Source organism: Lepidochelys olivacea (genome assembly GCF_965140295.1).
Source record: "Lepidochelys olivacea isolate rLepOli2 genome assembly, chromosome: 14".
NCBI classification, from domain to species: Eukaryota; Metazoa; Chordata; order Testudines; family Cheloniidae; genus Lepidochelys; species Lepidochelys olivacea.
Genome location: NC_140424.1, coordinates 27,760,214 through 28,250,716, shown reverse-complemented (window position 1 = coordinate 28,250,716; position 490,503 = coordinate 27,760,214). Strand labels below are relative to the sequence as shown.

General features: G+C 49.2%; 3 protein-coding genes, 3 long non-coding RNA genes and 3 pseudogenes across 9 annotated transcripts; 4 read left to right on the top strand and 5 right to left on the bottom strand.

Annotated features, from left to right (window-relative positions):
• Positions 1–4,831: 4,831 nt before the first annotated feature.
• LOC311531266 (C-type lectin domain family 2 member D-like) lies at positions 4,832–437,210 on the bottom strand (the record flags this gene model as incomplete). The annotated part of the gene is given in 8 exon segments (XM_084648536.1): positions 4,832–4,870; positions 5,676–5,790; positions 7,429–7,532; positions 8,283–8,470; positions 436,450–436,548; positions 437,118–437,166; positions 437,170–437,192; positions 437,195–437,210. Coding segments are annotated over 8 exon segments (633 nt in total).
• LOC311530197 (E3 ubiquitin-protein ligase TRIM15-like) lies at positions 95,797–110,104 on the bottom strand (annotated as a pseudogene). The gene is made up of 7 exons: positions 110,069–110,104; positions 108,188–108,283; positions 107,105–107,335; positions 106,773–106,795; positions 104,540–104,655; positions 100,872–100,931; positions 95,797–96,678 (listed from the first exon to the last, which is right to left on the bottom strand). The product of its transcript is annotated as an E3 ubiquitin-protein ligase TRIM15-like (transcript).
• On the top strand, positions 110,204–120,490 carry LOC311531288. Its single transcript, XR_014714182.1, has 4 exons — positions 110,204–110,319; positions 118,234–118,290; positions 119,657–119,782; positions 120,380–120,490. It is a non-coding gene; the product is annotated as an uncharacterized lncRNA (long non-coding RNA).
• On the bottom strand, positions 133,893–146,357 carry LOC311531279. Its single transcript, XR_014714173.1, has 3 exons — positions 146,247–146,357; positions 135,357–135,439; positions 133,893–134,720 (listed from the first exon to the last, which is right to left on the bottom strand). It is a non-coding gene; the product is annotated as an uncharacterized lncRNA (long non-coding RNA).
• On the bottom strand, positions 217,644–229,457 carry LOC311530196 (E3 ubiquitin-protein ligase TRIM15-like; the record flags this gene model as incomplete). Its single annotated transcript, XM_084646673.1, has 9 exons — positions 217,644–217,762; positions 219,080–219,208; positions 221,348–221,445; positions 221,952–222,011; positions 225,605–225,720; positions 227,838–227,860; positions 228,170–228,400; positions 229,255–229,350; positions 229,452–229,457. 7 exons carry the CDS (start codon positions 229,455–229,457, stop codon positions 221,441–221,443), a joined length of 537 nt encoding a protein of 178 aa, XP_084502799.1. The 3' UTR covers positions 217,644–217,762; positions 219,080–219,208; positions 221,348–221,440.
• LOC311531287 lies at positions 229,578–242,375 on the top strand. Its single transcript, XR_014714181.1, has 4 exons — positions 229,578–229,895; positions 231,267–231,386; positions 240,761–240,817; positions 242,272–242,375. It is a non-coding gene; the product is annotated as an uncharacterized lncRNA (long non-coding RNA).
• LOC311531264 (C-type lectin domain family 2 member D-like) lies at positions 284,740–473,328 on the top strand (annotated as a pseudogene). The gene is made up of 5 exons: positions 284,740–284,832; positions 285,401–285,499; positions 468,988–469,175; positions 469,926–470,029; positions 471,669–473,328. The product of its transcript is annotated as a C-type lectin domain family 2 member D-like (transcript).
• Positions 350,555–355,681, bottom strand: LOC311530195 (E3 ubiquitin-protein ligase TRIM39 pseudogene; annotated as a pseudogene). Its single transcript has 3 exons — positions 355,571–355,681; positions 355,301–355,457; positions 350,555–352,888 (listed from the first exon to the last, which is right to left on the bottom strand). The product of its transcript is annotated as an E3 ubiquitin-protein ligase TRIM39 pseudogene (transcript).
• On the top strand, positions 386,783–429,759 carry LOC311531238 (butyrophilin subfamily 1 member A1-like). The gene is given in 9 exon segments (XM_084648471.1): positions 386,783–387,004; positions 409,912–410,028; positions 413,640–413,987; positions 415,881–416,165; positions 417,751–417,855; positions 425,839–425,859; positions 426,791–426,823; positions 428,108–428,116; positions 428,119–429,759. Coding segments are annotated over 8 exon segments (1,413 nt in total). The 5' UTR covers positions 386,783–387,004; positions 409,912–409,922; the 3' UTR covers positions 428,625–429,759.
• Positions 473,329–490,503: the final 17,175 nt, after the last annotated feature.

Sequence of the window (490,503 nt, the reverse complement as noted above, 5' to 3'; positions counted from 1 at the left end):
AGACCTCTGCACAAGTTACAAATATAGTTATACTTTCTTAAGAGTGTTAGGGATTGAATGGGTCTTTTATGGCTTGATTATTAGTAGAGGGATGGTTTCTGCTGGAGTCTTCCATAGGGAGCTCAATTTTTACATGTTGGGCATTTTTTTTAAATAATGTGATTTTGTTGATACCTACATTTTGTGCATGTTTATGAAAGTGTTAACCTTTTTTTATGGGTTTGCGTTTCCTGGAAACTAAAGGGATCCCAATTTTTTTATATGTGTAAGTTTTTTAAATTTTTATGAGCATTGACACACAACCTGTATTTTGTGGTTAAGACACATGTTGGAGACAGATGTGCCTTTACAGTATTTTTATAATTTACTATTAATTTTTTGTGTGGAGGGGGTAATTTTGTGCAATATTACCACTTGGTACCTTTTTTCATAATTTTATGGCATTGCCATAAACATTTAAACATTGCCCCCCATGCAGGGAAGAAATAATCACCCCATATTACATTCTGTGTCAAGACAAGGCCAACATGTTTGAACTTTGTCATCAATCTGGTATGTTTTTATTCCATCTTCATATTACTGAGAAGCTCCTTCTAGCAACAAACCCAGACCAAAGATACAGCATGGTGAGAATTTCAGGGTTAATTCATTAAAAAATAAGTAAGTAGGCAGGTAGGTAGGTTCTGGTTGGGGGTTTTGGGTAATCAGATCAGGGGCCTGTTACCTGATCAAGTTTCAAGTTTCAAGAAGGAAACCTTGAAGCCCTGAGGAAGCCTTGTAGGACATTACACAATGGCATAGAAAGCAATGGAGAGAGCTAGTAAGCTACCAGGGTGGGCATTGGAAATGTGCTCATCATAGGACTCTCACTCCCTGCCTGGAGTTTCTCTGTATGAAACATTGTCAAGAATCAAATGCTCGATTTGGGGGAAATTCAGGTGAACATTAACTAGATACAGAGCTAGGATAGTCTTTGTTTCCCTCAAACAGGGTTTGGCTTCTGCCCCTGCCTTAGGGCTGCCTGACTATTCTAAGCCTTTTACCCTTTTCTGCCACGTACAATCTAGGTGTGCACTTGGAGTTCTCACTCAGATGCACGGAGAAAAGAAACGCCCAGTGGCTTATTTCTCTGCCACTTTTGACCCTGTTGCCCAAGGCTTACCCCCCTGCCAGCATCCTAGTGGACTATCCTAGTGGCAGGGCTGGACTCTGGAACGGGGGAGGGGCAGGGCTGGGAGCGTCCCGGGCAGGGGCTCCTATCGTGTGCCAGGAACTAGCTGCAAGTTCGGGCTGGGCTGGGGAGGAACAGGACCTCGTCCCCTGCATGGGCTGCTCCCAGGGCCAGATCAGAGCCACCTCCAGGAACCTCCCCCAGCAGCAGAAAGCTCTGTGGCCGCCGGCCGGGAGCCCAGCTCTGAAGGTAGCACCACTGCCAGGAGCAGTGCCGAAGTCAGGGTCGCAATACCGTGACACCCCTCCCCCAATAGCCTTGAGACCCCCCATGACTCTCTTCTGGGATGGGATCCACACAGTTACAACAGGGTGACATTTCAGATTGAAATAGCTAAAACTGTGAAATTTAAAAGACTTTTAAAAATCTCATGATCGTAAAATTTACCAAACTGGATGGGTGAATTTGGTAGGGCCCTACCCAGGAGTCTTCACAGGGGGGTAATTCACATTACAGATACACAAATGTGGATCCTCAGTTGCGCTGTTTATATCATGGCCGCTTCTTTCTGGTAGATCCATTTGAGCTCCGCGGCACACGTCTCAGACAGAACCTGGCTGCCTTTTATCCACCCGTAGCTGTTCCCATCTGCAGAGCCTGAGAAGCTGCAGAGTGAGAGAGAGTCCGTGTCACTGTGGGTCCCTGTAACAAGGAAAGGCCCAGGGGTGAGTCTTTCCTCCCCCTCCCTGTACTGGGAAGCTGGGCTCTGGTGTTGTCTTTCATCTCTAGCTTTCCTGCGGAGCGTCAGTCGAGAAGACGTCCCAGGCTGTGAGATGAGTTAGGGCAGTGGCTCTCAACCTTTCCAGACCACTGCACCCCTTTCAGGAGTCTGATTTCTCTTGCGTACCCCAAGTTTTACGTGGCTTAAAAATGACTTGCTTTGAAAATCCGACATGAAAATACAAATGTTGCCACAGCCACTATTGCTGAAAAATGGCTGACTCTCATTTTTACCATTCAATTATAAAATAAATCCATTGGAAATAAGTATTGTACTTACATGTCAGTGTATTGCATATAGAACAGTGTAAACAAGTCAGTGTCTGTCTGAAATTTTAGTTTGCACTGACTTCGCTAGTGCTTTTTATGTAGCCCGTTGTAAAACTAGGCCAATATCTAGATGAGTTGACCTACTCCTCGGAAGAGCTTTGTGTACCCCAGGGATACGTGTACCCCTGCTTGAGACCCACAGAGTTGGGGGTCTGGAGCAAGGACCATACGAGGCTGAATCCCATGGGGTGGGTGACCTGGTACTTGTTCATTGGAAGCGCCACCTTGATCTCCTGCATCTCAGCTTTCCTTTAAAAACGAAGTCTGATGGGTGAGAGAAAACCTGCACCGTGCGACCTGGGTAACGGGACAGCTTCAGGGAGCTGAGGACTTGTCCCAATGAACGGTAGGGCTGGATTCACAAGGGGACTTAAGAGGCTAATGGCCACTCCTGGCAGCGCAAGCCCGACCTTCCAGCCCCCTGCAGGCCTCGCTCTCTGTGTACAGGTTAGCGACAGACACCCCCAAAGCCTCTGAGCGTCCCTCTGGAGTGCTCAGCCCGTTCCACGGAGCACATGCAGAACTGTGACTCTAACCCCAGAGGCACGGTCCACAGCAGCTTGTAAGATTCAATTCAGGCCAACCACTCTATTGAGAACACAGCACTTAGATATACAGAAAACAGGAATGAGTTTATTATCAAAGAACAGAGATGCAAGCGAGAGTGAATAAATACTGGAAAGTAATGGTTACATAGAAAACAAAATCCTCACACTTTCTAGAGCCGGGGTTCTCACAAATTTTTGGCAGCCTCAGCATGCGGCTCTGACAATACTTAACTAACTGTAGGAAAAACAAACCAATAAATTACATGTGCATATTTACGTAGGGATTTTTTGCAGACTCAATAATAAATATAAGGTACAGTTGTGTCTTATCTTTACTGGACCTAAACACAGAACAAACCAGTGCTTTGCGCAGTCTTGTCTTTTTTGTTGTTCTTTTGCTTTTTTGGTCAAAGGTGGACTGCTGTACAACAATTCTGAACTAAATTTAAAAATGCTTTACATAATAGAAAGGATAATGACTAATAACGAAAGAATGTATCTGCCAATATGTCCAAAGTTTCTTTCACACAAAAATAACCATAGTCAACATAGCCCAGTAATAATAATGATAACAGTAACAACAAAATCTGAGCCGTTGCTGTTGTCTTTTCAGCTTGGTTTTTGCATCATTTAACAGCTTGCGCCTCTGAAGCTCACCGTAGTAATTTGGTTCAACTTCCCTTGCACAAGTGCTGAAGGGACGTTGCACGACATACATTTCAATTTGATGAATTTCTCTCTCACACTGCAACTTGTTCAGAAATGGAATCAGATGGCTTCGGAAACACAGGAAACTGCCTTTCCCCCTGGTGCTGAAGTGTTTCTTTTTCTTTCTATGTTTTGCTTTTCTTAGCAGAAGGTCCCAGAGGAGCCACCTGCTGTCACATTCAAGGTCATTTTCTGGCACTAGATTACCTGAAATACTTTCTGATACCCAGTCACATTTATAACTCTTTCACCTCTCCCACCCCAGCCCCATGAACAATCGCAACCTACCCAAACACCACGCAGTGAGATGGCCCATAGCCACTTACAGAGCTACAATAACATGAGATGTAAACACAGTGGTTAGAGGTCTATAAAATCATGAGTAGTGCAGAGAAAGTGACTAAGGAAAAGCTATTTACTTTTTCCCATAACACAAGAATTAGGGGCCACCAAATGAAATTAATGAGCACCAGGTTTAAAACAAATAAAAGGAAGTTCTTCTTCACACAGCGCACAGTCAACCTGTGGAACTCCTTGCCTGAGGAGGTTGTGAAGGCTAGGACTATAACAGGGTTTAAAAGAGAACTGGATAAATTCATGGAAGTTAAGTCCATGAATGGCTATTAGCTAGGATGGGTAAGGAATGGTGTCCCTAGCCTCTGTTTGTCAGAGGGTGGAGATGGATGGCGGGAGACAGATCACTTGATCATTGCCTGTTAGGTTCACTCCCTCTGGGGCACCTGGCGTTGGCCGCTGTTGGCAGACAGGATACTGGGCTGGATGGACCTTTGCTCTGACCCAGTATGGCCGTTCTTATGTTCTTAGCCAAAGAATACACTTTGTGACTTGAAAGAAAACCACACCTATGTAGCTCAGCTCTGCCGGCATGGTACTATTTAAAAGGGAGCACGCATGAGGATTTATGGCATTTAGAAGACACCTTTAATACTTAACATCTGAGCGATTGTTGGGGCACTTTGGAGGCTCTTGTGGCTGCAAAATAATCAGCTGGTGGCTGCATTTGAGAAATGCTGTTCTGGAGTCTAAATGAACAAGGCCTTCCCTTAGCCACATGCTGGGGAAATGAGGTAAGACTCCTTCTCATGAGATCACTCCCTCTCAGCTGCAGAGAAAAGCTTGACAACGTAACCCTGAGTTTAAAAGGTTCAAAAGCAGATGGCACATACGGAGTTTAAACGAGACACACTTATTGCTTGAGGGCCCCACTGCCTGATTTTGAGATCTTGGCTTGTTCAGGTAGGTGTGAGTTGTATAAGTGTCACTTCTAGGAGTCTCATTTTGAGCCCCTTTCGAGTGCGGTCTCTTTTCCCATCTGTCAAGGTTTCTTCCCCACTTTGAACTCTAAGGTACAAATGTGGGGACCTGCATGAAAACCTCCTAAGCTTACTTTACCAGCTTAGGTTAAAACTTCCCCAAGGTACAAACTATTTGACCCTTGGACTTCCACTGCCACCACCAAACGTTTAACCGGCTTTCTGGGAAAGTGTTGTTTGGAAACGTCTTTCCCCCCAAAATCCTCCCCAAAACCTTGCACCCCACTTCCTGGGGAACGTTTGGTAAAAATCCTCACCAATTTGCATAGGTGACCACAGACCCAAGCCCTTGGATCTTAGAACAATGACAAAAGCATTCAGTTCTTGAAAAGAAACATTTTAATAGAAGAAACAGTAAAAAGAAAAGGATCACCTCTGTAAGATCAGGACGGTAAATACCTTACAGGGTAATTAGATTCAAAACATAGAGAATCCCTCTAGGCAAAACCTTAGGTTACAAAAAGACACACGGACAGGAATATTCATTCTATTCAGCTCAACATATTTTATCAGCCATTTAAAGAAATCATAAGCTAACGCATATCTAGCTAGATTACTTACTAAGTTCTAAGACTCCATTCCTGTTCTGTCCCTGGCAAAAGCCTCACCCAGACAGACACAGACCCCTTTGATGTTCTCCCTCTTTCCAGCTTTTGAAAGTATCTTGTCTCCTCATTGGTCATTTTGGTCAGGTGCCAGCGAGGTTATCCTAGCTTCTTAACCCTTTACAGGTGAAAGGATTTTTCCTCTGGCCAGGAGGGATTTTAAAGGTGTGTACCCTTCCCTTTATATTTATGACACCATCACATACACCTCAGGTTTGCTACAGATCCACCGTCTTCCCATGTAGCACCGTGAGCTGCTGACCCCTTTCTCGTCGTTCAGATACGCGCAGTCACCTCCTCCTCTTAAGTGAAACCTGCCACACAGAAGCCAGGGAGCTGCAGTCAGGCAGAGGCTGGGCATTTCACACCAGTCCCAGCCAGGGGAGCCGTTCTCCACAGTGCAGGCCTGAGTGCGGAGCAGCTACTCTCCCAGCCCCTCAGGAGCAGAGCTCAGGACAGCAGGGGCTTTGCAGAACCGCTGCCTGTTCCTGACTCTCTATGCTGAGCAGCCCACAGGGGTGCTGAAGAATGGACAGTCCCCAGCAGGACAGAGAGAATTTGTTAGACTGATTGTCAAAAGGGACCGGCCCTCTAACAAGAGGGGCAGACCATCACCAGAACCAGACGACTGAGCAGGAAAAGCGGGGGACAGGAAGGATCTCGCCTCCTTGAAACACATGGAGCAGAACCAAGATGACACTGAAAGAAGAAATTGCATTCAGGGGTTTCCTTCTCCGTTGATCTATAACTCTTGAGCTTTCCATTGGGCATGGGGGAAAAAGAGAGTGTTGAAGAAGTTCCTTTGTGAAAGCATGTGTTCCTTGTTTGTAACCCTCACGTAAGTCTCCCAGAGTTCATCTGGTGTGGAGGGTGGAGCTCTAGGGACAACATGCCTCTCGGGAGATTTGGGAGGGTTCAGCACTGGTTTTGGATCCTACAGCAGCTGATCTGCAGGGTCCCACATCCTAAGGAGCATACCAGACAGGGAGTCTGTACCCCAGGAGAATGCCACAGAGGCTCGAACTCAGGACAGTGTCTGGTAGCTCTTCAGACCCAGTGAGGCTGGAAGCAGGTGGGATCCAAAGGTTGGGTCCAATACAGCAGAATGGGGACTGTCCATTGGGGAGCCCTGACCCAGCGCCAAAAGAGCCTGATTTTTCAAAGTACTGAAGTAACCCAGACCAGAGAAGTGGGGGGGGGTCTCCATCCCCCTCTAATGGCTGGCCTGCAAAAGAGCTTTATCAACCGGGGGGGAGTTTCAGTTAAAGAAGTGGATTCTTTCGCTCCTATGGCAGAGGCTCATGCTTCTACTGCTGAAGTCCCAGGGTTCAAGCAGCGCTGGTTTTGTGATCACACTTGGAGCCCACTGAAACCCATCGCGGGGTGTTGGGCAGCCATCACTACTGTACCCCGTTCCCGTGGGAGCCCCAGGCGTCCAGCACCTGTGAACCGCAGGCTCCTTTAACATCGGTGCCTTGTTGCGGATTCAGAGGCCTCACCAGCCAAGTCACTCAAACCTGCCGGCTGCAATCCCCAGCGGGACCTGCACCTGCCATGCAGTGCTCGGCATGCTGCCCTCTCTAGCAGCCACTGTTAACCTGAGCTCCCTGCTGCCTCCTTTCCCCAGGGGGGGTCAGACACCCCAGGGACCTTGCTGAAGAGGGCTGGGGGAGAACAGCGAGTGTCCCAGCTGAAATCCCAGCGCGCTGCGAGGGCATCTCTGGCTATGGCGGGCTCTGTCTCCGGCCCAGCACCGTGCTGCGGGGAGGAGCCGAGAGTTCAGGGACACGCCGGCTCCCATCGGTCTCCAATACACGCAGGACGCGAACGGACCAGGGTCGTGTCTGGTGGTTTCACTAGCACTGAATGGTGGATCTACCTGAGCTCAAACCGCTCAGACACCAGAATCCCCAAGCCCAGAGAATTAGTCCAGAGGGGTGAGAGAGACTCACAGGTGGTTGAATTTGGTGCCATTGGCCCATTTCCAGGGCTGACCCTGCTCCCTCCAGAGGCCGATCCAGTGGTCATAGACACCCTTATGGCGCAGCAGGAACGCCTTAACGAAAGCTGAGGGACAGCAGGTATCATCCCCACCTCCCCTGCTCCCCCCCACCGCCCCTCCAGGGCTCTGTGCTGCAGAGAATCCCAGTCACATATTGAAGGGTGCTCAGTTTATTTTCAGGGGGGATTTTCCCCTCCCTCTTGCAAAGCACAAGATCCCCCGGGCAGTCTTAACCCTCCCACCGCACACAGCAGCCCCACCCCAGTGCTCCCAGTCACCCACACCCCAAGTCCCCCTGAGCTGGGGGCAGCTGTTGGGTCTGAGCTCTCTGCAGAGACGTCTCTTCTCACAGAGCAGCCACCGCTCACCCCAGCAAGGCAGGAGGAGGGAGGGAGGCAAGCTGAAGTGGGAGGGGTCAATGTGAAAGGATCCCCTCCTCCCCCGCCTCCTCAGCTGGCTGCTCCTTTCCCATCCCCACAACAGGAGCACTGGCTGGGTTCTCAGTCCCACTCCAGCAGCCAGCAGGCCAGGAGATGCTTGAGCCAGCCCTGCCCTAGACAGAAGCTGTCTCCCTATTTGGGGAGGGGAGCAGCGGAGAATGGGCAATCCCTGTGATCACACACAGACAGTAGGGCCCTGGGCCCAGCCAGGGCTGGCGTTCAGCGGCTGGAAGTTCATTCACTCCGGCCTCCCAGCACGGGAGGGCTCACAGCTGCTCCTCACCCCACGGGGCAGAGCCCAGGTCCTGCTGCAGCAGCCATCCCTGTGCCCAGATTAGTGTCTGGCAACTCGAGAGTCTCTCACCGTTTCCTGCTCACTGTCGATCCCAGCCAGGGAGGCACCCGGGGCAGAGCAGCGGCTTCGGCTGTCGGTCCAGCTCCCTTCCGTCTCTGAGAAATAGTAGCATTTCCCTCGGTATCCCATCCAGCCGTCCGGGCACGAGGGGCTCGCAGGGGGGCACAGATCAGCTGATGAAAGCTGAGAGGTCAGCGCTGAGAATGAGACAGTCACATGGAGGGTAAGAATTGCAACGAGAATTGGGCATTTGACTGGTACAAAAATTGGTCAACTGACCAGTCAAATCTGTCAAAGAGTGGTCAGATATTTTAAAATACCAATTTATCAGAATTGGTTACCTCCCGCCAGGAAGAAAAAAGAGCAAGACGTCATTGTCTCCAGTAGGTTTAGCTTTCGATAGATATGGATCTACCTAATTTTTTAAAAAATGTACTTCACTGAGTTATTTTAGCTCAGAAAAAAAAGGCAAAACAATGAAACCAAGTTCTTGAAAACACCAGTGAGGCTCCAAGACGCAATCCGAAAGGCAGGCTGCCTCCTACCCCCAGGGCTCTCGCTGGAGCATTTGACTGCGGCCAAACAGGCAGTCAATTGACCGGCTTGCCAAGCCCATTGGGACCCCCAGCTGGGGCTGGTCCACTGCAATCAGATGCAGGGGGACGGAGACGTTTGTCACTGTAAATTTGCCTGGCAAGAAGGATTCCAGGGACACTCCCAGCCTGGGAGGGACTGACACAGCTCAGAGCATTTCACCCCAGGCACAAGATCAACAGCTGGACGTTCAACCTAGCAACAAACAGCAGGTGAACAACTGAGAAGAATGTGGGAACTTTCACTCAGGGACATGAAAGCCACAAGGGGGCGCCAGAAACCACAGCCACGGGAAGTGACCTGTTGCACTGTGGGCCAGGAATGATGGAACTTAATTCACCTCCTACCTGCAGACTTTTCTCTCCCCAAACACAGCAGCAAGAAAGGCACTTTCTGGAAGCCCTCATGGCAGTGTAACCCTTTCAGAGCCATGAAAGAGCAGCAGTGGGGTCACCCATAAGTGACACCAAAGAGGATTTGAAAGGCCTGTCTAGTTGAGAGGAGTTGAACTCAAACCCCTCCAGATGTTTTCGAGCACGTCACTTTTGTTTGCACTACAGTAACTCGGTAGCTGGTTTTCAAGCCTTCCCATGTGGCTGGCGCTCAGCGAGGAACAGACACTCTAAGTTGGGAAGAGTTAGGAAACGTGGCAGCGGTGATCAGAAAGCGAGCATGTGTTCACCTCACTCACAAGACATGTCTGACCCTGTAGATTTCACTGTCCAGTGCACGGTAGCCCACACCCCTGCCCTACTGAACTGAGCAGAGAAGTCAGTGACTAACAGTTGATGGCACAGGCTGTCTCCACCATCCATCTCCAGCTCAGATGCCACATGTTCTGCAGAGCTCCCTGCACCTGCAGGTGTGTAACCAACCCTAAGCTCACAGATTCCCACCTTACACAGTGAGAGCCAATGCTGCCCATTTCAACAGCCTGCCATTACAGCAGGGAGCTGGGATTCAGGGCCCATCTATATCAGAGCAATCTGCACCAGTATAATCACAGTGTTGCAGTGACATCCGGGCAAGCACCTCCTGGAGATGCGCTGGAGCAGTGCGGCTCGCTCTGGTAACTTCCTGCAGCGAACTGCACCAAGGCAAGCTGCTTTGTGCACCAGTGCAGTGCGTCTGCTTTAGCGGTTTGCACCAATTCAACTGCACGGATGTCATGACATCGGCACAGAGGATTCCTAATGCAGACAGACCTGGATTCAATCCCCTCTGCCAGCTGCTAAACCCTCCTGGGGCCCAGTGATCAGATCCCAGGACAATAGAGAAATCCCACCCCCGACAGTCCCCAGCACGCCCTGCCCCTGACAACGGGGGGATACAACAGGGTTCATGTTCACCGCAAACAGACGCCCTCTGCATGAGCACATGCTGTCTGGGCAGCCCCGGGGAGTGAATGGTGCTAAGGGACCCTTCATGGCCAAGCTCAGCGATTGGGGGGTTTCCACACTGCGCTGGTGGAGGGGTCTTGACTTAATTCTATGGCTCATTTCAATAACACGGCAGCACCTGCCGCCCAGCCACAGGCGTGACCTGAAGATCCAGGAAGGCCAAGCTGGTAACCTCAGAGCAACACAGGGAAGGCAAAGGGCTCAGGGTTGCGCTGCATCCTGTCCCACTGGACACCCTGGTCAGGGACTGCTTCATGGCGCGTGGCAAAGGTGACTTGGGTCCAAAGTGCTCAGAGATGGGCTGGGGGGGCTAATGTCAGTCAGATCGTCCTGACACAGAGAGTGCCCAGGTGCAGGGGTCTGGGAGAAAGATCCCCCAGGAATCCTCTGCCCCAGGGGCAGAAGCCGGACAGTCCGGGAGGAGAGAGTGAGTGTGGCAGGTCACGGGGGAATGGGATGCGCGGAGATCATAGATGGAGGGGAAGGGAGCGGGGCGGAAGCTGGGAACTCACCTGCCAGAGCAATGATGGCAGCAATCAACGCAGACCATACAACTATCACTGCAACCACAACTCTACAGGTTGGACTTTTCTTGCAGTTTCAAGGAGGGTCTGAAACAGAAAGACCCGTCAGGCAGGGCTGGGAGGACACATCTCACTGACAGCACCGGGGCTGGAGCTGCCCTGCAACATGCACCGTTCTTGTCTAGTTTTTGTAAAGCTCTCCAACACCACTTTCTACAAACCATTACCCTCTGATCCCACTGAGGGTTTCCAAAAGTTAGTGCCTGTCTCACCCACCGCAACCTGCAAGGTCTCGTGCCAGCAAAGGGAAGCTGCTCCCAGATCTGGAGCTGCATTCGCATGTCCTGAGGGCTGTCCTGCACCATGGTCACCACGGGCAGGTAGGTCATCAACCTCCATCTCTGTCCCAGCTGCAGGATGGCCTCTGGTTCCTGCTCCCTCAGGCACCTGGAGATACTGAAAAAGGGGTGGGGTTGGCAGAGCAGGAGAACACCCCATGAGGTTAAGAAATGGCAGTGAGAGCCTTTTCCCTCCCTGGGAGATTATGGTGTCCCTCTGTGGGGACTCCCTTCCTGGCAGATGCTAGTGAGCTATTGAAAGAGCTCAGCCTGTTTAGATTATAAAAAAGATTGGGTGGTGACATCATTGAAGTGTTGAAGTGACTTCATGGAGAGAAAATATTGGGTATTAAAGGGCTCATTAATCTATCAGAGAAAAGCATAACAAGACCCAGTGGATGGAAACTCAAAAGAGACCAATTCGTATTAGAAAGAGGGCACACATATTCAACAGTGAGGACGAATCACCAAAGGAAGAAACTAGAAAGGGAAGTGGTGGGAATTCCCCACCTCTTGATGTCTTCTAATGAAGACTAGATGCCTTTCTGGAACGTGTGTAGTCAAAAATTAGCTCCTATGCTCTACAGAAAGCATGTGATATGCAGGGGGTCAGATGACACGCTCTAATGGTCTCTTCTGTCCATAAAGTCTGCTAATTGATGAAAAATGAGCGTAGCATGGGGAGAAGCCTCTGATGTTTTACTGTGTTCGGCTTGAGCCCACAATGAACGCTCATTGAGAGGGGTGATCCAGGGGAAGCAGCTCAAACATCCAATGTGGCTGGACAGGGGCAGGACATCAGCACTGCAGGGGCGGGGTGGGTGTGGCAGTGACATCACAAGGGCCTTTGGCAGGACCTCAGCCTATTGGACAAAGGTGGTAGGGAGGCGATGACCTCACAGAGAGATCTTGACATCAGCCAGGCAGGACAGGGGTGCAGGACAGGGGCCACCTCGGAGATCCCTGTGGCTTTGCTTCAGCACGTCTCCTTCTCGAGGTCTCTCCTAGAGGACTGAGAGAGCATTCACTTTCACATTCGTGAGCGCAAGGAGGACCCTCTTCGGAGTTTTCTCCTTTTCTTTTAGTGGTTTTGCTCGAAAACAGACGTCCCTGTATAGAAGGTAAGAGCCTCGGAGAGGTTTGGAACCTGTTCAGTCTGATCCATCAGGTGTCGGCTGATTTTTAGGAATGGAAAACACTAGATTGCGGGGGCAGCATTTTATTTCCGACCTAAGACTTTGTCCCTTAGAATTACTGGGGACATTGGGGTTTCTCCTTTTTGTTTTCCCTTTTCCTGTCTCTCCCTCCTTTCTCGTCTTCTCTTGCATCTTTGTCCTTTTCCCCTGCTTTCCTTTCACCACCAGGACCTGTCTGTGCGTGTGGAGTTGGGGACGGAGGGGGGGAGGAGGGGTTGCACTCCAACTCTCATTGCGGGAGGCCCTCCCAAAGACATGTGGCTGGAATAATGCTCTAAGAGTGACTCCCTCCGGTGGTGACCCGGGACATCTGGTGAGAACTCTAAGCTTTCTGCTTCTCAGAGTCTCAATGCTGATTGGGGGAGTTTGGGGCTATTGTGAGGGAGGAGGCTCAGGTCCTTGTGACCCTCTTTTAAGACCAAGGAAATAGGGCGTAACCAAACATGTATTTGATTGCTCTTGCCGCTTTTCTCCATTCATTGTCTTGGAGTAATTCACGATTCTCTCTCTAATGGGCTAGTTCTTCTAAAATACTTACTAAAGAATTAGGTTTTAATAAAGCCAAATGCAACCCCATACCTCCAGTAACAAAGGAGTCAGGCGGCACCCTACAGAATTGGGGACAATCCGCTGGAAAGCAGTGACCCTGAAAAGGATTTTGGGGTCATAGTGGACAAGCTGTTCAACATGAGCTGTCAATGTGAAACTGTGTTAAAAAAGGTTAAAGCCATTCTTGGCTGGATAGAGTAGTGAGGATGGAAAGGGAAGTGAAAGAGCATTGGTGAGACTGATGTTGGAATGTTGAATCCAGTTCTTGTGTCCACATTTTGAATATTATGTTAAAACAATTGGAGAGGGTGCAGAAAAGATTCATAACTGAGTGATGGGGATGATGCCCTATTATGAGACATTGAAAAAGCTCAATCTGCTTAGTATATACAAGAGAAGAATGAGAAGTGAGTTGCTTGACTTCATGGAGAGAAAATGTTGAGTATAAAAGGGCTCTTTTATGTCTCAGAGAAAGGCATGACAAAACCCCATGGATGGAAGCAGAAATCAGAAAAAGGATAATGACAATAAGACCCAGATTTGTAAGAGGGTGGTGTTAGGGGGCTTATTCCTTCACCCACTTACTTCCCTGGTCCTTCTCACATGAACAGAGAGCAACAATACCCGAAGTCCAAAGGTGCAAACAATTCGATGTTTATTGGGGTGAACTTCCAGCAAGCATGATTCCAGTTTCCTTCCTTAGTATCCTCCTTCCCAGCTCTGACACCACAGAGCCTTACACCTATGTCCCTGTTCCGATTCCTGCCCTTAGCCAAGCATGATTCCAACTTCCTTACTCCCATTCCCTGTTCCCATTTCCCCCTTTAGCAAAACATGATTCCAATTTTCTTACCCCCATTCCCTGTTCCCATCTCCCCCTTTAGCAAAACATGATTCCAATTTTCTTACCCCCATTCCCTGTTCCCATCTCACACACCCACATGCCCACCCCCACCCACACCCACACCCCCCATTGACTACAGATTATATAGTAAAACTTGAGTTCTGCTTAGCTATACCTTAACCAATCATTTTCCTGAAATTTAACTAACCAATCCTAACATATTGTAACATGATTATGTAACCAATTATATCCCACCACCTCAATTAGTTTACACCTAGCAAAATTAATTATACAGCAGACAGGAACAATCACAGAACCAGACAGAGATTATACAGACAAACAACAGCAAAGTGGGAACTATAATGACAAAACAATACAGAAGTGAGGATTTCACATCCCAGCTATTGATAAGTGAGTTCTTGCCAGACAGGATGCTATCAAACTAAGTTTCCTTTCACATTTTCTAGGCACTTCCCTTTCTCTGGAGGTGATAGGAATACAGTCCTGTCCTGATAGTGCCTAACAGCCCAATAGCACCTTATTTCAATGTGACTAGTTTGGAATGTGAGGATGTGACCCTTCGCTTCCCAGCTTATGGCTGCCTCTGCTGCTTAGCCAAAGGCCTTAGCCGAAGAACAGGGCCTCAGACTGTCACAGTAAGAGAAGGCCCTTACACCAGCAGACAGTGATTTTGATTCTTTCTTTTATACCTCTATCACTAGCCAAGTGATAAGAATACACCTAAATTCTTAGAGTATAGGCCTTTACAGACAGGCCTGAATATCTATATCCTAACAGGTGGTTTGTCATTGGCACAAAGTACCAAGAGAAATGATGGCTTCTCCATCTCTTGATCTCTTCGAATAAAGACTAGATGCCTTTCTGGAAAATGTTTGAGTAAAAGAAAAGCCCAGCTCTTCTGACATACAGGAGGCCTTAGGATACGCAGGGGATCAGATTAAATGCTCGAATGGTTCCTTCTGGCCATAAAGTCAACTAACTTGTGAAAACCTAATTGCGGCCTGGGGAAGAACTTTTGTGTTCTACTATGTAGTCGGTGTCACCCCACAAGGAAGTGACATTGAGTGGGGTGATCCAGGGGAAGCGGCTGAAACATCCAATGTAGCTGGACAGGGGCAGGACATCAGCACTGCAGGGGAGTGGTGGGTGTGGCAGTGACATCACAAGAGCCTTTGGCAGGACCTCAGCCTATTGGACAAAGGTGGTGGGGAGGCGATGACCTCACAGAGAGAACTTGACATCAGCCAGGCAGGACAGGGGTGCAGGACAGGGGCAAGCTCGGAGATCCCTGTGGCTTTGCTTCAGCACGTCTCCTTCTCGAGGTCTCTCCTGGAGGACTGAGAGAGCATTCACTTGCACGTACGTGAGCGCAAGGAGGACCCTCTTTGGAGTTTTCTCCTTTTCTTTTAGTGGATTTGCTCGAAAACAGACGTCCCTGTATAGAAGGTAAGAGCCTCGGAGAGGTTTGGAACCTGTTCAGTCTGATCCATCAGGTGCTGGCTGATTTTTAGGAAAGGAAAACATTAGATTGTGGGGGCAGTATTTTATTTCCGACCTAGGATTTTGTCCCTTAGAATTACTGGGGACATTGGGGTTTCTCCTTTTTGTTTTCCCTTTTCCTCTGTCCCTCCTACCTTTCTCTTCTTGCTTCCTTTGTCCTTTTCCTCTGCTCTCCTCCCACCACCAGGAGCTCTGTGTGTGGAGCGGGGTCTGGGGGGGTTGTGGGAGGCCCTCACAGAGAGGTGAGACTGGACTAGTGCTCCGAGAGTGATCCCCTCGGTGGTGACCGGGGCCATTCTTTGGGCTATTTAATGAGAACCCTTAGCCTCCCACCCCTCAAAGTCTCAACCTTGATTGGCTGAGGAGGGGGCTATTGACAGGGAGGAAACTCTGGTCTTTGTTGTTCTCTTTTATGACCAAGCAAATAAGTCGCAATCAGTTATACGTTTGACCAATGTGGATGCTGCTCTCCATTCATTGTCTCGGAGCAGTTCATGATCCTCTCGAACATTCCAGTTCTTCTGAAATAATTGCTGAATAATTACTATGAACAATTGTTGGTCTGTAGCTCATTTGAGAGTAATTCTGCTACTGACTGGCTGCATCAGCTAAGACAAGTCCCTGCTCCTTTCTCAGCCTTCGTTTCTCCTTCTGTCAAGAATGAATAACAATCCTCTCCCACCTACCTCACCATGGGTGGATGCTGGGGATCCACTGAACAGTGTCACTCGGAGCAGTGCAGACTAGGGGGTGTCCTATCACACTGAGCCATATCAGATTATAACCTAATATTCAATTTGATTTGTATTTTATTGTTTTGAATTTGTGAAAAGCAGCAACTACTTAGCTCAGAGTGAAGCATCTCATCCAATTTTCTAGAGCATAGTGTCTCCCCTTTGTGTATGACGAGACAGTTGAATGCACTGTGACGGACAGGAGATGCTCTTGTTTTGCAAACAGATATTTTTGCAAAGAATTTTCATCCTACTTGTTATGATTTCAAGAAACAAAGTGGTTTCGTTTGAATGGATTTTCTGACAGAAAAAGGTTTCCATGAAAATGTTCACCCCTTATTTCCTGGGCCTTATCCGCCTCTGGGGGGTTGTTGTCTGTTAGTTAGAACAGGAATCAGGACAGTTGTCTTCTCTTTCTGGCTCCGTCACCGCTTCGCTGTGTGACACCTTGGGTAGGTCCAATGGGAACAGGGTCAATTCTCTAACTCCAGGCAGCAGGAAGCCTGGGTGAGATAAGGGATGTTAAGGCCATCTGCGAAGGAGAAAGGGATGTTTCCAGGTGTTGAATGTCAAGAACTCTAAACTTTGCTAAAATGGATAGTCTCGAGAAACAAGAACTAGTTGGGGCCAAACTTTAACCATTGTCTTTTATAAAGCCCATTCAGGAATGTGAGTCCCAGAGAGCCATAGAGAGGGGGAGCAACTTGCCCAAAGTCCCACAGATCAAGAGGCAGCAATGGAAGCAGGAGTGACACTCTCTCTCAAAGGCAGGGGGACCAGACATTAGGGCCTGGTTGCAATTGCCAGCTGTGGGAGGGAGTGTGCGGCAGTGGTCAGTGAAGGGGTCCATCCATGGCTCTGACACTCGGTGTGACCCTGTGGTCGCAGCTGAGGCCCGTTTGCCGTCAGTAGGGTTGGGGTCCCATGGCTACAGCCCAGTGGGTTTGGGAGGCTCCAGGAAGGTGAGTAAAATGCTGGGATGTCAGGATCCTGGAGGCGCTGTCACCTACGCCCTAGGGCCGTGTTCTGCACCCCCTGCTGCTGGCTGAGTTTCTCCGTCCCTTGGCAATAAGACAGACTCTTGTTTTCACAGCCAGTCGATCGCCCTCGTGTCATCACCCTGCCTGCTGGCTGGGCAGGGTAACTCCTGAGGTCACCACCCTCTCCAGCCTGCCTTGGGCTTGGAGAGTGAGGAGGAGGGTGAGGGACGTCTGCTGACCCTGAACATCCGCCATCCATTGTACCATCACTGAGAGCACGTGAGTGGCATTCGGGTTCCTCGGTGTGTTCCCCTCTCTGTCTGGGGGAGAGACTATCTCCAAAGGGGGATTTCATTTGCAAACAGCCCCCAAGAGCCCCTCACTCTTAGGCCAGGCAGGGGCTTCTCCAGAGCCGTCTCCAGTGTGTTTGGAAAGGTTCCAGCAATGGGGCTTCCCAGCCCTTCCCCTCCCAGCCCTTCCCTCCCAACCCTTCCCCAGGCTGAGAGTCTCTGAGGTGAGCCAGACCCTGTGAGCTGCTGAGCCTGGAAATCAATGGGGAATGAGGAGGGCTCTGTGCTTCCTGTGCCGAGGGCCTTTGTGACTTTGATGTGAGGAATGATTTCCCAGGAGAAGTCCGGACTCCTGGCTTCTGTTCCTTCTCTAGCCTGGGTGGGAGAGTGGCCTGGGACGACAGGAGGGGACTGCTTCTCCAGAGTAACCGATGGTCTTTGGGACTGACCTCATTGCTGGAAAAGGATGAGACTTCCTGGCTATTGCAGCAGCAGGGATTACGAGGGGGAACGTTGGGAGCGGATCATGCAATGAACTCCTGCCCGTGTGTGTAGATGGCACTCCCTGCACTCCTGTGCGGGCAGAGGGGGCGGCTGTGGCTGGAGCAGGGAGGAGGAGGGACGGAAAAGGCCCAGGAGTGAAAGGCTGCCTTGAGCCCAGTCTCACCCCTGCTCCCCGCTCGGTTCCAGGATGGCCAGGCTCCTGCGGATGTTGCGGAGGAAGGCTCTGCAGGTGGCCCCAGAGCCTGAGGGAAGCAGCTGCCGTCTTCCCAAGGGGCAGAGCAACCCCTGCATCCCTGCTGGCGGGGAAGCAGGTCCCATCCAGGCCAGACGGCGGAAGTGCCCGGCCTTCTGGAAAAGGACCCCGGCTCCCGGCGCAGGCGCCGAGCTGGGAGAGGCCCCGACTAGGCCCCAATGGAGCTGGCCCAGGCTGCGGTTTCGCAGACAGGACCCATCCCAGGAGGGGCGCCGGGCAGGGTGGCTCTGGGGCTTGTTGTGTGGGCAGCAGCGGCCCCAGGAGCCCAGACCTCGTTCCCATCAGGAGGCATCGCCCTGCCCGGTCTCTGAGGACCTTCCAGCCCCTGCAGGCCAGGAGGGGGAAGGTCCCTGTCCCAGCACGGGCAGCTCAGCATGGGACAGTGGCAGCACCTGGGCATCTGGCAGCAGCCAGGCCGATGGAGGCCACTGCTTTGTTCCAGGTGAGGAGCCGGGCTGGGCTCCGGGAGGGCTGAGGACGGGATGTGAACACCCTGGGCCCAGATGCTCTCCCAGGGATACGGGGGGGGGGGGGTCCCAGCCCAGGTGTCTGGCCTGAGCCCCGCGAACCCCACGGACAGCAGCAGCCATCACACAGCTGCCCCTTCCGCACGGGGACCTGGGGGTGGGGGCATGAAGAGCTGCTGCCACTTTGGTCCTTGCTGCTCCAGGGCCGGGGGAATCGGCACCTCCCCTGGAGTCCTGGCCAGTGGAGGGGGGCTCTGCTCTGGGCTTCTGCAGCTGTTGGGGGCTGAAGGCATCCCTGAGAGGGAAGTTTGGGGCCCCATCTGCCCTGGGTGCCTGAGGTGGGAAGGGGGGTCTTGAATCCTGCTCTGCCCACCACGCCCCTGTCCTTCCCTCCCTGGTGCAGGGACCCCCCTGGATTCGGAGCAGGAGGAAGGGGTGGACGTGGCCAAAGATGAAGCTGCTCTCAAGGTCATCCGAGAGCAGCTCCAGTGCAGAGATAAGGTACAAATGTTCCCCACTGGGCTGGAACCAAGATTGCCCTGTCCCTTCCCAGGATCCCCACCCCCTGCCGAGGGTCTTGTGCCTCCTGATCCACCACCCCCAATGGGACCCTTTTACATCCATAATGTGGGACCCCCAAGATGGGGGTGTCCCACAACAGCCAAAGTCATCTCCCCCCACAGGCACTGTCCCAGTTCCTGATCCTGCTTGTGTAGGAGTGGTGGGGGATTTGGACAATAGGTGGGTCCCCACAATCCCCCATTGAGGCCTGAGCCCTGGAGCTGGTGTGGGTGGGGCAGGAAGGTCCCTCATTAACAGGTTCTCTCTCGCTATACCCCACTCCCGGTGGGTACAGGATGAGGGGCAGCAGCTCCTGTTCCTTCAGGCCATCTACCCCGCATGTCTGGCTGCACGGGAGAGAGGGGAGGACACGCTGGAGCCGCGCTGCTGCAAGGCGGCTGTGGTGAAGAGGATCGTGGTGAGTGAGACACGCCATACGGCAGCTGGAGGGAGGGGGAGAATTTTGGGGCTGGGGGGCAGCTGAGAGTGGGGGACAAGGAATCTCATGGTCCCAGCTCAGTCGTCGGGATGGGGCTGAATGGAGGCAGTTTTGACAGGGAGGAGGAGAGAAGGGGATTGGGAGTGAGCTGGGCAGGAATCCGAGAAGGGGGACAAGTCGGATGGGCAGGAAGGAATTGGAGGAGCGGGAGGTGGTGGGGGATCCTGCTGGCCATGTGGGGCACTGGCTGTGTCATCTCCTCACTGGGAGGCGTCAGTCGGGCCTGAATCTCACACGCTCCTTTGTCTCTTTCACGTCTCACAGGAGCTCATCGAGGAGCTTCCCGATGACTCGTCACCCAGCGCCGTCCTCGCCCACTCCCTGGCTGCAGTGGGCTACCTCTGGTACTGAGACAGCCCCACCCCCCCACCCTGCCGGCTCCCCTCACCCCAGTGCTGCTCAGGCCCAAGGCTGGGAGTCACTGTCACTGTCCCTCCCAAGTCACCTCCCAAGAGTGGCGCCTCTGGCAGAGATGGTGGGGTGGGGAGGGTCACTCTCTCCTGGCAGGGCTCTTCTTTTCACTCCCATAACATGACAGGGGCCTTGGGGAGGGGCTCATTCCCGGGCTCCGGTACAGGAGGGGCAGCAGGCTCCAGGGAACAGCAGCTATTCCTGTCCTGCCACTGTCTGTCTGGGACACCTTGGCCTTGTCATTCCCTAGCAAAGTGCCTCAGTTTCCATTCTCGCCAGACTGTGCCTCTATCCCTGTGGCTTGGTGTCTGTCTTGGCGGCAGTCCCACCCAGTACTGCACAGTCTAATACCAGCTCCTCTCTCTTGCCAGCACCATGAAACCTGCCCTGGAGCCAGCCCTAGAGACCCACCTCTTGCGAGCTGCCCTTCACTCCGTCTTCACCCTAGGCACGGAGAAGGACACCACCGGCATCCAGGTACTTTCTCCTCCATCCTCCTCCTCTTCCAGAGTAGTCCTTGGTCCCTACTCCCTTGATTCGCTGGAGCTCCAGATTTAGGGGTGGGGTAGTGGAGATGGAACAAGCTGCAGGCTTGGATCCTTCCCTCCAGCAGGGAAGAGATTACCCCTCCCTGGGGGATTTTTCTTTCTTTCTTTCTTTCTTTCTTTCTTTCTTTCTTTCTTTCTTTCTTTCTTTCTTTCTTTCTTTCTTTCTTTCTTTCTTTCTTTCTTTCTTTCTTAAGCCGTGTTTGGCCCAGAAGCCCAGGTTCCATCCATAGCAACTTGGCTGTTTCCTACTCTTCTGCCTACAAGGCCCTCTGCAGAGACCTGCTAAGCTCATGGATTAAAGGTCCAGGGGTCATCAATTCTTGCAAATTGCCTGCAGTGGGATGTGAAGGAGAGAGGCCAGGAGATGTGTTTGGGAGTCTCCCCAGTGCTTCCCAGAGACCCCTCTTCCCATCCTGTGGCAGGTGTAGGCCCAGGTTCCCTAAGTCTGACCCATGCTTTGCAGACTCTGCACAAAGTCATCCCAGAGGTCCTGGATGCCATGCTGGGGAACCTGCTGGCAGAGTCCCCAGACACAGACAGGCTCCACTTCATCTTGGAGGTGAGCCCCATTTCACCGTAACTCTTTGGGGGACTGGTAAGGAGAGACTGGAAGATCCATTTTCTACTCTGTCCTCCTAGCTGGTCCCCAGTGGGCCGTCCTTGGTTGGTGGGTCAGTGCAATGTAGTGTCAGGTCCTTCCTTCTTGAGGAACAGAGGAAGGAGCTGGGACTCCAAGCCAGAGCTCTGCCTGGTTCTGCTGAGCACTAAGCACAGGGCTCCTGGCTGTCTTGGGGAGAGAGAGTCTGAAAATCCACCCTTCCCCCTCCCCTCCAACACACAGAGCCCATGAGATTAGGGAGCTACTTCTCAGAGAAGAGGCACATGCTCCTTCCTAGAGAAACAGGAGGGCCCCAGGGAATCAGCCCTTCCCTCTGATCTGCTCTGAAATTCCTGGGGGGATTGTGCTCTCAGTCACTCCCTACTTCCCCCCAAGGATTTGCATAGCAGGGAAGGGCCGAGGGTTCAGTCTTCTTTCTGGTGAACTGTTCAGGAATCAGGAATTCTGGGAGGATGGGACCAGCCCCTAGATTGTCCCAATCTAGAGAGATGCGGAGAAGTTGTGACCTGAAGGGTACAAGCTGCATCCTGGGGGAAAGAATCCCCTTCTAAAGCTCTGCCATCAAGGACTCAGCTATTTCCCCCTGCGCAGAATGTCTCAGGCCCCTGGGGCTGGAGGCGTGGCGGGCTCATTTGTAAAGCAGGAGCAGCTGGCCACTGAGTCTGATCTGCCTCCTTTCCCCACAGCATGTCAACCTCTGGGTCGTGTCCAGGGTGTCGCAGGAGCGAGCCAGGGCCATCAGGAGCAGCACAGCCCTGCTGAGATACACAGTCACTCTCCCTGAGTTTGACGTAAGTGAGCTCCGAGCCCAGCTTGCTGGCTCCAGGCGGAGGCGGGCTGGCTCCAGTGGGCTGCAGGATCTGCTGCTGCTCCCGGGGCTGTGGCTTAGGAGGGTTCTTCATGGGGAGGCAGAGTCAGAGCAGGACTGAGCTAGCTTGAGTCAAGTTCTTCTTGTCCTGGTTCAGTGTTGACCCTGGGCCTTTAAGGGGACCATGCTCCAGCCCCTGCTTGGCATCCCGGGCTCCCTTGGCAGCAGAGCAAATGAAGGTTCGATCTCAAGCTCCTCTCCCCCAGCATCTCCTGTAGAGGGGCTAAGGGGAAGGAGCCCTCTGGCCCAGGGCAGACAGGGAGCTGAGAGGAAAATGCTGATGGAGTCCCCTCTGCTCTCCCTTCCATTAGATCTCAGCCGAGTTCCCTCAGATGGGTCGCCATGTGGCCCAGCTGGCTCTATTTGTCAGCGATCCAGACAAGGACATCAGCCGGCAGGCCAGGGAGGGGACTTACCGGCTCTACCAACTGCTGCTCCAACAGAAGGGTAAGGAACCCAGCTGGGACACGGAACCCAATAGGGGACTGAGAGTGACCATATGTTGATAATGGGACCCTAGACCATTTCTCTCAGACTGACCCCAGCCGGAGGACAAGTCTATCTCTGCCTCTGTTCTTCTCCACTCCACTGTGGAGCCACCAATGGGATTGGAAGGACACAGAAACTGCAACCAGAATGAGGAGAAAAGTCGCTCTCTCTCTCTCTCTCTCTTCCAGGTCTGACCATACATGACGTGGAGGATCTCTGGTGCTATGACTGGCACCAGGACAGAAGGCTCTTAGGCTACAAGAATACAGCCAGAGTGGGGGAGGTAAGGGCACTGTGCCAGGGCATGACACAGCTCAGGGAGTGTAGCTGGCTGGGTTCCCTGCAGTGGAGGCCTCCTGAAGACAGGAAAAGAGCCTGCTCCTTATTTCCAGCTCACAGTTCCTCATCCAGCAACCAGTGGGACACGCTGGTGCCAAAGGTCCCACACTGGGACTGGGCCAGGAGTCTCCTTGTTCTTGTCAGGCTGCAGGTTGGATTCCCCTTGAAGAAACCAAGGAGCTGCAGAGGCCATTCCCAGCGAGGAGAGAAATCACTAAGCTGCGGGGAAGAGACCTTTGGTCTGTCAGCTCCAACCCCCTCCTCCCCTCAACAACACACGCACACTCCTCTAGCCGCTGAGGTGCAGGAGATCTCTCTGCTGGAAGCAAGACAGAGTCCCCTGTCGTCTCTGTGCCCTGCACAGCAGAGTGGGCCTGCTCACACACATTAGAGATCCATTTCCAGCCCATCCTGGCCCCTGCCATAAATTGCCTTCCCGAAAGAGCCACTGGAGGCTTTGGTCCCTCAGCATCTGCGACCTTTTAATAAAGGGGCTTCCCTGAGCCCTGGGACCCTGAAATTTGGATATTAGGAAAAACTTTTTCACTAAGAGGGTGGTGAAACACTGGAATGCGTTACCTAGGGAGGTGGTAGAATCTCCTTCCTTAGAGGTTTTTAAGGTCAGGCTTGACAAAGCCCTGGCTGGGATGATTTAACTGGGAATTGGTCCTGCTTTGAGCAGGGGGTTGGACTAGATGACCTTCTGGGGTCCCTTCCAACCCTGATATTCTATGATTCTATGATTCTATGATTCTATTCTATGATTCTATGAAAGCCTCCTGGGGAATGAACTGCCTTGGCCACAGCAGCTCTCTTCCCCGCCCTTTGGGGCACTAGACGCCATTGTACCGCCAGGACTTGGAGGCTGGCTCTGGGCAATCTACTCGAGCCTCATGTCCTCTTGGTTTTAGGTCTTTGAAAAATTCTTCTCCGTCGGGCAGAGAAGATCCTTCGTACAGACAGCATTGCTGGCCATCCACGACCCCCTGCTGCGTGTCAGCCAGGCTGGGCTGGTGCTGGTCTACTCCTTCCTGGGGGAAGCCCAGCAACTGATGGGGGACACGGTAAGCAGCTGCAATCGACTCAGAAGCTTGGGGTGGGACCCAGGGCCTCATTCCTCATTGAGTTATGAGGAGAGGCTTAGGGAGCTGGGATTGTTTAGCCTGCAGAAGAGAAGAATGAGGGGGGATTTGATAGCTGCTTTCAACTACCTGAAAGGGGGTTCCAAAGAGGATGGCTCTAGACTGTTCTCAATGGTAGCAGATGACAGAACGAGGAGTAATGGTCTCAAGTTGCAGTGGGGGAGGTTTAGATTGGATATTAGGAAAAACTTTTTCACTAAGAGGGTGGTGAAACACTGGAATGCGTTACCTAGGGAGGTGGTAGAATCTCCTTCCTTAGAGGTTTTTAAGGTCAGGCTTGACAAAGCCCTGGCTGGGATGATTTAACTGGGAATTGGTCCTGCTTTGAGCAGGGGGTTGGACTAGATGACCTTCTGGGGTCCCTTCCAACCCTGATATTCTATGATTCTATGATTCTATGATTCCCATCCTCTCGCCATTTGCTGGCCTGGTAGCAAGGAGCCTAGTGGGGACTTCTGGCCTTCATGGACTTCTGTTCTTAGGATGTGGTGCTCTGCTATCACTCCTGGGAAGGACAGGAGAGTCCCCTAAGTGCCCTCTGGGAACCTTTCCTGCCCCACAGAGCTGCACCCATTTCCCCATGGCCTAGTGTCCATGTCACCCCAGCCACCATCGAGAGTTGCTCCCATCCCTGGCATCCTGGGAGGCCAAGGACTGACTGGTGATGGTGACTGACTGAGGCACATGGGCGTGGGAAGCTGGTCTTGCTGCTGGTAGGGCTGGACCCGCTCTCGAGAGATTGGGAGGATTCAGTCGTCAGCGGCTGCTGACCTGCTCCATTCACCAGGGCTGCCATCCTGTGGTTTCAGGTTTTGTCACTGGGGTGTCTTGGGGAAAGGTCTCAAGCTCTCCCCATTCCACTTCACTGCTGCCAGAATCCCTCCCACCCCCCGCCACCCTTCTAGAGCCCCCTCCCTGCCCTACCTGGGTGGGGATGGAGGTAGGGGTGGAAGAGAGGGTCCTCCGAACTTGAGCGGTGTCCCCAGGTGGGTTGGAGGTGGAACAGCTGTCAGGGGCACTGATGGGGAAGTGGCAGGAGCTCACCCTACAAGGAGGGGGGTTGGCACTGAAGGTCACTAGAGAGGACAGCAAGCCTCCATCCTGGGGGTCAGGAGGGTGAATCTACCACTCAGACATGAGCAGCTGCTGCGTGGAAATGATGGTGCTGGTTCCAGGTGCCCTTCATCCTCCCTGATTCCTGGGGAGTGTCTCAGTCTCTGACATGTTCTCGTTCCCCTGCAGCATGAGGATGTCACAGCCAAGGTCATGGGCCAGCTTCACATGATTCGGCACTTGCGCCAGATGCCCGAGGCGCTGCAAGGGCTGTGGCTCATCTGATGCTCTTCAAGGTTCCCCTCCCTGTTCAGCAAGTCCCGCTCCCTGCTGCAGGTACTGCTGTGTCTCACTATAAATGGGGGACTAGTGGAAGCAGAAATGGAGGCCCCTGGCACTCATAGGAACTCTCTCCCCTCTCTGTGGAGCTGTGTCCTTCCCGCGGCCCCCCAGATACCTTCATCTGGGGCAGGAGCTCTTTCCCTCACACCCATATCCCTCCCCTCTTTCCTTGATCTCACCCCCATTCCATTTCCCGTGCTCCCAGGCAGAGATCTTCCTGCCCCATATGGCGCAGAAGGACCTTTGCGTCAGGGCTACAGACTGTCTGCCCAACTGAAGCTCAGGAAGCTCCACCTTTGAGGAGGTGAGGATGGGACAGAGGCTCAGGGCTAGCTTCATCTCCTGCCCTTTATTCTTCCTTTGGCCCTTCTCTGGGCTCTCAGAGTCTGACATGAAGAGGAGCCTCCTCCCCGCATGTCTTCTAGGCCCTGGGGTGTGTGACAGCCTCCCAGATTGGTGCAGTCAGAAGCTGAAGCACCTCAGGGAGCAGTGGGGACAGGTCCCTTGTCCTAGGAAGCCAAGCAGTAGTAGTTCTCAAAGAGGCCTAGAGGGAAGAGCCCACTCCCTCTTGGAGGTAAGAGTCATTGACTTCTTTGGGCAAAGTGGGTTTCTTGGGGGAGAAATGGGATCCCTGCTGCATAGCCTGGCTGGGAGCTTCCCCCATCCCTGGGACAGAGACATCTTCATCAGTGTGCCACCCTTGTTTTTTTCCAAGCAGGAGGCTCCCCAGAGAACTCCTCCTCAAACCTCTTCTCCTGGGAGCGTTTCTGGGAGGAGGCTCCTGTCCCTCAGTCTCCAACTCCATCATGAAGTCTCTTTCACCTAACATCTCCGCTCTCCAGCTCCACTTGCCGCAGCAGGACAAACGGACCTTCAGCTCGTAGGGAACAGACTCTGACCTCCTTCTGATCAGCAATGGGGTTTCACCATCCCCTCAGCAAACCTGTCAGCCGGGCTGGACCGGATTTGAAGGAGGAGGGTATCTAACAGGGTGGCTTGGCCTATGGCTGCCTAGCCTGGGGCTAGGCCAAATTGATGATCAAGTGAGCCCCACCTGAGAGGAAACAAGGGAAAACAGCAGCAAAAGTCCAGAAGCAGAGCGAGCTGTTCAGGAGATAGCCTTGGGCCAAACCCTGGAGTCCAGGGTAGGACTGGCTTCTCTCACCGTCCCTAAGGAAGGGGACATAGAAGACCATAGAAACCCAAGAAGGTCAGGCCGAACCGAAATCAGGCTGAGGAAGAACTCCCCACGAGGGTGGAAGGCCTTGTTTCTGTTCAAGACATTTTGGGACTTTGTTTGCAAGGAGCACGACCCAGGAAGGAGTGGAGTAAAGGACAGTCACCTGGTTGGAGGGCTGAGTTCCCAGCCAACAAACTGCAAGAGTGAGTATGAGCAGGGTTGCTAGCCCAGCGAGAGAGCAATGACACGAGGCCTGGCCAGCATCTAGCGGTGAGTGAACTCTGGTACACACCCAAAGTGGCCGTGTCTAGAGCCCTGGGTAGGCTCTTCTGTGGGAATTTCCCATTGGTCAGTGGGGCCAGAATCTCTCCTGCTCCTTTGGTCTCTTTGGGCTTCCCACAAGATGTCTGGTAAACTGCCCTTGGACTCTGGGCCCAGCACCGCTCAGAAATTATTCGCTACCTTCAGAGAGACAGGGCACAGCTCAGCCTGTTGGGTAGGCTGGAGAATCACACTTCACTCGAACACACAACACTGAGGTGGTTTGGGAAGTATAGTAACAAAGAAGAGATTTAAGTGATACTAAGCAAGAGAAAGAGACAAATTTCAAAGAGAGAAACAAAACACAACACACTTTGTAGTGACTAAAACTGAATCTTAACAAGTCACAATCTTTGCCTTAGCAGTTTCCAGACTAACATCTCAGCTTTCCCAACAGACCTTCTTTGATGTCCCTGTAGGGTAGAAAACGTCTCTGTCGAATCCGCTGATTTGATTGCTTCGTCTTCTGGTTTCAGACCCTCTGTTCTCCTTCTGGGCTGCCTGGACCCTGATTGTAACATTTCTCTGGCCCAGCCTCTTACACAGATGTGTGCTGCAGCCAGCCCAGCGCAGGGAGCAGTGGGGACAGATGATCTCCTTCTGTCGGACCAAGCAACAGGGTCCCATTGAGGCTTAGATGGAAGATCCCAGGCATCTCCTGGAGGTAAGAACCGTCCACTCTTCTGGGCACTTGGGGCTGTTGCAAGAAAGAGGGGGCTCCTGTTCCATAGCCTATTTGTCCTCATGACTGTGTTTTTTTCTTCTCAGAGGATGCGCCCGGGACCCTGGAGACTGTTTCGTGCAGGAGGTTTGAGCAGGGAGAGATCACTCTCTGTCCTGACCCATGGGTCATTAACCCGGGTCTGCAGGGTTCCTGGGAGCAGCCACCCTCCAGCACGCCACCTGGAAGCCTACGAAAAACTGCTTACCTAGGACTGACGAAGTCCAGACCCAGTTTGAGGCTCCTATTGGCAGAGTCCCAGAGCAGCTAATCGGCCCCCGGGACCTCCTTAAACCAGCAGCAGGAAGAAGAAGCTGTCTGAACAGCCGAGATCCTCCCCGGCTCTGGACCGTGTGTTGGCTGTTCCTGCTCCCACTCCCCAGGCTTGATTTCCTGGCATCTGGACTCAGGGTGACTCATCTGACTTGAGATTCTGAACACAATTTGGTCTTTTGCTTCTGCTGTTCCAGTGTCCTGACCCAGCTGACTCTCGACTCCTGTCTTGTGAGTGTGGACTCTGCCTCTGACCACTAGGTCTGGCTGCCCATGACCCGGCCATGACAATGACTTTTCTACAATTCCTCCAAAGCCCTTTTCTGCTCTCCAGCTCTGCTCTCCCAGCAAGACACACCGATGCCTTGGCTCCCAGAGTCCTGCTTACCTGCTCGTCAAGGGCTCAGGGGGAGTGCTTGTCTTGCCCCCTCCCCCACCACAGCTGCTTGTCCTCGGGGACTCTCCCTAGCGCAGAGGAGAATCCGTCCTGGCAGCAATTCAGGAAGTCACAGAAGGGACGGTCTGCTCAGCTCCCTCTGCAATGCCACTGCCCGAGAGCATTATGAGTGGGTGCCCAGTGACTGTGCCGGCAGCTCCTTGAGAGACTCCTGGGGGCAGGGTAGTCGTGTTTCACGATGACCGCGGGAAGCCATGCAAAGAGTGCAGCACTGAGAAGACTCTCCTGCTGTCCCAAAGGGTTTCTGTTCTCCTGCACGGTCAGACCATGGGGCCAGGCTGCAGAATGGGGAAGAGCTGTTTGGTGACGAGTCCAAGGATTCACCATACAGGTGGCAGCAGCTGCAGATCCTGGAGTCCCTGTGGTCGGGTTACCATGCGTCCGGAGTTTCCCGGACATGTCCGGCTTTTTGGGTTTTAAATTGCCCTCAGGGAGGAATTGGTAAAACTCTCCAAAGGGCCGGGATTTCCCTCCCAATGCAGCACTCTGGGGGCGGAGGGGGAGCTGCGCACTCTGTGTGGGAGCACGGCACTGTGTCTGGCTCCGCACCCCAGACACACTGCTCTGAGCAGCAGGGTACGGGGGCCGGGGGGGCTGGAGAAGGGGCATGGGGTCCCAAGGGACAGTCAGTGGACAGGGAGCAGGAGGGGTTGGATGGATGAGGGGTTCTGGAGGGAGCCTGTCGGGGGTGGGCATATGAAGAGGGGTCGGGGGAGTCAAGGGACAGGGAGCGGGGGGGTTGGACAGGGCGGAGGTATGCGGGGGAGTCAGGGTCAGGGAGCAGGGGGATTGGATGGGTTGGGGGTTCTGCGGGGGCAGTCAGGGGACAGGGAGTGGTTGGATGGGTGTGGGAGAGCCAGGGGTCTGTCAGGGGGTGGGAGTGCGGATAGGGGGAAGGGCACTCAGGGGACAGGTAGGGGCTGGAGTTCTAGGGGGGCAGTTAGGGTGGAGGGGTCTAAGGAGGGGGCAGTTGGAGACAGGGAGAAGGAAGGCTTAGATAGAGGGCAGGGTCCTGGGAGGGGGCGATCAGGGGACAAGGAGCAGGGGTGGTTGGATGGGTTGGCGGTTGTGTGGGGGGCAGTCAGGGGGCAGGAAGTGGGAGGGAGTAGATAGGTGGCAGGGCTACCACTCCCCCCCCACCCTCAGAGTGTCCTCTTTTTTGAAAGTTCAAATATGGTAACCCTACCCTATGGGCCCAGCCTCCACTCCTGAGAGTTCAGGCGAACCTCCCCCTGTTCTCAGGGAGTCTTTGGCTTTGGCGGCTGGGCCTGCCTGCCGAGACAGAGGACTCAGTGTTTCCATTAGGCTGCTCAGTTGCCAATGCAGCCACCCAAAGACGTGAAGAATGGAAGCGAAAGAGCAAAGCTGGACCCTCCGCTGATCTCCTGCAATCAAGTGAGCCCAGCCTGGGAGAGATAGAGAAAGCTCCAAGGTGGCTGGTGGCTGCAGGGAGCCAGGGGAGGAGAAATAAATAGTTCATGATGAATCCTACGGGCTTTGTCTTGTGTGGTGAAGGGTTTCAAATGGGTCTAGTTACTATCACATTCAACTTTACAATCACTGTGTCTGATTGAAGGGCAGGTCTAGGAAGGGCAGAGGTCACTCAAGGAGCTTCAAGTCTCAGATTCTGTCCCTACTGCCTGCTTTGACCAGCTGATCTCAACCCAACAGCTCCCTCAGGTGGTCGCAGTGGTGAGCTCTTTCCCTCTTTTTCTGGATTCACCGCCCGCATGGGGACAGGATACATGTGGCCAAGGCAATGGAGAGGCATGGGGGTCACTTGCAGAGGCATGCAGAGAACTTGCAGAGTTGCCTGTTCATGCAGTTCCTATGGGGGAAGCACGGTAGGGTACCGTGCACTCCCGGGTACGATTTCCAATTTTGGTGGTGGCAGGGAGGATAATTTCACCATGATTCCAGGGGCTACTTAGGCACGTGAAAACTCTACTGTTTTGACAGATAACTTAGCAATGAGCTGACAGGAACTCTTGCCAGACTGCTTTCCGGGGAAGACAGCTAAAAGAATGGATCCAGGAAATGGTTCTGTAGCTCTAAACTGTTTGGACACTTTCAGGGAACATTCCCGATGCAAGACTGAGATCCCCAAAGTTATCCTGGGTAACCCTGAGAGACTTATGGAAAACTAGCAGATACCACATCTCTGCTGTCACTTTGCACTGACAAACTCGGACTGTCCGAACCTGTTCATGTATTTTACCTGCTTTAACCTCTCAAGAACTTTCACATATAAAAGAAAGAAAATTAAATAAACGACATAGTTACACCGATATAGGGCTGTAGCGTAAACCCGACCTCAGAGTTGTCCCATTGAAATGGAATTATTCACAGCAGTAATTAAAGTTAAACATGAACGTAAGTGTTTCCAGGCCCAAGATTAAGGCCACAGGTTATGAGAGGTGCAGATGCAAGAAGAGAAGAGCTGTGCAAAAACTGAAATGCCACTTGGAACCTGGCCCAAACAATGCATCATGAAAAATAAACTCATCTTGTTATACAGTAACAGAGCTGGTTCAAAAGGGTTTTACACTGACAATGCAACCTTTGAACTAAAAATGCCACTTTGGATTACATTGATCATTTGAAAAAAGTTACCTCTTTAAAAAAAACATTTTGGATTTCTCTGCCCACTTGAGAGAGAATGTGGAGTTTTTCCCACCAAAATGAAACAAAAATTTGATCATTAAAAACATTTCCAAATAAGTTTGAAGAATATGGGGGGGAGAGTGGTTTCTTCTTCAACTTTCATGAACCTCTCCACCCTCGCTATGTCTGTCTGTATGTCCATGAATGATAAATGTCTGTCTGTACATGAATGATAAATATGTCCGCTACTGAAACTTTTACAAACAACGGCTCTCATCAGGAGCACTGAGGTCACATTACGCAGAGAAACACCCAGGCCTGCAGGGTTCACATTCTCCAAGACATAAACCGCCCCAGGACGGGAATGTCACACACAACACAGTGTGACTGGCCCGGGTTGGTTAGGTGCATGTTTTGCTGTTGCTGGCAAATTGTGCTGTTTTAAGGTGGGGGGGGGGAGTTATATTTGAAATGAGTTCTTCATCCTCTCCCACTCTCATCTAGGGGTCCCGGAACAGGGGAGACCAGGGCCCACCACTTTTTACTGGCCATAAGTGTGAGTGACTGGATGATGGGGGAGAGAAGGGAGTGAGCGGGGGCAGTGTTTTGGGGGCAAGGGGCGGCATGAAGTGGGAGCTCAGGGAAAAAGGCGGTGTGAGGGGGGGCCTCAGGGAAAGGAGCGGTTTGAGGGGGCAGGACCTCGAGGAGAAAGGGTGGCACAGGGGCTGGGCCACAGTTTGGGTGCCAGCAGCCCCCCCACACACACTTTTAGGAAGCTTTTGCCCATCCTGCCCTCATCCCAAATTAATTTGTTGCAGTAAGAAAACTTTGAGCAACAAGGAGACTTAGAGACCCACAATATAACTGCCAAAATCCTCACCTGCCCCTCGAGCTGGGCAAACAGAATTTTTTGGTAGCTGGCAATTCCAAAAAAGAGTTGGAAAAAAACCGGTTTCAGGTTGAACAAAACTAACATTTTTCCAAATTTTTGATGAACCAAAAAGCTTTAAAAAAAAAAAAAAAAGACCCAGGGACATTTCAAGGGTTGTAACTTTTTGAATCTTTAAAATAAAATTGAAGGACATTTTTAAACAAAAAAATGTTTCAAACTGAAAAATCTAAATGGTTTGTTTGGAAAGCGTCTAAACGAAATGCTTCGACTTTTTTAGAACTGTGGGGAGGGTCTGGACGTGAACAATTCAGCAGACCGGATACGAATTCGCAAACAGGTCTCCTTCCCCATTATCCAGGGCTGAGTTTCGATTCCTGTTTCTGGTTCCCTGGGCCTGGTCCCCGTCCCTGTCACACACTGCGGGGAGCTCAGATTCCTGGGAATCCTGCCGACTTCCAGGCTGCGGGGAGGGATGAGTCAGCAGCTTCCTGAAGACGAGTCGCGAGTAGGCAAACACTTTCCCTCTACCTTTCCAAAACCCACATCGGTACAGTAAGACTAGCACCCCCACCGCTGCCACCACTCCACGCACCAGGAGACGATTCCAGGACACTGGCTCTGAAACAAAAGAGAGAGAAAGGCCCCATGACTAAGGGACTTCGTTAAATCATCCCACTGCTGCCATGAGGATCCCAGAAGATGAAGACATTCCTGGGATACAGGAAGAGCTGAGTTGGGTCGTGTGCACATGGGCACCACTCAGAACAGCGGGAATGAGATCTCCAGGCTCATTATCCCCATCGGCCAACCTGACGGAGGGAGAAAGGTGAGCCCGGCAAAGCAGCCCCGTTACAGAGTCTGGGAACCGTGATTTTTAAGATGCTCCAGGATGGGGTCCCTCAGCTCTTAAGGTTAGAGGGAACGGTTAGGATCATCTCCTCCAGCGTCTTCTGAAGCCTGGGGAAAGGCTAGCCGTGGTGGGAAGGGTGGGGTTTGAAGATGTATCCATGAAAATGTGGGGTGGGGTCGCTAGCACATTGCTGACAGGTGAGGGGCACGATTGGTTTCTTTGCCTTGAGGAGGGGGCTCAGCTTTTAAAAGTTTTGGGAAGAATAATTTAGTCTGAGCCCTGGCATAACCCAGGCCAGAGAACGTCGCCTACTGATTCCTGCACCCACTCCAGTGATTTATGACACTGACTTGGCATTGAGAAGGATTTTATCATAGGCTTAAATCCAGTTGCAGAAGGGAAAGGGCATTAGAAGCTGAAAGACCCCAGAAATGGCTCTGGTTTTCTACTCAAAATAACCACCCGGGGCTGATTTTCCCCAGCCCAGCGCCTTGCAGTCATGCACCCACCACCTAGTGAATTTGGTGTGCAGGCAGGCTCCCAAATCCAGACAGTGGCACTTCACATCCACTTTGCCCTGGCATCAGGGACTGCCCTGAGCGCCCATCCTGCAAACACTTACGCACCTGAGCCCTTCCACTGCGATCCAAGGCTACTCCTATGGATGGAGTTAAACACGTGGCTAAAGCATTTGCAGAGGTTCCAGAGAGCTGAGGCTCCATGTAAAAGGAACATTACTTCAGTTATTCCAATCTTGGGTTTATGAGATGCTCCTGCTCGCCCCCTCCCTTCACAGCTGAGTCTCCCACCCAGTGGAATTCTCCAAGGAACTTCCCACTCTGAGACCCTAGACACTGTGTCCAGAGCTAGCTGTCCCTCTGGCCCAATCCCATGCTTCAGGACATAGTCTGAATGCCACGGAGGTCAATAATGAATTCCCCACCTGCATTTACAGCATGGTAAAACTAGCCATGTATGTTACAGCGGTTCTTGCTTTTCCTGGAAGCATCAGATATTGTCTCCTGGGCTGGACCAGACAGGACAGCAGCCTGAAATGCCCTACGGCATTGGCTTGAACTCAGACTGACCCTGTGGAAAACAGGCTACAGCTCCCTTTAAGAAAAAAAAAAAATAAAAAATTAATTCATAAGGAAGACTAGAGGTAAAATTCCCAAGTCCACTTAAGTCACTTTGGTGCTTTTGAAAATTGTGCCCTCTAAACTCAGCCCCGATCCCTGTAGCGGCCACTCCTGTAAGCTGTCAAGTTCTGGCCCATTCCTGTAAGTTTGCGTTTGTGGCGTTTTTAATACAAGCCGCATTACATGCCACAAAGAACCCTGGGTGGTAAATTTTGAAATACAACAAGAACAACAGGAAGAGGAAAAATATGCTCCAGACATGCAAGTTGATCAAGTTCGTGTTGTCATAGGAAACTTAACTTGTGTGTCCGAACCGCACAACATTACTGCTGCACTCATATTGGTTTTGCATCTCATTATTTTTAAATAGCAAAGAGAAAAAAATAATGGGCTTAATAACGGTGCCATCTGGGCTTTGAGTTTTTCCAACTCTTCACAGCAGAAGAAAGATTGGCGTTCTCCATTGCCTTATGCCTGGGTCTGAATTCTCAGCAGTGCCAAGTTTTCACTTGGCTCAGCAGAGAGGGATGAGAAAAGGGGGCTTGAAGTCACCCTTTTGTTCCCCCAAGATTTGGCTGGCTGGTGCCTGAAATAGCACCTGACATAAAACGTAGAGCACCGTTGAGGCTGCTCTAAGTTACACTGGCTGTCGTGGCAGCAGTTCTGAGCCAGCATTATGCACCACACTCTCTTTGCTACCACACCAAGTCCCCAGACTAAAGATTGGGAGGAGGCAGGTGACATAGGGAGACACACCAGCTTTGTGCAACCGAAGAATTTCTAAGATGCCCCTTATGGGCAGTTGGCATGAGGCCCAGGATCAAACTCCTTGTGCCGTGATGGGTGGGTGAGGGAAGAGTTCTGGCCCCAATCCAGCCATACCCTGATCCTGGTGTGTGTCATTTACATTAGTGTCTGCAGTTCTTTTGGTATTTCATGCTCACTTTGCATCAGTGTAAAGGTGACACAAACAAAGTGCAAGGCAACAGAGAGTCCAGCCCCCGCCCTCCCCCCACACTGATCGCTTTAACTAGAAGTTTCAATTGCAACCAAAATTGTGGAGAGATTTAAAAAAAAAACAACCCAGAATCACAGGAGCTCTGGTAATCAAGTGATCCATCCCCCGTCACCCATTCCCAGCTTCTTGAAAATATAGACTAGGGAAACCATCCCTGCCCATGCTAGCTAATAGCAGTTGAGGGACCTGTCCTCCATGAAATTATCTAGTTCTTTTTTGAACCCTGTTATAGTCTTGGCCTTCACAACATCCTCTGGCAAGGAGTTCCACAGGTTGACTCTCCATTGTGTGTAGAAATACTTCCTTTTGTTTCTTTTAAACCCGCTGCCTATTAATTTCATTGGGTGACCCCTGGTTCTTGTGTTATGAGAAAGAGTAAACAACACTTCCTGATTTACTTTCTCCACATCAGTCATGATTTTTTACACCTCTATCTTATCCCCCATTAGTCATCTCTTTTCCAAGGTGAAAAGTCCCAGTCTTATTAATCTCTCCTCACACAGAAGCTGCTCCACGTCCCTCATCATTTTTCTCACCCTTTTCTGTACTAATGGAGGCAGCGAGGCCTAGAGCGCTGGACTCGGAGTCCCGTTGCTGTGGGAAGTGTCTGTACTAAAGGGCTGCAGCAGCTATCTAGACAAATTGGAGGATTGGGCCAAAAGAAATCTGATGAGGTTCAATAAGGATAAGTGCAGGGTCCTGCACTTAGGACGGAAGAACCCAATGCACAGCTACAGACTAGGGACCGAATGGCTAGGCAGCAGTTCTGCGGAAAAGGACCTAGGGGTGACAGTGGACGAGAAGCTGGATATGAGTCAGCAGTGTGCCCTTGTTGCCAAGAAGGCCAATGGCATTTTGGGATGTATCAGTAGGGGCATAGCCAGCAGATCGAGGGACGTGATCGTTCCCCTCTATTCGACATTGGTGAGGCCTCATCTGGAGTACTGTGTCCAGTTTTGGGCCCCACACTTCAAGAAGGATATGGATAAATTGGAGAGAGTCCAGTGAAGGGCAACAAAAATGATTAGGGGACTGGAACACATGAGTTATGAGGAGAGGCTGAGGGAGCTGGGATTGTTTAGCCTGCAGAAGAGAAGAATGAGGGGGGATTTGATAGCTGCTTTCAACTACCTGAAAGGGGGTTCCAAAGAGGATGGCTCTAGACTGTTCTCAATGGTAGCAGATGACAGAACGAGGAGTAATGGTCTCAAGTTGCAGTGGGGGAGGTTTAGATTGGATATTAGGAAAAACTTTTTCACTAAGAGGGTGGTGAAACACTGGAATGCGTTACCTAGGGAGGTGGTAGAATCTCCTTCCTTAGAGGTTTTTAAGGTCAGGCTTGACAAAGCCCTGGCTGGGATGATTTAACTGGAAATTGGTCCTGCTTTGAGCAGGGGGTTGGACTAGATGACCTTCGGGGTCCCTTCCAACCCTGATATTCTATGATTCTATGATTCTATCGTGTTTTAAGTGCAGACAGAGCCTGAGCCGTAAAGCAGGTTCCTTCCCACCTCCTCCCTTTGCAGAAAACACCCCTCGGCTTCAACATCGACAGAATCCTCATGCAAAGCGATTTCTTCTCCAGGCCGTCTACAAGCCTCTCTCCTTGCAACTTGAAGAAAACTGAATGGTTGACAAACAGGGCCTCAGAGACCTGATCTGCTACATGCCCCGCCTACCCGTGACAGGCACCCATAACTAGCTTTCAAGCTCCTTCCCCTCTCTCCCTGCACGGGCACAGTGTGATCTGCTTGGCGTCTGAGTCTCACACCGGCTGAGCAGCAGGCAAACCTAGAATCAAAGTGGTTCATAACGTGGTCATTTGATCTCCCCCAAAGGGCTGGGGGTCGCCCTGCACTCTGCTGGAGAACTCTCAGCCATCTAAAAAAAGAACAGGAGGACTTGTGGCACCTCAGAGACTAATAAATTTATCTGAGCATAAGCTTTCCTGAGCTACAGCTCACTTCATCGGATGCATTTAAAACCCTGCTGCAGTGATCTGAGCAGCCTTGGCTGTATGGAAAGCAGATCAACTTTAGCTGGTTGGGGGTTTTGTTAGGGGGAGGAGGGGATCTCAGAAATCCCTTGTCCAAATGGCCCTGTGCCCCCCCCCCCCCCCCGAGGCACACAAACTGTCAAGGCTCCAAGTCAGCGGGTGGATTTCAGAGCAGGCAGGAGATCGGTGCTTTAGGCAGAGAGCTGGCGCTTTGCTAGAATAAAATCTCTTCAGCTGCTCTCCAGTAAGATCCCGTCCTTCAGCGCCTCGTCCTCAGTGCTTGCTTGGGACCCCAAGTGAGGGTCAGCCCCAGACCCCCCCCACACGGCGGGCTGAGACACGCGGCGCTGCTGGGATGGCAGTTCAGAGGGGGCGTTAGGACACTTTGGCCCATCAGTTAAAAGACAAAGAAACGAAGTCTGCCCTGGGGACCAACGGAGACGTCTTCTCTCACTGCAGAGAAAAATCACTTTCCCTTCCACCCCAAAACGATCCGCGCTCGTGATTTGCTGCCCAGCAGCAGAGCTCTTGTCTCGGGAGGCAACTTCAGCTCCTGCAGGTTACCCGCCTATTTTGCCCCCCTTAACCCTCCTTTCATCTGGTCCGTGCACAGCCCCCTCCCCAATAGACCCCGCGCGACTCCCTCCCCCATCTGGTCAGCAGACAGCCCCCACCCCAATAGACCCCGCCCCATCCCCTCCCCAATACCCCCACCTGATCAGCGCACAGCGCCCTCCCCAATAGACCCCACCTGCCCCCGCTCCCATCTGGTCAGTGCACAGCCCACTCCCCAATAACCCCACCCGAACCTCCTCCCCCATCTGGTCAGCACACAGCCCCCTCCCCAATAGACCCCGCGTTCCCCAGTGTGATCGATGCACCCACCCAACTCTTCTCCCCCGCCAACCCGGCACCTCCCTGCTCGCCCTCTCCCCGATCCGTGCACAACACCAGCCCCTCCTCACCTGCTGGAGGAGACCCCCAGCCCCCAATCGCTCCGTGGGCAGCCGGCGCCTGGAGCCCGGCTCGCAGCTCGCCCAGGCTCATGTCCCCTGGAGCCAGAGCCCCCCCCCCCGCCCGGGGAGCGGGCTCAGAGTGACCCCGGTGGGCAGGCAGAGGGAGCAGCGAGGGGACGGGCTGCCCCGCTGGGAGCCGCCAGGCTCGGGGAGAGGGTCCCGCGGCTGCAGCCCCGCTCAGCTGGGCAGGTCAGCAACACGGAAGGGAAACGCACCCAGCTGTCTGCCACCAGGGAGCTTCTTTTCCATGGGTCCAGATGATGAAGATGTCAACAATATAGCGTAAGTAGAGTAGGGGCTTTAGGGGACGAGAGCTGAGGAAGCGTTGTTCTAAGTCAGCCATAAAAATGTTGGCATACTGTGGGGCCATGCGGGTACCCATAGCAGTGCTGCTGATTTGAAGGTATACATTGTCCCAAATGTGAAAGAGTTATGGGTGAGGACAAAGTCACAAAGTTCAGCCAGCATGTTTGCCGTGATATTATCGGGGATACTGTTCTTGACGGCTTGTAGTCCATCTTTGTGTGGAATGTTGGTGTTGAGAGCTTCTACATCCATAGTGGCCAGGATGGTGTTTTCAGGAAGATCACCGATGGATTGTAGTTTCCTCAGGAAGTCAGTGGTGTCTGGAAGATAGCTGGGAGTGCTGGTAGCATAGGGCCTGAGGAGGGAGTCTACATAGCCAGACAATCTCGCTGTCAGGGTGCCAATGCTTGAGATGATGGGGCGCCCAGGATTTCCAGGTTTAAGGATCTTGGGTAGCAGATAGAATACCCCAGGTCGGGGTTCCAGGGGTGTGTCTGTGCTGATTTGTTCTTGTGCTTTTTCAGGGAGCTTCTTGAGCAAATGCTGTAGTTTCTTTTGGTAACCCTCAGTGGGATCAGAGGGTAATGGCTTGTAGACAGTGGTGTTGGAGAGCTGCCAAGCAGCCTCTTGTTCATATTCTGACCTATTCATGATGACAACAGCACCTCCTTTGTCAGCCTTTTTGATTATGATGTCTGAGCTGTTTCTGAGGCTGTGGATGGCGTTGTGTTCTGCACGGCTGAGGTTATGGGGCAAGGGATGCTGCTTTTCCACTATTTCAGCCCATGCACGTCTGTAGAAGTCCAGTCTGTTGTTTCAACCTTCAGGAGGAGTTCACCTAGAATCCTTCTTTTTGTAGTGTTGGTAGCAAGGTCTCTGTGGGTTAGTATGTTGTTCAGAGGTGTTTTGGAAATATTCCTTGAGTGGGAGACGTTGAAAATAGGATTCTAGGTCACCACAGAATTGTATCATGTTCGTGGGGGTGGAGGGGCAGAAGGAGAGGCCCCGAGATAGGACAGATTCTTCTGCTGGGCTAAGAGTATAGTTGGATACATTAACAATATTGCTGGGTGGGTTAAGGGAACCACTGTTGTGGCCCCTTGTGGCATGTAGTAGTTTAGAGAGTTTAGTGTCCTTTTTCTTTTGTAGAGAAGCAAAGTGTGTGTTGTAAATGGCTTGTCTAGTTTTTGTAAAGTCCAGCCATGAGGAAGTTTGTGTGGAAGGTTGGTTTTTTATGAGAGTATCCAGCTTTGAGAGCTCATTCTTAATCTTTCCCTGTTTGCTGTAGAGGATGTTGATCAGGTGGTTCCGCAGTTTCTTTGAGAGCGTGTGGCACAGGCTGTCAGCATAGTCTGTGTGGTATGTAGGTTGTAATGGAGTTTTTACCTTCAGTCCTTTTGGTATGATGTCCATCTGTTTGCATTTGGAAAGGAAGATGATGTCTGTCTGTATCTGTATGAGTTTTTTCATGAAGTTGATAGATTTCCACTCCATACGGCTAAATTCAGTACCTTGCACCATGACAGGTTTCAGAGTAGCAGCCCTGTTAGTCTGTATTTGCAAAAAGAAAAGGAGTACTTGTGCACCTTGTTTAATGCAATAGAGAAGGGGGAGCCGGGTTAAATGGAGGCGGGGCTGAGGGCAGGGGGCATGTGCATCGGCCGCTGTCGTGAGGAAATCGGGCACTGGCGTTTCAGCTGTGGCTGAGGTCGTGCTGTGGCTGTGAACTCACATGGCAGGATGCGGCTGCAAGTCGGCCTGGCTGGTGCGCGGGACCTCACCTCCTTCCCCACGGCTGCGCCGCTGGGCGCTATTCCTGTGGGTGAGACGCTCCCGGTCCCAGGGGTCCCTGAAAGAGCCACCCAGGGCTTGGGAGGGAGGGTGGGTGCTGCTGGCTGCTCCGCGGTGGCTCGCTCTCTGCGTGGCGGGGTTTGCGGGCTGGTTACAGTCACAGCCGGGCTGGGGCGAGGGGGCACAGTGGGCCCGAATGGGGCGGTGGCCGGGAGGGGAAGGGCTCGGGGCTGGGGACTGAATGGGGGTCGGGGCTCCAAATAGGGAGAGTGGGGCTGGAATGGGGGCGGAGCTCGGGCGGGTGTCTAGGAACCGCATGGGGGTGGGGCTCCAAATGGGGGGCTCGGGCGGTGGCTGGGGACCGCATGGGGAGGGCAGCGCTGTGGCAGGGTCAGTTCTTGGCCGAAGGGAGGTGGATTCTGGGCCAAAAGGGGGCGATTCGGAGGGCGGGCCCCGGGCCGAAGGACGGGGGGGGGTTCGAGAGCCCCCCCGGGAAGGGAAAGGAAGGGTCGGGCAGAGGAGCGCAGGACACTGGTTCAAGTCCCGCCCTGCCAGGAGGGGGCTGGGCCAGGGAAAGGGCTGTTTCGAGCCCCAGCCCCCTCCCCTTATGATATCCCTACTCACACTTACTTCTAGGAGGATTGTGTGTGTGAGGAGGGTCTTCTCCCCCACCCCCCAGCTGGGTGCCTGTCACTGGTGGGCGGGGCCTGTAGGAGATCAGGTCTCTGCGGCCCTGGGGGCGGAGGGGCCGATAGGAGTTAAGGGGTTTTAATCATCATGGCACCACCTCTGGCATACTGCATACTGGGCAGGCAACGAGAAACCACAAATGGCCTCCCCCACCCCTGACCTGTCCTGCTTGGTCTGTCTCGGGTTCACATCGGCTGGAGAGTCTGGAGCAGGGACGGGGAGCCAGGGCCAGGACCTCTGCCTCGGCTTTGCTGCTGCCAAATCGGACCCACTCAGACCGAGAGGAGCTGACCCCAGCCCAGCACCTGCAGCAGCGTCTGTGGCCTGAGTGTCTCTGAGAGGGACAATGGGGCCAGCAGCTGGGTTGCTGAGAGCGAAGAGCCGCTGTAGGAGTTGTGTGTTAATGGCAATGGACACCTGGAGCCTGGAGGGAACCCAGGTAATGGGGCATCTCTGCCTGGGGGCAGGCTGGAGAGAGACACTGAGACTGCCTGGAGTGCTGAAAGGGGGCGTGGCCCTCCCACTTTTTGTCACTGGCCCTGCCCCTCCCCCTCCTCTTCTCCCTGAGGTCCCCCCACCCCACCTCTGGCTGGCAGCTGCAGTGCAGACAGTTGCAGGGAGCCGTGGATGACCCTCCACTTGCCTGGGGTGGGGGGCCGAGAGCAGCCCTGGTCCGTATCCCTCCCCTCAGGCTCCCTGCCCAGAGCAGGGGGAGGGTCTGTAGTTCCCCACAGCTGCTGCTCTTACCATGGCCCTGCTGCTGCTCTGCGGCCCTGCTACCCAACCAGAGCCGGATCTTGGTAACAGCCCCAGGGTAGCTCTAGGGAGCCATGGACCCTCCATCTGCCCTTGGTGGGGGGGTCTGCCTGACCCTCTGGGCTCCCCTCCCAGAGTGTCTGACTGAAGGAGCAATCAACAGAACGGTGCATGTTCCAGGGCAGCTCCAGCCCCGGTGCTGTCAGTGAGACGTGTCCTCCCAGCCCTGCCTGATGGGTCTGTCTGTTTCAGACCCTCCTTGTAACTGCAAGAAAAGTCCAACCCCTAGAGTTGTGGTTGCACTGACAGTTGTATCGTCTGCTTTGATCGCTGCCATCATTGCTCTGGCAGGTGAGTTCCCAGCTTCCGCCCCGCTCCCTTCCCCTCCATCTACGAACTCTGTGCATCCCATTCCCCCGTGACCTACCACGGTCCCTCTCTCCTCCCGGCCTGTCCGGCTTCTGCCCCTTGGACAGAGGATTCCTGGGGGATGTTCCTCCCCGACCCTCCTCCTGCTCCCTCCCAGACCCCTGCACCTGGGCACTCTCTGTGTCAGGACGATCTGACTGACATTAGCCCCCCCAGCCCATCTCTGAGCACTTTGGACCCAAGTCGCCTTTGCCATGCGCCATGAAACAGTCCCTGACCGGGGTGTCCAATGGGACAGGGTGCAGCGCATCCCTGAGCCCTTTGCCTTCCCTGTGTTGCTCTGAGGTTACCAGCTTGGCCTTCCTGGATCTTCAGGTCACGCCTGTGGCCGGGCGGCAGGTGCTGCCGTGTTATTGAAATGAGCCGTAGAATTAAGTCTAGACCCCTCCACCAGCGCAGTGTGGAAACCCCCCAATCGCTGAGCTTGGCCATGAAGGGTCCCTTAGCACCATTCACACCCCCGGGCTGCACAGACAGCGTGTGCTTGTGCAGAGGGCGTCTGTTTGCGGTGAACATGAACCCTGCTGTATCCCCCCGTCGTCTGGCGCAGGGCGTGCTGGAGACTGTCGGGGATGGGATTTCTCTACTGCCCTGGGATCTGATCACTGGGCCCCAGGAGGGTTTAGCAGCTGGCAGAGGGGATTGAATCCAGGTCTGTCTGCATTAGGAATCCTCTGTGCCGATGTCATGACATCCGTGCAGTTGAATTGGTGCAAACCGCTAAAGCAGACGCACTGCACTGGTGCACAAAGGAGCTTGCCTTGGTGCAGTTCGCTGCAGGAAGTTACCAGAGCGAGCCGCACTGCTCCAGCGCATCTCCAGGAGGTGCTTGCCCGGATGTCACTGCAACACTGTGATTATACTGGTGCAGATTGCTCTGATATAGATGGGCCCTGAATCCCAGCTCCCTGCTGTAATGGCAGGCTGTTGAAATGGGCAGCATTGGCTCTCACTGTGTAAGGTGGGAATCTGTGAGCTTAGGGTTGGTTACACACCTGCAGGTGCAGGGAGCTCTGCAGAACATGTGGCATCTGAGCTGGAGATGGATGGTGGAGACAGCCTGTGCCATCAACTGTTAGTCACTGACTTCTCTGCTCAGTTCAGTAGGGCAGGGGTGTGGGCTACCGTGCACTGGACAGTGAAATCTACAGGGTCAGACATGCCTTGTGAGTGAGGTGAACACATGCTCGCTTTCTGATCACCGCTGCCACGTTTCCTAACTCTTCCCAACTTAGAGTGTCTGTTCCTCGCTGAGCGCCAGCCACATGGGAAGGCTTGAAAACCAGCTACCGAGTTACTGTGGTGCAAACAAAAGTGACGTGCTCGAAAACATCTGGAGGGGTTTGAGTCCAACTCCTCTCAACTAGACAGGCCTTTCAAATCCTCTTTGGTGTCACTTATGGGTGACCCCACTGCTGCTCTTTCATGGCTCTGAAAGGGTTACACTGCCATGAGGGCTTCCAGAAAGTGCCTTTCTTGCTGCTGTGTTTGGGGAGAGAAAAGTCTGCAGGTAGGAGGTGAATTAAGTTCCATCATTCCTGTCCCACAGTGCAACAGGTCACTTCCCGTGGCTGTGGTTTCTGGCGCCCCCTTGTGGCTTTCATGTCCCTGAGTGAAAGTTCCCACATTCTTCTCAGTTGTTCACCTGCTGTTTGTTGCTAGGTTGAACGTCCAGCTGTTGATCTTGTGCCTGGGGTGAAATGCTCTGAGCTGTGTCAGTGCCTCGCAGGCTGGGAGTGTCCCTGGAATCCTTCTTGCCAGGCAAATTTACAGTGACAAACGTCTCCGTCCCCCTGCATCTGATTGCAGTGGACCAGCCCCAGCTGGGGGTCCCAATGGGCTTGGCAAGCCGGTCAATTGACTGCCTGTTTGGCCGCAGTGAAATGCTCCAGCGAGAGCCCTGGGGGTAGGAGGCAGCCTGCCTTTCGGATTGCGTCTTGGAGCCTCACTGGTGTTTTCCAGAACTTGGTTTCATTGTTTTGCCTTTTTTTTCTGAGCTAAAATAACTCAGTGAAGTACATTTTTTAAAAAATTAGGTAGATCCATATCTATCGAAAGCTAAACCTACTGGAGACAATGACGTCTTGCTCTTTTTTCTTCCTGGCGGGAGGTAACCAATTCTGATAAATTGGTATTTTAAAATATCTGACCACTCTTTGACAGATTTGACTGGTCAGTTGACCAATTTTTGTACCAGTCAAATGCCCAATTCTCGTTGCAATTCTTACCCTCCATGTGACTGTCTCATTCTCAGCGCTGACCTCTCAGCTTTCATCAGCTGATCTGTGCCCCCCTGCGAGCCCCTCGTGCCCGGACGGCTGGATGGGATACCGAGGGAAATGCTACTATTTCTCAGAGACGGAAGGGAGCTGGACCGACAGCCGAAGCCGCTGCTCTGCCCCGGGTGCCTCCCTGGCTGGGATCGACAGTGAGCAGGAAACGGTGAGAGACTCTCGAGTTGCCAGACACTAATCTGGGCACAGGGATGGCTGCTGCAGCAGGACCTGGGCTCTGCCCCGTGGGGTGAGGAGCAGCTGTGAGCCCTCCCGTGCTGGGAGGCCGGAGTGAATGAACTTCCAGCCGCTGAACGCCAGCCCTGGCTGGGCCCAGGGCCCTACTGTCTGTGTGTGATCACAGGGATTGCCCATTCTCCGCTGCCCCCCTCCCCAAATAGGGAGACAGCTTCTGTCTAGGGCAGGGCTGGCTCAAGCATCTCCTGGCCTGCTGGCTGCTGGAGTGGGACTGAGAACCCAGTCAGTGCTCCTGTTGTGGGGATGGGAAAGGAGCAGCCAGCTGAGGAGGCGGGGGAGGAGGGGATCCTTTCACATTGACCCCTCCCACTTCAGCTTGCCTCCCTCCCTCCTCCTGCCTTGCTGGGGTGAGCGGTGGCTGCTCTGTGAGAAGAGACGTCTCTGCAGAGAGCTCAGACCCAACAGCTGCCCCCAGCTCAGGGGGACTTGGGGTGTGGGTGACTGGGAGCACTGGGGTGGGGCTGCTGTGTGCGGTGGGAGGGTTAAGACTGCCCGGGGGATCTTGTGCTTTGCAAGAGGGAGGGGAAAATCCCCCCTGAAAATAAACTGAGCACCCTTCAATATGTGACTGGGATTCTCTGCAGCACAGAGCCCTGGAGGGGCGGTGGCGGGGAGCAGGGGAGGTGGGGATGATACCTGCTGTCCCTCAGCTTTCGTTAAGGCGTTCCTGCTGCGCCATAAGGGTGTCTATGACCACTGGATCGGCCTCTGGAGGGAGCAGGGTCAGCCCTGGAAATGGGCCAATGGCACCAAATTCAACCACCTGTGAGTCTCTCTCACCCCTCTGGACTAATTCCCTGGGCTTGGGGATTCTGGTGTCTGAGCGGTTTGAGCTCAGGTAGATCCACCATTCAGTGCTAGTGAAACCACCAGACACGACCCTGGTCCGTTCGCGTCCTGCGTGTATCGGAGACCGATGGGAGCCGGCGTGTCCCTGAACTCTCGGCTCCTCCCCGCAGCACGGTGCTGGGCCGGAGACAGAGCCCGCCATAGCCAGAGATGCCCTCGCAGCGCGCTGGGATTTCAGCTGGGACACTCGCTGTTCTCCCCCAGCCCTCTTCAGCAAGGTCCCTGGGGTGTCTGACCCCCCCTGGGGAAAGGAGGCAGCAGGGAGCTCAGGTTAACAGTGGCTGCTAGAGAGGGCAGCATGCCGAGCACTGCATGGCAGGTGCAGGTCCCGCTGGGGATTGCAGCCGGCAGGTTTGAGTGACTTGGCTGGTGAGGCCTCTGAATCCGCAACAAGGCACCGATGTTAAAGGAGCCTGCGGTTCACAGGTGCTGGACGCCTGGGGCTCCCACGGGAACGGGGTACAGTAGTGATGGCTGCCCAACACCCCGCGATGGGTTTCAGTGGGCTCCAAGTGTGATCACAAAACCAGCGCTGCTTGAACCCTGGGACTTCAGCAGTAGAAGCATGAGCCTCTGCCATAGGAGCGAAAGAATCCACTTCTTTAACTGAAACTCCCCCCCGGTTGATAAAGCTCTTTTGCAGGCCAGCCATTAGAGGGGGATGGAGACCCCCCCCCACTTCTCTGGTCTGGGTTACTTCAGTACTTTGAAAAATCAGGCTCTTTTGGCGCTGGGTCAGGGCTCCCCAATGGACAGTCCCCATTCTGCTGTATTGGACCCAACCTTTGGATCCCACCTGCTTCCAGCCTCACTGGGTCTGAAGAGCTACCAGACACTGTCCTGAGTTCGAGCCTCTGTGGCATTCTCCTGGGGTACAGACTCCCTGTCTGGTATGCTCCTTAGGATGTGGGACCCTGCAGATCAGCTGCTGTAGGATCCAAAACCAGTGCTGAACCCTCCCAAATCTCCCGAGAGGCATGTTGTCCCTAGAGCTCCACCCTCCACACCAGATGAACTCTGGGAGACTTACGTGAGGGTTACAAACAAGGAACACATGCTTTCACAAAGGAACTTCTTCAACACTCTCTTTTTCCCCCATGCCCAATGGAAAGCTCAAGAGTTATAGATCAACGGAGAAGGAAACCCCTGAATGCAATTTCTTCTTTCAGTGTCATCTTGGTTCTGCTCCATGTGTTTCAAGGAGGCGAGATCCTTCCTGTCCCCCGCTTTTCCTGCTCAGTCGTCTGGTTCTGGTGATGGTCTGCCCCTCTTGTTAGAGGGCCGGTCCCTTTTGACAATCAGTCTAACAAATTCTCTCTGTCCTGCTGGGGACTGTCCATTCTTCAGCACCCCTGTGGGCTGCTCAGCATAGAGAGTCAGGAACAGGCAGCGGTTCTGCAAAGCCCCTGCTGTCCTGAGCTCTGCTCCTGAGGGGCTGGGAGAGTAGCTGCTCCGCACTCAGGCCTGCACTGTGGAGAACGGCTCCCCTGGCTGGGACTGGTGTGAAATGCCCAGCCTCTGCCTGACTGCAGCTCCCTGGCTTCTGTGTGGCAGGTTTCACTTAAGAGGAGGAGGTGACTGCGCGTATCTGAACGACGAGAAAGGGGTCAGCAGCTCACGGTGCTACATGGGAAGACGGTGGATCTGTAGCAAACCTGAGGTGTATGTGATGGTGTCATAAATATAAAGGGAAGGGTACACACCTTTAAAATCCCTCCTGGCCAGAGGAAAAATCCTTTCACCTGTAAAGGGTTAAGAAGCTAGGATAACCTCGCTGGCACCTGACCAAAATGACCAATGAGGAGACAAGATACTTTCAAAAGCTGGAAAGAGGGAGAACATCAAAGGGGTCTGTGTCTGTCTGGGTGAGGCTTTTGCCAGGGACAGAACAGGAATGGAGTCTTAGAACTTAGTAAGTAATCTAGCTAGATATGCGTTAGCTTATGATTTCTTTAAATGGCTGATAAAATATGTTGAGCTGAATAGAATGAATATTCCTGTCCGTGTGTCTTTTTGTAACCTAAGGTTTTGCCTAGAGGGATTCTCTATGTTTTGAATCTAATTACCCTGTAAGGTATTTACCGTCCTGATCTTACAGAGGTGATCCTTTTCTTTTTACTGTTTCTTCTATTAAAATGTTTCTTTTCAAGAACTGAATGCTTTTGTCATTGTTCTAAGATCCAAGGGCTTGGGTCTGTGGTCACCTATGCAAATTGGTGAGGATTTTTACCAAACGTTCCCCAGGAAGTGGGGTGCAAGGTTTTGGGGAGGATTTTGGGGGGAAAGACGTTTCCAAACAACACTTTCCCAGAAAGCCGGTTAAACGTTTGGTGGTGGCAGTGGAAGTCCAAGGGTCAAATAGTTTGTACCTTGGGGAAGTTTTAACCTAAGCTGGTAAAGTAAGCTTAGGAGGTTTTCATGCAGGTCCCCACATTTGTACCTTAGAGTTCAAAGTGGGGAAGAAACCTTGACAGATGGGAAAAGAGACCGCACTCGAAAGGGGCTCAAAATGAGACTCCTAGAAGTGACACTTATACAACTCACACCTACCTGAACAAGCCAAGATCTCAAAATCAGGCAGTGGGGCCCTCAAGCAATAAGTGTGTCTCGTTTAAACTCCGTATGTGCCATCTGCTTTTGAACCTTTTAAACTCAGGGTTACGTTGTCAAGCTTTTCTCTGCAGCTGAGAGGGAGTGATCTCATGAGAAGGAGTCTTACCTCATTTCCCCAGCATGTGGCTAAGGGAAGGCCTTGTTCATTTAGACTCCAGAACAGCATTTCTCAAATGCAGCCACCAGCTGATTATTTTGCAGCCACAAGAGCCTCCAAAGTGCCCCAACAATCGCTCAGATGTTAAGTATTAAAGGTGTCTTCTAAATGCCATAAATCCTCATGCGTGCTCCCTTTTAAATAGTACCATGCCGGCAGAGCTGAGCTACATAGGTGTGGTTTTCTTTCAAGTCACAAAGTGTATTCTTTGGCTAAGAACATAAGAACGGCCATACTGGGTCAGAGCAAAGGTCCATCCAGCCCAGTATCCTGTCTGCCAACAGCGGCCAACGCCAGGTGTCCCAGAGGGAGTGAACCTAACAGGCAATGATCAAGTGATCTGTCTCCCGCCATCCATCTCCACCCTCTGACAAACAGAGGCTAGGGACACCATTCCTTACCCATCCTAGCTAATAGCCATTCATGGACTTAACTTCCATGAATTTATCCAGTTCTCTTTTAAACCCTGTTATAGTCCTAGCCTTCACAACCTCCTCAGGCAAGGAGTTCCACAGGTTGACTGTGCGCTGTGTGAGGAAGAACTTCCTTTTATTTGTTTTAAACCTGGTGCCCATTAATTTCATTTGGTGGCCCCTAATTCTTGTGTTATGGGAACAAGTAAATAGCTTTTCCTTAGTCACTTTCTCTGCACTACTCATGATTTTATAGACCTCTAACCACTGTGTTTACATCTCATGTTATTGTAGCTCTGTAAGTGGCTATGGGCCATCTCACTGCGTGGTGTTTGGGTAGGTTGCGATTGTTCATGGGGGTGGGGAGGGAGGTGAAAAAGTTAAAATGTGACTGGGTATCAGAAAGTATTTCAGGTAATCTAGTGCCAGAAAATGACCTTGAATGTGACAGCAGGTGGCTCCTCTGGGACCTTCTGCTAAGAAAAGCAAAACATAGAAAGAAAAAGAAACACTTCAGCACCAGGGGGAAAGGCAGTTTCCTGTGTTTCCGAAGCCATCTGATTCCATTTCTGAACAAGTTGCAGTGTGAGAGAGAAATTCATCAAATTGAAATGTATGTCGTGCAACGTCCCTTCAGCACTTGTGCAAGGGAAGTTGAACCAAATTACTACGGTGAGCTTCAGAGGCGCAAGCTATTAAATGATGCAAAAACCAAGCTGAAAAGACAACAGCAACGGCTCAGATTTTGTTGTTACTGTTATCATTATTATTACTGGGCTATGTTGACTATGGTTTTTTTTTGTGTGAAAGAAACTTTGGACATATTGGCAGATACATTCTTTCGTTATTAGTCATTATCCTTTCTATTATGTAAAGCATTTTTAAATTTAGTTCAGAATTGTTGTACAGCCGTCCACCTTTGACCAAAAAAGCAAAAGAACAACAAAAAAGACAAGACTGTGCAAAGCACTGGTTTGTTCTGTGTTTAGGTCCAGTAAAGATAAGACACAACTGTACCTTATATTTATTATTGAGTCTGCAAAAAATCCCTATGTAAATATGCACATGTAATTTATTTGTTTGTTTTTCCTACAGTTAGTTAAGTATTGTCAGAGCCTCATTCTGAGGCTGCCAAAAATTTGTGAGAACCCCGGCTCTAGAAAGTGTTAGAAAACAAAATCCTATGTTACCATTACTTTCCAGTATTTGCAAAAAGAAAAGGAGGACTTGTGGCACCTTAGAGACTAACCAATTTATTTGAGCATAAGCTTTCGTGAGCTCCAGCTCACTTCATCGGATGCATTCAGTGGAAAATACAATGGGGAGATTTATATACACACAGAACATGAAACAATGGGTGTTACCAGTATTTATTCACTCTCGCTTGCATCTCTGTTCTTTGATAATAAACTCATTCCTGTTTTCTGTGAATCTAATTGCTGTGTTCTCAATAGAGTGGTTGGCCTGAATTGAATCTTACAAGCTGCTGTGGACCGCGCCTGTGGGATTAGAGTCACAGTTCTGCATGTGCTCCGGGGAACGGGCTGAGCACTCCCGAGGGACGCTCAGAGGTTTTGGGAGTGTCGATCGCTAACCTGTACACAGAGAGCGAGGCCTGCAGGGGGCTGGAAGGTCAGGCTTGCGCTGCCAGGGGTGGTGGTTTGAGAGAGCTGACCCATGGCAGGCCTGGACAAGGCTCCCCCAAAAGTGCCTCGTATGCCTGCTATGGATCACTCAAACGGGCAGACGTCCCCGGCTCATTCCACCCCTGCACCCCCCAGGTACAACCCACACAAGGCATTCGACCAGGGTGAGGAGAACACCTGCAATGCCCTGTCACCTGACGTGCTGAATTTGCCTCTGAGCCCATTTTCCCTTCCAGCTTGGGACTCCAGAACCCTGTCTTGTTGAGCCAGACATGCTTGCCAGCTGCAAACACAGACCCAGGTCTGGGCCACACCCCCAACGCTGCAGACTTTAACCCAAAACTGCTCAACAGGTCACCTGTCTCCAGCAACTAGCTCCCAATGGGATCCAAACCCCAAATAAATCCGTTTTACTCTGTATAAAGTTTATACAGGGTAAACTCAAATTGTCCACCCTCTATAACACTGATAGGGAGAGATGCCCAGCTGTTTGCTCCCCCAGGTATTAATCACTTACTCTGGGTTAATTAATAAACAAAAGTGATTTCATTAAATATAAAAAGTAGGATTTAAATGGTTTCAAGTAATAACAGACAGAACAAATAAGTTACCAGGAAAAATAAAACAAAACACGTAAGTCTAAGCCTAATACATTAAGAAACGGAATACTGATAAATCTCACCCTGAGAGATGTTCCAATAAGCTTCTTTCCCAGACTGGACTCCCTCCAGTCTGGGCCCAATCCTTTCCCCTGGTACAGCCTTGTTCCAGCTCAGGTGGTAACTCGGGGATTTCTTGTGACTGGCAGCCCCCTTTGTTCTGTTCCACTCCCTTTGATATCTTTGGCACAAGGCGGGAATCCTCTCACGGTCTCTCTGGGTTTCCACTCCTCCTTCTAAATGGAAAAGCACCAGGTTAAAGACGGATTCAAGTATCATGTGACATGTTCACATGTCCTGTGAGCCCCCCTCCATTCTTTCAGGACTGGCCCACACGTATGCGGTGAAGGCTTGCAGGTGAACAGAGCCATCTACAGTCAGTTGTCCTAGCTAATGGGAGCCATCAAGATTCTAAGCCACCATTAATGGCCCACACTTTGCATAACTACAGTAGGACCTCAGAGTGATATCTCATATTCCTAATTTCAGATACAAGAATGACACATTCATCCAAATAGGATGAACACACTCAGTAGATTTGTAAGGTCTCATTACAAAACTTATAGAGACCTTTTGCATAAAGCATATTCCAGTTACATCGTATTCACACTTAAACATTTTTATAAAGCTTATGAAGTGCAATGTCACAGGGTCAATACCCTCAGAGGATACCTGCAGATAGAGGCTTCCCTGGCTGGTGGAAAGGCCTCAACTGCCCTGCTTCCCATGGCCAGAAGGCATTGTAGTACAGCTATTCTCAGCTTACCCGGGCCTATGTGGAGCAGAATGTACATTAGAGCAGCCCCAAGGCTGCTCTGACTTAGACCTGGTCAGCACAAAGCCTGACGATCATTTGTCTACTCTGCGATCAGCACTGGCTGCCAGTGAGTTGGCCACCCAGGAAGCGTAGCCCTTGGCCCTTCCCCTTGTGCCTGAGGTCCCGCCACTCCCCTTCTGCCCCCCTCCCTCCCCTTCTACCTACCTCTCCCCCGCAGGAGCCCAAAGCACCCTCACCACAGCCCACAGCCCCAGCACTGGATGGCAGAGGTCGGGGGGCGAGACCCCAGCCCCGGGGCACTGCAACCTCAGTGCCCACAGCCCCATGACACCTGCTGCCCATGCTGATCACGCTGTCTGGATTGAAGAGATTTGATGCACGTTACCCTACTGTTCCCGTATCGTGTCCGAATCCCAGAGCTGTTGGCACCACTGGAAACGGAACATTTATTCATTCCTAAATCTGCTCAAAGTGTGTAAGTGCAAAGAAGAAAGGAATAATAAAATATATATAAGAGAACCCCTGAGATGCCTAGCTCTGTAAACAGTGAGAGGTGAGGAAGCCCCTCTCGTGTGGGTGCATTGTATGGTGCCATATGCACACCCAGCACTTCTCAAATCCGAGATGTTCTAATCCACATCCATCTCCTCGCCCTCCCATTCTCCCATCTCCTCCACCTCCATCTCCTCCATGTCGCTGCTGTCAGGGTCGTGTTGGGGCTCCGTCGGAGCCCTGGCTTTTGGGCTATCTGCTGCTCCATAGAAATCCCTGGCAGCATCTCCCATTGGCAGCTGCAATGTGATATTCACAGCAAAGTACGAAGCATGGTTGAAATCTACAAGCACAGAGCCCTGCGGCTGGGTTAGAGGCCAAGTGCACAGAGGTTTGTGCTGCTCATGCAGGTGGAGGGATGAAGGCAAAAACATCAAACTAGGAACCGAATTGGACAACCATTTCACTGTAGACAAAGATCTCATGCCCCTCATCCCGACCAGCAGCTCCCTGCTAGCCCAGTTTTGTCAATATTCCTTTGCCACCCCAGAGCCCCCTGCGGTTCTGGCCTTAGGTCACCCCAGACAGCTCTCTTGATTCTCTTCACTCCTTCTGTGGCAGATACAGGATACACAGCGGGGCGGTGTGCGGGTTTCCTTGGCACTCACTTCGAGTGAGCTCCATAACTCAAGGCTTCACCGTTCATTAGTAACACGCCAATTGCAACCCCACACCAGCCAAACCCATTCGCAGCTCCAGCAGGGCTTCCTTTCTGTTCCTTACCCACCTTACACACACTCCGCCGAACCCAGAATACACTGGCGAGGAACATCTCTTCCTGACCCCTGCATGTGACCAGCTGAAGCAAGAGACTTGGGACCATAAGACATATACCAGACAAGACCCTCAGGGTTGCCCAGTCCACCCCCATCCCACAAGCAACCCTCTCATACAGTCACACTCAAATGTGTCCAATGCTCTCTTACAACTAATAAAGTTTGCCCCTATTGGGAGGCTGTTCCAGAACCTCCCTCCTCAAATGGTTAGAAACTTTCTAATCTCCCAGCCTGAACTTGTTCTTGGCCAGTTGATTTGCCTTTGTTCTTGGGCCTACATTGTCCTTTAGCTAGAACAGCTCTCCACCCTCCCTGGTGTTTACCCCGATGTATTTATGGAGAGCCATCAGATCCCCTCTCAGCCTTTGTTTTGCTAGACTAAACCAGCCCAGCTCTCCCAGCCTTCTCTCGTGAGACAGGCCCTCCATTCCCTGATCATCCTGAGAACTCTTCTCTGTACCTGTTTCACTCTGAATTCATCTTTCTCGAATGATCAGAATCATACACAGGATTCTAGAGGAGGGCTCTCCAGGGCCATGTACTTTCGTACTTCTTTGTCTCGACTGGAAGTGCCTCAGCTGATGTATCCTAGCATCACATTTGCCTTTTTCATGGCCACATCACATGGGTGGCTCAGTCACCGTATAATCGACCAACACATCAAGGTCTCGCCCCTCCTCTGTCGCCTCCAACTGATGAGCCCCAGCATCAAGAAGAAATTCTTCTTATTAGACCCTAAGGGCAGGATTTTGCACCTGGTACCTTTAAATGTCATCCTTCTTCTGGTACTCCAGTCTTCAAGGTCATCCAGATCTTCCTGTATAATATTCTACCCCCTCTGGACAGACCATGTTTCCCAGCTTTTTAATCATCAGTAAGTTTTGTTATCACTCTCCTACTTTTTGGGTTAACACCATTAATAAAGAGATTAATGAAGATGGATCCCAAAACAGATCCTTGAAGAACTCCATTAGGAACCTCCCTCCGATCCCACAGTTGAGTTTCCAGACTTCTCCCCTTTAATTGGTTCCTTACCCGCCTTACAATTCTTGTACTGATCCCCGTCTTCTCTAATTTAGCTAAGAATTTCCCACGTGATACCGTATCAAATGCTTTACTGAAGTCCAAGTATATTAGATCTGCTGCATTTCCCTTCTCTAAACAACCAGTTCTCAGCTCAAAGAAAGAGCTCAGGTTAGTCTGGCCCCATCTACCTTTGGTTACATCCCCTTTTCCATTTACCTCTGTTGGAGACCCCAGGGCATGGCCACTAGTTAAGTTGAGGAGATGGAAGGCCATAAGGGTCGAAGAGGTCTCCCTGCTAAAGGCCTAAGGGCTTCTTCTCAACCCCCCTTAATAGAATTCAGGCCTGGCTGGTTTGAGTAAGCTCTTTTGCTCTTAAAACAATGTTGCAGATGCAGACAATGCCCCATAGTGTAAGGTTTGCTGACGCCAAGTTAAAGATAATAGGAGAGAGAGCTACAAGGCCAGACAGGATGTGCTGGTTCTTTAAGTTGCTAGGAATGCTTGTTAGAGGTTGCAGGAAATAAACATTGTCCTAACCCATATAAGAAAGGCAGAGTATTTGTGCAAAGTTTTGATTGGCTGATGTGTAGTGCAGTAGCATTGAGGAATATAAATGTGTGTAATGACCTGCTCTGATGTGCAGGATTTGAGATTCTATTCTCCCTGTACCTTGTTTGCAGCTGCAAATAAACTTTTCTGCTTCCCCACCCCGTTGTGATTATTGAGTGACGCACACCGGGTAACGAACCCCCCCCCGCTGTTGTTCTCCTCTGGCACTGGGTGCCGGCAACAGCTTTTGGAGTCCCAACGTGGGGTGACGAGGATGCAATTTAGCCTTGCCCAGATCCCTTCTGGAAGTCGAGGATTGCAGCGACAACCGACGCCCAGCACACACCGGTGAGTTCATTGGGGGCCTCAGAGGAGAAGGAGTTTGATCAACCCCGGAGGGAACGACGGTGCAAGACACTCACATAGTGGAGAAGCAGCTGTGGGAGACGGTGAGGAACCTGTTCCTTGGATATAGGGGAGGAGCAGCTGCGGGCGATGTTGGGGAACCGGTCCCTTGGATAAGGTAGGAACCTTTTGAAATCCGGATTATATGCTCTGTTGGAACCTGGGGACGCCCACAGTTACCCTGTAGGTATCGGACAGGAACAGAGCACGAGAGGTACGGTACGATGCACGCCCCTAGAGTGTATTTTAGTAAATTGGAAGATATTTGGATCAGATCCAATGACTAAGGGTAAATTAAAGCGATTTTGTACAGTTGACTGGCCTCAGTACCAATTAGAGGACCAAGAACAGTGGCCTCCCGGAGGATCACTAAATCATAATACAATCCTCCAGTTACTCCTGTTCTGTCAGCGAACGGGGAAGTAGAATAAGCATTCGTATGCTTACTTGTTTATAACCTTATAGTCTCATACTGATATTTTACAATGCTGTAATTTAACCCCGATTGGCCCTGTAGCAATTAATGTCAGTCCCCAGATCCCCACCCCAAATGTAATGGCAGATCCGGTGTCTCCTTCGGCCCCTACACCCACACAGAGCGAGGCTCAAAGTAAGATTCTTAGTGAAGCTCATAGTGGGGTTCAGGCTCCATCTGCTGGATTATACCCGTTACTTACCAAGACTAAAATCGCCCCTAATGCAATAGAAAGGACAAGCTCTTACCATGCAGGTCTATACTCATGCATCTTTTAATCCTATGGACCTGGCCGCTTTCAAAGCACAGGCTGGAGAATTTTCTATCAACCCAAGCAAGTTGGTATCGGTCTTTGAGGGATGTCTTAGCAGCTACAAGCCAGGCTGGGATGATTGTAATGTCCTTCAGCAAACATTATTGACTGAGGTTAAACAAGAACAGGTCATAGCTAAAGCAAGGAAAAAAGCGAAAAGGCGATATGACCAAGACCGTAACAATGTCCCGATCCCAGATAATCAAGTTCCTATAAAAAATCCTAGGTGGGACCCAAATGACAATCAGGCTATGACCCACCACACCTTCTATAAGGAGCTGCTACTGTATAGACTCCGTCATGCAGCTGTCAGACAGAATAATTAAACTAAACCATAGAAGGTAGTGCAGGATCCAAAGGAAAGCCCTGGAGCTTTTTTGCAGCACATTCGAAACACGATCCAACAGTATACCAATGCAGATCCTAATAATCCACAAACTGAGGCAATTATTAAAAAACTATTTACAAGCAGGGCAGCCCCCGACATTAAGAGAAAGCTACAGAAAAAGGAGGATTTGATAAGTATGACCATGGCACAGATTTTAGAAGCAGCAAATCAAGTGCATAGTTTAAAAGAAGTAAAAAAAAAAAAAGCAAGTAAAATTAATGGTAGCGGCAGTGCAGGCAGGCACGAAGAAAAGTAAACAAAAAAAAGGGGGCCGTGGCCACGGACGTCCAGGCCCGCGAAAAAGACGACTGGGGCGCAATCAGTGTGCCCTGTGTCGGCAAGAGGGACACTAAAAAAATAAGTGCCCAACAAAAAGAAAAGGGGAAGTACCTCTATGATGGCGATAAAAAAACAAAAATAAGGGTGTCAGGGGAAACAGATCATCCTACCCCCGGAACCCCGAGTAAAAATGCGGGTGGGAAATGAAGAAATAGATTTTTTAGTCTCCTGAATTTTGTGGGACTCCAAGGATATCGGGTAGCACGAAGTAAGGCTCAGATTGCTCTCCCGCAGGTACAGTACCTCGGGTTCTACATACAGCAGGGGGAACGCCAGCTTTCAAATAAAAAAATAAAAGCCATATGCCAAGTTCCTATCCCGAGTAATCGCAAGCGGCTCAGAGCATTTCTGGGGATGGCAGGCTTCTGTAGAATATAAATCCCAGAGTTTGAACTATAGGCTAGACCCCTGTACGACTGTGTAAAAGGAGCAGACCATGACCCCTTTCATTGGACCCCAGAGGCTGACAGGGCATTTAAAATCCTAAAAAAAAAGCTAATGGAAGCCCCGGCTCTAGGTCTGCCAGATCTCTCCAAGCCATTTCAGTTGTATGTACATGAACGAAAGGAGGTGGCCCTGGAAGTACTCACACAGCTGCTAGGAGCATGAAAACGTCCGGTGGCATATTTTTCGAAATAACTGGACCAAGTAGCCAAGGGCTGGCCAGCGTGCCTGTGGGCAGTGGCAGCCACCGCCCTGACCCTGGCACAAGCAGAGAAACTGACACTAGGGGGAACAATACAGGTTTTTACACCACACATGGTACGCGCTTTACTGGATGTTAAGGGCGGCCTCTGGCTCACACAAGCGCGTATGGCAAGATACCAAGCAAAGCTCTTAGAGAACCCTGAGGTCACGCTGCAGCCTTGTCCATCCCTTAACCCTGCCACCCTCTTACCAAAAACTGAGAAACAGAAACATGACTGTTTAAAAATCATAGATGCCCAATATTCTAGCCACCCGGACTTGAAGGATGTGCCCCTCCCAAATGCAGATTATGAGTGGTACACTGATAGTAGCAGCATGGTAATAAATGAGCAAAAAACGGCGGGTTATGCTATTGTAACCCTCAGTGACACCGTGGAAGCTGAAAGTTTGCCCGCTGGGACCTCTGCCCAGTTGGCTGAGCTAGTGGCCCTGACCCGTGCACTCGAACTGTCCAAAAAAAAACAGGTCAATATTTTCACTGATTCCAAATATGCTTTTGGGGTGCTGCATGCTCCTGCTGGCCTGTGGAAGCAGAGGGGAATGCTGACAGCCCAAGGCTCCCCAGTCAAGTACGGGCCCCAAATCCTCCGGCTTCTAGAGGCAGTGCAACTCCCTTTGGAAGTGGCAGTGGGACACTATAAGGCCCATCAGAGGGAGGATCAAGATGTGACCAGGGGTAATGCCAGGGCAGATAAAGAGGCAAAGCATGCTGCCACCCTGCTGTTCCCTCAGACTAAAAACACCTATATGCATGCCCTTATCCCATCAGTGGGGAAGCTCCCGACCCCTCAGTATTCTGGGGAGGAGAAACAGCTAGCTGACAAACTTGGTCTCCAGGAAAAGGAGGGATGGCTTCATTCCCCAGAAGGGAAAGTCCTCTTACCAAAGGGCCTAATTCTGCCAGTATTACAAAAATTACATCAAACCACTCATGCTGGCAGGGAGGCACTTATCCAAGTAATAAAAAAGTACTTCATAACCTCCAGACTCGGAGCCCTAGCTGCCCAAGTACAAACAAAATGCCTAGTCTGTCAAAAGAATAACCCCCAATCAGGACACCCAGTACCACCAGCGGCCCTGGAACCCACTCCAGGCCCCGGACGGGTGTGGCAAATAGACTTTGCTAAGTTTCCCCGGACCCAAAAGTTCAAGTATCTCCTTGTCATAGTAAATGGATTCAGCAGATGGTCAGAAACCTTTCCATGTCTCAATTGCACTGCCAGGACAGTGGCTCTCAAGTTTGTTAAAAAGATTATTCCTCCCTTTGGACTTCCCCAGTGAATAAAATCTGACAATAAAACACACTTCACGTCAAAAATCGTCCAAAGCATCTCAGACACCGTACAGATTCCCTGAAAACTCCATACACCCTGGAGACCTCAAGCCAGTGGGGTAGTGAAGTGGATCAATCAGACCCTTAAGCAACATCTCTCGAAAGTATGCCAGGAGGCCTCCCTACTGTGGCCTGATGCCCTGCCCCTAGTTCTGCTCCGCAGCCGTGCTCTCCCAAAGGGTAAATTAAAGCTCAGTCCCTTTAAAATTATGTTTAAAAAAACACGGCCTATAAATAGTACACCGCTTATGTCAAAAAAAAAAGTAAAAATTAAAAAACAAGTTTCTCTCTCAGTATATGTGTTCCCTGTCTGCTGTTCTTTGTCTCTTCACAGGTATGCTAAGGATTCCCAGCCTCTACCCTTGGACTCACCCATCCACTCCCTGCAGCCTGGTGATTCAGTGCTTGTACGTACCTGGAAAGACGAGCCCCTCCAGAAAAAGTGGAAGGGTCCTGTTGGTCTCCCACACGGCAGCAAATGCCGAGGGACACAAGAATTAGATTCATTATACCCAGCTGAAAGACGTGTCAACCCCCCCCCCCCCTCCCGCCCCCCGGCTGAAAGGTAGACCGTGCATTCAGCCCCCTCCAGTGAAGATCTTAGACTAAAATTACTATTTAAACAGCAGCCCACCAAAAAAGCAAAAAAATAAATAAAAAAGTATATTTTATTCCCCCTCTTAGCCATGTGCCTAACCGGTACTGCTGTTTCAAGCATTGTACCCGTAGATACCTGGCTGGCACTGGCCCAGAGTGCAGTGAACGCAACGTCGTTCTCAGAGAACCTTATTCTCAGAGACTAAGGCAGCAGCTCTGGCCTTTTCTTTCGTTAGTATCCCTGGGCTTGTGGTGCATAATTACCACGCAGTAGAGCACCTTGCCTGCACAGTGGCAAAGGCCATTAATTTAACCTCAGCCGTCCTGGCCCAACTCTCACATGAGTTGGGGGAAGTACGTCAGGGCATGCTACAGAACAGGCTGGCTGTAGACTATTTACTTCTACGCCATGGTCACCTATGCCAGGAGTTTGCAAGCATGTGTTGCTTTAATATAACAGATGCAGAGCCGTCCGTAAAAGCTGATTTCCAACGCCTAAAGCAGCTAGCAAAGAGCATTCATCAGCAAACCAGAGAAAATTAGCTAAGCTCTCTATTTTCTAGTTGAAGCCTTTCCCCGTAGCTAAATAAGTTATTTAGCCTATTATTTAAGTTTTTTTTCCTGTATGAATCATGTTATATTTACTATGTTATATATAGTCCTGGTAAAAATGCTTATTTTGCATAGTTTTAAAAATCTTAATTTTATGCATAGCCCGCTAGTAAGTAAATAAAAATAAAAAAACTCAAGCAATAAAAATAAATAGTCTCAAAAAAAAAATGTTAAAAACCCCAGGACATGGCCACTAGTTAAAGTAAAAAAATAAAAGGCCATAAAGGTCAAAAAAGTCTCCCTGCTAAAGCCCTAAGAGCTTCTTCTCAATCCCCCTTAATAAAATTCAGGCCTGGCTGGTTTGAGTAAGCTCTTTTGCTTTTAAAACAATGTAGCAGCCGCATATAATGCCTCATAGTGTAAAGTTTGCTAACGCCAAGTTAAAAATAATAAAAAAAACAGCTACAAGGCCAAACAAGATGTGCTGGTCGTTTAAGTTGCTAAAAATGCTTGTTAAAAGTTGCAAAAAATAAACATTGTTGTAAACCATATAAAAAAAGCAAAATATTTGTGCAAAGTTTTAATTACCTAATGTGTAGTGCAGTCGCATTAAGGAATATAAAAGTGTGTGTAATGACCTGCTCTAATGTGCAAAATTTAAAATTCTATTCCCCCTGTACCTTGTTTGCAGCTGCAAATAAACTTTTCTGCTTCTCCACCCCGTTGTGATTATTAAGTGACGCATACCGGGTAACAAACCCCCCCTGCTGTTGTTCGCCTCTGGCACTGGGTGCCGGCAACACCTCCATGAATTTAATTCTCCTCCCCTCACAGTGTCTTCTACAGCGCCTTGCCTACTGCTGAGCTCACTGACAGAAAAGCAAGAGGGAGCGAAAAGCTGGGATGTGGCCACTAGATGGGGACAAAGAGCTGCATCCGCTGGCCAAGAGCAGCTGGGGGAAGCCTGGGAGCAACAGGTATCAGAATAAGCAGGTCAATCTCAGACCGTGGCCTAGTTTCCAGACATCTCTGGGCCGATTCTTGGAGGACACAGCTCCTGGCAAAGCCACCCCCCAGAGTCAGGCCCTCAATGGTTCTCCCAGCGCAGTGGGCCCTGGGTGCAGCAATGGTGCAGAGATCGGTGTGAAATAGGAAACCCTGCAAGATGCTGGCTCTCCCTGCGGTCCCTGACCCCTCCAGGGGCTCCAGTGCAGCTCCCCCATACGCAGGCAGAGCTCAGAGCAGAGTCCGCAGCAGCCCCACCCCAGCGAGAGCTCCCAGTGAAGGCAGAGGCCTGGCAGAGAGAGGAGAGGGGCACAGGCAGGTCAGCGGAGAGCTGGAAGGTGGCTTCCACCCCAGGAGGATTAACAGAGAAAGAAGAGCGGAGCTGGGAGAGCACAAAACAGAGACACCCCCCAGCAAATCCCCCCCACCCCCAGACACCGAGATCCCGGCCTGGGAGATCCCTAGCAGAGGGGTTCATTCCCCGATACTTACTCATGACAGTTGCAGCAAGGGGTCGTTGTGGGGTGGGAGGAGGTGCCACCCCACTCTGGCTGGCTGGCTTTGGAGAGATACAAGGGTGAAGAGCGTGGTGAGGAGTTGGTGCCCTGGGAAAGAGGTGGAACAAGAGTAGGGGCTAAGGGCCGAACAGGGGTGGAGCATCTACGGGGAAAAATAAGTCAGTGCCCGTGGAGGGGAAGGCCGGGGGCTCTGTTCCACGAGGGCTGAGCATGTCAGAGCAAAACTCCTGAACAGCGTCATTGTGGCCTCCCCCTGAGTGTCCCTGATTCCTCAGGGTATACTGCATTTCCCCGGCTCCTTCCCTTGCTAGGTGTAATTTCAGAAAATCACTCTCCTGTCCCTAACTCCCACAGCCGCTGTGTATGAGCCACTGCCAGGCCTCTCTAGATGGGCTAACATCTGGATCCTGCCCAAGCTGGTTCTATCCCACGTGGCCAATTGCAAGTGACCAAAAAAAAAAAAAATCAAAAGTCAGAGCCCCCCTGAAAAACGATTGTTTTTAAAGTCTCGTTGGTTTTAAGCCAACAAGTTTGGGTTCTGTTCTCCAGCTCCTGGTGTTGGAGCCTTTTTTGGGGGGGGTCACCTTTTCAAGCTTTTCTCCCCATCCAGGAGAGCAAGATCATGAAAAACTTCTGCCAAGAATGGCCAACCCCGCCAAAACCTTCTACCAGCACCGGAAAACAGTTAGTCCCAAATTGGGGAAGAAACAAAACAAAAAACCCCACATCATCCAAACCATTTTTGGTTTTTGAATTTTCCAACAAAAAATTGATTTTTTCCTGTTAAAATGACACTTTCCACAAAAAATTGTCTTTAATCGAACACCCAATTTTCCCTAGCACAAAATGTTGATGGAAACATTTCAGTGTATTAGTTAAAGTTGCTGTGAAATCCCCACCTCCCCATACCTCCCTACCAGCACCAGCCCCAGCACCTATGGGGCGTGCAGCTGTGCAGCCTGCCTGGCTGTAGGGCCCCTTCCCTGCCTCCCAAACAGCACCTGGAGCCAGGGAGCCATCGGGGATCCCCACAGGGACTGGCTGCACTTGCTGCTGCTCAGCTCAGCCCCACAGGGTCAGCATCAGCCTCTCCCCATCCCTTTCCTGGGCAGAGAAGCGGCAGTACCTGGAGCTCCGCTGCCCTGAAGATGCCCCACGGGCTGCGGTGCCTTGGCGCAGGGAGAAGCTGCTGGATGCGGCTGGGCTGGGGGTGAGCGCTGGGCTCGGGAACCTCTGGGACAGCCGGGCGGTCGGTTTGCGGGGCTGGTCCTGCTCCTGTGAACACAGCGCGCTTCTCTCCAAGGGGAGCTTGAACAGGGCCTCCAGCCCCAGCAGGAGGAAGCGTCTGCAACAGCCCCGGGGACCCAGCACAGAGACACCCCCGACCCCAGTGAGCTCCCCTGGGGCAGCAGCAGCCTGGCCTGAGGGGAGAGAGGGAGAGAGACACAGCAGGGGAGAGTAATGGGATAGTTCTGGTTTTGCACCGTGCAGCGAGGGAGAGCTCAGCTGAGCACCCAGGGCAGGCAGGGTGTTAGGGCAAGGGGCTGACAAAGGAGGAACTAGAGAATGCCTGAATCCTGTACAATCCTCTAGTAAAGCTCAAATCTTGACCGCCTCAGGAAGCAAAGCATGGCTCGGAAAACTCTCCTCCCATTGCAAAGCCATTCCGGAGTTGTTAAATGAATCTCTAACCGGCTCTGTTGATCGTCTGGTGGAACTGCCCATGCCCCGTTTACACCACCAGCTTACTGCGCTTTCGTAGAGTCAGGTGACGGGGGGCTGGCCTTAGCTTTTGGTGAAGTTGCCGCCGATCTCGCCCGTTCCTTTTGTGCCTCTGCCATGCCGTGGGTCGGGGTGTTTCTGGGGCTCTTCCTTCCAGCCCGCCCCTCTGGGTTTTTGGATGGCACTTCAGGGAAGAGATTCCATCTCCCGTCTGGACCGTTCAGTGGGGCTGGAGTCCTAAGCAGAAAAGGGGAGGGGGAGGTGTGTTGTCTGGGGGTTAGAGAAGGTAGAGCTGGGGCGGGCGGGGGGGGGCATGGCGGGGGGGCAGCTGCAGGGCCCATGTGTTCCCAACACCTCCGCATGCCCCTTTCTTCAGGCCCTGTCCCGCCCAGGGGCGCTGGAACCATTTGTACAGTGAGGGGGCAGAGAGCCACTGAGCCAAACTGTAAACCCTGGATAAGATGGAAACCGCTTCAAGCCGGGTGGGGGGGGGCGGCCCCGCCAGGTCCAGCACTGGTGGTCCTGCCCATGTCGATTTTACAGAAAATATTTGGGGCTTTTTTGTCCAGTTTTTTTATTTTTATTTATTGATTTGCAAATCCCCAGCTGCTGGCTGAGCAGGCGAGACTGAGAGGCGCAGAGAATAGGGACGGAGGGAAGAGCGCGTGGAAAGAACACACAGAGGAGGGGGGAGGGATTATTTTGTAAACTTTCTTTGAATGCAGTTTAGCAGCTGGAGACAGAGAGGATTGGCCAGCGCCTTGCATCCAGCCAGCCCCACTTGATCACAAGCAGAGAATCCCCTGGCAAGCCCCAGGTTAGGGAACTGGGGCTGCGGGGTGGGGCAGGGTTGAAGCGTGTGTCTTCTCGAGCAGGGGGAGTCGACCTTGGGTTTTAAGGTCTTGGGGCTGGGGGGAGCATGTCCTCACTGCAGAGTTAACTGGAGTTATGGACCCTGGGGGTTATAATCTGCTTGCAGAGATGTGCTGTGTAAATGCATGAGATGAAATCAGATCTGGTGCCGGCGTGAGAGGTGTGCATGGCGTGATGGGGGGGGGAGGTGTGAGTATGAGAAGCAGCCCTTGTTAATTGCACGCTGCCCACTCATGGCAGGGAAACCCCAGCACTCACCTCTAGATCTTTCTGTGATCTACCTACAGGAAGGAGCAGGTGGATGTGACACCCCTTCATTCCCTGTCTCAGGATCTTCCCAGGCCTTCCTCACCTCTGACTCCGCTCTCCTGGTTGATTGTTAGGGCTGAGCTCTGGCTCTTTGTCCGGACAAGCCCCAGCAGAAAATGCACAAGCCCCATGCCTGTAGAACGAATTGTAAGAAGCTTGGGGTCACATTCTTTTAGATCAAAACCCCCTTTGTTCTGCCACAGCAAATATCTCAAACTTTTTGGTAGCAAGTTGTTCGTTTAAAATCTTTTTGTTTAAGAAGAGTCCTACCTCTCTTCGAGCCAGCATTGTTGATGTTCCTGGAGATGTTTTGCTCAGTCATGGAATGTCAGGGGTTTAAAAAACGCATGGTTTGCTACGAAAAAGCTCTAAAAGTCTTGAGCAGGTTTTGCAAAATAATGCCCAGAGTTCGGCTCCTAAATCCAGGTATAAATGGGCAGCGCCCTGCAAATCTGCAGAGATCCGCTTCGTAGCCGTGGATCGTGTGCAGAAACAAATGTTGTACTCGCACAGGGCTCTATAAACGTGGCCTGATGCACAAGAGTGTGAGACCCTCTCGCTCTCACTGCAGCTGCTGAAGGCCTGGCACTTCAGTGTCCTTACAGGACCAAGAATGGATGGAAGGACATGAGAATAATTGCATTGCACGCTTCCCGTTGTGCTGCCCTGCAGCAGAATTGCATGAAGTGCAATGGGTGGGGAGTGAAGGGTTGTCAAGGGGAGAGGTACCTTCAGGAACAAGACCACCTGAAGGGGGAACCGGCACCTATAAATGAGCTCCTCCTGGTTAGCAGAGCTCTGTCGTTCGTTTTCCGCTGTAGTGCTAAGATTCTTTCCTAGTGTTACATGGGGAAGATCTCAGCTGAGCATTTCCTGGTTTTCTAACAGCTGAGTTTGGGGCAGTGACACCCCGGAAGGGCCTGGGGAGCAGAACTGCCTGTTGGTCAGCAAAAACAGGGTGGATTTGATTTTAAATCAAATTGATTTAAATCACTAGTCAGGACGACTCGATTTAATCATGGATTTCTACATAAAAGTGTATTCTTGTTGGTTGTTATAACCTTAATACATGTTCTTCACAACTCAGAGATAGATGTAGGTTTCATTTTTAGAAGGTACACACTATACATTTTTAAAGGGTGATTTATTCTGAAAACTTTTCAGATGAGTTTTACAGCTATCTCAGAAAATGAATGATTGTTTGGTTATTTCATTTACCCAAGGTTATTGAAGCAGATAGTTCCCCTCCCAATGACTTCATAAATATCTCCAATTCAACAGGTTAATTGTTAATATTTGGAGGATTTTCTTGCCAGGCTGTATATCACCTCTCCATATTTATTTATTTATTTATTTGAAAACATTTTTGCTGTTAACAAGCATGTTACCTCTGGAGACACAAATCCACAGTTTGAGAACTGCAAAACTAAGCATCTCTGATGGTATCTTCTAGACTGAGCACTGAATCCCATTGGGTAGATAGAAAGATTAACCTACACAATCTATACAGAAGCCTGTGGAACCCCATAAGATTGGGTCCTTCATCCACGAAGTATCGGAACTCATTTACAAAACTTTTCTTAAACATTACATGAATATATTGTCTCATACTATAGAATTAGAATTTATCATCCCTATTCCATGATGAGAGATCTTTGAGCGAGAATGTATCTTAATTAAAACTAACTTTAGATAGCTTTTTGAGGGGCAAAAACCATTTTATCAAAAAAATCCAATTTTTTTGATTTTTTTTTTAAATCATTGATTTTTATCCACCCTGTTTGCAAGTGAATAGCAAAGGTGGCCCCAGCAGGGAGCCAGAGTGTCCAAATTCTTAGTTGGTGGGAGAGCCTGTCTGTGAGCATCTGTCAAGCATCTCACTTCAACAGTGACTGGTTGAACGATTTATTGTAAGGGACGCCCTTTCTCAGACCCTTTCCCTTTATTGTCTCCCAACCCCTCACGTCAGTCCCTGACCCAGGATTGCCAAGCCAAACTCAAATACAACTTGTTTGAAATCTCACAGCTCGCCAAGATTACCTAATTGTCCAGGTGGCTGAGCCCGTTTTCCACAGGGTCAGTCTGAGTTCAAGCCAATGCCGCAGGGCATTTCAGGCTGCTGTCCTGTCTGGTCCAGCCCAGGGGACAATATCTGATGCTTCCAGGAAAAGCAAGAACCCGCTGTAACATACATGGCTAGTTTTACCATGCTGTAAATGCAGGTGGGGAATTAATTACTGACCTCGGTGGCGTTCAGACTATGTCCTGGAGCATGGGATTGGGCCAGAGGGACAGCTAGCGCTGGACACAGTGTGTAGGGTCTCGGAGTGGGAAGTTCCTTGGAGAATTCCACTGGGTGGGAGACTCAGCAGTGAAGGGAGGGGGCGGGCAGGAGCAACTCATAAACCCAAGATTGGAATAACTGAAGTATAGTTCCTTGTACATGGAGCCTCAGCTCTCTGGAACCTCTGCAAATGCTTTAACCACATGTTTAACTCCATCTGTAGGAGTAGCCTTGGATCGCAGTGGGAGGGCTCAGGTGCGTAAGTGTTTGCAGGGTGGGCGCTCAGGGCAGTCCCTGACACCAGGGCAAAGCGGATGTGATGTGCCACTGTCTGGATTTGGGAGCCTGCCTGCACACCGAACTCAGTAGGCGCTGGGTGCATGACTGCAAGGTGCTGGGCTGGGGAAAATCAGCCCCGGGTGGTTATTTTGAGTAGAAAACCAGAGCCACTTCTGGGGTCTTTCACCTTCTAATGCCCTTTCTCTTCTGCAGCTAGATGTAAGCCTACGATAAAATCCTTCTCAATGCCAAGTCAGTGCCATAAATCACTGGACTGGGTGCAGGAATCAGTCGGCGACGTTCTCTGGCCTGGGTTATGCCAGGGCTCAGACTAAATTATTCTTCCCAAAACTTTTAAAAGCTGAGACCCCTCCTCAAGGCAAAGAAACCAATCGTGCCCCTTACCCATCAGCAATGTGTTAGTGACCCCAGCCCCCATTTTCCTCTATACATCTTCAAACGCCACCCTTCCCACCATGGCTAGCCCTTCCCCACGCTTCAGGAGACGCTGGAGGAGATGATCCTAACCGTCCCCTCTAACCTTAAGAACCTGAGGGACCCCATCTTGGAGCATCTTAAAAATCCCAGTTCCCAGAGTCTGGAACAGGGGCTGCTTTGCCGGGCTCACCTTTCTCCCTCCGTCAGGTTGGCCGATGGGGATAATGAGCCTGGAGATCTCATTCCCGCTGCTCTGAGTGCTGCCCATATGCACTCGACCCAACTCAGCTCTTACTGTACCCCAGGAACGTCTTCATCTTCTGGGATTCTCATGGCAGCAGTGGGATGATTTAACGGAGTCCCTTAGTCATGGGGCCTTTCTCTCTCTTTTGTTTCAGAGCCAGTGTCCTGGAATCGTCTCATGGTGCATGGAGTGGTGGCAGTGGTGGGGGTGCTAGTCTTACTGTACCTATGTGGGTTTTGGAAAGGTAGAGGGAAAGTGTTTGCCTATTCCCAACTCGTCTTCAGGAAGCTGCTGACTCATCCCTCCCAGTAGCCTGGAAGTCCGCAGGATTCCCAGGAATCTGAGCTCCCCGCAGTGTGTGACAGGGACGGGGACCAGGCCCAGGGAACCAGAAACAGGAATCGAGACCCAGCCCTGGAGAATGGGGAAGGAGACCTGTTTGCGAATTCGTATCCGGTCTGCTGAATTGTTCACGTCCAGACCCTCCCCCCAGTTCTTAAAAAGTCAAAGCATTTCATTTAGACACTTTCCAAACAAACCATTTTGATTTTTCAGTTTGAAACTATTTTTTATTTAAAAATGTCCTTCACTTTTATTTTAAAAATTCAAAAAGTTATAACCCTTGAAATGTTCCTGGGTCTTTTTTTTTTTTTAAAGCTTTTTGGTTCATCAAAAATTTGGAAAAATGTTAGTTTTGTTCAACCTGAAACTGGTTTTTTTCCATCCCTTTTTTGGAATTGCCAGTGACCAAAAAATTCTGTTTGCCCAGCTCGAGGGGCGGGTGAGGATTTTGGCGGTTATATTGTGGGTCTCTAAGTCCCCTTGTTGCTCAAAGTTTTCTTACTGCAACAAATTAATTTGGAATGAGGGCAGGATGGGCAAAAGCTTCCTAAAAGTGTGTGTGGGGGGGCTGCTGGCACAAAAACTGTGGCCCACCCCCTGTGCCACCCCTTCTCCTCAAGGTCCTGCCCCCTCAAACTGCCCTTTTCCCTGAGGCCCCCCTCCCACTGCCTTTCTCCCTGAGCTCCCACTTCATGCCTCCTCTTGCCCCCAAAACACTGCCCTCCCCACTCCCTTCTCTCCCCCATCATCCAGTCGCTCGCACTTATGGCCAGTAAAAAGTGGTGGGCCCTGGTCTCCCCTGTTCCGGCACCCCTGGATGAGAGTGGGAGAGGATGAAGAACTCCTTTCAAATATAACTCCCCCCACCATCAGAAAAGCACAATTTGCCAGCAACAGCAAAACATGCACCTAACCAACACGGGCCAGTCATGCTGTGTTGTGTGGGACATTCCCGTCCTGGGGCGGTTTATGTCTTGGAGAATGTGAACCCTGCCGGCCTGGATGTTTCTCTGCGTAATGTGACCTCAGTGCTCCTGATGAGAGCCATTGTTTGTAAATGTTTCAGTAGCAGACATATTTATCATTCATGTATAGACAGACATTTATTCACAATTAGAACTGGTCAAAAATAGGGAGGGTGGAGAGGGTCATGAAAATTGAAGAAGAAACCACTCCCCCCCGATATTCTTCCAACTTATTTGGAAATGTTTTTAATGATCAAATTTTTGTTTCGTTTTGGTGGGAAAAACTCCATGTTCTCTCTCAAGTGGGCAGAGAAATCCCAAATGTTTTTTTTTAAAGAGGTAACTTTTTTCAAATGATCAATGTAATCCAAAGTGGCATTTTTAGTTCAAAGGTTGCATTGTCAGTGTAAAACCCTTTTGAACCAGCTCTGTTACTGTATAACAAGATGAGTTTATTTTTCATGATGCATTGTTTGGGCCAGGTTCCAAGTGGCATTTCAGTTTTTGCACAGCTCTTCTCTTCTTGCATCTGCACCTCTCATAAGCTATGGCCTTAATCTTGGGCCTGGAAACACTTACGTGCATATTTAACTTTAATTACTGCTGTGAATAATTCCATTTCAATGGGACAACTCTGAGATCGGCTTTACACTACGGCCCTTTATCGGTGTACCTATGTCATTTATTTAATTTTCTTTCTTTTATACGTGAAAGTTCTTGAGAGGTTAAAGCAGGTAAAATACATGAACAGGTTCGGACAGTCTGAGTTTGTCCGTGCAAAGTGACAGCAGAGATGTGGGATCTGCTAGTTTTCCATAAGTCTATCAGGGTTACCCAGGATAACTTTGGGGATCTCTGTCTTGCATCGGGAATGTTCCCTGAAAGTGTCCAAACAGCTCAGAGCTACAGAACCATTCCCTGGATCCATTCTTCTAGCTGTCTTCCCCAGAAAGCAGTCTGGCAAGTGTTCCTGTCAGCTCATTGCTAAGTTATCTGTCAAAACACTAGAGTTTTCAGGTGCCTAAGTAGCCCCTGGAATCATGGTGAAATTATCCTCCCCGCCACCACCAAAATTGGAAATGGTGCCCCGGAGTGCACGGTACCCTACCGTGCTTCCCCCATAGGAACTGCATGAACAGGCAACTCTGCAAGTTCTCTGCCTGCCTCTGCAAGTGACCCCCATGCCTCTCCATTTCCTTGGCCACATGTATCCTGTCCCCATGCCCGCGGTGAATCCAGAAAAAGAGGGAAAAGCTCACCACTGCGACCACCTGAGGGCGGTGTTGGGTTGAGATCAGCTGGTCAAAGCAGGCAATAGGGACAGAATCTGAGACTTGAAGCTCCTCGAGCAACCTCTGACCTTTCTAGACCTGCCCTTCAATCAGACACAGCGATTGTAAAGTTGAATGTGATAGTAACTAGACCCATTTTAAACCCTTCACCACACAAGACAAAGCCCGTAGGATTCATCATGAACTATTTATTTCTCCTCCCCTGGCTTTGTGCAGCCACCAGCTACCTTGAAGCTTTCTCTCGTCTCTCCCAGGCTGTGCTCACTTGATTGCAGGAGCTCAGTGGAGGGTCCAGCTTTGCTCTTTCGCTTCTATTCTTTACCTCTTTGGGTGGCTGCATTTGCAACTGAGCAGCCTAATGGAAACACTGAGTCCTCTGTCTCGGCAGGCAGGCCCAGCCGCGAAAGCCAAAGACTCCCTGAGAACAGGGGGAGGTTCGCCTGACCTCTCAGGAGTGGAGGCTTGGCCCATAGGTTAGGGTTACCATATTTGAACTTTCAAAAAAGAGGACACTCCGAGGGCGGGGGAGGAGTGGTAGCCCTGCCACCTATCTACTCCCTCCGACTTCCTGCCCCCTGACTGCCCCCCACAGAACCGCCGTCCCATCCAACCCCCCCTGCTCCTTGTCCCCTGATCACCCCCTCCCAGGACCCTGCCCTTTATTTAAGTCTTCCTTCTCCCTTTCTCCAACTGCCCCCTCCTTAGACCCCTCCACCCTAACTGCCCCCCTTGAACTCCATGCCCTACCTGTCCCCTGACTGCCCCACCCCCTATCCGCACCCCCGCCCCCTGACAGACCCCTGGCTCTCCCACACCCATCCAACCACTCCCTGTCCCCTGACTGCCCCCGCAGAATCCCCAACCCATCTAATCCCCCCTGCTTCCTGCCCCTGACTCCCCCCCGAACCTCCGCCCCGTCCAACCCCTCCCGCTCCCTGTCCCTTGACTCCCCCGACCCTTCTTCATATGCCCACCCCCTGACAGGCTCCCCCCAGAACCTCTCATCCATCCAACCCCTCCTGCTCCCTGTCTCCTGACTGTCCTTTGGGACTCCATGCCCCTTCTCCAGCCCCCCCGTACCCTGCTGCTCAGAGCAGTGTGTCTGGGGTGCGGAGCCAGACACAGTGCTGTGCTCCCCCACAGAGCGCGCAGCTCCTCCTCCGCCCCCAGAATGCTGCATTGGGAGGGAAATCCCAGCCCTTTGGAGAGTTTTACAAATTCCTCCCTGCGGGCAATTTAAAACCCAAAAAGCCGGACATGTCCGGGAAACTCCGGACGCATGGTAACCCGACCACAGGGACTCCAGGATCTGCAGCTGCTACCACCTGTATGGTGAATCCTCCAACTCATCACCAACCAGCTCTTCCCCATTCTGCAACCTGGCCCCATGGTCTGACCGTGCAGGAGAACAGAAACCGTTTGGGACAGCAGGAGAGTCTCCTCAATGCCGCACTCTTCGCATGGCTTCCCGCGGTCATCGTGAAACACGACTACCCTGCCCCCCAGGAGTGTCTCAAGGAGCTGCCGGCGCAGTCACTGGGCACCCACTCGTAATGCTCTTGGGCAGTGGCATTGCAGAGGGAGCTGAGCAGACCATCCCTCTGTGACTTTCTGAATTGCTGCCAGGACGGATTCTCCTCTGCGCTAGGGAGAGTCCCCGAGGACAAGCAGCTGTGGTGGGGGAGGGGGCAAGACAAACACTCCCCATGAGCCCTTGACTAGCAGGCAAGAAGGACTCTGGGAGCCAAGGCATCGGTGTGTCTTGCTGGGAGAACAGAGCTGGAGAGCAGAAAAGGGCATTGGAGGAATTGTAGAAAAGTCAGTGTCATTGCTGGGTCATGGGCAGCCAGACCTAGTGGTCAGAGGCAGAGTCCACACTCACGAGACAGGAGTCGAGAGTCAGCTGGGTCAGGACACTGGAAGGGCAGAAGCAAAAGACTAAATTGTGTTCAGCACCTCAAGTCAGATGAGTCACCCCGAGTCAGGATGCCAGGAAATCAAGCCTGGGGGGTGGGAGCAGGAAAAGCCAACACACGATCCAGAGCCGGGGAGGAGCTCAGCTGTTCAGACAGCTTCTTGTTCCTGCTGCTGGTTTAAGGAGGTCCCGGGGGCCAATTAGCTGCTCTGGGACTCTGCCAATAGGAGCCTCAAACTGGGTCTGGACTTCGTCAGTCCTAGGTAAGCAGTTTTTCGTAGGCTTCCAGGTGGCGTGCTGGAGGGTGGCTGCTCCCAGGAACCCTGCAGACCCGGGTTAATGACCCAGGGGTCAGGACAGTGAGTGATCTCTCCCCGCTCAAACCTCCTGCACAAAACAGTCTCCAGGGTCCCGGGCGCATCCTCTGAGAAGAAAGAAACACAGTCATGAGGACAAATAGGCTATGGAACAGGAGCCCCCTCTTTCTTGCAACAGCCCCAAGTGCCCAGAAGAGTGGACGGGTCTTACCTCCAGGAGATGCCTGGGATCTTCCATCTAAGCCTCAATGGGACCCCTGTTGCTTGGTCTGACAGGAGGAGATCATCTGTCCCCACTGCTCCCTGCACTGGGCTGGCTGCAGCACACATCTGTGTAAGAGGCTGGGCCAGAGAGATGTTACAATCAGGGTCCAGGCAGCCCAGAAGGAGAACAGAGGGTCTGAAACCAGAAGACGAAGCAATCAAATCAGCGGATTCGACAGAGAAGTTTTCTACCCTACAGAGACATCAAAGAAGATCTGTTAGGAAAGCTGAGATGTTAGTCTGGAAACTGCTAAGGCAAAGATTGTGACTTGTTAAGATTCAGTTTTAGTCACTACAAAGTGTGTTGTGTTTTGTTTCTCTCTTTGAAATTTGTCTCTTTCTCTTGCTTAGTATCACTTAAATCTCTTCTTTGTTACTATGCTTCCCAAACCACCTCAGTGTTGTGTGTTCGAGTGAAGTGTGATTCTCCAGCCTACCCAACAGGCTGAGCTGTGCCCTGTCTCTCTGAAGGTAGCGAATAATTTCTGAGCGGTGCTGGGCCCAGAGTCCAAGGGCAGTTCACCAGACATCTCGTGGGAAGCCCAGAGACCAAAGGAGCAGGAGAGATTCCGGCCCCACTGACCCATGGGGACTTCCCACAGAAGAGCCTACACAGGGCTCTAGACACGGCCACTTTGGGTGTGTACCAGAGTTCACTCACCGCTAGATGCTGGCCAGGCCTCGTGTCACCGCTTTCTCTCTGGGCTAGCAACCCCGCTCATACTCACTCTTGCAGTTTGTTGGCTGGGAACTCAGCCCTCCAACCAGGTGACTGTCCTTTACTCCACTCCTTCCTGGGTTGTGCTGCTTGCAAACAAAGTCCCAAAATGTCTTGAACAGAAACAAGGTCTTCCACCCTCATGGGGAGTTCTACCTCAGCCTGATTTCGGTTCAGGTTGCCCTTCTTGGGTTTCTCTGGTCTTCTATGTCCCTTTCCTTAGGGACAGTGAGAGAAGCCAGTCCTACCCTGGACTCCAGAGTTTGGCCCAAGGCCGTCTACTGAACAGCTCACTCTGCTTCTGGACTTTTGATGCTGTTTTCCCTTGTTTCCTCTCAGGTGGGGCTCACTTGATCATCAATTTGGCCTAGCCCCAGGCTAGGCAGCCATTGGCCAGGCCAACCTGTTAGATACCTCCTCCTTCAAATCTGGTCCAGCCCGGCTGACAGGTTTGCTGAGGGGATGGGGAAACCCCATTGCTGATCAGAAGGAGGTCAGAGTCTGTTCTCTAGGAGCTGAAGGTCCGTTTGTCCTACTGCGGGAAGTGGAGCTGGAGGGCAGAGATGTTAGGTGAAAGAGACTGCATGATGGAGTTGGAGACTGAGGGACGGGAGCCTCCTCCCAGAAACCCTGCCAGGAGAAGAGGTTTGAGGAGGAGTTCTCTGGGGAGCCTCTTGCTTGGAAAAAAACAAGGTTGGCACATTGATGGAGATGTCTCTGTCCCAGGGATGGGGGAAGCTCCCAGCCAGGCTATGCAGCAGGGATCCCATTTCTCCCCCAAGAAACCCAGATGCCCAAAGAAGTCAATGGCTCTTACCTCCAAGAGGGAGCGGGGTCTTCCTTCTCAGCCTCTTTGAGAACTATCACTGCTTGGCTTCCTTGGACAAGGGACCTGTCCCCACTGCTCCTAAGGTGGTTCAGCTTCTGACTGCACCCATCTGGGAGGCTGTCGCACACCCCAGGGCCTAGAAGACACGGGGGGAGGAGGCTCCTCTTTATCTCAGACTCGGAGAGCCCAGAGAAGGGCTAAAGGAAGAATAAAGGGCAGGAGATGAAGCTAGCCCTGAGCCTCTGTCCCATCCTCACCTCTTCAAATGTGGAGCTTCCTGAGCTTCAGTTGGGCACGCAGTCTGTAGCCCTGACCCAAAGGTCCTTCTGCGCCATATGGGGCAGGAAGATCTCTGCCTGGGAGCACGGGGAATGGGATGGGGGTGAGATCAAGGAAAGAGGGGAGGGATATGGGTGTGAGGGAAAGAGCTCCTGCCCCAGATGAAGGAATTTGGGGGGCCAAGGGAAGGACACAGCTCCACAGAGAGGGGAGAGAGTTTCTGCGAATGCCAGGGCCTCCATTTCCGCTTCCACTAGCCTGGCATTTACAGTGAGACAGAGCAGTACCTGCAGCAGGGAGTGGGACTTGCTGAACAGGGAGGGGAACCTTGAAGAGCGTCAGATGAGCCACAGTCCTTGCAGCGCCTCGGGCATCTGGTGCAAGTGCCGGATGATGTGAAGCTGGCACATGACCTTGGCTGTGACATCCTCGTGCTGCAGGGGAACGAGAACATGTCAGAGACTGAGACACTCCCCAGAAATCAGGGAGGATGAAGAGCACCTGGAACCAGCACCATCATTTCCACCCAGCAGCTGCTCATGTCTGAGTGGTAGATTCACCCTCCTGACCCCCAGGATGGAGGCTTGCTGTCCTCTCTAGTGACCTCCAGTGCCAACCCCCCTCCTTGTCGGGTGAGCTCCTGCCACCTCCCCATCAGTGCCCATGACAGCTGTTCCACCTCCAACCCACCTGGGGACACCGCTCAAGTTCGGAGAACCCTCTCTTCCACCCCTACCTCCATCCCCACCCAGGTAGGGCAGGGAGGGGGCTCTAGAAGGGTGGTGGGGGGCGGGAGGGATTCTGGCAGCAGTGAAGTGGGATGGGGAGAGCTTGAGACCTTTCCCCAAGACACCCCAGTGACAAAAGCTGAAACCACAGGATGGCAGCCTTGTTGAATGGGGCAGGTCAGCAGCCCCTGCCAACTGAATCCTCCCAATCTCTCGAGAGCGGGTCCAGCCTTACCAGCAGCAAGACCAGCTTCCCACGCCCATGTGCCTCAGTCAGTCACCATCACCAGTCAGTCCTTGGCCTCCCAGGCTGCCAGGGATGGGAGCAACTCTCGATGGTGGCTGGGGTGACATGGACACTAGACCATGGGGAAATGGGTGCAGCTCTGTGGGGCAGGAAAGGTTCCCAGAGGGCACTTAGGGGACTCTCCTGTCCTTCCCAGGAGTGATAGCAGAGCACCACATCCTAAGAACAGAAGTCCATGAAGTCCAGAAGTCCACATTAGGCTCCTTGCTACCAGGCCAGCGCATGGCGAGAGGATGGGAAGGAGGCCCTGGGCCCCACGCCAAGCTTCTGAGTCGATTGCAGCTGCTTACCGTGTCCCCCATCAGTTGCTGGGCTTCCCCCAGGAGGGAGTAGACGAGCACCAGCCCAGCCTGGCTGACACGCAGCAGGGGGTCATAGATGGCCAGCAAAGCTGTCTGCACGAAGGATCTTCTCTGCCCGACGGAGAAGAATTTTCCAAAGACCTAAAACCAAGAGGACATGAGGCTCGAACAGATTGCCCAGAGCCAGCCTCCATGTCCTGGAGGTACAATGGCATCTCATTCCCCAAAGAGTGGGGAAGAGAGCTGCTGTGGCCAAGGCAGTTCATTCCCCAGGAGACTTTCAGGGTCCCAGGGCTCAGGGAAGCCCCTTTATTAAAAGGTCGCAGATGCTGAGGGACCAAAGCCTCCAGTGGCTCTTTCGGGAAGGCAATTTATGGCAGGGGCCAGGATGGGCTGGAAATGGATCTCTAATGTGTGTGAGCAGGCCCAATCTGCTGTGCAGGGCACAGAGATGACAGGGGACCCTGTCTTGCTTCCAGCAGAGAGATCTCCTTCACCTCAGCGGCTAGAAGAGTGTGCGTGTGGAGGGGGTTGGAGCTGACAGACCAAGGGTCTCTTCCCCGAGCTAAGCGATTTCTCTAGTTGCTGGCTATGGCCTCTGCAACTCCTTGGTTTCTTCAAGGGGAATCCAACCTGCAGCCTGACAAGAACAAGGAGACTCATGGCCCAGTCCCAGTGTGGGACCTTTGGCACCAGCGTGTCCCACTGGTTGCTGGATGAGGAACTCTGAACTGGAAATAAGGAGCGGGCTCTTTTCCTGTCTCCAGGAGGCATCCACTGCAGGGAACCCAGCCAGCTACACTCCCTGAGCTGTGTCATGCCCTGGCACAGTGCCCTTACCTCCCCCACTCTGGCTGTATTCTTGTAGCCCAACAGCCTGCTGTCCTGGTGCCAGTCGTAGCACCAGAGATCTTCCACCTCATGTATGGTGAGGCCTGGAAGAAAGAGAGAGAGAGAGACTTTTCTCCTCATTCTGGTTGCAGTTTCTGTGTCCTTCCAATCCCATTGGTGGCTGCACAGTGGAGTGGAGAAGAACAGAGGAAGAGAGAGACTTGTTCTCCAGCTGGGGTCAGTCTGAGAGAAATGGTCTGGGGTCCCATTATCAACCTGTGGTCACTCTCAGTCCTCTATTGAGTTCCGTGTCCCAGCTGGGTTCCTTACCCCTCTGTTGGAGCAGCAATTGGTAGAGCCGGTAAGTCCCCTCCCTGGCCTGCCGGCTGATGTTCTTGTCTGGATCGCTGACAAATAGAGCCAGCTGGGCCACATGGTGCCCCATCCGAGGGAACTCAGCTGAGATCTAATGGAAGGGAGAGCAGAGGGGACTCCATCAGCATTTTCCTCTCAGCTCCCTGTCTGCCCTGGGCCAGAGGGCTCCTTCCCCTTAGCCCCTCTGCAGGAGATGCCGGGGGAGAGGAGCTTGAGATCGAGCCTTCATTTGCTCTGCTGCCAAGGGAGCCCGGGATGCCAAGCAGGGGCTGGAGCATGGTCCCCTTAAAGGCCCAGGGACAACACTGAACCAGGACAAGAAGAACTTGACTCAAGCCTAGCTCAATCCTGCTCTGACTCTGCCTCCCCATGAAGAACCCTCCGAAGCCACAGCCCCGGCAGCAGCAGCAGATCCTGCAGCCCGCTGGAGCCAGCCCACCTCCGCCTGGAGCCAGCAAGCTGGGCTCGGAGCTCACTTACGTCAAACTCAGGGAGGGTGACTGTGTATCTCAGCAGGGCTGTGCTGCTCCTGATAGCCCTGGCTCGCTCCTGGGACACCCTGGACACGACCCAGAGGTTGACATGCTGTGGGGAAAGGAGGCAGGTCAGACTCAGTGGCCAGCTGCTCCTGCTTTACAAATGAGCCCGCCACGCCTCCAGCCCCAGGGGCCTGAGACATTCTGCGCAGGGGGGAATATCTGAGTCCTTGATGGCAGAGCTTTAGAAGGGGATTCTTTCCCCCAGGATGCAGCTTGTACCCTTCAGGTCACAACTTCTCCGCATCTCTCTAGATTGGGACAATGTTCGGGGTCGGGGCTGGTCCCATCCTCCCAGAATTCCTGATTCCTGAACAGTTCACCAGAAAGAAGACTGAACCCTCGGCCCTTCCCTGCTACGCAAATCCTTGGGGGGATGTAGGGAGTGACTGAGAGCACAATCCCCCCAGGAATTTCAGAGCAGATCAGGGGGAAGGGCTGATTCCCTGGGGCCCTCCTGTTTCTCTAGGAAGGAGCATGTGCCTCTTCTCTGAGAACTAGCTCCCCAATCTCATGGGCTCTGTGTGTTGGAGGGGAGGGGGAAGGGTGGATTTTCCGACTCTCACTCCCCAAGACAGCCAGGAGCCCTGTGCTTAGTGCTCAGCAGAACCAGGCAGAGCTCTGGCTTGGATCCCAGCTCCTTCCTCTGTTCCTCAAGAAGGAAGGACCTGACACTACATTGTACTGACTTCCCCAAGCAAGGACGGCCAACTGGGGACCCAGCTAGGAGGACAGAGTAGAAAATGGATCTTCCAGTCTCTCCTTTCCAGTCCCCCAAAGAGTTACGGTGAAATGGGGCTCACCTCCAAGATGAAGTGGAGCCTGTCTGTGTCTGGGGACTCTGCCAGCAGGTTCCCCAGCATGGCATCCAGGACCTCTGCGATGACTTTGTGCAGAGTCTGCAAAGCATGGGTCAGACTTAGGGAACCTGGGCCTACACCTGCCACAGGATGGGAAGAGGGGTCTCTGGGAAGCACTGGGGAGACTCCCAAACACATCTCCCAGCCTCTCTCCTTCACATCCCACTGCAGGCAATTTGCAAGAATTGATGACCCCTGGACCTTTAATCCATGAGCTTAGCAGATCTCTGCAGAGGGCCTTGTAGGCAGAAGAGTGGGAAACAGCCAAGTTGATATGGATGGAAGCTGGGCTTCTGGGCAAAAACACGGCTTATGAAAGAAAGAAAGAAAGAAAGAAAGAAAGAAAGAAAGAAAGAAAGAAAGAAAGAAAGAAAGAAAGAAAGAAAGAAAGAAAGAAAGAAAGCAATCCCCCAGGGAGGCGTAATCTCTTCCCTGCTGGAGGGAAGGATCCAAGCCTGCAGCTTGTTCCATCTCCACTACCCCACCCCTAAATCTGGAGCTCCAGCGAATCAAGGGAGTAGGGACCAAGGACTACTCTGGAAGAGGAGGAGGATGGAGGAGAAAGTACCTGGATGCCGGTGGTGTCCTTCTCCGTGCCTAGGGTGAAGACGGAGTGAAGGGCAGCTCGCAAGAGGTGGGTCTCTAGGGCTGGCTCCAGGGCAGGTTTCATGGTGCTGGCAAGAGAGAGGAGCTGGTATTAGACTGTGCAGTACTGGGTGGGACTGTCGCCAAGACAGACACCAAGCCACAGGGATAGAGGCACAGTCTGGCGAGAATGGAAACTGAGGCACTTTGCTAGGGAATGACAAGGCCAAGGTGTCCCAGACAGACAGTGGCAGGACAGGAATAGCTGCTGTTCCCTGGAGCCTGCTGCCCCTCCTGTACCGGAGCCCGGGAATGAGCCCCTCCCCAAGGCCCCTGTCATGTTATGGGAGTGAAAAGAAGAGCCCTGCCAGGAGAGAGTGACCCTCCCCACCCCACCATCTCTGCCAGAGGCGCCACTCTTGGGAGGTGACTTGGGAGGGACAGTGACGGTGACTCCCAGCCTTGGGCCTGAGCAGCACTGGGGTGAGGGGAGCCGGCAGGGTGGGGGGGTGGGGCTGTCTCAGTACCAGAGGTAGCCCACTGCAGCCAGGGAGTGGGCGAGGACGGCGCTGGGTGACGAGTCATCGGGAAGCTCCTCGATGAGCTCCTGTGAGACGTGAAAGAGACAAAGGAGCGTGTGAGATTCACGCCCGACTGACGCCTCCCAGTGAGGAGATGACACCGCCAGTGCCCCACATGGCCAGCAGGATCCCCCACCACCTCCCGCTCCTCCAATTCCTTCCTGCCCATCCGACTTGTCCCCCTTCTCGGATTCCTGCCCAGCTCACTCCCAATCCCCTTCTCTCCTCCTCCCTGTCAAAACTGCCCCCATTCAGCCCCATCCCGACGACTGAGCTGGGACCATGAGATTCCTTGTCCCCCACTCTCAGCTGCCCCCCAGGCCCACAATTCTCCCCCTCCCTCCAGCTGCCGTATGGCGTGTCTCACTCACCACGATCCTCTTCACCACAGCCGCCTTGCAGCAGCGCGGCTCCAGCGTGTCCTCCCCTCTCTCCCGTGCAGCCAGACATGCGGGGTAGATGGCCTGAAGGAACAGGAGCTGCTGCCCCTCATCCTGTACCCACCGGGAGTGGGGTATAGCGAGAGAGAACCTGTTAATGAGGGACCTTCCTGCCCCACCCACACCAGCTCCAGGGCTCAGGCCTCAATGAGGGATTGTGGGGACCCACCGATTGTCCAAATCCCCCACCACTCCTACACAAGCAGGATCAGGAACTGGGACAGTGCCTGTGCGGGGAGATGACTTTGGCTGTTGTGGGACACCCCCATCTTGGGGGTCCCACATCATGGATGTAAAAGGGTCCCATTGGGGGTGGTGGATCAGGAGGCACAAGATCCTCGGCAGGGGTGGGGATGCTGGGAAGGGACAGGGCAATCTTGGTTCCAGCCCAGTGGGGAACATCTGTACCTTATCTCTGCACTGGAGCTGCTCTCGGATGACCTTGAGAGCAGCTTCATCTTTGGCCACGTCCACCCCTTCCTCCTGCTCCGAATCCAGGGGGGTCCCTGCACCAGGGAGGGAAGTCACGGGCGTGGTGGGCAGAGCAGGATTCAAGACCCCCCTTCCCACCTCAGGCACCCAGGGCAGATGGGGCCCCAAACCTCCCTCTCAGGGATGCCTTCAGCCCCCAACAGCTGCAGAAGCCCAGAGAAGAACCCCCCCTCCACTGGCCAGGACTCCAGGGGAGGTGCCGATTCCCCCGGCCCTGGAGCAGCAAGGACCAAAGTGGCAGCAGCTCTTCACACCCCCACCCCCAGGTCCCCGTGCGGAAGGGGCAGCTGTGTGATGGCTGCTGCTGTCCGTGGGGTTCGCGGGGCTCAGGCCAGACACCTGGGATGGGGACCTCCCCCCTCCCCGTATCCCTGGGAGAGCATCTGGGCCCAGGGTGTTCACATCCCGTCCTCAGCCCTCCCGGAGCCCCGCCTGGCTCCTCACCTGGAACAAAGCAGTGGCCTCCATCGGCCTGGCTGCTGCCAGATGCCCAGGTGCTGCCGCTGTCCCAGGCTGAGCTGCCGGTGCTGGGACAGGGACCTTCCCCCTCCTGGCCTGCAGGGGCTGGAAGGTCCTCAGAGACCGGGCAGGGCGATGCCTCCTGATGGGAACGAGGTCTGGGCTCCTGGGGCCGCTGCTGCCCACACAACAAGCCCCAGAGCCACCCTGCCTGGCGCCCCTCCTGGGCTGGGTCCTGTCTGCGAAACCGCAGCCTGGGCCAGCTCCATTGGGGCCTGGTCGGAGCCTCTCCCAGCTCGGGGCCTGCGCCGGGAGCCGGGGTCCTTTTCCAGAAGGCCGGGCACTTCCGCCGTCTGGCCTGGACGGGAGCTGCTTCCCCGCCAGCAGGGACGCAGGGGTTGCTCTGCCCCTTGGGAAGATGGCAGCTGCTTCCCTCAGGCTCTGGGGCCACCTGCAGAGCCTTCCTCCGCAACATCCGCAGGAGCCTGGCCATCCTGGAACCGAGCGGGGAGCAGGGCTGAGTCTGGGCTCAAGGCAGCCTTTCACTCCTGGGCCTTTTCCGTCCCTCCTCCTCCCTCCTCCAACCACAGCCGCCCCCTCTGCCCGCACAGGAGTGCAGGGAATGCCATCTACACACACGGGCAGGAGTTCATTGCATGATCCGCTCCCAATGTTTCCCCTCGTAATCCCTGCTGCTGCAATAGCCAGGAAGTCTCATCCTTTTCCAGCAATGAGGTCAGTCCCAAAGACCATCGGTTACTCTGGAGAAGCAGTCCCCTCCTGTCGTCCCAGGCCACTCTCCCGCCCAGGCTAGAGAAGGAACAGAACCCAGGAGTCCGGACTTCTCCTGGGAAATCATTCCTCACATCAAAGTCACAAAGGCCCTCGGCACAGGAAGCACAGAGCCCTCCTCGTTCCCCATTGATTTCCAGGCTCAGCAGCTCACAGGGTCTGGCTCACCTCAGAGACTCTCAGCCTGGGGAAGGGTTGGGAGGGAAGGGCTGGGAGGGGAAGGGCTGGGAAGCCCCATTGCTGGAACCTTTCCAAACACACTGGAGACGGCTCTGGAGAAGCCCCTGCCTGGCCTAAGAGTGAGGGGCTCTTGGGGGCTGTTTGCAAATGAAATCCCCCTTTGGAGATAGTCTCTCCCCCAGACAGAGAGGGGAACACACCGAGGAACCCGAATGCCACTCACGTGCTCTCAGTGATGGTACAATGAATGGCGGATGTTCAGGGTCAGCAGACGTCCCTCACCCTCCTCCTCACTCTCCAAGCCCAAGGCAGGCTGGAGAGGGTGGTGACCTCAGGAGTTACCCTGCCCAGCCAGCAGGCAGGGTGATGACACGAGGGCGATCGACTGGCTGTGAAAACAAGAGTCTGTCTGATTGCCAAGGGACGGAGAAACTCAGCCAGCAGCAGGGGGTGCAGAACACGGCCCTAGGGCGGAGGTGACAGCGCCTCCGGGATCCTGACATCCCAGCACTTTACTTACCTTCCTGGAGCCTCCCAAACCCACTGGGCTGTAGCCATGGGACCCCAACCCTACTGACGGCAAACGGGCCTCAGCTGCGACCACAGGGTCACACCGAGTGTCAGAGCCATGGATGGACCCCTTCACTGACCACTGCCGCACACTCCCTCCCACAGCTGGCAATTGCAACCAGGCCCTAATGTCTGGTCCCCCTGCCTTTGAGAGAGAGTGTCACTCCTGCTTCCATTGCTGCGGGACTGTGGGACTTTGGGCAAGTTGCTCCCCCTCTCTATGGCTCTCTGGGACTCACATTCCTGAATGGGCTTTATAAAAGTCAATGGTTAAAGTTTGGCCCCAACTAGTTCTTGTTTTTCGAGACTATCCATTTTAGCAAAGTTTAGAGTTCTTGACATTCAACACCTGGAAACATCCCTTTCTCCTTCGCAGATGGCCTTAACATCCCTTATCTCACCCAGGCTTCCTGCTGCCTGGAGTTAGAGAATTGACCCTGTTCCCATTGGACCTACCCAAGGGGTCACACAGCGAAGCGGTGACGGAGCCAGAAAGAGAAGACAACTGTCCTGATTCCTGTTCTAACTAACAGACAACAACCCCCCAGAGGCAGGGATAAGGCCCAGGAAATAAGGTGTGAACATTTTCATGGAAACCTTTTTCTGTCAGAAAATCCATTCAAACGAAACCACTTTGTTTCTTGAAATCATAACAAGTAGGATGAAAATTCTTTGCAAAAATATCTGTTTGCAAAACAAGAGCATCTCCTGTCCGTCACAGTGCATTCAACTGTCTCGTCATACACAAAGGGGAGACACTATGCTCTAGAAAATTGGATGAGATGCTTCAGTCAGAGCTAAGTAGTTGCTGCTTTTCACAATTTCAAAACAATAAAATACAAATCAAATTGAATATTAGGTTATAATCTGATATGGCTCAGTGTGATAGGACACCCCCTAGTCTGCACTGCTCCGAGTGACACTGTTCAGTGGATCCCCAGCATCCACCCATGGCGAGGTAGGTGGGAGAGGATTGTTATTCCTTCTTGACAGAAGGAGAAACGAAGGCTGAGAAAGGAGCAGGGACTTGTCTTAGCTGATGCAGCCAGTCAGTAGCAGAATTGCTCTCAAATGAGCTACAGACCAACAATTGTTCATAGTAATTATTCAGCAATTATTTCAGAAGAACTGGAATGTTCGAGAGGATCATGAACTGCTCCGAGACAATGAATGGAGAGCAGCATCCACATTGGTCAAACGTATAACTGATTGTGACTTATTTGCTTGGTCATAAAAGAGAACAACAAAGACCAGAGTTTCCTCCCTGTCAATAGCCCCCTCCTCAGCCAATCAAGGTTGAGACTTTGAGGGGTGGGAGGCTAAGGGATCTCATCAAATAGCCCAAAGAATGGCCCCGGTCACCACCGAGGGGATCACTCTCGGAGCACTAGTCCAGTCTCACCTCTCTGTGAGGGCCTCCCACAACCCCCCCGGACCCCGCTCCACACACAGAGCTCCTGGTGGTGGGAGGAGAGCAGAGGAAAAGGACAAAGGAAGCAAGAAGAGAAAGGTAGGAGGGACAGAGGAAAAGGGAAAACAAAAGGAGAAACCCCAATGTCCACAGTAATTCTAAGGGACAAAATCCTAGGTCGGAAATAAAATACTGCCCCCCCCAATCTAATGTTTTCCTTTCCTAAAAATCAGCCAGCACCTGATGGATCAGACTGAACAGGTTCCAAACCTCTCCGAGGCTCTTACCTTCTATACAGGGATGTCTGTTTTCGAGCAAATCCACTAAAAGAAAAGGAGAAAACTCCAAAGAGGGTCCTCCTTGCGCTCACGTACGTGCAAGTGAATGCTCTCTCAGTCCTCCAGGAGAGACCTCGAGAAGGAGACGTGCTGAAGCAAAGCCACAGGGATCTCCGAGCTTGCCCCTGTCCTGCACCCCTGTCCTGCCTGGCTGATGTCAAGTTCTCTCTGTGAGGTCATCGCCTCCCCACCACCTTTGTCCAATAGGCTGAGGTCCTGCCAAAGGCCCTTGTGATGTCACTGCCACACCCACCACTCCCTTGTAGTGCTGATGTCCTGCCCCTGTCCAGCCACATTGGATGTTTCAGCCGCTTCCCCTGGATCACCCCACTCAATGTCACTTCCTTGTGGGGTGACACCGACTACATAGTAGAACACAGAAGTTCTTCCCCAGGCCGCAATTAGGTTTTCACAAGTTAGTTGACTTTATGGCCAGAAGGAACCATTCGAGCATTTAATCTGATCCCCTGCGTATCCTAAGGCCTCCTGTATGTCAGAAGAGCTGGGCTTTTCTTTTACTCAAACATTTTCCAGAAAGGCATCTAGTCTTTATTCGAAGAGATCAAGAGATGGAGAAGCCATCATTTCTCTTGGTACTTTGTGCCAATGACAAACCACCCTCTTACAAATCTGGGTCTTATTGTCATTATCCTTTTTCTGATTTCTGCTTCCATCCATGGGGTTTTGGCATGCCTTTCTCTGAGACATAAAAGAGCCCTTTTATACTCAACATTTTCTCTCCATGAAGTCAAGCAACTCACTTCTCATTCTTCTCTTGTATATACTAAGCAGATTGAGCTTTTTCAATGTCTCATAATAGGGCATCATCCCCATCACTCAGTTATGAATCTTTTCTGCACCCTCTCCAATTGTTTTAACATAATATTCAAAATGTGGACACAAGAACTGGATTCAACATTCCAACATCAGTCTCACCAATGCTCTTTCACTTCCCTTTCCATCCTCACTACTCTATCCAGCCAAGAATGGCTTTAACCTTTTTTAACACAGTTTCACATTGACAGCTCATGTTGAACAGCTTGTCCACTATGACCCCAAAATCCTTTTCAGGGTCACTGCTTTCCAGCGGATTGTCCCCAATTCTGTAGGGTGCCGCCTGACTCCTTTGTTACTGGAGGTATGGGGTTGCATTTGGCTTTATTAAAACCTAATTCTTTAGTAAGTATTTTAGAAGAACTAGCCCATTAGAGAGAGAATCGTGAATTACTCCAAGACAATGAATGGAGAAAAGCGGCAAGAGCAATCAAATACATGTTTGGTTACGCCCTATTTCCTTGGTCTTAAAAGAGGGTCACAAGGACCTGAGCCTCCTCCCTCACAATAGCCCCAAACTCCCCCAATCAGCATTGAGACTCTGAGAAGCAGAAAGCTGAGAGTTCTCACCAGATGTCCCGGGTCACCACCGGAGGGAGTCACTCTTAGAGCACTATTCCAGCCACATGTCTTTGGGAGGGCCTCCCGCAATGAGAGTTGGAGTGCAACCCCCCCTCCCCCCCCTCCGTCCCCAACTCCACACGCACAGACAGGTCCTGGTGGTGAAAGGAAAGCATGGGAAAAGGACAAAGATGCAAGAGAAGACGAGAAAGGAGGGAGAGACAGGAAAAGGGAAAACAAAAAGGAGAAACCCCAATGTCCCCAGTAATTCTAAGGGACAAAGTCTTAGGTCGGAAATAAAATGCTGCCCCCGCAATCTAGTGTTTTCCATTCCTAAAAATCAGCCGACACCTGATGGATCAGACTGAACAGGTTCCAAACCTCTCCGAGGCTCTTACCTTCTATACAGGGACGTCTGTTTTCGAGCAAAACCACTAAAAGAAAAGGAGAAAACTCCGAAGAGGGTCCTCCTTGCGCTCACGAATGTGAAAGTGAATGCTCTCTCAGTCCTCTAGGAGAGACCTCGAGAAGGAGACGTGCTGAGGCAAAGCCACAGGGATCTCCGAGGTGGCCCCTGTCCTGCACCCCTGTCCTGCCTGGCTGATGTCAAGATCTCTCTGTGAGGTCATCGCCTCCCTACCACCTTTGTCCAATAGGCTGAGGTCCTGCCAAAGGCCCTTGTGATGTCACTGCCACACCCACCCCTCCCCTGCAGTGCTGATGTCCTGCCCCTGTCCAGCCACATTGGATGTTTGAGCTGCTTCCCCTGGATCACCCCTCTCAATGAGCGTTCATTGTGGGCTCAAGCCGAACACAGTAAAACATCAGAGGCTTCTCCCCATGCTACGCTCATTTTTCATCAATTAGCAGACTTTATGGACAGAAGAGACCATTAGAGCGTGTCATCTGACCCCCTGCATATCACATGCTTTCTGTAGAGCATAGGAGCTAATTTTTGACGACACACGTTCCAGAAAGGCATCTAGTCTTCATTAGAAGACATCAAGAGGTGGGGAATTCCCACCACTTCCCTTTCTAGTTTCTTCCTTTGGTGATTCGTCCTCACTGTTGAATATGTGTGCCCTCTTTCTAATACGAATTGGTCTCTTTTGAGTTTCCAGCCACTGGGTCTTGTTATGCTTTTCTCTGATAGATTAATGAGCCCTTTAATACCCAATATTTTCTCTCCATGAAGTCACTTCAACACTTCAATGATGTCACCACCCAATCTTTTTTATAATCTAAACAGGCTGAGCTCTTTCAATAGCTCACTAGCATCTGCCAGGAAGGGAGTCCCCACAGAGGGACACCATAATCTCCCAGGGAGGGAAAAGGCTCTCACTGCCATTTCTTAACCTCATGGGGTGTTCTCCTGCTCTGCCAACCCCACCCCTTTTTCAGTATCTCCAGGTTCCTGAGGGAGCAGGAACCAGAGGCCATCCTGCAGCTGGGACAGAGATGGAGGTTGATGACCTACCTGCCCGTGGTGACCATGGTGCAGGACAGCCCTCAGGACATGCGAATGCAGCTCCAGATCTGCATTGTGTTGGAGAGCTTTACAAAAACTAGACAAGAACGGTGCATGTTCCAGGGCAGCTCCAGCCCCGGTGCTGTCAGTGAGACGTGTCCTCCCAGCCCTGCCTGACGGGTCTTTCTGTTTCAGACCCTCCTTGGAACTGCCAGAAAAGTCCAACCTGTAGAGTTGTGGTTGCAGTGATAGTTGTATGGTCTGCGTTGATTGCTGCCATCATTGCTCTGGCAGGTGAGTTCCCAGCTTCCGCCCGGCTCCCTTCCCCTCCATCTACGATCTCCGCGCATCACATTCCCCCGTGACCTACCACACTCACTCTCTCCTCCCGGACTGTCCGGCTTCTGCCCCTGGGGCAGAGGATTCCTGGGGGATCTTCCTCCCAGACCCCTGCACCTGGGCACTCTCTGTGTCAGGACGATCTGACTGACATTAGCCCCCCCAGCCCATCTCTGAGCACTTTGGACCCAAGTCACCTTTGCCACACGCCATGAAGCAGTCCCTGACCAGGGTGTCCAGTGGGACAGGATGCAGCGCAACCCTGAGCCCTTTGCCTTCCCTGTGTTGCTCTGAGGTTACCAGCTTGGCCTTCCTGGATCTTCAGGTCACGCCTGTGGCCGGGCGGCAGGTGCTGCCGTATTACTGAAATGAGCCGTAGAACTCAGTCTAGACCCCTCCACCAGCGCAGTGTGGAAAACCACCAATCGCTGAGCTTGGCCAGGAAGGGTCCCTTAGCACCATTCACTCCCCCGGGCTGCCCAGACAGCGTGTGCTTGTGCAGAGGGCGTCTGTTTGCGGTGAACATGAACCCTGTTGTATCCCCCCGTTGTCTGGGGCAGGGCGTGCTGGGGAATGTCGGGGGTGGGATTTCTCTATTGTCCTGGGATCCGATCACTGGGCCCCACGAGGGTTTAGCAGCTGGCAGAGGGGATTGAATCCAGGTCTGTCTGCATTAGGAATCCTCTGTGCCGATGTCATGACATCCGTGCATTTGAATTGGGGCAAACCGCTAAAGCAGACGCACTGCACTGGTGCACAAAGGAGCTTGCCTTGGTGCAGTTCGCTGCAGAAAGTTACGAGAGCGAGCCGCACTGCTCCAGCGCATCTCCAGGAGGTGTTTTCCCTGATGTCACTGCGTCACTGTGATTATACTGGTGCAGATTGCTCTGATACAGATGGGCCCTGAATCCCAGCTCCCTGCTGTAATGGCAGGCTGCTGCAATGGGCAGCATTGGCTCTCACTGTGTAAGGTGGGAATCTGTGAGCTTAGGGTTGGTTACACACCTGCAGGTGCAGGGAGCTCTGCAGAACATGTGGCATCTGAGCTGGAGATGGATGGTGGAGACAGCCTGTGCCATCAACTGTTCGTCACTGACTTCTCTGCTCAGTTCAGTAGGGCAGGGGTGTGGGCTACCATGCACTGGACAGTTAAATCTACAGGGTCAGACATGCCTTGTGAGTGAGGTGAACACATGCTCGCTTTCTGATCACCGCTGCCACGTTTCCTAACTCTTCCCAACTTAGAGTGTCTGTTCCTCGCTGAGCGCCAGCCACATGGGAAGGCTTGAAAACCAGCTACCGAGTTACTGTGGTGCAAAAAAAAGTGACGTGCTCGAAAACATCTGGAGGGGTTTGAGTCCAACTCCTCTCAACTAGACAGGCCTTTCAAATCCTCTTTGGTGTCACTTATGGGTGACCCCACTGCTGCTCTTTCATGGCTCTGAAAGGGTTACACTGCCATGAGGGCTTCCAGAAAGTGCCTTTCTTGCTGCTGTGTTTGGGGAGAGAAAAGTCTGCAGGTAGGAGGTGAATTAAGTTCCATCATTCCTGGCCCACAGTGCAACAGGTCACTTCCCGTGGCTGTAGTTTCTGGCGCCCCCTTGTGGCTTTCATGTCCCTGAGTGAAAGTTCCCATGTTCTTCTCAGTAGTTCACCTGCTGTTTGTTGCTAGGTTGAACGTCCAGCTGTTGATCTTGTGCCTGGGGTGAAATGCTCTGAGCTGTGTCAGTCCCTCGCAGGCTGGGAGTGTCCCTGGAATCCTTCTTGCCAGGCAAATTTACAGTGACAAACGTCTCCGTCCCCCTGCATCTGATTGCAGTGGACCAGCCCCAGCTGGGGGTCCCAATGGGCTTGGCAAGCCGGTCAATTGACTGCCTGTTTGGCCGCAGTCAAATGCTCCAGCGAGAGCCCTGGGGGTAGGAGGCAGCCTGCCTTTCGGATTGCGTCTTGGAGCCTCACTGGTGTTTTCCAGAACTTGGTTTCATTGTTTTGCCTTTTTTTTCTGAGCTAAAATAACTCAGTGAAGTACATTTTTTTTAAAGAAAAATTAGGTAGATCCGTATCTATCGAAAGCTAAACCTACTGGAGACAATGACGTCTTGCTCTTTTTTCTTCCTGGCGGGAGGTAACCAGTTCTGATAAATTGGTATTTTAAAATATCTGACCACTCTTTGACAGATTTGACTGGTCAGTTGACCAATTTTTGTACCAGTCAAATGCCCAATTCTCGATGCAACTCTTACCCTCCATGTGACTGTCTCATTCTCAGCGCTGACCTCTCAGCTTTCATCAGCTGATCTGTGCCCCCCTGCTAGCCCCTCGTGCCCGGACGGCTGGATGGGATACTGAGGTAAATGCTACTATTTCTCAGAGAGGGAAGGGAGCTGGACCGACAGCCGAAGCCGCTGCTCTGCCCTGGGTGCCTCCCTGGCTGGGATCGACAGTGAGCAGGAAACGGTGAGAGACTCTCGAGTTGCCAGACACTAATCTGGGCACAGGGGTGGCTGCTGCAGCAGGACCTGGGCTCTGCCCCATGGGGTGAGGAGCAGCTGTGAGCCCTCCCGTGCTGGGAGGCCGGAGTGAATGAACTTCCAGCCGCTGAACGCCAGCCCTGGCTGGGCCCAGGGCCCTACTGTCTGTGTGTGATCACAGGGATTGCCCATTCTCCACTGCCCCCCTCCCCAAATAGGGAGACAGCTTCTGTCTAGGGCAGGGCTGGCTCAAGCATCTCCTGGCCTGCTGGCTGCTGGAGTGGGACTGAGAACCCAGCCAGTGCTCCTGTTGTGGGGATGGGAAAGGAGCAGCCAGCTGAGGAGGGGGGGGAGGAGGGGATCCTTTCACATTGACCCCTCCCACTTCAGCTTGACTCGCTCCCTCCTCCTGCCTTGCTGGGGTGAGCGGTGGCTGCTCTGTGAGAAGAGACGTCTCTGCAGAAAGCTCAGACCCAACAGCTGCCCCCAGCTCAGGGGGACTTGGGGTGTAGGTTACTGGGAGCACCGGGGTGGGGCTGCTGTGTGCGGTGGGAGGGTTAAGACTGCCCGGGTGATCTTGTGCTTTGCAAGAGGGAGGGGAAAATCTCCGCCCCCCGAAAATAAACTGAGCACCCTTCAATATTTGACTGGGATTCTCTGCAGCACAGAGCCCTGGAGGGGGAGGTGGGGAAGCACCGGAGCTGGGGCTGATACCTGCTGTCCCTCAGCTTTCTTTAAGGCGTTCCTGCTGCACCATAAGGGTGTCTATGACCATTGGATCGGCCTCTGGAGGGAGCAGGGTCAGCCCTGGAAATGGGCCAATGGCACCAAATTCAACCACCTGTGAGTCTCTCTCACCCCCCTGGACTAATTCCCTGGGCTTGGGGATTCTGGTGTCTGAGCGGTTTGAGCTCAGGTAGATCCACCATTCAGTGCTAGTGAAACCACCAGACACGACCCTGGTCCGTTCGCGTCCTGCGTGTATCGGAGACCGATGGGAGCCGGCGTGTCCCTGAACTCTCGGCTCCTCCCCGCAGCACAGTGCTGGGCCGGAGACAGAGCCCGCCATAGCCAGAGATGCCCTCGCAGCGCACTGGGATTTCAGCTGGGACACTCGCTGTTCTCCCCCAGCCCTCTTCAGCAACGTCCCTGGGGTGTCTGACCCGCCCTGGGGAAAGGAGGCAGCAGGGAGCTCAGGTTAACAGTGGCTGCTAGAGAGGGCAACATGCCGAGCGCTGCATTGCAGGTGCAGGTCCCGCTGGGGATTGCAGCCGGCAGGTTTGAGTGACTTGGCTGGTGAGGCCTCTGAATCCACAACAAGGCACCAATGTTAAGGGAGCCTGCGGTTCACAGGTGCTGGACGCCTGGGGCTCCCACTGGAATGGGGTACAGTAGTGATGGCTGCCCAGCCACCACCCTGCGATGGGTTTCAGTGGGCTCCAAGTGTGATCACAAAACCAGCGCTGCTTGAGCCCGGAGCAGGGTTTGAACCCCGGAATTCAGCACTAGAAGCATAAGCCTCTGTCATAGGAGCGAAAGAATCCACTTCTTTAACTGAACCCCCTCCCCCCACCTCCGATTGATAAAGCTCTTATGCAGGCCAGCCATTAGAGGAGGATGGAGACCCCCCACTTCCCTGGTCTGGGTTACTTCAGTACTTTGAAAAGTCAGGCTCTTATGGCGCTGGGTCAGGGCTCCCCAATGGACAGTCCCCATTCTGCTGTATTGGACCCAACCTTTGGATCCTACCTGCTTCCAGCCTGACTGGGTCTGAATAGCCACCAGACACTGTCCCGAGTTTGGGCCTCTGTGGCCCTCTCCTGGGGTACAGACTCCGTGTCCTGAGCTCTGCTCCTGAGGGGCTGGGAGAGTAGCTGCTCCACACTCAGGCCTGCACTGTGGAGAACGGCTCCCCTGGCTGGGACTGATGTGAAATGCCTGGCCTCTGCCTGACTGCAGCACCCTGGCTTCTGTGTTGCAGGTTTCAGATAAGAGGAGGAGGTGACTGCTTATCTGAACGACGAGAAAGGGGTCAGCAGCTCACGGTGCTACATGGGAAGACGGTGGATCTGTAGGAAACTTGAGGTGTATGTGATGGGAAAAGAGACTGCATTGGAAGGGGGCTCGAAATGGGACTCCTAGACGTGACACTGATCCAACTCACACCTACTTGAACGAGCCAAGTCCCCGTTCGTCAGCCTGGCCAGGATCTCAAAATCAGGCAGCGGGGCCCGCAAGCAATAAGTGTGTCTCATTTAAACTGTGGATTCTTCCAATGTGCCTTCTGCTTTTGAACCTTTAAACTCAGGGTCACATTAGGAGCCACAAGGACTCCAAGATCTCTTTCTTGAGTGGTAACAGCTAATTTAGATCCCATTGTTTTGAATATTTTTTGTATTTTTGTATTTTTTCCCCAAAACCACCTCTATTGACCCCTCAGTCTGGGACAGGTCCTCAGATTTGTCACATAAAAAGAATGGCTGATGTGTGGGAATCTCCCACACCTTTGCAGTGTTGACCTGAATTTTATGGGCTAATGTGTTTACCGCTCAGCACTGATCTGATCAGAAGATAATTTAGGTTCTTGTCCCAGTTCAGGCTATAGGGATAGAGAACACAGAGAGTTCAATATTGTGAGAGGACCCTCCGGGTGTGTGGCAAGGACACTTATACTGAGGACAAAACCAACTTGTTAAGATCTTTATTAAAATAAAAGAAAGAAGCATAAATGCTACAAAACACAGAGTCACAAAGAAGTAATACAATTCTATGACCCCTGGTGGTAACATTTCTATTCTAAAAGACTACTAAAGCTAGCATATTCACACCCATCCCTGAAGACCTGGTAGTAGGAGACAGAGGATCAGTCTTGTCTCTGGCATGTCTGAGGAACTAATGGTCCAGGCTTCCAAAATTGGTAGGGCTTAGGTTCAAGTGTTGAGTGGCTAGGATATATTGTGAAACTGAGGTGATAGCTTGATAGAAGATAGGAAAATGTGACCCCTTTGTATGGTTGTTTGCCATCTTATAGGGTCCCGGTACTGCCCGCTGTCAGAATCTAGGCCCAACCTACCATGCCCAAATCTTATTTCCTCAACCCCATAAATCTTCAGGTACGCTTACTCTATAGGTTAACATGTTATGCCATATACTCATATGTATTAGTATTGATGATCTCATTCTCGAAACCGTTATCCCTGACCTAACTCATGACTTCCATGTTCTGCAGTGTGCCTTGCAGTTACCGGTCTGCTCCAGACTTAAGGTTAGCAGATTCAAGTTTTTTGTTCAGTTCCCCAAAGCTAAGGGGGGCAACTGGTATGCCATTTATCTATGCCAAAGTTTACAAACACTTATACTAACTTACTCTAGCTAATCGTACAGGATACAGGCCTGAAGGTTATTTGCATTACAGCCAACTATTATGAATAACCATGAATAACCCTTATGAATAGCATAAACTGGAATTCCACATAAACAAAACCCCAGAAAATACTATGATTAATTAATAATAGGATATGATAACAAAATAATATGAATCAAACCAAAAGAAAACATATTACGCAACATGGCAAGCTAGCAAACTGACCTTATGGGCTACAGCAATGAAAACCCATGCAAAGAAAATATTTTGCTTCTCTGCAATGGCCTTGTCTTCTGAAAGTGCTCCTTTGGCACCTCGGTTACCTTGTGGCCTCACTGATTGTTTGGAAGTCTTCCTACTTCTGATGTACTTAAAAAACATTCTGCCAGGGAGGAGTGGGGAGCCCAGTCTCTCAGTCCTTCTCCCCTCCCGCCCCCACCCCACTGCCTCTCTTAAGTTGATGGAAGCACTCCTGGTAAGGATGCGCATGACTGACAGAAGGAGAGTAGTGTGGATGTGAATAGTTTGACTTATGTTTGTAGTGCAGACATGCCCTCAGTCTCTGAGGACCTTGAACTGCTTTCACCAAATGCCCACGCATGCCACCACCCCACAAGACTGGTAATCATAGATGCTGCATTCAGAGCAATAATTTTTACTTCAGCAGGATTTTGTTGTTGTTGTTTGTTAGTTTGTTTGTTTTGCAGGGGGGTGCTTATTGGCCTACATTTAGAGAATTAATGATATGGATGGTGGGATGAATTGCACGCTCAGCAAGTTTGTGGATGACACTAAGATTGGGGGAGAGGTAGATATGCTGGAGAGTAGGGATAAGGTCCAGAATGACCTAGACAAATTGGAGGATTGGGCCAAAAGAAATCCGATGAGGTTCAACATGGACAAGTGCAGAGTCCTGCACTTAGGACAAAGAATCCCATGCACCGCTACAGACTGGGGACCGACTGGCTAAGCGGCAGTTCTGCAGAAAAGGACCTGGGAATTACAGTGAACGAGAAGCTGGATATGAGTCAACAGTGTGCCCTTGTTGCCAAGAAGGCTAACGGTATATTGGGCTGCATTCGTAGGAGCATTGCCAGCAGATCAAGGGAAGTGATTACTCCCCTCTATTTGGCATTAGTGAGGCCACTTCTGGAGTATTGCGTCCAGTTTTGGGCCCCCCACTACAGAAAGGATGTGAAGAAATTGGAAGGCAACAAAAATTATTAGGGGGCTGGGGCCCATGACTTATGAGGAGAGGCTGGGGGACCTGGGGTTATTTAGTCTGCAGAAAAGAAGAGTGAGGAGGAGGATTTGATAGCAGCCTTCAACTACCTGAAGGGGGGTTCCAAAGAGGATGGAGCTAGGCTGTTCTGAGTGGTGGCAGATGACAGAACAAGGAGCAACGTCTCAAGTTGCAGTGGGGGAGGTCTAGGTTGGATATTAGGAAAAACTATTCACTAGGAGGGTGGTGAAGCACTGGAATGGGATACCTAGGGATGTGGTGGAATCTCCATCCTTAGAGGTTTTTAAGGCCTGGCTTGACAAAGCTTTGTCTGGGATGATTTAGTTGGGTTTGGTCCTGCTTTAAGCAGGGGTTGGATTAGATGACCTCCTGAGGTCTCTTCCAACCCTAATCTTCTATGATTCTATGAATGTTTGTTAGGTATATCTGGCTCTCGTTTTCCATCTCTAAACTCCCTCACAAAACTCCCTGATTTACTAGCTCCTCTGGTACTTAGGAGCTGCCTTTTAAAATTTCTGAGTTAGTCCTGCCCCTTCATGAAGGCCTTCAAAAATCACAGCTGGGAAATTAAAGGGAAACAAGCCAACAGAACTTTTTGTAGGCTTCATTTACATTAAGTAAATGTCAGGCTTTAAAGCAGCTGAGAGGATCTTCAGTAACCAGAACATATGGGAAAATGTCCAAAAAATTGAAGCATAGTTCTTTTGAGGAACTAAAATGGCACAAATGTCCATGAATTAATGTATGAAATTAAAGAGTTACAGCTTCACTTTCAGTAACATTTTATAAGTCATCTCTCCCTCTCTCACACTCTCTCTTTCCTTCTCTCTTTCCTTTCATTCTATCCATTTTTGCTCATAATCTTTTTTAGCTTTTGTTACCCACCCTGGTTTATTTCTGACTTCTCCATTCTCCTCTAGTCACTGTTAACTGATTATTTTTCTCTCATAGTCTCCATTCTGTCCCCCAATTTTACCCCTTCCCCATTTGCTCCCCCTGGGTGTTTCCCCTCTCAAGAATGTTTTCCTTTCGCTCTATCCATTTCTGTTTTTCAGCCTTTTTCTAGGACTCTCCCTTTATTCTTGCTTCCTCTGCTCCTTCTGGTTAAACCCACTCTGTCCCTGCTTCTTCCAGTGTTCATTCCCTCTGAAGCACCTGGCATTGGCCACTGCCGTAAGACAGGATACTGGGCTAGATGGACCTTTGGTCTGACCCAGTCTGGCCATTCTTATGTTCTTAATTCTTAGAAAATCATGAGATTGACACACCGCTTGCCCCCCCAAAAAAGAGATTTTTAAAGAAGATTCTATAATGGTTTCTGGTCTGTCTCTTGGTTTTTAATTTTCCCCTATGTCTGTGTGACAAATAGAGACATCCCATATCTACAGAGGAATGTGACTTTGGCCCCTGTTGCAGGAGCTGTCACTGGGGGGCCCCAATGAGATCTGATTAAAGAGTTTTGTACAAAATGCTCCCTGCTGGTGTAGAGGTTCCAGCTTCTCTCTAAACTCCAAATCCCAATTAATTAATTCTCTATCCCTGCTGCCACCACATCTGCCTGTCCCCCAGCCCAGCAATTACTTCTCCCACCAAAACCCTACATCCCTCCCTGCCCCACAGTGACCCTCTGCTTCTCCTTCAGCTTCAATGGGTCTCCCTTTCTCTCTCTCCCCCCCCCGCCTCCCAAAATTCCTGGTGCTGCAGAGATGGAGGGGGAGGAGATGGAATAAGGAACCAGAGGGTTGGGTACATGGGAGTCCTCCAGGGTCATAGAGACTAGCATGACTGGGGCTAGGGAAGCCCATTTTTTAATTCGCCCCATGTATTAGTGACACTGTCTGACTGAAGCTCCCCAGAGTCCTCCTGGACCATAGAAGATAGCGACAAACAGTCTAAATAGCTCCCTGGGCAATGAGATTGGCTTCTCCATCTTGATTACTTGCTTCTTTCTGTGGTTTCACAGTCCAGACATGAGACCCCAAGGACCCTCCAGTGTCATAAAGACTGGAGTTTCCAAGGCTAGAGAGGCTGATTTCAGGGTCCTCAGTGCAATATTCCACCCCCTGTGTCTCAGGGACACAGTCTGAGCTCGGATCCTGCCCCCACCCAGAGCCAGGGGTAGATTCTCTCCGCAGGGACAGAGGCTGGTGGGAAAGTGAAGATTGGGGCCTTGTTATCAGCATCGAAAAATGTCACTTGGCCCCATTCACAGTCCAGACAAACCTGGATCCTCCTGGGGACCTGGCTCAGGGGTAGTATGGTTGCAGGGGAGGTGAGAGCCTGGAACAGACCCAACTACTGCACAGCCCAGATCCCCACTTCAGGGTTAAAGCTGACTTCTCCCTTCCTCCTCACAGACTCTTTTGCCACTCCCACAGCCCAGAATCCTCTGTCCCCCACCTCCACATCCCAGCAGTATATCCCTGAAGTGAATCCCTCAGAGCCCAGCACACAGGCCCAGGAGTCAAATCTCTCTGGATTGTTCGGCAGATGTTGCCTGGTGTCTCCCCATTTCACACTTTTCTGATCCTCAGACAGGATGAGTCGGGGATGAGCCGTGTCTGGATCCAGAATCACATTCACTACGGGAGAGAGAGAATCAGAGTTCAGCCCTGGGGGAATCTGGGACCATTTCTCACACTCCCTAACATCCCTGCTTGGCAGTTCCTCAACCTGTGTAATGGGATCCACTTCTGTACTTTCTCATTTGAATATAGAGCCTGCAGCTCCCTGCTCCCCAGCTGGGGCTGGTTCATTCCCAGCAACAGAGACTTGGCAAGGAAGGTAGCAAAAGCTTGTAATTAGGAGAGTCCTGAGGAGGCAGGTACCAACTTTGAACCCCAGAGGGAGTCTCCTCCCATAAATGCATCCTCCACTGCCAGGCCTGGGAGCAGAGATGAAGACGCAGCACAGGGGAAGAGCCAATAGTTCAAGGCCAGTGAGCAGGAAGCAGGAGGTGGCAATGGGTGGGGCAGCCCCTTGCCAGCCCAGAGAGAAGGGAGGTCTGCAGGTGGCAGCACTAGAGAGACACCATCTCCCCAACCCACAAAGCAGCTGCAATGGCAGAGTCCAGCCCTGCCCAAAGGAGAAGAGCCATGGGGAACAGTCTGTCCCCCAGGTGAAATGGGGAAGGGTGTGGCAACCAGGAGGCTCTCTCTCCTGACCACCTTGAAGGTAATATTGGAAAGGCTTGTCAATGTCAATACAAATTCTCAGATCACAATTAAGGTGGCTTTAGGGCTGGGCAGTGCAAGTGTCTCTGGTTATTGCTGTGTGGGAGAGTTGCTTTCATGGACATTTTCTGTTAATGGAAGGAAAAACTCCCCCAAAGCTCACCCTGGATGTGTGATCCCAGAGATCCTCCCTTCCCTGCTCTAGCTCAGGAGGGAAAGAGTCTGGAGGGGGAAAGGGTCACAGAGATTAGAGCACAGCGTCTCTGATTTACAACACCAGCCTGGGGAGCTGCTTCTCTCTCCTGAATGCCTGAGAATAAGCAGAGATGCCCTGGCAGTTCGTCCCCCTGGCTGCTGAGACTTTCTGTGGTGGCTGCTTTTTCCCTCCTTCCCAGCTGCATCTCCCTACTCTTCCACACCTTAGTGTGCAGGTGGTTGAATCCCCCTTGGTGCATCAGAGGATAGCCCTGGATGGTACAACCAGACTCAGAACTAGAGTGACTGGATGGAGCCCACAGTGCTCAGCCAGTGCACGGGGCTGCCCACCCTACATGTCCCCTCCTTTGTGTTCCAGAAGGTGAGAACAACCTAGCCTCTTGCTTCTCTTGCTTTCCTCAACCAGGTCCTGTGAGAAGGTGTTTCCCACTCATCCCTCACAGCTGGCCCTCTGTAACTCATCATCACCTCTTGCACCACAAGCCTCCCCAGCCACCTTTGACACACCACCTGTATTGGCTGAAGGACATCCAGCTGGTCCACCTCTGTACCAGTTCCCGAGAACATCTGTACATGCTTGTGCTCCACACCATCCACTTCCTTGCCTTTGTGTTCCATCCTGACTCCAAATGGTGGGACCTACAGGAGAGAAAATGAGGAACTGTGGTGGGCCAGCCTGTACTCCACTTTTGTTCCACAGCCCACTGGGGATATTAGGTGGTGTGTCAGCTTGCAGCCCCTTTTCCAGCTCTTTTTGAACCTCTTACTAAAGTTCTGGCTGCAATATTCCCTGCACCTCCTGATGTATACACACCCCATTTGTGACTTCAGAAAGTGGCAAGACCTCCTTATTAATCTCCTCCTGGTGATGGCCAAGATGGCCACACATCACTGCAGGAGGACAAATCTGGAGGGAGGAAGAAGTGCTCTGAGACTGTGGCATGTATATCCATTCCCTTTTAAAATCATGTCTCCAGGCACAGTTCCCCTGGGCAGTGTTCACTGACTCCTTAGATACCTTTGAGGAGCAACAGATGCTCTCTGGGGTTCTCTGCTTCGTGTCCCCTTCTGGCTCCCTCATTTTTAAACTTCTGACCTCTCTCCTTGTCCTGGTTTCTCTTTCATTGTCCCAAATACTCCATTGTTCCCTGGGCTTCATGGTTTCTCCCCCTTAGTTGAGGGGACGGGCCTTTAGCTTTGGGAAGGCGTAGATCCACCATGTCCCAGTACATGCAAATAGCATCTCCCTGCTTTTCCTGCTGGAGCTTCTCCTCTGAGGGTTAGAGAGGAAGGTGAGAACCTGAAGTTGCAGGGAGGGGAGTTAGAGGAGGAAGGTAATAGATATAAACCTGGGGGAAGCTCTATACTGAACCTGTCCTTCTCTCCCTGGCCTGGGAGAAGAGAAGGGGATGGGTATTGGGGATGATCCACTCAGGCCAGAGAGTGGCCCCTTCTCCAGCCCAGAGAGCAGGGAGGATGTGGCAACATCACAGAGGGACCATATCTCTAACAGAGGAGAAAGAGAGCAACTCAAATGGGAGATCTCAGCCCAGGCCAGCTGAAGAGAAAGATGGGATGCTGGTGAAGTGCAATCGGAGCGAGCCTCTCACATAGGGGAAAGGAAAAAAAATGTGGCAACCCTTTGAATTTAATATTTAAAGGGCTTACGGACATGTATGGAAATGCCAGGGTCAGCATTAATGACATATCTGTGTTGGTGAGGGAGAGTGTATCTACACAGCAGTTTAAGCCAGGGTCTGAGCCTGGGCTCAAGCCAAACCCTCATTGCATCCACACTGCAAATATGCTAATCTAGGGCTCTGATCCAGAGTCCCAGGACCCTGCAGGTCTGGAGGGTCAGAGCCCATGTTAAACTGGAACCCGGGTCCAAGCCCTATTGGTTTCCTATGTGCATGCATCCGTGGCTTGACTTGGGTGTGGAAGTCTTCTGTGTGTATCCTATAGTTCCTGGAGGCGGAGGAGCAGTGCTACAGGCAGCCAGCACAGCATGCCAGACACAGCATGCCAACCTGGCCGAGAGGTTCCCCTTCCTGCTCCTCCCACAGTGGTGGTGGAAGTTTCTCCTCCATGGTGGTGCACGGAGCTTGCCTGGAGCAGGGAGCAAAGTTAGGAGGTGGGTCATCCTTCCCTCAGCCATACTGAGCCGAGAGCTCTGCCACTTCTTCTCCCTGCAGGGCAGCTGCTATGGTCCCTGCTCTGCTCACTGGCCCTTACTCCAGGCCCTCCCTTGGGCTGCAGGTGCAGGGTCACCTGGGCAGCATGCACTGTTAGGGTGGTCAGTGGGAGCCAGCACCAAAATTTCTCCACAGCATCCCAGAGGTCTGGGGGTGTGGTGATGGCAGGGATAAGGGATTCCCCAGGGTTGCTGGAGCACACTGCATCCCAAGCCTTGGGGATGGATTTTGCCACTTTGCAGCAAGCAGCAGCCAGACTGGAATGTGTGTGTGTCTTCCCTCTGACACCTTCATTTTATGTCAAACTTCAAAACAAACTGAAAAAAATCAAGCAAGCAAGCAAAAACTTGATCATTGATCATCGTATTTGAAAAATTAAGAATTACAAAGTTTCACTGTAATAGTTTGACACCCTGGAGACTGATGTCCTCATTATCCTTAGGACAGGCACAGGGGCATGTTTTTGCCAATGTGACCGAGCCTAGAGCTGGAGAACCCAGTTATCCGACTAGACAGTAATTCAGTATAATGCCCTCTCAAATGGAGACAGCCACCAAATGAGCTAATTACGCGGCGTATGTACTCACGTGCTCCTTACGGGCACCCGCGTCCCATCAATAGCACCACCACAGTTAGGAAACAGGATTGGCAGTCGAGTTTCCCCCCAGTGCAGAAAATTCTTAACCTAGAGTTAAAATGCAGTGTTGATGCTCAAGCCCAGGATTCCCTGACAAGAGGTCAGCTGACTCATATCCCTTACGCTTACATTGCTATGTAGGCCTAGCCTCAGAGTGTTTCTTGGTCAGGGAGAGTGTTTCTGTTCGTCAGTGGGTGCAGGGACTCAACACTAAGGATGGTATCAGGATTGTTTGTGTGATTTCGGCTTGGGATTTCTTAGTATTTCATGTTTCAGAGTAGCAGCCGTGTTAGTCTGTATTTGCAAAAAGAAAAGGAGGACTTGTGGCACCTTAGAGACTAACCAATTTATTTGAGCATAAGCTTTCGTGAGCCACAGGTGCCACAAGTCCTCCTTTTCTTTTAGTATTTCATGTTTTTGTTTTTATTTTTATTTTTAGGGGTGTGTGTCATGGTCAGTGTTGGTTTGGTTTGTACATTTATCTAGAAGTTCATGAAAATGTTTTCATGGGATTTTCCTCTTTATTTAATGATAATCTCCACCTGAAGTCTCACCTGGTCTGTGTGATCCTAAGGATTTCCCTCTTCTTGTCTCCAGTTCAGATGGCAGAATGTCTGGAGGGGGAAAGGATAAGACAGATGATATTTCATGCTGTCATATTTGTGACATCCTCACTCTTAATTGACATAATTGTATTTTAATTATGAGAGAAAAACAGTTGAAGAGAGACAGAGACACACCCAGATTTTTAACAAAGGCTAATATGAATCATCCTATTTTCTTTCATTCAAGCGTCTCAAATCAACAGAACCAATATCCATGAAGCCTCAGAACCACTCAAAGAGACACTATGTGGAAGACAGATTTTCTGTTCCCTCATCCTCCAAACCCAGCTGATTTCTCATTCTCCTTTTACATTTTGTCATGAGCCAGGCCAGATCCTGCAAAGATTTTAGCATTAATGTAACTTTACAAACATTGGCCTCTTTCACATCAGTGGGATGCTGAGACTTTTCAGGATGAGGAGCCTGAATTGTGAGCTCTTTGGGTCTCAGTATATGTACAGAGCTCAGTATATGTACAGAGCTCAGCACAATGGGGCTTTCATTCTGCATAGACTGAAATACAAATAATCTTAAAATTATTTCATAAATGTGGAAACTGAGTCAGGGAGAGAATTGGCTCAATGGGCCTCATTCACCCCTGCACTGGTAAAAGGATGGGGGAAGCAGTTTGTGGTTCTCCTATTCAGTAGCTGCTGGGGTCAGTGCAGACATTGGCACAGGCTGCGGAAGTCCGGAGGTCCAGCCTGAGTTGCACCTCTGGTCCAGTGGCCCCTAGATGACTTCTCCCGGAGGCAGTGTCAAAGGCACAGCTTTACCCTGGCCACACCCCATTATTCCTGCTCCACCCCTTCCTCCTCTGCCCAGCCCTCAACAACTCCACTCTATTCCCTGCTTTCCCGGGAACACTCCTTGAGCCTGCAGCTGCTGTGGAGGAGCTGGAGGCACAAGAGGCTCCTGTGCTGCGAGGATTCCCCTGGGTTTACACCTTCCCTACAGCCCCTTTGGCCCACACAAGCTGCCACACGGGGCCAGAGCACAATGGTGAGCTGGGTCCACATTTCAAAAGTGGCCTTAAATTGAGGGTTTACGTTTTGGGTGCCGACCTTTAGGCCTTGTCTACACTGTTTTGTCGGCAAAAGGCAGCTTTCATTGACAAAACAGTGGAGGTGTACACACTACAATGCACCTCTTGGTGACAAAACTCTCCTGCTTTACTGACAAAATATAACCACCTCAATGGGAGGCATAGAGATTTTTGCAGCAAAGTTAGATCAACAAAGTGTCAGTGTAGACACTGTGTTTGTTACGTTGCTGTAACTGGCCTCCGGAAGGTATCTCACGATGCCCACCGTAACCGCTCTGCTCACTGTTTGGAAATCTGCTGCCATTCATCCAGCTATGTAGACATGTGTCCCTCCCCTTTCAAAGCCCCAGGAAGTCCCCCATACACAATTTGTCTCTCTTTCTCACATACACACTCCCCACACACACAGTCTCTCACACGCTCCGCCAACACATTCTCTCTCTCTCTCATGCACAACCCCCGCACATGCTGTCACACATGCTTCCCCCACACAAACACACACTTCTGTGGGCTTCTTGTATTACTGTTAGGGTTACCATATTTGAATATTCAAAAATGAGGACACTACATTGGGGGGGGGGGGAAGGGGGTATTTGCCTGCCCCACCTGCCCCCGCCCCAACTCCACTTCTTCCCCGCCCCCATTCCAACCCCTTCCCCAAAGTCCCCAACTCTGCCCCCTTTCTGCCCCATTGGACCCCGCCCGCTCCTGGCTCCCTCGCCGCTCGCCTCTTCACTGCCCACCGCTGGCTCGCCGCTCGCCTCTTCACCCTCCCCGCCTGCCACTTGCCTCCTCACCCACCCACCAGCCAGCCACTGGCTCCCTCGCCGCTCGCCTCTTCACCACCATGCCCCACTCGCCTACTCACCCCTCCTGCCGCAGGTCGCTCTGGCTCCTAGGATCAGGGGCAGCCAAGGGGTCTCCACGGGCTGCGCCCGCCACAAGCGTGAGCTCCGTGGCTCCCATTGGCCAGCACCAAAGAAAAGCACCAATGGGAGCTGCCGTAGCCATGGAGTGGGGCTTACAGGTGCCGGCAGCACGCAGAGAGCCCTCCCCCCCCACCCCTGACTCGACCCGACCCTAAGAGCCAGAGGCACCTTCCGGGGGGCGAGGTGGGGAGTCCCAGCGGTGCTTACCTGGGGCGGCTCCCAGGAAGCATCCGGAAGGTCCCTCTGGCTCCTAGGTTCGGGTCAGGTCGGGTCAGGGCGGGGGCGGAGGGCTCGCTGCCCGCTGCCAGCACCTGCAGGCCCTGCCCCCGCAGCTCTGATTGGGCAGGAGGCAGCACGCGGAGACCACCTCTGCCTCTGTGCCAAGGGGCCGCCCACACTGCAGGCTCCTGCCAGCGGGCAGGTGCCGGGAGCTGCCCCAGGAAGCGCCACCAGCCCCGGGACTTTGGTGTGTGTGGTGAGGTGAGCGGTCCCCAATATCGGGACAAAGGGCGTCCCGACCGATGTGGCAAAATCCCAGATGTTTTTAGATATTTAAAAATTCCTCCCAGATGGTGATTTAAGAACCAAAAAGCTGGACATGTCCGGGAAAATACGGACGTATGGTAACCCTAATTACTGTTCAGCAGTGTCAGTTTGGTCATATTATCAAGCGTTACTCTAAAAAGGGATCTAAGATGTGTAACTTTTCAGGCACACACAGAAATCATTACAAGGTTCATAGCACAGTGCAAAGAAACAATGCCAGGTTCAGCACACTACAGCAACACACGTTACTGTGGCTCAGTGTTAAAATGCTCCTTCAAGGCATCCTCCAGCCAAATAGCCCCCCATTGGGTTCCCCCTATAGCCTTGTGTTCAATACAAGCACAATACACAGCACAGCACAATACTGAACAGCAGCGTAGTATCCATGCTTTCTGACAGTGATGGCTGGGGTGCAGGTTGCCAGGGCAGTTGAAAAATAGCTGGCCATACAGTAGGATGCCCATGGAACAATGAGATTGAGAAACCTTCATCATGTGACTCTCTACCTGCCTGCATGAGGCATTGCAAACCCTTCACAAAGCACCTTCTGACCAGTGGCACAGTGGGATAGCTACCCAGAGCTGTCTGTGTCAATGCAAAGCTACTATTGTGGATGTGCTTTGCCGACACAAGGAGCACAGTGTGGACATGCAACAGTGGTTTAATTATAGTAGTGGCTGTTTGTTGGCGTAACTGGAATCGACAAAACTCTGTAGTGTAGATAGACAAGGCCTTAGGCACCTGGGGCCCGGAGTTCCTTGGTAATGGGCACCTGCAGATCCTATGGACTCCAGCTGCATGTGGGGCTGCTAAAAAGCTCTGGAGCACATGCCCCGTAGTTCTGTAGTTGGAAGAGAGAAACTGAGGTACCCCAAATTTTGTACATTTTTACCTTAATGATTGTACCAAAGTTCACAGAGTGAAACAATGTGAAAGATCCTGGCACCTGGGCCCTTACTTCATCTGCTCAGTTTGTCTGCTTTCTACTTGTTATTAAATAGGTACATAATCTAATTGAACCAGTTGCCCAGAGCCCATCTCCACCCATAGTCCCAGAGACACACCCTGGTTTCCTTTCCTAGATCCCTTCTCAGTACCTTTGAACTTCCACAGAATCTCCATTAGAGCAATATTTCGCTGGGAGAAATCACTGAGTCTCTTTTCCAGCTCAGGAGAAATCTCCACTGGCTGGAGGAACTTCCCCTTCTCGCACCTGGAGAGGAAGAATTTCATGATATTATGTTTCTTTTAGTGACTCATTATAATTCCTTGCTAGTGGAAGTTGCTGCTCTTATGGGCCTGGAGTTAGAATTCCTCCACTTCTCCCAGTCTCAGAGCAGGCACAGCACTGGCCATGGCAGTGCAACCTTTCCCTAAAGGCCCCATTAATATTCTTCATCTCTGGCCTGGACAGAGCAGATCTGTACATCAAAGGGGAATCATGTTTTCATGACCAATTCACTCCTTCGCCTCCATGCACTAATACTAGTATGTTCCCATATTTCATGCGCACAGTGTTATCAGATTGTTCTTTCAGGAACTAGATTGAAACCTCAGGGGCCCCCGCCCCCACCAGTTCCTTCCACACAGGTCTCCAAACAGTCCTGAGGTGGTAAAGACTCTTGATTCCGCTGTCCAGGGCATGATTGTAACCAGTGCCTTGAGCTGAAAGGCCCATATTGATCCTCGGGGTTCTGAGGCAGCCAATTCCCCAGGGATGTAACATCTCTAGGAAATACTGTAGGCCAATCTTTCCCACTGAATAGATAATTCAAGAGTCCTGTGTTAAAGGGTGAGGATTAAATGCATAAATGGGAATTACATTCTGAACGTGACCTTGCCCCATATATTTTGCTGCAGTGCCCTGGGGAACTATAGTAAAGAACAGCATTATCAGATACATAGATGAACATGATTTGTTGGGGAAGAGTCAACATGGTTTTTGTAAAGGGAAATCATGCACCACCAATCTACTAAAATTCTTTGAGGGGGTCAACAAACATGTGGATAAGGGGGATCCAGTGGATATAGTGTACTTAGATTTTCAGAAAGCCTTTGATAAGATCCCTCACCACAGGCTCTTAAGCAAAGTAAGCTGTCATGGGATAAGACGGAAGGTCCTCTCATGGATTAGTAACTGATTAAAAGATAGGAAACAAAGGGTAGGAACAAATTATCAGTTTTTAGAATGGAGAGAGATAAATAGTGGTGTTCCCCAGGGGTCTGTACTGGGATCAGTCCTATTCAACATATACATAAATGATCTGGGGTAAACAGTGAGGTGGCAAAATTTGCAGATAATGCAAAACTACTCAAGATAGTTAAGTACAAAGCAGACTGTGAAGAGTTACAAAGGGATCTCACAAAACTGGGTGACTGGGTAAAAAATTTGGCAGATGAAATTCAATACTGATAAATGCAGAGTAATACATATTGGAAAACATAATCCCATCTATAGTTATAAAATGAGGGGGTCTAAATTAGCTGCTATCACTCAAAAAAGAGATCCTGAAGTCATTGTGGATAGTTCTCTGAAAATATCCCCTCGATGTGCAGTGATAGTCAAAAAAGCTAACTATGTTGGGAATCATTAAGAAAGAGATAGATAATACAACAGAAAATATCACATTGCGTCTATATAAATCCATGCAAAATCTTGAAAATTGCATGCAGACCTGGTCACCCCATCTCAAAAAAGGTTCAGAAAAGCACTACAAAAATGATACTGGTTATGGAACAGCTTCCATATGAGGAGAGATTAATAAGACTGGGACATTTCATCTTAGAAAACAGACGGCTAAGAGGGGCGCTATGATAGAGGTCTTTAAAATCATGACTGGTGTGGAGAGAGTAAATAAGAAAGTGTTATTTACTCCTTCTCATAATGCAAGAACTAGGGGGTCACCAAATGAAATTAATAGACAGCAGTTTTAAAACAAACAAAAGGAAGTATTTCTTCACACAACGCACAGTCAACCTGTGGAACTCTTTGCCAGAGGATGTTGTGAAGGCCAAGACACAAACAGGGTTAAAAAAAGAACTAGATAAGTTCATGGAGCATACGTCCATCAGTGGCTATAAACCAGCTTGGTGTTCCTAGCCTGTGTTTGGCAGATGCTGGGAATGGTGACAGGGGATGGATCACTTGACGATAACCTGTTCTGTTCATTCCCTCTGGGGCACCTGGCATTGGCTGCTGTTGGAAGACAGGATACTGGTCTGACCTAGTATGGCCATTCTTATATTTTTATGAAATGTAGAGTCAATACACTCTCCAAGCCCTTTCACAGCATCGTGAAGAATGAGGGGAAGTGAAATAGAGCCACATACCTGCTCAAGGTGCTTCTGACATCCTAGAGAGGAAAGAGACAGAAAAACAATTTTAGTCCCAAATGCCGCCCACTGGGGATCCCAGAGAAGGGATTTTGCAGATATGGGTAAAAGAGGCCCTGCCTTGGCCCTAGGGCCATGGATTTGCTGAGTTAATGTCATCTCTAATATAAATGAGTCTGTAATTCTTCAAAGAGAAACAATAATTCACATTTCAGGAATGCACACACTGAATTACACTGTGACCTCTGACTGCTGGTCTCCAGTGCCCATGATTCAGGAGCTGTCCTGTCCCTGTGTTTGGATCAGGGATGTTTATAACTCAGTCTCACCCGCAGGAATTCACTTGCTGGCTTCTGACACTTCCCCTCCAGATCACTGATCAAGTTGCTGAGACGGGAAATCTCCTCAGACATTTTAATGACATTGTCATTCTGTATCTTCACAATCGCCTTTTCCAGATTTTCCAGCTGGGCCAGCAGGAGGTGCTCTTCTTCTTCTAGAAACTGCCGCAGTTGCTGAAATTCAGATACAACCTTCTGCCTCTTGTTTTGTGTCTGTATCTATTTTTTTTAAAAGAAAGGAAAGGTAAGGGTTAGAGAGAGAGTCTAGGGTCCGTTCATGGAGTGCTGATTCTGCAGGAGGGAGAATTTCTTTGAAAATTCTGTGATGTCTAACACATGATTATACCCTGTCGTTACTAGGGAGAGGATTTTCTACCACTTTCCCATTTGTCCCTAACATTTTTTCATGGTATGTTTCTATGTCTGACATAGTCAGCACACTGTGTTAAGCCAGACCCAGAGCAGCAGCCAGCAGGACTGAGCACTACATTAACAGAGATGCGAGGGGAGAGAAATAATTAACAATGCAAGAAATGTCTGCAGACTCAGGCAGATAGCACTGCACGAGACATAGTCTGCTCACCTTGGGAGGAGTTTTGTGAAAGACACAAGGGCTAGAAATTAACTCATTAATTGGAATGGAAGCTTAGATTCTACAGAATATGATGTGGTCCTGCTCCTGAGAGAGGATTTCTCAGGGCCGGTGTGTGTATGTGTGCGAAGACATAGGACTCTAACACAGACATCCATGCCCATGAAGAAACAAAGCCCACATTCCCCAAGTCCATGGAGGAAGCTGCCTACAAACAGATGTCCTACCAGGTGCACCCGAAAAGAGAAGCCAAGGGGCCTGGCCCATCCACTTTTCACCACAGACCCAGCCATCTACCGCTCCTCTTCTCCCCAAGGTCCAGCCTCCCGGCCAGGCTGGAAGCTGGAGCCCGGCCAGGGTAAAAGAGGCCCAGGGAGCCCAGGCTGCTGGGAGAAGCCATGGGTGGGGGGTCCCGAGACCAGCTTCCTAACAGATGGCCCACTGCAAGTCCCTACAAGTTAATAACAATGGGCACCTACCAGATACTCCAGGCTTTTCCCCTCTCCAGTCACTTTAAATCTCAGAAGCTTTTCTCTCTCTTCCTTCAGAATCTCCAAATGGGCCTGAATCTTTTCCTGAAGAAACAGAAATGATTTTGGGAGGTTTCATTTTGGGAGTGCTTGGGGTGGGGTGGGGGGTTTCCATATCAAACCGAAGACTCTGTAGGTAACCCTACAGACATCAGGAACACCAAGGAAATGAAACCTCATTAACAGAGACAGCTTTACATTGCTTTACATTGTGAGTGAGATGAACACACTCAGTGTCGTGTGTAGAACTCTTCTGTCAAAGGTACTTACCTGGGATGGGGCAGTGTCCTATTGCCAGTGAATGATTTTAGAAGTGTGTAGCCAGGAATGGGGTAGGTATTCTCTTTAAATCTATATTTCCTTCTATGAAGGAGAAGAGAAAGTGCCGACTGTCACAGCAGGGATCAAAGAAAACCTTTGGGTTCAGCTAGCCCTGCCCCATTATACCTGCAGCCAATGCCAGGCCTGGAGGGAGGAGAAAAGAAGGGAGCCAGCTCAGCCAGGGGATGACTGGTGAGGGGGCAGGAGCTCCCTGTTTGCCTGCCTGAAGGGACGGAGTAGCGACTTGCCAGCCAACGCAGCCACTGGAGGCAAGTAAGCCAAGGGGAGCCTGCAGATAAGCCCCAACTGTGGGGCAACTGGACTAGTGGGGCTGTGCCCCAAACTAAAGAGACTTTAGAAGGAAGCAGCCTGAGGAAACTGGTTTTGAAGGCCCCCCCTGCCCCCCCGACAGGGAGAGAGAGACTCATCTCCCCTGTTTAGGGGTTGAACCACACAGGGCCCTGGGCTGGGACCTGATGGAGGGGGTGTGCGACCCAGATCCCCCTAAATCCCCTTTGAGCAACAAACTAGCCACTAGTTCATCTGGCCATTGAAAGCTCTATCACACCTTGCTTTTAAAGATTGGGGCTGTGGTGGGAAACTGCACATGAGTAACCTTATCTGCCTTTTAGCTAGTATTTGTTTCTTTATATACATTACACATGATTAAAATTTCACTCACTAATTTCACCCAGATGGGAGAGCAGAGTAGGGTTAGTGATTAAAATTTAGGGTCATTGGATCAAGATATTCCTGAGATACAGCTTGTTCCAAAACACAAAACAGAATGACAACAAAATGAAATAAAAACACAGTATTTCATGAAATTCATAGATTCTATCCACCCTGGACACAAATCTCAGACTGAAATGTAAACCTGTGGGTAACATTCACCTCCACCAAAGTTTCTTTATAATTATAATTATTTATTGTTTCGTCTGAAGAAATGTCAGTGGTGATATGGGGGTAAGTGGCAGAGGAAGTTGGGGGGGGCTTGGCACGGGTGGGCTGTCAACCCCAAATTCTCCGTAGGTCTTTCTGTTATTTTCTTGTCACAGTATTGTATCAGCTGTAAAATGTAGATGAGAACTACAAATGTCTAAGTGATCATTAACTCTTACAACAAGTATCTTTCCATTTAAAATACTAGGAAATTAAATAGCAAAACAAACAAACAAGCAAAACCCCCAGGCAAACAAAGAACCCCACAACTTTGTTAAAGGAGAGTTCGGGTTGCTCATTGACATCAAAAGTTCAAGTTCATCAAAACTAAAATTTCTGAAAACCAGGAAATAAAGAGTTAATGTAAATGGCAACACAGCCTCAGCTCTGCCCTCTTTGCAGGATGACCCAGAACCCCCATCCTGCACGCTGGCACTCTGCCTTTGCAGATGGTGCAGAGCACTCAGGGAATAGGGCACATGACAACTGTAACACAGACTCAAACACTTTCTTCTTGCTAAAGTACAGCTTGATTTTGGTGAGCTTTACTGGCCAGGAGCTACCTACGTCTGTTCTATGCTCAAACACTGAGTCTGTTCCCATGTGTGTCGAATTTTATAATCCTTCCTGCCCTTTTACAACCCTTTCTCACAAGATTGCATTCAACACTGTACTTTCACTTCTCATTCAACACACAGACAGCTCTCCTCTCCCACCACCCTGCTGACAAGCCCCATGGCAAGAAGATCCCCTGGGTCCTGCTGCTGACTGAACCTCCCTAACTCAGTGCTGGAATGATGCATACTGGATCCCTCAAGGTACATGTGCAGCTCTGTCCTTTGATAACAGACATGGGGGCTTCAAACCCAGATCTCACATCACAGTCACAGCTCTGAGACGCTCCTCAAACTAATCCCCAGCTCTCCGCATATCACAATCACAGCTTGTCATAAATATAAAGGGAAGGGTAACCACCTTTCTGTTTCCAATACTGTAAAATCCCTCCTGGCCAGAGGCAACATCCTGTTACCTGTAAAGGGTTAAGAAGCTCAGCTAACCTGGCTGGCACCTGACCCAAAGGACCAATAAGGGGACAAGATACTTTCAAATCTTGGGGGAAGGCTTTTGTTTGCGCTTTTAGTTTATGTGTTGTTCTCTCTTGGGACTGAGAGAGGCCAGACAGAAATCCATCTTCTCCAACCCATCCTAATCCAAGTCTCCAATATTGCAACCAGTATAGATAAGCCATGCAAGGCGGATTAGTTTATCTTTTGTTTTATGTGAATTTTCCCTGCGTTAAGAGGGAGGTTTATTCCTGTTTTCCGTAACTTTAAGGTTTTGCCCAGAGGGGGATCCTCTGTGTTTTGAATCTGAATACCCTGTAAAGTACTTTCCATCCTGATTTTACAGAGATGATTTTGACCTTTCTTTTTAAAAAAAAAAAAAAAAATCCTTCTTTTAAGAACCTGACTGATGTTTCCATTGTTCCAAGACCCAGGGGTTTGGGTCTTTGATCATTTTGTAACCAATTGGTTAGGATGTTATTCTCAAGCCTCCCCAGGAAAGGGTGTGTGTAGGGCTTGGGGGGATATCTGGGGGGGAAGACATCTGCAAGTGGGCTCTTTCTCTGTTCTTTGTTTAACATGCTTGGTGGTGGCAGCATAGTGTTCAAGGACAAGGCAAAGATTGTACCTTGGGGAAGTTTTTAACCTAAGCTGGTAAGAATAAGCTTAGGGAGTCTTTCATGCAGGTCCCCACAACTGTACCCTAGAATTCAGAGTGGGGAAGGAACCTTGACAACACCCGCATGGGTGTTGCATTGCATAGGCTGGGGAAGGCTGTGCCTACCCAAATAGCCTTGTGTGGCCCTGCCCATGCTCCTCCTCAAAGCCCTGCTTGCCCTTCCTTCTTGGCCCCAGCCCAGGCAGGCTACTCCTCTTCAGGGAAGCAGCATGCTGGGGAGGGGGCTAGGGCGGCCAGGACTTGGCGTAGCTGTGGCTGCCCAGTGCTGGGGGGCCTCAGGCACTGAGGCCATGCCACCTGCTGCTTGGGGGAGGGAGGGGAACGGAGGTGCTGAGGTGGCCTGTCCTGTGCGTGGGGTGGCCGGGGGTGGTGGTGGTGGTGGTTGCATGCCACCCACCCTGTGCTGGGGACCTGGGGGGGGCACGCACTACCTGCCCACCCTGTGCTGCGGGGTGGGGGAGCACATGCTGCCCGCCCTCCCTGTGCTCTGGGTTGGGGGGGCTGGCAGACATGGAAAGGGGGGCTTCGGCAGGGGAAGGGGGTGGGTTCTAGGGGAAGGGGAGTGGGGCTGGCCGGAAGGGGGGTGAAGAGGGGCAGGGGGCTCTGAGAGCCAGAGGGCACTGAGGGGTTAACAGCGATGTGTGAGGGGGCAGGAGGGTGGTGAACAGGGAAGCACAGGCAGGATGGGGCCATGGAGATGTGGGGCTGCTGAAGAGATGCTGAGGGACTACTCAGAAATCAGGGGGCGGGGGAGAATTCTGGGGCTCAGGGGAACAGAGCTGGAATAGAGGGAAACTCTCAGTGGCGGGATAAAGAGAAGGAAAGGGTGGGATGTGTGGAGAGGGGCTGTGGGGAGGCTCGAGGGAGAATATGAGAGCAAGCTGAGACTGGCTGGAGAAGGGAGAGCCAGAGGGTAGGAGAAGGGAGGGGGATGGTGAGAGATAAAATAGCAGCTCCCTCAGCCCATGGGGTAGGAGAGGGGCAGGGGGGAATCTTTTCCCCTAGAAATGGTCAAACAAGCAGGGGGGGAAGTGATAAGTGGCTCATCTGCAAACGAATAAAGAATTAGCCCCAGCCTTTTGGGGCTTTCCTTGGTCCAGATGTTGCTTCCCTTTTGGAGATTTCACAAGCTTCATAAGAAGTTCCAATTCATCTTTCAAATTCAAATATGTCTGACATTGATGCTAAGACATAATTATTTCTGACTTCTGACTCAAGCCTATCTGCACCCACATTTTGGTGAAACGAAATTTTGCCCAACTCCATGCTTGCCACCCCTTCTCGTCTTTCCCCCTGCCCGCCCACAGATCTGTTACTGTTCAGGTTCAGTTTGGATGAGCTATTGCCAGCAGGAGAGTGAGTTTGTGTGTGTGTGTGTGTGTCCCTGGGAAAAAAAATGGGGGGGGGGGTGTGAGACAGCCTGGATTTGTGCTAGACATGGCCCACCTTGATTACCATGCACATTGTAGGGAGAGTGGTCACTTTGGATGAGCTATTACCAGCAGGAGAGTGAGTTTGTGTGTGTGGTTTTTGGGAGGGGGGTGAGAGAACCTGGATTTGTGCAGGAAATGGCCCAACTTGATTATCATGCACATTGTGTAGAGAGTTGTCACTTTGGATGGGCTATTACCAGCAGGAGAGTGAATTTGAGTGTGGGGGGGTGGAGGGTGAGAAAACCTGGATTTGTGCTGGAAATGGCCCAACTTGATGATCACTTTAGATAAGCTATTACCAGCAGGACAGTGGGGTGGGAGGAGGTGTTGTTTCATATTCTCTGTGTGTATATAAAGTCTGCTGCAGTTTCCACGGTATGCATCCGATGAAGTGAGCTGTAGCTCACGAAAGCTCATGCTCAAATAAATTGGTTAGTCTCTAAGGTGCCACAAGTCCTCCTTTTCTTTTTGCGAATACAGACTAACACGGCTGTTACTCTGAAACAGTTGATTGCTCCCATTGTGGGAAAATCACCAGCCCATTGTGTATTTTGTTTTCATCTCTCAAAATGAAAATAAGATGACCGTAATTTTTTTTAAATGATGAGCTTAAAAAATGCGAAATCTTAATTTTAACTGGACACACACACACACTTTTTCTTTCAGTTCAGTGCAGGTTCAATCAGTAAAACAAAATTATGGTTCAGGTTCAGCTCCAGTTCCAGTACGAAATCCCGGTTTGAACTAGTTCTCCGGTTCCAGTGTGAGACCAGATGGGCAAATGAGATCAGCATCGGAGCCAAAGGGAGTTGGCGGCAGCTTCCCTGGGCCCAGGGCAGGGAATCGCAGCCAGCTCCGCTGGGAGCAGCCTGGGGCCAAACCCTCCCCCTGCAGCCAGGATGGCACCAGGGGGCACCTCTCCCTGGGGGGATGGGCAGGTCTCTCTTACCTTCCCTCCAAGCGGTGCCCTCCCCGGGAGCAGGGGCTGGAGCCCGGGATGGGGGGTCCTGGCCAGGCTGGGGTCTCTGCACCGGGAGAGGCTCCTGGGAGCAGCGGGAATGTTACTGCTGGAAATTCCCCTCTCCCGGCTGCAGCCAGGGCCCCGGGGTCCCCAGCAGCAGCCGCCGGGGCTCGGGGATCTTGCAAGGAGCGTGGCCCCCCCACAGCACCCCAGAGTCACTGCAGCGAGAGCGATTCACTTCCTGCTGCTGGACTGGGTGACCCCAGCGATCACTGCAGCCCCCAGGGACAGTCAGACCAATGCTGATCTCATTTGCTGGGAGCCAAAGGGCTCCCTTTGGCTTCTTTGTTATGTAACTGCTTGTTTGGGGGCTTTGGGTGGGGTGGGGAGGCTTCTATTAGGAAGCCTATAATGGCTTCTTTGTACTTGCCCATTCATTTCTCTCAGTAGCCGGTTGCTTTTCTTTAAGAAGCCTGTTGCTTGTTTTGCCATTGAAGTGTGTGGCTTGTTTGGGGCTTGGTGAGTGGGACTGGGCGGTGCCTCCGAAATGGGATTGGCTTGCTTTGGGCTTGCTGGGAAAGGGCAGTGCAGATTTTTTATCTTGTGAGACTTGGCAGCCTTTTCCAGACTGCGCTGTGGGGACAGCTGGGTCAACGACACCTGGGGAGTGGGAGCTGGAAGGGGGCTGAAAAGGGGCAGGGGGAGTGTGGGCCAGAGGGGATTGAGGCATGAAATGGGATGTGTGAGGGGGCAGGAGGGAGGGAACAGGGATGTGGGGCATGGGTTGGGACTGGGGGGCTGTGGGTGCGCTGGAGGGAGGATGAGGCAATTCCTGGGAATCAAGATGCAGGGGGAGAATCATGGGGTGAGTGGGAACAGGGCTGGGAGAGAAAGAAAATGTGAATGAGGGACAGTGAGAAGGGAAGAGGGGGAGAAAGTGGGGGGTGACACTAGGGGGCTGGAGAGAGAGTGACAGAAGAGACTGGCTGGGGGAGGGGGAGAGAGGCTTGTGATAAAGTAGAGGGATGGTGAGAGACACAATGGCAGCTCTCCCAGTCCATGGTACAGGCCAGGGCAGTAAGAGGGGGAGGGGTCTTCCCCACCCAGCAGCCACGGGAGATTTTGTTTTTACTGGAAACGGTCAAAGTGTTGGGGGTGAGGGGTGGCAAAGGACTAACCCCTAAGGGCTCCAAAGCTACAAGGTGAATATCCCCACAGAACTCACCCCCCAACAGACACACTATTGCATTATTTTCTTAGGCCAAAATCATGATTTCTTGGCTCTGGCTTCTGACTGGGACTGTTTGCGGTGACAGGATGGACCAGGGTCCCTCTTGGATTTCTGTGCAGGATTCAGGGCTCAGAGTCACCCCCAGAATAGCAGGGGGTGGGTCCAGATGGGCAAATGGGATCAGTATCTGCCTGGCTGTCCCTGCAGCTGCCCAGGGAGCCCAGTGGGGCACAGTCATTAGCTGCTGCCACCAGCAGGATCTCAGTATTACTTAGGGAGAAGAGGCTGGTGTCTGCCTCTCTCTGGCCTGAAGAAGATCTCTGTGTAGCTCATACACGTATCTCTTTCACCAGCAGAAGTTGGTCCAATAAAAGCTCTTACCTCACCCACCTTGTCTCTCTCTGCTCATGGTATTAGAGCTCTGGAGTTGGTTTCCCTGGGGCAGATGCAGCTCCCTGCACTGTGATCTGGGAACCTGAGCAGCTGCTGCTCCCCCAGTGCGGTCTGTGCTGGGGAAAGACCTTCATTATAGCTTCCTCCGTGCCCAGCCCAGCTGGGGACTTTCTCTGGTGGCTAGAATGAGACCCCTGAGGCAGCCCTGGGCTCTGCTGACTCCAACTCCTGAGCTGAGACTCCAGATGATGGGACAGACCTGGGGGAAAGTGCTGGGGACTAGCAGGAAAGTGACTGCACAAAAGCCCCCTTTAAGGGACCCGCTGGTGAGTTTGTACAAGAGGGGAGAAAGCAGTGCTTAATGTGTGCCAGGGCTTGCCAGAGCTGAGCCCCAGCACCTCTGGGCTTGCCATGTCAGTTATGAAAGTAAAAAAATTGCTTGAGCCCCAGCACCTCTTTCATTACAGATAAAGCACTGGCAGAAAAGGGAAGGAGACTGAAAGGGGCAGCAGGAACAATAAGTGGAAAAAGAGATTCCCAGGTCCCAACCCTACCTAGATCCATTTGCTGCCCCACCCTGGGAAGATTGACTGTCCTGGGAACAAAGTGAGGACCAGAGAGCAGAAGCCAGTTCGTGTCTCTGCTGAGTCACTGCGGGAGGGATGCGCTGCCCTCGAGGACAGTGTCAGGGGAATTCCCCAAAGTGGCTCTTTTGATCCTACTCTTTTCTAGCATTTGCTTCAGAGACTCTTTTCCTGGGAGGGTTTAAAATTCCCACTCTAGCAGTTCAAGTGCAGAAGGTGGAGGCCGACAAGGATTATAAAAATTAATACTGGCCGCTCCAGGCTTGTATTACGCTCCCAAGTTCACTGCTTTTCTCTGACCTTGGATGGGTCGATGCTGCCACCACCCAAGTGCAAAAAACCCCTTTGAGAACCCAGGAAGGCGCACTTGGGAATTCCTTCCTGTAGGGTACCCTCAACCCCTTTCACCCCCGCCCCCTGGGGAAGAGCTGAGAAAGAAAACAAAGGAAATTAGCTGTTGCCACCAGCTAATTAAACAACACATGCACAAACCTTTTAGGACACAAAAATCCAATCCTGTTCTTAAAAAAAGGTAAATTTTATTAAAAACAAAAAGAAAGAAAGAAAATACATTTGGAACTTAGGCTTTTTGCTAGATTTAAAAAAAAAACCAATCAATTACAAGGATTAAGCACCAAGATAGCTCTCTTGAGGTCCAGCTTAAAGGTTACAAGCAAAACAAAAGCACCTGGGGTTAGCACAGAGGAGTCCACAAGCCATAAAGAAATAAAAGAGAGAAACCTAATTGCATCTTCCTAGACATTTCCTGATCTACTTACATATCTGGGGTTTCAGATGAGTAGTTTCTAGGTATGAGCTGATAATTTTTTCATACCTGGCCCAAAGCTTTTACAGCATAGTTCCAGCCCTGTTTCTGCTTCTCCGGAGAAGAACAACAGACAGACAAAGGGGAAGTTTTTTCCAATTTTAAAAAGTTCTGGCCTTCCCATTGGCTCTTTTGGTCAGGTGCCCACTCCCTTCCTTTTCCCTGTGCAGGGAGACTTTGTTAACCCTTTACAGGAAAAGCAAGTAGAGAACAACTACTAAGAAAAATGTTATCTGGCTGGCTGGGTGTCCATAAAAGGGAGCTTCCCCCCACCCCTTTCATTTATCACCCCCTACCACCACCACCACCAAATCACAGATGGTGCTGGCCAGCCTGGTTTAGGTCGGGTCCACACAGTCTGGGATTTTTTCCTGGAGGTTTAGGAAACAGAATTAATAAGATACATGCACCTCTAATTTTACTACTAATCGCATAAAGACCTAAACTGTATTTTTCACATTTCAAGGACTACACTGACTTAGAATACAGGGACATTTTTACCTGGCTGATTCTGGGAAACCTTCCCAGGAGAGTGCATCAGCCTCTTTGTTAGAGGTGCCTGAAATGTGTTGTATTTTCAAATCAAAGTCTTGGAGATCTAAACTCCACTGGATAAGTTTTTTGTTCCTCTCTTTGACTGTGTGAAGCCACTTCAGTGCAGCATGGTCAGTCTGTGGGTGGAACCGCCATCCCCAAATGTCTGGGCGTAGCTTCTCCAGAGCGTACCCGATGGCGTAACATTCTTTGTCTGAGACTGACCAGTGGCTTTCCCGCTCAGAAAGTGTTTTGCTGAGAAACACGACAGGATGGAATTGTTGATCTGGTCCTTCCTGCATTAAAACTGCTCCTACACCACACTTGGACGCATCTGTGGTTATGACGAATGGTTGGTTGAAGTCCGGGGCCCTTAGTACAGGGTCAGACGTAAGGGCCGCCTTAAGCTGGTTAAAGGCTTTCTGACACTTCTCAGTCCACTGAACTGCATTTGGCTGTTTTTTCCTGGTTAGGTATGTCAGTGGGGTGGCAATTTGGCTGTAGTGTGGTACAAATCATCGGTAATATCTGGCCAAGCCCAAGAAGCATTGGACCTGCTTCTTTGACTTAGGGACAGGCGAATTTTGGATAGCATTTACTTTAGCCTGTAGGGGGTTGATAGTTCTTTGACCCACCTGGTGTCCAAGGTACGTTACCCTGTTTAGGCCTATTTGACATTTTTTGGCCTTAACGGTTAATCCTGCCTCCCTTATGCGCTGGAAGACAGCTTGGAGATGTACCAGGTGTTCTGCCCATGAATCTGAGAAGATAGCTACATCATCAAGGCAGGCGACTGCAAATTCCCCAAATCCAGCCAGAAGGTTATCTACCAGTGTCTGGAAGGTGGTGGATGCATTTCGCAGTCCGAAAGGGAGCACATTAAATTCATACAGCCCTATATGTGTGATGAAGACTGACCTTGGCTGGGTCTAATCAGGGAGTGAAATGGACGAAAGCCCCTTCTGAAACATCCCCAATTTCCTTTCTCTCTCTGACAGGCTGAATATTAACAATTGTTTCCCTCCAGATTGTCCAGTCTTCCAGAGGATGGGGCAGGGAAATGGCTGTGGTGGAGCCAGCTCAGGTAGGGGATTTTCAGGAAGCTGCTGGTAGGTTTGTGCTGTGGTCAGGGTGGGGTGAGGGGGAGGAAATACACAGGGTGAGGCAGGGAGAGGACAGGGTGCCAAAAACCCATTGGGACTTGCTCAGGCTAAGGCCTGATTTATGAATAGGCCCATGGGAAGGGTGGGGTGAACATTCCCCCATTTCTGGAACAGGAAACAACCCCCCTGGACAGGGCTGGGAAAAGAGACCAGAGTGCTGGAGCCTGAACCCCCTAGCCAGAGACTGCGGTGAAATAGAAAGGGAAGGTGCTGGGATTTGGGTCTCTGTTCCCTGCTTGGAACTTTGCTTCCCACCTCAGCCTGTGCCTAGTAGGTGTCTGCCTAGTACAGGGGTGGGCAAACTTTTTGGCCTGAGGGCCATATCAGGTTTCGGAAATTGTATGGAGGGCCAATTAGGGGACGCTGTGCCTCACCAAACAGGCAGGCATGGCCCGGCCCCCACCCCCTATCCGCCCCCTCCCTGCTTCTTGCCCCCTGACACCCCCCCCCCGGGACCCCTGCCCCATCCAATCCCCCCTGTTCCCTGACTGCCCCCCTGGAACTCCTGCACCATTCAACCACCCCTTCTCCCTGTCCCCTGACCGCCCCCAGAACCCCTGCCCCTGACTGCCCCCAGCTGCCCCATCCAACCCCCCCCCCTTCCTGACTACCCCAGGACCCCTGCCCCCATTCAACCCTCCTGTTCCCTGCCCTTTGACCGCCCCGACCCCTATCCACACCCCCGCCCCCTGACCACCACCCTGAACTCCCCTGCCCTCTACCCAACCCCCCTGCTCCCTGCCCCCTTACTGCACTGCCTGGAGCACCGGTGCCTGGCAGAGCTACAACTGCGCCTCCCAGCTGGAGCCAGCCACACCACCATGCAGCTCAGAGCACCGGGTCAGGCCGGGCTCTGCAGCAGCCCCGCCGCCCAGAGCATTGCGCTGGCTGCGCAGTGACTGAGGCTGTGGGGGAGGGGAACAGCAAGGGAGGGGCCGGAAGCTCAGGGGCCGGGCAGGAGGGTCCCGCAGGCCAGATGTGGCCCGCATGCCGTAGTTTGCCCACCTCTAGCCTGGTAGGTGTGTGGTAAATGAGAAGACCCTGCCCTCCTCTGTTTGCTGGGAGCTCTCGGTCTCTTGCTACTCCCTGAAGCCTTCTGAGCAAGGTGGGGTGAGATTCTGCTACTCTGTGCCCTCCCCCCCAGCTTCTTTCTTTCTTTCTTTCTTTCTTTCTTTCTTTCTTTCTTTCTTTCTTTCTTTCTTTCTTTCTTTCTTTCTTTCTTTCTTATGAATAGTGGGATTTTGGCTGGGGCAGCAGGTACTGAGTGGGGAGCACCTGTTGTTTCAGATTCCGGTGACCTTCGAGGAGGTGGCTGTGTACTTCACCGAGGGCAGGGGGCTCTGCTGGACCCCAGACAGAGAGCCCTCTACTGGGACATTATGCAGGAGAATTATGAGACTGTGACCTTGCTGGGTAAGGATTTCCTGTCCCCTCAGCTATTAGAAATCGTGGGTCTGCATTTCCAAATCTGGTCAGGTGCTTCCCTGATGAGCTGGACTGGAGGTGAATGGGTCCTGTATGCCATAGCTGCAGTGTGAGAGAGATTTGCATCTCCAATGGGACAGGGGTGTCAAAAGCTAATGGACATGCTAAATCATCCCCACGCCTCCAGCTTTCAAGGGGGTAGAAGCCATGTATTGTCTTGTCAGTACTGTTTCTCACTTACACACAGAATTCCTGTTCACCTCACTTCTTGGGACTAGCTCCAGCCATGGGAGGGCTCTGGGCTCTCCCGGTTTATAAATAGGGAGGGTTTTAACTCCAGAGCTGTGTGTGTGTCAGCAAGGCCATCAGTGTGCACAGGTCCTGAAAACTCCTAGTGAGGGCATGACAATTCCCCTCACCTCTCCAGACATCTGTCTCTCCCCAGGGGGCTCAGCAACCGTGTTCCCGTCCTCTTGGATTCCATGTTCCCCCAGCACAGTATGGGGATAGGTTCAATTCATGGAATGTCCTTTGTGACAAATACTCTACCAATCCTCCATGCACCCTGATCTTTTCTCATTTCAGTCCCTGAGCAGGATTTCCCATTCCCAAACCTGACCCAATCACCCGGCTGGAATGAGGGGAAGAGCCATGGGTACCTGATCTCCTGGCCTTCCAGGAAAGGGTGATTCTGAGAGGTACCCACATAGGTAAGGATGTAGGCATATTCCAATATTTGTGATTCTATTCATAAGAAATTGTAAACCTGCAATATTGATTTTCATAAGAAATTGTAAACCTGCAATATTGATTTATAATATTTATTAAATCTGTATTTATAATTCTTCTATTTGACATAATTGTAAATCTGCAATATTGATTTACAATCCTGTATTAAAGCTTGCAAACCGTACCTTGCAAACTGCTCAATTGGCTTTGCTTTCTCTAAATTGATACTTTCTCTCACTTGTTATGGCGCTTGTAAAACTAAACTGCTCAATTGCGCTCTGAATTGATACTTTCTCACTTGTTATTAAGATTGACGCTTGTAAGACTAAACTGCTCAATTTGACCCTGAATTGATACTTTCTCACTTGTTATTAAGATTGACGCTTGTAAGACTAAACGGCTTAATTGACTCTGCTTTCTCTTTCCATTGATTGTAATGGAGATTGACATGCTTCTTAACTAACTTCACTTTATGTTCAATTGGCTCTACTTTGCAAACAGACACTTTGTAATGGAGATTGACATGCTTGTTTGTAACACCCATGAAGAACCGCGAATTGGAGCTGGCGCTCATAGAAATGTCACATAGAGACTCCCACCTTCTATAGTTTGGATCAGGAATGTTAAAAAACGGGGAGTCTCAAATAAATAACACCTTTGTATAACAAAAGAAAGGCAATACCGAAGGAATGTCAAGAGACAGGGAGTCTCAAATAAAATAACAACACTCGGTGAAATAAGAAATGTGTTTTTTATTAAAGTAAGGAATGTATGTGAATGAATGGTGGGTTTTGAATAAACAGGGAAGTGCCAGCCTAGGAATTTAACATCGATTGGCCGAAGAAGACGCCAGGTGGAGACAACCAGAGAACCCCACCGGAGGGCAAACTGGGATCCACCCGACCAATTCAAAGGATGAAGAAAGCTGATGAGCACCTGACAGCCGTCCTGGAGCAGTCATGACTAACGATATGACAAAGCAAATTCCACGGACTGGCATAGGAAGAAAGTCCTATAAAAATGGACACTAAGGGCTGAGAACTTGGAGTCTCCAGTTCTGCCACTACCCTTCAGGAGCATCGGATGCGCATCTGACACGGACTCCGCTCCACTCTCGTGTACAGGTTACCTGGCCAGTACCCTGTCACGAGCAACCTCTAGGCTGGTAACTATAAACCCCTGTGCAGAACTGGTATGAATGAATATATATATATATATATATATATATATATATAAGTAAGGAATAATATATATATATATATATATATATATATATATATATATATATATATAATTAAGTAAGGAATAAGTAACGATAGGACAGTGTGAGTTTTATATTTCTTTATTATATTTACAATAAATGTGGCATTTTGCCTTTTCCCTTTAATAAGATCCTGCTGGTTTTCATTTTATTGGTACAACAAGGAGTCAGTGAAATGGACAGAGAAACCACCTGGCAAATGAGGGAAAATGTTGAGAATCCCAAAAACGTGGTGTGAGCAAATGCCTCAGTCCTGCCTCATCTCACCCAATGCAGGGCTGTAGTCAATATATATCATTCATGGCTTTCCAATCGTCCTGTAAGCTGCAGGAGTTTCCTTCCCTGTGAGTGTTCGGATGGGATGTGGAGGCACAATACAGTTGTTCAGTCTTTGAAACTTTATTGTGTTGGGTTTTCCCTTTGTGCTATTCCTTTTCCTCCCCAGCACAGACATTTACTCCTGCCTGAATTGTCTCTCTGTCTCCCAGCAGGTGATGAGAGAGTGAGTGAGAACGAGGAGCAGAATCAACATCAGGAAGTTCCTGGGAAAGTGGAACCACAGGGGACCTTTGTGAGAAGAGCTGAAGGGAATTTCTCACAGTGCTTGGAAGAAGGAAAAACCTGTGGAAATTGGCATGCGTCAGAGAGGCTGCTCGGAAACCACCCCAGGAAGAAGGTGGCTGAATCTCTCAAATATGCGGGAGGATTCAAGGATCCTGAGGAAACCACAGTCCAGCAGACAAATCACAATAAAGAGAAACCCAATCAATGCCTCGAATGGGGGAAACGATTCATTCTGAGATCACACCTTAATACACATCAGACAATCCATAAAGGAGATAAACCCCATAATGCAGGTGTGACACAGCACCCCATATTCATCATAATGATATCATAATGATATGATTATGACATAATTATGATACATCTTGTACAAAGTGTGTCATGTGAGGGATCTATGGAAAAGTTATGATTTGCTGAGTACGATTATTCTATTTGTATGCATGTACCATTTTGTATCTGAAGTTATGAATATTAATTATGTATCTGTATTTCAACTGTGCTTACTCTGGGTAACACACACAACTAGCCTCTCAGGTATAACAGTGAAGAAGCTAGAAAGTGCTAATAGCCCATCAGCAAAGACAATGGACCATGGAAAAGGTTTGTCTTCATTGGGGAATGTTTCAGCCAGTCTATGAGTAATGGTTCCTGTGACCCAGCAAGGCATGCAAGGCCATGTGACCAGACCACATGACACTAAATTCCATTTTGGTACCTGTGTTTTTCCGTGAACTGGGCTGGGAACTTAGCTTGAAACAAAAGGTTTCTGCCATATGGAGAGACTATATAAGGTGGGGAGTGACATCATGATTTGTCTTCGCTCCCCCACAATTCAACACCTGAAAGAAGCTCTGGAAGACAAAGGATTGGGAACAGGGGAAGGGAAGCCAAGCTGCAAGGCACATGTTCCTTGTGCCTTAAGAATGTGCAAGCCTGCTTGTATCATCAGACAAGGGGAGATATTGCTAATTCAAATCCTATCTTTCGAGTAATTTAGGCTTAGTTTCCAATTTTGTTTATTTGCTAGGTAATCTGTTTTGATCTGTTTGCTATCACGTATAATCACTTAAAATCTATCTTTCTGTAGTTAATAAACTTGTTTTATAAGAACATAAGAATAGCCATACTAGGTCAGACCAAAGGTCCATCTAGCCAAGTATCCTGTATTCTGACAGTGACCAATGCCAGGTGCCCCAGAGGGAATGAATGGAACAGGTAATCATCAAGCCCTGTCGCCCATTCCCAGCTTCTGGCAAATAGGCTAGGGACACCATCCCTGCCCATGCTGGCTAATAGCCATTGATGGACCTATCCTCCATTAATTTATCTAGTGCTTTTCTGAACCCTGTTATAGTCTTGGCCTTCACAACAGCCTCTGGCAAAGAGTTCCACAGATTGACTGTGCGTTGTATGACGAAATACTTTTTTTTGTTTGTTTTAAACCTGCTGCTTATTAATTTCTTTTGGTGACCCCTAGTTCTTGTGTTATGAGAATAAGTAAACACTTAGAATCATAGAATCATAGAATATCAGGGTTGGAAGGGACCTCAGGAGGTCATCTAGTGTAAATCAATAGAAGATGTTTGGATGTGCCCCTCTCCTATGTCTATAGAGGAGCAGGATCAATGGCCTATGCAAGGGGTGGACAACTGGGTGTACTGTGTATAAGGTGTTTTGCTGGGAATGTACATATTACTGGGGGCACAATTACACCAGCTCATAACCAAACTACACACATCTACATTCTGCTATATGGACTTTGGTGCACGAATGGATCTGTGAATCTTATTGCTGTAAATAAGCCAGTGCCTACTGCCTGATTCCATACCAAGTGGTCAAGCTGGTTTGGACAATATCCCATTTCTCTGTGAACATTCAATGGACTTATGATATGGACAAAAGCAAGCAAAACCTGCAGGGGCAGCTTGTTGCAACTGCCAGCAACTGGACACATAAGATCGTGACCCCGTTGAAGGAGGAGAGGCAGTGTTTTGGGGGTGTCTCGGATGTTGGACCATACTGCAGTGGTCAGGACTCAGTGTTGCTGTGGATTTTGAATTGTTAACTGTACTTGTGTTACGTTGCATAGGGAGATAACGTATAAGTAATGTAATAAGCCCCCCAAACCCTGCAGTGTACTAGACAACCCGGACCCAACCTTCTCAGGCCCACTCTAATGGGAAGTCTGGAACACTAATTGGAATAGGTGTGGTATGCCCGTATGAGAGAAGGTGCAGGGCACTATACTACACAAGGGGCAGTGGGACAAATGGAATATCGACACTGTTAAGGAAAAGTTAGCACATGTGACTCCATTTTGGTTTGGGGCCCACCATTGTTTAAATGCCAGCACATCATACACCAGGAGGAGTAATCCTTAGATATTGAATCCCTGTGAAAATCCTCCTCCTTGTCTCCAGCCTGCCTTGACTCCCAGTATCTGGTTTTTGTCAGTCTCTAACTCCCTGTCTCTTGGCCTTGATGTGAGGCCTCCCATCCTGATAATAAAAGTTACTGATGCATGGCTTTAGGACCATGCTGTGTAATTAACATACTGGTATAGCACGAGGAATGCACCAAGCAGGGATAGGTGGTAGATAAGACAAGGGTTTGTTTATTGGCTAAGGTTTCCGATGCACGAGGGCAACATGCTTTGCTAAAAAGTATATAACCTTTGTATAATCTGCATTCAGGGTCCCCTCCTGGCTAGCAGGGGGGCACCACGCTCGAGCGTAATAAACTTAGTGTCTTTTGGGAACTCTGCAGTTGTGGACTTTGTTTCTGTGCCTCAGCCTAGATTCGAACTGTGCATGACCTATCAGGTATAATTCGCAGCACTGGTGTGCGTGTCCTATCAGGTATAATTCGCAGCATTTGTGTGCGTGTCCTATCAGGTGTAATTCGTAGCACTTATGTGCGTGTCCTACCAGGTGTAATTCGTAGCACTTGTGTGCGTGTCCTACCAGGTGTAATTCGTAGCACTTGTGTGTGTGTCCTACCAGGTGTAATTCGTAACAACACCTTCCATCTTGATGCCATGCCCTATCAGGAAATGTGTCGCCATATGTCCTATGCTTTTCCAGGGATACCTGGGCAGGAGGATCCCAAAAGAAAAAGAAAAAAAAGGGGTGGAGTGTTAGGATATAGATATTCAGGCCTGTCTGCAAAGGCCTGTACTTTAAGAATTTAGGTGTATTCTTATCGCTTGGCTAGTTCTAGAGGTATAAAAGAAAGAAATCACTGTCTGCCGGTGTAAGGGCCTTCTCTTACTGTGACAGTTTGTGGCCCTGTGCTTAGGCTCAGGCCTTTGGCTAAGCAGCAGAGGCAGCCATAAGCTGAGAAGCGAACAGTCACATCCTCACATTCCAAACTAGTCACATTGAAATAAGGTGCTATTGGGCTGTTAGGCACTATCAGGACAGGATTGTATTCCTATCACCTCCAGAGAAAGGGAAGTGCCTAGAAAATGTAAAAGGAAACTTAGTTTGATAGCATCCTGTCTGGCAAGAACTCACTTATCAATAGCTGGGATGTGAAACCCTCACTTCTGTATTGTCTTGTCATTATAGTTTCAACTTTGCTATTGTTTGTCTGTATAATCTCTGTCTGGTTCTGTGATTGTTCCTGTCTTCTGTATAATTAATTTTGCTGGGTGTAAACTAATTAAGGTGGTGGGATATAATTGGTTATATAATCATGTTACAATATGTTAGGATTGGTTAGTTAAATTTCAGGAAAATGATTGGTTAAGGTATAGCTAAGCAGAACTCAAGTTTTACTATATAATCTGTAGTCAATGAGGAAGTGAGTGGGTGGGGGTGGACGTGGGCATGGGCATGTGGCTAAGGGGGATGGGAATAGGGAATGGGGGTAAGAAAATTGGAATCATGTTTTGCTAAAGGGGGAAATGGGAACAGGGAATGGGAGTAAGGAAGTTGGAATCATGTTTGGCTAAGGGTAGGAATGGGAACAGGGACACAGGTGTAAGGCTCTGTGGTGTCAGAGTTGGGAAGGAGGATACTAAGGAAGGAAACTGGAATCATGCTTGCTGGAAGTTCACCCCAATAAACTTTGAATTGTTTGCACCTTTGGACTTCGGGTATTGTTGCTCTCTGTTCATGCGAGAAGGACCAGAGAAGTAAGTGGGTGAAGGAGTAAGCCCCCTAACACCCCTGCTCAAAAGCAGGACCCATCCCCAATTAAATCATCCCAGCCAGGGCTTTGTCAAGCCTGACCTTAAAAACTTCTAAGGAAGGAGATTCCACCACCTCCCTAGCCAACGCATTCCAGTGTTTCACCACCCTCTTAGTGAAAAAGTTTTTCCTAATATCCAACCTAAACCTTCCCCACTGCAATTTGAGACCATTACTCCTTGTCCTGTCCTCTTCCACCACTAAGAATAGTCTAGAACCCTCCTCTCTGGAACCACCTCTCAAGTAGTTGAAAGCAGCTATCAAATCCCCCCTCATTCTTCTCTTCCGCAGATTACACAATCCCAGTTCCCTCAGCCTCTCCTCATAACTCATGTGTTCCAGACCCCTAATAATTTTTGTTGCCCTTCGCTGGACTCTTTCCAATTTATCCACATCCTTCTTGTAGTGTGGGGCTCAAAACTGGACACAGTACTCCAGATGAGCCCTCACCAATGTCGAATAGAGGGGGACAATCACGTCCCTCGATCTGCTCGCTATGCCCCTACTTATACATCCCAAAATGCCATTGGCCTTCTTGGCAACAAGGGCACACTGCTGACTCATATCCAGCTTCTCGTCCACTGTCACCCCTAGGTCCTTTTCCGCAGAACTGCTGCCTAGCCATTCGGTCCCTAGTCTGTAGCGGTGCATTGGGTTCTTCCGTCCTAAGTGCAGGACCCTGCACTTATCCTTATTGAACCTCATCAGATTTCTTTTGGCCCAATCCTCCAATTTGTCTAGGTCCCTCTGTATCCTATCCCTGCCCTCCAGCGTATCTACCACTCCTCCTAGTTTAGTATCATCCGCAAATTTGCTGAGAGTGCAATCCACACCATCCTCCTGATCATTTATGAAGATATTGAACAAAACCGGCCCCCGGACCGACCCCTGGGGCACTCCACTTGACACCGGCTGCCAACTAGACATGGAGCCATTGATCACTACCCGTTGAGCCCGACAATCTAGCCAACTTTCTACCCACCTTATAGTGCATTCATCCAGCCCGTACTTCTTTAACTTGCTGACAAGAATACCGTGGGAGACTGTGTCAAAAGCTTTGCTAAAGTCAAGCAACAATACATCCACTGCTTTCCCTTCATCCACAGAACCAGTAATCTCATCATAGAAGGCAATTAGATTAGTCAGGCATGACCTTCCCTTGGTGAATCCATGGAATAAAGTCCTTATTTACTTTCTCCACACCAGTCCTGATTTTATAGACCTCTATCGTATCCCCCTTAATTGTCTCTTTCCCAAGCTGAAAAGTCCCAGTCTTATTAATTTCTCCTCATATGGAAGCTGTTCCATACCCCTAGTCATGTTTATTGCCATTTTCTGAAGCTTTTCCAATTCCAATATATCTTTTTTGAGATGGGGCGACCACATCTGCGCACAGTATTCAAGATGTGGGCATACCATGGATTTATATAGAGGCAATATGATATTTTGTGTCTTTTTATCTATCCCTTTCTTAATGATTCCCTACATTCTGTTTGATTTTTTGACTGCCACTGCACATTGAGTGGATGTTTTCAGAGAACTATCCACAATGACTCCAAGAATTCTTTCTTGAGTGGTAACAGCTAATTTAGACCCCTAAAAAGTATGGCTCTGGTTTGGGAATCCCCCTCACATTCTCAGCCATGAAGACTGATGCAAAGAATTCATTTAGTTTCTCCGCAATGGCCTCATCATCCTTGAGTGCTCCTTTAGCATCTTGATTGTCCAATGGCCCCACTGGTTGTTTAGCAGGGTTCCTGCTTCGGATGTCCTTAAAATTTTTTTTGCTCTTAGTTTTTGACTCTTTGGCTGGCTGTTCTTCAAATTCTTTTTTGGCCTTTCTAATTATGTTTTTATGCTTCGTTTGTCAGAGTTTATGCTCTTTTCTATTCTCCTCATTAGGATTTAACTTCCACTTTTTAAAGGATGCCTTTTTGCCTTTCACTGCTTCTTTTACTTTGTTGTTTAGCCACAAGTGACACTTTTCTGGTTCTCTTACTATGTTTTTTAATTTGGGGTATACATTTAAGTTGAGCCTCCATTATGGTGTCTTTAAAATGTTTCCATGCAGGTTGCAGGGATTTCACTTTTGGCGCTGTACCTTTTAATTTCTGTTTCACTAACCTCCTCATTTTTGTGTCGTTCCCCTTTCTGAAATTAAATGCTATGGTGTTGGGCTGCTGTGGTGTTTTCCCCACCACAGGGATGTTAAACCTTTACTAGTGTGTCTTTAAGTGAGGTGTTTGGGAAAATCTCTGCTTGGTAAACAAAGACTGTTGCACATCTTCCCCACATCGAGGGGGGAGAGAATTAATTAATGAGCTTGCATTGTACACATCCTGTGCAGTGCAAGATGGTATAATTCTGGGCTCATACTCCAATAGGGGAGCAAGGCTGGGGAGCTGGGAAAATGGAGGTTATCTCCTGTTTGTCCTTGAGTGGCTTAGGTAAAGCACTGAGGTAACTCAGTTAGGTGTGTGGCGTCACCTGCTGTCATGTTGGGTGATAACAGGGCCTGGAGCGGCTGGCTGTGTATCACCAGTAGAGCAGTGTGAGAAAGGACAACTCAGCTGAATTGTTAGGAGGCACAGCAGTTCCAACCACTCCCAGACTACACCCCGGGGAGTGACAACCTCTCACAGCGGGCAATGACCCTAACTCAGGCTGAGCAGAGGGAACCTTTTCCCAGTGCCTTCCCCAGCAACCCTCCCACCCTTAGCCCAGTGCTGCCATGCTCTCCCTGCCAAAGTTACTGACTGGGTGTGGGAGACCTTTCCTTCTCCTGCTGCACCTCCCCCTGGCATTTTTCTGGCTCACTCAGCCTCTCTCCCTGGCAGCCAGGCCCAAATGTGGAGCAGAGGGGGCAGGACAGAGATGCTTCTCACGTTTGAGGGTGGCTACTCTGGTTTGCTGCCTTTGTGTACAGAGCCTGGCTTGGGAAGTGGTGGCTCACCTCCTGTCTCACTGCTTGGACCTGGCTGCCAGGAAGAGGGGGCTGGTTGCAGGACCACAGCCTAGCCTAGTGGTATTGTTTTCACAAGAGCCTCCAGGGTTGTAATGTTACCAGGGGGCTTGTTCCAGCTCAGCAAATAGCAGGAGTCAAGAAGGGAAGGGAAACACCCAGTTGCTGCTACAGGTGGGGCTTGTTTCTGAGCTCGGGAAAGTGAACCTTACCCTGTTACACTGTCCAGAGGGAGCCATGGCTGCAGAGAGCTTTGTGGAAAGTCTCCAGGATGAAGCTACTTGTCCCATCTGTCTGGAGTATTTCACAGAACCTGTCACTCTGGAGTGTGGGCATAATTTCTGCCGAGCCTGCATCAGCCAGTGCTGGGGAGAATCAGACACAGGCATCACCTGCCCTAAGTGCAGACAAGCTGTGCAACAGAGAAACCTCAGGCCAAACAGGCAGCTGGCAAATGTCCTAGAAATAGCCAAATGGCTGAGTTTCCAGGCAGCGAAGGGATCAGGAGTGTGTGTGGAACGCCAGAAGGCTCTGACACTGTTCTGTGAAGAGGATCATAGAATATCAGGGTTGGAAGGGACCCCAGAAGGTCATCTAGTCCAACCCCCTGCTCGAAGCAGGACCAATTCCCAGTTAAATCATCCCAGCCAGGGCTTTGTCAAGCCTGACCTTAAAAACCTCTAAGGAAGGAGATTCTACCACCTCCCTAGGTTACGCATTCCAGTGTTTCACCACCCTCTTAGTGAAAAAGTTTTTCCTAATATCCAATCTAAACCTCCCCCACTGCAACTGGAGACCATTACTCCTCGTTCTGTCATCTGCTACCATTGAGAACAGTCTAGAGCCATCCTCTTTGGAACCCCCTTTCAGGTAGTTGAAAGCAGCTATCAAATCCCCCCTCATTCTTCTCTTCTGCAGGCTAAACAATCCCAGCTCCCTCAGCCTCTCCTCATAAGTCATGTGTTCTAGACCCCTAATCAAACCCCCATCTGGGTGGTTTGCCATCTGTCCCGGACTCACCGAGCTCATACTGTGGTTCCCATAAAGGAGGATAACCAGGAGTACAAGGTAGGGAATTGCTGTCAAGTTCAATGAGTAACAGCTTTGGATTTTTATGACAGGTGGAAGTTGCCTGTCAGAGGTGTGACTGCATTGTTCAACTCTGTAAGGCCTTCATTGTATGGGAGATGCTATCAACAATAAATGAGACAGCTGGGTGGCAGGAAGGGCAAACAATTAAGACTTGAAAAATTTCTAATGCGGGAAAGTTTTACCTGAGAAGCAGAATCCTTTTCAAACCCAGCTCCCACTGGTGAACTAAGGGAACTCTCTATGGAACAGGTTTCAGAGTAACAGCCGTGTTAGTCTGTATTCGCAAAAAGAAAAGGAGGACTTGTGGCACCTTAGAGACTAACCAATTTATTAGAGCATAAGCTTTCATGAGCTACAGCTCACTTCCTCAGATGCATATCGTGGAAACTGCAGCAGGCTTTATATATACACAGAGAATATGAAACAATACCTATTCCCACCCCACTGTCCTGCTGGTAATAGCTTATCTAAAGTGATTTCCAGCACAAATCCAGGTTTTCTCACCCTCCACCCCCCCACACAAATTCACTCTCCTGCTGGTGATAGCCCATCCAAAGTGACAACTCTTTACACAATGTGCATGACAATCAAGCTGGGCTATTTCCTGCATAAATCCAGGTTCTCACATCCGCCCCACCCCCATACACACACAAACTCACTCTCCTGCTGGTAATAGCTCATCCAAACTGACCACTCTTCAAGTTAAAATCCAAGTTAAACCAGAACATCGGGTGGGGGCGGGGGGTAGGGAAAAACAAGAATCTGTTAAATGATTCGTGAGGTTTAAATCACCTGCAGGCCTGTCTATGTGAGACTGTTGCCTTCAGACTGGAGAATATCAAGTTAAAAAGCTGATGTTGTCATTGCTGATTTGTATCTTACCATTTATCATCATTGTTGTTATTTGCATCCCAGTAGCCACTACAGACCCCAGATGAGATTTGACCTTGATTTTGCTGGAACCTGCACAAAACAGTGTGAGGGACAATCCCGGCTCTGAGCAGGGATATTCTAATGTATAGGCTAATCTGAGAAGAAAAATGCAGAGTGGGATGGGAAATGGAGGGTCAGAGTGGGGAAATTAATTGCCTAAGGTCACCCAGCAGGAGAGCGACTGGGTGGGCAATAGGACCAAAGTCTTTCAAGGCCCACACCAGTGCCTGAACCATGAGACCATGCTGTTGTGGCCCTAGCAGCGATGAAATCTGTTAGAAGGGGAAGACTCTTTGAGAAAAGTCTGAATCATAGAATATTAGGGTTGGAAGGGACCTCAGGAGCTCATCTAGTCCAACCCCCTGCTCAAAGCAGGACCAATCCCCAATTTTTGCCCCATATCCCTAAATGGCCCCCTCAAGGATTGAAGTCACAACCCTGGGTTTAGCAGGCCAAAGCTCAAACCACTGAGCTATCCCTCCCTCCAAGCCAGTAAGGAGATGAAGTTTCTCCTTGGGAGTCTGAATTTCCATGAGGGGTTAAACTGAGATGCACTCTCACCCCTAAAAATAAAAATCAAACCACCCAAATCATTTCTGTTGATTCAGGATAAAATCCAGCTCTATTTGAAGATTCTGAAGGAAGAGAGAGAAAATTTCCAGGGATTTAAATTGAATAGAGAGAAGAAAAGCCAGGAGTATCTGGTAGGTTCCTGTTATTAACCTGCATTGACATGGGATGTGAGGTTGGTTTGTAGGCAGATTCCCTTGTGGCCTTAGGAAATGTTGGCTTTTATCTACTACTCCGTTACCACGGATGCTCTGTGTGTATGTGTGCACTCACCTCCATACAGATGGCCTGAACAATCCTCTTCTCCATCTTCAGATTCTAAGCTTTCATTTCTGGTAATGAATTCTTGTCCACCTTTTGTGGCTTTGACGAAAATCTTGCCAAAATGATCTGAATGTATCCAATGCACAGTTCTGTACCTGTCTGCACCTTTTGTTCAATTGATTCATTTTTTCTTTCCATACATCTGTGTCAACGTAGTTCTGTGTAGAGCTGAGTAAACAACAGGACTTTTCATTGACTGGAAATTGGGGAAAAAATGGTCAAACCAAAAATAATTTTAAAAAATTTAGCAAATCAGTGTTCCATTTTTTCTTGGGCAGAGTGTTTTGCTTCAATTTTGACCATGAAGAAGGACTTTTTGAAGCAAAAACTAATTTCAAATGGAATAATCAAAACATTTTCTTGATTTTTAAATGATTTCTTTATTTATCTGCTTATTTATTTCTTCATTTATCCATCCAAAAAAGGTGGGTGACATTGAGAAGAATTCATTAAATATTTCAGAGTCAATGAATCTGCCTTTTCCCTCCAAAAAAGTTTAGTGCAAAAAATGTCACTCAGATCTAGTGCTAAATCTTGCCTCCGGCGGCCTTGGATCTGCATTTTTAAAGGCCCCTGGTAACACGATATCCTAACCATGTCAGACATGAGAATATCCCTTTAAGAGATATAGGGGCCAAATGGGAAGGTGTGAGAAAATCCTCTTTCTACTAATCACAGGTCACAGGCAAGTGTTAGATGTCTTAGAATGTGCAAAGAAATTCTCCCTCCTGTACACTCAGCACTCCATGAAAGGACCCCAGGCTCCATTCACATCCCAAACAAGCCCTTTCCCTATTTTCTTACAGAAACAGACAGAAACAGAGAGGCAGAAGATTTTATCTGAATTTCAGAAACTGCGGCAGTTCCTGGAGGAAAAAGAGCGACTCCTGCTGGCTGAGCTGGAAAAACAGGACAAGGAGATTGTGAAGATACAGAATGAAAATGTTACTAAACTCTCTGAGGAGATTTCCCATCTCAGTGAGCTGATCAGTGAGATGGAGGGGAAGTATCTGAAGCCAGTAAGCAAATTCCTGCAGGTGAGACAGAGTAAGAAATACCCCAGATCCCACCACAGGGACAGGACCATTCCCAAATTGTGGGCACTGGAGTCCAGCTGTCAGTGAATTCCTGAAATGTGCATTACAATTTTTCTATGACGAATTAGAGATATATAGATATGAGAGATGGAAAAGCCCCATTAGCTGAGATAATCCATGGTTCTGGGGCCAGACCAGAGCTTCTTTTTTCAAGATTTGCAAAATCCCTTCCCTGCAATCCTCAGTGTGTTTCAAGTGGGTCTCAGATTATTTTTCTCTCTTTTTCCCCTCTAGGATGTCAGAAGTACCTTGAGCAGGTACATGGCTCTTTCTCACTCCCACACACACTTCACATGCTGGGAAAGGACTTGGAAGCCATGTTAACCCCGCTTCTCTCCAGGGCTACAAGGCAAAATGTGTGGGGCAGGTTCACATTTTGGATACAAATCTCTTTAATGAATTTAATCCTGATGTTCTCACTGTCTTTCTGTCTGGAATAGCTCACAACTGTGAATGCCAAATTCAGGTCAGATGCCAGAAAACAGGGCAGACACCCTAAACTGGTGGTATATTCTATAATTAGATTTCACCAAACCAGTAACGAACATGCACTCCTGGATCTCTGTATCAGTCTTACCATGGAGTCAAAGACAGTCCCCTTAGGATCTCCAGCCCTTCTTGGCACCCAGACAAACTGGGCTTTGTGATATTGGTCACTATACCAAATATCACATCACATTAGGTTACTCCCAACCACAAACGGTCAGTTACTTACCCTGGTCAAATTTGTACTCTGGATCTCACCAAAGACAAAGCTGAAGTAAATTCACTAGTAAACTAAAGATTTATTAGCTAAGAAAAAGAACTGAGACTTATTGAGAGGTTTAAGCAGGTAAAATACATTAACAGGTGAGTCAAAGTTTATAATTCCAAGATGATAGCAGAGATGTAGTAGTCTGCTAGTTTTCCAAAAGTCTCTCAGGGATACCCAAAATCACTTTGGGGACCTCCTTCCACTCACTCAGTATTCTACCCTCTTCGAATCTAAAACAGTTCAGAGATACAGGATCATTCCCTGGAATCAGTATTTACGGCTTCTTTCCACAAAAAGCAATCATCCAAGTGTTTTCATCACAGCATGCATTTTTCCTTTGTTGACTAAATGCAGACTGAGCCTGAAGATTTCCATTGTCGAATGCAATGACCCATGCTTTGAAGTCAGCATGCTTCTTCATTTCCTGTTCCAAGGCTCCAATCCTGTCTGATGGGCAATTAAATCACAGAGATATTACATTATGTATGTCCCTGTACTTAATTGACCTAGATCAAACGTGTGTGTTAGCATCAAGATGAGAATTTACTTGATGTGTAAAGTTCATGAGAACTAATGGATTGTTACATGCTATTACCTAACAATATGCATTATGTATGAGATAGCAGAGAACAGGTTACAGATGAGAAGGCAATATCATTCACATTTCCTTTGAACTAGATTAATACTCAAATGAATTAGTACACTTAACATTTCTTTGATATTCACACAGAAGTGAATTGGCCTATGGCTTTGACCTGAGCTGGCCTGGTGGTGTCACACTGACCTTTTTTAGAGAAGACTCTGGAATTATCCATTCAGGGGGAAAGATTAACCTAAAGTATTTCTTAGAGATGTCACACAAACAACAGCCCCCCAAACAGTTAAAAACACAGAACATAGGGAATACTTATAGGATGGGGGACTCTAATGTGGGAAGCAGTTACTCTGAAAAAGATTTGCGGATCATGGTGGATAATCAGCTGAACATGAGCGCCCAGTGTAATGCTGTGGCTAATTGGGCTAATCTTATCCTTAGCTGTCTAAACAAAGGAACATCAAGCAAGAGTAAGTAGGTTATATTACCTTTGTATTTAGCATTGGTGCAACCACTACTGGAATACTGTGTCCAGTTCTGGTGTACTCAATTCACGAAGGGTGTTGATAAACTGGAAAGGGTTCAGAGAAGAGCCATGAGAATGATTAAAAGATTGGAAAACATACCTTATAGTGAGAGACTTGAGCAGCTCAATCTATTTAACTCAAAGAGAAAGTGAAGGGGTCACACCTTATCATGCAAGAGAATGTGATCTACCTACCTGATCACAAAAAAGAATCTGCTTAAGGAGCTGATAAGCCTACCTATAGTATATAGGAAAAGCATCTGCAATATCTTGGGAGACTAATCTGAGAGACATACAGTCACATTCCAGGGTGCAGTCCAGACCAGAGAAGGGTTGTGTCACTGCCTGCCCTGCAGCCTTGGGTCCCTCACAATGCTTTGCTGTTGTAGCTCCCCCACTGGGCTGCTCTCAACTAGCCTACCAGCATGCAGGACACACCCTGAGTGTTTCTTTGTTGCTTCAGCCCTGGTCTAGTATCTCTGACCCCAACAGCCTCTCAGTAACATGCCAGCCACACTCCGGCTTCCACCAGCCTTGGTTACTACTTGCAGGGTGACCCTACCATATTCCCAGTCCTGAATTTTCCCCAAAACATGTGCTCTGCAATGTCCAACCCTCTCCTGAACAGTTCAGATATTAAGGTTCATTGCTCTTGTGCAAAGTAATTATTCAACAATTTGCTACTTTAACTGGAGTTGGCAAACAGTTCAGTTTAAACACAGCACTGGATTGGTCTAGATTAAAAAACAAACAAACAAACAAAACAAAAGATGATAGGATTTAAATTAGCTCACAGTATTTAAAGTAACTCACAGATAAGAGAGAAAATTAGAAGTGGTTTTAAGCAAATAGAAGTAAAAACATGCATCTAGAAGTCTAAAACAATCTAGCAAGTTTTGGTTCAAGGTTTTGTTCAAGAGGGACTTTCTCAGTCACAGTCTTCCAGGCAAGATTATGACTGTCCCTTTCCTTGGTCAGGATCTCTCCCAGAGGCCCAAAGATGTGTTGTTTTAGGTGAAAGAGAGACTGTGTGGGGTTTTCTGCCCCCCTCTTTTATGTGCAGTGTTGTTGTAGCCCAGGATATTAGAGAGACAAGGTGGATGCATGGACTTCTATTGGTGAGAGAGACAAGCTTTCAACCTTACATAGAGCTGTTCTTCAGCTTAAAAGCTTGACTCTCTCATGAACAGAAGTTGGTCCAATAAAAGATACTACCTCATCCACCTTGTCTCTCTCTCTCTTTTATAGTCCACGTGAACCTTTGAAATGAATAGGTACCTCGATGAAGAAAAGAAATTTGACAGTAAAGGGCTCTTTAGTTTAGCAGACAAAGGAATATGAAGATACAATGACTGGAAGTTGAAGCTGGGTAAATTCAAAAAACATAAGGCTCGTATTTTTAACAGTGAGGATAATTTACCAATGGAACACCTTACAAAGGTTTGTTGTGGATTCTTCATCACCAGAAATTTTAAAATCAAAATTGGATTATTTTTTTTTTGAAATATATGCCCTAGTTCAACCGCAGCTATTGGGCATGGGACAGGAATTAATTCAGGTGAGTCCCAGAGCTGCTTGTACAGGAGGTCAGATTAGACAATCACAGTGTTTCCTTTGGGCTTAAAAAAATCTATGAATTTATGAATTAATTTTAATTAAGTTGAAAAATTAAGTCCACATTATTCCATTGTTGAGATCATTTTATACAAAGACTGCAACACAGGGTCAATTTCTTAAAGGGCCCAGTTTGTAATTAAGTTTGATTTATAGGCTAATTAACAAATTTGTGAATTCTCAGAAAATTAATTCTTCCCTCGAAGACTAAGTGCTGTAAATGTGGGGAGGGTAATGTATGGTTTCTCAGACATAACAAAGAGGTGGAATTCTCTGATTGAAGTGCCAAACAGAACTCTGCCTGAACAATGATGTGACTACTAGTGTCTGTATAGTGGAGATAGCATTCCTGAAGAAAGATTATTACCCTGGTCCCTGTACATTGGGTAAAGGGTCCAGAGTAGAGTAAATGGGGTTCTAAGAACCTCTGATCCAGCTGTGGGAGGACTGCCCTGGTGCAGCCTCAGGTTGTCCTGAGAACGCCTTTGCAGACCCTGGTGTAGGGGGCAAGCCAGGGGCATGGCTATTGGTACTCCTAATAGCGCAGCACAAAATCTCACCCCAGTCAACATATAGCAGTAGAAATACTGCTTTTCTTGCAGAATGGACTATTTTCAATAGCCATTCTTTAGTCTTCTGGGTATTTTTGACGTCAGGTGATGTCTCTACTTATTGGCATTTGTTAACATCAAGCCATTTCTGTTTCTCCTGCTACGACAATTTGTCTTGCTATTCTCAGGGGTTGCTGGGTTGTGGCTATTATACCAGATTCAGCTGTGTCCCCGTCTTTACCAAGAAAGACTCAAAACCTCGTCTTCACACCCAGACTCCACACAGCGCTTAAAAAAAAAGAAAAAAAAAGAAAAAAAAAGAGGGAGACTGGTGTCAAAGTTTGACTCAGACTCACAATTTATCAGACCACTCTGTTTTATTAGCAAAGCTGCTCTGCTAATACATTTAGAAGTGAGCCCCCCGAGTGGGGCTTGTGTCTTTAAATTTATACAGTTTTTTGGAGAACAAGTTACAGAGAAGTTACAGACAAAAGAAGAAAAAGATTTTAGTCACCACCCTTCGAGATCCTTGAGACCAGTCACGTATCTTCAATTACCTGCCACCCTTAACAATCTCCTTTAACAGCTTCCAGTTAACTTAACTAATTGCCCTTCACACCTTCCATTCTGATGCCTGCTTCTTAGACGTGCTGGCTCTATCTTAATTGCTTCTCCATTCAATAACTAACTGTCCCTACGTGTGCTCCCTCAGATACTTTGTAACATGTTTTGGCATGCCCTCTCATATACAATGTATCCAGCATGTCCCCTTATACAATGTTATACTTCCACACTGGTTTAAAAAAACAGCACCCCAAGAAGCTCTTATTTTCAGTCTTTCACTTCTGACAAAGTGCAGTTTCTATAGCTGCTTCAGTACAATTACAGAAATCATTCCCACTCTTGAACCCTAATTTGCTGCCAGAAAATCAAGGTTGTTCTATGTACTCTGTATACTTCAGTTTAATGAACCCCACCCCACAAGATTACTGAGTGGTAGTGAGGAATGGGTTGTGGTGGATTTGCAAGAAAAGTCAGAGGCCTTAATGGGGTGTACCACCACAGTTTACCATTGTGGAAATATCCAAAAGAATTGAATAGCAAATGATAAGCTTTCTATAGTTTCTTGAACCATTCTGGAGAACATAATGGAGAATGATGTCCCTGTTACAAAATTGTACTGTTTGGTTTTGAAAACACATAGGAAGGATGTGAATTCTATAGTTTTTTAGAGCAGTGGTTTTCAACTTGTGATCTGTGGACCCCCGGGGGTCCACAGACTATGTCTAAGATTTCCAAAGGGGTTTGCACCTCCATGTGAATAGTTTTAGGGGTTCCGCAAATGAAAAAAGTTGAAAACTACCATTTTGGAGTAATTCTTACAGAATGCTTACATTTCTATAGACCCCTATTGGTTTAATATCTGTTAACTTTATGGGACTAACATAGGGTGGTTACCTCCAGGGACAACCCCTCATGGCCTCACGGTGGCCCTGCAAGAGGCCTCTTTTTCAATTTCCTTCTTCCAGACTCCCCCACTCACTCCAAGCATAAATAGCCCTTTGTGGGGCTAGTACCAAAGTCCCACAACCATAATCCCGAATTCCCCAGCACAGTCCAAACAGTACATTCAATCTCCAGCAGCCCATCAACAGCTCTGGCATCTCTGATCATGTTCTGGATCTCCAGTATAGCTCCATCCCTGACAGGTGTTTGTCCAACCTGTTCTTAAAAAACTTCCCATGATGGGGAGTCTACAAACTCCTTTGGAAGCCTATTCCAGAGCTTAAATGTCCTTATATTTAGAAAGTTTTTCATGCTATCTAACCTAAATCGCCCTTGCTGCAGATTAAGCCCATTACTTCTTGTCCTACCTTCAGTGGACATGGAGAACAGTTGATCACTGTCCTCTTTGTTTCAGAGTAACAGCCGTGTTAGTCTGTATTCGCAAAAAGAAAAGGAGTACTTGTGGCACCTTAGAGACTAACCAGTTTATTTGAGCATGAGCTTTCGTGAGCTACAGCTCACTTCATTTCCACGGTATGCATCCGATGAAGTGAGCTGTAGCTCACGAAAGCTCATGCTCAAATAAATTGGTTAGTCTCTAAGGTGCCACAAGTACTCCTTTTCTTTTTGTCCTCTTTGTAATGTCCCACCTCAGTCTTCCTTTCTCAAGACGAAATAGGCCCAGTTTTTTTAACATTTCCTCATAGGTTTTCTAAACCTTTTATCATTTTTGTTGCTCTCCTCTGAACTCTCTTCAATTTGTTCACATCCTTCCTAAATTGCAGAGTCCAGAATTGGACACAGTACTCCAGCTGAGGCCTCATCAGTGCTGAGTAGAGCGGGACAATTACCGCCCATATCTTACCTACGACACTCTTGATAATACATTGCAGAATGATATTAGCCTTTTTTGCAACTGCATCCCATTGTTGACTCATTCAACCTGTTATCCACTATAGCTCCCAGTTCCTTTTCAGCAGTACTACCATACAGTTTGTTATTCCCCATTTTGTATTTGTGGATTTAGTTTTTCCCTCCTAAGTAAAATACTTTGCATTTGTCTTTCTTGAATTTCAGATCCATTCTTTAATCTGTTAAGGTCATTTTGAATTCTAGTCCTGTCCTGCACAGTGCTTGTAATCCCTCCCAGGTGACATCCTCCACAGATTTTATAAGTACACTCTCCACTTCATTATCCAAGTCATTAATGAAAATATTGACTAGCATGGGACGTAGGACTGACCCCTCTGGGACTCCACTTGATACATCTCCCATTGTGACAGCCAGAGAGATAACTACTCTTTGAACTACTTTTTCAACCGGATGTATCCCTACCTTATAGTAATTTCATCTAGACCACATTTCCCTAGTTTGCTTATGAAAATGTCATGTGGAATGATGTCAGAGACTTTCCAGGTATCGAAGTTAGGCTGACTGGTCTATAATTCCCTGTGTCTTCTTTGTTGTCATTTTTTTTTAAAATAGATAATACACCTGCCCTTATCCAGTCCTCTGAGATCTCATCTGTCCTCTGAGAGTTCTTGAAGGTAATTGCTCATGGTTTCAAGATTGCTTCAGCTATTTCCCTAAGTACCCTAGGATGAATTTCATCAGGCCCTGCCAGCTTGAATACACTTATCTTAATATTCTTTAACTTGTTCTTTCCCTATTTGGGCTTGCATAACATGTACCCTGCAGAGGAAGATTGGGGCCTGCATAGTATAATCTATTTGCACTGCAATTTAGTGGCAGAGGCCCCAATCCTGCAAACACTCATGCACATAACTTTCTGCTTACGAGTGGGCTCATTGACTTCAATGGCATTTTTCATGTGCATAAAATTAAGCAAATGTGTGCCTGTTTGCAGGATCGGGACCAGAGTTTGTAGTAATTTATACACTGGCTCTAATGTGGCTTAGAATCCCCATTGTGAAGAAGGTTCCTGGAACAGTTGTAAAAGAGCTTCTTGTGGCACAGTTCCTGTGGGAGATCCAGTATTTAGTAGCGATATCTTTGGCAAGGGGGTTAAATCCCACTCTTCCTCCTGCATAAGGCTGGGAAAATTCAAAACTCCTCTTTGTAATTATTCTTGCATCAGGGAGAATGCTTCCCATACTTGTGTCCAAACCTAGGCCTTGAATCTAGAAGGTACTTGCACATATGATTGACTTAAAGCGTGTGAGTAGTCCCCTTGCATTTAGTGGGACTACTCTCATGATTAAAGTTAGGCATGAGTTTAAGAACTCCTATGAATCACAGCCCTAATGAACACTTGAGAACAGGCACAGCTCTCTGCACCAAATGAAAACAAACTACATTGACAAAGGGTGTTTCATGACTAACTTAAAAAAACAAAGCATTTTATTTGGAATTTATTAATTTGTTTTGTCTTTCAATAATTAAAGGGGACTGATTACCATTCAAAAAAAAAAATAACAGATTGGCTATTCACCTTTGAAAGATGGTATTTGTAGTGCTATAATAGCAGACAAGAACTTGGAAAATAATGAAGAAGCATAAAAATGCAAATTACTGCAGCTAATTGGCTGTGTCTTCTTACGCCTTCTGAATTATTAAATTATGATAGAGTAAATCTGCCACATTTAAATATATAGTGACGAACATAGTTGTGTTCTGCGCTGTAGAGCAAGACTTATAATATGCTACTATTTGTTCCCTAATTTGATGGTAAACTGTTCTTTTTCTTTGCATTTGCAAGATACTTGCAATGTTCTAAAAATTTACACGGTATATGGAACTCTGATCATGCAAAATGGCACCATTACATTTCCTATTTCTAGTCCTGATTAAAAAGAAATGATGCAATTATTACAATAATGCTAACAACAGCTTGTGCTGTTGGCCCTAACATTTAATCTGAATGTATTGAGTCTAATCCTGTAGACTCTGATGTATGTGACTATTTTACTCACATGAGTAATTCTGTTGACTTCAGTGGGGTTATTCAGATGCATAAATGATTGCAAGCTTGAGGCTGAGAAGGATAAAATTAAATAAATAGGCTTGGCTTGAATTATTTTTTTCTTTTAACTTCAACAGAATTTGCACAATAACCTTCCTAATAGCAATTCTCTAATTGTGATTTATATCCCATCCAAAATCTTCATATGAGGTACTCATAAAATGCTAAAAATATGACTTTGGGGCTGAAATTTCTCATGCTTAGTTTCAGCCCGGAAATGATTTTTTTTTTTTTTTAAGTTTGAACAGAATAGGTTTTCAGCTATTTTTGAGTTTTGTGATTGTGAAATAAGTTTTGTTATACTGATTGTGTGTTACATATATAACAGAAGTGCATGATGCTTTATGAAACAAATTAGGATGAAACCCCTATCCTGAGAAGCTTATAAGTCCCAAGCCTGCAAACATTTGTTTGCACATTGACCTGCGTGGAACTACTTAAAGTTATGTTCTTGTCTAAGTGTTTGCAGGATCGGGGCTTGTGTTATGGCGACAGTAGGAGATGGCAAACACAAATGATGACTGGCATGTGAGGTAGGGGGAACAAAGGTGAAAAAATAAGTTCATGTGGTAACTTGTTTTAATTTTTCTCGACATTTTGTACTCAGAATACTCACAAATCTAACACTGATTGACATGGCCCTCATCACTAGTATCTGAGCGCCTCAAAATTAATATATTTTATAGTCACAACAATGCAATGAGGTAGAGTGGTATTATCTCCATTTTACCAATGGAGAATTAAGGCCCAGGGTAGGTTAAGTGTCTTCCCCAAGATCACACAGAAAGTCAGTGGTTGAGCTGGGAAGTGAACCAATGTCTCCTGAGGTCACTGCACTACCTTGCTATCCAAGCAGCCTTGTTTGCACCATGGATGTGCATGGGATTCTCATGATATTTTCTAAGTTTAAAAAAACCCTGATTTTTTAAAAAAACATCAGCAACTCTAGCTGTCAGAGTCAAAGCCTAAGGGGCCACTAACTCATTCAGTCTGAATTGATCATAAACCTCCAACACCACTCAGAAACTGCACACTAAACCCAATAACTGGAATTAGAAAATATTAAAGTTCACAGGAGACAAAACTATTGTCTGCCACAGGCAGAGAACAGAGGGAGCATGGTGCACCAGTGCCCCAGGTCCCTGTAAATGTTAGGGAAATGATTAAATGAGATATTCCCAGATAATCCTGGCAAGCAACCCATGCCCCATATTGCAAAAAGAGAGGCAAAAATCAGCTAGTGTAACTGCCAATTTGATATGGGGGAAAATTCCTTCTCAGTCCACAAAAGGCAATCAGTTAGACCTTGTGCCTGTGAACAAGAACCAACCAGACAGCCAAGCATGTGAGAAATAATTATCCACCCCACCTCAGAGCCCTGGCCCACCCTGTGCAGTGTCCCATCTCCAGCTGTGGACATCCCTCATGCTTCAGAGAAAGGAAACAACCATCCCCTCCCTCCCTCCTTCAGTATACATTTGGGGGAAAATCCCTTCCTGACCCTCGCAGGTGACCTACTGAAGACCTGAAGCATGAGATTTAAGGAACATAAAACATGATCCAGAAGAGACCTTCAGGGCTGTTGAGCCCCGGTCACCCCCACCACAAGTAACCCAGTCATAAAGTCCCACTCAGACAAAAAATTGGAACTTATGGTAAACTCAAGAGTTTAGTGTGGAAGATGAGGATTGGCAGAAATATATTGAAAGACCGGGCTATTATTTTCTTGCAAATGAGATTATAGGATAGGACAAAAAGAAAGCAGATTTCCTCAATTTTGTGGCAGTAAAACCTACTCTCTCATAAAGAGTTTGTTAAAGCCTCAGAAACCAGGAGATAAAAGTTTAGGAGACCTGAAAAAGATCTTAACAGAGCACTACACAAAGCCAAACATTACTGTGGAACGTTTCAAGTTTCATAGTAGGATGAGAAGACAAGATGAAAGCATACCTGTGTATGTTGCAGAGCTGAAATGATTAATGGAATATTGTTCCTTCAGAAATGTCCTAGAGGATATGCTCTGGGACAGATTTGTTTGTGGTATAAGTATTCAAAGACAATTGCTGGTGGAGATGAATTTAATCTGTCCCAAAGCAGTAGAACTGGTAACAGCAATGGAAGCAAACAGTGAAAAATTTGCAAGATTTGCACTTACAATGCAGGGGAACTCAAACTGACTCAGTTAAATGGGGAGTCTCTGTAAATTGAAGGCTTTAAATCAAGATTTGAGGACTTTGGTTATTCAGCCAGAGGTTGTATGTCACTGAGGTTCTGTGGCCTATGATATCCAGGAGGTAAGGCTAGATGGTCAGGATGGTCCCTTCTGGCCTTAAAGTCTATGAGTATAAAAAAGGCAAAGCAAGCTGAAAGGGACTCAGGCTCCAAAGGGTGTTTCTGCTGTGGAGAAGCTCATTTTTAATCTGTTTGTAAATTTAAAAAGGCCTAGTAACTCAAGATTGCACATTTAGTCAGAAAATACAAAGGTGACTATCAAACAGTATCTCAAACTCAGGAGGGTAGACTCCAAATGTCCAGAGGAAAAGAACAAAAACAGAGGACTCTTTTCCTCAAGGGGGAGGAGGTACATACTATGTATTGTCTGAAAGGAAAGAAAGTCAGTCCTTATGAAGTAATGGTAGAGGTAAACAGTCAGTCAGTATCCCTTGGGGAGGGAGAGCTCAGTGGTTTGAGCAGTGGCCTGCTAAACCCAGGGTTCTGAGTTCAATCCTTGAGAGGGCCATTTAGGGATCTGGGCCAAAAATTGGGGATTGGTCCTGCTTTGAGCAGGGGGTTGGATTAGATGACCTCCTGTGGTCCCTTCCAACCCTGAGATTCTATGATTCTATGAGTACAAATGGAAATAAACAAAGGGACTTCAGCTAGTGTGATCAATGAATATACATATCAGCAGTGTAAAGCAGGACTGAGACCTCTAGTTAATGCAGGAGTGATCCTGCATACCTAAACCAGGAACCTGTCCTGGTGGTAGGTCCTGTGCTTGTCCCTGTAAAATATAAGAGCCAAAAGAAAAAGGTTACCAGCCCTAATAAACTAGGGAGAAAGTCAGAATCAGTTAGGCAAAGATTGCTTGCAAGAACTGAATCTGAACTGGGAGGAAATTTTCAAATGAGACCCTAACAAAACACCAGCATTCTAGGAAGTCTTGAATGTTCACCCGGCTATTTTAAAAGAAGGGTCAGAGGCTCTGGATAGAGTAAGAGTCAGGATTTATGTCCAGGATGGGGTCAAACCAAAATTACTTAAAGCAAAACCAGTTTCTTATGCCCTCAGAGAAAAGACAGACTGAGTTAGACAGGCTGGGGGAAAGGGAATCATGTCACCATCATTTCTGAATGTGCCACACCTATCACACCCAGGGTTAAACCAGAGAAGACCATCCACAACTGTGTGGATTATAAAGCCATGGTGAATCAGGTCTCCAGGTTAGACAATTACTCCATTCCAAGGACAGAGGAATTACTGGCAGTGTTAGGTGGGGGTTGAAAAATTTAGTAAGTTAGAAATGTTGCAGGCTTACCAGAAGATGAGGCTGAAGGAGGACTGTAAAAAAAAAAAAAAGAAAAGAAAGAAAAAGAAAAGAAAAAAAGTACCACTATAAAACACTCAAGGGATTATATCAGTACCATCAATTACCATATGAAATATTAGCAGTACCTGGAATTTTCCAGAGGGCTGTAAAAATTTGTTGAACCCACATGTTGTAGTGAGGATCGATGACATCCTCATCATAGTTGGAAGTGATGCTGAGCATCTGTCAACACCGGAGAAGGTGTTTCACAGATTGTAGGCAACAGGACTTCACTTAAAACAAAGTAAGTGCTTTTTTGTAAGACCGGAAGTGATGCACCTGGGTAATAGGATGGATTAGAAGGGATTCATGGAGCTCCAGTCGGTATGGAAGAGCACATTCATTGCTCTCCACAGCCTGCCATCCACTAATATGCATTTCCATCTGGCATCTAGGGCCCCCGACTGACCACCCCCAGTAAAGGAACAAGTACATGAAAATATCTGGAATGTAAGTAAATAAATATTTGACTGCTGTGAGCTTTGCAAGTGGCCAAAAGACAAGGAGAACGGGAGACCCGACTCTATCTCCCTCTCCCCTTCGAGCAAGATGGCTGATGTGGGCACGGCAGACACATCAGATATCAAAGCCATAGCACAGCTGACTTACTTCAATTGACTCCTCTCTGGAAGCGCTGACAGGATGCATGAATGAAACAGAAGGGTGAATATCAACGGTGGAAATTCAGGTACAAGGGCTCTCTGCCCAGGTGCAGAGAAGCCTGACAGACTAATCTTCTCTTAAATCAAAAGTGGCAGACATTGAGCAGAGGTCTTGCTGCAATGATTTGGGCATTATAGGAGTACCTGAAAGAGAGAGAAAGAATTTGTTTCCCATCTCCTTGCAGAAGTGCTCAGTCTGCCGGAGGATTTTAAATTTGATGTAGAGAGAGCACATAGGTCCCTCGCTCCTAAGCCCACCTCAAATGCCAAATCTCACACATAGATTGTCAATTTTCTCAGATTTACTGTAGAATAAAAATACTACAGCTAGTTTGTGGGGAAAAAAACTGTTTGGGGGAGACCATAAGAATGATTTTTCAAGATTGTGCAAAAGATGTGGTTGAACAGAGATCAGCCTTCAGAAGAGCAAGGGTACTTGCCAAGCACTGAGGGCTCAAATATTTTCTGAAATTTACAGCTCAGTTCCCTGTCAAGTTGAGGAAGTGAATCTGTTCCAAGAGCCCCAAGAAGCAGAATGTTTTTAAATAGCTTGCAGTGAACTGAGTAGTTGTTCTGTTTTACAACAAGTTTACTTCTTATTTGTTATGTCTGCCCTACTCGGATACATAAGCTTGTCTAGTGACTGGGACGCACTTACTCGGGTCATCTTTTGCTGCAAGCTTTTACTCTCAACTTTTGGGACATGTAGATCAATTCTCAAATGGCTGAATGTGAAACACCCTAGCAGGGGAGTTGAAGGAATACCTCATCCCAAACTGATACCATCAGAATGATGTATGAGCAAGATTAAGTGCCTTTGTTTCTGTATTTGTGTTGGGGGAACTGATGAAACATTTGACAACATCATTATCAAGGCAGAACACCTTCTATGTGTTTTCGATTATATAAAGGTCTGTATATTAGCTAGGTACGGACATACACTAAAGGAATCACCAGAGTGTGGTGCAGCTCCTGTTGCTCTGTAGAAATTTGAAAGCTCTGGTTCCACTTTTTAAAATTGGTGCCAGTGGCAGATCCTGCTGTGTCACCCATCTCACTGGGGGTTCTCAAATCCTGGCAGCTTTACATTCCACGTACTGGAATTGCAAGAGACAGCTCTCCTCCCTACAAGATGTACGATATCTGGCAGCTCATATGCCTAACAGATGGGGACTATTCATACTTTTCCCCTCTCTGTGAGTTCATTTCAATTTACTTTTGATCTCTAGGGACGTGGTAAATTCTGTAACTGACTCCTCCATTGATGCAATTGCTGTCTCTGATGATGATCCTCTACTTCTTTGAAGAGCAACAGTTTTGGGCCAGAAAGAACCATGTAGATGAAGTTTGAATTCCTCACTTTTAGTACATCCCCATTTCAAAATTTTTATTGAAAAATAAATTAGCCTGTTCATGAAGACAAATGACCCCCAAACATCTTCTAACAGGCTCAAGCAGGGTGGCAGTACTTAAAATTAAAACACTTACTAACAGATCACTTTAGATTGGCTGCACCAAGACTGCCAGAGGCTCCAGAACTATGGAGAAATGCTTCATAAACTCCCCAGGTCCACGTCTGCCATGCTTTTCAGAACCCAAAACCATGACTATGATCCAGAGACAGAGACTTGGGCCCAAAGGACCTGGTCTATACTAAAGGTTTCAATAGTGATCAGCCAACATGGATTCCAGGTACTGTCCTAGAGCAAACTGCCCCCTTGTCTTTTAAAGTCGGTTTAAGTGATGTTTGAGTCGTAAGATGGCATTGAATGATATCCGTTTACAGGGTGACATGTGGGTGCCAGAGCCTTTGCTCTTGGGTGATGAGTCTGGAGGAGCTGAAGCCAAGAGGATGCAGTTTTGCCAGGAATGCCGGAGAGCTCAAGAGGAGGGTATTTGCAAAACTGCTGGAGCAGGAGAGTGGAGGCAGTGGGCCTCTGCCCCTAGAGAAGGCCATGGCTGCCATGGAGAGGCACTACCTTGTGTAAAAGAGAACATTCCCAAGGTTTTTAGAAGACTAACTCAGGGCTGCAGATTGAAAGGTGAGCAATGTAGCTAAGTGGTCATCAAGGACTTAACTAGGTTACTCAGAGTATTATGGGTTGGAGCCACGCTCTATCCCCTCCCTTACCTCCTATTGAGTTAGTGGGTGTTTTACCCCACTCTTTTTGTGTATAGTTGAATAAAGCAGCATGTTCCCAACCTGCAGTATTGGAAGTAAAGTGTGATTCTTGTGCTCAGAATGGTTCTTTTTAGGGCTGTCAAGCAATTAAAAACATTGCAATTAATCACTCAATTAAAATTTTTCTATCATGATTAACCGTGGCATTAAACAATAATAGAATACCACCTATTTAATTTTTGGAGGCTTTTTACATTTTCAAATATATTGATTTCAATTATAACACAGAATACAAAGTGTACAGTGCTCACTTTATATTATTTTTTATTAAACATATATTTGCACTGTAAAAAAAGACCCAACTGTAACACATGATACTGTAGACCCAATTGTGTAATAGACCCAATACTGTTTACAGTATTATGTAAAGTTTACCCAAGTTTACATTTAAATTGTAATATAAAGTGAGCACTGTACACTTTATTTTCTGTATTGTAATTGAAATCAACATATTTGAAAATGTAGAAAAACATCCAAAAATATTTAATACATTTCAATTGGTATTATATTGTTTGACAGTGTGATTAAATCTGCGATTAATCACAAATAATTTTTTAAATCACCATTAATTTGTGTGTTAATTGTGTGATTTATTTGAACGCATTAAACTAAGTTTTTCTCTCCTCTCAGATGTGAGCATTGCCATTTCTGTGCCCATTTCCATCAGCTATCCTGCCTTCATGTTCATGTTCTATATTATCATCCTTATTGCAAACTGAGTCAAAGTAGTCATTTAGTTTTCGGACAATGCCTAGATTTTCTCTTTCCCATCCACCTGGGCAGCCCAACCTCATAATTCCATTTTGAAACTGTGGCCAATGGGAGCTGCGGGGGTGGTGCTTGCAGGCAGAAGCAGCGTGTGGAGCTACATACCCTTCCCCAGGGGACACAGGAGCATGCTGGCTGGTTCTGGGAGTGGTGTGGGGCCAGGGAAGGCAGGAAACCTGCCTTAGCCCCCCTGTGCCACCACCTGGGAGCTGTCTGAGGTAAGTGCTGCCTGGTGGGAGCCCACACCCTAATCCTGAGCCCCCTCCCAGAACCTTCACCCCGCACCCCCTCCTGCACCCAAACTCTCTCCCAGAACTTGCATCTCTACCCCAGGCTCAGCCAGGAGCCCCCTCCCAAACTCTGAGCCGCTTGGCCGCAGCCCAATGAAAGTGAGTGAGGATGGGGGCGGGGGAAAACAAAGGGGAGTGAGCGGGGCAGGGGTGGGGTAAATCCTGGGTTGCACTTAAATTCAAAAAGTGATCTTGTGAGTAAAAAGGTTGGAGACCATTGATTTATATAATTAGAAATCCTCTTACTAGGTGTTTTGTCTTCAGTGGGAGTTACAGGTATTCAGTACTTCTCATGTAGCCACATCATGCCACTGAATGTTACACAGAACTTTCCATTGATTTTACTGAGGTATTCTACTTCAAATATCCATGGCATATTATGGTCCAGGATCAGGTTCCAAGTTTGGAAATGGCATACTGAGCACGTGGCATAAATCGTTTCGGCTACTTTTAAAATATTAATTATGCATTTAATCATTGTTAGATTAACGCCAACAAAAGAAATGGAAAATACACCCTGAATATGAATCATGTGAATGAGAAAAAACAAAAAGGGAAGCAGAGCATACACCTGGGATCATTCTGCCAATAGGAGTCCATAGCTGATAATTAAAGCAAACCACAGAAATTTTAATTAAAGAATGCCTTGCTATACTGGTAGAAGTGAGTCAGACTCAATCGGTAAAGAGAAAAAGAGCAGAAAAGAGGGTCCATTTTTGAGGTAAATAACAAGGTTTTTTTTTTCTTCATTAAAAGGCCCATGGGAAATGCATCCATTTGTAATATGAAATTCCAACAAAATCCAGTAGCCTTACATAAGCAGGGCCTGAATGTGCTCTCCCCTGACATCTAGTGATGAACTGGGGAAAGACTTCAGGAGCAGATACTCCTACTCTGCCTAGGTGTTCACCAGACAGACCTGCTTTGCCAGAGTGATGAGTTTTGGGTTAAAATTCACTTCAGTATTGAGTGCAGGGGTAATAAAATTGTGATGCTTTGGGGTTTCACCCAGACCAGTAAGAGTTTGTGTCACCACCTGCCCAGTAGCCCTGACTATTTCTGTGCTGTGCAGCTTCGGCTCAGCGCCCAAGTAGCCTGCTCACAGCACAATGACCTCACCCAGCAGCTTCCAGCAACCAGCAACACACCAACTGCCCCTCCAGTCCCGAGTCACCCCAAAACCATCTCCCTGGTAGTATCCAGTCCCTCTCACTGGACCCTCCCAGAAGTTATCCAGTTAGCTGCCTCCAAAGGGAAAGAATACACACCAGCCTGCTAGATTAGCTGAGGATTTTACCCTTTAGTTTAACATACAACACTGAGATAGTTTTGTAAAAGGTAAAACAAGTTTATTACCAATAGAACCTGGATTTAAGAGATACCAAGTAGAAAGAATAGGGATAGAAGTGGTTACAAACAAGTAAAAATAAGGCTTCTACGGCTAAAATCTAACTTACACTTTAGATTTTGATTCAAAGTAGTTTGCTCACCACAGTCATTCTTCCAGCATGACTGGCCAGTCTTTAGCCAGGATCCAACATGGAGCCTAAAACACTTCATTTCTTGGTCTTCTCAGGGGAACGATGACAAATGGCTTTCCCCCTCTACTTATATCTTCCAAAGTCCATTGACCCTATTCAAGAAGCAGGAAAGCATCCTTGGGGAGGTGGGTGCAGGGGTGCAGTCTCCATCCCCCACCAACATTGTTAAGTGGTTGTCTTCCCCCACTTACTGCCTGATGGCTTTGTCTAACCTTGCTCATAAATGTGCTTTTCATGGTCTTTGGTCAGACCTTACGGAATTTACATTGGAGCCACACTCAAGCCTGTGAAGCATTCCTTTGCCTAGGACAGGCTGTGCTTAGGTACTGCATGCCAAACACATTTGAGGAACATATTTCCAGCACACATCTACAATTCTTTATACACTTCCGGTACATACATCATGCGCTAATATTAATGGCCAGTATATTACCAGTTTGCATGTGACACCTTCAATGGCACGTTATAGATACAGATGACAACAGAGAGTTGGGGCAATGTGCTAGGCCTGATGAGCATTATAGGGTATCCTCTGCAAGTGAGCATTGAGGGGCTCCCTAGGACACAGAAATGTTATCCTGATTGTATAAGTAAAGGTACTTAACATGCTCGGGTTGAACCTAAATTTAACCTCACTCACTAAGCAGGGGGTAAGGGTGCTGTGTTCTGAGGTTCCACTATTTAGCCCAGTTCTTAATGATTGGAGTGCTTAATGATTGCACCAGGTAGCAGAACAGTGGGGTTGGGGACAGGTGTTCCTACCTGGGGGTGTAGGCTCTTTAAATAGAGTCCTAGACACCATTTTAACCTTCCCCTCTATGTTTAAAGACAAAGCTGATCATACTCATTTAAGAGTCTTTGTTTCTGCTCAGTGATGACTAGAGCTGAAGTCACTGGTGACCGGGTCTGGAGGCTAAGTCTTTGACTTGGTATGAGGACAGTGTTGGAGTGAAAGACAATGCAGAGGTTTCAGTTGCAGAGAGGTTCTCCCCTCCGTGGTGAAGTCACTAAGAACAGGGCTAGGTGATGGAACCCCAGAAAACGTTATCACAGAGGCAGCAAGCAGTGCCAGCAGTGGCAAAGGTGGCAGCAGGGACAGTGGGCAGTGGCAACTACAGAGGGATTGCTAGACCTTCCCTTTGAGATGTGGGAGGTGAACCCACATGAACACACCCCTGAATGCTGGGACTTCACTGACTACGGACAACCAACTCTGAGCAGAGCGCAGTGGAGGGGAAAGGAATAGTATGATAAAGGGTCATTTGTCCCTCAGACTTTTGTACTACAAGGGGGGGAAACTGAGGCAAAGGAAACTGAGGGAAGGGGGGGAAACTGAGGCAAAGGGGGAAACTGAGGCAACACACGGTGAGGTGTTGACTTGTGGTTTGCATACTTTTGCATCATTCTTGTGCTGTTTTTCCAAATTAATGCTGAGTTCCCCCTTCCTTTTAATACAAGTTTTCTTGTGTTGTACACAGATTCAGTGCTTATAAGTGGAGAACTTTCACTTCTTAGAGGTGCCTAGGGTGGTGGTAAGTTTTCCCAGATTGAGTGAGGCTCGAGCCAGTTCTGTTTTGTAATGTTAACAGGAACTTCTGAATATTGAACCTGGCCTTTGTTGTTCCTGATACCACCTGGCAGAAGAGTTGCCTCTAGAAGACCCAATTTTATAAGCATGCAGAATGCAGCTAGCTAAACTCTAACCTGAGCCAAGGTTCCAGTCGCCATCTAGGCTGATTTCCTAGATGCTGGAGACTAGCTGTATACTTACTCGACTCCTTCGTTTTGCTTCAGCCAGCAAGCCCCCTTCACATTTTCCTGCTGCATTCCTAGCATTTGATGGTGCTATATTAGGGTATAAATAGAAGCAATCAGATGCTTCATCACATGACCTAAAATGACAGGTTTCAGAGTAACAGCCGTGTTAGTATATCTTCGCAAAAAGAAAAGGAGTACTTGTGGCACCTTAGAGACTAACCAATTTATTTGAGCATGAGCTTTCGTGAGCTACAGCTCACTTCATCGGATGCATACCGTGGAAACTGCAGAAGACATTATATACACACAGAGACCATGAAACAATACCTCCTCCCACCCCACTGTCCTGCTGGTAATTGCTTATCTAAAGTGATCATCAAGGTGGGCCATTTCCAGCACAAATCCAGGTTCTCTCACCCCCTCACCCCCCTCCAAAAACCACACACACAAACTCACTCTCCTGCTGGTAATAGCTTATCCAAAGTGACCACTCTCCCTACAATGTATTGTTTCATGGTCTCTGTGTGTATATAATGTTTTCTGCAGTTTCCACGGTATGCATCTGATGAAGTGAGCTGTAGCTCATGAAAGCTCATGCTCAAATAAATTGGTTAGTCTCTAAGGTGCCACAAGTCCTCCTTTTCTTTTTGCGATGACCTAAAATGGAGTTCAACAGCTATCAGAAAGTACAGTTGGTGCCACTTAGTTTTGAAACAAAAACAAGCATCTCCCCTACTTTAAAAGTTCTCAGGTCTCTGCTGTTGGAAAGGGAAAATAGTGCTGTACCCTGTATGCTGCAGTTGGCTTCTTCTTTATCTTTGCTCTTGAGGCTTTATATACAGTTGCAGCAATTTTTAAAAATAGAGTCAGAATACCTCTTGATATTAACCTATTAATAGATCTACCCCTTGCGTTCTCATTCTCCAGATATTTTATTTGGGTTGCAGTTCATTGATATTTATTTTCAAGAATTAGTCCTTGAGAGCCTCTTCATATCCCTCGTGCCCATAACCTGCTCCACACAGCACAGTGAGAAAAGGCCGCCCAGCCCAGCTGTGCCCTAGGGGCTAAGCACAGAACAAATGTAGGAGCTTGTGTCATCCATAGCTTCTGAACAACATGTGGGGGTCATCAGCTTACAAAGACACTCTAGACCGGTAGCATAGACAGGCCCCAAATGTATCAAAGTGTCCCGCCTTGAAAAACAGAAGACAAAAAAGCATAACCTTGAGTAGCTTTATTTTATAGTCGTGGAAACTGAGGCACACAGAAGCAAAAAGATTTGCTCATGGTCAAAAAGTCAGGAATAGAAAATGGCCAATCTGCTGATAGTCAGTCCTGGGCCCTAGCCGTGTTTGTCCTGGCCTCCCTGCTTCAGCTCCAGAAACAACCCGAGTGGAGGTTTTCTTCCTCTCCGTGTCCTTTAACTTCACATCACTGGAGAAGAAAGATTGTTTCTGACCAGCTGGCTCTAATGCTTAAAAACCTTCATTTTTTTCTTTCGCTAGGAGGATAACGCTGGAGGTTTTCTCTCATCCACTTTCCTTTGGAATAATTTCAATCCAGTCCAAAGGATTTCCTTTTCCAGTGTGTCTTCAGCACCTTTCCTAGCAAACAGTTCCTGTTCGAGCACAGGTTTCCAGTTTCAGGCTGTCCCAGGGGGAGATGGCCATGAAAGGGGTAGTAGCTCAACTGAACCTATCCCCAGGTGAAGGGAATAAGTACAGGGGTCACATGGGAAGGAGCAGCATGTAACTAGGATCCAGGCCTGTTGGGCGGTATAAGAACAGCCTGTGCTCAGCCAGGAGAGAGACCCGCAATGGGAGCAGGCCTGGGAGGGGCTTGGATAGTCCTTTCAAGTCAGTTTTGGTACACAGCAGGGGATGGAAGAGCCAAGCTGCTAGGGTTGGGAGCTGGGCCTCCTGGCAGTGCCCAGGAACGAAAGCACAGCACCTGCCAGGAAGGGAGTCCCCACAGAGGGACACCGTAATCTCCCAGGGAGGGAAAAGGCTCTCACTGCCATTTCTTAACCTCATGGGGTGTTCTCCTGCTCTGCCAACCCCACCACTATTTCAGCATCTCCAGGTGCCTGAGGAAGCAGGCACCACAGGCCATCCTGCAGCTGGGACAGAGATGGAGGTTGATGACCTACCTGCCCGTGGTGACCATGGTGCAGGACAGCCCTCAGGACATGCGAGTGCAGCTCCAGATCTGCAGAATGCACCTTCCCTTTGCTGGCACGAGACCTTGCAGGTTGCGGGAGGTGAGACAGGCACTAATTTTTGGTAACCCTCAGTGGGATCAGAGGGTAATGGTTTCTAGAAAGTGGTGTTGGAGAGCTTTACAAAAACTAGGCAAGCCATTTACAACACACACTTTGTTTCTCTACAAAAGAAAAAGGACACTAAACTATCTAAACAACTACATACCACAAGGGGCCACAGCAGTGGTTCCCTTAACCCACCCAGCAATATTGTTAATGTATCCAACTATACTCTTAGCCCAGCAGAAGAATCTGTCCTATCTCGGGGCCTCTCCTTCTGCCCCTCCACCCCCACGAATATGATACCGTTCTGTGGTGACCTGGAATCCTATTTTCGACGTCTCCGACTCAAGGAATATTTCTCACACCTCTGAACAACATACTAACCCACAGAGAGCTTCCTACCAAGACGACAAAAAGAAGGATTCTGGGTGGACTCCTCCTGAAGGTCGAAACAACAGACTGGACTTCTACAGAGAGTGCTTCCGCCGACGTGCACGGGCCGAAATTGTGGAAAAGCAACATCACTTGCCCCATAACCTCAGCCGTGCAGAACACAGCGCCATCCACAGCCTCAGAAACAGCTCAGACATCATAATCAAAAAGGCTGACAAAGGAGGTGCTGTCGTCATCATGAATAGGTCAGAATATAAACAAGAGGCTGCTAGGCAGGTCTCCAACACCACTGTCTACAAGCCATTCCCCTCTGATCCCACTGCGGGTTACCAAAAGAAACTACACCATCTGCTCAAGAAACTCCCTGAAAAAGCACAAGAACAAATCCGCACAGACACACCCCTAGAACCCCGACCTGGGATATTCTATCTGCTACCCAAGATCCATAAACCTGGAAATCCTGGATGTCCCATCATCTCAGGCACTGGCACCCTGACAGCAGGATTGTCTGGCTATGTAGACTCTCTCCTCAGGCCCTATGCTACCAGCACTCCCAGCTATCTTCCAGACACCACTGACTTCCTGAGGAAACTACAATCCATCGGTGATCTTCCTGAAAACACCATCCTGGCCACTATGGATGTAGAAGCCCTCTACATCAACATTCCACACAAAGATGGACTACAAGCTGTCAAGAACAGTATCCCCGATAATGGCACGGTAAACCTGGTGGCTGAACTTTGTGACTTTGTCCTCACCCATAACTCTTTCACATTTGGGGACAATGTGTACCTTCAAGTCGGCCGGATTGCTATGGGTACCCGCATGGCCCCACAGTATGCCCGCATTTTTATGGCTGACTTAGAATAACGCTTCCTCAGCTCTCGTCCCCTAATGCCCCTACTCTACTTGGGCTACATTGATGACGCCTTCATCATCTGGACCCATGGAAAAGAAGCCCTTGAGGAATTCCACCATGATTTCAACAATTTGCGTCCCACCATCATCCTCAGCCTGGACCAGTCCACACAAGAGATCCACTTCCTGGAGCCTACGGTGCTAATAAGCGATGGTCACATAAACACCACCCTATACTGGAAACCTATTGACCGCTATACTTACCTACATGCCTCCAGCTTCCAACCAGGACACACCACACAATCCATTGTCTACAGCCAAACTCTACCATACAACCGCATTTGCTCCAACCCCTCAGGCAGAGACAAATATCTACAAGATCTCTATCAAGCATTCTTACAACTACAATACACACCTGCTGAAGTGAAGAAACAGATTGACAGAGCCAGAAGAGTACCCAGAAGTTACCTACTACAGGACAGGCCCAACAAAGAAAATAACAGAACGCCACTAGCCGTCACCTTCAGCCCCCAACTAAAACCTCTCCAATGCATCATCAAGGATCTACAACCTATCCTGAAGGACGCCCCATCACTCTCACAGATCTTTGGAGAGAGGCCAGTCCTTGCGTACAGACAGCCCCACAACCTGAAGCAAATACTCACCAGCAACCACACACCACACAACAGAACCACTAACCCAGGATCCTATCCTTGCAACAAAGCCCGTTGCCAATTGTGTCCACATATCTATTCAGGGGACACCATCATAGGGCCTAATCACATCAGCCACACTATCAGAGGCTCGTTCACCTGCACATCTACCAATGTGATATATGCCATCATGTGCCAGCAATGCCCCTCTGCCATGTACATTGGCCAAACTGGACAGTCTCTACATAAAAGAATAAATGGACACAAATCAGACGTCAAGTATTATAACATTCAAAAACCAGTCGGAGAACACTTCAATCTCTCTGGTCACTCGAACTCAGACCTAAAAGGGGCAATTCTTCAACAACAAAAAACTTCAAAAACAGACTCCAAGGAGAGACTGCTGAATTGGAATTAATTTGCAAACTGGATACAATTAATTTAGGCTTGAATAAAGACTGGGAGTGGATGTGTCATTACACAAAGTAAAACTATTTCCCCTTGTTTATTCCCCCCCCCCCCACCGTTCTTGTCAACTGCTGGAAATGGCCCACCTTGATTATCACTACAAAAGGTTTTCTTCACCCTCCGCCCCCTCCCCCGCCCACCCCTGCTCTCCTGCTGGTAATAGCTCACCTTTCCTGATCACTCTTGTTACAGTCTCTATGGTAACACCAATTCTTTCATGTTCTTTATGTATATAAAATCTCCACACTGTATTTTCCATTGCATGCATCCGATGAAGTGAGCTGTAGCTCATGGAAGCTTACGCTCAAATGTCTTTGTTAGTCTCAAAGGTGCCACAAGTCCTCCTTTTCTTTTTGCGGATACAGACTAACATGGCTGCTACTCTGAAACAGTGTTAGTCTTGCAGATGCAGACTAACACAGCTGCTACTCTGCCATGCCTCCACCCACTTTAACCCAAAACAAACTCAGGTTTTGGGTCAAAGGGGGTAGAGGCATGGAAGAGAGTATATAGTGAACAAAAGATTGATTTTAAAAGTGTCAGAACAATATTGTGAAAACAGGAAATTCCTAGTCTTGACAATCTTTCACGAAAAACCCTTGCATTCCAAAAATAGTCACTTTTCTACAGACAATCCTTCCTTTGGAAAAGATTTTCAACCGTGTCTAGAAATCGCTCCCAGGTCAGTGTCTCTCTGAGCGTGGGCTGCACTCATTTGCCCTCCCCTTCCCCTGGGGATGTGTATGAAGCACTAGTTAGAGGGGTAGAGAGGAGGTATAAATAAAGATGATTAGGTCTTGACGAATACACATGTGGAGGGTGTGGGGGGAGAGAGACATGACTGATTGTATTGTCCTGAAGTAGTGCACAGCTTCCAAAGATTTGGTGAATGCTTCTCTGGGGGACTGATTCTGCAAACCAACTTCCAGGAGCATCAGATGTGCATCTGACAAGGCCCTGCTCCCTCCTCATGTCCAGGCCACTTGGCCAGTGGCTTGGCATGAGTAACTCTGATGCTGGACTGCCATTTTCCTACCCCTGCCTCTATGTGCATTGTGAGCAGCTGCACTGCTGCACATCCAAGTGGCTAAAGAACCATCAACAGGCTTCACTCTTCTTCACTCTCTGGTCACGCAATTACAGACATGAAAGTTGCGATATTACAACAGAAAAACTTCAGAAACAGACTCCAACCAGAGACTGCTGAATTGGAATTCATTTCCAAATTGGATACAATTAACTTAGGCCTGGGAGTGGTTGAGTCATTATGCAAGGTAACCTATTTCCCCTTGTTTATTCCTTCCCCCTCCCCCCCACTGTTCCTCAGACATTCTTGTTAAACCCTGGTTTTGTGCTGGAAATGGCCCACCTTGATTATCATACACATTGTAAGGAGAGTGATCACTTTAGGTAAGCTATTACCAACAGGAGAGTGGGGTGGGGGGAGAGAAAATCTTTTGAAGTGATAAACACCCATCTTTTCATGGTCTGTGTGTATAAAAACATCCTCACTGTATTTTCCACTTTATGCATCTGATTAAGTGAGCTGTAGCTCACAAAAGCTTATGCTCAAATAAATTGGTTAGTCCCTAAGGTGCCACAAGTCCTCCTTTTCTTTTTGCGAATACAGACGAACACGGCTGCTACTCTGAAACCTGACTACACGGAGTGCTGTCGTTTGCACAAAGATAAAATGGAGAAATGTTGTGTGTGTTTAACCTCTTTCAAACAGTGGGCTCTTAAATGTTGCAAATAATTTCTAGCTCAACCAGAAGTTCGGGGCTTGAGGTAGGAGTCTCCCAGGCATTGTCTTCACTGCAAAAGTGTGTTTACACGGAGATAGCTAACTTGATGTAAAATCCGCGTGGAGACATAGAATAGAAACATAGAATATCAGGGTTGGAAGGGACCTCAGGTGGTCATCTAGTCCAACCCCCTGCTCAAAGCAGGACCCATCCCCAATTAAATCATCCCAGCCAGGGCTTTGTCAAGCCTGATCTTAAAAACTTCTAAGGAAGGAGATTCCACCACCTCCCTAGGCAACGTATTCCAGTGTTTCACCACCCTCCTAGTGAAAAAGTTTTTCCTAATATCCAACCTAAACCTCCCCCACTGCAACTTGAGACCATTACTCCTTGTCCTGTCCTCTTCCACCACTGAGAATAGTCTAGAACCATCCTCTCTGGAACCACCTCTCAGGTAGTTGAAAGCAGGTAGTATCAAAGTCCATGGGGCCGGACGAGTTGCATCCGAGAGTGCTGAAGGAATTGGCGGCTGTGATTGCAGAGCCATTGGCCATTATCTTTGAAAACTCGTGGCGAACCGGGGAAGTCCCGGATGACTGGAAAAAGGCTAATGTAATGCCAATCTTTAAAAAAGGGAAGAAGGAGGATCCTGGGAACTACAGGCCAGTCAGCCTCACTTCAGTCCCTGGAAAAATCATGGAGCAGGTCCTCAAAGAATCAATCCTGAAGCACTTGCATGAGAGGAAAGTGATCAAGAACAGCCAGCATGGATTCACCAAGGGAAGGTCATGCCTGACTAATCTAATCACCTTTTATGATGAGATTACTGGTTCTGTTGATGAAGGGAAAGCAGTGGATGTGTTGTTTCTTGACTTTAGCAAAGCTTTTGACACGGTCTCCCACAGTATTCTTGTCAGCAAGTTAAGGAAGTATGGGCTGGATGAATGCACTACAAGGTGGGTAGAAAGCTGGCTAGATTGTCGGGCTCAACGGGTAGTGATCAATGGCTCCATATCTAGTTGGCAGCCAGTATCAAGTGGAGTACCCCAAAGGGTCGGTCCTGGGGCCAGTTTTGTTCAATATCTTCATAAATGATCTGGAGGATGGTGTGGATTGCACTCTCAGCAAATTTGCGGATGATACTAAACTGGGAGGAGTGGTAGATACGCTGGAGGGGAGGGATAGGATACAGAAAGACCTAGACAAATTGGAGGATTGGGCCAAAAGAAATCTGATGAGGTTCAATAAGGATAAGTGCAGGGTCCTGCACTTAGGACGGAAGAACCCAATGCACAGCTACAGACTAGGGACCGAATGGCTAGGCAGCAGTTCTGCGGAAAAGGACCTAGGGGTGACAGTGGACGAGAAGCTGGATATGAGTCAGCAGTGTGCCCTTGTTGCCAAGAAGGCCAATGGCATTTTGGGATGTATAAGTAGGGGCATAGCGAGCAGATCGAGGGACGTGATCGTTCCCCTCTATTCGACATTGGTGAGGCCTCATCTGGACTACTGTGTCCAGTTTTGGGCCCCACACTTCAAGAAGGATGTGGATAAATTGGAGAGAGTCCAGCGAAGGGCAACAAAAATGATTAGGGGACTGGAACACATGAGTTATGAGGAGAGGCTGAGGGAGCTGGGATTGTTTAGCCTGCAGAAGAGAAGAATGAGGGGGGATTTGATAGCTGCTTTCAACTACCTGAAAGGGGGTTCCAAAGAGGATGGCTCTAGACTGTTCTCAATGGTAGCAGATGACAGAACGAGGAGTAATGGTCTCCAGTTGCAGTGGGGGAGGTTTAGATTGGATATTAGGAAAAACTTTTTCACTAAGAGGGTGGTGAAACACTGGAATGCGTTACCTAGGGAGGTGGTAGAATCTCCTTCCTTAGAGGTTTTTAAGGTCAGGCTTGACAAAGCCCTGGCTGGGATGATTTAACTGGGAATTGGTCCTGCTTTGAGCAGGGGGTTGGACTAGATGACCTTCTGGGGTCCCTTCCAACCCTGATATTCTATGATTCTATGATTCTATGAAATCCCCCCTCATTCTTCTCTTCTGCAGGCTAAACAATCCCAGCTCCCTCAGCCTCTCCTCATAACTCATGTGTTCCAGACCCCTAATCATTTTTGTTGCCCTTCGCTGGACTCTCTCCAATTTATCCACATCCTTCTTGTAGTGTGGGGCCCAAAACTGGACACAGTACTCTAGATGAGGACTCACCAATGTCGAATAGAGGGGGACGATCATGTCCCTCGATCTGCTCGCTATGCCCCTACTTATACATCCCAAAATGCCATTGGCCTTCTTGGCAACAAGGGCACACTCCTGACTCATATCCAGCTTCTCGTCCACTGTCACCCCTAGGTCCTTTTCCGAAGAACTGCTACCTAGCCATTTGGTCCCTAGTCTGTAGCTGTGCATTGGGTTCTTCCGTCCTAAGTGCAGGACCCTGCACTTATCCTTATTGAACCTCATCAGATTTCTTTTGGCCCAATCCTCCAATTTGTCTTGGTCCCTCTGTATCCTATCTCTGCCCTCCAGGGTATCTACCACTCCTCCCAGTTTAGTATCATCCGCAAATTTGCTGAGAGTGCAATCCACACCATCCTCCAGATCATTTATGAAGATATTGAACAAAACCGGCCCCAGGACCGACCTCTGGGGCACTCCACTTGACACCGGCTGCCAACTAGACATGGAGCCATTGATCACTACCCGTTGAGCCCGACAATCTAGCCAACTTTCTACCCACCTTATAGTGCATTCATCCAGCCCATATTTCCTTAACTTGCTGACAAGAATACTGTGGGAGACTGTGTCAAAAGCTTTGCTAAAGTCAAGAAACAATACATCCACTGCTTTCCCTTCATCCACAGAACCAGTAATCTTATCATAGAAGGCGATTAGATTAGTCAGGCATGACCTTCCTTTGGTGAATCCATGCTGACTGTTGCTGATCACTTTCCTCTCATGTAAGTGCTTCAGGATTGATTCTTTGAGGACCTGCTCCATGATTTTTCCGGGGACTGAAGAGAGGCTTACTGGCCTGTAGTTCCCAGGATCCTCCTTCTTCCCTTTTTTAAAGATTGGCACTACATTATCCTTTTTCCAGTCATCTGGGACTTCTCCCGTTCGCCACGAGTTTTCAAAGATAATGGCCAATGGCTCTGCAATCACAGCCGCCAGTTCCTTTAGCACTCTCGGATGCAACTCATCCGGCCCCATGGACTTGTGCACGTCCAGTTTTTCTAAATAGTCCCTAACCACCTCTTTCTCCACAGAGGGCTGGCCATCTATTCCCCATGTTGTGATGCCCAGCACAGCAGTCTGGGAGCTCACCTTGTTCGTGAAGACAGAGGCAAAAAAAGCATTGAGTACATTAGCTTTTTCCACATCCTCCATCACTAGATTGCCTCCCTCATTCATTAAGGGGCCCACACTTTCCTTGGCTTTCTTCTTGTTGCCAACATACCTGAAGAAACCCTTCTTGTTACTCTTAACATCTCTCACTAGCTGCAGCTCCAGGTGCGATTTGGCCCTCCTAATTTCATTCCTACATGCCCGAGCAATATTTTTATACTCTTCCCTGGTCATATGTCCAACCTTCCACTTCTTGTGAGCTTCTTTTTCATGCTTAAGATCTGCTAGGATTTCACCGTTAAGCCAAGCTGGTCGCCTGCCATACTTACTATTCTTTCGACACATCGGGATGCTTTGTCCCTGTAACCTCAACAGGGATTCCTTGAAATACAGCCAGCTTTCCTGGACTCCTTTCCCCTTCATGTTAGTCCCCCAGGGGATCCTACCCATCCGTTCCCTGAGGGAGTCAAAGTCTGCTTTCCTGAAGTCCAGGGTCCGTATCCTGCTGTACTGCTCCGCTGTATTGCTCTCTGTATTGCACCGCTGTACTGCTCTCCTAGCAGATATCAGGAAAATTAAAGTCACCCATGAGAACCAGGGCATGCGATCTAGTAGCTTCCGCGAGCTGCCGGAAGAAAGACTCATCCACCTCATCCCCCTGGTCCGGTGGTCTATAGCAGACTCCCACCACTACATCACTCCTGTTGCTCACACTTCTAAACTTAATCCAGAGACACTCAGGTTTTTCTGCAGTATCGTACCGGAGCTCTGAGCAGTCATACTACTCCCTTACATACAATGCTACTCCCCCACCTTTTCTGCCCTGCCTGTCCTTCCTGAACAGTTTATAACCATCCATGACAGTACTCCAGTCATGTGAGTTATCCCACCAAGTCTAAGTTATTCCAATCACGTCATAATTCCTTGACGTCACCAGGACCTCCAGTTCTCCCTGCTTGTTTCCAAGGCTTTGTGCATTCCTATATAAGCACTTGAGATAACCTGCTGATCGCCTCTCATTCTCAGTATGAGGCAGGAGCCCTCCCATCACAGACATTCCTGCCTGTGCTTCCTCCCGGTATCCTGTTTTCCCACTTACCTCAGGGCTTTGGTCTCCTTCCCCCGGTGAACCTAGTTTAAAGCCCTCCTCACTAGGTTAGCCAGCCTGCTCGCAAAGATGCTCTTCCCTCTCTTTCGCAAAAAAAATTAGTTGCATTTTTTCCACTTAGAACAAACTCAGGTTTTGGGTCAAAGGGGGTGGAGACATGAAAGAGAGTATATAGTGAACAAAAGATTGATTTTAAAAGTGTCAGAACAATATTGTGAAAACAGGAAAGTCCTATAGTCTTGACAATCTTTCCTGAAAACCCTTGCATTCCAAAAATAGTCACTTTTCTACAGACAATCCTTCCTTTGGAAAAGATTTTCAACCGTGTCTAGAAATCGCTCCCAGGTCAGTGTCTCTCTGAGCGTGGGCTGCACTCATTTGCCCTCTCCTTCCCCTGGGGATGTGTATGAAGTACTAGTTAGAGGGGCACAGAAGAGGTATAAATAAAGATGATTAAGTCTTGATGAATACACATGTGGAGGGTGTGGGGGGAGAGAGACATGACTGATTGTATTGTCCTGAAGCAGTGCACAGCTTCCAAAGATTTGATGAATGCTTCTCTGGGGGAAGCAGTGAAACTGACTACACAGAGTGCTGTCAGTTGCACAAAGATAAAATGGAGAAATGTTGTGTGTGTTTAACCTCTTTCAATCAGTGGGCTCTTAAATGTTGCAAATAATTTCTAGCTCAACCAGAAGTTCGGGGCTTGAGGTAGGAGTCTCCCAGGCATTGTCTTCACTGCAAAAGTGTATTTACATGGAGATAGCTAACTTGATATAAAATCCGAGTGGAGACAAGGCACAGGTGGCTTTAACCTCTGTGTCACTTGTCCAGGTAAATACCAGGCTCAGCGTATAGCATTCCTGGACAAGCTACATCAAGGTAAAAGACACCTCTCCCTCACCTCTACTAGTACTTTACATTGAGTTTGCCAGCTGAGTGTAAACACATACTTTTTGAGCTGGGAGGTTGATTTTTTGTTTTGTTTTGTTGCTTTTTGGTGGGGGGAGGGGGGGAGGAGGGCACTGAAGCCATAATAGTGACATTCTCTAGCCTGTGTTATTTGTATTACTGTAGCACATAGGAGCCCCAGTCATGGATCAGGACCCGATTGTGCTAGGTGCTGTACAAAATAGTACAAAAGACAGTCCCTGCCCCAAAGAGTTGACAATCTAAGTATAAGACAAGAGACAGATGGAGAAAGACAGACAGGGGAGTGCAAGGAAATAATGAGAGTGTATCGGTCGGTATGATAGGCAGTGGTCTCAGCGCCCCAGGAGACAGGCTGTTGAATTTTTGGTAGATACCAGGGCAAAGAAGAGCATTGATTTGGGAATTGGAGATGGATAATGAGGTAGGTTTGCAAATGTTTAAGGGGTTCTCCTTCGGAGCATGAAGGGCATGTGGCAGAAAGCATGAAGGTGGTTGTCTGAAAATTTAACAAGTGGGTGTTGCTGGCAGCATGGACCGATTGGAGGTGGGAGTCAACACCTTGGTACAGTGAATGAGAGATGTCCGGTTAGGAGAAGACAGTACGTGAAGGGCCTTGAAAGAGAAGACAAGCTGCTTCTGTTTGATGCAATAGAGAAGGGGGAGCCAGTGGAGGGATGCAAAGTGGGTGACATGGTGAAAGCAGTGGGCTCAGAGAATGATCTTTGCAGCTTGCAGCAATATTCTGAATGGATATGAGCTGGGGAAGAGGGAAAAGAGAAGCATGTGGCGGTAATTGAGATGTGATGTGATCAAAGCCTGGATGGGAATTTTAGCTGTGTGGATGGAGAGGAAAGGCTGTATCTTAGAGATGTTATGCAGGAAAACACCACAAGACTTAAGCACAGCCCTGGATGTGAGGACCTAGAGCAAAGGTGAGCTAAGTACGGCCCGCGGGCCACATCCAGCCTGCGGGACTGTCCTGCCCGGCCCCTGAGCTCCCAGCAGGGGAGGCTAGCCCCAGGTCCCTCCCCGCTGTCCCCTCACCCCTGCAGCCTCACCTCACTGTGCCGCTGGTGCTCTGGCCTGCTGCTCCTACCGGGAAGCGTGGCTCTGAGCTCCTGCTGCTCTGAGCAGCGTGGTAAGCGGGTGGGGGGTGGGTTGTATAAGGGGCAGTCAGGGGACAGGGGGCAGTTGGATGGGGTGGAGGTTCTGGGGAGGGCGGTCAGGGGATGGGGAATGGGGGGTTGGATGGGTGTGGGAATCCCGGGGGGGGGCTGTCAGGGAGCAGGGGTGTGGACAGGGGTTGGGGCACTCAGGGACAGGGGTTGGTTAGGGGATGGGGACCCAGAGGGGGCGGTTAGGGATGGGGGTCAGTCAGGGGGCAGGAAGTGGGAGGAGGTGGATAGGGGGTGGGGGCCAGACTACTTGGGGAGTCACAGCCTTCCCTACCCGGCCCTCCATGCCGTTTTGCAACCCCGATGTGGCCTTTGGGCCAAAAAGTTTGCCCACCCCTGACCTAGAGAGAGGTGTGAGTGGAAGACGACAGGTTATGGGCCTGAGTGACAGGCAGGATGCTGGCGTTGTCCACAGCGATGGAGAAAGGAGGTAACAGAGAGGGCTTGGACAGGAGGGGAGAGACAGAGAGCTCTGCTTTAGCCATGTTGGGCTTGAGCTGACAGCTTGGTAGGCACAAGGAGATGTCCCAGAGACAGGCTGAGGTGTGCATTTGGCCAGCAGGAGATGGGGCTGGTGCAGAGAGGCAAATGGGTGAGTTGTCAGCATGGAGAGGGGAGTTGAATTTGTGTTTACAGAGGAGACAACCCAGAGATGAGGGGCAGAGGGAGAAGAGAACAGAAGAGGGAGGCTGGCCATAAACCATGTCACATTTACTGGTTTGTTTGTTTTTTTTTTTCAAGACCTCCCCCCTCCTTGTCACACACTGTTACACCGAAACAAACCAGTAAGGACCCTCCCCGCCCCATGAGTTTATATACTATTTGGTCAGCCCCAGGGGACCAAAGACAGAGCCTATGGAAGGGCCCCGGGGAGCTGGCAGGAGGGGAACCAGCGATCAGAGGGGTCGGGGGTGGGGGGAGCAGGGGAGGGCAGAGGGAGGACAAGGTTTCAGGAGGAGGGCGGGCAGGCCAGGGAGGGCGAGGACTGAGCCCCGATCGGAGCTTTGCCCGGGGCCGGGCGGGACGCCGCTCGGGCACCCGGCCAGCCCGGGAGAGAGGGGGAAGGTTTGTGGGGAGCAGAGCGGCCGGGAGTCGAGGGGTTAAATGGAGGCAGGGCTAGGGCGGGGATCGGCCGCTGTTGCGGTGACCCCCGGGCAGGGACGTTTCCGCTGTTCAGACCCACGTGGGAACGAAGCTGGCGCGGGGGTCACAGGGAAGCCGGTCGCTCTGCGGCTGCGAACTCACCGGGCGGGATCCGCTGCGAGCCCGCCTGGCTGCTGGGACCTCAGCTCGTCCCCGGGCTGCGGCGCCGGGCGCTCTTCCCGCGCGTGAGACTCCGGGTCCCAGGGGTCCCTGCCTGGGCCGCAGGTGGGTGGGTGGGTGGGTGCTGCTGGCTGCTCGGATTGCGGGCCGGTTCCAGCCACCACCGGACTGGGGCGAGGGGGGACCGCGGGCCCGAATGGGGAGGGGGAGGGGCCGGGGCTCGGGCCCGAATGGGGGGCGGGGCTCGGGCTCAGGGACCAAATGGGCAGGGGGAGGGACCGGAGCCCAAATGGGTGGCGGGGCTCGGGCTCGGGGCTGGGGACCGCATGGGGGGCGGGGCTCTGAAGGGGGGGCGGGGCTTGGGCGGTGCCTGTGGACCGCATGGGGAGGGCAACGCAGTGGCGGGGGCCTGTCCTTGGCCGAAGGGCTGGGACTCTGGGCCAAAGGGGGGTGATTCGGGGGGCAGGCCCCAAGCCGAACAGCGGGGAGGGGTTCAGGAGAGTCCCCGCAGAAGGGAAAGGAGGGGCTGGGCAGAGGAGTGCTGGACACTGGTTCAAGTCCCGCCCTCCAAGGAGGGGGCTGGGCCAGGGACAAGGCTGTTTCGAGCCCCAGCCCCTCCCCTTCTGATATCCGACTCACACTTACTTCTAGGAGGATTGTGTGTGTGAGGAGGGTCTTCTCCCCCACCCCCCAGCTGGGTGCCTGTCACGGGTGGGAGGGGCCCGTAGGACATCAGGTCTCTGAGGCCCTGGGGGCGGAGGGGCCGATAGGAGTTAAGGGGTTTTAATCATCATGGCACCGCCTTTGGCAGGGGGTTGGGCTGCTGGGCAGGGAACAAGAAACCACAAATAGCCTCCCCCACCGCTGACCTGTCCTGCTTGGTCTGTCTCGGGTTCAGATCGTCTGGAGAGTCTGGAGCAGGGACGGGGAGCAAGGGCCAGGACCTCTGCCTCGGCTTTGCTGCGCCAAATCGGACCCACTCAGACCGAGAGGAGCCGACCCCAGCCCAGCACCTGCAGCAGCGTCTGTGGCCTGAGTGTCGCTGAGAGGGACAATGGGGCCAGCAGCTGGGTTGCTGAGAGCGAAGAGCCGCTGTAGGAGTTGTGTGTTAATGGCAATGGACACCTGGAGACTGGAGGGAACCCAGGTAATGGGGCATCTCTGCCTGGGGGCAGGCTGGAGAGAGACACTGAGACTGCCTGGGGTGCTGGAAGGGGGCGTGGCCCTCCCACTTTTTGTCACTGGCCCCGCCCCTCCCCCTCCTCTTCCCCCTGAGGTCCCCCCACCCCACCTCTGGCTGGCAGCTGGAGTCCAGGCAGTTGCAGGGAGCCGTGGATGACCCTCCACTTGCCTGGGGTGTGGGGCTGAGAGCAGCCCCAGGTCCGTATCCCTCCCCCCAGGCTCCCTGCCCAGAGCAGGGGGAGGGTCTGTAGTTCCCCACAGCTGCGTCTTACCATGGCCCGGCTGCTGCTCTGAGGCCCTGCTACCCAGCCAGAGCCAGATCTTGGTAACAGCCCCAGGGTAGCTCTAGGGAGCCATGGACCCTCCATCTGCCCTTGGTGGGGGGGTCTGCCTGACCCTCTGGGCTCCCCTCCCAGAGTGTCTGACGGAAGGAGAAATCGACAGAACGGTGCATGTTCCAGGGCAGCTCCAGCCCCGGTGCTGTCAGTGAGACGTGTCCTCCCAGCCCTGCCTGACGGGTCTGTCTGTTTTAGACCCTCCTTGGAACTGCAAGAAAAGTCCAACCCATAGAGTTGTGGTTGCACTGACAGTTGTATCGTCTCCTTTGATCGCTGCCATCATTGCTCTGGCAGGTGAGTTCCCAGCTTCCGCCCCGCTCCCTTCCCCTCCATCTACGATCTCCGTGCATCCCATTCCCCCGTGACCTACCACGCTCACTCTCTCCTCCCGGCCTGTCTGGCTTCTGCCCCTGGGACAGAGGATTCCTGGGGGATCTTCCTCACCGACCCTCCTCCTGCTCCCTCCCAGACCCCTGCACCTGGGCACTCTCTGTGTGGGGACGATCTGACTGACATTAGCCCCTCAGCCCACCTCTGAGCACTTTGGACCCAAGTCGCCTTTGCCATGCACCATGAAACAGTCCCTGTCCAGGGTGTCCAATGGGACAGGGTGCAGCGCTGCCCAGACAGCGTGTGCTCGTGCAGAGGGCATCTGTTTGCGGTGAACATGAACCCTGCTGTATCCCCCCGTCGTCCGGGGCAGGGCATGCTGGAGGCTGTCGGGGATGGGATTTCTCTACTGCCCTGGGATCTGATCACTGGGCCCCAGGAGGGTTTAGCAGCTGGCAGAGGGGATTGAATCCAGGTCTGTCTGCATTAGGAATCCTCTGTGCCGATGTCATGACATCCGTGCAGTTGAATTGGTGCAAACCGCTAAAGCAGACGCACTACACTGGTGCACAAAGGAGCTTGCCTTGGTGCAGTTCGCTGCAGGAAGTTACCAGAGTGATCTGCACTGCTCCAGCGAATCTAATTGCTGTGTTCTCAATAGAGTGGTTGGCCTGAATTGAATCTTACAAGCTGCTGTGGACCGCGCCTGTGGGATTAGAGTCACAGTTCTGCATGTGCTCCGGGGAACGGGCTGAGCACTGCAGAGGGACGCTCAGAGGCTTTGGGAGTGTCTATCACTAACCTGTACACAGAGAGCGAGGCCTGCAGGGGGCTGGAAGGTCAGGCTTGCGCTGCCAGGGGTGGTGGTTTGAGAGAGCTGACCCATGGCAGGCCTGGACAAGGCTCCCCCAAAAGTGCCTCGTATGCCTGCTATGGATCACTCAAACGGGCAGACGTCCTCAGCTCATTCCACCCCTGCACCCTCCAGGTACAACCCGCACAAGGCATTCGACCAGGGTGAGGAGAACACCTGCAATGCCCTGTCACCTGACGTGCTGAATTTGCCTCTGAGCCCATTTTCCCTTCCAGCTTGGGACTCCAGAACCCTGCCTTGTTGAGCCAGACATGCTTGCCAGCTGCAAACACAGACCCAGGTCGGGGCCACACCCCCAACGCTGCAGACTTGAACCCAAAACTGCTCAGCAGGTCACCTGTCTCCAGCACCCAGCTCCCAATGGGATCCAAACCCCAAATAAATCTGTTTTACTCTGTATAAAGTTTATACAGGGTAAACTCAAATTGTCCGCCCTCTATAACACTGATAGGGAGAGATGCCCAGCTGTTTGCTCCCCCAGGTATTAATCACTTACTCTGGGTTAATTAATAAACAAAAGTGATTTCATTAAATATAAAAAGTAGGATTTAAATGGTTTCGAGTAATAACAGACAGAACAAATAAGTTACCAAGAAAAATAAAACAAAACACGCAAGTCTAAGCCTAATACATTAAGAAACGGAATACAGATAAATCTCACCCTGAGAGATGTTCCAATAAGCTTCTTTCCCAGACTGGACTCCCTCCAGTCTGGGCCCAATCCTTTCCCCTGGTACAGCCTTGTTCCAGCTCAGGTGGTAACTCGGGGATTTCTTATGACTGGCAGCCCCCTTTGTTCTGTTCCACCCCCTTTGATATCTTTGGCACAAGGCGGGAATCCTCTCACGGTCTCTCTGGGTTTCCACCCCTCCTTCTAAATGGAAAAGCACCAGGTTAAAGATGGATTCAAGTATCATGTGACATGTTCACATGTCCTGTGAGCCCCCCTCCATTCTTTCAGGACTGGCCCGCACGTATGCGGTGAAGGCTTGCAGGTGAACAGAGCCATCTACAGTCAGTTGTCCTAGCTAATAGGAGCCATCAAGATTCTAAGCCACCATTAATGGCTCACACTTTGCATAACTACAGTAGGACCTCAGAGTGATATCTCATATTCCTAATTTCAGATACAAGAATGACACATTCATCCAAATAGGATGAACACACTCAGTAGATTTGTAAGGTCTCATTACAAAACTTATAGAGACCTTTTGCATAAAGCATATTCCAGTTACATCATATTCACACTTAAACATTTTTATAAAGCTTATGAAGTGCAATGTCACAGGGTCAATACCCTCAGAGGATACCTGCAGATAGAGGCTTCCCTGGCTGGTGGAAAGGCCTCAACTGCCCTGCTTCCCATGGCCAGAAGGCATTGTAGTACAGCTATTCTCAGCTTACCCGGGCCTATGTGGAGCGGAATGTACATTAGAGCAGCCCCAAGGCTGCTCTGACTTAGACCTGGTCAGCACAAAGCCTGACGATCATTTGTCTACTCTCCGATCAGCAGGGGCTGCCAGTGAGTTGACCACCCAGGAAGCCTAGCCCCTGGCCCTTCCCCTGTGCCTGAGGTCCCGCCACTCCCCTTCTGCCCGCCTCCCTCCCCTTCTACCTACCTCTCCCGCGCAGGAGCCCAAAGCACCCTCACCACAGCCCACAGCCCCAGCACTGGACAGCAGAGGTCGGGGGGCGAGACCTCAGCCCCGGGGCACTGCAACCTCAGTGCCCACAGCCCCATGATACCTGCTGCCCATGCTGATCACGCTGTCTGGATTGAAGAGATTTGATGCACGTTACCCTACTGTTCCCGTATCGTGTCCGAATCCCAGAGCTGTTGGCATGAAGACACCACTGGAAACGGAACATTCATTCATCCCTAAATCTGCTCAAAGTTTGTAAGTGCAAAGAAGAAAGGAATAATAAAATATATATAAGAGAACCCCTGAGATGCCTAGCTCTGTAAACAGTGAGAGGTGAGGAAGCCCCTCTCGTGTGGGTGCATCGTATGGTGCCATGTGCACACCCAGCACTTCTCAAATCCCAGATGTTCTAATCCACATTCATCTCCTCGCCCTCCCATTCTACCATCTCCTCCACCTCCATCTCCTCCATGTCGCTGCTGTCAGGGTCGTCCTGGGGCTCCGTCGGAGCCCTGGGTTTTGGGCTATCTGCTGCTCCATAGAAATCCCTGGCAGCATCTCCCATTGGCAGCTGCAATGTGATATTCACAGCAAAGTACGAAGCATGGTTGAAATCTACAAGCACAGAGCCCCGCGGCTGGGTTAGAGGCCAAGTGCACAGAGGTTTGTGCTGCTCATGCAGGTGGAGGGATGAAGGCAAAAACATCAAACTAGGAACCGAATTGGACAACCGTTTCACTGTAGACAAAGATCTCATGCCCCTCAATCCCGACCGGCAGCTCCCTGCTAGCCCAGTTTTGTCAATACTCCTCAGTCCCACCCCAGAGCCCCCTGCGGTTCTGGCCTTAGGTCACCCCAGACAGCTCTCTTGATTCTCTTCACTCCTTCTGTGGCAGACACAGGATACACAGCAGGGCGGTGTGCGGGGTTCCTTGGCACTCACTTCGAGTGAGCTCCATAACTCAAGGCTTCACCGTTCATTAGTAACACGCCAATTGCAACCCCACACCAGCCAAACCCATTCCCAGCGCCAGCAGGGCTTCCTTTCTGTTCCTTACCCGCCTTACAATTCTTGTACTGATCCCCATCTTCTCTAATTTAGCTAAGAATTTCCCACGTGATACCGTTTCAAATGCTTTACTGAAGTCCAAGTATATTAGATCTGCTGCATTTCCCTTCTCTAAACAACCAATTCTCAGCTCAAAGAAAGAGCTCAGGTTAGTCTGGCCCCATCTACCTTTGGTTACATCCCCTTTTCCATTTACCTCTGTTGGAGACCCCAGGGCATGGCCACTAGTTAAGTTGAGGAGATGGAAGGCCATAAGGGTCGAAGAGGTCTCCCTGCTAAAGGCCTAAGGGCTTCTTCTCAACCCCCCTTAATAGAATTCAGGCCTGGCTGGTTTGAGTAAGCTCTTTTGCTCTTAAAACAATGTTGCAGCCGCAGACAATGCCCCATAGTGTAAGGTTTGCTGACGCCAAGTTAACGATAATAGGAAAGAGAGGTACAAGGCCAGACAGGATGTGCTGGTTCTTTAAGTTGCTAGGAATGCTTGTTAGAGGTTGCAGGAAATAAATATTGTTCTAACCCATATAAGAAAGGCAGAGTATTTGTGCAAAGTTTTGATTGGCTGATGTGTAGTGCAGTAGCGTTAAGGAATATAAAAGTGTGTGTAAAGACCTGCAATGATGTGCAGGATTTGAGATTCTATTCTCCCTGTACCTTGTTTGCAGCTGCAAATAAACTTTTCTGCTTCCCCACCCCGTTGTGATTATTGAATGACGTACACCGGGTGACGAACCCCCCCTGCTGTTGTTCGCCTCTGGCACTGGGTGCCGGCAACAGCTTTTGGAGTCCCAACGTGGGGTGACGAGGATGCAATTTAGCCTTGCCCAGATCGCTTCTGGAGGTCGAGGATTGCAGCGACAACCGACGCCCAGCACACACCAGTGAGTTCATTGGGGGCCTCAGAGGAGACGCAGTTTGATCGACCCCGGAGGGCACGACGGTGCAACGCACTCACATAGTGGAGAAGCAGCTGTGGGAGATGGTGAGGAACCGGTTCCTTGGATATAGGGGAGGAGCAGCTGCGGGCGACGTTGGGGAACCGGTCCCTTGGATAAGGTAGGAACCTTTTGAAATCCGGATTATATGCTCTGTTGGAACCTGGGGACGCCCACAGTTACCCTGTAGTTATGGGACAGGAACAGAGCACGGGAGGTACGGTACGATGCACGCCCCTAGAGTGTATTTTAGTAAATTGGAAGATATTTGGAACAGATCCAATGACTAAGGGTAAATTGAAGCGATTTTGTACGGTTGACTGGCCTCAGTACCAATTAGAGGACCAAGAACAGTGGCCTCCCGGAGGATCACTAAATCATAATACAATCCTCCAGTTACTCCTGTTCTGTCAGCGAACGGCGAAGTAGAATAAGCATTCGTATGCTTACTTGTTTATAACCTTATAGTCTCGTACTGATATTTTACAATGCTGTAATTTAACCCCGATTGGCCCTGTAGCAATTAATGTCAGTCCCTGGATCACCACCCCAAATGTAATGGCAGATCCGGTGTCTCCTTCGGTCCCTACACCCACATAGAGTGAGGCTTCTTCGGCCCCTACACCCACACAGAGCAAGGCTCAAAGTAAGATTCCTAGTGAAGCTCATAGTGAGGTTCAGGCTCCATCTGCTGGATTATACCCCTTACTTACCAAGACTAAAATCGCCCCTAATGCAATAGAAAGGACAAGCTCTTACCATGCAGGTCTATACTCATGCACCTTTTAATCCTATGGACCTGGCCGCTTTCAAAGCACAGGATGGAGAATTTTCTATCAACCCAAGCAAGTTGGTATCGGTTTTTGAGGGCTGTCTTAGCAGCTACAAGCCAGGCTGGGATGATTGTAATGTCCTTCAGCAAACATTATTGACTGAGGTTAAACAAGAACAGGTCATAGCTAAAGCAAGGAAAAAAGCGAAAAGGCAATATGACCAAGACCGTAACAATGTCCCGATCCCAGATAATCAAGTTCCTATAAAAAATCCTAGGTGGGACCCAAATGACAATCAGGCTATGACCCACCTCACCTCCTATAAGGAGCTGCTACTGTATAGACTCCGTCACGCAGCTGTCAGACAGAATAATTAAACTAAACCATAGAAGGTAGTGCAGGATCCAAAGGAAAGCCCTGGAGCTTTTTTGCAGCGCATTCGAAACACGATCCAACAATATACCAATGCAGATCCTAATAATCCACAAACTGAGGCAATTATTAAAGGAGTATTTACAAGCAGGGCAGCCCCCGACATTAAGAGAAAGCTACAGAAAAAGGAGGATTTGATAAGTATGACCATGGCACAGATTTTAGAAGCAGCAAATCAAGTGCATAATTTAAAAAAAGTAAAAAAAAAAAAAGCAAGTAAAATTAATGGTAGCAGCAATGCAGGCAGGCACGAAGGAAAGTAAACAAAAAAAAGGGGGCCGTGGACACGGACGTCCAGGCCCGCGAAAAAGACGACTGGGGCGCAATCAGTGTGCCCTGTGTCGGCAAGAGGGACACGAAAAAAATAAGTGCCCAAACAAAAAGAAAAGGGGAAGTACCTCTATGATGGCAATAAAAAACCAAAAATAAGGGTGTCAGGGAAAACAGATCATCCAACCCCCAGAACCCCGAGTAAAAATGCGGGTGGGAAATGAAGAAATAGATTTTTTAGTGGACTCTGGAGCGGCGCGAACTGCTGTAAATCAACCGCTTCAGTTGCCAGTAGCAGACTCCCTCACTGTGACAGGAGCCACAGGCAAAGATACCAAGTGCCTAGTGTATGCCCCAGCAGAACGTGCTTTGGGAAACAAAACCATATCCCATAAGCTGGTATAGCTCCCTGAATGCCCAACACCGTTGCTGGGATGGGACCTGCTGTGTCGCCTAGGTGCCACCCTGCATTTTACTCCAGATGAAATAACCCTTACCTTACCCCCTGAAAATGCATAGATTATGACCCTTGCAGTTGAACCCTCGGCTATGCAAGCCCCAAAATGGGACAGGCGGGAAGTCCAAGTGTATCCCCTTGTGTGGGCATCAGGGATCCCAGGAAAAGCTACTCACCAAACCCCCATTCATGTCCAGCTCATACCCAGGAAAGGCCCGGTGCGGGTAAAGCAATAGCCAATCAAGAAGGAAGCCAAAAAGGGGTTACAGGAAACCACAGATCGATTTCTAACGTACGGTATTCTCCGGGAATGTCAGTCAGCCTGGAACACTCCCATTTTACCCGTACAGAAACCTGATGGCACGTACCGGCTGCTACAAGACCTAAAGGCAGTTAATGAACGGGTTAAGACTCTGCACCCTCTTGTCCCTAACCCCTATACCCTATTGGCTTCTATAGGGGAACAGTATACCCATTTTCCAGTTCTTGATTTAAAAGATGCTTTTTTTGCCATCCCAGTTCACACCTCAGCACAGGAGATTTTCTCCTTCGAATGGGAGGACCGGAACAGAGTTAAAAAGCAACTTTGCTGGACAGTGTTAGCCCAGGGGTTTAAAAATTCCCCCACCCTCTTTGGCCAGGCTCTGGCCAGGGACCTAGAGGAGTGGGATAATAAAGAAGCCCTCCTTTTGCAATACATAGATGATCTGTTAATTGCCACTGTAGGCTTAACTCCCTGCCTTAAAGCCACCGTGAGTCTCCTGAATTTTGTGGGACTCCAAGGATATCGGGTAGCACGAAGTAAGGCTCAGATTGCTCTCCCGCAGGTACAGTACCTCGCGTTCTACTTTTAGCAGGGGGAACGCCAGCTTTCAAATAAAAAAATAAAAGCCATATGCCAAGTTCCTATCCCGAGTAATCGCAAGCGGCTCAGAGCATTTCTGGGGATGGCAGGCTTCTGTAGAATATAAATCCCAGAGTCTGAACTATAGGCTAGACCCCTGTACGACTGTGTAAAAGGAGCAGACCATGACCCCTTTCATTGTACCCCAGAGGCTGACAGGGCATTTAAAATCCTAAAAAAAAAGCTAATGGAAGCCCCGGCTCTAGGTCTGCCAGATCTCTCCAAGCCATTTCAGTTGTATGTACATGAACGAAAGGAGGTGGCCCTGGAAGTACTCACACAGCTGCTAGGAACATGAAAACGTCCGGTGGCATATTTTCCGAAATAACTGGACCAAGTAGCCAAGGACTGGCCAGCGTGCCTGCGGGCAGTGGCAGCCACCGCCCTGACCCTGGCAGAAGCAGAGAAACTGACACTAGGGGGAACAATACAGGTTTTTACACCACACATGGTACGCGCTTTACTGGATGTTAAGGGCGGCCTCTGGCTCACACAAGCGCGTATGGCAAGATACCAAGCAAAGCTCTTAGAGAACCCTGAGGTCACGCTGCAGCCTTGTCCATCCCTTAACCCTGCCACCCTCTTACCAAAAACTGAGAAACAGAAACATGACTGTTTAAAAATCATAGATGCCCAATATTCTAGCCGCCCGGACTTGAAGGATGTGCCCCTCCCAAATGCAGATTATGAGTGGTACACTGATAGTAGCAGCGTGGTAATAAATGAGCAAAAACCGGCGGGTTATGCTATTGTAACCCTCAGTGACACCGTGGAAGCTGAAAGTTTGCCCGCTGGGACCTCTGCCCAGTTGGCTGAGCTAGTGGCCCTGACTCGTGCACTCGAACTGTCCAAAAAAAACCAGGTCAATATTTTCACTGATTCCAAATATGCTTTTGGGGTGCTGTATGTTCCTGCTGGCCTGTGGAAGCAGAGGGGAATGCTGACAGCCCAAGGCTCCCCAGTCAAGTACGGGCCCCAAATCCTCCGGCTTCTAGAGGCAGTGCAACTCCCTTTGGAAGTGGCAGTGGGACACTATAAGGCCCATCAGAGGGAGGATCAAGATGTGACCAGGGGTAATGCCAGGGCAGATAAAGAGGCAAAGCATGCTGCCACCCTGATGTTCCCTCAGACTAAAAACACCTATATGCATGCCCTTATCCCATCAGTGGGGAAGCTCCCAACCCCTCAGTATTCTGGGGAGGAGAAACAGCTAGCTGACAAACTTGGTCTCCAGGAAAAGGAGGGATGGCTTCATTCCCCGGAAGGGAAAGTCCTCTTACCAAAGGGCCTAATTCTGCCAGTATTACAAAAATTACATCAAACCACTCATGCTGGCAGGGAGGCACTTATCCAAGGAATAAAAAAGTACTTCATAACCTCCAGACTCAGAGCCCTAGCTGCCCAATTACAAACAAAATGCCTAGTCTGTCAAAAGAATAACCCCCAATCAGGACACCCAGTACCAACAGCGGCCCTGGAACCCACTCCAGGCCCCGGATGGGTGTGGCAAATAGACTTTGCTAAGGTTCCCCGGACCCAAAAGTTCAAGTATCTCCTTGTCATAGTAAATGGATTCAGCAGATGGTCAGAAGCCTTTCCATGTCGCAATTGCACTGCCAGGACAGTGGCTCTCAAGTTTGTTAAAAAAATTATTCCTCCCTTTGGACTTCCCCAGTGAATAAAATCTGACAATAAAACACACTTCATGTCAAAAATCGTCCAAAGCATCTCAGACACCTTACAGATTCCCTGAAAACTCCATACACCCTGGAGACCTCAAGCCAGTGGGGTAGTGAAGTGGGTAGTGAAGTGGGTCAATCAGACCCTTAAGCAACATAGAATCATAGAATCATAGAATATCAGGGTTGGAAGGGACCCCAGAAGGTCATCTAGTCCAACCCCCTGCTCAAAGCAGGACCAATTCCCAGTTAAATCATCCCAGCCAGGGCTTTGTCAAGCCTGACCTTAAAAACCTCTAAGGAAGGAGATTCTACCACCTCCCTAGGTAACGCATTCCGACATCTCTCGAAAGTATGCCAGGAGGCCTCCCTACGGTGGCCTGAAGCCCTGCCCCTAGTTCTGCTCCGTAGCCGTGCTCTCCCGAAGGGTAAATTAAAGCTCAGTCCCTTTAAAATTATGTTTAAAAAAACATGGCCTATAAATAGTACACCGCTTATGTAAAAAAAAAAAGTAAAAATTAAAAAAACAAGTTTCTCTCTCAGAATATGTGTTCCCTGTCTGCTGTTCTTTTGTCTCTTCACAGGTATACTAAGGATTCCCAGCCTCTACCCTTGGACTCACCCATCCACTCCCTGCAGCCTGGTGATTCAGTGCTCGTACGTACCTGGAAAGACGAGCCCCTCCAGAAAAAGTGGAAGGGACCCTATACCGTCCTGCTGGTCTCCCACAGGGCAGCAAAGGTCGAGGGACACAAGAATTAGATTCATTATCCCAGCTGAAAGACGTGTCAAACCCCCCCTCCCCCGGCTAAAAGGTAGACCGTGCATTCAGCCCCCTCCAGTGAAGATCTTAGACTAAAATTACTATTTAAACAGCAGCCCACCAAAAAAGCAAAAAAATAAATAAAAAAGTATATTTTATTCCCCCTCTTAGCCATGTGCCTAACCGGTACTGCTGTTTCAAGCATTGTACCCGTAGATACCTGGCTGGCACTGGCCCAGAGTGCAGTGAATGCAACGTCATTCTCAGAGAACCTTATTCTCAGAGACTAAGGCAGCAGCTCTGGCCTTTCCTTTCGTTAGTATCCCTGGGCTTGTGGTGCATAATTACCACGCAGTAGAGCACCTTGCCTGCACAGTGGCAAAGGCCATTAATTTAACCTCAGCCGTCCTGGCCCAACTCTCACATGAGTTAGGGGAAGTACGTCAGGGCATGCTACAGAACAGGCTGGCTGTAGACTATTTACTTCTACGCCATGGTCACCTATGCCAGGAGTTTGCAAGCATGTGTTGCTTTAATATAACAGATGCAGAGCCGTCCGTAAAAGCTGATTTACAACGCCTAAAGCAGCTAGCAAAGAGCATTCATCAGCAAACTAGAGAAAATTAGCGAAGCTAATTTTCTACTTGAAGCCTTTCCCCGTAGCTAAATAAGTTATTTAGCCTATTATTTAAGTTTTTTTTCCTGTATGAATCATGTTATATTTACTATGTTATATATAGTGCTGGTAAAAATGCTTATTTTGCATAGTTTTAAAAATTTTAATTTTATGCATAGCCCTCTAGTAAGTAAATAAAAAATAAAAAACCTCAAGCAATAAAAATAAATATTCTCAAAAAAAAAAATTGTTAAAAACCCCAGGGCATGGCCACTAGTTAAATTAAAAAAATAAAAGGCCATAAAGGTCAAAAAAGTCTCCCCGCTAAAGCCCTAAGAGCTTCTTCTCAAACCCCCTTAATAAAATTCAGGCCTGGCTGGTTTGAGTAAGCTCTTTTGCTCTTAAAACAATGTTGCAGCCGCATATAATGCCTCATAGTGTAAAGTTTGCTCACGCCAAGTTAAAAATAATAAAAAAAACAGCTACAAGGCCAAACAAGATGTGCTGGTTGGTTAAGTTGCTAAAAATGCTTGTTAAAAGTTGCAAAAAATAAACATTGTTGTAACCCATATAAAAAAAGCAAAATATTTGTGCAAAGTTTTAATTACCTAATGTGTAGTGCAGTCACATTAAGGAATATAAAAGTGTGTGTAATGACCTGCTCTAATGTGCAAAATTTAAAATTCTATTCCCCCTGTACCTTGTTTGCAGCTGCAAATAAACTTTTCTGCTTCTCCACCCCGTTGTGATTATTAAGTGACGCACACCGGGTAACAAACCTGCTGTTTGTTCGCCTCTGGCACTGGGTGCCGGCAACACCTCCATGAATTTAATTCTCCTCCCCTCACAGTGTCTTCTACAGCGCCTTGCCTACTGCTGAGCTCACTGACAGAAAAGCAAGAGGGAGCGAAAAGCTGGGATGTGGCCACTAGATGGGGACAAAGAGCTGCATCCGCTGGCCAAGAGCAGCTGGGGGAAGCCTGGGAGCAACAGGTATCAGAATAAGCAAGTCAATCTCAGACCGTGGCCTAGTTTCCAGACATCTCTGGGCCGATTCTTGGAGGACACAGCTCCTGGCAAAGCCACCCCCCAGAGTCAGGCCCTCAATGGTTCTCCCAGCGCAGTGGGCCCTGGGTGCAGCAATGGTGCAGAGATCGGTGTGAAATAGGAACCCCTGCGAGATGCTGGCTCTCCCTGCGGTCCCTGACCCCTCCTGGGGCTCCAGCGCAGCTCCCCCATACGCAGGCAGAGCTCAGAGCAGAGTCCGCAGCAGCCCCACCCAAGCGAGAGCTCCCAGTGAAGGCAGAGGCCTGGCAGAGAGAGGAGAGGGGCACAGGCAGGTCAGCGGAGAGCTGGAAGGTGGCTTCCACCCCAGGAGGATTAACAGAGAAAGAAGAGCGGAGCTGGGAGAGCGCAAAACAGAGACACCCCCCAGCAAATCCCCCCCGCCCTCAGACACTGAGATCCCGGCCTGGGGGAGCCCTAGCAGAGGGGTTCACTCCCCAATACTTACTCATGACAATTGCAGCAAGGGGTCCTTGTGGGGTGGGAGGAGGTGCCACCCCGCTCTGGCTGGCTGGCTTTGGAGAGATACAAGGGTGAAGAGCGCGGTGAGGAGTTGGTGCCCTTGGAAAGAGGTGGAACAAGAGTGGGGGCTAAGGGCCGAACAGGGTGGAGCATCTACGGGGAAAAATAAGTCAGTGCCCGTGGAGGGGAAGGCCGGGGGCTCTGTTCCACGAGGGCTGAGCGTGTCAGAGCAAAACTCCTCAGCAGCGTCATTGTGGCCTCCCCCTGAGCGTCCCTGATTCCTCAGGGTATACTGCATTTCCCCGGCTCCTTCCCTTGCTAGGTGTAATTTCAGAAAATCACTCTCCTGTCCCTAACTCCCACAGCCGCTGTGTATGAGCCACTGCCAGGCCTCTCTAGATGGGCTAATATCTGGATCCTGCCCAAGCTGGTTCTATCCCACGTGGCCAATTGCAAGTGACCAAAAAAAAAATCACAAGTCAGAGCCCCCCTGAAAAACGATTGTTTTTAAAGTCTCGTTGGTTTTAAGCCAACAAGTTTGGGTTCTGTTCTCCAGCTCCTGGTGTTGGAGCCTTTTTTGGGGGGGGGTCACCTTTTCAAGGTTTTCTCCCCATCCAGGAGAGCAAGATCATGAAAAACTTCTGCCAAGAATGGCCAACCCCGCCAAAACCTTCTACCAGCACCGGAAAACAGTTAGTCCCAAATTGGGGAAAAAGCAAAACAAAAACCCCCACATCATCCAAACCATTTTTGGTTTTTGAATTTTCCAACAAAAAATTGATTTTTTCCTGTTAAAGTGACACTTTCCACAAAAAATTGTCTTTTATCAAACACCCAATTTTCCCTAGCACAAAATGTTGATGGAAACATTTCAGTGTATTAGTTAAAGTTGCTGTGAAATCCCCACCTCCCCATACCTCCCTACCAGCACCAGCACCAGCACCTATGGGGCGTGCAGCTGTGCAGCCTGCCTGGCTGTAGGGCCCCTTCCCTGCCTCCCAAACAGCAGCTGGAGCCAGGGAGCCATCGGGGATCCCCACAGGGACTGGCTGCACCTGCTGCTGCTCAGCTCAGCCCCACAGGGTCAGCATCAGCCTCTCCTCATCCCTTTCCTGGGCAGAGAAGCGGCAGTACCTGGAGCTCCGCTGCCCTGAAGATGCCCCACGGGCTGCGGTGCCTTGGCGCAGGGAGAAGCTGCTGGATGCGGCTGGGCTGGGGGTGAGCGCTGGGCTCGGGAACCTCTGGGACAGCCGGGCGGTCGGTTTGCGGGGCTGGTCCTGCTCCTGTGAACACAGCGCGCTTCTCTCCAAGGGGAGCTTGAACAGGGCCTCCAGCCCCAGCAGGAGGAAGCGTCTGCAACAGCCCCGGGGACCCAGCACAGAGACACCCCCGATCCCAGTGAGCTCCCCTGGGGCAGCAGCAGCCTGGCCTGAGGGGAGAGAGGGAGAGAGACACAGCAGGGGAGAGTAATGGGATAGTTCTGGTTTTGCACCATGCAGCGAGGGAGAGCTCAGCTGAGCACCCAGGGCAGGCAGGGTGTTAGGGCAAGGGGCTGACAAAGGAGGAACTAGAGAGTGCCTGAATCCTGTACAATCCTCTAGTAAAGCTCAAAACTTGACCGCCTCAGGAAGCAAAGCATGGCTCGGAAAACTCTCCTCCCATTGCAAAGCCATTCCGGAGTTGTTAAATGAATCTCTAACCGGCTCTGTTGATCGTCTGGTGCAACTGCCCATGCCCCGTTTACACCACCAGCTTACTGCGCTTTCGTAGAGTCAGGTGACGGGGGGCTGGCCTTAGCTTTTGGTGAAGTTGCCGCCGATCTCGCCCGTTCCTTTTGCGCCTCTGCCATGCCGTGGGTCGGGGTGTTTTTGGGGCTCTTCCTTCCAGCCCGCCCCACTTGATCACAAGCAGAGAATCCCCTGGCAAGCCCCAGGTTAGGGAACTGGGGCTGCGGGGTGGGGCAGGGTTGAAGCGTGTGTCTTCTCGAGCAGGGGGAGTCGACCTTGGGTTTTAAGGTCTTGGGGCTGGGGGGAGCATGTCCTCACTGCAGAGTTAACTGGAGTTATGGACACTGGGGGTTATAATCTGCTTGCAGAGATGTGCTGTGTAAATGCATGAGATGAAATCAGATCTGGTGCCGGCGTGAGAGGTGTGCATGGCGTGATGGTGGGTGTGTATGAGTATGAGAAGCAGCCCACTCATTGCACGCTGCCCACTCATGGCAGGGAAACCCCAGCACTCACCTCTAGATCTTTCTGTGATCTACCTACAGGAAGGAGCACTGGGGGTTATAATCTGCTTGCAGAGATGTGCTGTGTAAATGCATGAGATGAAATCAGATCTGGTGCCGGCGTGAGAGGTGTGCATGGCGTGATGGTGGGTGTGTGTGAGTATGAGAAGCAGCCCACTCATTGCACGCTGCCCACTCATGGCAGGGAAACCCCAGCACTCACCTCTAGATCTTTCTGTGATCTACCTACAGGAAGCAGCAAGTGGATTTGACACCCCTTCATTCCCTGTCTCAGGATCTTCCCAGGCCTTCCTCACCTCTGACTCCGCTCTCCCGGTTGATTGTTAGGGCTGAGCTCTGGCTCTTTGTCCGGACAAGCCCCAGCAGAAAATGCACAAGCCCCATGCCTGTAGAACGAATTGTAAGAAGCTTGGGGTCACATTCTTTTAGATGAAAACCCCCTTTGTTCTGCCACAGCAAATATCTCAAACTTTTTGGTAGCAAGTTGTTCGTTTAAAATCTTTTTGTTTAAGAAGAGTCCTACCTCTCTTCGAGCCAGCATTGTTGATGTTCCCGGAGATGTTTTGCTCAGTCATGGAATGTCGGGGGTTTAAAAAACGCCATGGTTTGCTACGAAAAAGCTCTAAAAGTCTTGAGCAGGTTTTGCAAAATAATGCCCAGAGTTCGGCTCCTAAATCCAGGTGTAAATGGGCAGCGCCCTGCAAATCTGCAGAGATCCGCTTCGTAGCCGTGGATCGTGTGCAGAAACAAATGTTGTACTCGCACAGGGCTCTATAAACGTGGCCTGATGCACAAGAGTGTGAGACCCTCTCGCTCTAACTGCAGCTGCTGAAGGCCTGGCACTTCAGTGTCCTTACAGGACCAAGAATGGACGGAAGGACATGAGAATGATTGCATTGCACGCTTCCCGTTGTGCTGCCCTGCAGCAGAATGGCATGAAGTGCAATGGGTGGGGAGTGGAGGGTTGTCAAGGGGAGAGGTACCTTCAGGCACAAGACCACTGATGTTCCCGGGGTACCCATGGCCTCTACCTCCACAGGGGAAAGAGCTAAAGAGCCTAACGATGCATTAATTAGAGGCTTCCCGACAATTAGTTCCCTGTGACTTAGGCAAATATTCCTCATTCCCACCGTTGGCAACTCCCCTGATCTTTGTCATGCATCTCACGGTATTTGGTGTTTGATTTTCTAAAAGCCCCAGAGCCTGGAGTCCTGTGATAAGCACATCCATTTGTTTAAACCAAAATATGGGGTTTATGTAGGACGACCTGAAAAAAGGGACTTCCCCTGCTCCCTTCTCTTCCCCGACCCCCACCCCTCCCCGGCTCAAAACTCAAAAGATGAAAAAGCAGACCCCACCACAAATTTATTATTTTTAAATATTTCATGATTTTTAAGGCAACCTGCTGAGATTTGAAGGCTGTGGGTTGGCAAAACTCTGCAAGATATAATAAAGTGGCATTCCAAAAGGACAGAGTTAAGGTTATATGGGGGAACCGGCACCTATAACTGAGCTCCTCCTGGTTAGCAGAGCTCTGTGGTTCGTTTTCTGCTGTAGTGCTAAGATTCTTTCCTAGTGTTACATGGGGAAGATCTCAGCTGAGCATTTCCTGGTTTTCTAACAGCTGAGTTTGGGGCAGTGACATCCCGGAAGGGCCTGGGGAGCAGAACTGCCTGTTGGTCAGCAAAAACAGGGTGGATTTGATTTTAAATCAAATTGATTTAAATCACTAGTCAGGACGACTCGATTTAATCATGGATTTCTACATAAAAGTGTATTCTTGTTGGTTGTTATAACCTTAATACATGTTCTTCACAACTCAGAGATAGATGTAGGTTTCATTTTTAGAAGGTACACACTATACATTTTTAAAGGGTGATTTATTCTGAAAACTTTTCAGATGAGTTTTACAGCTATCTCAGAAAATGAATGATTGTTTGGTTATTTCATTTACCCAAGGTTATTGAAGCAGATAGTTCCCCTCCCAATGACTTCATAAATATCTCCAATTCAACAGGTTAATTGTTAATATTTGGAGGATTTTCTTGCCAGGCTGTATATCACCTCTCCATATTTATTTATTTATTTGAAAACATTTTTTCTGTTAACATGCATGTTACCTCTGGAGACACAAATCCACAGTTTGAGAACTGCAAAACCAAGCATCTCTGATGGTATCTTCTAGACTGAGCACTGAATCCCATTGGGTAGATAGAAAGATTAACCTACACAATCTATACAGAAGCCTGTGGAACCCCATAAGATTGGGTCCTTCACCCATGAAGTATCAGAACTCATTTACAAAACTTTTCTTAAACATTACATGAACATATTACATTACATGAATATATTGTCTCATACTATAGAATTAGAATTTATCATCCCTATTCCATGATGAGAGATCTTTGAGCTAGAATGTATCTTAATTAAAACTATCTTTAGATAGCTTTTTGAGGGGCAAAAACCATTTTATCAAAAAAATCCAATTTTTTTTTAAATCATTGATTTTTATCCACCCTGTTTGCAAGTGAATAGCAAAGCTGGTCCCAGCAGGGAGCCAGAGCGTCCAAATTCTTAGTTGGTGGGAGAGCCTGTCTGTGAGCATCTGTAAAGCATCTCACTTCAACAGTGACTGGTCGAACGATTTATTGTAAGGGACGCCCTTTCTCAGACCCTTTCCCTTTATTGTCTCCCAACCCCTCACGTCAGTCCCTGACCCAGGATTGCCAAGCCAAACTCAAATACAACTTGTTTGAAACCTCACAGCTCGCCAAGATTACCTAATTGTCCAGGTGGCTGAGCCCGTTTTCCACAGGGTCAGTCTGAGTTCAAGTCAATGCCGCAGGGCATTTCAGGCTGCTGTCCTGTCTGGTCCAGCCCAGGGGACAATATCTGATGCTTCCAGGAAAAGCAAGAACCCGCTGAAACATACATGGCTAGTTTTACCATGCTGTAAATGCAGGTGGGGAATTAATTACTGACCTCGGTGGCGTTCAGACTATGTCCTGAAGCATGGGATTGGGCCTGAGGGACAGCTAGCGCTGGACACAGTGTGTAGGGTCTCGGAGTGGGAAGTTCCTTGGAGAATTCCACTGGGTGGGAGACTCAGCTGTGAAGGGAGGGGGCGGGCAGGAGCATCTCATAAACCCAAGATTAGAATAACTGAAGTATAGTTCCTTGTACATGGAGCCTCAGCTCTCTGGAAACTCTGCAAACACTTTAACCACATGTTCAACTCCATCTGTAGGAGTAGCCTTGGATCGCAGTGGGAGGGCTCAGGTGCGTAAGTGTTTGCAGGGTGGGCGCTCAGGGCAGTCCCTGACACCAGGGCAAAGCGGATGTGACGTGCCACTGTCTGGATTTGGGAGCCTGCCTGCACACCAAATTCACTAGGTGGTGGGTGCATGACTGCAAGGTGCTGGGCTGGGGAAAATCAGCCCCGTGTGGTTATTTTGAGTAGAAAACCAGAGCCACTTCTGGGGTCTTTCAGCTTCTAATGCCCTTTCTCTTCTGCAGCTGGATGTAAGCCTATGATAAAATCCTTCTCAATGCCAAGTCAGTGCCATAAATCACTGGACTGGGTGCAGGAATCAGTAGGCGACGTTCTCTGGCCTGGGTTATGCCAGGGCTCAGACTAAATTATTCTTCCCAAAACTTTTAAAAGCTGAGCCCCCTCCTCAAGGCAAAGAAACCAATCGTGCCCCTCACCCATCAGCAATGTGTTAGTGACCCCAGCCCCCATTTTCCTGTATACATCTTCAAACCCCACCCTTCCCACCATGGCTAGCCCTTCCCCATGCTTCAGGAGACGCTGGAGGAGATGATCCTAACCGTCCCCTCTAACCTTAAGAACCTGAGGGACCCCATCTTGGAGCATCTTAAAAATCCCAGTTCCCAGAGTCTGGAACAGGGGCTGCTTTGCCGGGCTCACCTTTCTCCCTCCGTCAGGTTGGCCGATGGGGATAATGAGCCTGGAGATCTCATTCCCGCTGCTCTGAGTGCTGCCCATGTGCACTCGACCCAACTCAGCTCTTACTGTACCCCAGGAACGTCTTCATCTTCTGGGATCCTCATGGCAGCAGTGGGATGATTTAACGGAGTCCCTTAGTCATGGGGCCTTTCTCTCTCTTTTGTTTCAGAGCCAGCGTCCTGGAATCGTCTCATGGTGCGTGGAGTGGTGGGGGTGGTGGGGGTGCTGGTCTCACTATACCTATGTGGGTTTTGGAAAGGTAGAGGGAAAGTGTTTGCCTATTCGCAACTTGTCCTCAGGAAGCTGCTGACTCATCCCTCCCAGTAGCCTGGAAGTCCGCAGGATTCCCAGGAATCTGAGCTCCCCGCAGTGTGTGACAGGGACGGGGACCAGGCCCAGGGAAACAGAAACAGGAATCGAGACCCAGCCCTGGAGAATGGGGAAGGAGACCTGTTTGTGATTTCGTATCCAGTCTGCTGATTTGTTCACGTCCAGACCCTCCCCCTAGTTCTTAAAAAGTCGAAGCATTTCATTTAGACACTTTCCAAACAAACCATTTTGATTTTTCAGTTTGAAACTATTTTTTATTTAAAAATGTCCTTCACTTTTATTTTAAAAATTCAAAAAGTTATAACACTTGAAATGTTCCTGGGTCTTTTTCTTTTTTTTAAAGCTTTTTGGTTCATCAAAAATTTGGAAAAATGTTAGTTTTGTTCAACCTGAAACCGTTTTTTTTCCATCTCTTTTTTGGAATTGCCAGTGACCGAAAAATTCTGTTGCCCAGCTCGAGGGGCGGGTGAGGATTTTGGCGGTTATATGGTGGGTCTCTAAGTCCCCTTGTTGCTCAAAGTTTTCTTACTGCAACAAATTAATTTGGGATGAGGGCAGGATGGGCAAAAGCTTCCTAAAAGTGGTGGTGGGGGCTGCTGGCACAAAAACTGTGGCCCACCCCCTGTGCCACCCTTTCTCCTCGAGGTCCTGCCCCCTCAAACTGCCCTTTTCCTTGAGGCCCTCCCTCACACCGCCTTTCTCCCTGAGCTCCCACTTCATGCCGCCCCTTGCCCCCAAAACACTGCCCTCCCCACTCCCTTCTCTCCCCCATCATCCAGTCGCTCACACTTATGGCCAGTAAAAAGTGGTGGGCCCTGGTCTCCCCTGTTCTGGCACCCCTGGATGAGAGTGGGAGAGGATGAAGAACTCCTTTCAAATATAACTCCCCCCCACCCTCAGAGAAGCACAATTTGCCAGCAACAGCAAAACATGCACCTAACCAACACAGGCCAATCTAGCTGTGTTGTGTGTGACATTCCCGTCCTGGGGCGGTTTATGTCCTGGAGAATGTGAACCCTGCCGGCCTGGGTGTTTCTCTGCGTAATGTGACCTCAGTGCTCCTGATGAGAGCCATTGTTTGTAAATGTTTCAGTAGCAGACATATTTATCATTCATGTACAGACAGACATTTATTCACAATTAGAACTGGTCAAAAATAGGGAGGGTGGAGAGGGTCATGAAAATTGAAGAAGAAACCACTCCCCCCCCCATATTCTTCCAAACTTATTTGGAAATGTTTTTAATGATCAAATTTTTGTTTCGTTTTGGTGGGAAAAACTCCATGTTCTCTCTCAAGTGGGCAGAGAAATCCAAAATGTTTTTTTTAAAGAGGTAACTTTTTTCAAATGATCAATGTAATCCAAAGTGGCATTTATAGTTCAAAGGTTGCATTGTCAGTGTAAAACCCTTTTGAACCAGCTCTGTTACTGTATAAGAAGATGAGTTTATTTTTCATGATGCATTGTTTGGGCCATTTCCAAGTGGCATTTCAGTTTTTGCACAGCTCTTCTCTTCTTGCATCTGCACCTCTCATAAGCTGTGGCCTTAATCTTGGGCCTGGAAACACTTATGTGCATGTTTAACTTTAATTACTGCTGTGAATAATTCCATTTCAATGGGACAACTCTGAGATCGGCTTTACACTACGGCCCTGTATCGGTGTACCTATGTCATTTATTTAATTTTCTTCCTTTTATATGTGAAAGTTCTTGAGAGGTTAAAGCAGGTAAAATACATGAACAGGTTCGGACAGTCCGAGTTTGTCCGTGCAAAGTGACAGCAGAGATGTGGGATCTGCTAGTTTTCCATAAGTCTCTCAGGGTTACCCAGGATAACTTTGGGGATCTCTGTCTTGCATCGGGAATGTTCCCTGAAAGTGTCCAAACAGCTCAGAGCTACAGAACCATTCCCTGGATCCATTCTTCTGTTTTCCCCAGAAAGCAGTCTGGCAAGTGTTCCTGTCAGCTCATTGCTAAGTTATCTGTCAAAACACTAGAGTTTTCAGGTGCCTAAGTAGCCCCTGGAATCATGGTGAAATTATCCTCCCCGCCACCACCAAAATTGGAACTGGTGCCCCGGAGTGCACGGTACCCTACCGTGCTTCCCCCATAGGAACTGCATGAACAGGCAACTCTGCAAGTTCTCTGCATGCCTCTGCAAGTGACCCCCATGCCTCTCCATTTCCTTGGCCACATGTATCCTGTTCCCATGCCGGCGGTGAATCCAGAAAAAGAGGGAAAAGCTCACCACTGCGACCACCTGAGGGCGGTGTTGGGTTGAGATCAGCTGGTCAAAGCAGGCAATAGGGACAGAAACTGAGACTTGAAGCTCCTCGAGCGACCTCTGAACTTTCTAGACCTGCCCTTCAATCAGACACAGCGATTGTAAAGTTGAATGTGATAGTAACTAGACCCATTTTAAACCCTTCACCACACAAGACAAAGCCCGTAGGATTCATCATGAACTATTTATTTCTCCTCCCCTGGCTCCATGCAGCCACCAGCCACCTTGAAGCTTTCTCTCGTTTCTCCCAGGCTGGGCTCACTTGATTGCAGGAGATCAGCGGAGGGTCCAGCTTTGCTCTTTCGCTTCCATTCTTCACGTCTTTGGGTGGCTGCATTGGCAACTGAGCAGCCTAATGGAAACACTGAGTCCTCTGTCTCAGCACGCAGGCCCAGCCGCCAAAGCCAAAGACTCCCTGAGAACAGGGGGAGGTTCGCCTGAACTCTCAGGAGTGGAGGCTGGGCCCATAGGGTAGGGATACCATATTTGAACTTTCAAAAAAGAGGACACTCCGAGGGGGGGGGGAGAATGGTAGCCCTGCCACCTATCTACTCCCTCCCACTTCCTGGCCCCTGACTGCCCCCCACACAAACGCCAACCCATCCAAACCCCCTGCTCCTTGTCCCCTGGTCGCCCCCTCCCAGGACCCTGCCCTCTATCTAAGCCTTCCTACTCCCTGTCTCCAACTGCCCCCTCCTTAGACCCCTCCACCCTAACTGCCCCCCTAGAATTCCAGCCCCTACCTTTCCCCTGTCTGCCCTGCCCCCTATCCGCACCCCCACCCCCTGACAGACCCCCGGCTCTCCCACACCCATCCAACCACTCCCTGTCCCCTGACTGCCCCCGCAGAACCCCCAACCCATCTAATCCCCCCTGCTCCCTGACCCTGACTCCCCCCCGAACCTCTGTCCCATCCAACCCCTCCCGCTCCCTGTCCCTTGACTCCCCCGACACCCTTTTCATATGCCCACCCCCTGACAGGCTCCCCCCAGAACCCCTCATCCATCCAACCCCTCCTGCTCCCTGTCTCCTGACTGTCCCTTGGGACCCCATGCCCCTTCTCCAGCCCCCCCGGCCCCCGTACCCTGCTGCTCAGAGCAGTGTGTCTGGGGTGCGGAGCCAGACACAGTGCCGTGCTCCCCCACAGAGCGCGCAGCTCCCCCTCCGCCCCCAGAGTGCTGCATTGGGAGGGAAATCCCGGCCCTTTGGAGAGTTTTACCAATTCCTCCCTGAGGGCAATTTAAAACCCAAAAAGCCGGACATGTCCGGGAAACTCCGGAAGCATGGTAACCCGACCACAGGGACTTCAGGATCTGCAGCTGCTGCCACCTGTATGGTGAATCCTCGGACTCGTCACCAAACAGCTCTTCCCCATTCTGCAACCTGGCCCCATGGTCTGACCGTGCAGGAGAACAGAAACCCTTTGGGACAGCAGGAGAGTCTCCTCAATGCCGCACTCTTCGCATGGCTTCCCGCGGTCATCGTGAAACACGACTACCCTGCCCCCAGGAGTCTCTCAAGGAGCTGCCGGCACAGTCACTGGGCACCCACTCGTAATGGTCTCGGGCAGTGGCATTGCAGAGAGAGCTGAGCAGACCATCCCTCTGTGACTTCCTGAATTGCTGCCAGGACGGATTCTCCTCTGCGCTAGGGAGAGTCCCCGAGGACAAGCAGCTGTGGTGGGGGAGGGGGGCAAGACAAACACTCCCCATGAGCCCTTGACTAGCAGGTAAGCAGGACTCTGGGAGCCAAGGCATCGGTGTGTCTTGCTGGGAGAGCAGAGCTGGAGAGCAGAAAAGGGCATTGGAGGAATTGTAGAAAAGTCATTGTCATGGCCGGGTCATGGGCAGCCAGACCTAGTGGTCAGAGGCAGAGTCCACACTCACAAGACAGGAGTCGAGAGTCAGCTGGGTCAGGACACTGGAAGAGCAGAAGCAAAAGAACAAATTGTGTTCAGAACCTCAAGTCAGGTGTGTCACCCTGAGTCCAGATACCAGGAAATCAAGCCTGGGGAGTGGGAGCAGGAACAGCCAACACACGGTCCAGAGCCGGGGAGGTTCTCGGCTGTTCAGACAGCTTCTTGTTCCTGCTGCTGGTTTAAGGAGGTCCCGGGGGCCGATTAGCTGCTCTGGGACTCTGCCAATAGGAGCTTCAAACTGGGTCTGGACTTCGTCAGTCCTAGGTAAGCAGTTTTTCGTAGGCTTCCAGGTGGCGTGCTGGAGGGTGGCTGCTCCCAGGAACCCTCCAGACCCGGGTTAATGACCCATGGGTCAGGACAGTGAGTGATCTCTCCCTGCTCAAACCTCCTGCACGAATCAGTCTCCAGGGTCCCGGGCGCATCCTCTGAGAAGAAAAAAACACAGTCATGAGGACAAATAGGCTATGGAACAGGAGCCCCCTCTTTGTTGCAACAGCCCCAAGTGCCCAGAAGAGTGGACGGTTCTTACCTCCAGGAGATGCCTGGGATCTACCATCTAAGCCTCAATGGGACCCCTGTTGCTTGGTCTGACAGGAGGAGATCATCTGTCCCCACTGCTCCCTGCGCTGGGCTGGCTGCAGCACACATCTGTGTAAGAGGCTGGGCCAGAGAGATGTTACAATCAGGGTCCAGGCACCCCAGAAGGATAACAGAGGGTCTGAAACCAGAAGACGAAGCAATCAAATCAGCGGATTCGACAGAGAAGTTTTCTACCCTACAGGGACATCAAAGAAGGTCTGTTAGGAAAGCTGAGATGTTAGTCTGGAAACTGCTAAGGCAAAGAGTGTGACTTGTTAAGATTCAGTTTTAGTCACTACAAAGTGTGTTGTGTTTTGTTTCTCTCTTTGAAATTTGTCTCTTTCTCTTGCTTAGTATCACTTAAATCTCTTCTTTGTTACTATACTTCCCAAACCACCTCAGTGTTGTGTGTTCGAGTGAAGTGTGATTCTCCAGCCTACCCAACAGGCTGAGCTGTGCCCTGTCTCTCTGAAGGTAGCGAATAATTTCTGAGCGGTGCTGGGCCCAGAGTCCAAGGGCAGTTCACCAGACATCTTGTGGGAAGCACAAAGAAACCAAAGGAGCAGGAGAGATTCCGGCCCCACTGACCCATGGGAAATTCCCACAGAAGAGCCTACCCAGGGCTCTAAACACGGCCACTTTGGGTGTGTACCAGAGTTCACTCACTGCTAGATGCTGGCCAGGCCTTGTGTCATTGCTTTCTCGCTGGGCTAGCAACCCCGCTCATACTCACTCTTGCAGTTTGTTGGCTGGGAACTCAGCCCTCCAACCAGGTGACTGTCCTTTACTCCACTCCTTCCTGGGTCGTGCTCTTTGCAAACAAAGTCCCAAAATGTCTTGAACAGAAACAAGGCCTTCCACCCTCGTGGGGAGTTCTTCCTCAGCCTGATTTCAGTTCGGCCTGCCCTTCTTGGGTTTCTATGGTCTTCTATGTCCCCTTCCTTAGGGACAGTGAGAGAAGCCAGTCCTACCCTGGACTCCAGGGTTTGGCCCAAGGCCATCTCCTGAACAGCTCGCTCTGCTTCTGGACTTTTGCTGCTGTTTTCCCTTGTTTCCCCTCAGGTGGGGCTCACTTGGTCATCAATTTGGCCTAGCCCCAGGCTAGGCAGCCAAAGACCAAGCCACCCTGTTAGATACCCTCCTCCTTCAAATCCGGTCCAGCCCGGCTGACAGGTTTGCTGAGGGGATGGTGAAACCCCATTGCTGATCAGAAGGAGGTCAGAGTCTGTTCCCTACGAGCTGAAGGTCCGTTTGTCCTGCTGCGGCAAGTGGAGCTGGAGAGCGGAGATGTTAGGTGAAAGAGACTGCATGATGGAGTTGGAGACTGAGGGACGGGAGCCTCCTCCCAGAAACGCTCCCAGGAGAACAGGTTTGAGGAGGAGTTCTCTGGGGAGCCTCCTGCTTGGAAAAAAAAAGGGTGGCACACTGATGAAGATGTCTCTGTCCCAGGGATGGGGGAAGCTCCCACCCAGGCTATGCAGCAGGGATCCCATTTCTCCCCCAAGAAACCCATTTTGCCCAAAGAAGTCAATGGCTCTTACCTCCAAGAGGGAGTGGGCTCTTCCCTCTAGGCCTCTTTGAGAACTACTACTGCTTGCACCCATCTGGGAGGCTGTCACACACCCCAGGACCTAGAAGACACGGGGGGAGGAGGCTCCTCTTCATGTCAGACTCTGAGAGCCCAGAGAAGGGCCAAAGGAAGAATAAAGGGCAGGAGATGAAGCTAGCCAGGAGCCTCTGTCCCATCCTCACCTCCTCAAAGGTGGAGCTTCCTGAGCTTCAGTTGGGCAGACAGTCTGTAGCCCTGACGCAAAGGTCCTTCTGCGCCATATGGGGCAGGAAGATCTCTGCCTGGGAGCATGGGAAATGGGATGGGGGTGAGATCAAGGAAAGAGGGGAGGGATATGGGTGTGAGGGAAAGAGCTCCTGCCCCAGATGAAGGTATCTGGGGGGCCGTGGGAAGGACACAGCTCCACAGAGATGGGAGAGAGTTCCTGTGAGTGCCAGGGGCCTCCATTTCTGCTTCCACTAGTCCCCCATTTATAGTGAGACACAGCAGTACCTGCAGCAGGGAGCGGGACTTGCTGAACAGGGAGGGGAACCTTGAAGAGCATCAGATGAGCCACAGCCCTTGCAGCGCCTCGGGCATCTGGTGCAAGTGCCGAATCATGTGAAGCTGGCCCATGACCTTGGCTGTGACATCCTCATGCTGCAGGGGAACGAGAACATGTCAGAGACTGAGACACTCCCCAGGAATCAGGGAGGATTAAGGGCACCTGGAACCAGCACCATCATTTCCACCCAGCAGCTGCTCATGTCTGAGTGGTAGATTCACCCTCCTGACCCCTAGGATGGAGGCTTGCTGTCCTCTCTAGTGACCTTCAGTGCCAACCCCCCTCCTTGTAGGGTGAGCTCCTGCCACTTCCCCATCAGTGCCCGTGACAGCTGTTCCACCTCCAACCCACCTGGGGACACCGCTCAAGTTCGGAGGACCCTCTCTTCCACCCCTACCTCCATCCCCACCCAGGTAGGGCAGGGAGGGGGCTCTAGAAGGGTGGCGGGGGGTGGGAGGGATTCTGGCAGCAGTGAAGTGGAATGGGGAGAGCTTGAGACCTTTCCCCAAGACACCCCAGTGACAAAACCTGAAACCACAGGATGGCAGCCCTGGTGAATGGGGCAGGTCAGCAGCCCCTGACGACTGAATCCTCCCAATCTCTCGAGAGCGGGTCAGGCCCTACCAGCAGCAAGACCAGCTTTCCACGCCCATGTGCCTCAGTCAGTCACCATCACCAGTCAGTCCTTGGCCTCCCAGGATGCCAGGGATGGGAGCAACTCTCGATGGTGGCTGGGGTGACATGGACACTAGGCCATGGGGAAATGGGTGCAGCTCTGTGGGGCAGGAAAGGTTCCCAGAGGGCACTTAGGGGACTCTCCTGTCCTTCCCAGGAGTGATAGCAGAGCACCACATCCTAAGAACAGAAGTCCATGAAGGCCAGAAGTCCCCACTAGGCTCCTTGCTAGCAGGCCAGCAAATGGCGAGAGGATGGGAATGAGGCCCTGGGTCCCACCCCAAGCTTCTGAGTCAATTGCAGCTGCTTACCGTGTCCCCCATCAGTTGCTGGGCTTCCCCCAGGAGGGAGTAGACCAGCACCAGCCCAGCCTGGCTGACACGCAGCAGGGGGTCGTGGATGGCCAGCAATGCTGTCTGTACGAAGGATCTTCTCTGCCCGATGGAGAAGAATTTTTCAAAGACCTAAAACCAAGAGGACATGAGGCTCGAGTAGATTGCCCAGAGCCAGCCTCCAAGTCCTGGCGGTACAATGGCGTCTAGTGCCCCAAAGGGCGGGGAAGAGAGCTGCTGTGGCCAAGGCAGTTCATTCCCCAGGAGGCTTTCAGGGTCCCAGGGCTCATGGAAGCCCCTTTATTAAAAGGTCGCAGATGCTGAGGGACCAAAGCCTCCAGTGGCTCTTTCGGGAAGGCAATTTATGGCAGGGGCCAGGATGGGCTGGAAATGGATCTCTAATGTGTGTGAGCAGGCCCACTCTGCGGTGCAGGGCACAGAGACGACAGGGGACTCTGTCTTGCTTCCAGCAGAGAGATCTCCTGCACCTCAGTGGCTAGAGGAGTGTGCGTGTGTTGTTGAGGGGAGGAGGGGGTTGGAGCTGACAGACCAAAGGTCTCTTCCCCGCAGCTTAGTGATTTCTCTCCTCGCTGGGAATGGCCTCTGCAGCTCCTTGGTTTCTTCAAGGGGAATCCAACCTGCAGCCTGACAAGAACAAGGAGACTCCTGGCCCAGTCCCAGTGTGGGACCTTTGGCACCAGCGTGTCCCACTGGTTGCTGGATGAGGAACTCTGAGCTGGAAATAAGGAGCAGGCTCTTTTCCTGTCTTCAGGAGGCCTCCACTGCAGGGAACACAGCCAGCTACACTCCCTGAGCTGTGTCATGCCCTGGCACAGTGCCCTTACCTCCCCCACTCTGGCTGTATTCTTGTAGCCTAAGAGCCTTCTGTCCTGGTGCCAGTCATAGCACCAGAGATCCTCCACGTCATGTATGGTCAGACCTGGAAGAGAGAGAGAGAGAGAGAGCGACTTTTCTCCTCATTCTGGTTGCAGTTTCTGTGTCCTTCCAATCCCATTGGTGGCTGCACAGTGGAATGGAGAAGAACAGAGGCAGAGAGAGACTTGTCCTCCGGCTGGGGTCAGTCTGAGAGAAATGGTCTAGGGTCCCATTATCAACATATGGTCACTCTCAGTCCCCTATTGGGTTCCGTGTCCCAGCTGGGTTCCTTACCCTTCTGTTGGAGCAGCAGTTGGTAGAGCCGGTAAGTCCCCTCCCTGGCCTGCCGGCTGATGTCCTTGTCTGGATCGCTGACAAATAGAGCCAGCTGGGCCACATGGCGACCCATCTGAGGGAACTCGGCTGAGATCTAATGGAAGGGAGAGCAGAGGGGACTCCATCAGCATTTTCCTCTCAGCTCCCTGTCTGCCCTGGGCCAGAGGGCTCCTTCCCCTTAGCCCCTCTACAGGAGATGCTGGGGGAGAGGAGCTTGAGATCGAACCTTCATTTGCTCTGCTGCCAAGGGAGCCCGGGATGCCAAGCAGGGGCTGGAGCATGGTCCCCTTAAAGGCCCAGGGTCAACACTGAACCAGGACAAGAAGAACTTGACTCAAGCTAGCTCAGTCCTGCTCTGACTCTGCCTCCCCATGAAGAACCCTCCTAAGCCACAGCCCCGGCAGCAGCAGCAGATCCTGCAGCCCGCTGGAGCCAGCCCGCCTCCGCCTGGAGCCAGCAAGCTGGGCTCGGAGCTCACTTACGTCAAACTCAGGGAGAGTGACTGTGTATCTCAGCAGGGCTGTGCTGCTCCTGATGGCCCTGGCTCGCTCCTGCGACACCCTGGACACGACCCAGAGGTTGACATGCTGTGGGGAAAGGAGGCAGGTCAGACTCAGTGGCCAGCTGCTCCTGCTTTACAAATGAGCCCCCCACGCCTCCAGCCCCAGGGGCCTGAGACATTCTGCGCAGGGGGAAATAGCTGAGTCCTTGATGGCAGAGCTTTAGAAGGGGATTCTTTCCCCCAGGATGCAGCTTGTACCCTTCAGGTCACAACTTCTCCGCATCTCTCTAGATTGGGACAATCTAGGGGCTGGTCCCATCCTCCCAGAATTCCTGATTCCTGAACAGTTCACCAGAAAGAAGACTGAACCCTCGGCCCTTCCCTGCTATGCAAATCCTTGCGGGGAAGTAGGGAGTGACTGAGAGCACAATCCCCCCAGGAATTTCAGAGCAGATCAGAGGGAAGGGCTGATTCCCTGGGGCCCTCCTGTTTCTCTAGGAAGGAGCATGTGCCTCTTCTCTGAGAAGTAGCTCCCTAATCTCATGGGCTCTGTGTGTTGGAGGGGAGGGGGAAGGGTGGATTTTCAGACTCTCTCTCCCCAAGACAGCCAGGAGCCCTGTGCTTAGTGCTCAGCAGAACCAGGCAGAGCTCTGGCTTGGAGTCCCAGCTCCTTCCTCTGTTCCTCAAGAAGGAAGGACCTGACACTACATTGCACTGACCCACCAACCAAGGACGGCCCACTGGGGACCCAGCTAGGAGGACAGAGTAGAAAATGGATCTTCCAGTCTCTCCTTACCAGTCCCCCAAAGAGTTACGGTGAAATGGGGCTCACCTCCAAGATGAAGTGGAGCCTGTCTGTGTCTGGGGACTCTGCCAGCAGGTTCCCCAGCATGGCATCCAGGACCTCTGGGATGACTTTGTGCAGAGTCTGCAAAGCATGGGTCAGAGTTAGGGAACCTGGGCCTACACCTGCCACAGGATGGGAAGAGGGGTCTCTGGGAAGCACTGGGGAGACTCCCAAACACATCTCCTGGCCTCTCTCCTTCACATCCCACTGCAGGCAATTTGCAAGAATTGATGACCCCTGGACCTTTAATCCATGAGCTTAGCAGGTCTCTGCAGAGGGCCTTGTAGGCAGAAGAGTAGGAAACAGCCAAGTTGCTATGGATGGAACCTGGGCTTCTGGGCCAAACACGGCTTAGGAAAGAAAGAAAGAAAGAAAGAAAGAAAGAAAGAAAGAAAGAAAGAAAGAAAGAAAGAAAGAAAGAAAAATCCCCCAGGGAGGGGTAATCTCTTCCCTGCTGGAGGGAAGGATCCAAGCCTGCAGCTTGTTCCATCTCCACTACCCCACCCCTAAATCTGGAGCTCCAGCGAATCAAGGGAGTAGGGACCAAGGACTACTCTGGAAGAGGAGGAGGATGGAGGAGAAAGTACCTGGATGCCGGTGGTGTCCTTCTCCGTGCCTAGGGTGAAGACGGAGTGAAGGGCAGCTCGCAAGAGGTGGGTCTCTAGGGCTGGCTCCAGGGCAGGTTTCATGGTGCTGGCAAGAGAGAGGAGCTGGTATTAGACTGTGCAGTACTGGGTGGGACTGTCGCCAACACAGACACCAAGCCACAGGGATAGAGGCACAGTCTGGCGAGAATGGAAACTGAGGCACTTCGCTAGGGAATGACAAGGCCAAGGTGTCCCAGACAGACAGTGGCAGGACAGGAATAGCTGCTGTTCCCTGGAGCCTGCTGCCCCTCCTGTATCGGAGCCCGGGAGTGAGCCCCTCCCCAAGGCCCCTGTCATGTTATGGGAGTGAAAAGAAGAGCCCTGCCAGGAGAGAGTGACCCTCCCCACCCCACCATCTCTGCCAGAGGCGCCACTCTTGGGAGGTGACTTGGGAGGGACAGTGACGGTGACTCCCAGCCTTGGGCCTGAGCAGCACTGGGGTGAGGGGAGCCGGCAGGGTGGGGGGGTGGGGCTGTCTCAGTACCAGAGGTAGCCCACTGCAGCCAGGGAGTGGGCGAGGACGGCGCTGGGTGACGAGTCATCGGGAAGCTCCTCGATGAGCTCCTGTGAGACGTGAAAGAGACAAAGGAGCGTGTGAGATTCACGCCCGACTGACGCCTCCCAGTGAGGAGATGACACAGCCAGTGCCCCACATGGCCAGCAGGATCCCCCACCACCTCCCGCTCCTCCAATTCCTTCCTGCCCATCCGACTTGTCCCCCTTCTCGGATTCCTGCCCAGCTCACTCCCAATCCCCTTCTCTCCTCCTCCCTGTCAAAACTGCCCCCATTCAGCCCCATCCCGACGACTGAGCTGGGACCATGAGATTCCTTGTCCCCCACTCTCAGCTGTCCCCCAGCCCCACAATTCTCCCCCTCCCTCCAGCTGCCGTATGGCGTGTCTCACTCACCACGATCCTCTTCACCACAGCCGCCTTGCAGCAGCGCGGCTCCAGCGTGTCCTCCCCTCTCTCCCGTGCAGCCAGACATGCGGGGTAGATGGCCTGAAGGAACAGGAGCTGCTGCCCCTCATCCTGTACCCACCGGGAGTGGGGTATAGCGAGAGACAACCTGTTAATGAGGGACCTTCCTGCCCCACCCACACCAGCTCCAGGGCTCAGGCCTCAATGGGGGATTGTGGGGACCCGCCTATTGTCCAAATCCCCCACCACTCCTACACAAGCAGGATCAGGAACTGGGACAGTGCCTGTGGGGGGAGATGACTTTGGCTGTTGTGGGACACCCCCATCTTGGGGGTCCCACATCATGGATGTAAAAGGGTCCCATTGGGAGTGGTGGATCAGGAGGCACAAGACCCTCGGCAGGGGGTGGGGATGCTGGGAAGGGACAGGGCAATCTTGGTTCCAGCCCAGTGGGGAACATTTGTACCTTATCTCTGCACTGGAGCTGCTCTCGGATGACCTTGAGAGCAGCTTCATCTTTGGCCACGTCCACCCCTTCCTCCTGCTCCGAATCCAGGGGGGTCCCTGCACCAGGGAGGGAAGGAGAGGGGCGTGGTGGGCAGAGCAGGATTCAAGACCCCCCTTCCCACCTCAGGCACCCAGGGCAGATGGGGCCCCAAACCTCCCTCTCAGGGATGCCTTCAGCCCCCAACAGCTGCAGAAGCCCAGAGAAGAACCCCCCCTCCACTGGCCAGGACTCCAGGGGAGGTGCCGATTCCCCCGGCCCTGGAGCAGCAAGGACCAAAGTGGCAGCAGCTCTTCATGCCCCCACCCCCAGGTCCCCGTGCGGAAGGGGCAGCTGTGTGATGGCTGCTGCTGTCCGTGGGGTTCGCGGGGCTCAGGCCAGACACCTGGCCTGTGACCCCCCCCCCCGTATCCCTGGGAGAGCATCTGGGCCCAGGGTGTTCACATCCCGTCCTCAGCCCTCCCGGAGCCCAGCCCGGCTCCTCACCTGGAACAAAGCAGTGGCCTCCATCGGCCTGGCTGCTGCCAGATGCCCAGGTGCTGCCGCTGTCCCAGGCTGAGCTGCCGGTGCTGGGACAGGGACCTTCCCCCTCCTGGCCTGCAGGGGCTGGAAGGTCCTCAGAGACCGGGCAGGGCGATGCCTCCTGATGGGAAGGAGGTCTGGGCTCCTGGGGCCGCTGCTGCCCACACAACAAGCCCCAGAGCCACCCTGCCCGGCGCCCCTCCTGGGCTGGGTCCTGTCTGCGAAAACGCAGCCTGGGCCAGCTCCATTGGGGCCTGGTCGGGGCCTCTCCCAGCTCGGCGCCTGCGCCGGGAGCCGGGGTCCTTTTCCAGAAGGCCGGGCACTTCCGCCGTCTGGCCTGGACGGGAGCTGCTTCCCCGCCAGCAGGGATGCAGGGGTTGCTCTGCCCCTTGGGAAGACGGCAGCTGCTTCCCTCAGGCTCTGGGGCCACCTGCAGAGCCTTCCTCCGCAACATCCGCAGGAGCCTGGCCATCCTGGAACCGAGCGGGGAGCAGGGGTGAGACTGGGCTCAAGGCAGCCTTTCACTCCTGGGCCTTTTCCGTCCCTCCTCCTCCCTCCTCCAACCACAGCTGCCCCCTCTGCCCGCACAGGAGTGCAGGGAATGCCATCTACACACACGGGCAGGAGTTCATTGCATGATCCGCTCCCAACGTTCCCCCTCGTAATCCCTGCTGCTGCAATAGCCAGGAAGTCTCATCCTTTTCCAGCAATGAGGTCAGTCCCAAAGACCATCGGTTACTCTGGAGAAGCAGTCCCCTCCTGTCGTCCCAGGCCACTCTCCCACCCAGGCTAGAGAAGGAACAGAAGCCAGGAGTCCGGACTTCTCCTGGGAAATCATTCCTCACATCAAAGTCACAAAGGCCCTCGGCACAGGAAGCACAGAGCACTCCTCATTCCCCATTGATTTCCAGGCTCAGCAGCTCACAGGGTCTGGCTCACCTCAGAGACTCTCAGCCTGGGGAAGGGTTGGGAGGGAAGGGCTGGGAGGGGAAGGTCTGGGAAGCCCCATTGCTGGAACCTTTCCAAACACACTGGAGACGGCTCTGGAGAAGCCCCTGCCTGGCCTAAGAGTGAGGGGCTCTTGGGGGCTGTTTGCAAATGAAATCCCCCTTTGGAGATAGTCTCTCCCCCAAACAGAGAGGGGAACACACCGAGGAACCCGAATGCCACTCACGTGCTCTCAGTGATGGTACAATGGATGGCGGATGTTCAGGGTCAGCAGACGTCCCTCACCCTCCTCCTCACTCTCCAAGCCCAAGGCAGGCTGGAGAGGGTGGTGACCTCAGGAGTTACCCTGCCCAGCCAGCAGGCAGGGTGATGACACGAGGGCGATCGACTGGCTGTGAAAACAAGAGCCTGTCTGATTGCCAAGGGACGGAGAAACTCAGCCAGCAGCAGGGGGTGCAGAACACGGCCCTAGGGCGGAGGTGACAGCGCCTCCGGGATCCTGACATCCCAGCACTTTACTCACCTTCCTGGAGCCTCCCAAACCCACTGGGCTGTAGCCATGGGACCCCAACCCTACTGACGGCAAACGGGCCTCAGCTGCGACCACAGGGTCACACCAAGTGTCAGAGCCATGGATGGACCCCTTCACTCACCACTGCCGCACACTCCCTCCCACAGCTGGCAATTGCAACCAGGCCCTAATGTCTGGTCCCCCTGCCTTTGAGAGAGAGTGTCACTCCTGCTTCCATTGCTGCCTCTTGATCTGTGGGACTTTGGGCAAGTTGCTCCCCCTCTCTATGGCTCTCTGGGACTCACATTCCTGAATGGGCTTTATAGAAGACAATGGTTAAAGTTTGGCCCCAACTAGTTCTTGTTTCTCGAGACTATCCATTTTAGCAAAGTTTAGAGTTCTTGACATTCAACACCTGGAAACATCCCTTTCTCCTTCACAGATGGCCTTAACATCCCTTATCTCACCCAGGCTTCCTTCTGCCTGGAGTAAGAGAATTGACCCTGTTCCCATTGGACCTACCCAAGGGGTCACACAGCGAAGCGGTGACGGAGCCAGAAAGAGAAGACAACTGTCCTGATTCCTGTTCTAACTAACAGACAACAACCCCCCAGAGGCAGGGATAAGGCCCAGGAAATAAGGGGTGAACATTTTCATGGAAACCTTTTTCTGTCAGAAAATCCATTCAAACGAAACCACTTTGTTTCTTGAAATCATAACAAGTAGGATGAAAATTCTTTGCAAAAATATCTGTTTGCAAAACAAGAGCATCTCCTGTCCGTCACAGTGCATTCAACTGTCTCGTCATACACAAAGGGGAGACACTATGCTCTAGAAAATTGGATGAGATGCTTCACTCTGAGCTAAGTAGTTGCTGCTTTTCACAATTTCAAAACAATAAAATACAAATCAAATTGAATATTAGGTTATAATCTGATATGGCTCAGTGTGATAGGACACCCCCTAGTCTGCACTGCTCCGAGTGACACTGTTCAGTGGATCCCCAGCATCCACCCATGGTGAGGTAAGTGGGAGAGGATTGTTATTCATTCTTGACAGAAGGAGAAACGAAGGCTGAGAAAGGAGCAGGGACTTGTCTTAGCTGATGCAGCCAGTCAGTAGCAGAATTGCTCTCAAATGAGCTACAGACCAACAATTGTTCATAGTAATTATTCAGCAATTATTTCAGAAGAACTGGAATGTTCGAGAGGATCATGAACTGCTCCGAGACAATGAATGGAGAGCAGCATCCACATTGGTCAAACGTATAACTGATTGTGACTTATTTGCTTGGTCATAAAAGAGAACAACAAAGACCAGAGTTTCCTCCCTGTCAATAGCCCCCTCCTCAGCCAATCAAGGTTGAGACTTTGAGGGGTGGGAGGCTAAGGGTTCTCATCAAATAGCCCAAAGAATGGCCCCGGTCACCACCGAGGGGATCACTCTCGGAGCACTAGTCCAGTCTCACCTCTCTGTGAGGGCCTCCCACAACCCCCCCGGACCCCGCTCCACACACAGAGCTCCTGGTGGTGGGAGGAGAACAGAGGAAAAGGACAAAGGAAGCAAGAAGAGAAAGGTAGGAGGGACAGAGGAAAAGGGAAAACAAAAAGGAGAAACCCCAATGTCCCCAGTAATTCTAAGGGACAAAATCCTAGGTCGGAAATAAAATACTGCCCCCACAATCTAATGTTTTCCTTTCCTAAAAATCAGCCAGCACCTGATGGATCAGACTGAACAGGTTCCAAACCTCTCCGAGGCTCTTACCTTCTATACAGGGACGTCTGTTTTCGAGCAAATCCACTAAAAGAAAAGGAGAAAACTCCAAAGAGGGTCCTCCTTGCGCTCACGTACGTGCAAGTGAATGCTCTCTCAGTCCTCCAGGAGAGACCTCGAGAAGGAGACGTGCTGAAGCAAAGCCACAGGGATCTCCGAGCTTGCCCCTGTCCTGCACCCCTGTCCTGCCTGGCTGATGTCAAGTTCTCTCTGTGAGGTCATCGCCTCCCCACCACCTTTGTCCAATAGGCTGAGGTCCTGCCAAAGGCTCTTGTGATGTCACTGCCACACCCACCACTCCCCTGCAGTGCTGATGTCCTGCCCCTGTCCAGCTACATTGGATGTTTCAGCCGCTTCCCCTGGATCACCCCACTCAATGTCACTTCCTTGTGGGGTGACACCGACTACATAGTAGAACACAGAAGTTCTTCCCCAGGCCGCAATTAGTTTTTCACAAGTTAGTTGACTTTATGGCCAGAAGGAACCATTCGAGCATTTAATCTGATCCCCTGCGTATCCTAAGGCCTCCTGTATGTCAGAAGAGCTGGGCTTTTCTTTTACTCAAACATTTTCCAGAAAGGCATCTAGTCTTTATTCGAAGAGATCAAGAGATGGAGAAGCCATCATTTCTCTTGGTACTTTGTGCCAATGACAAACCACCTGTTAGGATATAGATATTCAGGCCTGTCTGTAAAGGCCTATACTCTAAGAATTTAGGTGTATTCTTATCACTTGGCTGGTGAAAGAGGTATAAAAGAAAGAATCAAAATCACTGTCTGCTGGTGTAAGGGCCTTCTCTTACTGTGACAGTCTGAGGCCCTGTTCTTAGGCTAAGGCCTTTGGCTAAGCAGCAGAGGCAGCCATAAGCTGGGAAGCGAACGGTCACATCCTCACATTCCAAACTAGTCACATTGAAATAAGGTGCTATTGGGCTGTTAGGCACTATCAGGACAGGATTGTATTCCTATCACCTCCAGAGAAAGGGAAGTGCCTAGAAAATGTGAAAGGAAACTTAGTTTGATAGCATCCTGTCTGGCAAGAACTCACTTATCAATAGCTGGGATGTGAAATCCTCACTTCTGTATTGTTTTGTCATTATAGTTCCCACTTTGCTGTTGTTTGTCTGTATCATCTCTGTCTGGTTCTGTGATTGTTCCTGTCTGCTGTATAATTAATTTTGCTAGGTGTAAACTAATTGAGGTGGTGGGATATAATTGGTTACATAATCATGTTACAATATGTTAGGATTGGTTAGTTAAATTTCAGGAAAATGATTGGTTAAGGTATAGCTAAGCAGAACTCAAGTTTTACTATATAATCTGTAGTCAATGGGGGGTGGGGGGGTGGGGGGGGTGGGCATGTGGGTGTGTGAGATGGGAACAGGGAATGGGGGTAAGAAAATTGGAATCATGTTTTGCTAAAGGGGGAGATGGGAACAGGGAATGGGGGTAAGAAAATTGGAATCATGTTTTGCTAAAGGGGGAAATGGGAACAGGGAATGGGAGTAAGGAAGTTGGAATCATGCTTGGCTAAGGGCAGGAATCGGAACAGGGACATAGGTGTAAGGCTCTGTGGTGTCAGAGCTGGGAAGGAGGATACTAAGGAAGGAAACTGGAATCATGCTTGCTGGAAGTTCACCCCAATAAACATCGAATTGTTTGCACCTTTGGACTTCGGGTATTGTTGCTCTCTGTTCATGTGAGAAGGACCAGGGAAGTAAGTGGGTGAAGGAATAAGCCCCCTAACACCACCCTCTTACAAATCTGGGTCTTATTGTCATTATCCTTTTTCTGATTTCTGCTTCCATCCATGGGGTTTTGTCATGCCTTTCTCTGAGACATAAAAGAGCCCTTTTATACTCAACATTTTCTCTCCATGAAGTCAAGCAACTCACTTCCCATTCTTCTCTTGTATATACTAAGCAGATTGAGCTTTTTCAATGTCTCATTATAGGGCATCATCCCCATCACTCAGTTATGAATCTTTTCTGCACCGTCTCCAATTGTTTTAACATAATATTCAAAATGTGGACACAAGAACTGGATTCAACATTCCAACATCAGTCTCACCAATGCTCTTTCACTTCCCTTTCCATCCTCACTACTCTATCCAGCCAAGAATGGCTTTAACCTTTTTTAACACAGTTTCACATTGACAGCTCATGTTGAACAGCTTGTCCACTGTAACCCCAAAATCCTTTTCAGGGTCACTGCTTTCCAGCGGATTGTCCCCAATTCTGTAGGGTGCCGCCTGACTCCTTTGTTACTGGAGGTATGGGGTTGCATTTGGCTTTATTAAAACCTAATTCTTTAGTAAGTATTTTAGAAGAACTAGCCCATTAGAGAGAGAATCGTGAATTACTCCAAGACAATGAATGGAGAAAAGCGGCAAAAGCAATCAAATACATGTTTGGATACGCCCTATTTCCTTGGTCTTAAAAGAGGGTCACAAGGACCTGAGCCTCCTCCCTCACAATAGCCCCAAACTCCCCCAATCAGCATTGAGACTCTGAGAAGCAGAAAGCTGAGAGTTCTCACCAGATGTCCCGGGTCACCACCGGAGGGAGTCACTCTTAGAGCACTATTCCAGCCACATGTCTTTGGGAGGGCCTCCCGCAATGAGAGTTGGAGTGCAACCCCCCCTCCCCCCTTCCGTCCCCAACTCCACACGCACAGACAGGTCCTGGTGGTGAAAGGAAAGCAGGGGAAAAGGACAAAGATGCAAGAGAAGACGAGAAAGGAGGGAGAGACAGGAAAAGGGAAAACAAAAAGGAGAAACCCCAATGTCCCCAGTAATTCTAAGGGACAAAGTCTTAGGTCGGAAATAAAATGCTGCCCCCGCAATCTAGTGTTTTCCATTCCTAAAAATCAGCCGACACCTGATGGATCAGACTGAACAGGTTCCAAACCTCTCCGAGGCTCTTACCTTCTATACAGGGACGTCTGTTTTCGATCAAAACCACTACAAGAAAAGGAGAAAACTCTGAAGAGGGTCCTCCTTGCGCTCACGAATGTGAAAGTGAATGCTCTCTCAGTCCTCTAGGAGAGACCTCGAGAAGGAGACGTGCTGAAGCAAAGCCACAGGGATCTCCGAGGTGGCCCCTGTCCTGCACCTCTGTCCTGCCTGGCGGATGTCAAGATCTCTCTGTGAGATCATCGCCTCCCTACCACCTTTGTCCAATAGGCTGAGGTCCTGCCAAAGGCCCTTGTGCTGTCACTGCCACACCCACCACTCCCTTGCAGTGCTGATGTCCTGCCCCTGTCCAGCCACATTGGATGTTTCAGCTGCTTCCCCTGGATCACCCCACTCAATGAGCGTTCATTGTGGGCTCAAGCCGAACACAGTAAAACATCAGAGGCTTCTCCCCATGCTACGCTCATTTTTTCATAAATTAGCAGACTTTATGGACAGAAGAGACAATTAGAGCGTGTCATCTGACCCCCTGCATATCACATGCTTTCTGTAGAGCATAGGAGCTAATTTTTGACTACACACGTTCCAGAAAGGCATCTAGTCTTCATTAGAAGACATCAAGAGGTGGGGAATTCCCACCACTTCCCTTTCTAGTTTCTTCCTTTGGTGATTCGTCCTCACTGTTGAATATGTGTGCCCTCTTTCTAATACGAATTGGTCTCTTTTGAGTTTCCAGCCACTGGGTCTTGTTATGCTTTTCTCTGATAGATTAATGAGCCCTTTAATACCCAATATTTTCTCTCCATGAAGTCACTTCAACACTTCTATGATGTCACCACCCAATCTTTTTTATAATCTAAACAGGCTGAGCTCTTTCAATAGCTCACTAGCATCTGCCAGGAAGGGAGTCCCCACAGAGGGACACCATAATCTCCCAGGGAGGGAAAAGGCTCTCACTGCCATTTCTTAACCTCATGGGGTGTTCTCCTGCTCTGCCAACCCCACCCCTTTTTCAGTATCTCCAGGTGCCTGAGGGAGCAGGAACCAGAGGTCATCCTGCAGCTGGGACAGAGATGGAGGTTGATGACCTACCTGCCCGTGGTGACCATGGTGCAGGACAGCCCTCAGGACATGCGAATGCAGCTCCAGATCTGGGAGCAGCTCCCTTTGCTGGCACGAGACCTTGCAGGTTGCGGTGGGTGAGACAGGCACTAACTTTTGGAAACCCTCAGTGGGATCAGAGGGTAATGGTTTGTAGAAAGTGGTGTTGGAGAGCTTTACAAAAACTAGACAAGAACGGTGCATGTTGCAGGGCAGCTCCAGCCCCGGTGCTGTCAGTGAGACGTGTCCTCCCAGCCCTGCCTGACGGGTCTTTCTGTTTCAGACCCTCCTTGGAACTGCAAGAAAAGTCCAACCTGCAGAGTTGTGGTTGCAGTGATAGTTGTATGGTCTGCGTTGATTGCTGCCATCATTGCTCTGGCAGGTGAGTTCCCAGCTTCCGCCCCGCTCCCTTCCCCTCCATCTACGATCTCCGCGCATCCCATTCCCCCGTGACCTACCACACTCACTCTCTCCTCCCGGCCTGTCCGGCTTCTGCCCCTGGGGCAGAGGATTCCTGGGGGATCTTCCTCCCAGACCCCTGCACCTGGGCACTCTCTGTGTCAGGACGATCTGACTGACAGCCCCCCCAGCCCAACTCTGAGCACTTTGGACCCAAGTCACCTTTGCCACGCGCCATGAAGCAGTCCCTGACCAGGGTGTCCAGTGGGACAGGGTGCAGTGCAACCCTGAGCCCTTTGCCTTCCCTGTGTTGCTCTGAGGTTACCAGCTTGGCCTTCCTGGATCTTCAGGTCATGCCTCTGGCCGGGCGGCAGGTGCTGCCGTGTTATTGAAATGAGCCATAGAATTAAGTCTAGACCCCTCCACCAGCGCAGTGTGGAAACCCCCCAATCGCTGAGCTTGGCCATGAAGGGTCCCTTAGCACCATTCACACCCCCGGGCTGCCCAGACAGCGTGTGCTCGTGCAGAGGGCGTCTGTTTGCGGTGAACATGAACCCTGTTGTATCCCCCTGTTGTCTGGGGCAGGGCATGCTGGGGAATGTCGGGGGTGGGATTTCTCTATTGTCCTGGGATCCGATCACTGGGCCCCAGGAGGGTTTAGCAGCTGGCAGAGGGGATTGAATCCAGGTCTGTCTGCATTAGGAATCCTCTGTGCCGATGTCATGACATCCGTGCAGTTGAATTGGTGCAAACCGCTAAAGCAGACGCACTGCACTGGTGCACAAAGCAGCTTGCCTTGGTGCAGTTCGCTGCAGGAAGTTACCAGAGCGAGCCGCACTGCTCCAGCGCATCTCCAGGAGATGTTTGCCCTGATGTCACTGCGTCACTGTGATTATACTGGTGCAGATTGCTCGGAAACAGATGGGCCCTGAATCCCAGCTCCCTGCTGTAATGGCAGGCTGCTGCAACGGGCAGCATTGGCTCTCACTGTGTAAGGTGGGAATCTGTGAGCTTAGGGTTGGTTACACAGCTGCAGGTACAGGGAGCTCTGCAGAACATGTGGCATCTGAGCTGGAGATGGATGGTGGAGACAGCCTGTGCCATCAACTGTTCGTCACTGACTTCTCTGCTCAGTTCAGTAGGGCAGGGGTGTGGGCTACCGTGCACTGGACAGTTAAATCTACAGGGTCAGACATGCCTTGTGAGTGAGGTGAACACATGCTCGCTTTCTGATCACCGCTGCCACGTTTCCTAACTCTTCCCAACTTAGAGTGTCTGTTCCTCGCTGAGCGCCAGCCACATGGGAAGGCTTGAAAACCAGCTACCGAGTTACTGTGGTGCAAACAAAAGTGACATGCTCGAAAACATCTGGAGGGGTTTGAGTCCAACTCCTCTCAACTAGACAGGCCTTTCAAATCCTCTTTGGTGTCACTTATGGGTGACCCCACTGCTGCTCTTTCATGGCTCTGAAAGGGTTACACTGCCATGAGGGCTTCCAGAAAGTGCCTTTCTTGCTGCTGTGTTTGGGGAGAGAAAAGTCTGCAGGTAGGAGGTGAATTAAGTTCCATCATTCCTGGCCCACAGTGCAACAGGTCACTTCCCGTGGCTGTGGTTTCTAGTGCCCCCTTGTGGCTTTCATGTCCCTGAGTGAAAGTTCCCACGTTCTTCTCAGTAGTTCACCTGCTGTTTGTTGCTAGGTTGAACGTCCAGCTGTTGATCTTGTGCCTGGGGTGAAATGCTCTGAGCTGTGTCAGTCCCTCCCAGGCTGGGAGTGTCCCTGGAATCCTTCTTGCCAGGCAAATTTACAGTGACAAACGTCTCCGTCCCCCTGCATCTGATTGCAGTGGACCAGCCCCAGCTGGGGGTCCCAATGGGCTTGGCAAGCCGGTCAATTGACTGCCTGTTTGGCCGCAGTCAAATGCTCCAGCGAGAGCCCTGGAGGTAGGAGGCAGCCTGCCTTTCGGATTGCGTCTTGGAGCCTCACTGGTGTTTTCCAGAACTTGGTTTCATTGTTTTGCCTTTTTTTTCTGAGCTAAAATAACTCAGTGAAGTACATTTTTTTAAAAATTATGTAGATCCGTATCTATCGAAAGCTAAACCTACTGGAGACAATGACGTCTTGCTCTTTTTTGTTCCTGGCGGGAGGTAACCAATTCTGATAAATTGGTATTTTAAAATATTTGACCACTCTTTGACAGATTTGACTGGTCAGTTGACCAATTTTTGTACCAGTCAAATGCCCAATTCTCGATGCAATTCTTACCCTCCATGTGACTGTCTCATTCTCAGCGCTGACCTCTCAGCTTTCATCAGCTGATCTGTGCCCCCCTGCTAGCCCCTCGTGCGCAGACGGCTGGATGGGAAACCGAGGGAAATGCTACTATTTCTCAGAGACGGAAGGGAGCTGGACCGAGAGCCGAAGCCGCTGCTCTGCCCCGGGTGCCTCCCTGGCTGGGATCGACAGTGAGCAGGAAACAGTGAGAGACTCTCGAGTTGCCAGACACTAATCTGGGCACAGGGGTGGCTGCTGCAGCAGGACCTGGGCTCTGCCCCGTGGGGTGAGGAGCAGCTGTGAGCCCTCCCGTGCTGGGAGGCCGAAGTGAATGAACTTCCAGCCGCTGAACGCCAGCCCTGGCTGGGCCCAGGGCCCTACTGTCTGTGTGTGATCACAGGGATTGCCCATTCTCCGCTGCCCCCCTCCCCAAATAGGGAGACAGCTTCTGTCTAGGGCAGGGCTGGCTCAAGCATCTCCTGGCCTGCTGGCTGCTGGAGTGGGACTGAGAACCCAGCCAGTGCACCTGTTGTGGGGATGGGAAAGGAGCAGCCAGCTGAGGAGGCGGGGGAGGAGGGGATCCTTTCACATTGACCCCTCCCACTTCAGCTTGCCTCCCTCCCTCCTCCTGCCTTGCTGGGGTGAGCGGTGGCTGCTCTGTGAGAAGAGACGTCTCTGCAGAGAGCTCAGACCCAACAGCTGCCCCCAGCTCAGGGGGACTTGGGGTGTGGGTGACTGGGAGCACCGGGGTGGGGCTGCTGTGTGCGGTGGGAGGGTTAAGACTGCCTGGGGGATCTTGTGCTTTGCAAGAGGGAGGGGAAAATCCCCCCTGAAAATAAACTGAGCACCCTTCAATATGTGACTGGGATTCTCTGCAGCACAGAGCCCTGGAGGGGCGGTGGGGGGAGCACGGGAGCTGGGGCTGATACCTGCTGTCCCTCAGCTTTCTTTAAGGCGTTCCTGCTGCGCCATAAGGGTGTCTATGACCATTGGATCGGCCTCTGGAGGGAGCAGGGTCAGCCCTGGAAATGGACCAACAGCACCAAATTCAACCACCTGTGAGTCTCTCTCGCCCCTCTGGACTAATTCCCTGGGCTTGGGGATTCTGGTGTCTGAGCGGTTTGAGCTCAGGTAGATCCACCATTCAGTGCTAGTGAAACCACCAGACATGACCCTGGTCCGTTCGCGTCCTGCGTGTATCGGAGACCGATGGGAGCCGGTGTGTCCCTGAACTCTCGGCTCCTCCCCGCAGCACGGTGCTGGGCCGGAGACAGAGCCCGCCATAGCCAGAGATGCCCTCGCAGCGTGCTGGGATTTCAGCTGGGACACTCGCTGTTCTCCCCCAGCCCTCTTCAGCAAGGTCCCTGGGGTGTCTGACCCCCCCTGGGGAAAGGAGGCAGCAGGGAGCTCAGGTTAACAGTGGCTGCTAGAGAGGGCAGCATGCCGAGCACTGCATGGCAGGTGCAGGTCCCGCTGGGGATTGCAGCCGGCAGGTTTGAGTGACTTTGCTGGTGAGGCCTCTGAATCCGCAACAAGGCACCGATGTTAAGGGAGCCTGCGGTTCACAGGTGCTGGACGCCTGGGGCTCCCACGGCAACGGGGTACAGTAGTGATGGCTGCCCAGCCACCACCCTGCGATGGGTTTCAGTGGGCTCCAAGTGTGATCACAAAACCAGCGCTGCTTGAGCCCGGAGCAGGGTTTGAACCCCGGAATTCAGCACTAGAAGCATGAGCCTCTGCCATAGGAGCAAAAGAATCCACTTCTTTAACTGAACGCCCCCCCTCCGATTGATAAAGCTCTTATGGAGGCCAGCCATTAGAGGAGGATGGAGACCCCCCACTTCCCTGGTCTGGGTTACTTCAGTACTTTGAAAAGTCAGGCTCTTATGGCGCTGGGTCAGGGCTCCCCAATGGACAGTCCCCATTCTGCTGTATTGGACCCAACCTTTGGATCCCACCTGCTTCCAGCCTGACTGGGTCTGAATAGCCACCAGACACTGTCCCAAGTTTGGGCCTCTGTGGCCCTCTCCTGGGGTACAGACTCCATGTCCTGAGCTCTGCTCCTGAGGGGCTGGGAGAGTAGCTGCTCCGCACTCAGGCGTGCACTGTGGAGAACGGCTCCCCTGGCTGGGACTGATGTGAAATGCCTGGCCTCTGCCTGACTGCAGCTCCCTGGCTTCTGTGTTGCAGGTTTCAGATAAGAGGAGGAGGTGACTGCGCGTATCTGAACCACGAGAAAGGGGTCAGCAGCTCACGGTGCTACATGGGAAGACGGTGGATCTGTAGGAAACTTGAGGTGTATGTGATGGGAAAAGAGACTGCATTGGAAGGGGGCTCGAAATGGGACTCCTAGACGTGACACTGATCCAACTCACACCTACTTGAACGAGCCAAGTCCCCGTTCGTCAGCCTGGCCAGGATCTCAAATTCAGGCAGCGGGGCCCGCAAGCAATAAGTGTGTCTCATTTAAACTGTGGATTCTTCGTATGTGCCTTCTGCTTTTGAACCTTTAAACTCAGGGTCACATTAGGAGCCACAAGGACTCCAAGATCTCTTTCTTGAGTGGTAACAGCTAATTTAGATCCCATTGTTTTGAATATTTTTTGTATTTTTGTATTTTTTCCCCAAAACCACCTCTATTGACCCCTCTGTCTGGGACAGGTCCTCAGATTTGTCACGTAAAAAGAATGGCTGATGTGTGGGAATCTCCCACACCTTTGCAGTGTTGACCTGAATTTTATGGGCTAATGTGTTTACCGCTCAGCACTGATCTGATCAGAAGATAATTTAGGTTCTTGTCCCAGTTCAGGCTATAGGGATAGAGAACACAGAGAGTTCAATATTGTGAGAGGACCCTCCGGGTGTGTGGCAAGGACACTTATACTGAGGACAAAACCAACTTGTTAAGATCTTTATTAAAATAAAAGAAAGAAGCATAAATGCTACAAAACACAGAGTCACCAAGAAGTAATACAATTCTATGACCCCTGGTGGTAACATTTCTATTCTAAAAGACTACTAAAGCTAGCATATTCACACCCATCCCTGAAGACCTGGTAGTAGGAGACAGAGGATCAGTCTTGTCTCTGGCATGTCTGAGGAACTAATGGTCCAGGCTTCCCAAATTGGTAGGGCTTAGGTTCAAGTGTTGAGTGGCTAGGATATATTGTGAAACTGAGGTGATAGCTTGATAGAAGATAAGAAAATGTGACCCCTTTGTATGGTTGTTTGCCATCTTATAGGGTCCCGGTACTGCCCGCTGTCAGAATCTAGGCCCAACCTACCATGCCCAAATCTTATTTCCTCAACCCCATAAATCTGCAGGTACACTTACTCTATAGGTTAACATGTTATGCCATATACTCATACGAATCGATTATCTCATTCCCGAAACCGTTAACCCTGACCTAACTCATGACTTCCATGTTCTGCAGTGTGCCTTGCAGTTACCGGTCTGCTCCAGACTTAAGGTTAGCAGATTCAAGTTTTTTGTTCAGTTCCCCAAAGCTAAGGGGGGCAACTGGTATGCCATTTATCTATGCCAAAGTTTACAAACACTTATACTAACTTACTCTAGCTAATCGTACAGGATACAGGCCTGAAGGTTATTTGCATTACAGCCAACTATTATGAATAACCATGAATAACCCTTATGAATAGCATAAACTGGAATTCCACATAAACAAAACCCCAGAAAATACTATGATTAATTAATAATAGGATATGATAACAAAATAATATGAATCAAACCAAAAGAAAACATATTTCGCAATATGGCAAGCTAGCAAACTGACCTTATGGGCTACAGCAATGAAAACCCATGCAAAGAATATATTTTGCTTCTCTGCAATGGCCTTGTCTTCTGAAAGTGCTCCTTTGGCACCTCGGTTACCTTGGGGCCTCACTGATTGTTTGGAAGTCTTCCTACTTCTGATGTACTTAAAAAACATTCTGCCAGGGAGGAGTGGGGAGCCCAGTCTCTCAGTCCTTCTCCCCTCCCGCCCCCACCCCACTGCCTCTCTTAAGTTGATGGAAGCACTCCTGGTAAGGATGCGCATGACTGACAGAAGGAGAGTAGTGTGGATGTGAATAGTTTGACTTATGTTTGTAGTGCAGACATGCCCTCAGTCTCTGAGGACCTTGAACTGCTTTCACCAAATGCCCACGCATGCCACCACCCCACAAGACTGGTAATCATAGATGCTGCATTCAGAGCAATAATTTTTACTTCAGCAGGATTTTGTTGTTGTTGTTTGTTAGTTTGTTTGTTTTGCAGGGGGGTGCTTATTGGCCTACATTTAGAGAATTAATGATATGGATGGTGGGATGAATTGCACGCTCAGCAAGTTTGTGGATGACACTAAGATTGGGGGAGAGGTAGATATGCTGGAGAGTAGGGATAAGGTCCAGAATGACCTAGACAAATTGGAGGATTGGGCCAAAAGAAATCCGATGAGGTTCAACATGGACAAGTGCAGAGTCCTGCACTTAGGACAAAGAATCCCATGCACCGCTACAGACTGGGGACCGACTGGCTAAGCGGCAGTTCTGCAGAAAAGGACCTGGGAATTACAGTGAACGAGAAGCTGGATACGAGTCAACAGTGTGCCCTTGTTGCCAAGAAGGCTAACGGTATATTGGGCTGCATTCGTAGGAGCATTGCCAGCAGATCAAGGGAAGTGATTACTCCCCTCTATTTGGCATTAGTGAGGCCACTTCTGGAGTATTGCGTCCAGTTTTGGGCCCCCCCACTACAGAAAGGATGTGAAGAAATTGGAAGGCAACAAAAATGATTAGGGGGCTGGGGCCCATGACTTATGAGGAGAGGCTGGGGGACCTGGGGTTATTTAGTCTGCAGAAAAGAAGAGTGAGGAGGAGGATTTGATAGCAGCCTTCAACTACCTGAAGGGGGGTTCCAAAAGAGGATGGAGCTAGGCTGTTCTGAGTGGTGGCAGATGACAGAACAAGGAGCAATGTCTCAAGTTGCAGTGGGGGAGGTCTAGGTTGGATATTAGGAAAAACTATTCACTAGGAGGGTGGTGAAGCACTGGAATGGGATACCTAGGGATGTGGTGGAATCTCCATCCTTAGAGGTTTTTAAGGCCTGGCTTGACAAAGCCTTGTCTGGGATGATTTAGTTGGGGTTGGTCCTGCTTTAAGCAGGGGATTGGATTAGATGACCTCCTGAGGTCTCTTCCAACCCTAATCTTCTACGATTCTATGAATGTTTGTTAGGTATATCTGGCTCTCGTTTTCCATCTCTAAACTCCCTCACAAAACTCCCTGATTTGCTAGCTCCTCTGGTACTTAGGAGCTGCCTTTTAAAATTTCTGAGTTAGTCCTGCCCCTTCATGAAGGCCTTCAAAAATCACAGCTGGGAAATTAAAGGGAAACAAGCCAACAGAACTTTTTGTAGGCTTCATTTACATTAAGTAAATGTCAGGCTTTAAAGCAGCTGAGAGGATCTTCAGTAACCAGAACATATGGGAAAATGTCCAAAAAATTGAAGCATAGTTCTTTTGAGGAACTAAAATGGCACAAATGTCCATGAATTAATGTATGAAATTAAAGAGTTACAGCTTCACTTTCAGTAACATTTTATAAGTCATCTCTCCCTCTCTCACACTCTCTCTTTCCTTTCATTCTATCCATTTTTGCTCATAATCTTTTTTAGCTTTTGTTACCCACCCTGGTTTATTTCTGACTTCTCCATTCTCCTCTAGTCACTGTTAACTGATTATTTTTCTCTCATAGTCTCCATTCTGTCCCCCAATTTTACCCCTTCCCCATTTGCTCCCCCTGGGTGTTTCCCCTCTCAAGAATGTTTTCCTTTCGCTCTATCCATTTCTGTTTTTCACCCTTTTTCTAGGACTCTCCCTTTATTCTTGCTTCCTCTGCTCCCTCTGGTTAAACCCACTCTGTCCCTGCTTCTTCCAGTGTTCATTCCCTCTGAAGCACCTGGCATTCGCCACTGCCGTAAGACAGGATACTGGGCTAGATGGACCTTTGGTCTGACCCAGTCTGGCCATTCTTATGTTCTTAATTCTTAGAAAATCATGAGATTGACACACCGCTTGCCCCCCCCCCCCAAAAAGAGATTTTTAAAGAAGATTCTATAATGGTTTCTGGTCTGTCTCTTGGTTTTTAATTTTCCCCTATGTCTGTGTGACAAATAGAGACATCCCATATCTACAGAGGAATGTGACTTTGGCCCCTGTTGCAGGAGCTTTCACTGGGGGGCCCCAATGAGATCTGATTAAAGAGTTTTGTACAAAATGCTCCCTGCTGGTGTAGAGGTTCCAGCTTCTCTCTAAACTCCAAATCCCAATTAATTAATTCTCTATCCCTGCTGCCACCACATCTGCCTGTCCCCCAGCCCAGCAATTACTTCTCCCACCAAAACCCTACATCCCTCCCTGCCCCACAGTGACCCTCTGCTTCTCCTGAAGCTTCAATGGGTCTCCCTTTCTCTCTCTCGCCCCCCCCCCCGCCTCCCAAAATTCCTGGTGCTGCAGAGATGGAGGGGGAGGAGATGGAATAAGGAACCAGAGGGTTGGGTACACGGGAGTCCTCCAGGGTCATAGAGACTAGCATGACTGGGGCTAGGGAAGCCCATTTTTTAATTCGCCCCATGTATTAGTGACACTGTCTGACTGAAGCTCCCCAGAGTCCTCCTGGACCATAGAAGATAGCGACAAACAGTCTAAATAGCTCCCTGGGCAATGAGATTGGCTTCTCCATCTTGATTACTTGCTTCTTTCTGTGGTTTCACAGTCCAGACATGAGACCCCAAGGACCCTCCAGGGTCATAAAGACTGGAGTTTCCAAGGCTAGAGAGGCTGATTTCAGGGTCCTCAGTGCAATATTCCACCCCCTGTGTCTCAGGGACACAGTCTGAGCTCGGATCCTGCCCCCACCCAGAGCCAGGGGTAGATTCTCTCCGCAGGGACAGAGGCTGGTGGGAAAGTGAAGATTGGGGCCTTGTTATCAGCATCGAAAAATGTCACTTGGCCCCATTCACAGTCCAGACAAACCTGGATCCTCCTGGGGACCTGGCTCAGGGGTAGTATGGTTGCAGGGGAGGTGAGAGCCTGGAACAGACCCAACTACTGCACAGCCCAGATCCCCACTTCAGGGTTAAAGCTGACTTCTCCCTTCCTCCTCACAGACTCTTTTGCCACTCCCACAGCCCAGAATCCTCTGTCCCCCACCTCCACATCCCAGCAATATATCCCTGAAGTGAATCCCTCAGAGCCCAGCATACAGGCCCAGGAGTCAAATCTCTCTGGATTGTTCGGCAGATGTTGCCTGGTGTCTCCCCATTTCACACTTTTCTGATCCTCAGACAGGATGAGTCAGGGATGAGCCGTGTCTGGATCCAGAATCACATTCACTATGGGAGAGAGAGAATCAGAGTTCAGCCCTGGGGGAATCTGGGACCATTTCTCACACTCCCTAACATCCCTGCTTGGCAGTTCCTCAACCTGTGTAATGGGATCCACTTCTGTACTTTCTCATTTGAATATAGAGCCTGCAGCTCCCTGCTCCCCAGCTGGGGCTGGTTCATTCCCAGCAACAGAGACTTGGCAAGGAAGGTAGCAAAAGCTTGTAATTAGGAGAGTCCTGAGGAGGCAGGTACCAACTTTGAACCCCAGAGGGAGTCTCCTCCCATAAATGCATCCTCCACTGCCAGGCCTGGGAGCAGAGATGAAGACGCAGCACAGGGGAAGAGCCAATAGTTCAAGGCCAGTGAGCAGGAAGCAGGAGGTGGCAATGGGTGGGGCAGCCCCTTCCCAGCCCAGAGAGAAGGGAGGTCTGCAGGTGGCAGCACTAGAGAGACACCATCTCCCCAACCCACAAAGCAGCTGCAATGGCAGAGTCCAGCCCTGCCCAAAGGAGAAGAGCCATGGGGAACAGTCTGTCCCCCAGGTGAAATGGGGAAGGGTGTGGCAACCAGGAGGCTCTCTCTCCTGACCACCTTGAAGGTAATATTGGAAAGGCTTGTCAATGTCAATACAAATTCTCAGATCACAATTAAGGTGGCTTTAGGGCTGGGCAGTGCAAGTGTCTCTGGTTATTGCTGTGTGGGAGAGTTGCTTTCATGGACATTTTCTGTTAATGGAAGGAAAAACTCCCCCAAAGCTCACCCTGGATGTGTGATCCCAGAGATCCTCCCTTCCCTGCTCTAGCTCAGGTGGGAAAGAGTCTGGAGGGGAAAAGGGTCACAGAGATTAGAGCACAGCGTCTCTGATTTACAACACCAGCCTGGGGAGCTGCTTCTCTCTCCTGAATGCCTGAGAATAAGCAGAGATGCCCTGACAGTTCGTCCCCCTGGCTGCTGAGACTTTCTGTGGTGGCTGCTTTTTCCCTCCTTCCCAGCTGCATCTCCCTACTCTTCCACACCTTAGTGTGCAGGTGGTTGAATCCCCCTTGGTGCATCAGAGGATAGCCCTGGATGGTACAACCAGACTCAGAACTAGAGTGACTGGATGGAGCCCACAGTGCTCAGCCAGTGCATGGGGCTGCCCACCCTACATGTCCCCTCCTTTGTGTTCCAGAAGGTGAGGACAACCTAGCCTCTTGCTTCTCTTGCTTTCCTCAACCAGGTCCTGTGAGAAGGTGTTTCCCACTCATCCCTCACAGCTGGCCCTCTGTAACTCATCATCACCTCTTGCACCACAAGCCTCCCCAGCCACCTTTGACACGCCACCTGTATTGGCTGAAGGACATCCAGCTGGTCCACCTCTGTACCAGTCCCCGAGAACATCTGTACATGCTTGTGCTCCACACCATCCCCTTCCTTGCCTTTGTGTTCCATCCTGACTCCAAATGGTGGGACCTACAGGAGAGAAAATGAGGAACTGTGGTGGGCCAGCCTGTACTCCACTTTTGTTCCACAGCCCACTGGGGATATTAGGTGGTGTGTCAGCTTGCAGCCCCTTTTCCAGCTCTTTTTGAACCTCTTACTAAAGTTCTGGCTGCAATATTCCCTGCACCTCCTGATGTATACACACCCCATTTGTGACTTCAGAAAGTGGCAAGACCTCCTTATTAATCTCCTCCTGGTGATGGCCAAGATGGCCACACATCACTGCAGGAGGACAAATCTGGAGGGAGGAAGAAGTGCTCTGAGACTGTGGCATGTATATCCATTCCCTTTTAAAATCATGTCTCCAGGCACAGTTCCCCTGGGCAGTGTTCACTGACTCCTTAGACACCTTTGAGGAGCAACAGATGCTCTCTGGGGTTCTCTGCTTGGTGTCCCCTTCTGGCTCCCTCATTTTTAACTTCTGACCTCTCTCCTTGTCCTGGTTTCTCTTTCATTGTCCCAAATACTCCATTGTTCCCTGGGCTTCATGGTTTCTCCCCCTTAGTTGAGGGGACGGGCCTTTAGCTTTGGGAAGGCGTAGATCCACCATGTCCCAGTACATGCAAATAGCATCTCCCTGCTTTTCCTGCTGGAGCTTCTCCTCTGAGGGTTAGAGAGGAAGGTGAGAACCTGAAGTTGCAGGGAGGGGAGTTAGAGGAGGAAGGTAATAGATATAAACCTGGGGGAAGCTCTATACTGAGCCTGTCCTTCTCTCCCTGGCCTGGGAGAAGAGAAGGGGATGGGTATTGGGGATGATCCACTCAGGCCAGAGAGTGGCCCCTTCTCCAGCCCAGAGAGCAGGGAGGATGTGGCAACATCACAGAGGGACCATATCTCTAACAGAGGAGAAAGAGAGCAACTCAAATGGGAGATCTCAGCCCAGCCCAGCTGAAGAGAAAGATGGGATGATGGTGAAGAGCAATCGGAGCGAGCCTCTCACATAGGGGAAAAGAAAAAAATGTGGCAACCCTTTGAATTTAATATTTAAAGGGCTTACGGACATGTATGGAAATGCCAGGGTCAGCATTAATGATTGGTGAGGGAGAGTGTATCTACACAGCAGTTTAAGCCAGGGTCTGAGCCTGGGCTCAAGACAAACCCTCATTGCATCCACACTGCAAATATGCTAATCTAGGGCTCTGATCCAGAGTCCCAGGACCCTGCAGGTCTGGAGGGTCAGAGCCCATGTTAAACTGGAACCCAGGGTCCAAGCCCTATTGGTTTCCTATGTGCATGCATCCGTGTCTTGACTTGGGTGTGGAAGTCTTCTGGGTGTATCCTATAGTTCCTGGAGGCAGAGGAGCAGTGCTACAGGCAGCCAGCACAGCATGCCAGACACAGCATTACTACCTGGCTGAGAGGTCCCCCTTCCTGCTCCTCCCACAGTGGTGGTGGAAGTTTCTCCTCCATGGTGGTGCACGGAGCTTGCCTGGAGCAGGGAGCAAAGTTAGGAGGTTGGTCATCCTTCCCTCAGCCATACTGAGCCGAGAGCTCTGCCACTTCTTCTCCCTGCAGGGCAGCTGCTATGGTCCCTGCTCTGCTCACTGGCCCTTACTCCAGACCCTCCTGCCCTCTCTTGGGCTGCAGGTGCAGGGTCACCTGGGCAGCATGCACTGTTAGGGTGGTCAGTGGGAGCCAGCACCAAAACTTCTCCGCAGCATCCCAGAGGTCTGGGGGTGTGGTGATGGCAGGGATAAGGGATTCCCCAGGGTTGCTGGAGCACACTGCATCCCAAGCCTTGGGGATGGATTTTGCCACTTTGCAGCAAGCAGCAGCCAGACTGGAATGTGTGTGTGTCTTCCCTCTGACACCTTCATTTTATGTCAAACTTCAAAACAAACTGAAAAAATCAAGCAAGCAAGCAAAAACTTGATCATTGATCATCGTATTTGAAAAATTAAGAATTACAAAGTTTCACTGTAATAGTTTGACACCCTGGAGACTGATGTCCTCATTATCCTTAGGACAGGCACAGGGGCATGTTTTTGCCAATGTGACCGAGCCTAGAGCTGGAGAACCCAGTTATCCGACTAGACAGTAATTCAGTATAATGCCCTCTCAAATGGAGACAGCCACCAAATGAGCTAATTACGCGGCGTATGTACTCACGTGCTCCTTACGGGCACCCGCGTCCCATCAATAGCACCACCACAGTTAGGAAACAGGATTGGCAGTCGAGTTTCCCCCCAGTGCAGAAAATTCTTAACCTAGAGTTAAAATGCAGTGTTGATGCTCAAGCCCAGGATTCCCTGACAAGAGGTCAGCTGACTCATATCCCTTACGCTTACATTGCTATGTAGGCCTAGCCTCAGAGTGTTTCTTGGTCAGGGAGAGTGTTTCTGTTCGTCAGTGGGTGCAGGGACTCAACACTAAAGATGGTATCAGGATTGTTTGTGTGATTTCGGCTTGGGATTTCTTAGTATTTCATGTTTCAGGGTAGCAGCCGTGTTAGTCTGTATTTGCAAAAAGAAAAGGAGGACTTGTGGCACCTTAGAGACTAACCAATTTATTTGAGCATAAGCTTTCGTGAGCCACAGGTGCCACAAGTACTCCTTTTCTTTTAGTATTTCATGTTTTTGTTTCTATTTTTATTTTTAGGGGTGTGTGTCATGGTCAGTGTTGGTTTGGTTTGTACATTTATCTAGAAGTTCATGAAAATGTTTTCATGGGATTTTCCTCTTTATTTAATGATAATCTCCACCTGAAGTCTCACCTGGTCTGTGTGATCCTAAGGATTTTCCTCTTATTGTCTCCAGTTCAGATGACAGAATGTCTGGAGGGGGAAAGGATAAGACAGATGATATTTCATGCTGTCATATTTGTGACATCCTCACTCTTAATTGACATAATTGTATTTTAATTATGAGAGAAAAACAGTTGAAGAGAGACAGAGACACACCCAGATTTTTAACAAAGCTAATATGAATCATCCTATTTTCTCTTTCATTCAAGCATCTCAAATCAACAGAACCAATATCCATGAAGCCTCAGAACCACTCAAAGAGACACTATGTGGAAGATAGATTTTCTGTTCCCTCATCCTCCAAACCCAGCTGATTTCTCATTCTCCTTTTACATTTTGTCATGAGCCAGGCCAGATCCTGCAAAGATTTTAGCATTAATGTAACTTTACAAACATTGGCCTCTTTCACATCAGTGGGATGCTGAGATTTTTCAGGATGAGGAGCCTGAATTGTGCGCTCTTTGGGTCTCAGTATATGTACAGAGCTCATCACAATGGGGCTTTCATTCTGCATAGACTGAAATACAAATAATCTTAAAATTATTTCATAAATGTGGAAACTGAGTCAGGGAGAGAATTGGCTCAATGGGCCTCATTCACCCCTGCACTGGTAAAAGGATGGGGGAAGCAGTTTGTGGTTCTCCTATTCAGTAGCTGCTGGGGTCAGTGCAGACATTGGCACAGGCTGAGGAAGTCCGGAGGTCCAGCCTGAGTTGCACCTCTGGTCCAGTGGCCCCTAGATGACTTCTCCCGGAGGCAGTGTCAAAGGCACAGCTTTACCCTGGCCACACCCCATTATTCCTGCTCCACCCCTTCCTCCTCTGCCCAGCCCTCAACAACTCCACTCTATTCCCTGCTTTCCCGGGAACACTCCTTGAGCCTGCAGCTGCTGTGGAGGAGCTGGAGGCACAAGAGGCTCCTGTGCTGCGAGGATTCCCCTGGGTTTACACCTTCCCTACAGCCCCTTTGGCCCACACAAGCTGCCACACGGGGCCAGAGCACAATGGTGAGCTGGGTCCACATTTCAAAAGTGGCCTTAAATTGAGGGTTTACGTTTTGGGTGCCGACCTTTAGGCCTTGTCTACACTGTTTTGTCGGCAAAAGGCAGCTTTCATTGACAAAACAGTGGAGGTGTACACACTATAATACACCTCTTGGTGACAAAACTCTCCTGCTTTACTGACAAAATATAACCACCTCAATGGGAGGCATAGAGATTTTTGCAGCAAAATTAGATCAACAAAGTGTCAGTGTAGACACTGTGTTTGTTACGTTGCTGTAACTGGCCTCCGGAAGGTATCTCACGATGCCCACCGTAACCGCTCTGCTCACTGTTTGGAAATCTGCTGCCATTCATCCAGCTATGTAGACATGTGTCCCTCCCCTTTCAAAGCCCCAGGAAGTCCCCCATACACAATTTGTCTCTCTTTCTCACATACACACTCCCCACACACACAGTCTCTCACACGCTCCGCCAACACATTCTCTCTCTCTCTCATGCACAACCCCCCCACATGCTGTCACACATGCTTCCCCCACACAAACACACACTTCTGTGGGCTTCTTGTATTACTGTTAGGGTTACCATATTTGAATATTCAAAAAAGAGGACACTACATTGGGGGGGGGGGGGAAAGGGGGTATTTGCTTGCCCCACCTGCCCCCGCCCCAACTCCACCTCTTCCCCGCCCCCATTCCAACCCCTTCCCCAAAGTCCCCAACTCTGCCCCCTTTCTGCCCCATTGGACCCCGCCCGCTCCTGGCTCCCTCGCCGCTCGCCTCTTCACTGCCCACCGCTGGCTCGCCGCTCGCCTCTTCACCCTCCCCGCCTGCCACTTGCCTCCTCACCCACCCACCAGCCAGCCACTGGCTCCCTCGCCGCTCGCCTCTTCACCACCATGCCCCACTCGCCTACTCACCCCTCCTGCCGCAGGTCGCTCTGGCTCCTAGGATCAGGGGCAGCCAAGGGGTCTCCATGGGCTGCGCCCGCCACAAGCGTGAGCTCCGTGGCTCCCATTGGCCAGCACCAAAGAAAAGCACCAATGGGAGCTGCCGTAGCCATGGAGTGGGGCTTACAGGTGCCGGCAGCACGCAGAGAGCCCTCCCCCCCCACCCCTGACTCGACCCGACCCTAAGAGCCAGAGGCACCTTCCGGGGGGCGAGGTGGGGAGTCCCAGCGGTGCTTACCTGGGGCGGCTCCCAGGAAGCATCCGGAAGGTCCCTCTGGCTCCTAGGTTCGGGTCAGGTCGGGTCAGGGCGGGGGCGGAGGGCTCGCTGCCCGCTGCCGGCACCTGCAGGCCCTGCCCCCGCAGCTCGGATTGGGCAGGAGGCAGCACGCGGAGACCACCTCTGCCTCTGTGCCTAGGGGCCGCCCACACTGCAGGCTCCTGCCAGCGGGCAGGTGCCGGGAGCTGCCCCAGGAAGCGCCACCAGCCCCGGGACTTTGGTGTGTGTGGTGAGGTGAGCGGTCCCCAATATCGGGACAAAGGGCGTCCCGACCGATGTGGCAAAATCCCAGACGTTTTTAGATATTTAAAAATTCCTCCCAGATGGTGATTTAAGAACCAAAAAGCTGGACATGTCCGGGAAAATACGGACGTATGGTAACCCTAATTACTGTTCAGCAGTGTCAGTTTGGTCATATTATCAAGCGTTACTCTAAAAAGGGATCTAAGATGTGTAACTTTTCAGGCACACACAGAAATCATTACAAGGTTCATAGCACAGTGCAAAGAAACAATGCCAGGTTCAGCACACTACAGCAACACACGTTACTGTGGCTCAGTGTTAAAATGCTCCTTCAAGGCATCCTCCAGCCAAATAGCCCCCCATTGGGTTCCCCCTATAGCCTTGTGTTCAATACAAGCACAATACACAGCACAGCACAATACTGAACAGCAGCGTAGTATCCATGCTTTCTGACAGTGATGGCTGGGGTGCAGGTTGCCAGGGCAGTTGAAAAATAGCTGGCCATACAGTAGGATGCCCATGGAACAATGAGATTGAGAAACCTTCATCATGTGACTCTCTACCTGCCTGCATGAGGCATTGCAAACCCTTCACAAAGCACCTTCTGACCAGTGGCACAGTGGGATAGCTACCCAGAGCTGTCTGTGTCAACGCAAAGCTACTATTGTGGATGTGCTTTGCCGACACAAGGAGCACAGTGTGGACATGCAACAGTGGTTTAATTATAGTAGTGGCTGTTTGTTGGCGTAACTGGAATCGACAAAACTCTGTAGTGTAGATAGACAAGGCCTTAGGCACCTGGGGCCCGGAGTTCCTTGGTAATGGGCACCTGCAGATCCTACGGACTCCAGCTGCATGTGGGGCTGCTAAAAAGCTCTGGAGCACATGCCCCGTAGTTCTGTAGTTGGAAGAGAGAAACTGAGGTACCCCAAATTTTGTACATTTTTACCTTAATGATTGTACCAAAGTTCACAGAGTGAAACAATGTGAAAGATCCTGGCACCTGGGCCCTTACTTCATCTGCTCAGTTTGTCTGCTTTCTACTTGTTATTAAATAGGTACATAATCTAATTGAACCAGTTGCCCAGAGCCCATCTCCACCCATAGTCCCAGAGACACACCCTGGTTTCCTTTCCTAGATCCCTTCTCAGTACCTTTGAACTTCCACAGAATCTCCATTAGAGCAATATTTCGCTGGGAGAAATCACTGAGTCTCTTTTCCAGCTCAGGAGAAATCTCCACTGGCTGGAGGAACTTCCCCTTCTCGCACCTGGAGAGGAAGAATTTCATGATATTATGTTTCTTTTAGTGACTCATTATAATTCCTTGCTAGTGGAAGTTGCTGCTCTTATGGGCCTGGAGTTAGAATTCCTCCACTTCTCCCAGTCTCAGAGCAGGCACAGCACTGGCCATGGCAGTGCAACCTTTCCCTAAAGGCCCCATTAATATTCTTCATCTCTGGCCTGGACAGAGCAGATCTGTACATCAAAGGGGAATCATGTTTTCATGACCAATTCACTCCTTCGCCTCCATGCACTAATACTAGTATGTTCCCATATTTCATGCGCACAGTGTTATCAGATTGTTCTTTCAGGAACTAGATTGAAACCTCAGGGGCCCCCGCCCCCACCAGTTCCTTCCACACAGGTCTCCAAACAGTCCTGAGGTGGTAAAGACTCTTGATTCCGCTGTCCAGGGCATGATTGTAACCAGTGCCTTGAGCTGAAAGGCCCATATTGATCCTCGGGGTTCTGAGGCAGCCAATTCCCCAGGGATGTAACATCTCTAGGAAATACTGTAGGCCAATCTTTCCCACTGAATAGATAATTCAAGAGTCCTGTGTTAAAGGGTGAGGATTAAATGCATAAATGGGAATTACATTCTGAACGTGACCTTGCCCCATATATTTTGCTGCAGTGCCCTGGGGAACTATAGTAAAGAACAGCATTATCAGATACATAGATGAACATGATTTGTTGGGGAAGAGTCAACATGGTTTTTGTAAAGGGAAATCATGCACCACCAATCTACTAAAATTCTTTGAGGGGGTCAACAAACATGTGGATAAGGGGGATCCAGTGGATATAGTGTACTTAGATTTTCAGAAAGCCTTTGATAAGATCCCTCACCACAGGCTCTTAAGCAAAGTAAGCTGTCATGGGATAAGACGGAAGGTCCTCTCATGGATTAGTAACTGATTAAAAGATAGGAAACAAAGGGTAGGAACAAATTATCAGTTTTTAGAATGGAGAGAGATAAATAGTGGTGTTCCCCAGGGGTCTGTACTGGGATCAGTCCTATTCAACATATACATAAATGATCTGGGGTAAACAGTGAGGTGGCAAAATTTGCAGATAATGCAAAACTACTCAAGATAGTTAAGTACAAAGCAGACTGTGAAGAGTTACAAAGGGATCTCACAAAACTGGGTGACTGGGTAAAAAATTTGGCAGATGAAATTCAATACTGATAAATGCAGAGTAATACATATTGGAAAACATAATCCCATCTATAGTTATAAAATGAGGGGGTCTAAATTAGCTGCTATCACTCAAAAAAGAGATCCTGAAGTCATTGTGGATAGTTCTCTGAAAATATCCCCTCGATGTGCAGTGATAGTCAAAAAAGCTAACTATGTTGGGAATCATTAAGAAAGAGATAGATAATACAACAGAAAATATCACATTGCGTCTATATAAATCCATGCAAAATCTTGAAAATTGCATGCAGACCTGGTCACCCCATCTCAAAAAAGGTTCAGAAAAGCACTACAAAAATGATACTGGTTATGGAACAGCTTCCATATGAGGAGAGATTAATAAGACTGGGACATTTCATCTTAGAAAACAGACGGCTAAGAGGGGGGCTATGATAGAGGTCTTTAAAATCATGACTGGTGTGGAGAGAGTAAATAAGAAAGTGTTATTTACTCCTTCTCATAATGCAAGAACTAGGGGGTCACCAAATGAAATTAATAGACAGCAGTTTTAAAACAAACAAAAGGAAGTATTTCTTCACACAACGCACAGTCAACCTGTGGAACTCTTTGCCAGAGGATGTTGTGAAGGCCAAGACACAAACAGGGTTAAAAAAAGAACTAGATAAGTTCATGGAGCATACGTCCATCAGTGGCTATAAACCAGCTTGGTGTTCCTAGCCTGTGTTTGGCAGATGCTGGGAATGGTGACAGGGGATGGATCACTTGACGATAACCTGTTCTGTTCATTCCCTCTGGGGCACCTGGCATTGGCTGCTGTTGGAAGACAGGATACTGGTCTGACCTAGTATGGCCATTCTTATATTTTTATGAAATGTAGAGTCAATACACTCTCCAAGCCCTTTCACAGCATCGTGAAGAATGAGGGGAAGTGAAATAGAGCCACATACCTGCTCAAGGTGCTTCTGACATCCTAGAGAGGAAAGAGACAGAAAAACAATTTTAGTCCCAAATGCCGCCCACTGGGGATCCCAGAGAAGGGATTTTGCAGATATGGGTAAAAGAGGCCCTGCCTTGGCCCTAGGGCCATGGATTTGCTGAGTTAATGTCATCTCTAATATAAATGAGTCTGTAATTCTTCAAAGAGAAACAATAATTCACATTTCAGGAATGCACACACTGAATTACACTGTGACCTCTGACTGCTGGTCTCCAGTGCCCATGATTCAGGAGCTGTCCTGTCCCTGTGTTTGGATCAGGGATGTTTATAACTCAGTCTCACCCGCAGGAATTCACTTGCTGGCTTCTGACACTTCCCCTCCAGATCACTGATCAAGTTGCTGAGACGGGAAATCTCCTCAGACATTTTAATGACATTGTCATTCTGTATCTTCACAATCGCCTTTTCCAGATTTTCCAGCTGGGCCAGCAGGAGGTGCTCTTCTTCTTCTAGAAACTGCCGCAGTTGCTGAAATTCAGATACAACCTTCTGCCTCTTGTTTTGTGTCTGTATCTATTTTTTTTAAAAGAAAGGAAAGGTAAGGGTTAGAGAGAGAGTCTAGGGTCCGTTCATGGAGTGCTGATTCTGCAGGAGGGAGAATTTCTTTGAAAATTCTGTGATGTCTAACACATGATTATACCCTGTCGTTACTAGGGAGAGGATTTTCTACCACTTTCCCATTTGTCCCTAACATTTTTTCATGGTATGTTTCTATGTCTGACATAGTCAGCACACTGTGTTAAGCCAGACCCAGAGCAGCAGCCAGCAGGACTGAGCACTACATTAACAGAGATGCGAGGGGAGAGAAATAATTAACAATGCAAGAAATGTCTGCAGACTCAGGCAGATAGCACTGCACGAGACATAGTCTGCTCACCTTGGGAGGAGTTTTGTGAAAGACACAAGGGCTAGAAATTAACTCATTAATTGGAATGGAAGCTTAGATTCTACAGAATATGATGTGGTCCTGCTCCTGAGAGAGGATTTCTCAGGGCCGGTGTGTGTATGTGTGCGAAGACATAGGACTCTAACACAGACATCCATGCCCATGAAGAAACACAAAGCCCACATTCCCCAAGTCCATGGAGGAAGCTGCCTACAAACAGATGTCCTACCAGGTGCACCCGCAAAGGGAAACCAAGGGGCCTGGCCCATCCACTTTTCACCACAGACCCAGCCATCTACCGCTCCTCTTCTCCCCAAGGTCCAGCCTCCCGGCCAGGCTGGTAGCTGGAGCCCGGCCAGGGTAAAAGAGGCCCAGGGAGCCCAGGCTGCTGGGAGAAGCCATGGGTGGGGGGTCCCGAGACCAGCTTCCTAACAGATGGCCCACTGCAAGTCCCTACAAGTTAATAACAATGGGCACCTACCAGATACTCCAGGCTTTTCCCCTCTCCAGTCACTTTAAATCTCAGAAGCTTTTCTCTCTCTTCCTTCAGAATCTCCAAATGGGCCTGAATCTTTTCCTGAAGAAACAGAAATGATTTTGGGAGGTTTCATTTTGGGAGTGCTTGGGGTGGGGTGGGGGGTTTCCATATCAAACCGAAGACTCTGTAGGTAACCCTACAGACATCAGGAACACCAAGGAAATGAAACCTCATTAACAGAGACAGCTTTACATTGCTTTACATTGTGAGTGAGATGAACACACTCAGTGTCGTGTGTAGAACTCTTCTGTCAAAGGTACTTACCTGGGATGGGGCAGTGTCCTATTGCCAGTGAATGATTTTAGAAGTGTGTAGCCAGGAATGGGGTAGGTATTCTCTTTAAATCTATATTTCCTTCTATGAAGGAGAAGAGAAAGTGCCGACTGTCACAGCAGGGATCAAAGAAAACCTTTGGGTTCAGCTAGCCCTGCCCCGTTATACCTGCAGCCAATGCCAGGCCTGGAGGGAGGAGAAAAGAAGGGAGCCAGCTCAGCCAGGGGATGACTGGTGAGGGGGCAGGAGCTCCCTGTTTGCCTGCCTGAAGGGACGGAGTAGCGACTTGCCAGCCAACGCAGCCACTGGAGGCAAGTAAGCCAAGGGGAGCCTGCAGATAAGCCCCAACTGTGGGGCAACTGGACTAGTGGGGCTGTGCCCCAAACTAAAGAGACTTTAGAAGGAAGCAGCCTGAGGAAACTGGTTTTGAAGGCCCCCCCTGCCCCCCCGACAGGGAGAGAGAGACTCATCTCCCCTGTTTAGGGGTTGAACCACACAGGGCCCTGGGCTGGGACCTGATGGAGGGGGTGTGCGACCCAGATCCCCCTAAATCCCCTTTGAGCAACAAACTAGCCACTAGTTCATCTGGCCATTGAAAGCTCTATCACACCTTGCTTTTAAAGATTGGGGCTGTGGTGGGAAACTGCACATGAGTAACCTTATCTGCCTTTTAGCTAGTATTTGTTTCTTTATATACATTACACATGATTAAAATTTCACTCACTAATTTCACCCAGATGGGAGAGCAGAGTAGGGTTAGTGATTAAAATTTAGGGTCATTGGATCAAGATATTCCTGAGATACAGCTTGTTCCAAAACACAAAACAGAATGACAACAAAATGAAATAAAAACACAGTATTTCATGAAATTCATAGATTCTATCCACCCTGGACACAAATCTCAGACTGAAATGTAAACCTGTGGGTAACATTCACCTCCACCAAAGTTTCTTTATAATTATAATTATTTATTGTTTCGTCTGAAGAAATGTCAGTGGTGATATGGGGGTAAGTGGCAGAGGAAGTTGGGGGGGGCTTGGCACGGGTGGGCTGTCAACCCCAAATTCTCCGTAGGTCTTTCTGTTATTTTCTTGTCACAGTATTGTATCAGCTGTAAAATGTAGATGAGAACTACAAATGTCTAAGTGATCATTAACTCTTACAACAAGTATCTTTCCATTTAAAATACTAGGAAATTAAATAGCAAAACAAACAAACAAGCAAAACCCCCAGGCAAACAAAGAACCCCACAACTTTGTTAAAGGAGAGTTCGGGTTGCTCATTGACATCAAAAGTTCAAGTTCATCAAAACTAAAATTTCTGAAAACCAGGAAATAAAGAGTTAATGTAAATGGCAACACAGCCTCAGCTCTGCCCTCTTTGCAGGATGACCCAGAACCCCCATCCTGCACGCTGGCACTCTGCCTTTGCAGATGGTGCAGAGCACTCAGGGAATAGGGCACATGACAACTGTAACACAGACTCAAACACTTTCTTCTTGCTAAAGTACAGCTTGATTTTGGTGAGCTTTACTGGCCAGGAGCTACCTACGTCTTTTCTATGCTCAAACACTGAGTCTGTTCCCATGTGTGTCGAATTTTATAATCCTTCCTGCCCTTTTACAACCCTTTCTCACAAGATTGCATTCAACACTGTACTTTCACTTCTCATTCAACACACAGACAGCTCTCCTCTCCCACCACCCTGCTGACAAGCCCCATGGCAAGAAGATCCCCTGGGTCCTGCTGCTGACTGAACCTCCCTAACTCAGTGCTGGAATGATGCATACTGGATCCCTCAAGGTACATGTGCAGCTCTGTCCTTTGATAACAGACATGGGGGCTTCAAACCCAGATCTCACATCACAGTCACAGCTCTGAGACGCTCCTCAAACTAATCCCCAGCTCTCCGCATATCACAATCACAGCTTGTCATAAATATAAAGGGAAGGGTAACCACCTTTCTGTTTCCAATACTGTAAAATCCCTCCTGGCCAGAGGCAACATCCTGTTACCTGTAAAGGGTTAAGAAGCTCAGCTAACCTGGCTGGCACCTGACCCAAAGGACCAATAAGGGGACAAGATACTTTCAAATCTTGGGGGAAGGCTTTTGTTTGCGCTTTTAGTTTATGTGTTGTTCTCTCTTGGGACTGAGAGAGGCCAGACAGAAATCCATCTTCTCCAACCCATCCTAATCCAAGTCTCCAATATTGCAACCAGTATAGATAAGCCATGCAAGGCGGATTAGTTTATCTTTTGTTTTATGTGAATTTTCCCTGCGTTAAGAGGGAGGTTTATTCCTGTTTTCCGTAACTTTAAGGTTTTGCCCAGAGGGGGATCCTCTGTGTTTTGAATCTGAATACCCTGTAAAGTACTTTCCATCCTGATTTTACAGAGATGATTTTTACCTTTCTTTTTTTTAAAAAAAAAAAAATCCTTCTTTTAAGAACCTGACTGATGTTTCCATTGTTCCAAGACCCAGGGGTTTGGGTCTTTGATCATTTTGTAACCAATTGGTTAGGATGTTATTCTCAAGCCTCCCCAGGAAAGGGTGTGTGTAGGGCTTGGGGGGATATTTTGGGGGAAGACGTCTCCAAGTGGTCTCTTCCCTGATTCTTTGTTAAATCGCTGGGAGGTGGCAGCGTACTAGGTTTTAACCTAAGCTGGTAGAAATAAGCTTAGGGGGTCTTTCGTGTGGGTCCCCACATCTGTACCCTAGAGTTCAGAGTGGGGAAGGATCCCTGACACAGCTCACTTAAGTTACTCCAACTGATTTCTTCACCATTCAGTACAGCTACACCTAACACATTGAATGCAGCTGGGGTGCATGCAGATAATTCTCGGTGACTATTCCCAACTCCAGGGGGCAGGGTGAAGGTTGCACTGGCATGGACCATAACTCTCTATTTCCTGGTTTTCAGTAGAAAGCGTTTTGATGAACTTGAGATTGTGGCAGGGCCTGAGCTGTCACTGGGAAACCTTAACTCTGTTAACAAAGGTTTGTTGGCTGGGTGGTTAGTGTTTTCATCACTCAATTTATTATAGCCCACAAGAAGAGCAGGAAGAAGGGGCACTTCAAAATCTTTGCTGGAGTCAGATAACTTGGGACCCTGAAAGCTGGAGACTGCTGGTACAGACACTTCCAACTCAGTGGGACTGTGGCTGTTTCTTTAAGAGAGGACTCGAATCTCCCCACATGACAGGAGTAGAAATTGCTGCCACTTTCCAGCTTCTATCTACCTCTGCACATGCTGCAAGAGGAGAGTGTGTTTATCAGTTTGGTACAAAAACCGATTTCCTTAAAGAAGCGTAAGGAAAAGCGATGAGAACACGCTGCTGCTCATCATTTATAGCCAGAATGAATTGATAAACTGAAATAGTGTTTTAAATGGTAACGATCTCAATAAAACCAATGAGGTCAGATCACACCTGTCATAAATATAAAGGCAAGGGTACCCATCCTTCTGTATACAGAACTATAAAATCCCTCCTGGCCAGAGGCAAATCCCTTTCACCTGTAAAGGGTTAAGAAGCTAAGATAACCTTGCTAGCACATGACCAATGAGGAGACAAGATACTTTCAAAGCTGGGGGGGGGGGGGGGAGGACAAAGGGTCTGTCTGTGTGTGTGATGCTTTTGGGGGGAACAGATCAGGAATGCAGCTCAGAACTCCTGTAAAAAGTTAGTAAGTAATCTAGCTAGAAATGGATTAGATTTCCTTTTGTTCAATGGCCGGTAAAATAGGCTGTGCTGAATGGAATGTATATTCCTGTTTTTGTGTCTTTTTGTAACTTAAGGTTTTGCCCAGCGGGATTCTCTATGTTTTGAATCTGATTACCTGTAAGGTATTTACCATTCTGATTTTACAGAGGTGATTCTTTTACCTTTTCTTTAATTAAAAAATTCTTCTTTTAAGAACCTGATTGCTTTTTCATTGTTCTTAAGATCCAAGGGTTTGGGTCTGTGTTCACCTGTACAAATTGGTGAGGACTTTTATCAAGCCTTCCCCAGGAAAGGGGGTGTAGGGCCTGGGGGGATATCTGGGGGGGAAGACATCTGCAAGTGGGCTCTTTCTCCGTTCTTTGTTTAACATGCTTGGTGGTGGCAGCATAGTGTTCAAGGACAAGGCAAAGATTGTACCTTGGGGAAGTTTTTAACCTAAGCTGGTAAGAATAAGCTTAGGGAGTCTTTCATGCAGGTCCCCACAACTGTACCCTAGAATTCAGAGTGGGGAAGGAACCTTGACAACACCCGCATGGGTGTTGCATTGCATAGGCTGGGGAAGGCTGTGCCTACCCAAATAGCCTTGTGTGGCCCTGCCCATGCTCCTCCTCAAAGCCCTGCTTGCCCTTCCTTCTTGGCCCCAGCCCAGGCAGGCTACTCCTCTTCAGGGAAGCAGCATGCTGGGGAGGGGGCTAGGGCGGCCAGGACTTGGCGTAGCTGTGGCTGCCCAGTGCTGGGGGGCCTCAGGCACTGAGGCCATGCCACCTGCTGCTTGGGGGAGGGAGGGGAACGGAGGTGCTGAGGTGGCCTGTCCTGTGCGTGGGGTGGCCGGGGGTGGTGGTGGTGGTGGTTGCATGCCACCCACCCTGTGCTGGGGACCTGGGGGGGGCACGCACTACCTGCCCACCCTGTGCTGCGGGGTGGGGGAGCACATGCTGCCCGCCCTCCCTGTGCTCTGGGTTGGGGGGGCTGGCAGACATGGAAAGGGGGGCTTCGGCAGGGGAAGGGGGTGGGTCCTAGGGGAAGGGGAGTGGGGCTGGCCGGAAGGGGGGTGAAGAGGGGCAGGGGGCTCTGAGAGCCAGAGGGCACTGAGGGGTTAACAGCGATGTGTGAGGGGGCAGGAGGGTGGTGAACAGGGAAGCACAGGCAGGATGGGGCCATGGAGATGTGGGGCTGCTGAAGAGATGCTGAGGGACTACTCAGAAATCAGGGGGCGGGGGAGAATTCTGGGGCTCAGGGGAACAGAGCTGGAATAGAGGGAAACTCTCAGTGGCGGGATAAAGAGAAGGAAAGGGTGGGATGTGTGGAGAGGGGCTGTGGGGAGGCTCGAGGGAGAATATGAGAGCAAGCTGAGACTGGCTGGAGAAGGGAGAGCCAGAGGGTAGGAGAAGGGAGGGGGATGGTGAGAGATAAAATAGCAGCTCCCTCAGCCCATGGGGTAGGAGAGGGGCAGGGGGGAATCTTTTCCCCTAGAAATGGTCAAACAAGCAGGGGGGGAAGTGATAAGTGGCTCATCTGCAAACGAATAAAGAATTAGCCCCAGCCTTTTGGGGCTTTCCTTGGTCCAGATGTTGCTTCCCTTTTGGAGATTTCACAAGCTTCATAAGAAGTTCCAATTCATCTTTCAAATTCAAATATGTCTGACATTGATGCTAAGACATAATTATTTCTGACTTCTGACTCAAGCCTATCTGCACCCACATTTTGGTGAAACGAAATTTTGCCCAACTCCATGCTTGCCACCCCTTCTCATCTTTCCCCCTGCCCGCCCACAGATCTGTTACTGTTCAGGTTCAGTTTGGATGAGCTATTGCCAGCAGGAGAGTGAGTTTGTGTGTGTGTGTGTGTCCCTGGGAAAAAAAATGGGGGGGGGGGGGTGTGAGACAGCCTGGATTTGTGCTAGACATGGCCCACCTTGATTACCATGCACATTGTAGGGAGAGTGGTCACTTTGGATGAGCTATTACCAGCAGGAGAGTGAGTTTGTGTGTGTGGTTTTTGGGAGGGGGGTGAGAGAACCTGGATTTGTGCAGGAAATGGCCCAACTTGATTATCATGCACATTGTGTAGAGAGTTGTCACTTTGGATGGGCTATTACCAGCAGGAGAGTGAATTTGAGTGTGGGGGGGTGGAGGGTGAGAAAACCTGGATTTGTGCTGGAAATGGCCCAACTTGATGATCACTTTAGATAAGCTATTACCAGCAGGACAGTGGGGTGGGAGGAGGTGTTGTTTCATATTCTCTGTGTGTATATAAAGTCTGCTGCAGTTTCCACGGTATGCATCCGATGAAGTGAGCTGTAGCTCACGAAAGCTCATGCTCAAATAAATTGGTTAGTCTCTAAGGTGCCACAAGTACTCCTTTTCTTTTTGCGAATACAGACTAACACGGCTGTTACTCTGAAACAGTTGATTGCTCCCATTGTGGGAAAATCACCAGCCCATTGTGTATTTTGTTTTCATCTCTCAAAATGAAAATAAGATGACCGTAAGTTTTTTTAAATGATGAGCTTAAAAAATGCGAAATCTTAATTTTAACTGGACACACACACACACTTTTTCTTTCAGTTCAGTGCAGGTTCAATCAGTAAAACAAAATTATGCTTCAGGTTCAGGTCCAGTTCCAGTACGAAATCCCGGTTTGAACTAGTTCTCCGGTTCCAGTGTGAGACCAGATGGGCAAATGAGATCAGCATCGGAGCCAAAGGGAGTTGGCGGCAGCTTCCCTGGGCCCAGGGCAGGGAATCGCAGCCAGCTCCGCTGGGAGCAGCCTGGGGCCAAACCCTCCCCCTGCAGCCAGGATGGCACCGGGGGGGCACCTCTCCCTGTGGGGATGGGCAGGTCTCTCTTACCTTCCCTCCAAGCGGTGCCCTCCCCGGGAGCAGGGGCTGGAGCCCGGGATGGGGGGTCCTGGCCAGGCTGGTGTCTCTGCACCGGGAGAGGCTCCTGGGAGCAGCGGGAATCTTACTGCTGGAAATTCCCCTCTCCCGGCTGCAGCCAGGGCCCCGGGGTCCCCAGCAGCAGCCGCCGGGGCTCGGGGATCTTGCAAGGAGCATGGCCCCCCCACAGCGCCCCAGAGTCACTGCAGCGAGAGCGATTCACTTCCTGCTGCTGGACTGGGTGACCCCAGCGATCACTGCAGCCCCCAGGGACAGTCAGGTCGATGCTGATCTCATTTGCTGGGAGCCAAAGGGCTCCCTTTGGCTTCTTTGTTATGTAACTGCTTGTTTGGGGGCTTTGGGTGGGGTGGGGAGGCTTCTATTAGGAAGCCTATAATGGCTTCTTTGTACTTGCCCATTCATTTCTCTCAGTAGCCGGTTGCTTTTCTTTAAGAAGCCTGTTGCTTGTTTTGCCATTGAAGTGTGTGGCTTGTTTGGGGCTTGGTGAGTGGGACTGGGCGGTGCCTCCGAAATGGGATTGGCTTGCTTTGGGCTTGCTGGGAAAGAGCAGCGCAGATTTTTTATCTTGTGAGACTTGGCAGCCTTTTCCAGACTGCGCTGTGGGGACAGCTGGGTCAACGACACCTGGGGAGTGGGAGCCGGAAGGGGGCTGAAAAGGGGCAGGGGAAGTGTGGGCCAGAGGGGATTGAGGCATGAAATGGGATGTGTGAGGGGGCAGGAGGGAGGGAACAGGGATGTGGGGCATGGGTTGGGACTGGGGGGCTGTGGGTGCGCTGGAGGGAGGATGAGGCAATTCCTGGGAATCAAGATGCAGGGGGAGAATCATGGGGTGGGTGGGAACAGGGCTGGGAGAGAAAGAAAATGGGAATGGGGGACAGTGAGAAGGGAAGAGGGGGAGAAAGTGGGGGGTGACACTAGGGGGCTGGAGAGAGAGTGACAGAAGAGACTGGCTGGGGGAGGGGGAGAGAGGCTTGTGATAAAGTAGAGGGATGGTGAGAGACACAATGGCAGCTCTCCCAGTCCATGGTACAGGCCAGGGGCAGTAAGAGGGGGAGGGGTCTTCCCCACCCAGCAGCCACGGGAGATTTTGTTTTTACTGGAAACGGTCAAAGTGTTGGGGGTGAGGGGGCGGCAAAGGACTAACCCCTAAGGGCTCCAAAGCTACAAGGTGAATATCCCCACAGAACTCACCCCCCAACAGACACACTATTGCATTATTTTCTTAGGCCAAAATCATGATTTCTGGGCTCTGGCTTCTGACTGGGACTGTTTGGGGTGACAGGATGGACCAGGGTCCCTCTTGGATTTCTGTGCAGGATTCAGGGCTCAGAGTCACCCCCAGAATAGCAGGGGGTGGGTCCAGATGGGCAAATGGGATCAGTATCTGCCTGGCTGTCCCTGCGGCTGCCCGGGGAGCCCAGTGGGGCACAGTCATTAGCTGCTGCCACCAGCAGGATCTCAGTATTACTTAGGGAGAAGAGGCTGGTGTCTGCCTCTCTCTGGCCTGAAGAAGATCTCTGTGTAGCTCATACACGTATCTCTTTCACCAGCAGAAGTTGGTCCAATAAAAGCTCTTACCTCACCCACCTTGTCTCTCTCTGCTCATGGTATTAGAGCTCTGGAGTTGGTTTCCCTGGGGCAGATGCAGCTCCCTGCACTGTGATCTGGGAACCTGAGCAGCTGCTGCTCCCCCAGTGCGGTCTGTGCTGGGGAAAGACCTTCATTATAGCTTCCTCCGTGCCCAGCCCAGCTGGGGACTTTCTCTGGTGGCTAGAATGAGACCCCTGAGGCAGCCCTGGGCTCTGCTGACTCCAACTCCTGAGCTGAGACTCCAGATGATGGGACAGACCTGGGGGAAAGTGCTGGGGACTAGCAGGAAAGTGACTGCACAAAAGCCCCCTTTAAGGGACCCGCTGGTGAGTTTGTACAAGAGGGGAGAAAGCAGTGCTTAATGTGTGCCAGGGCTTGCCAGAGCTGAGCCCCAGCACCTCTGGGCTTGCCATGTCAGTTATGAAAGTAAAAAAATTGCTTGAGCCCCAGCACCTCTTTCATTACAGATAAAGCACTGGCAGAAAAGGGAAGGAGACTGAAAGGGGCAGCAGGAACAATAAGTGGAAAAAGAGATTCCCAGGTCCCAACCCTACCTAGATCCATTTGCTGCCCCACCCTGGGAAGATTGACTGTCCTGGGAACAAAGTGAGGACCAGAGAGCAGAAGCCAGTTCGTGTCTCTGCTGAGTCACTGCGGGAGGGATGCGCTGCCCTCAAGGACAGTGTCAGGGGAATTCCCCAAAGTGGCTCTTTTGATCCTACTCTTTTCTAGCATTTGCTTCAGAGACTCTTTTCCTGGGAGGGTTTAAAATTCCCACTCTAGCAGTTCAAGTGCAGAAGGTGGAGGCCGACAAGGATTATAAAAATTAATACTGGCCGCTCCAGGCTTGTATTACGCTCTCAAGTTCACTGCTTTTCTCTGACCTTGGATGGGTCGATGCTGCCACCACCCAAGTGCAAAAAACCCCTTTGAGAACCCAGGAAGGCGCACTTGGGAATTCCTTTCTGTAGGGTACCCTCAACCCCTTTTAGCCCCCGCCCCCTGGGGAAGAGCAGAGAAAGAAAACAAAGGAAATTAGCTGTTGCCACCAGCTAATTAAACAACACATGCACAAACCTTTTAGGACACAAAAATCCAACCCTGTTCTTAAAAAAAGGTAAATTTTATTAAAAACAAAAAGAAAGAAAGAAAATACATTTGGAACTTAGGCTTTTTGCTAGATTTAAAAAAAAACCAATCAATTACAAGGATTAAGCACCAAGATAGCTCTCTTGAGGTCCAGCTTAAAGGTTACAAGCAAAACAAAAGCACCTGGGGTTAGCACAGAGGAGTCCACAAGCCATAAAGAAATAAAAGAGATAAACCTAATTGCATCTTCCTAGACATTTCCTGATCTACTTACATATCTGGGGTTTCAGATGAGTAGTTTCTAGGTATGAGCTGATAATTTTTTCATACCTGGCCCAAAGCTTTTACAGCATAGTTCCAGCCCTGTTTCTGCTTCTCCGGAGAAGAACAACAGACAGACAAAGGGGAAGTTTTTTCCAATTTTAAAAAGTTCTGGCCTTCCCATTGGCTCTTTTGGTCAGGTGCCCACTCCCTTCCTTTTCCCTGTGCAGGGAGACTTTGTTAACCCTTTACAGGAAAAGCAAGTAGAGAACAACTACTAAGAAAAATGTTATCTGGCTGGCTGGGTGTCCATAAAAGGGAGCTTCCCCCCACCCCTTTCATTTATCACCCCCTACCACCACCAAATCACAGATGGTGCTGGCCAGCCTGGTTTAGGTCGGGTCCACACAGTCTGGGATTTTTTCCTGGAGGTTTAGGAAACAGAATTAATAAGATACATGCACCTCTAATTTTACTACTAATCACATAAAGACCTAAACTGTATTTTTCACATTTCAAGGACTACACTGACTTAGAATACAGGGACATTTTTACCTGGCTGATTCTGGGAAACCTTCCCAGGAGAGTGCATCAGCCTCTTTGTTAGAGGTGCCTGAAATGTGTTGTATTTTCAAATCAAAGTCTTGGAGATCTAAACTCCACTGGATAAGTTTTTTGTTCCTCTCTTTGACTGTGTGAAGCCACTTCAGTGCAGCATGGTCAGTCTGCGGGTGGAACCGCCATCCCCAAATGTCTGGGCGTAGCTTCTCCAGAGCGTACCCGATGGCGTAGCATTCTTTGTCTGAGGCTGACCAGTGGCTTTCCCGCTCAGAAAGTGTTTTGCTGAGAAACACGACAGGATGGAATTGTTGATCTGGTCCTTCCTGCATTAAAACTGCTCCTACACCACACTTGGACGCATCTGTGGTTATGACGAATGGTTGGTTGAAGTCCGGGGCCCTTAGTACAGGGTCAGACGTAAGGGCTGTCTTAAGCTGTTTAAAGGCTTTCTGACACTTCTCAGTCCACTGAACTGCATTTGGCTGTTTTTTCCTGGTTAGGTATGTCAGTGGGGTGGCAATTTGGCTGTAGTGTGGTACAAATCATCGGTAATATCTGGCCAAGCCCAAGAAGCATTGGACCTGCTTCTTTGACTTAGGGACAGGCGAATTTTGGATAGCATTTACTTTAGCCTGTAGGGGGTTGATAGTTCTTTGACCCACCTGGTGTCCAAGGTACGTTACCCTGTTTAGGCCTATTTGACATTTTTTGGCCTTAACGGTTAATCCTGCCTCCCTTATGCGCTGGAAGACAGCTTGGAGATGTACCAGGTGTTCTGCCCATGAATCTGAGAAGATAGCTACATCATCAAGGCAGGCGACTGCAAATTCCCCAAATCCAGCCAGAAGGTTATCTACAAGTGTCTGGAAGGTGGTGGATGCATTTCGCAGTCCGAAAGGGAGCACATTAAATTCATACAGCCCTATATGTGTGATGAAGACTGACCTTGGCTGGGTCTAATCAGGGAGTGAAATGGACGAAAGCCCCTTCTGAAACATCCCCAATTTCCTTTCTCTCTCTGACAGGCTGAATATTAACAATTGTTTCCCTCCAGATTGTCCAGTCTTCCAGAGGATGGGGCAGGGAAATGGCTGTGGTGGAGCCAGCTCAGGTAGGGGATTTTCAGGAAGCTGCTGGTAGGTTTGTGCTGTGGTCAGGGTGGGGTGAGGGGGAGGAAATACACAGGGTGAGGCAGGGAGAGGACAGGGTGCCAAAAACCCATTGGGACTTGCTCAGGCTAAGGCCTGATTTATGAATAGGCCCATGGGAAGGGTGGGGTGAACATTCCCCCATTTCTGGAACAGGAAACAACCCCCCTGGACAGGGCTGGGAAAAGAGACCAGAGTGCTGGAGCCTGAACTCCCTAGCCAGAGACTGCGGTGAAATAGAAAGGGAAGGTGCTGGGATTTGGGTCTCTGTTCCCTGCTTGGAACTTTGCTTCCCACCTCAGCCTGTGCCTAGTAGGTGTCTGCCTAGTACAGGGGTGGGCAAACTTTTTGGCCTGAGGGCCATATCAGGTTTCGGAAATTGTATGGAGGGCCAATTAGGGGACGCTGTGCCTCACCAAACAGGCAGGCATGGCCCGGCCCCCACCCCCTATCCGCCCCCTCCCTGCTTCTTGCCCCCTGACACCCCCCCGGGACCCCTGCCCCATCCAACCCCCCCTGTTCCCTGACTGCCCCCCTGGAACTCCTGCACCATTCAACCACCCCTTCTCCCTGTCCCCTGACCGCCCCCAGAACCCCTGCCCCTGACTGCCCCCAGCTGCCCCATCCAACCCCCCCCCTTCCTGACTACCCCAGGACCCCTGCCCCCATTCAACCCTCCTGTTCCCTGCCCTTTGACCGCCCCGACCCCTATCCACACCCCTGCCCCCTGACCACCACCCTGAACTCCCCTGCCCTCTACCCAAACCCCCTGCTCCCTGCCCTTTGACCGCCCCGACCCCTATCCACACCCCCGCCCCCTGACCACCACCCTGAACTCCCCTGCCCTCTACCCAACCCCCTTGCTCCCTGCCCCCTTACTGCACTGCCTGGAGCACCGGTGCCTGGCAGAGCTACAACTGCGCCTCCCAGCTGGAGCCAGCCACACCACCATGCAGCTCAGAGCACCGGGTCAGGCCGGGCTCTGCAGCAGCCCCGCCGCCCAGAGCATTGCGCTGGCTGCGCAGTGACTGAGGCTGTGGGGGAGGGGAACAGCAAGGGAGGGGCCGGAAGCTCAGGGGCCGGGCAGGAGGGTCCCGCAGGCCAGATGTGGCCCGCATGCCGTAGTTTGCCCACCTCTAGCCTGGTAGGTGTGTGGTAAATGAGAAGACCCTGCCCTCCTCTGTTTGCTGGGAGCTCTCGGTCTCTTGCTACTCCCTGAAGCCTCCTGAGCAAGGTGGGGTGAGATTCTGCTACTCTGTGCCCTCCCCCCCCAGCTTCTTTCTTTCTTTCTTTCTTTCTTTCTTTCTTTCTTTCTTTCTTTCTTTCTTTCTTTCTTTCTTTCTTTCTTTCTTTCTTATGAATAGTGGGATTTTGGCTGGGGCAGCAGGTACTGAGTGGGGAGCACCTGTTGTTTCAGATTCCGGTGACCTTCGAGGAGGTGGCTGTGTACTTCACCGAGGGCAGGGGGCTCTGCTGGACCCCAGACAGAGAGCCCTCTACTGGGACATTATGCAGGAGAATTATGAGACTGTGACCTTGCTGGGTAAGGATTTCCTGTCCCCTCAGCTATTAGAAATCGTGGGTCTTCATTTCCAAATCTGGTCAGGTGCTTCCCTGATGAGCTGGACTGGAGGTGAATGGGTCCTGTATGCCACAGCTGCAGTGTGAGAGAGATTTGCATCTCCAATGGGACAGGGGTGTCAAAAGCTAATGGACATGCTAAATCATCCCCACGCCTCCAGCTTTCAAGGGGGTAGAAGCCATGTATTGTCTTGTCAGTACTGTTTCTCACTTACACACAGAATTCCTGTTCACCTCACCTCTTGGGACTAGCTCCAGCCATGGGAGGGCTCTGGGCTCTCCCGGTTTATAAATAGGGAGGGTTTTAACTCCAGAGCTGTGTGTGTGTCAGCAAGGCCATCAGTGTGCACAGGTCCTGAAAACTCCTAGTGAGGGCATGACAATTCCCCTCACCTCTCCAGACATCTGTCTCTCCCCAGGGGGCTCAGCAACCGTGTTCCCGTCCTCTTGGATTCCATGTTCCCCCAGCACAGTATGGGGATAGGTTCAATTCATGGAATGTCCTTTGTGACAAATACTCTACCAATCCTCCATGCACCCTGATCTTTTCTCATTTCAGTCCCTGAGCAGGATTTCCCATTCCCAAACCTGACCCAATCACCCGGCTGGAATGAGGAGAAGAGCCATGTGTACCTGATCTCCTGGCCTTCCAGGAAAGGGTGATTCTGAGAGGTACCCACATAGGTAAGGAGTCAGTGAAATGGACAGAGAAACCACCTGGCAAATGAGGGAAAATGTTGAGAATCCCAAAAACGTGGTGTGAGCAAATGCCTCAGTCCTGCCTCATCTCACCCAATGCAGGGCTGTAGTCAATATATATCATTCATGGCTTTCCAATCGTCCTGTAAGCTGCAGGAGTTTCCTTCCCTGTGAGTGTTCGGATGGGATGTGGAGGCACAATACAGTTGTTCAGTCTTTGAAACTTTATTGTGTTGGGTTTTCCCTTTGTGCTATTCCTTTTTCTCCCCACCACAGGCATTTACTCCTGCCTGAATTGTCTCTCTGTCTCCCAGCAGGTGATGAGAGAGTGAGTGAGAACGAGGAACAGAATCAACATCAGGAAGTTTCTGGGAAAGTGGAACCACAGGGGACCTTTGTGAGAAGAGCTGAAGGGAATTTCTCACAGTGCTTGGAAGAAGGAAAAACCTGTGGAAATTGGCATGCGTCAGAGAGGCTGCTCGGAAACCACCCCAGGAAGAAGGTGGCTGAATCTCTCAAATATGCAGGAGGATTCAAGGATCCTGAGGAAACCACAGTCCAGCAGACAAATCACAATAAAGAGAAACCCAATCAATGCCTCGAATGGGGGAAACGATTCATTCTGAGATCACACCTTAATACACATCAGACAATCCATAAAGGAGATAAACCCCATAATGCAGGTGTGACACAGCACCCCATATTCATCATAATGATATCATAATGATATGATTATGACATAATTATGATACATCTTGTACAAAGTGTGTCATGTGAGGGATCTATGGAAAAGTTATGATTTGCTGAGTACGATTATTCTATTTGTATGCATGTACCATTTTGTATCTGAAGTTATGAATATTAATTATGTATCTGTATTTCAACTGTGCTTACTCTGGATAACACACACAACTAGCCTCTCAGGTATAACAGTGAAGAAGTTAGAAAGTGCTAATAGCCCATCAGCAAAGACAATGGACCATGGAAAAGGTTTGTCTTCATTGGGGAATGTTTCAGCCAGTCTATGAGTAATGGTTCCTGTGACCCAGCAAGGCATGCAAGGCCATGTGACCAGACCACATGACACTAAATTCCATTTTGGTACCTGTGTTTTTCCGTGAACTGGGCTGGGAACTTAGCTTAAAACAAAAGGTTGCTGCCATATGGAGAGACTATATAAGGTGGGGAGTGACATCATGATTTGTCTTCGCTCCCCCACAATTCAACACCTGAAAGAAGCTCTGGAAGACAAAGGATTGGGAACAGGGGAAGGGAAGCCAAGCTGCAAGGCACATGTTCCTTGTGCCTTAAGAATGTGCAAGCCTGCTTGTATCATCAGACAAGGGGAGATATTGCTAATTCAAATCCTATCTTTCGAGTAATTTAGGCTTAGTTTCCAATTTTGTTTATTTGCTAGGTAATCTGTTTTGATCTGTTTGCTATCACATATAATCACTTAAAATCTATCTTTCTGTAGTTAATAAACTTGTTTTATAAGAACATAAGAATGGCCATACTAGGTCAGACCAAAGGTCCATCTAGCCAAGTATCCTGTATTCTGACAGTGACCAATGCCAGGTGCCCCAGAGGGAATGAATGGAACAGGTAATCATCAAGCCCTGTCGCCCATTCCCAGCTTCTGGCAAATAGGCTAGGGACACCATCCCTGCCCATGCTGGCTAATAGCCATTGATGGACCTATCCTCCATTAATTTATCTAGTGCTTTTCTGAACCCTGTTATAGTCTTGGCCTTTACAACAGCCTCTGGCAAAGAGTTCCACAGATTGACTGTGCGTTGTATGACGAAATACTTTTTTTTGTTTGTTTTAAACCTGCTGCTTATTAATTTCTTTTGGTGACCCCTAGTTCTTGTGTTATGAGAATAAGTAAACACTTAGAATCATAGAATATCAGGGTTGGAAGGGACCTCAGGAGGTCATCTAGTGTAAATCAATAGAAGATGTTTGGATGTGCCCCTCTCCTATGTCTATAGAGGAGCAGGATCAATGGCCTATGCAAGGGGTGGACAATTGGGTGTACTGTGTATAAGGTGTTTTGCTGGGAATGTACATATTACTGGGGGCACAATTACACCAGCTCATAACCAAACTACACACATCTACATTCTGCTATATGGACTTTGGTGCACAAATGGATCTGTGAATCTTATTGCTGTAAATAAGCCAGTGCCTACTGCCTGATTCCATACCAAGTGGTCAAGCTGGTTTGGACAATATCCCATTTCTCTGTGAACATTCAATGGACTTATGATATGGACAAAAGCAAGCAAAACCTGCAGGGGCAGCTTGTTGCAACTGCCAGCAACTGGACACATAAGATCGTGACCCCGTTGAAGGAGGAGAGGCAGTGTTTTGGGGGTGTCTCGGATGTTGGACCATACTGCAGTGGTCAGGACTCAGTGTTGCTGTGGATTTTGAATTGTTAACTGTACTTGTGTTACATTGCATAGGGAGATAACGTATAAGTAATGTAATAAGCCCTCCAAACCCTGCAGTGTACTAGACAACCCGGACCCAACCTTCTCAGGCCCACTCTAATGGGAAGTCTGGAACACTAATTGGAATAGGTGTGGTATGCCCGTATGAGAGAAGGTGCAGGGCACTATACTACACAAGGGGCAGTGGGACAAATGGAATATCGACACCTTCCACCTTGATGCCATGCCCTATCAGGAAATGTGTCGCCATATGTCCTATGCTTTTCCAGGGATACCTGGGCAGGAGGATCCCAAAAGAAAAAGAAAAAAAAGGGGTGGAGTGTTAGGATATAGATATTCAGGCCTGTCTGCAAAGGCCTGTACTTTAAGAATTTAGGTGTATTCTTATCGCTTGGCTAGTTCTAGAGGTATAAAAGAAAGAAATCACTGTCTGCCAGTGTAAGGGCCTTCTCTTACTGTGACAGTTTGTGGCCCTGTGCTTAGGCTCAGGCCTTTGGCCAAGCAGCAGAGGCAGCCATAAGCTGGGAAGCGAACGGTCACATCCTCACATTCCAAACTAGTCACATTGAAATAAGGTGCAATTGGGCTGTTAGGCACTATCAGGACAGGATTGTATTCCTATCACCTCCAGAGAAAGGGAAGTGCCTAGAAAATGTAAAAGGAAACTTAGTTTGATAGCATCCTGTCTGGCAAGAACTCACTTATCAATAGCTGGGATGTGAAACCCTCACTTCTGTATTCTCTTGTCATTATAGTTTCAACTTTGCTATTGTTTATCTGTATAAACTCTGTCTGGTTCTGTGATTGTTCCTGTCTTCTGTATAATTAATTTTGCTGGGTGTAAACTAATTAAGGTGGTGGGATATAATTGGTTATATAATCATGTTACAATATGTTAGGATTGGTTAGTTAAATTTCAGGAAAATGATTGGTTAAGGTATAGCTAAGCAGAACTCAAGTTTTACTATATAATCTGTAGTCAATGAGGAAGTGAGTGGGTGGGGGTGGGCGTGGGGGTAAGGGGGATGGGAACAGGGAATGGGGGTAAGAAAATTGGAATCATGTTTTGCTAAAGGGGGAAATGGGTACAGGGAATGGGAGTAAGGAAGTTGGAATCATGTTTGGCTAAGGGTAGGAATGGAAACAGGGACACAGGTGTAAGGCTCTGTGGTGTCAGAGCTGGGAAGGAGGATACTAAGGAAGGAAACTGGAATCATGCTTGCTGGAAGTTCACCCCAATAAACATCGAATTGTTTGCACCTTTGGACTTCGGGTATTGTTGCTCTCTGTTCATGCGAGAAGGACCAGGGAAGTAAGTGGGTGAAGGAGTAAGCCCCCTAACACCCCTGCTCAAAAGCAGGACCCATCCCCAATTAAATCATCCCAGCCAGGGCTTTGTCAAGCCTGACCTTAAAAACTTCTAAGGAAGGAGATTCCACCACCTCCCTAGCCAACGCATTCCAGTGTTTCACCACCCTCTTAGTGAAAAAGTTTTTCCTAATATCCAACCTAAACCTCCCCCACTGCAACTTGAGACCATTACTCCTTGTCCTGTCCTCTTCCACCACTAAGAATAGTCTAGAACCATCCTCTCTGGAACCACCTCTCAGGTAGTTGAAAGCAGCTATCAAATCCCCCCTCATTCTTCTCTTCCGCAGACTAAACAATCCCAGTTCCCTCAGCCTCTCCTCATAAGTCATGTGTTCCAGACCCCTAATCATTTTTGTTGCCCTTCGCTGGACTCTTTCCAATTTATCCACATCCTTCTTGTAGTGTGGGGCTCAAAACTGGACACAGTACTCTAGATGAGGCCTCACCAATGTCAAATAGAGGGGGACAATCACGTCCCTCGATCTGCTCGCTATGCCCCTACTTATACATCCCAAAATGCCATTGGCCTTCTTGGCAACAAGGGCACACTGCTGACTCATATCCAGCTTCTCGTCCACTGTCACCCCTAGGTCCTTTTCCGCAGAATTGCTGCCTAGCCATTCGGTCCCTAGTCTGTAGCGGTGCATTGGGTTCTTCCGTCCTAAGTGCAGGACCCTGCACTTATCCTTATTGAACCTCATCAGATTTCTTTTGGCCCAATCCTCCAATTTGTCTAGGTCCCTCTGTATCCTATCCCTGCCCTCCAGCGTATCTACCACTCCTCCCAGTTTAGTATCATCCGCAAATTTGCTGAGAGTGCAATCCACACCATCCTCCAGATCATTTATGAAGATATTGAACAAAACCGGCCCCAGGACCGACCCCTGGGGCACTCCACTTGACATCGGCTGCCAACTAGACATGGAGCCATTGATCACTACCCGTTGAGCCTGACAATCTAGCCAACTTTCTACCCACCTTATAGTGCATTCATCCAGCCCGTACTTCTTTAACTTGCTGTCAAGAATACCGTGGGAGACAGTGTCAAAAGCTTTGCTAAAGTCAAGATACAATACATCCACTGCTTTCCCTTCATCCACAGAACCAGTAATCTCATCATAGAAGGCGATTAGATTAGTCAGGCATGACCTTCCCTTGGTGAATCCATGGAATAAAGTCCTTATTTACTTTCTCCACACCAGTCCTGATTTTATAGACCTCTATCGTATCCCCCCTTAGTTGTCTCTTTCCCAAGCTGAAAAGTCCCAGTCTTAATAATTTCTCCTCATATGGAAGCTGTTCCATACCCCTAGTCATGTTTATTGCTATTTTCTGAAGCTTTTCCAATTCCAATATATCTTTTTTGAGATGGGGCGACCACATCTGTGCACAGTATTCAAGATGTGGGCATACCATGGATTTATATAGAGGCAATATGATATTTTGTGTCTTTTTATCTATCCCTTTCTTAATGATTCCCAACATTCTGTTTGATTTTTTGACTGCCACTGCACATTGAGTGGATGTTTTCAGAGAACTATCCACAATGACTCCAAGAATTCTTTCTTGAGTGGTAACAGCTAATTTAGACCCCTAAAAAGTATGGCTCTGGTTTGGGAATCCCCCTCACATTCTCAGCCATGAAGACTGATGCAAAGAATTCATTTAGTTTCTCCGCAATGGCCTCATCATCCTTGAGTGCTCCTTTAGCATCTTGATTGTCCAATGGCCCCACTGGTTGTTTAGCAGGGTTCCTGCTTCGGATGTCCTTAAAAATTTTTTTGCTCTTAGTTTTTGACTCTTTGGCTGGCTGTTCTTCAAATTCTTTTTTGGCCTTTCTAATTATGTTTTTATGCTTCGTTTGTCAGAGTTTATGCTCTTTTCTATTCTCCTCATTAGGATTTAACTTCCACTTTTTAAAGGATGCCTTTTTGCCTTTCACTGCTTCTTTTACTTTGTTGTTCAGCCACAAGTGACACTTTTCTGGTTCTCTTACTATGTTTTTTAATTTGGGGTATACATTTAAGTTGAGCCTCCATTATGGTGTCTTTAAAATGTTTCCATGCAGGTTGCAGGGGTTTCACTTTTGGCGCTGTACCTTTTAATTTCTGTTTCACTAACCTCCTCATTTTTGTGTAGTTCCCCTTTCTGAAATTAAATGCTATGGTGTTGGGCTGCTGTAGTGTTTTCCCCACCACAGGGATGTTAAACCTTTACTAGTGTGTCTTTAAGTGAGGTGTTTGGGAAAATCTCTGCTTGGTAAACAAAGGCTGTTGCACATCTTCCCCACATCGAGGGGGGAGAAAATTAATTAATGAGCTTGCATTGTACACATCCTGTGCAGTGCAAGATGGTATAATTCTGGGCTCATACTCCAATAGGGGAGCAAGGCTGGGGAGCTGGGAAAATGGAGGTTATCTCCTGTTTGTCCTTGAGTGGCTTAGGTAAAGCACTGAGGTAACTCAGTTAGGTGTGTGGCGTCACCTGCTGTCATGTTGGGTGATAACAGGGCCTGGAGCGGCTGGCTGTGTATCACCAGTAGAGCAGTGTGAGAAAGGACAACTCAGCTGAATTGTTAGGAGGCACAGCAGTTCCAACCACTCCCAGACTACACCCTGGGGAGTGACAACCTCTCACAGCGGGCAATGACCCAAACTCAGGCTGAGCAGAGGGAACCTTTCCGCAGTGCCTTCCCCAGCAACCCTCCCACCCTTAGCCCAGTGCTGCCATGCTCTCCCTGCCAAAGTTACTGACTGGGTGTGGGAGACCTTTCCTTCTCCTGCTGCACCTCCCCCTGGCTTTTTTCTGGCTCACTCAGCCTCTCTCCCTGGCAGCCAGGCCCAAATGTGGAGCAGAGGGGGCAGGACAGAGATGCTTCTCACGTTTGAGAGTGGCTACTCTGGTTTGCTGCCTTTGTGTACAGAGCCTGGCTGAGGAAGTGGTGGCTCACCTCCTGTCTCACTGCCTGGACCTGGCTACCAGGAAGAGGGGGCTGGTTGCAGGACCACAGCCTAGCCTAGTGGTATTGTTTTCACAAGAGCCTCCAGGGTTGTAAAGTTACCAGGGGGCTCGTTCCAGCTCAGCAAATAGCAGGAGTCAGTTCCAGGAAGGGAAACACCCAGGTGCTGCTACAGGTGGGGCTTGTTTCTGAGCTCGGGAAAGTGAACCTTACCCTGTTACACTGTCCAGAGGGAGCCATGGCTGCAGGGAGCTTTGTGGAAAGTCTCCAGGATGAAGCTACTTGTCCCATCTGTCTGGAGTATTTCACAGAACCTGTCACTCTGGAGTGTGGGCATAATTTCTGCCGAGCCTGCATCAGCCAGTGCTGGGGAGAATCAGACACAGGCATCACCTGCCCTAAGTGCAGACAAGCTGTGCAACAGAGAAACCTCAGGCCAAACAGGCAGCTGGCGAATGTCCTAGAAATAGCCAAATGGCTGAGTTTCCAGGCAGCGAAGGGATCAGGAGTGTGTGTGGAACGCCAGAAGGCTCTGACACTGTTCTGTGAAGAGGATCATAGAATCATAGAATATCAGGGTTGGAAGGGACCCCAGAAGGTCATCTAGTCCAACCCCCTGCTCGAAGCAGGACCAATTCCCAGTTAAATCATCCCAGCCAGGGCTTTGTCAAGCCTGACCTTAAAAACCTCTAAGGAAGGAGATTCTACCACCTCCCTAGGTAACGCATTCCAGTGTTTCACCACCCTCTTAGTGAAAAAGTTTTTCCTAATATCCAATCTAAACCTCCCCCACTGCAACTTGAGACCATTACTCCTCGTTCTGTCATCTGCTACCATTGAGAACAGTCTAGAGCCATCCTCTTTGGAACCCCCTTTCAGGTAGTTGAAAGCAGCTATCAAATCCCCCCTCATTCTTCTCTTCTGCAGGCTAAACAATCCCAGCTCCCTCAGCCTCTCCTCATAAGTCATGTGTTCTAGACCCCTAATCAAACCCCCATCTGTGTGGTTTGCCATCTGTCCCGGACTCACCGAGCTCACACTGTGGTTCCCATAAAGGAGGATAACCAGGAGTACAAGGTAGGGAATTGCTGTCAAGTTCAATGAGTAACAGCTTTGGATTTTTATGACAGGTGGAAGTTGCCTGTCAGAGGTGTGACTGCATTGTTCAACTCTGTAAGGCCTTCATTGTATGGGAGATGCTATCAACAATAAATGAGACAGCTGGGTGGCAGGAAGGGCAAACAATTAAGACTTGAAAAATTTCTAATGGGGGAAAGTTTTACCTGAGAAGCAGAATCCTTTTCAAACCCAGCTCCCACTGGTGAACTAAGGGAACTCTCTATGGAACAGAAGCTGTTAAATGATTAGTGAGGTTTAAATCACCTGCAGGCCTGTCTATGCGAGACTGTTGCCTTCAGACTGGAGAATATCAAGTTAAAAAGCTGATGTTGTCATTGCTGATTTGTATCTTAGCATTTATCATCATTGTTGTTATTTGCATCCCAGTAGCCACTACAGACCCCAGATGAGATTTGACCTTGATTTTGCTGGAACCTGCACAAAACAGTGTGAGGGACAATCCCGGCTCTGAGCAGGGATATTCTAATGTATAGGCTAATCTGAGAAGAAAAATGCAGAGTGGGATGGGAAATGGAGGGTCAGAGTGGGGAAATTAATTGCCTAAGGTCACCCAGCAGGAGAGCGACTGGGTGGGCAATAGGACCAAAGTCTTTCAAGGCCCACACCAGTGCCTGAACCATGAGACCATGCTGTTGTGGCCCTAGCAGCGATGAAGTCTGTTAGAAGGGGAAGACTCTTTGAGAAAAGTCTGAATCATAGAATATTAGGGTTGGAAGGGACCTCAGGAGCTCATCTAGTCCAACCCCCTGCTCAAAGCAGGACCAATCCCCAATTTTTGCCCCATATCCCTAAATGGCCCCCTCAAGGATTGAAGTCACAACCCTGGGTTTAGCAGGCCAAAGCTCAAACCACTGAGCTATCCCTCCCTCCAAGCCAGTAAGGAGATGAAGTTTCTCCTTGGGATTCTGAATTCCCATGAGGGGTTAAACTGAGATGCACTCTCACCCCTAAAAATAAAAATCAAACCACCCAAATCATTTCTGTTGATTCAGGATAAAATCCAGCTCTATTTGAAGATTCTGAAGGAAGAGAGAGAAAATTTCCAGGGATTTAAATTGAATAGAGAGAAGAAAAGCCAGGAGTATCTGGTAGGTTCCTGTTATTAACCTGCATTGACATGGGATGTGAGGTTGGTTTGTAGGCAGATTCCCTTGTGGCCTTAGGAAATGTTGGCTTTTATCTACTACTCCGTTACCACGGATGCTCTGTGTGTATGTGTGCACTCACCTCCATACAGATGGCCTGAACAATCCTCTTCTCCATCTTCAGATTCTAAGCTTTCATTTCTGGTAATGAATTCTTGTCCACCTTTTGTGGCTTTGACGAAAATCTTGCCAAAATGATCTGAATGTATCCAATGCACAGTTCTGTACCTGTCTGCACCTTTTGTTCAATTGATTCATTTTTTCTTTCCATACATCTGTGTCAACGTAGTTCTGTGTAGAGCTGAGTAAACAACAGGACTTTTCATTGACTGGAAATTGGGGAAAAAATGGTCAAACCAAAAATAATTTTAAAAAATTTAGCAAATCAGTGTTCCATTTTTTCTTGGACAGAGTGTTTTGCTTCAATTTTGACCATGAAGAAGGACTTTTTGAAGCAAAAACTAATTTCAAATGGAATAATCAAAACATTTTCTTGATTTTTAAATGATTTCTTTATTTATCTGCTTATTTATTTCTTTATTTATCCATCCAAAAAAGGTGGGTGACATTGAGAAGAATTCATTAAATATTTCAGAGTCAATGAATCTGCCTTTTCCCTCCAAAAAAGTTTAGTGCAAAAAATGTCACTCAGATCTAGTGCTAAATCTTGCCTCCGGCGGCCTTGGATCTGCATTTTTAAAGGCCCCTGGTAACACGATATCCTAACCATGTCAGACATGAGAATATCCCTTTAAGAGATATAGGGGCCAAATGGGAAGGTGTGAGAAAATCCTCTTTCTACTAATCACAGGTCACAGGCAAGTGTTAGATGTCTTAGAATGTGCAAAGAAATTCTCCCTCCTGCACACTCAGCACTCCATGAAAGGACCCTAGGCTCCATTCACATCCCAAACAAGCCCTTTCCCTATTTTCTTACAGAAACAGACAGAAACAGAGAGGCAGAAGATTTTATCTGAATTTCAGAAACTGCGGCAGTTCCTGGAGGAAAAAGAGCGACTCCTGCTGGCTGAGCTGGAAAAACAGGACAAGGAGATTGTGAAGATACAGAATGAAAATGTTACTAAACTCTCTGAGGAGATTTCCCATCTCAGTGAGCTGATCAGTGAGATGGAGGGGAAGTATCTGAAGCTAGTAAGCAAATTCCTGCAGGTGAGACAGAGTAAGAAATACCCCAGATCCCACCACAGGGACAGGACCATTCCCAAATTGTGGGCACTGGAGTCCAGCTGTCAGTGAATTCCTGAAATGTGCATTACAATTTTTCTATGACGAATTAGAGATATATAGATATGAGAGATGGAAAAGCCCCATTAGCTGAGATAATCCATGGTTCTGGGACCAGACCAGAGCTTCTTTTTTCAAGATTTGCAAAATCCCTTCCCTGCAATCCTCAGTGTGTTTCAAGTGGGTCTCAGATTATTTTTCTCTCTTTTTCCCCTCTAGGATGTCAGAAGTACCTTGAGCAGGTACATGGCTCTTTCTCACTCCCACACACACTTCACATGCTGGGAAAGGACTTGGAAGCCATGTTAACCCCGCTTCTCTCCAGGGCTACATGGCAAAATGTGTGGGGCAGGTTCACATTTTGGATACAAATCTCTTTAATGAATTTAATCCTGATGTTCTCACTGTCTTTCTGTCTGAAATAGCTCACAACTGTGAATGCCAAATTCAGGTCAGATGCCAGAAAACAGGGCAGACACCCTAAACTGGTGGTATATTCTATAATTAGATTTCACCAAACCAGTAACGAACATGCACTCCTGGATCTCTGTATCAGTCTTACCATGGAGTCAAAGACAGTCCCCTTAGGATCTCCAGCCCTTCTTGGCACCCAGACAAACTGGGCTTTGTGATATTGGTCACCATACCAAATATCACATCACATTAGGTTACTCCCAACCACAAACGGTCAGTTACTTACCCTGGTCAAATTTGTACTCTGGATCTCACCAAAGACAAAGCTGAAGTAAATTCACTAGTAAACTAAAGATTTATTAGCTAAGAAAAAGAACTCAGACTTATTGAGAGGTTTAAGCAGGTAAAATACATTAACAGGTGAGTCAAAGTTTATAATTCCAAGATGATAGCAGAGATGTAGTAGTCTACTAGTTTTCCATAAGTCTCTCAGGGATACCCAAAATCACTTTGGGGACCTCCTTCCACTCACTCAGTATTCTACCCTCTTCGAATCTAAAACAGTTCAGAGATACAGGATCATTCCCTGGAATCAGTATTTACGGCTTCTTTCCACAAAAAGCAATCATCCAAGTGTTTTCATCACAGCATGCATTTTTCCTTTGTTGACTAAATGCAGACTGAGCCTGAAGATTTCCATTGTCGAATGCAATGACCCATGCTTTGAAGTCAGCATGCTTCTTCGTTTCCTGTTCCAAGGCTCCAATCTTGTCTGATGGGCAATTAAATCACAGAGATATTACATTATGTATGTCCCTGTACTTAATTGACCTAGATCAAAAGTGTGTGTTAGCATCAAGATGAGAATTTACTTGATGTGTAAAGTTCATGAGAACTAATGGATTGTTACATGCTATTACCTAACAATATGCATTATGTATGAGATAGCAGAGAACAGGTTACAGATGAGAAGACAATATCATTCACATTTCCTTTGAATTAGATTAATACTCAAATGAATTAGTACACTTAACATTTCTTTGATATTCACACAGAAGTGAATTGGCCTATGGCTTTGACCTGAGCTGGCCTGGTGGTGTCACACTGACCTTTTTTAGAGAAGACTCTGGAATTATCCATTCAGGGGGAAAGATTAACCTAAAGTATTTCTTAGAGATGTCACACAAACAACAGCCCCCCAAACAGTTAAAAACACAGAACATAGGGAATACTTATAGGACGGGGGACTCTAATGTGGGAAGCAGTTACTCTGAAAAAGATTTGCAGATCATGGTGGATAATCAGCTGAACATGAGCGCCCAGTGTAATGCTGTGGCTAATTGGGCTAATCTTATCCTTAGCTGTCTAAACAAAGGAACATCAAGCAAGAGTAAGTAGGTTATATTACCTTTGTATTTAGCATTGGTGCAACCACTACTGGAATACTGTGTCCAGTTCTGGTGTACTCAATTCACGAAGGGTGTTGATAAACTGGAAAGGGTTCAGAGAAGAGCCATGAGAATGATTAAAAGATTGGAAAACATACCTTATAGTGAGAGACTTGAGCAGCTCAATCTATTTAACTCAAAGAGAAAGTGAAGGGGTCACACCTTATCACACAAGAGAATGTGATCTACCTACCTGATCACACAAAAGAATGTGCTTAAGGAGCTGATAAGCCTACCTATAGTATATAGGAAAAGCATCTGCAATTTCTTGGGAGACTAATCTGAGAGACATACAGTCACATTCCAGGGTGCAGTCCAGACCAGAGAAGGGTTGTGTCACTGCCTGCCCTGCAGCCTTGGGTCCCTCACAATGCTTTGCTGTTGTAGCTCCCCCACTGGGCTGCTCTCAACTAGCCTACCAGCATGCAGGACACACCCTGAGTGTTTCTTTGTTGCTTCAGCCCTGGTCTAGTATCTCTGACCCCAAGAGCCTCTCAGTAACATGCCAGCCACACTCCGGCTTCCACCAGCCTTGGTTACTACTTGCAGGGTGACCCTACCATATTCCCAGTCCTGAATTTTCCCCAAAACATGTGCTCTGCAATGTCCAACCCTCTCCTGAACAGTTCAGATATTAAGGTTCATTGCTCTTGTACAAAGTAATTATTCAACAATTTGCTACTTTAACTGGAGTTGCCAAACAGTTCAGTTTAAACACAGCACTGGATTGGTCTAGATTAAAAAACAAACAAACAAACAAAACAAAAGATGATAGGATTTAAATTAATTCACAGTATTTAAAGTAACTCACAAATAAGAGAGAAAATTAGAAGTGGTTTTAAGCAAATAGAAGTAAAAACATGCATCTAGAAGTCTAAAACAATCTAGCAAGTTTTGGTTCAAGGTTTTGTTCAAGAGGGACTTTCTCAGTCACAGTCTTCCAGGCAAGATTATGACTGTCCCTTTCCTTGGTCAGGATCTCTCCCAGAGGCCCAAAGATGTGTTGTTTTAGGTGAAAGAGAGACTGTGTGGGGTTTTCTGCCCCCCTCTTTTATGTGCAGTGTTGTTGTAGCCCAGGATATTAGAGAGACAAGGTGGATGCATGGACTTCTATTGGTGAGAGAGACAAGCTTTCAACCTTGCATAGAGCTGTTCTTCAGCTTAAAAGCTTGACTCTCTCATGAACAGAAGTTGGTCCAATAAAAGATACTACCTCATCCACCTTGTCTCTCTCTCTTTTATAGTCCATGTGAACCTTTGAAATGAATAGGTACCTTGATGAAGAAAAGAAATTTGACAGTAAAGGGCTCTTTAGTTTAGCAGACAAAGGAATATGAAGATACAATGACTGGAAGTTGAAGCTGGGTAAATTCAAAAAACATAAGGCTCGTATTTTTAACAGTGAGGATAATTTACCCATGGAACACCTTACAAAGGTTTGTTGTGGATTCTTCATCACCAGAAATTTTAAAATCAAAATTGGATTTTTTTTTTTTTGGAAATATATGCCCTAGTTCAACCGCAGCTATTGGGCACGGGACAGGAATTAATTCAGGTGAGTCCCAGAGCTGCTTGTACAGGAGGTCAGATTAGACAATCACAGTGTTTCCTTTGGGCTTAAAAAAATCTATGAATTTATGAATTAATTTTAATTAAGTTGAAAAATTAAGTCCACATTATTCCATTGTTGAGATCATTTTATACAAAGACTGCAACACAGGGTCAATTTCTTAAAGGGCCCAGTTTGTAATTAAGTTTGATTTATAGGCTAATTAACAAATTTGTGAATTCTCAGAAAATTAATTCTTCCCTCGAAGACTAAGTGCTGTAAATGTGGGGAGGGTAATGTATGGTTTCTCAGACATAACAAAGAGGTGGAATTCTCTGATTGAGGTGCCAAACAGAACTCTGCCTGAACAATGATGTGACTACTAGTGTCTGTATAGTGGAGATAGCATTCCTGAAGAAAGATTATTACCCTGGTCCCTGTACATTGGGTAAAGGGTCCAGAGTAGAGTAAATGGGGTTCTAAGAACCTCTGATCCAGCTGTGGGAGGACTGCCCTGGTGCAGCCTCAGGTTGTCCTGAGAACGCCTTTGCAGACCCTGGTGTAGGGGGCAAGCCAGGGGCATGGCTATTGGTACTCCTAATAGCGCAGCACAAAATCTCACCCCAGTCAACATATAGCAGTGGAAATACTGCTTTTCTTGCAGAATGGACTATTTTCAATAGCCATTCTTTAGTCTTCTGGGTATTTTTGACGTCAGGTGATGTCTCTACTTATTGGCATTTGTTAACATCAAGCCATTTCTGTTTCTCCTGCTACGACAATTTGTCTTGCTATTCTCAGGGGTTGCTGGGTTGTGGCTATTATACCTGATTCAGCTGTGTCCCCGTCTTTACCAAGAAAGACTCAAAACCTCGTCTTCACACCCAGACTCCACACAGCGCTTAAAAAAAAAGAAAAAAAAGAGGGAGACTGGTGTCAAAGTTTGACTCAGACTCACAATTTATCAGACCACTCTGTTTTATTAGCAAAGCTGCTCTGCTAATACATTTAGAAGTGAGCCCCCCGAGTGGGGCTTGTGTCTTTAAATTTATACAGTTTTTTGGAGAACAAGTTACAGAGAAGTTACAGACAAAAGAAGAAAAAGATTTTAGTCACCACCCTTCGAGATCCTTGAGACCAGTCACGTATCTTCAATTACCTGCCACCCTTGACAATCTCCTTTAACAGCTTCCAGTTAACTTAACTAATTGCCCTTCACACCTTCCATTCTGATGCCTGCTTCTTAGATGTGCTGGCTCTATCTTAATTGCTTCTCCATTCAAAAGCTAACTGTCCCTACGTGTGCTCCCTCAGATACTTTGTAACATGTTTTGGCATGCCCTCTCATATACAATGTATCCAGCATGTCCCCTTATACAATGTTATACTTCCACACTGGTTTAAAAAAACAGCACACCAAGAAGCTCTTATTTTCAGTCTTTCACTTCTGACAAAGTGCAGTTTCTATAGCTGCTTCAGTACAATTACAGAAATCATTCCCACTCTTGAACCCTAATTTGCTGCCAGAAAATCAGGGTTGTTCTATGTACTCTGTATACTTCAGTTTAATGAACCCCACCCCACAAGATTACTGAGTGGTAGTGAGGAATGGGTTGTGTACCACCACAGTTTACCATTGTGGAAATATCCAAAAGAATTGAATAGCAAATGATAAGCTTTCTATAGTTTCTTGAACCATTCTGGAGAACATAATGGAGAATGATGTCCCTGTTACAAAATTGTACTGTTTGGTTTCGAAAACACATAGGAAGGATGTGAATTCTATAGTTTTTTAGAGCAGTGGTTTTCAACTTGTGATCTGTGGACCCCCGGGGGTCCACAGACTATGTCTAAGATTTCCAAAGGGGTTTGCACCTCCATGTGAATAGTTTTAGGGGTTCCGCAAATGAAAAAAGTTGAAAACTACCATTTTGGAGTAATTCTTACAGAATGCTTACATTTCTATAGACCCCTATTGGTTTAATATCTGTTAACTTTATGGGATTAACATAGGGTGGTTACCTCCAGGGACAACCCCTCATGGCCTCACGGTGGCCCTGCAAGAGGCCTCTTTTTCAATTTCCTTCTTCCAGACTCCCCCACTCACTCCAAGCATAAATAGCCCTTTGTGGGGCTAGTACCAAAGTCCCACAACCATAATCCCGAATTCCCCAGCACAGTCCAAACAGTACATTCAATCTCCAGCAGCCCATCAACAGCTCTGGCATCTCTGATCATGTTCTGGATCTCCAGTATAGCTCCATCCCTGACAGGTGTTTGTCCAACCTGTTCTTAAAAAACTTCCCATGATGGGGAGTCTACAAACTCCTTTGGAAGCCTATTCCAGAGCTTAAATGTCCTTATATTTAGAAAGTTTTTCATGCTATCTAACCTAAATCGCCCTTGCTGCAGATTAAGCCCATTACTTCTTGTCCTACCTTCAGTGGACATGGAGAACAGTTGATCACTGTCCTCTTTGTTTCAGAGTAACAGCCGTGTTAGTCTGTATTCGCAAAAAGAAAAGGAGTACTTGTGGCACCTTAGAGACTAACCAGTTTATTTGAGCATGAGCTTTCGTGAGCTACAGCTCACTTCATTTCCACGGTATGCATCCGATGAAGTGAGCTGTAGCTCACGAAAGCTCATGCTCAAATAAATTGGTTAGTCTCTAAGGTGCCACAAGTACTCCTTTTCTTTTTGTCCTCTTTGTAATGTCCCACCTCAGTCTTCCTTTCTCAAGACGAAATAGGCCCAGTTTTTTTAACATTTCCTCATAGGTTTTCTAAACCTTTTATCATTTTTGTTGCTCTCCTCTGAACTCTCTTCAATTTGTTCACATCCTTCCTAAATTGCAGAGTCCAGAATTGGACACAGTACTCCAGCTGAGGCCTCATCAGTGCTGAGTAGAGCGGGACAATTACCGCCCATATCTTACCTACGACACTCTTGATAATACATTGCAGAATGATATTAGCCTTTTTTGAAACTGCATCCCATTGTTGACTCATTCAACCTGTTATCCACTATAGCTCCCAGTTCCTTTTCAGCAGTACTACCATACAGTTTGTTATTCCCCATTTTGTATTTGTGGATTTAGTTTTTCCCTCCTAAGTAAAATACTTTGCATTTGTCTTTCTTGAATTTCAGATCCATTCTTTAATCTGTTAAGGTCATTTTGAATTCTAGTCCTGTCCTGCACAGTGCTTGTCATCCCTCCCAGGTGACATCCTCCACAGATTTTATAAGTACACTCTCCACTTCATTATCCAAGTCATTAATGAAAATATTGACTAGCATGGGACGTAGGACTGACCCCTCTGGGACTCCACTTGATACATCTCCCATTGTGACAGCCAGAGAGATAACTACTCTTTGAACTACTTTTTCAACCAGATGTATCCCTACCTTATAGTAATTTCATCTAGACCACATTTCCCTAGTTTGCTTATGAAAATGTCATGTGGAATGATGTCAGAGACTTACTAAAATCAAGATAAATCAAAGAAGGAAATTAAGTTGGATTGGAATGATTTGTTCTTAACAAATCCATGCTGGCTACTCTTCATAAACACTGATTTGCTAGGGGCTTACAAATTGATTGTATAATAATTTGTTTCAGTATCTTTCCAGGTATCGAAGTTAGGCTGACTGGTCTATAATTCCCTGCGTCTTCTTTGTTGTCATTTTTTTTAAAATAGATAATACACCTGCCCTTATCCAGTCCTCTGAGATCTCATCTGTCCTCTGAGAGTTCTTGAAGGTAATTGCTCATGGTTTCAAGATTGCTTCAGCTATTTCCCTAAGTACCCTAGGATGAATTTCATCAGGCCCTGCCAGCTTGAATACACTTATTTTAATATTCTTTAACCTGTTCTTTCCCTATTTGGGCTTGCATAACATGTACCCTGCAGAGGAAGATTGGGGCCTGCATAGTATAATCTATTTGCACTGCAATTTAGTGGCAGAGGCCCCAATCCTGCAAACACTCATGCACATAACTTTATGCTTACGAGTGGGCTCATTGACTTCAATGGCATTTTTCATGTGCATAAAATTAAGCAAATGTGTGCCTGTTTGCAGGATCGGGACCAGAGTTTGTAGTAATTTATACACTGGCTCTAATGTGGCTTAGAATCCCCATTGTGAAGAAGGTTCCTGGAACAGTTGTAAAAGAGCTTCTTGTGGCACAGTTCCTGTGGGAGATCCAGTATTTAGTAGCGATATCTTTGGCAAGGGGGTTAAATCCCACTCTTCCTCCTGCATAAGGCTGGGAAAATTCAAAACTCCTCTTTGTAATTATTCTTGCATCAGGGAGAATGCTTCCCATACTTGTGTCCAAACCTAGGCCTTGAATCTAGAAGGTACTTGCACATATGATTGACTTAAAGCGTGTGAGTAGTCCCCTTGCATTTAGTGGGACTACTCTCATGATTAAAGTTAGGCATGAGTTTAAGAACTCCTATGAATCACAGCCCTAATGAACACTTGAGAACAGGCACCGCTCTCTGCACCAAATGAAAACAAACTACATTGACAAAGGGTGTTTCATGACTAACTTAAAAAAACAAAGCATTTTATTTGGAATTTATTAATTTGTTTTGTCTTTCAATAATTAAAGGGGACTGATTACCATTAAAAAAAAAATAACAGATTGGCTATTCACCTTTGAAAGATGGTATTTGTAGTGCTATAATAGCAGACAAGAACTTGGAAAATAATGAAAAAGCATAAAAATGCAAATTACTGCAGCTAATTGGCTGTGTCTTCTTACGCCTTCTGAATTATTAAATTATGATAGAGTAAATCTGCCACATTTAAATATATAGTGACGAACATAGTTGTGTTCTGCGCTGTAGAGCAAGACTTATAATATGCTACTATTTGTTCCCTAATTTGATGGTAAACTGTTCTTTTTCTTTGCATTTGCAAGATACTTGCAATGTTCTAAAAATTTACACGGTATATGGAACTCTGATCATGCAAAATGGCACCATTACATTTCCTATTTCTAGTCCTGATTAAAAAGAAATGATGCAATTATTACAATAATGCTTACAACAGCTTGTGCTGTTGGCCCTAACATTTAATCTGAATGTATTGAGTCTAATCCTGTAGACTCTGATGTATGTGACTATTTTACTCACATGAGTAATTCTGTTGACTTCAGTGGAGTTATTCAGATGCATAAATGATTGCAAGCTTGAGGCTGAGAAGGATAAAATTAAATAAATAGGCTTGGCTTGAATTATTTTTTTCTTTTAACTTCAACAGAATTTGCACAATAACCTTCCTAATAGCAATTCTCTAATTGTGATTTATATCCCATCCAAAATCTTCATATGAGGTACTCATAAAATGCTAAAAATATGACTTTGGGGCTGAAATTTCTCATGCTTAGTTTCAGCCCGGAAATGATTTTTTTTTTTTTTTAAGTTTGAACAGAATAGGTTTTCAGCTATTTTTGAGTTTTGTGATTGTGAAATAAGTTTTGTTATACTGATTGTGTGTTACATACATAACAGAAGTGCATGATGCTTTATGAAACAAATTAGGATGAAACCCCTATCCTGAGAAGCTTATAAGTCCCAAGCCTGCAAACATTTGTTTGCACATTGACCTGCGTGGAACTACTTAAAGTTATGTTCTTGTCTAAGTGTTTGCAGGATCGGGGCTTGTGTTATGGCGACAGTAGGAGATGGCAAACACAAATGATGACTGGCATGTGAGGTAGGGGGAACAAAGGTGAAAAAATAAGTTCATGTGGTAACTTGTTTTAATTTTTCTCGACATTTTGTACTCAGAATACTCACAAATCTAACACTGATTGACATGGCCCTCATCACTAGTATCTGAGCGCCTCAAAATTAATATATTTTATAGTCACAACAATGCAATGAGGTAGAGTGGTATTATCTCCATTTTACCAATGGAGAATTAAGGCCCAGGGTAGGTTAAGTGTCTTCCCCAAGATCACACAGAAAGTCAGTGGTTGAGCTGGGAACTGAACCAATGTCTCCTGAGGTCACTGGACTACCTTGCTATCCAAGCAGCCTTGTTTGCACCATGGATGTGCATGGGATTCTTATGATATTTTCTAAGTTTAAAAAAACCCTGATTTTTTAAAAAAACATCAGCAACTCTAGCTGTCAGAGTCAAAGCCTAAGGGGCCACTAACTCATTCAGTCTGAATTGATCATAAACCTCCAACACCACTCAGAAACTGCACACTAAACCCAATAACTGGAATTAGAAAATATTAAAGTTCACAGGAGACAAAACTATTGTCTGCCACAGGCAGAGAACAGAGGGAGCATGGTGCACCAGTGCCCCAGGTCCCTGTAAATGTTAGGGAAATGATTAAATGAGATATTCCCAGATAATCCTGGCAAGCAACCCATGCCCCATATTGCAAAAAGAGAGGCAAAAATCAGCTAGTGTAACTGCCAATTTGATATGGGGGAAAATTCCTTCTCAGTCCACAAAAGGCAATCAGTTAGACCTTGTGCCTGTGAACAAGAACCAACCAGACAGCCAAGCATGTGAGAAATAATTATCCACCCCACCTCAGAGCCCTGGCCCACCCTGTGCAGTGTCCCATCTCCAGCTGTGGACATCCCTCATGCTTCAGAGAAAGGAAACAACCATCCCCTCCCTCCCTCCTTCAGTATACATTTGGGGGAAAATCCCTTCCTGACCCTCGCAGGTGACCTACTGAAGACCTGAAGCATGAGATTTAAGGAACATAAAACATGATCCAGAAGAGACCTTCAGGGCTGTTGAGCCCCGGTCACCCCCACCACAAGTAACCCAGTCATAAAGTCCCACTCAAACAAAAAATTGGAACTTATGGTAAACTCAAGAGTTTAGTGTGGAAGATGAGGATTGGCAGAAATATATTGAAAGACCGGGCTATTATTTTCTTGCAAATGAGATTATAGGATAGGACAAAAAGAAAGCAGATTTCCTCAATTTTGTGGCAGTAAAACCTACTCTCTCATAAAGAGTTTGTTAAAGCTTCAGAAACCAGGAGATAAAAGTTTAGGAGACCTGAAAAAGATCTTAACAGAGCACTACACAAAGCCAAACATTACTGTGGAACGTTTCAAGTTTCATAGTAGGATGAGAAGACAAGATGAAAGCATACCTGTGTATGTTGCAGAGCTGAAATGATTAATGGAATATTGTTCCTTCAGAAATGTCCTAGAGGATATGCTCTGGGACAGATTTGTTTGTGGTATAAGTATTCAAAGACAATTGGTGGTGGAGATGAATTTAATCTGTCCCAAAGCAGTAGAACTGGTAACAGCAATGGAAGCAAACAGTGAAAAATTTGCAAGATTTGCACTTACAATGCAGGGGAACTCAAACTGACTCAGTTAAATGGGGAGTCTCTGTAAATTGAAGGCTTTAAATCAAGATTTGAGGACTTTGGTTATTCAGCCAGAGGTTGTATGTCACTGAGGTTCTGTGGCCTATGATATCCAGGAGGTAAGGCTAGATGGTCAGGATGGTCCCTTCTGGCCTTAAAGTCTATGAGTATAAAAAAGGCAAAGCAAGCTGAAAGGGACTCAGGCTCCAAAGGGTGTTTCTGCTGTGGAGAAGCTCATTTTTAATCTGTTTGTAAATTTAAAAAGGCCTAGTAACTCAAGATTGCACATTTAGTCAGAAAATACAAAGGTGACTATCAAACAGTATCTCAAACTCAGGAGGGTAGACTCCAAATGTCCAGAGGAAAAGAACAAAAACAGAGGACTCTTTTCCTCAAGGGGGAGGAGGTACATACTATGTATTGTCTGAAAGGAAAGAAAGTCAGTCCTTATGAAGTAATGGTAGAGGTAAACAGTCAGTCAGTATCCCTTGGGGAGGGAGAGCTCAGTGGTTTGAGCAGTGGCCTGCTAAACCCAGGGTTCTGAGTTCAATCCTTGAGAGGGCCGTTTAGGGATCTGGGCCAAAAATTGGGGATTGGTCCTGCTTTGAGCAGGGGGTTGGATTAGATGACCTCCTGTGGTCCCTTCCAACCCTGAGATTCTATGATTCTATGAGTACAAATGGAAATAAACAAAGGGACTTCAGCTAGTGTGATCAATGAATATACATATCAGCAGTGTAAAGCAGGACTGAGACCTCTAGTTAATGCAGGAGTGATCCTGCATACCTAAACCAGGAACCTGTCCTGGTGGTAGGTTCTGTGCTTGTCCCTGTAAAATATAAGAGCCAAAAGAAAAAGGTTACCAGCCCTAATAAACTAGGGAGAAAGTCAGAATCAGTTAGGCAAAGATTGCTTGCAAGAACTGAATCTGAACTGGGAGGAAATTTTCAAATGAGACCCTAACAAAACACCAGCATTCTAGGAAGCCTTGAATGTTCACCCGGCTATTTTAAAAGAAGGGTCAGAGGCTCTGGATAGAGTAAGAGTCAGGATTTATGTCCAGGATGGGGTCAAACCAAAATTACTTAAAGCAAAACCAGTTTCTTATGCCCTCAGAGAAAAGACAGACTGAGTTAGACAGGCTGGGGGAAAGGGAATCATGTCACCATCATTTCTGAATGTGCCACACCTATCACACCCAGGGTTAAACCAGATAAGACCATCCACAACTGTGTGGATTATAAAGCCATGGTGAATCAGGTCTCCAGGTTAGACAATTACTCCATTCCAAGGACAGAGGACTTACTGGCAGTGTTAGGTGGGGGTTGAAAAATTTAGTAAGTTAGAAATGTTGCAGGCTTACCAGAAGATGAGGCTGAAGGAGGACTGTAAAAAAAAAAGAAAAGAAAAGAAAGAAAAAGAAAAGAAAAAAAGTACCACTATAAAACACTCAAGGGATTATATCAGTACCATCAATTACCATATAGAATATTAGCAGTACCTGGAATTTTCCAGAGGGTTGTAAAAATTTGTTGAACCCACATGTTGTAGTGAGGATCGATGACATCCTCATCATAGTTGGAAGTGATGCTGAGCATCTGTCAACACCGGAGAAGGTGTTTCACAGATTGTAGGCAACAGGACTTCACTTAAAACAAAGTAAGTGCTTTTTTGTAAGACCGGAAGTGATGCACCTGGGTAATAGGATGGATTAGAAGGGATTCATGGAGCTCCAGTCGGTATGGAAGAGCACATTCATTGCTCTCCACAGCCTGCCATCCACTAATATGCATTTCCATCTGGCATCTAGGGCCCCTGACTGACCACCCCCAGTAAAGGAACAAGTACATGAAAATATCTGGAATGTAAGTAAATAAATATTTGACTGCTGTGAGCTTTGCAAGTGGCCAAAAGTCAAGGAGAACGGGAGACCCGACTCTATCTCCCTCTCCCCTTCGAGCAAGATGGCTGATGTGGGCACGGCAGACACATCAGATATCAAAGCCATAGCACAGCTGACTTACTTCAATTGACTCCTCTCTGGAAGCGCTGACAGGATGCATGAATGAAACAGAAGGGTGAATATCAACGGTGGAAATTCAGGTACAAGGGCTCTCTGCCCAGGTGCAGAGAAGCCTCACAGACTAATCTTCTCTTAAATCAAAAGTGGCAGACATTGAGCAGAGGTCTTGCTGCAATGATTTGGGCATTATAGGAGTATCTGAAAGAGAGAGAAAGAATTTGTTTCCCATCTCCTTGCAGAAGTGCTCAGTCTGCCGGAGGATTTTAAATTTGATGTAGAGAGAGCACATAGGTCCCTCGCTCCTAAGCCCACCTCAAATGCCAAATCTCACACATAGATTGTCAATTTTCTCAGATTTACTGTAGAATAAAAATACTACAGCTAGTTTGTGGGGAAAAAAACTGTTTGGGGGAGACCATAAGAATGATTTTTCAAGATTGTGCAAAAGATGTGGTTGAACAGAGATCAGCCTTCAGAAGAGCAAGGGTACTTGCCAAGCACTGAGGGCTCAAATATTTTCTGAAATTTACAGCTCAGTTCCCTGTCAAGGTGAGGAAGTGAATCTGTTCCAAGAGCCCCAAGAAGCAGAATGTTTTTAAATAGCCTGCAGTGAACTGAATAGTTGTTCTGTTTTACAACAAGTTTACTTCTTATTTGTTATGTCTGCCCTACTCGGATACATAAGCTTGTCTAGTGACTGGGACGCACTTACTCGGGTCATCTTTTGCTGCAAGCTTTTACTCTCAACTTTTGGGACATGTAGATCAATTCTCAAATGGCTGAATGTGAAACACCCTAGCAGGGGAGTTGAGGGAATACCTCACCCCAAACTGATACCATCAGAATGATGTATGAGCAAGATTAAGTGCCTTTGTTTCTGTATTTGTGTTGGGGGAACTGATGAAACATTTGACAACATCATTATCAAGGCAGAACACCTTCTATGTGTTTTCGATTATATAAAGGTCTGTATATTAGCTAGGTACGGACATACACTAAAGGAATCACCAGAGTGTGGTGCAGCTCCTGTTGCTCTGTAGAAATTTGAAAGCTCTGGTTCCACTTTTTAAAATTGGTGCCAGTGGCAGATCCTGCTGTGTCACCCGTCTCACTGGGGGTTCTCAAATCCTGGCAGCTTTACATTCCAAGTACTGGAATTGCAAGAGACAGCTCTCCTCCCTGCAAGATGTACAATATCTGGCAGCTCATATGCCTAACAGATGGGGACTATTCATACTTTTCCCCTCTCTGTGAGTTCATTTCAATTTACTTTTGATCTCTAGGGACGTGGTAAATTCTGTAACTGACTCCTCCATTGATGCAATTGCTGTCTCTGATGATGATCCTCTACTTCTTTGAAGAGCAACAGTTTTGGGCCAGAAAGAACCATGTAGATGAAGTTTGAATTCCTCACTTTTAGTACATCCCCATTTCAAAATTTTTATTGAAAAATAAATTAGCCTGTTCATGAAGACAAATGACCCCCAAACATCTTCTAACAGGCTCAAGCAGGGTGGCAGTACTTAAAATTAAAACACTTACTAACAGATCACTTTAGATTGGCTGCACCAAGACTGCCAGAGGCTCCAGAACTATGGAGAAATGCTTCATAAACTCCCCAGGTCCACGTCCGCCATGCTTTTCAGAACCCAAAACCATGACTATGATCCAGAGACAGAGACTTGGGCCCAAAGGACCTGGTCTATACTAAAGGTTTCAATAGTGATCAGCCAACATGGATTCCAGGTACTGTCCTAGAGCAAACTGCCCCCTTGTCTTTTAAAGTCGGTTTAAGTGATGTTTGAGTCGTAAGATGGCATTGAATGATATCCGTTTACAGGTTGACATGTGGGTGCCAGAGCCTTTGCTCTTGGGTGATGAGTCTGGAGGAGCTGAAGCCAAGAGGATGCAGTTTTGCCAGGAATGCTGGAGAGCTCAAGAGGAGGGTATTTGCAAAACTGCTGGAGCAGGAGAGTGGAGGCAGTGGGCCTCTGCCCCTAGAGAAGGCCATGGCTGCCCTGGAGAGGCACTACCCTGTGTAAAAGAGAACATTCCCAAGGTTTTTAGAAGACTAACTCAGGGCTGCAGATTGAAAGGTGAGCAATGTAGCTAAGTGGTCATCAAGGACTTAACTGGGTTACTCAGAGTATTATGGGTTGGAGCCACGCTCTATCCCCTCCCTTACCTCCTATTGAGTTAGTGGGTGTTTTACCCCACTCTTTTTGTGTATAGTTGAATAAAGCAGCATGTTCCCAGCCTGCAGCATTGGAAGTAAAGTGTGATTCTTGTGCTCAGAGTGGTTCTTTTTAGGGCTGTCAAGCAATTAAAAACATTGCAATTAATCACTCAAAATTTTTCTATCACGATTAACCGTGGCATTAAACAATAATAGAATACCACCTATTTAATTTTTGGAGGCTTTTTACATTTTCAAATATATTGATTTCAATTATAACACAGAATACAAAGTGTACAGTGCTCACTTTATATTATTTTAAAAAACATATATTTGCACTGTAAAAAAAGACCCAACTGTAACACATGATACTGTAGACCCAATTGTTTAATAGACCCAATACTGTTTACAGTATTATGTAAAGTTTACCCAAGTTTACATTTAAATTGTAATATAAAGTGAGCACTGTACACTTTATTTTCTGTATTGTAACTGAAATCAACATATTTGAAAATGTAGAAAAACATCCAAAAATATTTAATACATTTCAATTGGTATTATATTGTTTGACAGTGTGATTAAATCTGCTATTAATCACAAATAATTTTTAAATCACCATTAATTTGTGTGTTAACTGTGTGATTTATTTGAACGCATTAAACTAAGTTTTTCTCTCCTCTCAGATGTGAGCATTGCCATTTCTGTGCCCATTTCCATCAGCTATCCTGCCTTCATGTTCAGGTTCTATATTATCATCCTTATTGCAAACTGAGTCAAAGTAGTCATTTAGTTTTCGGACAATGCCTAGATTTTCTCTTTCCCATCCACCTGGGCAGCCCAACCTCATAATTCCATTTTGAAACTGTGGCCAATGGGAGCTGCGGGGGTGGTGCTTGCAGGCAGAAGCAGCGTGTGGAGCTACATACCCTTCCCCAGGGGACACAGGAGCATGCTGGCTGGTTCTGGGAGTGGTGTGGGGCCAGGGAAGGCAGGAAACCTGCCTTAGCCCCCCTGTGCCACCACCTGGGAGCTGTCTGAGGTAAGTGCTGCCTGGTGGGAGCCCACACCCTAATCCTGAGCCCCCTCCCAGAACCTTCACCCCGCACCCCCTCCTGCACCCAAACTCTCTCCCAGAACTTGCATCTCTACCCCAGGCTCAGCCAGGAGCCCCCTCCCAAACTCTGAGCCGCTTGGCCGCAGCCCAATGAAAGTGAGTGAGGATGGGGGCGGGGGAAAACAAAGGGGAGTGAGCGGGGCAGGGGTGGGGTAAATCCTGGGTTGCACTTAAGTTCAAAAAGTGATCTTGTGAGTAAAAAGGTTGGAGACCACTGATTTATATAATTAGAAATCCTCTTACTAGGTGTTTTGTCTTCAGTGGGAGTTACAGGTATTCAGTACTTCTCATGTAGCCACATCATGCCACTGAATGTTACACAGAACTTCCCATTGATTTTATTGAGGTATTCTACTTCAAATATCCATGGCATATTATGGTCCAGGATCAGGTTCCAAGTTTGGAAATGGCATACTGAGCACGTGGCATAAATCATTTCGGCTACTTTTAAAATATTAATTATGCATTTAATCATTGTTAGATTAACACCAACAAAAGAAATGGAAAATACACCCTGAATATGAATCATGTGAATGAGAAAAAACAAAAAGGGAAGCAGAGCATACACCTGGGATCATTCTGCCAATAGGAGTCCATAGCTGATAATTAAAGCAAACCACAGAAATTTTAATTAAAGAGTGCCTTGCTATACTGGTAAAAGTGAGTCAGACTCAATCGGTAAAGAGAAAAAGAGCAGAAAAATATCAGGTGTCCATTTTTGAGATAAATAACAAGGTTTTTTTTCTTAATTAAAAGGCCCATGGGAAATGCATCCATTTGTAATATGAAATTCCAACAAAATCCAGTAGCCTTACATAAGCAGGGCCTGAATGAGCTCTCCCCTGACATCTAGTGATGAACTGGGGAAAGACTTCAGGAGCAGATACTCCTACTCTGCCTAGGTGTTCACCAGACAGACCTGCTTTGCCAGAGTGATGAGTTTTGGGTTAAAATTCACTTCAGTATTGAGTGCAGGGGTAATAAAATTGTGATGCTTTGGGGTTTCACCCAGACCAGTAAGAGTTTGTGTCACCACCTGCCCAGTAACCCTGACTATTTCTGTGCTGTGCAGCTTCGGCTCAGCGCCCAAGTAGCCTGCTCACAGCACAATGACCTCACCCAGCAGCTTCCAGCAACACACCAACTGCCCCTCCAGTCCCGAGTCACCCCAAAACCATCTCCCTGGTAGTATCCAGTCCCTCTCACTGGACCCTCCCAGAAGTTATCCAGTTAGCTGCCTCCAAAGGGAAAGAATACACACCAGCCTGCTAGATTAGCTGAGGATTTTACCCTTTAGTTTAACATACAACACTGAGATAGTTTTGTAAAAGGTAAAACAAGTTTATTACCAATAGAACCTGGATTTAAGAGATACCAAGTAGAAAGAATAGGGATAGAAGTGGTTACAAACAAGTAAAAATAAGGCTTCTAAGGCTAAAATCTAACTTACACTTTAGATTTTGATTCAAAGTAGTTTGCTCACCACAGTCATTCTTCCAGCATGACTGGCCAGTCTTTAGCCAGGATCCAACATGGAGCCTAAAACACTTCATTTCTTGGTCTTCTCAGGGGAACGATGACAAATGGCTTTCCCCCTCTACTTATATCTTCCAAAGTCCATTGACCCTATTCAAGAAGCAGGAAAGCATCCTTGGGGAGGTGGGTGCAGGGGTGCAGTCTCCATCCCCCACCAACATTGTTAAGTGGTTGTCTTCCCCCACTTACTGCCTGATGGCTTTGTCTAACCTTGCTCATAAATGTGCTTTTCATGGTCTTTGGTCAGACCTTACGGAATTTACATTGGAGCCACACTCAAGCCTGTGAAGCATTCCTTTGCCTAGGACAGGCTGTGCTTAGGTACTGCATGCCAAACACATTTGAGGAACATATTTCCAGCACACATCTACAATTCTTTATACACTTCCGGTACATACATCATGCGCTAATATTAATGGCCAGTATATTACCAGTTTGCATGTGACACCTTCAATGGCACGTTATAGATACAGATGACAACAGAGAGTTGGGGCAATGTGCTAGGCCTGATGAGCATTATAGGGTATCCTCTGCAAGTGAGCATTGAGGGGCTCCCTAGGACACAGAAATGTTATCCTGATTGTATAAGTAAAGGTACTTAACATGCTCGGGTTGAACCTAAATTTAACCTCACTCACTAAGCAGGGGGTAAGGGTGCTGTGTTCTGAGGTTCCACTATTTAGCCCAGTTCTTAATGATTGGAGTGCTTAATGATTGCACCAGGTAGCAAAACAGTGGGGTTGGGGACAGGTGTTCCTACCTGGGGGTGTAGGCTCTTTAAATAGAGTCATAGACACCATTTGAACCTCCCCCTCTGTTTGAAGACAAAGCTGATCATACTCATTTAAGAGTCTTTGTTTCTGCTCAGTGATGACTAGAGCTGAAGTCACTGGTGACTGGGTCTGGAGGCTAAGTCTTTGACTTGGTATGAGGACAGTGTTGGAGTGAAAGACAATGCAGAGGTTTCAGTTGCAGAGAGGTTCCCCCCTCCGTGGTGAAGTCACTAAGAACAGGGCTAGGTGATGGAACCCCAGAAAACGTTATCACAGAGGCAGCAAGCAGTGCCAGCAGTGGCAAAGGTGGCAGCAGGGACAGTGGGCAGTGGCAACTACAGAGGGATTGCTAGACCTTCCCTTTGAGATGTGGGAGGTGAACCCACATGAACACACCCCTGAATGCTGGGACTTCACTGACTACGGACAACCAACTCTGAGCAGAGCGCAGTGGAGGGGAAAGGAATAGTATGATAAAGGGTCATTTGTCCCTCAGACTTTTGTACTACAAGGGGGGGAAACTGAGGCAAAGGAAACTGAGGGAAGGGGGGGAAACTGAGGCAAAGGGGGAAACTGAGGCAACACATGGTGAGGTGTTGACTTGTGGTTTGCATACTTTTGCATCATTCTTGTGCTGTTTTTCCAAATTAATGCTGAGTTCCCCCTTCCTTTTAATACAAGTTTTCTTGTGTTGTACACAGATTCAGTGCTTATAAGTGGAGAACTTTCACTTCTTAGAGGTGCCTAGGGTGGTGGTAAGTTTTCCCAGATTGAGTGAGGCTCGAGCCAGTTCTGTTTTGTAATGTTAACAGGAACTTCTGAATATTGAACCTGGGCTTTGTTGTTCCTGATACCACCTGGCAGAAGAGTTGCCTCTAGAAGACCCAATTTTATAAGCATGCAGAATGCAGCTAGCTAAACTCTAACCTGAGCCAAGGTTCCAGTCGCCATCTAGGCTGATTTCCTAGATGCTGGAGACTAGCTGTATACTTACTCGACTCCTTCGTTTTGCTTCAGCCAGCAAGCCCCCTTCACATTTTCCTGCTGCATTCCTAGCATTTGATGGTGCTATATTAGGGTATAAATAGAAGCAATCAGATGCTCCATCACATGACCTAAAATGACAGGTTTCAGAGTAACAGCCGTGTTAGTATATCTTCGCAAAAAGAAAAGGAGTACTTGTGGCACCTTAGAGACTAACCAATTTATTTGAGCATGAGCTTTCGTGAGCTACAGCTCACTTCATCGGATGCATACCGTGGAAACTGCAGAAGACATTGTATACACACAGAGACCATGAAACAATACCTCCTCCCACCCCACTGTCCTGCTGGTAATAGCTTATCTAAAGTGACCATCAAGGTGGGCCATTTCCAGCACAAATCCAGGTTCTCTCACCCCCCTCCAAAAACCACACACACAAACTCACTCTCCTGCTGGTAATAGCTTATCCAAAGTGACCACTCTCCCTACAATGTATTGTTTCATGGTCTCTGTGTATATATAATGTTTTCTGCAGTTTCCACGGTATGCATCTGATGAAGTGAGCTGTAGCTCATGAAAGCTCATGCTCAAATAAATTGGTTAGTCTCTAAGGTGCCACAAGTACTCCTTTCCTTTTTGCGATGACCTAAAATGGAGTTCAACAGCTATCAGAAAGTACAGTTGGTGCCACTTAGTTTTGAAACAAAAACAAGCCTCTCCCCTACTTTAAAAGTTCTCAGGTCTCTGCTGTTGGAAAGGGAAAATAGTGCTGTACCCTGTATGCTGCAGTTGGCTTCTTCTTTATCTTTGCTCTTGAGGCTTTATATACAGTTGCAGCAATTTTTAAAAATAGAGTCAGAATACCTCTTGATATTAACCTATTAATAGATCTACCCCTTGCGTTCTCATTCTCCAGATATTTTATTTGGGTTGCAGTTCATTGATATTTATTTTCAAGAATTAGTCCTTGAGAGCCTCTTCATATCCCTCGTGCCCATAACCTGCTCCACACAGCACAGTGAGAAAAGGCTGCCCAGCCCAGCTGTGCCCTAGGGGCTAAGCACAGAACAAATGTAGGAGCTTGTGTCATCCATAGCTTCTGAACAACATGTGGGGGTCATCAGCTTACAAAGACACTCTAGACCGGTAGCATAGACAGGCCCCAAATGTATCGAAGTGTCCCGCCTTGAAAAACAGAAGACAAATAAACATAACCTTGAGTAGCTTTATTTTATAGTTGTGGAAACTGAGGCACACAGAAGCAAGGAGATTTGCTCATGGTCAAAAAGTCAGGAATAGAAAATGGCCAATCTGCTGATAGTCAGTCCTGGGCCCTAGCCGTGTTTGTCCTGGCCTCTCTACTTCAGCTCCAGTAACAACCCGAGTGGAGGTTTTCTTCCTCTCCGTGTCCTTTAACTTCACGTCACTGGAGAAGAAAGATTGTTTCTGACCAGCTGGCTCTAATGCTTAAAAACCTTCATTTTTTTCTTTCGCTAGGAGGATAACGCTGGACGTTTTCTCTCATCCACTTTCCTTTGGAATAATTTCAATCCAGTCCAAAGGATTTCCTTTTCCAGTGTGTCTTCAGCACCTTTCCTAGCAAACAGTTCCTGTTTGAGCACAGGTTTCCAGTTTCAGGCTGTCCCAGGGGGAGATGGCCATGAAAGGGGTAGTAGCTCAACTGAACCTATCCCCAGGTGAAGGGAATAAGTGCAGGGGTCACATGGGAAGGAGCAGCATGTAACTAGGATCCAGGCCTGTTGGGCGATATAAGAACAGCCTGTGCTCAGCCAGGAGAGAGACCCGCAATGGGAGCAGGCCTGGGAGAGGCTTGGATAGTCCTTTCAAGTCAGTTTTGGTACACAGCAGGGGATGGAAGAGCCAAGCTGCTAGGGTTGGGAGCTGGGCCTCCTGGCAGTGCCCAGGAACGAAAGCACAGCACCTGCCAGGAAGGGAGTCCCCACAGGGGGACACCGTAATCTCCCAGGGAGGGAAAAGGCTCTCACTGCCATTTCTTAACCTCATGGGGTGTTCTCCTGCTCTGCCAACCCCACCCCTATTTCAGCATCTCCAGGTGCCTGAGGAAGCAGGCACCACAGGCCATCCTGCAGCTGGGACAGAAATGTAGGTTGATGACCTACCTGCCCGTGGTGACCATGGTGCAGGACAGCCCTCAGGACATGCGAGTGCAGCTCCAGATCTGCAGAATGCACCTTCCCTTTGCTGGCACGAGACCTTGCAGGTTGCGGGAGGTGAGACAGGCACTAACTTTTGGTAACCCTCAGTGGGATCAGAGGGTAATGGTTTGTAGAAAGTGGTGTTGGAGAGCTTTACAAAAACTAGGCAAGCCATTTACAACACACACTTTGTTTCTCTACAAAAGAAAAAGGACACTAAACTATCTAAACTACTACATACCACAAGGGGCCACAGCAGTGGTTCCCTTAACCCACCCAGCAATATTGTTAATGTATCCAACTATACTCTTAGCCCAGCAGAAGAATCTGTCCTATCTCGGGGCCTCCCCTTCTGCCCCTCCACCCCCACGAATATGATACCGTTCTGTGGTGACCTAGAATCCTATTTTCGACGTCTCCGACTCAAGGAATATTTCTCACACCTCTGAACAACATACTAACCCACAGAGAGCTTCCTACCAAGACGAAAAAAAGAAGGATTCTGGGTGGACTCCTCCTGAAGGTTGAAACAACAGACTGGACTTCTACAGAGAGTGCTTCCGCCGACGTGCACAGGCCGAAATTGTGGAAAAGCAACATCACTTGCCCCATAACCTCAGCCGTGCAGAACACAGCGCCATCCACAGCCTCAGAAACAGCTCAGACATCATAATCAAAAAGGCTGACAAAGGAGGTGCTGTCGTCATCATGAATAGGTCAGAATATAAACAAGAGGCTGCTAGGCAGGTCTCCAACACCACTGTCTACAAGCCATTACCCTCTGATCCCACTGCGGGTTACCAAAAGAAACTACACCATCTGCTCAAGAAACTCCCTGAAAAAGCACAAGAACAAATCCGCACAGACACACCCCTAGAACCCCGACCTGGGATATTCTATCTGCTACCCAAGATCCATAAACCTGGAAATCCTGGACACCCCATCATCTCAGGCATTGGCACCCTGACAGCAGGATTGTCTGGCTATGTAGACTCTCTCCTCAGGCCCTATGCTACCAGCACTCCCAGCTATCTTCCAGACACCACTGACTTCCTGAGGAAACTACAATCCATCGGTGATCTTCCTGAAAACACCATCCTGGCCACTATGGATGTAGAAGCCCTCTACACCAACATTCCACACAAAGATGGACTACAAGCCGTCAAGAACAGTATCCCCGATAATGTCCCGGCAAACCTGGTGGCTGAACTTTGTGACTTTGTCCTCACCCATAACTCTTTCACATTTGGAGACAATGTGTACCTTCAAGTCGGCCGGATTGCTATGGGTACCCGCATGGCCCCACAGTATGCCCGCATTTTTATGGCTGACTTAGAATAACGCTTCCTCAGCTCTCGTCCCCTAATGCCCCTACTCTACTTGGGCTACATTGATGACACCCTCATCATCTGGACCCATGGAAAAGAAGCCCTTGAGGAATTCCACCATGATTTCAACAATTTGCGTCCCACCATCATCCTCAGCCTAGGCCAGTCCACACAAGAGATCCACTTCCTGGACACTACGGTGCTAATAAGCGATGGTCACATAAACACCACCCTATACTGGAAACCTATTGACCGCTATACTTACCTACATGCCTCCAGCTTCCAACCAGGACACACCACACGATTCATTGTCTACAGCCAAACTCTACCATACAACCGCATTTGCTCCAACCCCTCAGGCAGAGACAAATATCTACAAGATCTCTATCAAGCATTCTTACAACTACAATACACACCTGTTGAAGTGAAGAAACAGATTGACAGAGCCAGAAGAGTACCCAGAAGTTAACTACTACAGGACAGGCCCAACAAAGAAAATAACAGAATGCCACTAGCCATCACCTTCAGCCCCCAACTAAAACCTCTCCAATGCATCATCAAGGATCTACAACCTATCCTGAAGGACGCCCCATCACTCTCACAAGTCTTTGGAGACAGGCCAGTCCTTGTGTACAGACAGCCCCCCAACCTGAAGCAAATACTCACCAGCAACCACACACCACACAACAGAACCACTAACCCAGGATCCTATCCTTGCAACAAAGCCCGTTGCCAACTGTGTCCACATATCCATTCAGGGGACACCATCATAGGGCCTAATCACATCAGCCACACTATCAGAGGCTCGTTCACCTGCACATCTACCAATGTGATATATGCCATCATGTGCCAGCAAGGCCCCTCTGCCATGTACATTGGCCAAACTGGACAGTCTCTACATAAAAGAATAAATGGACACAAATCAGACGTCAAGTATTATAACATTCAAAAACCAGTCGGAGAACACTTCAATCTCTCTGGTCACTCAAACTCAGACCTAAAAGGGGCAATTCTTCAACAACAAAAAACTTCAAAAACAGACTCCAAGGAGAGACTGCTGAATTGGAATTAATTTGCAAACTGGATACAATTAATTTAGGCTTGAATAAAGACTGGGAGTGGATGTGTCATTACACAAAGTAAAACTAGTTCCCCTTGTTTATTTCCCCCCCTACTGTTCTTGTCAACTGCTGGAAATGGCCCACCTTGATTATCACTACAAAAGGTTTTCTTCACCCTCCGCCCCCTCCCCTGCCCACCCCTGCTCTCCTGCTGGTAATAGCTCACCTTTCCTGATCACTCTTTTTACAGTCCGTATGGTAACACCAATTTTTTCACATTCTTTATGTATATAAAATCTCCACACTGTATTTTCCATTGCATGCATCCGATGAAGTGAGCTGTAGCTCATGGAAGCTTACGCTCAAATGTCTTTGTTAGTCTCTAAGGTGCCACAAGTCCTCCTTTTCTTTTTGTGGATACAGACTAACATGCCTGCTACTCTGAAACAGTGTTAGTCTTGCAGATGCAAACTAACACGGCTGCTACTCTGCCATGCCTCCACCCACTTTAACCCAAAACAAACTCAGGTTTTGGGTCAAAGGGGGTAGAGGCATGGAAGAGAGTATATAGTGAACAAAAGATTGATTTTAAAAGTGTCAGAACAATATTGTGAAAACAGGAAATTCCTAGTCTTGACAATCTTTCACGAAAAACCCTTGCATTCCAAAAATAGTCACTTTTCTACAGACAATCCTTCCTTTGGAAAAGATTTTCAACCGTGTCTAGAAATCGCTCCCAGGTCAGTGTCTCTCTGAGCGTGGGGTGCACTCATTTGCCCTCCCCTTCCCCGGGGATGTGTATGAATCATAGAATCATAGAATATCAGGGTTGGAAGGGACCCCAGAAGGTCATCTAGTCCAACCCCCTGCTCAAAGCAGGACCAATTCCCAGTTAAATCATCCCAGCCAGGGCTTTGTCAAGCCTGACCTTAAAAACCTCTAAGGAAGGAGATTCTACCACCTCCCTAGGTAACTCATTCCAGTGTTTCACCACCCTCTTAGTGAAAAAGTTTTTCCTAATATCCAATCTAAACCTCCCCCACTGCAACTTGAGACCATTACTCCTCGTTCTGTCATCTGCCACCATTGAGAACAGTCTAGAGCCATCCTCTTTGGAACCCCCTTTCAGGTAGTTGAAAGCAGCTATCAAATCCCCCCTCATTCTTCTCTTCTGCAGGCTAAACAATCCTAGCTCCCTCAGCCTCTCCTCATAAGTCATGAAGCACTCGTTAGAGGGGTACAGAGGAGGTATAAATAAAGATGATTAGGTCTTGACGAATACACATGTGGAGGGTGTGCGGGGAGAGAGACATGACTGATTGTATTGTCCTGAAGCAGTGCACAGCTTCCAAAGATTTGGTGAATGCTTCTCTGGGGGTCTGATTCTGCAAACCAACTTCCAGGAGTATCAGATGTGCATGTGACAAGTCCCTGCTCCCTCCTCATGTCCAGGCCACTTGGCCAGTGGCTTGGCATGAGTAACTCTGATGCTGGACTGCCATTTTCCTACCCCTGCCTCTATGTGCATTGTGAGCAGCTGCACTGCTGCACATCCAAGTGGCTAAAGAACCATCAACAGGCTTCACTCTTCTTCACTCTCTGGTCACGCAATTACAGACATGAAAGTTGCGATATTACAACAGAAAAACTTCAGAAACAGACTCCAACCAGAGACTGCTGAATTGGAATTCATTTGCAAATTGGATACAATTAACTTAGGCCTGGGAGTGGTTGAGTCATTATGCAAGGTAACCTATTTCCCCTTGTTTATTCCTTCCCCCTCCCCCCCACTGTTCCTCAGACATTCTTGTTAAACCCTGGATTTGTGCTGGAAATGGCCCACCTTGATTATCATACACATTGTAAGGAGAGTGATCACTTTAGGTAAGCTATTACCAGCAGGAGAGTGGGGTGGGGGGAGAGAAAATCTTTTGAAGTGATAAACACCCATCTTTTCATGGTCTGTGTGTATAAAAACATCCTCACTGTATTTTCCACTTTATGCATCTGATGAAGAGAGCTGTAGCTCACGAAAGCTTATGCTCAAATAAATTGGTTAGTCTCTAAGGTGCCACAAGTCCTCCTTTTCTTTTTTCGAATACAGACGAACACGGCTGCTACTCTGAAACCTGACTACACGGAGTGCTGTCGTTTGCACAAAGATAAAATGGAGAAATGTTGTGTGTATTTAACCTCTTTCAAACAGCGGGCTCTTAAATGTTGCAAATAATTTCTAGCTCAACCAGAAGTTAGGGGCTTGAGGTAGGAGTCTCCCAGGCATTGTCTTCACTGCAAAAGTGTGTTTACATGGAGATAGCTAACTTGATGTAAAATCTGAGTGGAGACATAGAATAGAAACATAGAATATCAGGATTGGAAGGGACCTCAAGTGGTCATCTAGTCCAACCCCCTGCTCAAAGCAGGACCAATCCCCCATTAAATCATCCCAGCCAGGGCTTTGTCAAGCCTGACCTTAAAAACTTCTAAGGAAGGTGATTTTACCACCTCCCTAGGTAACACATTCCAGTGTTTCACCACTCTCCTAGTGAAAAAGTTTTTCCTAATATCCAACCTAAACCTCCCCCACTGCAACTTGAGACCATTACTCCTTGTCCTGTCCTCTTCTACCACTGAGAATAGTCTAGAACCATCCTCTCTGGAACCACCTCTCAGGTAGTTGAAAGCAGGTAATATCAAATCCCCCCTCATTCTTCTCTTCTGCAGACTAAACAATCCCAGTTCCCTCAGCCTCTCCTCATAAGTCATGTGTTCCAGACCCCTAATCATTTTTGTTGCCCTTCGCTGGACTCTCTCCAATTTATCCACATCCTTCTTGTAGTGTGGGGCCCAAAACTGGACACAGTAGTCCAGATGAGGCCTCACCAATGTCGAATAGAGGGGAACGAACACGTCCCTCGATCTGCTCGCTATGCCCCTACTTATACATCCCAAAATGCCATTGGCCTTCTTGGCAACAAGGGCACACTGCTGACTCATATCCAGCTTCTCGTCCACTGTCACCCCTAGGTCCTTTTCCGCAGAACTGCTGCCTAGCCATTCGGTCCCTAGTCTGTAGCTGTGCATTGGGTTCTTCCGTCCTAAGTGCAGGACCCTGCACTTATCCTTATTGAACCTCATCAGATTTCTTTTGGACCAATCCTCCAATTTGTCTAGGTCCCTCTGTATCCTATCCCTGCCCTCCAGCGTATCTGCCACTCCTCCCAGTTTAGAATCATCCGCAAATTTGCTGAGGGTGCAAGCCACATCATCCTCCAGATCATTTATGAAGATATTGAACAAAACCGGCCCCCGGACCGACCCCCGGGGCACTCCATTTGACACCTGCTGCCAACTAGATATGGAGCCATTGATCACTACCCGTTGAGCCCGACAATCTAACCAACTTTCTACCCACCTTAGAGTGCATTCATCCAGCCCATACTTCTTTAACTTGCTGACAAGAATACTGTGGGAGACCATGTCAAAAGCTTTGCTAAAGTCAAGCAACAATACATCCACTGCTTTCCCTTCATCCACAGAACCAGTAATCTCATCATAGAAGGCGATTAGATTAGTCAGGCATGACCTTCCCTTGGTGAATCCATGTTGGCTGTTCCTGATCACTTGCCTCTCATGTAAGTGCTTCAGGATAAGTGCTTCAGACAAGGCACAGGTGGCTTTAACCTCTGTGTCACTTGTCCAGGTAAATACCAGGCTGAGCGTATAGCATTCCTGGACTAGCTACATCAAGGTAAAAGACACCTCTCCCTCACCTCTACTAGTACTTTACATTGAGTTCGCCAGCTGAGTGTAAACACATACGTTTTGAGCTGGGAGGTTGATTTTTTTTGTTTGTTTTGCTGCTTTTTGGTGGTGGTGGTGCGGGGGGGAGGGCACTGAAGCCATAATAGTGACATTCTCTAGCCTGTGTTATTTGTATTACTGTAGCACATAGGAGCCCCAGTCATGGGTCAGGACCCGATTGTGCTAGGTGCTGTACAAAATAGTACAAAAGACAGTCCCTGCCCCAAAGAGTTGACAATCTAAGTATAAGACAAGAGACAGATGGAGACAGACAGACAGGGGAGTACAAGGAAATAATGAGAGTGTATCGGTCGGTATGATAGGCAGTGGTCCCTTTGATTTGGGAATTGGAGATGGATAATGAGATAGGTTTGAAAATGTTTAAGGGGCTCTCCTTCCGAGCATGAAGGGCATGTGGCAGAAAGCATGAAGGTGGTTGTCTGAAAATTTAACAAGTGGGTGTTGCTGGCAGCATGGACCGATTGGAGGTGGGAGTCAACAGTACAGTGAATGAGAGATGGTACAGTTAGGAGAAGACATTGGTACAGTGAATGAGAGATGTCCGGTTAGGAGAAGACAGTATGTGAAGGGCCTTGAAAGAGAAGACAAGCTGCTTCTGTTTGATGCAATAGAGAAGGGGGAGCCAGTGGAGGGATGCAAAGAGGGGTGACATGGTGAAAGCAGTGGGCTAGGAGAATGATCTTTGCAGCTTGCAGCAATATTCTGAATGGATATGAGCTGGGGAAGAGGGAAAAGAGAAGCATGTGGTGGTAACTGAGATGTGATGTGATCAGAGCCTCAATGGGAATTTTAGCTGTGTGGATGGAGAGGAAAGGCTGTATCTTAGAGATGTTATGCAGGAAAACACCACAAGACTTAAGCACAGCCCTGGATGTGAGGACTTAGAGCAGAGGTGGGCAAAATACGGCCCACGGGCCACATCCAGCCTGCGGGACTGTCCTGCCCGGCCCCTGAGCTCCCAGCAGGGGAGGCTAGCCCCAGGTGCCTCCCCGCTGTCCCCTCGCCCCTGCGGCCTCACCTCACTGTGCGGCTGGTGCTCTGGCCTGCTGCTCCTACCGGGCAGCGTGGCTGCGAGCTCCTGCTGCTCTGAGCAGCGTGGTAAGTGGGTGAGGGGGTTGGATAAGGAGCAGTCAGGGGACAGGGGGCAGTTGGATGGGGTGGAGGTTCTGGGGGGGCGGTCAGGGGATGGGGAACAGGGGGGGTTGGATAGGTGTGGGAATCCTGGGGGGGGCGGCTGTCAGGGAGCAGGGGTGTGGACAGGGGTTGGGGCACTCAGGGACAGAGGTTGGTTAGGGGATGGGGTCCCAGAGGGGGTGGTTAGGGATGGGGGTCAGTCAGGGGGCGGGAAGTTGGAGGAGGTGGATAGGGGGTGGGGGCCAGGCTACTTGGGGAGTCACAGACTTCCCTACCCGGCCTTCCATGCTGTTTTGCAACCCCGATGTGGCCCTAGGGCCCAAAAGTTTGCCCACCCCTGACCTAGAGAGAGGTGTGAGTGGAATATGACAGGTTATGGGCCTGAGTGACAGGCAGGATGCTGGCCTTGTCCACAGCAATGGAGAAAGGAGGTAATAGAGAGGGCTTGGACAGGAGGGGAGAGACAGAGAGCTCTGCTCTAGCCATGTTGGGCTTGAGCTGACAGCTAGGTAGGCACAAGGAGATGTCCCAGAGACAGGCTGAGGTGTTCATTTGGCCAGCAGGAGATGGGGCTGGTGCAGAGAGGCAAATGGGTGAGTTGTCAGCATGGAGAGGGGAGTTGAATTTGTGTTTACAGAGGAGACAACCCAGAGACGAGGGGCAGAGGGAGAAGAGAACAGAAGAGGGAGGCTGGCCATAAACCATGTCACATTTACTGGTTTGTTTGTTTATTTTTCTCAAGACCTCGCCCTCCTTGTCACACACTGTTACACCGAAACAAACCAGTAAGGACCCTCCCCGCCCCATGTGTTTATATACTATTTGGTCAGCCCCAGGGGACCAAGGACAGAGCCTATGTAAGGGTCCCGGGGAGCTGGCAGGAGGGGGAAGCAGCGATCAGAGGGGTCGGGGGTGGGGGGAGCAGGGGAGGGCAGAGGGAGGACAAGGTTTCAGGAGGAGGGCGGGCAGGGCGGGCAGGCCAGGGAGGGCGAGGACTGATTCCCGATCGGAGCTTTCCCCGGGGCCGGGCGGGACGCTGCTCGGGCACCCGGCCAGCCCAGGAGAGAGGGGGAAGGTTTGTGGGGAGCAGAGCGGCCGGGAGTCGAGGGGTTAAATGGAGGCGGGGCTAGGGCGGGGATCGGCCGCTGTTACGGTGACCCCCGGGCAGGGACGTTTCCGCTGTTCAGACCCACGTGGGAACGAAGCTGGCGCGGGGGTCACAGGGAAGCCGGTCGCTCTGCGGCTGCGAACTCACCGGGCGGGATCCGCTGCGAGCCCGCCTGGCGGCTGGGATCTCAGCTCGTCCCCGGGCTGCGGCGCCGGGCGCTCTTAACGCGCGTGAGACTCCGGGTCCCAGGGGTCCCTGCCTGGGCCGCAGGTGGGTGGGTGCTGCTGGCTGCTCGGATTGCGGGCCGGTTCCAGCCACCACCGGACTGGGGCGAGGGGGGACCGCGGGCCCGAATGGGGAGGGGGAGGGGCCCGGGCCCTGGCCTGAATGGGTGGCAGGGCTCGGGGTCAGGGACCAAAATGGGAGAGGGAGGGACCGGGGAGGGGGTTGGCTAGGGGCTGGGGACCAAATGGGGAGGGGGAGGGACCGGAGCCCGAATGGGTGGCGGGGCTCGGGCTCGGGGCTGGGGACCGCATCGGGGGCAGGGCTCCGAAGGGGGGGTGGGGCTTGGGTGGTGCCTGGGGACCGTGTGGGGAGGGCAGCACAGTGGCAGGGGCCGGTCCTTGGCCGAAGGGCTGGGACTCTGGGCTAAAGGGGGGTGATTCGGGGGGCAGGCCCCGAGCCGAAGAGCGGGGGGGGGGGTTCGGAAGAGCCCCGCCCCAGAAGGGAAAGGAGGGACTGGGCAGAGGAGCGCTGGACACTGGTTCAAGTCCCGCCCTTCAAGGAGGGGGCTGGGCCAGGGACAAGGCTGTTTCGAGCCCCAGCCCCTCCCCTTCTGATATCCGACTCACACTTACTTCTAGGAGGATTGTGTGTGTGAGGAGGGTCTTCTCCCCCACCCCCCAGCTGGGTGCCTGTCACGGGTGGGAGGGGCCCATAGGACATCAGGTCTCTGAGGCCCTGGGGGCGGAGGGGCCGATAGGAGTTAAGGGGTTTTAATCATCATGGCACCACCTCTGGCAGGGGGTTGGGCTGCTGGGCAGGGAACAAGAAACCACAAATGGCCTCCCCCACCCCTGACCTGTCCTGCTTGGTCTGTCTCGGGTTCAGATCAGCTGGAGAGTCTGGAGCAGGGACGGGGAGCAAGGGCCAGGACCTCTGCCTCGGCTTTGCTGCTGCCAAATCGGACCCACTCAGACCGAGAGGAGCTGACCCCAGCCCAGCACCTGCAGCAGCGTCTGTGGCCTGAGTGTCGCTGAGAGGGACAATGGGGCCAGCAGCTGGGTTGCTGAGAGCGAAGAGCCGCTGTAGGAGTTGTGTGTTAATGGCAATGGACACCTGGAGACTGGAGGGAACCCAGGTAATGGGGCATCTCTGCCTGGGGGCAGGCTGGAGAGAGACACTGAGACTGCCTGGAGTGCTGGAAGGGGGCGTGGCCCTCCCACTTTTTGTCACTGGCCCCTCCCCTCCTCCTCCTCTTCCCCCTGAGGTCCCCACACCCCACCTCTGGTTGGGAGCTGGAGTCCAGGCAGTTGCAGGGAGCCGTGGATGACCCTCCACTTGCCAGCGGTGGGGGGCTGAGAGCAGCCCCAGGTCCATATCCCTCCCCCCAGGCTCCCTGCCCAGAGCAGGGGGAGGGTCTGTAATTCCCCACAGCTGCGTCTTACCATGGCCTGGCTGCTGCTCTGAGGCCCTGCTACCCAGCCAGAGCCAGATCTTGGTAACAGCCCCAGGGTAGCTCTAGGGAGCCATGGACCCTCCATCTGCCCTTGGTGGGGGGGTCTGCCTGACCCTCTGGGCTCCCCTCCCAGAGTGTCTGACGGAAGGAGCAATCGACAGAACGATGCATGTTGCAGGGCAGCTCCAGCCCCGGTGCTGTCAGTGAGACGTGTCCTCCCAGCCCTGCCTGACGGGTCTGTCTGTTTTAGACCCTCCTTGTAACTGCCAGAAAAGTCCAACCCGTAGAGTTGTGGTTGTACTGATAGTTGTATCGTCTCCTTTGATCGCTGCCATCATTGCTCTGGCAGGTGAGTTCCCGGCTTCCGCCCCGCTCCCTTCCCCTCCATCTACGAGCTCCGTGCATCCCATTCCCCCATGACCTACCACACTCACTCCCTCCTCCCGGCCTGTCTGGCTTCTGCCCCTGGGACAGAGGATTCCTGGGGGATCTTCCTCACCGACCCTCCTCCTGCTCCCTCCCAGACCCCTGCACCTGGGCACTCTCTGTGTCGGGACGATCTGAATGATATTAGCCCCCCCAGCCCATCTCTGAGCACTTTGGACCCAAGTCGCCTTTGCCATGCACCATGAAACAGTCCCTGTCCAGGGTGTCCAGTGGGACAGGGTGCAGCGCATCCCTGAGCCCTTTGCCTTCCCTGTGTTGCTCTGAGGTTACCAGCCTGGCCTTCCTGGATCTTCAGGTTACGCCTGTGGCCGGGCGGCAGGTGCTGCAGTGTTATTGAAATGAGCCGTAGAAGTCAGTCGAGACCCCTCCACCAGCGCAGTGTGGAAACCCCCCAATCGCTGAGCTTGGCCATGAAGGGTCCCTTAGCACCATTCACACCCCCGGGCTGCCCAGACAGCGTGTGCTCGTGCAGAGGGCGTCTGTTTGCGGTGAACATGAACCCTGCTGTATCCCCCCCGTCATCTGGGGCAGGGCGTGCTGGAGGCTGTCGGGGATGGGATTTCTCTCCTGCCCTGGGATCTGATCACTGGGCCCCAGGAGGGTTTAGCAGCTGGCAGAGGGGATTGAATCCAGGTCTGTCTGCATTAGGAATCCTCTGTGCCGATGTCATGACATCCGTGCAGTTGAATTGGTGCAAACCGCTAAAGGAGACGCACTGCACTGGTGCACAAAGGAGCTTGCCTTGGTGCAGTTCGCTGCAGGAAGTTACCAGAGCGGGCCGCACTGCTCCAGCGCATCTCCAGGAGGTGTTTGCCCTGATGTCACTGTGTCACTGTGATTATACTGGTGCAGATTGCTCGGATACAGATGGGCCCTGAATCCCAGCTCCCTGCTGTAATGGCAGGCTGTTGCAATGGGCAGCATTGGCTGTCAGTGTGTAAGGTGGGAATCTGTGAGCTTAGGGTTGGTTACACACCTGCAGGTGCAGGGAGCTCTGCAGAACATGTGGCATCTGAGCTGGAGATGGATGGTGGAGACAGCCTGTGCCATCAACTGTTAGTCACTGACTTCTCTGCTCAGTTCAGTAGGGCAGGGGTGTGGGCTACCGTGCACTGGACAGTTAAATCTACAGGGTCAGACATGCCTTGTGCGTGAGGTGAACACATGCTCGTTTTCTGATCACTGCTGCCACGTTTCCTAACTCTTCCAGACTTAGAGTGTCTGTTGCTCGCTGAGCGCCAGCCACATGAGAAGGCTTGAAAACCAGCTACCGAGTTACTGTGGTGCAAACAAAAGTGACGTTCTCGAAAACATCTGGAGGGGTTTGAGTCCGACTCCTCTCAACTAGACAGGTCTTTCAAATCCTCTTTGGTGTCAATTATGGGTGACCCCACTGTTGCTCTTTCATGGCTCTGAAAGGGAGACACTGCCGTGAGGGCTTCCAGAAAGTGCCTTTCTTGCTGCTGTGTTTGGGGAGAGAAAAGTCTGCAGGTAGGAGGCGAATTAAGTTCCATCATTCCTGGCCCACAGTGCAACAGGTCACTTCCCGTTGCTGTGGTTTTTGGCGCCCCCTTGTGGCTTTCATGTCCCTGCGTGAAAGTTCCCAAGTTCTTCTCAGTTGTTCACCTGCTGTTTGTTGCGAGGTTGAACGTCCAGCTGTTGATCTTGTGCCTGGGGTGAAATGCTCTGAGCTGTGTCAGTCCCTCGCAGGCTGGGAGTGTCCCTGGAATCCTTCTTGCCAGGCAAACTTACAGTGACAAACGTCTCCGTCCCCCTGCGTCTGATTGCCTTGGTCCAGCCCCAGCTGGGGGTCCCAATGGGCTTGGCAAGCCGGTCAACTGACTGCCTGTTTGGCCACAGTCAAATACTCCAGCAAGAGCCCTGGGGGTAGGAGGCAGCCTGCCTTTCGGATTGCATCTTGGAGACTCACTTGTGTTTTCCGGAACCTGGTTTCATTGTTTTGCCTTTTTTTTCTGAGCTAAAATAACTCAGTGAAGTACATTTTTTAAAAAAAATTAGGTAGATCCGTATCTATCGAAAGCTAAACCTACTGGAGAGAATGACATCTTGCTCTTTTTTCTTCCTGGCGGGAGGTAACCAATTCTGATAAATTGGTATTTTAAAATATCTGACCACTCTTTGACAGTTTTCACTGATCAGTTGACCAATTTTTGTACCAGTCAAATGCCCAATTCTAGGTGTAACTCTTACTCTCCATGTGACTGTCTCATTCTCAGTGCTGACATCTCAGCTTTCATCAGCTGATCTGTGCCCCCCTGCTGGCCCCTCGTGCCCAGATGGCTGGATGGGATACCGAGGGAAATGCTACTATTTCTCAGAAACGGAAGGGAGCTGGACCGACAGCCGGAGCCGCTGCTGTGCACCGGGTGCCTCCCTAGCTGGGATCGACAGTGAGCAGGAAATGGTGAGAGACTCTCGAATTGCCATACACTGATCTTGGCACAGTGGTGGCTGCTGCAGTAGGACTTGGGCTCTGCCCCGTGGGGTGAGGAGCAGTTGTGAGCCCTCCCGTGCTGGGAGGCCAGAGTGAATGAACTTCCAGCTGCTGAACGCCAGCCCTGGCTGGGCCCAGGGCCCTACTGTCTGTTTGTGATCACAGGGATTGCCCATTCTCCGCTGCCCCCCTCCCCAAATAGGGAGACAGCTTCTGTCTAGGGCAGGGCTGGCTCAGGCATCTCCTGGCCTGCTGGCTGCTGGAGTGGGACTGAGAACCCAGCCAGTGCTCCTGTTGTGGGGATGGGAAAGGAGCAGCCAGCTGAGGAGGAGGGGAAGAGGGGATCCTCTCACATTGACCGCTCCCACTTCAGCTTGACTCGCTCCCTCCTCCTGCCTTGCTGCGGTGAGCGGGGGCTGATCTGTGAGAAGAGAGGTCTCTGCAGAGAGCTCAGACCCAGCACCTGCCCCCAGCCCAGGGGGACTTGGGGTGCGGGTGACTGGGAGCACAGGGGTGGGGCTGCTCTGTGCAGGGGGAGGGTTAATACTGCCTGGGTGATCTTGTACTTTGCAAAAGGCAGGGGAACACCGCCTCCCCCCCAAAAAAATAAACTGAGCACTCTTCAATATGGGGGGAGGGATAGCTCAGTGGTTTGAGCAATGGCCTGCTAAACCCAGGGTTGTGAGTTCAGTTCTTGAGGGGGCCATTTAGGGATATGGGGCAAAAAATCTGTTGGATGATTTAATTGGGGATGGGGGTGGGACTAGAAGATCTCCTGAGGTCCCTTCCAACCCTGATACTCTATGAATATGAGACTGGGATTCTCTGCGGCACAGAGCCCTGGATGGGGGGGTGGGGAAGCACCGGAGCTGGGGCTGATACCTGCTGTCCCTCGGCTTTCTTGAAGGCGTTCCTGCTGTGCCATAAGGGTGTCCAGGACCACTGGATCGGCCTCCGGAGGGAGCAGGGTCAGCCCTGGAAATGGACCAACGGCACCAAATTCAACCACCTGTGAGTCTCTCTCGCCCCTCTGGACTAATTCCCTGGGCTTGGGGATTCTGGTGTCTGAGCTGTTTGAGCTCAGGTAGATCCACCATTCAGTGCTAGTGAAACCACCAGACACGACCCTGGTCCGTTCGCGTCCTGCGTGTATCGGAGACCGATGGGAGCCGGCGTGTCCCTGAACTCTCGGCTCCTCCCCGCAGCACGGTGCTGGGCCGGAGACAGAGCCCGCCATAGCCAGAGATGCCCTCACAGCGCGCTGGGATTTCAGCTGGGACACTCGCTGTTCTCCCCCAGCCCTCTTCAGCAAGGTCCCTGGGGTGTCTGACCCCTCCCTGGGGAAAGGAGGCAGCAGGGAGCTCAGGTTAACAGTGGCCGCTAGAGAGGGCAGCATGCCGAGCGCTGCATGGCAGGTGCAGGTCCCGCTGGGGATTGCAGCCGGCAGGTTTGAGTGACTTGGCTGGTGAGGCCTCTGAATCCGCAACAAGGCACCGATGTTAAAGGAGCCTGCGGTTCACAGGTGCTGGACGCCTGGGGCTCCCACGGGAACGGGGTACAGTAGTGATGGCTGCCCAACACCCCGCGATGGGTTTCAGTGGGCTCCAAGTATGATCACAAAACCAGCGCTGCTTGAACCCTGGGACTTCAGCAGTAGAAGCATGAGCCTCTGCCATAGGAGCGAAAGAATCCACTTCTTTAACTGAAACCCCCCGCCATTGATAAAGCTCTTTTGCAGGCCAGCCATTAGAGGGGGATGGAGACCCCCCCACTTCTCTGGTCTGGGTTACTTCAGTACTTTGAAAAATCAGGCTCTTTTGGCGCTGGGTCAGGGCTCCCCAATGGACAGTTCCCATTCTGCTGTATTGGACCCAACCTTTGGATCCCACCTGCTTCCAGCCTCACTGGGTCTGAAGAGCTACCAGACACTGTCCTGAGTTCGGGCCTCTGTGGCACTCTCCTGGGGTACAGACTCCCTGTCTGGTATGCTCCTTAGGATGTGGGACCCTGCAGATCAGCTGCTGTAGGACCAAAAACCAGTGCTGAACCCTCCCAAATCTCCCAAGAGGTCTCAAATCTCAAACAGAGGCTAGGGACACCATTCCTTACCCATCCTAGCTAATAGCCATTCATGGACTTAACTTCCATGAATTTATCCAGTTCTCTTTTAAACCCTGTTATAGTCCTAGCCTTCACAACCTCCTCAGGCAAGGAGTTCCACAGGTTGACTGTGCGCTGTGTGAGGAAGAACTTCCTTTTATTTGTTTTAAACCTGGTGCCCATTAATTTCATTTGGTGGCCCCTAATTCTTGTGTTATGGGAACAAGTAAATAGATTTTCCTTAGTCACTTTCTCCGCACCACTCATGATTTTATAGACCTCTAACCACTGTGTTTACATCTCATGTTACTGTAGCTCTGTAAGTGGCTATGGGCCATCTCACTGCGTGGTGTTTGGGTAGGTTGCGATTGTTCATGGGGGTGGGGAGGGAGGTGAAAAAGTTAAAATGTGACTGGGTATCAGAAAGTATTTCAGATAATCTAGTGCCAGAAAATGACCTTGAATGTGACAGCAGGTGGCTTCTCTGGGACCTTCTGCTAAGAAAAGCAAAACATAGAAAGAAAAAGAAAGACTTCAGCACCAGGGGGAAAGGCAGTTTCCTGTGTTTCCGAAGCCATCTGATTCCATTTCTGAACAAGTTGCAGTGTGAGAGAGAAATTCATCAAATTGAAATGTATGTCGTGCAACGTCCCTACAGCACTTGTGCAAGGGAAGTTGAAACAAATTACTACGGTGAGCTTCAGAGGCGCAAGCTGTTAAATGATGCAAAAACCAAGCTGAAAAGACAACAGCAACAGCTCAGATTTTGTTGTTACTGTTATCATTATTATTACTGGGCTACGTTGATTGGGTTTTTTTGTCTGTGAAAGAAACTTTGGACATATTGGCAGATACATTCTTTCATTATTAGTCATTATCCTTTCTATTATGTAAAGCATTTTTAAATTTAGTTCAGAATTGTTGTACAGCCGTCCACCTTTGACCAAAAAAGCAAAAGAACAACAAAAAAGACAAGACTGTGCAAAGCACTGGTTTCTTCTGTGTTTAGGTCATAGAATCATAGCATATCAGGGTTGGAAGGGACCCCAGAAAGTCATCTAGTCCAACCCCCTGCTCGAAGCAGGACCAATTCCCAGTTAACTCATCCCAGCCAGGGCTTTGTCAAGCCTGACCTTAAAAACCTCTAAGGAAGGAGATTCTACCACCTCCCTAGGTAACGCATTCCAGTGTTTCACCACCCTCTTAGTGAAAAAGTTTTTCCTAATATCCAATCTAAACCTCCCCCACTGCAACTTGAGACCATTACTCCTCGTTCTGTCATCTGCTACCATTGAGAACAGTCTAGAGCCATCCTCTTTGGAACCCTCTTTCAGGTAGTTGAAAGCAGCTATCAAATCCCCCCTCATTTTTCTCTTCTGCAGGCTAAACAATCCCAGCTCCCTCAGCCTCTCCTCATAACTCATGTGTTCCACTCCCCTAATCATTTTTGTTGCCCTTCGCTGGACTCTCTCCAATTTATCCACATCCTTCTTGAAGTGTGGGGCCCAAAACTGGACACAGTACTCCAGATGAGGCCTCACCAATGTCGAATAGAGGGGAACGATCACGTCCCTCGATCTGCTCGCTATGCCCCTACTTATACATCCCAAAATGCCATTGGCCTTCTTGGCAACAAGGGCACACTGCCGACTCATATCCAGCTTCTCGTCCACTGTCACCCCTAGGTCCTTTTCCGCAGAACTGCTGCCTAGCCATTCGGTCCCTAGTCTGTAGCTGTGCATTGGGTTCTTCCGTCCTAAGTGCAGGACCCTGCACTTATCCTTATTGAACCTCATCAGATTTCTTTTGGCCCAATCCTCCAATTTGTCTAGGTCCTTCTGTATCCTATCCCTCCCCTCCAGCGTATCGACCACTCCTCCAAGTTTAGTATCATCCGCAAATTTGCTGAGAGTGCAATCCACACCATCCTCCAGATCATTTATGAAGATATTGAACAAAACCGGCCCCAGGACTGACCCTTGGGGTTCTCCACTTGATACCGGCTGCCAACTAGACATGGAGCCATTGATCACTACCCGTCCAGTAAAGATAAGACACAACTGTACCTTGTATTTATTATTGAGTCTGCAAAAAATCCCTATGTAAATATGCACATGTAATTTATTTATTTGTTTTTCCTACAGTTAGTTCAGTATTGTCAGAGCCTCATTCTGAGGCTGCCAAAAATTTGTGAGAACCCCAGCTCTAGAAAGTGTTAGTATTTTGTTTTCTATGTAACCATTACTTTCCAGTATTTGCAAAAAGAAAAGGAGGACTTGTGGCACCTTAGAGGCTAACCAATTTATTTGAGCATAAGCTTTCGTGAGCTACTGCTCACTTCATCGGATGCATTCAGTGGAAAATACAATGGGGAGATTTATATACACACAGAACATGAAACAATGGGTGTTACCAGTATTTATTCACTCTCGCTTGCATCTCTGTTCTTTGATAATAAACTCATTCCTGTTTTCTGTATATCTAATTGCTGTGTTCTCAATAGAGTGGTTGGCCTGAATTGAATCTTACAAGCTGCTGTGGACCGCGCCTGTGGGATTAGAGTCACAGTTCTGCATGTGCTCCGGGGAACGGGCTGAGCACTGCAGAGGGATGCTCAGAGGCTTTGGGAGTGTCTATCGCTAACCTGTACACAGAGAGCGAGGCCTGCAGGGGACTGGAAGGTCAGGCTTGCGCTGCCAGGGGTGGTGGTTTGAGAGAGCAGACCCATGGCAGGCCTGGACAAGGCTCCCCCAAAAGTGCCTCATATGCCTGCTATGAATCGCTCAAATGGGCAGACGTCCCCGGCTCATTCCACCCCTGCACCCCCCAGGTACAACCCGCACAAGGCATTCAACCAGGGTGAGGAGAACAGCTGCAATGCCCTGTCACCTGACATGCTGAATTTGCCTCTGAGCCCATTTTCCCTTCCAGCTTGGGACTCCAGAACCCTGCCTTGTTGAGCCAGACATGCTTGCCAGCTGCAAACCTAGACCCAGGTCTGGGCCACACCCCCAATGCTGCAGACTTGAACCCAAAACTGCTCAGCAGGTTACCTGTCTCCAGCACCCAGCTCCCAATGGGATCCAAACCCCAAATAAATCCGTTTTACTCTGTATAAAGTTTATACAGGGTAAACTCAAATTGTCCACCCTCTATAACACTGATAGGGAGAGATGCCCAGCTGTTTGCTCCCCCAGGTATTAATCACTTACTCCGGGTTAATTAATAAACAAAAGTGATTTCATTAAATATAAAAAGTAGGATTTAAATGGTTTCAAGTAATAACAGACAGAACAAATAAGTTACCAGGAAAAATAAAACAAAACACGCAAGTCTAAGCCTAATACATTAAGAAACGGAATACAGATAAATCTCACGCTGAGAGATGTTCCAAAAAGCTTCTTTCCCAGACTGGACTCCCTCCAGTCTGGGCCCAATCCTTTCCCCTGGTACAGCCTTGTTCCAGCTCAGGTGGTAACTCAGGGATTTCTTATGACTGGCAGCCCCCTTTGTTCTGTTCCACCCCCTTTGATACCTTTGGCACAAGGCGGGAATCCTCTCACGGTCTTTTTGGGTTTCCACTCCTCCTTCTAAATGGAAAAGCACCAGGTTAAAGATGGATTCAAGTATCATGTGACATGTTCACATGTCCTGTGAGCCATCCTCCATTCTTTCAGGACTGGCCCGCACGTATGCGGTGAAGGCTTGCAGGTGAACAGAGCCATCTACAGTCAGTTGTCCTAGCTAATGGGAGCCATCAAGATTCTAAGCCACCATTAATGGCCCACACTTTGCATAACTACAGTAGGATCTCAGAGTGATATCTCATATTCCTAATTTCAGATACAAGAATGACACATTCATCCAAATAGGATGAACACACTCAGTAGATTTGTAAGGTCTCATTACAAAACTTATAGAGACCTTTTGCATAAAGCATATTCCAGTTATATCATATTCACACTTAAACATTTTTATAAAGCTTATGAAGTGCAATGTCACAGGGTCAATACCCTCAGAGGATACCTGCAGATAGAGGCTTCCCTGGCTGGTGGAAAGGCCTCAACTGCCCTGCTTCCCATGGCCAGAAGGCATTGTAGTACAGCTATTCTCAGCTTACCCGGGCCTATGTGGAGCGGAATGTACATTAGAGAAGCCCCAAGGCTGCTCTGACTTAGACCTGGTCAGCACAAAGCCTGACGATCATTTGTCTACTCTCCGATCAGCACGGGCTGCCAGTGAGTTGGCCACCTAGGAAGCCTAGCCCCTGGCCCTTCCCCTTGTGCCTGAGGTCCCGCCATTCCCCTTCTGCCCCCCTCCCTCCCCTTCTACCTACCTCTCCCCCGCAGGAGCCCAAAGCACCCTCACCACAGCCCACAGCCCCAGCACTGGACGGCAGAGGTCGGAGGGTGAGACCCCAGCCCCGGGGCACTGCAACCTCCGTGCCCACAGCCCCATGACACCTGCTGCCCATGCTGATCACGCTGTCTGGATTGAAGAGATTTGATGCACGTTACCCTACTGTTCCCGTATCGTGTCCGAATCCCAGAGCTGTTGGCATGAAGACACCACTGGAAACGGAACATTCATTCATTCCTAAATCTGCTTAAAGTTTGTAAGTGCAAAGAAGAAAGGAATAATAAAATATATATAAGAGAACCCCTGAGATGCCTAGCTCTGTAAACAGTGAGAGGTGAGGAAGCCCCTCTCGTGTGGGTGCATCGTATGGTGCCATATGCACACCCAGCACTTCTCAAATCCCAGATGTTCTAATCCACATCCATCTCCTCGCTCTCCCATTCTCCCATCTCCTCCACCTCCATCTCCTCCATGTCGCTGCTGTCAGGGTCGTCTTGGGGCTCCGTCGGAGCCCTGGCTTTTGGGCTATCTGCTGCTCCATAGAAATCCCTGGCAGCATCTCCCATTGGCAGCTGCAATGTGATATTCACAGCAAAGTACGAAGCATGGTTGAAATCTACAAGCACAGAGCCCCGCGGCTGGGTTAGAGGCCAAGTGCACAGAGGTTTGTGCTGCTCATGCAGCTGGAGGGATGAAGGCAAAAACATCAAACTAGGAACCGAATTGGACAACCATTTCACTGTAGACAAAGATCTCATGCCCCTCAATCCCGACCAGCAGCTCCCTGCTAGCCCAGTTTTGTCAATACTCCTCAGTCCCACCCCAGAGCCCCCTGCAGTTCTGGCCTTAGGTCACCCCAGACAGCTCTCTTGATTCTCTTCACTCCTTCTGTGGCAGATACAGGATACACAGCGGGGCAGTGTGCGGGTTTCCTTGGCACTCACTTCGAGTGAGCTCCATAACTCAAGGCTTCACCCTTCATTAGTAACATGCCAATTGCAACCCCACACCAGCCAAACCCATTTGCAGCTCCAGCAGGGCTTCCTTTCTGTTCCTTACCCGCCTTACACACACTCCGCCCAACCCAGAATACACTGGCGAGGAAAATCTCTTCCTGACCCCTGCATGTGACCAGCTGAAGCAAGAGACTTGGGACCATAAGACATATACCAGACAAGACCCTCAGGGTTGCCCAGTCCACCCCCATCCCACAAGCAACCCTCTCATACAGTCACACTCAAATGTGTCCAATGCTCTCTTACAACTAATAAAGTTTGCCCCTATTGGGAGGCTGTTCCAGAACCTCCCTCCTCAAATGGTTAGAAACTTTCTAATCTCCCAGCCTGAACTTGTTCTTGGCCAGTTGATTCGCCTTTGTTCTTGGGCCTACGTTGTCCTTTAGCTAGAACAGCTCTCCACCCTCCCTGGTCTTTACCCCGATGTATTTATGGAGAGCCATCAGATCCCCTCTCAGCCTTTGTTTTGCTAGACTAAACCAGCCCAGCTCTCCCAGCCTTCTCTCGTGAGACAGGCCCTCCATTCCCTGATCATCCTGAGAACTCTTCTCTGTACCTGTTTCACTCTGAATTCATCTTTCTCGAATGATCAGAATCATACACAGGATTCTAGAGGAGGGCTCTCCAGGGCCATGTACTTTCGTACTTCTCTGTCTCGACTGGAAGTGCCTCAGCTGATGTATCCTAGCATCACATTTGCCTTTTTCATGGCCACATCACATGGGTGGCTCAGTCACCGTATAATCGACCAACACATCAAGGTCTCGCCCCTCCTCTGTCGCCTCCAACTGATGAGCCCCAGCATCAAGAAGAAATTCTTCTTATTAGACCCTAAGGGCAGGATTTTGCACCTGGTACCTTTAAATGTCATCCTTCTTCTGGTACTCCAGTCTTCAAGGTCATCCAGATCTTCCTGTATAATATTCTACCCCCTCTGGACAGACCATGTTTCCCAGCTTTTTAATCATCAGTAAGTTTTGTTATCACTCTCCTACTTTTTGGGTTAACACCATTAATAAAGAGATTAATGAAGATGGATCCCAAAACAGATCCTTGAAGAACTCCATTAGGAACCTCCCTCCGATCCCATAGTTGAGTTTCCAGACTTCTCCCCTTTAATTGGTTCCTTACCCGCCTTACAATTCTTGTACTGATCCCCATCTTCTCTAATTTAGCTAAGAATTTCCCACGTGATACCGTATCAAATGCTTTACTGAAGTCCAAGTATATTAGATCTGCTGCATTTCCCTTCTCTAAACAACCAGTTCTCAGCTCAAAGAAAGAACTCAGGTTAGTCTGGCCCCATCTACCTTTGGTTACATCCCCTTTTCCATTTACCTCTGTTGGAGACCCCAGGGCATGGCCACTAGTTAAGTTGAGGAGATGGAAGGCCATAAGGGTCGAAGAGGTCTCCCTGCTAAAGGCCTAAGGGCTTCTTCTCAACCTCCCTTAATAGAATTCAGGCCTGGCTGATTTGAGTAAGCTCTTTTGCTCTTAAAACAATGTTGCAGATGCAGACAATGCCCCATAGTGTAAGGTTTGCTGACGCCAAGTTAAAGATAATAGGAGAGAGAGCTACAAGGCCAGACAGGATGTGCTGGTTCTTTAAGTTGCTAGGAATGCTTGTTAGAGGTTGCAGGAAATAAACATTGTCCTAACCCATATAAGAAAGGCAGAGTATTTGTGCAAAGTTTTGATTGGCTGATGTGTAGTGCAGTAGCATTAAGGAATATAAATGTGTGTAATGACCTGCTCTGATGTGCAGGATTTGAGATTCTATTCTCCCTGTACCTTGTTTGCAGCTGCAAATAAACTTTTCTGCTTCCCCACCCCGTTGTGATTATTGAGTGACGCACACCGGGTAACGAACCCCCCCTGCTGTTGTTCGCCTCTGGCACTGGGTGCCAGCAACAGCTTTTGGAGTCCCAACATGGGGTGACGAGGATGCAATTTAGCCTTGCCCAGATCCCTTCTGGAGGTCGAGGATTGCAGCGACAACCGACGCCCAGCACACACCGGTGAGTTCATTGGGAGCCTCAGAGGAGAAGGAGTTTGATGAACCCCGGAGGGAACGACGGTGCAACGCACTCACATAGTGGAGAAGCAGCTGTGGGAGACAGTGAGGAACCTGTTCCTTGGATATAGGGGAGGAGCAGCTGCGCGCGATGTTGGGGAACCGGTCCCTTGGATAAGGTAGGAACCTTTTGAAATCCAGATTATATGCTCTGTTGGAACCTGGGGACGCCCACAGTTACCCTGTAGGTATGGGACAGGAACAGAGCACGGGAGGTACGGTACGATGCATGCCCCTAAAGTGTATTTTAGTAAATTGAAAGATATTTGGATCAGATCCAATGACTAAGGGTAAATTGAAGCGATTTTGTACGGTTGACTGGCCTCAGTACCAATTAGAGGACCAAGAACAGTGGCCTCCCGAAGGATCACTAAATCATAATACAATCCTCCAGTTACTCCTGTTCTGTCAGCAAATGGCGAAGTAGAATAAGCATTCGTATGCTTACTTGTTTATAACCTTATAGTCTCGTACTGATATTTTACAATGCTGTAATTTAACCCCGATTGGCCCTGTAGCAATTAATGTCAGTCCCCGGATCCCCACCCCAAATGTAATGGCAGATCCGGTGTCTCCTTCGGCCCCTACACCCACACAGAGCAAGGCTCAAAGTAAGATTCCTAGTGAAGCTCATAGTGAGGTTCAGGCTCCATCTGCTGGATTATACCCGTTACTTACCAAGACTAAAATCGCCCCTAATGCAATAGAAAGGACAAGCTCTTACCATGCAGGTCTATACTCATGCATCTTTTAATCCTATGGACCTGGCCGCTTTCAAAGCACAGGATGGAGAATTTTCTATCAACCCAAGCAAGTTGGTATCGGTCTTTGAGGGATGTCTTAGCAGCTACAAGCCAGGCTGGGATGATTGTAATGTCCTTCTGCAAACATTATTGACTGAGGTTAAACAAGAACAGGTCATAGCTAAAGCAAGGAAAAAAGCGAAAAGGCGATATGACCAAGACTGTAACAATGTCCCGATCCCAGATAATCAAGTTCCTATAAAAAATCCTAGGTGGGACCCAAATGACAATCAGGCTATGACCCACCTCACCTTCTATAAGGAGCTGCTACTGTATAGACTCCGTCATGCAGCTGTCAGACAGAATAATTAAACTAAACCATAGAAGGTAGTGCAGGATCCAAAGGAAAGCCCTGGAGCTTTTTTGCAGCACATTCGAAACACGATCCAACAGTATACCAATGCAGATCCTAATAATCCACAAACTGAGGCAATTATTAAAGGAGTATTTACAAGCAGGGCCGCCCCCGACATTAAGAGAAAGCTACAGAAAAAGGAGGATTTGATAAGTATGACCATGGCACAGATTTTAGAAGCAGCAAATCAAGTGCATAGTTTAAAAGAAGTAAAAAAAAAAAAAAGCAAGTAAAATTAATGGTAGCAGCAATGCAGGCAGGCACGAAGGAAAGTAAACAAAAAAAAGGGGGCCGTGGACACGGACGTCCAGGCCCGCGAAAAAGACGGCTGGGGCGCAATCAGTGTGCCCTGTGTCGGCAAGAGGGACACTAAAAAAATAAGTGCCCAAACAAAAAGAAAAGGGGAAGTACCTCTATGATGGCGATAAAAAAACAAAAATAAGGGTGTCAGGGGAAACAGATCATCCTACCCCCGGAACCCCGAGTAAAAATGCGGGTGGGAAATGAAGAAATAGATTTTTTAGTCTCCTGAATTTTGTGGGACTCCAAAGATATCGGGTAGCACGAAGTAAGGCTCAGATTGCTCTCCCGCAGGTACAGTACCTCAGGTTCTACATACAGCAGGGGGAACGCCAGCTTTCAAATAAAAAAATAAAAGCCATATGCCAAGTTCCTATCCCGAGTAATCGCAAGCGGCTCAGAGCATTTCTGGGGATGGCAGGCTTCTGTAGAATATAAATCCCAGAGTTTGAACTATAGGCTAGACCCCTGTACGACTGTGTAAAAGGAGCAGACCATGACCCCTTTCATTGGACCCCAGAGGCTGACAGGGCATTTAAAATCCTAAAAAACAAGCTAATGGAAGCCCCGGCTCTAGGTCTGCCAGATCTCTCCAAGCCATTTCAGTTGTATGTACATGAACGAAAGGAGGTGGCCCTGGAAGTACTCACACAGCTGCTAGGAGCATGAAAACGTCCGGTGGCATATTTTTCGAAATAACTGGACCAAGTAGCCAAGGGCTGGCCAGCGTGCCTGCGGGCAGTGGCAGCCACCGCCCTGACCCTGGCACAAGCAGAGAAACTGACACTAGGGGGAACAATACAGGTTTTTACACCACACATGGTACGCGCTTTACTGGATGTTAAGGGCGGCCTCTGGCTCACACAAGCGCGTATGGCAAGATACCAAGCAAAGCTCTTAGAGAACCCTGAGGTCACGCTGCAGCCTTGTCCATCCCTTAACCCTGCCACCCTCTTACCAAAAACTGAGAAACAGAAACATGACTTTAAAAATCATAGATGCCCAATATTCTAGCCGCCCGGACTTGAAGGATGTGCCCCTCCCAAATGCAGATTATGAGTGGTACACTGATAGTAGCAGCATGGTAATAAATGAGCAAAAACCGGCGGGTTATGCTATTGTAACCCTCAGTGACAGCGTGGAAGCTGAAAGTTTGCCCACTGGGACCTCTGCCCAGTTGGCTGAGCTAGTGGCCCTGACCCGTGCACTCGAACTGTCCAAAAAAAAAAACAGGTCAATATTTTCACTGATTCCAAATATGCTTTTGGGGTGCTGCATGCTCCTGCTGGCCTGTGGAAGCAGAGGGGAATGCTGACAGCCCAAAGCTCCCCAGTCAAGTACGGGCCCCAAATCCTCCGGCTTCTAGAGGCAGTGCAACTCCCTTTGGAAGTGGCAGTGGGACACTATAAGGCCCATCAGAGGGAGGATGAAGATGTGACCAGGGGTAATGCCAGGGCAGATAAAGAGGCAAAGCATGCTGCCACCCTGCTGTTCCCTCAGACTAAAAACACCTATATGCATGCCCTTATCCCATCAGTGGGGAAGCTCCCAACCCCTCAGTATTCTGGGGAGGAGAAACAGCTAGCTGACAAACTTGGTCTCCAGGAAAAGGAGGGATGGCTTCATTCCCCAGAAGGGAAAGTCCTCTTACCAAAGGGCCTAATTCTGCCAGTATTACAAAAATTACATCAAACCACTCATGCTGGCAGGGAGGCACTTATCCAAGTAATAAAAAAGTACTTCATAACCTCCAGACTCAGAGCCCTAGCTACCCAAGTACAAACAAAATGCCTAGTCTGTCAAAAGAATAACCCCCAATCAGGACACCCAGTACCACCAGCAGCCCTGGAACCCACTCCAGGCCCCGGACGGGTGTGGCAAATAGACTTTGCTAAGTTTCCCCGGACCCAAAAGTTCAAGTATCTCCTTGTCATAGTAAATGGATTCAGCAGATGGTCAGAAGCCTTTCCATGTCGCAATTGCACTGCCAAGACAGTGGCTCTCAAGTTTGTTAAAAAGATTATTCCTCCCTTTGGACTTCCCCAGTGAATAAAATCTGACAATAAAACACACTTCACGTCAAAAATCGTCCAAAGCATCTCAGACACCGTACAGATTCCCTGAAAACTCCATACACCCTGGAGACCGCAAGCCAGTGGGGTAGTAAAGTGGATCAATCAGACCCTTAAGCAACATCTCTCGAAAGTATGCCAGGAGGCCTCCCTACGGTGGCCTGATGCCCTGCCCCTAGTTCTGCTCCGCAGCCGTGCTCTCCCAAAGGGTAAATTAAAGCTCAGTCCCTTTAAAATTATGTTTAAAAAAACACGGCCTATAAATAGTACACCGCTTATGTAAAAAAAAAAAGTAAAAATTAAAAAACAAGTTTCTCTCTCAGTATATGTGTTCCCTGTCTGCTGTTCTTTGTCTCTTCACAGGTATACTAAGGATTCCCAGCCTCTACCCTTGGACTCACCCATCCACTCCCTGCAGCCTGGTGATTCAGTGCTTGTACGTACCTGGAAAGACGAGCCCCTCCAGAAAAAGTGGAAGGGACCCTATACCGTCCTGCTGGTCTCCCACATGGCAGCAAAGGCCGAGGGACACAAGAATTAGATTCATTATACCCAGCTGAAAGACGTGTCAACCCCCCCCCCTCCCGCCCCCCGGCTGAAAGGTAGACCGTGCATTCAGCCCCCCCCAGTGAAGATCTTAGACTAAAATTACTATTTAAACAGCAGCCCACCAAAAAAGCAAAAAAATAAATAAAAAAGTATATTTTATTCCCCCTCTTAGCCATGTGCCTAACCGGTACTGCTGTTTCAAGCATTGTACCCGTAGATACCTGGCTGGCACTGGCCCAGAGTGCAGTGAACGCAACGTCGTTCTCAGAGAACCTTATTCTCAGAGACTAAGGCAGCAGCTCTGGCCTTTTCTTTCGTTAGTATCCCTGGGCTTGTGGTGCATAATTACCACGCAGTAGAGCACCTTGCCTGCACAGTGGCAAAGGCCATTAATTTAACCTCAGCCGTCCTGGCCCAACTCTCACATGAGTTGGGGGAAGTACGTCAGGGCATGCTACAGAACAGGCTGGCTGTAGACTATTTACTTCTACGCCATGGTCACCTATGCCAGGAGTTTGCAAGCATGTGTTGCTTTAATATAACAGATGCAGAGCCGTCCGTAAAAGCTGATTTCCAACGCCTAAAGCAGCTAGCAAAGAGCATTCATCAGCAAACCAGAGAAAATTAGCTAAGCTAATTTTCTAGTTGAAGTCTTTCCCCGTAGCTAAATAAGGTATTTAGCCTATTATTTAAGTTTTTTTTCCTGTATGAATCATGTTATATTTACTATGTTATATATAGTCCTGGTAAAAATGCTTATTTTGCATAGTTTTAAAAATTTTAATTTTATGCATAGCCCGCTAGTAAGTAAATAAAAATAAAAAAAACTCAAGCAATAAAAATAAATATTCTCAAAAAAAAATTGTTAAAAACCCCAGGGCATGGCCACTAGTTAAATTAAAAAAATAAAAGGCCATAAAGGTCAAAAAAGTCTCCCTGCTAAAGCCCTAAGAGCTTCTTCTCAATCCCCCTTAATAAAATTCAGGCCTGGCTGGTTTGAGTAAGCTCTTTTGCTCCTAAAACAATGTAGCAGCCGCATATAATGCCTCATAGTGTAAAGTTTGCTAACGCCAAGTTAAAAATAATAAAAAAACCAGCTACAAGGCCAAACAAGATGTGCTGGTTGGTTAAGTTGCTAAAAATGCTTGTTAAAAGTTGCAAAAAATAAACATTGTTGTAAACCGTATAAAAAAAGCAAAATATTTGTGCAAAGTTTTAATTAGCTAATGTGTAGTGCAGTCGCATTAAGGAATATAAAAGTGTGTGTAATGACCTGCTCTAATGTGCAAAATTTAAAATTCTATTCCCCCTGTACCTTGTTTGCAGCTGCAAATAAACTTTTCTGCTTCTCCACCCCGTTGTGATTATTAAGTGACGCATACCGGGTAACAAACCCCCCCCTGCTGTTGTTCGCCTCTGGCACTGGGTGCCGGCAACACCTCCATGAATTTAATTCTCCTCCCCTCACAGTGTCTTCTACAGCGCCTTGCCTACTGCTGAGCTCACTGACAGAAAAGCAAGAGGGAGCGAAAAGCTGGGATGTGGCCACTAGATGGGGACAAAGAGCTGCATCCGCTGGCCAAGAGCAGCTGGGGGAAGCCTGGGAGCAACAGGTATCAGAATAAGCAAGTCAATCTCAGACCGTGGCCTAGTTTCCAGACATCTCTGGGCCGATTCTTGGAGGACACAGCTCCTGGCAAAGCCACCCCCCAGAGTCAGGCCCTCAATGGTTCTCCCAGTGCAGTGGGCCCTGGGTGCAGCAATGGTGCAGAGATCGGTGTGAAATAGGAAACCCTGCAAGATGCTGGCTCTCCCTGCGGTCCCTGACCCCTCCAGGGGCTCCAGTGCAGCTCCCCCATACACAGGCAGAGCTCAGAGCAGAGTCCGCAGCAGCCCCACCCCAGCGAGAGCTCCCAGTGAAGGCAGAGGCCTGGCAGAGAGAGGAGAGGGGCACAGGCAGGTCAGCGGAGAGCTGGAAGGTGGCTTCCACCCCAGGAGGATTAACAGAGAAAGAAGAGCGGAGCTGGGAGAGCGCAAAACAGAGACACCCCCCAGCAAATCCCCCCCGCCCCCAGACACCGAGATCCCGGCCTGGGAGAGCCCTAGCAGAGGGGTTCATTCCTCGATACTTACTCATGACAGTTGCAGCAAGGGGTCGTTGTGGGGTGGGAGGAGGTGCCACCCCGCTCTGGCTGGCTGGCTTTGGAGAGATACAAGGGTGAAGAGCGCGGTGAGGAGTTGGTGCCCTGGGAAAGAGGTGGAACAAGAGTAGGGGCTAAGGGCCGAACAGGGTGGAGCATCTACGGGGAAAAATAAGTCAGTGCCCGTGGAGGGGAAGGCCGGGGGCTCTGTTCCACGAGGGCTGAGCATGTCAGAGCAAAACTCCTGAGCAGCGTCATTGTGGCCTCCCCCTGCGTGTCCCTGATTCCCCAGGGTATACTGCATTTCCCCGGCTCCTTCCCTTGCTAGGTGTAATTTCAGAAAATCACTCTCCTGTCCCTAACTCCCACAGCCGCTGTGTATGAGCCACTGCCAGGCCTCTCTAGATGGGCTAACATCTGGATCCTGCCCAAGCTGGTTCTATCCCACGTGGCCAATTGCAAGTGACCAAAAAAAAAAAAAAATCACAAGTCAGAGCCCCCCTGAAAAACGATTGTTTTTAAAGTCTCGTTGGTTTTAAGCCAACAAGTTTGGGTTCTGTTCTCCAGCTCCTGGTGTTGGAGCCCTTTGGGGGGGGGGTCACCTTTTCAAGCTTTTCTCCCCATCCAGGAGAGCAAGATCATGAAAAACTTCTGCCAAGAATGGCCAACCCCGCCAAAACCTTCTACCAGCACCGGAAAACAGTTAGTCCCAAATTGGGGAAGAAACAAAACAAAAACCCCCACATCATCCAAACCATTTTTGATTTTTGAATTTTCCAACAAAAAATTGATTTTTTCCTGTTAAAATGACACTTTCCACAAAAAATTGTCTTTAATCGAACACCCAATTTTCCCTAGCACAAAATGTTGATGGAAACATTTCAGTGTATTAGTTAAAGTTGCTGTGAAATCCCCACCTCCCCATACCTCCCTACCAGCACCAGCCCCAGCACCTATGGGGCGTGCAGCTGTGCAGCCTGCCTGGCTGTAGGGCCCCTTCCCTGCCTCCCAAACAGCACCTGGAGCCAGGGAGCCATCGGGGATCCCCACAGGGACTGGCTGCACCTGCTGCTGCTCAGCTCAGCCCCACAGGGTCAGCATCAGCCTCTCCCCATCCCTTTCCTGGGCAGAGAAGCGGCAGTACCTGGAGCTCCGCTGCCCTGAAGATGCCCCATGGGCTGCGGTGCCTTGGCGCAGGGAGAAGCTGCTGGATGCGGCTGGGCTGGGGGTGAGCGCTGGGCTCGGGAACCTCTGGGACAGCCGGGCGGTCGGTTTGCGGGGCTGGTCCTGCTCCTGTGAACACAGCGCGCTTCTCTCCAAGGGGAGCTTGAACAGGGCCTCCAGCCCCAGCAGGAGGAAGCCTCTTCAACAGCCCCGGGGACCCAGCACAGAGACACCCCCGACCCCAGTGAGCTCCCCTGGGGCAGCAGCAGCCTGGCCTGAGGGGAGAGAGGGAGAGAGACACAGCAGGGGAGAGTAATGGGATAGTTCTGGTTTTGCACCAGGCAGCTAGGGAGAGCTCAGCTGAGCACCCAGGGCAGGCAGGGTGTTAGGGCAAGGGGCTGACAAAGGAGGAACTAGAGAATGCCTGAATCCTGTACAATCCTCTAGTAAAGCTCAAATCTTGACCGCCTCAGGAAGCAAAGCATGGCTCGGAAAACTCTCCTCCCATTGCAAAGCCATTCCGGAGTTGTTAAATGAATCTCTAACCGGCTCTGTTGATCGTCTGGTGGAACTGCCCATGCCCCGTTTACACCACCAGCTTACTGCGCTTTCGTAGAGTCAGGTGACGGGGGGCTGGCCTTAGCTTTTGGTGAAGTTGCCACCGATCTCGCCCGTTTCTTTTGCGCCTCTGCCATGCCATGGGTCGGGGTGTTTCTGGGGCTCTTCCTTCCAGCCCGCCCCTCTGGGTTTTTGGATGGCACTTCAGGTAAGAGATTCCATCTCCCGTCTGGACCGTTCAGTGGGGCTGGAGTCCGAAGCAGAAAAGGGGAGGGGGAGGTGTGTTGTCTGGGGGTTAGAGAAGGTAGAGCTGGGGCGGGCGGGGGGGGGCATGGCGGGGGGGCAGCTGCAGGGCCCATGTGTTCCCAACACCTCCGCATGCCCCTTTCTTCAGGCCCTGTCCCGCCCAGGGGCGCTGGAACCATTTGTACAGTGAGGGGGCAGAGAGCCACTGAGCCAAACTGTAAACCCTGGATAAGATGGAAACCGCTTCAAGCTGGGGGGGGGGGGGGCGGCGGCCCCGCTAGGTCCAGCACTGGTGGTCCTGCCCATGTCGATTTTACAGAAAATATTTGGGGCTTTTTTGTCCAGTTTTTTTATTTTTATTTATTGATTTGCAAATCCCCAGCTGCTGGCTGAGCAGGCGAGACTGAGAGGCGCAGAGAATAGGGATGGAGGGAAGAGCGCGTGGAAAGAACACACAGAGGAGCGGGGAGGGATTATTTTCTAAACTTTCTTTGAATGCAGTTTAGCAGCTGGAGACAGAGAGGATTGGCCAGCGCCTTGCATCCAGCCAGCCCCACTTGATCACAAGCAGAGAATCCCCTGGCAAGCCCCAGGTTAGGGAACTGGGGGTGCGGGGTGGGGCAGGGTTGAAGCGTGTGTCTTCTCGAGCAGGGGGAGTCGACCTTGGGTTTTAAGGTCTTGGGGCTGGGGGGAGCATGTCCTCACTGCAGAGTTAACTGGAGTTATGGACCCTGGGGGTTATAATCTGCTTGCAGAGATATGCTGTGTAAATGCATGAGATGAAATCAGATCTGGTGCCGGCGTGAGAGGTGTGCATGGCGTGATGGGGGGTGTGTGTGTGAGTATGAGAAGCAGCCCTTGTTAATTACACGCTGCCCACTCATGGCAGGGAAACCCCAGCACTCACCTCTAGATCTTTCTGTGATCTACCTACAGGAAGGAGCAGGTGGATGTGACACCCCTTCATTCCCTGTCTCAGGATCTTCCCAGCCTGCCTGCACACCAAATTCACTAGGTGGTGGGTGCATGACTGCAAGGTGCTGGGCTGGGGAAAATCAGCCCCGGGTGGTTATTTTGAGTAGAAAACCAGAGCCACTTCTGGGGTCTTTCAGCTTCTAATGCCCTTTCTCTTCTGCAGCTGGATGTAAGCCTACGATAAAATCCTTCTCAATGCCAAGCCAGTGCCATAAATCACTGGACTGGGTGCAGGAATCAGTAGGCGACGTTCTCTGGCCTGGGTTATGCCAGGGCTCAGACTAAATTATTCTTCCCAAAACTTTTAAAAGCTGAGACCCTCAAGGCAAAGAAACCAATCGTCCCCTCACCCATCAGCAATGTGTTAGTGACCCCACCCCCCATTTTCCTCTATACATCTTCAAACCCCACCCTTCCCACCATGGCTAGCCCTTCCCCACGCTTCAGGAGACGCTGGAGGAGATGATCCTAACCGTCCCCTCTAACCTTAAGAACCTGAGGGACCCCATCTTGGAGCATCTTAAAAATCCCAGTTCCCAGAGTCTGGAACAGGGCTGCTTTGCCGGGCTCACCTTTCTCCCTCCGTCAGGTTGGCCGATGGGGATAATGAGCCTGGAGATCTCATTCCCGCTGCTCTGAGTGCTGCCCATGTGCACTCGACCCCACTCAGCTCTTACTGTACCCCAGAAACGTCTTCATCTTCTGGGATCCTCATGGCAGCAGTGGGATGATTTAACGGAGTCCCTTAGTCATGGGGCCTTTCTCTCTCTTTTGTTTCAGAGCCAGCGTCCTGGAATCGTCTCATGGTGCGTGGAGTGGTGCGGGTGGTGGGGGTGCTGGTCTCACTATACCTATGTGGGTTTTGGAAAGGTAGAGGGAAAGTGTTTGCCTACTCGCAACTTGTCCTCAGGAAGCTGCTGACTCATCCCTCCCAGTAGCCTGGAAGTCCGCAGGATTCCCAGGAATCTGAGCTCCCCGCAGTGTGTGACAGGGACGGGGACCAGGCCCAGGGAACCAGAAACAGGAATCGAGACCCAGCCCTGGAGAATGGGGAAGGAGACCTGTTTGCGAATTCGTATCCAGTCTGCTGAATTGTTCACGTCCAGACCCTCCCCCCAGTTCTTAAAAAGTCGAAGCATTTCATTTAGACACTTTCCAAACAAACCATTTTGATTTTTCAGTTTGAAACTATTTTTTATTTAAAAATGTCCTTCACTTTTATTTTAAAAATTCAAAAAGTTATAACCCTTGAAATGTTCCTGGGTCTTTTTTTTTTTTTTAAGCTTTTTGGTTCATCAAAAATTTGGAAAAATGTTAGTTTTGTTCAACCTGAAACCGTTTTTTTTTCCATCTCTTTTTTGGAATTGCCAGTGACCAAAAAATTCTGTTTGCCCAGCTCGAGGGGCGGGTGAGGATTTTGGCGGTTATATGGTGGGTCTCTAAGTCCCCTTGTTGCTCAAAGTTTTCTTACTGCAACAAATTAATTTGGGATGAGGGCAGGATGGGCAAAAGCTTCCTAAAAGTGTGTGGGCGGGGCTGCTGGCACAAAAACTGTGGCCCACCCCCTGTGCCACCCTTTCTCCTCGAGGTCCTGCCCCCTCAAACTGCCCTTTTCCTTGAGGCCCTCCCTCACACCGCCTTTCTCCCTGAGCTCCCACTTCATGCCTCCTCTTGCCCCCAAAACACTGCCCTCCCCACTCCCTTCTCTCCCGCATCATCCAGTCGCTCACACTTATGGCCAGTAAAAAGTGGTGGGCCCTGGTCTCCCCTGTTCCGGCACCCCTGGATGAGAGTGGGAGAGGATGAAGAACTCCTTTCAAATATAACTCCCCCCCACCCTCAGAAAAGCACAATTTGCCAGCAACAGCAAAACATGCACCTAACCAACCCGGGCCAGTCACGCTGTGTTGTGTGTGACATTCCCGTCCTGGGACGGTTTATGTCTTGGAGAATATGAACCCTGCTGGCCTGGGTGTTTCTCTGCGTAATGTGACCTCAGTGCTCCTGATGAGAGCCATTGTTTGTAAATGTTTCAGTAGCAGACATATTTATCATTCATGTACAGACAGACATTTATTCACAATTAGAACTGGTCAAAAATAGGGAGGGTGGAGAGGGTCATGAAAATTGAAGAAGAAACCACTCCCCCCCCCCATATTCTTCCAACTTATTTGGAAATGTTTTTAATGATCAAATTTTTGTTTCGTTTTGGTGGGAAAAACTCCATGTTCTCTCTCAAGTGGGCAGAGAAATCCCAAATGTTTTTTTTAAAGAGGTAACTTTTTTCAAATGATCAATGTAATCCAAAGTGGCATTTTTAGTTCAAAGGTTGCATTGTCAGTGTAAAACCCTTTTGAACCAGCTCTGTTACTGTATAACAAGATGAGTTTATTTTTCATGATGCATTGTTTGGGCCAGGTTCCAAGTGGCATTTCAGTTTTTGCACAGCTCTTCTCTTCTTGCATCTGCACCTCTCATAAGCTGTGGCCTTAATCTTGGGCCTGGAAACACTTACGTGCATATTTAACTTTAATTACTGCTGTGAATAATTCCATTTCAATGGGACAACTCTGAGATCGGCTTTACACTACGGCCCTATATCGGTGTACCTATGACATTTATTTAATTTTCTTTCTTTTATATGTGAAAGTTCTTGAGAGGTTAAAGCAGGTAAAATACATGAACAGGTTCGGACAGTCCGAGTTTGTCCGTGCAAAGTGACAGCAGAGATGTGGGATCTGCTCGTTTTCCATAAGTCTCTCAGGGTTACCCAGGATAACTTTGGAGATCTCTGTCTTGCATCGGGAATGTTCCCTGAAAGTGTCCAAACAGCTCAGAGCTACAGAACCATTCCCTGGATCCATTCTTCTAGCTGTCTTCCCCAGAAAGCAGTCTGGCAAGTGTTCCTGTCAGCTCATTGCTAAGTTATCTGTCAAAACACTAGAGTTTTCAGGTGCCTAAGTAGCCCCTGGAATCATGGTGAAATTATCCTCCCCGCCACCACCAAAATTGGAAATGGTGCCCCGGAGTGCACGGTACCCTACCGTGCTTCCCCCCATAGGAACTGCATGAACAGGCAACTCTGCAAGTTCTCTGCATGCCTCTGCAAGTGACCCCCATGCCTCTCCATTTCCTTGGCCACATGTATCCTGTCCCCATGCTGGCAGTGAATCCAGAAAAAGAGGAAAAGCTCATCACTGCGACCACCTGAGGGCGGTGTTGGGTTGAGATCAGCTGGTCAAAGCAGGCAATAGGGACAGAATCTGAGACTTGAAGCTTCTCGAGCGACCTCTGACCTTTCTAGACCTGCCCTTCAATCAGACACAGCGATTGTAAAGTTGAATGTGATAGTAACTAGACCCATTTTAAACCCTTCACCACACAAGACAAAGCCCGTAGGATTCATCATGAACTATTTATTTCTCCTCCCCTGGCTCCATGCAGCCACCAGCCACCTTGAAGCTTTCTCTCGTCTCTCCCAGGCTGTGCTCACTTGATTGCAGGAGCTCAGTGGAGGGTCCAGCTTTGCTCTTTCGCTTCCATTCTTTACCTCTTTGGGTGGCTCCATTTGCAAGTGAGCAGCCTGATGGAAGCACTGAGTCCTCTGTCTCGGCAGGCAGGCCCAGCCGCGAAAGCCAAAGGCTCCCTGAGAACAGGGGGAGGTTTGCCTGACCTCTCAGGAGTGGAGGCTTGGCCCATAGGTTAGGGTTACCATATTTGAACTTTCAAAAAAGAGGACACTCCGAGGGTGGGGGGGGAGACTGGTAGCCCTGCCACCTATCTACTCCCTCCCACTTCCTGCCCCCTGACTGCCCCCCACAGAACCGCCATCCCATCCAACCCCCGCTGCTCCTTGTCCCCTGATCACCCCCTCCCAGGACCCTGCCCTCTATTTAAGTCTTCCTTCTCCCTGTCTCCAACTGCCCCCTCCTTAGATCCCTCCACCCTAACTGCCCCCCTTGAACTACACCCCCTACCTGTCCCCTGACTGCCCCGCCCCCTATCCGCACCCCCAACCCTGACAGACCCCTGGCTCTCCCACACCCATCCAACCACTCCCTGTCCCCTGACTGCCCCCGCAGAATCCCCAACCCATCTAATCCCCCCTGCTCCCTGACCCTGACTCCCCCCCGAACCTCCGCCCCGTCCAACCCCTCCCGCTCCCTGTCCCTTGACTCCCCCGACCCCTCTTCAAATGCCCACCCCCTGACAGGCTCCCCCCAGAACCCCTCATCCATCCAACCTCTCCTGCTCCCTGTCTCCTGACTGTCCCTTGGGACCCCATTCCCTTCTCCAGCCCCCCCAGCCCCTGTACCCTGCTGCTCAGAGCAGTGTGTCTGGGGTGCGGAGCCAGACACAGTGCCGTGCTCCCCCACAGAGCGCGCAGCTCCCCCTCCGCCCCCAGAGTGCTGCATTGGGAGGGAAATCCCGGCCCTTTGGAGAGTTTTACAAATTCCTCCCTGCGGGCAATTTAAAACCCAAAAAGCGGGACATGTCCGGGAAACTCCGGACGCATGGTAACCCGACCACAGGGACTCCAGGATCTGCAGCTGCTACCACCTGTATGGTGAATCCTCCGACTCATCACCAAACAGCTCTTCCCCATTCTGCAACCTGGCCCCATGGTCTGACCGTGCAGGAGAACAGAAACCCTTTGGGACAGCAGGAGAGTCTCCTCAATGCCGCACTCTTCGCATGGCTTCCCGCGGTCATCGTGAAACATGACTACCCTGCCCCCAGGAGTCTCTCAAGGAGCTGCCAGCACAGTCACTGGGCACCCACTCTTAATGGTCTCGGGCAGTGGCATTGCAGAGAGAGCTGAGCAGACCATCCCTCTGTGACTTCCTGAATTGCTGCCAGGACGGATTCTCCTCTGAGCTAGGGAGAGTCCCCGAGGACAAGCAGCTGTGGTGGGGGAGGGGGCAAGACAAACACTCCCCATGAGCCCTTGACTAGCAGGCAAGCAGGACTCTGGGAGCCAAGGCATCGGTGTGTCTTGCTGGGAGAACAGAGCTGGAGAGCAGAAAAGGGCATTGGAGGAATTGTAGAAAAGTCAGTGTCATGGCTGGGTCATGGGCAGCCAGACCTAGTGGTCAGAGGCAGAGTCCACACTCACAAGACAGGAGTCGAGAGTCAGCTGGGTCAGGACACTGGAAGAGCAGAAGCAAAAGACCAAATTGTGTTCAGCACCTCAAGTCAGATGAGTCACCCCGAGTCAGGATGCCAGGAAATCAAGCCTGGGGAGTGGGAGCAGGAACAGCCAACACACGGTCCAGAGCCGGGGAGGAGCTCGGCTGTTCAGACAGCTTCTTGTTCCTGCTGCTGGTTTAAGGAGGTCCTGGGGGCCAATTAGCTGCTCTGGGACTCTGCCAATAGGAGCCTCAAACTGGGTCTGGACTTCGTCAGTCCTAGGTAAGCAGTTTTTCGTAGCCTTCCAGGTAGCGTGCTGGAGGGTGGCTGCTCCCAGGAACCCTGCAGACCCGGGTTAATGACCCAGGGGTCAGGACAGTGAATGATCTCTCCCCGCTCAAACCTCCTGCACAAAACAGTCTCCAGGGTCCCGGGCGCATCCTCTGAGAAGAAAGAAACACAATCATGAGGACAAATAGGCTATGGAAGAGGAGCCCCCTCTTTGTTGCAACAGCCCCAAGTGCCCAGAAGAGTGGACGGTTCTTACCTCCAGGAGATGCCTGGGATCTTCCATCTAAGCCTCAATGGGACCCCTGTTGCTTGGTCTGACAGGAGGAGATCATGTGTCCCCACTGCTCCCTGCGCTGGGCTGGCTGCAGCACACATCTGTGTAAGAGGCTGGGCCAGAGAGATGTTACAATCAGGGTCCAGGCAGCCCAGAAGGAGAACAGAGGGTCTGAAACCAGAAGACGAAGCAATCAAATCAGCGGATTCGACAGAGAAGTTTTCTACCCTACAGGGACATCAAAGAAGGTCTGTTAGGAAAGCTGAGATGTTAGTCTGGAAACTGCTTTGGCAAAGATTGTGACTTGTTAAGATTCAGTTTTAGTCACTACAAAGTGTGTTGTGTTTTGTTTCTCTCTTTGAAATGTGTCTTTTTCTCTTGCTTAGTATCACTTAAATCTCTTCTTTGTTACTATGCTTCCCAAACCACCTCAGTGTTGTGTGTTCGAGTGAAGTGTGATTCTCCAGCCTACCCAACAGGCTGAGCTGTGCCCTGTCTCTCTGAAGGTAGCGAATAATTTCTGAGCGGTGCTGGGCCCAGAGTCCAAGGGCAGTTCACCAGACATCTCGTGGGAAGCCCAGAGACCAAAGGAGCAGGAGAGAATCCGGCCCCACTGACCCATGGGAACTTCCCACAGAAGAGCCTACACAGGGCTCTAGACACAGCAACTTTGGGTGTGTACCAGAGTTCACTCACCGCTAGATGCTGGCCAGGCCTCGTGTCACCGCTTTCTCTCTGGGCTCGCAACCCCGCTGATACTCACTCTTGCAGTTTGTTGGCTGGGAACTCAGCCCTCCAACCAGGTGACTGTCCTTTACTCCACTCCTTCCTGGGTTGTGCTCCTTGCAAACAAAGTCCCAAAATGTCTTGAACAGAAACAAGGCCTTCCACCCTCATGGGGAGTTCTGCCCTTCTTGGGTTTCTCTGGTCTTCTATGTCCCCTTCCTTAGAGACGGTGAGAGAAGCCAGTCCTACCCTGGACTCCAGGGTTTGGCCCAAGGCTGTCTACTGAACAGCTCACTCTGCTTCTGGACTTTTGATGGTGTTTTCCCTTGTTTCCTCTCAGGTGGGGCTCACTTGATCATCAATTTGGCCTAGCCCCAGGCTAGGCAGCCATAGGCCAGGCCACCCTGTTAGACACCTCCTCCTTCAAATCCGGTCCAGCCAGGCTGACAGGTTTGCTGAGGGGATGGGGAAACCCCATTGCTGATCAGAAGGAGGTCAGAGTCTGTTCTCTAGGAGCTGAAGGTCCGTTTGTCCTGCTGCGGGAAGTGGAGCTGGAGGGCGGAGATGTTAGGTGAAAGAGACTGCATGATGGAGTTGGAGACTGAGGGACGGGAGCCTCCTCCCAGAAACCCTGCCAGGAGAAGAGGTTTGAGGAGGAGTTCTCTGGGGAGCCTCTTGCTTGGAAAAAAACAAGGGTGGCACATTGATGGAGATGTCTCTGTCCCAGGGATGGGGGAAGCTCCCAGCCAGGCTATGCAGCAGGGATCCCATTTCTCCCCCAAGAAACCCAGATGCCCAAAGAAGTCAATGGCTCTTACCTCCAAGAGGGAGCAGGGTCTTCCTTCTCAGCCTCTTTGAGAACTACCACTGCTTTGCTTCCTCGGACAAGGGACCTGTCCCCACTGCTCCCTAAGGTGGTTCAGCTTCTGACTGCACCCATCTGGGAGGCTGTCGCACACACCAGGGCCTAGAAGACACGGGGAGAGGAGGCTCCTCTTTATCTCAGACTCGGAGAGCCCAGAGAAGGGCCAAAGGAGGAATAAAGGGCAGGAGATGAAGCTAGCCCTGAGCCTCTGTCCCATCCTCACCTCTTCAAATGTGGAGCTTCCTGAGCTTCAGCTGGGCAGACAGTCTGTAGCCCTGACCCAAAGGTCCTTCTGCGCCATATGGGGCAGGAAGATCTCTGCCTGGGAACACGGGGAATGGGATGGGGGTGAGATCAAGGAAAGAGGGGAGGGATATGGGTGTGAGGGAAAGAGCTCCTGCCCCAGATGAAGGAATTTGGGGGGCCAAGGGAAGGACACAGCTCCACAGAGAGGGGAGAGAGTTTCTGTGAATGCCAGGGCCTCCATTTCCGCTTCCACTAGCCTGGCATTTACAGTGAGACAGAGCAGTACCTGCAGCAGGGAGCGGGACTTGCTGAACAGGGAGGGGAACCTTGAAGAGCGTCAGATGAGCCACAGCCCTTGCAGCGCCTCGGGCATCTGGTGCAAGTGCCGGATGATGTGAAGCTGGCACATGACCTTGGCTGTGACATCCTCGTGCTGCAGGGGGACGAGAACATGGCAGAGACTGAGACACTCCCCAGGATTCAGGGAGGATGAAGGGCACCTGGAACCAGCACCATCATTTCCACCCAGCAGCTGCTCATGTCTGAGTGGTAGATTCACCCTCCTGACCCCCAGGATGGAGGCTTGCTGTCCTCTCTAGTGACCTCCAGTGCCAACCCCCCTCCTTGTCGGGTGAGCTCCTGCCACCTCCCCATCAGTGCCCGTGACAGCTGTTCCACCTCCAACCCACCTGGGGACACCGCTCAAGTTCGGAGAACCCTCTCTTCCACCCCTACCTCCATCCCCACCCAGGTAGGGCATGGAGGGGGCTCTAGAAGGGTGGCGGGAGGGATTCTGCCAGCAGTGAAGTGGGATGAGGAGAGCTTGAGACCTTTCCCTAACACACCCCAGTGACAAAAGCTGAAACCACAGGATGGCAGCCCTGTTGAGCGGGGCAGGTCAGCAGCCCCTGCCAACTGAATCCTCCCAATCTCTCGAGAGTGGGTCCAGCCCTACCAGCAGCAAGACCAGCTTCCCACGCCCATGTGCCTCAATCAGTCACCATCACCAGTCAGTCCTTGGCATCCCAGGCTGCCAGGGATGGGAGCAACTCTCGATGGTGGCTCGGGTGACATGGACACTAGGCCATGGGGAAATGGGTGCAGCTCTGTGGGGCAGGAAAGGTTCCCAGAGGGCACTTAGGAGACTCTCCTGTCCTTCCCAGGAGTGATAGCAGAGCACCACATCCTAAGAACAGAAGTCCATGAAGTCCAGAAGTCCCCACTAGGCTCCTTGCTACCAGGCCAGCGCATGGCGAGAGGATGGGAAGGAGGCCCTGGGCCCCACCCCAAGCTTCTGAGTCGATTGCAGCTGCTTACCGTGTCCCCCATCAGTTGCTGGGCTTCCCCCAGGAGGGAGTAGACGAGCACCAGCCCAGCCTGGCTGACACGCAGCAGGGGGTCGTGGATGGCCAGCAAAGCTGTCTGCACGAAGGATCTTCTCTGCCCGGCGGAGAAGAATTTTTCAAAGACCTAAAACCAAGAGGACATGAGGCTCGAGCAGATTGCCCAGAGCCAGCCTCCAAGTCCTGGCGGTACAATGGCGTCTCATGCCCCAAAGGGCGGGGAAGAGAGCTGCTGTGGCCAAGGCAGTTCATTCCCCAGGAGGCTTTCAGGCTCCCAGGGCTCAGGGAAGCCCCTTTATTAAAAGGTCACAGATGCTGAGGGACCAAAGCCTCCAGTGGCTCTTTCGGGAAGGCAATTTATGGCAGGGGCCAGGATGGGCTGGAAATGGATCTCTAATGTGTGTGAGCAGGCCCAATCTGCTGTGCAGGGCACAGAGATGACAGGGGACCCTGTCTTGCTTCCAGCAGAGAGATCTCCTGCACCTCAGTGGCTAGAGGAGTGTGCGTGTGTTGTTACGTGGGGAGGGGGTTGGAGCTGACAGACCAAAGGTCTCTTCCCCGAGCTAAGTGATTTCTCTAGTTGCTGGCTATGGCCTCTGCAACTCCTTGGTTTCTTCAAGGGGAATCCAACCTGCAGCCTGACAAGAACAAGGAGACTCCTGGCCCAGTCCCAGTGTGGGACCTTTAGCACCAGCGTGTCCCACTCGTTGCTGGATGAGGAACTCTCAGCTGGAACTAAGGAGCGGGCTCTTTTCCTGTCTCCAGGAGGCCTCCACTGCAGGGAACCCAGCCAGCTACACTCCCTGAGCTGTGTCATGCCCTGGCACAGTGCCCTTACCTCCCCCACTCTGGCTGTATTCTTGTAGGCCAACAGCCTGCTGTCCTGGTGCCAGTCGTAGCACCAGAGATCTTCCGCCTCATGTATGGTCAGGCCTGGAAGAATGAGAGAGAGAGAGAGAGAGACTTTTCTCCTCATTCTGGTTGCAGTTTCTGTGTCCTTCCAATCCCATTGGTGGCTGCACAGTGGAGTGGAGAAGAAGAGAGAGACTTGTCCTCCAGTTGGGGTCAGTCTGAGAGAAATGGTCTGGGGTCCCATTATCAACCTGTGGTCACTCTCAGTCCCCTATTGGGTTCCGTGTCCCAGTTGGGTTCCTTACCCCTCTGTTGGAGCAGCAGTTGGTAGAGCCGGTAAGTCCCCTCCCTGGCCTGCCGGCTGATGTCCTTGTCTGGATCGCTGACAAATAGAGCCAGCTGGGCCACATGGTGCCCCATCCGAGGGAACTCGGCTGAGATCTAAGGGAAGAGAGAGCAGAGGGGACTCCATCAGCATTTTCCTCTCAGCTCCCTGTCCGCCCTGGGCCAGAGGGCTCCTTCCCCTTAGCCCTTCTGCAGGAGAGGCTGGGGGAGAGGAGCTTGAGATCGAGCCTTCATTTGCTCTGCTGCCAAGGGAGCCCGGAGCTGCTTTGGGATGCCAAGCAGGGGCTGGAGCATGGTCCCCTTAAAGGCCCAGGGACAACACTGAACCAGGACAAGAAGAACTTGACTCAAGCCTAGCTCAATCCTGCTCTCACACTGCCTCCCCATGAAGAACCCTCCGAAGCCACAGCCCTGGCAGCAGCAGCAGATCCTGCAGCCCGCTGGAGCCAGCCCACCTCCGCCTGGAGCCAGCAAGCTGGGCTCGGAGTTCACTTACGTCAAACTCAGGGAGGGTGACTGTGTATCTCAGCAGGGCTGTGCTGCTCCTGATGGCCCTGGCTCGCTCCTGGGACACCCTGGACACGACCCAGAGGTTGACATGCTGTGGGGAAAGGAGGCAGGTCAGACTCAGTGGCCAGCTGCTCCTGCTTTGCAAATGAGCCCCCCACGCCCCCAGCCCCAGGGGCCTGAGACATTCTGCACAGGGGGGAATATCTGAGTCCTTGATGGCAGAGCTTTAGAAGGGGATTCTTTCCCCCAGAATGCAGCTTGTACCCTTCAGGTCACAACTTCTCTGCGTCTCTCTAGATTGGGACAATGTTCGGGGTCGGGGCTGGTCCCATCCTCCCAGAATTCCTGATTCCTGAACAGTTCACCAGAAAGAAGACTGAACCCTCGGCCCTTCCCTGCTACGCAAATCCTTCGGGGGATGTAGGGAGTGACTGAGAGCACAATCCCCCCAGGAATTTCAGAGCAGATCAGAGGGAAGGGCTGATTCCCTGGGGCCCTCCTGTTTCTCTAGGAAGGAGCATGTGCCTCTTCTCTGAGAACTAGCTCCCTAATCTCATGGGCTCTGTGTGTTGGAGGGGAGGGGGAAGGGTGGATTTTCCGACTCTCACTCCCCAAGACAGCCAGGAGCCCTGTGCTTAGTGCTCAGCAGAACCAGGCAGAGCTCTGGCTTGGAGTCCCAGCTCCTTACTCTGTTCCTCAAAAAGGAAGGACCTGACACTACATTGCACTGACCTCCCCAACCAAGGACGGCCCACTGGGGACCCAGCTAGGAGGACAGAGTAGAAAATGGATCTTCCAGTCTCTCCTTACCAGTCCCCCAAAGAGTTACGGTGAAATGGGGCTCACCTCCAAGATGAAGTGGAGCCTGTCTGTGTCTGGGGACTCTGCCAGCAGGTTCCCCAGCATGGCATCCAGGACCTCTGGGATGACTTTGTGCAGACTCTGCAAAGCATGGGTCAGAGTTAGGGAACCTGGGCCTACACCTGCCACAGGATGGGAAGAGGGGTCTCTGGGAAGCACTGGGGAGACTCCCAAACACATCTCCCAGCCTCTCTCTCCTTCACATCCCACTGCAGGCAATTTGCAAGAATTGATGACCCCTGGACCTTTGATCCATGAGCTTAGCAGGTCTCTGCAGAGGGCCTTGTAGGCAGAAGAGTAGGAAACAGCCAAGTTGCTATGGATGGAAGCTGGGCTTCTGGGCAAAACACGGCTTATGAGAGAAAGAAAGAAAGAAAGAAAGAAAGAAAGAAAGAAAGAAAGAAAGAAAGAAAGAAAGAAAGAAAGAAAGAAAGAAAGAAAGAAAGAAAGAAAGAAAGCAATCCCCCAGGGAGGCGTAATCTCTTCCCTGCTGGAGGGAAGGATCCAAGCCTGCAGCTTGTTCCATCTCCACTACCCCACCCCTAAAGATGGAGCTCCAGTGAATCAAGAGAGCAGGGACCAAGGACCACTCTGGAAGAGGAGGAGGATGGAGGAGGAGGACGTACCTGGATGCCGGTGGTGTCCTTCTCCGTGCCCAGGGTGAAGACGGAGTGAAGGGCAGCTCGCAAGAGGTGGGTCTCTAGGGCTGGCTCCAGGGCAGGTTTCATGGTGCTGGCAAGAGAGAGGAGCTGCTATTAGACTGTGCAGTATGGGGGTGGGACTGTCGCCAACACAGACACCAAGCCACAGGGATAGAGGCACAGGCTGGCGAGAATGGAAACTGAGGCACTTAGCTAGGGAATGACAAGGCCAAGGCATCCCAGACAGACAGTGGCAGGACAGGAATAGCTGCTGTTCCCTGGAGCCTGCTGCCCCTCCTGTATCGGATACCCGGAGTGAGCCCCTCCCCAAGGCCCCTGTCATGTTATGGGAGTGAAAAGAAGAGCCCCGCCAGGAGAGAGTGACCCTTCCCACCCGACAATCTCTGCCAGAGGCACCACTCTTGGGAGGTGACCTGGGAGGGACAGTGACGGTGACTCCCAGCCTTGGGCCTGAGCAGCACTGGGGTGAGGGGAGCCGGCGGGGTGGGGGAATGGGGCTGTCTCGGTACCAGAGGTTCCCCACTGCAGCCAGGGAGTGGGCGAGGACAGCGCTGGGTGACGAGTCATCGGGAAGCTCCTCGATGAGCTCCTGTGAGACGCGAAGGAGACAAAGGAGCGTGTGAGATTCAGGCCCGACTCACACCTCCCAATGACGAGATGACACAGCCAGTGCCCCACATGGTCAGCAGGATCCCCCACCACCTCCCGCTCCTCCAATTCCTTCCTGCCCATCAAACTTGTCCTCCTTCCCAGATTCCTGCAAAGCTCACTCCCAATCCCCTTCTCTCCTCCTCCCTGTCAAAACTGCCCCCATTCAGCCCTATCCTGATGACCGAGCTGGGACCATGTGATTCCTTGGCCCTCACTCTCAGCTGTCCTCCAGCCCCACAATTCCCCCCCTGCCCACTACTGACCAATCTCACAATTTCTCCCTTCTCTTCTCCCAAGTCTTCAGCCCGAGGAATCCTTGTCCTCTGCTGCCCCCTCCAACACCACCCAGTCCCCACCCATGAGCCCGGCCATACCCCTGCCAAACCCATGTCTCTCTCCTCCCTCCAGCTGCCGTATGGCGTGTCTCACTCACCACGATCCTCTTCACCACAGCCGCCTTTCAGCAGCACGGCTCCAGCGTGTCCTCCCCTCTCTCCCGTGCAGCCAGACATGCGGGGTAGATGGCCTGAAGGAACAGGAGCTGCTGCCCCTCGTCCTGTACCCACCGGGAGTGGAGTATAGCAAGAGAGAACCTGTTAGCTAGGGACCTTCCTACCCCACCCAAACCAGCTCCAGGGCTCAGGCCTCAATGGGGGATTGTGGGGACCAGCCTATTGTCCAAATCCCCCACCACTCCTACACAAGCAGGATCAGGAAGTGGGACAGTGCCTGTGTGGGGAAACGACCTCGGCTGTTGTGGGACAAACACCCCCATCTTGGGGGTCCCACATCATGGATGTAAAAGGGCCCCATTAGGGGTGGTGGATCATGAGGGACAAGACCCTCAGCAGGGGGTGGGGATGCTGGGAAGGGACAGGGCAATCTTGGTTCAAGCCCAGGTGGGGAACATTTGTACCTTATCTCTGCACTGGAGCTGCTCTCGGATGACCTTGAGAGCAGCTTCATCTTTGGCCATGTGCACCCCTTCCTCCTGCTCCGAATCCCGGGGGGTCCCTGCACCAGGGAGGGAAGGACAGGGGCGTGGTGGGCAGAGCAGTATTCAAGACCCCCCTTCCCACCTCAGGCACCCAGGGCAGATCGGGCCCCAAACCTCCCTCTCAGGGATGCCTTCAGGCCCCAACAGCTTCAGAAGCCCAGAGCAGAGCCCCGCTCCGCTGCCCAGGACTCCAGGGCAGGTGCCTGTTCTCCCAGCCCCGGAGCAGCAAGGACCAAAGTGGCAGCAGCTCTTCACACCCCAACCCCCAGGTCCCCGTGCGGAAGGGGCAGCTGTGTGACGGCTGCTGCTGTCCGTGGGGTTCCCGTGGCTCAGGCCAGACACCTGGGATGGGGACCTCCCCCCCGGCCCCGTATCGCAGGGAGAGCGTCTGGGCCCAGGGTGTTCACATCCCCGTCCTCACCCCTCCCACAGCCCAGCCTGGCTCCTCACCTGGAACAAAGCAGTGGCCTCCATCGGCCTGGCTGCTGCCAGAGGCCCAGGTGCTGCCGCTGTCCCATGCTGAGCTGCCGGTGCTGGGACAGGGACCTTCCCCATCCTGGCCGGCGGGGGCTGAAAGGGCCTCAGAGACCGGGCAGGGCGATGCCTCCTGATGGGAACGAGGCCTGGGCTCCTGGGGCCGCTGCTGCCCACACAACAAGCCCCAGAGCCACCGTGCCCGGCGCCCCTCCTGGGCTGGGTCCTGTCTGCAAAACCTCAGCCTGGGCCAGCTCCATTGGGGCCTGGTCGGGGCCTCTCCCAGCTCGGCGCCTGTGCCGGGAGCTGGGTTCCTTTTCCAGAAGGCCGGGCACTTCCGCCGTCTGGCCTGGACGGGAGCTGCTTCCCCGCCAGCAGGGACGCAGGGGTTGCTCTGCCCCTTGGGAAGGTGGCAGCTGATTCCCTCAGGCTCTGGGGCCACCTGCAGAGCCTTCCTCCGCAACATCCGCAGGAGCCTGGCCATCCTGGAACCGAGCGGGGAGCAGGGGTGAGACTGGGCTCAAGGCAGCCTTTCACTCCTCGGCCTTTTCCGTCCCTCCTCCTCCCTCCTCCAACCACAGCAGCCCCTTCTGCCCCCACAGGAGTGCAGGGAGTGCCATCTACACATACGGGCAGGAGTTCATTGCATGATATTCTCCTAACGTTCCCCCTCTTAATCCCTGCTGCTGCAATATCCAGGAAGTCTCATCCTTTTCCAGCAATGGGGTCAGTCCCTAAGACCATCGGTTCCTCTGGACAAGCAGTCCCCTCCTGTCGTCCCAGGCCACTCTCCCACCCAGGCTAGAGAAGGAACAGAAGCCAGGAGTCCGGACTTCTCCTGGGAAACCATTCCCCACGTCAAAGTCACAAAGAGCCTAGGCACAGGAAGACCAGGGCCCTCCTCGTTCCCCCTTGATTTCCAGACTCAGCAGCTCACAGGGTCTGGCTCAGCTCAGAGACTCTGAGCCTGGGGAACGGTGTCCCACAAGGAAAGGGCTGGGAGCCCCATTGCTGGAACCTTTCAAAACACACTGGATACGGCTCTGGAGAAGCCCCTGCCTGGCCTAAGAATGAGGGGCTCTTGGGGGCTGTTTGCAAAGGAAATCCCCCTTTGGAGATAGTCTCTCCCCATTTCTGCCTCTCCCTAGACAGACAGGGGAAGCCACCGAGGAACCCGAATGCCACTAACTTGCTCTCAGTGATGGGATGATGGATGGCGGATGTTCAGCGTCAGCAGACGTCCCACGCCCTCCTCCTCACTCTCCAAGCCCAAGGCAGGCTGGAGAGGGTGGTGACCTCAGGAGTTACCCTGCCCAGCCAGCAGGCAGGGTGATGACACTAGGGCAATTGACTAGCTGTGAAAAGAAGAGTCTGTCTGATTGCCAAGGGACGGAGAAACTCAGCCAGCAGCAGGGGGGTGCAGAACACTGCCCTAGGGCGGAGGTGACAGCGCCTCCAGGATCCTGACATCCCAGCACTTTACACACCTTCCTGGAGCCTCCCAAACCCACTGAGCTGTAGCCATGGGACCCTAACCCAACTGACGGCAAACGGGCCTCAGCTAGGAGCACAGGGTCACACCAAGTGTCAGAGCCATGGATGGACTCCTTCACTAACCACTGCCGCACACTCCCTCCACAGCTGGCAATTGCAACCAGGCCCTAATGGCTGGTCCCCCTGCCTTTGAGAGGGAGGGTCACTCCTGCTTCCATTGCTGCCTCTTGAGCTGTGGGACTTTGGGCAAGTTGCTCCCCCTCTCCATGGCTCTCTGGGACTCACATCCCTGAATGGGCTTTAAAAAAAACAATGGTTAAAGTTTGGTCCCAACTAGTTCTTGTTTCTCGAGACTAGCCATTTCAGCAAAGTTTAGAATTCTTGACATTCAACACCTGGAAACATCCCTTTCTCCTTCGCAGACGGCCTTAACATCCCTTATCTCACCCAGGCTCCCTGCTGCCTGGAGTTAGAGAATTGACCCTATTCCCACTGGACCTACCCAAGGTGTCACACAGCAAAGCGTGACGGAGCCAGAAAGAGAAGACAACAATCCTGACTCCTGTTCTAACTAACAGACAACAACCCCCCCGGAGACAGGGATAAAGCCCAGGAAATAAGGTGTGAACATTTTCATGGAAACCGTTTTCTGTCTTAAAATCCATTCAGATGAAACCACTTTGTTTCTTGAAATCATAAGAAGTAGGATAAAAATTCTTTGCAAAAATATTTGTTTGCAAAACAAGAGCATCTCCTGTTTGTCACAGTGCATTCAACTGTCTCGTCGTACACAAAGGGGAGACACTATGATCTAGCAAAAAGAAAAAGGAGGACTTGTGGCACCTTAGAGACTAACAAATTTATTTGAGCATAAGCTTCCGTGAGCTCCAGCTCACTTCGTCGGATGCATCTGTAGCTCACGACAGCTGTAGCTCACGAAAGCATATGCTCAAATAAATTGGTTAGTCTCTAAGGTGCCACAAGTCCTCCTGTTCTTTTTTGCAAATACAGACTAACACGGCTGCTACTCTGAAACCAACTATGATCTAGAAAATCAGATGAGATGCTTCAGTCTGAGCGAAGTAGTTGCTGCTCTTCACAATTAAAAAAAGAATAAAATACAAATAAAAGAGAATATTAGGTCATAATCTGATATGGCTCAGTGTGATCGGACACCTCCTAGTCTGTACTGCTCCAAGTGACACTCTTCAGTGGATCCCCAGCATCCACCCATGGCGAGGTAGGTGGGAGAGCATTGTTATTCGTACTTGACAGAAGGAGAAACAAAGGCTGAGAAAGGAGCAGGGACTTGTCTTAGCTGATGCAGCCAGTCAGTAGCAGAATTGCTCTCAAATGAGCTACAGACCAGCAATTGTTCATAGTAATTATGCAGCAAGTATTTGAGAAGAATTGGATTGTTCGAGAGGATATTGAACTGCTCCGAGACAATGAATGGAGAGCAGCATCCACATTGGTCAGAGATATAACTGGTTGTGACTTATTTGCTTGGTCATAAAAGAGAACAACAAAGACCAGAGTTTCCTCCCTGTCAATAGCTCCCTCCTCAGCCAATCAAGGTTGAGACTTTGAGGGGTGGGAGGCTAAGGGTTCTCATTAAATAGCCCAAAGAATGGCCCTGGTCACCACCGAGGTGATCATTCTCGGAGCCCTATTCCAGTCTCACCTCTCTGTAAGGGCCTCCCACAACGCCCCCCGGCCCCCGCTCCACACACAGAGCTCCTGGTGAGCAGAGGAAAATGACAAAGGAAGCGAGAAGAGAAAGGTAGGAGGGACAGAGGAAAAGGGAAAACAAAAAGGAGAAAAACCAACATCCCCAGTGATTCTAAGGGACAAAGTCCTAGGTTGGAAATAAAATACTTCCCCCACAATCTAATGTTTTCCTTTCCTAAAAATCAACCGGCACCTGATGGATCAGACTGAAGAGGTTCCAAACCTCTCCGAGGCTCTTACCTTCTATACAGGGATGTCTGTTTTCGATCAAAACCACTACAAGAAAAGGAGAAAACTCCGAAGAGGGTCCTCCTTGCTCTCACGAATGTGAAAGTGAATGCTCTCTCAGTCCTCCAGGAGAGACCTCGAGAAGGAGACGTGCTGAAGCAAAGCCACAGGGATCTCCGAGCTTGCCCCTGTCCTGCACCCCTGTCCTGCCTGGCTGATGTCAAGTTCTCTCTGTGAGGTCATTGCCTCCCCACCACCTTTGTCCAATAGGCTGAGGTCCTGCCAAAGGCCCTTGTGATGTCACTGCCACACCCACCCCTCCCCTGCAGTGCTGATGTCCTGCTCCTGTCCAGCCACATTGGATGTTTCAGCTGCTTCCCCTGGATCACCCCACTCAATGTCACTTCCTTGTGGGGTGACACCGACTACACAGTATAACACAGAGCTTCTTCCCCAGGCCGCAATTAGGTTTTCACAAGTTAGTTGACTTTATGGCCAGAAGCAACCGTTAGAGCATTTAATCTCATCCCCTGCGTATCCTAAGGTCTCCTGTATATCAGAAGAGCTGGGCTTTTCTTTTACTCAAATGTTTTCCAGAAAGGCATCTAGTCTTTATTCGAAGAGATCAAGAGATGGAGAATCCATCATTTCTCTTGGCAGTTTGTGCCAATGACGAATCACCCTCTTACAAATCCGGGTCTTATTGTCATTATACTTTTTCTGATTTCTGCTTCCATCCATGGGGTCTTGTCATGCCTTTCTCTGCTACATAAAAGAGCCCTTTTATACTCAACATTTTCTCTCCATGAAGTCAAGCAACTCACCTCTCATTTGTCTTTTGTGTATACTAAACAGATTGAGCTTTTTCAATGTCTCATTAGAAGGCATCATCCCCATCCCTCAATTATGAATCTTTTCTGTACCCTCTCCAATTGTTTTAACATAATATTCAAAATGTGGACACAAGAACTGGATTCAACATTCCAGCATCAGTCTCACCAATGCTCTTTCACTTCCCTTTCCATTCTCACTACTCTATCCAGCCAAGAATGGCTTTAACCTTTTTTAACACAGTTTCACATTGACAGACCGTGCTGAGCAGCTCGTCCTCTATGGCCCCAAAATCCTTTTCAAGGTCCCTGCTTTCCAGCGGATTGTCCCCCATTCTGTAGGGTGCCACCTGACTCCTTTGTTACTGAAGCTATGGGGTTGCATTTGGCTTGATTAAAACCTAATTATTTCATAAGTATTTTAGAAGAACTAGCCCATTAGAGAGAGAATCGTGAATTACTCCAAGACAATGAATGGAGAAAAGCGGCAAGAGCAATCAAATACATGTTTGGTTATGGCCTATTTCCTTGGTCTTAAAAGAGAGTAAGGAGGACCTGAGTCTCCTCCCTCACAATAGCCCCAAGCTCCCCCAATCAGCATTGAGACTCTGAGAAGCAGAAAGCTGAGAGTCCTCACCAGATGTCCCGGGTCACCACTGGAGGGAGTCACTCTTAGAGCACCATTCCAGCCACATGTCTTTGGGAGCAACCCCCCATCCCCAACTCCACATGCACAGACAGGTCCTGGTGGTAAAAGGAAAGCAGGGGAAAAGGACAAAGATGCAAGAGAAGACGAGAAAGGAGGGAGAGACAGGAAAAGGGAAAACAAAAAGGAGAAACCCCAGTGTCCCCAGTAATTCTAAGGGACAAAATCCTAGGTCTGAATTAAAATCCTGGCCCCACAATCTAGTGTTTTCCTTTCCTAAAAATCAGCTGGCACCTGATTGATCAGACTGGTCAGGTTCCAAACCTCTCCGAGGCTCTTACCTTCTATACAGGAACGTCTGTTTTTGAGCAAAACCACTACAAGAAAAGGAGAAAACTCCGAAGAGGGTCCTCCTTGCGCTCACAAATGTGAACGTGAATGCTCTCTCAGTCCTCCAGGAGAGACCTCGAGAAGGAGACGTGCTGAAGCAAAGCCACAGGGATCTCCGAGCTTGCCCCTGTCCTGCACCCCTGTCCTGCCTGGCTGATGTCAAGATCTCTCTGTGAGATCATCGCCTCCCCGCCACCTTTGTCCAATAGGCTGAGGTCCTGCCAAAGGCCCTTGTGATGTCACTGCCACACCCACCCCTCCCTTGCAGTGCTGATGTCCTGCCCCTGTCCAGCTACATTGGATGTTTCAGCTGCTTCCCCTGGATCACCCCGCGCAATGAGCATTCATTGTGGGCTCAAGTCGAACAAAGTAAAACATCAGAGGCTTCTCCCCGTGCTACGCTCAGTTTTTCATAAATTAGCAGACTTTATGGACAGAAGAGACAATTAGAGCATGTCATCTGACCTCCTGCATATCTCATGCTTTCTGTAGAGCGTAGGAGCTAGTTTTTGACTACACACGTTCCAGAAAGGCATCTAGTCTTCATTAGAAGACATCAAGAGGTGGGGAATTCCCACCACTTCCCTTTCTAGTTTGTTCCTTTGGTGATTCGTCCTCACTGTTGAATATGTGTGCCCTCTTTCTAATACAAATTGGTCTCTTTTGAGTTTCCAGCCACTGGGTCTTGTTATGCTTTTCTCTGCTAGATTAATGGGCCCTTTAATACCCAATATTTTCTCTCCATGAAGTCACTTCAACACTTCAATGACGTCACCTCCCGATCTTTTTTATCATCTAAACAGGCTGAGCTCTTTCAATAGCTTATTCGCAGGCATTTTTCTCCAGCCCTCAAAACGTTTCATTGCTTTTTGCTGCCCCATCTCCAATATTTCCAAATCTTTTTTCAAAGGTGGATTCCAAAACTGCATGCAGGATTCCATGATCAGTCTTCCTCATGGTTTCAGAGTAACAGCCGTGTTAGTCTGTATTCGCAAAAAGAAAAGGAGTACTTGTGGCACCTTAGAGACTAACCAATTTATTTGAGCATAAGCTTTCGTGAGCTATAGCTCACTTCATCGGATGCATACTGTGGAAAGTGTAGAAGATCTTTTTATATACCTACAAAGCATGAAAAAATACCTCCTCCCACCCCACTCTCCTGCTACTAATAGCTTATCTAAAGTGATCACTCTCCTTACAATGTGTATGATAATCAAGTTGGGCCATTTCCAGCACAAATCCAGGTTTTCTCACACACACACCCCCCACTGCACACACACAAACCCACTCTCCTGCTGGGAATAGCTTATCTAAAGTGACCACTCTCCTTACAATGTGTATGATAATCAAGGTGGGCCATTTCCAGCACAAATCCAAATTTTTTCATGCTTTGTGTGTATATAAAAAGATCTTCTACACTTTCCACAGTATGCATCCGATGAAGTGAGCTGTAGCTCACAAAAGCTTATGCTCAAATAAATTGGTTAGTCTCTAAGGTGCCACAAGTACTCCTTTTCTTCCTCATGGTGTGTCATCTCCCTATGCTCCTCACTGCTCTTTTCATACATCTAATGATGGCTTTAGCCCTGTTCACCACAGCATCACCCTAAGTGCTCATGTTGAATGGCTTGCCTAGCATGGCCCCGAAATCCTCTTCACCATCAGTGCTTTCCTGGATACACTTCCCCACTCTGTAGGTGTGGCCTGCATGCTTTGTCGCTAGCTATAGGACCCTTCCTTTGGTTCTTTTCCAACTTGTTTCCTTTGAATGGCTCCACTTTATCAAGGGATCCCATTGCTCTGTGTCACTGCCCTCTCCTCATCATTAATTACCACTCTGCTACTATTTTATCACCCACCAACTTTAGCAGCAGTGATATTTTATTTAGGTTGCAGTTCATTGATATTTATTTTCAAGAATTAGTCCTTGAGAACCTCTTCATACCCCTCGTGCCCATAATCTGCTCCACACAGCACAGAGAGAAAAGGCCACCCAGCCCAGCTGTGACCTAGAGGCTAAGCACAGAACAAATGTAGGAGCTTGTGTCATCCATAGCTTCTGAACAACATGTGGGGGTCATCAGCTTTCAAAGACACTCTAGACCGGTAGCATAGACAGGCCCCAAATGTATCTAAGTGTCCCGCCTTGAAAAACAGACGACAAAAAAACATAACCTTGAGTAGCTTTATTTTATAGTCGTGGAAACTGAGGCACACAGAAGCAAAGAGGTTCGTTCATGGTCAAAAAGTCAGGAATAGAAATTGGCCAATCTGCTGATAGTCAGTCCTGGGCCCTAGCCGTGTTTGTCCTGGCCTCTCTGCTTCAGCTCCAGTAACAACCCAAGTGGAGGTTTTCTTCCTCTCCGTGTCCTTTAACTTCACGTCACTGGAGAAGAAAGATTGTTTCTGACCAGCTGGCTCTAATGCTTAAAAACCTTCATTTTTTTTCTTTCGCTAGGAGGATAACGCTGGGCGTTTTCTCTCATTCACTTTCCTTTGGAATAATTTCAATCCAGTCCAAAGGATTTCCTTTTCCAGTGTATCTTCAGCACCTTTCCTAGCAAACAGTTCCTGTTTGAGCACAGGTTTCCAGTTTCAGGCTGTCCCAGGGGGAGATGGCCATGAAAGGGGTAGTAGCTCAACTGAACCTATCCCCAGGTGAAGGGAATAAGTGCAGGGGTCACATGGGAAGGAGCAGCATGTAACTAGGATCCAGGCCTGTTGGGCGATATAAGAACAGCCTGTGCTCAGCCAGGAGAGAGACCCGCAATGGGAGCAGGCCTGGGAGGGGCTTGGATAGTCCTTTCAAGTCAGTTTCCGTACACAGTAGGGGATGGAAGAGCCAAGCTGCTAGGGTTGGGAGCTGGGCCTCCTGGCAGTGTCCAGGAACGAAAGCACAGCACCTGCCAGGAAGGGAGTCCCCACAGAGGGACACCGTAATCTTCCAGGGAGGGAAAAGGCTCTCACTGCCATTTCTTAACCTCATGGGGTGTTCTCCTGCTCTGCCAACCCCACCCCTATTTCAGCATCTCCAGGTGCCTGAGGAAGCAGACACCACAGGCCATCCTGCAGCTGGGACAGAGATGGAGGTTGATGACCTACCTGCCCGTGGTGACCATGGTGCAGGACAGCCCTCAGGACATGCGAATGCAGCTCCAGATCTGCAGAATGCACCTTCCCTTTGCTGGCACGAGACCTTGCAGGTTGCGGGAGGTGAGACAGGCACTAACTTTTGGTAACCCTCAGTGGAATCAGAGGGTAATGGTTTGTAGAAAGTGGTGTTGGAGAGCTTTACAAAAACTAGGCAAGCCATTTACAACACACACTTTGTTTCTCTACAAAAGAAAAAGGACACTAAACTATCTAAACAACTACATGCCACAAGGGGCCACAACAGTGGTTCCCTTAACCCACCCAGCAATATTGTTAATGTATCCAACTATACTCTTAGCCCAGCAGAAGAATCTTTCCTATCTCAGGGCCTCTCCTTCTGCCCCTCCACCCCCACAAATATGATACTGTTCTGTGGTGACCTAGAATCCTATTTTCGATGTCTCCGACTCAAGGAATACTTCTCACACCTCTGAACAACATACTAACCCACAGAGAGCTTCCTACCAAGACGACAAAAAGAAGGATTCTGGGTGGACTCCTCCTGAAGGTTGAAACAACAGACTGGACTTCTACAGAGAGTGCTTCCGCCGACGTGCACGGGCCGAAATTGTGGAAAAGCAACATCACTTGCCCCATAACCTCAGCTGTGCAGAACACAGCGCCATCCACAGCCTCAGAAACAGCTCAGACATCATAATCAAAAAGGCTGACAAAGGAGGGTCTGTCGTCATCATGAATAGGTCAGAATATAAACAAGAGGCTGCTAGGCAGGTCTCCAACACCACTGTCTACAAGCCATTACCCTCTGATCCCACTGTGGGTTACCAAAAGAAACTACACCATCTGCTCAAGAAACTCCCTGAAAAAGCACAAGAACAAATCCGCACAGACACACCCCTAGAACCCTGACCTGGGATATTCTATCTGCTACCCAAGATCCATAAACTTGGAAATCCTGGACGCCCCATCATCTCAGGCATTGGCACCCTGACAGCAGGATTGTCTGGCTATGTAGACTCTCTCCTCAGGCCCTATGCTACCAGCACTCCCAGCTATCTTCCAGACACCACTGACTTCCTGAGGAAACTACAATCCATCGGTGATCTTCCTGAAAACACCATCCTGGCCACTATGGATGTCAAAGCCCTCTACATCAACATTCCACACAAAGATGGACTACAAGCCGTCAAGAACAGTATCCCCGATAATTTCATGGCAAACCTGGTGGCTGAACTTTGTGACTTTGTCCTCACCCATAACTCTTTCACATTTGGGGACAATGTATACCTTCAAGTCGGCTGGATTGCTATGGGTACCCGCATGGCCCCACAGTCTGCCCGCATTTTTATGGCTGACTTAGAATAACGCTTCCAACCAGGACACACCACACGATCCATTGTCTAAAGCCAAACTCTACCATACAACCTCATTTGCTCCAACCCCTCAGGCAGAGACAAATATCTACAAGATCTCTGTCAAGCATTCTTACAACGACAATACACACCTGCTGAAGTGAAGAAACAGATTGACAGAGCCAGAAGAGTACCCATAAGTTACCTACTACAGGACAGACCCAACAAAGAAAATAACAGAACGCCACTAGCCATCACCTTCAGCCCCCAACTAAAACCTCTCCAATGCATCATCAATGATCTACAACCTATCCTGAAGGACGCCCCATCACTCTCACAGATCTTTGGAGAGAGGCCAGTCCTTGCGTACAGACAGCCCCCCAACCTGAAGCAAATACTCACCAGCAACCGCACACCACACAACAGAACCACTAACCCAGGATCCTATCCTTGCAACAAAGCCCGTTGCCAACTCTGTCCACATATCTATTCAGGGGACACCATCATAGGGCCTAATCACATCAGCCACACTATCAGAGGCTCGTTCACCTGCACATCTACCAATGTGATATATGCCATCATGTGCCAGCAATGCCCCTCTGCCATGTACATTGGCCAAACTGGACAGTCTCTACATAAAAGAATAAATGGACACAAATCAGACGTCAAGTATTATAACATTCAAAAACCAGTCGGAGAACACTTCAATCTCTCTGGTCACTCAAACTCAGACCTAAAAGGGGCAATTCTTCAACAACAAAAAACTTCAAAAACAGACTCCAAGGAGAGACTGCTGAATTGGAATTAATTTGCAAACTGGATACAATTAATTTAGGCTTGAATAAAAACTGGGAGTGGATGTGTCATTACACAAAGTAAAACTATTTCCCCTTGTTTATTCCCCCCCCCCTACTGTTCTTGTCAACTGCTGGAAATGGCCCACCTTGATTATCACTACAAAAGGTTTTCTTTGCCCTCCGCCCCCTCCCCCGCCCACCCCTGCTCTCCTGCTGGTAATAGCTCACCTTTCCTGATCACTCTTGTTACAGTCTCTATGGTAACACCAATTCTTTCATGTTCTTTATGTATATAAAATCTCCACACTGTATTTTCCATTGCATGCATCCGATGAAGTGAGCTGTAGCTCATGGAAGCTTACGCTCAAATGTCTTTGTTAGTCTCTAAGGTGCCACAAGTCCTCCTTTTCTTTTTGCGGATACAGACTAACATGGCTGCTACTCTGAAACAGTGTTAGTCTTGCAGATGCAGACTAACACGGCTGCTACTTTGCCATGCCTCCACCCACTTTAACCCAAAACAAACTCAGGTTTTGGGTCAAAGGGGGTAGAGGCATGGAAGAGAGTATATAGTGAACAAAAGATTGATTTTAAAAGTGTCAGAACAATATTGTGAAAACAGGAAAGTCCTAGTCTTGACAATCTTTCACGAAAAACCCTTGCATTCCAAAAATAGTCACTTTTCTACAGACAATCCTTCCTTTGGAAAAGATTTTCAACCGTGTCTAGAAATCGCTCCCAGGTCAGTGTCTCTCTGAGCGTGGGGTGCACTCATTTGCCCTCCCCTTCCCCTGGGGATGTGTACGAAGCACTAGTTAGAGGGGTACAGAGGAGGTATAAATAAAGATGATTAGGTCTTGACAAATACACATGTGGAGGGTGTGGGGGGAGAGAGACATGACTGATTGTATTGTCCTGAAGCAGTGCACAGCTTCCAAAGATTTGGTGAATGCTTCTCTGGGGGTCTGATTCTGCAAACCAACTTCCAGGAGCATCAGATGTGCATCTGACAAGGCCCTGCTCCCTCCTCATGTCCAGGCCACTTGGCCAGTGGCTTGGCATGAGTAACTCTGATGCTGGACTGCCATTTTCCTACCCCTGCCTCTATGTGCATTGTGAGCAGCTGCACTGCTGCACATCCAAGTGGCTAAAGAACCATCAACAGGCTTCACTCTTCTTCACTCTCTGGTCACGCAATTACAGACATGAAAGTTGCGATATTACAATAGAAAAACTTCAGAAACAGACTCCAACCAGAGACTGCTGAATTGGAATTCATTTGCAAATTGGATACAATTAACTTAGGCCTGGGAGTGGTTGAGTCATTATGCAAGGTAACCTATTTCCCCTTGTTTATTCCTTCCCCCTCCCCCCCACTGTTCCTCAGACATTCTTGTTAAACCCTGGATTTGTGCTGGAAATGGCCCACCTTGATTATCGTACACATTGTAAGGAGAGTGATCACTTTAGGTAAGCTATTACCAACAGGAGAGTGGGGTGGGGGAGAGAAAATCTTTTGAAGTGATAAACACCCATTTTTTCATGGTCTGTGTGTATAAAAACACCTTCACTGTATTTTCCACTTTATGCATCTGATGAAGTGAGCTGTAGCTCACGAAAGCTTATGCTCAAATAAATTGGTTAGTCTCTAAGGTGCCACAAGTCCTCCTTTTCTTTTTGTGAATACAGACGAACATGGCTGCTACTCTGAAACCTGACTACACAGAGTGCTGTCAGTTGCACAAAGATAAAATGGAGAAATGTTGTATGTGTTTAACCTCTTTCAATCAGTGGGCTCTTAAAAGTTGCAAATAATTTCTAGCTCAACCAGAAGTTCGGGGCTTGAGGTAGGAGTCTCCCAGGCATTGTCTTCACTGCAAAAGTGTGTTTACACGGAGATAGCTAACTTGATGTAAAATCCGCGTGGAGACATAGAATAGGAACATAGAATATCAGGGTTGGAAGGGACCTCAGGTTGTCATCTAGTCCAACCCCCTGCTCAAAGCAGGACCAATCCCCAATTAAATCATCCCAGCCAGGGCTTTGACAAGCCTGACCTTAAAAACTTCTAAGGAAGGAGATTCTACCACCTCCCTAGGTAACGCATTCCAGTGTTTCACCACCCTCTTAGTGAAAAAGTTTTTCCTAATATCCAACCTAAACCTCCCCCACTGCAACTTGAGACCATTACTCCTTGTCCTGTCCTCTTCCACCACTAAGAATAGTCTAGAACCATCCTCTCTGGAACCACCTCTCAGGTAGTTGAAAGCAGCGATCAAATCCCCCCTCATTCTTCTCTTCTGCAGACTAAACAATCCCAGTTCCCTCAGCCTCTCCTCATAAGTCATGTGTTCCAGACCCCTAATCATTTTTGTTGCCCTTCGCTGGACTCTTTCCAATTTATCCACATCCTTCTTGTAGTGTGGGGCTCAAAACTGGACACAGTACTCCAGATGAGGCCTCACCAATGTCGAATAGAGGGGGACAATCACGTCCCTCGATCTGCTCGCTATGCCCCTATTTATACATCCCAAAATGCCATTGGCCTTCTTGGCAACAAGGGCACACTGCTGACTCATTTCCAGCTTCTCGTCCACCGTCACCCCTAGGTCCTTTTCCGCAGAACTGCTGCCTAGCCATTCGGTCCCTAGTCTGTAGCTGTGCATTGGGTTCTTCCGTCCTAAGTGCAGGACCCTGCACTTATCCTTATTGAACCTCATCAAATTTCTTTTGGCCCAATCCTCCAATTTGTCTAGGTCCCTCTGTATCCTATCCCTGCCCTCCAGTGTATCTACCACTCCTCCCAGTTTAGTATCATCCACAAATTTGCTGAGAGTGCAATCCACACCATCCTCCAGATCATTTATGAAGATATTGAACAAAACCGGCCCCTATCCCTTCACCCACTTCTAGACTATACAGAGCAAAGGACAGCTCTACGTCAGATAACTGAGCAGTATCAACTCAAAAAGATCACTTACCAAAGCTCTCCTCTCCTGTATCATGCATGCCAGAGCCAGACTGCTGGGACTTGCTAGACCCCTCCTGAGTGGAAAAGAGGTCCTGACTTGCTGCACCACAGGACGACCCTGCTGTGTGCTCCACATTGTCTTCCAATTCAAACTTCTCATCCACAACTTTGTCCTTGGGGTTGAGTCTACTGTCCGCTGCCTGCAGCCCCGCTAAAGTATCCACGAGGCTCTTGGCGGTGGAGATGGGTTCACTGCTAAAGATGGCGGCCAGCTCCTTATAGAAGCAGCAGGTCTTTGGCATAGCACCAGAGCAACGGTTTGCCTCCCTTGCCTTCTGGTACGCCTGCCTCAGCTCCTTTATCTTCACTTAGCACTGTCCTGTTCATACCCCTTTTCCAGTAAACCATGAGAAATCTGCCCACAGGTATCGAAGTTCCTACAGCTGGAGTGCAGCTGGGACTGCACAGCCTCCTCTCCCCATAGTACCAGCAGATCCAACAACTGCGGGGTACTCTGAGTGGGAGAATGTTTGCTGCGTGGAGCCACCATGGTCAGCTGGGGAGATGATATGTGAGCTCTCCATGCCGAGGAAACAGGAAGTGGAATTTCAAAAATTCCCTGGCCTTTAAAGGGTGTGTACCTGGGTACAGGGCGGCGGAGTGTCAAGGTTCCTCCCCCACTCTGAACTCTAGGGTACAGATGTGGGGACCTGCATGAAAAACCTCCTAAGCTTATCTTTACCAGCTTAGGTCAAAACTTCCCCAAGGTACAAAATATTCCACCCGTTGTCCTTGGACTGGCCGCTACCACCACCAAACTAATACTGGTTACTGGGGAAGAGCTGTTTGGACGCGTCCTTCCCCCCAAAATACTTCCCAAAACCTTGCACCCCACTTCCTGGACAAGGTTTGGTAAAAAGCCTCACCAATTTGCCTAGGTGACTACAGACCCAGACCCTTGGATCTTAAGAACAATGAACAATCCTCCCAACACTTGCACCCCCCTTTTCCTGGGAAATGTTGGATAAAAAGCCTCACCAATTTGCATAGGTGACCACAGACCCAAACCCTTGGATCTGAGAACAATGAAAAAGCATTCAGTTTTTTACAAGAAGACTTTTAATAAAAAATAGAAGTAAATAGAAATAAAGAAATCTCCCCTGTAAAATCAGGATGGTAGATATCTTACAGGGTAATTAGATTCCAAAACATAGAGAACCCCTCTAGGCAAAACCTTAAGTTACAAAAAAGATACACAGACAGAAATAGTTATTCTATTCAGCACAATTCTTTTCTCAGCCATTTAAAGAAATCATAATCTAACACATACCTAGCTAGATTACTTACTAAAAGTTCTAAGACTCCATTCCTGGTCTATCCCCGGTAAAGACCAGCATACAGACAGACACAGACCCTTTGTTTCTCTCCCTCCTCCCAGCTTTTGAAAGTATGTTGTCTCCTCATTGGTCATTTTGGTCAGGTGCCAGCAAGGTTACCTTTAGCTTCTTAACCCTTTACAGGTGAGAGGAGCTTTCCCCTGGCCAGGAGGGATTTCAAAGGGGTTTACCCTTCCCTTTGTATTTATGACACCCCTTTTCCAATAAACCATGAGAAATCTGCCCACAGGTATCGAAGTTCCTACAGCTGGAGTGCAGCTGGGACTGCACAGCCTCCTCTCCCCATAGTACCAGCAGATCCAACAACTGCGGGGTACTCTGCGTGGGAGAATGTTTGCTGCGTGGAGCCACCATGGTCAGCTGGGGAGATGATATGTGAGCTCTCCATGCCGAGGAAACAGGAAGTGGAATTTCAAAAATTCCCTGGCCTTTAAAGGGTGTGTACCTGGGTACAGGGCGGTGGAGTTCAAACTGCTGACCAGATCAGTCAGGATGGGCATTTTGGGACACCTTCTAGAGGCCATTTCTAGCAACATAACCAAGCGCGGCGTATACATTAACACTTTCTTGATATAACTTTGTTGCAAATAGCTCTATGCCTTTTGTCGAGGTGGTTTTATTTTGTTGGCAAAGTAGGAGAGTTTTGTTGGCAGAAGGAACACTGCAGTGTGTACACCTCCACTGTTTTGTCAATGAAACCTGACTTTTGCCGACAAAATTATGCCGACAAAATTATGTAGTGTAGACAAGGCTTTACACTAAAAATCACAATATATTCAGGTTGCTTCTAGTCCCAAGAGATCAGTCACTTCCCCCAGATCAGCTGGTACCCTTGATCTTACACCAAAGACCATTCCTGTAGCCAATCCTATAATAAACTATCTAAAGGTTTATTAACTACAAAAATGAAATACGAGAGTTATTTACAGGTTAAAGCAAGCAAATATACACACAAATGAATTACCAGCTAAGATTCCTAAAGATGACAGAGATGTAATAATCTGTCAATTCAAAATGTCTTTTAGGGCAAATGCAGGGGTAGCCCCTGGCGATCCCTGCCTTCATTTAATGTCTCTGGCCTGTGAGAGTCCAAAGAGCAAAGAGATGACAAATCTTCTTGTGACCCTGTTTTTTCTTTTACATTTGGCTTACCAGTCCATGAGAAGAGCTTCCTTGCATGGGGCATTTCCAAGGTGTGATAGGGCCATTCACCAATCCTTTGTATTGTGATGTTTCTTAATGTCAAATTTAATCTTGCTAGGTCTCCTTAAAGGGGCGGGGGGGGGGGGCGAAGGGGGAGGGGAGGAGGGAAGTTCCCATGCTTGGGTTTACAAGTTCAGAGCAAACATTTTCAAAGTTATAAAGCAAAACTGACATATTTCCTTATAGCATGGAACACAAGTATTACAAGGGAGATTAATGCATGCTGCAATTTATAAGCATTTCATAGAGTCTAAGTATTAAATACATTCATATAAGACTAATATGTATTTTGAACAAAACTAATGTACATGTGAGCTGGTTTGTTTCCAGCTATGAGTTTGTCAGTGCTTAGCTAATGCCTACAGCATTGGTCAGAGCTGGCACTTGGTCTGCCAATGTCATAAAAGGTGGATGACCTGGTTAAAGATGTGTCTTTCATACTCTGCACCCTTGCAAAGCTGGATAGGGGTGTAAACCAGGGACCTCTTGGTGCCAACAGGCAGAGGGCACAGGGGGTGCAGAGGGTTTTGCAGAGATCCTCTGGGTCAGATATAGGAATTGTAGTTAACCGAAGGGTGGCATGTGAGGACTCTACCAAGAGCCCATTGGTTGCCATAATCATTGCAAAATATATGTCCAGACACTGTTTAAGTAGTTATATGTCTCTTCTGAAAATTGTGTTCTCAAGGATTTGGGATTAGGGTGGGTCACTAGGAGGTGATTTAGCTCAAGAATATTCCTTTCAAACAAGAGGTTACAGATACTTATTTCTCTGTCTGGTCATGGGTGCTTTGGGTATTGTATGTTTTGGGTATTGTATGTTTGGGTATTGTATGTAGCTACAGACTAGGGACCGAATGGCTAGGCAGCAGTTCTGCGGAAAAGGACCTAGGGGTGACGGTGGACGAGAAGCTGGATATGAGTCAGCAGTGTGCCCTTGTTGCCAAGAAGGCCAATGGCATTTTGGGATGTATAAATAGGGGCATAGCGAGCAGATCGAGGGACGTGATTGTCCCCCTCTATTCAACATTGGTGAGGCCTCATCTGGAGTACTGTGTCCAGTTTTGAGCCCCACACTACAAGAAGGATGTGGATAAATTGGAAAGAGTCCAGCGAAGGGCAACAAAAATGAAAAATGAACCTGAAAGGGGGTTCCAAAGAGGATGGCTCTAGACTGTTCTCAATGGTAGCAGATGACAGAACGAGGAGTAATGGATTCAAGTTGCAGTGGGGGAGGTTTAGATTGGATATTAGGAAAAACTTTTTCACTAAGAGGGTGGTGAAACACTGGAATGCGTTACCTAGGGAGGTGGTGGAATCTCCTTCCTTAGAGGTTTTTAAGGCCAGGCTTGACAAAGCCCTGGCTGGGATGATTTAACTGGGAATTGGTCCTGCTTCGAGCAGGGGGTTGGACTAGATGATCTTCTGGGGTCTCTTCCAACCCTGATATTCTATGATTCTATGATTCTATGATTTCACAATGGAGCCTGTTTGCCTACTCTGCCAAATGCTCATCAAAAGAAATCTTCAAGAGCAAAATTTTACAGAAAGGAATAAAGAGCAGGCAGGGGTCCTGTTTACAAGTAAAGACAATGAATTTTTGGGATATATCTGGGTGTGACCTACATTGGAAATGTTCCTTCCACTGGGGGAGTAACAGATACACATCTCTATCCAGATATTTGGGTATTCTATATTGTGTTCTCACACTATAGGCCTATTTGCATAGTGAGCCAGATGCTGTTTAAGAGATTTTGAAATCTACAAGAAAGGAAAATACAGGAAAAAACAACCAGTAGGAGGGTGTCTTCTTTAGGAATAAGGACAATGGATTGTCCTGATATATCTGTGTGGAAGCAGACTGGCAGCATATTTGCCTCAGGAACGAAGGATCACAGTCAACCTGGCTGTAAATTGCTGCAAGGATTTTTGGGTGAGCAATACTTAATTAGATAGGAGAGTACCTTGTTAATTGAGACTGGGCTCTAGAGTATGTATTATGATTTTGTTTTAAATTAGGGCTCTCAATTGTAGTTAACTCAAGCAATTAATGCAAAACAAATTAACTAAATTAAAAAAATTAGTCACAATTAATGGCAGTTTTAATTGCACTGTTAAACAATAATAGAATACCAATTTAAATTTATCATAAATTGGATGTTTTCTATGTTTTAAAATATATTGATTTAAATTACAACACAGAATTCAAAGTGTACAGTGCTCACTTTATATTATTTTTATTACAAATATTTGTACTGTAACAAAGATAAACAAAAGAAATAGTAGTTTTCAATTCCTTTCAAGTACTGGAGTGCAATCTCTTTATTGTCAAAATGCAACTTATAAATGTAGAATATTTTGTTACATAACTGCACTTAAAAACAAAACAATGTAAAACTTTAGAGCCTACAAGTCCACTAAGTCCTACTTCTTGTTCAGCCAATTGCTGAATGCTGACCACTTCTTATTTACAATGTCACCTGAAAGTGAGAACAGGCATTTTCATGGCACTGTTGTAGCGGGCATTGCAAGGTATTTTTGTGCCAGATATGTTAAATATTTGTATGCCCCTTCATGCTTCGACTTGTAGATTGCAAATTGTACAGTGCAAATATTGGTAATAAAAATAATAATTAGGCTGCCAATTAATAACAGTTAATGCATGTGATTAACTCAAAAGAACTCAATACTTTTTTTAATGTGCATTAATTGCATACTAGGGTGCCGTGCTCAGGGGGTGCTGCTGCATGCCTCCAGGGCGGGGGTGCTCCTCCCCGCATCACCCTTCTCCACTGCTGCTCCTCCCTCCCACCCACGGAGCCACCCCAGACCAAGCTACTCCAGACTAGGAACCTGGCTTCACTCTTCTTCACAGAGTGGAAGGGGTGGGGTGGGGGCTGATGTTGGGGTTCCCCCTGCCCCCACCCATGTACCTGGTTACTGCTGAGCTGGGGTCAGGGAACAGGGGGAGCCTGTCTGCTGCTGCTGCCAGCTCAGGAATGAGTGCGGTCGACAGGAGCTGCTGTTGGCTGAAAAAGTGCTCAGGCTTCTGAGTGCTCTGCTTAAAGAGACAACGCTTCCCCAGTGCGCACGCACGCACACACACACACACACACACACACTCTTCCCCCAAAGAGCAAAACTATTTAAATAAATGGTATTCTGTTATTGTTTAACAGTGCAATTAAAACTGCGATTAATCACAACTTTTTAAAATCTCGTGATTAATCACGATTAATGCTTTTTAGTCATTTGACAGCCCTATTTTAAATGTAACCATTTGTTTCCAATACTACTTGCTATGACTTGAATCTTGATTCTTTGTTAAATAAAAGTATACGGTGCTTGTTTTCAATACAAAAATAGCTAAGTGCCTTGTGTCAAGCAGCACAGTGACCTGAAGTGTAACGGCTAAACTGGTGTGCACTGTTTCTTTAGAAGCAGCGAATCCGTGAACACTACGAGTGTCCGGTGAACCAGGGGACGGACGCTCCAGGGAGATGCTTGCAGGGTTTGAGGGTTGGAATGAGCCAATCAGTAACGTGAAGTGAGACTGCAGGGCCTGCGGGGCCTAGAGGGCAGTGCTTGTGTTGCCTATGGCCAATGGAGTTGGGAGCTGGCCCAAGGCAGGCGCAAATATGGCTTCTCATGGTAAGGCACATGGCAGTGAAGTGCTCACAACCCTGGGTACACCTGGGAAATATCACAGGAGGCCAGTGGCACAAGGGTGCAACTGTGCCAGGACCTCAGGACTTCTCTATCATGTGCTAGGCTTGTACTGGCCTCTGTAACCGTTGAATAGGGGCATTGCCAGCAGATCAAGAGACGTAATTGTTCCCCTCTATTTGACATTGGTGAGGCCTCATCTGGAGTACTGTGTCCAGTTTTGGGCCCCACACTACAAGAAGGATGTGGAAAAATTGGAAAACATCCAGCGGAGGGCAAGAAAAATGATTAGGGGACTGGAACACATGACTTATGAGGAGAGGCTGAGGGAACTGGGATTGTTTAGTTTGCGGAAGAGAAGAATGAAGGGGGATTTGATAGCAGCCTACAACTACCTGAGAGGTGGATCCAAAGAGGATGGCTCTAGACTGTTCTCAGTGGTAGCAGATGACAGAACGAGGAGTAATGGTCTCAAGTTGCAGTGGGGGAGGTTTATGTTGGATATTAGGAAAAACTTTTTCACTAGGAGGGTGGTGAAACACTGGAATGCGTTACCTAGGGAGGTGGTAGAATCTCCTTCCTTAGAGGTTTTTAAGGTCAGGCTTGACAAAGCCCTGGCTGGGATGATTTAGTTGGGGATTGGTCCTGCTCTGGGCAGAGGGTTGGACTAGATGACCTCCTGAGGTCCCTTCCAACCCTGATATTCTATGATTCGATGATACTATGAATAGGGAGATCAAAAACTGTCCCCTTCTATCCCTTTGCCAGTGCAGGCATGAATCTGGCCCATTGAGCCAAACCTCTTCCAGCCTTAATTTCCAAATCTATACAATGTTTTTGTTGTTGTTTGTATTTCAGTCAATGGACAACAAGGACCACATTGTTCTGAGCTCTGTACAGATGCTGAGCAAACAGACCCAAAGAGCTTACACCTCAGGGCCCTGATCCTGCAAACCCTTAACATTCTATTAATGGCAAAGGGCCCAAAGTAGATAAAATTATAGTCACGCTAAAGTCCTTACAGGATCTGGGTCTAGGTCATGACAAAATGCATTAGGAGAATGAGACAAATCAACCAAGGGTTGGAGAGGGAGGATGAGAGAACAGTAAACAACTCTTAGAGATTGTACCTCCTAGGATGGTTGAGAGACTTAATGGATATTGATTCCATTGCTGTGAGATGCCTGAATGAAAGAGAAAATGGAAGGTTTCAGACTCGTTTGTATTAAAGACCTGTGTGTGTCTCTGTCCCTCTCTGTCTGTTTCTCTGCCACAATTAAAACACAGTCATGTGAATTAAGAGTGGGGATGTTGTTATAAATATCACAACATAAAATCTCACTGATTTTATCTTTTCTCCCTGTAGACACTCTGCCAGTTGAACTGGAGGAAAAAAAAGAGAATACTCTAGGATCACACAGACAGGGTGAGATTTCAAGGTGGAGATTATTTTTCAGTTACGAGAAAATTCCCATGAAAATGTTTTCTTGAACTTGTAGCTAAGCCAATGCTGACCATGACACAACCAGTCCTAAAAATAAAAACATTACTAAGACGTGCCCAAGTTGAAGTCGGACAAACAATCCAACCCCAACCTTAACGCTGAGTTCATGCCCACAGCAATGAACGGAAACATTCTCACTATCATCCAAACACCCTTAACTCTGACCCTGGGATTTTCATAGATATTCATACGCATTATATATATTAAATTCATAGGAATGAGTGGACAGGCCACTCACCTCAGGGCTGATCTCTGGCTCTAATACTCTGCTTCCCTCTCTCCTCAGTGAATGTGACTCTGGATCCAGACACGGCTCATCCCCAACTCCTCCTCTCTGAGGGTCAGAAAAGTGTCAGACGGGGAGACAAATGGCACAGACTGCCCAACAATCCCAAGAGATTTGATACCCTGGATCAAAGATTTGATACCCTGCGTGCTGGGCTGTGAGGGATTCACATCTGGGAGATACTACTGGGAGGTGGAGGTGGGAGGTGAAATAATCTGGGCTGTGGGGGTTGCCAGAGAGTCTGTGAGGAGGAAGGGATTGTTCTGCTTTAACCCTGAGTGGGGGATCGGGCTATGGAGCAGTGGTGGGGTGAGTTCCAGGCTCTCACCTCCCCTAAAATTCCTCTGCCCCTGAGCTGGGTCCCCAGGAGGATCCGGGTTTGTCTGGACTATGAACAGGGGCTGGTGACATTTCTGAATGCTGATAATGATGCCCCAATCTTCACTTTCCCACCGGCTTCCTTCAGGGGGGAGAGAATGCACCCCTGGCTTTGGGTTCAGAGTGAACAATCACAGCTCAGACTGTGTCCCTGACACTTGGGGAAAACATCCCTTCTAAAGACCCTGAAATCAACTTCTCTAGCCTCAGACACCCTAATTTCTATGACCCTGGAGAACGCTTGTCTTCCTGAAAGCCTTCTACCATACAATCAGTTTGTATGACCATAAGGCTTGATGGGGCCTCTGAATTGTTAAAGTATAAAGACCAAGATGCTACTGAAATGGAGAAACCAACCGCATTGCTCCAAGAATTGTGCAACCTGTTTGTCACTGGCCTGTGTGATCCTTGAGGAGTGTAGCTGACTGTAGGGGTCAGAGACTGTCAGATAGGAGCTCAGAGAGTGGGAGAATGAAAGTGAAAGAAAGTGACAAGGAGAGACATGAGCCAGGGTGACAGAGGGACTGGGAGATGCTACTGAACGTGATGGTGTCATTCATTATGTAATCCATCTATTTAATTCACTGGTTCATGAAAAGTGGAGCCATTTTAATGCCTTGGAAAAGTGATTTCTGCAAATGTTGCACTTTTTCTCTGTTCTGACCTTACATAATCACTCCCTAAGTGATTGAAGCCCTCATTTTTTTGTTAACTGAACCTTTTTAATAAATATAAAGCTTTTTTCTGCTTGGTGTTTTCCACTCTTTTGAGGGAGCGAGGAGGTGCAGAGGATTTGATTCGCCACTGACCAAAAGACAAGTTAAGAGTAAGGTGGGGTACACTCTATGGGGGGGCAAGTTGACTGGTTTAATCAAGGGGCTGTAGAGCTGCCACCCTCCATAAAATGACCTGCTTATGAACTTGGAAGTGCATTGAAACCCATGTGGATATATATCTTCCTTCTAAACATGGTACTCTTTAAAAGAGTCTGAAATAGAGCTTGTGAGGCTATTTTGGAGTTATTTGGTCAAGGGGTTCCCAAAACATACCCCCAAATACTCTGCTTTTATCATTTTCAGATTTTTATAACACTTTGTTTTAGAATTAGGAATAGCAGATTTAAATTAAAGCTCAGGAAAAACTTGCTAACTGTAAGAACAGTAGGACAATGGAACAGTGTCTAGGAAAGTTGTGGAAGCTCCTTCACTGGAGGTTTTCAAAAGGAGGCTGGATAGCCATCTGTCTTGGATGGTTTAGACACAACAGCTCCTGAATCTTGGCAGGGAGTTAGCGTGGATGACCCTTTTAGTCCCTCCTAACCCTGTGATTACCTGAAACAAATCTAGATTTCTGACCGTCCAAAAATGTGTCCCATTGGACTGCCCCTGAGATCAGCTTTTCAATGGCATGAAAGACCAGTTTAGGAATATCTCAGAACATAGTGAGCTGCCAAAGTTTTAGTATCTATGTGAGCAAATGTTTCCTCAGAAACTCCTTTGTCAAGAACACCCATGGCACCATGTACTGATTTGAGGGAATAGGCAGTGTTCTTTGAGCTCAGGGACAAGGAGTTCATTCCTCTGCTCAGGTGATTTGCATGCTGTGCATATTGGCACTCTCAGCTTGCCTTTCTGCTTGGTGTGCGGGTGGCACAGATGACAGTGAGCCACCCCATAGGACAGCTGGGAGGGGAATCTGCTGCTCTGGCTCGTGGGGTATTTCACGGTTACAGAGCCTGAACAGAGTCCAGCCTGTACTCTAATCTCCTAGCACACTCTTGGGGTGAAGACCTATTGTCTAATACCTCCTCTTGAGAATGGGGACCCAGTGTCTGACTGCCTAGACTCTCTGGGTGCAGTGCTGACACCTCAGCCTGCCTCATGCTTAAACGCGCCCTTTCCCAGACCCCACCCAAAAGGTTTGAGGCTCCTGGGTTACAGTTTAACTCTCAGGGGCACACCGTAGTGGTGTTCCTGCAACAGATCAGGATTCCTGTGTCACCCAGTGGTGCCCTGCTCTCACTCTGGGCTGTGCAGTGCATACAGAGAAAGGCCAACAAATACTTTATTTATTTAATGGTTATGGGTAGACAGCTTAGAAAGATGAAGTCCGACAGAGGAGCAAGAAGGTCAGAGGTGCTGGGATCTTACAGAGAAATCGACAACAGCTAGGAAATGTTACACTGGACAATGCTTTCCTACCACATTACTCTGGGCAGCCTCCTCTATGGGAACTGTAGTGTGAGCTCTGTGCTGCTTGGATCTGTCACAAATCTCACAGTTGGGATCTGATTCTTCTCACAGAGCAGTTTGAAATCTCGCCCTTGACTCACACACTCTCCCTTCTGGCTCTTCTTGCTTTTGTAAACATGAGTTCTTCCCTCAGGGCTCCTATTACTCCAGGCCCCGCCTGTAGCTGGTAGCAGGGGCATGGTCAGATAAAGGGCATGGCTCAGATGCCACACTGTGCCAGCTCCTGGTGCTGGTTTGGCCAGAAGTTCCTTTGCCCAGCAGTGTCATTGCAATGAGGATGGGAGAAGTCTCGTTCTGATTCCTCTCCCCAGGACTTGGTGATTCAGGCTCAGCTCAAATGGTGCTCACAGTCTGTAGACACCAGATCCTTGGAAGCAGCTTCCACTTGGAGATTTTTGGCTGTGCTTAGAAATACCCTGGGATCTCTCTGCAGAGTGGAAAGAATTTCACTCTCCAGAGCCAGTAATGGAGCAGCAATTAGGCAGGTCCCCTCCTGCCACAGGCTTGTTGTTACTCAGCTGGAATCCCCAGACAGCTGTCCTGAGAACCTGGTCCCTCTGGCATTGTGCAGGAGCAGATTTAAAGAGACATACCCTGGGAGCCAATGATCCAGGATGGTGCAGCCTGGACTTTGTGCAGTCACAGGATGGGAGTATATAAAAACTGTAAAGTTTCTAACCTGAAGGTTTCTGCCTTTTCTTTTCTCCTTCCAGCTATTCCTTTTCTTTCCTCTCACTTGATTTCACCTTCACCCTTTGCCTTGCTTCTTTCTTTCTACTGTATCCCCTTCCCTTATTATTTCAAATCTTCCATTCTCCTGCTCTTTCCTCTCCGCAGCTGCCCCACCTATCTTCCTCTTCTTGGAGTACAAGAAAAAAAGACTGCCTCCAGCTATAAGGAAACAAAGGACACCTCATCAACCAGCAGTGAGGAAAAACTGTCTCTGACCCTAAGAAAATGGAATGAGATGGCATTGCAGTACAGAGCTGAGCAATCAGCCAGTAGGTCAGGAACTGACAATAGTGACAAAGGAACACAAAGGATCAAATGCTAAACCCCTCTCAGTGGCTGAAAGTTCATCTGGTGGCAGGTCACAGGCCACTGTGGAAGGTGCTGGAATCTCAGCCTGGTCCCTAGTGGGGCAGGTGTCACCATCATACACAGATATAACTAGCAGGACCTGCACTGACTGGTTCCCTTTGTCATCGGTCTCAGCAGCAGAGGCCAATGACTCAATGGCTAGTGGAATCAGAACTTTCATCTCAGCTTTAGAGAGAGATTTTCCCCAGGTCAGGGTTGAAGTCCAATGGCTGTGGGCAGCGTGCATGAGGGGAGCTGGTTAGAAGGCTCCTGCACTGCACAGTGTGTGGGATAAACAGATACGTCCAATCCACTAGGCTCTCAGGACACTTGTCTGTTCCAGCTGCAAGATGGTGATCTGGGAACAGACTGAGGAGACCTGATAGTGTCTGGGGAGCAACCACCTGGGACCAGGAGTGGAAACTCAACTGTGGTGGGAAAGGAGCAATGACTAGACATGCTACTGCAGATATATTTAGTTCAACTGGGTACAATGCTGTTGACTGAAGTCATGCCAACAATCAAAAACCAGTATAATTACATCACTTGTGCATGTTCACAGAATGCTTCTTCCGTCGGCAGAGCGCGTCCACACTTAGTGCTCAACAGTAAGAGCAGTGCACTGTGCGTGGCTATCCCACTGTGCTACTCAGCACCTTCTGCAGCTAGGAGTTGTGGGAACACAGAGTGGATCGCAGTGTGTCATGAGTGCAGGCTCAACGTCCCATGATGCAGTTTTTCCCACCCTATCATTCCATGGGCTTCCAACTGTGTTTCATGGCATTTTTCAATGGTCCCTGTTTACTGTGTGCCCGCCATCTCTCTCTGAAAGGATGGATCCTGCACTGCTCTCTACCGTTGTGGTCACTGTTATAAACACATCATGGATGGTCATGTAGCATATCATGGACTCCCAATCTGGACAGGAATCAGAGTTCCCTGACCTGCTGTGTGCCATGGAAAGGAACAACACAAGATTACTTTTAGCATTCATGGAGCAGCTGTATATGGTGGATCGTCGCTTCTGGGCTCGGGAAACAAGCACTGAGTGGTGGGATCATATTATGTAGGTTTGGGATGATAGGCAGTGGCTGCACAACTTTTGGATGTGGAAATATGGCCAGTTGGTGAAGCTTCCCCTAGGGGAATCTATCCCCCTGTCCCGCCCCTTCCTCTGGTGGCCCTGCCCAAGCTCTGCCCTGCCCCACCCCCACTCTGCCCCACCCCCTGCCCCTCTCCACACCTTGCCCATGCTCCACCCCATGGCTTGCTACCACTTGGCCCCCTTGCCTGCCCCTCACCGTCACTCCTCTTGTCTGCTGAGGAGGAGAGGAGCAAGCAGAGGGCAGAGGAGGCCTAGGGGGAATGGGTGGAGCTGTTCAGCCACCTCCCCACTGAAACCCTTTTCCCACGGCTTGCTGTCACCATTCACTCCTCTCCTCCTACTCAGTGAGCAGTATGTGGTGGGGACCTCAGGGGAATGGGCAGAGCAGAGCCAGGAAGGGGTGGAGTGAGGGCAGGCCTCAGAGGGAAGAGTGGGACCTCAGGGCGGAGTGCAGGCGTGGCCATGGCCCAGGTGTCGCTGTTCACGTGTGGTGGATCAGCAGTTTTGGGAGGCTTAGCCTCTCCTGGCCTATGATCCCTGCCGCCCTTGTGTGGAAAGTCATCTTCATGGAACTGTGTGCAGAGCTTGCCCCAGCACTGAAGCACAAGGACACCAAAATGAAAGTTGCCCTCTGGGTGGAGAAGCACATGGTGATCACTCTGTGGAAGATGGAGACTCCAGACTGTTACTGGTTGGGCATGAATTAGTTGGGAGCTGGGAAGTCCACCACTGGGGCCACATGAATGCAAGTTTGCAGGGCCATTAATCGCATCCTGCTATGAAGGACTCTGACTCTTGGCAATGCGCATGAAATAGTGGATGGCTTTGTGGCATTGGGGTTCCCTAACAGCAGCAGGGCGATAGATGGCACACTGTAATGGTCCCTCGCTCTCCCATGGTGAGGGAGGCCACTCAGTCCAGTCCCGTCTGGCCAGGACCAGAGTCCGCAGGACAGTCAAGAGCCCACAATAGGGCTGAGCGACCAACAGTCACAGGCCAGCTTTAGCCTGGGCTTGGGAGGCTCAAGCTGCCAGCCCTTAAACAGGGTCTATAACTGAACTGGGCCCCGGGCTTGAGGAGGCTCAGGCAGCCAGCAACAAACAATCTCAGGGCTGGCTTTAGCCTGGGTGGGGCTCAGGCAGCCAGCAAACAAACAGTCTGCAGGTGGGCTGGGGCCTGGGTTTGAGGAGTCTCAGGCGGCCAGCGAACAAACAGTCTGCAAAGGTGACTGGTAAAGGAAGCTCCTTCTCCAGAGCAGGAGCTTCTCAGAAAAGTGTAGGGAGTTAGCCACCCAGGGTGGGGTGGCAGGGGGACGCGGCCCCACCCTACTCCACCATGTCCCACCCCAGGGCCCTGGCAGGGGCAGGATCGGCTGCCCCTGCGTCGGTGGGGATCCAGCCGCAACACGCCGACTGAGCCACAGCCCCTGGGGCTGCCCCTGGGCTACTTCCTGCCTCCCCGGGGGTTGGTACCTGTGGCCTTCAGGCCTCTTCCGGCTCCTCGGGGTACACAGCAGCAGGCTTTCTGGGCCAGTTGGTGTAACAATCAGTGAACCCAAGTTCCCGGGTTCCCTGAAGACGTTCAATGAGTGCTACTTTTCACCATCACTCCCAGGATCTATTTTCCATCCAACTCCACACTCACCCCCACTCTCCCACTGTGGGCCTGTATACAAAATCAAACTGCCTGCCCAGGTATCCGGTTACTGAACAGAACCGCCCCAGCACAGCTAACACCGTGGCATGGTTTGCAGTAGAATAAAGTTCTGATAAACGTTCCCCTTCCCCCCAAGTCTTGCAGGGTCCCACAGATGCCCTGTGAGGCAGTGCAGCTAAGGGCACAGATGGGACCTTGATCAGTTCTGTCTGTACTGAGGATTCTGAGAGCCACATGTGCTTAGTGGCTCCCCCAAAAACAGAGAGTGCAGGGGGCACCCACACCCAGGGATCGGCACCACCATGTTATGCGATGGACTCTTTGCAAAATTACTGAACTTAGTGATGGACACTGGGGGAGGGGGGGTTATGTCATTCAGTCATTCAACGTTTTTTTGAAAAATTATCACGGACCTCAAAATTTTTACCATGGACACTTGGGTCTGTGAATGGACACATTGCCTACCCCTGTTCACACCTCTCCTAACACCATTCCTCCCTTCCCTGACTTCAGCTTTCTCTGTTCCTGGATCCCTCCCTTCTGCCCACTCAACCCTTCCCTGGGATCTCCCCATCCACTTCTCAGAGCTCCACCTCCATATACTGGGGTCTCTTCTCTTTCATTTCTGCAAGGGGCTCTTCCTACTTGTGGCCTTCCCCCCCCTCCATTATATACCCCTCCCCCAAGTCTTCCTCTTGTGATCTGGGCTCTTCACTTCCTACTGCTGCAGCCTCCCATCCCACTCCACCCTAGTGTAAGCGGGGGAATGGTCCCGCTATTGTGGGGAACTTTCCTGGCTTATACACTACCCCAATGGAATTGACTTGAGAAAGGATCTGAGTCCTCACTCCTAGTCCCTTTACACAGAAGCCTGCCTAACCTCAAGGGCTCCCCTTCCACTCTCCTGTGTGGCAGAGTCCTCATAACCCCCAACATCACTGGGTCAAGGATTCCTGGGGGGCTTGACCCACAATCTTGTCATTGTCACTTAGGACAAAGGCTAGAGTGTCCCCACTCTGAGGTATTCTCTCCACTCTGGACACTTCCCTGACCCACTGATCATTATATACATTTCATAGCAAATACAATTTACTGAACAGCAACAAATTAAAAAATATAAGGTGTAAAGATGCTGCCTTTGGTGTGACACTTCTGAGATTATCAATTCAAGACAAATTGCTTCAAGCAGGGGAATTACAGCCCAAGGTTGGGGTTTCTCCACTTCTAAGGCACACCAAACCAGCCAGACAAAGAGGACTTTGGTTTCACCCCACTGGCTAACCATAAGTCATACAAGCAATTCCCTTAGACACTCCAGTTTCCCAGTATCACCACCAGTGCCACTCATTATGGGGACGAATGGTTATGAAAACCAATACCCCAATAAAAGAAAAAAGGTTCTCTTGATCCCAAAGGGCCAAGCCCCAGACCCAGGTCAATATACAAGTTAGATCTTACCCACAAATCATGCTGTTGCCAATCCTTTAGAATCTAAAATCTAAAGGTTTATTCATAAAAGAAAGAAATATATATGAGAGCTAAAATTGGTTAAATGGAATCAGTTACATACAGTAATGGCAAAGCTCCTGGTTCAGGCTTGTAGCAGTGATGGAATAAACTGCAGGTTTAAATTAAGTCTCTGAGTACATCCACATCTGGGATGGGTCATACAGTTCTTTGTTCAGAGCTTCAGTGTAGCAAAGTTCCTCCAGAGGTCAGAAGCAGGACTGAAGATAAAATGGAAGGGTTTTCAGGGCCTTTTATATTCTCTGCCTGTGGAAGGACCCCTTTTGTTCTTACTGCGGAAAATGACAGCAGCAAGATGGAGTCTGGAGTCACATGGGCAAGTCACATGTCCACCATGCATGACTCAGTTTGCAGGCCAACGCCATTGTTTACGTGTTAGTTTGAACGTTCCCAGGAAAGCTCAGATGTGGACTGGCATCTCCCAGAGTCATTGTCAGTTACCTGTTTCTTGATTGGGCACTTACTGAGAACAGTCCTTTCTCAAGAAGCTGACCAAAAGCTTCACTAAGGCTACTTAGAATCAAAACACACTGAGATACAAGTACATAGCCAATATTCATAACTTCAACTACAAAAATGCTACACACATACAGACAGCATAACCATAACCAGAAAATCATAACCTTTTCATAGACATCTCACACAACAACCTTTGTACAATATTTGCTGCAAATATATAATAGTGGTTGCAACAATGATCTATGTGGTCATAGTTTATGTCAATAACGTCACATAAGGAAAAAATGGAAAAGCTTAAAGGAAACAAGTAACCCCACTCTGTGGCACGGGGACGTCACAACCAGCGTCTCTGGAATTTACGGGCAGTTCACAGTCTGTTCCTCACACGTCCCAGGCCTCCTGCCCAGGCCCTGGCTGTGCTGCAGGGATGCTGCGGGTCGGACACTTGCTCTGGCGGTGACCGGTGCTGGGGAGAAGGTGGCAGGACCCATCTCCCCAGCATCGGCCCCCACATCAGGGTGATGGTTTGCTGCCAACTCTGGCCTGCAATGCCTTTTGGCTGGTGGGGTCTTACTGCACTGGGCCCGCTGCCCAGGGTCCTCCTCGCTCTCCCCAGCTGCTCTCCGGACTGCTCCAGCCCCAGCCCCAGCCCCAGCTTCGCTCTGCCTCAGCGCAGCTGCTGTTCTGCCCCTGGCGCAGCTCTCTGGGCTGCTCCTCTGGCTCTGGCTGCCGTGGCTCTGCTCCCAGCACAGCGCTGAACCCTGGCCTGCTTCTCTCGCTCTGGCTGTTGTGGCTCTAGCTCGGCCCCTATGGGCAGACAGAGGATGGGACCCCGCTCTCCTTACTCCCTCATTGGCCTGCCTGCTTTGTCAATCAGGCTGATCTGGAGCATTTGCCTCTCCCCATTGGTCCTGGGGACTGTCAGTCCAAGGTCTTGGTTTCTCATCTGCAATTCCCCTTTCCTTTGTTACTGGGAGGGCCAACCAAAAATCCTCATTGAGTTTCAGTAAGGGGACAACAGTCCCCCTTACATCAGCAACAGCAGCCACCCCTGACATTGTGTCTACACACATCTCTGCCTCTGCATGCCCACAACCCAGCAGCCTACATCCCCCCTCTGCCCCTCTCCTCTCCCCTAGCTCACAGGCTTGGTGCTGGGAACTGCGGGGGAGGCGGTGGCAGGCAGATGATTCCCCAGGCCATCCTTATAGGAACACACCTGGGGGCTGGTCAGCGCTGGGAGGGGACAGGCTCCTCCATGGGTGTCACTGTCAGGAACAGAGATTCCCTCCAGCCTGAGCTGGGACTGGGCAGATTATCAAGGGAGATGTGTTTCTAAATCCCTCTTTGTAACCAGTATAAAAATAAGGGTGGAGCGTTCCGGAGAAAGTGTCAGTGAAAGTGAAGAGATGGGACTTGTCAGTCACATTGTAAAATGAGACCTCTCCTGCCTCATAGTCCAGGAAAATCCCTACCCGGCTGGGCCTGACGCTCATGGACAGTGGCGTTAAATGGGAGGTGAGGGCCTTATATTCCTTATATCTCAGACACACTGTCCAGAATCCATTCTCAGGTGATAGGTAAATCTTCCCCTTCCTTGTCACAGATTCTGTACAAACCCCCAGAGTCCAGTTTGTTTTGTCTCCCACCTCCACCTCCCAGTAATGCCTCCCTCCTGTCAATTTGTTAAAGCCCAGGACAATGGGATAAGTATCAAATCTCTTAATATTGTCAGGCAGATCCTGTTGTTTGTCTTCGTATGTCACAGTTTTCTGATCCTCAGACAGGATGAGGCTGGGATGAGCCGTGTCTGGATCCAGAGTCACATCCACTGGGGAGAGAGTCACAGAGTCAGTGCTGGAGGCAGGGGCTGGTCACTGGGATCAAAGGGAAATTAACCTGTGTCCCCGTTAATTGCTGTGACACAAGGTTGCTGGCCATTTAAGGAGAGTCAGGGCCCCATCTAAGGCCAAGGGGGCAGGGGAAGGAGAGGAGATGGAAAGAGGGGCAGGTGCTTGTGAGGGACATAGGAGAGGGGAGGAACAAGCACCAGGGAAGGGGAGCAGATGGGAAGGGAAGGGGGAGATCTCCATGGAGTAGTGGGAGGGACGGGTCAGGCATCAAGGAATCAGAAAGGATAGGAGGGGAGTAGTGGGGGTTGCAGAGAAGAGAGGGATAAAGGCTGGCAGAGGAAGGGGACAGATGTCAGGGAGGCAGGGGGGAAGGGCAGGCTGCAGGAACAAGGGTGGTGGTGGTGAGGGAAGAGGAAAGACAGGTGCCAGGGGGCAGAGGGAAGGTGCTCAGGGGTGGGGCAGGAGGTAGGAATTTGGGGCAGTAGCAAGGGACCTGGAGGGGCAGGTGCTGTGGGAGTTGCAGAGAGGGGTGGGTGCCAGGGGGACATGGAGGACATTGCAGTGGGGTCTAGAGGCCACTCAGGCTAGTTCCCTGTTGTGCCAGGCACTACACAGACAGAGGTGGATCTTTGCTTATGTCTGAGTGACTGAGGAGCACAGATCCCAGTGACTGCACAAAAAGAGCTTAGGCCTAAGTCCCTGGTTTCAGCTCCACTATGATGTGATCTTTGAAAAGTCATGGAAGACAGAAGAGATTCCAGAAGACTGGAAAAGGGCAAATATAGTGTCAATCTATGAAAAGGGGAATAAGGACAACCTGGGGAATTACAGACCATTTAGCTTTCAGAGTAGCAGCCGTGTTAGTCTGTATCCGCAAAAAGAAAAGGAGTACTTGTGGCATCTTAGAGACTAACAAATTTATTTGAGCATAAGGTTTCGTGAGCTACAGTTCACTTCATGGGATGCATGATGGAGCAAATAATTAAACAATCAATTTGCAAACATCTAGAAGATAATTAGGTGATAAGTAACAGTCAGCATGGATTTGTCAAGAACAAATCATGTTAAACCAACCGGATAGCTTTCTTTGACACAGTAACATGCCTTTGGATGGGGGGAAGCGGTAGATGTGGTATATCTTGACTTTAGTTAGGGTTTTGAAACTGTTTCGCACGACCTTCTCATAAACAAACTAGGGAAATACAACCTAGATGGAGTTACTATAAGTTGGGTGTGTAACTGGTTGAAAAACAATTCCCAAAAAGTAGTTATTGTTGGTTCACAGTCATGCTGGAAGGGCATAATGAGTGGGGTCCCGCAGGGATCAGTTCTGGGTCTGGTTCTGTTCAATATCTTCATCAATGATTTAGATAACGGCATAGAGAGCACACTTATAAAGTTTGCGGATGATACAAAGATGGGAGGGGTTGCAAGTGCTTTGGAGAATAGGATTATAATTCAAAATGATCTGGACAAACTGGAGAAATGGTCTGAAGTAAACAGGGTGAAATTCAATAAGGAAAAATACAAACTACTCCACTTAGGAAGGAACAATCAGTTGCATACATACAAAATGGGAAATGACTGCCTAGGAAGGAGTACTGCAGAAAGGGATCTGGGGGTCATAATAGATCACAAACTAAATATGAGTACCAGAAAAAGAAAAGGAGTACTAGTGGCACCTTAGAGACTAACCAATTTATTTGAGCATAAACTTTCGTGAGCTACAGCTCACTTCATCGGAATGCATCCGATGAAGTGAGCTATAGCTCACGAAAGCTTATGCTCAAATAAATTGGTTAGACTCTAAGGTGCCACTAGTACTCCTTTTCTTTTTGCGTGTAAGCAGTGTCAGGATGAGCTCCACCCTGACATCTGGTGGTGAGGTGTGGCAAGTTGTGGAAGAGAACTTCAGGGGCCGATCTCATTTGCATAGGCACACCCACCCCGCCTAGAATGAGAATACCAGAAGTGGGGGTGAGTGAACAAATAGAATATATATATTCTACACAAATGCCAACCTTCTACAACTACAGTATCTGCTTTGTGAATATTGGCAGGCCGGCTGGCTGCCCACAGCCATGTAGTTATAATTGTAGGAGGCAGCAGCTGAGGATTAATGAGTCAAGTGGCCCCATGATGGCTGCAGAGGATGGCAGAGAAGAAGGGCTGTCTCTGTCTGCTCAGCTGAGTGAGTCCCAGGGCTGCCCTGAGCTCTGCTCCCTTAGGGCCAAACTCCTAAAGGCCAGGGCAACATCTGCCCACACTGAGCCCGGTGCCCTGGGTGTGGATGTGCAGAGAGCACCTCTGAGGATCTGGCACTCCTGAGGGCTGTCTGCGTCTGCAGTTACTCAGCGTGGTTTGTGGGTATGATGGGGCAATGGACTCACATGCAAACACTGCACACCCATTGTAAGAGTATGTCATCTCCTTCTTGCCCCCAGAGAGCCCGGGGGTGAATCTGTGCCATGGACCATGGGACAGGAACTGTCCCCTGGTATGCTTCACTGTGATCCCCACCAGAAACACCTGGTACCATGGCACCATCTCGGAGCAAACAGCCAGAGGAGATTGTAATATCAGCCTATAGCTTTTTGGCCCCTCACCCTGGGAACACTGCAGGGGGAAGGGCTCGGGGAAGGATAAACCCAGACACCCACCTGCCACTCTGTGGTTTTCTCCTCCTCTTCAGATGTCAGCTCCAGGGCCTCCTCCAGCTCCAGCCTCAGAGGGCCCAGGGCTTCCTGGAGTTTCACCTGCAGGGGCACCATGTGTGATAGCCATTAATCTGCACATCTGATGGGTGGAATTTGCAGGAGGCAGGGCCAGATGAAACAGGGGCACTACAAACCCATGTCTAGGCCCCAGCTACTGGAGTTATGTGATAAAATCAGGTTTTTGGCTTTCATTAAAAAGAGAATGTTTCAAACCTTCTGGGTTGCAAAGAAAATATTCAAAACATGCCCCAAATGTGACAGACACAGCGATTCCTGCCTGAGTCTGTAGAGAGCCTGAGCCCAGTGCCATGAGAGGGGACGGCTCCATTTATGTGTATGGAACATTGACACCAAGCCTCACTGCTCTGGGGGACAGCCAACCCCTCCGCAAAAAGAGGGGCTTTGTGTGGCAGCAGGGGGTAGGTCATATGACTCAGCTCCCCCATCCAATCATAGACACCTTGGCTAATAGATGGGGGGGGGGCTCCCTGAGCCTTTTCGAGTATCTCTCTCTCTCAATGGGAGGGAGAGGATTCTTGCTGTTGATCCTGTGGGGAAAAAGGACCCCTAGCCCCTGGGATTCCCAAGGGGAGGGAGCCCCCAGCCTCTCCTCCTGCTTGTCTAAATAGGTTCACAGGCTCCACCCGCAGCAGACAGCCCTTGTGTGGGTGGCCCCTTCCACAACTACTGCTAATGGGGCCAGGGCCGCGACAGGGCCCCTTGTCAGCATGTTGCGGCTGGGGTGCCTCAGTCCAGCCCTGTAAGAAATGCACATTTCAATAGCAAAGCCAGGAGAATAACCTGGGCAGAGGCAGCAGCGTCAGAGCGGCACGTTCTGAGGCATTGTCTGGCTGAGACACTGATCCTGGGGGAGACTCTTCCCCACTTGTCTGCTCTGCTCCAAGATTTCTCAGAAACGGAGGCGTTTAGCTGAAGTTTGAGGACACTGAGCCAAGCTGCAGCCTTTCAGAACCGAGTGCTCACCTGGGCAGGGGAGGCCTCAGAAGGGAGATGAATGTATGTTTATGGGCATTACCAATCAGTCACCATTGGGCCAAGGATCTGGCCCCTTCTTGTGGTGTGCTGTCCCTTTAAATGTTTGAGCACTCCCCCCTCCCCAGTGCAAAGCCTCACTTGCACAGTTTCAGTTTTTCAGCTGACAATAAAACCACCAGGGCAGAAGCTGTTTTTCCATCAGCTCGCTTTGTCCCCTTACTAAAACTCAATGGGGGTGTTTTAGTTGTTAGCTCCCAGTACCAAAAGAAAGGGGAAGGGTGGATGGGAAATCAGGACCCTGAGACTGACAGTCCCCAGGAACAGTGGGGAGAGGCCAATGCTCCAGGTCAGCCTGATTGACAGGGTGGGCAGGCTAATCAGGGAGTCAGGAGGCCAGGGGGGTTCTGCCCTCCATGTGAGCTGGAATTGCCTGGGTCAGGCTGAGTGGGGCTGTGCTAAAGAGAAAGCAGGGGCCTGAGCTGAGCTGGGGAGCAGAGCTGGGCCAGATCCAGAGGAGCCAGAAAAGCAGCGCAGGAAGCAGGTCGCTGCTGGGAGCAGAGTCACAGAAGCAGCCCCCAGAGCAGACTTGTCCTGGGGGGAGAGCTGCAGCAACCAGAGCCAGGGGGGCCAGAGAAGCAGCCCAGGGAACTGGAGGCAGAGCAGCAGCAGCAGCCGCCGTGCTGAGGCAGAGTGGTGGAGCTGGAGCTCGGGCTGGAGGAGTCCGGAGCTGGGTGTGGTGAGCAGCTGGGGAGAGCAAGGGGGACCCTGGGCAGCGGGCCCAGTGCAGGGAGATGCCCCCAGCCAAGAGGCCTTGCAGGCCAGACTTGGAGGGGGGATCGTAACCCCGACGGGGCAGATGACACTGGGGAGATGGGTCCTGCCACCTAGAGCGTGTGGCCACCTCCAGAGCAAGGTCCTGCAGCATCCCTGCAGCACAGCCAGAGCCTGGGCAGGAGGCCTGGGATGTGTGAGGAACAGACTGTGAACAGCCCTGATATTCCAGAGACGCTGGTTGTGACGTCCCCATGCCACCGAGCGGGGTGACATGTCTTTTCCTTTAGCCTTTCCCATTGTTTCCTTATTTTTTAAAATCGATTGCTGTTTAATAAATTCTATTTGCTTTGAACTGTATGTAATGATCAGTGGGTCAGGGAAGCATCCAGTGTGGAGAGAGCACCCCGGAGTGGGGACACCCTAGTCCCTGACCTGAGTGACCATGACAAGGTTGTGGGTTGAGCCCCCCAGCCTTGTTGGGGTTCCAAGGACTCTGCCACACAGGAGAGTGGAAGGGGAGCCTTCACTTGCTATGAGGGTCGATTGCTAGCAGAGAGAGCACAAGCGCAGCCAGCCAAAGGCAGAATTCTGCAGTTTGCAGTGTGGACACACAACCAGCGGGGGGGCGTGTCGAGCACAGACAGTGCAGTAACAATGGAAGAATTTCTCTGTGGCAGAAAAGGTTATCCAGGAGGCTTGAAGAGCAGGAGAGCAGAGAAATGGCACCTTTTGTGGGCAATGATGATGAATTTGTTGAAAACTAAAATCCCAGGTGGTGTGCCTCAAATTTTTTGAGCAATTTTGCAGGGTAATTTGTAGTTTCCCAACAGACAACGAATTTCAATCTTGCTGACAGTGACTGGTCTGAAGCCATATGGACTGCCACATGATTTATTGTCTCCAACTGTGCCAAGAACTGCCAAGTATGCCACAATTACTGCCACAATGTGGGAACACTTTTCTCCTACATCATCAGTGATAGCTTGCAATTTCTTGTGCCAATTCTTTTAATATTCTTGGATGAAGATTATCTGGGCCCCCCGATTTAGTCCCATTAAGCTGTTTGAGTTTCGCTTCTACCTCAGATATGGTGATGTCTACCTCCATATCCTCATTCCCATTTATCATGCTACCATTATCCCTAAGATCCTCTTTAGTCTTATTAAAGACTGAGGCAAAGTATTTGTTTAGATATTGGGCCATGCCTAGATTATCCTTGACCTCCACTCCACCCTCAGTTTTTAGCGGTCCCACTTCTTCTTTCTTTGTTTTCTTCCTATTTATATGACTATAGAACCTTTTACTATTGGTTTTAATTCCCTTTGCAAGGTCCAACTCTACTTGACTTTTAGCCTGTCTCACTTTATCCCTACATCTTCTGACCTCAATAAGGTAGCTTTCCTTACTGATCCCTCCCTTCTTCCACTCCCTATATGCTTTCTGCTTTTTCTTAATTACCTCTCTAAGATGCTTGCTCATCCAGCTTGGTCTACAACTCCTGCCTATGAATTTTTTCCCCTTTCTTGGGATGCAGGCTTCCGATAGCTTCTGCAGCTTTAATTTAAAATAATCCCAGGCCTCCTCTACCTTTAAACCCATAAATTCTTCAGTCCAATCCACTTCCCTAACTAATTTCCTTAATTTTTGAAAGTCAGCCCTTTTGAAATCAAAAACCCTAGTTGCAGATTTATTTTTGTTAATCCTTCCATTCAGTTTGAACTGAATTAGCTCATGATCACTTGAGCCAAGATTATCTCCTACAACCATTTCCTCTATGAGGTCCTCATTACTCACCAAGACCAAATCTAAAATGGCATCCCCTCTAGTCGGTTCAGCAACTACTTGCTGAAGGAATCCATCAGCTATCGCATCTAGGAAAATCTGAGCCCTATTATTATTACTAGCACTCGTCCTCCAGTCTATATCTGGGAAGTTAAAGTCTCCCATGATCACACAGTTTCCATTAGTATTTATTTTATTAAAAACATTAAAAAGGGCTCTATCCATATCCAAATTAGATCCCGGCGGTCTATAGCACACCCCAAGCACTATCCCAGGGGAGGCTCTAATAGTTTTCTTCCCCAATTTAATTGTTGCCCAGACAGACTCAGTCATATCCATTTCATCGCTTCTTATTTCTTTACATTCTATCTCATCATTGATATACAGTGCTACTCCACCACCTTTACCTTTATTTCGGTCTTTCCTAAACAGCACATACCCTTCAATACCTGTAGCCCAGTCATGACTACTATTCCACCAGGTCTCTGTTATACCTATAATATCTGGTTTCACTTCCTGCACCAGTAACTCTAGTTCCTCCATTTTGTTACCTAGGCTCCTTGCATTAGTGTACAAACATCTTAATTTTTGCTGTTTGGCCTCACTCACATTCTGTACCCTATTAGGCACGGTTATTTTACTACCAGTATAACCTATTAGACTTGTATCTACACTGCCCTTCCTCCTACCTACAGCTGTATCCACTCTTACTTCATTTTCTTTCCACTCTATGCTAAATTCTGGCGTGGAGATTACCTGGACATCTCCCAACCATCTCCCCCAAATTCCTAGTTTAAAGCTCTCTTAATCAGTTGTGCCAGCCTCCATCCTAGAAGTCTATTTCCTTCCCTACTCAGATGAAGTCCATCCCGAGAGAACTGTCCTCTATCCATGAATGCCTCCCAATGGCCATACATCCCAAAGCCCTCCTTATAGCACCACTGCCTAAGCCATCTATTGATAGTCATAATCTTGTCACACCTTTGTTGCCCTTCTCTAGGAACAGGCAGAATCCCACTAAAGATCACCTGAGCCTCAATTTCCTTAAGCGTCCTCCCCAGCCTAGCATAGTCTCCCTTAATACTTTCCAGCGAGAATCTAGCCGTATCATTTGTTCCCACATGAAGGATAATTAGGGGATTCTTTCCCGCTCCCTTTAGAATCCTTTTCAACCTCAGGTCTACATCCCGTATCTTAGCACCTGGAAGACAGCACACCCTCCTATTTTCTGGATCAGCTCTGGTTACAGGCCTATCTATTCTTCTCAGTAAAGAGTCCCCAATCACATAGACCTGCCTTTTCCTAGTGACGGTGCTATTCTCCAGTCTATCCCCTGTTCCCTCTGGCTGCAAGTTCTTTCCATTCCCATTCTCCCTTGTAATCCTTTTTAACCCATCCTGTATCCTCCTGGGGCTCATATTTGGTGTAATCTCCATTAACTCTTCCCCTTTTCCTATAGGACTAACCGCTCTTCTCTTCTTCCTTGCCCTGTCACCTTCAGTGACTACCTGCTGAGCCCCTTCTTCATTTTCCAACTCTGCAAACCTATTCTGAAGCTCTATTTCTCCTTCACTAGCCCGTCTTTTCCTCTGCCTAGTTCTTTTAGTCACATGCTTCCACTGACCACTTTCCTCACCCAGTCTCCCCTCAGAATTCCCTAGTCCTGCTTCCATCTGCAAGTCTGAGCTTTTCCCTTCAGATACCTCATGTCTTTGCTCCATAATCTGCTCAAACCCCTTCCTAAACTCTACCAGACTTTCCACCTGCATCTCCAAACCTCTGATCTTTTCCTCCATCAGCTCTATCAGACGGCATTTCATGCAGACAAAACTCTTACCAGGTGCCCCCTCCAGGATCATGTACATACCACAGCTTCCACATCCAGTCATCTTCATTGTGTCATCTGCTACATGGGTCACTCCCACTGCCACCTCTGAATCTGTCATAGCCTTCCCACCTAAATCCTGTTAATCTGGGAAACACAAACCTGGTGTTTCAGGCACAGGCAGATCCCTGGATCCCTGAATGACTTCCTGAGCCGGAGCCCCCAGGAAAGTGACCCTCCACAAATGGCCCCTCCTCACCCCATCTCTGCTCCCGGGCGGGGGTCTGCGAGTCCCAGAGCTGCTGCCCTCCCTGACCCGACCAGGCTCTGCCCCCCTGAGCACCTGCAGGAGCCGAGCCAGCTCCGGGAGAGCGACCGCCCCGGGACTGGGCCAGGGACAGAGTCTCCCAACCCGATGGGAGAGGAGAGGGGGAAGGAGAGATGGAGACTTAAAAGGGCAACAGGGGACTGAAGTGGGGAGGGAGGTTCCCAGATCTGCCTGGATCCATGGGCGATGTGATGGGGAATGCGGGGGAGGTATCCAGTCCCTCTGTACAGATGCCCCAGGGCCCGAATGAAAAAATGGTGGGGGTAGGGCCAGTCAGTCCTTACCATCAGTCTCTGGCCCCAGCTCTGTCTGTCCCTGGGAGCTGCCAGCCCCTCTGTGCTTTCCTCAAGCTCGGTGCCGCTCTGGAGTGAGCAGCCCTGTGCCCTCTCCACCCACAGACACCACCTACCATTGGGCCTGGGGAGAGAACCGCCCACAACCACAACAGCCCGGCCCTGTCCGGGTGTGTCCTCCCCCCACCCTGCTCTGCACGGAGCAGCTGCTGTGCAGACTTGTCAGATGACACAGGCCAGTTGGCAGCTTCCTCACCTTCACTTGGCCTGATTTTCCTGCTTGCCCCTGTGTGAACCAGGAGTGACAGGTTTAATTTCACTTCCTTGTTCCCCTAAAAGTGCTGCCCTAACAGCAACTGGGCATTTCCCTTCTGCCAACTGCCTCCTGCTGTGGGGTGAGTTGAGAATAGTCATTGCAACACGGAGCCATGGGCTACCCTCATGTCAACCAGTTCCTGCAGCTTGGCCTCTCCTCAGCTCCAGCCAGTCGCTCCATCTGCTCTCAGTGAGGACGCTGTACAGGGAGCATCACATCTCTCACTCTCACTTATACACACACACCTGGCTATCCCTGAACACACCTCCTGTGTCTATGTAGCTACAGACTCTGGTGTCCATCACCACAGTATCTCGACTGCAAAGTTACAAAGCAACCACCCAGTCTGAGGATCAGGATTCTCCCCTTGTCCCATCATGTGCTGAGAAGTGTGAACACTAATCTCCCCCTCCCTCTGCCTCCCCTCTAAGGCCATTGTTGGGTGGGATTCTCCCTCTTGGCCCAGCCCACTTGGACACTGTACAGGGGTCATGTGTGACAGAAACAACCCAGTAAGGTCCTAAATATTGGCTAACTACTTAGGCCAAAGAGGGAGCAGTCACTTATGGTGTGATTGCCTTAGTGCCCCTTGCAGGGGTTCTCCCATTCTGAGCCTTCATTCTCTTCCTGTGGCCCCTGCTTCCCCAAGCCCTTCTGCCCCAAACAGAGCTCCCCACAGCCCCAGTCCCTCAGCTGTCCCTTCTGCACCCCCAAGAACCCCCAATACTTTCCCATCCCACCGCCCCATCCGTGACGTTATTGACATAATCTGGGACCGTATAGATCATTGCTGCAACCAAGGTCCTGTAGTGGTACCAAATCTTGTATAAAGGGGGTCAAATGAGGTGTCTAAGACAAGGTTATGATTTGCTGGTTATGATTATGCTATCTGTTTGCATGTATCATTTTTTTATTTAAAGATATAAGTATTGGCTCTATACTGTCTGTATTTCAAACTTATGCTATGCTTCTGGGTGACACCCCAGACAAGTTGGTGTCAGCTCTGCCTAGCCTGCTTGTTAGGACCATCAGCTTTACATTTGACCCATTGAGAGAAGGCAGACACGCCTTGTGACTCAGCAAGTTATGCAGGGACATGCCTATGGAGAGAACTCTGCGGTTTTTCCATGCCATGTGATGGACAGCTTGTCTTTGGAACAAAGAAAGAAAGACCACATGACAAGAGAATATAAAAAGCTGCTGCAGCTCCTCCATCTTGTCTTCAATCCTGCTTCTTATCTCTGGAGGGACTTTGCTACACTGAAGCATTGAACGAAGGACTGATGACCCATCCCAGCTGTGGCTGTTCTCCAGAGACTTGATTTGAACCTGCAGTCTATTCTATCACTGCTGCAAGCCTGCCATCAAGAACTTTGCCATCACTGTATGTAATTGATTCTACCAGTTCTAACCAGTTCTAGCTCTCATCTATATCTTTTTCCTTTTATGAATAAACCTTCTCTCCCACATCTCTCCCACAGCACCTGCAACAACCCCATACTCCTCCTACCACCCAATAGCCCCTTAGCTGCCCAGCCCCTCTGTACCCCCAGCTCTGCTGCTCCCCTAAGATCACCCAGAGCCATTCCTCTCCTATCTGGGGGGCTGGGCTCAAAACATCTGACTCTGCAGTAGTGATGGTACAGGAGTTTCTCCAAACAATCCATCCCAGCAAGGGCAGGGTTATTAATTAACTCTGCATTTACAGGGGGAGGATTCAATCTGAGGCAGAGCTGCAATGGCCTTGTTAAACCAGTGATAAGTGTATTGAACACACAGTTTGCACTGGGAAAAGCAGCTGATAGACCTGCTCTTATCTAAACAAGAGTAAGCCCTGGAAAGATGGGCTGGGATGACACAAGCTCTAAGATCAAAGTCTGAGTGTATTCAAGGGTCCCATCTTGCAGTCCTGGTGCTTTCTACATTTTCACTGAGCTCAGTAGATGATGTGACTCACATGCAAGGACTGCAGGAGTAGGGCTTGATCCTCCACCCCCTGGAGTTAAAGGCAAAGATTCCATTGATTTCAGGGGTGCAGGATCCAGCCATTCATACCAGCAAAATTTCTGCATTTGAGCAGCATCTGCTGGTGTTTCCAAGGCCACAGGTCAGGGGTTTTCCCCCTCCTGCCAGCTTAGGAGTGAGTGGATGTTAAGTGAAGAATGTGAAGGGCCTTTAACTAGAAAGGTTTCATGAGTACCTGGATCCCGCATTGCTGGGCATTTCAGAAATACAGATGGACAGAGAATTCCCCTGACAGAAGCAGGAATAGAACAAAGATGGTGATCCAGGGGTTGAGGACATGGGCCGGGGGCTGCTTGGGACCCCCATGCTGCTGGCATATATGTTGTATTATATGTTGTATTAATTTGTATGGTGTAGGTGTAACCCTGAGGTTTTTTTCAGGAGTTAAAGTCCATTTACAGACTATGAAGAGCCAATAACTGTCCAATCCTGTCCACTGATGGCACCACCCTCCTGACTGAGCCCAATATGATACTAGAAAGATGGAAAGAACATTTTGTGACTCTCCTCAATCATGAGTCAAGTGCAAATGATCAAATAGTAGACTCAATTGAACAAAGACAGTTTGATTTGAACTCAAACATCCGCCAACTTCAGAGGAGACTAAGAACGCACTTATGGAAATGAGAAATGGAAAGGCAGCTGGAGCTCACAAATCCCAGCTGAAGTGCGAAAACATGGTAGTCCTATACTTCACAAAGCTTTGCTAGACCCAGTTACTTTCTGCTGGGAAAATAAGGTTTTACCCCAGGATTTCAAAGTTACCAAAATCGTAATAATCTGCAAGAGCAAAGGGGACAGACATAACTGCAGCAATTATCGTGGCATTTTGCTCTTCTCCATCACTGGTAGACTCCTTGGTAAGCTGTTGCTGAAAAGGTTTCAGGTTATTGCAGATGATGTACTCCCTAAATTCCAGTGTGGTTTCCATTCATCACACAGCATGGCCGACATGATATTTTCCCTATGCCAGTTACAGGAGCAAGCTGCTGAACAAGAAATGTCCTCGTATGTTGCCTTTGTTGACCTTAGTAAGGCATTCGACTATGTCAAATGCTCCACTGTCTTCTTGCAAAGTTTAGCTGCCCAAACAAACTAATCAACCTTATTTGCTGCTTCCATGCCAACATGCAGGCCCATGTATCAGTGGGTGCCGACTCATCTGATCCCTTTCCTGTAGCCCATGAGGTTAAAAAAGGCTGTGTGCTTCCCTTACATTATTTACTTTCAGAGTAGCAGCCGTGTTAGTCTGTATTCGCAAAAAGAAAAGGAGGACTTGTGGCACCTTAGAGACTAACCAATTTATTTGAGCATAAGCTTTCGTGAGCTACGGCTCACTTCATCGGATGGATGAAGTTTGTTCCTGGCTGGAATGACATGTACAACCATTACAGATGTCACTCTAACAACACGATTCGATGGCAGATTTCTAAACCTCTGCCCATTCAAGGCCAAAAGCAAATCCCAGAAAAGTGAAGTAAAGGATCTACTGTAAGCCGATGACTCAGCGTTTGTCACCCTTTCTGAGAACAACCTGCAGCATTTGCTGAATTCCTTTGCCCGTGTTGTATCCCTGTTTGGCCTCTGTATTAATGTAAAGAAAACAGAAATCCTGTACCAACCATCTCCTGGCAGAAACCCATCACTTCCACCACCACCAGAAATAAAATTGAACAGCTGCCAATTAAACAACATCAAGTCCTTCTGCTGCACAGGTAGCAGTTACCAATGACACTAACATTGACAAAGAACTTTCAGCACCCTTAAAGTCAGCTGTCTCAGCTTTTGGTTGTCTACACAAAGGACTATGGACAAGACAGGGGGTGGGGGTCAAAGTGTCCCCAAAATGCCAACTTTACAGAGCTGTTGTGCTCCCTTGTCTTCTATACTCGTTAGAGACCTCCCCCCTTTATCGTTGCCACATCCAAAACCTTAACTGTCTGCAACAATGCTACCTACGCAACATACTGGGAATCAAATGGTCTGACAAAATCGCCAACAACAAGGTACTACGGCAGGCAGCCATGCCAAGCCTGGAAGCCATGCTAGCACAGAGGCAAATGGCCTGGGTCGGCCACGTCATATGTATGGAAAACAATTGACTGCCTAAGAGAGTTCTGTGCAGTGGACTTGAAAAAGGCAGTAGGAAGGCTGGCCATCCCAGATGCTGTTACAAGGACTGCATCAAGCAGCACATACAGTCTGCTGGTCTGCACTTAATGACCTGGGAAGATACGGCCAAGGACAGGTGAGCTTGACACTCTGCTACGAAGGAAGCAGAACGAGCAACAGAATATCGTTGTGCCACCTTGGCCAACAGTAGGAGGGAATATAGACACCAAAGTGCCCTGGCACATCTCCTGAACCCTACATGTGGAAACTGATTTCCAGTCATAGTCGAATACAAGCAACAGATGGAATAAATGAGCACAAAGAGTCAAAGATGTTAACATGACCCTGTCACTGTCTAACATTAAACAGTGTTAAACAAGGTTTGGGGGTTGGTTTTCAGAGACCTCAGCCAGCGTTGTCTCATGGCAAACACACCATTGAAAAATCCCTTTAACCTTTTATTAAAAATACAAAAAAGAAGATTAACAATTGAAATATTTGCAAAAGGAGAGGGATAGGACAGAATAAAAATAAGGTAGGGAAGGAGAACTGAGAGGGGGGAGGAGTGACTGTCGAGGTCCCAAGTGGGGAGGAGGGGGGAAGGAAAGGAGGGACACCCGCACTGAGCTGGGAAGGGACGGGCAGGGCCACGGGCATAAGAAGCGGGATGGGGGGCTAGCCTCCTCGAGTGGAAGCTTCACCCTCCGCCCATGGTGAACTTTTCAGCCACAAGTCTTGCATGTGTTTGGAGGGTGGGGAATGGGAATGAAGAATATTTCAGGGCACTAGAATAAATTAACATGGCCACAGAGTCTAGTGGCTGCTGAAGCAGACTTTGGTCCAGTTCTTTACACAGGGTGGAGATAATTACAGTGACTCCTGGAGCACAAGGAAAAAAGTCTGCAGAACTGATTGTGTCACCAGTCAAAAGAGCTGGTTTGCTGGCACCACAGCTGTCTTCTCACTAGCACTGTGGGAGTGTCCGAGGAATTTGAACTTTGTGCCATAACCATGCTGTGAGAAGGATCCAGTTACAGTGACGTCCAGGCGCTATTGTAGTTGCAGTTTTGAAGCGGATGGATGTTCGAAGAGAGGACGGTGCTTCCATTTAATATAAAATGTATTAACTTAATGAAAAGCTTAGGAGCAGGCTGGAGTTAAACCCTGTGGCTCCCTGACCCCTCCAGCAGGATGGATGTTACAGCCTGGGAAAGGGAAGCAGTCACTGGAAGCAGGAGCTCTCTCTAGAGAGAATGGCTCTGGGTGCTAGCAAAGCAGGGAACCCCCTGGAGAGATTGGAATGGCTCAGGAATAACTGCACAGGATTCTGCAGATAGGGGGTTCACTCACTGCAACTCCCACTAAATTGCTCCCCTGAATATTTCCTGGCTTATTATGCTGATTAGTCAGAGGAGCGGCTGCTATCAACAGGCCTCGCTCCTGGGATTTGGGGGATAAAGTGTCACTTCACTACCAGGAAATCAGTTGTGAGTGTAGAAAGGCCCACACGGATTCAGAGACCTGTTCAGTCACTTCTCCACTGCCAGGTTCACATTTATTTGCTGTTCTGCTTTATTTACTGACAGATGTAGGAAACGATCACCATTTCTAATTTTCCCTTGGGGCGTTGTTGGGAGTGTGCAGGTATTTTTATCATCAACTCACTACTGTCATGCTCCAGAGTGAGAGGCTGAAAGATGGAAGGGAAACACCTGGGGCCAGATTGGGTGCAACTGATGGAGGGAGAGGGAGATTTTCTAAAGCTCCTAAGGGATTTAGGAGCACAAGCCCCATTGATCCTAACTCCCCTGTGTTTGTGAAAATCTCCCCCTCTGAGTGTAAATGGCACCTGTTTGTGTCCATGAGGCCTCTTGTATACCAGATGGGCTCACTCCATCAGCATAACGTGGTGTGAGCCCCGAGTGAAGTCAGCCCTTGTTGGAAGCCCACTGCCCTTTAAAACAACATAGCCTCTTGCAGGTGCCAGGGGCCGTAGAGCCATAGGACCATGTTTCCAAAGGAGCTCAGCTCTGAACTGCTACATGTTGGCACCTGTGTGACATGGGCAGGTTTCCAGGGGCTCTGAGCAGCTCCTGTTGTTCTCAATGGGAGGGGAAGGGGAACAGTCTCCATTGGTTTCAGCTGGAGCTGCTGTACGGAGCACTGTGACATTGTTCCCATTGTGAGCGATGACCAAATCCATCCCTGACATCGCCTTGACCCTGGGACACTGAGGCTGGGCCACAGACACAGAAAGGGAGTCCCAGGCCAGGTGTGAGCTGTTGTGGGGGGAAAACCATAAAGAACCCTCCCCTGGAATAAGCAGAACTGGGGCATGGGTCACTGTCCCCCACCAATACCTTGGTAGTTATTAGGGACAGGGCTGGAAGGGGAGGGGCTATGTCATGCCCACTCTGAGGTCTGGCCTACACCGGCCTTTCCCCTTGAACATTTCCAAAGTTGCTGCCAGAGCAACACCTAAACAAATACTTTACCATCGTTTTTAATAAGGGTACTGAGGTGCTATGGGGTAGTGGCAGGGAATGGGAATTAGGACATGGAAATTACCACATCCAAGCTGGAAGCCAAACTCAAGCAGCTTAATGGGACTAAACTGGGAGCCCCAGATAATCTCCATCCAAGAATATTAAAGCAAGCCCAATAGCTAGGATTTTTAATGAATTTGTAAATTAGGGGATTGTATCCTATGACTGGAGAATGATTAATATAGTTTCTATTTTTAAGAAAAGAGAAAAAGTGATCCAGGCAACTAGAGGCCTGTTAGTTTGACTTCAATTGTATGCAAGGTCTTGGACCAAATCTTGGAAGAAAAAGTAGTTCAGGACAAGAAGTAAACAGTAACTGGGATAAAATATAACATGGTTTTTAAAAAGGTATATTGTGCTAAACCAACTGGATCTCCTTTTTTGAGAAGATAATTGTTTCTTTAGACAAAGGAAAAGCATTAGATCTAATCTACCTGGATGTCAGTAAGGCATTTGATACAGTTCCACCTGGGAAACTATTAGTTAAATTAGAGAAGATGGGGATTAATATGAAAATTGAAAGGTGCATAATGAACTGCTAAAGGGTCATACTGAGGGCTTGTCTACACTAGAAATGCTACAGTGGTACAGCTGCACTGATGCAGCTGCGCTGCTGTAGTGCATCTGGTGAAGAAACTATGCCAGCAGAAGAGAGCTCTTCCGTTGTCATAATACCTCCACCTCTGCAAGAGGTGGTAGCTATGTCGGCAGGAGAAGCTTTCCCACTGACATAGCGCTGTCCACACCAGCACTTAGGTTGGTGTAATTTCTGTCACTCAGGGGTGTGAATTATTCACACCCCCTGAGTGATGTAAATTATACCAAAGTAAGCTCTAGTGTAGACCAAGCCTGAAAGGTGAATTGTCAGGCTGGAGGGAGGTTACTAGTGGAGTTCATGTATAAGATCTAATGCTTTTCCTTTGTCTATACGTGACATGTATAAAGCTGATACAATGGTCTGTGTATATCCCATGATACAATGGCTCTGTTCACAGGCTGGCAGTCCTGGTTATTCATTCACACTTACCTGACTTTGCCCCATCACTGCATTGCCTGTTCTGTTTCTATAAAGACATTAACCCCTGCACATCTGGCCATTAACAATAGAAGATGAGAGGAGATACCAAGTGAGCTGTAGCTCACGAAAGCTTATGCTCAAATAAATTGGTTAGTCTCTAAGGTGCCACAAGTCCTCCTTTTCTTTTTGCGAATACAGACTAACACGGCTGTTACTCTGAAACCTGTCATAAAAATAAACCAGAACTTTCCCAGCTCTCTACAGATGCTGTAATGAGACTTTTGGCACATCTGGGTACTGTAGAATTAACACCTGTTTATTCCATTTTCCTCTAGGTGTGGGCTCTGATCCTGACATCCCTGTGGAAGGTCACCAGGATGGAGGGATCCGGGTTGTGTGTCGATCATTTGGGTGGTACCCAGAGCCTGAGGCTCAATGGAGAGATCTCCAGGGGCAGGTCTTACCATCAGCCTCTCACAACATATTGCAAGAGGCCACCGGTCTGTTTCAAACAGAGATTGCTATTGTTATAACAGAAGAATCCAACCAGAAAGTGTCCTGTTCTGTCAGGAACCCCTGCCTGAACCAGGAGAGAGTGTCAACCATTTCCATAGCAGGTCAGTGCCCATCCACGCTGTATGTGGAATAGACTGAGCTTCTGCAGTTGTTAGTGTGGAACAATTCTTATTGGGTCTCCTATTTACTGGCCTGAATCTTCAGCATTATGAGCAATTCAGCTACATTCACAAAAACACTTAGGTGTGCTGATGCTCAGCACCACAAACACTAATTATATAGTAACCAGTGGTGAAAGTAACTTAAGGGACTTACCGAGATGCAGGGAGGCCGGGGTCCTGAGCAAGGTTGGTGGGGGGAGGTGGCTCTGGGCCCCCGGAAGGGGTGGGCCTTGGGCAAAAGGGGCGGGACTGGGGCCAGACTCCCACAGCCAGCCTTTCAGCGCTGCCCAGCCCACGCCACCTGGAGCTCCAGCAGCAATTTAAAGGGTCCGGGGCTCCCGTCTGCTACCTTTTGCCACCCCACCCCCCGCCCATTAGCGTCCCTGCCGGTATGGTTGGCTGTGTATCGGCTCTTACTGGTATGCTGTACCATACTGGCTTACTTTCACCTCTGGGTGTAACCTGGAGTCAGTGAAGTTACTCCAGATTTACACTGGTGTAACAGATCTTAAGGAGAGTCAGTATTTGATACTTTGAGGTACCTAGAAAATCACTGGGAACAACAAAGCCTGAGTTAGGTGCCCAGGCTCCCTGTACAACAGGGGCTAGACTGCAATTCACAGAAACCAGCCTGCTAAGTGCCACCTCCTCTTAGCTAGCCAATGGGAGATGACAAGGAGAGGGGTGTGTGTTAAGTCCCCTTTGTCTCAGAGATAGGTGCCTAAACTGGAGTATTGTGTCCAGTTCTGGGTGCCACATTTCAGGAAAGATGTGGACAAATTGGAGAATGTCCCGAAAGAGCAACAAAAATGATTAAAGGTCTAGAAAACATGACCTCTGAGGGAAGACTGAAAAAATTGGGTTTGTTTATTCTGGAGAAGAGAAGACTGAATGGGGACATGATAACAGTTTTCATGTACATAAAAGGTTGTTACAAGGAGGAGGGAGAAAAATTGTTCTCCTTAACTTCTGTGGATAGGACAAGAAGCAATGGGCTTAAATTGCAGCAAGGGCGCTTTAGGTTGGACATTAGGAAAATCTTCCCAACTGTCAGAGTGGTTAAGCACTGGAATAAATTTCCTAGGGTTGGTGGTGGAATCTCCATCACTGGGGATTTTTAAGAGCAGGTTGGACAAACACCTGTGAGGGATGGTCTAGATAATACTTAGTCCTACCTTGAGTGCAGGGGACTAGACTAGATGACATCTCGAGGTCCCTTCCAGTCCTATGATTCTCTAATGGAGCTGCGCCAAGCCCCATCCCTGATATTCCCCTTTTCAGTAATTAACCATGTTCAGTAACCAGATTATTGCTTGGACTTTCAATGGCTTAATAATAAAGCACAGAGGAGCCACATCTCACCATGTATTTCCCTGTGAGATTCTTTTAACTGGTCACAGTGTCACCATTGTTGCAATGTCCTTCTTTTGACACATGTTTGTTCCTAAGTCAATGACACTTTCTCTTGCAGATCTCTTTTTCACATTTCACATCTGGGTGGTGGCTCTGGGTGTGATCCTGGGTGTTATCTTCTGTGTTCTCATTGCCCTGGCCAGTTACTGCTCCTGGAGTCAATGCAGAGCAAAAGGTAAAGTAACAAGAAGGGTGTCAGGGTTCCCTTCCCACTCTGAACTCTGGGGTACAGATGTGAGGACCCCCATGAAAGATCCCCTAAGTTTATATTCTACCACCTTAGGTTAAAACTTCCCCAAGGTACAATTCCTTTCCTTGTCCTTGGGTAGTATTGCTGCCACCACCAAGTGATTTACACAAAAATTTGGGAAAAGGGTCACTTGGAGTCCCTATCCCCCCAAAATATTCCCCCAAGCCCCTTCACCCCCTTTCCTGGGGAGGCTTGAGAATAATGTGAGTACCGACCAGACTCTTTGTCTCTAGGACACTGAAAATCAATCAGGTTCTTAAAGAAAGAACTTTATTTAAAGAAAAAGTAAAAGAATCATACCTGCAAAATCAGGATGGAAGATAACTTTACAGGGTAAAAACACAGAGGATTCCCCTCTAGGCTCAGCTTCAAAGTTACAAAAAACAGGAATAAAACTCCCTCTTAGCATAGGGGAAATTAACAAGCTAAAACAAAAGATAATCTAATGCATTTCCTTGCCCTTACTTACAATGTTTGTAATCTTAGATGAATCATTTCAGGTATGTTTTCAGGAGATGTTTTACTTTCCTGGCCTCTCTCTCCATCCAGAGAGAGAACAAACAAAGAGAAACAAACACTTCCCCCCGACCCCCAGATTTGAAAGTATCTTCTTTTCTTATTGATCCTTCTGGTCAGGTGCCAACTAGGTTATTTGAGTTTCTTAACCCCTTACAGGTAAAGTGTTCTCTGTTCATCTGGCCAGGAGGGATTTTATGCTATTGCATACATAAAGGTTGTTACCCTTCCCTATATATTTATGACAAAGGGAGAATGCAATTTGACCAGTCAGAGATTTAAAAACAAAAATGGAGATGCCAGGATTGAGGTGCTTTGATTAAATGTTTGGGAGAGTTTGGGGCAATGGAGATAGGTTGAGGGCGAAGGGTGCTCTGAATACATTATGATTTCACGTCTGAACTCACAAGTGTCAAGTGGGTTCATCCTGTCAGATCTCACTAACAGGTCCCAATGGAATGTGATTCTGAAATATTCCATGGGGATCAGCATTGCTCAGTTTGAAACACCCATGTGAGGCTTAGTAAGCTATGCTTGCAGCTGTGACATATCTAACTTGTTTGCTTGCAGACAAAACAATGCAAAGTAGGAGAGAAGTAAGTTTCTTAGGGCCCAATTCTGTGCACATGCACATCCCTTCTGTTGAAAAATTGTATAGTCAATCGTTTAACCACACTCTGTTTCATTATGAAATATATTCAAGAGACCAAATAACCAGTATCAGTCAGGTTTATTGCTAAAGCTCAATAATAGTATAGTAGAGGAAGAAAGGTTCATTACGATACCTGTGTCCAGGAAGCCGTCTTGTGCAGCCTTGTTAAATTCACCTTACACAGAAGGTGTGCACTCAAAGTTACTCTCCCAAAGTTATCCTTTTTATATCCTGCCTGTTCCTAAGTAAAAAGTACTGTGTCCTCTGAAACTAGATTTATTCAATCAGTTTTTCTGTACCAAAGTGTACTCCGTATCTTGTTGTTCTCAGCATGTGCATTCCAGGTACCAAGGGGCATGAAGGCACCTCCTAGGTTTGTACTAGGGTAGAACAATCATATGTCTTGTCCTTTTCCCTTGGGACCTTCCAGTGGTGGCCTTTGAGTGTGTGGAACAGTTACATTAGCCATGGGTTTGCTGTTATAAACACAACAGCATGAAATATCACCTCTTGCCTTTTTCTCCCTCTAGAGACTCTGCAATCTGCGATGGAGAGGCAGAAATGTCAGTGTCTGGGACCAATGGGATGGGTTGAAGATTTCATGTCATGATAGTCGAGTTAGCTCAGTGAAGCCAACTTAACTCGATTGAAAGACACATTTGATGCAGAGTAGTCACAGTTTACCACCTTTAGCTCAGTTTTAGCTGATGGAGTTACAGCCTGTTTTAATGAGTGATGGGGAACGTCTCCATATTGGCACCAGGGCCCAAGCTGTGAGCTCAGGGGCTGCTCATGCTCACACAAATGGGCTCTGAAGGCGAATAATAAAGCCCATGGGAATTATAGAAATGGTTCTCTGAATCCAGGGCCCTGAATAACACTTGCCATCCTGGGCCGGTGTCATTGCTGGAGACTGGGTACGTCTATACTGCAAAAAACCCACCCACGGCAGCAAATCTCAGAGCCTGGGGCTTGCACTGCATGGCTAAATATTAATATTGTAGACATTCCGGCTTGCGCTGGAACCCAGGCTCTGAGGCCCTCCCCCTCACTGGGTTTCGGAACACAGGTGCTAGCCCAAGCAGGAATGTCTGTACTGCTATTTTTAGCCCTGTAGCATGGGCTCCCCAAGCCTGAGTCAGTTGGCCTAGTCTCTGGGCCCCAGTGTTGTGTTTTGTTTTGGGGTTTTTTTTGCAATGTAGATGAACCCTGAGAGACTTGTCCAATATTTAACAGGATCCCTCACTCAGGATCCCCCTGTGTTGTGGCTCTTCCATACACATGTAATGAGGGAGAGGGCAGGATTTCACCTGCAGTGAGCATGTACACCCACAACCTCAGCTCCACTCTGCAGCGACTCTATGCATTAACCATACAGGTCTGATCAGTGCAGAACAGTGTCTGTGGTTCTACATTAAATGAAACTGATTTTATAGGAACACAATGTTTTAAGGGTTTTTTTCCAATTTCCCCCCTCATGATGTTACTACAGGGCAGAGTTAAGGTTGTTTAGGTGCCTTAGCTGCATTTCGAGACCATGGAATGTTTGGATTTCTTTTAAATATAACCATAATTCTGTATTGTCTGGGTATATAACATTTGGTTTGGGGATAATTACAAGATTCTTGTAATGACTTTTACCCTTAAGTTACAAGTACATGTCCTCTCAGTTTTAACTCCATATTAAGGGGAATTGCATTGTGCATTATGGCACAGATCTGCAAAGAGACTTAGGCACCAAACCCAGAGACAGGCATCTCAATCCTAGTTTTAGGCACCGTGATCCACAAGACCCCTCTTGGCTGATGCATAACTGTGTGGGTGCCTAAACTCACTCGGGACAGAAATCTCTGCTGTAAAAATTCTCTCAGTGTCTAAGTTTCTGCCTCTGGGCATATACATGGCTGCCTTGCTCTAGACGTTTAGGCACCTATCTCCCACCTGAGCCCCAAAGTGACCCACAAACTGGAGGAAGGAGCACCTGTCTCACCTATGAAGACTGATCCTGTAGACATGCTCAGAGGTCACCCAATGACACAAAGAACAGAGGTGGGAGACTGGGAGGAGGCAAAACTCTCTTATAACGTTTAGCCTAGGGGTTAGGGTACCCACCCGAAATGTGGGAGACTCTGGTTGAAGTCCCCTCTCTCTGCTGATGAGGAGAAAGGATTTGAACAGGGGTCTCCCAACTCTCAGGACAGTGCTCTAACTACTGGGCTATGGGATATTCTGGTATGAGGCTCACTCTGTCTGTTTTGTTTAAGGTGTTAAACTTTAATCAAATATTAATTGAGAATCACTCTATAACCACCTCACCCCGCTCCCCAGCACAACAGAGATCATTTCCCCTGAGCCGGGATCTTCTGCATGGGCCTAGCCCCTCCCTGCAAGATTGCACCCCACCAGCTGTCTGCCTGAGAATCATACAGGAACTGGGCTCTTTTCCCTGCCTCAGGGTCTCCTCCTGGAGTCTTCCTGCTCCCTGAAGCTCTCCCTTAGCTGAAGAACTTGCTGGCCAGGCTTTTATTAGGACCAGGAGATCTTCAAGCCATCACTTGATCCCTGGCCTCAGCATCAGCTGATTAATCTCAGGGTGGAACTGGGCCCCAACTCTCCTTAAAAGACCAGCCACCTTGTGACACTTAGTCTCTCCCATCCTAAAACTTTCCATCCCTGATCCTAATTGCCTCTCTACCTACTGTCCCTTCTCCCTTCTCCCGCTAAGCTCAATGAACGCTCTGTCTACAATCACAGTCTGGAGTTTCTCTCCTCCTGTTCCATCCTAGACAGGGGTGCTGGAATAGGGGGCACCAAGGGGCCATGGAGCTCCACTTTTTACCTGCCATAAGAACAAGTAATGGGGTGAGGGGGCACAAAGGAGCAAGCGGGGAGCGGGGTCTTGGGAGGAAGAGGCAGCGCAGGGGCTCAGGAAGAAGGGGCGGTGCGAAGGCGGGGCCATGGGAGAATGGGCGCTGTGAGGGAGGGGCCTTGGGGGAATGAGAGCTGTGAGGGGGAGGGTCCATGGTTGGGGTGATGGTGGGCCCCGCACTTTTAGGAATCTTCTGCCGCTCCTGTCCTAGACCTAGACCCTCTCCAATTGAGCTTCTTCCCCATTCACTCCCCTGAAACCACTCTCACCAAAATCTCTAATGACCTCTGTGATGTTCCCAGCTCAGCCTCTTCTATGGCCTCCCAGACACACCCACTGTCTCCCTTCAGTCCACACAAACTCCATATAACAAAGAGATACCTGCCCCAGGGAGCTCACCCTCTGCATGACAGACAGGCTATAACAGAGGGATGAAAAACACAAGGGACGTGAGGGGTTGGGAGGGCAAGCAGCGAGGTAATGATAAAAAGAAACCCAAGTCCAGCTCATCACTTGCCCAGCCAGTTCCAGACAAGAGAGATTACTGGGGCCACAGCATATATGTGTTTGGAGGAGGGATTTAAGAGAGAATAAGGGAGCAGCTTTACAAATATTGATGGGGCATTTTCTCCATGCACGGAAGGGGAGAAAACACTGAGGTGCTTGAGGGAGAAGCAGACAGGTGGGTGACCCAGCCTGCCAGGAGCAGCCCTTACCATTTTGCCCAAGAGGGCAAAAAATGTTTTCTATGCAATGGGAAGACAGTGTTGACAGCTCAGTAAAGCTGGTGGATTTGACAGACAGGGAAGGGCTGAATGGTGAAGGGACTAATGGTAAAGACTATTAGCTTGTGCTGGTGTGGTGCTGGGTGGGGCAGAGGGTCTTAGTGAAGGGACAATAAGACGGTGGGGGATGTGGTAGCAGAAACAACCCGGAAGGGAAGATGGGGCAGTAGTTGGAGAGGTGTGGGGAAGAGAAGCAGGTTTGTGAGTAAAATTATACCTGGGCTTTTGCATGGTCAGGACCCTAGATTGTAAACTCTTTGGAGCAGGGACTGTGTCTTTTTATAGTCTGGAGTGTGTGTGTGTACAGAACCAAGTGCAGTGGGGGCCCAGCCCTGAGTGTATGTGTACAGGACCTAGTATGGTGGGACCCAGCCCTGAGCGTGTGTGTACAGGACCTAGCGCAGTGGGGCCCAGCCCTGAGTGCGACCTCTAGATGCTACTGGAATGTAAATAATAATGTGCAGTGGGAGCAGCAGACCAGCATGGGATGTGGAGATATGGCCTGGGGTGGGGCTTAAAGGCATGTGTGTCTGTGCAGAGGATGGGGAATGAAGAGTGGCAGGTGGGGAGGAGGTTGCAGGGATCAGTGTGGGAGGGACGTGGAACGGTGACTTGGAGCCAGCAAGCCCTGCTCTCTGGTCCAGGTTTATGTGTGCAGTATCTGAGGTGTATAAGATAGTACATGTAATAGCTGGGACAGGACAGCTTGGGTCCCTGTCCCCATAAGAAAGCTCTGCTCTGCGCTCTTCTCTGCTTAGCGTCCTATTGACAGATCTTTCAGAACATTCGTATCATCAGTGCGGGAGACGTCACTCTTAGTTCGACTATTGCCCATTAATTTTGGTGACTCAACATTAACTGAAGGTGTCTTTTACCTTCCAGCGGAATATGGCAGGATGGCATGACTTCCCCATGGCAGGACGTATTTAATAACCTGGAACTCCCCTCTTCTCTGACTCTTCTGGGAAACCAGGCCAGTCTCAGCATCCTGGTTTCTGGGGGCCAACCCCATCTTATTTGCCCATCTTGCCCACGGTCGGTACCTAATATTGGACCAGTCCTGTGCTTTCTTCTCTTGTGGTTGTCTGTGGTGGCTGACTCTTTCAAATCACTGACCTTCTTTGAGGCACCACTGTGGTTGCTTAGTTCCTTCGAAATATGGGAGCTGGAACTCCCATAGTTGTTGCTGCCCTCCTGACACTACCTTGAGAGAGTGAATGTCCCACCGTCATGGAAGTGCTTGTGCCATGCTGCTTGGTCATCCGTTCTTGGTGGAATGGGATCTCAGATTCCACTTCTGATACCATATAGTCAGGGGAAGCACATTTAAGTACTCCACTCAGCTGCCTCAGGGTGGCCCTGCAAGTACCTTGCCTCAGTTTACCCTCTTCGGCACTACTTAAATAACTCCATGTAATCTGAAAAATCTGAAACAAAAGTCCCTTGCTGGGATCTACTTTACTCATAAACTCAAAGGTCAGAAGGGACCATCATGATCATCTAGTCAGACTTCCTGCACATTGCAGACCACAGAGCCTCACCCACCCACTCCAGAAATAGACCTCTAACCTCTGGAAGAGTTACTAAAGTCCTCAAATCATGATTTAAAGATTTCAAGTTTACAGAGAATCCACCATTTACACTAGTTTAAACCTGCAAGTGACCTATGCCCCATGTTGCAGAGGAAGGTGAAAATCCCTCAGATCTCCGCCAGTCTGACCCAGGGGAAAATTCCTTCCTGACCCCAAGTATGGGGATCAGTTAGACCTTGAGTATGTGGGCAAGACCCACCAGCCAGATACCTGGGAAAGAATTCTCTGTAGTAACTCAAAGTCCTCCCCATCTAGTGTCCCATCATCAGAGATATTGGCTGCTAGCAGTTGCAGATCAGCTACATCCTCTCGCTGCCCTCTGCCTCAGTGGTTCCCACCCCTTCCCTTGTCCCCCCTCAGGCCCCACTGGGCCTGCCCCTCTCTTTCTCCCTATCTGCCCACTTGGTGCCCACCCTTCTCCTTTGCCCCCCTCTAACCCTGGGTGCCCACCTCTTTCCTCACCACTCCTTTATCCTCTGGTGCCCAGGGCTTCCCTTGCCCCCATTTTCTCCCCAGGTGACTGTCCCACTCCTCTCTTCTCTGCCTCTATTCCCATGTGGCCTGTCCCTTCCCTCTTCCCCCCTCTTACTACTGATACCTGCCTTTTCCACCTTTTGATGCCTGTTCTTCCGCTTGCCCCACCACACCCTCTGATACCTACATCTTCCCTCACCCCCAACATCTGGCTCTCTGCTCACCCCCTCTGCCTCACTGATGCAAGCCCCTTCCCTCTGCCGTCTTGATACCTGGCTCTTCCTTCAACCACTTTCTTCCCCATGAAGGCCCCTCCCCTCAACATTCTCTGTCCCTCTGGTGCCTCCCCGTTACCTCACCTCCTCTTCCTCAGGCACCTTCCCTCTCCTGCTCTTTGCCCCGCAGTGACTACATCTCCCCTTGTCCCCTATAGCCCCCCTGACACCCGCACCATCCCTCAATCCTCTCTGTCCCTTTGGTGCTTGTCCCTCCTTCCTGTGGGTGGAAACCCTTTCCCTTGCCCAACCATCTCCCAGCCTTTGATCCCAACCCCCTCACACTTGCTCCTCCCCACAACTCTCTGGTTCCCCTCCCACCCCTGGGGCATATCCTTCCTCCTGGCATTGCATGGGGGCCCCATGACACAGTGATTAATGGGAATGAAGGTTAATTTCCCTTTCATCCTAGTGACCAGCCCCTGACCCTGGCACTGATTCTGTGACTCTCTCCCCAGTGAACATGACCCTGGATCCAGACACATCAAATCCCTGGCTCATCCTGGTCTGAGGATCTTAAACATGTGAGAGATGGACATACCCCACAGGATCTTCCCGATAATCCTAAGAGATTTGATACTTTCCCCATTGTCCTGGGTGCTGAGGGATTTATGGATGGGAGGTGTTACTGGGAGGTGGAGGTGGGAGACAAGACAGGCTGGACTCTGGGGGTTTGTAGAGAATCTGTGAGCAGGAAGGGGCCAGTCAGACTCACACCTGGGAATGGATACTGGACAATGTGTCTGAAGGATGGGGAATACAAGGTCCTCACCTCCCTCTCAAGCTCCCTCCCCGTGAGCATCAGGCCCAGCCGAGTGGGTCTGGAATCCCATGCCTGTAAGAGATGCACCCTTGCATCCTTGCTTACCCTCAGGAGTGAGATATTGGCTTCTATGACCCCCACCTGTGGAAAATGGTGGCTGAATTAGCAATATTGTCCCTAGACACCTGCAGTGATCCCTTTAAAAAAACACCTAGACCCTTTGCCCTATCTTGAGCACCCAACCTCTCCCCCTCCCCTGGAGGGCACTCACCATGTTTAAGATGCTTGCTGAGATGTGTGCTTGCCAAGGGTCACTGAGAAAGTGATTTGTATGTAAAAAGAGGTATATTTTTACACTATAATGTTTCAGTGCTGTGCGTGAACTAAAAATCATGCTTCTGTGAATTGTTTCTTGTGTTTCTATAGATTTGGCCTTCAGGGGATCTTCCTACACACTGGGGGAGCACCTCCACCAAATAAGGAAGTGACCAAGGTGCAGCAAGGAGGACATGTTCTGAGAGGTGCTCCAATCCTCTGAGGCTGAAAAAAGAGGATACAGGGAGCGGACAAAGACTTTAAAGGAAAAATAATTCAAACTCACAGGGAGGCCAGAAAGGAGAGCAAGGAACACATTGTAAAGGGCCAGGAGTGGATGATAAAAATGATGGAGGAGCAAACAGCAATGTTGAGGTCCCTAATCATGCTCCAGGCAGAACACATGAGTGCTCCCTCACCAGCCATTACAGAACTGCTTTCCATGCCTTCCCCAAACTCCTCCCACGCATTCCTTGCAACATCCCAGAACATCTCTGTATGCCGTTCCATCCATCCCTTTGGACAGTTTCCAAAACGATAGCTGGATTTACACACAGTTATGAGAGCGTACTGCCATACGCTTTTTTCTCCCTTCCCACCAATCCTTTTGTGTGTGTTGTTAATTGTTATTTAATAAAAACAAACTCTGAAAGATACCAATCTTTATTTGTCGCCGACACATGGTGGTCGCTGCTGATAGTTATACACTTGCTGACTGCAAATCCTGGTCAGGAATCATCAAAATTTTAATGCAAAGCAGCAAGTTAACAAAGCATGGCAGAGTGCTTTGTAGAAATACACATTACTGGTGTTCATTATCAAAATGTTGTCTCAAAGCCTCCCTGATTCCAACAGCCTCCCATTATGTTCCTCTAGTAGTCCTGGTATCTGGCTGCTTAAAATAAGCCACCAGGTGATCCGCTTCCGTGCTCCACACTGTGGGAAACATTTATCATAGAATCATAGAATATCAGGGTTGGAAGGGACCCCAGAAGGTCATCTAGTCCAACCCCCTGCTCGAAGCAGGACCAATTCCCAGTTAAATCATCCCAGCCAGGGCTTTGTCAAGCCTGACCTTAAAAACCTCTAAGGAAGGAGATCCTACCACCTCCCTAGGTAACGCATTCCAGTGTTTCACCACCCTCTTAGTGAAAAAGTTTTTCCTAATATCCAATCTAAACCTCCCCCACTCCCCCATTTCACCCTTAGCCTCACAGCTATTATAGAGCATGCCCCCAGCTGCTATCACCATGGGAATAGTTTCCTCATTTAGGTCTAGCATTCCATAAAGGCAGCACCAGCATGCTTTTAATCTGCCAAAGGCACATTGTACAGTCATTCTGCACCTGCTCCACCTATTGTTGAAGCACTCCTTGCTGCTGTGCAGATTTCCCATCTAAGGTTTCATGAGCCATTGGAATAAAGGGTACACTGGGTCTCCCAGGATTGCTATTGGCATTTCACCATCCCCCACTGGAATCTTCTGCTCTGGAAAGAAAGTCCCTGCTTGCAGATTTCTGTACAGGCCAGTGTTCCTAAAGATGCATGCATCATGCACCTTCCTTGACCATCCCAGTTTGATGTTGATGAAATGCCCATGGATATCCACATGTATAGTATGTATATATACACAGGTTTGGGCTTCAACCCTCTCATCTCTATTGAGCATCACCAGGGTGGAGGGATCCGGGTGGTTTGTCAGTCATCTGGGTGGTACCCAGAGCCCAAGGTGCTAGGGAGCGATCTCAGTGGGCAACATTTACCATCAATCTATGAAGCAAAATCCCTGGGGCATAACGGCCTGTTTGAAACAGAAAATTCTGTTATTATGAGAGAACATTCAAACTGTTGGATCAGTAATACCTTTCTCAATCAAGAAAAGGAATCAACAATTTACGTAGCAGGTCAATTACCAGTCAAACCCCACACTGAAATTACCACCACCAGAAACAAAACAAAATACAGGAAACAAAGAACTGAAGAATCCGTGGTGCACATTTTACAATCTACATACAAGCAAAGAAAATGGCAGAGTGGTATCTTCACAGGGTCACAGTTCAGGCAGTCTGATTACCTGAATTTTGAATATTCAGTGTACCAGAGTTTTGAGTTTCATGTAAATTTAATCTAACTCTGAATGTCCTGAAACTCTTACTCCCCCACCCAAAAAGCAAACAAACAAAAATCCTCTCCCATAATTTTGAGAATAAATATTCACCCAAATCACAGAACCATAAAACCAGTGCTTAATGTGTGCCAGGGCTTGGCAGGGCTGAGCCCCGGCACCTCTAGGCTTGACGGTTCATAGTCCTCTGGCCTCGCTGCATCAGTTATGAAAGTAAAAAAATTGCTTGAGCCCCGGCAGCTCTTTCATTACAGATTAAGCACTGCATAGAAACAGCTTATTCCTGCACACCTATCTTCCTCTCAATGATTTCTAGAATGTAGTAATTCTGATGCTGTGGTTTGTTTGCTATCTTTTCACTGTATGAAATGTCATGCAAATTGTGTGGTGCTCTTTCTGTTGACATTCCATGGAACTTGGGCTCATCGCTCACTTTGCTTTTGTCTACTCACAAAAGTTGCACTGACTATCTATTCAGTTACTGATAATACCTCTTGTCTGAACACTCTTATTTCAGTTTCAGAGTGGCCTATATATTTAGTTTAAGTCAGTTCTTGATGGACTTATGCTAATGAATATAGGTCACTATTAAGCTGACTTACACAAGTTTCACAAAACCAGAGCACAAGCCACATATGGAGAATGCTGTAGGCATGTCTGAAATGCCCACCCTGCCTCGGCGACCTAAACATTGAAAACACAAGAACAGCAAGTGAAGACTGATTAATTTGCTTCACTTAATGTTTGGATTAATTGTGATAATGATTCATCCAAATATTGTGGGGAACTAGTGAGTTGCAAAAATATTCTAATTAATTTGGCAATTCCTGAATGTCGCTGAACACTGCAGGCCAAAATATTTGCAGACATAACTCCACTGAAGTCAATGTGGTCTTATGAGCAGAGAATTTGCCCCTGAGCTCTATGAACCTCTGAATGCCAATGAATCAAACTAGTCCTGTTCATTCACAGATAAATCAGTGCTAAAGCTGTGTTGCCTAGAGTCATTTTTAAAATCAGTATCTGGACTTTTATGTAGTGTAGATGAGGCCATGCTTCCACTCTTATTGCACACATACAATAGAAAAAAATTAGTTTTGTCCCTGCTTCCAAACTAATGCAAGTCCTGGGAGTTTTATTTCTCAGGTTCCTTTTTCCAAGATAAAATTCCACCAACAAGGGGTGAAGGCGGCCCAGAGGTAGACCCCCTATTCCATGGGTTCATCAAGGCTGTTCCGATGTTGGACTCTCAGGCTGTCAAGCCTTTCCGGTTGTGCAGGAACGGACCAAATGGCGAACGATCGCTATGGCCTACTGTCTGGGTAAGCATTGAAGAAGGTTCCTTTTCCCTGGGGTGAATCCCTGGATGATGGCTTTGAGTGTGATCCTGGTGGTTTTGTTTGTTTCTATTGGCCTTGCTTCTTTGTCTACTTAAAATAAAAGGTAAAAGTCAGTGGCAAATGTAATGTATTTAGCATGAAATTGTCTTCTAATAAATGAAAAAGGTGAAGAATGAAATTCTACCCTGGGCCAAGCCCCCGTCCCCAGCAGCACAGGGAAAGAAATGTTACAAATGTTCCCCTTTGCTTCAGGGGGCAGTGATCTGCATAAGCCCTTTACCAGGCAGAGAGAACGTCTCCCCAGTACTGCCTCAAGCTGACTGGAGCACTTGGGAAAGGGTGTGTGTGAGATCAAACCACTGTCCACTCCTCACTCTTTCAGTCCACTTCCCCCCAACCTGTGCAGTTATTCTCCCCTCAGTCCTGATGGACTTTAGGAATTTCATTTATTGCTAAAAAGAAATTGGGATGACACTAAGCTTGATAAATTTCACCCCAACAATTAGTATGAAAAAAATATACACAGTAGAAAATAGGGGTCTGAATAAACATGGGCTCTCAGCCTTAACCTCAGTTCTGACAATAGTGAGAAACAACAGGTAAGAGATGGAGGAAGGAAAACCTTTTTCTCTTGGTGTTGTGAAAGTGAAATCCATCAAAGACTCATGAATTATATAATCAGTGTTCATCTTTCACAAAACGAAACCTTATGTTTCTAATAATAATTTATATTTATTTTTGTTTCTTTTTTAGGGAAACATGATACAGAAATTGGTAAGTGTTATGCTTTTTCCTCCAACAAATAAAAGTTGTGTACAAATTTGTCTCCTGATAAGGGTGTTTGATTATTTATTTATGTACTTTTTTGAGTGAAGTTTTTTAACCAGAAGAAGATTAAAGCCCTGATACTGCATTAACATCAGTTAGCTATTGACTTCAGTGAGTCTAGGATCAAGCACTGAATGCACAAGTCATATCACTAAAACAATACGGTAACTCTTCACTTAATGTTGTTCTGTTAACATTGTTTCGTTGCTGATCTATTAGGGAACAAGCTCGTTTAAAGTTGCAAAATGCTCCCTTATAAGTTGTTTGGCAGCTGCCTGCTTTGTCCACTGCTTGCAGGATTCTCCAGAAGAGCAGCCCCTCCTTGTGGGGATTAGAACCAAGGGGGGCTCACACCCCCCCCCCATCAGCTCCCCTAAATTCTCTGTAAGGTATGTGGCTCAGCAGCTGCCCAGCAGCATTTCAGGTGGCCCTCCCCACACTGCCCTGCTGCTCCTGCCCTGCCTTCTGCCTTGGAGCTGCTCTCAGGAGTTTCCTGCTTGATGGGGAAGTGGGGGAGAGGGGTGCTGATATCAGGATGTCCCCCTGCTCCTGCCCCCCCTCGCTCCATACCCCCTCTCCACAAAGCAGAGGAGGGAGACTGGGCTCAGGGACAGAAAGGAGGGAGCTTCCTGGAAGCTGTTGCTTCCTGTCTGAACTGGGGGACCTGCTTAAAAGGGCAACATACCTGAACTGGGCTCAGCATACTTAAAGGGGCAATGCACGTCTCTCTCACTCATGCATGCACCCCCCAGCACTTTGGAAAGTCAGCACCTGTGCAGCTGTGCATGTGCTGTCAGGAGGAGGGAGTGGTGCACTCCAGCTGGATAGCGTGGGCTCATCATCATGTTCAGTTTTTGCAGGGAAGTGTTTGCAGCTACTGCCCTGCATCTATTGTGTTTCCTCCCTTCTGCCTCAGTCCATGCTGCCTTGTAGAGTGTAAGGCTACATTAACAACAGCCTATTAACCCTTGAGGGCTCAGCTGAGTGCTAGTTCATCATTTAGCAGCAAGGCATTCCCTGGGAAATATTCCACCCTCCTATTCCACCACCTCAACCAAGCTTCACAATCATTTATTGCTGTGTACAATATTAAACTGTTCATTTAAAATTGTTTAAAATTTATACTGTATATGTATATAATGTCTTTTGTCTGGTGAAAAAAATTTCCCTGAAACCTAACTCCCCCTATTTACATTAATTCTTATGGGGAAATTGGATTTGCTTAATATCATTTTGCATAAATTCACATTTTTCAGGAACATAATTACAGTGTTAGGTGACGAGTTACTGTAATGCTGATAATTTGAGGTCCAGCAATTCCACTTTTTGCACCACCAGAACTCCCAACAAAGCCAATGAGAATATGTGAGATACGAGGAAGCAGAACTGGGCTCTAATGGCTAGATTTTTAAAGATGCCCCTCTTTCCTTTGATAGCGTATATGGAGTGTGGGTGGGTGTGTGCAGACTCAGATTTCATATCACAATCAGAGCTCTGAGACACTTCTCAAACTAACCCCCCCACTCTCCTCATATCAGACTCAGAGATCTCCCAAGGTGCTCCACCTAATTCATCCACCACTCAACACAGGTGTACCTAACACAGTGAAGGCCGTTGGAGTGTATGCAGAAAATTCATCGTAAGTATTGCCAGCTCCAGTGGAGCAGAGTCAACTCTGCATTAACTCTGTATGTCCTGGTTTTCAGAAGTCTGAGTTTTGATGAACTTAGAGACACCTGGTGGGTAAGGTAATATCTTTTATTGGACCAACTTCTGTTGGTGAAAGAGACACATTTTCAAGCTACACAGAGCTCTTCTTCAGGTCTTTATGGCTCAAAAACTTGTCTTTATTACCAATAGAACTTGGTCCAATAGAGAGATTACCTCATCCACTTTGTCTGTCTAATATCCTGTGACCAACATGGCTACAACAACATTGCAAACGACTTTTGATGCACTTGATGTTCTGGAAGGGTATGAGCTTCTTTGGGAAACCTTAACTCTATGATAACAAAGGTGGGTTTTTTCCCTCCATTCCATTTATTGTAGTTCACAAAAAAGCAGGAAGAGTCTCTTTGAAATCATTAATGGATTCAGGTAACTTGGGCCACCTGGATGCTTGACTCTGCCTGTGCATTTGCTTCCAGCTCAGCAGGACTGTGGAGTTGTTTCTTTAATCTATCTAATCGCCCCTTGTGACAGGATGTGAAATTACTGCAACTTTCCAGTTACCGTTTTACTTTCTCTTTCAAACTCTGCAAATGCTGCGAGAGAAGGAAAGCACATTTATTGGTCTGGAACACAAACACATTTATTTAAACAAGTGTAAGGAAAAGCAATGAGAAAACTCTGTAGCTATTTTATTACCAGAATTAGCTGTAAAATTTGATAAACTGGACTACTGACTCAAAACGCAATTATCTCAACAAAACCAGTGACGTCTGACCACGTCCTGAAGATTGCTCCTTCTGAGAAGTTTTACAATCAGGTAGGTTAATTTTGCTTCAGAATGACTCTTTGTAACCAACTCCTAATATACACTGCTTGTTGCTTGGACAATTTGAAGATTAAATAATCCTCTGATAATTTGTTTCACTCTTTATTAACACTACAATACATGTACATTCAAATTGATTAACATTCAAATGCATTGCTCATTTTCGTAGCAGTGTACCATGAGATTTGTACAGCAGGTTGAATTAATAATTTGTTTATTTTGCTATTTTGTTTTATTGAAGAACCCTGGGCCTCATTCTGTTCTCAGTGATGTCAGGGAAAAGATTTGTAAAAAAATAACTTCCAGTATTTAGAATACAGGAAGAAAGTTACTGCGCCAAATCCAGTGGTTATCAGTCTATTTTTCTGCCTGTTGTCATTTCAGTTTTCTAGAGCTGACTGTGGGGCTGAATCCTTTTGCTTCTGATACTTTCAAGGGAAAAAAGGAAAATTATTTCCAGAATCAATCAAAATAGAAAATTGCATCCTTTTCTCCTGATTAAATCATGGGAATTAAGCATGTGTCTAAGTTTGATCCTGTGTTTGAGAGTGTTGCTGAATAGGGGATTTCATAACATAATAAAAAAGAGGCAAATTTATATATTGTGTGACAGATAAGCTCCTTTTGTGTGAAAATCCATTGGAGGTGAGATTTCATAAAGAAATCCATAGAAGTAAAGCTAGTTGGGGAAAATGGAATTATTATTGTGAAAATGTATTTTAAAATTATTTCTATTTTATTTGAAATATTTTATGGATTTTTCAATTTTTAATCAAATATTATTAAAACAAAATTTTTTTTTAGTTTTTCTTTTTCTTCAACTATCATTTCCCCCTCTGTGTTTCTTTTTAGATGTGAAATATTTTTTTCATTTAGCATAATTTCATTGAAATGATCAGAAAAATCATTTTGAATATTTTCCTAAAAATCATGTGAAAAATCATTTTTGTTGAACTTTTTTTGTCCAGCTACAGTATTGTCAGCTCACATAATATTCTTGTGAGTTTGGGGATTTTATTTTGTCTCACAATATTTGGTGATTTTTCTGAAGCCTGGCATCTCTAGTTTTGAGATTGTGCAAATTTCAGATTTCATTTAAAGTAGAATTACATTTCTAGCCCTCGTGGTTCCAGAGAAAAGACTATGGCCTGAGTGCTCCCTGAGGGATCAAAATGTATCAAATGAAAATTAAATTGAAAATTATGACAACATATGTTATGGCCTAAACTCGATCTCTAATCTACTAAAAGCATTTAAATTAGATATACATAAAATAATATTCAAGCAGTACACATGTCCCGGAGAAGTTTTAAAGAAAGGCAAACCACTGAACTGGTGGAAGTCACAGGCTAGGAACCTGGAACCAGAGTTTGTTGAAATGCTAAACCGGCTTTAGAGAGCAGTGTTCTCTTATGCAGGTGAAGAGAGAATATTTTCTTCTTTAGAGTTTATTCAACTAGTTTAGTTCAATGACTAGTTCATTGAAAGTTGAGAAACTGATTGAGAATTGAAAAAGCAGGAAAGCTGGTAACATTACAGCCCTGGAGGCTTTTGTGAAAACAATACCATTAGGATTCTGATCCTGCAGTCAGCCCCCTGTGCTGGTGTGGAGAGTCACGGGGGCTTCATATGGGCATTAGCATCTGCCTGTGATGATGAGCTTGCAGGAGCTGGGGCTATATGTCTAAGGAGTGAAGTGAAATTCACATGCTAAAAACAGGTTTCGGAGTAGCAGCCGTGTTTGTATCCGTAAAAAGAAAAGGAGGACTTGTGGCACCTTAGAGACTAACAAATTTATTAGAGCATAAGCTTTCGTGAGCTACATCCGATGAAATGAGCTATAGCTCACGAAAGCTTATGCTCTAATAAATTTGTTAGTCTCTAAGGTCCCACAAGTCCTCCTTTTCTTTTTACATGCTAAAAACTTACTTAAACTGGAATCAGTGTTTTAAAAGTCTGATGCTCATTGACACTAAGGCTGCTTTGGAAATGACCGTTGTTCCCAGAATGTCATAAGTCCTGAGCTGTCTCCCTGTTTCCATTCCTCATTTATTTTAAGAAATTCAATAATATTTTTAGAATATTTCTTTCAGGAGCAGCCAAGAAACCTAGCTTGGCTCTGAACAAATTACAGCTCCCCCGTCCCCCTATCTCTGTGGGGATTTCATTTCCCCTACTTGACTAATTGTCCTTAATGCTATGTTCATGTCATGGAGGTCACAGAAGTCAAGGAATCCTCTGTGACCTTTTCTGCTTCAGGCCCTGGGGCCAAGGGACTAGAGCTGGCAGCCAGCAGGGCCCTGGCAAGGTTCCAGCGATGCACATGCATGACAGCCTTGCACACGGGGAGGGGCAGGGGGAACCCCCGCAGCTCCCAGCCACCATGGTGGCAGGAGAAACCATGAAGCTGCGGCAGCAAAAGTCACAGACAGGTCACGGCTTCCATGAATTTTAGTTTGTTATACCAATAAAATAAAAACCAGCAGGATCTTATTAAAGAGAAAAAGGCAAAATACCACATTTATTGTGAATACAGAAAGAATCATAGTAAGCAGTTAGTTATAGCTATAACATTCCATTCAGTCTCATATTTATTCACACATTCATTCATACAAACACACACACACAGGTTCTGCAAGGTTGTTATCATAGTTACCAGCCTTAGAGTTGCTCATGCCAAGCCACTGGCCAGGTGGCCTGGACATGAGGAGGGAGCAGGGCCTTGTCAGATGCTCATCTGATGCTCCTGGAAGTTGGTTTGCAGAATCAGACCCCAAAGTTCTCACTTTTTAGAGTCTATTTTTATAGGAATTTCTTCCTATGCCAGTCTATGGGAATTGCTTCATCATGCTGTTGCTGAATCAATCAGCAGATAGCACATTCCTGATGGCTCCAAGATGTTATCTTGTTCTTTGGTTCTCCCATTCTTGAGGCTGTTGGGTGGATTCCAGTCTGCCCTCCGGGGGGTCCTCTGGTTATTTCCACTTGACGCCTTCTTCAGCCGATGGACACTGGATTCTTAGGCTGGCACCTCCCTGATCATTCAGTTATTATCCACACCAAGCATCCATCCACATACATCCTCTATCCCTATTTTAATGACAATTGTTAATACAACAAAAGGGCGGGGAGTCTCTGGGTGCTGTTTCTGTTGTTAGAGTATTGTTTTGAGTCTCTCTCTCTGTGAATTGCTTTGAGAACAGACTCTGTCTTAGAATGTACTAACACAGTTAGCAGCTTGCAAGTTTCACACATAGAGGGAGAGAAACAGTACCAAAAACCAAGAGACCTCTTAATTAGTAATACCCTGGAATTTGAACTATGGGGAATCAAACTCATTTGTGATTTTAATACAGAACTTCTTTAATATGATCCAACAAGTTTATTACACATCTTAGCCTTAATTATTCTACCTCCTTTTTGTTAAGTCATCTTTGGGGCTGTTACATATAACTGTACTAACCCCACCGTGAATTTACATTGAACGAGAATTAGTACTCTCTCTCCCCTTTTCATGCATTGTAGGCATAGGCACCGACTCCACCGGTGCTCCGGGGCTGGAGCACCCACAGGGAAAAATTAGTGAGCACTCTGCACCCACTGGCAGCCAAGCTCCCCTCACCCCCCATCCCACCTCAACTCCTTCACCCCCACAAACAAGCCATGTCTCCACTCCTCTGCCTACCTCCCAGTGCTGTTTGGCAGCACTTAGGACTTTCCAGGAGGGAGCAGGGAGGAGCGGGGACACGGTGGGCTCAGGGGAGGAGGCAGAGAAGAGGGGGGGCAGGGGCTGGGTCTTCTGGGAAGGGGGTGGAATGGAACGGGGATTTTGGGAAAGGGATGGGATGGGGGTGGGGTGAGGGCTGTGCAGAGGCAGGGCCAGGGGCGGGGGTGGGGTCAACCACCCACCGGGAACAGTGAAAGTCTGCGCCTATGATTGTAGGTTCAAATTATTATAGATTTATTGGCTCATGAGCTCCTACAAGAGTTGCTGCAGAACAAGCCTGGTCAAATGTAGTTAGAAAGTTCTGCTTCCATTCTTCCTTCCATGTAGAAGCGGTTCTATGGTGTAATCCTGTATTTTAGATCAATGGCAAAACTTTGATGTGGAGGGATTGGATGGAGAGAGGAATTATGACTGTGTCTTGGCTAATTGACAGTAATCAGTTTAAACCATTTGTAGACCTACAGTAACAATTTGCCTTGCCCTGTTCTGGAACATTTAAATAACAGTTAAAACATTGGTTTACCAATGTATTTGGATTGGATGTATTGGGAGCTCCAGAACCTCCAGAACGTTTATTATTTTGTAGGAAACTTCCTGGATTTATTCAGCCAGCGGTTTTATCCTTTTACGGTTTTCTGGCCTAAAAAGCTCAGTCAAAGACTGATAACTCAAGAGCTGCTTGGAATAGAGATTTGGATACACAGATATCTCCGACGCAATGGAATACAATTGTATCTACTGTTAAAGAAAGCAACTGCAGACCACCTTTCAAATAAACTGGTCCCCACATAGGCTAATGGTAGAGGGCTTCCTAAATGTTGATCACTATTAGAAATTTAACTGTCTTGGTGCTACAATAGCTCATATGCTTTGGGAAATTCTGGGATGAGGTGGGTAAAAGGACCAAATTGATATTGGATGCTAAGTTGGAGCCCTCCCTCTTATGTTTTATTCTTGGACATAACCTCCATGTATCAGGAATATTTGGTAAGAAGGGGGTGTGGTTCCAGTGTGCAGCTTTGGTTACTGGAAAATTAGTCCTGCAAAAATGGACAACTCAGTCCACACCAAACATTTATGCCCAGCTCAGTGATATGGCTGAGCTCACACCTAATGAATGACCAGCATTCTGTACAGGGGGAAGGCCTGAAAAATTCAAAGACATTTGGGCTCACTTTTTAGAGGTCTATATTAATGTAGACCCTTAACGTAGGTAAGTTGCTTCTCCTCCCCTCCCTTTAGTCTAACCCTCTTTACTTACTTTGTGTGTTATGATAAATCTGGTATTTTGATATATTTGCACTATTTGGAAAGAAAGAAAGAAAGAAAGAAAGAAAGAAAGAAAGAAAGAAAGAAAGAAAGAAAGAAAGAAAGAAAGAAAGAAAGAAAGAAAGAAAGAAAGACCGGAAAACATAAACTGATCAATGCCAATGCAATTTTGCAAGCACCAAGTGTTCAAAAATCATGAGATTAACTAAAGGAAACATGAGATTTATTTTCTAAAAAAATACATTTTGGACTTTTTGGTTTTCTGAGCACTGAGATTTTCTTCTAGTCGTGTTCTCAAGTTTTTCTACTTCACCACAAGAGCAAGAAACTGACTGTTGTTAGAATGAGAGCTGAGATTCTCCTCTCACCATAGGATTGCAAGAGCTGGGGCATTAAGAGAAATGCCAGCTATTGAAAGAGTCAGGGTGAAATCAGGAAAGTTGGAGACAACCCAATGTGATTTGTTAGTGCTTTGATGTGGGAAGGAAATGCCTCCACTTCTAGCTACTGCAGGTGCTTCTCCGGCTCTCATCCCTGCACTATCTGAGCACCTCCCAAGCTTTGATACGTTCAGTCTCACAACACCTCTGGAAGGTGGGGAAGGGTTTTTATTCCTACTTTAGAAGAGGAAAAGTCAGGCACAGGCAGAAGAAATGACTTGTCTGAGTTCACACAGAGCAGGAATTAAGCCTGGGTCTCTCAGGTTAACCAACACCTGAACTACTGGACTATCATTTTCTCTGCAGCAGGAGCCGCGTAAAAGAGGATGCATGCACAGATGCACACGCACACGCACACACTAAGTCAGTAAAGTCTTTCTAAGATCATCTCACTGACCCTAGCCCTGCTCACTAGGCCAGTCCTGTGCAGAGTCAGGAGATAATGGTGGACAGGAATTGAGTATATGTCATAGGGGTGAAAATGTGTCATTTTTCAGGCCTGCTCGAAGAGGTTCAGGCTGCCTCTGAATGCACGCTTTCTGTGCTCAGCTTTTTAACCCAGCTGCCCACAGCCCCTCCTTTCTCCAGGTCTGTTTGCATTTCTTAGATAAGCTTCTTCCCCTGCAGGAATTCACTTGCTGGCTGTTGGCTGCTGGCACTTCCCTTCCATCTCACTGATCAGCTTGTTAAGATGGGAAATTTCTTTGGAAAATTTGGTGGCATTTTCACCTCATTTCTTCACAGTCTCCCTTTCCAGTTTCCCCAGTCCGGCTAGCAGAAATTAGAATCATAGAATCATAGAAATCCTAGAACGGGAAGGGACCTTGAGAGGTCATCTAGTCCAGTCCCCTGCACTCAAGGCAAGACTAAATATTATCTAGACCATCCCTGACAGATGTTTGTCCAACCTGTTCTTAAAAATCCCCAATGATGGAGATTCCACCACCTCCCTAGGCAATTTATTCCAGTGCTTAACCACTGTCATAAATATAAAGGGAAGGGTAACCACCTGTCTGTATACAGTGCTATAAAATCCCTCCTGGCCAGAGGCAAAACCCTTTCACCTGTAAAGGGTTGAGAAGCTAAGGTACCCTCGCTGGCACCTGACCCAAAATGACCAATGAGAGGACAAGATACTTTCAAATCTGGAGGGGGGGACAAAGGGATTGGTCTGTCTGTGTGATGCTTTTGCTGGGAACAGACCAGGAATGCAAGCCTTACAACTCCTGTAAAGTTAGTAAGTAATCTAGCTAGAAAATGCGTTAGATTTTCTTTTGTTTAATGGCCTGTAAAATAAGCTGTGATGGCGGGAATGTGTATTCCTCTTTTTGTATCTTTTTGTAACTTAAGGTTTTGCCTAGAGGGATTCTCTATGTTTTGAATCTGATTGCCCTGTAAGGTATTTACCATCCTGATTTTACACAGGTGATTCTTTTACCTTTTCTTTAATCAGAATTCTTCTTTTAAGAACCTGATTGATTTTTCATTGTTCTTAAGATCCAAGGGTTTGGGTCTGTGTTCACCTGTACCAGTTGGTGAGGATTCTTATCAAGCCTTTCCCAGGAAACAGGGTGTAGAGCTTGGGGGGGGGGGGATATTCTGGGGGAAGATGACTCCAAGAGGTCTCTTTCCCTGTTCTTTGTTTAAAACGCTTGGTGGTGGCAGCATACTGTTCAAGGACAAGGCAAACCTTGTACCTTGGGGAAGATTTTAACCTAAGCTGGTAAGAATAAGCTTAGGGGGTCTTTCATGCAAGTCTCCACATCTGTACCCTAGAGTTCAGAGTGGGGGAGGAACCTTGACAACCACTCTGACAGTTAGGAAGTTTTTCCTAATGTCCAACCTAAACCGCCCTTGCTGCAATTTAAGCCCATTGCTTCTTGTCTTATCCTCAGAGGTTAAGGAGAACAATTTTTCTCCCTCCTCCTCGTAACAACCTTATATCTTGAAGGCTGTTATCATGCCCCCCCTCAGTCTTCTCTTCTCCAGACTAAACAAACCCAATTTTTTTCAATCCTCCCTCATAGGTCACATTTTCTAGCCCTTTAATCATTTTTGTTGCTCTTCTCCGGACTTTCTCCAATTTGTCCACATCTTTCCGGAAATGTGGCGCTCAAAACTGGACACAATACTCCAGCTGAGGCCTAATCAGCACAGAGTAGAGCGGAAGAATTACTTCTCATGTCTGCACATCTACCAATGTGATAGCAATTCCCCTCTGCCATGTACATTGGCCAAACTGGACAGTCTCTATGTAAAAGAATAAATGGACACAAATCAGACGTCAAGAATTACAACATTCAAAAACCAGTCGGAGAACACTTCAATCTCTTTGGTCACTCGATTACAAACCTAAAAGTGGCAATTCTTCAACAAAAAAACTTCAAAAACAGACTCCAAGAAGAGACTGCTGAATTGGAATTAATTTGCAAACTGGATACAATTAACTTAGGCTTGAATAAAGACTGGGAGTGGATGGGTCATTACACAAAGTAAAACTATTTCCCCATGTTCCCCCCTACCCCCCGTTCCTCAGATGTTCTTGTAAACTGCTGAAAATGGCTCACCTTGATTATCACTACAAAAGTCTCCCCCCCCACTCTCCTGTTGGTAATAGCTCACCTTACCTGATCACTCTCGTTACAGAGCGTATGGTAACACCCATTGTTTCATGTTCTCTGTATATATCTCCCCACTATATTTTCCACTGAATGCATCCAATGAAGTAAGCTATAGCTCACGAAAGCTTATGCTCAAATAAATTTTTTAGTTTCTAAGGTGCCACAAGTCCTCCTTTTTTTTTTGCATGTCTTGCTTACAACATTCCTGCTAATACATCCCAGAATGATGTTTGTTTTTTTTGCAACAGCGTTACAGTGTTGACTCATATTTAGCTTGCAATCCACTATGACCCCCAATCCCTTTCCGCAATACTCCTTCCTAGGCAGTCATTTCCCATTTTGTATGCGTGCAATGATTGTTCCTTCCTAAGTGTAGTATTTTGCATTTGTCCTTATTGAATTTCATCTGATTTACTTCAGACCTTTCTCCAGTTTGTCCAAATCATTTTGAATTTTAATCCTATTCTCCAAAGCACTTTCAATCCTTCTTCTTCCTCTGAAACTGATCCAGTCACTCATGTTGAAAAACAATCTCATGCCTGTCAGCTTCTGTCTTTTCATCATTGGACCTCAAGTATTTTACAATGGACATAAATTTCACTATCCCCATTTTACAGATAGAGAAACTGAGGCACAGAGAGGTGAAAACCCAGATCACTAAGGGACTTAGGTGCCTAAAGCCCAGATTTAGGTGCCTAACTCCCAGAATTAGGTGCCAGTGAAATCCAGACAACCCCTGCTTAGCTGCCACCTACCCCTCTAGGCACATGAAACTCACTCAATGCCAACATGGCATCTAAGTTTCTGCTTCTGGGCATGAGCACTGCTGCCTCACTCTAGGCATCCAGTCACCTAACTCATGTCTAAGCACCAGTGGGATCCTTAAACCAGAAGACAGGCAGTGGGACACCTGTGGGGCCTGATCCGTTATATGTGTTCTGAGCATACTGGAATGGGACTCATGCAAAATCCAGAGGCAGATCCTTTATAACTTTTAGACTAGTGGGAGTGGGAGATTTAGGTTCAATTACACTCTGCTTGGTGGGGAGAAAGGGTCTCCTACTGAGTGCAAGTGACTCCTTAGGTCAGGGGTGGGCAAACTTTTTGGCCCAAGGGCCACATCAGGGTTGTGAAACTGTACGGAGGGCCTCCCCAAACAGCCTGGGCCCTGCCCCCTATCCGCCCCCTTCCACTTCCCGCCCCCTGACTGCCCCCCTCAGAATTCCACTCAGAATCCCCGACCCATCCAACCCCCCCCGTTCCTTGTCCCCTGACCGCCCCCTGGGACCCCTGCCCCTATCCAACCCCCCCCGCTCCCCCACGCTCCCTGCCCCCTTACCATGCTGCTCAGAGCGGCAGGACTGGCAGCTGTGCCGCCACCATGGCCGGAGAGCCTGCGGGGGAGGGGGGGCAGCAGGGGAAGGGTCGGGGGCTAGCCTCCCTGGCCGGGAGCTCAAGGGCCGGGCAGGACGGTCCCTTGAGGACGGGCAGGCCGGATGTGGCCCGCGGGTCATAGTTTGTTCACATCTGCCTTAGATGAAAGCCCCAAGCACTGAGCTATAGAATGTTCTGATGAGAGGTTCCCTTAGTCTCTCCTGGTGAAGCTGTTCCACTGTGAATAAATAATGAAAAGTCACTGAGCCAGAGCAAGAAAGTGAAGAAAGCAACAATGACTCTGTACCCTGGTGGTCAGGGCACTGGCAGATAGAAGATGCAGGGTGCAGAACTCTGTTCCAGTGACTATAGGTCTCAGAGTGGCAGCTGTGTTAGTCTGTATCAGCAAAAAGAACGAGGAGTCCTTGTGGCACCTTAGCGACTAACAAATTTATTTGGGCATAAGCTTCCGTGGGCTAAAACCCACTTCATGGGATGCATGCAGTGGAAAATACAGTAGGAAGATATATCTATACACAGAGAACATGAAACAATGGGTGTTGCGATGAAGTGGGTTTTAGCCCATGGAAGCTTATGCTCAAATAAATTTGTTAGTCTCTAAGGTGCCACAAGGACTCCTCATTCTTTTTATTTGATTATAGTTCTTTTCCTGCAGAAGTGAGCATTCATTGCTCCCCATATGAATTCATCACTTGACCTTCCCTGGGAACACGCCCTGGGCTCAGGGGATGGACAAACCAGGAACTCAGTCAGCATTGAAGCCATAGGATCATAAAGAATAAACTTGCACTATAGGATGGTGTGGGTGTAAAATCTGTCACTGAATGAGACCTCCCTTAGAAGCTGACTGCATCATTACAGACAGAGAAGGGCAGCCTTGTCTAGACATGGGGCTCAACCCTGCCTTTGGGAACTCTGGGGGAAGGGTGGGAGTGCTGAGATGGAGTGCCCCAAGAGTCGGTCCTGGGGCTGGTTTTGTTCAATATCTTCATTAATGATCTGGAGGATGGTGTGGAGTGCACCCTCAGCAAGTTTGCAGACAACACTAAACTGGGAGGAGTGGTAGATATGCTGGAGGGTAGGGATAGGATACAGAGGGACCTAGGCAAATTAGAGGATTGGACCGCTTGCAGAGGCAATAAAGTCGTTGTTTCAAGATTATGCATTCTTTATTAATTCATCACACAAATAGGGGGATAACTTCCAAGGTAGCCCAGGAGGGGTGGGGCAGAAGGGAAGGACAAGGCCACACTGCACTTCAAAACTTATTGAATGCCAGCCTTCTGTTGCTTGGGCAGTCCTCTGGGGTGGAGTGGTTGGGTGCCCGGAGCCATCCCCCGCGTTCTTGGGCATCTGGGTGAGGAGGCGATGGAACTTGGGGAGAAGGGTGGGCAGTTACACAGGGGCTGCAGCGGCCATCTGTGCTCCTGCTGCCTTTCCTGCAGCTCCATCAGACACCGGAGCATATCAGTTTGATCCCCCAGTAGCCTCTGCATTGCATCCTGCCTTCTCTCATCACGCTGCCGCCACCTCTCATTTTGCTCATCCCTCCTGTCCTTGCGTTCATTTTCTGCTTTCCTGGACTCTGCCATTGTTTGCCTCCATGCATTCTGCTGAGCTCTTTCAGTGCGGGAGGACTGCATGAGCTCAGAGAACATTTCATCGCGAGTGCGTTTTTTCACCTTCTTATCTGCGCTAGACTCTGAGATGGAGATGATAGGGGGAGCATTGAAACATTTGCAGCTGTGGGAGGAAAAAAAGGGAGATTAGTATTTAAAAAGACACATTTTAGAGAACAATGGGTAGACTCTTTCACGGTGAACCAAGCTGTTAACATTACATAGCACATGTGCTTTCGGTACAAGGTTGCATTTTGCCTCTTATATTGAGGGTGTGCCGGTTTGGTGTGAGAGATCACACACGCTGGGCCGGGCAACAGAATTCGGCTTGCAGGCGGCCATGGTAAGCCACAGTCTTTCAGCTTCTTCAACCTTCATAACATGTGGGAATGGTTTCACACAGCAGCTCCCTCCTTTCCCATACCAAGCACCCGTTGGGCTGGCCATTTAAAAGGAGGGACTGCAGTTTTCGGGTTGACATGCAGAACAAACCCAACTAAACCCCCGCCCTCCAATTCTCTGGGATGATTGCTTCACCCCTCCTCCCACCATGTGACTAGTATCAGGGAAGATCCCTGCCAGCCAAATGCGAACAGCTCAGCGTGAACGGGTCCCCCCACCACGTAACTAAAAGCGGGGATGATTTCTTTTCAGCACAGGCAAACAGCCCAGCAGGAACAGCCACCTCTGAATGTCCCCTTAATAATGTCCCTGGAGGATTTCCGCTCCATCCCCAGACACGTTAACAGACTTTTCCCGTAGCTGTACTGGCCGCAAATGCACCCTAAGTCTTCATGGCAAATTAATCATTAGACATGCTTGCTTTTAAACCATGTATTATATTTACAAAGGTACACTCACCAGAGGTGCCTTCTCCGGCTTCATGGTCTGGGAGCCCACCTTGGGAGGGTTGGCTCCAGGGTGATAAACAATTCCTGGCTGTCGGGAGAAGGGATTCTCCGCTTGCCTGCTGTGCGCTATCCTCCTCCTCCTCCTCATCTTCCTAGTCCCCAAAATCCTCATCCCTTTTGCTTGAGACTCCCCTCTTGCTGGAGTCCCCAGACAGGGGTGGGGTAGTGGTAGGGGTACCCCCTAGAATTGCATGCAGCTCATCATAGAAGCGGCATGTCTGGGGCTCTGACCCGGAGTAGCCGTTTAGCTCTTTGGTAGGCTTGCCTGAGCGCCTTAATTTTCACACAGTACTGCTGTGTGTCCCTGTTGTAGCCTCTGTCCATCATGCCCTTGGAGATTTTTTCAAATATTTTGACATTTTGTCTTTTGGAACGGAGTTCTGATAGCACGGATTTGTCTCCCCATATAGGGATCGGATCCAGTACCTCCCATTTGGTCCATGCTGGAGCTCCTTTGTGATTCTGGGACTGCATGGTCACCTCTGCTGATGAGCTCGCCACGCTGGCCAAACAGGAAATGAAATTCAAAAGTTTGCGGGGCTTTTCCTGTGTACCTGGCCAGAGCATCCGAGTTGAGAGTGCTGTCCAGAGCGGTCACAATGGAGCACTGTGGGATAGCTCCCGGAGGCCAATACCGTCAAATTGCATCCACACTACCCCAAATTCGACTTGGCAATGTCTATATCAGCGCTAATCCCCTCATCAGGGAGGAGTACAGAAATCAATTTTAAAAGCCCTTTAAGTTGACAAAAATGGCTTTGTCATGTGGAAGGGTGCAGGATTAAATTGATCTAACGCTACTAAATTCGACCTAAACTCGTAGTGTAGACCAGGGCTCAGCAGCAGTTCTGCAGAAAAAGACCTAGGTGGACGAGAAGCTGGATATGAGTCAACAGTGTGACCTTGTTGCCCAGAAGGCTAACAGCATTTTGGGCTGTATAAGTGGGAACATTGCCAGCAGATTGAGGAACATGATCATTCCCCCTCTATTTGGCATTGGTGAGGCTTCATCTGGAGTACTGTGTCCAGTTTTGGGCCCCACACTACAAGAAGGATGTGGAAAAATTGGAGAGAGTCCAGCGGAGGGTAACAAAAATGATTAGGGGGCTGGAGCACATGATTTATGAGGAGAGGCTGAGAGAACTGGAATTATTTAGTCTGCAGAAAAGAAGAGTGAGGGGGAGGATTTGATAGCAGCCTGCTGCCTTCAACTACCTGAAGGGGGGTTCCAAAGAGGATGGAGCTAGACTGTTCTCAGTGGTGGCAGATGACAGAACAAGGAGTAATGGTCTCAAGTTGCAGCGGGGGAGGTCTAGGTTGGATATTAGGAAAAACTATTTCACTAGGAGGGTTGTGAAGCACTGGAATGGGTTACCTAGGGAGGTAGTGGAATCTCCATCCTTAGAGGTTTTTAAGGCCTGGCTTAACAAAGCCCTGACTAGAATGATTTATTTGGGGATTGGTCCTGCTTTGAGCAGGGGGTTGGACTAGATGACCTCCTGAGTGTTAGGGGGCTTATTCCTTCACCCACTTACTTCCCTGGTCCTTCTCGCATGAACAGAGAGCAACAATACCCGAAGTCCAAAGGTGCAAACAATTCGATGTTTATTGGGATGAACTTCCAGCAAGCATGATTCCAGTTTCCTTCCTTAGTGTCCCCCTTCCCAGCTCTGACACCACAGAGCCTGACACCTGTGTCCCTGTTCCCATTCCTGCCCTTAGCCAAACATGATTCCAATTTCCCCACCCCCATTCCCTGTTCCCATTTCCCCCTTTAGCAAAACATGATTCCAGTTTCCCCACCCCCATTCCCTGTTCCCATTTCTACCCCACACACCCACTTCCTGATTGACTGCAGACTATATAGTAAAACTTGAGTTCCGCTTAGCTATACCTTAACCAATCATTTTCCTGAAATTTAACTAACCAATCCTAACATATTGTAACATGATTATGTAATGAATTATATCCCACCACCTTAATTAGTTTACACCCATCAAAATTAATTATGTCGCAGACAGAAACAATCACAGAACCAGACAGAGATTATACAAACAATGGGGAAATGGGGACTACAGTGATAGAACAAATACAGAAATGAGGATTTCACATCCCAGCTATTGATAAGTGAGTTCTTGCCAGACAGGATGCTATCAAACTAAGTTTCCTTTTACATCTTCTAGGCACTGCCCTTTCTCTGGAGGCGATAGGCATTATCAGGACAGGATTTTATTCCTAACAGTGCAATAGCACCTTCTTTCAATGTGACTAGTTTGGAATGTGAGGATGTGACCGTTCGCTTCCCAGCTTATGGCTGCCTCTTCTGCTTAGCCAAAGGCCTTAGCCTAAGAACAGGGCCTCAGACTGTCACAGTAAGAGAAGGACCTTACACCAGCAGACAGTGATTTTGATTCTTTCTTTTATTCCTCTATAACTAGCCAAGTGATAAGAATACACTTAAATTCTTAGAGTATAGGCCTTTACAGACAAGCCTGAATATCTATATCCTCACACTGAGGTCCCTTCCAACCCTTATATTCTATGATGGTCAGTTCTGGAAACATGTTCCATTTGTGACAACTTTTATCCCCCCTGCCCCTGTCTGGCATTGCATCCCTGCAATTCTTAACCCAGGCTCCTACCCCTGACTTTGCCCCTTTGACTCTCTCCTTCCCTTGCTTCCACCTGTCTGACCCATTTCTGGAAACAGTTTGGCCCCTGAACACATTCTGTCATCTCTCCCCTCCCATTTGGGCTCCCTCTGTCTACCCTTCCCCCCACCCCCTTTGTAGCAGAGTCTGAGGGTGACTGAAGGCAGTGGCTGCAGCAGATATCACAGAGCAGGTCCAGATGCTGAAGCAGGCTCAGGAACTGCCAAGCAGCCAGCAGAAGGGAGTGGTTGGTAACCCTGCTCCTTGATAGTTGCCCTGCAGTAAGTCACTCTCCCCAGTGGACAAACCTCAGAAATCCTGAGTTAGGTCTGCCAAAACTCCCCAGCGTGGAAGTGAGGGTTCACGCTACAGCACAAGGAGACTCTGGAATGCAAAACGCTGCAGAAGTAAAGTCACCCCAAAACTTAGCCTCAAAACCTGTTGTTCCACCCAGCCTTTCCCTACCCTTGATTGGTCCTCTGAGCTAGCCTGGGGCAATTAGTCAGAAAATCAGTGAAACTCCTCTTTTGGCTAAGCTCAAACCAGATTTGAATGGAGGCTGACGATTTCAAATAGTACTCCTGAGGGAATTCTGCACCAAAATTTAAAAATTCTGTACCAAAAAAATAAAAATTGTGCAAACAATATCTTAAAATTCTGCAAAATTCTATAAATTTTATTTTTCAAGATAACACAGTATAATCACCAAATACATTGAAATAAATTACCAAAATAATTGAAAATGGTGTGATTATATTGTTATTGTGTTACTGTGTCATTTTGAAAAATAAAATATGCCTAACTTCTCAGAATTTTAAAATATTTACTTTTTCGGTACAGAATTCCTCAAGAGTACCAGGGTTCTGTGTGGTGCAATCTGGGTGCGGGCAGCTGAGTGGGGGTGGGGGGCAGGTATGTGTGAGAATCTGGATATACAGGGGCTTGGTGCGGGGTTCTGGGTGCAGGGGGACTGGGACTCTACAGGGGAGTCCAGGTGAAGGTGGTTAGGGCTCAGTGTGTGTGTGCGGGGGGGAGGGGTTGGGGGAATGGGACTTGGTGGGTCAGGCTGCCGCTGTTTGGGGTTCAGTGGGTTAGAGATACCTATGCATGGTATGAGGCTCAATGGGCAGGGTTCGGGGGGCTTGGTGGGGGGATTCTGGGTGCGAGGGGCTCCTGATGCACGGGGTGAGGCTTGGGGGTGGGGGTTTGGGTTCAGGTTGCTTGATGAGGGGTTCTGGGTGTATAGGGCTCCCAACGCAGAGGGGCTCAGTGTGGGGTGCAGGTGGGAGAAGGGGTCAATGTATGGGGAGCTGCTCCCCCTGTCTGCCCAACCCCCATCTATCTAGAACCCCCACACGCAGCCCCCGCCACTGACCTTCATCCCCTCTCACCTGGAACCCCCCCACCGAGACCCCTTCACAGTGCAGAGCTTCCTGCAGGCAGGGGAAGTTCCTGGGGGTTGATCTGACCCAGCCCTGGCGGCACCTTAAAGACTAACAGATTTATCTGGGCATAAGCTTTTGTGGGTAAAAAAACCACGTCTGCATCTGAACTGCTTGTTGTTTTTGTGGATACAGACTAACACGGCTACCCCCTGATACTTGAATTCATAGTTTAGAATCTTCTTCGTTAATTGTATCTTCAAGGCAGGGGGAGATGGGAACCTACAAGGATGAAGTGACCTGTAGCTCACGAAAGCTTATGCTCAAATAAATTTGTTAGTCTCTAAGGGGCCACAAGTCCTCCTTTTCTTTTTACAAAGATCCTGGAACTGCTGAGATGTTTCTTACAGACACTTGAGACAGGGTAGGTGTTTGTTTTCTCCTTTGATTTGTGTTTCAGTTGTGAGTCTTCCCTGGGTATGCTGTTATGGTGGGCAGCCTGTTTCAGTGGCCTGAGGCACATGGCCACAGACCTGGGATCTCCGGAGTACTTGTTCCTACTGTGGGTGATGTCCAGCATCACATGGGAACCAGCACTAAGTCTTCCACAAAACTCAGGCTCCGATGTGGGGAAGCAGTTCTGCAGCAGGGAATTTGCTTCCCAGTCCCAAGCATTGTGGAACAGGTTTCTAGTAGTGCCAAGCCGTGCAGAAGAACTGCAGCCACTGCAGTAGCCCAAAGTCTGGTGAGGTTCAACAAGGACAACAAGGACAAGTGCAGAGTCCTGCACTTAAGACGGAAGAATCCCAGGCACCGCTACAGACTAGGGGACCGAATGGCTAGGCAGCAGTTCTGCAGAAAAGGACCTAGGGGTTACAGTGGACGAGAAGCTGGATATGAGTCAACAGTGTGCCGTTGTTGCCAAGAAGGCCAATGGCATTTTGGGATGTATAAGTAGGGGCATTTGCCAGCAGATCGAGGGACGGGATCGTTCCCCTCTATTTGACATTGGTGAGGCCTCATCTGGAGTACTGTGTCCAGTTTTGGGCCCCACGCTACAAGAAGGATGTGGAAAAATTGGAGAGAGTCCAGCAGAGGGCAACAAAAATGATTAGGGGACTGGAACACATGACTTATGAGGAGAGGCTGAGGGGGGAGGGATAACTCAGTGGTTTGAGCATTGGCCTGCTAAACCCAGGGTTGTGAGTTCAATCCTTGAGGGGGCCATTTAGGGATCTGGGGCAAACACTGGGGACTGGTCCTGCTTTGAGCAGGGGGTTGGACTAGATGACCTCCTGAGGTCCCTTCCAACTCTGTGATTCTGTGAACTGGGATTGTTTAGCCTACGGAAGAGAAGAATGAGGAGGGATTTGATAGCTGCTTTCAACTACCTGAAAGGGGGTTCCAAAGAGGATGGATCTAGACTGTTCTCAGTGGTAGCAGATGACAGAACAAGGAGTAATGGTCTCAAGTTGCAGTGGGGGAGGTTTAGGTTGGATATTAGGAAAAACTTTTTCACTAGGAGGGTGGTGAAACACTGGAATGCATTACCAGTGGTGGAATCTCCTTCCTTAGAAGTTTTTAAGGTCAGGCTTGACAAAGCCCTGCTGGGATGATTTAGTTGGGGATTGGTCCTGCTCTGGGCAGGGGGTTGGACTAGATGACCTCCTGAGGTCCCTTCCAACCCTGATATTCTATGATTCTATGATGTGCTGGCTGGTGCCTCCGGAGCAGGAGTGTCCTGTCCCTCCTTCCCCCGCTGCTCTTCGGCCATCTGCGGCCGGCCATCTGTCCCCACCCACCTCCCTGCTTGCAACCGCCCCGGCCAAGCTGCTCCTGGGAGCCTCCTGTCTGCTGGGGGCGGGTGTTAGGATATAGATATTCAGGCCTGTCTGCAAAGGCCTGTACTCTAAGAATTTAGGTGTATTCTTATCACTTGGCTAGTGATAGAGGTATAAAAGAAAGAATCAAAATCACTGTCTGCTGGTGTAAGGGCCTTCTCTTACTGTGACAGTCTGAGGCCCTGTTCTTAGGCTAAGGCCTTTGGCTAAGCAGCAGAGGCAGCCATAAGCTGGGAAGCGAATGGTCACATCCTCGCATTCCAAACTAGTCACATTGAAATAAGGTGCTATTGGGCTGTCAGGCACTATCAGGACAGGATTGTATTCCTATCACCTCCAGAGAAAGGGAAGTGCCTAGAAAATGTAAAAGGAAACTTAGTTTGATAGCCTCCTGTCTGGCAAGAACTCACTTATCAATAGCTGGGATGTGAAATCCTCACTTCTGTATTGTTTTGTCATTATAGTTCCCACTTTGCTGTTGTTTGTCTGTATAATCTCTGTCTGGTTCTGTGATTGTTCCTGTCTGCTGTATAATTAATTTTGCTGGGTGTAAACTAATTGAGGTGGTGGGATATAATTGGTTACATAATCATGTTACAATATGTTAGGATTGGTTAGTTAAATTTCAGGAAAATGATTGGTTAAAGTATAGCTAAGCAGAACTCAAGTTTTACTATATAATCTGTAGTCAATGAGGAAGTGACGGGGTGTGGGTGGGGGTGGGCATGTGGGGGTGTGAGATGGGAACAGGGAATGGGGGTAAGAAAATTGGAATCATGTTTTGCTAAAGGGGGAGATGGGAACAGGGAATGGGGGTAAGAAAATTGGAATCATGTTTTGCTAAAGGGGGAGATGGGAACAGGGAATGGGGGTAAGAAAATTGGAATCATGTTTTGCTAAAGGGGGAAATGGGAACAGGGAATGGGAGTAAGGAAGTTGGAATCATGTTTGGCTAAGGGCAGGAATGGGAACAGGGACACAGGTGTCAGGCTTTGTGGTGTCAGAGCTGGGAAGGAGGATACTAAGGAAGGAAACTGGAATCATGCTTGCTGGAAGTTCACCCCAATAAACATTGAATTGTTTGCACCTTTGGACTTCGGGTATTGTTGCTCTCTGTTCATGCGAGAAGGACCAGGGAAGTAAGTGGGTGAAGGAATAAGCCCCCTAACAGCGGGCATTTCATAATTTTATTTCCCTCTTATGCTTATATTTAATTCATTGAGTAGTGAGTTCTAAAATGTCTAATCTGTCCTGGCTGCAGTAATTTTCCTTATTTTTATTACTATTTTGTGCTTTGTCATTAATTATTTAAAATGGTATAATCAAATAATAACATCCTCTTAGAATATAACTTTAGCTTGTACTCACCTGAGCACTGCCAGGTTAAAAAACATTAGCTAAACACATAACTTTAGACCCTGGGCAGATGAAAGTCACTTATTTTCAAGTAGTATTTTTAGTTATATCTGTAAAAAAACCTTAAAATTCATATGAAAATATATGCAGTTCCAATTATGATACCTAACAGCAATGATGGAGTCAAATGTTCGTGAGTCACATACATGGTTGTGATTGGTAAACATAAATGCCAAAATAATTAGAAAAATAAATTCCCATTCTTAATAAAAGAGAAAAAACCTTCATCATGTATGTTACAATTAAGTAAATACTTTTTTGGGGGAGTGAAAAACAATTGACTAAAATAGAGTAGATAATGGCAGGGACACAGAGTCAGATTTTATTTATTTTTATTACTAACGATAGTGTACAACGTATCAAACTTGTGTTTCTGATATCTGTGTTAAAGCTTCAGAACTGATACCTCAAGGTTTGGGATTGGGAATATCTTGCTGTATTATCTCCTGATCTAAATTTACATATAAACTTAAAATGTGGCTTTAATTGGAGTTTGTATATATTTGTTCTTTCTTTATGTAACAATTAGACGTAGTGCTCCTGTCAGCTAATTCCTAAGTTATTATCTGCAAAAAACCCAAGAGTCTTCAGGTGCCTAAGTAGTCTCTGGAACCATGGTTAAAGTTGCCCCCACCCCACAAAATCTGAAATGGCACCCCGGTGAGCCAGTAGTGTCCAGAGAGCTGCAGGAGGGCCCTGGGCTCTGGCAAGATGCAGCCTCCTTGTGACAGCATGAAACCGACCTTGAGCCGCGGGCAGAGCATCAGGCACCAGGAGCCACAGCAGCAGCACAGAAGTAAGGGTGGCAATACAGCATCTACCAGGCCACCCTTACTTCTGTGCTGCTGCTGGTGGTGGCGTTGCCGTCAGAGCTGGGCACGCGGCCAGGAGCTGCTGGTATCAGGCCGCCTGACAATTCTTAATTTGTGCCAGGGCTGACCTGTGGCACCTCTTCAATACAAACGTGGGGAAGCAGCAGGGTCCAGAGGTGGTGGGGGGATCCCAGTAAGCCTGTGGGGCCAGGGGTGATGTGGGGGGCAGCAAAATACAAGTTCACCCAGAGTGCCATTTTCCCTAAATCTGGCCCTACCGGTCTTGGTGCAGGCAGCAGGAGGCTCATGCTGGCCAGAGCACCCGTTCTGTGCTGGGGCTGCAGCCGGGGTGGTCACTTTGCTGGGGAAAAAACATGGTTTTCAGAGAAAAGGGGAAGGAAAGAGGCAGCTGCAGGAGCTTTTATCAGAGCGCTCCACAGCCCGCCAGAGTCATTTCCCCTTGACAGAGATGCACATGGGATGTCCCCACAGCAGCCGAGTGCCCTCAGCGCCTGGCAGGAGGGGAGGGGAGCCGGGTGTCCAGGGGCTTCCTCCCCGAGCTCTGTGCTGCTGCTCCCCCTGCATCCCCAAGTGCTGCTTGGTTCACAGCCGGGTGAACTCCTGGGGGACTTGCAGAGCGCATCCAAAGTCAGACCTGTACTTATTAAGCCCTCTACCCTGCAAATACAGAAGTCAGACTGTGCCTCTGGGTTTACAGAAAGGATGTTGTGGAAAAGGAGGCTCAATTCAATAGATCAAGAGCCCCAGCCAAAGGGTGGGTTCGCACCATTTTATTTCCTTCACTGATTCTTTCAAAGTTAAAAGGGAAAGCCAACTGCTTAGCTTTTTGATAGCAGAAGAAGCTGAAATGTGTCTGATCTCACTACAGCAAAATACCCTGCAGAAAATACAGACACGATGAATTAAAACAACTTTACCAGATCAGTCACTGCAATGCTGGAATTCAGTTCTCAGTCTAGCAACAAACTGCACAGGGAAAATCAACCATTTCATGCCCGCCCTTCCCCTTAGCTTTATTTCTTTGAACTTTTATTTCTTTGAACCTGATTTCAGTAGCAGAGGCAGCCCCTCCATCCAGGCTCAGGAAGCAGCTCTGGGCTCTGGCTGCTGCTGCTGGCAGGTTGGAGCATTACGATAAGGACACAGCTGCTTTGCTCGCATTTACCCCACCCCATCCTCCTCACGATTCCAGTGTACCAGAAACATCTAGCCCCCTCCCCGCCCCCCATGATTCCAGTGCACCGGGAACATCTACCTCACCCCACCCTCCTCATGTTTCCAGTGTACCGGGAACATCTACCCCCTAACCCCTCATGATTCCAGTGCATTGCTGGACCTGGGGACTCCTTGCATCTGTGGATCAGCAAGGTTCTACAGAGCAGCGTGATTTTATTTTCTCTCCGAGGCAATCCCCCTCCTGGTACCTTTTCCTTGTAAACCTCCTGGAGTTGAGTCTTATTTTCTTTGTTTTGTTTTTTTAATTTTTTAAAATATAAATATATACAGAGAAAAAACAAACATAATAAACTATATTAAATTCTCATGATATATTAACCATTTGCTACCTAATGTTAGCCATACTTGAAACATTTAATTATATATATATATATATATAATATGAATGGTCAAAATATACCTCAATTATTTGCATTAAACAATTTACAAACAAAATCTGCTTATGGAAAATCAACTAGTTAAAGAAAAATTATGAAGTTAAGTAAAGAATAGAAGCAAAGTTCAGAGGAGAGGGCTAGAGATGGGGAAGGAAGGAAGTGGGTAGAGAGGAAGGAGAAGGGGGGAAGAGGAATGCATGTAATAGGATCATTCAGATACTTCTATGAAAGCATCCCATGTCTCTGAGCTTTTTTTCTTGGATATTTCTGTTATGGTATACTAGTGAGGCAGAACTAGTAACTAGCAGCTGGAGTTAACCGTGGCAAATCTCCTGCTGATGTGAAGAGAAGTTCTGAATTTATCAAAGGAATAAAAGAAGCTCCAGGACTCTCACTGCAGTTGAATGTATTGTGACTTTTCTGGCTCATTGCCTGTACATTTCTCTGTCTCTGTTTCTCAGGCTCTCTTGCTGGAGCTGTTCCACTCTGTATTAAATTATATGTTCAGCAGTGCTGCAGTGGAGGAGAGAGGGTGGCTTGGTGATGAGAGCCCTCCTCTTGGCTGTAGAAGACTCAGGTTCAAGTTCCTGCTCTAATAAATATTTCATTATTTACTCAAAGTGGAACAGATCCACCAGGAAAGACTGAAAAAACTCCATCTCAGGCTACAGATAAATTGGTTGGTCACTAAGGTGCCACAAGTACTCCTTTTCTTTTTCCATCTCAGGCTAGTCAATAGCCTAGTGATTAGGGCTCTCCCCTGGAGAGGGGAAAATGGAGGGAGAGAGGAATCAGGGAACCAGAGTTGGGGAAAGCAGGCATCTGGAGAGGGGAAAGTGGAATTGAGGAAAAGCAGGAACCTTTGGGCAGGGAGGACCCAGAGGGGAGAAGCAGGATATAGAGGAGTGGGGGAAGCAGCGACCTCGAGGTGGGGAGCAGTGTGGATTGGGTGGGAATGGGACAAACTCGGACTCATAATAGAAACATGTTTTCAACTTTAATGGACTGGTTGCTCTAACTGCATAACACAATAAATTTACTTGGCAATGCATATATCCCATTTTATTTGTGTCCTCTGTGATCTTCTGTCCCTCAAAATCCAATAACCAGCATCTCATAATCACTGTTTTGTTTACTATGATGTTTGTTTGTTTTTCTCCATGTCCATCCTGTTATCTAGACCAAGTTCCCATGAGGATGCAGGTTCTCTCATTCTGCCATAGCACCACAGCCAGATGCTTTCTGCCTGATTTGATTATTTTCTTCATTACTTGTTCTCTTCACAGGTTGGAATCAGGTAGGAATCCCATCTCTTTCTGTAGTTTCTTATATGATTTATCTAGGCTTACAGTGACTTACAAATGGGCTTCACTTGAAGACAATGGAACTACTTACAGTGTGTAAACAGAACCACAAAGCAAGATTGGCAACTTCTTTATTCAATTTTGCTCTGCTTATCCTGTTGCTGGGTTGTTGCATTGTTCTTGGGATAGTTTTTAGATTTGCTTATTCATGCATGTGTTTTTAAAAGTTGTCAGCAATGGATAACACTCTATTATTGAAGGAGGATAAAAATCTAAGTAAATAAATAGCAGGGGTTTGAAAAGATGCCCAGTAAGATGTTTAGTTGTAAACAGAAGGCTAAACAAAAAACAACCCAAATTCCAAACAGAAACAACAGTGTTTTTTTAAAAAGTGTCTTCACTGCCTGTCCAAACCTTCAGGACTAATAACTGTCTAACTCATCTTAATGCACTGACGTCCTCTTCCACTCATTCCCTTCTCAAACACCTAGAGAGAGCGGGGACTATAAGTCAGTAGGTTGAACAAGAGGGTAAATGAGATACACAGCTGACGACCCTTTATTGAAAATGTCCCATTAGAACCCATGGGGTTGTTAGCTCAGACACTCCATCTGCTCTCAGTCTCTGGGACATCACATTAGGAAAGAGGCACTAATCTGGTCCCAAACCACTTAATGCTTCATATGTCAAAAACCAGTGCTTTGAAGTGCACACAAAATATACTGGAAGTAAGAGCATATCACAGAGGTCAGGTACACAGTGTCCCATGTGCAGAGCACAGCTAACCAAGTAGGATGCTACACTTTGCACTATCTTAAATTGAAACTAGCCCTCTGGAGATTAAAGGCTTCCACAGCCTGTGAACCTGAGCAACAAAAGGAGAGCCCATTAGGGCTGATCCAAATCCCATTGAAGTAAATGAGAACTGTTCCATTGGTTCAATGGGATTGGGATCAGGTTTCCAGCCCTTTAAAATTTCCTCCAAATTTCGTTGCCTAGTTTATCAGATCTAATCCTATTTTATTTGCATAGCACACTACTGCATGAGGCTGACAGGACTGAGGAGGCAAAAGAAAAGTAATTTTTCTCTCTGAGTTAATTTTCTTTTATGTTGTGGCACATTTCAGAGCACAATGTAGAGTGACTGAACCTTATCACCCTGTCACTGTAACTGGGGTTGGGGACATTTTGTGATCCTCTCACTTGCTCCCCATGACAAGTGCTGGGAATGTATTTCAGTATTTTTTAAAATATAATCTTTCTGCCTGGTGGAGCCAGCAGCAGTCAGGGCCATGTTCAATATCTAGGGGTTCCTTTCTGTTGATACAACACAGAACTGGCTCAATCCTCCACCCAGTATCCTAGGAAATTTACACACCACCCCTGGGTGTCTCTGAGAGGCAATACTTCCCCACTCACAAGCATAGAGTCTGAGTATAGAAAAGAAATTTTAATAAAAGGAGGGAAGCAACTGGGTGTTAATTTGGGAAAACACTGCAACTAGGGTCCATAAAAATAAACCATGGGTAAACGACCCAACCCCAAGTAGGTTGGGCAGTGTCCTTTCCCCTCAGGTTCTTAAGTCCAGCAACCCAAAAGCCCCCTTCACATGCCCAACCCTTCTCTGCACCCCACTCACAGTTGCTGTCCTTGGTTAGTGCAGACCCAGAGTTCAGAGGTGCATCTGCAGACTTCACCTCCCACCTTGTGTGGAGAGGGGGTAAAGAGGCTCCTTACTTGTAGCGCTGCTCGGGCACTCGCTCGCTGCCCCTCTCTGCCAGCCACCCTGCCAGATGTCTGCTCACCATGCTCACCGCGCCTCTCCACTGTCAGCCTGCTGGCTGCTTGGTCACCGCTGTTGGCACACCTCTCCACCAGCCGCCCTGTTGGCCGCTCACCTTGCTTCTCCACCAGCCGCCCTGCTAGCCACTCATCATGCTTCTTTGCCACTGCCCTGCTGGCTGCTTGTTGCGCCTCTCTGCCTCAACAGCCACTCATTCACCAGCTGTCAGTCACCTTCTGCTGCCATCTGCCTCTCTGCTGTGTCCTCTGCACATCAGTTTCTTAGTAATTTTAGCTCTTAGCAGGCAGGGCAGAAACACAGTCGCACCACAAATGATTTCAGCTCTGATCAAACAATTAAATTAACAAAGAGGGTTCTAATGAAGCCTATTTAATGCTATTATTTGACCTGTGGGGAGGAACAGGTTGAACCAGTCTAGGTAGGACCCTTGGTGAGGGTGTGCTGCCTTCTCACTGGGATACTTGTCCCCACCCCTCTTACTTTCACAGGGCGCTGACATTTGAGCCCCTGGCTTAACAAGGTTCTTTCAACTGAGGATGGTCCCCCTTATTTGGGACAGGTTAAGCACAGTACTGCTTCTCTGTATTCCAACAATAATTACAACATTGGTAACAGCATTTCACTACTCCTGCATTCAGTACTAAAGTGATTTGTACCCAACACCAGTTAAAGTTGATCACTTTGACACCTCTGCATCTGTTGAATATGTAAGCAGAGCAGGAACAAATTGTATTTACATAAACACACGGGGAGTCTCTCCCACTCCCAGCTAGCTGTCAGGGAAGCATTCATTCAGACCCTGCTTACATAAACATAATGTTAACCCTTTAGACATGAGTGGGTAGCCAGTATTCAGGGTCTTATGGGTTCTTTCCATTAGAAAGAGAAATTGCTGATGGAGTCAGGTATTTATTTGATGAAATCCTTTTTATTTACATAGAATGTACACAAAGTCCCGCATCATTGAACACAGTAGGAATCAAACAGCAGGAGGCAATTTCTTTGCTCACAATTCCAAGCCGCTTTCAACCAAAACTTTGCCCAACAAGTTCTCTCTTAGCTTTCACATGCTTCAAGTGCTTTTCTGGCTGTCTCTGGCCCTTCTTTGCAGCCTTTTCTGTCTGCTTCTTTAGTGTTTTTTCTCTGCTTCTGCTCTCACACACAAGCACACAGCTCTACCAAAGCAATACCCATCCCTCTGTATTTGCACTATGCCCACATAGCTCAGCTCTTGACCAGACTTGCACATGGCATGTAATTTGAGTGGTGGCTCTGAAAGTTTCAGCTACTTTACTCCATAAAGGAGCTTCATTGCTTCTATCATTTATTCTGAATGAAGGGTGGCTATTACACCCACCAGATTCAATGAGGTTTCACCCTACATCTGGTATAACAATAATTTAACAGAGTAGCAGCCGTGTTAGTCTGTATTCGCAAAAAGAAAAAGAGTACTTGTGGCACCTTAGAGACTAACCAATTTATTTGAGCATAAGCTTTCGTGAACTACAGCTCACTTCCACTGAATGCATCCGATGAAGTGAGCTGTAGCTCACGAAAGCTTATGCTCAAATAAATGAGTTAGTCTCTAAGGTGCCACAAGTACTCCTTTTCTTTTTGTGAATAATTTACAGTTGTGGAAATGCATTATTTCTTGTAAACTCCATATATAATTTCATGCCCCATGGAATATAAAATACATGAAATAGATCTTGTTGTTTGTGTGTATTGTTAAAGAAATGTATATGAATTTCCCATGCTTTCTCTGAGTTTATCTTCCTTGTATCCTGGTACATTTCTTAGCTCGTTTTAAAGTGGTTGGACCTGACCAGCCTGTCATTGCCACTGTGGGAGAAGAGATTGTGTTACCCTGTCACCTGTCCCCCAAGATGAGCGCTGAGAACATGGAGGTGACGTGGTTCCGGTCCCAACTCTCTCCATTTGTTCATCGCTATAGTGATGGAAAGGACCAGTATGGGCAGCAGATGTCAGAATATCAGCGGAGGACAGAGCTCTTTAAAGATGGTCTCACCGATGGAAATGTTGCCTTGAGAATTTTCAATATCAGACCTTCTGATGAAGGACAGTATAGCTGTTTTGTTCAAGAGGGTATGGATTATGAAGAAGCCCAATTGGAACTAAAGGTGTCAGGTCAGTAGCGTGTGGGGAAGCAATAGATGTGATATATCTTAATTTTTAGTAAGGCTGTTGGCACAATCCCACATGACAATCTCATAAGCAAACCAGGGAAATGTGGTTTGGCTGAAATTGCTAGAAGGTGGGTGCACAACCTGATTAAAAAATTGAACCCAAAGAGTAGTTATCAGTTGTTTGCTGTTAAATTAGGAGGATGTATCAAATGGGATCCCACATGGGTCATTCCTCAGTCCGGTACTATTCAATATTTTCATTAATTACTTAGATGATGCAGTAGAGAGTACACTTATAAAATGTGCAGATGTCACCAAGCTGGGAAAGATGCAGTCCCTTTGGAGGGCAGGATTAGAATTCAAAATGATCTTGATAAACTGGAGTATTGGTCTGAAATCAACAACATGAAATTGAGTAAAAACATGCAAAGAGAAATACACGTAGGAAGGAAAAAATAAATGCACAAATACAATATGGGAATAACTGTCTGTGCAGCAATGCTGCAGAAAAGGATGTGGAGATTTTAGTGGACCACAAAGTGAATATGGAGCCAACAGTATGATGCTGCAGTGAAAAAAAAGGAGATTTAGGCTACATAGCAGGAAAATCTTTCTAACTATGAAGATAGTTAAGCACTGGAACAGGTAACCTAGACAGGTCATGGAATTCTTGCAATTGTAGGTTTTTTAAGAAGGAGGTTTCTACAGTCCAATTGTGCCACAATCACTGTTTTTCTGCATTTAAAAGCCAGGGCCAGGATTAGGGGATAGCAAGCAGGTCAATTGCCCAGGGCCCCACACCACAGGGGGCCCTGCGAAGCTACCTTGCTCAGGCTTCGGCTTCAACCTCGTGTGACGGGTCTCAGGTTTCAGCCATGCACAGCAGGGTGGGGGCTTTGGCTTTCTGCCCTGGGCCCCAGCAAGTCTAATGCTGACCCTGTTTGGTGGACCCCTTGAAACCTGCTCATAGCCCCCTGTGGGGCCACAGACCCCTGGCTGAGAACCGCTGGACTAGATGACCTTTTGAGTTCCCTTCCAATCCTATAGTTCTATGTGCCTGTATTTCCTTTGGAGAGCGTTCTCAGTGATTCTTATTTGCATTTTACTATTCAAAATTTCCTGTTACCTTCAATTTATTTCCTATCAGTAACTCCAGTGTGTCACTTTTGTAAATCGGATTTAAGTTCCTATGTCATTTGGGTGGTTTTGAAAAATTTCCCCAAGTCCGTTGTGAGGAATGATTCTTCATCCAAACATGAAGTACATTGGATAAGGGGTACACTAGCTACTCCACGTCTGAAAATGAGTGGCTAGTGTTCTGCTGGCTCCTTGTCACTCTGGTGCTATCTCGTTTCATTCTGGTGAAGGCTGCTAAAACTTTAAGGAGGGAGAACAATTCCTCCTGTGAAAGCCCATTCCTCCTCCACTGCTTTTCACCAGTGAAGAGGGGCTTAGGAGCAGCCACACATACTGAGCTCTGGGTTAAACTTGACCAGACATGGACAGACTTTTCTCCTCTGTCTTTGACATGTACCCATAGGGCTAGCTAAAGCAGACTGTATATGATCAAAGAAGAGATATTTCACCTGAAGGTACATTTGAAATATAACTTTTATTTTTCTCAATCTTTTTCTTTATCCGTTAGTGTTAAGATCATTTACCAGCTAACGGATTCATGAAATCATGAAATACAATGTTTTGCCATGTGTAGATCCTGGAATGGAAAACTAGTGAAGGAAAAAGTTTTCCCTTCCCGCTCCATGAAATAATTATAATTTCTTGCTCATATTGTTTCCTGAGTCCATGAGTATAGGGAATAAAAGGAAAGTTTAAATGTTTATCCTCCAGGCTGAACATGTGCATAAATTAATACTGATTTATTAATTTTCTCTAGCTTCAGGCACTGCTCCTCACATCTCTGTTGAGGATTATCAGGATGGAGGGATCCGGGTGGTGTGTCGATTGGTTGGCTGGTACCCACAGCCTGAGGTGCTGTGGAGAGATGCCAGTGGACAGCATTTACCATCGCTCTCTGAAACAAATTCCAAAGAAGCCAATGAGCTGTTTGACATTGAAAATTCCATCGTTATTACAGAGAATTCACACCAGAACTTGTCTTGCGTAGTCAAGAGCACCCACACCAACCGAAAAAAGGAATCAACATTATTTTATATATCAGGTCAGTTACCACCAAAGCAACACACTGTGATCAGCAACAGAAAAAATACAACAGCAGATTGGTTAACTACATTAAAATGTATCAATAGCAATGAAGGCTAGAGTATGATATTTAGACAAAAAACCCTACAAAAGAAACAAACCAATGGTGGAATTTTCAAAAAGTATCCTGAAAGTCAACAAGACTCATGCTCCTAAATAATTCAGACACTTTTGAAGATCCCACCTATACTGTATAGCAGAGGTGGCCAAATTTACTGACTCTCCAAGCCACATATGACAATCTTCAGAAGTTTGAGAGCTGGGGCATGACTGCAGGAGTTTGGGGCTTCAAATCTGTGGGGAGGGGGGTCTCAGGGCTTCAGCCCCATGGGAAGCACCTGCTGGGGCTTGGGGCTTCAGGAGTGGGGCTGAAACCCGAGACCTTCCTCCCTGCAGTGGTGACACGGCGGGACACATGGGGTCACATGCTCCCCCAGACTTTTGCCAGGATTTGCTGGCCCTGCTTGGTCACATGGTGTCGCCCTGTGTGACAGCTGCCGGAGCCGGCAAGCTGGGAGCTGTGACTATGAGGAGAGGCAGCTGGGAACTGCAGGGGGAGCTTCTGCTTTTGCTTCTGCCTGAGAGCTCTTTTGGGACCATGGAGAGGAGGGGCTCAGAGCATAGCCCCAGCTGGGGCTGAGCTCTCACCCACGGCCGGGACTGCAGCAGAGCAATTGGCCCTGGCCAGAGCGCCAAGCCCAGAGCCCATCCCCCGTTCCACCATTCCTCCCAAGGCCCTACCCGTGGCCCCACCCCATTCCACCCCTTCCCCTGTGAGCCTGCCCCTGTTCCAACCACGAACCTGCCCCCATTCCACCCCCACTCCACCTCTTCTCTCGAGGCCCACACCCCGCTTGTTCCTTTCCACCCTGTCTGCTGCCACCCCGAGTCCAGAAAGGCTCTGTGTCCCCACTGTGGCCCTGGAGTAAGAGCTCCTCCACCCCCAAGGCTGTAGCAGTGGGGATTTTTCCGGGGGCCCCAAATTGGCCAGGACCCCTGGGCATAGGCCCTGTGGGTCTGTGCGGTAATCCGCCACTGCACTCCCGCTTCTGGCCTCTCCCCAAGCCTCCATTACGCACCGCCCATGATTGCAGCCCCAGTGTGCTGAGCACTGTACAAATAAACTATGATAGTTCTAAACTAAATGAACAAGACAAGCAAAAGACTGGACAGGAAATAGAGCAACAGAGGGGAAATGACATAGTAAAGCTCATACAGCAGGGCACCAGAAGTGTGGGGAACATAATTCAGTCTCCTGAGTCTGAAGCCAGTGCTTTAGGCATTGGACAAGGTTGTCTCTTTGTGCAACAACAGCAGTGAATTAAACCAGGCTGATTCATACGCTGATCTGTGAATTGATGCCTGTGTTGGTTGGAGTCCTTGTAATATAAGTTTCTGGTGCTCTGTGCACTGCAGACAGGGCTGTATTTCCACCTTTGTTTTAGACTACTCCTGCTGGAGGTAGCTTTATATGATGTGGAATCCTTTGATTTTTGCCCTTACTTACAGAGTGATGTGAGTCCCTCTAGGGTTTTCTTTTACAGCTGCCTTTTTCCCAAAGGCGAATCCATGGATGGTGGCTCTGTCGGTGATCCTGATGATTTTCGCATGTTTCATTGGTATCACTATTTATTTATTTAAAATAAAAGGTAAACATTATAAAGGAAAATATAATGCAAGATTTTCTTCTAATAAAAGCAGTAAGGCTACATCTGAAAAACTAAAAAGTAACATGAAAAATGTAGAAGCAACAAAAAATAATGGTTTTGTATGGAAATGTCCTTGCAAAGGAACTTCACTGAGTTACACCAGCTGAGCCTTCACATTTATATATAACGGGACACATAAAATTAGAGAAAAGTGAAAAGAGAAGACATCCCAGGCTGTGAGATGAGTTAGGGCAGTGGCTCTCAACCTTTCCAGACCACTGCACCCCTTTCAGGAGTCTGATTTGTCTTGCATACCACAAGTTTCTCCTGACTTAAAAATCACTTGCTTAGGGTATGTCTACACTACAAAATTAGGTCGAATTTATAGAAGTCGTTTTTTTAGAAATCGTTTTTATATATTCGAGTGTGTGTGTCCCCACAGAAAATGCTCTAAGTGCATTAACTCGGTGGAGTGCTTCCACAGTACCAAGGCAAACGTCGACTTCCGGAGTGTTGCACTGTGGGTAGTTATCCCACAGTTCCCGCAGTCTCTGCTGCCCATTGGAATTCTGGGTTGAGATCCCAATGCCTGATGGGGCTAAAACATTGTCGCGGGTGGTTCTGGGTACATATCATCAGGCCTCCGTTCCCTCCCTCCCTCCATGAAAGCAAGGGCAGACAATCATTTTGCGCCTTTTTTCTTGAGTTACCTGTGCAGACGCCATACCATGGCAAGCATGGAGCCCGCTCAGGTAACCGTCACCGTATGTCTACTGGGTGCTGGCAGACGTGGTACTGCATTGCTACTCAGCAGCAGCAACCCCTTGCCTTGTGGCAGCAGACTGTACAATAGGACTGGTAGCCGTCATCGTCATGTCCGAGGTGCTCCTGGCCATGTCGGCCAGGAGCACCTGGGCAGACATGGGTGCAGGGACTACATTAGAAGTGACTTGACCAGGTCATTCTCTTTAGTCCTGCAGTCAGTCCTATTGAACCATCTTATGGTGAGCAGGAGGCGATATGGATAGCTAGCAGTCCTATTGTACCATCTCCTGCCGAGCAGCCATGAGATGTGGATGGCTTGCAGTCCTTCTGCACCGTCTGCTGCCAGCCAAAGATGTAAAAGATAGATGGAGTGGATCAAAACAAGAAAAAGACTAGATTTGTTTTGTACTCATTCACTTCCCCCCCTCCCGCCCCGTCTAGGGGACTCATTCCTCTAGGTCACACTGCAGTCACTCACAGAGAAGGTGCAGCAAGGTAAATCTAGCTATGTATCAATCAGAGGCCAGACCAACCTGCTTGTTCCAATAAGAACAATTACTTAGGTGCACCATTTCTTATTGGAACCCTCCGTGAAGTCCTGCCTGAAATACTCCTTGATGTAAAGCCACCCCCTTTGTTGATTTTAATTCCCTGTAAGCCAACCCTGTAAGCCATGTCGTCAGTCGCCCCTCCCTCCGTCAGAGCAACGACAGACAATCGTTCCGTGACTTTTTTCTGTGTGGATGCCATACCAAGGCAAGCATGGAGGCCGCTCAGCTCACTTTGGCAATTAGGAGCACATTAAACACCACACACATTATCCAGCAGTATATGCAGCACCAGAACCTGGCAGAGCGATACTGGGCGAGGAGGCGATGTCAGTGTGGTCACGTGAGTGATCAGGACATGGACACAGATTTCTCTGAAAGCATGGGCCCTGCCAGTGCATGCATCATGGTGCTAATGGGGCAGGTTCATGTGGTGGAACACCGATTCTGGGCTCGGGAAACAAGCACAGACTGGTGGGACCGCATCGTGTTGCAGGTCTGGGACGATTCCCAGTGGCTGCGAAACTTTCGCATGCGTAAGGGCACTTTCATGGAACTTTGTGACTTGCTTTCCCCTGCCCTGAAACGCATGAATACCAAGATGAGAGCAGCCCTCACAGTTGAGAAGCAAGTGGCGATAGCCCTGTGGAAGCTTGCAACGCCAGACAGCTACCAGTCAGTTGGGAATCAATTTGGATTGGGCAAATCTACTGTGGGGGCTGCTGTGATGCAAGTAGCCCACGCAATCAAAGATCTGCTGATATCAAGGGCAGTGACCCTGGGAAATGTGCAGGTCATAGTGGATGGCTTTGCTGCAATGGGATTCCCTAACTGTGGTGGGCCATAGATGGAACCCATATCCCTATCTTGGCACCGGAGCACCAAGCCAGCGACTACATAAACTGCAAGGGGTACTTTTAAATAGTGCTGCAAGCTCTGGTGGATCACAAGGGACGTTTCACCAACATCAGTGTGGGATGGCCGGGAAAGGTACATGACGCTCGCATCTTCAGGAACTCTGGTCTGTTTCAAAAGCTGCAGGAAGGGACTTTATTCCCAGACCAGAAGATAACTGTTGGGGATGTTGAAATGCCTATATGTATCCTTGGGGACCCAGCCTACCCCTTAATGCCATGGCTCATGAAGCCATACACAGGCAGCCTGGACAGTAGTCAAGAGCTGTTCAACTACAGGCTGAGCAAGTGCAGAATGGTGGTAGAATGTGCATTTGGACGTTTAAAGGCGCGCTGGCGCAGTTTACTGACTCGCTTAGACCTCAGCGAAACCAATATTCCCACTGTTATTACTGCTTGCTGTGCACTCCATAATATCTGTGAGAGTAAGAGGGAGACATTTATGGAGGGGTGGGAGGTTGAGGCAAATCGTCTGGCTGCTGGTTATGTGCAGCCAGACACCAGGGTGGTTAGAAGAGCACAGGAGGGCGCGGTGCGCATCAGAGAAGCTTTGAAAACCAGTTTCATGACTGGCCAGGCTACGGTGTGAAAGTTCTGTTTGTTTCTCCTCAATGAAACCCCCCGCCCCTTGGTTCACTCTACTTCCCTGTAAGCTAACCACCCTCCCCTCCTCCCTTCGATCACTGCTTGCAGAGTCAATAAAGTCATTGTTGCTTCACATTCATGCATTCTTTATTTATTCATCACACAAATAGGGGGATGACTACCAAGGTAGCCCAGGAGGGGTGGTGGAGGAGGGAATGAAAATGCCACCCAGCACTTTAAAAGTTTACAACTTTAAAATTTATTGAATGCCAGCCTTCTGTTTTTTGGGCAATCCTCTGTGGTGGAGTGGCTGGTTGGCCGGAGACCCCCCCACCGCGTTCTTGGGCGTCTGGGTGTGGAGGCTATGGAACTTGGGGAGGAGGGTGGTTAGTTACACAGGGGCTGTAGTGGCAGTCTGTGCTCCAGCTGCCTTTGCTGCAGCTCAACCATACTCTGGAGCATATTAGTTTGATCCTCCAGCAGCCTCAGCATTGAATCCTGCCTCCTCTCATCACGCTGCCACCACCTTTCAGCTTCAGCCCTCTCTTCAGCCTGCCACTTACTCTCTTCAGCCCGCCACCTCTCCTCCCGGTCATTTTGTGCTTTCCTGCACTCTGACATTATTTGCCTCCATGCATTCCTCTGTGCTCTGTCAGTGTGGGAGGACAACGTGAGCTCAGAGAACATTTCATCATAAGTGCGTTTTTTTTTTCTTTCTAATCTTCACTAGCCTCTGGGAAGGAGAAGATCCTGTGATCATTGAAACACATGCAGCTGGCGGAGAAAAAAAAGGGACAGCAGTATTTAAAAAGACACATTTTATAAAACAGTGGCTACAGTCTTTCAGGGTAAACCTTGCTGTTAACATTACATACATAGCACATGTGCTTTCGTTACAAGGTCGCATTTTGCCTCCCCCCACCGCGTGGCTACCCCCTCAACCCTCCCTCCTCCCCGTGGCTCACAGTGGGGAACATTTCTGTTCAGCCACAGGCAAACAACCCAGCAGGAACGGGCACCTCTGAGTGTCCCCTGAAGAAAAGCATCCTATTTCAACCAGGTGACCATGAATGATATCACTCTCCTGAGGATAACACAGAGAGATAAAGAACGGATGTTGTTTGAACGCCAGCAAACATACACTGCAATGCTTTGTTGTACAATGATTCCCGAGTACATGCTACTGGCCTGGAGTGGTAAAGTGTCCTACCATGGAGGACGCAATAAGGCTGCCCTCCCCAGAAACCTTTTGCAAAGGTTTTGGGAGTACATCCAGGAGAGCCGTGAATGCCTGGGCAAATTAATCCTTTCACATGCTTGCTTTTAAACCATGTATAGTATTTTAAAAGGTACACTCACTGGAGGTCCCTTCTCCTCCTGCCGGGTCCAGGAGGCAGCCTTGGGTGGGTCCGGGGGGTACTGGCTCCAGGTCCAGGGTGAGAAACCGTTCCTGGCTGTCGGGAAAACTGGTTTCTCCGCTTGCTTGCTGTGAGCTATCTACAACCTCCTCCTCATCATCATCTTCTTCGTCCCCAAAACCTGCTTCCGTATTGCCTCCATCTCCATTGAAGGAGTCAAACAACACGGCTGGGGTAGTGGTGGCTGAACCCCCTAAAATGGCATGCAGCTCATCATAGAAGCGGCATGTTTGGGGCTCTGATCCGGAGCGGCCATTCGCCTCTCTGGTTTTCTGGTAGGCTTGCCTCAGCGCCTTAAGTTTCACGCGGCACTGCTTTGGGTCCCTGTTATGGCCTCTGTCCTTCATGCCCTGGGAGATTTTGACAAAGGTTTTGGCATTTCGAAAACTGGAACGGAGTTCTGATAGCACAGATTCCTCTCCCCATACAGCGATCAGATCCCGTACCTCCCGTTCAGTCCATGCTGGAGCTCTTTTGCGATTCTGGGACTCCATCATGGTCACCTCTGCTGATGAGCTCTGCATGGTCACCTGCAGCTTGCCACGCTGGCCAAACAGGAAATGAGATTCAAAAGTTTGCGATTCTTTTCCTGTCTACCTGGCCAGTGCATCTGAGTTGAGAGTGCTGTCCAGAGCAGTCACAATGGAGCACTCTGGGATAGCTCCTGGAGGCCAATACCGTCGAATTGTGTCCACAGTACCCCAAATTCGAGCCGGCAAGGTCGATTTAAGCGCTAATCCACTTGTCAGGGATGGAGTAAGGAAATCGATTTTAAGAGCCCTTTAAGTCAAAAAAAAGGGCTTCATCGTGTGGACGGGTGCAGGTTTACATCGATTTAATGCTGCTAAATTCGACCTAAAGTCCTAGTGTAGACCAGGGCTTGGAGTCATTATGGATAGTTTTCTGAAAACATCCACTTAATGTGAAGCATCAGTCAAAAAAGCAAACAGAATGTTGTGAATCATTAAGAAAGGGATAGATACCTCTGTGTAAATCCATGGTACACCCACATCTTGAATACTGCATGCAGATGTAGTCACCCCATCTCAAAAAATATATGTTGGGATTGGAAAAGGTTCAGAAAAGGGCAACAAAATTTATTAGGGATATGGAACAGCTTCCGTATGAGGAGACATTAATAAAACTGGGACTTTTCAGCTTGGAAAAGAAACAACTGAGGGGAGGTATGATTGAGGTCTATAAAATCATCACTGGTGTGGAGAAAATAAATAAGGAAGTGTTATTTACTCCTTCTCATAACACAAGAACTAGGGGGTCATAAAATGAAATTAATAGGCAGCAGGTTTAAAAGAAACAAAAGGAAGTATTTCTTCACACAACGCAGAGTCAACCTGTGGAATTCTTTGCCAGAGGATGTTGTGAAGGCCAAGCCTATAACAAGGTTCAAAAAAGAACTAGATAAGTTCATGGATGATAGGTCCATCAATGGCTATTAGCCAGGATGGGCAGGGATGGTGTCCCTAGCCTCTGTTTGCCAGAAGATGGGAATGGGCTATGGGATGATCACTTGATGATTACCTGTTTTGTTCATTCCCTCTGGGGGCACCTGGCATTGGCCACTGTCGGAAGACAGGATACTGGGCTAGATGGACCTTTGGTCTGACCCAGTATGGCCATTCATATTTTCTAGTAATAATTTTTATTTATCGCTGTTTATTTTATTTATTTATTTGTTTGGGAAATGTGATACCGACATTGGTGTCATTATCTTTCCTCCAACAAGTAAAATTTTCCACAAATTTGTCTCCTCATTATTATTATTATTTATTATTTATTATGGGAGAGATTTTAGAACCAGAAACACCACTATCATCAATAAGAGCTTTGTCATTGACTTCAGGGAGTGAAGGATCAAGCACTAAATGCACAAGTCCTAGAACAATACAGTTGATAATATTAGGGCCTGAAATTACACTCCTTGCACCCCTAAAGCTCCCAACAAAGTTGCTGGATATGTAGGATATGCCAGGAAGCAGGACTGGGCTCTAATTCTGCTGGGAATTCAGAACTTTCACAACTTGGAAATACTCACTCTTTGATATTGAACTCCAATGTAGTCACATGATTAGTAAAACAAAAATTTAATGTTTATCGAGGTGCTAAGGATTCATATAATGAAAACATTTCTTTCAATCTACATTAACTGTAAATATTCTTAAACAACTTGCTTTTCAAATGTTTTCTCCTAATAGAAACTGTTCTATGAAGTTGTTTGCTGTTAATTTTTGTTGTTGTGATTATTGGTAATAAAGGAACACCAACTTGAAACTCACATGAAATATCACAATAATGTATTGATGATAATTCAATAGGTAGGAGATGAGAACATAGAGAACATGATTTAAGATGTATCTTTACTGAGGGTGAAATTCCCCTCCTGCGGGAGGTGACATTAAGTGGGAGACAAGGGGGACTCTGTGCCCTCCTGCACAGCGGGGAAGGGCTTCATGCCAGCTTGGTATCAGTTTTTCCCCTTTGTGCAGAGTTGTTTCTGATAGATACAAGTTAGGTCTATTCTTGGTGTCATCTTGTTATTTACAGAATATGTAGAGGAAAGTCTTTTATCCTAGAACACAGTAGAAACCAACAACAGCAGACAGTTTCCTTGCTCAGAAAATCCCCAATCTTCCACTGTAGTGAGCTCTGTGCCCAAGGAGCCCTATCTGCTTCCGTTCACACCCATAACTCCTTTGCCAGGTTTCTTTTGGTTTTCTACCTCCAACAAACACACATGCACGCACGTGCGCGCACACACACACACACACACACACACACACATGGTCTTTTAGCCCCTGAGTTCACTATCAGTGATAGCCCTGTTAATCTACCTGGGTTGGCTTTGTGCCCAGTGCACTGGGCAGTAGTTTTCATTATTTCTAGCTGGATCACAACACAAAAGGCCATAATGATTCTTTCTACTGAACCTGAAGGCAGATGCTTGGGTTTAACAAAGTCTGTGATCCTCTTTAGATCAAAATCCTATTAACACCTGCCAAAATAACGTCAACAACTGCTGAGAAAGAGGTGTGTGTGTGTGTGGCTATATGTACTATAAATCTATGCAGGAAGCCAGAAGCTGGGGCTGGACAGTGAAGTACAGGGAGAAATGAAGATAGAGACTGAGGAGTTTTAGGGATAGCTCTGTTTCCTTATTATAACAACATGATCTGGTCAGTGATATAGAAAATGACTCTGTTGAGCTTTACCATTGTCACATGACAAGTATCAGGTCAGCAGAGAAATGGGAGTGAAGCCACCAGGCCAGGATTTTGTAGATTCCAGATAGGGGATGTGCAGGAGCTGCAGCTGAGATCAAAGTGAGTACACTGGCCATTGCGAGGCTTCAGAGGTGCTCTGTGTCCTGCGTGTGGTATCTTTACTGAAATCTCTTTTTGCTAACAAAGTGCAGTGCACCTGAGCTCTATAGTGCTGGGCCCTACAGAAACACCCCATGCCAGGGAAGTAAATAAATGCATCTATTCCAGGGAGGAAAAAGTTCCTAGCAACTTTCAGGTTTAAAACCAAGCCCTTTTTGAATCATCACAGCTAAGTATTGTCAATTGTAACATCTCTCTGCCCAACACTCCCATAACTCAGACACTGCCCTCTTTAGCAATAGTGTGAATTTCATACATAGAGAATACAGCCTTTCAACTGTGTATCCAGGGGGATAGAAGCTCTGGATGATAAAACTGGATATAATAATGAATATTTATTTCTCTACATTTTTAGGGAAACTTACTGCAGAGCTTGGTAAGTCTTCTTTTGCTTCTTTCTATTTTTTGCACGCAGTTGTATACTGATCAGAGAGTTTTGTTGTCATTGTGGTGTTGACGTTTATTTAGTTTTTTTGTTAGGTTGATTGATTTTGGGGGGGCAGGGTTGTTTTTCTGATTATTTATTTCTTGGGGGAGGTTGTTTTTCTTTTTTCAATTTCGATTTTAAAAAATGTGGAATAGAGGTAAGGCTGATCAATGTCACACAGAACAAACAAAATAAGATAAGGGATTTGAAAAGAAAGGAGCTGTCAGATTTAACTTTGATCCTGACAGTACTGAGAAATAGTGCAGAAAAGAAGTGGAAAATGGATCTTTGTCATAAAATTGAAATTAAATTGGCAATGTTTTGAAGAAAAATGTTTGTTTCTGAAAAAGGCAATTTGTCAAGAAAAACACTTTTAATTCAAAAATTAGGATTAGCTTTCAGATTTGACTTGCTGTATCTGAGTAGAACTCATGGGACTCAGTGGAGTGACTCCGATCTGTAAAGTTAAGCACGTGCAGCCATCTTTTCACGATTGCTGCACATATATGTTCTATTCTGCTCCCTCTGAAATAGATGGGAGATTTTTCACTGACCTCGGTGGGACCAGGTTCAGGCTTTTCTGACCAGGTATTTTGCATCCTAATTCTAATGTGTCCGTTGAAAAATCAGATCGTAAGTTTTTTGACAGTTGCATAGTTAATGGAACCTGACATAATACAAAAGAGTGTGTTAAAGGTGTAGCCTCTGTGAGAGAAGCACTTACACAATCTAGGTGTGTTTCTGATTCTTTATTTTATCATAAACATCTGATAGACATTATAAATCTATTTTTTCCCTCAGTGTACCATTCTGTACCCTATTGAATCCTAGAGAATTTGTTCTGGGGAATTCTCATCTCTGATTATGTGGTTGGTTTCAGGCTGGAGAAAGCTTGCTGCCCCTCTGGAAAAAGGTAATTGAAGATCATACTGTATCAATGTCCATCACCTTTCATAAGAAAATGTTGCACCTTCTCCTTGATTGCAGCAGTGAGTAGTTCAGGGCAGACCTCACAAGCATCCTGTATGTTGGTGCGCATCAGGATGTGAGGCAGGTTTTATGCCTATGTCCTGCCACAGCACAATGCATCCAGATCATACACAGCTCCTCCCACTCCTCTGTCTGCATGTGCCCTGCCCCCTGAAGGGCTTTCTGAGAGCACCTCCCAGTCATTGTACAATGGAACATGACCCTGCCCAGCTGCTACCCCAGGGCCAAGGCCTGCCCTGTCTTCCCATCAATTGCCTTCCTGCTCCTGCTCATGTCTCCTCCTCACTCTTCTTCAGCCCTCACTGCCTGGGAGAGGGACAGAGCTATGCTCTGCAGACAAGGAGCAACTGAATTCTGTGTCTGGTGTTTAGATACCATGATGATGGAGATGGGAAAAGTGTTGACTAGAATTACAGCTAGAGGGGCTGGGGTAAGTGAGGAAATAAAATGTAGGGGAGGAAGATCCTGCTTCCTGCACATGAGCCAGAGCGAGCAGTGGAGGAGAGATGGGTGGGGGAGTGAAGGTGGTGGTGGGAAGGAGAGGAAGGGAAGGGAAGGGAAGGGAAGGGAAGGGTGGGATGATGAGCAGTTTTGAAGATGATAGCAATTAACAGGAGGGTGAGTGCAGTTCCCCAGAGCAGCCGCCCTTGGGAGAAACGGGACCTGCTGCTGAGCAGTGAAATCTGAGGCATGTCAAGTCCTTGCCCCATGTGGCCTGTTGCTGTCTGAGGAAGGAGCATGTCAGAGATCCAGCATTTGGAGAGGGGAGGAGAGTGAGGAGGCCTATATCACATTGAAAGGAGGAAGCAGCTGGGAAACAAAAGGACTCATGCTGGAAATAAAGCACTTCAGGGGGGGGGGGGGAGCTGTGTCAATATTCTTGACTTCATATAATCTGCTGTGTCCCCCCAGGGATACTAGTCCCCTCCATGGGGAGAGGTGGGGCCAGGAGGGGATAGACCCTGATTCTGAGGCCTGGCCCAGCTGATCCCTTCACTCTGTTACTGACACATCTCTGTCAGGGGAGTGACTCTCCCCTGCACTGTGCTGAGATCTCAGAGCTGCTCCCCATTCCAACCTGGTAAATTCTGGAGGAAGGCGATTCCCTAAGTCACACTCCATCTGGGGCAGATTCTGTCACTGACATGATCAAACTCTCCCGCAGGGCTGAGCTCTGCCCTTAATGCTCTGATTTTTTCTTTCCCAGAGAATGTGACTTGGATCCAGACACAGTTCATCCCCATCTTCTCCTGTCTGTGGATTGCAAAAGTGTTAAACGGCTATTCACACGGCTGGATTGCCTCGACAATCCTAAGAGATTTGAATATGAACGTTGTGTGCTGGGCTATGAGGGGTTCAACTCAGGGAGACATTACTGGGAGGTGGAGGTGGGACATGGGGGATACTGGGCTGTGGGGATCGCTAGAGAGTCTGTGAGGAGGAAAGGAGAGATCATATTTAGCACTGAGGAGGGGATCTGGGCTGTGGGCCATTGGGGGAATCAGTACCTCGCTGTCACTTCTCCTCGCTCCCCATTGGCCCTGAAGCAGGTGCCCAAGAGGATCCGGGTTTCTCTGGACTATGAAGTGGGGAAGGTGGCATTTTTTGATGCTGATAAAGGGGTACTGATATTCACTTTCCCACCGGCTTCCTTTGCTGGGGAGAAAATCCACCCTTGGCTCTGGGTCTGGGATTTGCAATCACAGCTCAGACTGTGTCCCTGAGACACAGGAAGAAATACCCCTCTGGGACACTTGTCATCAGCCAGTCTAGCCTCACACATCCTCATCCTAAGATGCTGGAGGTCTCCAATGTTTCTGCAGAGCCTGTAATGCACAGTTTCTATAAACCTGGGAGAGGGGTGGTGTCCCTGGATTTAAGAGCCATTGAGAGCAGAGATGGAGGAAGACAAGCCAATTTCCTTGGTCCTAAGATTGTGAAGCCTGTCTGTCACTAGCCTCTGCAATCCAAGAGAACTCTAGCCACTGGTCAGGTTAGTAGCTAAGGGTGTGTCTACACTGCAGCGTGTGCTCCATCCTGCCTTGCAGGCATGTGCACACATTAGTCAAGTCCACTTGTAAAAGTCCACACTGCCGAGCTGCACATGATCCGTACTCCATACACGTGTGTTGACATGAATGCTGTAGTTTCGTGTTTGGCACTAGGATTTCTAGGGACATGGAGTGCACATTTGGCAGGCTGAAGGCAATATGGTGCCACCTACAGACCATTTGGACACCAACATAGCCAGTGCCATCCATATGGCTGTGGTCTGCTGTGCTCTGCCTAGCATCTGCAAGGAGAAAGACACTGCTGGTTGCAGTCCCATACAGACATCCAGAATGTGCACCTGTCATCCAGGGGTGCTGGAATGGGGAGTCAGGGGTCCATGGCCCCATCACTTTTAAAAATGGGGGACTATGCCCTCCAACTTTTAACAAGCCGTAAGAGCAAGCGATGCGGGGGCAGAGAGGAGTGAGCAGGGGTAGGGCCTTACGGGGCAGAGGTGGTGTGAGGGTGGGGGCTCAGGAGGAAGGGGTGATGTGGGAGCAGGGCATTGGGAAAAGGGGTAGTGGGGGAGGGCAGGGCCAGAGTTTAGGTGCCGGTGGCTCCCCACACTTTTATGGAGCTTCCATCGCTCCTGCTGTCATCACAGACGTTGGGTCCAGGTGAACAAGGGAAACAAGGGATGGCTTACACACCTACATCCTTGCAGCACTGGGTGATGTGGAGATGTGATGAGGGACTGTAATGCTGTACATTGGCATTGTGTCTATTTCCTATGTGCTGATTTGCTCTTGGTTATTTGCTGTTGCTTTTAAAAGAATCTGATATTTTATTTAAAATCTTTGGATACAACTTCCTGACTCTTCCTTTATTTCCTGACACTCATATGCCAATGTATTGTCCAAGCCAGCCAATTCATTAACAAAACAAAATGCTGAAATAACCCAAAGACCATTGCAGGCACCATAACTTCCTGTCCACAAATAATTCTTCAGAAGTGTGCAGTGTGAAATAAAGTGCAACCCTGTGCAAAAGGACAGGTTTCAGAGTAGCAGCCATGTTAGTCTGTATTTGCAAAAAGAAAAGGAGTCCTTGTGGCACCTTAGAGACTAACCAATTTATTGGAGCATGAGCATCTGATGAAGTGAGCTGTAGCTCACGAAAGCTTATGCTCAAGTAAATTGGTTAGTCTCTAAGGTGCCACAAGTCCTCCTTTTCTTCCTGTGCAAAAGGGGACCAATAGCTAAAGTCCAAGCTCCATGGGCTCACTAATAGTGGAACTGGAAGTCAGAAGGGCACCTCCAGTTCTCCTTCCCCCTAGTCAAAATGTTGATCTTATTGAATGCTGTTTTATGGGGGTGGAATGCACATGGTACATCTGCCCATTTCACTCCATGCATTGCTCAGAGCCCACCAACCCCAGAGTTTTCCAGTGGCTGCTGGACGTGGTAGCATGGAAGTCGGTCTGCAGGCAGTGGGGATGGTGCTGAAGGTGGTGCTGGAGCTGGTATTGAGGGCTGCAGCTATCAGGGGGTAGCCTTTAATTTTATTTAAAGTGAATTTTGCAATGTGGTATTACACCACCGTGGGTTCGGCTCTGGCAGCTACAGTTTTAAGCTTAACACAGTGAAAGTTACCTTTGCTACTTGCTTTAGATTTAGAGTTTTTAGGAACACAAAGACCAAAGGTAGTGACCACACATACATTTACCAATGCAAGGTTTATTTTATTTTATAAGTTTTATTAAAGTTATAATTACCCAAGCATACAGAAACTTTATACAGACCTCTGCACAAGTTACAAATATAGTTATACTTTCTTAAGAGTGTTAGGGATTGAATGGGTCTTTTATGGCTTGATTATTAGTAGAGGGATGGTTTCTGCTGGAGTCTTCCATAGGGAGCTCAATTTTTACATGTTGGGCATTTTTTTTAAATAATGTGATTTTGTTGATACCTACATTTTGTGCATGTTTATGAAAGTGTTAACCTTTTTTTATGGGTTTGCGTTTCCTGGAAACTAAAGGGATCCCAATTTTTTTATATGTGTAAGTTTTTTTAATTTTTATGAGCATTGACACACAACCTGTATTTTGTGGTTAAGACACATGTTGGAGACAGATGTGCCTTTACAGTATTTTTATAATTTACTATTAATTTTTTGTGTGGAGGGGGTAATTTTGTGCAATATTACCACTTGGTACCTTTTTTCATAATTTTATGGCATTGCCATAAACATTTAAACATTGCCCCCCATGCAGGGAAGAAATAATCACCCCATATTACATTCTGTGTCAAGACAAGGCCAACATGTTTGAACTTTGTCATCAATCTGGTATGTTTTTATTCCATCTTCATATTACTGAGAAGCTCCTTCTAGCAACAAACCCAGACCAAAGATACAGCATGGTGAGAATTTCAGGGTTAATTCATTAAAAAATAAGTAAGTAGGCAGGTAGGTAGGTTCTGGTTGGGGGTTTTGGGTAATCAGATCAGGGGCCTGTTACCTGATCAAGTTTCAAGTTTCAAGAAGGAAACCTTGAAGCCCTGAGGAAGCCTTGTAGGACATTACACAATGGCATAGAAAGCAATGGAGAGAGCTAGTAAGCTACCAGGGTGGGCATTGGAAATGTGCTCATCATAGGACTCTCACTCCCTGCCTGGAGTTTCTCTGTATGAAACATTGTCAAGAATCAAATGCTCGATTTGGGGGAAATTCAGGTGAACATTAACTAGATACAGAGCTAGGATAGTCTTTGTTTCCCTCAAACAGGGTTTGGCTTCTGCCCCTGCCTTAGGGCTGCCTGACTATTCTAAGCCTTTTACCCTTTTCTGCCTCGTACAATCTAGGTGTGCACTTGGAGTTCTCACTCAGATGCACGGAGAAAAGAAACGCCCAGTGGCTTATTTCTCTGCCACTTTTAACCCTGTTGCCCAAGGCTTACCCCCCTGCCAGCATCCTAGTGGACTATCCTAGTGGCAGGGCTGGACCCTGGAACGGGGGAGGGGCAGGGCTGGGAGCGTCCCGGGCAGGGGCTCCTATCGTGTGCCAGGAACTAGCTGCAAGTTCGGGCTGGGCTGGGGAGGAACAGGACCTCGTCCCCTGCATGGGCTGCTCCCAGGGCCAGATCAGAGCCACCTCCAGGAACCTCCCCCAGCAGCAGAAAGCTCCGTGGCCGCCGGCCGGGAGCCCAGCTCTGAAGGTAGCACCACTGCCAGGAGCAGTGCCGAAGTCAGGGTCGCAATACCGTGACACCCCTCCCCCAATAGCCTTGAGACCCCCCATGACTCTCTTCTGGGATGGGATCCACACAGTTACAACAGGGTGACATTTCAGATTGAAATAGCTAAAACTGTGAAATTTAAAAGACTTTTAAAAATCTCATGATCGTGAAATTTACCAAACTGGATGGGTGAATTTGGTAGGGCCCTACCCAGGAGTCTTCACAGGGAGGTAATTCTCATTACAGATACACAAATGTGGATCCTCAGTTGCGCTGTTTATATCATGGCCGCTTCTTTCTGGTAGATCCATTTGAGCTCCGCGGCACACGTCTCAGACAGAACCTGGCTGCCTTTTATCCACCCGTAGCTGTTCCCATCTGCAGAGCCTGAGAAGCTGCAGAGTGAGAGAGAGTCCGTGTCACTGTGGGTCCCTGTAACAAGGAAAGGCCGGGGTGAGTCTTTCCTCTCCCTCCCTGTACTGGGAAGCTGGGCTCTGGTGTTGTCTTTCATCTCTAGCTTTCCTGCGGAGCGTCAGTCGAGAAGACGTCCCAGGCTGTGAGATGAGTTAGGGCAGTGGCTCTCAACCTTTCCAGACCACTGCACCCCTTTCAGGAGTCTGATTTCTCTTGCGTACCCCAAGTTTTACGTGGCTTAAAAATGACTTGCTTTGAAAATCCGACATGAAAATACAAATGTTGCCACAGCCACTATTGCTGAAAAATGGCTGACTCTCATTTTTACCATTCAATTATAAAATAAATCCATTGGAAATAAGTATTGTACTTACATGTCAGTGTATTGCATATAGAACAGTGTAAACAAGTCAGTGTCTGTCTGAAATTTTAGTTTGCACTGACTTCGCTAGTGCTTTTTATGTAGCCCGTTGTAAAACTAGGCCAATATCTAGATGAGTTGACCTACTCCTCGGAAGAGCTCTGTGTACCCCAGGGATACGTGTACCCCTGCTTGAGACCCACAGAGTTGGGGGTCTGGAGCAAGGACCATACGAGGCTGAATCCCATGGGGAGGGTGACCTGGTACTTGTTCATTGGAAGCGCCACCTTGATCTCCTGCATCTCAGCTTTCCTTTAAAAACGAAGTCTGATGGGTGAGAGGAAACCTGCACCGTGCGACCTGGGTAACGGGACAGCTTCAGGGAGCTGAGGACTTGTCCCAATGAACGGTAGGGCTGGATTCACAAGGGGACTTAAGAGGCTAATTCACCACTCCTGGCAGCGCAAGCCCGACCTTCCAGCCCCCTGCAGGCCTCGCTCTCTGTGTACAGGTTAGCGATAGACACCCCCAAAGCCTCTGAGCGTCCCTCTGGAGTGTTCAGCCCGTTCCACGGAGCACATGCAGAACTGTGACTCTAACCCCAGAGGCGCGGTCCACAGCAGCTTGTAAGATTCAATTCAGGCCAACCACTCTATTGAGAACACAGCACTTAGATATACAGAAAACAGGAATGAGTTTATTATCAAAGAACAGAGATGCAAGCGAGAGTGAATAAATACTGGAAAGTAATGGTTACATAGAAAACAAAATCCTCACACTTTCTAGAGCTGGGGTTCTCACAAATTTTTGGCAGCCTCAGCATGCGGTTCTGACAATACTTAACTAACTGTAGGAAAAACAAACAAATAAATTACATGTGCATATTTACATAGGGATTTTTTGCAGACTCAATAATAAATATAAGGTACAGTTGTGTCTTATCTTTACTGGACCTAAACACAGAACAAACCAGTGCTTTGCGCAGTCTTGTCTTTTTTGTTGTTCTTTTGCTTTTTTGGTCAAAGGTGGACTGCATTACAACAATTCTGAACTAAATTTAAAAATCCTTTACATAATAGAAGTCCAAATAATAATGAAAGAAGGTATCTGCCAATATGTCCAAAATTTCTTTCACAGACAAAAAAACCCAATCAACCTAGCCCAGTAATAATAATGATAACAGTAACAACAAAATCTGAGCCGTTACTGTTGTCTTTTCAGCTTGGTTTTTGCATCATTTAACAGCTTGCGCCTCTGAAACTCACCGTGATAATTTTGTTCAACTTCCCTTGCACAAGTGCAGTATGGATGTTGCACGACATACATTTCAATTTGATGAATTTCTCTCTCACACTGCAACTTGCTCAGAAATGGAATCAGATGGCTTCAGAAACACAGTAAACTGCCTTTCCCCCTGGTGCTGAAGTGTTCATTTTTCTTTCTCTGTTTTGCTTTTCTTAGCAGAAGGTCCCAGAGGAGCCACCTGCTGTCACATTCAAGGTCATTTTCTGGCACTAGATTATTTGAAATACTTTCTGATACCCAGTCACATTTATAACTCTTTCACCTCTCCCCCCCACCCCCATGAACAATCGCAACCTACCCAAACACCACGCAGTGAGATGGCCCATAGCCACTTACAGAGCTACAATAACATGAGATGTAAACACAGTGGTTAGAGGTCTATAAAATCATGAGTGGTGCAGAGAAAGTGACTAAGGAAAAGCTATTTACTTGTTCCCATAACACAAGAACTAGGGGCCACCAAATGAAATTAATGGGCACCAGGTTTAAAACAAATAAAAGGAAGTTCTTCTTCACACAGCGCACAGTCAACCTCTGGAACTCCTTGCCTGGGGAGGTTGTGAAGGCGAGGTTGTGAAGGCTAGGGTTTAAAAGAGAACTGGATAAATTCATGGAAGTTAAGTCCATTAATGGCTATTAGCCAGAATGGGTAAGGAATGGTGTGCCTAGCCTCTGTTTGTCAGAGGGTGGAGATGGATGGCGGGAGAGAGATCACTTGATCATTGCCTGTTAGGTTCACTCCCTCTGGGGCGCCTGGCATTGGCCGCTGTCGGCAGACAGGATACTGGGCTGGATAGACCTTTGCTCTGACCCAGTAAGGCTGTTCTTATGTTCTTAGCGAAAGAATACACTTTGCGACTTCAAAGAAAACCACACCGATGTAGCTCAGCTCTGCCGGCATGGTACTATTTAAAAGGAACAGGCACTCTAAGTCGGGAAGACTTAGGAAACGTGGCAGCGGTGATCAGAAAATGAGCATGTGTTCACTCACGCACAAGGCATGTCTGACCCTGTAGATTTAACTGTCCAGTGCACGGTAGCCCACACCCCTGCCCTACTGAACTGAGCAGAGAAGTCAGTGACTAACAGTTGATGGCACAGGCTGTCTCCACCATCCATCTCCAGCTCAGATGCCACATGTTCTGCAGAGCTCCCTGCACCTGCAGGTGTGTAACCAACCCTAAGCTCACAGATTCCCACCTTACACAGTGAGAGCCAATGCTGCCCATTTCAACAGCCTGCCATTACAGCAGGGAGCTGGGATTCAGGGCCCATCTATATCAGAGCAATCTGCACCAGTATAATCACAGTGTTGCAGTGACATCCGGGCAAGCACCTCCTGGAGATGCGCTGGAGCAGTGCGGCTCGCTCTGGTAACTTCCTGCAGCGAACTGCACCAAGGCAAGCTCCTTTGTGCACCAGTGCAGTGCGTCTGCTTTAGCGGTTTGCACCAATTCAACTGCACGGATGTCATGACATCGGCACAGAGGATTCCTAATGCAGACAGACCTGGATTCAATCCCCTCTGCCAGCTGCTAAACCCTCCTGGGGCCCAGTGATCAGATCCCAGGGCAGTAGAGAAATCCCATCCCCGACAGTCTCCAGCACGCCCTGCGCCAGACGACGGGGGGATACAGCAGGGTTCATGTTCACCGCAAACAGACGCCCTCTGCACAAGCACACACTGTCTGGGCAGCCCGGGGGTGTGAATGGTGCTAAGGGACCCTTCATGGCCAAGCTCAGCGATTGGGGGGTTTCCACACTGCGCTGGTGGAGGGGTCTAGACTTAATTCTACGGCTCATTTCAATAACACGGCAGCACCTGCCGCCCGGCCACAGGCGTGACCTGAAGATCCAGGAAGGCCAGGCTGGTAACCTCAGAGCAACACAGGGAAGGCAAAGGGCTCAGGGATGTGCTGCACCCTGTCCCATTGGACACCCCGGTCAGGGACTGTTTCATGGCGCATGGCAAAGGCGACTTGGGTCCAAAGTGCTCAGAGATGGGCTGGGGGGGCTAATGTCAGTCAAATCGTCCCGACACAGAGAGTGCCCAGGTGCAGGAGTCTGGGAGGGAGCAGGAGGAGGGTCGGGGAGGAACATCCCCCAGGAATCCTCTGTCCAAGGGGCAGAAGCCGGACAGGCCGGGAGGAGAGAGGGACCGTGGTAGGTCACGGGGGAATGGGATGCACGGAGATCGTAGATGGAGGGGAAGGGAGCGGGGCGGAAGCCGGGAACTCACCTGCCAGAGCAATGATGGCAGCGATCAAAGGAGACGATACAACTGTCAGTGCAACCACAACTCTAGGGGTTGGACTTTTCTGGCAGTTACAAGGAGGGTCTGAAACAGACAGACCCGTCAGGCAGGGCTGGGAGGACACATCTCACTGACAGCACCGGGGCTGGAGCTGCCCTGGAACATGCACCGTTCTGTCGATTTCTCCTTCCGTCAGACACTCTGGGAGGGGAGCCCAGAGGGTCAGGCAGACTCCCTCACCAAGGGCATATGGAGGGTCCATGGCTCCCTAGAGCTACCCTGGGGCTGTTACCAAGATCCGGCTCTGGCTGGGTAGCAGGGCCTCAGAGCAGCAGCAGGGCCATGGTAAGAGCAGCAGCTGTGGGGAAGTACAGACACTCCCCCTGCTCTGGGCAGGGAGCCTGCGGGGAGGGATACGGACCAGGGCTGCTCTCGGCCCCCCACCCCAGGCAAGTGGAGGGTCATCCACAGCTCCCTGCAACTGTCTGCACTGCAGCTGCCAGCCAGAGGTGGGGTGGGGGGACCTCAGGGGGAAGAGGAGGGGGAGGGGCGGGGCCATTGACAAAAAGTGGGAGGGCCACGCCCCCTTCCAGCACTCCAGGCAGTCTCAGTGTCTCTCTCCAGCCTGCCCCCAGGCAGAGATGCCCCATTACCTGGGTTCCCTCCAGGCTCCAGGTGTCCATTGCCATTAACACACAACTCCTACAGCGGCTCTTCGCTCTCAGCAACCCAGCTGCTGGCCCCATTGTCCCTCTCAGCGACACTCAGGCCACAGACGCTGCTGCAGGTGCTGGGCTGGGGTCAGCTCCTCTCGGTCTGAGTGGGTCCGATTTGGCAGCAGCAAAGCCGAGGCAGAGGTCCTGGCCCTGGCTCCCCGTCCCTGCTCCAGACTCTCCAGCCGATCTGAACCCGAGACAGACCAAGCAGGACAGGTCAGGGGTGGGGGAGGCCATTTGTGGTTTCTCGTTGCCTGCCCAGTATGCAGTATGCCAGAGGTGGTGCCATGATGATTAAAACCCCTTAACTCCTATCGGCCCCTCCGCCCCCAGGGCCGCAGAGACCTGATCTCCTACAGGCCCCGCCCACCAGTGACAGGCACCCAGCTGGGGGGTGGGGGAGAAGACCCTCCTCACACACACAATCCTCCTTGAAGTAAGTGTGAGTAGGGATATCATAAGGGGACGGGGCTGGGGCTCGAAACAGCCCTGTCCCTGGCCCAGCCCCCTCCTGGCAGGGCGGGACTTGAACCAGTGTCCTGCGCTCCTCTGCCCGACCCTTCCTTTCCCTTCCCGGGGGGGCTCTCGAACCCCCCCCGTCCTTCGGCCCGGGGCCCGCCCTCCGAATCGCCCCCTTTTGGCCCAGAATCCACCTCCCTTCGGCCAAGAACTGACCCTGCCACAGCGCTGCCCTCCCCATGCGGTCCCCAGCCACCGCCCGAGCCCCCCATTTGGAGCCCCACCCCCATGCGGTTCCTAGACACCCGCCCGAGCTCCGCCCCCATTCCAGCCCCACTCTCCCTATTTGGAGCCCCGACCCCCATTCAGTCCCCAGCCCCGAGCCCTTCCCCTCCCGGCCACCGCCCCATTCGGGCCCACTGTGCCCCCTCGCCCCAGCCCGGCTGTGACTGTAACCAGCCCGCAAACCCCGCCGCGCAGAGAGCGAGCCACCGCGGAGCAGCCAGCAGCACCCACCCTCCCTCCCAAGCCCTGGGTGGCTCTTTCAGGGACCCCTGGGACCAGGAGCGTCTCACCCACAGGAATAGCGCCCAGCGGCGCAGCCGTGGGGAAGGAGGTGAGGTCCCGCGCACCAGCCAGGCCGGCTTGCAGCCGCATCCCGCCGGGTGAGTTCACAGCCACAGCACGACCTCAGCCACAGCTGAAACGCCAGTGCCCGATTTCCTCACGACAGCGGCCGATGCACATGCCCCCTGCCCTCAGCCCCGCCTCCATTTAACCCGGCTCCCCCTTCTCTATTGCATCAAACAAGGTGCACAAGTACTCCTTTTCTTTTTGCAAATACAGACTAACACGGCTGCTACTCTGAAACCTGTCATGGTGCAAGGCACTGAATTTAGCCGTATGGAGTGGAAATCTATCAACTTCATGAAAAAACTCATACAGATACAGACAGACATCATCTTCCTTTCCAAATGCAAACAGATGGACATCATACCAAAAGGACTGAAGGTAAAAACTCCATTACAACCTACATACCACACAGACTATGCTGACAGCCTGTGCCACACGCTCTCAAAGAAACTGCGGAACCACCTGATCAACATCCTCTACAGCAAACAGGGAAAGATTAAGAATGAGCTCTCAAAGCTGGATACTCTCATAAAAAACCAACCTTCCACACAAACTTCCTCATGGCTGGACTTTACAAAAACTAGACAAGCCATTTACAACACACACTTTGCTTCTCTACAAAAGAAAAAGGACACTAAACTCTCTAAACTACTACATGCCACAAGGGGCCACAACAGTGGTTCCCTTAATCCACCCGGCAATATTGTTAATCTATCCAACTATAGTCTTAGCCCAGCAGAAGAATCTGTCCTATCTCGGGGCCTCTCCTTCTGCCCCTCCACCCCCACGAACACGATACAATTCTGTGGTGACCTAGAATCCTATTTTCAACATCTCCCACTCAAGGAATATTTCCAAAACACCTCTGAACAACATACTAACCCACAGAGACCTTGCTACCAACACTACAAAAAGAAGGATTCTAGGTGAACTCCTCCTGAAGGTTGAAACAACAGACTGGACTTCTACAGACGTGCATGGGCTGAAATAGTGGAAAAGCAGCATCCCTTGCCCCATAACCTCAGCCGTGCAGAACACAACGCCATCCACAGCCTCAGAAACAGCTCAGACATCATAATCAAAAAGGCTGACAAAGGAGGTGCTGTTGTCATCATGAATAGGTCGGAATATGAACAAGAGGCTGCTTGGCAGCTCTCCAACACCACTTTCTACAAGCCATTACCCTCTGATCCCACTGAGGGTTACCAAAAGAAACTACAGCATTTGCTCAAGAAGCTCCCTGAAAAAGCACAAGAACAAATCAGCACAGACACACCCCTGGAACCCCGACCTGGGGTATTCTATCTGCTACCCAAGATCCTTAAACCTGGAAATCCTGGGCGCCCCATCATCTCAAGCATTGGCACCCTGACAGCGAGATTGTCTGGCTATGTAGACTCCCTCCTCAGGCCCTATGCTACCAGCACTCCCAGCTATCTTCCAGACACCACTGACTTCCTGAGGAAACTACAATCCATCGGTGATCTTCCTGAAAACACCATCCTGGCCACTATGGATGTAGAAGCTCTCAACACCAACATTCCACACAAAGATGGACTACAAGCCATCAGGAACAGTATCCCCGATAATATCACGGCAAACATGCTGGCTGAACTTTGTGACTTTGTCCTCACCCATAACTCTTTCACATTTGGGACAATGTATACCTTCAAATCAGCAGCACTGCTATGGGTACCCGCATGGCCCCACAGTATGCCAACATTTTTATGGCTGACTTAGAACAACGCTTCCTCAGCTCTCATCCCCTAATGCCCCTACTCTACTTACGCTATATTGTTGACATCTTCATCATCTGGACCCATGGAAAAGAAGCTCCCTGGTGGCAGACAGCTGGGTGCGTTTCCCTTCCGTGTTGCTGACCTGCCCAGCTGAGCGGGGCTGCAGCCGCGGGACCCTCTCCCCGAGCCTGGCGGCTCCCAGCGGGGCAGCCCGTCCCCTCGCTGCTCCCTCTGCCTGCCCACCGGGGTCACTCTGAGCCCGCTCCCCGGGCGGGGGGGGGGGGGGGGGGGGCTCTGGCTCCAGGGGACATTGGCCTGGGCGAGCTGCGAGCCGGGCTCCAGGCGCCGGCTGCCCACGGAGCGATTGGGGGCTGGGGGTCTCCTCCAGCAGGTGAGGAGGGGCTGGTGTTGTGCACGGATCGGGGAGAGGGCGAGCAGGGAGGTGCCGGGTTCGGGGGGGAGAAGAGTTGGGTGGGTGCATCGATCACACTGGGGAACGCGGGGTCTATTGGGGAGGGGGCTGTGTGCTGACCAGATGGGGGAGGAGGTTTGGGTGGGGTTATTGGGGAGTGGGCTGTGCACTGACCAGATGGGAGCGGGGGCAGGTGGGGTCTATTGGGGAGGGCGCTGTGCGCTGATCAGGTGGGGGTATTGGGGAGGGGATGGGGCGGGGTCTATTGGGGTGGGGGCTGTCTGCTGACCAGATGGGGGAGGGAGTCGCGCGGGGTCTATTGGGGAGGGGGCTGTGCGCGGACCAGATGGAAGGAGGGTTAAGGGGGGCAAAATAGGCGGGTAACCTGCAGGAGCTGAAGTTGCCTCCCGAGACAAGAGCTCTGCTGCTGGGCAGCAAATCACGAGCGCGGATCGTTTTGGGGTGGAAGGGGAAGTGATTTTTCTCTGCAGTGAGAGAAGACGTCTCCGTTGGTCCCCAGGGCAGACTTCGTTTCTTTGTCTTTTAACTGATGGGCCAAAGTGTCCTAACGCCCCCTCTGAACTGCCGTCCCAGCAGCGCCGCGTGTCTCAGCCCGCCGTGTGTGGGGGGGGTCTGGGGCTGACCCTCACTTGGGGTCCCAAGCAAGCACTGAGGACGAGGCGCTGAAGGACGGGATCTTACTGGAGGGCAGCTGAAGAGATTTTATTCTAGCAAAGCGCCAGCTCTCTGCCTAAAGCACCGATCTCCTGCCTGCTCTGAAATCCACCCGCTGACTTGGAGCCTTGACAGTTTGTGTGCCTCGGGGGGGGGGGGGGCACAGGGCCATTTGGACAAGGGATTTCTGAGATCCCCTCCTCCCCCTAACAAAACCCCCAACCAGCTAAAGTTGATCTGCTTTCCATACAGCCAAGGCTGCTCAGATCACTGCAGCAGGGTTTTAAATGCATCCGATGAAGTGAGCTGTAGCTCAGGAAAGCTTATGCTCAGATAAATTTATTAGTCTCTGAGGTGCCACAAGTCCTCCTGTTCTTTTTTTAGATGGCTGAGAGTTCTCCAGCAGAGTGCAGGGCGACCCCCAGCCCTTTGGGGGAGATCAAATGACCACGTTATGAACCACTTTCATTCTAGGTTTGCCTGCTGCTCAGCCGGTGTGAGACTCAGACGCCAAGCAGATCACACTGTGCCCGTGCAGGGAGAGAGGGGAAGGAGCTTGAAAGCTAGTTATGGGTGCCTGTCACGGGTAGGCGGGGCATGTAGCAGATCAGGTCTCTGAGGCCCTGTTTGTCAACCATTCAGTTTTCTTCAAGTTGCAAGGAGAGAGGCTTGTAGACGGCCTGGAGAAGAAATCGCTTTGCATGAGGATTCTGTCGATGTTGAAGCCGAGGGGTGTTTTCTGCAAAGGGAGGAGGTGGGAAGGAACCTGCTTTACGGCTCAGGCTCTGTCTGCACTTAAAACACGATAGAATCATAGAATCATAGAATATCAGGGTTGGAAGGGACCCCGAAGGTCATCTAGTCCAACCCCCTGCTCAAAGCAGGACCAATTTCCAGTTAAATCATCCCAGCCAGGGCTTTGTCAAGCCTGACCTTAAAAACCTCTAAGGAAGGAGATTCTACCACCTCCCTAGGTAACGCATTCCAGTGTTTCACCACCCTCTTAGTGAAAAAGTTTTTCCTAATATCCAATCTAAACCTCCCCCACTGCAACTTGAGACCATTACTCCTCGTTCTGTCATCTGCTACCATTGAGAACAGTCTAGAGCCATCCTCTTTGGAACCCCCTTTCAGGTAGTTGAAAGCAGCTATCAAATCCCCCCTCATTCTTCTCTTCTGCAGGCTAAACAATCCCAGCTCCCTCAGCCTCTCCTCATAACTCATGTGTTCCAGTCCCCTAATCATTTTTGTTGCCCTTCGCTGGACTCTCTCCAATTTATCCATATCCTTCTTGAAGTGTGGGGCCCAAAACTGGACACAGTACTCCAGATGAGGCCTCACCAATGTCGAATAGAGGGGAACGATCACGTCCCTCGATCTGCTGGCTATGCCCCTACTTATACATCCCAAAATGCCATTGGCCTTCTTGGCAACAAGGGCACACTGCTGACTCATATCCAGCTTCTCGTCCACTGTCACCCCTAGGTCCTTTTCCGCAGAACTGCTGCCTAGCCATTCGGTCCCTAGTCTGTAGCTGTGCATTGGGTTCTTCCGTCCTAAGTGCAGGACCCTGCACTTATCCTTATTGAACCTCATCAGATTTCTTTTGGCCCAATCCTCCAATTTGTCTAGATAGCTGCTGCAGCCCTTTAGTACAGACACTTCCCACAGCAACGGGACTCCGAGTCCAGCGCTCTAGGCCTCGCTGCCTCCATTAGTACAGAAAAGGGTGAGAAAAATGATGAGGGACGTGGAGCAGCTTCTGTGTGAGGAGAGATTAATAAGACTGGGACTTTTCACCTTGGAAAAGAGATGACTAATGGGGGATAAGATAGAGGTGTAAAAAATCATGACTGATGTGGAGAAAGTAAATCAGGAAGTGTTGTTTACTCTTTCTCATAACACAAGAACCAGGGGTCACCCAATGAAATTAAGAGGCAGCGGGTTTAAAAGAAACAAAAGGAAGTATTTCTTCACACAATGGAGAGTCAACCTGTGGAACTCCTTGCCAGAGGATGTTGTGAAGGCCAAGACTATAACAGGGTTCAAAAAAGAACTAGATAATTTCATGGAGGACAGGTCCCTCAACTGCTATTAGCTAGCATGGGCAGGGATGGTTTCCCTAGTCTATATTTTCAAGAAGCTGGGAATGGGTGACAGGGGATGGATCACTTGATTACCAGAGCTCCTGTGATTCTGGGTTGTTTTTTTTTTAAATCTCTCCACAATTTTGGTTGCAATTGAAACTTCTAGTTAAAGCGATCAGTGTGGGGGGAGGGCGGGGGCTGGACTCTCTGTTGCCTTGCACTTTGTTTGTGTCACCTTTACACTGATGCAAAGTGAGCATGAAATACCAAAAGAACTGCAGACACTAGTGTAAATGACACACACCAGGATCAGGGTATGACTGAATTGGGGCCCAGAACTCTTCCCTCACCCACCCATCACGGCACAAGGAGTTTGATCCTGGGCCTCATGCCAACTGCCCATAAGGGGCAGCTTAGAAATTCTTCGGTTGCACAAAGCTGGTGTGTCTCCCTATGTCACCTGCCTCCTCCCAATCTTTAGTCTGGGGACTTGGTGTGGTAGCAAAGAGAGTGTGGTGCATAATGCTGGCTCAGAACTGCTGCCACGACAGCCAGTGTAACTTAGAGCAGCCTCAACGGTGCTCTACGTTTTATGTCAGGTGCTATTTCAGGCACCAGCCAGCCAAATCTTGGGGGAACAAAAGGGTGACTTCAAGCCCCCTTTTCTCATCCCTCTCTGCTGAGCCAAGTGAAAACTTGGCACTGCTGAGAATTCAGACCCAGGCATAAGGCAATGGAGAACGCCAATCTTTCTTCTGCTGTGAAGAGTTGGTAAAACTCAAAGCCCAGATGGCACCGTTATTAAGCCCATTATTTTTTTCTCTTTGCTATTTAAAAATAATGAGATGCAAAACCAATATGAGTGCAGCAGTAATGTTGTGCGGTTCGGACACACAAGTTAAGTTTCCTATGACAACACGAACTTGATCAACTTGCATGTCTGGAGCATATTTTTCCTCTTCCTGTTGTTCTTGTTGTATTTCAAAATTTACCACCCAGGGTTCTTTGTGGCATGTAATGCGGCTTGTATTAAAAACGCCACAAACGCAAACTTACAGGAATGGGCCAGAACTTGACAGCTTACAGGAGTGGCCGCTACAGGGATCGGGGCTGAGTTTAGAGGGCACAATTTTCAAAAGCACCAAAGTGACTTAAGTGGACTTGGGAATTTTACCTCTAGTCTTCCTTATGAATTATTTTTTTATTTTTATTTTTTTTTAAAGGGAGCTGTAGCCTGTTTTCCACAGGGTCAGTCTGAGTTCAAGCCAATGCCGTAGGGCATTTCAGGCTGCTGTCCTGTCTGGTCCAGCCCAGGGGACAATATCTGATGCTTCCAGGAAAAGCAAGAACCGCTGTAACATACATGGCTAGTTTTACCATGCTGTAAATGCAGGTGGGGAATTCATTACTGACCTCCGTGGCATTCAGACTATGTCCTGAAGCATGGGATTGGGCCAGAGGGACAGCTAGCGCTGGACACAGTGTCTAGGGTCTCAGAGTGGGAAGTTCCTTGGAGAATTCCACTGGGTGGGAGACTCAGCTGTGAAGGGAGGGGGCGAGCAGGAGCATCTCATAAACCCAAGATTGGAATAACTGAAGTAATGTTCCTTTTACATGGAGCCTCAGCTCTCTGGAACCTCTGCAAATGCTTTAGCCACGTGTTTAACTCCATCCATAGGAGTAGCCTTGGATCGCAGTGGGAGGGCTCAGGTGCGTAAGTGTTTGCAGGATGGGCGCTCAGGGCAGTCCCTGATGCCAGGGCAAAGTGGATGTGAAGTGCCACTGTCTGGATTTGGGAGCCTGCCTGCACACCAAATTCACTAGGTGGTGGGTGCATGACTGCAAGGCGCTGGGCTGGGGAAAATCAGCCCCGGGTGGTTATTTTGAGTAGAAAACCAGAGCCATTTCTGGGGTCTTTCAGCTTCTAATGCCCTTTCCCTTCTGCAACTGGATTTAAGCCTATGATAAAATCCTTCTCAATGCCAAGTCAGTGTCATAAATCACTGGAGTGGGTGCAGGAATCAGTAGGCGACGTTCTCTGGCCTGGGTTATGCCAGGGCTCAGACTAAATTATTCTTCCCAAAACTTTTAAAAGCTGAGACCCCTCCTCAAGGCAAAGAAACCAATCGTGCCCCTCACCTGTCAGCAATGTGCTAGCGACCCCACCCCCCATTTTCATGGATACATCTTCAAACCCCACCCTTCCCACCACGGCTAGCCTTTCCCCAGGCTTCAGAAGACGCTGGAGGAGATGATCCTAACCGTTCCCTCTAACCTTAAGAGCTGAGGGACCCCATCCTGGAGCATCTTAAAAATCACGGTTCCCAGACTCTGTAACGGGGCTGCTTTGCCGGGCTCACCTTTCTCCCTCCGTCAGGTTGGCCGATGGGGATAATGAGCCTGGAGATCTCATTCCCGCTGTTCTGAGTGGTGCCCATGTGCACACGACCCAACTCAGCTCTTCCTGTATCCCAGGAATGTCTTCATCTTCTGGGATCCTCATGGCAGCAGTGGGATGATTTAACGAAGTCCCTTAGTCATGGGGCCTTTCTCTCTCTTTTGTTTCAGAGCCAGTGTCCTGGAATCGTCTCCTGGTGCATGGAGTGGTGGCAGCGGTGGGGGTGCTAGTCTTACTGTACCGATGTGGGTTTTGGAAAGGTAGAGGGAAAGTGTTTGCCTACTCGCGACTCGTCTTCAGGAAGCTGCTGACTCATCCCTCCCCGCAGCCTGGAAGTCGGCAGGATTCCCAGGAATCTGAGCTCCCCGCAGTGTGTGACAGGGACGGGGACCAGGCCCAGGGAACCAGAAACAGGAATCGAAACTCAGTCCTGGATAATGGGGAAGGAGACCTGTTTGCGAATTCGTATCCGGTCTGCTGAATTGTTCACGTCCAGACCCTCCCCACAGTTCTTAAAAAGTCGAAGCATTTCGTTTAGACGCTTTCCAAACAAACCATTTAGATTTTTCAGTTTGAAACATTTTTTTGTTTAAAAATGTCCTTCAATTTTATTTTAAAGATTCAAAAAGTTACAACCCTTGAAATGTTCCTGGGTCTTTTTGTTTTGTTTTGTTTTTTTTTAAAGCTTTTTGGTTCATCAAAAATTTGGAAAAAATGTTAGTTTTGTTCAACCTGAAACCGGTTTTTTTCCAACTCTTTTTTGGAATTGCCAGCTACCAAAAAATTCTGTTTGCCCAGCTCGAGGGGCAGGTGAGGATTTTGGCAGTTATATTGTGCGTCTCTAAGTCTCCTTGTTGCTCAAAGTTTTCTTACTGCAACAAATTAATTTGGGATGAGGGCAGGATGGGCAAAAGCTTCCTAAAAGTGTGTGTGGGGGGGCTGCTGGCACCCAAACTGTGGCCCAGCCCCTGTGCCACCCCTTCTCCTCGAGGTCCTGCCCCCTCAAACCGCTCCTTTCCCTGAGGCCCCCCCTCACACCGCCTTTTTCCCTGAGCTCCCACTTCATGCCGCCCCTTTGCCCCCAAAACACTGCCCCCGCTCACTCCCTTCTCTCCCCCATCATCCAGTCACTCACACTTATGGCCAGTAAAAAGTGGTGGGCCCTGGTCTCCCCTGTTCCGGGACCCCTAGATGAGAGTGGGAGAGGATGAAGAACTCATTTCAAATATAACTCCCCCCGCACCTTAAAACAGCACAATTTGCCAGCAACAGCAAAACATGCACGGAACCAACCCGGGCCAGTCACACTGTGTTGTGTGTGACATTCCCGTCTTGGGGCGGTTTATGTCTTGGAGAATGTGAACCCTGCAGGCCTGGGTGTTTCTCTGCGTAATGTGACCTCAGTGCTCCTGATGAGAGCCGTTGTTTGGAAAAGTTTCAGTAGCGGACATATTTATCATTCATGTACATACAGACAGACATAGCGAGGGTGGAGAGGTTCATGAAAGTTGAAGAAGAAACCACTCTCCCCCCCCATATTCTTCAAACTTATTTGGAAATGTTTTTAATGATCAAATTTTTGTTTCATTTTGGTGGGAAAAACTCCACATTCTCTCTCAAGTGGGCAGAGAAATCCAAAATGTTTTTTTTAAAGAGGTAACTTTTTTCAAATGATCAATGTAATCCAAAGTGGCATTTTTAGTTCAAAGGTTGCATTGTCAGTGTAAAACCTTTTTGAACCAGCTCTGTTACTGTATAACAAGATGAGTTTATTTTTCATGATGCATTGTTTGGGCCAGGTTCCAAGTGGCATTTCAGTTTTTGCACAGCTCTTCTCTTCTTGCATCTGCACCTCTCATAACCTGTGGCCTTAATCTTGGGCCTGGAAACACTTACGTTCATGTTTAACTTTAATTACTGCTGTGAATAATTCCATTTCAATGGGACAACTCTGAGGTCGGGTTTACGCTACAGCCCTATATCGGTGTAACTATGTCGTTTATTTAATTTTCTTTCTTTTATATGTGAAAGTTCTTGAGAGGTTAAAGCAGGTAAAATACATGAACAGGTTCGGACAGTCCGAGTTTGTCAGTGCAAAGTGACAGCAGAGATGTGGTATCTGCTAGTTTTCCATAAGTCTCTCAGGGTTACCCAGGATAACTTTGGGGATCTCAGTCTTGCATCGGGAATGTTCCCTGAAAGTGTCCAAACAGTTTAGAGCTACAGAACCATTTCCTGGATCCATTCTTATAGCTGTCTTCCCCGGAAAGCAGTCTGGCAAGAGTTCCTGTCAGCTCATTGCTAAGTTATCTGTCAAAACAGTAGAGTTTTCACGTGCCTAAGTAGCCCCTGGAATCAGGGTGAAATTATCCTCCCTGCCACCACCAAAATTGGAAGTCGTGCCCCGGAGTGCACGGTACCCTACCGTGCTTCCCCCATAGGAACTGCATGAACAGGCAACTCTGCAAGTTCTCTGCATGCCTCTGCAAGTGACCCCCATGCCTCTCCATTGCCTTGGCCACATGTATCCTGTCCCCATGCCGGCGGTAAAAGCAGAAAAAGAGGGAAAGAGCTCACCACTGCGACCACCTGAGGGAGCTGTTGGGTTGAGATCAGCTGGTCAAAGCAGGCAGTAGGGACAGAATCTGAGACTTGAAGCTCCTTGAGTGACCTCTGCCCTTTCTAGACCTGCCCTTCAATCAGACACAGTGATTGTAAAGTTGAATGTGATAGTAACTAGACCCATTTGAAACCCTTCACCACACAAGACAAAGCCCGTAGGATTCATCATGAACTATTTATTTCTCCTCCCCTGGCTCCCTGCAGCCACCAGCCACCTTGGAGCTTTCTCTATCTCTCCCAGGCTGGGCTCACTTGATTGCAGGAGATCAGCGGAGGGTCCAGCTTTGCTCTTTCGCTTCCATTCTTCACGTCTTTGGGTGGCTGCATTGGCAACTGAGCAGCCTAATGGAAACACTGAGTCCTCTGTCTCGGCAGGCAGGCCCAGCCGCCAAAGCCAAAGACTCCCTGAGAACAGGGGGATGTTCGCCTGAACTCTCAGGAGTGGAGGCTGGGCCCATAGGGTAGGGTTACCATATTTGAACTTTCAAAAAAGAGGACACTCTGAGGGTGGGGGGGGAGTGGTAGCCCTGCCACCTATCTACTCCCTCCCACTTCCTGCCCCCTGACTGCCCCCCACAGAACCGCCAACCCATCCAACCCCCCCTGCTCCTTGTCCCCTGATCGCCCCCTCCCAGGACCCTGCCCTCTATCTAAGCCTTCCTTCTCCCTGTCTCCAACTGCCCCCTCCTTAGACCCCTCCACCCTAACTGCCCCCCTAGAACTCCAGCCCCTACCTGTCCCCTGAGTGCCCTTCCCCCTATCCGCACTCCCACCCCCTGACAGACCCCTGGCTCTCCCACACCCATCCAACCACTCCCTGTCCCCTTATTGCCCCCGCAGAACCCCCAACCCATCCAATCCCCCTGCTCCCTGACCCTGACTCCCCCGCATACCTCCGCCCTGTCCAACCCCCCCGCTCCCTGTCCCTTGACTCCCCCGACCCCTCTTCATATGCCCACCCCCTGACAGGCTCCCTCCAGAACCCCTCATCCATCCAACCCCTCCTGCTCCCTGTCCACTGACTGTCCCTTGGGACCCCATGCCCCTTCTCCAGCCCCCCCGGCCCCCGTACCCTGCTGCTCAGAGCAGTGTGTCTGGGGTGCGGAGCCAGACACAGTGCCGTGCTCCCCCACAGAGTGCGCAGCTCCCCCTCCGCCCCCAGAGTGCTGCATTGGGAGGGAAATCCCGGCCCTTTGGAGAGTTTTACCAATTCCTCCCTGAGGGCAATTTAAAACCCAAAAAGCCGGACATGTCCGGGAAACTCCGGACACATGGTAACCCGACCACAGGGACTCCAGGATCTGCAGCTGCTGCCACCTGTATGGTGAATCCTTGGACTCGTCACCAAACAGCTCTTCCCCATTCTGCAGCCTGGTCCCATGGTCTGACCGTGCAGGAGAACAGAAACCCTTTGGGACAGCAGGAGAGTCTTCTCAATGCTGCACTCTTTGCATGGCTTCCTGCGGTCATCGTGAAACACGACTACCCGGCCCCCAGGAGTCTCTCAAGGAGCTGCCGGCACAGTCACTGGGCACCCACTCGTAATGCTCTCGGGCAGTGGCATTGCAGAGGGAGCTGAGCAGACCGTCCCTTCTGTGACTTCCTGAATTGCTGCCAGGACGGATTCTCCTCTGCGCTAGGGAGAGTCCCCGAGGACAAGCAGCTGTGATGGGGGAGGGGGCAAGACAAGCACTCCCCATGAGCCCTTGACTAGCAGGTAAGCAGGACTCTGGGAGCCAAGGCATCGGTGTGTCTTGCTGGGAGAGCAGAGCTGGAGAGCAGAAAAGGGCATTGGAGGAATTGTAGAAAAGTCATTGTCATGGCCGGGTCATGGGCAGCCAGACCTAGTGGTCAGAGGCAGAGTCCACAATCACAAGACAGGAGTCGAGAGTCAGCTGGGTCAGGACACTGGAAGAGCAGAAGCAAAAGAACAAATTGTGTTCAGAACCTCAAGTCAGGTGAGTCACCCTGAGTCCAGATACCAGGAAATCAAGCCTGGGGAGTGGGAGCAGGAACAGCCAACACACGGTCCAGAGCCGGGGAGGTTCTCGGCTGTTCAGACAGCTTCTTGTTCCTGCTGCTGGTTTAAGGAGGTCCCGGGGGCCGATTAGCTGCTCTGGGACTCTGCCAATAGGAGCTTCAAACTGGGTCTGGACTTCGTCAGTCCTAGGTAAGCAGTTTTTCGTAGGCTTCCAGGTGGCGTGCTGGAGGGTGGCTGCTCCCAGGAACCCTGCAGACCCGGGTTAATGACCCAGGGGTCAGGACAGTGAGTGATCTCTCCCTGCTCAAACCTCCTGCACGAAACAGTCTCCAGGGTCCCGGGCGCATCCTCTGAGAAGAAAAAAACACAGTCATGAGGACAAATAGGCTATGGAACAGGAGCCCCCTCTTTCTTGCAACAGCCCCAAGTGCCCAGAAGGGTGGACGGTTCTTACCTCCAGGAGATGCCTGGGATCTTCCATCGAAGCCTCAATGGGACCCTGTTGCTTGGTCTGACAGAAGGAGATCATCTGTCCCCACTGCTCCCTGCGCTGGGCTGGCTGCAGCACACATCTGTGTAAGAGGCTGGGCCAGAGAAATGTTACAATCAGGGTCCAGGCAGCCCAGAAGGAGAACAGAGGGTCTGAAACCAGAAGACGAAGCAATCAAATCAGCGGATTCGACAGAGACGTTTTCTACCCTACAGGGACATCAAAGAAGGTCTGTTAGGAAAGCTGAGATGTTAGTCTGGAAACTGCTAAGGCAAAGATTGTGACTTGTTAAGATTCAGTTTTAGTCACTACAAAGTGTGTTGTGTTTTGTTTCTCTCTTTGAAATTTGTCTCTTTCTCTTGCTTAGTATCACTTAAATCTCTTCTTTGTTACTATACTTCCCAAACCACCTCAGTGTTGTGTGTTCGAGTGAAGTGTGATTCTCCAGCCTACCCAACAGGCTGAGCTGTGCCCTGTCTCTCTGAAGGTAGCGAATAATTTCTGAGCGGTGCTGGGCCCAGAGTCCAAGGGCAGTTTACCAGACATCTTGTGGGAAGCCCAAAGAGACCAAAGGAGCAGGAGAGATTCTGGCCCCACTGACCCATGGGAAATTCCCACAGAAGAGCCTACCCAGGGCTCTAGACACGGCCACTTTGGGTGTGTACCAGAGTTCACTCACCGCTAGATGCTGGCCAGGCCTCGTGTCATTGCTTTCTCGCTGGGCTAGCAACCCCGCTCATACTTACTCTTGCAGTTTGTTGGCTGGGAACTCAGCCCTCCAACCAGGTGACTGTCCTTTACTCCACTCCTTCCTGGGTCGTGCTCCTTGCAAACAAAGTCCCAAAATGTCTTGAACAGAAACAAGGCCTTCCACCCTCGTGGGGAGTTCTTCCTCAGCCTGATTTCGGTTCGGCCTGCCCTTCTTGGGTTTCTATGGTCTTCTATGTCCCCTTCCTTAGGGACAGTGAGAGAAGCCAGTCCTACCCTGGACTCCAGGGTTTGGCCCAAGGCTATCTCCTGAACAGCTCGCTCTGCTTCTGGACTTTTGCTGCTGTTTTCCCTTGTTTCCTCTCAGGTGGGGCTCACTTGATCATCAATTTGGCCTAGCCCCAGGCTAGGCAGCCATAGGCCAAGCCACCCTGTTAGATACCCTCCTCCTTCAAATCCGGTCCAGCCCGGCTGACAGGTTTGCTGAGGGGATGGTGAAACCCCATTGCTGATCAGAAGGAGGTCAGAGTCTGTTCCCTACGAGCTGAAGGTCCGTTTGTCCTGCTGTGGCAAGTGGAGCTGGAGAGCGGAGATGTTAGGTGAAAGAGACTGCATGATGGAGTTGGAGACTGAGGGACAGGAGCCTCCTCCCAGAAACGCTCCCAGGAGAAGAGGTTTGAGGAGGAGTTCTCTGGGGAGCCTCCTGCTTGGAAAAAAACAAGGGTGGCACACTGATGAAGATGTCTCTGTCCCAGGGATGGGGGAAGCTCCCAGCCAGGCTATGCAGCAGGGATCCCATTTCTCCCCCAAGAAACCCATTTTGCCCAAAGAAGTCAATGGCTCTTACCTCCAAGAGGGAGTGGGCTCTTCCCTCTAGGCCTCTTTGAGAACTACTACTGCTTGGCTTCCTAGGACAAGGGACCTGTCCCCACTGCTCCCTGAGGTGCTTCAGCTTCTGACTGCACCCATCTGGGAGGCTGTCACACACCCCAGGGCCTAGAAGACATGCGGGGAGGAGGCTCCTCTTCATGTCAGACTCTGAGAGCCCAGAGAAGGGCCAAAGGAAGAATAAAGGGCAGGAGATGAAGCTAGCCCTGAGCCTCTGTCCCATTCTCACCTCCTCAAAGGTGGAGCTTCCTGAGCTTCAGTTGGGCAGACAGTCTGTAGCCCTGACGCAAAGGTCCTTCTGCGCCATATGGGGCAGGAAGATCTCTGCCTGGGAGCACGGGAAATGGGATGGGGGTGAGATCAAGGAAAGAGGGGAGGGATATGGGTGTGAGGGAAAGAGCTCCTGCCCCAGATGAAGGTATCTGGGGGGGCCGCGGGAAGGACACAGCTCCACAGAGAGGGGAGAGAGTTCCTATGAGTGCCAGGGGCCTCCATTTCTGCTTCCACTAGTCCCCCATTTATAGTGAGACACAGCAGTACCTGCAGCAGGGAGCGGGACTTGCTGAACAGGGAGGGGAACCTTGAAGAGCATCAGATGAGCCACAGCCCTTGCAGCGCCTCGGGCATCTGGCGCAAGTGCCGAATCATGTGAAGCTGGCCCATGACCTTGGCTGTGACATCCTCATGCTGCAGGGGAACGAGAACATGTCAGAGACTGAGACACTCCCCAGGAATCAGGGAGGATGAAGGGCACCTGGAACCAGCACCATCATTTCCACGCAGCAGCTGCTCATGTCTGAGTGGTAGATTCACCCTCCTGACCCCCAGGATGGAGGCTTGCTGTCCTCTCTAGTGACCTTCAGTGCCAAACCCCCTCCTTGTAGGGTGAGCTCCTGCCACTTCCCCATCAGTGCCCCTGACAGCTGTTCCACCTCCAACCCACCTGGGGACACCGCTCAAGTTCGGAGAACCCTCTCTTCCACCCCTACCTCCATCCCCACCCAGGTAGGGCAGGGAGGGGGCTCTAGAAGGGTGGCGGGGGGTGGGAGGGATTCTGGCAGCAGTGAAGTGGAATGGGGAGAGCTTGAGACCTTTCCCCAAGACACCCCAGTGACAAAACCTGAAACCACAGGATGGCAGCCCTGGTGAATGGAGCAGGTCAGCAGCCCCTGACGACTGAATCCTCCCAATCTCTCGAGAGCGGGTCCAGCCCTACCAGCAGCAAGACCAGCTTTCCACGCCCATGTGCCTCAGTCAGTCACCATCACCAGTCAGTCCTTGGCCTCCCAGGATGCCAGGGATGGGAGCAACTCTCGATGGTGGCTGGGGTGACATGGACACTAGGCCATGGGGAAATGGGTGCAGCTCTGTGGGGCAGGAAAGGTTCCCAGAGGGCACTTAGGGGACTCTCCTGTCCTTCCCAGGAGTGATAGCAGAGCACCACATCCTAAGAACAGAAGTCCATGAAGGCCAGAAGTCCCCACTAGGCTCCTTGCTACCAGGCCAGCAAATGGCGAGAGGATGGGAATGAGGCCCTGGGTCCCACCCCAAGCTTCTGAGTCAATTGCAGCTGCTTACCGTGTCCCCCATCAGTTGCTGGGCTTCCCCCAGGAGGGAGTAGACCAGCACCAGCCCAGCCTGGCTGACACGCAGCAGGGGGTCGTGGATGGCCAGCAATGCTGTCTGTACGAAGGATCTTCTCTGCCCGACGGAGAAGAATTTTTCAAAGACCTAAAACCAAGAGGACATGAGGCTCGAGTAGATTGCCCAGAGCCAGCCTCCAAGTCCTGGCGGTACAATGGCGTCTAGTGCCCCAAAGGGCGGGGAAGAGAGCTGCTGTGGCCAAGGCACTTCATTCCCCAGGAGGCTTTCAGGGTCCCAGGGCTCATGGAAGCCCCTTTATTAAAAGGTCGCAGATGCTGAGGGACCAAAGCCTCCAGTGGCTCTTTCGGGAAGGCAATTTATGGCAGGGGCCAGGATGGGCTGGAAATGGATCTCTAATGTGTGTGAGCAGGCCCACTCTGCGGTGCAGGGCACAGAGACGACAGGGGACTCTGTCTTGCTTCCAGCAGAGAGATCTCTTGCACCTCAGCGGCTAGAGGAGTGTGCGTGTGTTGTTGAGGGGAGGAGGGGGTTGGAGCTGACAGACCAAAGGTCTCTTCCCCGCAGCTTAGTGATTTCTCTCCTCGCTGGGAATGGCCTCTGCAGCTCCTTGGTTTCTTCAAGGGGAATCCAACCTGCAGCCTGACAAGAACAAGGAGACTCCTGGCCCAGTCCCAGTGTGGGACCTTTGGCACCAGCGTGTCCCACTGGTTGCTGGATGAGGAACTGTGAGCTGGAAATAAGGAGCAGGCTCTTTTCCTGTCTTCAGGAGGCCTCCACTGCAGGGAACCCAGCCAGCTACACTCCCTGAGCTGTGTCATGCCCTGGCACAGTGCCCTTACCTCCCCTACTCTGGCTGTATTCTTGTAGCCTAAGAGCCTTCTGTCCTGGTGCCAGTCATAGCACCAGAGATCCTCCACGTCATGTATGGTCAGACCTGGAAGAGAGAGAGAGAGAGAGAGAGAGACTTTTCTCCTCATTCTGGTTGCAGTTTCTGTGTCCTTCCAATCCCATTGGTGGCTGCACAGTGGAATGGAGAAGAACAGAGGCAGAGAGAGACTTGTCCTCCGGCTGGGGTCAGTCTGAGAGAAATGGTCTAGGGTCCCATTATCAACATATGGTCACTCTCAGTCCCCTATTGGGTTCCGTGTCCCAGCTGGGTTCCTTACCCTTCTGTTGGAGCAGCAGTTGGTAGAGCCGGTAAGTCCCCTCCCTGGCCTGCCGGCTGATGTCCTTGTCTGGATCGCTGACAAATAGAGCCAGCTGGGCCACATGGCGACCCATCTGAGGGAACTCGGCTGAGATCTAATGGAAGGGAGAGCAGAGGGGACTCCATCAGCATTTTCCTCTCAGCTCCCTGTCTGCCCTGGGCCAGAGGGCTCCTTCCCCTTAGCCCCTCTACAGGAGATGCTGGGGGAGAGGAGCTTGAGATCGAACCTTCATTTGCTCTGCTGCCAAGGGAGCCCGGGATGCCAAGCAGGGGCTGGAGCATGGTCCCCTTAAAGGCCCAGGGTCAACACTGAACCAGGACAAGAAGAACTTGACTCAAGCTAGCTCAGTCCTGCTCTGACTCTGCCTCCCCATGAAGAACCCTCCGAAGCCACAGCCCCGGCAGTAGCAGCAGATCCTGCAGCCCGCTGGAGCCAGCCCGCCTCCGCCTGGAGCCAGCAAGCTGGGCTCGGAGCTCACTTACGTCAAACTCAGGGAGAGTGACTGTGTATCTCAGCAGGGCTGTGCTGCTCCTGATGGCCCTGGCTCGCTCCTGCGACACCCTGGACACGACCCAGAGGTTGACATGCTGTGGGGAAAGGAGGCAGGTCAGACTCAGTGGCCAGCTGCTCCTGCTTTACAAATGAGCCCCCCACGCCTCCAGCCCCAGGGGCCTGAGACATTCTGCGCAGGGGGAAATAGCTGAGTCCTTGATGGCAGAGCTTTAGAAGGGGATTCTTTCCCCCAGGATGCAGCTTGTACCCTTCAGGTCACAACTTCTCCGCATCTCTCTAGATTGGGACAATCTAGGGGCTGGTCCCATCCTCCCAGAATTCCTGATTCCTGAACAGTTCACCAGAAAGAAGACTGAACCCTCGGCCCTTCCCTGCTATGCAAATCCTTGGGGGGAAGTAGGGAGTGACTGAGAGCACAATCCCCCCAGGAATTTCAGAGCAGATCAGAGGGAAGGGCTGATTCCCTGGGGCCCTCCTGTTTCTCTAGGAAGGAGCATGTGCCTCTTCTCTGAGAAGTAGCTCCCTAATCTCATGGGCTCTGTGTGTTGGAGGGGAGGGGGAAGGGTGGATTTTCAGACTCTCTCTCCCCAAGACAGCCAGGAGCCCTGTGCTTAGTGCTCAGCAGAACCAGGCAGAGCTCTGGCTTGGAGTCCCAGCTCCTTCCTCTGTTCCTCAAGAAGGAAGGACCTGACACTACATTGCACTCACCCACCAACCAAGGATGGCCCACTGGGGACCCAGCTAGGAGGACAGAGTAGAAAATGGATCTTCCAGTCTCTCCTTACCAGTCCCCCAAAGAGTTACGGTGAAATGGGGCTCACCTCCAAGATGAAGTGGAGCCTGTCTGTGTCTGGGGACTCTGCCAGCAGGTTCCCCAGCATGGCATCCAGGACCTCTGCGATGACTTTCTGCAGAGTCTGCAAAGCATGGGTCAGAGTTAGGGAACCTGGGCCTACACCTGCCACAGGATGGGAAGAGGGGTCTCTGGGAAGCACTGGGGAGACTCCCAAACACATCTCCTGGCCTCTCTCCTTCACATCCCACTGCAGGCAATTTGCAAGAATTGATGACCCCTGGACCTTTAATCCATGAGCTTAGCAGGTCTCTGCAGAGGGCCTTGTAGGCAGAAGAGTAGGAAACAGCCAAGTTGCTATGGATGGAACCTGGGCTTCTGGGCCAAACACGGCTTAGGAAAGAAAGAAAGAAAGAAAGAAAGAAAGAAAGAAAGAAAGAAAGAAAGAAAGAAAGAAAGAAAGAAAGAAAGAAAGAAAGAAAGAAAGAAAAATCCCCCAGGGAGGGGTAATCTCTTCCCTGCTGGAGGGAAGGATCCAAGCCTGCAGCTTGTTCCATCTCCACTACCCCACCCTTAAATCTGGAGCTCCAGCGAATCAAGGGAGTAGGGACCAAGGACTACTCTGGAAGAGGAGGAGGATGGAGGAGGAGGTACCTGGATGCCGGTGGAGTCCTTCTCCGTGCCTAGGGTGAAGACGGAGTGAAGGGCAGCTCGCAAGAGGTGGGTCTCTAGGGCTGGCTCCAGGGCAGGTTTCATGGTGCTGGCAAGAGAGAGGAGCTGGTATTAGACTGTGCAGTACTGGGTGGGACTGTCGCCAAGACAGACACCAAGCCACAGGGATAGAGGCACAGTCTGGCGAGAATGGAAACTGAGGCACTTCGCTAGGGAATGACAAGGCCAAGGTGTCCCAGACAGACAGTGGCAGGACAGGAATAGCTGCTGTTCCCTGGAGCCTGCTGACCCTCCTGTATCGGAGCCCGGGAATGAGCCCCTCCCCAAGGCCCCTGTCATGTTATGGGAGTGAAAAGAAGAGCCCTGCCAGGAGAGAGTGACCCTCCCCACCCCACCATCTCTGCCAGAGGCGCCACTCTTGGGAGGTGACTTGGGAGGGACAGTGATGGTGACTCCCAGCCTTGGGCCTGAGCAGCACTGGGGTGAGGGGAGCCGGCAGGGTTGGGGGGTGGGGCTGTCTCAGTACCAGAGGTAGCCCACTGCAGCCAGGGAGTGGGCGAGGACGGCGCTGGGTGACGAGTCATCGGGAAGCTCCTCGATGAGCTCCTGTGAGACGTGAAAGAGACAAAGGAGCGTGTGAGATTCACGCCCGACTGACGCCTCCCAGTGAGGAGATGACACAGCCAGTGCCCCACATGGCCAGCAGGATCCCCCACCACCTCCCGCTCCTCCAATTCCTTCCTGCCCATCCGACTTGTCCCCCTTCTCGGATTCCTGCCCAGCTCACTCCCAATCCCCTTCTCTCCTCCTCCCTGTCAAAACTGCCCCCATTCAGCCCCATCCCGACGACTGAGCTGGGACCATGAGATTCCTTGTCCCCCACTCTCAGCTGCCCCCCAGCCCCACAATTCTCCCCCTCCCTCCAGCTGCCGTATGGCGTGTCTCACTCACCACGATCCTCTTCACCACAGCCGCCTTGCAGCAGCGCGGCTCCAGCGTGTCCTCCCCTCTCTCCCGTGCAGCCAGACATGCGGGGTAGATGGCCTGAAGGAACAGGAGCTGCTGCCCCTCATCCTGTACCCACCGGGAGTGGGGTATAGCGAGAGAGAACCTGTTAATGAGGGACCTTCCTGCCCCACCCACACCAGCTCCAGGGCTCAGGCCTCAATGGGGGATTGTGGGGACCCGCCTATTGTCCAAATCCCCCACCACTCCTACACAAGCAGGATCAGGAACTGGGACAGTGCCTGTGGGGGGAGATGACTTTGGCTGTTGTGGGACACCCCCATCTTGGGGGTCCCACATCATGGATGTAAAAGGGTCCCATTGGGGGTGGTGGATCAGGAGGCACAAGACCCTCGGCAGGGGGTGGGGATGCTGGGAAGGGGCAGGGCAATCTTGGTTCCAGCCCAGTGGGGAACATTTGTACCTTATCTCTGCACTGGAGCTGCTCTCGGATGACCTTGAGAGCAGCTTCATCTTTGGCCACGTCCACCCCTTCCTCCTGCTCCGAATCCAGGGGGGTCCCTGCACCAGGGAGGGAAGGACAGGGGCGTGGTGGGCAGAGCAGGATTCAAGACCCCCCTTCCCACCTCAGGCACCCAGGGCAGATGGGGCCCCAAACCTCCCTCTCAGGGATGCCTTCAGCCCCCAACAGCTGCAGAAGCCCAGAGAAGAACCCCCCTCCACTGGCCAGGACTCCAGGGGAGGTGCCGATTCCCCCGGCCCTGGAGCAGCAAGGACCAAAGTGGCAGCAGCTCTTCATGCCCCCACCCCCAGGTCCCCGTTCGGAAGGGGCAGCTGTGTGATGGCTGCTGCTGTCCGTGGGGTTCGCGGGGCTCAGGCCAGACACCTGGGCTGAGACCCGCCCCCCGTATCCCTGGGAGAGCATCTGGGCCCAGGGTGTTCACATCCCGTCCTCAGCCCTCCCGGAGCCCAGCCCGGCTCCTCACCTGGAACAAAGCAGTGGCCTCCATCGGCCTGGCTGCTGCCAGAGGCCCAGGTGCTGCCACTGTCCCATGCTGAGCTGCCCGTGCTGGGACAGGGACCTTCCCCCTCCTGGCCTGCAGGGGCTGGAAGGTCCTCAGAGACCGGGCAGGGCGATGCCTCCTGATGGGAACGAGGTCTGGGCTCCTGGGGCCGCTGCTGCCCACACAACAAGCCCCAGAGCCACCCTGCCCGGCGCCCCTCCTGGGCTGGGTCCTGTCTGCGAAACCGCAGCCTGGGCCAGCTCCATTGGGGCCTAGTCGGGGCCTCTCCCAGCTCGGCGCCTGCGCCGGGAGCCGGGGTCCTTTTCCAGAAGGCCGGGCACTTCCGCCGTCTGGCCTGGATGGGACCTGCTTCCCCGCCAGCAGGGATGCAGGGGTTGCTCTGCCCCTTGGGAAGACGGCAGCTGCTTCCCTCAGGCTCTGGGGCCACCTGCAGAGCCTTCCTCCGCAACATCCGCAGGAGCCTGGCCATCCTGGAACCGAGCGGGGAGCAGGGGTGAGACTGGGCTCAAGGCAGCCTTTCACTCCTGGGCCTTTTCCGTCCCTCCTCCTCCCTGCTCCAGCCACAGCCGCCCCCTCTGCCCGCACAGGAGTGCAGGGAGTGCCATCTACACACACGGGCAGGAGTTCATTGCATGATCCGCTCCCAACGTTCCCCCTCGTAATCCCTGCTGCTGCAATAGCCAGGAAGTCTCATCCTTTTCCAGCAATGAGGTCAGTCCCAAAGACCATCGGTTACTCTGGAGAAGCAGTCCCCTCCTGTCGTCCCAGGCCACTCTCCCACCCAGGCTAGAGAAGGAACAGAAGCCAGGAGTCCGGACTTCTCCTGGGAAATCATTCCTCACATCAAAGTCACAAAGGCCCTCGGCACAGGAAGCACAGAGCCCTCCTCATTCCCCATTGATTTCCAGGCTCAGCAGCTCACAGGGTCTGGTTCACCTCAGAGACTCTCAGCCTGGGGAAGGGTTGGGAGGGAAGGGCTGGGAGGGGAAGGGCTGGGAAGCCCCATTGCTGGAACCTTTCCAAACACACTGGAGACGGCTCTGGAGAAGCCCCTGCCTGGCCTAAGAGTGAGGGGCTCTTGGGGGCTGTTTGCAAATGAAATCCCCCTTTGGAGATAGTCTCTCCCCCAGACAGAGAGGGGAACACACCGAGGAACCCGAATGCCACTCACGTGCTCTCAGTGATGGTACAATGGATGGCGGATGTTCAGGGTCAGCAGACGTCCCTCACCCTCCTCCTCACTCTCCAAGCCCAAGGCAGGCTGGAGAGGGTGGTGACCTCAGGAGTTACCCTGCCCAGCCAGCAGGCAGGGTGATGACACGAGGGCGATCGACTGGCTGTGAAAACAAGAGTCTGTCTGATTGCCAAGGGACGGAGAAACTCAGCCAGCAGCAGGGGGTGCAGAACACGGCCCTAGGGCGGAGGTGACAGCGCCTCCGGGATCCTGACATCCCAGCACTTTACTCACCTTCCTGGAGCCTCCCAAACCCACTGGGCTGTAGCCATGGGACCCCAACCCTACTGACGGCAAACGGGCCTCAGCTGCGACCACAGGGTCACACCGAGTGTCAGAGCCATGGATGGACCCCTTCACTGACCACTGCCGCACACTCCCTCCCACAGCTGGCAATTGCAACCAGGCCCTAATGTCTGGTCCCCCTGCCTTTGAGAGAGAGTGTCACTCCTGCTTCCATTGCTGCCTCTTGATCTGTGGGACTTTGGGCAAGTTGCTCCCCCTCTCTATGGCTCTCTGGGACTCACATTCCTGAATGGGCTTTATAAAAGACAATGGTTAAAGTTTGGCCCCAACTAGTTCTTGTTTCTCGAGACTATCCATTTTAGCAAAGTTTAGAGTTCTTGACATTCAACACCTGGAAACATCCCTTTCTCCTTCGCAGATGGCCTTAACATCCCTTATCTCACCCAGGCTTCCTGCTGCCTGGAGTTAGAGAATTGACCCTGTTCCCATTGGACCTACCCAAGGTGTCACACAGCGAAGCGGTGACGGAGCCAGAAAGAGAAGACAACTGTCCTGATTCCTGTTCTAACTAACAGACAACAACCCCCCAGAGGCGGATAAGGCCCAGGAAATAAGGGGTGAACATTTTCATGGAAACCTTTTTCTGTCAGAAAATCCATTCAAACGAAACCACTTTGTTTCTTGAAATCATAACAAGTAGGATGAAAATTCTTTGCAAAAATATCTGTTTGCAAAACAAGAGCATCTCCTGTCCGTCACAGTGCATTCAACTGTCTCGTCATACACAAAGGGGAGACACTATGCTCTAGAAAATTGGATGAGATGCTTCACTCTGAGCTAAGTAGTTGCTGCTTTTCACAATTTCAAAACAATAAAATACAAATCAAATTGAATATTAGGTTATAATCTGATATGGCTCAGTGTGATAGGACACCCCCTAGTCTGCACTGCTCCGAGTGACACTGTTCAGTGGATCCCCAGCATCCACCCATGGTGAGGTAGGTGGGAGAGGATTGTTATTCATTCTTGACAGAAGGAGAAACGAAGGCTGAGAAAGGAGCAGGGACTTGTCTTAGCTGATGCAGCCAGTCAGTAGCAGAATTACTCTCAAATGAGCTACAGACCAACAATTGTTCATAGTAATTATTCAGCAATTATTTCAGAAGAACTGGAATGTTCGAGAGGATCATGAACTGCTCCAAGACAATGAATGGAGAGCAGCATCCACATTGGTCAAACGTATAACTGATTGCGACTTATTTGCTTGGTCATAAAAGAGAACAACAAAGACCAGAGTTTCCTCCCTGTCAATAGCCCCCTCCTCAGCCAATCAAGGTTGAGACTTTGAGGGGTGGGAGGCTAAGGGTTCTCATTAAATAGCCCAAAGAATGGCCCCGGTCACCACCGAGGGGATCACTCTCGGAGCACTAGTCCAGTCTCACCTCTCTGTGAGGGCCTCCCACAACCCCCCCAGACGCCGCTCCACACACAGAGCTCCTGGTGGTGGGAGGAGAGCAGAGGAAAAGGACAAAGGAAGCAAGAAGAAAAAGGTAGGAGGGACAGAGGAAAAGGGAAAACAAAAAGGAGAAACCCCAATGTCCCCAGTAATTCTAAGGGACAAAATCCTAGGTCGGAAATAAAATACTGCCCCCACAATCTAATGTTTTCCTTTCCTAAAAATCAGCCAGCACCTGATGGATCAGACTGAACAGGTTCCAAACCTCTCCGAGGCTCTTACCTTCTATACAGGGACGTCTGTTTTCGAGCAAATCCACTAAAAGAAAAGGAGAAAACTCCAAAGAGGGTCCTCCTTGCGCTCACGTACGTGCAAGTGAATGCTCTCTCAGTCCTCCAGGAGAGACCTCGAGAAGGAGACGTGCTGAAGCAAAGCCACAGGGATCTCCGAGCTTGCCCCTGTCCTGCACCCCTGTCCTGCCTGGCTGATGTCAAGTTCTCTCTGTGAGGTCATCGCCTCCCCACCACCTTTGTCCAATAGGCTGAGGTCCTGCCAAAGGCTCTTGTGATGTCACTGCCACACCCACCACTCCCCTGCAGTGCTGATGTCCTGCCCCTGTCCAGCCACATTGGATGTTTCAGCTGCTTCCCCTGGATCACCCCACTCAATGTCACTTCCTTGTAGGGTGACACCGACTACATAGTAGAACACAGAAGTTCTTCCCCAGGCCGCAATTAGGTTTTCACAAGTTAGTTGACTTTATGGCCAGAAGGAACCATTCGAGCATTTAATCTGATCCCCTGCGTATCCTAAGGCCTCCTGTATGTCAGAAGAGCTGGGCTTTTCTTTTACTCAAACATTTTCCAGAAAGGCATCTAGTCTTTATTCGAAGAGATCAAGAGATGGAGAAGCCATCATTTCTCTTGGTACTTTGTGCCAATGACAAACCACCTGTTAGGATATAGATATTCAGGCCTGTCTGTAAAGGCCTATACTCTAAGAATTTAGGTGTATTCTTATCACTTGGCTAGTGATAGAGGTATAAAAGAAAGAATCAAAATCACTGTCTGCTGGTGTAAGGGCCTTCTCTTACTGTGACAGTCTGAGGCCCTGTTCTTAGGCTAAGGCCTTTGGCTAAGCAGCAGAGGCAGCCATAAGCTGGGAAGCGAACGGTCACATCCTCACATTCCAAATTAGTCACATTGAAATAAGGTGCTATTGGGCTGTTAGGCAGTATCAGGACAGGATTGTATTCCTATCACCTCCAGAGAAAGGGAAGTGCCTAGAAAATGTGAAAGGAAACTTAGTTTGATAGCATCCTGTCTGGCAAGAACTCACTTATCAATAGCTGGGATGTGAAATCCTCACTTCTGTATTGTTTTGTCATTATAGTTCCCACTTTGCTGTTGTTTGTCTGTATAATCTCTGTCTGGTTCTGTGATTGTTCCTGTCTGCTGTATAATTAATTTTGCTAGGTGTAAACTAATTGAGGTGGTGGGATATAATTGGTTACATAATCATGTTACAATATGTTAGGATTGGTTAGTTAAATTTCAGGAAAATGATTGGTTAAGGTATAGCTAAGCAGAACTCAAGTTTTACTATATAATCTGTAGTCAATGGGGGGTGGGGGGTGGGTGGGGGTGGGCATGTGGGTGTGTGAGATGGGAACAGGGAATGGGGGTAAGAAAATTGGAATCATGTTTTGCTAAAGGGGGAGATGGGAACAGGGAATGGGGGTAAGAAAATTGGAATCATGTTTTGCTAAAGGGGGAAATGGGAACAGGGAATGGGAGTAAGGAAGTTGGAATCATGCTTGGCTAAGGGCAGGAATCGGAACAGGGACATAGGTGTAAGGCTCTGTGGTGTCAGAGCTGGGAAGGAGGATACTAAGGAAGGAAACTGGAATCATGCTTGCTGGAAGTTCACCCCAATAAACATCAAATTGTTTGCCCCTTTGGACTTCGGGTATTGTTGCTCTCTGTTCATGTGAGAAGGACCAGGGAAGTAAGTGGGTGAAGGAATAAGCCCCCTAACACCACCCTCTTACAAATCTGGGTCTTATTGTCATTATCCTTTTTCTGATTTCTGCTTCCATCCATGGGGTTTTGTCATGCCTTTCTCTGAGACATAAAAGAGCCCTTTTATACTCAACATTTTCTCTCCATGAAGTCAAGCAACTCACTTCTCATTCTTCTCTTGTATATACTAAGCAGATTGAGCTTTTTCAATGTCTCATAATAGGGCATCATCCCCATCACTCAGTTATGAATCTTTTCTGCACCCTCTCCAATTGTTTTAACATAATATTCAAAATGTGGGCACAAGAACTGGATTCAACATTCCAACATCAGTCTCACCAATGCTCTTTCACTTCCCTTTCCATCCTCACTACTCTATCCAGCCAAGAATGGCTTTAACCTTTTTTAACACAGTTTCACATTGACAGCTCATGTTGAACAGCTTGTCCACTATGACCCCAAAATCCTTTTCAGGGTCACTGCTTTCCAGCGGATTGTCCCCAATTCTGTAGGGTGCCGCCTGACTCCTTTGTTACTGGAGGTATGGGGTTGCATTTGGCTTTATTAAAACCTAATTCTTTAGTAAGTATTTTAGAAGAACTAGCCCATTAGAGAGAGAATCGTGAATTACTCCAAGACAATGAATGGAGAAAAGCGGCAAGAGCAATCAAATACATGTTTGGTTACGCCCTATTTCCTTGGTCTTAAAAGAGGGTCACAAGGACCTGAGCCTCCTCCCTCACAATACCCCAAACTCCCCCAATCAGCATTGAGACTCTGAGAAGCAGAAAGCTGAGAGTTCTCACCAGATGTCCCGGGTCACCACCGGAGGGAGTCACTCTTAGAGCACTATTCCAGCCACATGTCTTTGGGAGGGCCTCCCGCAATGAGAGTTGGAGTGCAACCCCCCCTCCCCCCCTCCGTCCCCAACTCCACACGCACAGACAGGTCCTGGTGGTGAAAGGAAAGCAGGGGAAAAGGACAAAGATGCAAGAGAAGACGAGAAAGGAGGGAGAGACAGGAAAAGGGAAAACAAAAAGGAGAAACCCCAATGTCCCCAGTAATTCTAAGGGACAAAGTCTTAGGTCGGAAATAAAATGCTGCCCCCGCAATCTAGTGTTTTCCATTCCTAAAAATCAGCCGACACCTGATGGATCAGACTGAACAGGTTCCAAACCTCTCCGAGGCTCTTACCTTCTATACAGGGACGTCTGTTTTCGAGCAAAACCACTAAAAGAAAAGGAGAAAACTCCGAAGAGGGTCCTCCTTGCGCTCACGAATGTGAAAGTGAATGCTCTCTCAGTCCTCTAGGAGAGACCTCGAGAAGGAGACGTGCTGAAGCAAAGCCACAGGGATCTCCGAGGTGGCCCCTGTCCTGCACCCCTGTCCTGCCTGGCTGATGTCAAGATCTCTCTGTGAGGTCATCGCCTCCCTACCACCTTTGTCCAATAGGCTGAGGTCCTGCCAAAGGCCCTTGTGATGTCACTGCCACACCCACCCCTCCCCTGCAGTGCTGATGTCCTGCCCCTGTCCAGCCACATTGGATGTTTGAGCTGCTTCCCCTGGATCACCCCTCTCAATGAGCGTTCATTGTGGGCTCAAGCCGAACACAGTAAAACATCAGAGGCTTCTCCCCATGCTAGGCTCATTTTTCATCAATTAGCAGACTTTATGGACAGAAGAGACCATTAGAGCGTGTCATCTGACCCCCTGCATATCACATGCTTTCTGTAGAGCATAGGAGCTAATTTTTGACTACACACGTTCCAGAAAGGCATCTAGTCTTCATTAGAAGACATCAAGAGGTGGGGAATTCCCACCACTTCCCTTTCTAGTTTCTTCCTTTGGTGATTCGTCCTCACTGTTGAATATGTGTGCCCTCTTTCTAATACGAATTGGTCTCTTTTGAGTTTCCAGCCACTGGGTCTTGTTATGCTTTTCTCTGATAGATTAATGAGCCCTTTAATACCCAATATTTTCTCTCCATGAAGTCACTTCAACACTTCTATGATGTCACCACCCAATCTTTTTTATAATCTAAACAGGCTGAGCTCTTTCAATAGCTCACTAGCATCTGCCAGGAAGGGAGTCCCCACAGAGGGACACCATAATCTCCCAGGGAGGGAAAAGGCTCTCACTGCCATTTCTTAACCTCATGGGGTGTTCTCCTGCTCTGCCAACCCCACCCCTTTTTCAGTATCTCCAGGTGCCTGAGGGAGCAGGAACCAGAGGCCATCCTGCAGCTGGGACAGAGATGGAGGTTGATGACCTACCTGCCCGTGGTGACCATGGTGCAGGACAGCCCTCAGGACATGCGAATGCAGCTCCAGATCTGGGAGCAGCTTCCCTTTGCTGGCATGAGACCTTGCAGGTTGCGGTGGGTGAGACAGGCACTAACTTTTGGAAACCCTCAGTGGGATCAGAGGGTAATGGTTTGTAGAAAGTGGTGTTGGAGAGCTTTACAAAAACTAGACAAGAACGGTGCATGTTCCAGGGCAGCTCCAGCCCCGGTGCTGTCAGTGAGACGTGTCCTCCCAGCCCTGCCTGACGGGTCTTTCTGTTTCAGACCCTCCTTGGAACTGCCAGAAAAGTCCAACCTGTAGAGTTGTGGTTGCAGTGATAGTTGTATGGTCTGCGTTGATTGCTGCCATCATTGCTCTGGCAGGTGAGTTCCCAGCTTCCGCCCCGCTCCCTTCCCCTCCATCTACGATCTCCGCGCATCCCATTCTCCCGTGACCTGCCACACTCACTCTCTCCTCCCGGCCTGTCCGGCTTCTGCCCCTGGGGCAGAGGATTCCTGGGGGATCTTCCTCCCAGACCCCTGCACCTGGGCACTCTCTGTGTCAGGACGATCTGACTGACATTAGCCCCCCCAGCCCATCTCTGAGCACTTTGGACCCAAGTCACCTTTGCCACGCGCCATGAAGCAGTCCCTGACCAGGGTGCCCAGTGGGACAGGATGCAGTGCAACCCTGAGCCCTTTGCCTTCCCTGTGTTACTCTGAGGTTACCAGCTTGGCCTTCCTGGATCTTCAGGTCATGCCTGTGGCCGGGCGGCAGGTGCTGCCGTGTTATTGAAATGAGCCATAGAATTAAGTCAAGACCCCTCCACCAGCGCAGTGTGGAAACCCCCCAATCGCTAAGCTTGGCCAGGAAGGGTCCCTTAGCACCATTCACTCCCCCGGGCTGCCCAGACAGCGTGTGCTCATGCAGAGGGCGTCTGTTTGCGGTGAACATGAACCCTGTTGTATCCCCCCGTTGTCTGGGGCAGGGCGTGCTGGGGAATGTCGGGGGTGGGATTTCTCTATTGCCCTGGGATCTGATCACTGGGCCCCAGGAGGGTTTAGCAGCTGGCAGAGGGGATTGAATCCAGGTCTGTCTGCATTAGGAATCCTCTGTGCCGATGTCATGACGTCCGTGTAGTTGAATTGGTGCAAACCGCTAAAGCAGACGCACTGCACTGGTGCACAAAGGAGCTTGCCTTGGTGCAGTTTGCTGCAGGAAGTTACCAGAGCGAGCCGCACTGCTCCAGCGCATCTCCAGGAGGTGCTTGCCCGGATGTCACTGCAACACTGTGATTATACTGGTGCAGATTGCTCGGATACAGATGCGCCCTGAATCCCAGCTCCCTGCTGTAATGGCAGGCTGTTGCAATGGGCAGCATTGGTTCTCGCTGTGTAAGGTGGGAATCTGTGAGCTTAGGGTTGGTTACACACCTGCAGGTGCAGGGAGCTCTGCAGAACATGTGGCATCTGAGCTGGAGATGGATGGTGGAGACAGCCTGTGCCATCAACTGTTAGTCACTGACTTCTCTGCTCAGTTCAGTAGGGCAGGGGTGTGGGCTACCGTGCACTGGACAGTGAAATCTACAGGGTCAGACATGCCTTGTGAGTGAGGTGAACACATGCTCGCTTTCTGATCACCGCTGCCACGTTTCCTAACTCTTCCCAACTTAGAGTGTCTGTTCCTCGCTGAGCGCCAGCCACATGGGAAGGCTTGAAAACCAGCTACCGAGTTACTGTGGTGCAAACAAAAGTGACGTGCTCGAAAACATCTGGAGGGGTTTGAGTCCAACTCCTCTCAACTAGACAGGCCTTTCAAATCCTCTTTGGTGTCACTTATGGGTGACCCCACTGCTGCTCTTTCATGGCTCTGAAAGGGTTACACTGCCGTGAGGGCTTCCAGAAAGTGCCTTTCTTGCTGCTGTGTTTGGGGAGAGAAAAGTCTGCAGGTAGGAGGTGAATTAAGTTCCATCATTCCTGGCCCACAGTGCAACAGGTCACTTCCCGTGGCTGTGGTTTCTGGCGCCCCCTTGTGGCTTTCATGTCCCTGAGTGAAAGTTCCCACATTCTTCTCAGTTGTTCACCTGCTGTTTGTTGCTAGGTTGAACGTCCAGCTGTTGATCTTGTGCCTGGGGTGAAATGCTCTGAGCTGTGTCAGTCCCTCCCAGGCTGGGAGTGTCCCTGGAATCCTTCTTGCCAGGCAAATTTACAGTGACAAACGTCTCCGTCCCCCTGCATCTGATTGCAGTGGACCAGCCCCAGCTGGGGGTCCCAATGGGCTTGGCAAGCCGGTCAATTGACTGCCTGTTTGGCCGCAGTCAAATGCTCCAGCGAGAGCCCTGGGGGGGTAGGAGGCAGCCTGCCTTTCGGATTGCGTCTTGGAGCCTCACTGGTGTTTTCCAGAACTTGGTTTCATTGTTTTGCCTTTTTTTTCTGAGCTAAAATAACTCAGTGAAGTACATTTTTTAAAAAATTAGGTAGATCCATATCTATCGAAAGCTAAACCTACTGGAGACAATGACGTCTTGCTCTTTTTTCTTCCTGGCGGGAGGTAACCAATTCTGATAAATTGGTATTTTAAAATATCTGACCACTCTTTGACAGATTTGACTGGTCAGTTGACCAATTTTTGTACCAGTCAAATGCCCAATTCTCGTTGCAATTCTTACCCTCCATGTGACTGTCTCATTCTCAGCGCTGACCTCTCAGCTTTCATCAGCTGATCTGTGCCCCCCTGCGAGCCCCTCGTGCCCGGACGGCTGGATGGGATACCGAGGGAAATGCTACTATTTTTCAGAGACGGAAGGGAGCTGGACCGACAGCCGAAGCCGCTGCTCTGCCCCGGGTGCCTCCCTGGCTGGGATCGACAGTGAGCAGGAAATGGTGAGAGACTCTCGAGTTGCCAGACACTAATCTGGGCACAGGGATGGCTGCTGCAGCAGGACCTGGGCTCTGCCCCGTGGGGTGAGGAGCAGCTGTGAGCCCTCCCGTGCTGGGAGGCCGGAGTGAATGAACTTCCAGCCGCTGAACGCCAGCCCTGGCTGGGCCCAGGGCCCTACTATCTGTGTGTGATCACAGGGATTGCCCATTCTCCGCTGCCCCCCTCCCCAAATAGGGAGACAGCTTCTGTCTAGGGCAGGGCTGGCTCAAGCATCTCCTGGCCTGCTGGCTGCTGGAGTGGGACTGAGAACCCAGCAAGTGCTCCTGTTGTGGGGATGGGAAAGGAGCAGGCAACTGAGGAGGCGGGGGAGGAGGGGATCCTTTCACATTGACCCCTCCCACTTCAGCTTGCCTCCCTCCCTCCTCCTCCCTTGCTGGGGTGAGCGGTGGCTGCTCTGTGAGAAGAGATGTCTCTGCAGAGAGCTCAGACCCAACAGCTGCCCCCAGCTCAGGGGGACTTGGGGTGTGGGTGACTGGGAGCACTGGGGTAGGGCTGCTGTGTGCGGTGGGAGGGTTAAGACTGCCCGGGAGATCTTGTGCTTTGCAAGAGGGAGGGGAAAATCCCCCCTGAAAATAAACTGAGCACCCTTCAATATGTGACTGGGATTCTCTGCAGCACAGAGCCCTGGAGGGGCGGTGGGGGGGAGCATGGGAGGTGGGGCTGATACCTGCTGTCCCTCAGCTTTCTTTAAGGCGTTCCTGCTGTGCCATAAGGGTGTCTATGACCACTGGATCGGCCTCTGGAGGGAGCAGGGTCAGCCCTGGAAATGGGCCAATGGCACCAAATTCAACCACCTGTGAGTCTCTCTCACCCCTCTGGACTAATTCCCTGGGCTTGGGGATTCTGGTGTCTGAGCGGTTTGAGCTCAGGTAGATCCACCATTCAGTGCTAGTGAAAGCACCAGACACGACCCTGGTCCGTTCGCGTCCTGCGTGTATCGGAGACCGATGGGAGCCGGCGTGTCCCTGAACTCTCGGCTCCTCCCCGCAGCACGGTGCTGGGCCGGAGACAGAGCCCGCCATAGCCAGAGATGCCCTCGCAGCGCGCTGGGATTTCAGCTGGGACACTCGCTGTTCTCCCCCAGCCCTCTTCAGCAAGGTCCCTGGGGTGTCTGACCCCCCCTGGGGAAAGGAGGCAGCAGGGAGCTCAGGTTAACAGTGGCTGCTAGAGAGGGCAGCATGCCGAGCACTGCATGGCAGGTGCAGGTCCCGCTGGGGATTGCAGCCGGCAGGTTTGAGTGACTTGGCTGGTGAGGCCTCTGAATCCGCAACAAGGCACCGATGTTAAAGGAGCCTGCGGTTCACAGGTGCTGGACGCCTGGGGCTCCCACGGGAACGGGGTACAGTAGTGATGGCTGCCCAACACCCCGCGATGGGTTTCAGTGGGCTCCAAGTGTGATCACAAAACCAGCGCTGCTTGAACCCTGGGACTTCAGCAGTAGAAGCATGAGCCTCTGCCATAGGAGCGAAAGAATCCACTTCTTTAACTGAAACTCCCCCCCGGTTGATAAAGCTCTTTTGCAGGCCAGCCATTAGAGGGGGATGGAGACCCCCCCCCCACTTCTCTGGTCTGGGTTACTTCAGTACTTTGAAAAATCAGGCTCTTTTGGCGCTGGGTCAGGGCTCCCCAATGGACAGTCCCCATTCTGCTGTATTGGACCCAACCTTTGGATCCCACCTGCTTCCAGCCTCACTGGGTCTGAAGAGCTACCAGACACTGTCCTGAGTTCGAGCCTCTGTGGCATTCTCCTGGGGTACAGACTCCCTGTCTGGTATGCTCCTTAGGATGTGGGACCCTGCAGATCAGCTGCTGTAGGATCCAAAACCAGTGCTGAACCCTCCCAAATCTCCCGAGAAGCATGTTGTCCCTAGAGCTCCACCCTCCACACCAGATGAACTCTGGGAGACTTATGTGAGGGTTACAAACAAGGAACACATGCTTTCACAAAGGAACTTCTTCAACACTCTCTTTTTCCCCCATGCCCAATGGAAAGCTCAAGAGTTATAGATCAACGGAGAAGGAAACCCCTGAATGCAATTTCTTCTTTCAGTGTCATCTTGGTTCTGCTCCATGTGTTTCAAGGAGGCGAGATCCTTCCTGTCCCCCGCTTTTCCTGCTCAGTCGTCTGGTTCTGGTGATGGTCTGCCCCTCTTGTTAGAGGGCCGGTCCCTTTTGACAATCAGTCTAACAAATTCTCTCTGTCCTGCTGGGGACTGTCCATTCTTCAGCACCCCTGTGGGCTGCTCAGCATAGAGGGTCAGGAACAGTCAGCGGTTCTGCAAAGCCCCTGCTGTCCTGAGCTCTGCTCCTGAGGGGCTGGGAGAGTAGCTGCTCCACACTCAGGCCTGCACTGTGGAGAACGGCTCCCCTGGCTGGGACTGGTGTGAAATGCCCAGCCTCTGCCTGACTGCAGCTCCCTGGCTTCTGTGTGGCAGGTTTCACTTAAGAGGAGGAGGTGACTGCGCGTATCTGAACGACGAGAAAGGGGTCAGCAGCTCACGGTGCTACATGGGAAGACGGTGGATCTGTAGCAAACCTGAGATGTATGTGATGGTGTCATAAATATAAAGGGAAGGGTACACACCTTTAAAATCCCTCCTGGCCAGAGGAAAAATCCTTTCACCTGTAAAGGGTTAAGAAGCTAGGATAACCTCGCTGGCACCTGACCAAAATGACCAATGAGGAGACAAGATACTTTCAAAAGCTGGAAAGAGGGAGAACATCAAAGGGGTCTGTGTCTGTCTGGGTGAGGCTTTTGCCAGGGACAGAACAGGAATGGAGTCTTAGAACTTAGTAAGTAATCTAGCTAGATATGCGTTAGCTTATGATTTCTTTAAATGGCTGATAAAATATGTTGAGCTGAATAGAATGAATATTCCTGTCCGTGTGTCTTTTTGTAACCTAAGGTTTTGCCTAGAGGGATTCTCTATGTTTTGAATCTAATTACCCTGTAAGGTATTTACCGTCCTGATCTTACAGAGGTGATCCTTTTCTTTTTACTGTTTCTTCTATTAAAATGTTTCTTTTCAAGAACTGAATCCTTTTGTCATTGTTCTAAGATCCAAGGGCTTGGGTCTGTGGTCACCTATGCAAATTGGTGAGGATTTTTACCAAACGTTCCCCAGGAAGTGGGGTGCAAGGTTTTGGGGAGGATTTTGGGGGGAAAGACGTTTCCAAACAACACTTTCCCAGAAAGCCGGTTAAACGTTTGGTGGTGGCAGTGGAAGTCCAAGGGTCAAATAGTTTGTACCTTGGGGAAGTTTTAACCTAAGCTGGTAAAGTAAGCTTAGGAGGTTTTCATGCAGGTCCCCACATTTGTACCTTAGAGTTCAAAGTGGGGAAGAAACCTTGACAGATGGGAAAAGAGACCGCACTCGAAAGGGGCTCAAAATGAGACTCCTAGAAGTGACACTTATACAACTCACACCTACTTGAACAAGCCAAGATCTCAAAATCAGGCAGTGGGGCCCTCAAGCAATAAGTGTGTCTCGTTTAAACTCCGTATGTGCCATCTGCTTTTGAACCTTTTAAACTCAGGGTTACGTTGTCAAGCTTTTCTCTGCAGCTGAGAGGGAGTGATCTCATGAGAAGGAGTCTTACCTCATTTCCCCAGCATGTGGCTAAGGGAAGGCCTTGTTCATTTAGACTCCAGAACAGCATTTCTCAAATGCAGCCAGCAGCTGATTGTTTTGCAGCCACAAGAGCCTCCAAAGTGCCCCAACAATCGCTCAGATGTTAAGTATTAAAGGTGTCTTCTAAATGCCATAAATCCTCATGCGTGCTCCCTTTTAAATAGTACCATGCCGGCAGAGCTGAGCTACATAGGTGTGGTTTTCTTTCAAGTCACAAAGTGTATTCTTTGGCTAAGAACATAAGAACGGCCATACTGGGTCAGAGCAAAGGTCCATCCAGCCCAGTATCCTGTCTGCCAACAGCGGCCAACGCCAGGTGCCCCAGAGGGAGTGAACCTAACAGGCAATGATCAAGTGATCTGTCTCCCGCCATCCATCTCCACCCTCTGACAAACAGAGGCTAGGGACACCATTCCTTACCCATCCTAGCTAATAGCCATTCATGGACTTAACTTCCATGAATTTATCCAGTTCTCTTTTAAACCCTGTTATAGTCCTAGCCTTCACAACCTCCTCAGGCAAGGAGTTCCACAGGTTGACTGTGCGCTGTGTGAGGAAGAACTTCCTTTTATTTGTTTTAAACCTGGTGCCCATTAATTTCATTTGGTGGCCCCTAATTCTTGTGTTATGGGAACAAGTAAATAGCTTTTCCTTAGTCACTTTCTCTGCACCACTCATGATTTTATAGACCTCTAACCACTGTGTTTACATCTCATGTTATTGTAGCTCTGTAAGTGGCTATGGGCCATCTCACTGCGTGGTGTTTGGGTAGGTTGCGATTGTTCATGGGGGTGGGGAGGGAGGTGAAAAAGTTAAAATGTGACTGGGTATCAGAAAGTATTTCAGGTAATCTAGTGCCAGAAAATGACCTTGAATGTGACAGCAGGTGGCTCCTCTGGGACCTTCTGCTAAGAAAAGCAAAACATAGAAAGAAAAAGAAACACTTCAGCACCAGGGGGAAAGGCAGTTTCCTGTGTTTCCGAAGCCATCTGATTCCATTTCTGAACAAGTTGCAGTGTGAGAGAGAAATTCATCAAATTGAAATGTATGTCATGCAACGTCCCTTCAGCACTTGTGCAAGGGAAGTTGAACCAAATTACTACGGTGAGCTTCAGAGGCGCAAGCTGTTAAATGATGCAAAAACCAAGCTGAAAAGACAACAGCAACGGCTCAGATTTTGTTGTTACTGTTATCATTATTATTACTGGGCTATGTTGACTATGGTTGTTTTTGTGTGAAAGAAACTTTGGACATATTGGCAGATACATTCTTTCGTTATTAGTCATTATCCTTTCTATTATGTAAAGCATTTTTAAATTTAGTTCAGAATTGTTGTACAGCCGTCCACCTTTGACCAAAAAAGCAAAAGAACAACAAAAAAGACAAGACTGTGCAAAGCACTGGTTTGTTCTGTGTTTAGGTCCAGTAAAGATAAGACACAACTGTACCTTATATTTATTATTGAGTCTGCAAAAAATCCCTATGTAAATATGCACATGTAATTTATTTGTTTGTTTTTCCTACAGTTAGTTAAGTATTGTCAGAGCCTCATTCTGAGGCTGCCAAAAATTTGTGAGAACCCCGGCTCTAGAAAGTGTTAGAAAACAAAATCCTATGTTACCATTACTTTCCAGTATTTGCAAAAAGAAAAGGAGGACTTGTGGCACCTTAGAGACTAACCAATTTATTTGAGCATAAGCTTTCGTGAGCTCCAGCTCACTTCATCGGATGCATTCAGTGGAAAATACAATGGGGAGATTTATATACACACAGAACATGAAACAATGGGTGTTACCAGTATTTATTCACTCTCGCTTGCATCTCTGTTCTTTGATAATAAACTCATTCCTGTTTTCTGTATATCTAATTGCTGTGTTCTCAATAGAGTGGTTGGCCTGAATTGAATCTTACAAGCTGCTGTGGACCGCGCCTGTGGGATTAGAGTCACAGTTCTGCATGTGCTCCGGGGAACGGGCTGAGCACTCCCGAGGGACGCTCAGAGGTTTTGGGAGTGTCGATCGCTAACCTGTACACAGAGAGCGAGGCCTGCAGGGGGCTGGAAGGTCAGGCTTGCGCTGCCAGGGGTGGTGGTTTGAGAGAGCTGACCCATGGCAGGCCTGGACAAGGCTCCCCCAAAAGTGCCTCGTATGCCTGCTATGGATCACTCAAACGGGCAGACGTCCCCGGCTCATTCCACCCCTGCACCCCCCAGGTACAACCCACACAAGGCATTCGACCAGGGTGAGGAGAACACCTGCAATGCCCTGTCACCTGACGTGCTGAATTTGCCTCTGAGCCCATTTTCCCTTCCAGCTTGGGACTCCAGAACCCTGCCTTGTTGAGCCAGACATGCTTGCCAGCTGCAAACACAGACCCAGGTCTGGGCCACACCCCCAACGCTGCAGACTTTAACCCAAAACTGCTCAACAGGTCACCTGTCTCCAGCAACTAGCTCCCAATGGGATCCAAACCCCAAATAAATCCGTTTTACTCTGTATAAAGTTTATACAGGGTAAACTCAAATTGTCCACCCTCTATAACACTGATAGGGAGAGATGCCCAGCTGTTTGCTCCCCCAGGTATTAATCACTTACTCTGGGTTAATTAATAAACAAAAGTGATTTCATTAAATATAAAAAGTAGGATTTAAATGGTTTCAAGTAATAACAGACAGAACAAATAAGTTACCAGGAAAAATAAAACAAAACACGTAAGTCTAAGCCTAATACATTAAGAAACGGAATACTGATAAATCTCACCCTGAGAGATGTTCCAATAAGCTTCTTTCCCAGACTGGACTCCCTCCAGTCTGGGCCCAATCCTTTCCCCTGGTACAGCCTTGTTCCAGCTCAGGTGGTAACTCGGGGATTTCTTATGACTGGCAGCCCCCTTTGTTCTGTTCCACTCCCTTTGATATCTTTGGCACAAGGCGGGAATCCTCTCACGGTCTCTCTGGGTTTCCACTCCTCCTTCTAAATGGAAAAGCACCAGGTTAAAGACGGATTCAAGTATCATGTGACATGTTCACATGTCCTGTGAGCCCCCCTCCATTCTTTCAGGACTGGCCCGCACGTATGCGGTGAAGGCTTGCAGGTGAACAGAGCCATCTACAGTCAGTTGTCCTAGCTAATGGGAGCCATCAAGATTCTAAGCCACCATTAATGGCCCACACTTTGCATAACTACAGTAGGACCTCAGAGTGATATCTCATATTCCTAATTTCAGATACAAGAATGACACATTCATCCAAATAGGATGAACACACTCAGTAGATTTGTAAGGTCTCATTACAAAACTTATAGAGACCTTTGCATAAAGCATATTCCAGTTACATCGTATTCACACTTAAACATTTTTATAAAGCTTATGAAGTGCAATGTCACAGGGTCAATACCCTCAGAGGATACCTGCAGATAGAGGCTTCCCTGGCTGGTGGAAAGGCCTCAACTGCCCTGCTTCCCATGGCCAGAAGGCATTGTAGTACAGCTATTCTCAGCTTACCCGGGCCTATGTGGAGCAGAATGTACATTAGAGCAGCCCCAAGGCTGCTCTGACTTAGACCTGGTCAGCACAAAGCCTGACGATCATTTGTCTACTCTGCGATCAGCACTGGCTGCCAGTGAGTTGGCCACCCAGGAAGCGTAGCCCTTGGCCCTTCCCCTTGTGCCTGAGGTCCCGCCACTCCCCTTCTGCCCGCCTCCCTCCCCTTCTACCTACCTCTCCCCCGCAGGAGCCCAAAGCACCCTCACCACAGCCCACAGCCCCAGCACTGGATGGCAGAGGTCGGGGGGCGAGACCCCAGCCCCGGGGCACTGCAACCTCCGTGCCCACAGCCCCATGACACCTGCTGCCCATGCTGATCACGCTGTCTGGATTGAAGAGATTTGATGCACGTTACCCTACTGTTCCCGTATCGTGTCCGAATCCCAGAGCTGTTGGCACCACTGGAAACGGAACATTTATTCATTCCTAAATCTGCTCAAAGTGTGTAAGTGCAAAGAAGAAAGGAATAATAAAATATATATAAGAGAACCCCTGAGATGCCTAGCTCTCTAAACAGTGAGAGGTGAGGAAGCCCCTCTCGTGTGGGTGCATCGTATGGTGCCATATGCACACCCAGCACTTCTCAAATCCGAGATGTTCTAATCCACATCCATCTCCTCGCCCTCCCATTCTCCCATCTCCTCCACCTCCATCTCCTCCATGTCGCTGCTGTCAGGGTCGTGTTGGGGCTCCGTCGGAGCCCTGGCTTTTGGGCTATCTGCTGCTCCATAGAAATCCCTGGCAGCATCTCCCATTGGCAGCTGCAATGTGATATTCACAGCAAAGTACGAAGCATGGTTGAAATCTACAAGCACAGAGCCCTGCGGCTGGGTTAGAGGCCAAGTGCACAGAGGTTTGTGCTGCTCATGCAGGTGGAGGGATGAAGGCAAAAACATCAAACTAGGAACCGAATTGGACAACCATTTCACTGTAGACAAAGATCTCATGCCCCTCATCCCGACCAGCAGCTCCCTGCTAGCCCAGTTTTGTCAATATTCCTTTGCCACCCCAGAGCCCCCTGCGGTTCTGGCCTTAGGTCACCCCAGACAGCTCTCTTGATTCTCTTCACTCCTTCTGTGGCAGATACAGGATACACAGCGGGGCGGTGTGCGGGTTTCCTTGGCACTCACTTCGAGTGAGCTCCATAACTCAAGGCTTCACCGTTCATTAGTAACACGCCAATTGCAACCCCACACCAGCCAAACCCATTCGCAGCTCCAGCAGGACTTCCTTTCTGTTCCTTACCCGCCTTACACACACTCCGCCAAACCCAGAATACACTGGCGAGGAACATCTCTTCCTGACCCCTGCATGTGACCAGCTGAAGCAAGAGACTTGGGACCATAAGACATATACCAGACAAGACCCTCAGGGTTGCCCAGTCCACCCCCATCCCACAAGCAACCCTCTCATACAGTCACACTCAAATGTGTCCAATGCTCTCTTACAACTAATAAAGTTTGCCCCTATTGGGAGGCTGTTCCAGAACCTCCCTCCTCAAATGGTTAGAAACTTTCTAATCTCCCAGCCTGAACTTGTTCTTGGCCAGTTGATTCGCCTTTGTTCTTGGGCCTACATTGTCCTTTAGCTAGAACAGCTCTCCACCCTCCCTGGTCTTTACCCCGATGTATTTATGGAGAGCCATCAGATCCCCTCTCAGCCTTTGTTTTGCTAGACTAAACCAGCCCAGCTCTCCCAGCCTTCTCTCGTGAGACAGGCCCTCCATTCCCTGATCATCCTGAGAACTCTTCTCTGTACCTGTTTCACTCTGAATTCATCTTTCTCGAATGATCAGAATCATACACAGGATTCTAGAGGAGGGCTCTCCAGGGCCATGTACTTTCGTACTTCTCTGTCTCGACTGGAAGTGCCTCAGCTGATGTATCCTAGCATCACATTTGCCTTTTTCATGGCCACATCACATGGGTGGCTCAGTCACCGTATAATCGACCAACACATCAAGGTCTCGCCCCTCCTCTGTCGCCTCCAACTGATGAGCCCCAGCATCAAGAAGAAATTCTTCTTATTAGACCCTAAGTGCAGGATTTTGCACCTGGTACCTTTAAATGTCATCCTTCTTCTGGTACTCCAGTCTTCAAGGTCATCCAGATCTTCCTGTATAATATTCTACCCCCTCTGGACAGACCATGTTTCCCAGCTTTTTAATCATCAGTAAGTTTTGTTATCACTCTCCTACTTTTTGGGTTAACACCATTAATAAAGAGATTAATGAAGATGGATCCCAAAACAGATCCTTGAAGAACTCCATTAGGAACTTCCCTCCGATCCCATAGTTGAGTTTCCAGACTTCTCCCCTTTAATTGGTTCCTTACCCGCCTTACAATTCTTGTACTGATCCCCGTCTTCTCTAATTTAGCTAAGAATTTCCCACGTGATACCGTATCAAATGCTTTACTGAAGTCCAAGTATATTAGATCTGCTGCATTTCCCTTCTCTAAACAACCAGTTCTCAGCTCAAAGAAAGAGCTCAGGTTAGTCTGGCCCCATCTACCTTTGGTTACATCCCCTTTTCCATTTACCTCTGTTGGAGACCCCAGGGCATAGCCACTAGTTAAGTTGAGGAGATGGAAGGCCATAAGGGTCGAAGAGGTCTCCCTGCTAAAGGCCTAAGGGCTTCTTCTCAACCCCCCTTAATAGAATTCAGGCCTGGCTGGTTTGAGTAAGCTCTTTTGCTCTTAAAACAATGTTGCAGATGCAGACAATGCCCCATAGTGTAAGGTTTGCTGACGCCAAGTTAAAGATAATAGGAGAGAGAGCTACAAGGCCAGACAGGATGTGCTGGTTCTTTAAGTTGCTAGGAATGCTTGTTAGAGGTTGCAGGAAATAAACATTGTCCTAACCCATATAAGAAAGGCAGAGTATTTGTGCAAAGTTTTGATTGGCTGATGTGTAGTGCAGTAGCATTGAGGAATATAAATGTGTGTAATGACCTGCTCTGATGTGCAGGATTTGAGATTCTATTCTCCCTGTACCTTGTTTGCAGCTGCAAATAAACTTTTCTGCTTCCCCACCCCGTTGTGATTATTGAGTGACGCACACCGGGTAACGAACCCCCCCCCCGCTGTTGTTCGCCTCTGGCACTGGGTGCCGGCAACAGCTTTTGGAGTCCCAACGTGGGGTGACGAGGATGCAATTTAGCCTTGCCCAGATCCCTTCTGGAAGTCGAGGATTGCAGCAACAACCGATGCCCAGCACACACCGGTGAGTTCATTGGGGGCCTCAGAGGAGAAGGAGTTTGATCAACCCCGGAGGGAACGACGGTGCAAGACACTCACATAGTGGAGAAGCAGCTGTGGGAGACGGTGAGGAACCTGTTCCTTGGATATAGGGGAGGAGCAGCTGCGGGCGATGTTGGGGAACCGGTCCCTTGGATAAGGTAGGAACCTTTTGAAATCCGGATTATATGCTCTGTTGGAACCTGGGGACGCCCACAGTTACCCTGTAGGTATCGGACAGGAACAGAGCACGGGAGGTACGGTACGATGCACGCCCCTAGAGTGTATTTTAGTAAATTGGAAGATATTTGGATCAGATCCAATGACTAAGGGTAAATTAAAGCGATTTTGTACAGTTGACTGGCCTCAGTACCAATTAGAGGACCAAGAACAGTGGCCTCCCGGAGGATCACTAAATCATAATACAATCCTCCAGTTACTCCTGTTCTGTCAGCGAACGGGGAAGTAGAATAAGCATTCGTATGCTTACTTGTTTATAACCTTATAGTCTTGTACTGATATTTTACAATGCTGTAATTTAACCCCGATTGGCCCTGTAGCAATTAATGTCAGTCCCCGGATCCCCACCCCAAATGTAATGGCAGATCCGGTGTCTCCTTCGGCCCCTACACCCACACAGAGCGAGGCTCAAAGTAAGATTCTTAGTGAAGCTCATAGTGGGGTTCAGGCTCCATCTGCTGGATTATACCCGTTACTTACCAAGACTAAAATCGCCCCTAATGCAATAGAAAGGACAAGCTCTTACCATGCAGGTCTATACTCATGCATCTTTTAATCCTATGGACCTGGCCGCTTTCAAAGCACAGGATGGAGAATTTTCTATCAACCCAAGCAAGTTGGTATCGGTCTTTGAGGGATGTCTTAGCAGCTACAAGCCAGGCTGGGATGATTGTAATGTCCTTCAGCAAACATTATTGACTGAGGTTAAACAAGAACAGGTCATAGCTAAAGCAAGGAAAAAAGCGAAAAGGCGATATGACCAAGACCGTAACAATGTCCCGATCCCAGATAATCAAGTTCCTATAAAAAATCCTAGGTGGGACCCAAATGACAATCAGGCTATGACCCACCACACCTTCTATAAGGAGCTGCTACTGTATAGACTCCGTCATGCAGCTGTCAGACAGAATAATTAAACTAAACCATAGAAGGTAGTGCAGGATCCAAAGGAAAGCCCTGGAGCGTTTTTGCAGCACATTCGAAACACGATCCAACAGTATACCAATGCAGATCCTAATAATCCACAAACTGAGGCAATTATTAAAGGAGTATTTACAAGCAGGGCAGCCCCCGACATTAAGAGAAAGCTACAGAAAAAGGAGGATTTGATAAGTATGACCATGGCACAGATTTTAGAAGCAGCAAATCAAGTGCATAGTTTAAAAGAAGTAAAAAAAAAAAAAAGCAAGTAAAATTAATGGTAGCAGCAATGCAGGCAGGCACGAAGAAAAGTAAACAAAAAAAAGGGGGCCGTTGCCACGGACGTCCAGGCCCGCGAAAAAGACGACTGGGGCGCAATCAGTGTGCCCTGTGTCGACAAGAGGGACACTAAAAAAATAAGTGCCCAACAAAAAGAAAAGGGGAAGTACCTCTATGATGGCGATAAAAAAACAAAAATAAGGGTGTCAGGGGAAACAGATCATCCTACCCCCGGAACCCCGAGTAAAAATGCGGGTGGGAAATGAAGAAATAGATTTCTTAGTCTCCTGAATTTTGTGGGACTCCATGGATATCGGGTAGCACGAAGTAAGGCTCAGATTGCTCTCCCGCAGGTACAGTACCTCGGGTTCTACATACAGCAGGGGGAACGCCAGCTTTCAAATAAAAAAATAAAAGCCATATGCCAAGTTCCTATCCCGAGTAATCGCAAGCGGCTCAGAGCATTTCTGGGGATGGCAGGCTTCTGTAGAATATAAATCCCAGAGTTTGAACTATAGGCTAGACCCCTGTACGACTGTGTAAAAGGAGCAGACCATGACCCCTTTCATTGGACCCCAGAGGCTGACAGGGCATTTAAAATCCTAAAAAAAAAGCTAATGGAAGCCCCGGCTCTAGGTCTGCCAGATCTCTCCAAGCCATTTCAGTTGTATGTACATGAACGAAAGGAGGTGGCCCTGGAAGTACTCACACAGCTGCTAGGAGCATGAAAACGTCCGGTGGCATATTTTTCGAAATAACTGGACCAAGTAGCCAAGGGCTGGCCAGCGTGCCTGCGGGCAGTGGCAGCCACCGCCCTGACCCTGGCAGAAGCAGAGAAACTGACACTAGGGGGAACAATACAGGTTTTTACACCACACATGGTACGCGCTTTACTGGATGTTAAGGGCGGCCTCTGGCTCACACAAGCGCGTATGGCAAGATACCAAGCAAAGCTCTTAGAGAACCCTGAGGTCACGCTGCAGCCTTGTCCATCCCTTAACCCTGCCACCCTCTTACCAAAAACTGAGAAACAGAAACATGACTGTTTAAAAATCATAGATGCCCAATATTCTAGCCGCCCGGACTTGAAGGATGTGCCCCTCCCAAATGCAGATTATGAGTGGTACACTGATAGTAGCAGCGTGGTAATAAATGAGCAAAAAACGGCGGGTTATGCTATTGTAACCCTCAGTGACACCGTGGAAGCTGAAAGTTTGCCCGCTGGGACCTCTGCCCAGTTGGCTGAGCTAGTGGCCCTGACCCGTGCACTCGAACTGTTCAAAAAAAAACAGGTCAATATTTTCACTGATTCCAAATATGCTTTTGGGGTGCTGCATGCTCCTGCTGGCCTGTGGAAGCAGAGGGGAATGCTGACAGCCCAAGGCTCCCCAGTCAAGTACGGGCCCCAAATCCTCCGGCTTCTAGAGGCAGTGCAACTCCCTTTGGAAGTGGCAGTGGGACACTATAAGGCCCATCAGAGGGAGGATCAAGATGTGACCAGGGGTAATGCCAGGGCAGATAAAGAGGCAAAGCATGCTGCCACCCTGCTGTTCCCTCAGACTAAAAACACCTATATGCATGCCCTTATCCCATCAGTGGGGAAGCTCCCGACCCCTCAGTATTCTGGGGAGGAGAAACAGCTAGCTGACAAACTTGGTCTCCAGGAAAAGGAGGGATGGCTTCATTCCCCAGAAGGGAAAGTCCTCTTACCAAAGGGCCTAATTCTGCCAGTATTACAAAAATTACATCAAACCACTCATGCTGGCAGGGAGGCACTTATCCAAGTAATAAAAAAGTACTTCATAACCTCCAGACTCGGAGCCCTAGCTGCCCAAGTACAAACAAAATGCCTAGTCTGTCAAAAGAATAACCCCCAATCAGGACACCCAGTACCACCAGCGGCCCTGGAACCCACTCCAGGCCCCGGACGGGTGTGGCAAATAGACTTTGCTAAGTTTCCCCGGACCCAAAAGTTCAAGTATCTCCTTGTCATAGTAAATGGATTCAGCAGATGGTCAGAAACCTTTCCATGTCTCAATTGCACTGCCAGGACAGTGGCTCTCAAGTTTGTTAAAAAGATTATTCCTCCCTTTGGACTTCCCCAGTGAATAAAATCTGACAATAAAACACACTTCACGTCAAAAATCGTCCAAAGCATCTCAGACACCGTACAGATTCCCTGAAAACTCCATACACCCTGGAGACCTCAAGCCAGTGGGGTAGTGAAGTGGATCAATCAGACCCTTAAGCAACATCTCTCGAAAGTATGCCAGGAGGCCTCCCTACTGTGGCCTGATGCCCTGCCCCTAGTTCTGCTCCGCAGCCGTGCTCTCCCAAAGGGTAAATTAAAGCTCAGTCCCTTTAAAATTATGTTTAAAAAAACACGGCCTATAAATAGTACACCGCTTATGTCAAAAAAAAAAGTAAAAATTAAAAAACAAGTTTCTCTCTCAGTATATGTGTTCCCTGTCTGCTGTTCTTTGTCTCTTCACAGGTATGCTAAGGATTCCCAGCCTCTACCCTTGGACTCACCCATCCACTCCCTGCAGCCTGGTGATTCAGTGCTTGTACGTACCTGGAAAGACGAGCCCCTCCAGAAAAAGTGGAAGGGTCCTGTTGGTCTCCCACACGGCAGCAAATGCCGAGGGACACAAGAATTAGATTCATTATACCCAGCTGAAAGACGTGTCAAACCCCCCCCCCCTCCCGCCCCCCGGCTGAAAGGTAGACCGTGCATTCAGCCCCCTCCAGTGAAGATCTTAGACTAAAATTACTATTTAAACAGCAGCCCACCAAAAAAGCAAAAAAATAAATAAAAAAGTATATTTTATTCCCCCTCTTAGCCATGTGCCTAACCGGTACTGCTGTTTCAAGCATTGTACCCGTAGATACCTGGCTGGCACTGGCCCAGAGTGCAGTGAACGCAACGTCGTTCTCAGAGAACCTTATTCTCAGAGACTAAGGCAGCAGCTCTGGCCTTTTCTTTCGTTAGTATCCCTGGGCTTGTGGTGCATAATTACCACGCAGTAGAGCACCTTGCCTGCACAGTGGCAAAGGCCATTAATTTAACCTCAGCCGTCCTGGCCCAACTCTCACATGAGTTGGGGGAAGTACGTCAGGGCATGCTACAGAACAGGCTGGCTGTAGACTATTTACTTCTACGCCATGGTCACCTATGCCAGGAGTTTGCAAGCATGTGTTGCTTTAATATAACAGATGCAGAGCCGTCCGTAAAAGCTGATTTCCAACGCCTAAAGCAGCTAGCAAAGAGCATTCATCAGCAAACCAGAGAAAATTAGCTAAGCTCTCTATTTTCTAGTTGAAGCCTTTCCCTGTAGCTAAATAAGTTATTTAGCCTATTATTTAAGTTTTTTTTCCTGTATGAATCATGTTGTATTTACTATGTTATATATAGTCCTGGTAAAAATGCTTATTTTGCATAGTTTTAAAAATCTTAATTTTATGCATAGCCCGCTAGTAAGTAAATAAAAATAAAAAAAATCAAGCAATAAAAATAAATAGTCTCAAAAAAAAATGTTAAAAACCCCAGGACATGGCCACTAGTTAAAGTAAAAAAATAAAAGGCCATAAAGGTCAAAAAAGTCTCCCTGCTAAAGCCCTAAGAGCTTCTTCTCAATCCCCCTTAATAAAATTCAGGCCTGGCTGGTTTGAGTAAGCTCTTTTGCTCTTAAAACAATGTAGCAGCCGCATATAATGCCTCATAGTGTAAAGTTTGCTAACGCCAAGTTAAAAATAATAAAAAAAACAGCTACAAGGCCAAACAAGATGTGCTGGTCGTTTAAGTTGCTAAAAATGCTTGTTAAAAGTTGCAAAAAATAAACATTGTTGTAAACCATATAAAAAAAGCAAAATATTTGTGCAAAGTTTTAATTACCTAATGTGTAGTGCAGTCGCATTAAGGAATATAAAAGTGTGTGTAATGACCTGCTCTAATGTGCAAAATTTAAAATTCTATTCCCCCTGTACCTTGTTTGCAGCTGCAAATAAACTTTTCTGCTTCTCCACCCCGTTGTGATTATTAAGTGACGCACACCGGGTAACAAACCCCCCCTGCTGTTGTTCGCCTCTGGCACTGGGTGCCGGCAACACCTCCATGAATTTAATTCTCCTCCCCTCACAGTGTCTTCTACAGCGCCTTGCCTACTGCTGAGCTCACTGACAGAAAAGCAAGAGGGAGCGAAAAGCTGGGATGTGGCCACTAGATGGGGACAAAGAGCTGCATCCGCTGGCCAAGAGCAGCTGGGGGAAGCCTGGGAGCAACAGGTATCAGAATAAGCAGGTCAATCTCAGACCGTGGCCTAGTTTCCAGACATCTCTGGGCCGATTCTTGGAGGACACAGCTCCTGGCAAAGCCACCCCCCAGAGTCAGGCCCTCAATGGTTCTCCCAGCGCAGTGGGCCCTGGGTGCAGCAATGGTGCAGAGATCGGTGTGAAATAGGAAACCCTGCAAGATGCTGGCTCTCCCTGCGGTCCCTGACCCCTCCAGGGGCTCCAGTGCAGCTCCCCCATACGCAGGCAGAGCTCAGAGCAGAGTCCGCAGCAGCCCCACCCCAGCGAGAGCTCCCAGTGAAGGCAGAGGCCTGGCAGAGAGAGGAGAGGGGCACAGGCAGGTCAGCGGAGAGCTGGAAGGTGGCTTCCACCCCAGGAGGATTAACAGAGAAAGAAGAGCGGAGCTGGGAGAGCACAAAACAGAGACACCCCCCAGCAAATCCCCCCCGCCCCCAGACACCGAGATCCCGGCCTGGGAGAGCCCTAGCAGAGGGGTTCATTCCCCGATACTTACTCATGACAGTTGCAGCAAGGGGTCGTTGTGGGGTGGGAGGAGGTGCCACCTCGCTCTGGCTGGCTGGCTTTGGAGAGATACAAGGGTGAAGAGCGCGGTGAGGAGTTGGTGCCCTGGGAAAGAGGTGGAACAAGAGTAGGGGCTAAGGGCCGAACAGGGGTGGAGCATCTACGGGGAAAAATAAGTCAGTGCCCGTGGAGGGGAAGGCCGGGGGCTCTGTTCCACGAGGGCTGAGCATGTCAGAGCAAAACTCCTGAGCAGCGTCATTGTGGCCTCCCCCTGAGTGTCCCTGATTCCTCAGGGTATACTGCATTTCCCCGGCTCCTTCCCTTGCTAGGTGTAATTTCAGAAAATCACTCTCCTGTCCCTAACTCCCACAGCCGCTGTGTATGAGCCACTGCCAGGCCTCTCTAGATGGGCTAACATCTGGATCCTGCCCAAGCTGGTTCTATCCCACGTGGCCAATTGCAAGTGACCAAAAAAAAAAAATCACAAGTCAGAGCCCCCCTGAAAAACGATTGTTTTTAAAGTCTCGTTGGTTTTAAGCCAACAAGTTTGGGTTCTGTTCTCCAGCTCCTGGTGTTGGAGCCTTTTGGGGGGGGGGTCACCTTTTCAAGCTTTTCTCCCCATCCAGGAGAGCAAGATCATGAAAAACTTCTGCCAAGAATGGCCAACCCCGCCAAAACCTTCTACCAGCACCGGAAATTAGTTAGTCCCAAATTGGGGAAGAAACAAAACAAAAAACCCCACATCATCCAAACCATTTTTGGTTTTTGAATTTTCCAACAAAAAATTGATTTTTTCCTGTTAAAATGACACTTTCCACAAAAAATTGTCTTTAATCGAACACCCAATTTTCCCTAGCACAAAATGTTGATGGAAACATTTCAGTGTATTAGTTAAAGTTGCTGTGAAATCCCCACCTCCCCATACCTCCCTACCAGCACCAGCCCTAGCACCCATGGGGCGTGCAGCTGTGCAGCCTGCCTGGCTGTAGGGCCCCTTCCCTGCCTCCCAAACAGCAGCTGGAGCCAGGGAGCCATCGGGGATCCCCACAGGGACTGGCTGCACTTGCTGCTGCTCAGCTCAGCCCCACAGGGTCAGCATCAGCCTCTCCCCATCCCTTTCCTGGGCAGAGAAGCGGCAGTACCTGGAGCTCCGCTGCCCTGAAGATGCCCCACGGGCTGCGGTGCCTTGGCGCAGGGAGAAGCTGCTGGATGCGGCTGGGCTGGGGGTGAGCGCTGGGCTCGGGAACCTCTGGGACAGCCGGGCGGTCGGTTTGCGGGGCTGGTCCTGCTCCTGTGAACACAGCACGCTTCTCTCCAAGGGGAGCTTGAACAGGGCCTCCAGCCCCAGCAGGAGGAAGCGTCTGCAACAGCCCCGGGGACCCAGCACAGAGACACCCCCGACCCCAGTGAGCTCCCCTGGGGCAGCAGCAGCCTGGCCTGAGGGGAGAGAGGGAGAGAGACACAGCAGGGGAGAGTAATGGGATAGTTCTGGTTTTGCACCAGGCAGCTAGGGAGAGCTCAGCTGAGCACCCAGGGCAGGCAGGGTGTTAGGGCAAGGGGCTGACAAAGGAGGAACTAGAGAGTGCCTGAATCCTGTACAATCCTCTGGTAAAGCTCAAATCTTGACCGCCTCAGGAAGCAAAGCATGGCTCGGAAAACTCTCCTCCCATTGCAAAGCCATTCCGGAGTTGTTAAATGAATCTCTAACCGGCTCTGTTGATCGTCTGGTGGAACTGCCCATGCCCCGTTTACACCACCAGCTTACTGCGCTTTCGTAGAGTCAGGTGACGGGGGGCTGGCCTTAGCTTTTGGTGAAGTTGCCGCCGATCTCGCCCGTTCCTTTTGCGCCTCTGCCATGCCGTGGGTCGGGGTGTTTCTGGGGCTCTTCCTTCCAGCCCGCCCCTCTGGGTTTTTGGATGGCACTTCAGGGAAGAGATTCCATCTCCCGTCTGGACCGTTCAGTGGGGCTGGAGTCCGAAGCAGAAAAGGGGAGGGGGAGGTGTGTTGTCTGGGGGTTAGAGAAGGTAGAGCTGGGGCGGGCGGGGGGGGGCATGGCGGGGGGGCAGCTGCAGGGCCCATGTGTTCCCAACACCTCCGCATGCCCCTTTCTTCAGGCCCTGTCCCGCCCAGGGGCGCTGGAACCATTTGTACAGTGAGGGGGCAGAGAGCCACTGAGCCAAACTGTAAACCCTGGATAAGATGGAAACCGCTTCAAGCTGGGGCGGGGGGGCGGCCCCGCTAGGTCCAGCACTGGTGGTCCTGCCCATGTCGATTTTACAGAAAATATTTGGGGCTTTTTTGTCCAGTTTTTTTATTTTTATTTATTGATTTGCAAATCCCCAGCTGCTGGCTGAGCAGGCGAGACTGAGAGGCGCAGAGAATAGGGATGGAGGGAAGAGCGCGTGGAAAGAACACACAGAGGAGGGGGGAGGGATTATTTTGTAAACTTTCTTTGAATGCAGTTTATCAGCTGGAGGCAGAGAGGATTGGCCAGCGCCTTGCATCCAGCCAGCCCCACTTGATCACAAGCAGAGAATCCCCTGGCAAGCCCCAGGTTAGGGAACTGGGGCTGCGGGGTGGGGCAGGGTTGAAGCGTGTGTCTTCTCGAGCAGGGGGAGTCGACCTTGGGTTTTAAGGTCTTGGGGCTGGGGGGAGCATGTCCTCACTGCAGAGTTAACTGGAGTTATGGACCCTGGGGGTTATAATCTGCTTGCAGAGATGTGCTGTGTAAATGCATGAGATGAAATCAGATCTGGTGCCGGCGTGAGAGGTGTGCATGGCGTGATGGGGGGTGTGTGTGTGAGTATGAGAAGCAGCCCTTGTTAATTGCACGCTGCCCACTCATGGCAGGGAAACCCCAGCACTCACCTCTAGATCTTTCTGTGATCTACCTACAGGAAGGAGCAGGTGGATGTGACACCCCTTCATTCCCTGTCTCAGGATCTTCCCAGGCCTTCCTCACCTCTGACTCCGCTCTCCCGGTTGATTGTTAGGGCTGAGCTCTGGCTCTTTGTCCGGCCAAGCCCCAGCAGAAAATGCACAAGCCCCATGCCTGTAGAACGAATTGTAAGAAGCTTGGGGTCACATTCTTTTAGATCAAAACCCCCTTTGTTCTGCCACAGCAAATATCTCAAACTTTTTGGTAGCAAGTTGTTCGTTTAAAATCTTTTTGTTTAAGAAGAGTCCTACCTCTCTTCGAGCCAGCATTGTTGATGTTCCTGGAGATGTTTTGCTCAGTCATGGAATGTCGGGGGTTTAAAAAACGCCATGGTTTGCTACGAAAAAGCTCTAAAAGTCTTGAGCAGGTTTTGCAAAATAATGCCCAGAGTTCGGCTCCTAAATCCAGGTATAAATGGGCAGCGCCCTGCAAATCTGCAGAGATCCGCTTCGTAGCCGTGGATCGTGTGCAGAAACAAATGTTGTACTCGCACAGGGCTCTATAAACGTGGCCTGATGCACAAGAGTGTGAGACCCTCTCGCTCTCACTGCAGCTGCTGAAGGCCTGGCACTTCAGTGTCCTTACAGGACCAAGAATGGACGGAAGGACATGAGAATAATTGCATTGCACGCTTCCCGTTGTGCTGCCCTGCAGCAGAATTGCATGAAGTGCAATGGGTGGGGAGTGAAGGGTTGTCAAGGGGAGAGGTACCTTCAGGAACAAGACCACCTGAAGGGGGAACCGGCACCTATAACTGAGCTCCTCCTGGTTAGCAGAGCTCTGTGGTTCGTTTTCCGCTGTAGTGCTAAGATTCTTTCCTAGTGTTACATGGGGAAGATCTCAGCTGAGCATTTCCTGGTTTTCTAACAGCTGAGTTTGGGGCAGTGACACCCCGGAAGGGCCTGGGGAGCAGAACTGCCTGTTGGTCAGCAAAAACAGGGTGGATTTGATTTTAAATCAAATTGATTTAAATCACTAGTCAGGACGACTCGATTTAATCATGGATTTCTACATAAAAGTGTATTCTTGTTGGTTGTTATAACCTTAATACATGTTCTTCACAACTCAGAGATAGATGTAGGTTTCATTTTTAGAAGGTACACACTATACATTTTTAAAGGGTGATTTATTCTGAAAACTTTTCAGATGAGTTTTACAGCTATCTCAGAAAATGAATGATTGTTTGGTTATTTCATTTACCCAAGGTTATTGAAGCAGATAGTTCCCCTCCCAATGACTTCATAAATATCTCCAATTCAACAGGTTAATTGTTAATATTTGGAGGATTTTCTTGCCAGGCTGTATATCACCTCTCCATATTTATTTATTTATTTCTTTGAAAACATTTTTGCTGTTAACAACCATGTTACCTCTGGAGACACAAATCCACAGTTTGAGAACTGCAAAACTAAACATCTCTGATGGTATCTTCTAGACTGAGCACTGAATCCCATTGGGTAGATAGAAAGATTAACCTACACAATCTATACAGAAGCCTGTGGAACCCCATAAGATTGGGTCCTTCATCCATGAAGTATTGGAACTCATTTACAAAACTTTTCTTAAACATTACATGAATATATTGTCTCATACTATAGAATTAGAATTTATCATCCCTATTCCATGATGAGAGATCTTGGAGCTAGAATGTATCTTAATTAAAACTATC